Source organism: Emydura macquarii, unplaced genomic scaffold, assembly GCF_026122565.2.
Source record: "Emydura macquarii macquarii isolate MOO-44397 ecotype Brisbane River unplaced genomic scaffold, CSIRO-AGI_Emac_v2 contig_1477, whole genome shotgun sequence".
Classification (NCBI taxonomy): domain Eukaryota; kingdom Metazoa; phylum Chordata; order Testudines; family Chelidae; genus Emydura; species Emydura macquarii.
Window position 1 is genome coordinate 12,652,067 of NW_027131614.1, and position 486,734 is coordinate 13,138,800.

The 486,734-nt window shown below is 41.0% G+C and overlaps 4 protein-coding genes across 6 annotated transcripts; 3 read left to right on the plus strand and 1 right to left on the minus strand.

The window, feature by feature from the left end:
* Positions 1-31,024: 31,024 nt before the first annotated feature.
* ARFGEF1 (ADP ribosylation factor guanine nucleotide exchange factor 1) lies at positions 31,025-196,227 on the plus strand. The gene is made up of 39 exons (XM_067553653.1): positions 31,025-31,455; positions 86,916-86,946; positions 94,574-94,730; positions 95,892-96,038; positions 105,550-105,729; positions 108,476-108,752; positions 109,348-109,461; positions 110,061-110,233; positions 112,288-112,421; positions 122,186-122,420; positions 128,125-128,224; positions 128,364-128,503; positions 128,622-128,730; positions 130,029-130,230; positions 131,453-131,564; positions 132,438-132,643; positions 132,729-132,813; positions 135,343-135,514; positions 137,896-138,047; positions 142,688-142,816; positions 145,790-145,948; positions 146,429-146,579; positions 157,765-157,855; positions 159,027-159,067; positions 159,160-159,329; positions 160,225-160,376; positions 160,539-160,711; positions 167,902-168,062; positions 168,819-168,949; positions 171,343-171,472; positions 173,129-173,264; positions 173,349-173,487; positions 178,907-178,979; positions 181,860-181,986; positions 185,332-185,471; positions 185,972-186,140; positions 192,331-192,469; positions 193,780-193,897; positions 194,793-196,227. Exons 1-39 carry the CDS (start codon positions 31,332-31,334, stop codon positions 194,955-194,957), a joined length of 5,544 nt encoding a protein of 1,847 aa, XP_067409754.1. The 5' UTR covers positions 31,025-31,331; the 3' UTR covers positions 194,958-196,227.
* Positions 196,228-205,772: 9,545 nt separating this feature from the next.
* CSPP1 (centrosome and spindle pole associated protein 1) lies at positions 205,773-370,894 on the minus strand. Of its 2 annotated transcripts, XM_067553654.1 has the most exons (31): positions 370,800-370,867; positions 368,776-368,932; positions 364,382-364,493; positions 345,334-345,430; positions 333,511-333,611; positions 332,225-332,248; positions 329,494-329,574; positions 324,121-324,222; positions 311,591-312,036; positions 302,483-302,574; positions 299,111-299,204; positions 297,730-297,787; positions 290,044-290,216; positions 288,517-288,635; positions 285,634-285,712; positions 285,238-285,358; positions 282,061-282,208; positions 277,087-277,239; positions 272,140-272,252; positions 271,074-271,223; positions 270,110-270,262; positions 266,031-266,135; positions 263,932-263,998; positions 259,056-259,176; positions 258,088-258,233; positions 256,724-256,864; positions 243,512-243,558; positions 239,971-240,034; positions 230,211-230,320; positions 229,305-229,455; positions 205,773-206,767 (listed from the first exon to the last, which is right to left on the minus strand). In XM_067553654.1, the coding sequence occupies exons 3-31, from the start codon at positions 364,478-364,480 to the stop codon at positions 206,541-206,543; spliced, it is 3,582 nt and encodes a 1,193-aa protein (XP_067409755.1). In that variant the 5' UTR covers positions 364,481-364,493; positions 368,776-368,932; positions 370,800-370,867; the 3' UTR covers positions 205,773-206,540. The 2 variants fall into 2 exon arrangements, with proteins under 2 accessions (XP_067409755.1, XP_067409757.1); XM_067553656.1 differs by lacking the exon at positions 368,776-368,932 and having other exon boundaries at positions 370,800-370,894.
* A 6,213-nt stretch (positions 370,895-377,107) lies between these two features.
* COPS5 (COP9 signalosome subunit 5) lies at positions 377,108-402,753 on the plus strand. Of its 2 annotated transcripts, none has more exons than XM_067553657.1 (8): positions 377,108-377,331; positions 377,738-377,972; positions 384,453-384,581; positions 385,910-385,975; positions 391,641-391,726; positions 395,801-395,912; positions 399,164-399,312; positions 401,754-402,753. In XM_067553657.1, exons 1-8 carry the CDS (start codon positions 377,174-377,176, stop codon positions 401,836-401,838), a joined length of 1,020 nt encoding a protein of 339 aa, XP_067409758.1. In that variant the 5' UTR covers positions 377,108-377,173; the 3' UTR covers positions 401,839-402,753. The 2 variants fall into 2 exon arrangements, with proteins under 2 accessions (XP_067409758.1, XP_067409759.1); XM_067553658.1 differs by having other exon boundaries at positions 377,108-377,277.
* A 16,715-nt stretch (positions 402,754-419,468) lies between these two features.
* PPP1R42 (protein phosphatase 1 regulatory subunit 42) lies at positions 419,469-477,106 on the plus strand. Its single transcript, XM_067553847.1, has 9 exons — positions 419,469-419,485; positions 421,112-421,329; positions 423,549-423,715; positions 426,190-426,328; positions 429,766-429,882; positions 439,886-440,003; positions 441,493-441,624; positions 445,999-446,167; positions 476,729-477,106. The coding sequence occupies exons 2-9, from the start codon at positions 421,201-421,203 to the stop codon at positions 476,919-476,921; spliced, it is 1,164 nt and encodes a 387-aa protein (XP_067409948.1). The 5' UTR covers positions 419,469-419,485; positions 421,112-421,200; the 3' UTR covers positions 476,922-477,106.
* Positions 477,107-486,734: the final 9,628 nt, after the last annotated feature.

Below are 486,734 nucleotides of genomic sequence, written 5' to 3' on the forward strand. Positions count from 1 at the left end.
AATTTCCTTTCTTTTTGCCTCTGGGATCCGGTATGGCTTGACATTCATTTTTATCCCAGATTCGGTGATGATGTCGTGAAGTGCCTCAGTGGTTCTGCCAGGTTCCACTGAGAACACATCCCAGTTTCTCTCAATCATCTTCATGACTTCTGCTCGTTGTGCCGGGGTCAAGTCGGGGGATATTCTCATCTCCCCCTGACTCTTGTCTTCCCGGGGCGCTGTATCTAGAGCAATGGCACAAGTGTCCCTGTCTTGCCAGGGCTTCAGCAGGTTGACGTGATATATTTGTTCTGGTTTTCGATGGTCAGGTTGTCGCACCTTATAGTCAACATCCCCAACAGCCTCTACGACTTCATATAGTCCCTGCCACCTGGCTAGGAGCTTTCTTTCCGGTGTGGGCACCAACACCATTACTTGATCACCGGTCTGGAATCTCTGGACCCTTGCCTGGCGATTGTAGTAGGTCCGTTGGGCCTTCTCGAGATGCTCCCAAACGATGGGAGTTACTTGGACAATCCTGTCCCACATCTGTATCACATGTTCAATAACGTTTTGCCCCTGGAGGGGCTGCTCTTCCCAATCTTATTTGGCAATGTCCAATATTCCTCGGGGGTAGCAACCATATAGCAATTTGAAGGGTGAGAACCCCGTGGATGTCTGGGGAACTTCCCTGATTGCAAACATCAGATAGGGTAGTAAAGCATCCCAGTCTTTCCCATCCTAGCTCGCCACCTTTCTCACCATACTCTTCAGGATTCTATTGAATCGTTCAACGAGGCCATCTGTCTGGGGGTGATAAACTGATGTTCGTAAGGTCTGGACACGGAGCAGCATGCACATCTCCATCAGTTTGGACACAAAGGGGGTCCCTTGGTCTGTCAGAATCTCTTTCGATATTCCCACCCTAGCGAAGATTTGCAGCAACTCCTTCGCTATTGTTTTGGATGTTGTATTATGGAGTGGTATGGCTTCAGGGTATCAGGTAGCATAGTCTAGAACCACGAGCACGTATTGGTGGCCCCGGGCTGACTTTTCCAGGGGGCCTATCAAGTCCATGGCGATCCTTTCAAATGGGACCTCAATAATTGGCAGGGGTACAAGTGGGGCCCATGAGTGGGGCCGAGGCCTGTGGAGTTGGTACTTTGGGCAGGAAGTACAATACCGGCAGGCTCCCTCATAGACCCCTGGCCAGAAGAATCTCCGCAGGATCCAATCCAGCATCTTGTCTATCCCCAGATGTGCCCCAAACAAATGGCTATGTGCCAGGTCTAGCACCGCCCTCTGGTGGCGTCATGGTACCAGGAGTTGCTCCACTTCCTCCTCTCGCACTCAGACCACCTGGTACAATAAGTCTCTTCTGACCACAAAGTATGGCCCAGGGCCCTTGGTCTTTCCTTCCACAGGGACACCATTTACTTCCACCACCTTTTCCCAATCTTGGCATACAGTGGATCATTAGTTTGGTCTTGGGCAAAGTTCCCAAGAGCAGGCCCAATGTCCTCAATCTCAAGGGGATCAACTTCCGACTCTTCGCTTGGCTGGGCCCCATCAGAACTAGGTCCAGCCTCTGGCTTGTCCATAGTTGGGGTAGCCCCCTATCAGCTGGATGTGATTGCCTCCCAACTACGGCAGCCTTTTGGTTCTGGACCAAGATCCTGGTTCGCAGCTGCTTGTTGGCTCATCTCTCCCGTCGCGTCTTCTGCCGTTTCTCCATGACAGGGAACAGGTCTTGGGCGAATTCAGAGAACACTGGGGGTGGACAACCTGTGGGGGCCTCCCTATTGATTTTGGGGTCGCTACCCCGCTTGGAGTCTCCCATGGGGAGTAGGCACTCAAACCCGAGGAAGTCCCGGCCTATGAGGGCTGGGTAGGGAAGTTTTGGGACCGCGCATGCTGTTACCCTCGTAATATGTCCTTGAATTGTGATACGGACCAGAATGGTCGGATAGGAATTGACTGTGCCCTGCACACAGGTTGTCTTAGTGCATTTAGCCTGGGACAGTTGGTCCTGGCCCACCAGCTTCCCGGAGACCACAGTGATGGCGCTCCCAGAGTCCACTAAAGCAGTGGTCTCTATGCCGTTCATCTTGACTGGCTGGGTGTACCTATGTGCGGTCTCCGCCACCCCCACCAGGAAGACCAAGCTGCAGGGGCCAGCAGGCTCACCCAGCCCGCATTGAATGGGTTCCTCTGCATTTGGGCATTGGGTGGCTATGTGCCCTAGCTCCCCACAAGCGTAGCACCTATACCCTAGTCGGGACATCCCCTTATTCTTTGGGCTAGCCGGCTTCAGGCTACAACCCTCCCCAAATCCCTTTGCAGACTCAGGCCACTCTCCAGCCTCCCTTCTCCCCAGCATGGGCTTGTCCGATGCCTTGGGAGTCCGAGTCTTTGGGGCGGGGACCAGCCTCTTGTTCCGGTGCCCTTCTTCCCCGGTAATCCGCGAAAGGTCCTTAACTGCTAACTGTCTCGCGACGAGGGCAACCAAGTCGCCATATGAGGAGGGGTCATTTTGGCTAACCCATCCCCGCAGGTCCGGCGGCAGCCCCCTCATGAACCTGTCCAAGACAAGGATCTTGGTAATCCTATCCATGCTGTGGACGTCTGGACGTCACCATTTCTGCGCTAGGTGAATCAAGTCGAAGAGCTGGGAGCTCGGCGCCTGACCCTCCTGGTACCTCCACTCGTGGAACCTCTGGGCCCTGGTGGCCATCATCACTCCAGACCTTGCAAGAATTTCCGCCTTCAGCTGAGGGTAAGCCGAGGCAGCTTCCGCTGTCAGGTTGTAGTAGGCCTTCTGGGCCTCCCCACACAGGAACGGGGTGAGAATGCTGGCCCATTGATCTTGGGGCCAAGCCTCCCGCAGGGCTGTCCTCTCAAAGGAGATGCCTCCATATTGTCATCCATGGTCATCTTCTGTAAGTAGCTGTTGGCCCTTAGGGGATGTCCCCCCTCGTGGCCACGGGTCAGAGTGGTCAGGGCTCCCAGCTGGCCCATTATCTCCTAGAGCAGGGGTGGGGAACCTCCGGCCCGCAGGCTGGAGCCGGCCCGCGAAAGAATTTGATCCGGCCCGCGGGCGGGCGGGAAGTGCGCGCCGCCGAAACCCTGCCGCTGAAACCCTGCCGCCGTCTGCCCATTTTTGGCGGCGGGTGGAGTCCGGAGGCGGTTACTGCCCCACGGAACCCTGCGGTCACTGCAAAACCGCGCCGCCGAAAAGGCGGAAACGGCGGCGGCATTTCGGCGGCGGGCACCGCCCCACACGTAACTGTGCCGCCGCCGAATCCCCGCCCGCTGCCAGGGCCACCATCAGGCCCTTGGCAACAAAAAGGTTCCCCACCCCTGTCCTAGAGGGTGGTTTGGTCCTGTGCTGCCTGGCTGATCAATAGCTGGTTTGTCTCCTGTTGTGTTGCACTGACTCCTGTTGGGCAGCCATCTGGACCCACATAGCTTCTTGTTGGGCTGCCATGGCCTGCACCAGGGCTCTCACAATATCATCCATCTTGGGGCTTGTTTATCCTACTTCCAGGGGCGGGGTTCCCCACATCCATGGCCGGATATCCCACTTCTGACACCACCTGTGGTATATCCACAGGTCTCTCTTCACAGTAGGGCCTGAAGGGTGCCCTTCAACCCCACGGGAGGGCAGGTAAGTCCAATCAGTATATGCCCCCAGGGCTGTAGAGGTGGTGGTAAAGCTGTGGAGGGTCAGAGCCGCCCCGGTCCTTCCTGCAGGCCGGGGACGGGGTTTTTCCTTCTCTGCCTCTCTTGGCCACGGAGAAGCACTATATCCTAGTCTGGGGGATTCTCTCATCCTGCCACCACAAACCTTCTGGCAGCTTCCTTCTCTTTCCTCTTCTTCTTTAGGGGAGGCAGGGTTTAAGTAGACCTGGAGTGGCCCTTAATTGGGTCAAGGTGTCTCTAATTGACCTGCAGTAACCTCTGCTCTGCCTGCAGGGAAAAAGGCCTTCAGCAGCCTAGGGCTCACACACCAGCCCTGGTATATGCTTTTGTACCCATCTGGTCTGGCTTTACCACACTACATAATGGTGTAAAAAACAAAGAGTTTATGAAAAGCACTACAGCTAAGGCTTCAGGTAGACAGGGAGAGGAATTGTATAGGAATAATTTCAAAATAAGTTTAAGAGCTATAAGTTTTTGAAATGGAAGACAATGACTACACAAACTGAATGTCACATTTATGACTTAAGAGACTTTCCTAACTTCAGAACCAGCAGCATGAATTTTAAGTGTTCAGATTCTGATTTCAATCATACCAGTATAAATCTGGAATAAATTCACTCATTCCAAATTCACAACTTTTTTGTATTGTCTTAAAGAGGAGAAAAACACTAGCTCAATGCTGTAGTAAATGGATTGGCATAAGTAGAGTGATCAAAATGTGGCCAGTGGTCTGCAGGCCAACTGACTTTTTTGTTTACTTTTATTTATGCCAGTGATTTTTAATAATTACCCTAGAAATTCCATAGTAATTGAGAGGTTAATAATTAAGGGTCAAATTCTGTTGTACTCATGTTGAGTAGCACCTTATTCTCTGAATGGTCCCACTGAAGTCAGTGGCACCACTTCTGAAGTAAAGTACTACTTAGCTTGTGTAAGAGGAGCTGAACACATTTATCAGAACACGTTTTAATTTCCACACTTTTATTTTAATACAAGAATCAACTTCTATTATGAAAAACTTTTGCCCGCCGTATGATTTAATGTTGTTGGCTTTTACAACTGAAAGCTAAATGTTACCATGTCCTTTGGTTCTTAAGTGACAGTAAAACACCAGAATAATACCTCAGACTTGTGGCTCTATGGTTACCCAACTGTTGTGGAAAATAGAGTTATGCAACAGAAAGCCAAATAAATAATATCTATACTTTTCAAAATATAAAATCCACCTAACTGTAGTTGCAAATACTATTCCAGACTAGAACAAAGAGTTACGTGAGTCACTTAATTAAGACAATGCAAATTAGGTGAACTAAAATATTAAAATATATCTAACGAATCCAACACTTTTTGCCCTTTTTGAAAAAACTCATCTGGTAAATTAGCACAGGTTGCATATCACCTCTTGGTTTAAAAATCTTTAAGTCCACTGAAAATTTAGAACATTTGTTATGGTTAACATATTTATATTAAATTTGCATGTTCATGAACGATAAAAGTTTAAGACCCATGGAGAATGAATTGTTTTCTTCAGTTCAGATTTGAAGAAGAAATCAGTGTGCAGCCTTACTCCCAGTCCAACTTATTATATCCGCAGACATTCATGCCACACAAGCACCACAAAGACTTTTTTTTTTCTCCTGTGTGAATGAGACCCTGGAACATGTCTATTTGGAGTGTGTCAGATTGCAACCCCTTTTCCAGCTCCTCCAGAACCTGCTCCTGAGGTTCTGGTTGCATTTCTCCCCTACAACTTCTGATCTACGTACACCCCATCCATGGCCCCACAAAGTTGCAGGACCTCGTCAACAACCTCCTCCTCGCTCTGGCCAAAGTGGCCATCTACAACACCTGAGAGAGGATGTTGGCTGAGGGAGTGATCTGCGACTGTAGGGCCTATTTCCGTTCCTCCATCTGCTCACACATGCAGGCAGCATTCCTCTGGGCCTTGTCCGCTGGCTCCCTAGACACCTTCAAAGAGCAGTGGGCACTGTCCAGGGTTCTTTGCTCGGTGTCCCCTTCAGGTTCCCTACATTTGACCCTTTGACTCCCACACCTGTTCCTGTTTTTTCATTTGTTGTCCCCTGCAATTAGTTGAATCCCAGAATCAGTAGTCCCTCTCCTTAGGCTGGGGAAGGGGCCTTTAGCTGTGGGTGGGCTTGTACCCTCCCACCTCCTGGAACCCAATAGGACCACAAAGACATGAATGATACCAGCCTATCCTGGCAAGAGGTTAGACAGCCATGGATGTCTGAGAAGAAAAGATCCACAAAGGGTAGCTTGTAAATGAGTTCCCCGCCTTCTGCACTCCGTAGCTGAATGCATCTGTCACCCTAATGCTGCAGCTAAATTTGAAAGTTTGAAATGCTACATCCTTAGGGCTAGAGCTAATGTCTATTGCATATGGCTTCAAAAGGACAGATGGATAGATTCTGGGCCTGGCTTAACTACCAGTCTTTTTCTTATAAATTATTATTTGTTTTAAATACTTGCAAATTGGGGAATCTCCCCTACTTCCAATCACTAGAGAGTGGTAAGATGACACACACTGCTCATTGCTGAATAAAGTTTTTGTGGCAGAGGCACTTCAACAACCTTATCTTCCTGAGAACAAGTGAATCTTTGACCCCATGGTCCCTTTTCTAATTCTCTTTGATTGGCAGGAACTGAGAGGACGGGCAAGAAGATCTAACTGTCTTCAGTTTGCAGTTCCTTTTGACTGTCCCCTGGGTGAATGGCTGAGCCAACCACAGAAGGATCTGCTCCTGCATTAAGACATAAGGAAATGCATTTGAATTAATATATTCAAATGGTAATTGAAAGAATTCTATTATACTCTCCATCCATGCAGACAGTGCATTCATCACACATGACAAAGAAAGTTGTCCCACTGCAACAAAGATATTAGATGCACAGCTTATTTGTCATGTCCATTCAGTGCATATGAGGTTTAGAAATGCTCTTTCCAGTTTTTTTCTTTTTTTTTGCATTATTAAAGAAGATGTGGTGCAGAACACACATAACAGGGTTATTCTAACCTATCTCAAGGCTATTCTGCATATATACTTTACCTCAGCCAATAGGTAATCTATTCGGAAAAGATGTTGTTATGGGTATGAAAGTGGATGCTTTTGCCTTCAGTGCAGACTATGGGCCATTCTTTCTGAAATGTCATATTCCTTTGTATACAAGTATTTCTCTTAATATCACTCAGATTGTTGGTTTTATGCTTTCTAAAACAAAGAAGTCGTTAATCAAATCCTATTATCACTCCTGCATAGAATATCAATTTGTTATTCTCCTAAAACAGCCAGTTCTCTAAGGCTTAATTCAGTGGAATTCATGCTATTGTGGTAGGAGAATTAGAATTATTTGACCTTGTTCCTCAGAAACTGTCAGAAAAGCATTCTATATTTGAACATCTTACATGATGGGGTGAAATTTGCCATATTGTGCTGTTTCTCTCCTCCATTTCTTTTCATTCAGTTCAAAAAGAAAAGAATACTGTCTGACAGTGGCATCTTAAAGCTTTAATAAATGCTAACCCATGGTAACAAATTCAAATCATGAATCTCTTACAAATATGTGAACTTCTCCATATACTTATGCAGATTCATTCACACACAAACGAGATGTCTCTTTGTACAATGTGTACTGTATAATGGCTTACATAACAGTGTAACTGCAATATTTGGCAGATCATACAGTTGCTGATGGCAGGCACCGTGTTCTCAGTGTCTCTTTCCTAAACTGTGTAAACATAGAAAACCAACTGGGTTGGACAAACACCTAAAGATCCCTGATTATGAAGAAAATACGTTCTTGCAGTAAGGAAAAAAATGGCTGAAATTTGGCTGAAAAATATTCTTGTGGGTCATTTGCAAGACTGAGGTGCTACTGATATTAATAATGTATTATTAATATTACCATAGTGCCTAGGAACCTATGCCATGAACCAGGACACCAGTGTGCTAGGCACTGTACAAACACACCACAAAAAGAGGGTCTCTGCTATTATGATGCCCTGCTCTGCTTTGGGTTGATCCTGTGAGGTGTGTAGTGCCCTGTCAGTGAAATCAAAGTGATTGGAGGGTGCTCATTATATCACAGGTTACCTTGCAAGACTGAGCTGTTAAATTGTGAAGAATGAGTTATACATTAGAACTTCATGAAAAAGCCTATTCAAAACAGTACATAAAACAAGATGTAAATAACTTCTTGAGTTAAAAGAATGTTTACATATTTTCTGTTAAAACCTTGGCTGTATTTTAGGCCTGTATTTACACCACTTAAAAGTTAGAAAAATTCACACCCTGAAATAGTTAAATTGACCTAAACCCCGTCATAGATGTGGCTAGGTCAACAGAAGATGCTTTATTTCCGAAATACCTTTTTGCTCTTAGTAGCCCAGGCTGGACGTAAACAACAAATTATTATCATCCCAATGTCTGTTTGGTGAATTCAGTCCTACTCAACAACCCTGATTCCATCTCCACGGTTGGTACTAATTGGCATCTTGCTGCTTGTCTCAGAAAAGAGGCCAAGGATGGAATGCGCCTGAAGAATGAACTACTCTCTCACCCCAAGAACTGATTCTTCCAGGTCAGTTTTCAGGCACATTGGCAGGACAATATAGGGAAGCTGGCCCATGTACTTTTTTGGAGGATAGAGTACTTCAAGTCTCCAGGGCTGTCAGACCGCCACTCTATACAAACATGGAAATTAATGTAAACATTTTAAAAGGAGAGGGAATAATACTTTTTTATTCATATCGCCAGCATCGTCTTGATCCTCAGCTGGTGCAAACTGGTGTAGCTCCATTGGCTGCATGGAGCCGTGTCAATTTACGTCAGCTGATGAGCTGGTCCAGTCAGTGTTTTGTGTATAAAACAGGTGATGAACACAGCCTTTCAGACAGAGAAGACACTCAACATAAATCAGCATATATATTGTCACTTAAAGTTGTTGAAATCATCATATTTTTTTCTTTTTACTCTGTGTATGTTTATATAAAATCCCATCTACTAACTGGTATCAAGGTCTCAATCTACACAAGACTAACCCTGTTTAGTTATCTGTTGAAGGATACATAAAAACTTGCTATAAAACAGTTTTCTGGGTGTTACTTCTTAACACTTATGGATGTGTGTCGCTTTGAAAATCCTCCTTGGATGGTGACCTGCTGAGAGCTTTTTAAAAAACGTCAGTAAGTAAAATACTTATATGTATATTCTGATTTTAAAAACTGAAAGAAAAAAAAAAGATTAAACTCCATAATGGCAATATGCAGGATGAAAGTGCCAATTAATATATTTGTGTTTGTTTTCTCTTTTCAGTCATTATTAAGAAGACTAAGGGACAGACACAGAGCAAATGTCTAATTAGTGGTGGAGTAAAAGATCTGGATTAAATATGAGTAATATTAAGCATTGAATGGAGTGGAATTGATGAGATTCTTTGGGCTGTTGGAAAAAAGAACAATTTTGGCAGGAAATGAGAAAACTGAAAACCTAATAGATACAGGGAAAGATGAAAGGGAAACAATAATGAGGTATAATTAGGGTGATAGAAGGGTCAGGCTGCCTACTGAGAGAGCAAACAGGGATTAGTGACAGAGAGGCCAACTGAAAGATCAAAAATAAGAAAACAAATTTTGGCAAATAAACAAAGAATCATAATTTTAGATTTAAAAGGATTGCATGAGACTTAGAAAACAACTTCTACCCTAAAGAACTTAAGATAAATGGATATTAATGATTGTATTTCTAATTTTCAAAGAAGGAAGACTAAGGAACAAAAAAATCTAGAAAAGAATCTGTTGTTTAATTAGACGGATCTCACATCTGATATTAAAGTTCCAATGCCTAAAAATTAACATGCCTTGAAAGTGGTCCCATGTAGATGATCTTATCTTGAGGAGTCCCGCAATATAATTTATTTTTTAAACATATTTAGTGTGAAAGGGTCCTATGGGTGTAGTATCATGCTGTATCACTTAACACCTCACTTGCTGGGTGTTACACTGTACACAGATTTGTACACTTATGCTACTTCTTATTTTGAGGCCATGTCCTGAGGCTACATATATGTAGTTTTGAAAGGGCAGAAATTGATGCATATCTGTTATGTGGAAGGGAGGAGGGAAGAGAAGCAAAGCAGCAGAGAATCCATAGAAGATTTGTCTACACTGCCTGTGCAATACAGATGTTTCCTCCCTGGTGCTGCTCCACAGGGTAATGTGAAAGAGGGAAAAGTAGTGCATTTTTGCAGAAAGGTGCAAGACTTTGGGAACACATGTAAAGAAAAACAGTGATCTTGGCTTTCTTTGTAGCAAATCTTTGTCATAAATATTGTTCAAAATAGAGGTGTGGTCAGAATAAATCCATACAGGTAAAAACCTACATATGAAGACAACAGTGAGCTGGCATTTCTCCCTATACTCTGCAGCAGACAACCATGCTGTTACCAACAGACAGGAGGGATACCATATCTCAAAGGGATCTAAGGAAAAGAAATTCAAAACACAAGACCCCTCTCTCAGGTTCGTACCCCTTTTCCTGTATCTATCACCAGGGTAGTCTCGGAATTACATGATAGGCATTCAATGGTGAAACAGGTAAGTATTTATTCTAGGGCACAAATAAACACAAGATAAACAAATTCTTGGAGGCTGAGGAGAAGGCAGGTATAAAACCTAGAACCCTTAACCATGAGCACAAAACCATGAGTAGTAACAAAAGGGGGGTCATTTGTCTCCGTTTGCCTTCTCTCAAATGAGTGTCGTTACCGAACAAACAAAACAGGAACCAGGAGAACACGACACAAACACAGGAACAGGTAAGTCAGTGATGTCAGGAGCAAATTAGGAATGATGAAAGTGGACTGGATCTTGACTTGTTGATCAAATCCTCCAAGGCACGACTGCCACTCTCGCAGCGTCTCTGAAGGCCACCTGCGCTCATGGTGTCACTAGAACAAACAGCCCCGGGCTGCCTCATTCACTCACATATATATCCTTCTGTTGCTAGGCAGATTCCAGAGATTCCCACCTCTGGTTTCCCATCGTTAGCTCAAAAGAGTGGGAAATGTTCATGAAGAAGGTGTTCCAAGATGGAGGATAATCCAAACAAAAATGGATTCCAAAACAAAATGGAGCCCTTATACTTTAACCAGACTTTCTCCTTACAATGCAATGATTCCTTTCCCCAGCACCACTGCATCACAGTGCATTTTCATGTGTAGAAACATTTACTTGGGCTTTATTCACTTTTTCAGGATAGGGCCGATATATAGATTTATTTGCAATGAGGAATACAATAAATATTAGGTAATGCAGTGTGTAATTAAGTCTACTCAATAAGTTCCAAATAAAATAAAGCATTGGACTCCTCAAGATAAGACTTCAGTGGGACCACTTCCAAGGAAGGTCAATTTTTAGGCATGACAACTGGGATCATGCAAGTCCATTTATAATACACTGCTCTACTCTCACATCTACTACAGTGTAAAAGTTAAGGTTGAAAAGTTAAGAATATGGTAAATAAAATAGAAAACTATTGCCTGGGAATCATCTCACTTGCAATCAGGTATGAGGGAAATTTTTTAACATGTTAGAAGCCAGACTGTTTCTCCAATCTATGATGTAAATTGGCTTTTTCTATTAAAAAAGACAATTTATAAATAATATTCTTTAAACTCTGAGAAATTCATTATCATACAAAAGGGATATTACTTTTTTGATATTTATTTATTTAGACTGATATACCCTCAGTTAAAAATGAGTGCTTTGATTAGGTGTTCACAGATGATTCTTAAATACACAACCAAGAAATAGACCAATCCTGTAACAGGCCACCAACTAGTATTCAGCATATCCATGGCAACCAGCAATAATCCAATAGCAAAGAACATACATGAGATCTTTAAGATCACCCACCAGGGACCTTCCCATTCATTCACAGCTGGGGAAAACAAATTGTCCTTGTATCACATCCTGAAGCTCAATCAACTTTGGTTATTTCAGAGTAACGGGGGTGTTGTGGTTACAGGCCTAGCTGAACTTCTGTCCCCTTTCCGGTCTCCTTGAGAGCCCCCCTTTGGCTTTTAGGCCTCATGCCTTTACCTGTCCCAGGGTGGAGTTACACAGTTCTCCCACTCTTAGACCAGGACCTGGGCTACGGTACCCTTTGTATCAATGTAGAAGATCCCCTGTAGGGGGTCAGCACCGGTGGCTCTCCCTCTGCATCAATATCAGAGGGAGGCCACACCTCCCGGTGACTACGCCCTTCGGGGAGTCTGAATTAAGGGGCCGCCTTCGGCCCTCAGTAGGGCGAGCCTTGGTTCAGGCCGCTCCTTTGTGGGAATAGTTTCTTGCCCCCCCACGGGGCATGCCAGCAATCTATGGTCCAGTCCCCAGCCAGGGGTGGGCCGGCAGCGGGAAACAGCCCTCAGCAGGGCGAAGAAGCAGTCGATAGCCTAGCCTCTCTGCAGGGCAGGCCAGCAAACAGTCTTGAGCCCCGGGCAGGGCGAGTCAGCAGTCTCTGACCCGGCCCTTCAGTAGGGCAGGCAGGAAAACATATACAAGCTCGAGCCCTTAGCAGGGCAAGCAGCAGTCTACGGCTCGGCCCTTAGGCAGGGCAGGGCAGACGGACAGCAATCTCTAGTCCTTAGCAGGATGAGTAAATAGTCTATACCCGGCCTTCGGCAGGGTGTGGCAGACAGTAAGGGACCGGCTCTGGCGCTCAACAGGTATTCACCTCATGTCGGGGTAGGAAAAGTGGGAGAGGGCACAGGCCCACCCGTCTCCACTGCGTCCCAGCCCACGGCCCTGTCAGTGACGGGGTGTTCAGTCATTGGGTCAGCAGGGCTCCGGCCGAAATGTGCTGACTAATAGTGAGTGTCAGCTCAGCCAGACCGTAGTCGGCTTCCCTGGGCTTCTTCCTCCCACCTTCTCCCTAGAGTACCTGGGGTTATTCGTCTCCCTCTGGGTCGCTGGGGTAGATGGAGTGCGGGAGTCCCACAAGTTCCTCCCCATCAATTGGTGGCAGGTCCGGAAATTGTGCGGGGTCCTCCATGGAGGGCAGTTCCTCTAAGTCCTCAGGCCCCCAGGCAATAGCAGCTCCGGCAGGTCCTCAGGCCCCCAGGCAGTAGCAGCTCCGGCAGGTCCTCAGGGTCCCCAGGCAGTAGGCAGCTCCGGCAGGTTCTCAGAGTCCCCAGGCAGTAGGCAGCTCCGGCAGGTCCTCAGGGTCCCCAGGCAGTAGGCAGCTCCGGCAGGCCCTCCTCCAGGTCATAGAATCCAGGGGTCTCCCTCTTCTCGTATGGGTCAGGCAGCTCCTCTGGATCCACAAGGCCCCACGCCATGGGTAGATCTGGCAGCTTCTCCTCTGGGTTGACACTGGATGCGGCCCTAGGCTCGAGCACCAAGGGAGAGGCGTCCTTCTCCCTCAGCTGTTTGCCCCTGACTGAGCGAGCAGGACTGAGTTTTAAAGGCCTAGCCCCGCCTACCTGCTTCCGGTCAGGTGTTGTCTTCCTGGGTTCCAACCCCCAGGCGGGGTTTGGCTCTCCCTCTGCATCAATCTCAGAGGGAAGCCACAGCTCCCGGCTACCATCAAATATGTCTACCCAGCAGGTCCCATTGAGTTTTGGCACCTGCAGTTTTTTCCTTCAGGCATCTGTGACTAGTGGTGTGTATAATGACCAAACAGCCTTCTTAAAACAAAAGCATTGATTATTCTAGCAGTAGGAACAAAGCATTAGAGGAAAAAAGGATTTTAAAACAACAAACAGACTACACACATCCATCTTACCTAAAGTCTTGCCATCTCCTGATGGTAACGTGGGCAGGCTTAGCTTCTTCAGACACCCCCAACAGGGTCGTAAGTAACAATTTGGTTCCTCCAAAACAGTGGTTCTCAACCTGTTCAGATTACTATACCCCTTTCAGAAGTCTGATTTGTCTTGCATACCCCAAGCTACACCTCACTTAAAAACTACTTGCGTAAAAAAATCAGACATAAAAATACAGAAGTGTCACAGCATAGTATTATTGAAAAATTGCTTACTTTCGCATTTTTACCATATAATTATAAAATAAATTTATTGGAATATAAATATTGTACCTGCATTTCAGTGTATAGTATATAGAGCAGTATAAACAAGTAATTGTCTGTATGAAATTTTAGTTTGTACTGACTTTGCTAGTGCTTTTTATATAGCCTGTTGTAAAACTAGGCAAATACCTAGATGAGATGATGTACCCACTGGAAGACCTCTGCATACTCCCATGGTAATGCATACCCTTGGTTGAGAGCCACTGCTGCAAACAACTACTGGCCTCTCTTCTTTAATCCTGCCAGAGTTCTTTTGTTTTTCTGTGTTCACAGGCCTTTTTCTATGCTGGTCAAAACAAATTTTACAGATTGGCTGCAGGCAAAATCATCAGAGCTAATAATCCTGGCATTGTCCTTTAACAAATTGTAAGTGTTTGCTGAAAGCTGGCAACCTCTGACACTCTTTTCCTCTAGCCTGTTTTTCCAGACAAACTCCTGTTGAACTAAACAATATTGTCATACATGTCAATAACCAGGCCAATTCACACTATTCATAAGTTATCAAAGTGCAAATCCATCATGGTGAGGGAGTGAGTTCCAAAGCTGGAGAGCACTCTTGGAGAATGCCAAACCAGTGCCCCATATCCTATATCTGTGGTGTGCCAGCTGAGGGGCCTCTGCTGACTACAACTGTGGCACCCTTGGATCAGTTTTCCTTTTTAGTCACCTCTCCTTTTCTCCTTCCTATTTCCAATATATTATCTTTAAAGGCCTTTAAGTCTAAGGTAGCCTCTGAACAGAAAAGAAAAACTACCATTGTGTAAAAATGTGCCTGAGAACTTCACATGTTTATAAAAATGTGCAAACAGGAATATTAAATTAAAAAATTATTAAACATAATAAATATTTGAAATAAGAAGTTGCCCTCTGTTCTGTCTGCTGCTATAGAATCCAGTTCTATTCTCACTGAAGTCAGTAGTCCACAGTTTGTGATAAAGGAAATGGTGAACAGCACTTGAATTAATGAGAAAGTGAGGATACATTCACTGTTTTGAAGATAATGCCATATTTATTAATTTTTTTCTGATTAATTATATTTTCTAGTAAATATATATAATACAATTTACATGTAAAATTATAAATTGATCCTTAGACACTCTGAATCCAAACTCCTGTGTTTTGGGTCTTTTACTTTTCACACAACAAAATAATATGTAGAAACCACAATGGATTTCAAATAACTGTGTTTACTAAATATACACAAACACGCAAGGCCCTAGCGGCATATACACTACTGCTCTGGATGGGTTCTAAAAAATAGAGCACAGTGAGTGCCAGTAGAAGGTTCTCAATTATTTTAATGAACAGAACCCCATTCCTTAAAATAGGGTACTATTCCTTAAACTAGCTGTGAGCCTTCTACTGGTACTTATTGTGTTCTGTTTTAGAAACCAGCCAGAGCAGTCTAATATATAATAGAATTAACTTGAAAACTGTGAATGTATCCTCACTTTCTCATTAATTCAAGTACTGAGCACCATTCCCTCCTTTCAATGCGAACAGGACTGGATTCTATAGCAGCAGACAGAACAGAGGGCAACTTCTTATTTTGAATATTTATTATGTTTAATAATTTTCTAATTAATATTCCTATTTGCACATTTTTATAAACAAATGAAGTTCTCAGACATTTTTTAAAAAAAATGTTTTAAGTTCAAAGTCTACCTTAGACTTAAAAGCCTTTAGAGAGACTTTGAATTTTAAGAAAGTTCATATTCAAACTTACTAGCTTGGACCTAACAGTATGAAAGACTGAGGTGAAATCCCAAATCCAAACCCCTCCAAACTTGAAAAATTCAAATCTAGTTCCAAATTTCACAGTTCAGGCCCATCTTTAAAACAGCTGTGCAAGTGTCCAGCCTATCTTGTGTGTTCCTCTGTTGACTAGAATCATAGAAGATTAGAGTTGGAAGGGACCTCAGGAGGTCCTCTAGTCCAACCCCCTGCTCAAAGCAGGACTAACCTCAGCTAAATCATCCCAGCCAGGGCTTTGTCAAGCCGCAGCTTAAAAACCTCTACAGATGGAAATTCCACCACCTCCCTAGGTAACCAATTCCAGTGCTTCACTATCCTCCTTGTGAAAAACTTTTTCCTAATATATAACCTAGACCTCCCCCACTGCAACTTGAGACCATTGCTCCTTGTTCTGTTATCTACTACCATTGAGAACAGCCTAGCTCTATCCTCCCTGGAACCCTCTTTCAGGTAGTTAAAGGCTGATATCAAATCCCCCCTCATTCTTCTCTTTTGCAGACTAACACTTCTTTAATCTATGGGCTCTATCCTGGAGTCTGCTGAAACAAGAGTGAAGAGGCAAAGTTTTAGTGTTGAGCACTCATATGTCTACACTGCACAGTCAACCTGGTGACTGGCACCCAAGTTTGAGCATGCAGGTTATCCTAGTCCGAGTGTGACCGTTCCTACAGCAAAACCCAATCTGAGTTACTGTGTCCTCTGTTTCTTCACATACCTGTATGAGTTTCTAGAGCATATCCCATGGTTCTTTGTGCTCAGATCCTCTAGGATTCTTTCACAGTCAATTGTGGAAGAACTTGTCTGTCCTTCAGGAGAAAATGTGGGCAGGGCATTGGAGGCTATCAGCATTGTAGGGATTTAGCCTGTGTCTTAACTGAGAAGTGGGTGGTTTCTAGCTCAAGTTAAAGTGGAAGGCTGGATTTTAACTAATAGCCCCCACCAGGTACATTAGCCTGTGCTTAAAACACCTCCAAACCCAACTCAGAGATTTTTCTGTGTGGACAGTGGGGCTGTTAAGGCTAAAATCCAGGGAAGAACCTGGGTTAACTGCTGTGTAGACACACCCTTTAGTGTATGTTTCCCATCTAAACAAAGAAGCTTATGCATAGCATGAAGAACCATGCACAATGTTCAGCAATGTATCTAAACATCTACCCCAGTACTAAAATGACCACGGGTGAGTAGGAGAAAAGGAAGTGGTGAGGAATGGAAGTACAGAAAAGCATAGATACAGAAGAGCATTCTGGCGACTATAAATGGTATGTGAAGTGGCCATTTTAAAGATCACACCTATTTTTATTCAGAATCCTGAGCCTGCACTCTTTGCATACACAAATAGTCCAATTAAAGCCCTAGTGAAGTTGAAGTCAACCATATTATATGCATATGTCTCCACTGCAGAGTTTACCCAAGTCTGGGCATCCACTATGGGAATCCAGGTTAGCTAAGCCTGCCTACAAGCATCCACACTGGTGAGCCACACCCAAGTCAGACCTGTGTAACCACATCCACACCGTGCTGTAACCTGGATTAAGCACTGGGATTTCTGGGAGCATATCCCAGGCTTCCAAGCACTGCATTAAGCTGCATCATGCTGTGAATCCTTTTGCAGTGTATGGTGGGAGAACTTGTCTGTCCAATCTTGAAATGGATTGTTATTGCCTTCTGGAAGCTGATTACCCCAGGCTGCTAGAAGTTGGGAACTAACAACTGTTGGTGCCATGGTGATTAAGGCCTGTGAGACAGTTATGCTATAGTTTATCCATGAGTGGTGAACATTGCTAATGTCCTCAAAATAATAGCTGGCTTGGAAAAAAAAGGGGCTTCCCAAACCATGCTGGGACCATCAATAGCACATGTGCACCAGTAGCACAGAGAGCCCCCTGCTGGCGCACATGAATATGTCAGTCAGAAAGGATACAACTTGCTCAGTATGCAGATGTTGGCTGACCATAGTGGGAGGTTCATTAACACCCGTGTGGGTTACACTGGGAAGGTGTATCACACTAGAGGTCTCAGGAGATCTGGCATTTACCTCATTGAACAAGAAGGGACTTTATTCCCTTCCAATAATATGGATATCAGCAGGATGTCTGTGCCTACTATTATTTTAGGCGATCCAGCCTATCCTCTATTGCCCTGAAGCCAGACCCAGATGTCAGAGCACCTGAGTGTTTACTAAAACACTGAGAAGTTGCAGGATGGGGGTAGAATGTGAATTTAACCACTGAAGGCAAGATGGCACCATCTAGAAACCATTTGGATGCCAGTGCCATTTCTGTGACTAGGATGCACTGTACACTGCACAACACATACAAGAAGGAGGAGTGCTTTCACCACGAGTGAGTTGAAGCCAGTGCTGGTTTTTGGGCTGGGTACAGGTAACCAGAAAATGCACTTGTGATTACTGAAGTTAGATTCAGGAAAGCAACAGAAGTGGGGGATGCCTTGTGTGCCCACCTCCTAACTTTGCACAGGAAAATGCATGGGGAAATATGCAGATGTGGAGTAATATGATTTGCCTGTAGCATACATATCAGTGTACATATCGCAAACACCTCAAACAACTTGAGCAGTTCCACCAGCGCTCCCTAGATCTATCTGTAACATTCGATGGCATGACAGAATCCCCAACATAGAGGTCCTTCAAAGGTGTCAAATCTCAAGTATAGAAGGAATGGTGCTGAAAGTCCAGTTTCGATGGGCTGGACATGTCAGGAGGATGGAGGACATCAGAATTCCTAAAGCTGTGTTTTACAGCCAATTGAAAAACAGACAAAGATCATAGGGAAGGACAGATTTGAGATACAAGGACACCCTGAAACAAAATCTTAAGGCCTGCAACATAGATACCAACAGTTGGGAGGACTTGGCCCTTGACAGGGCCAGTTGGAGGCAGCACTGTCACTTAGCCACCAAAAACTTTGAAATCAAACAAGCGAGCATAAGGGAGGAAAAGAAAGAAAGGAGAAAGGACATCCCAGTAATTCCATCAACTATAGGTAAAACTTGTAAGTACCTGTGGCCGCATCTGTGGATCAAGGATTGGCCTTATTTTGCACAACCATACACACACATAAACTTAGTCACAAAAAGTTCCTAATATAACTCATTCGTCATCATTGATGAGAGGCTCATTTACATACCAGTGTATCAATTGTTATGAGAGTTCATTAAAAGCATTGATTTACACTTCCTGCCTCTTTTTTTGTTTCCCATGCACTCACCTTCCAATGGATTGTGTAAACAAAGGTGTTATTAAAAACAAATACAGGCACCACATCTGCCACTACATAAAGTGTGCAAATGTTTATAAAAGTGAAAAGTGCAAACAAAACCAACAATAATGCCATGCAGTCAATGTCACTGGTAATGGAATTGCATATCACCACTGTACTTGTTCTTCCCTCATAACTGGATGTGTTTAGGGTAAACAGGGTACATCAGTCCATTCACATATCCATTCCAAGAGTGCATGAGTTGGCTCATTCCTCACTCCATCCCAAACTTGTCCAGTGGCTGCATTGGCTGCAGGACATGGTAGCGTGGAGGAGAACATATAGACAATAGCAGCCCAGGGTGGCCTGTCCAGGGACAGAGATAGGGGCAGCGCAGGTGCTAGGGGTCTGCTGCCTGCTGGCCAGCAAGCTAAGCAGCTGCTCAAACAGTTCCCTCTGCTGCTGTCAGTCCTGCTCCCTCATCACCCTGTCATGCTCAAAGTACTCTACTATCAGTCTCCCTTCCTTGTTCCCCTACCCCTAGCCTCTCTCTCTCTGTCTGTCCTGCTCCATCATTTTGCCTCTGGAATTCTAACTGCAGATCTGACTTGCAGCCAAAACCTTTCTGGATGTCCTACAACAAGTCGTTCCTGACCTTTTCTCTTTTCCCTGCTTGTTCCGGGTCCTCTCCCCAAGAAGCACAGGTGGCTATTTCAGTTTAATGGAGGTAAAAGGCCCTGCAAAGACAATGAAAACATAATATTTCTCTGACCAGGCAAAGAAAGAAAAGTTTCTCCCCTTTGACATTCTTATTCATAGTAAAGCCACAAGTTGCAATTTTTATCTCCTGGGTATGCCTTTACTCCACTTCTCCACATTTGCCTGCTCAGAAGCAGCTGCAGCTCAGGTCACCAGCCCACCAAGACATTGTCCATAATTGTTTGTTTGTTTGTTTTTTAATCAAAAATGGGGTTTTTTTGGCCTGGAGTGCTTGTCCACAGACCAGGGACTTTTCACCAGTAATAATATTTCAGTCAGAGGTAGATTGGAAGATGATGTTAATTTGTTGGAGATTCCAGATTGAAAGAGGGAACAACTTTTCTAGACCTCTGCAGAGGACCATCTCTGTCTACGCCAAGGAGATATTTCATTGCCTGCTGATGGGGCAGCAAATCAGGAGAGGGCTAGTAAACTCAGTGGGTGGCATGGGAAGTTTGCCATGTCCAGGAATCTCACTGCCCATCTTGAGTTTCACCTGTAAGAAAAGTTCTCAAGCATAATCAGCCAGGAGTGGACAAAAATTCAGCCCAACATATTCAGGATGCTGAACTATGGTGCAGAAGCTTGCTTACAACATATCTGTCTTTTCAAACCTGCCTCCCAGACAGGGACCAGAAATACCAAGTACCAACAGTACCAAGTCACTTTTTAAAGTACTCTGCATTTAATAGAGCCAAAGGTCATAAAATAAGATTTAAAGGGGAGGTTGTCTTAGACCATGCATCAATACTAGTGCCAGTATGAAAAAAAGTAGATGCAGCATACATATACAAATGCATGTGTGTTTGTGCCACATTCATCTCTATATCTGCAGGCATTGCTTATCTTGTACTCCTAGCTCTGAATAGAAATCTCAGTGAAATCCCAGCTACAGTATACCAGTAGTATACCAGTAGTTGCATGTAATTTTTCCCCTTTGTAGAGTCCATATTGGATCACACATATCTTTGGAGAGAGAAGGAGTGGATGGAGAGGAGAATGGGGGTGCAACAGTGCTTAATTTGTGCCTGGGCACCTCTAGGCTTGGCAGTTCATGGCCCCAGCACCTCTAGGCTTGCTGCATCAGTTATGAATGTAAAAAATTGCTTGAGTACTGGCACTTCTTTCATTACAAATCATTACCAGTCACCAAGCACTGGGGCCAGGGAAATAATGTGGCTTCTGCCTTCAACTGAAACAACAGCCTGTCCACACAACACATAATGTCCTCCATAACAATAATTGCATTGGTCATAAACAGCAAAACCCTCCCACTTATGCCCTAATTTTCCCCCTAACAACAAATTTGATGGCAGCCTCTTACCCAGCTGTGGCTGTGGCTCTGATACCACTTCCTCCACAGTCCATTCCCCAATCCTTTTCCTGAACAGGTACATATATTCCAGGTCAGGAATGTCCTCCAATCCTTTTGCCCACATAATCTGATCCAGCTCCTCCAGTCCCTTTGCCCCGGAGGTCTCTTCCAGATCTGCCAGTACCTCTGGGCCCATTTTAAAAATAAATCCTTTTGGTCTCAAAATCCTGCCCAGCATGACACTCTGTGCTCAGGGTAATGCCAAGCTCCCAGTCACACTCCTCATAAAAAGGGCAAGCTGACAGTCAGTTTTCAGACTTGCTGTTGATGTCCTTTGCCATGTGCATGCAGTCTTCAGGTTTTTAATTCTTTCTCTGCAGTGAATTGCTATCTGCTTAATCCCGCCTTCTCACCCCCACGCACCAGCCTCTCTTGTAGAGGTGATGATTTGGGTACATCTCCACAAACCATAACCCTTACCAATGTCACCCCAGAGGGCCACCAGAATCTTAGTATGAGCCCCTGGTCAACTAGCAGCACATTGGGATGAGAATCTCCCCGGTAGTATTTTAGTTCAAGTTTTATTCAACTGCTGTGCAGAATTGGAGCAGGCCACATGACATATGGAGTTTAAACACAATTCATATATATATAAAATTGTAGGTGACTTTAGATGCAGTGAGTATGTAGAAAGGCAAGAAAACACAGTTTACAGGGAATTGTGGGAAGGCCCTGGAGGACTATCAGAACCTAGGTTCTGTAACCTGGGTTTCAGCCTGAGTCCCCCATTTTGCCCCACTCACCCCCCAGCCCCGGAGGGCAGCTCTCCTCCCCTGTCCTGTCCCAGTCACTCACTCCTGGAAGGCAGATCTCCCTTGAACTTCCTGCCCCAGTCACTCCTCCACCCCTAGAGCACTGCTTAGCTGGCAGGGAAAGGAAGGTGGAGAAAGAAGTGAGCCACGGTGGAGGGAAAGGAGTGGGAGGGCAGGGCCCCGAGGGAAGAGGCAAAGCAGGGGCAGGGCCTCAGGAGGAAGAGGCGGAGCAGGGGTGAGGGAGGTTCGGGCACTCAATGTCTGGTTTTCACAAATTAGAAAGTCAGACACTCTATGGTGCACATGGAGACACTTTGCAGGTCTGTAAGGAGATGCTGTTATTAACACAGTTTATTATATGGGGAATGGCAGTGCAGGTCTTGATGATCCAGATAGATGAACGTCCTTTTGCAGATGCAATGTGGTGTAAATTAAACCCTAACTACCTATAATACAGGATAGTCACTCAGGTTCCTCTTCTGGCTGAGCAGTCAGGAGACTGCTGTAGGCAAGCAGAACCTCCCTAGGGCTCACTGGAGGGGGACTGCGCACTCCCTTCTGGACCTGCACTGATGGTCTTTAAACCTGGGAACCCGCATGTCAAGTCTTTGGATCCAAAATCCTGGATAGGAAGTGGTTTGGCTGCACGGCAAGCAGGCTGCATATGGTGGCAGGAAAGACAGGCTGTCTCCTTTTGCTGGCAAGCTGGTGGCAGTAGTAGATTGTCCCCTCCTGAGGCTTTTCTGCAGGCTGAGGTTACAAACAGGCCAGTTGTTGGGCATGGAAATGCTGTGCTAGCAAGCTGTAGGGAACCTCCATTCCTTGGCTGATCTCTCTCTGCCACATGGATGGAAAGCCAGGTTATTCATTGCCTCCTGCTTTCCTGGGCATCTGAGGTTCTGCACAGAGTCGCAGTTTGCCTGGCTGTCTTCTTCCCTCTAAATGGCTGCTAGGGACTGCTGTTGTCTCCCATCCTCCCATTGGTTGAGGGACAAAGGTTGCCAGAGTGACTGGGCATCCCCATCCTCTTCCCTCCTGCTGCTGGGTGAAGTTAACAGTGCAGGACTCTGTTGTAGACCACACACAGGGCCCTAAAAGGGTGTCTCTTCTTTTGGGGCATAGCCCCTTGCTAAGGGGGATGAGGAGACTACATAACTTTAATTGGCCCTTTCTGCCCCCCATTAAACTGCTCAGGTGTCATATGGGGTGAACTCCCCATCACACCTGGTATAAGGTTTTTGTGTGCGGATGGTAGAGGGGTTTGTCCTTAAACCCAGACCAGAAACCAATGCAGTGAAGAGTGTGAATAAGCAGAGGTGCTCGCAGCTGTATGGACATTACTCATGGTGTGTATCATTGGCAGCTGGCCTCCCCACTGCTCTATCAGGTTTGGCCCCACCATGATATGGGGGTGGCAGGGCCAAAATTGAGTGAGACGCTTTGCAAACTGCTGCACGGAGATCGCAGCACTAAGTCTGAGCAGGACTGTGACCCCCATGCACCAGGTTGCAACACCACTAACTAGTTCACAGGCAGAGTCGGATTTCCAATTAGGCACAGTAGGCATATGCCTATAGGCACTGGCATTCTAGGGGTGCCTAAACAGTGGCAGATTACTGCATGGGCCAACGGGTCCTGGGCCCAGAGGCCCCGACCAATCTGGGGGCCTTGCACAAGCACAGGAACTCGGGCCTAACCCCTGCTCCTCCTCCTTTCTCCCAAGGCCCCATCACCCTGCTCCTCCTCTTCCCCCACCCTCCTGGCCAGGCTGGGTAAGCATATTCCACTTGCCTGGAGCTGGTCAAGCTGGTTGCCCTAGCCTCTTTTCCCCTCCCATGAGAAGCAGGCCCAGTCAGACCCTCTTTCCCCTGTCATCTCCGCCCGGTGCAGAAAACATGAAGGTCAGCTGTAGTGGGGTGGAGGAGAGGGGGCTGTAGATGCTGTGCCTAGGGGCGTGTAAAGTATAAATCTGGCCCTGCTCACAGTGTATGTCTACACTGCATCTAAGAATCAGCTTCCCAGCCCAGGTAGACAGACATACGAGCTCAGTTTGAGCTAGTGCGCTAAAAATAGCAGTGTAGACATTGTGGCTAAGGCTGCACCTAGGGCTCTTAAGCTCACCTGACTCCCTGGGTCTGAGCTTGGGTTGCTAGCCCAAGCTGCTACCTGAGCCACAGTGTCAACATGGCTATTTTTAGCACATTAGCTCAAACAGGGCTAGTGTAAGTCTATCTACCTGGGCTGGGAGGCTCACTCTGCAGTGTAGACATACCCAAAAGAGCAGATTACTCTAGCAGCACTTAGAAGACATTGAGAACAGGAGCAGTTCATAAGAATCAATGTCTAATGCAGAGATGTGTCTGAGGATTTGGAAAAAACAGTATCCTGCAGAGGCTGCTTTCAATGTCTCTTGATGTATGCTAGGTAATATTTTGACCAGGCTTTAGCTTTATTCATCTTATTGGACCATGAATAACAATAAATTTGTGCTCAGTAGCCCCACTAGTAGCTCAGCACTACTCTCTCACAAGCCTCATCTCTACGTCAGTCAGATTGAGACCTAAAATGACAACTTTTATTGAGAGAGAGCAGCAGAATACAAAATTATAGTTATCAAAACTGTCATAGGTGTTTCCAAAAAACTATTCTGAAATGATTTTTAATGAATATGCATTTAGTAAATATTTAACTAGGGTACTAGAATGAATCACTACAGTTCATCCTTTAATATCTTTTTCTAGGCAAAAGTAACAGTGGCTCCCCTGCAACTTTCTCTTCTGTCATTCAAATCCCTTCATTTCCTCCATGAAGCCCACAGTTTATAATGTATATGTTGAAATAACAGTTACTGGATTTTTGATAGGACATAACCAGCTGCATTTGCTGAAACAATCAATATTCAAAGATCACCTCATAGCAGTTAAAATGGTTATTGCTCCAGTCTCATTGCTTCACACATTAATTCACATGACTTTTATGATCTCTCTGACTGAGGCTTTCAACATGGATATTAAAATACCTAGAAAGGAAGAACAGTTGAAACCATCCTTGTTATTAATCTGATTTGTCATACTTCCAGATTAAAAAGAGATTTTTTCTGCTAAATTCTGATTTAGCATTTTCCAGTTCTCTATATTTTCAGCTCTCCTTTTGTTATTATCAGCTTCTTAAATGTGACCTGCAAATACTTTGAAAAAATACATCAGTTTTAGATTGATGTGCTGAATTCACCACATATCAAAGAGAAGAGAATAATCCAACACATAAAAATTAGGTTAAAACGTACAGGTTTTTCTTCTCTTCAAGCTGAAAATATCCAGCCTATTCACTTCTCAGTCCGTGAAACACCCCAGCATACATTATGCTGGTCATGCCACATCAGCTACAGAGCCTTACAGGAGCCTGGAGTTAGCGTATAGAGGGTTACATCAAGTGCCTTTTTTCAATACATAAAATATTGATTTTTTTCATTGTTTTAAATGAAAATATTCTTACTTTATTACTCATATAAGATATTAAAACTTGGTGCAATCATGCACCATGGTAAACCTGCCTTACAAAGGTGTTTTGTGAATTAACTAGTTAATGGGCCAGCTTCATTCCTACAGGGCACAGCAGGATGTTACCTAGGGGAAGATGGAACAGAAGGGTATTCATCCCTGAAGAGAATGGCATGAGTACAACAGCTACTCTCTCTCAGGGGCTCCAGACAGGAGTCCTATCAGCTGGGGTTACCTAAGAGATGCAGTGCATCTTGCTGCTAGCCTGGCCCTGCACTCTCCCAGGCCAACCTGCCCACTTTTGGGGTGCATTGGCTGCTTTCATGCCCTTCAGGCCCATAAAGCTGGAATTGCAAGAGATTTGTAGGTCTGTGCACTCACTCCTGGAGGATTTATCATCCCCCAGGGGCCCCTCTACTGGCTGGACTTTGGCCTTGCATATGTATGGTACTTGGCAGGTGTAGAGCATTATATAGAAACAAGAAGTATTATAAGGTTTTATTACCTTACCCCAATAAATTGGCTCCTGTTACAGTGTGTGGCATTGCTGCACCTTTGCATGTTGCCCCAGTGTTCACAGAAACATTCTATTTGTTCTGCTTGTGGAAAATAGAAGCGCCTATGAAAACTTCCATTGGTACTGTAATTCTGTCACCCCAACCTTATTCAGTTATAGCTGATACAGCCGCAATCTGATCTTTAAAGTTTGAAAAGCCATTCAAAGAAATTCTAAAACAAAATTTTTAACCTCAAAAGAAAAATATCAATGTAACTTCCTACCTTTAGGCGGTAGGCTCCATACAACAGCTGAAGATATCTTACTGCATGTATAGTTATGTTCCCTCCTCACATACAGTCAGTGTAAGAGAGAAAGAGGGGACAAAACAAGGTTGGGAAATATGAATAACATTTTTTACTGCTGGTTATGTTGCTGTGAGTAGTTTTAAAGAGAGAGTGTTTGGGGATCCTATGCTGAGGTTCCATGGCAGTTAGGAGAGATGGCTGGGTAGTTTAGTCCAATGAAGAAAAATGCCTGAGAAGGAAAGAGATAGAAGCTTTTGTATTGAGTTCCTGTGTTCAAATTCCCATTTTTCCTCTCCCAAATTTCTCCAGTCAACTGGGACCAAACAGAAACTAAAAGGCCCAGAAGAACATGCCAGTGAGTAGGGAGCTGGCAAAAGGGGACGGTTCCCCAGCAACATACCACCATAAACCTGCCCCAGCATGTGAGTTCAATATACATTCTGGAAGATCTGACACCATCAAGCAGTTTGTGCCCTCTCCCAAAAACAGGTGGACTCCCTTCCTTCTCAACAATGTACAGGAGTTTTTTCCTTCTTCACCAATGTCTCCTGTTTTCTTACAGCTGTCACAAGCTGGTAAATACCTATGTGACAGATACTGCAACCACATGGGATATCTTTGGGGGAACATATTGTATTGAGGTTATGAAAGGTCTATGCATCACTGTGGGCCAGGGATTGTATGCCGTTCTGGAGGTGAGGGTTGCTTTTAGCTTCTCCAGGAACTAAAAATGGGAGGGTGGTGGAGGGGGGAGGGTGTTAAGGTGAATCACTTAGTTTGTAAGCTTGTGCGTGCATAGAAGAACTTTCATTGTGTTTTCTATTTTTTCTGTAATATTTTTACCTTAAGAATATATTTACTTGCTTAGAAAGAGCTGTGTGGTAACTTGTAACTGCTGGCAATGCACTGTTCATAGCCCTCAGAGAGAAAGCCTTTAGGCAGACTGGGATATTACAGGGTAAGGCAAGGAGCTGTGCAGTCTTAAAACTCCCAGTCAGAAGGGAGTGGGATAAGGATTCCTGCCCAGAGATAGAAGATGGCTGAAGACCTGAGACATGACTGGGCGCTCCTGGAGCAGACCTTGAGGTACAGTTACCCTGAAACTGTGACACCATATGATAGTAGGTTTTCATATCTTCAATTAACTCTGGTATCTAGGATATATTCAGGATAACGTCCAGACAAGATTTGATAGTCACATTGTGGAAGCCTTTTCAAAAGTAGGGGGCATTATTGGTATCTCTCTATGGAGTTAAACTCAACTTTAACTTGTCGGACTGTCCTTATCTGTAGGATTGTTTGAAAGCAGTCTAGGAATTACCCATTGACTTTACCTGGGACTTGTAAACATTTGTGTATATAGAGTGCCAAGTTCTTTCAGTGCTAGCAATGAATGTATTAGTAGGAACTGTACCCATCTCTTTAACATTTTACAGTGTTTGTCCATTAACTGGGTCTTCTCTTCGATATCCTAGATCTACAGGTTAAGAAACCTCTTTTTGAAATTGAATGTGGGTTTGTAGTAAGGATATATATACTGGAGTCCAGTTGGGAGAATGTTGTATAGAAATTGTTTGCATGGCAAGTATTTTGATTTATGCTCTACCTTTTTCAAAAAAGGTGGCAGGGTTTAGATGTCTGCAAAGAGATATAGAGCAGGCTTCTCTGTTGTGCCTTACTTACATGCTTGAACCCTGCATATGAGTACAGTGTAATTACTAATATGTGTCCTACTAGCAGGTGGATTCAGTTAGCTCCAATCAAGATACTAGAGGGGCTGGAGCTTTTCTTAGAGACAACTATAATCTGAGATAGGGAAAATTCTACAACTAGCCAAATTTGTGGAGAAAGTTTGTGTTGAAGTTTATATTGAGTTGTTATTATTTGAGTTACCAATAAAGCCAAACCAAAGCAGGGTAAGTTTTTTATGCCTCGGTGTATGCACCAAAGGTTCAGGTACAATGGTCGCTCTCTCAAACTTGCTTGTTGGAATGTGAGGACAATGTGCACTGGTATGTCAAATGACTTAGAGGAGGTCAATGATCCTAAACAGACTGCCATCGTTGAAAGAGAGCTGGAGAAGCTTGACATGGATATAATCACTCTCTGAAACCAAATTAGGTGACACAGGCTCTCTACACAAGATGAATTACACCTTCTTCTTGCATGGAATAAGCAAACAAGAATTCCATAAATTCGGGGTGGGTTTTGGGTTTTTAGCACCCATGATTGAATGTCTCACTGCAACATCAAAAAGTATCATACCACTAAGAATATCTACCAGAGGTGGCTTTGTCAATATCATCGGTACATATGCCCCAACACTTTTCTCCATCTTTGAAGAGAAGAACTTGGTCTATCAGCAACTCAACAGAGTCATCAGAATTATACCACTGGACAGTACTATCTATCTACTGGGAAACTTAAATACTAAAGTCAGCTCAGATCATGAGATTGGGCCACTATGCATTGGCCACTATGGAGTGGGAAAAATGAATGAGCAAAGACTAGCAGAGCTCTCCACCCACCAAGGACTGTGCATTACCAACATCTACTTCCCAAGTAATCACCACTGGAAGGTCTCGTGGAGACACCCCGGATCTGGACAGTAGCACCAATTGAATTTAATTGTCACAAGTACAAAAAACCTACAGAATGTTCTCCATACTCACAGTTTTCATAGTGCAGACTGAGACACAGACCATGAGCTTGTATGCTGCAAAATAAGGCTTTCACTATGGAAATTTCATTGTACCAAACAAAGCTGTTGCCCACGCATTAACATCAACAACACAAAAGACCAAGGAAGGCGTCTCACGGTGTAGTAATTTCAAGAAAATAATATAGAGTCTGTTTCTGCCAAATGGACTGAGCAAATCAATAGAAAACTCTCTCTTCTAAATACCACTTTGTATGCCATCCATTTATGGCTTTGCTAAGGAGATTTGTGCTGAGGTGATTTGTGCAAAACAAACAGTAAAGCATCTACAAGACTTCTTAGTCTTGCCAGTTGGTCACCATTGTTAGGTTTGAAAAGCCAAAGCCACTTTGACATCTACAGTGTATGAACCCGTGACTGGCATATGGAATATCCATATTGGTTCTGTAAGAGAAAGGCTTTTCAGTGAACAGAGTCAGAAAAGAGTGTAATTAACTAATGCCCCAAAATACTTTTATGGGGCACTGTGCTGCTGGAGGCACAAACCCAGTCTTAACTGCATGAGGTCATTAAAGATCCATGGTGTTTTTTGAAAGAGTAAGGATGTTGTTAACCATGTCAATTATCTTGCTCAGTCTCCAATACATTAAACTATCTGTCTATATTTCTCTTCCACCTTCAATTAGATACAGTATTTTCATTTGTTTCCTGTCCTGGACTGTAATGTAATGTTTCTCTGTGCTACTAAAATAGCTGCTATGGTCTGTCCCAAAGTTAGATACACAGAGATCATGTCACTCACCACTGAAATGAATCTTCTACTTGTCTCAGGGAGCTGCTGTTGGGATTACACCAGGTCTACACTACAAACTGTTGCAGGAATAGCTATGGCAGTTGGAGGTGTGATTTGTGACTGATGTAGCTGTGCCAGCAAAAGCCCCTAGGTAGACACAGTTATACCAGCAAAGTGTGCTTATGCCAGTATAGCTTATTTTGCTCAGGAGGCTGGAATAAACTATGCCAGCAAAAGTACAATTTTGCTGGTATAAGCTGTATCCACACTAGCAGAACTTTGCTGGTATAGTATACTGGAATACCTATGCAAGCAAAATTTTCCTAGTGTAGACCTGGCCCTACTTAGGGTCAAACCCTACCATTACATACATGTGTATTAATTCTCAGTGCAAAATGTGGGCCTTACTGTTATTTATTGTTACTTAGCATTTGTTGAGAGCTGACCTTATGCTTGGTTCTCTGCAAATATGATGAAAATACTATCCCTACCCCAGGAAAATAAGGTCTAAGAAGACAAACATAGACAACAATTTTAGCACACAAAAAGCACTATTTGATCATATAGTGGAGGTGCAAAAAATTACACCAGCTTATTTAGTTTAGGTTTTGTTTTTCATATCTCACTGCACACTAAAGAGAAGGGAGGTGTTAACACTGATGGCCCTTGCAAAATAACTGTTTTTAAAATGGGACTTTAAGGGGGGGGAGGGGTAGGGTACTCTTGGCATCAATGGCAGCATGGAAAAAGGCAAAAGAAGGAATGACTATTCAGAAGGATTGACTGTTTGTAAAATACTTTGAGGGTCCGGGGACAAAAAGCCACTTCAGAAATGCACAGTAATATTATTGATTATTAATAAGAAAAACTCCTGGTGGTGCTCCCCAGTCTTCATTGGAAACATGAACCATTTACAAATAGATCAACACACTTCCTAGCCCTGCACCTGTGAGGTACATCTCAGATCAAAGTGAGGAGCTTGAGTGGCTGGGACAGTATGAATGCAGCAGATTAGACCATCTCATTGACACAAATACCTAGAGGGTCTGCCTGAGGGAATCCCTACTTCCTCCTGCTGGGAAGAGCAGGGTAAGCAAGTCAGGCTGGCTCAGCCCAAAGGAGTTTCATCCCCAAAGGGGGTGAGACCTGGGGCAGTCTCCCTGAGGGAGTCGCCTGAGGGAGCCAGGGTGAAACTGTGGAGGAAGCAGCTCTGTGTGAGGGAGTCGCTCCCCTAAAGGGGGGGGGGAGGCGCAGAGCAGCCTGAGGGTGTCTCTCCCGCAGTGAGGCAGCGCTGCCTAAGGCAGGCAGCTAGGCAGGCTCGCTCGCTGGCCGCCCTGAGGGGGGCAGTGCTGCCGCTCCCTTTTGCTGGAGTCGCTCCCAGGTGGCGGCAGTGCCCGCTCTCCCCCCAGCCCTTGTCCTTTCCCCTCCCTCCACACCTGTAACGCGCGCAGCGCACGCACCCACCCACAGGGCGGCCAGGAGGCGAGTCCCTGCTGAGCCTCCGTAGCGCTGCCGCCGCCGCCGCTCTGCCCGCGCCGTCCGTCCCTCCCTCCGCCTTCCTGCCGGCCGGGCTGGGGCACCGCCGCCGCTTCCTCCTTTGCAGCCCTTCGGCCGCAGCCCCGCCTGACGTCGTTTCCTTCCAACATGGCGAGCGCAGGTTGTTGCCGCCGCGGCTAATGGAGGCTGGTGCGGGCGGGCGGCTCCGGGGCTGAGCGCGCCGCGGTTGGAGCTACCTGCCGAGCTGGGCTGCGGCGCTCAGGCCGGGCCCGTCCCCGGCGGGGCCTCGCTCACGGAGCGGAGACCCTGCCCCGCTCCCCCTGCCGACCCGCTGCAGCCGTCCGAGTGCCCCCCTTGCCCGGTGTCCGTCGCCTCCCCGTCCCCGTCTCCCCCTCCCCCGGGCGGGAGCGGCCGGTCCCCCCGATCGCGCCCATGTATGAAGGCAAGAAGACGAAGAACATGTTCCTGACCCGGGCCCTGGAGAAGATCCTGGCCGACAAGGAGGTGAAGAAGGCGCATCACTCCCAGCTGCGCAAAGCCTGCGAAGTGGCCCTAGGTGAGAGCCGGGGAGGGAGCGGGACCGGCGGCGGGGGCAGGCGGTGCCCCTGGTCTGACCCGCGCCCCCCACACCACCACCCCCACACACCCTTCGTTGGGCGGGGGAGGACGGACGAGGCGCGTTCGTTGATCTGGGGTAGTGGAGAGCGATCTGGGGTGCCTAGGGGAGTAGGGCACAGAAGTCGGGGAGGGGCGATCAGAGGAGGGGGGCTGATGGAGGGATTGGAGGCAGAGGAAGAGGGTTAGCTGGGGGCTGGTGATCCATGAAGCATGATACAGGCCTTTGTGATCAAGCAGAAGAACTGGCTGTGCTGGTGTTTGTGTAGCTGGCAATGGGAAGGGGGGGACCAAAGGCTTTTTTGTTATCACATTGCAAGCAGCGACTGGTGTGTTTGGATCTTGGAGAGCGGTTGCGTAGTTGCCCCTTGTTGACAGCGAGAGGAAGGGATGCAGTCGGTTGCCTGGCCGGGCTTTCACCGCCCCACACGCGCAGGATGAATAGGCAGCAGAGAAGAAGGTGTGTGTGCCGAGCTGACCTGGAAGAACAAGGCCGCCGGGGAGGGAGCAGGTGACAGGCGGCGATGAGGGGGGAGGGGAAGAGAATGAAACGGGGATGATGGAAAACAAGAGACAATGACACTCAGGCCATGTCTAAAATTGATGCCTGTTTCTGAATTAGGAAGCTGTTCTGTAGAGAAGAAGAATGAGATTGGAGGGGTTTAGTCGATAGCTGTCTAAAGGGACCTCTCTAGAGTGTGTGTCTGAAGAGAAAAATAGCTGCTGGGAAAGGGGGTTTCCTTCATGTATTGCACAGTTAATGCAGCCACAGGGAAGGGAGATACATTGTGGGACTGTTCATGTTGCCAGGTGTTAATTTTGTGACAGCTGAGTGGATAGTGGGGATGTTTATATTCAAGATGAGCGAAGCTGAGTTTATAGGATTTAGATGAGGAGATATTGAGAAGAATAAGGAGATGGATGGTATGAAATATGCATTCTGGCTTACACATCATGGTGTAATGAGCCTAGGCTGCTGATCTCTGGTCTGAAATGAGGGTACATTGATAAAGATCTTTGTATCCTTTAATTGGAAAAATATCTACCTTTGTTTTGTTTGGATGTTAAAACAGTGGTCTGCGATCTGTGTATTCTTTTTATCCTACGTTGGCAGTACTGTCAGTGTGTGTTTTGAAGTGATTTTATCTTATGAATTTGTGGTTGTGAGTTGTAATTTGTTCATTTAGACTCCTTTTATTTAAAAGGACATCATTAACCTAAAATTTACTAATGGAAAAAAATCAGTTACAAGTAGTTTCATGTACTATTCCTGCTCATGAGTCATTCAGCTACTTCTGTGGTTTTAAAATCACATTTTCCTTTTTTAAAAAATAAAATATTTGTCATCTTTTTTTTTTTTTTTTGGTGATGTACCCTGACCAACAGGGAAACATGGGTGTAGTGAAACTGCCTATTCACTAAGTGTCAAACATACAAAGTAAACAAATTGAAGGAAGTATTTTATCTCTAATCTTCGTTATAGTTTTTAAAAAAAAACAAAAGTATGATAATGTCCATTTCACTTACAACATAGATTATGCATTTATCCTTTATTTACAACTTAAATAAACTCAATTAACTAAATATAAAAAATGCATTTTTAAAAATTCAGTTTATATCCAGACCATTTTCCGTGGAATTCATTAGACAGTAGGAAAACTCATGAGATTATACATTATTTCAGTAATTGAATTTATTTATTTATTTGTATCTCTGGTTCCATTGTGTTTGATGCTATAAAAACAGCCCTTGCCCTAAGGATCTTGTAGTCTAATGCCCCGATCCTGCAAACTGATCTGTACTTGTAGACCCATACTCACATTGAGCCCCATTGATGTCTGTATCAGTGCTGAGCTTTACTGAAACCTTCCCCTGTGGCTCTAATTCCAAGATTGGGATCTAAATAGGGATAAAACATGACACATGGGTGTGAAGACAGGAGAGTGGGAAGATAAGGGCAATACAAGATTGTATACATTAGCAAATATATAAAACATGAAACCTTTGTGGATCTTTTAAATAGGATAATTGAACAAATGATATTAATAAATTTATATACAGAGTTTTTACTCTAAAAATGTTTAGACTGATGCAATAAAAACCTTAATCAGTGATTGTTTGGGGACTCAACATTTTTATAGCCCCATGTTCTAATTAGAACACTGATATTTAGCTTTTGAATAACAGTTTCCAGCCATAGATATCTAAATGTTTTACAAAGGAAAGGAAATACCATTTTCCCCATTTCACATATGGGGAAACTGAGGCATGGAGGCGAGATGTCTCACTCATACTACATCAGTGGCAGAGCTAGGAGTGTGGCTGATTTTTAGTCTATTCCACTATCAGCTCAGACTGCCTCCATATTATTATAGAAGTATTTTAATTGTAATTATGTAAATCTCTTCTCTCTTATACAATAAAAAACATTACCATTTTGGATGTTGAGTGCTAATACAATTGTTAGTGAAACTTTAGCAAGGCCTTACATAGTCATTTAAAGTTACTGCTGGTGATCTGTTGAGTTGATTTTGACTTTGAATTTAGCTTTTACTGAATGATATTAAAAGGCATTGTGTATATTTAAATCAGCTAAAATATTGCTGTCAGTCTGAATATTTAATCCATGAATATATGGTTAAATTATTTAATGCATTTAAATAAAGCTTTCTCTCAACTATTTTGGGATCTTCCCAAGCAGAACAGTGCCAATGATATAATAATAGGATATTACCTACCTACAGTAATTAGAAGAATACTGTAATTAAAATCAGTTGTGACTCTGATCCAAATATTAGTTCTACCTGGATCCTTGTTTTGCTGGATATGTTGTAGTTAATATCTGCATATTAAACAGAAGCTAAAAAATGTTTTAGCCAAGGAGTGTTTGGACCCATCATTTGGAAAAAGCCTTTCCCCAGTAACAACAAATACACAGTTGCCATGTTCTCTTTATGCTTTCTATGTAACTGTGCTCATTGCTAAAAATCTCAAATGCTTAGATGCCTTAGAAATATGTAAGATATACAGTATTGATATATGAAAATCCCTACTCAGCTGTTTACATATACTGTTTGTTCACAGTGAACAACTAAGGCGAAAGGAAAGGGGGAAGGGAGCCTGAATCTTCACAGTATGATTTTAATAGACTCTGTCTATAAAGTGTTTGAAGTGCATACAATAGCCAGCAGCTGTTTACATTTTTTCCTTCACACAGGTACATGTGGCCACCATTAGATAAGCCTTTCTGCTTTTTTCCAGTAATTTAATTTTCTTGTATTGTTCAAATTGTCAGGTTGGTGGGGTCCAATATATGATCCACCTAATGTTCCTTATATTAATCTGTCTGTAAATGGTACATTTTTGTTTCTGAGAATACATTTTGTTCTGTTTTTTGAAAATTATTCAGTCAATGCCAGGAGCCCCAGCATATATAAATAACAAGTTTAAAAAAAACCCCAAACCCGTTGTCATGTAACAGGCAAAGAAATTAGTAAGGAAACGTTATTTTGAGATTTCAGAGGTTATTGTGGACAACAGGAAGTTAAAACATAAAAGAGGAATATTTTCACTCCTTACTTTTAATCCATACATATTTTTTGGCATTCTTTACTATTACATTTTTCTTAGAATATTAGTTGGTAATGTGTTTTGCTTTTGAAGAGTGAATGAAGGAAACTTTTTTTTTTTTTTTTTTTGGAGTGAATTAACTATAATCGAGTCTCCTTTCTTCCAACCAGGAATGGAGATCAGGTTCTTTTAATGTAAACAGCTTTATTTACTGGCTATTAAAATGTAAATCGAACTTTTTTTTTTTTTCATGCACACAAAATGATTTGAATTATAGCTGTGCTTTCTTCAGGTTTTTTAATTCAGCAGAATTAAAATAGAAGTCCAGTGTTTACATTCCATCTTACATTTTTTTTCATTAAAGCTTTTTTACCTGGATTCTGGTCTGCCAGGGTTGTGTGGGGTTTTATATGGAACACAGTCAATTAAATCTTGAACTTTTCACTTGTTTACATTTCATTGTTTGCAATGTCCTCTAAGAAGCCTGAACATTCCATATATTCTTTCCCACTCCTTTACTGTTTCTCATGGAACTCAAGCAACAAAAGAACTGGACATGGTTTGTTTATTTGTGTACCAATATCTTTTGAAATATTAACTCAAAAGATGAATGCATTCCTGCTATCTGTTAACTTACTGCCTAATGCAGACAATAGAATTAGACCTCCCATTATTCTTAGTCAGGACCAGGCAAATGATTACTACCATTTTGTGTTTTGTTGTAATTTTCAATTTTTCAACTATATCACACAGATTATTACATTTTTAAGGTAAATTGAAATGCATGCCTAGTCTACTTAGGTATCCTTAACTTATTTTTCACTTGGATATTAACAGGATTTTAACTTTTAATTGAAATAACATTTTTAGTATTAAACACTCTTGTGTCAGTTAGTATGTGGACCTAAATGGCTAGAGAGAGAGTTCACAGTAAATAAAATTCCCTTCTGGAATTTGTGGTTTATATACACAGTGCTTGTGCAACCACAAGTTAGAATTATCTCTGGCCATATTCCCTACAACCATCTTAAATCTGTAAACTCCAAACAAACAATACAGAATTAAACAAAACGAGAGTAATAGAAGTGCCTGACCTGGCTGAAGTTACATGCTCTGCTGAACTGGTAACACTGAAAACCCTGCCTATCTGGAATTTAACCTCCAAAAATCCATGCTGTTGTCTGGGTTGGCAAGGCCTCCATTTATGACTCCACTGAATGAGATGTTACATAGTTGTGGAATCTCTTGCAGGGAGCTCTATTCAACCTGTGATCCCTGTGCTAGGATGACCAGATGTCCCAATTTTATAGGGCTAGTTTTATTTAGGGCTTTGTCTTATATAAGCACCCATTACCCTCCACTGTGTCCCAATTTTTCACACTTGCTATCTGGTCATCCTACCTGTCACATGCACACACTGTATGACCGTTTACTATAGATACCACTTATTGCAGTTGTGGCAGTGATAAATATCAGTATAGAATTACAAGTTGAGTGTAATTCTCTGAAAATGACAAAAAGCTAGAGTAAACCTGCCTCCCAGTAGTCTTGTTTCACTTTCACCTTAATCTGTGAATGTAGAGCTGATCTGGGTGGGTCTCCTCTGCTCTCCTTTCTCTCCTCTTCACCTGTAGACTTCTTTCACATGGTCACTTTCTAGAGTGGGAGGAATAGTTGTAATGATCAATACCAAAACCCACAGGCCATGTCATATGTAAAGCATTTAATAAGCCCTTTTAAAAGTTAGTGCAGTTAATTTAAATCTCTAAATTTATATCATGTGCCTTTTCTGAAATTAATTCACTTGCAAAATTGTTGCATGAGCTGAAATTTTCAGTTTGTTATTTTCCCTGGGTACACTGGCAGGCTTCAGATCTTAAATGACACCTTGTACCTGGTTACTAAAATTAGTGCTCAATTTTTAGATATTGAGACCAGGTTTTTAGAGTGCTGTATGCTGGATAGGAAAGATAGTAATTCTGCTAAGTGTTGTATCTTTTCTCTTCTACTTTACTCTCTGATTCTATGAAAAGAATAATAAACCTTGTAGTTACCTTGCCTCACCATAGCTTCTTCTGATTCAGAGTCCTTTTTCAAATCTGTTGATGCTAGATTATTAAAATAGGTTAGATGCCTCTGTCTTTTGTATTGTTTTTTGTAACTCAGATGGCTTGAAGCAACAAAATCTCATTGTTGATGTTGTCACTATCTTCCCCCTCAATACTTACTGTTGTTGTATTCTTCCAGTTGGGATGTGAAGTCAGGAGCTTTGTTTAATGCTTTCTATGTTCATGCTGTTGCTTAGCAGGGGCACTATGCAATTAAGACCTCTCAGCCCCTTATGCTAAGACGAAAACTATCTTATCAGTAACACTGAAACTTCACTGGCTCAGTAAACTATCTTCCAGGTTTGCTGCCACATCTGAAACTTGATGTGGTGTTACAGCTAGCTAGATTTACAGGACTGAGGAAAACAAGTGTATTTAGAAAACAAAGCTCCATAATCTTGAACACAGTATTAAATAATTTTTTTTATTGTGTAGAATAACACTGACCAACTCTAATCCTTTAAAGGGAGAAAGGGATATCAATTCATTTTGCTCTAGAGTTACATAACAATGGCTGTGAATATCTGATCAGCCAGTGTCTCATATTAGGTTTAGTTTTTATAATAATAAGTTAGTGTGGATCAAATGTGGGTTGGGAAGAATTTAACGGATAAGACATGTCAAGTCTTTTACTGTCCTGGTAAAATGAAAAGCCAGTGGAAACTTTCACCCTACTTATTTTTCAAATGGAACTCTGTATTTACAATAAAATATATTGTATTTACTGCTCTCTCTCACCAACAGAAGTTGGTGCAATGAAAGATATTACTTCATCTACCTTGTCTAATATTTTTGGACTGAATCGGCTGTAACAATATTGCATATAATAAAATACATCATCCATTTAAGATTTTAAAAAATATCTCTAAGCCTTCTTTATCTTGACTTTCAGTACATTCTGAATCTAATTTTAAATTTCTTTGTCTTAAAACATCTTTGTAACACAGAAAGTTCAGCTTTTGAAGCTAGTGCTTTGTAATAAATTGCAGTAGGGCTAATTGGAAAGTTTAAACTTAAATGATAAATTTGTCTTATGACCACACTGCATCTGTTTCTTACAATGTATCATCTTTACTATTTCACACTTCCTTTTTCCTAGTCAGTCTTCTTTTCTATATTCCCTACCAGCACATTTTTCTTGGTCTTACCACCACATTGCCTTCTCTTCTGTCTTTGTCCCCCTTTTTTCTCTTATCTTTCCTCCTTTGGTCTTCAACCTGACTATCTACTTCTTCTACCTCCTCTGCTCTTTCATTTTTTAGAATTCTAGTGGCACTGATTCTGGATATTTGGAATATTTTAAAAACTCTGCTCTCTCTCTCTCTAGTGACTGCTGAAATCAGATGTATAATGAGCCAGGTTTTCCTGGAGTCCTTCAGAAAAAAACTGCACTGGAGGTAATACTGTAACAGCACATTTTTAAAAAATGACTTAGTGCTCAGTGGCCAGTGAAAATTGGCAAACAAGTGGCAAATGGTAGTTTCAGAGAGCATACCTGCATACTTTGCATTTGGAGGTAAAGGAACTTATATGATTTGTCTTTTTTGTGTGTTTTTTGGGTTTTTTTTTTTTTAATGAGGATTGTCTAGTTGGGCTGTGGGATCTTGAAGAGGACAGGGAGAGACTAGTCTGTTTATTTGTGTATCAATGTGGGCCATATGGCTAGGACCCTTTGGTCATTGATCAGCCCCAGTGTTTCAAGTTCCTGAATAGTTAATCTCTCTTTGTTAGTGAGTGCATGGAGCTAAGCAGCAAGATTCAGTATATTAAACCAGTTGCCAGGCAAACTGCTGAGGAGGCAGATAGGGGAGTTTCAGAAGGAGTTTAGAAGAGGGTGTGTGAGAGGCTCTCTTTCTAGGTGCTGTTCTGTGATTGGTATCATGGTAGCCAGCTATGGATTGTAACTGAGACTTGCAATGGATGTACCATCTTAATTTTCCTGCCTTACGCCAGAATGGACTTCCTATGTATGAAGTGAAAGTTGGTGGCTGTCCTGGAAGAAAAGATTCTTGGATGGAAGGACCAGTACAGATACTCTGGAACCTCAAGAGTTCTTGGACAGCCAGATTCAGGAAACCCCATTACCTCAGATTCAAGGACAAAAGGAACTGGCCACCAAAAAACTAGAAAGAGAGGCAATCAGAGAGAAACTTGGCAGTTTGTAACAACCAAAGAGAATGAGGTGGCATTCTACACAGCTGGAGACAGATGAGAATGGGCACTCTGGCTACCAGAGAGAAGTGGATGAGGAAGAATTCAGCATGGCTAGAATTTTCTATTTGTTACCATGTCTTCAGCATGGAATCTGTAGACTATATCTCTGAAGATCTAACTGCTGAATGGAACAGAGAGGTATACAGGACACACCTGTCAAGAGCTGCTCAGCCCAAACCATAAGATATCAAGCATGCCCACAAACATTTTCAGACATCCAAGTAAGACACATGATTCTTATTGGGGAATTTTATACTAAGAATTGAAATAACATTCTGCAAAGGACAGATGGACAACAGAATAGTGTGCTTTCTTCCTGGGACCAAGCCATGAGACTTGACTCTCGAAGACTAGATGGCTTCTTAAATTGGTGGGCAAGGATCCACTGGTGATGATGCATGTTGGCACTAATAATGCGGCTTCACAGGATATCTCGCAGATTATAGATGACTTCAGGGAACTCAGAAGGATGCTATAGTAGAAAATCACTTGGGCATTCTTCTCTGAAATCTTTCCTGTCCTGTGATTGAACAGAGGCAGAAGATTCTGGAAGTGAACCGCTGGTCAGGCAAGTGGTGTAAAGTAATGGGTTTTGTGGAATGTTGTTCCTACTTCTGTGGGGAAGTAGGGACTGTACAATTAGGGTGGCCTTCATCTCAGTAGAAGGAGCACAGATCTCCTAGGGGACAAGCTAGATGTTAAACTAATAAAAGGAGAGGGTGAAAAGAGGAAACAAGTGAACACTCATTTAGCCCATTTAAGATGCTGAGAAAAAAATTAACCAAGACACCAAAGGATGCGAAGAAAAGAAATTCTTTAGTTGTCTACACACTAATGCTAGGAGCCTGGGTAATAAAGATTAATTGGCTCATTTATGAACCTGAAGTCAATCTAGTTCCTGGGGGAAAGATTCGCATGATTGAAATGCTAAAATCAATAGTCGTAACCTATTTAAGAAGGATCGAGTGGGCAAAAGGGGAGGGGATAAGTGCTAAGATACCACAGTGATGAGTGTGTTATAAGGACTAGTATAGAAGGGAAAGGGGAGCACTCTGTCAAAATGGCATTACCCGTTTCTTAGTCACTGACAGCTTAGAACATTAATCCATAGGCATTGAAGATCATTTGCTTCCAGCAGATGAAGCACAAGATGTGGTACAAAGTGGTGTCTGCTACAGACACCAAATCACATTAGAGAACAGGATGACCATCTCCGTAAGCACCTAGCTACAATGTATAAGTGAAAAAAGCTGTGTTATCATGGGGGACTTCAGTCTGAGTGATGTATACTGGAAGTCTCATGATGCCATCTAATGTGTCGTTGCAATTTCTAAAAATTATAGAAGATGATTTCTTAACTCTCACTGTTGCATCAACTTGGGGTAATTGTATATTATAAATCATCTTGATGGATAATGAGGAGTTGATCACTTACTAAAAGTTAGTGGTAGGTTAAGTACAAATGATCATGACTTGGTTCTGTTTGCACATAACAAATATAATAAGGCCAAACCAGTGATATATAGCCATGTGCTTTAAAAAGGCCAGTTTGACAAGGCTGAAAACAATTATGAGCCAAATCAGTTGAGAGAATTAAACAGAAAAATGTGAATAGTTAGGAATGATTGTTTAAAAACATTTTACTAGATTCCCAAAAAGCCACAAGCAGGAAAGAAGGCCACACTGGTTAATAAACCAACCTGCTTAGAGGTGAAGTTGAGCATCTATAAAATAAACAAAAACAATATATAACAAATAGTAGAAGGGGGAAGTTCATAGTTTCTGATTTATATTAATTACTAGGAATTATAGAAAATTGTTGAGGGAAGCAAAAGGACATAAGGAAAAATCTAGCAGAGATAAGAATAATAAAGCGTTTTTACGTTGGATATTAAGGAACAGAAGGAAACCTAACAATGGTATTTGTCCATTATTAGGGGGAAATGGTAAGACTATCTGTAAGAATGCAGAAGAGGCAGGAGTGTTCAATAAATATTTCTGTTCTGTATTTGGGACAACACCAGGTGATATAGTCATAGCATATGGTGATGAAATACTTTCTATTCTAGCAGTAACTAAGAAGGCTGTTACACTGCAGCTACTAAAGTGAGACATTTTAAAAATCAGTGGGTCCAGATGACTTATATCCAATAATTTTTAAAAGTGCTGACCAAAGAGTGCACTGTACTATTAATGTTATTTTTTTAAGTAACTCTTGTATCAGTGGGGAAGTTTCAGAGGACTGTAAGAAAGGTAATGTTTTACCAATATTTAAAAAGAGTAACTGGGTAATTATAGGGCCTGTCAGCCTCACTCAGTCCTGGGCAGAATAATAGAATAGTTGAAATCAGACTCATTAAAGGAAAGTAACCTAATTGACGCCAGTTGGCATGGGTTTATGAAAAATAAATCTTGTCAAACTAACTTGATATCATTTTTTTTGAGATTATAAATTTGGTTGATAAAAATAAGTGGTGATGTGATAGACTTCTGTAAGGTACTTGACTCAGTACCACATGACATTTTGATTAAGAAACTAGAACAATACAATATCAACATGCCACTTACTAAATTGATGAACAACTGGCTAACTAATAGATTTCAAATGTAGTTGTAAATGGGGAATAATCATGTAGGTGTGTTTCTAGTGGGGTCCTTCAGGCACCTGTTCTTGGTCCTGCGCTTCTAACATTTATATAAGTGACCTGGAAGAAAACATACAAATCATTACTGATTAATTTAGCAGATGACATGCAAACAGAACTGGTCTTAGGTGTTTTGCTGCCTGTGGCAGAAAACATTTTTGGTGCTCCCCAAGCAGCTGAGCAAAAAACAAAACAAACAAACAAAAAAAAGTGCCAAGCATAGTGGTGGGGGAACGGTGAGAAGGGGAAGAGCCACTGAGCACCTGCCTATTGCCCCCTTCAGATGTTGATGCCCAAGGCGACAGCCAAGTGCCTGCCCACTGCCTCCCCTGGAAGTTGATACCCAGGGTGACTTCTCAGATTTCTGGCCTTGCACACAGTTTTTGGGAGTGGTAAATAATGAAGAGGCAGTCATTGATACAGCATGATCACTTGGTAAGTTAGGTGAAAGTAATCGGTGTATGTCTTTAATATGGCCATATATAAAGTTAAGCATCCAGGACAAAGAACATAGATCATATATATACATGATGGAGAATTCTATCCTTGGAGGCAGTGACTCTGAAAAGGACTTGGAGATCCTGGCATATGTAATCATCTGGACATAAGCCTCCAGTATGATTCTGGCCAAAAAGGCTGATGCAATCCTTGGATGTATAACTAGGGGAATATTGAGTAGGAGGAGGGATGTTATGTGACATGTATTTGGTACTGGTGCGACCGATACTGGGATACTATATCTATAGTTGAAGGATGTTAATTAATTAGAGGGGGTATGGAGAAGAGCCATGTGAATGATAAAGGATTGGACAACATGCCCTATAGTGAAAGACTCAATGAGCTCAAAGAGACGGTTAAGGGATGATTTGATCATAATGATAAGTAAAGTATAGTACATGGAGAATAGAAATTTGATAGTAGTGAACTCTTCACTCGAGCAGACAAATGGATAACAGGAACTAGAACTAAGGCACAGTTTTTTAAGTGAAGGTAATTAGCCATTGAAACAATTCAATGAGAGTTGTGGATTTTCCATTGCTGCAAACTTTTAAATCAAGATTAGATGTTTTCTATAAGACAAGCTCTAGTTCAAACAGGAATTAATTCAGAGAAGTGCTATGGCCTATGTAATGCAGGAGGTCAGACTAGATGATCACAATGATCCCTTCTGACTTTATAATCTATTAATTTGTGAAAATATTCACTGATGTTGTGGGACCATTTTTTTTATCCCCTTGAGAGAGGAAACAATCTATGGCAGCAGCAGTATGTGTAGTGGGAGAGGCTTTGCTATATTAAAACACAAGTAAAGTTATACTGTACTGCACCAAGCATGTGGCTTCATTGCACAAGATGACAATGTTATTTTAAGTGAAATGAAGAAATGATCAGAAGTAACTATTGGGTTTTTTGTTTTTTTTTTAAACACCTGCAAGTTAATTCTGCTTTCTCCTTGTAGGTCACTGAGGTATGAGGTAGATCTTCAGATCTGTCTCCTACCATCAGTCCCTTCCCGTCTAGGAATGAGGAATATCAAAAACTTTTGAAGTTGATTCAAAAGTGATAATTTTTATGGAATTATTACTTTGAATCAAAGCACTGTTTCACATACTGATTTTTTTTTTTTAGGGTGGGAACATGGGAGGAATCCCCATGCAGCAGCAGTAGCACTGATCAGACTTCCAAAACACTCTTCTTAACTCCCATTTCCTCTCATTCTTTTTTCCTGTTTAGTTAGTTTCTTGATGTATTTTACTTTAGCTAAAACAACTCACACAGTTTTGTAATACCATCTCTCTTATGTAGATAAGCAATATGGTTGTAAAATAGGGTCACACTCTACCTGTAGTGAGTTTCATGCAGCTAGCATTGAAATTACTTTACCCGGTGAAACAGCATATAGCCCTTGCTTTGTTCTAACATTTTTATTGTTGAATTTTGCTGCTAAATGAAGATCATTGTTCTAACTGTATTGACTATAATGTCCATCTTACTTTTTGTAATATTTGTAACTTTTTTTTACCCAAAAAGTCATCTATCCCAGTTTTTTAATTTATGGGACTTGTGAAGATATTCTTGCAGTTTTGCTTCAAATGTAGTTTTACTAAATACACTTCCAAAACCAAGCCAATATCATATTAAAATGTATACTTTTAAAATTTTATTACTGTTCACAGTTGTCTCAGATCTTGAAAATGAAAATGGTTTTCTTTCTGATTTCTTCCCCCCACTCTGTATAGCATGTACACACGAATATGATGAAAGGTTTCTTATGAGTGCTGCGTTACTGGTATTCATGTACTTAAGCTTTTTCAACTCAAATGATTATTATTTTAAGAGCCACTGCTTTAGATAACTTTTCAGATTGTGGCTTACTTGAAGATCCTTTCTGATCTCACATTTTCCACGTGTCATCTATTACGCTTGGTTCTACGAAAAGATACTAAGACAGCGTTACAGTGGGAGAATGGAAGTAACCTTACATTATTGAGATGGTGGCAGCTGCTTGGTCATATCTACCATCTGTGGATATCTGTGCTTATTTCCTCTGCGTATAGAAACCTATCATTTATTAATAATAATAATAATAATTAATCCCATTATTGCTTCCATCTTCATTATTCTATCTCTTTGAAGTTTGTTTCTCCAGCATTTGCTAACCCTCCAGATTTGGTGGTGGTCTCAGATTTGGTCATGTGTTTATATACAGAAGAAGCCCCTGAAATGGAGGCTTGCAGGATGCAGAAATATTTTGCTGCTGCTTGGTGTGGTTTTTTTGGTTTTGTTTTTTAGTTGATCTAAACAGCCTCTGAGAACCATGAGTGTTGGTTTGGGCTGCAACTAACAGGAGTGCTGTTCAAAGACTGACAAATGCTTCATCGTTGTGACAGAAGCAGCTCTGCAGACAGTTTGAGAATCACAAATGTAAACCATTATATAGACTTTCCAGACACATTAAAGAAAAAATAATTAGGTATTATTGAAATAATGCTCTTTGTAACTATAGCTGTTTAATATGTTCTATCTTATAATGTCCTGGGTAAATTGTGCAACTATTTTTAAGAGTTTGATGTACAGAATTAGTGTTTAAATTTAATCTTAATTGTACAGTGGATTTAATCACAAGTAAAAATATAGACACCAGTGTGGCTGCCTGTGTGAGCGAGGGGATAAAGATTTGGTCCTTATTTTGTATTTTTAGTTTAGAGAGGTAGATGGAAACCATTTCTACACTTTGAGTATGACTATTCCATTTCTGCTGAGATGCGGTATTTATTGCATGTAATGAAAATACACTATCTGCGGTGCCCTTTAAACAAAGGTGACATCATTCTTTGTTTTCATACATCTCAAAGATGTGGTGGATGCAAGGCTTATAAAATTAATACAGTTGTTGCTTCATGGGCTGTATTACACTATTACACGTGTACAAATGATGCTATGCATTTAGATGGCCATAGAAGGAGAAGAAGCGGTAGAAATAAGATTACAACTTATTCACAAAAGCAAGAAAATTGTTATAATTTTTCTCAGCTTTCCTCATTTCGTTAATAAGTCACAAATATTGAATGGAATACTATATTGCATCATGTGTACACTGAGAAAGTGGATAGCATTAAACTACATTTTCTGTGGCTGAATTACAGACAGCAGCAAGCATGTCTTAAGGTATGTTTTCACTGCAGAGTTAACCGTGGCTAGCTTAGTCTGGGGGAGTGTCCTCACTGCAGAGCCCTACCTGTGCCAGACCCATGTGGCTGCATCCGCAATGGTGCTATAACAGCCTGTGTGCTGGGCTGGATTTTCTAGCAGGATATCTCGTGGTTCTTACTGGTACATTAAACTGTCCATTCTATGAATATATTTGCAGTGTATTTTTGGAGAACTTGTCTGTCCTTCCTGAGCTTCTGTGTGGAAATGCTCTTATAGGTTTCACGACCTCACATCACAACTTTATTAGGAGGCCAAAAGCTGACACAAGCCAGTTGGCAGCACAGGAGAGGCATTTCTCTGTCCAATTGCTGTGCAAATGGAGTACAGATGCAGCAAGCAAACATGGGATTAAAACGAAGTGCAGAAGAAAGGAGGACTTAAACAAAAAGTGTAGGCTAGGTGCTGTTGTAGAATAGGATTGGAGGACTAACAGCACCCAGGCATGATTAGCCTGTGTTCTTCTGCAAAGTTGTCGGGTTTCCAGTTTGGGCTGAAGTCAAAATTGTAAGTTCCAGTCAAGAATTCTTCATTCAGCTGCTCTACCTTCTCTGTTCCTCTTTTTTACTCAACGCTTTAACTTAAAGAAAAAGTGGCATCTGTGCCATTCTGTTTCCTGCTTCTTCTGTTAGGGAGCAGAGGCTTTTGCCACTATGCTTGTGTAGTTCCACACTCCCTTCCTGGAAAAAGTATATTTCCTGCCTTTCCTTTCCAAGTGCCACTGTTCCTTTGATCACTCTGTAATCTTTCATCTTTAGTGGTTTTCCACCCTGGCTCAACCCACTTGTCTGGTTGAGAGAAAGTCCTGATTGGAGAAATAATTGGCATATTAGAATTGTAGTAATGCCTTTGAAACTTGTCTGCAAATTCAGGGCTGCTTTTGTGATTAACTACCAATTTCTTTAAACATTACGAAATTTACACAGTATAGCTACTGTTGTATCAGAACTGATTTTTTATGAAAGTTGGAATGAATGTTGGAATGTTTCTAGTTTGTATGCCACTTCAAATTGTAGTGTCGTTCTGTTTCTCTTTAAAGTAGTTTAAAAGAAGTTGTTCTTTGCTCTTTTTTGCTTTAGAGAATTTCTGAAGAGTAATGTTCTGAACAGTTACCAACAGAGTGGATAAAAATCGATAATTGTTTTGGGGAAAAAAAATTAAAATCAGTTTTTGTTTAAATTATCATTTTTTCTTTTTAAAAATACACCTGTTTAAAACTGAATTTAATACAAAATATGTTAAGGCGTAAACGTCTCTCTTAACACTTAAATATGCTGAATCTATGAGCCTCTATACAAATATTTGAGTTAAAGGCTGCTTTTCTATATAAAGAAAGATTTTTTCCCCCCGATTCTAACTTTTGAGGTCAGGCTTTATAAATATGGCACAATAGATCAGCCTAAGTAACTTAGTCTCGTTTTCAAGAGAGGTAGGTGAGACTAAGAGTTTAAATTCCAGTCACTTTCATTTAGGCATATTTGAAAATGTTCCCTGGCTGACTACAGTTTAATTCACTGACTAAAGTTAATCCTTCTGTTTAGTAAATCATTTAATTGTAAATATGAAACATGTTTTGATGAGAGATTTATGTATCCAAAACATTTAAGGTTGTTTTGTTTAATAAAAATAATGATATAAGCTATTCAGAGTGTTTAAATTCCAGTTACCATCCTAATGCAACTTGACACAAATCATGGGCTAAAAGTTAATTATTTAGTAAATAAATGGAAAAGGGAGATTGGGGCACATTTGTGTAGTCTTTTGTCTTACTAGACATGAAAAATATCAATCACCATGTTCTAACATACTAAAAAGTACAGTTAAAAATAATCTGAAAATATTAGGCTATATAATTGCTTAAATAAATGTATATAGTTTTAGTGTAACCTGCTCGGCAGCAAAAAGGTGTACTAAATCTAATACAAAGATTTAGCTGTAAATCTACTTAGCTGTAAATCAACGTTTTAATGGCTATATCAAGCAATGAGTACACTTTTCTTTAGAAAATAACTGAAGTACAAATGGAAAAGTTGATTAAAATCGATTATTTAAATCAAGGCTTTCGACTTGGTAGTTTAAATCAGTCCACAGTGGTTTCCAAAGAGTAACTTCTAGTATTTTGATATGAACAGATAGTAAACTATGAAGAGTACTTATGCCTTGTGATGGAGTCAGGTGACATTTTAGTTTTTAATTATATAGATAAGGCAACTATCTTACGTTAAAAGGAAAACTACTTCAAAGTAATTTTGGTTGTTGCAAGTGCAGTCATATAACCGCGAGTAGGTTCAACAACATTTCTTTGATCAGATCTGCAACCACCTGAGGCTGTTTAAAAGCATCACGGGATAAGTCTAAAGCACAGCTCTGTAATGCAGTTCGAAGTTAAATAAAAAATAAATAAATAAAATCCTAGCCACACTGGTTGTGGAAAATATGCTTATACTTGCTGACAAGTGTGTAAATTTCTCAATCCATGTCCTGGTTTTCTAGTCCTTCTGCTCTGTGTTGAGAAGTGAGGGGAATGGGGACACAGGAAATGTAAAACCTCTCCAGAGGTGCAGTGGTCATCCTTTGTAATGTGATTACAGCTTGCTTTCTAATCTAAAGATGAGTAAACTAAGTAATCAAGGAAAATCTGTTATGACTAGACTTAGTGTAAAACTGCCACCTGCATAATTACTCTGATTATCTAGTAGAAACCACTCATTCTCTCTGAAATCTTTGTGTAAAAGATGAGAGAGACTGAGAGAGTAAAGCTTAGCTCAGTACACTTCTGGAAGAATTCTGTTCCAAAAAAATGAAAAATTTTGCACACAATATTTTAAAATTCTGCATATTTTGTTTGTCAAAATAACACAATATAATCATGTCAGTTTCAATTATTTTGGTGATTTATTTCAAAATACTGACCAAGTATGCCTGTAACAATACAGAAAACAAAAAAGATTCCCCCAGGAGTAAAGATTTAAAGAAACCCCTGCACCCACATGGATCCTCACTGCAGGATCAAGGTATAAGTTAAAGTAGGAGAGATGGGATGGAAGGCAGACAGCAGATTAGTCAATTGAGAGAAAGCATTAGCTTAGTGGGATCTGTCCCTGTCTCTTCTCAAGGAGAGGTGAGGGTGCTTCTCTGCTTGCAAATGGACGCCGAAACCTGATAAGCTGCTCCTAGCCCACCACTCTTGTTCAGCTCTTCCTCCTTCAGGATCTTGGCCCCAGGGACTGTTCCTCCATAGTTGCTCCTCCCACATTCTCTGCCCCCTTCCTCAGGGCACAGCCCTATGCCCTCACCTTTCCCTGGAGATTGGCACCCCTTTCCCACCCCACTGGAGGTCCTATGCTCCATTGGCTCCCCATCTCCACTACCACTGGGGTCCTCTGCTACCCCGCACCAGGGATCCTTTGCTCACTCCCCGCACCAGGGATCCTTTGCTCACTCCCACCACCTCTGGAGCCCCTGTGCTTCCCCTCCCCACCCACGCCATGGGGTAACTTACGCTCCCACCACCACCCCTTGGACTCCGGGCTCCCACCTCCCACTCTGACTGACCCCTTCCCTGCCTGCCCCACCTCCAGAGCCCCTAGTACAGTGGAGGAAACTGACTACGGGAGCTGTAGCTGGAGAACCCAGGCTTCTGGAGGAGGTAAGCGCTCTGGCTGGGGCATGCACTGTGAGCAAGCCTCCAGTGTGAATCTCAGGAAGGGGGGCCTCCCTAAATGGTGCCCTTGAACAAGGCTCCCCGTGGCTTCCCCACAGTTGCTTGTGTCAGCCCCATGCCTCTGCAGGGTGAGTGCAGCGACAGGGGCAAGGGCATGCACTGGGGCTGCCTTGCAGTGGAAGCACAGGCCACTGGCTGCATGGAGATGGGGAATCACCTTGCAGCCTCTCCCTCCCCAGGACACTGACTTGATGGCGAGACTGCACCTGACTCTGATGCAGCACAAGGGCTGTGCCTGTCCCACAGCTGCCCCAGAAACACCCCAGGGCTCTGTCCCTTTGTGCCGGGCATACCATGATAGTGAGCAAGAGAGACAGTCTTGCATGCACGTCCAGCCCCCCGCCCTCCCAAAGTGGTGATTTATGTCTCTCCTGGCTGTTCCTGATGCCCAAATCAATATGCCCACTTGGGACTGCAGTTGGGGAGGGGCATGTGACCCCTCTCACGGCTTCCCTTTGCTTCCCTGTCAGAATCTATTATTTTGTGGGGAAACAAAATAACCTGCAGGGAACATGAATTCTGTACGTGCACAATGACACAGAATTCCACCAAGAGTATCAGGAATATTAGTCATCTAATAAGCATGTGCTGTAGTAAGGTAGGTTAGCTTTGAAGCATTCAAGTTCTTCGAGTGCTTGCTTATGTCCATTCTGAGTTAGGTGTATGCGTGCTGCATGCACCAAGTGCCAGAAAATTTTCCCCCAGTGGTATCCGTAGGGCCGGCTCTAGCGCCTTCTGCAGTGGCATGCATATGTGCTCGTATGTAGGGTGCTGCGCCCCCCCCTCCCTCTCAGTTCCTTCTTACTGCCAGTGACAGTGTTGGAATACTCTCTTGCTCTTGTAAGCGACTCATTCTCCTAGACATTTGTTTTGTTACTGTATGTAGTTACTGTTGTTTGTCTCATTAGTTAGTGAGTTTGGTTAGCCTTTATGCAGGGTCAGGGCATGCCCCGGTCCCCGGGGTTTGAACCCTGTGGTTCCTGCAAAAAAACGATGCCCCTGAGTGACCTGCACCAAAGTTGTTTAAAGTGCTTGGGTGAGGCAGGTGTGGGAAAAGTGCAAAATTTGCAAACGTTTTTGTCCTCGAACGTGTAAGGACAGAAACATTAGGCTAAAAGCCATCTTGATGGAGTTGGCCCTTACACTAGCGTTGGAGCCGAGGTCGGAGTTGGCACTGAGCATGACAGCATTGACAAGGAGTGCCCCTCTGGATTGGAGTCTGCTTGGCACAGTTCAAAGTTCCCAATACCAAAGAAGCGCTCAAAGAAGAGCCAGGAGGAGAGGGAACGCTCACCAGCACTGAAGTTGGCTAAGAAGGTCAGGATGCTAGCAAGACCCACATTGAGCCGCTCGCCCCTATCGGCACCAAGGGAAGATCCGTCTGTAAAGGCGTTGAGTCCGGTGCCTGTGCCGCTGCACACCCCAGGTAGTGGTAGAGGTACACGACACCTGGTGATTTCCATCATGCCTGAGGCATTCCAGGCGATGAAGGACTTGCTTGCAGCCCCTGTGCTGCCTACATTTAGGGAAGGGAGGCAGGTGCATCTCGAGCTATTAACCCTGTTGGAGAGACTTGTTGAGGGATAAGCCTTCATTAGAGTGACCTCAGCGGTCCCATGCAGAGAGATGGTCACCAAGCTAGTGGTACCGGTCTCCAGAACAGCACTGAGAGGTTGGGATCTTGCACTCGTTCTCTGGCCTGCTCATCAGGTTGTCGATGTCATTCTCCAGGGATCCAGCACCGGTCCCTGGAGAGCAGGCATCGATTGCAGGAAGGCCCCTGTTCCCCCCAGGCAGCGGCACCGATCAGATTTGTGGGACAAGTCCCTGGAATCCCGACACTGATCACTGGCACTGTACAGAAAGCCAAGAGATAAGATGCGGTGGCGGGACTCCGAGCAGGAAGGCTCCCGGCACCGCTCCACGACGCCGGAGTACCAGCATTCAAGGGAAGATGGGGGCAGACCGGCACCATTAGCCCCACCATGGTCACCCAGGGATACATCCTTGGACTTGGAGGGAGAGGTGGTAGCCCCACCGAGAGCCCATCCTGCCCCTCATCCAACAAGATTCCCTGTGCCGTCTCAGATGGGTTCCTGGCCTCAGGGACAGTGGCAGGGGCCCTGGCAGTTCTGCAACCCATGGGGGTTCCCTTAACCTATGGTAGTGCAGCCTTGCTTGACCACCGGTGCCTCAGTGCCATGTTCTTCGGTGACCTAGGGAGCAGCACCAGAATTATATGTGGACTCGGAACCACTCAGAGACTAAGGAATGAGAGCAGACAGCCCTTCAAGGACAAGCCTCCTCTTCCTCCTCTCCGGACGAAGCAGTGGTGGTCCCCTGCGCGTTGGCCCTATTAGATGACTTCAGAGCCCACCAGGACTTGCTGGAATAAGTGGCATGCAACCTGGGGCTCAAAATTCAGGAACTCAAGGAGCCAGCTGATGACCTCTTTGGCATGCTAGCAATGGCAGCCCCCTCCAGGGTAGTCCTACCAGTACATGAAGGGGTTATGAAGTTGGCCAAGGTGCTGGGGCAGACCCCAGCTTCACTTCCCTGATGTCCAAGTGTATGAAAAAGAAGTAATAAGTGCTGGCCAAAGGCTTCAAGTACTTGTATGCTCACCCTCTCATCAGGGTTGCTGGTGGTCGCGGCTGCAAATTAATGCAACAGACAGAGCTAGATGGGGTCTATGCCTAAAAACAAAGAGGCAAAGAAGCTAGATCTCTTTGGCTGAAAAGTTTATTGAACTGCTAACCTGCAACTGAGAGTGGCCAACCAGCAGGCATTATTGGGGTGATGCTATTATAACATCTGGCAGTCCCTCAACAAGTTCTTGGATTCCCTGCCATAGTCTGCTAGACAAGAATTTGAAGCAGTCCTGGTGGAGGGAACGATAGTAGCCAGGGCATCCTTGCAGGCACCATCTGATGCGGTGGATTCAGCAGCAAGGGCTATGGTGTCTGCAGTCTCTGAGGAGGGCAAACTGGCTCCGGTCGTTGGGCCTGTCCACTGAAGTCCACAGTCCATACAGGACTTAGCTTTTGATGGGGCAGGACTTAGCTTTTGATCAGGCAGCATTGTTTGCTGACCAAACGGACTCAGAGCTACACAGACTAAAAGACTCATGGGCCATGCTACACTTTCTGGGCCTGTACACCCCTTTCTCCTGCAGGAAGGGCTTTAAGCCATACCAGTTGCAGAGGTCTGGGGGTCATCATTGAGACAAACCCTATAGGAAAAAGAATAAAGGATTTAAGTACCACCAGGGCCGCTCTCCAGCCCCTCGGGGTGAGGAGCGCACCTGGGACCACACATTGTTTCAAGGACGAAACAACTCTGCACATCAATGTAAAAGAACTCAGAGCGGAGCACCTGGCGTGCGAGGTATTCCTCCCTTGAACTCTCCAACAAGGTCTTATTAGGCCCTGATATTGGAATCCCCTTACATGGTTTTTTACAAAGACAAGGTCCAATTACGCCCGCACCCAGCGTTCCTGCCGAAAGTGGTCTCCTGCTTCCATGTGAACCAGGATATTTTTCTACCAATCTTCTATCCGAAGTCACACAGGTCAGATGAAGAGAGGTGTCTCCTGTGCCTGGATGTGAGAAGGGGTCTGGTGTTCTATTTGAACAGGACTAAGTCCTTCCAACACTCAACCCAACTCTTCATAGCGATTGCTGATCGTATGAAAGGCAGCCTGGTCTCCGTGCAGCATATCTTGTTGTGGATCATGGCTTGCATCCAGACCTGCTGTGAGCAGGTGGGAGTAACACCTCCAGTGCTAATATCGGCTCAATCTACGAGAGCGCAAGCTTCCTCAGCGGAGTTTCTGGCTCATGTACCAATTGAGGATATTTGCAAAGCTGCTATGTGGTCTTCGGTCCATACGTTCGCGTCCCACTATCCCATCACTCAGCAAGCTTGGGATAATGCGGGATTCGGAAGGGCGGCATTGCAATTACCACGGCCTTGAATTCCTACCCACTTCCAGAGGTACTGCTGGTAAGTCACCTAATTCAGAATGGTCCTGAGCAAGCACTCGAAGAAGAAAGAATGGTTACTTACCTCATAACTGTTGTTCTTCAAGTTATGTTGCTCATGTCCATTCACAACCCACCCTCCATCCCCTCTGTCGGAGTTCCAGCAAGAAGGAACTGAGAGGGAGGAGGGCTGGCAGCGCCCTATGTAGGAGCGCATATGTGCACCACTGCAGAGGGTGCTAGAGCCAGCCCTACAGATACCATGGGGCGGAAAATTTCCAGCAGTGGTGCATGTGTCACGCATACACCAAATTCAGAATGGATATGAGCAACACATCTCGAAGAACAACAGTTACGAGGTAAGTAACCATTCTACATTGTAACTTTCATGTTCCTGTCTTTGTTTTCCCCTCATTTCCATTCAACAGTCTTTGGGGTGAATTACTTCATATATCATTTTCTACTGAAGAAGTTTACAAAAGTCCTAGGAATAATGTACTGTTCTGTTTCCATTGTGCAAATTTGGTTGGCAAATCTTCCTTCAGGACTTCTCTTTTCTGATTCAGATTTCAGGTTTTATCTGCACTGAGAGACAACTTCCCCCAAAATTCCTGTTACTTCTAATACGTATTCAACTGAAGTGGGGTTAAAGCCAGTAGAAGCCATACTGTAGACAAACCTTCTAGGGCTGGGTCTTTTTTTACTATTGTTTTGTCACTTGCTGACTCTGTGTTTAAAATTTTGTTTGACAAATGTGAAAGACTATAAATTGTTGCTAAATTCTCATCTGTCCATTATCCTCAGTATTTCTTAAAAGGCGTTATTAGCTGAATTAATTTATTAGTTCAGCTTCTTCATGTGAGTCTGAACTTGGGTATGGGGTAGAAGATGGTATATTTTAATTAAAATTTTAACACAGTATCATATTCATGTTTACATTTATATTTGATGTTGAAAGTTTTCTTTCGTGTTTCAAGTGAAGCAGAATCCTGAGACGTTGCTTGGGTTAGGTAATGTATTGTGTCTGTCTTTTGCATAACTGCAGAATCTTGAAATGTGCTTTACAAGTAGAGTACTCTGTATTTAATGGGAAAATTTTTATTTGGGCCATTTCCCAAGGAACCGTATTTCAAGTTGCGGGGAAAAGGCTTAGTCGTAGTTTAAAACTTTAAAAAACATTTTTTTTATTTAAACAGTTGGGGGGAAGGGGAGAGGAAGCTTTGTTAAAGATTACAATAACCTTGCTCCTCAGTTGAGAGAGGTCACTTAGAGGTTCTTCAGCAAAACTAAAGAACACTGGACATAATTTTCCTGGTATTCTTGAGTTTAAAAAAAAAAAAAAACTTAACACCATCGCCCTTCCAAAAAAAACACCATTACCCCAAATCCAGGACTTTATTTTATATTATTGATTCTTAATGAGGTATAAAGACATGCACGCGCGCACACACTTTATTTCCTCTTTTCATGTCACTTTTAAGACCTTTGATTGTGGTGGAGCTTGGAATCTCTGAAAGGCCTGCCTAATGGTGCAAGAAATCTTGCAGTAGACTGTTAAATAATAACCTCTCCATAGACAAAGTTTCTTCCTAGCCCCTACTGGTAAAAAGATGGCTGTTTAATTAGTATACATGGTGGTTGTATTTTAGGTGTGATAAAATAATTAAGTAAAAAATTGACAAGTTAAATCAAAATTGAATACTCTTAGTAAAAAATAAGTGTCCAACATGGACTTGGACCATAATAGATACAGGTGTGAGTTAAAACTGATATAGTTATTTGATTCCGTTATGAGCATAGATAAGACTTTAAACTGAAAAGAGTCCACACAGGAGTTTGCATCATTTGCACTGGCCTGGGCCATCCCATTTAAACAACCTCTAATGCGTACTTAAACCTCTCATCTCCAGATTTGGGACAATCGGTGTATGTTTAAGAGCAGTTAAATACTCACTGCTGGCCAGGCTCAGCTGACTTGGGCTATGAGGCTGTAAAATTGCTTTGTAGATGCTTGGGCTGGAGCTCAAGCACTGAGACCCAACGAGGGTCCCAGAGTCTAGGCTCTAACCCAAGCCCAACCCACAGAAGTTTTTAGCACCACAGCCCAAGTCCGAGTCAAGTGACTTGTGCCAGCAGTGTTTGAGCCACAGGTCTTTTATTCCAGTGTAGACGTACCCTCATTGTAAATTCTACAGCCAAGTTTGTTTTAGAATATGTATAAATCACTGTTTAAGGTGAAATGTAATTTAAATATCTATATTGCATTCATCTGTGGTGTCCATGTGGTAGGCATTGCTGTGATTATTACACTTGTGGTTAATAGTTTGTCATTCCATGTTTAATCTATAACTATAGATAAACGTGAAATAAGTAAATTTTATGCTTCATTTTTAATTGTGTGATTTAGGTATGTTTTTAAATAATTTAATTAAAAGTGATCTGCTGATTTGTAGAATCAGATAAGATTTTTAACTGTTTTGCTTAAAACCCAGCCGTGATTGTAATTATTTCCTAAGGTATAGTTTTACTTGGATAAGTTAGTGTGTGAATCAGTTCTTGAACACACAGTGAAATGTTTTCTAAAGCTCTTATGGCTGTGTTCAGCGTGGTATTGTTGGAGAGCTGCAAAAGGTACTTACTTGTATACATATGAATTAAATTAATTTAAATAATAAACTACAGGGTGTATTTATAGGTTTTTTCCATGTTTATGTTCAATGTATTGTGAAGTCTGAGTGCCATGAATCACTGGAAGTATACCATTATTACTTTTACTGCTGTAGCTTATTTCTGTTAGAGTATAGTTTCAAAAATGGAAAAGGGAGTTTGGAGCACATTTGTCTTCGTGGAGAATCGTTTGTTTTTTTTTTCTTACTAGACCTGAAAAATAATTTCTAGAGAAATTAAATTGGAAATATTTGAAAAATCGTTTTCACTACATTAGGTGACATCAAAGTATTAACAAAGTGGTTGACTAGATTACAGATGGACTGTTGTTTTCATATTGCAAAATGATCCTCAGATGGCTTTGAGACATAGCATGGACTTGCTCTGCTACTGCAGAACTCTGTCCTTGCTGCAATTAATACAGAAGCATAGCGAAATTGTTTGCTTACAGATTGATCTTCATGTATTAGTTGTGAACTATCTGGTTTACAGGTATGACTTTGCGGGTTAGACTAAATGAAACTAGACTAGACTAGACAACCCTTGCCGTCCCTTCTAATCCTGTGGTTTCATGGTTCTGTGATTCTATGACAACCAAATGGCCCATTAAAACATAACTTTGGGTAACCCTGCCCACTTTTTGAAGTCTTTGAAGTTGAGGTTGTTCTTCTAGATTCTCAGAGTTGTACGTGCGTGTTAGCTTCTTGTGCATGGACTTTGGCATGTGGAATTCTACAAATGTGTGCCTGGTGTCCAAAGTGGTGACCTGATACTTATTTTTATTTTCAGCTTTGACATCAACAGCTTAAATTTCTCTTTAAACTTAAATTTGTCTGCCAAACCTAATTGGTTGCTGTTACACTGCTTGTTTGAAAATTTATTTTGATATAACTGTTCTGAGGACCTTACAGTGTGTTATGAAGTAGAAGGCTTTTTAGTAGTATAAAGTCTGAATGTTGCAAAACCTGGATACCAAACAGTCTTCATGCATTTTAATATAGTATAGAGAAATGCATACTTTTAACTACAGAGAAAAACTCATCAAATGGTTAATAGTGCTCTCCATCATTTTATTGCCCCTTGTTAATAAGGGGGTATGGCTAAACCAGCAAAGAAGATGGTGACTGAATCCAGTGCCCTACAATTAAGGGGGAATAAAGTAAAGCAATTTAAGATAAAAGGAAGCAAGCCAACCTGAATCTACAGATCTGTGCCTTTAAATATGAAAAATCACCTGTGAAGCCAGAGAAGACAGAAAAGAAAAAAAAAAAGGCTAAAGAGAGCTGGCAGATCCTAGTACCAGAGCAGCCTGTGGGGGAAAAAATCAAGCAACAGAAGCCAGTGCCATCAGCTTGCAGAACATATTTAAAATTACTCTTGAATACGCTCATGCTGTAAAGGGTGAGTGCAATGAGACTTTTTAAAAATTAATTAAAATTGTACTATTGTAGTTGGGGGAGAAGTGGGGCAATGGCCATTTTGGAAATGTCAGACAAAGGGAAAGTGCAGCAGCATCCATCCTGAGAGGTGTAACAAGCAAGGAGGAAAGTCAAGAAGATCTAGGAAAGATCTAAAGGGGGGGGGGGGAAAAATCCTCAATACAAAGATCTATTCAGCCAAAAACAAAGACATCACCTCAAAAGAGCTCCTCCTTCCAGCAAACTAACTGGGGATAGGAGGAGAAGCACCAGTCATTAGGGCTGACCTAAAGGACCTGCTGTTAGATATCGAAAAGATGAATAAGAAGATGAAGAAAGACTTTGTTCAGGCTTAAATTAACAATATAAAAATGAAATTCATGAGATTAATGAGAAAATATCAGATGTGGAAACCAGATTAAACTAGCAATCAGATAGCATTACTAATTTATATGAAATAGTCCAAATAATTGAAAAAAGAGAAAAAGAAATAGAATTAAAGCTGCAGGGCATGGAAAATAGAGAATGAAAGAATAATGTAAGAATTAAAGATATTCCAGAGGAGACTGAAGGAAGAAGTCTGCTGGACACATTGTCTCATATTTTCCATGTCATATTAAAACTGGGCAGTAAAGATCACGTTCACATTCAGAAGGTTCACTGATTCCTTATCCGCATAGCTTCAGCAGATCTATGGTCGTCCAACTTCGCTATTGTCAAGACAAGGATAAAATACTGGTGGCAAGAAGGAAGAGAGCTGAACCACTGATGATTCTTAACCAGCCCATGCAAATTTTGCCAGATCTGGCAACCTCAATCCTTAGAAAGCAAAGAGAGAACTGTACCAGGTGACCACAATTCTTAAAATAATGTAAAATACAAATGGCATTCCCATTTAGACATACTTCTGTCTTTCCATTTAAAGGACAGTTTATCTCAGGTTCAAAAGAATGGAAACAGGTACTTATGGACGTGGGAATAGGCGTATCAGCCCAAGAACAAACTGAATGGGATCAAAAGCATCAGTCTATCTGTCATTAAGAAATCAGTGGGAATCAATGAGATCAGAGAACCAGAATAGCTCAAAAAGATCATCAAAACAATAGGACAGAAGAAACAGACAAGATCCAGAAGAAGAAGTTTATTATATAGCTGACATTACAATAAATAATGGTATTATACTCATGCTTATAATGCAATGTAGTTAAATGGAAGCTGGGCTGTATAGCACCCAGAATATTTTACTCAATGTGGATAGAGTATACTTAATGTATAAAATATATTTAAAGTTGTGATTTATGTTAATCATTAAGTAAGTTTGGCTCTAGAATTATCACAAACATTCCAGAATTATATTAATTGGACAAGGGTCACCTCTGGTAAAAAAGTTTAAGTGAACTCAGGGATGGTATAAATAATATCATAATGCCTGATTTTAATTCAAATGTTTGATAAAATGAGATAAGGCTTGGTTCTATATCTGTATTGCTGAATAAATTAAAAAACCACCCTCCAGCAGGGAATGAACATGTCCATGAAGGAAGGAAGGAGAAGACTGGCTCGCACAGCTCAAGGAGACCAGTTGACTACAGTGGAATATATAGGGACGGGGAAAGAAGGGAAATGGGATAAGGGAAAAGGAACAGATGTTAAATACTGTTATATGTTTTAATAGAAAAAATTATGAAAAAGATGTTGACTCATAATTTTAAAATTTACAGTAAATTAGACTCAGAATCAGGGTACAACAATTTTAGGTGTTTAAAAAAAGGAAAAGCAATCTAGGTGGGTGTTTTAAAATTACTGTGTGTGTGTTGGGAACTCTATACATGTCTTATTTAAAGAAGAGATGCAAATGGAATGGGAGACCTGGTATCTGGCTTGGGAGGAGTCTTTGTTTTTAGCAAGGAGTAATATGCTGGGTGAGAGCAGATTGGTAATCACAGGTGAATTTATTGATCTCATGACTGTTAAAATTAAGGGGATGGAACTATCCAACAAAAGGTAAAAGTTACTCTGCTCATGGAAAGAGGATAAAACACAATAAGAAACATGATAAATACCTGAATGCTACTTGGAGAAAGCTACTATATACAGGGCAATCTAATAGAAAATGGGTGGCAATACTCATTGCTAAAGCTTTCCATTTATTGTTTCAGCACAATTTAGATACAGAGGGCAGAAATGTTTGTCAGGGCTTCTTAAATGGTAAACTTCTCACCTTAGCCAATGTATATGCTCCCAGTCAGGGAGAAGCATCTTTTTTACTATTGTGTGGGTTTTTGGTTTTTTTTAAAGGATTTAGGAAGTTTTAGGGAAGGGGTATTGTAGGTGGGGATTTTAATAATAGAGTTAATCCCACTTTTGATCAGTTATGCACAGAGGGCATTCGGGAGGAGTAAGTGCAAATTTGTTGCATGTATTAATTGAACTTGGTTGTATGACCTGCTTGGACTTCAAGAGCTGGAAGACAATTTCCAAAAATATATACAAGAAAATGAGATAAGGGAAGGATCAATGTGTTCTCTGGAATGATGGAAATGCAGTAATGAGGGGGATCCTTATAAATAAAGGATCATAACTCAAAAAGATGAGAGCTCTTGAAGAAGAGAATGGGGTTACATAGCTTTGTTTTGGAAAGTGACATAAATCTACAGGATCTAACAGTGAATATAAGAAAATATATTAGGTAAGAGAGAAGATTAACCTCTTGCAAACAGATAAGGGCAAGCAAACACTTCATAATGGTTTTGCTTAATATACTTAAGAGGGCAATAAAGCTGATACAGTTTTAGCCACAAAGTTAAAAAAATAAACAGGATACATCAGCCATCCCTCTGATCAGAATTAAAAAGGGAGACAGTACCTAGTATAAAACAGATTTCTGAAACGTTTACTAACTTTTTCCATATTATGTGTGCTTCAGAACATCCAAATCCTGAACTTAAAAATAGATATTTGAAAAGTATGAAACTACCTCAGTTCTCAAAAGATGATGTGGCAGGTTTTGATTGGCAATTGCTGCAGAGGAAGTTGAAGTTGTAATTAAGAATTTAAAATCTAGTAAAGCTCCACGTCTCAGTGGGTTTTCTGGGAATCATTATAGAGCTCTAAATCAACTATTGGATCCTATTTTAACTGAATTATTGGGGTATAGTGCAGGGGAACTAGATTCGTGGAAAGAGGCAAAAATTGTGGTCAGAGCTAAGGAAGGAGAAGATCTTACCAATTGTACATCATACAGACTTCTTTCTTTACTGTGGATGCTAAAATTTATGCCAAATGTTACCAAACAGATTGAGTGTCATCTTGCTGAAATATGTTCACCCTGCCTATCTGGGTTTGTTTCTGGCAGGCATCTATCTGATATTATCCGAAGAACTCTGAATTTGATATATAATGTTAATTCTAGCAATTGTGTGTGTTGATTTCTTTGTATGCTGAGAGAGCCTTTGCCTGGCTGGAGTGGGAATAATGGATTTTGGTAAGGTTTGGTTTTGGAAATCAGTTTTATAGGGACATATTGTCCCGATATATCATTCTCGAGCATCTGCTTTGGTTAATGATGTTAATAAATCCCTTCCTTTTTAATCTGTTGAGTGATACAAAACAGGGTTGACCATTATTCCCCTCTGTTGTTTGCTTTGGCAATGGAACTGTTTTTGCAATAAATTGAGAAACAGCCTCTTAATAAAGAACATCAAAAGTTCTTCTGGTTTTTAACACAAAATAGCTTTGTATGTTGGTGACATCTTGTTATATTTGCAGGATCCAGAAGCCTTCTTAAAAATTAGAGAACAGTTTTATGTTTGGAATTTGGGCAGATAATCTTCAAAATAAACTACAATGAAACTGAAAATTCAGGAATTTAATATTCCCCAAAGGGTCAAAACAAATTGTTGTCAGCTACATAAATATGCCTTTACTCATTTAAATTTTTTAAAAAATCAATAAATATTATGGAGAAACAAAAATATTTAAGGCAAATTATTCTTCATTGTGGAATAAAATAATAAGACTTGAAGGAATGGAACAAATATGAAATTTCTTGGCTAGGTAGGGTAGCCTCAGTAAAGACAAATGTCTATACCTAAAGAAGAGCTCTGTGTAAGCTCGAAAGCATGACACTCTCACCAACAGAAGTTGATCCAGTAAAAGAAATTACCTCATCCACCTTGTCTCTCTAATATCCTGGGACCAATAAGACTACAACAACACTGCATGTTCCCAAAATTATTACTTTGTTTTCAGTGTATCCCAGTTGGTATCCCTGACATGACATTAAAAACATGGCAGGATGTGTTATTAAAATTCATACAGAAACATAAAAGACGACAGGTCAGTTCTAAAGCTCTTTATAACTCTTTATGGACTAGCTTTCCCTAATTTGGGTTATTATGCATCACAATTAAAAGATGAGTCTCTTGTTAACCCAATTAATATCTCAGCAAAACTTGAACAAGACTTTTAACCACATTTTGAGGAGTTGATCTAGGAGCAAGGTGGAACAAAAGTTTTAATTTCTACAATATATACAATCTTGATTGAAAAAGGTTTTGATAAGAAAATGACTCAGATGAAAAGACTGGAGAGGTGTTTGGACAAATAAATTGATATATGGGAAAGGTGAGATGCATTTTCAATTTGTGTAGCTCATAAAGAAAAAAAATGTAAATTACTGTATAGATGGCATTTGACTCCAAGTAAGATCCATCAAATTTTTGCAAGTAGGGTGGCACTCTAAGGAAGGGGTTATGGGGGAAAGAGACCATACTTGCACATGTGGTGATTGTGTCCAGGAATTAGACTGTTTCAGGAGGAAATTGTCAGAAGATGAATCTCTTTAATGTAATAAAATGCCGGCTTTGTAGAAATCCCCTGACCTGCTTGCACATTGCTCCAGTAAAGGGGATCTACATTTTAAACAGAACACAACAACAAATTAATTTGTTGGCAGCCAGACTTTGTATTGCACATTATTGGAATAATGTGACTATGGAATTGTGGTATAGAAAATATGGTCTGTCCTTGTAAAGGAAGGCTTCTCACACCAAGTACATACAGAATAGACATGCCAGAAAGAGGATGGATATTTAGAAATTTGATCACCCTTTTTAGTGTACTCAGGTGAGGAGGGTTCCTACTAGGAATCGAGAATCTGTTGCCAGGTTCTTTGAATATTAACCTGATCCTTAATAAGTAATATACAATGTAGTATGCTAATATTTATTGTAACTTTGCTTTAATAAAAAGTTTCTTAAAAATACAGTAGAACCTCAGTTACAAGTACCAGAGTTACGAACTGACCAATCAAGCACACACCTCACTTGGAACTGGAAATATGCAATCAGGCAGCAGCAGAGACCAAAAAAAAATACAGTACAATACTGTGCTAAATGTCAACTACTACAAAAATAAAGGGAAAGCAGCATTTTCTTCTGTATAGTAAAGTTTCACAGCTATATTAAGTCAATGTTCAGTTGTAAACTTTTCTTCAGAGATAAGAACATTTCAGTGTTATGCACATCCTCCGTTCCTGAGGTGTTTGTGACTCTGAAGTTCTGCTTTACTCTTTTTACTAAAAGACTAGTGTATATTGGCTTCAGGCTACTGGTTGCTAAAACCCATTACCCCATCATTTTTATAACATTTCTGTCAATGAAAATGTTGCTCTTCTATGGGTTATAGTGGATTTGAAGTGTACTAATTCTGAATTCAGAATATCTCATGGAAGAATAGAAGGCATTAATGCGTTGGATGTATGAAGAACAAAAGTTATACACTACATGAGAAGCATTTGAATTCTTATCTGATGCAAAAACCAATAATACAAAAATTTAATTGGGGAATTTATAGTTAATATGTATTAATTATAATTAATTATAGAAAGTGAATAGTAAACATAAATAGGTAAATAGTTTCTCATGACAAATACAGATATTTAAATGGTATGTACTGCAATTAAGATACTAATGTAGCTGGCTGACAAGCTGGTTCATTGGCTTAACTTTTTAACATATTGTCTTTTTGTTGACCCTCTTGTGCTGTGGGATTTTGACCCCTGGAGGGCGTAAACTGATGATGTAACTCTTGTATGTGTCTGGATATCGATTGTGCTGGCTATTTGGGTTACTCTGTCACAACAGTTTTCCATGAAAAGAAGGAAAAAAGTAGTAGGTGTCCATGCATTTAGCCTTACAAGCATTGCTCATGGATATTTAAGAGGAACAGTCCTGACAGATGATCTGTTCCATTCCATTCTTTAATAGACTGCAAGTGATTATTGGTCAGGCATTATACTATCAAAAGGGAGTCTTCCCCAAAGATGTCTGCTTTACAGGATAATACACAGGCAAGAATAAACACGAAGAGGTAAAAGAACTAGTAAGGTCTCCCGTATCACTGTGATGGACATAGTATAAAACCTATCTGTCAGGAATCAGGGACTAGGAATCAGCAGAGCTAGTCTCCAGGGAACCCATGAGCACAGCTGATCTGCAACAGGCTACATGGATTGGATATGCCATCAGATTGGCTGGATAGAGCCAGCAGACCAGCTCTTACGGCAGCAGCAGCTCATTGGTGGGCATGAGCATTGAGCAGCAATTGTGACTACTCTTGTTTTGCCTTGTTCCTGTTTCCCCTGCCTTGCACGTAGCCTAGTTTCTGCCTGAGACCCTACCTTGCCAGTTACCCTAATTGCTCTAGACCAGTGTTTCTCAACCTTTTTGATACCAGGGACCGGCTTGCTATACTGTCAAGAAGATCTCAGGCCTCCTATATTGTGTCAGGGAGATCTCAGGGACCGGTGCTGGTCTATGGACTGATGGTTTAGAAACACTGCTCCAGACGATTCCAGCTTGACCCTTGGCTGTGGCTTCCAACAGCTGCCTCTGGCTCTGACCGTAGCCCTTGATTTCCAACACTTGATTCTCAGCACCTCTCTGATGACCAGGGGCATAGCTACGGGTGGGCCACTTTGAAAGCAGACCCACCCAAGCTCCGCTTAAATTACCTACGCAACTGGAGCTTTCTCGGCCGTTGGCTTCCCAAACTTCCTGCTTCTGGTCACATGACCAGAAGCAGGAAGTTCGAGTTTTTCAGCCGGCCCACCCGTCAGTCAAAGGCCCTGCCAGAAGATCACGTCTGGCTACGCGCCTGCTGATGACTAGGCTAGACTGCCCATACCTGGTCGCCTGCCAATCTAGAATTTTGCAAAAAGATAGCTAGAATAATTTTGCATTGTCATTTTTGTGTCACAGTTTGAACTGTACACATTGTGCCTTCTCCAGATTGCAGCAGTTCTGAATTAGAAGTGACCCGCAAAAGAGAATTTAGTTTGTGCACTTCACCTGTCCCCCCTTTCTTCTGCTTTATAATGTATTTTTTTAAAAAGGATGGTAAGATTTAAAAGTAAATCATATAAGAAACATGAGACACACAAAGTGTGATGGAAGCTTCTGTGGAGGACTAGAGAACTGGAGTTGTTGCTATGTCAGCCCTGTTTGAAGGGGCCAGGCTGGTTGAACCATTTTAAAAATAAAATTTCCTTTCAGGTTTTTCAGACGAGCAGGATTTTACATAGGCTGATGAAAAATACCTTTCCTCTCTCAATTACTCAGGTTTCACTTCTTAAGTACCTCTGCCTGTTCTCCAGAAATCCATGCCCTTATGAGTAAAGCAGGATAGAGAGAACCTGAATTTCTAATATGAGTGGGGGGGGAAGCTGACATTCCCCTCCCCATTTAAAAAATTACTTGCTGCTTTTATGTATCACAAAGAAACATTGGCAGAACCTCCTCATTCCCTTTTTTATAGGGCAGGTTTAATAAGCCAATGAAACCCTGGTTTCCAAAATAGTTGCCACCATAAGTTCTGTGTGTAACTGATGTTGATTTAGCTATGATCAAAAGTTCAAACTGTAAATCTTTCAGGGGTTCTAAGATGAGAGCCCTTTTGGCTATTCTTTCATACTTGTGCCCAAGGTTTATCGTACTATCTGATATGAAAAGACCTCTGTAAAGATGCATGTTTTTTCCAGACCATAAATTTTTTTTTTGTGCTTGGCCAAGAACCTATTTCAGCCTCTATCTTGTGTATCCTGTTTCTGCCCATTTAACAGCATTCCAAGCTGAAATTACAACTGCAAGGATCATGTCATAACTAGGAGAGTTACCCTGCAGACCAAAGCTACACATTTTATACAAAGTTATTTAAAATGTCCTTTGTTTGTATCAGAAACTGGCCCCCTTTTCTGGTGTTAGTGAGAAACAATCCATTATTCAAAAATCCAGCACACAAGAAAAAATGTCATCACCCATATGAGAGAAGATCTTAAGTAAAAATAAGGAGATTTCTACAAACACTGCTTTTGATTTCTAAACAACAGAGGACAAAAAGTATCCAGCTGCTTTCTAAGAGCTCAAAGGTATTGTTGATGCAACATCTTCAGGATTAGGTAAACATGTTTCTCAGAAACTTAAAGCTCATTCTTTGAGGGCAATTCCTCTTTGTAGCTTAAAGGGGACTCTAACTCAGGACTTCAGAAGCAGCTGTCTGGTCTTATCATGCATTCTTAACATGCAGTAGAAGCTAAAATGTCATAGTGCTGAGGGAAAGACTCTCCAAATGGTTGTCCTCAATTCATAAAAAATTCTGGGTGGGATGTAGTTAGATTCCTTTCACTCTTGGTTTATCCCTTTCATGTATATAATGGGAAGGAACAAGGTGTGCCCCAGCACAATCAAGTGAGATAGATGGGCACATGAGATTTTCTGCCAATCCCATATTTTGTCTGATTTGCGTATCCATCCTTACGCAGCTAGCTTTGCAATTTTTCAAAACGCTTTTTGTAATGAGTATTCGGAATACATAATTTTAGAAATGGAAAAGAGGTTATCAGATTCTGCTAATTCAGGGTTATTCCCTACACTTTTTTTTTTCTGCACATTACAGGTGGTTTTAAATTTCCCAAGTGCTAGGGATTCTTTCACTTCCTTTGGGAGACTGTTTCATAGCCTAGTGGATATAATTGTCTCATTTTTTGAAGGCCAGGTCCACCACTGAAAATTAGGTCAATGTAAGTCAATTTACGTGTGCGTGCGTGTGTGTGTGTACACATTTAAATTTGTCTCCCACTGATGTAAGCTTCCTGTTTTGCCCACAAAATAATATCACCTCCCCGAGCGACTTAGAGCCATGATTGGAATACTGCAAGGTAAAAAAGCTGCATTAGCTTCTTTTGTTGTCACATCCCTTTACAAATTCAAATCTAACTTGCTGTCCACTGTCACTCCTACTACTTTTTCTCTGTGTTCCTGAACTGAATATCATCTGCTTTGGATTGTTTCTCCCGCATTTATTTTCATTTGCTTTCATTTTTCCCAAATTCAGTTTCATTTTGTGTTCTATTCTTGTTTCCAGTCTGACCTCTTCTTGGCTTTTCTTTGCCCTACCAAGTATTCAGTTGCTTATCTGTGAGTTCATTAACTTGCTGTTTATTCCTTTTAGACTTGCTAATGAAATATTTAATAAGAGTAGGACTAATCCAAATCACTAACGTTACCACATTAGATATTCTTTCCTCACCTCAACTTCAGTACTTCTCCATTTATCATTCTTTTTGTTAATTGTCAAGTTATAAGAGTGCTCTTGTTGCAAACTTTTAGTCAGTTTTTCAATCCTCATGATTAAGCCTAAGGTTTAGTCATGATATTTTTAATAAAAGTCATGGACAGGTCATGGGCAATAAACAAAAATTCATGGCCCATGACCTGTCCATGACTATTACTATAAATACCCTTGACTAAATCTTAGCTGTTACTGGAGCGCTGATGCTCTGGGGGGCCCCTGCTTCGGAGGTGAGGGTTGACTACCTCCAGTAGCCCGCTGCTCTGAGGACTTCAGGGACTGCACTCCGATGGCCTCTGGGGTCATCCTTGGGACCCACTGCTGCCCCAGCAGCGGCCAGTGAGACTGGCCCCCAGGCCTCCTGAATAGTTGTCCCTACAGCCAGCAGCTTGGGTGGTCCTGAGGTCAGCTGCACCGGCTGCTGCAGCTGTGGAAGTCACGGAATCACAGAAAGTCACAGAATCCATGATTTTCTGTGATTTCCCTGACAGACTTTCAGCTTTACTCATGATAGATAAGATGGTATTTGTGGCTATGATTCTAAGTTACTTATATGCTCCTCATTATCATAGTACCTATGAGCCTCACAACCTCAAATTTGTCCTCTCAACACTCCTGTGAAGGGGGGAGATATTATTCTCATTTTATGGAGAGAGAGCTGAGGTACAGAAAGACTAAATGACTTGTTCATGGCCAGATAGGATGTTGGTGGCAAAGAAGGGAATTGAACTTCAGTCTCCAGAGTCCCAGATTAGCACCGTAACAATGGGACCATCTTTCATCTGTTGATTGGAAGTTTTCAGTGACTTTTTTTCTATTGAGTTGGCTAATTATGTAATGATCCTAGATTCATTATACTGACTTTTGAAGCTCTCATTCATGTGAGAATATGGACATTCCGCTTCCCACATTTTAAAATCTAAGATTGAGCATTCTTAATAGATCTCATAGAAATGATGAAAGCTCAGCAGTGTCACACTGTTGATCATGCTGATCAAAGAATTCAATAGGCCTGACTTTATTTCTTTATCTGCAGATAGTCTGCTCTTGGTATCTCCCCCCCCCCCCACCCCCCAAAAATGTTTTTTGGGGAAAAAAATATTTCAGAGATGCCAAATGACAGGCGTCTTCTTAATCCACCAATTGTTTATTTTCCTTTTCCCCAGAAGTGTTATCAGCAAAATGATGAGAGAGAGTATGGTTCATTTGACATGTTGATTGACGATTTCAGGATCCCTGTATAGTATGTATAAATCACTCTGGGCATTGTGGCTAAAGAAGTATAAATAGCTTGAAATTAGAATAAGCAAATATGTTACTGTGATCTAACACGTCTCAAGAACATTTAAAGGCATGATATAAAGATAAGTATATTCAACAAATGAAAAATGACAAAAGATTCAGTAATGGTCATTTGATAAAATGTTTGTTTTAGAACTATATTTTAAAAATATGTTTATTGCGGCTTTTCTAGCCAGTGTCATGGATTCATTAGCCCTAATATTATTTTAGTAAAATTAATTTAAATGTATTACAATATATGTCAGCCTTGGTGTAATTTCTTTGCTTTCATGTGGTTGGAATCACTCAGTGAAAGAAAACATACTCTCACATAAAAATAAATGGTTGTGCATGTAACTGAGTTATGAATAGACATGCATTTGGCAGTTATGGTTTATGGTAGCCAGAGGTTGTAGTAAAAATTTCAAGGTATAAGAATATCCTTTTTTTTTAATTTTTGTGCTTTTTGCATACTTGGATCATGAAAAACACCCAACTTCTTAAAATATTTTATGCTATCCTTGCCTTGACAGGTGTTAGGGCCATAGCTAAGTCTCGGTTGTTCTAAGACATTATTATTGTTTTCTATTGCATATATTAGCTCTTTTATGCATATAGCTAGATATTAGTGATAGGCACTTCATATGTTTAAATGGAACAGACTCTCTCTCCATTTGCACACACTATTTTTAGTGTTGATGTTTTCTTTGCAGTAATACAATTATGGGTGGTATGTATCTTTAAAATATTACAGATGTAGCAGTTAAAGTTGCTTAACACTTCTAACTATAAGCCCCTTTTTTCTGTTGCTTACAACTCTGTCAAACTTTCTCAAGCCTTGATTTACATAGTAGGTCTTTGCCTCAGGCTGAATTTTTTAACAGTACTGCTGTTTTGGAAAATGAAGTTAGTGGAAAAATACATTGTTTTACCAATGTTAAATTCTTACAGGAATGTCTTTCAGGAGTGCTAGTGTCTCCGTGTTTTGGAGGAAGGGGTTGAAATCTTGGCAGGCATGTATTGCTGGGCTCAGGAAAGTGTCTTTTGTTTTCCTTATGAAAATTCTTCACTGTTTGGATGAGGTTTTGTCTAAACCTAAAAATGTTGCTGCCTTAACTATACTGGTAAAGTTATAGTGGTAAAACATGCCTAGACTGGACAGAGTTATACTGGAATACCTTATTCTGGTTTGGGAACTAAAATGAGGTGTACCAGTATAAGGCACCTTTATTCAGGTATAACTGTCTACACTAGAGTTTTTACCGGAATAAATGTGTTGGCAAAAAATGACATCCCTAACTGACAGAATTATGTCATAAAAGTGAGGCTGTCACTAGTAAAGACGGGCACCACCTCACATTGTTCGTTATGAGGCTGAAGCTAGCTGGGCGTTAGGGAGGATGTTAGCCCTGTATTTACTTTATGTGGTTCATGCGAGGCTCAAGAGAAATGTGGAGAAACAGGAAATGAGGCTGAAGTGGGGATCAGGGAGACAGAAGGTTGGGGGCAGGGTGAATGTGATTGGGCAGGCAGAGAGGCTGCAGGTGCAGAAAAATAAAACCTTGTTTAAAATAAGTTTTTAATCCCGGTTTTTGAAGTGATTCTGGACTTGGTTTGTCTTTGGCTGCATTTACAGTTAAATCTTGTTTTGCATTGTGTTGTTGCACTCATTGTCAGCAAAAGGAAACTTTCATCAGGGTGGAGGAAAATCTTCGCAAAAATAATAAATTAATATTTTGTTTTTTCTTAAATTATTTTTACTTGTTGCTAGTGCTTTACATCTCATTTTAAAGTCTCTAAACTGCTAACGTGGATGTTCTGTACTTGTTCCTTTAATTTCGTGATTGTCAGTAGAATTTCAGATTTTATGCTTTCCAGTCTCATAAAATCTTTCTACACTTTTATCCAAAATTCTTCCTTTTTCATTCATCTAAAGAGTTTTACTTTTGACATATTCCTCGACACTTCAAATATTTGTTTTCTCAACAATGTTAAAAATATAACTAATACTAGTCCAAGCCCCTAAAGTTACAACAAGTGAAATAATGGAGAGGAAAAAAATCTGTGTTTAGTCAATTTCAGTATTTTCACCTTGTAGTAGTGATATTTTTTTGTTTGTTTGTTTGTTTCTATTGATCATTTATAGAGCAGTTTGGGAGCAAGAAACACCTTTTGAAAAAAGAAAATTTGATTGTAAGGCCACCAAAATTAACATGGAACTCAGGCAATTGTAGAACCTGAAATGACTTTTTAAATTGTCCCCTCCAGGAATAGAAGTGTATAATAAAGCTTCTGCCTGAAGACTTAATGAATATTTAATTACATAAATGTGGAGAACTGGGAAATATCTGTATTTGTTAATAAATATTGTATGTCACTCAGTTTTTCTGGGTGATATTAACCTGCCTAAATGCCACGAGTTAAATCGAGGAAAGCTGTGAAGGAAACCCACAGGAAACAAAACAATGGCAAAGATAAGGCTCCTGGAATAAACAGTGGCTAGGCCATCAGTGGGGAAGAAACTACCTGTCTGGATCTATTCAGGCTGGAGTGGTTTACTCGTCCCAAGACTGAAGTCTGGGATCAGAGGGACTGCTAATCCTCAAAAACGGTAGAAAGGGAAGGGACTAGCTGGGAGAGGAAGCTACCCAGGGTGTTGGTGAAAAGCTGACAGACTTGCAAACATGCACAGAGGGAGGAGAGGTAGAAAATGCAGGTAGGGACAGTCAGTTTACACCTGCCAGAGATGGAGTTAACTGGGCTGAGTGGAATGTACAAAATAATACCCATGTAGATAGGTCTTTTTGGTTTTTTACCTTTTGCTCTGTGCTTTGAGGAAAGAATAAATATGCTTTGTTTTGAAGAGGCTGTTTCTGAATCACTGCAAATTTATGTTGCCACAGATTCCCAAAGGGAAACTTACAGATGCTAAAACTGAGTTGGACTATGTTGTTAACGCTATTGGGAACCAGGTGCTTGCAGCCAAGAGATCCAATCTAAGAGCAGTTCGATCATGTGAGTCTACCCAGAGTGAGATGCAGAGAGCCTGGCCTATCACCTATGGGGTGCACTCGAGAGGGACTAAAAGAGGCGTAAGGGACAATTTGCTCTGTAGCTGTGAGAGTAACATAGAAATGAATTTGCATCTACTTGATTTTCGTATTTGCTGTTTAATATATTTGGCAGTGAAGCGTTCATATTTCATTAGTATCCTGTAGAAATCATCCATTCTGTAGGAATTGGTTCTTTAAGATACAGGAGTACACAGAAGGCAGAAGATATTTTGTTTAATCACTAGCTTTTTATATCCTGTATAACACACTAAAAATAAAATAAAATAGGATCATGTGTCTGTAACCATCTCAAATGAAGCGTGTTGGTTCTATTCCATAATATTTTCAGAATTGCTTTGCAATGCATCACTTCCTCCTTATTTGTGCTTTCTATTGTAAAGATTATTCAGATTTTCTCATGACTCTAGAAGATGCCTAAATCCTTTAAAGTGTATGTAATAATGAAGAGAGATTTATGAGATCTATATGATTTTGCATGATATGGTTAAAGAAACAGCTGTCAAAGTTCTTTAAAATAAGTCTTAGTTTAAAGTTAGAAACACTAATATTATCTGTTTATATTATCCTTGTATAGAATTCAGGCGCATGTTAAACATTTTTTTTTTTGAGAAAGACACACTTCCTGTGATGTCCCCAATATTTTTGTCTAAAAGAAAATAGTATTACATGTTGTTGTTGAAAGAATATGGCCCATAGAAATGTTACAATCCTGTGCATAATTGTGAAATGGGTTGTTTCTTTGCATTTTAATTAGGGTTACACAAGTGATGAAATGGAATATATTTGAATGGATTTGCTTCTGCCCTATAACAAATCAGAAAGTGAGAAAAAAATCACCAGATAGGGTTCTCTTTTATCTTACTTTTTTCTTTTTTGGAGAGATTAGGTTCCTCTATTCCCCTTTTTTTAGGATAGACTATGTGCTCCATCATTATTCTCATTCTTTACTTATGTCACCAACCTCAAAAGATCTTTGTTGCTTCCTCTAGCTAACAAATGCTGGACACAGCTCTCCTGCATCCTGTCAATGCCACTTCAGTTAATTTGAATAAGTCATTAGAAAGTGGTGTAAGATGCCTCTGCTTTCTGCAAAAGTTGAATTTTAGATTGCAGTTTTGATGTATCTCTTCAATGATATATTTTTCTTTTCCCCAACTGCCTCGTTTTCATTTTTTTAAATATCAAGCTATGATTTAAAACTCAAATTGATTAGCATTTTTAAAGCAATAGACCTATAGCATCTTGCTATGCTCATCGGGGGAATCAGGCTATGAAATGTAATTAGTGTATGTGCTCAATGCTTATCATTAAGGATCTCAGGTTTTGACATTTAATTGCAGAACAAATCTGGGCACCTCTCTTGGTATGGTGTTCTCAATCTGCGTTCCCTTGGCATTTAGTCCTGTAATGCCTCCAAGCATGAAATTGACAAGGAGCAGCATATATCTGATGCTTCAGATTTGAAATTTAAGAGTAGCATACAGTACATTTTAAAAACATTCTCTAATGGTATGTTTTTAATTTTGAACATCTTTTATCCTAGTATAAAATTGGTAACTTAAATAATTCAGAATATATATGTAAATTTGTAAATGCATATGAAACTACATTGCTTATATTAATATTTCTTAAACTCATCACAGTCACTTGTTTGGTTCTTTGAATGCTGTATAGTGGTCTTGATCAGTGGTGTCTTTAGGTCTGTGCATTTGCATAAGACTTCACTTTACCATGTGCCATTCAACCAAAATACACATGTTTCAGCCATTATATCTTTCCATCTTCTCCTTCTGCGATCTTGTGGGTCTTCAGTTCTTGTGTGCCACAGCAGAGTGAATTCTCTAACTCTTCCCCACTTTGAGCATGTGAATGTTGGCTCATTTTCCTAGCTTCCTATTCAAGTAATGTGGCCAACTGCAGACTTGGGAAATGAAAACACATGAGGTAGGGGCTATTTCACCAGAGCCTGAAGTAAGTTGCAGGCTGGCAGGAGGTGTTCAAGAAGGGTTTGTTAGAGCACATATTGTAGCATTATACACAACAGAGATGAAAGGCAACAGAAGGTAAAGAGTAGGGAGAAGAATTGTGGAAAGAAAATGATGGGGTGGAAATGTAGATCAGAGAGCAGATTGGGCATATTTAGAATTATCTGTTTCCATTTGAACAGAATATTTTTTGCTATGTGTGTGAATCATCTCTGACAGTGTTCACAGAAGTGGGTGGTTGGTTAAGAAGGAATTGAAGAGAAGGTTGCTGACTGTCTCACAAGAAGTGAAAGGTTGTTCTAGAGCTAAAGGTTGATATGGATGAAGGCACAATGAGGACCTAGTAGGGAGAGCCAGCAGACAGGAGAGCAGATTCATAAGTGAACTAGAATTGTATGGTTGCTTTGGCTAAACTAGGGGATTTTGCAAAATAATTTTTATTGCTGCTGACCCCATAGGGAGGAGCAATGGGTAGATAAGGCTAAAGTCTCAATACAACTCTAGTTCACTTATGCATTTGCTATCATATCTGCCTACTCCTGTAGCTGGGTCTGTTGTTACTATGTCAGCCCTGCTTTTCAGCAGGTTTAACTAGCACTACCAGTAATTAACAGAGCTTTGTCTGGGCTTCCTCCAGAAGGAAATTTTTGGTAAGATTTCCTTGTGTAGATGTGGCTTTAATATCTTTAGGTAAGGGTTGGAAATGAATGAATCTCAGTTTCTGTTTATTTTGCAAGATGAGAAGGGTTTTGGGAAAGAATGCTTCAAGTTTTTTGCAGGAAGAGACTTTGCCCAGTTGCATCTTGGAAGGCGCAAAGGGTTCTAACTTTCACAAAAAGTGGTTTCTCTTTCAGACTACCTAAGGTGCTTGTTCAGGACATTCCAGTGCTATCTATCTTATTAGTTCCTAATTACAGGATATGCATGCAATATTGTCAGTTTAAAAAAAAATCTGGAAAATTCCATAAAAGAATTCTAAGGTTTTACAATTGAGAACTCAAGCCACATGATGCCACATTCAGGTTGCATGTGGAACCTTAACTTTTACTGTGTGTATGTATTTTGAAAGGTTTTAACTGCACAAGCACACTATTTTTCCAATGTAATATAATTTCATCTTGTTTTTTACAATTTTAGACTGATGTATTGTGTTGTAATGTCATGTTTTGCTCTCTGTATGATAGTCTGTGGAAGTCATTTACATAGAAAGTACACAATAAACTATACTTCATCAACATCGTAGACATTAAGTATTCAACAGAGTAATAAATTAATGGATCTTCCAGACCACCTAAATTATCAGTCAAGATAGCTTTGTAATTAAATGTCTTATCCTGAATTGCACCTGTGAAACCCAAATGAAGTCACTGTTGCTTCACAGAAGACTGCTGGTTTAGGTTTTTGAAATTTGAGGAATCTAGTGCAGAAGCAGTAACAATTGCTATCTAAAGATTGTGTTTGAATAGTTTTGCATTGATGAAATACAAGTTTTTTTTATGTGAACTATCAAATTTTAGTAGTTGTTACTCAGTGAAATCTAACATTGCACCTTAAAATATTTTACTGCTCAGCTAGAAAATGTCTTACCATGATATGTCCTTGGCAGTACCAGTCATCAATTGCAGCAGATTCCCTGGGTTATGTCATTAAAAAAGTGATTTTGACATCCCCACCTTGACCTTGGATTTCCAGCTACGCCAGTTGCCTTGGAAAGCTTCTAGAACAATAAGTTACAATGAGTGTTTCATTTTTCAAATAGTGTTTACAGCTGTTAAACTTGATTTCAGAAATAAACACTCTTCTCTATTTGCTGAGATCTATTGCTGCAGCAGCTCTCCTATCTTGATTCAGTTAATATAGACTCAGACTTTAAGGCCAGAAGGAACCATCTTGCTCATCTAGTGACTAGTCTGAGTTCCTGCACATCGCAGCCTACAGAACTTCACCCACACCCTCATGTTATAAATATATAACCTCTGGCTGAGTTACTGAAGTCCTCAAATCATGATTCAAACATTTCAAGTCTCAGAGAATCCACCATTTACTCTAGTTTAAATCAGCAAGTGACTTGTGCCCCCCTGCTGCAGAAGAAGGCAAAAAAAAAACCCTCAGGGTCTCTGCCAATATGATCTGTGGGAAAATTCCATCCCAACCCAAGTAAGGATATGAATTGAACCCTGAGCATATTGTCAAAACTCACCAGCCAGACACCTGGGAAAGAATTTTCTGTAGCAACTCAGACCCCTTCCGAACTAATGCCCCTTCTTCTCCGGCCGTTCGGGATTTTTGTTACTAGCAGTTGCAGGTGAGCCAGATGCCATTGTAGGCAGTCTCATCATAGTGCCTCTTCCATAAAATCAAGCTCAGTCTTGAAGCCAGTTAGGTTTTTTGCCTCTACTGCTCCCCTTGGAAAGCTGTTCCAGAACTTTACTCTGATGGTTAGAAACCTTAATCTAATTTCAAGCCTAAACTTGTTGCTGGCCAGTTTATATCCGTTTGCTTGTGTGTCAGCATTGGCGCTTAACTTTAAGTAACTTCTCTCCCTCCCTGCTATTTATCCCTCTGATGTATTTATAGCGAACAATCATATCTCCCCTCAACCTTCTTTTGGTTAGGATAAACAAGCCAAGCTTCTTGAGTATCCTCTCATAAGGTAGGTTTTCCATTCCTCTGATCATCCTTCTTTCTCTGCACCTTTTTAGTTTGAATTCATCTTTCTTAAATATGGGAGACCAGAATTGCACTCAGTATTCCAGATGAGGTCTCACTAATATCTTGTATATTAATTGCGTTAGCTTTTTTCACAGCTGCATCACATTGGTGGCTCAGAGTCATCCTGTGAGATCAACCAATAACCTAGGTCTTTCTTCTCCTCCTATCACTTCCAACTGATACATCCCCAGTTTATAGCAAAACTTCTTATTGTTAGTCCCTAAGTGCATGACCTTGCACTTTGGATTATAAAGTTTCATCCCATTTCTGTTACTCCAGTTTTCAAGGTTATCCAGTTTTTCGTGTATGATATTTTCGTCCTCCATATTGGCAATACCTCCTAACTTTGTGTCACAGATTTTTATTAGCATGCTCCTACATTTTGTGCCAAGGTCATGAATGAAAATGTTAAATTATCATTTTTGTTGCCAGTCTTGGTTTCCATTTCCATTTCTAATGTATCTCTTTTGAGATGGGACGACCAGAACTGCATGCAGAATTCCTGGTGTGTGTGTATCATGAATTTATATAGTACCATTATGATATTACTGTCTTACTGTCTATCCCTTTCTTAATGGTTCCTAACATTGTTAGCTTTTTTTGACTGCCGCTGCACATTGAGTGGATGTTTTCAAAGAACTATCCACAATGACTCCGAGATCTTTCTTCACTGGTAATAACAAATTTAGACCCCATCATTTTGTATGTATAGTTGGGATTATAATTTCCAATATATCAGCATTGAATTTCATCTGCTGTTTTGCGAGATACCTTTGTAACTCTTCTCAGTCTGCTTTGGATTTAACTATCTTGAGAAATTTTGTATTATCTGCAAGCTTTGACATCTCACTGTTTACTCCTTTTTTCCAGATAATTTACGAATGTGTTGAAGAACACTGGTCCCAATACATAATTTCTGGGGGCCACTGCAATTTACCTCTCTCCATTCTTAAAACTGACCATTTATTCCTACTGTGTGTTTCATGCCTTTTAATCAGTTACTGATCCATGAAAGGACCTTACCTCTTGTCCCATGACCGCTTACTCTGCTTAAGAGCCTTTGGTAAGGGACCTTGTCAGAGGCTTTCTCGATATCCAGGGGATAAAAGGGGGAGAGCTCTTACCAGGAGTGGGTTGATGATTGTGCTGGTTTATAGGCTCAATATAGGCAGGAAGTGCACCTCTAATAGTTGGTGCTGGATCCAGGACAGCCAGTGAAATAACAGATGCCTTGTGTGCCCCCATTCTGCAGGGGGAGTTACCAAAAGGGATATGTGAGCACAACATTACAGAGCTGTATTTAAATTGTTAACTCTGGAGAGCAGAGACTGTCACATATTTGTACAATGCCTAGCACAAAGAATTGAACTAGGTCAGGCCCCATTAGAAATTACCACTGTAGAAATGTTTAATAACAGAATAATTTATTACATTTCTGTCTCTAAATACATAATGAAAATTACAAAATTTTTGACATGCTTAATGTTGATGATATTTGTGAATTTCAAAGGATTCTTAAACAAAGGTGGCAGTTAGCCATAGGTGCTGGAACTAGGAGTGTTGGGGGGGAGGGGAGAAGGGGTGTTGATGCACCCCCTGGCTTGAAGTGATTTCCATTATATACAGGGTTTACAGTTTGGTTCAATGTCTGTCAGCACCCCCACTATAAAAATTGTTCCAGCAGCCCTGGCAGTAGCAGCTGCAGTACAACACTTAGCACTTAGTATTTACAGCATTGAAATCAGAGGGATTTACCGGGACTACTAGGTCCAGAGGGCTCAAATATACATAACCATGAAAAGAACAACACAGAAATTGCCCCCTATATTGAAAATCCTATGGTGACTTTTGAAAGATTCTCTCCTCCTCCTACCCCCTTACCCCCCCCCCCCCCCCCCCCCCCCCCCCCCATTGCCACACACCAACTTGAGTAATATTAGCAATGTCAGGTATTGGAGACGCTCACCAGAGAAGACAGAAAGGAGCCGGCTAACTGAAGCAAATGCTTTAAAATATACAGTTCAGAATGTACAGTATTTCAGTATTAATATTGTATAAAATGCTTCTTCATTGCATGTTGCCTGGAAACCTAGTTACTTGCTGTGACTCAAAAGAACTGACTCAGATTTGCTTTGTCCTTTCAAACTCTCCTCTTTTATGGTGTAAGTCTCCTCAATCCCAGGCTGTGGCTCATTTGTTTGAGTATGAGATTCTCTCTGTGTCTTGTCCAGATCTCCCTTCTGTATATTTAGAAAGGTTGCATTTTTTAAAACTGTTACTTCTTGCTCTCATACCTTTCTTGCCTTGGTATTGAGTTATCTGAGTAACATTATCCAGAGACCTGCACTTATGTGCAACTCCTTGCCGGATCAAGGGCTTAGTTCACACTTTTCTTTTAAACTAAGTAGGAGCTTTCTAGAATACCATGGCTACAGTGAGACAAACATATCTATAAACTGCTGCATTGTAATGGGGGGAAAAAATGAAGCATCTACATTTTTAGAAGGAAATATCAAATGAAATGTTTGCCAAAATGATCATTTTTTGCAGTATCATGCTCTGCTATGATAAACTTACTAACCTATTATTTCCATGTTATAGTATAAATCATTCTGTATCTTAACCAGTAGAAATATATTTTCATATTGACTTGTTCAATCATTAAACTATATAGTAGATAATATGTATACCTATTTTTCTTCTGTTTAGTGTATGTGACTTTTCATTGTGCTATTATAAGCTGTGGTATTAGCTGTCTTTTGTTTTAATGAAGACAAAATCCACTGCATGTATCAGATGTTCTACAACAAAAAATAAGTTACTCTTGATTTCCACTGAAATCTCATTTATTAAAATGTTGATACTTTGCTCAGTACTGTGTAAGACAAAATAAAGGCACAGTACAGCTATGCATATAAATGAAATTATTTTCTTGTCTTGGGTCCAAATGTTTGCAGAGCCAAGATCTTAGACACCTTTTCAAATACCAGTGTTTGCATAAATGGGGCTCAAAGTGCTGTGTGTGCAGGTGAAAGAGCAAATACAATTGAAACTATCCTGCATTACTCGGTTTACAAGCTCTGTAAAACAGTTTATGAATTGTTTTGCAAATTATACTATTCAGCCAGCATGTTCATTGGGCTATATCTTCCCCTGTGAATGCATTAGGGGAGATTGTCAGATGTTTCTGTGTCATTGTGCTATAAAGGCTGTCTACACTTGGATCTGGTGTGTGTTTTCCAGCTGGCATAGAGGTGCCTGCACCAGATCTATAGGAGCTAGCGCACTAAAAATAGCAGGGTAGCGTGGGCAGTGGCTTGGGCTAGCCTCTCTGAGTATGTACCCAGGGGTCCCGGTGGGTACATGGTCAAGACTGCTACCTCGGCTACACTGCTATTTTTAGTGTGCTAGCTTGAGCAGAGCTAGCGTGGGTACGTCTGCGCAAATTAGTGCGACACCCCCAGCTCCAAGTGTAGACACAGACTTAGACCCCTCTATAGGGGAGAGGATCTGTGTGGTGGTATTGTGGGGTTCATGGGGAGCAGGATGTATGTTTCTGTCTCTTCCATTCTCACCATCCCCATCCCAGCAAAGAGTATGTAGCTCAGTTAATACCACCTGAGGATATATTGGCTTTTCTGCAGAGCCCATATATGCAATATAACTCGGTTTTTCCAAAATAATTCAGTAGCTCCATTTGAACAGCGCTGCTGAGGAGTCCTAGAGTTGATGCAGAAGCTCTGGGTCTCCATGCTGATACCACAGGCCTTCAGCACATCCGTGGCTTCTGGGAGCTGAATCCCCTGCCCATTCCACCCCAGCTTCTTCTCTCCTCCTTCCCTTCCACTTCCAAATCTATAATTATGTTAGGGATAACTTAGAATTTTCCAATTCCTGGATTCTGTGTGTGATATGCGCACACAAGTGAGAATGTTTTCCTTTAGGAGAGGGGATGATCTGGCCTTTCATTATTATCAGCATGCTATCATCAGCCTTAACTGCATTTTCTTTTATTGTGGAAATCTCACTCAGATTCATGGGTAAGGCTTTATTTCATTAGCTGGTATCTTACTGTGTCTGTCCTTGGTTGCCATTCTGGTTCATCTACCATCATAGTTTGAGAGTAGAATCACAGCCATGAAATAACAACTTTTCTAGTTCCTCTGAGGATTTTAGGGAAGTGGCAATAAATGTCAGAAAATAAATAGTGTAAGGAAAGACTTAGGGACTGTATGATCTGAAAATCTCACTGTAATTTTCCTTTTACGTACAAGAACTATTTTTAGGTTAAATGGGGGGGGGGGAACTTGTTACAGGTAATCTACAGCAGTACAAAAACACGCAGTTCTGACAGCTCACTTCTTTGGTACACTACCTTGTTCTCAGTGAGCAATAAAATGTGAGGCAACACATAGTGAGGCTATTATTTGTTCTTTCTCTTCCTTGCTCTTAAGTTTTTTTTGTTTCTTTCCCTATCTGCCTGTGTCCTTTTTATCTATTTACACAGAGCTGTGCAGTTGGAGAAGTTTGCTAAAGAAGAATTCCTTCCCCAAAGGTCTCTTAATGTAACAGCACAGAGGCTGCATAACGGAACAAACACAGAATGGCTGTCACAGTTGGAATATAAAGTGGAGATGTTCATTTTGAGTTTTTTTTAGGAGGAAATGGAAAAGAGCTTGGCTATTCATGATTTGGAGACTGTTTCACATATACAAATGAGCTTCCACAATCAGCACTTTTTGTCATCTCCTCTTACTTTGGCTCACTCCTCCTTTTTTTGTTTTTGTTTTAGGATCCCCCTGCAACCCATTTCCTTTTGGTCTCTTCCTCATCTTCCTTCTGTTCTGTTTTTGTTTTCTCCTACCCCTTTTTTCTCTATCTTTGTACTTATTGACAGGTTTCTCCCCATTTTTGTCTAATACAGATTGTGTGTTTTTGTGTTTACTAAAGCAGAAGCCCAGTATGAGTGCTTGACACATGTACAGTCTCCTGAGGAAAACTAGTCATTTTCTCTCTGCAACCCTTCCAGGTGTAAAACTAGATGTGGAGGTGAAACTAACTGCACTCATCTGGCAAGTTGTGCTGTGTGTAAAGTGAGGGTCTCATAATTTGCTTTTTATATGCTGACTTAGACCATTTTCAGCTAGCCGAAAGTATGTTTAGGTTGTGGGAGAATAACTGACTGGGAAGTGTGGTGGGGGTTTACTCATAACCGACGAAGTGTGTTTGACCCACCATGCCTAAACGCTTTAGAGTAAAGGCTGCTGAGTTTATGAAAGTTCCTGTTTGAGTTCCCTTACACAATTTACTTTTTCTTCCCATTTTCTCAGGATACAGTGACACAAGAAGTTAACAGTCCCCAGTTTTAATGGGAGGGGCCTAGAGACAGAGTGTATTCAGTTCTTTAAATCTTTGACACACCCTTTACTAACCACTCACCCCCATAGGCTGTCGATTTGAGTCACTTCACTTTGGAGGACTTTTTGGTTCTTTTGTTTGGATATTGGTTTCTTTTTTCTGTAGCATGAAGGGATGAGTGATGACAATTTATTGAGAGAGAGAACTGCTCATTCCATATCTTGATTCCCTGCAGTATAGAAAATGGTTTTCTCCTTGGATACATGTTTCTGTTTGGACATAAGTATGTTCTAATGAAAATATCAGAAGAGATACTGGTATTTAGATATAACTGGCTATGTCAAACTGTTTATTAGAGTTGGTGTATTGTTCTTGTATTGTTATACCACATGCTTGTTGGCTTTCTGAAATGAGCTTCTGGATGATAAATAAAGCATTAAAATAAATTGCTACTATATTTTTTTTAATTCAAAGTGGCAAAACTGCACAAGTCATGTAGCTTGTTTTCTGCAAAGAACAGATGTTTGTAGATCTGGACTAGATCTTTTTTTAAGCAATTTTATCCAAAACTGAAATAGCCCTTGTGATGGCTATTTAAATATAATTTATAAAATGGGTTTAAAAATTCTGGATTATAATTCCAAAACCAATAACATGACAGTGTGATTAATTAGCACATCTTTACAGGTCAGAACTTCTTTTCATAATTTACAAATAATCATAAAAACAAATATAGATTTAGAAACCTAACACGCTAATTGTGAAGAAAGTGAAGACTTTTTAAAGATCTTTATAAACTGCTATTTTATCATGTCCCTGCCTCCACCAAGTTGAACAGGATGCTACCTCTCCCCACCCTGTCATTCCACTGCACAGGATAACCATATTTCTCCCCCAGTGTTACTCAAATGCTCACCTCACCAAAGCTGTTTGGCATTTTTGAGTTCCCTTCTCCTATTAGGTTAGTTCCATTTTCTATTAAAAATTAGGGTATCTGACAAGACTAATTGGTTTCACTGCTGCAGTTGGAAATCCTGCAGACAGAAGTGAAACTCAAGTGTGTTAATTTTCAGTTGCTTGATGAAGTTATCAATAGCAGAAAGGCATGCACTAAGAAGATAATGTCCATACAGGGTCAGACCAATGGTCCGGCTAGTCCAGTAGCCTGTCTTCTGACAGTGGCCAATGCCAGGTGTTTCAGAGGGAATGAACAGCACAGGTGGTAATCAAGTAATCCATCCCCTGTCACCCATTCTCTGCTTCTGGCAAACAGGCTAGGGAACACTTCAGAGCATGGTTTGGCATCCTTGTCCATCCTGGCTAATAGTTACTGATGGACCTGTCCTCCAGGAACTTACCTAGTTCTTTTTTGATCCTGTTGTATTCTTGGCCTTCACAACATCCTCTGGCATAGAATTCCACAGGTGGACTGTGCATTGTGCAAAGGAATACTTCCTTATGTTTGTTTTAAACCTGCTGCTGATTAGTTTCATTTGGTGACCTCTAGTTTTTGTGTTATGAGAAGGAGTAAATAACACTTCCTTATTTACTTTCTCCACACCAGTCATGTTTTTATAGACCTCTATCATATCCCCCCCCTTAGTAGTCTCTTTTCCAAGCTGAAAAGTCCCAGTCTTATTACTCTCTCCCCATATTGAAGCTGTTCCATACCCCTAATAATTTTTGTTGCCTTTTTTCTGTACCTTTTCCAATTCCAATCTATTTTTTTTTTTTTGAGGTGGGAGGACCAGATCTGCATGCAATATTCAAGATGCAGGCATACCATGGATTTATATAGAGGCAATATGATATTTTCTGTCGTCTTATCTATCCCTTTCCTAATGATTCCCAACATTGTGTTAGCTTTTTTGACTGTCGCTGTACATTGAGTGGATGTTTTTGGAGGACTACCCACAATGACTCCAAGATCTTTCTTGAGTGGTAACAGCTAATTTAAACCCCATCATTTTATATGTATAGTTGGGATTATGTTTTCCAATGTGCATTACTTTGCATATATCAACATTGAATTTCATATACCATTTTGTTGCCTAGTCACCCAGTTTTGTGAGATCCCTTTGTAATACTTTGCAGTTTGCTTTGGACTTAACTATCTTTAATAGTTTTATATCATCTGCAAATGTTGCTATCTCACTGCTTATCCCTTATTCCAGATCATTTATTAATATGTTAAATAGTACTGGTCTCAGTTTACCTCTCTCCATTCTGAAAACTGACTTTTTACTCTTTCCCTTTGTTGTCTGTCCTTTGACTCGTTTCTGATCCAGTAGAAGATCATCTTTCTTATCCCGCGATAGCTTGCTTTGCTTAAGAGCCTTTGGTGAAGGACCTTGTCAAAGACTTTCTGAAAATCTAAGTACACTATATCCTCTGGATCACCCTTGTCCACATGGTGGTTGACCCTCTCAAAGAATTCCAGTAGATTGTTGAGACCATTTCCCTTTACAATAACCATGTTGACTCTTCCCCAACAAATTGTGTTCATCTGTGTCTGATAATTCTGTTCTTTACTATGGTTTCAACCAATTTGCCTGGAACTAAAATTAGGCTTAGAATTATTTATTCATAGGGAGGTGGACCTAGAAAGTGGGGTGATGTTAAAGTAATGTGAAGCTCCTAGGGTGACTAAGGAAAAGAGCTGTTTCTTCTTCCACCAGCTAAAGAAAAAGATTTCAACTGATCAGACACCTCGTAGGTTGAGGGTGATATGAAGATGGAGCTGACTTGAGGCATCGCACTCTGATAGAAATCCACCTTTTCCAATAATTAGTACATCTGCCTAATTGTTATCCCTAAATCTTGCTGATTGGAACATCTGCCAACATATCTTTTATGTTTTTGGTCTCTGGCTAGTAGGTTTAGACCACTTGCCAGTATGTATTTCATACATTTATTTTCAAGTCCTGAATATTGAAGAGTTAAATCAGTTTCTGATGGGATTTTCACTAATGAAACCTGCCACCTGGTTGTGCTTTCTAAGTGGGAGAAGAGAAGGAATTTAACACTTAGCAGGCTTCCCCCTGTTCCCTAAACATATACAGCTCAGTTTAATTTTATGATAAAAATTAACAAGGAGTAGGTTAATGTTACTGTGATTTTATCTTTATTACAAAATGAAACAGGAAAAATCCTTGAGAAAACAAAACTTTTATTTAGTTCAGGAAGGGTTCTCTTGACTTAAAATAGTTTTTGTAAGTAAATTTAATATTTGTTTAAAATAGAGAAAGAACACTGACATGGCTTTGCTATAAGTGAGTTTAGTGAGAACTCTAAGGGAAAAATGTCATGAAATTCATAGGCATAGTGGAGATAACCAGTTACTGATTTCACTTTGTATTTCAGTGAATGCTAATATATACTGTCTTTTTAAATGCTTATCAACCTCTAGTTTACCCGGGTCAGTAATTAACCTCTGGTCAATAAATCTTAATGTTCACTTTAACAGATGTACTTTCTATTACTGGAAAGGTCAAACCTGTAACTTGTCTTGTGGCTAATCTGAATTTTGTTTTTGAAATTAAATTAAAAAGGAAAAAACTAGAAATTCATGCAGTTTTTAATACTGTAAAAACAACTTTTGAACTATAAAGACAGTAACTTCAGTTTGTTGTAATTTGGACAGTTTCAGTGCATTAGATTTTTTTGTTAAAGAAGTGATTGTTTTAAATGTTGCTTTGAACTGTATATATTATACTTCACTGTGTGCACAATTGAGAAATTCAACTTCTGAATGAATGCATTTAATCTCATTTCTGGAGAAAAGGGGGTGGCTGCTTACTTCAAATGATTCAGTGCATCTCAGGCTAAAACTCTACATCATTTCTTGGTTAATGATCATGTTCAAAGGTAAATTGTAATGTAGTTTTATGTTTCGATCATTTCTAATTGAAAAATGTCATGACTGAATGAAGGTGGAGTTTTGTTTTGTTTTTTGCCCAAATACTCTGTGCATATTTGATCGACACTTAAGATTAGAACAAGAAACTTTGCTCTAATGACATCAGTATCATTTTCTTATTCTGTGATGAATATTAATAAGATTTTATGTATTGATCCAATAGATTTTATTATTTGATCGCCAGTGTCTTTCCCTACTGTAATCAGAGCAAATTCCGTGAACATCAGATTCCTTAATGCCTAGTAAACATCATGTGTTTCCTAGTTTACTCACATGGTTCACAACAAAGTAATCTGAAGATATATATTTCTTAAAATTAGCTACACAATTGTTTTATGTTTTGTCACAATGTCTAGCATGTAGACATTTAAAATACTGGACAAAATTAAGCATTTTTTATATATCATTGTCTTGATTATATGAAGGATAGGAAAAGGATTAAATCCATTATTTCTAAATTGAACATAAGAACAACCATGCTGGGTCAGACCAATGGTCCCTCCAGCCCAGTAGCCTTTCCTCCAACAGTGGCCAATGCCAGGTGCTTCAGAGGGAATGAATAGAACAGATAATCATCAAGTGATCCATCCCATTAGTTGCAATAATTTTTAAATGATTTCTTTTAATATCATGTCTGAAGTGAAAATGCTACAGGAGTATATTTTTGCCCCAAATCATCACTTCAGTGTGTGCAGCTGTTTGCAGCCAGCTGTATATTCAGAAAGAAAAATTGTGTCTGTAACATCCAGGCATTATGACTGGTTTCTTAAGAGCACAAGGGAGAAAGTTTTTAGGATTAGTTTTGTACAAGTTATGATGGAAGTTATTAATGTAGTTTTCTTGTTCGTTCATAAAACAGACTTCCAAAGTTTGGATCTCAAAGACAGGATATTCTGCATGGATTGATAAAACAACCTAATGTTAAAGTTGCTTGTTTTTAAAGGATTAAAAACATTTTATGTATACTTGTCTTGATTGTAATCTTCTCCCCCACCCTTTTATACCTTAGTGTAAGCTGTTTGGGACAAAGGCTATGTATTGAAACAGTGCCTAGCACAAAGTGGCCCTGATTTTGTTTCGGGCAATTGGGCACTACTTTAAATATTGAATAACTTGGAAAATAGAGATCTAGCTCATCTTAGTTTTGATACTGAATTAATAATTATATTAGTTGCAAATGACATCATAAACCAATTATAGAAACACTTACGTTGCCTGCTCATGATAGAGAGCTTGCTGTTTTAAACTGAAATTTGGTTAAAAAATTTGATGTTAGTCCAAATAGAAGTTTGACTTTCCACCTGTTAACAAATGTGACATTAGAAGTGACTATGTTCATGTTAATATTTCCGTAACTATGCTTTTATGATAAGAATTCTAATATACTGTTTCCTTTTACAGAGGAAATAAAAGCTGAAACAGAAAAACAAAGGTATGTAATAGTTCTCTTCCTCTTACTGAGCAAAAATAATTTGGCTTGTTATGAAAATATGAAGAGTATTCCTATACACATTTGGGTAGTAGTCATTATGAATTTAAGCATATCACATTATCCATATGGTGATTCATCCTGAAAGGTGCTGAGCATCTCTTGGGAGATGCATAGTATTCAGGAGCTTGTCTGCAACTGCTGCTTCTGTCTTTTGCAGCTGTTGTTTCACTGGGAGTAAGAACAGATAGATTTGGAGGGTTGTTGTGGGGAGGATGTGGGAGGTAGACTTGTACTGGCTGTGTTAGGCAGTTAAGTGGGATGGGAGCCTGCGGTCAAATACTGAGATTAGATGAGCAGCCAAGGAGGAAGCCACTGGGACTGGCTGGGCAAGAAACTCAAGGGGGAGTGACTAGGAGTTTGTTGGGGAAACTAAGATGAGGAGCCCACAGACAGAAATTAGTACTGGCTGGCAAGGAGACGGGGGTGTAGAAATTGGGTAGGCAAAGAGAAGAGACTGACACTGAGTTGAGGAGTCAGGGGTAGGGAGACAGAACTAGGACAGGTTGCATGGGAAACATGCAGAATGAATGCGGCAGAAGGACCTGTGACCACTAGAGAACACTTCCTCCAGAAGTTGGAATGGAACCCAAGTTTCCAGGGTCTGTGTTCCACTGCTGTCAGAAAATCTGTGAAACCTGCTGGCAAAGCTATGTATTGGTTATGATGGTCTTTAATTACATGATCCACAGGACTCCTGCCTCATTCATCAATGCACAGGATGAGCTGTGCTCTGGGGATGAATCTGAGTTGAGTTGAGTAGTGAAGGAAGCTATTGTCAGTAGGACAATTATTTTCTGCAGAAATTGGATGGTATTTTGTGAATGAGGTAGGGGAACAGACAATGCTGTCATGGTTAAAGCAGTTAAGTGCTACCCAAGGGATTTGGATCTATCCCTGTCTCTGTCACAGGTCCCATGGGATGCCAGGCAAATCACTTAAACCAAAGATTTCATAGTATGGCCAGTAATTGTTCTTCATTTTCTGGATGTCCATCTAGAGACCAAATGATCTGATTTCCAGAAATGTGGAACACACAAAGCTGCAACTGAAGTCAATGGGAACTGTTCTTTGGAAAATATAAAATATTGTATATTGCTTTGTACTCTGGAAAAATAAGAGCCTAAGCTCCTCAAATTGGGCATCTAAAATGCATAGACACATCTTACCTTAATTGGTCTCTATCTGAGTCACCCACCTCACCTCACAGAGATGTGAAAATAAATTAATATTTTTGAAGCACGCAGATGAGCACCATAGAAAAGTCCATGAGGAAATCAATAATTCTGTCTTCATGACATATTTGAATAGTGTGCAGTAAATAAGATATGGGACCACACTCTGAACAAGGATGATAGACCAAAATATTGAATAGTTGCTTATTCAGTGAGCATCATCCATCATGTGCACTGAATAAGGCAGGAATGCTGTGGAAAAAGAGTATGTGATCATGTAATTAAAGACTGTGTAGATATGCATTGTGATACAAAGGGGCTTCATTCAGGCTGCAGGTGGAACCTCAATTCTGGCACTTCATAGCTTTAGGGTGTTAGACTTTGCAGCCTTAATGTTTTTAACATAGTTGTTTGTGTGTATATAGTTGTGTAGTGTAGTGTACATATAATCCTTACCTATGATGAAACATTTTGTTAATAGGTTTTTATTTTGTTTATATATTTTTCAGGCATGTCTAAAAATTCTAGCAGTGGATCTTTAGTTTGCTTTATTGCTTTGGAGACACAGATAGACTTGTTAGCTACCCCTCCTACTAAAGAGCTATCAGTTGTCTTTGGCTGCAGAGGTGGTAGAAGACTTTCCGCTGCAGAGCATTAGGACAGAGGAACCTCTTATTTTTCTCCAAAATTCATTTTAAACTTCTTTTCTTAACTCACATTTGATATCTAGATAGTTAAATTAAATGACTAATTCCAAATTCTGATTAACCTTTTGAAAAATGTTCTTTGAGGTGTTGCTATAGTTCTGATCTGCTTTGGGGGCAGACCCCAATCTAACACCCATTCAGGGAAGTCAGGGGCAAGAAATGCCAGTCCTTCTCCTTATTTAAACTAAGTTGAAGGGTTGTTTTGGTTTTTTTCTGCCCTTCAGCAGTTGTGAAACCATCTAATATAGAATCTTAAGATTGCTACTAGTAAGTGTGGGTTGATTTAAAGCAGCAATGTTAACTATGATATAAATCACCAAGTGGAAAGCCTTGATTTAAGTCATAGATTTTAATCAGCTTTTCCATTTGTACTTAGTTGTTTTCTAAAGAAAACATAGATTGATATAACCATTAAAGTATGTTGATTTACAACTAAATACAGCCTTCACATTAGATTTGGTAAATCTTTTTGCTATCTAGGAGGATATCCTATAGCTATACATTTATTTGATCAATTGTATAGCTTAATATTTTCAGGTTCTTATAAATTATACATTTTTAGTATATTAAAATGGTGAATTATATTGCTTATTTACTAGATAATTTAATTTTTTCTCATGATTTGTGTCAAGCTGCATCAGGTTAGTAACTGGAATTTAATTAAACACACAACTGCACATAAAATTTATTTTTATTAATCAAAACCTTACATGTTTTGGATACATAAACATCTCTTATCAAAACATGTTTCATTTTCACATGATTTATTAAAGGAACAGAAGGATTAATTGTAGTCAGTGAATTAAACTTACTATTTCAGGTCAGCCTGGGAAAATTTTCAAATATGCCTAAGTGAAAGTAACTGGAGCTTAAGTTCTTACTCATCTAAATCTCTTGAAAATGAGACAACAGTCTCCTTAGTCCTTAGGCTGTTGTTCAAACTTTTACAACTAGTAGATATCCTCTTCCTCCTTGTTTTTATTCATAGACTGGAAGAGAGAGTTTCTCTGCCTTTTCACCTGCCAATCCATTTCTCAACCTTGAATGAATCAGTCCAAGTGAAGAAAATATTCTTTCTGTTCCTGCAGAAGAGGCTATTGCTGTCCAAAGCTGGTTTAGTACTTCAACAAACTTCAGTTCCAGGTGCTTAGCTAGTGACTTCCACCAATTTAGTGGTATGGCTTTCTTTAAAACATCATCAGCAAACGTAGTTCTTGAATAGTTCATCTCCAGCCCTGGAATTTATTATGGTTGGCTGAACTGATGGTTGATTATTAGATGCCCATGTCATAGCAGCGGCATTTTCTTCATCTTCAGTTAAGCATCTACCCTGGCATTTTGGGTTGAGAATATTGGCAAAAAAAATGAGGTGAAGTGGATAGATCAAGAACTTACTTCTTTACTGCCTGCAATTTAACTTCGTTGTTGGGTATTTCTTTCTTCAATGTCTCTTGAAGTTCTTTCCAAATTTCAATAGTGTCAGTAATGCTGCAGCAGTCATTCTGCAGTTTGTCCAAGGCTATGGAAATAGGGTTTTTTATATTCAGCATATTTTTATATTTCTCTTTAGCCTGATGTTGATTACTTTTATCATTCACTAGCATAGTAAGACATGGTAGCAGTCTATAACTTATTTTTGCACCATTCTTTCCTATTGATGCAAATTGTTCAAACATGTCCATATCATCATCTTAAGTCATGGCCTTCTGAGGAACATTTTTCAAAATGTTGTTTCATTCTGATTACCAGGCCGTATATCTCTGTTGCACTGTTTACATTTGGCATGTGTTCCTTTTTTACACAGAGGTACAGGAATTTCTTGAAATATTCCCAGATAGGGTCTCTTTTACGACCTTCAGCCATGGCATTTTTTCTCTAGTTCCTAAGTGTTGAAATCAACACTAGAGGCTGCACTCTGAAGAATGTTGTCCTTCTTCCCTCAGTGAGCTGTTTTAACACGGGTGCTGCTCTGCTCTGGTTGCACATTCTGCTTCTTCTCCCTTGTTACATAATTACCCTGCCTCACCCCTATCCTCAGAAAAACAAAAAAACAAACAACAATCCGAGACTTTTGCTTGTTCAATCCATATTAGACGGCACTGCAATATTTTATTTGGTTAGGGACAGAGAGGGAGGCAGTTGAGAAACTAATGGATTTCTGTTTGTATCTCTCTTTGGACACATGCCAGGAGAGAGCAAGGCTATTTACTTCAAGTGTCCAGAAGCAAGGGCTGGTAGACCAGTGTTTTTTCCATGATCTGGAGAGCAAGTTCCTATGCTGGGTGGAGTCATAATATTCATAATTTTGAGAAAGGAGCCAATCAGAACTCAAGTAGGGAGAAGCAATAAAATAGGCGTATGAGATACCCAGGTAGGCTCAGTGGATGATCCTGATGAAATACACAATTGTGTTTCCTGGAGTCAGAGGCTGGGTCCCAACACCTGTGATGAGTTTGCCAGTCTCTTGCATCCAGTAGCACAGCTCATGGGTTTCCCATAAGATCGAGCCCTTACTACAGCACATGACCTTTTGTGCCATATTTATAAAGGTTGATCTAAAAAAATTAGTTGTGCTACCCCCCACCCCGATTCTTTCTTCATATAAAAAAGCAGCCTTTAACTCAAAGTTTTTGATAGAGGCTCTTGGATTCAGAATATTTATTTTTAATTTAAATGTTTAAAGAGATTATAGTATAGTTAGATCTTAACACATTTTGCATTAAATTCAGATTTCATTTTAAACAAGGTGATTTTTTTTTAATTTAAATAAAAAAATTTAAAAAAATACAGTGTACATTTTTTTTTAAAAAGACTTCAGTTTGGGGGCGGTGGGGGAAATCATTTTTATCCACCCTGCGACTAGTGGAGGAAAAGTGCCAAACACTGCCCAGGATCAGTGCTGCAAGATAGGACAAGCTAAATTGTGGATAACAAAAGATTCCAAGGTCTCTCTTAAAATTAGAATCCAGGTCTGTCTCAGCTGTTTTTTGTGTCTAACCACAGTCCTTATGGTGGACTCCCAAGCAGGAGCAAGGCTTTCTTGTTGCTTGGACAACTTCAACTGCTCATGGAGCTAACTATGAATTCAGCAAAGGTCTTCTCCCAGGTCTGCGGAGCCCTTCTGGCTGCTGAGTCTGACTCAGATGCTCATTTGAGTAAACAACTCCACCCTGCAGGGGATTTCCACAATCTCTCCAGGCATCAGCAGTAATTGAGCCTACCTGAAGATTCTGTCTTCAAAGACAAGCGGAGCATTCAAGTTATGCAGCTCCTTTTTCAGGGGCTTCCTAAGCTTCAAGCAATAATAGTGACCATTTACATCTAACTAGGTTGGGGCATGTCCTTAATGTTTCTTTGGGATCCCATCCATCTGGCTTACATATCCAACTCCCACCGATCAGGGTTTCCCTGTACTGTTTGTTGTTTTTTTTCCCCTCTGTGACATTACCCAGGGTACAGTCTGGACTGATGGACAGCTGTGTCCCCTTAATTCTCTAGCCTTGGCTGCCTCTTACACTGCTTTGCTATGAGAGCTACCACTCCTGGTCTGCTCTCACACAGCCTCCAGCATGTAAGTTACTCTCAGCCTATGTCTACACTTGCAGCCAAATTCAGCGGCAGTCAATGAGAGATACACAAGCTACATAAAGTAGCTTGCGTATCTCCCGTCGACTTCTTAACTCCTACTCTACCACAGTGTCTTCAGTACACTGCGTTGACAGGAAATGCGCTCCCATCGACGCACCGTTACTCTACCTGGCAGAGGTGGTGCCCAGCTCTCTCCTAGACAATACAAGCTAATATAAAATCCATCATTTTATTAATGGAAAATGATAGGTACAAATCCTGTTATTCCAAATGGAGTTTCCCAAACATTTCAATCCAAACACACTGGTTTGTATAAAACAAGTATATTCACTACAAAAGATAGATTTTAAGTAGGGCTGTCAATTAATCGCAGTTAATCTTGCGATTAACGTAAGAGAAATTAACTAGATTAAAACAAGTCATGATTAATTGCAGTTTTAATCACAATAATTAAACAATAATAGAATACCAATATTTATAATAAATATTTTTGAATTTTTTTGTTTTCAAATATATTGATTTTAGTTACAACACAGAATAAAAAGTGTACAATTCTCACTTCATATTGTTATTGCAAATATTTGCACTGTAAAAGAGATAAAAGAAACAGTATTTTTCAGTTTACCTCTTACAAGTCCCCTCAGTCCTATTTCTTGTTCAGCCAGTCACTAAGACAAACAAGTTTGTTTACATTTACAGGAGATAAAGCTGCCTGCTTATTATTTATGTCACATGAAAATGAGAATAGGCATTCTCATGGCACTGTTGTAGCCAGCATTTCAAGGTATTTATGTGTCAGATACACTAAACATTTATATACCTCTTCATGCTTTGATTTGTAGACTCTAAAGTATTGCATTGTTTTATTTTGGAAGTGCTTCCTAATATTAATTTGAACCACTCCAAGAACTCTATCTCTGTTTTCTTGTAGTTCTGCACTTTTCTCCAGGTTAAGATAATTTTGAAGACAAATTCAGCTTTCATCCATAAAAATGAATCATCTTTCACAAAACTTAGAAAGTTGTGATCACTTCCTTTTTGCCCCTCACCAAGTCACATTAAGGAGACAACGTAGCCCAAATTTTCAGAGATATATGCACACACCATAAGGTTTAAAAAATCCTCCTTACTCGTCTTGTGCCATCCAGCAGTCAGAATAACAAGACCTCTAAGTCTTCTAGAAGTTTAAAGTGAAAACTCCTATATCTAAAACCAAAATTGGCATAAATATTTCATACTCTTTATGAAGAGATTTGTAGCACAACTGGCTGGTCTTAATTTTCCACTTTCACTAACTATTAGATATATGTGTTAGTGGACATCTCCTTCAAAAGAAGGTGCTGCATGAAATAATAGTTCAAAAGTTGCTGTTATTATAATCAGTCCCAAGGCCCTTCAAATGAGTACTTCTATAAGAATCCCTCTGTTAGAATCCATGGACCTCCCTGAGAAAGAGAATAGAATAATTTTTGTTCTCATCTGCATATTTTCTTGAATCAGAAAAATCCACAGATTTGGCTTACCTTTCAAATACTTACATTGTCAAAAGGATATGAGGGATCGTTTTAGCGTGATGGTCTAGTCATTAGTCTCTATGCTTTGTAATAGGCAATGTTATCTGAGTTATGATTTACTCTAATAGTAACAAAGTTTGTGATCTAGATAATTCTGAGGAGTATTTCACAGCTCTGAAAGTTCTGTTGTGCAGACTTTTTTCAGTGGGAGGGGCTGTACCTGCTTTCAGAGCAAACAAGTTTGTCTGCCTCCAAATTAGCAATGGCAACTGAAGATCCACTGTTGGAATCAGTGGGACTTGCCTGATCTAAGAAAATGAATCTTTCAGGTAGAACCAAAGTTTATATTTGTACTGACAATATTTATTGAGTTATAATAGATTTATTTTCACTTATTGCAAGTTACCTTCCTCTTGCATTTTTTTGTGATAGTTTGGGTTAATAAAAAATGAGTTTTCAATATATCTTTTCCTTTCTTGAGGTTAAGAACAAGTGGAAAAATTGAGGGAAAAACTAATATTGTGATGGAATAATTTTTTAAGTCTAGACATTTGTAGCAATTTAATGATCAGACTATTCTGTTTAGTCCCCCTCATGGTGAAGCAAAGCCTGGTTCAAGCACACTTCCACCAGTGAAATCAAAGACAAGCTTTATTGAAGCCGACAAGTACTTCTTACCATTCGAATTGGCATGCCAGTCTAAGTGCCCCAGGATTGTTAGTACGTCTCTAGATTGTTTACAGGTCTGTATGCAATTGAGCTTTATTAACTGTCTGGAAAAATAAATCTTGTTTGGTTTGGAGGGAAGCGGATGGGTAAATATAACTAAGGAAGAATGTCTTTTTTTCAGCTACTGTATCTTATGGGACATATAATCAAAATGTATTGTGATTTTTTTCAGACAACTACAACTAGTTAATTGTATACTAGTTTTTATATAATGTAACTTGTCCCAAACCTCAGTCTTTTGTATTAATGCGCATATATAGAAAACAATGCTCTGAAAGACTAAACATAAGCTCCTAGAATATGTATATTATTAAGGAACTTATTTTATATTCTTCATAATTGCTGTGAATTAATAAAAGTTTGAGGTTCACAAATACGGTAGGTTGAGCCCATGAATTGTGTTTCCCATACAAGGTAGATTAATCTTTCCATCTTGGTCCTGTAATATTGTTCTGGAAAAAACTTAGTGTCTACCAAAAATTCTGCCTGTCTTCTCCTACATGGCCTGACAACTATGAACCCAATGCATATGTTTTTATTCCTAGGCAGATGCATATCTGGCATCAAACTCACTACACTGCCTGTACACTCTCATTTGTAAGTAGGGAGTTTATTGAGACTTACAAATATTCTCATGCCTGGAAAGCTCAGAGAACAGGATTTTGTTATTTTAGAATACGCTTTTTCACGAGATTTGAAGCAGACCTGCAAAGACAAGTGAATACTTGCAAACCAAAACACACCTAGTGGGTCCAATTTTGTTTGCCAGCCTTGAAAGTCATTTTGTACACTAAACTTCGGTTGAGTGTATTTCATTGCATACTGCAGATGTAATAGATAAAAATATAACATGAATATTTGTATCATTTTTGAGTCAGTCTCAGAATCCAGTTAAAATTGTTGAGCCAGTTTTTATTTTGAGTAAATGTTTACAGATTGTAAATGTTTTAGTTAAACTACATTGATAAACTTTATGCAGAGTGCAGAGTTGGATAAAAGCATGAATATTCTTTGATTTTCTACAAATGCTTGAAATTTACTGTGATTTCGGATACACTGCACTGTTTTAATTATCCTGACTTCATTTGTGTCATAAATGTGCATCTACATATTCAACTGTGAGGTTGGTTTTAAAATTTATTTATATAGCATTTCACTTTCTTTTTTCCCTCCAGAAACTTATAGCATATGGGCACTTAACTGGAAATGCTCCAGACAGTACTGCTCCAGGCAAAAAATTAATTGATAGAATTATTGAGACAATATGTGGCTGTTTTCAAGGTCCTCAAACAGACGAAGGGGTTCAGCTACAAATAATAAAGGTAATTGTTGATGAAATGCAGTTTCAAATGATTTATAGTAATGACAGCAAGAAAATATGCATGTTCTTGAAGATTCAAAGCATAATATTTATTTGGAAACATACTTTTAATTTTTATTTTAAGTGCTTTCTTCATCTCACACACCAGCCCTGTTTCATGTGGTGTTTTTCCATTTTTTGCATACTGAAAATACATGTCTGTTATCCTTTTTCTCTACCACTGCATGTGTAGTCATGATTATGACATGAAGCCTTGTTTACAGAGGACTAGATGGAATTTAATTCATAGCCCATCAACAGAGCTCTAATTGGATGGAAGAATTGCTGTTGAGTGATGTAGTACTCATTCCCAGCCGGGAGAGTGTGTGGTTAAGAATCGTTTTTAAATGCATTCTGAAATTACTTAAATACTCTGATGATTTGGGAAATCTATATACAATTTATACATTCCATTTTGGTATTATGAATACTCAGTATATGTCTTAATCAAACTGCACGCTCCATTTTGATTGCAAGGCTAGTCTGCCTTCTCATCTGAGTTTTTAAATTCCATCTTGATGATGACACAGGGCTAATAATGCAGGGTCATTAAATGTTCATAGTCTTCTATCCAAATGGAAGCCCCTTTGGACAAAGAGGGTGGCTAGACAAGAAAATCAGTCCACCCATTAACTAAGCAGTAGATCTACTGGTGGGGACCTTTAAGCACCAGATGAGATTGATCGGGGGTCTTATGACAAGGCGGACAGCAACTTTCAAAAAGGAGTATCCTCAGTAGCCATTTTAGAAAGAGAGGGAGATGAGACCAGAAACTGAAATTAATGGTATGTAAAAGAAGAGGGAAGGATCCTGGGTGCCCCCAATGACTCTGACCTAAGCCCAAAGAACCACTCCAGAGTGGTGAGGAAGAGCATGCAGGTGTTTCATTGTTTTGTCTGGATCTGTGTTTTTCATGTGCTGTTGAAAGCAGAAGTCCCCAAATATTGATGTTTGCCCCATAACAAGGTTATTAGGGGGTCCAAAGACAGAGCCACAGTAAAGGGCAGGATCCAGAGGTTGGTCTGTGGGTTATCTAAGCTGCCTGGAGCAGGTTCCCTGCCTGCCTCGCTCCTCCACAGCTACACACCTGCAAAAGCCACCAACCGGCAGTTACCTTAGTCTAGTGGGAACTCTATGAGCAGGGAGTGGAAAGCTGTACCTTGGAATACTCACCCCCTGCTGGACAGAGCTCCCTCCTAATCCTGGCCCTTTATTGTGCTTCAGGGCACAGAGCCCTGTCTGCTTCCCCTGCTGAACAGAGCCTGTGCAGGGGAAGCAGGCAAGGCTGTGCTGAAAGGACATGGTCAGTAAGGGACTTTGTCCAGAAGTAGTGCTAGTACTCTCAGGGTGCATCCTTCTGCTTCCTAACTCTCTTGCCCGTTCTCTTCTGCTGCACTGGAGGGGGCAGTGAGATGGACAGGGATCTAAGTCTTGGCAGCTAAGGCTGCCTGAGCACTGCAGGTAGTGGAAGGTTTCCTTAACTGCCATATGGTGAGTACCCAGCCCATGTGGATACAGGGCACGCCTTTCCTTTGGCCCCCATGGATAGAAGGAACCCCACCTCCCACCCCCTTAAAAAGAGTGGGGCACACCTGGGACATGAATCTCTGAAAGAGAAATTCGGGAACCTCTGATCTAAAGCAAACAGTAATTTTATAATCACTTTTGCAAAGTCTTTGTGTTATGTACTTCAACTATCATGTGTTCCTGGAAAGGTAAACTGTAAATCAAAGTGTCTGCAAGTTTGGAGCACTGGGAAAGGTTGTGTTAAACAACTGGGGTGTCTTGGGGGAGTCAGCACTGGACCTAGGGGCCTAAGGCAGCTGGACCACAAGGTCGCACTTCCATGAAGGGGTAGCAGACAGTGTGCCCGGGAAGTGTGCCAGAGAGGCCAAAGAAAAAGACCATGCTAGAGTCTACCCAACTAAAGGAAGTTTAAAAACACAAGGGTTTATCCATGTGATCTAAACACAGCAGCCTGGTGAGCATCCATCTTCGAGAGAACAAGTAGGAGCATTAGAGTTAGTGATGTGTTGTCACTGTGCCAGCTTTGTGATTGTCATTGACTTGTGTGTTCATGAAGTCCAGTCTTTCTTCTCAAGCTGTTGTAAACTATGCATGTATTTTGCATAAAAAGGGGTTGCCAAACAGCTTTTCTCATCACCTTCAATAGTCAACCAAAGAGTGCCATTGATAGTGGTCCTGGAGGAGAGCATCTATGCTGCCATGACAATAATCTGTCATGTGATGAAGAAAGGTAGTGAAGGGCAAACTAAAGAATAATGAATGGATTGTATGTGAGCTACCTAATAGATATCTAATAGATATTTCTCATACATAGGCATCCACTGGTTTAGACGCTGCTCACTGGGTTAGACTTGCTCATTCTGCTGCAAAGGTCACTTGCTTTTCCTTTCACTCTCTGAATCTCCCACCTTCGTTCTTTGACTTCAGACTTTCCTATTAGACTGTTGCAGCACTGCATTCTAACTTGTGTTTGATCTGTTGTTGTCTATAGAGCATTTTTAAGTTCACTGCTCTCTGTAACAGAGTGTGTCTCAACCTTTCCAGACTACCGTACACCTTTTGGGAGTCTGATTTGTCTTGCATATCCTTAGGTTTCACCTTAACTAAAAACTACTTGCTAACAAAAATCAGACACAAAAATACAAGTGTGTCACAGCACACTATTATTGAAAAATTGCTTACTTTCTCATTTTTACCATATAATTATAAAATAAATGAATTGGAATATAAATATATTACATTTCAGTTTATTTCATAGAGCAGTATAAAGAAGTCATGTATGAAGTTTTAGTTTGTACTGGCTTCACTAGTGCTTTTTATGTAGCATAGGTAAAGCTATGCAAATATCTAAATGAGTTGATGTACCTCATGGAAGACTTCTTTGTAGCCCCATGGGTATGTGTACGCCTGGTTGAGAACCATTGCTGTACCAGACCATTTAGAATGCGATAATATCCTGTCACTGAAGTTAAGTAGTTTTTCAGTAATTGGAACCTGTTGACCTTCCTTCTATGGTAGTATGAAGGTCCTCTGCTCTGAATCTGTATTCCTTCCAGCTCCCTCAGCATGAGTGTGTCAATTGCCTTGTCTTCAGTCTAACTCTGCTAAGGCTAAAGTAGCATTCATGGCTTGCCTCTATAATGTTTTCATCTTTGAAATCTGCAGGGCTGCTACCTCAAGTTCTGTTTGCACTTTTATGTAGTTTTCCATGTCTAATATCTATTATCCATAACAAAAAATTGAACTATATCAATTTATATAGAAGAAAATTGGAATGGGAGGAAAGAGATGGCTCTATAGGCAGATGTCCTTGCTTTTTCTCTTTTGTTTTTCTGCTTGGTCTGATGTTTGTTTGCTGAGTGCCTTTGGCTTTTTCATAGCCACAAATTCCCATAGCCTCATCTGTTAGTGCATGGCTAGTGGAATTTCCTTTGACTTTTCAAGAGACCTTTCTGTTATCAGTGATCAGCTGAAAGATTAAAATGAAACAGCTTCCTTGTTTGAGTGAATAAAGCAGTTAGGCATCTATTGGGTGATAAAACTGCTGCAAAAGAAATCTTCTACATATGCAATAAATGACCTCTGTGGAAATCTGTGGTCTGCATGGTTAGTATCTGTAGGAGTAGGAAGGCTGAAGCAAATATTTACTGTCAGTGCTAGTTAAATTTTGAGACTGATTCAAAGTAAAATATTTTCATTGTTTCATTCTTAATATAACAAAAATATAACAGAGCTGTCCATATTTGTTTGTAATAGAAAAATAATTTTGAGAGCTAGGAAAAAAGATGGAGTGATTGGGAAAAACTGAAGGGATGTGCCATATGAAAGTTTTAGTGAGTGGCTGCAGAATGCACAGGTACACTCACTGTACAGCTGCGGTTTACACCCTAACTTGCTGCAAGCTAAGTATTTGTGTAGACAAGCCATTCGTTAGTGGCCTGATTTTCAAAAGTACTGAGCACCCTGCAGGGCCTATTGACTTGAAAAGAAACTGCTGGGTGCTTAGTACTTTTGAATATTTGACTACTTACTTAGATGTCTAAACATTGACTCAAGAACTTAGCTTTATATCCTTTTTTCAAAACCTTGAATATGGCTTTCTTTGGAGGTTTCCCTTCCAAATTAGTGACTGACTGACACTGCTTAGTTTGTGATATCTGGTATCACAGTTTAGGGGGAGATGGCTTTTCATAGTGAGTATAGTTTTGAGAGCTGGGGTGTCGGATGCCCCAAGTTAAAACTAAGTAGATGTATTTTGTGTATGTCATATCCAGGGGCTTTATTACAATACATTTAACTTAATTTCACAAATGAAAATTAGATATCAGAATCAAACTATGATTTTATACAGTTGTTAAATCCATTTTACAAGAGAAACTGGTACATACCCAGAGCCATTACAGCCAGTTATCTCAAAAGAATAATCCTTCACATCTAACGGGAGGCTGAGCTTAGGAAATCTGATGAACTGGTTAGGTTCACATCTGAAGACGGTAGGACATCTTGCTGATTATTGAAAAGTTACTCAAATTAGGAAAAAAACAAATATTCAGAATTGAATCAAGAAAGAGATCTGCTCCATAGATGACTCATTATGCTTCATCCTGAATTCTAGTGACAGAACCCAGGATGTTATGTCCGTGATTAAATAATTTTTCCTGTCTAGAAAGGACATGGAGGATAAATGCTTTGTTTCATTCTTACAGTGTGCTTCTATATTTACAGAAGTAGTGCTCTTTAAAAATGGAATATCGAGCTTCAATTAGACAAATCTGGAAGTGGTAAAAAGGACACTGTCTTTTCTCATTTGCCATAAAGATAATGTGGCTCGGAATACACTATTATAAGCATAAAATGTAATAATAAAGTAAAATTATACCATCAGTCTTATGATCAACAAAATGTTATCAATACACTTCTTTTTGTATGGGTTAAATTCTTGTTCTTATGACCCTAAATTTCTTCCAGAGGTTGGTCTCATCTGTAAATATAAATGTACTGATTAGCTAACTGAATCTTGAGTAAAGAGTCTTTCTAGCTTCCTTCATTGTGCTGTAAACAGATAATCTCACAGTTGTTCTCACAGGAAACCAGATTGTGTTCCCAGGACCAGTGTGCCAGAAACACTGGTTAGGGCTAATTGTGTTTTATGTTTTGCCTTTCTCTTTCAGAAAATACCCCAGACAGTTAAACAATTGGAATATAATACTAATCATAGACTAAAAGACCTCTTCTGCTGGTCAAATGAGGACTAAAAAATCTTTCATTAACCAACCAATGTTGGGTACAGTTAGATTTCACTCAGAAGAAAGTATGACTTGCCCCCTAAAGATTTGGTCCAAGATTTTTAACCTACCTCAACTGGTTTGTTTGGTCTTTATTTAAAAAAAAAGACCATTAAGCCTACTAAACACAAAAAGACATTTTCATGCTTTTAAATTAAAGGTTGGAAATTGCCCCTGTAAAACAGTACTTACATAAGTAATGCTTCTCTTTGTGCATTTTTGTAACTTGTTTCTCCTGTCCCTGGTTATTTCATTCTAACGTAAGCATTTTGTCTTTGTGGATTGTTCAGTATAAAAGAGAATGTAAGTTCAACAAACATAAAACTGAATATTTAGTTACAGAATATTAATTTTTAATTTAGATTAAAACTGGTTTAGTGGTAAACATGCAATTTACTTGATAAATCTAAAATCGCTCCAAGAATTTTGTAGAACTGTTACATTTGGTACTATGAAATACCTTTAACTTATCTTTTTTATTGAATGAAACAATATGTATAATAGAAATGCATAAAAGTAAAGGAAAATGGTATGGATTTCATAACTGAATATGAGAATCTGAAACCTAAGAACTGATACCTGAAGATTCCCCCACCTGTCTCCAACACACCTCAGAAAATCTGAAGAAGTCCCTATAAGAGATGGTCTCCTGCTGGGCCTAGCAGAGTTGAGTGTAAGAGTTGCTGTCAACCAACCAGACTGTTTTACTGCCTCTTCTCTGACCTCTTAGTCTGGTGCTTTTCACATCTGAAGCTGAGGAGCAGAGTGGTGTAGCCACCTAATAACTGAAGCAAGGCAAAGAAGGTGTGTTTCACGTGATGGGCCCAGTGAAGAAGCTTTTGAGATTCCAGAGGTTATCCTGGTCAAAACCTACATAGCCCACCTGGAGCTGTTTGATCATCTCTCTCTCAGCCTGTGAGGAGTCATGCATTTTGCATCTGAAAGCAAAAGATTATAAAGAAAAATTGCTGTACAGAGGCCTAATAAAAAAAGTCTTAAATAAGAAATTGAGTAGTTCACCTACCTGGATTTGACCACAAACTAGACAGGGAAATTGACACACAAAGGAGCAGTTGTGTGGGCAGTGTAATATGGATCGAGACAGACACTCTGAACTCCAGTGCCCAAAATATGAGGGAGTGCAAGAGATAATTCCTTAGCTGATCGAGAATCATACAAGACCACCTCATAAAAAAGTAATAACAAAAAAACTGCTTAACCCTGGGAGAAATGAGAGAGAGCAAAAATGGCACTGCATTATACAGAAATTTACCAGGAATGGAGACAAGAATCAAACCCAGGTACATCGTGAAGCCTTATCTTGGGTATATTGTACCTCTCTTTGACAGCTGTATCAGAGGATTTTTTTACACTTTGGCAACACTTCTATAGCTTGTCAGTCAAGAAAATATTATTGAATACCAATTTTTGAACCATTCATCATAGCCTGAGTTCTTATTCTCCAATAAGTGGGTTTATAACTATTCCGAAGGCTTTACCTTTTCAAGACTAGATAAATACTTGGCTTCAGGGAGATGACTGAAATGACCTTAAAACATCTCTTTGACCTCTGAGTGGGGGCGAAATCCTTCCTTAGCTAGGGACTGGACCTTTATGAAACTATTTGAGCAGATCCTCAACTCAGGCACCCGTCTCCCATGTTTTGTTTATAGAGGACTACTTGAATTCAACCTCCCTCTAGTGTCCTGAAATTCATGGGAAAGAGAGAGAGTCAGGAGTGCAACTGGTTTTTTTATTTAGTTTAAAGAAGTTTCAATTGATTCAAACAACATTAGGCCACTACATGGTTTTATTTAATGTTTATTTCTTTAGGTATAAAACTAAACCGCAAAAAATGCCCATTCAGAGCTCTGAATTCCTTGACATTTAAAAGCACATTGTGTAACTTTTTTAATTGAAGGCTTAACTGTTTGTGTGTCGCATGTCCTACAGCATGCAAAATTACCTGTATTGAAAGATTTTACACTTTTTTAATACATTAAAAATGTACTATAAGTTAATGTAAGGTTTTCTTTATCATTGTATATTAAGAAATTATCTTTAAGATATCATACACCTCTTACTGCTTTTGGACCTCTGTTATTTCTTGTGATCACCTTAAAAACATTTGCTATCTGATTGTCACTGTTGTGTATTTGCCAAAGACACGTTTTGCTTTTAGTTTTTTTCTTCTCTTAAAAAGTTGTCGTGCGCAAAAGAAGCCTGATAGGATAAAAAGTTGGTTATTACAGTTTTAATGTGTGTTGTTACTTCTAGAATAACTTTCTGTTTAAAACTTTGTTTCCTTTTTTGAATATTTGAACTATTGATTTTTATGTAGTTGTATATAACCTATGAAGTTTTGTGCTAAGCAAATAAAGATTAAGCTGGGAAAAAGTTTCTTGTTTTAAGATTCCTATTATAATTTAATTAGATGAACCCTGCTTTGTAAAAGGATCCAGTGCAAAACCCAAAGAGAATAATTATTCATAACATCTATAAATGTAATATTTGTTTATTTTATTTAATAAAGTTTGTCTTAACTTCCTTCCTCCCCCATAGGTGGAATAATCATTCAAAAGAATTCCACATAGTCTTGCTCAAACTATGCTGGAGAGAGGGTGTGCAGATATGACACTATTCTTTAATATTTTTAGTTGTTTCCACTAATGTGTATATTTTTTGTTTTCACTGTTTTTCTGCTGTAGATGTTAATATATTTTCTAGGTATTTGTAAATTACTAACATTTTAACTTAACATAATAACTATGCATAATTTAGTATACTTGGGAAAAGATGCCACCAAATGTAAATTTGCCTAGCCTGAAGTTGAATGATAGAAAATAATTTTATGTATAGAGGATTCCTTTTACAATTTCCACCTGAGACTTTTAGATAAAGGTACAATTCGCAAACAACTGGAGAAAGTCTGGTGTCATTGCTTGGTGAGCACAGTCAATGGCGCAAAGATGACTAGAGACTATTTGTAATAATATATTTAGAGATAATTATGTTGTAATAAATTTGAGTTTCTGTGTGAAGCCCCCCTATTTACTTTGTTTTTTATTTGGTCAACATTATTTTGTAGGTTTACACTGTTAAGAACATATCAGAGCTGCCATACTGGGTCATACGACAGTCCATCATGCCCAGTATTCTGTTTCCGACAAAGGCCTGTAATAGAGCTTCAAGGGAAGTGTACAAAACAGGGCCATTATGGAGTGATCCAACCCCTGTCTTCCACTCCTGCCTTCTGGTGGAGGTTTAGGGTTGCCCCGAGAATGGACTTGCATCCTTGACCTCTTGACTAATAGCCACTGATGGACCTATCTTCCATTAATTTATCCAGTTCTTTTTTGAGCCCATTTATACTTTCGGCCATCACAAAATCCCATGGCAATAAGTTCCACCAGTTAATTGTGCATTGTGTAGAAGTATTTCCTCTTGTTTGTATTAAACCTGCTGTCTATTAATTTCATTGAATGATCTCTGGTTTTTGCATTGTGAGAAAGGTAAATAACTTCTCTGTTCACTTTTTGCATAACATTTATGATTTTATAGACATCTCATAATATCCTCCTCCCCTTAGTCATCTCTTTTCTAAGTTGAACAACCCTAATATTTTTAGTTTCTTCTCATATGGAAGCCAATTGCATACCCTTGTTCATTTTTTGTTGCCCTTCTCTGAATCTTTTCTAATTCCAGTATATCCTTTTTGAGCTGGGTTGACCAGAATTGAACACAGTATTCAAGGCGTGGGTGCAAAGCCATAAGATGGATGTGGAGTAGAATGATAGTTGTAGTTTGGAGTGGTGACCTTGGACTCAAAAACTAGGGATTTTATTTCCCATTCTGCCATAGACTTTCTCTTTGACCTATAGCAAATCTCTGTGCCTCAGTTTTTCATTTGTAGAATAGTTAAAAGAATATTTTTTTTATCTCACTGGAGTATTTATGAAGATAATTTGATTAATGTGTGTGTGGTGCTTCAGTATGACTTGATGAGTACCAGAGAAAAACCTATCAGTAAACAAGAAATGTAATTGAAGCTGTGTACCTGTTGCTTTGTATATATAAATGTTGTACATTGAACAAATTAAAAAATATTTTCTATGTTCTTTTAAGAAGGAAAAGAGTTCTAACTTAATGTTCTTTTTTTAGGCTTTACTCACTGCAGTAACATCTCAACACATAGAAATTCATGAAGGAACCGTGCTGCAAGCTGTAAGAACATGTTATAATATCTATCTTGCAAGCAAAAATCTCATAAATCAGACTACAGCCAAGGCCACTCTCACACAAATGCTGAATGTTATATTTGCACGTATGGAAAACCAAGCAGTGAGTATCTTAATATTCCATATGTAGAAAATAGTTCCTTAAATGATCATTTTAATTATAGACTTGATTATATATTCATACTACAAGAGTGGATGGCATTTGGAACGTGATCACCTCCTTTTCATTCAATAAAGTAACTACTTACAAAAAACACTTACAATATTGGTCATTCAGATTGTTCTTTGATATTTTGGTATGGGAAGTAGCTGATGAATTAAAAATAATTGAAGCAGAAACTTTGTTCATTTCTTTGGTAAACTGAAAAATAGATTTTCGGCTTTGCAATGTAGTGAAGCACAGACAACTACAGTACATTTCCTCCAGAAGTTGGAATGAAATCAAAGACTCATGAATCTCAACATTCCTCTGGTGTCTGCAAATACCTGTGCAACCCACTAGCAAAATGTGTCTCCTCATCCTCTAGCTGTTGGCCTATACAGAGGATGACAACTTTCTACTGCTGTCAGTTACTCCACTAGCTCAAATGGCAGAGGTCTCTGTGGATTAAAAGGTTCAATCTGCTTGTGAATCACGTGGGTGTTAGTATGATTCCGTATGATTACATTTGTTTTTTCAATTTCCTTTTTAAAAGCCTAGGTAATTAAAGACACAGAAACCTGTGTAAAAAGAATGCTAAGGTTGCAAAGTCAAGCTTTCAGAAATTAAGAAATGCCATAATTAAGGTTGCCTGTGCAACCTTAATCTCACCCTCCCGTGCTCTATGATGGTCCTTAATAACATGATCACATAGCACTTTTTCCACAGAAAGCCTCCCTCGTTCAGTGCACAAAATAGAGCATGCTGTGGGTGAATGAATCAAGATTATTTAGTGAAGGAGAATGTTGCAGGGCACCTGTTGTAGAATTAGGAAGATGTGTAATGAATGAGGCAGGGCTTGCCGAAAGAAAAGATGATGGTGTAGTTAAGGCAGTTGAATGCCACCCTGCAGAATTAGATTCTGTCCATGCCTCTGCCACAGAATTTCTATGTGATGTTAGGCAAATAACTCTTTACAGTTGGTCACTAATTGTGATCTTCTGGGTGACTAACTTGAGACCATGGGGTCTGATTTGCAAAAGTGCATGTACTCATATCTGCAGTTGAAGTCAGTGGGTGCTGTGTTTTGAACATATAAAGTACTGTATAATGCTAAATACTCTGAAAAGTCAGGTTCTAGGCTTCTCATATTGAGCATCTAGAAGTAGCGAACACATTTACTTTAATCTTTCTGTGCCTTAGCTCCCCATCTGTAAAATGGAGATAATAATCCCAGCTCACCTCACACAGGTGTTGTGAAAGTAAATTCATTAATATTTGAGAAGCTCTCATACTATAGTGAGGAATGCTATAGAAAAGCCCATGAAGAAACTAATTCTGTCTTCATAGCAGAGTTTGAATAGTGTGCAATAAATAAGGCACGGAGGCCATGTACTGAACGGAACATGAATTAAGGAGAAAACAAAATATTGAATAACTGCTCTTTAATTGAGCTCCATCCAGCCTGTGCACTGACTAGGCAGGGTCCTGTGAGGAAAAAAGTATATGATCATGTATTTAATGACTGTATCATAATGCATAAATGCAAGGGGGCCAAATTAAGGTTGCCCTGACAACCTTAATTCTGGCATTTCCTAATCTCTGAATGCTTGACTTTGCAACCTCGTTGTTCTTTTGAAGTGTGTGATAGTCACCCTAACAAATGCCTACAGAGTACTGCCATCGTTTGCTATGAAAGTGGTGAGCTGAGTCTGCCATTTTTTATGCTCCATGTTCTGTGCTACTGATAGCAAAGGAGTTAAAAAGCAAAGCAATTTTGGCTTAATTTCCACAAGAAACAGAAGGATGGTCAGATCCTAAAAGTGCTTGACTTCTTTGTCTTTCCTGAAGGGACTGGTATTTTTTTCTGTTAATTTGTGAATATTAGCAAGCAGTTTTAAGAAATAGCTGTGCTGTTGAGCACTTACGTGAATTGGCTTCCACTTCTCAGTTGTGTAGTAGTTCTAGGCAGGGAATGATGTTTCAGGCACATGCTACCCAAAGGCTAACACTGAAGACTCAGACCTCCTCATTGGAGTTCAGGGGCAATACTAGTTCTGGCATCAACATTGGCCAGTAGGTGAGCTTTGTTCCCTTGGGAGAAGGGAGGGCAGCAAGGAAATATAGGCCTAGCCCTAGGCATTGGTCCTCTGTCCCCTGAAATGGGAGTGGGGGGAGTAATACAAGACAGAACCCTTCACCTACTAGCAAAAATGAAAGAAACGAATAGGAAGTGTTCCTTTCTATTTCCTTGCTTGTTAAATTCACTCAGTGATAATCAGGAAGCAGAATCATTGTGTTCCAACTATGGCTGTCACTTACAGGGAAAACATTCTTCCCATTCTCATGTATTAAATTGCTCAAAAAGAGGCTTCCAATGCCAGGAAAGGAGTACGTTAATATCCCATAAATGAGGGGTTTCTTAGCCCTAACCCTTTTAAAGGGCTTGCTCACCCTGTTACAGCAGATATACAAATACAACATTAGCAAATGTACTACCTATAAAAGTAGGTTCATTTATTAATGAAGCATGGCAGTAGGTAAGCAGATACAATAAGAGAATATTTGAACATTGTTGACTATTGTACTAAGGATAACATTTTATTCACACATTAAGGTATACTGCTCTAAGTTTTTTGTTTATTTTTCAATTCATACACATTTCGTTAAAAATGAGATGTTTATTAGTGAATAACTAACCTGTTTCTAGCTCCAGGAAGCCAAACAGATGGAAAAGGAAAGACACCGACAACAGCACCATCTACAGCAGTCACCCTTAAGCCATCATGAACCTGAATCACCTCAGCTGAGACATCTTCCATCACAGACAGTTGATCAGCTACCCCAGGAACATGAAGGAGAACTTGACCACAGCACAAATGATGTGGACAAGAGCCTACAAGAAGATACAGAAGCAGAAAATGGATCTGATATTTTCAGTGCAGAAAATGAACAGACAGAAGCTGACCAGGCTACAGCAGCAGAAAGTAATGACTGGGGGGTTTTGTCTTAGTGGGGAGGAAGAGGGTGTGGAGTTCTATGGCACTTAAGGGCTGAACGATTTCATGGAAGATTATTCCATTTCCAGTTAGTAAAAGATAGTTAACAGTAGTGTACAAATATTAGTTACCCTTGCGATCACTGTTAACATTTTATCTTTGCAACATACTTTAGTCAAAAATAAATTACATCTGTTCTAGACATTGCATTCTGGATGCATGCTTGCACCCAAGCAATCACAAATGTGCTGCCACCAATTGCAAAATGTAAGCATATCAACCTTGTTAATTCACTCTAAGCCCATTCAAATGTTAACATATTCTTTAAGTATTTTTCACAAATTTAAACAATTACTGCTTTAATTATCTCTAACTGTAACTAATGTATTCCCCTCTCCTTCCCTTACCTAAATGTATTTCGATCTTCTGACCTGTGGTAAGAAATGTACACTTAGCCTTTCAATACTGCTGTGTTGTTCTGTTTTTTTAAAAAATATATAATATAGTGTTTAAAATCTTTTTTGATTGATTGATTTTAGTGCTTGTAAGTAATTATCTTTCCTGTCTTTTTTTTTTTGGAAAGCTCTGTCTAAAGGTAATGTGGGAACATATGATGGAGAAAACAATGAATATGAAGAAAAGGCACAAGATGTTGTACAGAGTATTGTGCAGGAAATGGTGAACATTATAGTTGGAGGTATCGTACTCACTTTTGATACTTGTATACTGCCAGCTTTGTTCTGTAATCACCTTTGCCTGAGCATTAACATTAAATATTATTACATTATTAAATAAAATATTAAACATTAAATACTCAAAATGTCCATGTGTAGCTCAATTAAAAATGTTTGTTTCTGCTGAAATTGTTTTGTTTTGAACTGAACTGATTTTTTTTTCTTGCAGAAACAAGAAATAAAAATAATTTCCTTTGGGTCAAAATTAAACCATTTTGAACAGACATTTTTCATATTGTAATGTTGATTTAACTAGACATTTTTGAGTTTTGTGTTTTGGTCTGAAATTATTTGTTGAATTCTATTCAAATTCATAAATAGTTTTGAAGCCCTGAAAAATGCAATTTTTGGTGAATTGGTGAATTTACTATTTACCAAAAAATTTCACACAGGTCTTTTTACAGCAGTTCTAACAAGTTCAGTATCTTGGGCCCTATGCTGCTTGTAATCTTAATGCACAAAACTCCTAGTTGACTTAGTAAAAAACGAAATCTTCTTTCAAGCTTTTAAATTGTATATTTTTACGTGATATTTTGCTTTTACCTTTTTTTTCCTCTGTTAGATGCAGAAGGAACTGCTGAAAGTGGAAGTGCTGATGGCACAATTGGAACTTTAGAGGATGGCAGTGACAGTGAAAATATTCAGGCAAATGGAATTCCAGGGACTCCAATCTCTGTTGCATATACACCATCTTTACCTGATGACAGGTTATCTGTCTCTTCCAATGACACTCAGGTACTAAAGGAAATAAATGTTGAAGCATGTAAAGAAAATAGTAATCTATTTATTTTTAAGAGTGCCTATTTACATTTGTGCAGGCAGTACATCTTAATATAATTATATAAATTACATCACTATTAAAGGAGTCTCAGACATTTTTAATTTTTTTTAAGATTAACTGCATTCTTTGTGACTGCTGTTTAAGATTTTTTTCAAGGACGTACATGCAGGGCAGCAAACATTTTCACTACAGAAGATAATGCTCAAATTATAACACAGAATTTAACTTTCTTTGGATTTATATAAATGCTTAAAAGGACACCTATCTGTTTGATCTAGGTGCATCTGCCATAACATAAAAATACACTTCAGAAATGTTGGAGAGTTATCAGTACCAGTGTATATAACACATTACCAACTCTTCCTGTACAATTCTTCCTCTTTTCAAATGTCTGTTTTTAAAAAAAAACACCACAAACTTTGAACCTTCCACTGGTAATGACTGATCTATGCAACACCTTATATCTATGATTAGGAGGATATAATTTTCAATTTTCATTGAAAATAGTTAATTTCATGCACTGCTCATTTTTTAATTTTAAGCTTCTGTAATTGCAAGAAATAAAAGAACTCTGGCCCTATCTTTACAATGAGATCTGGCAGCATGAATCTCTGCCCATGTACAGAATCCCGCTGGCTTCAAAAAGATGCTGCATGGGAACAGAGGTTTGTACTGGCAGTTTACTACCAATGCATATCAGTTTAAAATATATTCTTTTCAACCCTAATTATGCTTCAGTATTTAAAGAGATGCTGTTGCCTTTTAGTTGCACAGCATATGTCTCTGATAAGACTCTCTCATAATATCCTCTACAGAAGCGAGAATGGCATTTATAGCTGCGGTAATTGGTGTGTTGGTCACCGATGTTTATCAGTGTAGGCTGCGTGCATGTGTCCCTGTGTAGATGCTGTCCCAGTTCTGATCAGGAAACTGAGACGGCTTTCACGATCAAATGAGTTGACATGACCACAGATTAGCTGAGCAACGAAGGTACCCAGGCCAGGTTTATTGCGTGCGGCACAATGAGAAATGACTTAGAGTATTTCTGGGTCATTTTTGCATAGGCGGCGTTACAATGGTTTTGGCCCAATGGCGGGACTTTCCATTATCCCCTAGACTGGACACCGGTATTTCCTTTGACACCCTTTTTTATACACTGTTACATACACTTTTGTTCTGCCCCCTTTCACGTAGGTAGTTGCCACCCTCCTGACATAGTCTAATACCACCTTTTTCCGTTGATTGGCTGATTTGGGCACCACCACTCCATGTATCATTTCTATCCATAAAAGTGTCATTTCAGAGAGTTAGTTTTTTGGTACCTTTTATACCTACTACATATTTTAGTAATATTTTGGCAGTTTTACAATCTTGCAGTATCAGCACTTTCCTGTACCAGTTTCAGTTAACTTGAGTGACCTCTTATACTTTTGTTTACTTGGCTTTTTCCATTTAGGTCTTAGCCTGTTTTACAGGCCTTAAGCTCTGACTTCTTACTACATTAGAGTCACCAGAAGTTGGTAAAAGCGAACATTTTACTCAAAAAGTTCTTGCTGTCCACAATATATAAAGATTATAACAATATATTATAAATTATGCCAAAATCATTATGGCTGTGTCCATATTCTCATGTAACCCACTAGTACAATTATAGTTGATGTTACCATTTCGTTTCTTTCTAAAAGTTACTTTCTAGGAGCCCTGAGTGAGGGCCGTATGGCCTCAGTTATCCTCTTTAAACTTGACCTGTCCACACATTTCTTATTGGCTGTGACTTTGTCTTCATGGATGGCATTTAGCTTTGCTGAATTGGAAGTTTTAGTAATGTTTTGTTCAGGTCCGTTTTAACTGAATTTCCAAACTACATTTTAAAAACTTAATCTGGAGACATACATTTAAAATTTGGTTGTATTTGTATAATATCTTAACTTCTTGTTGCTAGGAGGTGGGGATTTCCCTCCACACTGCTCATGAAAAATGGAATTCTGAAATATGTTAACTTCTTTAGGAATCTGGAAATTCTTCAGGACCTACGCCTGGTGCTAAGTTTTCCCACATTTTACAAAAGGATGCCTTCCTAGTATTCAGGTCACTGTGTAAACTCTCTATGAAGCCACTGTCAGATGGGCCACCAGATCCAAAGTAAGTCAGCATGATTTTCTTTTATGGAATACTTAGATGCTAAAAAATGAAAATGAACACAAATGAAAAGGGTCCTCTACTTGTTTCTCAACAGCTGTTAGCAATATTGTCAGAAAAGCCACATCTTCTGAAAGTTTCCACTGAGCTGTACTTTATTTTTAATATATCTTTTGTATGTTAAATGGCAGCGTCTCTCTTTCTGCCCTGTTCTCTGGTAAGTTTTAACAATTTTACATGGTTTATAAGCCTATGCTTTTCTATCTAGTCATTATTTTATTGATAGACTAGGCCATCACTAGTTAATTACAAACCACATCCGAACTGTAAAGACCAATATTTGACTGAAGGCTTTTTAATATTTGATAACTTTTTTAATGTGTGATGACTGAAAGACCAATATTTTACAAGTAAGTTTATTTTCTGTTACTCATTCTAGCTTGTTACAACTTGTGAACAGTATTGCTTTCTCCAGACAGTAGAAAGGAAAATAAACTAATCAAAATTCAGGTTGTTGTCTGGGAATGAAGGCATAGGATTTCACTAAAGGAGTACTTTCACTAGCGGAGTAACAGTTCTTCTCCAAGTAGTGTCCTTTTGGATGCTCTACATCACTTTGTGTACGCACCCTGTACTCTTTATTGGAGCTTTTCATCAGCAGGATCTCTAGGGCATCCTCATGCTCTGGTACAAGGGTATGAGGGGATGTACATGTTGTCATTCCAATTCCTTCTTAACTACCTATGGCTTGAGACAGACTGCCATAGTGTCCAATAGCTACCAAAGTAGATAGTTCTCTTGCTTAATCTTTTTCTATTTCTTCATTTTTTATTATTTAGCAAAGTTTGAGTTCTTTTGCGGGCGGGGGGAGAGGGTGGGTTTCCCCTTCCCTTCTTAATTTGAGCCTTTTTTCCCCCTCTTGGACCCATTACCTCGAGTACTGGTTATGTCCAAGACCCTGGGAATCAAACCCTGCCGGACCTGCCATAGGTCTTCCCTGCACAGTGATAGTCATTCAAGCGGCCTCCACTGTCTGGGAGAGACTCACATCTCCTAATGTAAGATCTGCTCAGGTTTAAAAGCAGATGTAGGAAATTGGGGGATGGCAGACTGACGCACCTATTGGAGTGCTCTCTGAGACCTATGAGGTCTGATTCACCCTCTGTACTTTGGACCTGGTTGCTCACAGAGCCCAGGTGGCTGTCTTTGGTGCGACAGAAGATCCTTGGGGCGCAGCAGAACTATCGAGACCCTCAAAGAAGTAAAGACCTCTTTCTCCAGAATGGGAAAAGAGAAGGGGGGAAAGTCACCTTTTTGGTCTGTGTCTTAAGCAGCCTTGCGTCCCAATACGGGTACCTCTGAGGGTCCCATCCCGTCCAGTACCAAGACTATGGCATCAACAAAGAAGACATGCCACGTACTGAGAAGCGGTCAGGTAAACAACCTAGAGTGGCTCTGACATCCACACTGAACACAGTGCATGTGAAACACAAGGACTCCAGAGCTGAGCCAGAATAGTCATCTCTGCCATCTTCTGTAGCTAAATATGAAGAGCACACTGATTGCACTTTGATGCCATCTCCAGTGCCACCTGACATACTGACTCCTGAGGGACCCTATCTAGATTCCCCAGCACTGTCCAGGCACCTATAACATGAGGACCTTCGACTCCTGGAAGAACCTGAATCGCTGTTACTGAGGATTACGGAGAGGGATATTCTGCCAGTGCCAACTCACCTTCCAGAGCATCCGTACCCTCCGATCCTACCATCTTCAATGGTGACTCATCCTTCTGTGCCAGCACTGATCCCAACCCCTCACAAATTCTTTGAGGGTACAGAGAGACATTTCCAGCTGGTACCAACATAGCATTCTCTGGCACTGTCCCACCAGCCATCCAGCTATCAAACTGTGGTACAAGTGCAATTACAGGATCTCTTTCAGGCTCTGATACTGACTTGACCACTGATAATGGTACCACTTGCCCCTCCAATAGACCCCAGGATGACACGCCATCCAATTCCAAGTTCCTCCCCCTTTCAACCACCTTTGAAGTACACTCTGAATACACCCAGCAACCCTGACAACCATAGGGTCCTCCCCCTTCCCTTAAACCCGAGCACAGCAGGCTTATTGGAACCTGTGGGCTCCTTATGATAACCAGTTCTACAAGGGAGAGTACATCAGGAGCAACACCTCACCACCCTTTGGTCCTGCTCGAAAGCAGAATCTTACAGAGGAGCTAGAGCCAGCTGAGGAAAAAGAAACACCACCTTCCCACAGATCCTCCTCCTCTCTAGATGAAGTGGGCATGCCACCCCCACCATCTTACAGATTCCAGTCTTTAGGTGCCGAATCTACAACTGTGGAACTAGTGCATATCACATTGCAAACTGATTTTAGCGGTTTATCTGCCAGGACTACAGAACATAGTGGCAGACTTCCTCAGCAGGCAAAGCTATATCGACCACGAGTGGGAGCGCAACAAGGTATTCCGAGATCTCTGTCTTACCATCCATAGATAGTTCTCTTGGTGACTCCATCCAGTGTGAAGTGCAGGCGATTCTGCTTGTGAAGAGGGCAGGTTGCAAATGGATGGGAAATGCTCCAGTCATTCTTTGGCCTTGTGTCTTGCTGTACTCTTATCCCCAATGTCTTTACTGCTCAAGGTGCTAAATAAAATGAAACAGGAAAGCTTAGTAGGCCCTGTTAGGGTTTCACACAGGTTTTTCATCTTGATTGCAGAACAAATGAAATGATCTCCAGTTTCCACCCAAAGAATATTCAAACAGATTCCAGGATGCAACTTAACCTGTTACAAAGCCTTAAGGGCTTCATCTCCCTGTGAGGGTGATTGATTATTCCACCAGGTCTCAATCTACCTATATAGCCTTGCTGAAAAACATACTTCTCAGGCTCTCCAGGGCAGCCACCTACTCTTTGGTTTTCCCAGCACTATGCTCTTGTGCCTGCTTCCAGAGCTTGACATGGCTTTCGGTGATGCTGTTCTAAGGTCCATACTAAATCCACCTCTTCTGTAATTGAGATACTTCTCAGGAAATTCCTGATGTGGCGCACCCATAGGGACATCACTTGAAGAAGGAAGTTGCCTTGTACAGTAACTGGAATTCTTCAAGATGTGTGCCCCTGTGGTTGCTCCACTACCTGCTGTCCTTTTCCTCTGTCTTGGTGTCTTTCACTGGACTTTCCTGGTTGAGAAGGAGCCAGAATGGCAGATGCCTCCTCCCTGTATACCCTCATAATAGAGCATGAGGGTGTCTAGGTTGCAGGCATGAACCAGCAGATAACTGCTGATAAAAATATCTGATCAAGCATGCATGGCTGTGCGCCACATCCTGACATAGAGTTCCCATAAGGACATGCATCTTGAAGAACTCAGTAACTGTACAAGTTAGATAACCTCTCCCTTTAGTAGTAGGAAACAAATATCTAACCAGCAGAATCAGAGACCACTAAATTCAGTCTGGTTCCACACACAGAATAATCTTCTCCCCTTTTTGATTTTGGTTAGGGCAGGGTATTTAATAAACTGTAAGATGCATATATAGTATGCAGTAGTGAGAAAGTTTATTTTCTTTTTGTTCCTGCCAGATTATCAGGAATTTTGGGGGTAGTACAGGGAAGGAAAAGAGAACCAGTTGCCAAAGGCTATATCAGACAAAACTAACCAATCCATAAATTATTTGGAGTATATATACAAGAATACCCAAATTAAAGCCTCTGCCTATCAAGTTTCTATGGGGCTAATAGAGTGAGCCCTCAATTTCAGAGAAACTTAGTTTGGTTGGAGCAGACTTTTTAACTATATTGGTAGATTAGGGTTTAACCTATAGGAAAAGGTAAAAAAATGAGAGGGAGAACCTGTTAAAATATCTGGACCACCTGATCTTCCTTATCTCCCATGCTTTCCAAAACCTGAAACACATGCCTGATGATTGAGTATTCATTAACATTCTCCTGGATCCCATTTGGCCCCACATCACGAGTTACCCTAATCCCATTTCAGTTTATTTTGCAAATCGCTACAAAAAATGTGCAGAGTACCACTATGAGCTGCAGAGGGGATAGAATTGGGAGGGAGTGGACAATGCTGCTATGGATGACCCCAGAAGCCCTCTTTCAAAATTCTAGGGCTTTCTTTGCACCCAGACCTTGCTTTCTTATGGTTCTACCTGTAATGGTCAGCCCATAAATCTTTGAAAATGGGATATTGTACTGGATGCTTAGAAAAATGTGCGGATACTCCAGTGTGTGTGTATGCGAAATTCTTTGAAAATAGTATCCTTTCTAATATATTAAAAATAGGATTTTGAAGTTTTGAATAAAGATAATGAACTCCTTTAAAGGTCTCTTTAAGTGTGAATAAGTTTTGAGACAATCCAACTCAATTTAAAGGAAAACTGTACCAAAGAAATGGACTGCCTGTGATGATGAATTCTAAATGCAGCTCTTTAGGGAGAGAAGATGGACTTAAACAGAGACAGGAAAAGGTACTACCTCTGATGTCATGACCTTGGTATAGTCCAAGACACTAGTGATTTTTCAGCAAATAGAACAGTAGTTTGTAGGATCTGAGGCAACAGAAAAAAAGATAGTTATGTTATCTCATCCAGATTTCTATGAAAAGATTCTGGGTATTCATCCCCCAGACTGCATTGTTATTGTTTCTTCTGTAAAACTTGACACTTGTGGATTATTAGCACCCTTGGCATATATTCAGTCTGCCATCTAAACTAGTCCAGTCCATTGCGTAAACACTTCATCTCTAGCAGTGTTCCTAAAGAGCTAGAATGCACAACATCTATTCTTTCAACTGTCATTACTTTGCTCTTAGTAATATCTTGGTTCAGTTATGTGCCCAGTGTGGTTTTGCCCAAAGGGAGATGCTGTTTGTTTGCACCTCAGTTGTATCTAAAATCAAGAAGTGAGAGAAAGTGAACACTCAACTTGAAACAAGAATTACTTACTTTACCTGACCTAAAAACGAGTTCATGTTGAAGAACTGGCATTGGTAGCAACAGCAAGCCATTGATACTGTGTTCTTAGTGCCCTACTGTTCAGGGTCGGCACTTTGACCACCATACTTCAGTTGGCAAGGGAATGTTACATGTAATTTGTCTTGAAAACTTGGAATCAATAATGAACACAAGTAATTGAAAAGCCATGTTTTCAAACTGGCTCACAGAACCAGTTGTCATACAGAACTGCTTGCTTTAATCTTAAAGGAAGTCCACATGTTGATATTTTACTTCATCATACCTGTGTTAATACCGAACTTCATTTTATAGCCTTGGATATAAAATTTTTATCCTTCTAGGTGTCTGAGTGTCCTCTAGAAAACTGTGTGTTTCTCTTGGAAGGAATAAGTAGGTGCTTTTCTTGTTTTATAGCACAACTATACGGATGGATGAAAATATTGTAAACACTTTCTAACACCATGGTATTAGTTAAAGTATATGTGTGACTGAAAGGCTATGATGCCTATTGGAAATACCTGTTAATCACAAAAAAAAAAAAAAAAAGATAATTTTGTTGTTTATTTGTCTATAAGTGTGTGCAGGGAATAAATACTCATTGGTTCATGGACTTTTTACTGAGCAAATAGTCTCTATTCAGAACTTTGTAGAGAATATAGCTTCCCCTTTTGAGATCCAAAACTTAGAAGTATTTCAGTTTCACACATCCAGAAGATCTCTCACTATTCTGTTCACTTTTGGATATGTTCCTGGAAGCTGAAGAATACTAAAAGCATAGGAAGCAGACAATAAGGAAATGAGGCCTGCTAAATTACCTATTGCTCTCAGATGTTGTTGTATGGTCCTGCATTGTAAAATGCTTGCAAGTCTTCCTCCTTAATCCAGAATATGAGCCTTTGTATATTCATGCCATAGGAGGTTTGAAGATCTTGACAGAACCTTGAAGGTGCATCTGTTTTCATGAAAAGGAATCTATTTTTTTAAAAAACAAAAACAACCTTGCCATTTACAGGTGATCATTTCTGCAACAAATGATTTTTTTTCAGACAGTCAAGGCAATAGATTGGAGTCAAGGAGCAGTTTCAATTTCATTGTAAAGCCACTTGGTTTATGAGTGCCTGAGCAGAAGAAGCTCTTCATGTGCTATAATGCAACAGTCTTTCCATTTCCAAAGGTGAAGACATTCGACCAGGAGTGTTCAAAAGAATTAAATAATCCATGATTTTGGACAACAGAGATGTAAAGGAATGAATAATATCGGGAAGAAAAGTGTTTGGTTTTCACTTTCCTTGAAAATTGGTCTGCATAGATGCCAGAAAGAAAACTTAAATTCTGACATGATTTTTATTAAACTGTCTGAGATTAAAAAATGAGGGTTTCAGTTTACCGAAGGCAGTAATGAGTTAATTTACTCTTGGAGGGCAGCAGTAGCTGATGAGACACTTGGAATCTATCCTTTGAATCCATAGAGTCCTTGACATGCAAATTAGGACCAATTAAGCGCTCTGCATAAGGTAAATTGGAGGAAGTGGCATTTGGGACAAAGAGAAACAGCTGCCAAGGCATTCAAAGATGTCCTACATTTGGAGTAGTGCCTGAAATTGATCTCTGGTTCTGAAGCATTCTTGTCAGCCGTTTCAAACATATTTTTAGTGGGGGAGTAGTGGATAAGATAACTGCAACATTTTAAAAATAAATGATGAGGAGTATATCTAAACTCACTTTAGAGAATTCTGAAGTAAAAAAAAATTTTTTTTTGGAAAATCAAATAGTGAAAAAACAAGACAGAGAACAGACAAGCAAATATCTCAAGAGAAAATTCCAGTATTGTTACAACAAAGAGAAACAACAGAGGGGAAAAAATAGCTAAAATAAACAGAAAACATGTTTACTGGAAATGAGTCTTCATGAAAATCCACACAGTTGTTAGAGAGGAAGCCTTGTGGTTAAAAGCACACAAGACTGGAAGTCAAGATCTGGATTCTATTCCTGGCTCTGCCACAGACTTCCTGTATGATCTTGGACAAGTCATTGACACCTCTATGTCCTCTTTCCCTGTCTGTAGAATGAAACGGAGCTGCCTCCTTTCATCACAGGGAAGTTTAATTTAGTTCTAAAGTTTAATTTATTTGGCCTTGATCCTTGTTATACATGGGCAGATCACTACAACCTGTGGAGTCCCACCGAGTTCAACAAGCAGCAGGATGGGGTGATAGTTGTAAAGTGACGATATCTTCTGAGGGAAGACAATATAAAAATCAAAAGTGTTGCAAGAGAGACTTCTGATTAAACTCTTTTACCTGTAGGTGTACAGTACCTTGAAAATGAGCAGAAAGACTAGAGTACCTTTCTTAATTCCCAGAAAAAACAAGACTTAATTTTTAATCTTGAGCCCTATTGTCTAAATTTATGTTGAAATAGATGTTTTAAATATATACACACACATACATATACATGTGTGCATATATACATATAATATATAATCTTTGCTAAATGCTTCCAGTGGAGCTGTGATCAGCATCCTGGAATTGCTGTTTGGCAGTATTTGTCTTCTATGAGTACTTTACAAAATCTACTGGGTGCCCTATGGGAGTGTTGCACTTTTCGCAAATGATGATGATATAAGATGATAAAATAGGAACTTGTGACTGTTATTCCTTTACTCTGAAAGTGATTGGGTCCATTTGCAACAGACTGAGGACAGTAGAGTGGTACCAGGCCTAATTGTAACACCAATCTCTCTCCAAGTGACCTCTTTGGAGAACATAACAAAATTAGAGGTGATGTTTGACTGACACAACCCTGTACCATATCTTGTGTACCTCCTAGATCAGTAGTATCTGGGGATCTCTTTCTGGTATTCCTCATATCTGACAAATGTCAACTAGCAACAAATGTTTCTTCAACATAAGACATGTTTTCATTAGTTCTTGTTTTTGCTCTCTATAAAAGCCACCAGCTCATTCTTTCTCTAAAATATCCAGAAATAAGGATAAACCTGATAAACCTAAGAGAGGCATGCTACAATTCAGGACACTTAATGGGTCAATTACCCTTAAGGGTGTAAATCTTTTTTTCTCTTCTTCTCCTCCTCCCTCCCCTCCCCCTCCGCCCCCCCAAAAATGCTACTGTTAATCAAACATTTCTTACATTCAGCTTAGGTTACCTCAAGTTCTAAGACAGCATGCTTCCTCTGTGTATATCATTAGTTCCCGAGACCATTAGCAGAATGTAATTACTACAGCAGTCAAGACTTTTAGTGTGACTATTGGAGGAAGTCAGTTTTATTTGGCTAGAGCAAAATCCAAATGGGAGTGGTTTTGATTTATTCTACACTCATTGCAATTTGTCCCTTAACTTCTTAATCCACAAATGCAACTCCATTATTAATTTATTCTGCACTATTGGTCAGGGCCCAGATTTTGTCTTTAGTAGTCAAATGTATTTACTTGAGAAGTGAGAATGAGCTGTTCTTCGCTTCTAAGAAAATACTACTTTAAAAACAGTTAAATATCATTGGGTATACTGGGATTAGATGCTTCACTGCAGTGATTCCTGCTAATGTGCAGAGGTTTAAACTGAGTGCCAAACATGTGATCATGGAAGAGTTTTTTTCTCTTGGGTTATGATGTCAGTGACAGGATTTTCTCTCTTTTCTCTTTAGCAGTGAACCAAGGTTATTTTGTTAGCCCTATCTGAGAGTATCATTCTCAAATTGATTTTCCTATGATTGCATCAGTGGTGAACCTCATTACTTTCCGTGCTCTGTGGGTCTGTCATGCACCTAATAGAAATGGTCCAAAGAAGTTATGCTAGTTAATGCACGCAGTATTTAATCAACTACATTTGTTTTTCACCTATCCCTCTCATCTCTACTTTCCAGAGGATTGTAGATAATAACCGTTTTCAAATTGCTTTGTAAAAGTGGATAAGTTTCATGGAGATCTGATGGTTGCCGCATGACTTTTATTGTTTTAGTTTTGGGGGTTTTTGGATCTAGGAGGAGGAGGATGTAGTTGGGTCTCCAAAATTGTTCTTCAGTTGAAGTCTGTAATGCAAGTATGCTGTTCACACCCCCAGCTTTGCTATTGCAGCAATTCTGATTAGTGTGCCATTTAGTTTGACTGCTCTTAAGTAGAGCAAGTGGCACGCTGATGATAAGATCTCTGACCGGACTGCATCATGTATGTGTATAAAAGAAAAGTGAGGTGTCTAGTGCTCAGTGATGAGAAAAAAGCCTAAACAGTATAGTAGCTCCCTAGGGCCCTTGTTCACTTTTTCCTGCTGGAGAAGCATATGGAGAAAAGAGGAATTTGTGAAATAACTGTTGTTCTCCTCTGTGTCCCTATTTCCGGGAGGAAAAAGCCCATCCTCCCAAGCTACAGAAGAGGAGAATAATTCTTTCTCTTCCTCCCATGTTTAAGGAGTGGGGAGAATCATCCCACATCCAGCCCTAGACAACCATTCAGGAGAGGAGGGAATTGGGTGGATAGGTGGGTGTGGGTGGCAGCCAGAGGGAAGGGCATGTTGGCAAAAGGCTATTATGGGCTTAAACACATTTTGCTTGATTGAAATGTGCCATGTTGTTGTTTGTAACAAAGACCACCTTTTTTGCTACTTACTTTAACAAAGTATTTTTAAACAGTAGCATGTTCTTTCAAGTACTTGGAACATAAAATAATTGTGTGGCTTACTAAAACTTTCCAGAAGAATGTTTTACACTTGTGACTACAAACTTGTTCATACTTTGTATATATTTTTTCATTCTAGGTCTCACGAGCTGCGATCAAAGATTCTTTCATTGCAGTTGCTTCTGTCCATTCTGCAGAATGCAGGACCTGTCTTCAGGACAAATGAGATGTTTATTAATGCTATTAAACAGTATCTTTGTGTTGCATTATCCAAGAATGGAGTTTCATCTGTTCCAGAAGTTTTTGAGCTTTCACTTTCCATATTCCTTACACTTCTCTCAAACTTCAAGACACATCTAAAGATGCAGATTGAGGTACTTATACAATTTTAAGTGACTTGCAAGTCTTCGTTCTGTTTTTAACTGTACAACTGTCTATATTCATGAAGCTCAATGGTTTTCAACTTGTATAAACACTGATTTTTTCTAAAGATATTGCTCACCAAGTTGCTCTTTCCTGAGTCTCAGCTCCCTAGTATGAGAGTGGCTGAACCTGTCCCTCCCCCATTTCCCCCTCCGCGCCCAAAAAGGCCTTCCCCTCCTAAGCATAATGGGAGCTATCACTGATACCTTAGCTGTTACTAAAAATGCCCTTGAAACAAAATTCAGATAGATCAGACAGGCCAACCTTCTGTTGGAAAGTCTTATGGGATATTTGTAGAAAATATAGATTGAATTTGCAATTGTACATGTTTAAATAATTTAATATTCAAATCTTAGTATTCTGACCAACTAACTTATCAAATAGAAATTATCAGGAAACCCTTTTTGTAGCCGCATGATTAATTTGGAGTGAAAAATGAATTTGTCACTAATAAAAGATTTGTTCTTTGGTGGCTACTTAGAGATTAACTAGAAGACATTAATTTGTGCAACACCCAGAGTCTTTAGGAGTTTTATTAATGTCACAATCAAAATCACAGATTTAGAAAACAATAATAATAATAGCAGAATCCATATCACATATACTCACGAATCTGTGGGGCTGTGGGTTCCCCTTAAGGAGAAAGTTGTCACCATCCTGCTATCTGGAGGTCCCACTGAAGGTCAAGTTTGACTCCCTTTTTATTCACCTGTTCCTTACACCCACCTATTTTCAAGACCATATTTGATTAAGTCTTGGACTCTTGTCCATATTTGTCATACCTGCTACCCTTTTTTGGGGTTCTGACAATTGTCATAAGTGTTTCTGCACATCAAAAATTCTCAATACAATGCAGTTAAGGGGGTCTGGCCAAATAAAGCCTTTTCAGCCTAGACAGTTTCTCACAAGATATATATTGCTAATCTTCTGATCCAAGGCTACTTACTAATGCTATCCATTATTAGGTCAAAGCTGGCCTTATGCTAACTGTTACTACCACTAGGCCTCAAGCTAAATGCTAGGCTTTGAGCTCACTGAAAAGCCCATTTTAAAATTTTTGTTTCTTTGCTTATTCCTACTTGCATTATAGTTTTAGTTTCATTTGCACTAGTTTAGCAATCATCTTTCTTTCTAAGATACAAATGATGATTTACTTGATCACCTGAGCTCAGGTATTGGTCAAAGGTCAAATTTGCTTTTTAAAACAAAGCCTTCATTGTATTTGACTGTGAATATGGACTGATTAACTCTATTAAGGCATACTTTCACCTTTTTTGTACAGTAACAGATTTTAATGAAAGATAGGAAATCCATACACACACTATGGTATTTTTGTGACCAAAGTAGATATATCCAGTATTGTAAAACCTTAACTTTCAAGGGAAGGAAAGCAGTTTATAATCTTGAAATTATGCATTATATGTTATATATAAATAATATATATTATACATTATATACATTTTGTATTGATGAAGGATGATGATGGGATTCAGAAGTTGCAAAGTCTGCAAATAAACTGTGCTGTCAAGCGAAATTCAACAATGCAGACAGACATTTTAGTTCCAAAGTATATGGCATAAAACAAGAATATAATATTTTACAAACTGTGCACAATATAGTATAATTGTACTTTATGCAAGGAATTTTAGAATTAAAAATGTGGCTTTAAATGCTACTTGTGTTTTTTGAAAACATGTTAACTGTTTTCCTTTTCTGGGAAAAGCGAAAACATTTTATTGTGGCTACTCCCCTCAAGCATCAAAGCACACATGCTCATATTTTGGTGATTGAATAAGATCCCATTTCATCAATGTCCTCAGTTCTCAAAGAGTGTGCATGCTGTTTTGCTCCCTGGGCCGTAGACAGAGCAACTCAGCAACAAGGGTGGAATTTATCGAAGTCTGTACAGACACTACAGCTGTTATAGCTTTCTTACCAAAGAGCAGATTATAAACCAAACAGGAAGCACTAATCTCTATGAGCCTCTAGTCTCAGTGGAAGTATGTGGTGGCTCTGATGACTTTTAGCCCTTATGGCATTGGGCACCTATTCAGTACCATTCATAATACTGCCTGAAGCGTCTGCAGTGCTAGGTTATGAAAGTCCTTTGAACAACAAGGATATGCAGATGTTTGTTCTCCAAGACGTTCAGGATTCTCTGCTGTGGTGGACAAAAGAGGAACATCATGTTGGAGTCTCCTCCCCATCTCCCTTACCCTCTGTACTGATAATCTGATACCTCAGGAGTCAGTTCAGATGTTTGAATCCTTCAGGGCTACCTCGCGTGGTTGTTATGAACATAAAGATATTTAAGCACTGTGATACTATAATACTTACGAGGTTCCCACTACAAAAAATAGACAAGAAGTTCTTCCTTATAATCAAATCTAAAACTGTTCAGATGTGAGGGACAATACCATGTTGGTGTGCCATAGCAGCTATCAGGGAAGAGGCTACCCTTGCCAGTTGCATTTCAGAAAGCTGTCATGCTCTGAGAGTGGTTCATCTATCAGCAGATCACTCTAATGGCTTTGCATTTACTAAAAAAGACACAATTTTAGCAGCCTCCTCAAGCAAATACAACCATGTATGATGATAAGGCAAGTCGTCGCTGCATTCTTTTGCCACCAAATAAAATGAGAGAGATTTCTGGTTCTGTTTCAGGTACAGACAGGAGCCATCATTTTTGACAGATGTATTTTTTCCTTGACTTCAGCTAGGAATTCCTTTGTGTTCTCTCTATACCACTGATCCTATAGATTGTCCAAAAGGCATAGACTGATTGTAATTGTTAGTCCCAGACTGGGATTGGCAGTTGTGAGTTTTCAGAGTTTCTGGAGCTAATAAGGCCTACACGCTGTGCTTTGTATTACACTGAATCGCTTGTCCAGGATCAGGGGCAGGATTCTCCACTTAAATATGAAATTTCTCAGATTGACAGCTTGATTTTGAGATTAAGCACTAAATTCTGTTGGAAGGCTTGGAAACCTGCTTGATTAAGAGGAAGATACTCTGCACTTGGGTTGTTTAGAAAGAAGACCACAGATTGTCATCCATTCTTTCTAACTTTGAACTATTTTATTGCACATAAACAGTCAGAATTGTCTCTGAGCTCGATCAGAATCCATTTGGTTGTCATCTCATCTTTCCTTCCTCCTACGTATGAGAGTGCTCTCTATCTTCACTCATGTTATTGTAACAGTGTTTCTAAAAGGGTCATTCCATGCATTTCCACAGAGGCATGAATCATCATTGTAATGGTACTAAATCCTAAATGATACTAAAAAAGGTCATTGGGGTGGGAGCAAAGCAGTTGAATCTTTGTCAATCTATTCAAATAACATGGCTATAAAGGCTTGAAAACTTAGTGGGTTTTGGGTCCTGATGATTTTTTTACTTGTGTTCCCCACCTGTGAATAGCCATCAGGTTTTCCATGTTATGAGCAAAAATAAGTAATTAAATTTTCCTGTAATTAGGTCTTCTCATGTGGTGGTTTAAAAAAAAAACAAAACCCCTCTCAGTTACCCAAGTAATAGACGACATAATCAGCATAAGTGTTGCTTAAATAAACAAATAGTCAGTACAAATTTCAGAAAGTTAATTTCTCCCCAGATGTATTTGTCCAAAGACAGTCCAAAAGCCAGAAAGCTGTTCTGTTCATGGATGCACAGAGATCTGGGTGTTGAAATCGATTTATTTCTCATTGACTGGATTTAGTGTGTCTCATTTCTTTGGAGAGTCCTCTGTCTAGAAGGTGGAACTGGACAAAGCTCATGTTATCCTCATAGCTCAGGCTTGGGGCCCATAATTCTAATACTCAGGACTTCTACACTTAATACTACAACCTCCATTTATTCTGTCTCAGAAACTGGTAATTTTCCTGTTCCAGTCTCTAGCTAGTAGCATGGGTCTATGCTAATACATAACGAATAAGGATTCAGTCTGCGACACTTTTAATCTTATATGTTCTGCTCTGTTTAGATTCTGCACAATATGGAACCGCAGTAGGTATTACATTTGAAAGATTCCGTACATGTTAAAACAAGCTATCTCAGTAGGACGGGATATGTTCAGTGTAGCAGTGATATTTATTTTATTTTATTTTAAACTCTTGGTATTGTGGCCCTGAATAATGCATTTATCAAATGAAATCAACTTCAAAAAGGATGTAGTCCTTGATCTGGTTCTTAATGTTTTTTGATCTCTCCATACTTCCCAGTAGGCTCTTTACTGGGGGTAATAATTAGAAAGCTCTACGGATCTGTTTTTTTTTTGTTTTTTTATATATAGTCTATTTATATATATAGTCTAAAGAGCCCTGTATGGTGGAGAGCTGAGGTACACATCTGCTCAAATCTCCCTTTAAGAAATTGCCTGTTTTTCCCAAAATAAGTGGATGTTTGTAGCCTAAAGCAAAAATAGCCTTATTGTAATAGCTACCAGTGGATAGAGAGAAGAAATTTCATAAATGGACAGTAGCAAGGTAATTTTGATGCAGCAATTTGTATTTTATGAGATCGCACAAACTAAGGGTTCTATCTACACATGAGTAACTTCAACAGCTGCTGGTGTTTGTGTTCTGAGTGTCTTTGTGACTGTTCTTTATTCTGTGGGCATACTCCTACATCAGCATGTCCTTCATATGACAACCCAGGGCCATCCCCTCTCTCATACTCTGTCAATTACTTAGTTGCCAAGTATGCTTAATGCCACAATCCCAGTATTTTAGTTGATGACTCCATTATGGATCTCGGAGAAAGGAGCTATGAAGCCAAGGGTCTCCCTTCTTAGCAGTTTGGGTGAGGGAAAGCTGAATGTGTGGTTGCGAGGAAAAAGTAAGAGCCAGGTTCACAGATATACTAGGGTCCATGCCACCAGCCCCAGCAGTCAGAGGCCAAAGAGAGTGCTCTCTGGCCAAGTGTCCGACACTAATAATCTGGGATTGTAGAATACACTTCCTTCCCATACACATACAACCGTCTTCAACTGAAGGTTGTCAGAGTTATGTCTCTTTTAAGTCATCACGTTGTGCTGTGCATCCTTCTCCTCTATTTTGTCATTTCTCTTGTAGTAGTAGTAGTAGTAGTAGTAAGTAAATAATAATAATAATAAAAGTTAACACCCCCACTTCCACTCAAGCCAAAACAGATCTACAAATCTATTATAGAGGATGGATTTTTAAAATGTTATACTGTTCAAGACTATTTTCTTTTGGATTAAGTTGTCCCACACTACAGCCAGCATTTGGCCCTCTGGGATTTGAATAGATGTTTTTATAAAAGATATTATCTAGGAATTATTTTGGGGAAGTTCTGTGGTCTCTGCTATGTAGGAGGTCAGATTAGATGATTGCAATCGTCCCTTCTGGCATTCAAATGGATGCATCTATAAGTACTTCTGGAAAGAGTCCTATGTTTGTACATGTAGTGACTTTTTAAGATCCTGCAGACTGTAAAACCTACTCATCATGAGTGAAAACGTTTCCCACCCCTATAAGACTGCTTCATATATTATCCATAGGAATTCAGTATTGCATGGATAAGAATGTTGGTCTTCAGAGTTAAAAGGTGTAATTGAAAAAACTGTGTTAATAAGAACTACATGTGCTTTAAATTTAACAGATGGCTTTTTTTGCTTCCTGCAATATTTGCTAGGTTTTCTTCAAAGAAATTTTCCTATATATCTTGGAAACATCTACTAGCTCATTTGATCATAAATGGATGGTTATACAAACTCTGACAAGGATATGTGCAGGTACTAACAACCTCTTGGTTTTGATTTTTGTATTTATGTGCCTGACGAGTTGCAAGTGCAAATGTCTTTTAATTTTGGAATGTTTGTTCCTATTTCTATTGCTACCTAAGCTTGTCAACATTTCATTTCATTATTATAGATGCCCAGAGTGTAGTGGATATTTATGTAAACTATGACTGTGACTTAAATGCAGCAAACATATTTGAAAGACTGGTTAATGACCTATCAAAAATTGCTCAGGGAAGGGGCAGCCAAGAACTTGGCATGACTAATATTCAGGTAGGTATTCTGACAAGTTTTATAAAATTACAAGTTTGTAGCAATGATGCATATAAAATGTTTTAAGTAATCTTTTCATTACATTAAAATGTTCTCCAACTTTTGAAATCTTTTCCAGGAGTTAAGCTTGAGAAAGAAAGGATTGGAATGTTTAGTATCAATCTTGAAGTGCATGGTGGAATGGAGTAAGGATCAATATGTTAATCCCAATTCTCAAACCACCCTTGGTAAGATGTTTTTGGAATATTTATACTTTGGCACTTAGTGCATCACCATAGTTGCTCAAGTAACTAGGAAACCTAATCCATTAGGTTATTTGAATGGTGCTGTTCAGATGTTTGGCAGTCATACCTAATATTCACAAAAATGAACAAGATCTTGAGTTTCTAATACAGGCTTTTAAAAATGTTTCCAGTGGTATAAGCACTTAAGTGTAACATGTCCCATTTAGCCACAATGGTCTAGTGTTGTTTGCAGCACTTAAACACTGTTTGTTGCATTAATATAGATGCTACACAAACAAGTGTGCAATATGTCCCATTGGCTAAATTCCTTATGGAACTTTCAGTGCAAAAATTTGTTTTAAACATAATTAATGTTGAGTTATTTCAATTCCTGGGTTAGTAAAACATCAGAAACTACTTAATTCTATTATATTACACACATCTAATAGAAAAACAGTTCTGCATAACTGTTTTATATAAAACTTACTCTGAGGCAAGGCTTTCAGTCTCCTCTAATTTTTAAATACTGAACTTCATTTTATTTCGATTAATACTAAATCAGGATAGAAACTACTGCTTATGTTCTCTAACGTAAAGCCCAGTAGTAACTGCCAGTGCCACAGATGATGAAGTAATAGCCACAAGCAATGCTCATTATTTTTATTGTTATTTCTTATTTCCATGTGACATATGGGATATAACAGAGGTTCTGAGAGGTGAAGGCCAGAATTTTCAAACTGGGTATCTAAAGAGTGGCACATAAAATGCTCTGATTATCAGAGGTGCTGAGCATCCAGGGCTTCCGCTTAAGTCAGTGGAAACACCAGCTACTTGGGACCTCTGAAAACCTGCAGTCTAAGCATGGAGTTTTGAAAATTTTGTCCAGTGTGACTTTTCCTGGCCAAAGAGGGAAATGAGACTTGGGAATTAAAGGGGAAATATCTGGGCTTGTAGTTCAGGAATTCTTGCATGAAGACCACTATTCCACATCCATGTCACTAGTTTTGGCAAGATAACGGCCATCGATATTATATTGCAAAACACCTCTTCTAATGTAAAACTTCCATTTTCAAATACATTTAATACTGTGAGAAAGTCCTTTGATGTACTGGATTGGATGAAATTGAGGTATTGGTTTCTTTTAAATAACAGTAAATGGATCATTGAGGAAACATATCCATAGTAACTTTATAAACCTTAATTTATTTTTAAGATCTTTTCTTAACTGGGATTTTGTAGTCTTTACAGTCTGTTTAACTTTTTGAAAACAAGACTTGGTTTCCTTTGTTTGCACTTTATAGGCCAAGAAAAACCCATGGAGCAGGAGAGCAATGAAACCAAACACCCTGAAACGATTAACAGATATGGAAGCTTAAATTCTCTGGACTCCACAGCCTCATCAGGAATTGGCAGTTACAGTACACAGATGTCTGGCACTGACAATCCAGAGCAATTTGAGGTCCTAAAGCAACAAAAGGAAATAATAGAACAAGGAATAGATTTGTAAGTGTATGTTGTCACCATGGAATGGTGGATTCTCAGGCTCTCTTGGAACTCTGAGGACTCCCCTATTTTTTCCCTATCACCTCTCAATTACTTCCATGTTCTAAAACCTCTGGATGCAGCAGGCGTTCCTATGATAGTAGAGTCCTAGATGCTGCTCCATTTGGAGGCTGCCAACAATGCTTTGTGTGTTAACCTGTTTCCTCACAATTAGTGGATGAGCTTTCTGCATCTGCCGCAATCCTGGCATAAAGGTAGGGGATCCAGATTTGGATAAAAAATTACATAGAACAGTCAGAAGAAGTGATTTACATTTTGTAATGCTTTATTTGACAAAAGTCTAAATACTATTTCCTTTAAACAAAATTCTTTGCATGTTATTTCATGGCCCTGTCCTAATGTGAACTGGAGAATAAAAATATTCACTAGAAATGGTTAGGAATTTTATGATAGAATGATTTTTTTCTGACAGAAAAATCACTTTCTGTAAAATTAAAATTTTCCACAGGAAAGTTGTTCTTAGCTCACAGGCTCCACATGACAACCCACCTGGCAGGCTTTTTGGCCTCTATGCATTTTAAGGAGCTACAAGCATTTAGAAAAGATAAAAATGAAATATTCTGACCTTTTTTAAATTATTTTTGAAATTTCCATTCTGTGGGAAATTTCATTGTTTCGTGTCAGAATTGCTTTTATTCTGAAACTTATGCAGAACAGGAATTCCAGTTGCAGCCAATTCGAATCTCCAGTGTCCTGGGCTTGTGTGGACAATATTGCCCCATATCAATATTCAGTTGATTGAAGAGGAGAAAGAATATTGTATTGATCAATGATTTGAGGACCTACATACATTGAGACCATCTTTAGAGGGAGCTGCTCAATTCAGCACCTCATTACTCAGTACTGGAAATCATTAGCAAGAGGAGTGGTTGTGAAAGACTAAAAGGCATCCCATGGTGTATGGTTTAGGGCAGATATTAAATCTTTACTGAAACCTAACCTCTTCACTCTTTGCAGAAAAAGCAAAGGAGTGGCCTGTCCCTACTTTGTGTACATTTTGACCAGTTTAGCAGAGGAAGAAAAGTAAAATAACTTTGACTAGCAAATAAAAAAATGTATTTTGATATGTTATCTAATATATGAGTAAGTTGAATGTCTTATTTCTCTCTCTCTCTGTGCACATATGTGTGTGCGTGCATGTGTTTTCGCATTGCTTATGCAGATTTAATAAGAAACCAAAGAGAGGAATACAGTACCTGCAAGAGCAAGGAATGCTTGGCACTACTCCTGAAGATATTGCCCAGTTCTTGCATCAAGAGGAAAGATTAGACTCGGTAAGGAAAATGCTTTGGTAACTTCAGCTTATTTGATATTTGTGCCTACCTTGCTACCTGTTTACACTAATTATAAATCACATGGGGCTAGAATGCTCTAGAGTGTACTACATGCCAATGCAAAGGATTAAGGGGAAGAAGGAATCCCCACTTGGGATCCTGTGTGACCTGCTGAACCTAGGAATGTAGGGGTCAGGACACTGCATGCCCACATATGACACTCACCACTAAATAGACTGGATGGGGAAGAACAGGAAATGGCCAGTGCAGCTCACCTGTCACAAGGGGGTGTTGTGATTAGCTGGTGCTGTCGCTTTTTGCATGCATGCATGTAACACATGGAGTGGAGCAAAATTGTGAGTGAACAAAATGCAGGGAAAAGGTAGACAGAAGAGAGCACACCCTGAGGCACTGTGTGTGTGTGGCTAAAATTAAAAGAGACCAGTTTAGAGACCAGTGGAGAAATATTAAAAATATTTTTTAAATAACTGCTTTTGTTTGCATGTGACCAAAATATTTACTGTGAAGGAATGTAGTGGCAGTCTGCTACTCTTTTCAGTTCTCATCTGCTGCTTGCCCACCTTTTCCTTCCCTGTCTTCGGAAGCTCTGCAGTGTTAAATATGAAGGGTTTTCATTGGACATGATCGTTTCTGTAATTAGTATCCGTGCAAATCATTGTGATGGGTTTACTTAATCAATCAGAAATCAGGAAAAATAGCAGTATTTAAAACATAGACATTACCTGTTAGGTGCAGAAAAAGATTCCTAATGCTATAAATAGGAGGTTTTAAATAGGCTGTGGCAGTGTTTACATACTGTACATAAACGCAGCATGTTTTGGGATTCCATATTTCTCTTCATTCTTATTTTAGACTCAGGTTGGAGAGTTCCTGGGAGACAATGATAAATTTAACAAAGAAGTCATGTATGCCTATGTGGACCAACATGACTTTTCAGGAAAGGATTTTGTCTCAGCTTTGCGCATGTTTTTAGAGGGATTCCGTCTTCCAGGAGAGGCTCAGAAGATTGATAGGCTAATGGAGAAATTTGCTGCTAGATATTTAGAATGCAACCAAGGGTAAGCAGTACTTCTTATTTTAATGCTTTTGTGAAACTGAGTAATGAGTAAGAATCACTAATATGTGGTTTCGTTGGTTCTTCAGGCAAACGCTTTTTGCTAGTGCAGACACTGCATACGTCTTAGCTTATTCAATTATCATGTTGACTACAGATCTTCATAGCCCACAGGTATGTTGCTATAAATAACTTTCTCATATGCCAGGTTTCTTGTGTACAACATTTGTTGTAGTTTAAATGACTAGGTGCATATCACAGAATTTCTAACTTGAGTACATCTATGGCAATGTATTTGTAATATTTTTGTACTCTAATCTATACTAATATGCTGCCTGAAGTCTAACTTTAATAAGTCTGCTCCTTCTAAATAACACACAAAATCTTTGTTTCATTTGCTACTGAAGTTTTCAGTTCAAGTCAGATAGGCCATTGCTGCAATGAGATGTCACTTCCTTAGCTTTAATTTAATTGAGTTATGGACACTGGTTTTTATATTATGTGGCTCTCCGTAGTGACTGATTTTACAGTGAAAGCCAGAATTTTTGCAGATACTAACTATTGTTTTATCATAAATCTGCCCTGGTTCCATGCAGTTTGAAGACTGGCAGAGATTCGCATAGCTTCACCATTTGGGAAAATTATGCTTAAGGACCCCAGTCAATGCAGCTCATTTATAAATGCAATATGCACGACAGTGGAAATTACTAGAGTATTTGGCACCACCTCTGATTTAACCTTGAAAAAGTAATAAACTCTGTACTGTATGCTTAGATTAGAGAGTTTAACCTGTGTGCCAAAATAGGATGCGTGTTTTGTTTTTTACACTTATTGACTATTTGGATCTTTGCTTAATCCCTGCTGTATGTTCATCAGTATTATATAATGTGCACATAATTTTACCATTTGGTACAACTGAGAGAGGAGTCTTGTCTACAATGAGGAAGTGTTTTTTGGTTTGTTTTTTTAAAAGTGCTTTGGTTCAGCTGAAATAAGGTTTCGCCTCCATTGGCGTCAGAGTGTAGACTCCTGCTGCTTGACCTGTTTTTACCATAATTTCAATTACACTTGCTTTAAACAGATGTAACTAAATTGTGGCAAAACAGGTCCAGCTGTGGGAGTCTTATCTGCTGTAGGGCTCCTACTGGTGGTAACATTAGTTCATGTGACCTGGGGGACTCTTCTATAAATTTTCCCTAGTTTTAACACATTCTGTATATCTAAGAAATGTCTGAGAGTAGAATTGTTATCATAGGGGTGTTTCAGGATAAGACAGGATTATGGTGCGTTAACAGAGCATGAATAGGGAAGAGTCTGCACTTGTCTGTGTACCAGTTTGGAGAATTGCTTTCTTGAAAGGACAAACTTTCTTCTAGTTCACCTGCAAAAGGAAAAAGTTATCAGTTTGTTGGAAAAATGGATAAAATTCATGGATCCTAGTATGATATCTATGAACTTTGGGCCAGATTTTCAAAGGGATTTAGGCAAAGCAACACCTGATCTTTGGGCATGAAATTTTCAGCTTCAAGTTAAATGGCTCCGTGCTACCTAGGTTCTCTGTAAAGTGCATGGAGATAGTTAAGTGCTTAAGAAACAGATTTTCAGAAGCCAGCCAGTATAGTTGCCTAAGTTATCCAGGAGTGAAATGTGGGGAAAGGAAAGAGGTCTAAAGTGCCTAAAGCAGTGGTTTTGAACCTGTGGTCCATGGACTCCTGGGGATCCACAGATTATGTCTAAGATTTCCAAAGGGGTCCGCACCTCCATTCAAAATATTTTAGGAGTCTGCAAATTAAAACAGATTGAAATCCTTTAGGCCAGTGGCTCTGTGTATGCTGCAGTTAGACACCAAGAGCTGACCCATGCCAGCTGACTCGGGCTGTGGAACTATTTAACGGCAGTGTAGATGTTTGGGCATGGGCTAGAGTGGGGTCTACAGTACCCTGTTAGGGTCCCAGAACCCAAGCTCTAGCCCAAACTCAGAAATCTACACTGCAGGTAAACAGCCCCTTCGCCTGAGACCTGCGAGCCAGAGTCAGTTGGCATGGGCCAGCCATGGGTTTTTAATTGCAGTGTAGACATACCCTCTGCGGCTGACCTGGTGTACCTGCCTGGTGGCCCCGAGAGAAGCACCTCCCTCTGCTTGGGATCCACATGTGGTGAACCTTCTTCTGGAATTAGGCACCTATGACAAATCAGCTGCTTAGGTAGCCCCCCAGAAGCTGAAAGTCTCTCTCTGTCCTGCTATTGCTCATCTTACATTTCCATGGGCCCCCAGCTGTCTTTTGTCCGTGTACTGTGCTGCCCCTACACCTGTTGGTGGCTTGCATCTGGCTCTCTTGTTGCAGAGTCTGATAAGTATCAGGTCTTAGACTTGCTCAGTATACCATGGCAAGATAAGCATTCCCTTGCCTAGTTTAAAAATTCTGCTTTAGATCCTGCAGGACTTTGACTTGAACTAAGCATCCTAGCACCTTGTTACCTATGGGGTGACAGCAGCACTTTAGGCCATTTTGAAATGCTGACCAGCGGAAATGTAGCCACTTTGGGGGGTTAGGTGACACCTGAGATATGGCTTGGAAAATGTCAGTGGTGACTGTATGGTGGGTTTAGGCATCTAGCTGCCTGTTCAGGTGTATAACTCCATTTAAAAATTTGGCCCTTTGCCTCTGTCATTCATACTATTTGTTTCTTTTTGGTTTCCAGGTAAAGAACAAAATGACCAAGGAGCAGTATATTAAGATGAACAGAGGTATCAATGACAGTAAGGACCTTCCTGAGGAGTATCTGTCTGCTATTTATAATGAAATAGCAGGGAAGAAGATATCTATGAAGGAAACAAAAGAACTAGCAATACCCACAAAATCCAGTAAACAAAGTAAGTAACAGCAGTGTGTCAATCTTTACAGAATAAATGTTGGTTCTTTTATTTCATAATGTGGTCTCCTGGTGTTAAGAATGTGTTGTACTAAACTAACAACCTCTTGTTTAATGTTGCTATGAATAACTATAATTTGTTTAGCACCAGTAGTAATCTGAGTGCCAAGCTCTACATGAGTATCTACCTGAAGAGCATACATACTAAGTGAAACACAGGAAAGGATACACTAGGAAATCTGAAATGGGGTTAAACTGGCTCTGTTTTTTTCTTCTTTCATAACCATCATAGATTCACTTTTTAAAAGTTAATTTTACATGGTCTTACATATAGTACTAAATCATTTTCTGTGAACTTAATATTTAAGAACTAGCGAGCCTCTGGCCCCAAAAATTCCTGCCCTCTTTAAATTTAATCTTTTTCTCACTTTCCATACCCCTCAATTCCTTTTTTTGGCAAGATGAAGTGATTGAGGTAATAGCTTTTATTGGACCAACTTCTGTTGGTGAGAGACAAGCTTTTGAGCTACACAGAGCTCTTCTTCAGGTCATCTCTTTGTCTTCAGTTATGTCATCTTCTCTGGTAAATGAATATCTATATTTATTTCTTTCTATCAGTCCTTTCAATTTTGAAAGTTTGTTATGCTACCTTATCTGTTAAATTAAACTGCCTTTATTCTGACTTTATCTTGCCTCAGAATTTATATTGTTTAGTCCAGGTATCATCTTTGTTGCTGTACACTGCACCTTCTTGGCAACACAGTTTTTGCTTTTGTACAGTGATGAATACTGAATACAGTATTCCACACGAGACCTTTATAATAAAGTAACAGTATCACCTTTTTGTTTTGTAACCTGCCCATCCCATATAGGAATATCTTGTTTACTGTTTTTAGTGCAATAATGGGGTTTCCCCACAATAATGCTTCAAAATCTTATTTTCATTATGTTTTAAGATTGCTCCCTAGATTGGTTCCTTCCTTTTAATAACTTTTTTTAAACATTTAACTGTTTGTCTTCTGGACAGTCATTTTAATAATCCAAATATTCTTGAATCTGCTGGTTCCTCGTTATATGTACACTCAGTTTTCGTATTCTCTGCAAATGTAAAAGATCCTTGTGGTGGGTTGCCACTGGGCCCCTGCCCTCCTGGGTCCCCTGGGTGGTCTCTCCCCCGCCAGAACAAAAGGACTCGCAGGCATAACGCAGTGCAATCACCTGTGCTCGTTTATTTACAGTGCATGTATACAATCCCCGCTCTTGCACCAGGCCCCTCTGGCCCTGAGGCTTTGGGCTGCTCACCTTCTCTGGCCAGGAGGCAAACTGAGTATCAGAACTCCTGTCCTTCTCCCTGGCCATGCCTCTCTCTGGTTCCTCCCAAGCCGTTTATGTATCCCGTCCAGCTAGGGAGACAGTTGTTCCCCCTTGCCTCATTAGAGCAAGGTTTTAGCTTGCTCTAATCAGCACATTCAGCTGTTGCTTTCTCCTTTGCAGTCCAGGGCCTCACTGGCCCACTTTGCCCCAGCCTAGGCAGCTGGGTTGGGGTGGCAGAGGCACCAAGGGACTTGTCACTCTCTACTCTGCCACAATTCTGTTTTTATAAACTTACCCACATTTTTTCTGTGTATATATAGTAAATGAACAGAGATTCTAAAACTAGCCCCGAAGAACATTCTGCTTATAACCTCTTTCCAACTTCAAAAGCCTCTATCTGTAGATACCTTTTTTCCTTCCTATTGAGCTAATTTCTGTCTAGTACCTTATTTTACCTCTTATAGATGCTGATAAACTCTGCTGAAGTAAATGTTCTCTGGAAATTTAAGTGTTTTATTTCTTTTTATTGTATTTTATCTGGATGGTCCCTTACTTTGAGAGAGAGGCTGCATTACCTGCAAGAAAAGGTGTTAAGGCACTTTGCCACATACATTTGAAAAAGGGTTTAAATATTGATCTTTCCACACTTAACCCTTTCCTGCTGTAGTGGTAGTTCAATATAAAATCTCTGTCCACTTTGTGAAATTATTCCAGCCCATATACCTTACTTGGTATTTCTTAGAATAGATTTCTTCAATTCAGTCACAATTTTTCTTTGATTTATGATATAGAATATTTCCACATAGACTAAAATTAAGGTAAATTATCATTTAAAAAAATCAAACATTCCACTTACATATTTTTGTTTTTAGGGTATTGATGTAATTTGACTTTATACAACTGCAAACAAACAAGATACATTTGCATTAACTTTTAGATGTCATCGTTAGCTTCTAAGTGTATCAGAATACAGCATTTAAACGATTAATGTAACAAAATTACTATCTTTTTGGTTACTTACTTACATTCTGTGAGAGAGCCTTGACTGAAACAAAAATGTGTTTATAGATGTTGCTAGTGAAAAGCAGAGAAGACTTTTATATAATTTGGAAATGGAACAGATGGCTAAAACAGCAAAAGCCCTCATGGAAGCAGTGAGCCATGTTCAGGCACCTTTTACTAGTGCAACCCATTTGGAGCACGTGAGACCCATGTTCAAGGTGAGATTCTCATGTTCTGTATTGAAATTCTAGATAGGTATATAATGTAATTTGGAACACTGATTACAAGCCATTGTTAGATGTAACATAGGATTCCATATTATTTCAGTGGCAATGTTCACTCTTTCAAAGTTTCCAGAAGAGTCATCTGAATCTATTGGACTTAAATTCTTTACAACGTGAAATAAAAACAATGAGAATTGTTTAAAAAAAATTGATGTTACTTAAACACTTCTACACTTACAGGATAGATTAAGTAACTTGAGGGAGTGCTACTTGAGGGAGTGCATGAGTTTATAACCTTATCTTGGGCTAACCACCACAGTTTTAGAAATAGAGCCCAGGATGATATTACCAAACCAACAAGAAGCTCCATGTAATTGTTTTACTGAAAGATGTGTCTGTCAACCTCATGCTGCTTAGGAAGGATTAGACTTCATATACATAAGTAACTGTTTAATATCTATTTTAAAAGCTTCTTACCGGTCCTCCCCTTCCCCCCCTTTCTCTCTGCTCCCCCTCCTTTTCCATTCTTGTGTGTTCTGCTATATTCATTTTGATGGAATAAATGGGCCCAGAGAGTCAGAGGTGTTAACGTGACTGTCACTGAACAACAGGTTTAGGGTTCTGAATACAGAGCCCTCGGCCTACTTAGTATCATAGCGCACACCATAAAAAATCCTTTCAATCTTTTAGTAAAAAAACAAAACTGACGGAAAAGCAGTTAAAGTATTAGAAAAGTAAAGTATTAAATAAGGCTTTCATTTTAACAGCATCCCTTGTTTCCCTTCTCTTTAGCTGGATAGAGATTTTAGGAGGGAAAAAGAAAACCCCTGCTTGATAGTCTCTTAGATGGTTTTAAATATGGTAATAACTGTCCTTTCTGGGAAAAAGAAAAGTTAGTTCAGATGGGCTGGAGCTGTTGCTGCTCCTAAAATGTTACCCTTTTCCTAGAAACAAATCAAGACAGACACAACAGGGGAGAGAAAATAACAGCAAAAATCAAAATGCAGCTTCAGTCTTTGGTGCTGATTTTTATTTGCAGCCTCACTGCTGGAAAAACACAGGCATGGCACACACTCTTAGTAGGCATTCGGAGACCTGGCAGACTTGTTACTAGCATTAGACTACCTAAGGCATTGCTTTTAGCTGATTTTTTGGTCTTAGAGGAGTATTGCAAAACATACAGTCTTAGCTGGCTAAATCAAACTCTTATTAGACACAAGGCAAAAGAAGAGGTGTAGGAAAGAGAAGGAAAAGGATACATGGAGGGAGAAGGGTGACAGCAGGAACCAAAATCTCACATCCTAGGTGGTGGTTGTGATTTAGCCAAAGTCAATGGAGGTGGCAGTATCAACACTGGTTCCCTCTCTTTGGCCTGGTTTAGTCAGAACATCTTTCTGGATTGGGATAACTAAGGCCCAGTAGTCTTACTGTGAACCCTGTGATCCCAGGAGACTCTGAGGGTGGGAACTATGGTGAAGCTTGCTTTTTCCAATGCACCTGTTTCCTAGCGAGCAGTTGTCAGACAGCCTCTGCAGACAGTTTTCTCCCTAAAGTTTGTTTTTCTTTTAAGGACCTCCAAAAGGGAGTGATGGGTGAAAGAGTTCATCCTCTTACTGTTTTGTCCACCAAATAAGGCCTATTTTCAAAGGAGGAACTGAAGCCCTTTATCTGTTATAGCTAAAGCTGAAGAAAAGGGATGTATTTTTAAAGTAAGTGTAATTTTAAAAGGAATTGCTCAAAAAGGTGGGAGGTGACATCCTCAAACAAAGAATGGTAATAGAGGAGGAATTGAGGAGAATGTGCATGGTAAAAGATAAGGAATGGTTGAGAAAATGTAAATAATATTTGTTGAGAGAATGTGGAAGGCAGTCGTTAGAGTGCAGGAATTTGCATAGGAGGGAAATGACCATGCAAGTTGGTCAATAATGGTTACACATCCCAGCTCTATGGTTAAGAATTCATCTTCATTCTGAGGGAGACTTAATTTGTTGTATGTAATGTGTTTCTTTATCAGTTGGCCAAAGGAAGTTCCTTCTGACAAACAGTGTGGTGAGGAATGGTTCCAGCAGCAGGGAGCTGTCAGAGCCTTTTTCTCCTGCCAGATCATTTCCCTGTAGTGGGGGAAGGCCTCCAGCAGTGAGGAGCTTAACATAGAAAGGTGCTTTCACAGCTTTCTGGGAACTAAGAACAGTGGGGGGTCATTAGGTAAATTTCACTCAAGGTTTTAACACATCCAGAAAAGTATCATCATCTGGATAACTTGAATAAACTGGTTCAAACTGGTTCTTCAGAGACAACAGACAGAGAACTTTTGGTTAAACAGCCTGTGTTTAAACTACTCAGGGCCTTTTTCTGTGATCCCACAAACGGGCAGATCCTTCTGTCTGTGTTGTTGGGGGCAATTCTTAGGGAAAGGTTGGAAAGACTGACACCTGTGAGAGCCCGAAGTTGGAGTTGAGATGACCTTGGGTGAGCTTTTCAGGATGCATGTAGGGTTCCTTTGTTGTTTTTAATAGGTTGTCTTTCTCTCTGTCCCTGTAATGCTTTCCTCTGGTGTAGAAATAGGCTTGTGTAGAAAGATCTGTGTGGTAACTTATAATTGTGGGCAGTTACACTGTTAATATCCTCTGAAGCAAAAGTGAAGCACAGATGCTGGTCTGTCTAGGGAGTTGGCTTACTGGGAATAACACAGTGTAGGCAGGGAACAGTGCAGCTTGGATAAACCCGTCAGGAGGGAGACGTGGATCTCCGTCCAAGAGATGATGGCTGAGGAGCCGGGTGCCCTGACTGGACCACAGAGTGGGAATATAGGTGCCATTGCCTTGAACTGTGACAGCCATTATTTATGGATATGTGAATACCATAAGGATTATAAAAAAAAAAAAAAAAAACCTGAAATTGACCCATCTAAGTTAAGGAATGTGAAGTCACATAGAACATGTAAAATAACAAACTTCCCATTTTATCTATTTAGTTTCTTCATTTATATCATCAGCCCCTTTTCATATAAAATTGCCACACTTTACTTTGCAGAGAAGTATATCTGCAAAACCCATCTCTTTTCAAAGGGAGAAAAACCAAAAGCTATAGTGTGAGCTTCCAGTGGATACATCTCTTCCACTTGAAGTTTCTAATTACTTAGACTCAGTTCTAAGGCATTCATGCTTTTATCATTCCAAATCATTAACTAACATAAGAACCAGTAATAGAACTTATATTTAGAGCTACAGATCAGAGTCATAATTATCATTTCAAAGTAGTGATTACAGTGTAGTAAAGAATAAATATTTGCTCACTCCATCCTCGCTTGCATCATATCTAGGCTCTGTAAACTTTCTCAAATCTGTACGCATATCTTTTCCTGTTAATGATGTAGTGAAACTTATAACCTTGTCATATTATTTATAGTGATAAAAGTAAGTACAGATGAAATTCACTTTGTGTGCCAGCACAAGGCCTGTGCACCACTTAAATCCTCAAAATAGGAGATCCTCATCATAGGGGATGATTTCACCCTAAATAAGCATTATAAAGAAATTCTAGAACTTTACCATAATATGGATCCAACTGTATGTGTAACACATCAAACAGCAAAATTATAGTATGCAAACAATATCCCATTAGAAACACTTTTTAATGACTTATAGTGCTGCTGTCCACATACATTTTATGGAAATCCCAGTTTGAGAAGAAAAGGAAAAAGACAACTTGTGTACCACTGTATTAGAAATCTAATCCCTCCCTCTATCTGTTCAAAATTCACGTTCAAAAGTGAAGTACTACAAGTTATGTCACTGAAGGAATGTTGGGATCCCCTTCCCTAGGGAGGAGGAGGAGAACTGTCTTTCCTTCTACATCCACCACTTGCACCTCGGGTAGGGGGATGATTGTTGTGTAGTTAGCAAATAGTAATTAGCCGTGCTGTTTAACTAATATTAAATCATTACTTGTATAAATAATATGTAAGACATTCAGTAGGATAAATATTTTCATGAGCAGCTTTTCAGGAACTCTACAGTTATCTTTTGTCAATTTGACTGTTTATATGGGCGCAATTCTCTAAAGTACTGTGTGTCAGGATGACACCTTTCAGCAAATTTGAATTGCATCTTTCACTGTGAAATTAAGTTTTGGGGCTATTGTCAGAACTGATATATATTTTTGTTTCTCATCATGCAAAGAATTAGGTATACATATGGTATGGAGAACTGTTATCTACGTAATATGAAAATAGCATCCATTATATATAACTGATACACAGCTTCTCTCTTTCAGAACCCAGGACACTGCCTAAGATAACAAACTTTTACAATTAAAAAAATGCTCTGGACAAGACTGCATTGTCATTAGAAAGTGTGTGTTGTATTACACTGCAATTGGTCTAGTAATCAACTTCTCCTTGCTTTATAACTGTACTATTATTCCTTTTCCTTATTTCCACTTCCCACTTCTAGAAAAGTACACACTGAAGTTGAGGATTAAAGATTTGGGGTTTTTTTATTATTTTTCAGCAAGATAATGATTTTTATACCTCTTTTTCTATTGGAATAAAGTTTTCTGTCACTGAGATTAACATTTACCAGATTTGAATATTAACAATTAATGTAAGGTGTGTGGTTTTATTTGTGTTCTAGTTGGCATGGACACCATTCCTAGCTGCATTCAGTGTGGGTCTACAAGACTGTGATGATACAGAAGTTGCCTCTCTTTGCTTGGAAGGCATACGATGTGCAATCAGGATTGCATGCATTTTCAGCATTCAGGTAATGTTAAACATTAAGACTATGTGAGACTGTTTTGATTTAGGTGCTGTTAATGGAATGATAGTACATTCACTGAGGTATTTACATCATTACCTGAAGATGTAAGTGCTGCAATACCCAGTGGCTGCATTGTTCTGAAGTTATTACTGTACCTGTTTTTAATTGTATGCATTCAGTTCATTTAAAATTCTAAATTGTTTCATCTGTTGTTTGTGAAACTGTACATGCTGCCATACATCTATGTTGGACTACAAAGAAGAGTTTCCAAATGAACAGACTAACTTCTTCTTTATTCTCATCTTAATCCTTGCCGCAAAAGGTTGTGTTTCTTAAAATGAATCTTTCAAATATATTATGTAGTTTAAAAGTAGTAGTTCACTGAACTTCAGTTGAAACATTATGTTCAGCTTTAGAGGGAGACTATAGCTGTTCTGAGACTTGTGTAATTGGATATCATTTTAACCCTGTGGCACTGGGAATGTTGCTTCTAATATAATGCACTAATATAATATAATGTAGTATACTAATAATGTCAGATATACTAATGTCAATTTACTAATACTAATATACAGTATTAAAATAATGCAATAATATAAAATATAATATACCAATAATGTCAGATATAATAATGTCAATATACTAATATAATACACTAATAGCTGGGCTCATTTGATGTTTTTCTCCCCTTCTACAATATTGGTGGTTAGGAAGAAGAGGCCATCACTCTTTTTCTGTCCCATTCCATGAGGGAAAAAAGAACATCTTTTCTGCTCTCCTGCCATCAGAGGAGAATGTCTTAATTTCCTCTGTTACTGCTTTTCTCTTCATGGGAGATCTGGCTTTTTGTTCAGCAATTCCTCTTCACCTGATGGTATCATAGGAGAATGTTCCTCTGATTGAACTCTGATCATTCTGCCTAAGCCCAGGGTAAAGTGGAATTCCAGTCAGTACTGAATATGGCCCATTGAACTGCGTGGTCCCACAGGCTTATCATATATCTAGCTATTTAAGGGTCTGATACTGATGCCAGTATTTTCTACATGAAATAAATGAGCAGTAATGAAGTCCTTAGACTTCACATACACTGGAATTTTTGTAAACCTTGCAGCCCACACAGAATTTCTGTTTGCTACCGGTTGGGCATTGCTGACTTCTTATCTGAGGAATTTCACAAATACAGGAAAGAGATTACACCAAACAAAATGGGTATCTGTTCTGGTTGTAGCTTATAGTTTCAAGCTCTTTTGGTTTCTAACTTTTATTTAAAAACCTGCCATATAAATGCTCAAACAGCTTGTTACATTTTGTAATGAATATCTGTTTCTTGACTTTGCAGGCCTGGAATTCTGCAGGCCAGCTCCACATTGTATACAAAAGATAAAGGGAAAAGACCTGTCCTCTGGTATTACTCAAATCAGACTTATAAGGCACCCTCTTTCCTGGAGCTGTAACCACAAATATTCATTGTGAACTCAATTCTAATCTCCTTGTTCCCTTCATGATTACTACTTGCAATAGGCCCTCATGAGAAGTGGGGTTGAAATGAGCTTCCTTTTCCAAAGAACGTAGTTTCTGGCCTTTGGCCTCTGCATGGATAGCCCAGTCACACACATCAGTTATACACATGTAGAAAACCCCTTCCTTTGTGTTTTGTAGATCTACTCTGTCCACATGGAAGGTAGGTCAATCACACACCTACCCAGGATGTGTTGACTCTTCATTCAGATGTTCTAGAGCTCAGGAATTGCGTTCATTTTATAGTAGTTCTCTTCTGAATGCACAATACATAATGTAGGTGTCTGCCTTCAATTAATAAATATCTTTTAGGTCCTCTTTATGAGGACTTGGTCCTGTGAAAGTCTGTCAGCAGAATCTGGCAAGGCAGCACTTGGGCAGGGACAATACTACCACTCACCTGGGGGAGGCTTCTGGGGAGTCGTATCTTTTTTCCCCTAACAATTTTTCACAGCGAGTGCATCTCAAATCTGCTGGGATTTCTTGAGTATTCGTTTATCTTAACTTGAAATACAAAATGTAGTATTTGGTCTCAAAAGAAATTACTAAAAACCACATACTGTAGGCTGTTACATGTGACACCGTGCCTTCCCAGGCTTACAGTCCTACAGGGAAAGCCTTATCCCGTAGCTCGTTAGGGGGAGGTGATGCTTTGAATTAATACGATGCTTTTGAAATTCAACTATCTGAAACCTACCTTATTTTCTTCAGTAACATATGGGTCCTTATTGAAAATGCCAATCTAAGGCTTGGTCTACTCTTACCCCAGCGATTCGGCAGCAGTCGACGGGAGTTACACAAACTACTCAGAAAACTTGCATAACTCCCATCGACTGCTGTGCTTCTCTTCTGCGTGCCATCTTCACTGCGCTGCGCTGCGCCACTTGCGGAGGTGGATTAACAGCATCAACTTCTGGATCGACTGAGTGGGTCTTCATTGACTGCTCAGTCGATACAGATCAGTCGATCTGACGGCGGCGATTTTGCCACCGTCAGTGTACACATAGCCTAAGCTTCAGTATTACTTAGGTAAGATGTTTTGTAGATGACTTTAGCAGCAATCAGTATTTCATTTCATGATTGTAATGTCGCCTCACTTTTCAGTGTTGTTGCCATTGAGGTCTTGCAACTAACTAATTGAGCCTGAAATCTGTGTCAATATGGAATATGGGCCATAAAAACAAAACCGCTCAAATTATTGCAAAGATGAGTGGTGCATACAGTTATCCAAAGAGTGGGCATACTGAACTGTCATCTTACATTGTATTCCTAATACATTGTTGATATTAATGTGTTTGGTTCAATTCCTATGGGGACATAGTATTATAAGAAATAAGATGTCAAAAGAAAAATTAATGTCAGAATGCCTCCATAGTACATAAAGGACCCAAAAGATATTTAGACATTGACAATTTATGCAAACTAACAGAAACAATACATTTTTGTCTCCCTCTGTAGCTTGAAAGAGATGCTTATGTCCAAGCACTAGCAAGATTTACCTTGCTTACAGTGAGTTCTGGTATTACTGAAATGAAACAGAAGAACATTGACACAATAAAAACACTCATCACAGTAGCTCATACAGATGGAAACTATTTAGGAAATTCCTGGCATGAGGTACAAGAGTAGTTCATTCTGAACAATAAGAAAGTATGTGTATGAAAGTACATGATTTTGTATCGTGTGTTTTGAGTACGTATGTGCTATATGTACATATGTACTGTGTATGATGTATATAGAGTATGTGTTTATATGTATGCGTTTGCATTATGTTTATAATTTTATTTTGTATCCGCACAGACTTGCATATTTTGGATGCAATTCTACAGCCCTTACATGAATGAAATTGTAGAATTGGGTCCAAACTAGATTTTTTTCATAAAGTGAACTGTTAGTAACTGTATTTTTAAAAAATTACTCTTCATTTTTGCCATATTTTCTGTGTGTGTGTGTGTGTGTAAATGAGAATTTTACTTTTGAAAACACTGAGAATCTGCCCTTTTATAAATAATTTTATCAAAGTGAACTGCGATACTTAAATATTTTTAAAATTAACTTCTCGTTGTTAAGTAGTTTCTGTGTTTTGTGTTAATATAGATTCTGAAATGTATTAGTCAGCTTGAGCTGGCACAATTAATAGGAACTGGAGTAAAACCACGTTACATCTCTGGGACAGTGAGAGGCAGGGAAGGTTCTTTTACTGGAACAAAGGATCAGGCACCGGATGAATTTGTGGGCCTGGGATTAGGTGAGTAATATGAATTCTCTAAATATTTTAGTTATCCAGCTTTGAATGGACATAATATATTTGAATAAAGTTTGTTCTCAGTTTGTAGTTGCCAGTGAAGGTTTTTTTGTTGAAGTGAGGCATAATGATGAGAAAAGTCATTTTGATACTTAAATAACTGTGTGTTCTGCTTTTGCTAATACAAATGTAAGACTGTAATTGAGACATTTATTCCCAAATTAAATATTCTTAAGAATATTTTTTATTGATTTAATGCCACCTGTGAGGGATGCAGGATGGGAAATGCCATAAAATGGCTTCAGTGCAATATCTATTGATACTATAGCAAATTCTAAGAGGAAATTAAAATGTGGCTGATCACAAAAGCACTTCATACTAAAGGTATTGTGTTGCTAGATTTAGCAATATTATTAATTCTGTGTACCAAATGGTATGTCTGTTTTGCCAAACTTGCACACAAATAAAATTGGGGTTTAGATATAGTAATGTAGTTTGGATGTTGCCCTGTTGTGGACTTTTGTGAAAAATATATAGGGTGGATTGTCTTAAATTACAATGATTCAAATGATTAGTTTAAAAAACTTGATTTAAATTATTTAGCTTAATCTGCTTCCTCTTTAACTGGGTACTTTGTTATAAAAAAGGTTAAAGCCTTGAAAGCCAAACTTGATTCCATCAGTAAGATTCTTCATTTTTACATTATGATAAAAAGTGCATGTTATATTTCTGATTAATTAGACAGAAACCTGTAATTCTTTAAAAGATGTGCTTATATTTATAGTTAGAATGAAATAAAACCATTAAAACCAACATGTTAGAACATTTTTATATTAATTGAAAATAAAACTTTCTTGAATTTATACATATTCCAAAACCAAAAAAAAAGCCAAACAAATGTACAAAAAAAATCCAAATAAAAATTAAGGTTGCAATTCAAGAAATCTGTTTGAGTGTGGGGAGTAATGCAACAGTAAAACAGTGGAAACAAGTGAAGGTTGTAGAAACAATTCAGGCACCAACTACTCTGCCCAGTTCTTTTTCTCATGCACCCAGTCATATCATTAAACAGAAACATTCGATTTTTCTAAATCTGATTTTAATATGATGCCAGACTCCTTCTGCTTCATGAGAACAACTTTGCAGAATGTCTGATGAAAGCATGAGCGTTAGCTAAAGCTTTCTCTGTCATGAAACACTTTTCCTGGAGCAATTATAATTCTGTTCTAGCTACCTGGTATTTCTCTCCAGCCAGATGTATGAGAGCTGTAGTCCCAGTCCATTCCATAGCCCAATATCAGCCCTGACTCCTCCAATCCTTTTCCCTGGCTCCCTTCATGACCTGCCTGCACTGCCTCCATCAACTCAACCCATACTGTTAAAGGTTTTTCTGTTATTGAGATGCACAGTACATAGTATTCTAGTCCCTGTAAAAGAAAGTTTACAACTTCACTGCCTATAATTCCTCTCTTGATGCATGCAGCCCCAAATCAATTTACCTTTATTTTGATTTTATTCTCTTACACTGCAGACTTGCATTTTAATTTGCTTCCCACAGTCACTCAAGGTCTCTTCTGGCATTACTGCTTTCCAACAGTATATCTGTGAAATATATGTATGTTGTAATGGAAGACATTATGATAGTATGTATGCCCATCTATACAGGCATATATTTTTTTCAAGGAAAATACTCTAACTGGGGAAGAGTGGAGGAATTTGCAACCTGGTAAAACCAGCAACATATAGTGGCCAAAACTTTCAAACATGGGTGCCTAACATTAGGTATCTATATCTGTGTTTTGATTTTTGAAGTGCTGAGCACAAACCGCCTCCACTGAAATCAGTGGGACAGAGAGGTGTTCATCGGCTCTGAAAATCAGTCCACTTATTTAGCTACCTGCCTAAATATCAGTTTAGATGTCTAACTTTAGATGCCCACATTTGAAAGTTTTGAACACTCTTTCCTATTGTCTCCCATTGTTGGGCTTCCACTCTATACATAGAAATCCAAGGCAGTCCAAGTATTTAGGCTGTGAACCCAAGGTTTAAGTCCTCCCCATGGGTCCCCACTGAACGTTCTGCCTTATTCAGCAGAACCAGATTCAGCAAATCAAACTTTCCTACTGTTTGTTTTTTTATTCTTCATTTTCAGTTGTTTACTGTCCAAAATGATGTAATGATTAACTGCTGGGTACTATCAGAAAACAAATTATATATATTTTGTCTTAGAAACCACTTTTGGGAGTTCTCCTCCGAAGTATCATGAGTTGTCAGTAACACAGCAGAACAGTGTAACAAGCACCATTTCATATCCAATAAGTACTCCGTTTGTGAAGTGGCTTTCACATGTCTCCAGAGAATTATGCCATTTCTTTTTATAGCCCACAGATGAGTTGTCAGTAACACAGCAGAACAGTGTAACAAGCACCATTTCATATCCAATAAGTCTCCTCCACCAGACTCCCAAGTGGAGTAAGTGATAAACTTCTTTTCCTAAAGCTAAATCTTTTTCACATGTCTCCAGAGAATAATCCAATGCAGGAAAACTCAAAAAGAAAATACTGTAGAGACTCTCTCAATCTTCCTTATCTGTGGATGCATGCAGGATGAATTCCCAAGTTGGAGAAATGTGTTGCTCCTTTAAGAAAAGTGCTCTGTTTGCCAGGTGGGACCATCCACTGAGCTTTCTCATGTTCCTCTTCCCCATCATGGCAGTCCAGGTCAAAACCTAGGAGGTGATCTATCTGTGAAAAGGCCCTCCCTCCTCAGTAAGGCGAGTTCTGCTTTGACCGAATTTTCTTTTTGCATGGACCTGTTCAGCCTCTTGAGGTCTAGAACAGCCCAGATTCTTCCTGATCATTTTCTTTCTGTGAAGAATATAAAGTAGAGCCATAATCACTTCCTCTTGAGGGACAGGCTTTCACTGCACCAGTTATGCATGAATACAGATAGGTTCATTATAGGCCATAGTTTTTTTTCACAGAAAAGCTACAGTTTTATATAAGATTTAAAAGGCCAACCTTTCATTAATCCTTTTCTTACTACAACTCTGAAGATCACGGTCTTTTGTACAGGGATCACACTCTGGACATGGTGCAGTGATTCCATCTGCAGACATGGAGAATTGTGTTTCTGCCATCTGTACTATCATCTCTTCATTAGTGGGATCAAAGCTCAGCGGTTATGTATGACAGGGACCCCACATCCTTATCCTTATCTTACTAGGCAGTAATGTGATCAATACAGGCATTACATTTGGATCACTTAGTGTGTGGCATGGATTTGAAAAGGAACATCCATCTGCCAGAATGAATGTTATCAGTTTAGCCCAGGTAGCCTTCTAAGAAAGCCTCCCTTAAATCCATGTCAGATGATGTCAGACAATGCAGCAGTAACTTTATTGTACATTAATAAACAGGAATGGGAAGCTTGTCCCTTCACAGTAAGGCAGTGCATATCCTTCACCTGGATCAAACATCCTCTAGCTTTTAATTTGTATTCACACTGAAAAATACAATCAGAAACTGACTGGCTCCATAGGTAAGTAATAGATCAAGTGAAGTGATTGTGCACATTCTGAGTCCCAGGAGGTAAGCTCATTCCATCATGTTAAACTGTGAAGATGAGACTGTACTTCTATTGGAAAAGAGACCTCATAACTTTTGGAATTGATGCTGTGTCTCATTCATGGTACTACATGCCATACTCTTTTTCTACCAAAATTTGTGCCGAAAGTTCCATATTAAAAAGGAGAAATCCAGCAACAACAGTGTCAGAGGAAGCCAGAATTTTCTGACCTGATAGAGATGTCCCTGCTACCTCATTCAGTGCTTCTTAATAGGCTGCATCGCCTCAGCAAGAGACTTCTGTAACATCCAAATCCAAGCTAATCTAACCTGACAGCCTGACACATTGAAACAAGAAGGTCTGACCAGATCAAGTTCTCAAAATAGCTGAAACACTTGCAGCATCCAGAGAAGTGTCTACCGTGAAAAGCTACTCCATAATTTGGAGAAAATACTTCAGTTGGTTTAGGGACATGGTCATTGAGTCAAAGATATTTAGAATTCCAATCTTGCAGTTCTTTTGCATCACTAAAGTATGTGTATCTACCAGCATGTGCTCTTTAGAGGCTCAGATTCTTAACATAGAAGGTTCCAAACTTACTGTATAGGTTTTTTCCTGGTATTGCTCCCCCACATCTTAAGGCTCATGGAGGCAGACAAACAAGTCAAGCCACCATCCAAAACTTTCTCCACCATAGGACATAAACTTGATCCTTTTAAATCCTTCTCTACTTCCTTTTGAAGGAACCACTGAGCTGGTTAGGCTTCATAGTCACTTTAATTAAGCTCTTCATTCAAAATTATTAGAAACCAAAATTTCTAAATTCTCCATCTCTAACTGGATCAAATATTTCAATATAGAAGCTTTTGTATTTGCTATCAAACCATTGTTGAAAAGCACAAGTAGAGTCTCGGCTGAAAAATTTTTGTAAAGCAGCCACCTGATTTTGAATATTCATCTCTTCTAAATTACTGTAATCTTGGATTTCCATATCATTTTGGACACATCCTTTCAGAGGAAAATAAACCTTAAAGAAATCAAGTGGTCTCAAAATAAACTTTTTTCCCCTCAGAGAAACTTTCAATCCTTATTTTCCGTATTATTTAATCACCACTTTTGTTTTTCCTCATCCCTTTTTCTGTTTATTGTCTTACTGCTTCCTCTGTGACAGATTGAGGGGAGACAGTATTGTAAAGAATAGAAAATATTACCTGATCATTTTCTTTCTTTCATTATGGTCTCTCTCAATCTGGACCTACACCAATTTCACTAATACATATGAATTACTTAGTTCTTCTTTGAGTGCTTGCTCATGTCCATTCCATTATAGGTGTGTGCATGCCTCCATGCATAGCTACCGGAACTTTTTTCCTCTTAGCAGATGCCGTAGGGCTGGCTCTGGCGTCCCCTGGAGCCCCGCACACATGCCACAGTATATGAGGCGCTGCCAGCCCTATGCTTCTTTCTTTCCGCCCATGATGGTTACTGGAACTGCCTGTGCTTGCACTGCAAGCGTGTAATTCCCTGAGTTTTGAACTTTAAGCAAGGATTTTTGTGTTAGTTAGTTAGCTTAATAACTGTTGTTAGTGGTAGTTAGAGACTTTGAGATAGTCTAGCTGAGACCTTATAGGGAGCAGGTATGCTCCAGTCTCATGACTTCAAGCTGTGTGCTTCTGGTGGGAAGGCTTTCCCGCTAAGTGACCCCCACTGCCTGAAGCGCGGGGGAGGAAGCCTTCATTAGGAGAAGAACAGATCTGCAAGACTTTCAGACCAAAATCTGCCTGAAATCTGCATCCCATCAGTGCCTCGGGTACAGGAAAAAGGGCCACCATTTGCCCTCAGACAATGACTCAGCCCCACAGATAGGGACTCCTGTGGGGACTGCCTGTTGATGGGAAGAGGTGCTGCGGCTCTCCAATTCCCCCCATTCTCCTCCCCACTGGATGAAGCACACTCCTGGGCCCTGGTTGATTCTAGGGCACACTGGGGACTGCTCAAGAGATGGCCTCCACCTTGGGGCTGGAGGCCAAGGAGCTAAAGAGGCGTCAGACAGTCCCTTTAACATGCTAGCGGTTGGCCCCCACAGTGGGGGTAGCCTGCCCGGTCTACAAAGGGGTGCTCAAGATAGTGAGGGCCTCATGGCAATCCCCTCCTCTGTAGCTGATACCTAAATGAGCCAAGAAAGGTATTACGTCCCAGCCAAGGGGTTTGAATACTTGTTCACCACCCCGCCCCAGGTTCCTGGCGGTGGTTGCCGCCAACCACAGGGATAGGCAGGGCAGCCGGGCTCTATTCCAGAGAACAAGGGAGACTGTAAGCCAAACTTGTTTGAAGAAAAATTTTATTTAACAACACTATGAGCAAGTAGAAGGTGAGCCCTTGGGGGACTCAGTGAGCTGCTTTGCTGAGGCTCTGCCCGGCAGCAGGTGCTGAACTTGTATACCATTGCAGAAGAGGGTACCCCGGGAACTAGAGCAGCGCTCCAGGCATCCTCAGTTGCTGCTGATTTGTTGGGCAGAGCCATATCCCCCGCCATCGGCATGCTCAGATGTTAGTGGAGGCAATCCCGGGCTATCCCAAAAGGTACCAGCACCCCTTCCAGGGCCCTCCCTTGGACAAGTCAGCTTTGTCTTCGGTTCAGGTGGATGCGAAGCTGCATGGTCTGAAGGACTCCAAGACCACGCTCTGTTCCCTGGGCCGTTACATGCCACAGACCTTTAGGTGTCAGGCAGGTCCCCAGGGATAGCAGTAGCATAGGTGTCAGCCATGGCCGTCTCGTGACCTATGGGCAATGGGACAGAGTCAGGGGGTCTAGGAGACACCATCCACCCTGAGTGGCTCCTTAAGCCCTCAATAAGGGTCATCTCGGCGATAAGGCAGTCGGAAAAGGCCCTTTCTGATGGTGCATGCAAGGGCAACGCCTTAGCCTCTACCCTTCTTCCAGTTCGCATGGGCCAGAACACCTTCAGACCACTGGGTCCTTGATATGGTTCGGTGGGCTAGGCCCCCCGGTTGTCTCCGCTTCCCCAGCCCCCATGACACCTCCCACTTCCTTCCTCTCAGTGGCAATTCCACATCCAAGAGATTGAGGCCGCCTCAATCCAGAGCAGTGTGAAAGGTCCCTCAGGGCACAGCGGAAGAGGACTTATTCGAGGCACTTCCTTGTCCCCTAGAAAAAGGGATTTAAGGACAATGTCAGACCAACGTCGTCTCACAAATACTGCAAGGGGCGCAAGTCTCGCATGGTCTCCCCAGCTCCAGTATTGGATACAGGAGCCTGGTATGCTGCCCTGAATGTCAGGGACGCATATCTGCAACGCCTCCTTCATCTCGTAGTGGTTGGCTCCTTCTAACGCTGACAGCTTTACTCTGTGGCCTGTTCTCGGCCCTGAGGGTGTTTACCAAAGGCCTGGTAGTGGTAGCCACGTGCTTGAGGCAAAAGGGGGTGCAGGACTTGCACAAGGCAGGTTCAGGTCCCAAGTCCAGAGCAGTGTGAACCAGTCAGGCGCCACTTGCGGCTGGTGGTTCCTGCTGGTAAACAAACAAAGTTCACCTTAACCCAGCTACAACCTATGGAATGCATCAGCGTGACTGATTGCTTCCTTGGCCAGGCCTTCGTGCTGTGAGACAGCATCCCTCAGGGTGGCCCACCTGCACAAATGCCCGATGATGACAACCAAACGTGGCCAACAGCTGGTAGGTCACAGGGTGGCCTGCACTGATGTGGTGAGACTAGCGAGCCTGACGCTTAGGCCGCTTTAGTCATGGCTAGCCTCAGTGTACAGTCTGAGCAGGTAACTTCTGCACCGGGAGGCTACGGTCCCCTCTCCTCCCCTCCACCCCCCAAAAGAAAACCAAACAGCAGCAAGCCCTAGCTTCCTTAGACTGGTGGACGACTCCTCAGGAGGTGTGAAGGGGTGTTCAGTTCGTGTAGCTGGCTCCCTCAGTTACCCTGATGTCGGATGCTTCGGGCAGAGGGTGAAGTGCTGTATTGGTGCTGACCTCGGCTCAAAAGGCATCTGGCCAAGGAAGAAGAGGCGTTGGCACACCAGTGTAAAGATCCGTGAAACGCCCGCAGGTCTTGAGGAATGTTCCTCTGCTTATCAAGAGCACGGTAGTACAGGTGCTGACAGACAGCACAGCGTCCATGTACTACATTGACAGGTGAGGGAAGCCCATTCGTCAGCCTCATGAAGGGAAGCTATCGGTCCTTAGGACCTGGTGGTGATCACCTCCCGGGGTGATGAACGATGAGTCAGACCGCATCAAGGGGTCGCCCTCCCTCATCACGATAGGACGTTGCACCCACAAAGGGCATCTATGACTGTCTGGAGGGGGGTTTCCCCAAAGGGAATCTGTTTGTATTGGACTGGAGCATGAGGTGTCCACAGTGCTGCTCTCTCTGTGGTCAAGGGGCGGGGGCGATCACCAACGCCATCCGTCTGTAGCGGTCATAGATCTTCATATTCGCTTTCCCCTCCTGCATACAGTCGTGCTAAAGATGAGGAGGGTTAAACAGATGCCATCTTGATTGCTCCGGCCTAGCCAGGCCAGCACGGTTCAGCATACTGTTGGACTTCTCAATTGCCCGCCTCGGGAGCCTCCGAGATAGCGCGATCCCAGGATCACGGTCACCTGCGGTGCCCAGACTTGGACTCTCGACATCTCAGGACGTGGTGGACCAGTGGCCAAGAGACGATGAGCAAGCCACTCAGAGCAAGTCCAGTGAGTCCTGCTGGGTAGCAGGAAGCCCTCCACGCAGGTCGTGTACTGGGTTAAGTGGAAGTGGCTGTTGCCTGCCTGGGGGAGTCCTGGGGCATTCCGCCTAGCCGCTCGCCAGTGCAGGCGATCCGGGAAATACTTGCCACAGTTAAAGCTCCAGGGACTGGCTGCAGCCTCCCTGAAGGACCACCTGGCAGCCATATCAACCTTCCATAAGTTGCTAGAAGGGGAAATGCGGTCCTCCCATCGGATGTCAGTTAGGTTCCTGAGCGGGACAGGAGGCTTTATCTGCAGGTCCGCAACCCCGTGCCTCCCTGGGATCTCAGCCTCGTTCTTTCACGGCCCATGGGACCCCACCCCTCAGAACTGGTGGCATCATGCCCTCTACCCGTCTTCCAGGAAGGTGGCCTTCCTGGGGGTATTTACCTCGGCAAGGAAGGTCTCCAGGATCAGGGCTCTGACTTCGGAGCCCCCCCCATATTGTATTCTATAAAGATAAGGTTTAGTTGAGGCCGCATCGGGCCTTCTGGCCTAAGATGGTTTCCCAGTTTCATTGTGACCAACATATATTCTCCCTATGTTTTCCCTGAACCACACGGTTTGGAGGAAAAGAGAACGCGGCATTCATTAAACATAAGAGGGGCCCTTGTTTCTACATCAGGTGTACAAGGCCGTTCCGGAGAGCAATGCAGCTCTTCATCGCAGTGGCCGACCAGATGAAAGGTTCACCGGTCTCTGTCCGGCGCACCTTCCTTGTGAATAACTTCCTGCATCAAGTTTGGTTACGAGCAGGTGAAGGTGCCGCTTCCGGGTGCCACCACAGCTCACTCAACAGAGCTCAAGCTCCATCTACACCCTTCCTAGCGGAAGCACCAGGACAGGGCATCTGCAGAGCAGCTGCCAGGCTGGCGGTACATACCTCCACATCCCACCACACCTCTGTCCAATGGGTGCGGGAAGACGCGGGCTTCAGCAGAGCTGTGCTGCAAGTAACTCACTGCTAACTCTGGCCCACCTCCGAGGTATTGCTTGTTAGTCACCTATAATGAAATGGACATGAACAAACACTCGAAGAAGAAAACAAGGTTACTTACCAGTAACTGATGATCTTCGAGATGTGGTGTTCGTGTCCATTCCACAACCCACCCCCCATCCTCGCTGCCGGAGTTGGCGGGGAAAAAGGGACTGAGGGGGGTGTAGGGCTGGCAGTGCCTCATATACCATGGCATGTGCACGGGGCGCCAGAGCTAAGGGGAAAAAAGTTCCGGTAGCCGTGCATGGAGGTGTGCACACACCTATACTGGAATGGACATGAGCAACACATTTCGAAGAACATCTACTGGTAAGTAACCTTGTTTTTCTGCAAGCTAGTGAAGGTTATGTACATATTTTTTAAATAAAAAATTAACAATTAATATTCACATAAAAATTTTGCTACAGATTCTTGTTCAGTTTTGGAAGAATGAGGAGCCAAATGGGTAAGAGTTAAGATACGATGCCTGAATTGCCCCTACTTTCTTGACATAGAGGGGAAGCCCCCCAATGATAAATTTTGGGAAACAAAAAAAAAAACATTTGGTAAGCAATTTTCTATTTGCCAAATTCTAAAAGTGGAAGAATTTGGCTTTCATTGAACACTCTATCATGGGCACTCATGCACTTCAGTCCTTCTTGTTCTCTGTGTGTGGCACATAATAGTCTAGTCCCCTGTGGGCTGTAATATTTTGTCTAATTTTGGCTGTTGGGTTTAGTGTGTGTGGTGCTGGTGGCCTGTGATATACAGGAGGTCAGACTATATGATCTGGTGATCCCTTCTGACCTTGAACTGTGATTCTATCCTGCCTCTTCCATTTCATTTGGCTAAATTCAGTGCCTTGCATGTTGATGAGTTCCAGAAAGGTAGCCATGTTAGTCTGTTTTCAGCGAAAGAATGAGAGTTCTGTGGCACCTTAAAGACTAACAAATTTATTTGAGCATAAGCTTTTGTGGGTAGAAACCTACTTCATGCATGCATCTGATGAAGTAGTTTCTGCCCACGAAAGCTTATGCCCAAATAAATTTGTTAGCCTTTAAGGTGCCACAGGACTCATCGTTTTATTCACATAGCTACCCCTCTGGAACCATCCTACCTCTGTCTCTAATAGAGTATCTTAGAACAGTTAACCACTGTGTGTGTTGCAGTGCCTAAGAACAATGGTGTCTTTTTAAGGATACTGTAACAATATTAACTCAGTGTTTCTAGTTTTTAATGGTTTTGACCAGGATTTTCAGAAGCTTCCCTAAATGTGGATTTAGTTTAAGTGCTGATTTTTAAAAAAAATTTGGCAACAGTTTCTAGTCCTCAAAATACATATTTTCATTTATTTGTAGTTATTTTTCTCTGTAATTTATGGTGGTACATACGGTGTACTTAATAGGGATATTGCCTTCAAGGATTAGTTTTTCATCATTCACATGGAATAGCTCTTCACCAGTCCTGATAGCTCTGTTCATTTGCTCCTTGTACAATATGCAAATTAACTCTCCAGACACCAGAGACTATTGCTCATTATCCAATTTCAGCATCAGAACATCCAGAGAATACTTGCAAAGATGAAAAAACCAGAAAGGGAACTTAGAAATCTCATAGGATTCTTCATATTTTTTGCATCTTTGGAAGTATTTTCTGGGAGTTTTGGTTTGTAGTATCAGGAGAGAAAATTTCCTTGAAACAAATTGTGGGAGTAACACAGCAAAGGGCTACTTGGTGAGATGACCAATTTAACAGGTGAGGAAAAAATTGGTCTACTTGCCTTCTTCATAAATATAAATATATTCAATTCTTTTGATACTGACATAAGTACTTTCTTCTCTATCCTCCTCTCCCCTCCCCCCACCCCTTTTTAATTGTTCCCCATAGTTGGAGGAAATGTGGACTGGAAGCAGATAGCGAGTATTCAAGAATCCATTGGAGAAACTAGTTCCCAAAGTGTTGTTGTTGCTGTAGACAGGTACAGTATTTAATTCCCTTCCAGTTGGATACCTCATGAACCCTTCACAGTATATGAATACAGTGAATTTAATTAGTAATAGGAAAAATAAGTAGGTTATTTGGTTTCCCGATGACTATGAAAATGCTATATCTGCATCACTATATTTCTATGTCAAAGGTGCTGGTTTTGGTTTAGTTTGGGTTTTTTTTTTATTGCACAGCAGGAGTTGCTCATCATAGCAGAAGGTAGAAGGAAGGTAAAGAAGGAGAAGCAGAAGCTGTTTACAAATATTTAATAATAACTGCAGAGGGAGAGCTGAGGGGTGTAAAAGAAGCTGCTGTTGTCCATCTTGATTCTCTACATAAATTTAAGAATAAATACTTCAGTTAAAATGTATAGATTTTTTTCTCCTTTATGTGGAGATGGAACTACTGACACTAAACCCCTTTTACTTCTCTGCCCAATTACTGCATCGTTCCATTCTCCCAGACTAGAACTCATCTCTAAAAATGCTGTCTATGATATTTACTAGTGTTCTAGTTTTTCTCTAAACCACATTCATCAGAAGTGGACATAATCATGCATTATGGATATTATAGGAGTACGTTGGTTTTTATTTAATAAATCTTGCTCCTCCCTTTTCTATAGGGAGAAATCTGAGGCCACCAATGTCTAAATGGTTGTCAAAATTGATAGCTATATTTCAAAGTGGTATTCCTTTGAAGGAATGCAGGAGTCCTTAGGATTTAGGCATAATATACAAGACTGATGTCAGTTGTGGGTATTTACTATGACTAGATACTTTAGTCAACATTATATGTTATGGAGTCATTTGTAAATGTTGAAAATCAACCAAAATCTTTCTTGCATAATGAAAAGTACTTTCTGATTTATATATTTAAAATGCTATTGTTGGTGGTATACTTCACCTTCTCATGAAGCTCTCTGAGGGACAGCAGTCCTAAAATCTTACTATGCTAAATAAATCATGACTCACGTTTTTGGTAGTGCTTCAGATTTTGAGAATTTACGTGTCAAGTCTGAAGTGCTGTATTTAAGGCAGCTAGATTTTGTCATAGCCAGAAATCCATTTTGAACAGTAGCAAAGTAGCTGTGGTGTAAAATATTTTTTGTAATAGAAGCCACTTTAAAAAAAAAAAAAAAATCTTATAAATTGTGCATTTTGCAGAATATTTACAGGATCTACAAGGCTGGATGGAAATGCTATTGGTAAGTTTTATAACTTTTTATCCTAATCTGCAAAGTAGCTTTCTGATGAAGCTTGGAAAGAATACCTAATGAATTCTGTGATCGTTTAACAGTGGATTTTGTCCGTTGGCTTTGTGCTGTATCTATGGATGAACTGCTGTCTGCTACCCATCCCAGAATGTTTAGTCTGCAGAAGATAGTAGAGATTTCTTACTACAACATGGGTCGGATAAGACTGCAGTGGTCTAGAATCTGGGAAGTTATCGGAGATCATTTTAATAAGGTATGTTTGCTAATCATTACACCATTTGAATTGCTCACACAATCAGAAAATGGTTATATGTTATATATATTTATATAATTATATATAGTATATGATATATTTAAATATGTATTTATATATATTCTTTATATGTATATATTTAAAACCCTTTCAATACTAAATTTGAAAAATTTTATACCTAAATTCAGTTGTTCATTCAGTCCTTTTGTATAGGTAGAAATAGAAAGAGCACTAAAGAAGAAAAGGAAAACATACAAAAATTATAGTAGAAGGGCAACAGCCATCTATATTGTTCTGTTGGACCCATATTTGAACAGGCTGGTTATTCTCTGTTCACAAGGCTGATATATTCTATACTAAATTCAAAGGCAGTGGTATAGATTGGCCAATTCGTTAATCATGATATAGATCTAAAAACGGCTCCTGTGGGTGGTAATATCCTGTCATTGGGCGTTGTAAAAAGTGTTTGTGTTTCTTAACTCAGTTTTCACTGTTTGCAGTGTTGAGTTAATCTGTTGTTCTAAATTAAATGTCTTATTTGTCTTCTGTTTTTTAATATCATTTTGACTGGTGAAGTAGCTCTAATGAACCATTTGTTTTTCTTTAGAGAGCTCTAAAAGTTGGGATGTGTTGTTCAAAATATAAGTTGGATAGGTTAGGAAGTGAGAAACTTATTTGGTAAAGTACTGAGCCATGCTGCTGGTAGGCATTGATTAAATTAACACTGTATTTTTAACTTTTGTATCTTAAGTTTCACTTCTAAATTAGTGATTTCTGCTCTTCCGTTTCCATCTTCAAATGTAAAGACAAAATGTAAAGACAACTCAGACTTATTCCTGAAAATACAGTTTTAATGCCAACACAGATAATTGAATTTCTACTTCTACACTACCAGGTTGGCTGCAATCCCAATGAAGATGTAGCTATTTTTGCAGTAGACTCCTTAAGGCAGTTATCAATGAAGTTCTTAGAAAAAGGAGAACTTGCTAATTTCAGATTCCAGAAGGATTTCTTAAGGCCATTTGAACACATAATGAAGAGAAACAGGTAATAATATGCAATTAACTGAATCACTTGAGATCATATGCACCAGCTGTTGGTTATTTTATTTTAAATTACTTCTGTAAAATGAAATTTGGTCCTTACAAAAGTTCTTAATCATTATAGTAGTTTCAGTTACTATTTATTAACATTTTGTTTATAATTTAGGTCTCCTACCATTCGAGACATGGTTGTACGGTGTATAGCACAGATGGTAAACTCTCAAGCTGCCAACATTCGCTCAGGCTGGAAGAATATATTTTCAGTGTTTCATTTGGCTGCATCAGATCAGGATGAAAGTATAGTGGAACTTGCATTTCAAACTACAGGGCACATTGTCAGTAAGTATCGATGCATAATTTACCAACATCACTGTGAGGCAAATGAACATCTCACTTTTCTTTTCGGTTAGCTCTAATTTTATTATTTGCCTAGCAGAACTCACCCTAAATACATGTTAAAACACTATTTATCTGCTTTTACTCCTTTTTTAAAATGTGTAGTTCACTGAGAATTTATACTATAAAAAGTAATAACGTAACATGGTTATCATTTGTCTTTGTACTCTACACATAAGTTTTAAAAATGAGCTGTAAACATTTATTCTAGAATGAAAAGTCAACTGAGAGATGATGAATTTTTAAGCAGTTATACTTTTTCATTTTTGATTGTGAATTTATAATTTTGCAGATGTATTTCTTCAAGTATATTGCATTACCTGCACACCTTCCCCTCTTTCTTTGAGTTCTTGTCTAGGGCTCTGTTTTAAAAGAAGGATGTGAGGTAGTTGGGACTGTATGACCTTTCATTGTCTTGACTCCAAGCTTTAAATGCCAAAAGGGATCACTTGTGCAGCTGCAACAGGCAGTGCTTTCAAAAAAGGTTCTCAGAGCTTTGTGATTCACACCTCCAATGTGAATTATAAAGCCAATACAATTGGACCACAAATATGGGGTGGGGGTAAAGGCCTTTTACAGTTGATTCCTGATTTTGTAGCCAGTCCAGGGGGGATGCTGTTCAGCTCTAGTAAAAAGGTATTTAAATATAAATAGTGATAAATATCAAGCCCCGTGCCCTATTCTGAATATCTTTACTCATGTAATTGTGGGTTCTATCTTCGAGTGATTGCTCATATGCATTCCAATGTAGGTGTGTGCGCGCCCCGTGCACAGATTCCCGGAACTTTTTCCCTAGCAAGCCCCGCATGGCCAGCTCAGGCGCCCCCTGGAGTGCCGCGCTCATATCGCGGTATAAAGGGCGCTGCTGGCACCGCGGGTCCCCAGTTCCTTCTTTCCGCCTGTGACGGTTGCTGGAACTATCGCCTCTTGCTGCGTGCAAGTAGCTCATTCCCTAGTGTTTTCTTACTGTTTCAGAGTTGTTGTTCATTAGTTGTTATATAGTTAGATAAGTTAGTTAGTTATAGTGATAAGGTTAGAACCCCGGACGGGGTTCCTTCTACGAGGAAGTCATGCCGGGTTCCACAGGCTTTAAGAACTGTGACTTGTGTGGTAAAGCCTTCCCGATCAGTGACCCGCATGACCGCTGTCTCCGGTGCCTTGGCGAAGAACACCGTCGAGACAAGTGCAAAATTTGTAAGTCCTTTAAGCCTCGGACTCAGAAAGAAAGGGACGCGAGGCTAAAGGCAATTCTAATGGAGTCGGCGCTCCATCCCACTTCCGAGCCGTCCCGGTCTCCGTCGGCACCGAGTGTGTCGTCGGTGCGGAGCGCCCCCCCACCGGCACCGCTTTCAGCACCGCCGCGGGCCTCGAAGGTGCCCAAGAAGACGGCACGGCCCCTGGCCGCACCTAAGGACTCCCCCCGGCCCGCGCAGGGCGGAGGGAGTATGGAGACGCCCCAGCCAAGGGCCGTAGAGATTACTCCGGCACCGGGGTCTCCGCGCGGGCTGCCTCCCCCGACTCCTGGGGGTGGGGGAGTGCACCTGCAAGGGCCGTCGACGCCGGAGGCGTTTACTGCGGCACGAGCCCTCATGGCCTTGCCCACGCCTCCGTCCCCCCCTCGGCCGAGGGACAAGGGACCTGCGTCTCGGGGCAAACCCGCGCTGGGTGGTCCCGGTGGTTGGAGACGCTCCCAATCCAAGTCTCCTTCCAGACGGTCACGGAGGGTGGAGAGCGTCGGCTCCCCTCCGAGCTCCGACTCTAGGTCGTCGAGCGACTCGGCACCGCGGCACCGTGGGCGGTCCCGAGTCCATCGCCGGAGTCGCAGGTCCAGCTCCGATCTGAGCAGGGACCGGAATTCGGGCTCTCAATCTTCGGTGCGGAGCCCGTCCCGGCACCGATCCAGGTCACTGTCGGCTGTCTCGCGAGGCAGCGACTCACATCTGGCGGCACCGATGGGCCCGGCACCGCTGCCTGCTCCGGCACCGGTGATGGCCCCGGCACCGACATCGGGGCGACTGGACTCCCCTCAGCGTCGCCATCGTCGGCACCGCTCTCGGTCCCGAGGGGGTAAGCGGCACCGCAAGTCCTCTCGCCGCAGGGGCAGGTCTGGTGCGTCGTCGTCGTCCCCGACCTCCTCGTATCGCCGGCACCGCAGACGTCGGTACTGGTCCACGTTGTCCTCGTTGGACCGCTCCACACGCCGGCAACATAAGCGGCGCACGGGGGGCTCCAGCGATAAGAAGGCGGTGCGGCTGCATCAGCCTTCCCTGGAGGCCGCCGGGTGGACCCAGGGCCCTTGGCAGTGGCCGTATTGGGGACCTTGGAATGCCCCTATGCCCCAGGGCTCGGTGTCACTACAATCGGTGGTGGCCCCCCCAGTACGCCCGGCCCCTACGGCTCAAGAGCAGGGTTCGGAGGATTCGGACCCAGGGGAGGGACCCTCTATTGCACCCCTACCTTTCTCTTCCTCATCCTCGCCTGATGAGGCAGCAGCAAGGGACCGTAAGGGGCCCCTGTTCGATTTCAGGGCCCATCAAGACCTCCTAAAGAGGGCTGCTGAGAACTTGGGCATGGAGTTTAAGCTCATGTCTGAGGAGGAGGACTCCCTCTTTGGGCCCTCGAGCTCTCTGGGACCCTTCAATGTCATGAAGATCGCAAGGAAACTTGGGCAGACCCCCTCCTCCATGCCTTCCACTTCCAAGGGGGTGGAATGGAAATATTATGTCCCCAAGGAACCATTTGAGTTCCTCTACAACCACCCCGCGCCAAGCTCCCTGGTGGTCGATGCGGCCAACCAGAGGGACCGTCAGGGGAACCAGGGTAGCACTCCTAAGGACAAGGAGGACCGTAAGCTGGACTTATTCGGGAGGAAGATCTACTCTACTGCGGCGCTACAGTTTAGAGTAGCGAACCACCAGGCCCTATTTGGGAAATACAATAAGAACCTGTGGGCCTCGATGCAGAGGTTTGCCTCCCAGCTGCCCCCTGACCAGGAGGCAGATTTCTCCACTGTCCTCCAGGAGGGGGCTGCGGTGGCTACCGCTGCGCTACAAGCTGCTAGCGACGCGGCGGACACCGCCAGTAGGGCAATGGCCTCGGCGGTCGTGATGCGCCGCTGTTCGTGGCTTCAGGCCTCTGGCCTCACCCAGGAGGTTCAGCAGGCCATTCAGGACTTGCCGTTTGATGGCCTGGGTCTGTTTTCGGAGAAGACAGACGACAAACTCCACGCACTCAAGGACTCTCGGGCCACCCTGAAGTCACTTGGGTTGTATACCCCTCAGGCCTCCAGGCAACAGTCCAGACCTCAGGCCCAGAGGCAACCACCACCCCCGCCCAGGCCGGCTCCTCGACCCGCCCAGCAGAGGAGGGATCGTGAGCGCTACTGCGGTCCCAGCAGAGGAGGCCGCCAGGGGTCCTCTGCGGGGGGCCAGCAGGGGCCTGCAAAAGGGGGTAATCAATCTAATAAACGTTTTTGACCCAGAGCAGGAGGGTAGTACTCTTCCTTCTCTCTGGGATCTTGGCCGGCCGTTTGCGGATAGGCTTCGCCCTTTCCTTATAGAATGGGAAGCCATTACTACGGACCGGTGGGTCCTGGAGGTGATTGCCAAGGGGTACACCCTTCAGCTTACAGCCTCCCCCCCCAACACCCCTCCAAGGCCGTCCCCCATTGGGGATCTAGCCTCGGTCCGACTCCTAGTGCAGGAGATCGAGTCACTCCTCGTGCTGGGGGCGGTGGAGGAAGTCCCAGTGCCCGAGCAGGGCCGGGGATTTTATTCTAAATATTTCTTAATCCCCAAGGCGAAGGGAGGCCTTAGGCCCATTTTGGACCTACGTCGCCTAAATAAGTATATTAGGCGTGTTAAGTTTCGTATGGTCTCCCTCGCCACAATTATTCCGGTCCTTGACCCAGGGGATTGGTATGCCGCCCTTGACTTGAAGGATGCATACTTCCACATCTCTATATTACCGGCCCATAGGCGGTTTTTGAGATTTGTGGTAGCGGGACGCCATTATCAGTTTCGGTCCCTACCCTTTGGGCTCTCCTCAGCACCCAGGGTGTTTACTAAATGTATGGCCGTGGTGGTGGCCCACCTGCGCCATAGAGGTGTTCAAATCTTCCCCTATTTGGATGACTGGTTGATCAGGGGGAGGTCGAGTTCACATGTGCAGCATAGTCTGCTTCTCACATGCGAATTGTGTGCTAGACTGGGGTTGCTTATTAATGAGCAGAAGTCCACACTTACTCCGGTGCAATGTATAGAATTTATTGGAGCCAGGCTGGATGCGATACAAGCCAGAGCCTTCCTCCCTCAAGCGAGGTTTGAGGCGATGGCAGCCATCATATCTGATCTCCACCTGTCCCCCATGACGACAGCCAGGCACTGCCTGCAGCTGTTGGGACATATGGCAGCTTCTACATATGTAGTAAGACTGGCACGATTGAGGCTTAGACCTCTCCAGAGCTGGTTGGCTTCGGTATACGTACCGCACAGGCATTCTCTAACTAGAATGGTCCTGGTTCCCCCACAGGTTCTGTCATCCCTCGATTGGTGGAGGGACCCGAGGGAAGTGATGACGGGCGTTCCCTTCAGAGAGTTTACCCCATCTGTGACGCTCATCACAGATGCATCCGATCGGGGATGGGGAGCCCACATTTCTCACAACCAGGGCACCCAAGGGCTTTGGTCACCGGAGGAGAGAGCTCTGCACATCAACGTATGCGAGCTCAGAGCGGTCCGATTAGTCTGCAAGGCTTTCCTCCAATACCTGAGGGGCAGGGTAGTCCAAGTCCTCACAGACAATACGGCAGCCATGTTCTATGTGAACAGGCAGGGAGGGGCACGCTCCTCGGCACTCCGCCAGGAAGCTATTCGCCTCTGGGACTTCGCGGTGAGACACGGGTTTCATTTATCTGCCTCTCACCTCCCGGGGGTACGAAACAACAAGGCGGACCGCCTCAGCAGATCCTTTTCTCCCCGCCACGAATGGTCCTTACACCAGGACGTGGTGGCTTTCATCTTCCAGCGGTGGGGTACTCCCCGTCTGGACCTGTTTGCTACAGCGGAAAACAGAAAATGCCCGAGGTTCTGCTCGCTCAGGGGTCGCGAGCCGGGCTCTCTGTCCGATGCCTTTTTGGTTCCCTGGACAGGGGATTTAATGTATGCATTCCCCCCCATCCCGCTCCTGCCCCAAGTTCTCCTCAAGATCAAGAGGGACAGGGCGAACATCATCCTGATCGCCCCAGCGTGGCCGAGGCAGCATTGGTACAGCATGCTGCTCGACCTCTCCATCACCGAACCGATTCCGCTACCCAGACGGTGCGACCTGATCTCCCAGGACCATGGGAGATTGTTGCACCCCGACCTGGACTCCCTCCACCTCACCGCCTGGAGACTCTGTGGCTGACGGAGGGAGAGAGAGCCTGTTCCATGCAGGTTCAACAGGTCCTCCTGGGCAGCAGGAAGCCGTCCACGCAACTCACATATAAAGCTAAGTGGCGGAGGTTTTCGGGGTGGGCGGAAGAGAGAGGGCTGCACCCAAGCCTATCCCCTATACAGGCTATCTTGGAGTACTTGCTGCAGCTTAAACTGCAGGGCCTGGCTTTGGCCTCCCTCAAGGTACACTTAGCGGCCATCTCGGCCTTCCACCAACCCATGGAGGGCCGCTCCCTATTCTCTCACCCCATGTCGGTAAGGTTCCTTAAAGGGGTGGAGAGGACTTTCCCTCAGGTGCGGGACCCGGTGCCACCCTGGGACCTCAACTTGGTCCTCAATGGGCTGATGGGCCACCCCTTCGAGCCCTTAGCTACATGCTCCCTTCTCCTTTTATCATGGAAGGTAGCCTTCCTGGTGGCTATCACCTCGGCTAGAAGGGTCTCCGAACTGAGGGCGTTAACATCGGAGCCCCCTTACACGGTTTTTTATAAGGATAAGGTCCGGCTGAGGCCTCACCCGGCTTTTATGCCTGAGGTGGTGTCTCAGTTCCACTGTAACCAGGACATTTTCCTTCCTGTGTTCTTTCCAAAACCCCATGGGTCGGAGGAGGAAAGGAGAGGACATTCGCTGGATGTCAGGCGAGCCTTGGCCTTCTATCTTGAGAGGACCAAGCCTTTCCGGAAGTCGACACAGCTCTTCGTAGCAGTGGCGGACAGGATGAAGGGCTCACCGGTCTCCACCCAGCATATCTCCAAGTGGATTACTGCCTGCATTAAGGCATGCTATGAGCAGGCAGGGGTACCCCTCCCAGGTGTGGTAAGAGCACACTCCACTAGGGCCCAGGCCTCTTCCGCAGCCTTTTTGGAGCGGGTTCCCCTGCAGGACATCTGCAGGGCAGCGACCTGGTCGTCAGTCCGTACGTTCACGTCGCATTACGCCATCGTGGAACAAGCAAGGGAGGACGCAGGGTTCGGCAGAGCCGTGCTGTCAAGAGCAGGTCACCGATAACTCCTACCCTCCTCCAAGGTACGGATACGCAATCACCTACATTGGAATGCATATGAGCAATCACTCGAAGATAGAAAACAAGGTTACTTACCAGTAACTGTTGTTCTTCGAGATGTGTTGCTCATATCCATTCCAAACCCACCCCCGTCCCCACTGTCGGAGTTGGCAGAAAGAAGGGACTGGGGACCCGCGGTGCCAGCAGCGCCCTTTATACCGCGATATGAGCGCGGCACTCCAGGGGGCGCCTGAGCTGGCCATGCGGGGCTTGCTAGGGAAAAAGTTCCGGGAATCTGTGCACGGGGCGTGCACACACCTACATTGGAATGGATATGAGCAACACATCTCGAAGAACAACAGTTACTGGTAAGTAACCTTGTTTTTTATTGCTTTAGAAGACTACATCAGTAAATAGATGTAAAATCAAAACACGTTATAAAAATAGAATGCCTTCTGCATGAATTCTTGTTAACAGAATATTTTTGGGTTTTGTAATAGTTACGCATTTAACAGAATCAAGGAAGGACGCAAATCTGTTCAGCCATTTCTCTCTCTTTTCCCTATGCATTTCCCTTTTTCCTATGCTAGATTTGCATCTTGGCCTTTTAAAAATTATTTTGGGAACAATTGACATTTTATTTAAAAATGTTAGAAGGACCCATGTGTTAATTTTTATATACGTATTTTTTCCAGCAATTGTATTTGAAAAGCACTTCCCAGCCACCATAGATTCTTTCCAGGATGCAGTAAAATGTTTGTCTGAATTTGCGTGCAATGCAGCTTTTCCAGACACAAGCATGGAAGCAATCCGACTCATTCGCCATTGTGCAAAATATGTATCCGACAGACCTCAGGTATAAACCATATTTGCTAAATCTTAAGTGTTAAAATTAGTAATACTTTCATGACATAAAAATGTGCAGTTGTACCAGCCTTAAAAGTTTGGCTTTAAACTCTAGGAGGGAGATTAAAGTTCAGGAGTGGGCATGGGCTTCACGTTTGTTTATAAACATCTTGATGTAGGCTTTGAACAATTTGCACTTTTGTGTCAGTTAGTTTTCTTAGGACCTTCAATGAGAACTGTTGGAGCTTGGAACCTCTCAGGATCTGTCCTTTTCCAGGGAGCACCCTTTGCTAACATATGTTTAGTAGCATAGGTATAGGTGTCAGCCTTAAAAAAAATAATTATGGTAGATTCTTATCCTCAAGAATGTCACTATAGAACAGAATAGGAAACTGAGAAGTTAAATTAAAAGCTAAATATGGTGGTTGAGTAGGTCACTCGGTTGTTACTTGCAAAATCTGTTTTTCATGCCTTTATAAGGATAATTAAAAAAAAACATTTTATTTACTTTAACCATACTACAGCTCCTAAAATAAATTTGATTTATCATATTTTTGTGGTATCATTTATAAACCTTAATACCAGATTGTAAGATATTGAATATAATTTTTCTAGTATAATATCCACACAATACTTAAATTGTTCTTTATTGAATAAATTTACTCTAATATTATCTTAGTACTTATAAACTTACTATTTTGGTGGAAGGTAGACTTGTAAATGCTGTTGTGCTTCTATTACATTAATCCTGTGTTTGCTTCTAAAGGCTTTCAAGGAATACACAAGTGATGATATGAATGTAGCTCCTGAAGACAGGGTGTGGGTGAGAGGATGGTTCCCTATTCTTTTTGAGTTATCCTGTATCATCAATAGATGCAAATTAGATGTAAGAACCAGGTAACAATCAGTGTTTGTAATTTAATTTTTAAATGCTTTGTTTTACTTGTTTATGAGCCTTTAAAAACATTTTAAAAAAATTGCTTTTAAGGCAGAGATAACTTTCTGTTGGCGAATATATTTGGTCTAACTAAAAGCAGGAACTTGGATACTTTATTTAATTGATATCGCTTTGGGAGGATAAGCAAGTGCTACAAATACATTTTAAATATTTTAATGCAGAAACATTAAAAAAAAATTTTAAATCTTTTGTTTTTTCTCAAGAAACTTTTTACTTAGCTTTGTTACTTAAGTTGATGAAGATCCATTGAACATGGATACATGCTTTTAGAATTATCAGAAAACAAGTGAATACTTGACATGATACGGTGTTCTGTTGTATGTCTGTTTCTCTCGTAAAATTTGTAATAGTCAAACTCAGTGCTGTTTCCAGTGCCAGTTCAGTAAAAGTAAAACAGTGACTTTCCCTCCTTATGTTAGAGGTTGTAAATTAGTTAGAATCATTCAGTTTTCATTTTGAAGTTAATAGTGCAGAGTAAGTAAAAATAACTTTGGCACAGTAGGTCGACTGTGTAAACAATCAGTATGCCCTAAACCTTGTTAAAATACGAAATTAGTTAGGTTAATATGTCTTCCAAATATTCCCGTCTGGAAGTTCTACCCATTATTTTGTTGTTGTTAAAAAAAAAAATGTGAACAAATTATGTAGTAAGCAGATTTAATGTTAATCAAAAATTATGGCAAAATCCTATAGAAATCTTTTCTGGTTTCTGTTGAACACTTGAATTTGCACATTTTCTTTGAGTATTTGCAAACTATTTTCAGGCAGAGGCAGATATTGTAATGGATTCTGCAAACTGATCATGGATTGCAGAAAGAGATTGAAAGGGGGAAAATTATACAGTACTTTCCCATACAAATCTAGTTATTTTTCATTGAATGCTATTCTGCCCTTGTAATGTGTGTTTATATTTATTGAAAGTTCTAATGATATACAAGATTGGATTTCCGTTTTCCTAAAGGAAATGTATTTATAGTGTGTCAAATAATGAGATTGAAAAGTAAACTATATTTTAGATTTTTGAGATTAGTTCTCTACTGTCACTGACATTAGGAAACAACTCAGATTCAAAAGTAATGAAATATATATAGAATTCGAGTAAATGTAACAAATAACTTATAAAAAGATATTTGACAATTTACAATTCTATATACCTGTGATACAGACTGGAAAAGAAAACTGTAAAGCTAAGTTTAGGCACAGCCCTAAAAATGTTGAAAGAGATGCTTGTGTGTTTACTTTCAGTGAAAGGCTCATTATTGGGATGTATTTACCTAGTGATGTTTAATTTTAATGTTCAGAATGTAAGCAGATGAAAGGACAAGGGTTTATAAATGAGTTGCTGTTGCTTGTAGCTGAAAGATGACCTGACCAGGAAGATGGATCTTTGCGTTCTGTATTGCTTCTTTCTAATGTATAAAGCACCTGGTATTAAAATAAAGTGCGCTTGTTTTTACATTTTAAAGTATCAGAAATGTCAAGGCTTCTTTTCCTTTTTTCTGCTGTATGACTTGTTGGAGGTCACAGATGCTGACTAGAAATATTCGCAGCCCTTAATTAAAAGGGTGACAGGTGTTGAATCTTTCTCAGATACTTTCTTCTTAACTGTTTCTGGAGTGTTTTCACATTAAATGTATTAATAGAAAAGTTTTTAAAATCTTAATAAAAATAACTTCCTCTCTCAATTAGAATTCACATGCATGATGTCTCATGTCAAAATATTCCCAATTCTCCAGGTATCTTTAGTCTTAGAACTAAGAAAAAAAAGATGAGACCTGAATTTCTAAATTAAATCAGTAGAATCTTTTAAAAATTCTCAGATGTGTCTGTTCTTCACAGAGAATCAAAAAGGGCACAACCCAATTTTTTTCCTCTTATATGTCACCTTGAAAACTTCCTAGACAGCATTTGGAAAAGCTCACTTTTTAAAACAAATTATACACTGATGTACATTCTAGGTACCTTCATTCATAATATTTTGTTGTACATTCTGAAAGTTATAGAAAGTTATAGGTGAAATTTGTGCCCTTGGTTTTCTAACCCTTGACATTAAACAAACTTAAAATACTGTTCAGTTTGAAGTGCTCATAGGTGCCTGCTTTATTTCCCAGCTGCCACTTCAATTTCTAAAAATATTTTTTAAACTGATTTTACCACTCATTTTTAGTATACTGTATGAGAACAATACAACTATAGCATGTTTTAAAACAAAAGCAAGGTATAAAATGTGTTTCTAGCAGGATTTGAATATCATTAATGCTGTAGCAGTGTGACGTCTTTGGTATATGGTGTTTATTTTGATTCCTCATATCTGTGGGGTTTTTTATTGCAGGGGCTTAACAGTGATGTTTGAAATAATGAAAACATATGGCTATACTTATGAAAAACATTGGTGGCAGGATTTATTTAGGATTGTCTTCAGGATATTTGACAACATGAAACTGCCAGAACAGCAGACTGAGGTAAAAAAAAAGGGGGGGGGAAGGGAGGGGCAGGGCATAAGGGGGAGAGATTTTCGTAAGATTCACAGCTAGGACAGAAAATGTCTAAGTAAGGGGGAAAAATGTTCCTTACACATAAAGCCACACCCACGTCTTGTGAATCAAAATGCTTAACTTGTTGCTGGAACTGTCTAAATTAATTGTATTACTGTTTTGCTGAATGTACTCAGGATCTCTCTTCTTCTTTGTGTTGTAAACTCCATCTGTATAATAAGGGATGATAATTCCATGTAGGTTATAATAGTTCCTTATCTTGCATGTTGGAAGAATGGTTTATGAATTCATTATTGCAGGAAGAAAGATAAGACACCGGGATTGTGGTTGAACTAAGTCATAAATTTATTAACTTAAGTCATCTGGGAACTATCTGCAATAACTTGTTCAGTGCAAATCATCCTTCCTTTCATAATCTGCTCACTTGGGGAAGGGCACCTGTTACATGTTCCCAACCCGTTTCTGGGATCCCAGCACCCTGCATGGATATGAAGGTTATAAGAGGCTGGGGAAACGGGGGTTGACATCTCCCTGTACCAGACTTCAGGCGCTCCGATCCCCTGGTTTGTTCTGGGCATGTAATGGTGTGCTTGCTAGGGGGAAGAATTTCTGTACACTCCCCTTTGGTACATAGGAATCAGTGGGCTTCCACTGCATCAACACAGCCAATCACGCTAGGTTGCTGCCCCTAGCAGTAATCCCACCTGCAAAGCCATGAGGAAGCTGAGCTTCCATGAGCAGGGTAAGATGAGAAGATCCTTAAAGAAGCCAGAGAGCTCTCTTCTCCCTGCAGGTTCAAACAGTACCTACTCCTGCCCCCCCCACCACCACCACCACACACACACACTTCTGAGGTTATGGGGAATGCCACTTGCTTTTAAAAGTATTAAAGCAAGATCATCTAGGTTCTGGTAACTTAGTGATTGTTTACTTCATACATTTCAGCTGTGCCATATACATATATACCCTAAGGTGGCAGATATATTAGGTTATAAATATGGTCAAGATATCAACTATTTTTGAAATCTACTTAGTTGATTTGTGAAATACCAGATTTTCTTTTTCTTCGTCAAATATTAAGATATTAGAAAACTTAGCTAATTGTCAAGTAATTGTGACTGAAGCTGAAGTATATTAGCACTCATTAATGATTTACATAGTCTTTACACTGCTCTCAAATAGTAGCAAAAAGAAAGGAGCTACTGTATGCTACATTTCTTTTATCAAGTGCTCTTCACATTTACTTAACCTGATCCCAAGGAGAAATTAAGTATTCATGCTTTCTTCCTTCATGCTTTTTAATGTTATCAATGGGTAAGTGGAGCTGATGCTCTTAACCTCACATTAAGCAAGGTAAAAGTGGAGAGGCTGATTTTAGACCATCCTATCTGCCAAATACATGTAGCAGTACATGTCATTGTGGATTGTAGTTGCAATTTAGTTTAAGGACAGCAGTAGAGATTAAAATAGAGGTTAAAAAAGAGGTGCAGACGGAACGAGTACCAAATAGCTTCCACCCAGATGAATTGCCTAGAAGTTAAAATAACACTTTCACACATTCTTAATAAGATACATTAGAAACTTTTATAGTAGTACACAACCTGCTATTATTTTTTCTCCTAGAAAGCTGAATGGATGACAACTACTTGCAATCATGCACTTTATGCAATATGTGATGTATTCACCCAGTATTTAGAAGTACTCAGTGATGTCCTTTTGGATGATATATTTGCACAGCTGTACTGGTGTGTGCAGCAAGGTAAGACTGTACCAAGTTGTATTAAACAATGCTAACATTTTACCATGTTGGTACAAAAAACAAATGCACTATTTTCTGTTCCAGACAATGAACAGCTAGCACGATCTGGTACTAACTGTTTGGAGAATGTCGTCATTCTAAACGGTGAAAAGTTTACCCTAGAAATCTGGGATAAAACATGCAACTGCATGCTGGATATCTTCAAAACCACAATCCCCCATGCGTAAGAAAATTCCTTTTATTATTGTAAAATTTGTATTATCTATTTATTTTTTGAAGATAATTTGGATAAAGATTTCATGGGTTGAAATCAATTTCATTTTATGTGGGCAACCAAAAGGTTGTGATGTTATATTTAATATTTTTTTCATTTATTCTTTTTGTTTTTTTGTCAACAGAAGACTAAAGATAAATGGTCTTTTAGAACAGCAAATTGATTCAGAATAACAGGGGTATTCAGTATACTTTTTCTATATATTGTAAATGTTAAACTGGTTTTAAAAAAAAAAAATTTTGAAACGTAACATGGGAGGTTTTTTAACAGAAATTACTGAGGTCTGATCAAATTTTAAAAATTACGGCTTCACTGAGGAAGAACTGTATCTCCTGATTTTATTCACTTCTTCTCTTGGACAATGGGCCGTTCAACTTTTTAAATGCACATGAAATAATCTAACAGGAATTTTGCCATAAATATGATAAGTGAAATGTATTAAAGTAAGCTTCTTAATTTGTCAGGTTGGTTCTTCATCTTCACACTTGCCAAATTTTAATCTGTTTATTTTAATTAAAAAAAAGGGGGGAGGGGACAAAAGGAATTAACAAAATGTTCTTAGTGTGACACATTAATCTCTTGGTCATTACTTTTGCGGCCTTTAACTTTTCACAACTCTCATACATTTAATTGTCTTTCCTTGCTGTGTTATGTCTTATCTCTGCCTGTAAACTGTAAAATCCTCCAACCCCACCTCCCAAACTCCTTCTCAAAGTATCTATACTATTAGCTTTTTCTGACAGTGTAAAGTGTCCACAGCTGTATAGCCCTTCAGCAATGATATAAATAGCAGTGTGGACAGAGAGGCACAACTTAGACGACCAAAGAAATGCCTGAAGGGTGTGGGTACATACTTGAGTACATGCCTTACGTGACTTCCTACTTTGCCCAAGCCATGCATCTCCCTCTACGCTGCTATTTTTGTCCCACTGCTGGAGCCTTCCCTGCCTTAGAGAAAGAAGCAAACAGTGGGGAAAGGCTCTGCCAACTCCCCACTGCTGGAGTCCTTTGTCACGGCAACAAAAGGTTCCGGCAGGAGAACTGCTGAACCCTTTCCCCACTGCCTTTCTGCTGCCGGAGCCTTTCTCTATCACATGTAGCCACACACCACAATGTGGACGTGGTACGCTTTTCACTGCGGAACATAATTAAATGTACACTACATGCTACCACCGGTGGTGTATAGCGTAGACTTAGTCAGAGCGTGTAACACAGTGCCCATTCTGAAGTCTCACTGTCTCCCTCTCCTGACACATATCATAGTATTGCTGGCCCTGCACCTGGCTGCTGGCACCACACCATTTTCTCCTTATCCCAGGTCTCACTTCCTGATAGTACCTGGCCCAGTGGAGGGATCAGGAACTGATAGTGGGGAAGTGGGATGCATGAGGAGTTCAGGCTGAAGTATAGAGGGAATTGGAGTAAAGGGAGACTTTCTCCTCTCAGGTGACTCACCCTGCCCTACTTTTAGTGGCTAGAAACCTCTTCAGCACATCACCCAGAAGCAACACAAAAACCACAGAAAGGTAGCCAGTTCCTAGATGTTTAAGATTTTAATGTAATACAACTCTTTGAGCTTAACCAGTAATAAATTTCACACCCTAGTAAATATTAGTTTGTGTGGTGGTGACATGATGTGGATAACTGATTACTTAAGGCTGGAATGAAATCACCAACCTTTCTTTTGTTGGTGTGACCCAGAGTGACATTTGAACCGACATCTCCAGATGTGAAAAGCCAAACACGCGAACCCATTGTGCCTCCTACCGTGTAGTTTGAATATGAACTTGTGCTAGCAGTGTGTGTTAAGTCTTCATTTCCATCAAAGTACCAAGCTCCTTCAGTGTTTTTTGCATTCATACAATCAGACATGGGCTGTTCTGTAATGATTTCTGTTGTGGACCTCTTATGATGGTTCTTTTGCATGGTCCACTAAGCATCTGCTTTTAAGATCTGCATACGCGTCACAGTTTCCCTTTTACTTTACATTTATGGTATTTTGCTTCTCAGACTGGACACACTTTTCATGAATGTCGGGATGTTCTACCACATCTTCTGTATGTTTCCATTCTTTGTTTCCTGTCTGTCTTCTGTCAGAGTTTCCTCAGGTTTTCATATTGTGTTTCTTCTTGAGCTTTCTAGGTTGAAATTTTTGCATTATTACATGCATTCCTATGTTCTCCTTTATATTCTGTGAGAGATGCTCAGCTTTCTCAGTGAAACATCATCTGTTTCATCAATGTTTTTACACACATTCTTCTGATCAGTATGTCATTTGCCTTGTCTTCCATGGCATATGAGGACATTTACTTGGTATTCATCACAGTTACTGACAAACCCTGACGCAACATGAAACTGCTCAAAATGACCTGTTTGTCTAAACCATGTTTTCTCAGCAAAATTAAAACATTCTAGAAGAAACACTGACTCCATTTCCCTCAAAAATGAACTTTTATTTGCAGACTTTTGTTTTAATCCTGGTTTTCTGCTGTTTCTGTGCCCTTAAGGTAGCTTATTTTTCTCCCACCTTTCCTGTGGTTTCCTTCCTCTTCCAATGGGAGCTGGGCCTTTTTGATGTAGCTCTCCTGTTTTTGGCCTGCAGTGCAATTCCTCTGCAGAGGCTCCTCTTCATGGAGTTCACGTTTTTCTGTCCTGTCTTTTTGTTTGTCTCCTCTTTGGGCTGCGGCTTTTCCTGCCCTCACAGCCCTTCGAAGAGCCTCAGCTCTCTCCTCTTTCTATTCTACAGTGCAGCTCTGACAACACAGCTTGTTCTGGATGCTGCTCCAGTGCTTGGGGATGAGGAAAACAACCCCTCCCTGCTCTGAGTAACTTCACATACTCTTTCTTCTTTTCTCCTTGTTCTGACACTATGTTGTGTTGAAGTGCAGGCAGACGCAAAGAGCACAGAGGTATATAGTTGCATCAAGGGCAAGGGCTTTATTACTAATAGCCTTGAAAAGGTTAAATAATTAGCATTAATTCCAGGTGTAATTACTTTAGTATTAACTCTACGTGCCTTCCAGACGAACTGGCTGCGTTTGACCCAATGACTTAAAAATGAGGGCATGACTAAAATGCAAGTGAAGGTGTGATTGTAGCTCAGATAGGCACCTTTAATCTAGCTAGCTGAGCTAAAAATAGCAGTGAAGACGGGACAGGCTGTAGAAGCCCACCCAAGCCCTCGGGTTAAGTATTCATGTTGCTAGCCTGCATTGAAGCAGGGCTGCTGGAACATCACTGCTGACTTTAGCAATGTTAGCTGGATTAAAGCTAGCATGGGTATGCCTACCTGAGATGCAGTTATATCTTGGATTCAGGGTAGATCTACCCTAAAACTCTATATTCCGTTACTCATCTTTGAACCAGCCAACACTTTACCTGACACTGATTTTAACGTTGGCAACTCCATTCCTACAAAATCTGTTTTTTGTGTATTGTGTTTTATATCCCTCTAAGTGCGAGAAACATTGTGATTGCCTCAGAAGTTATTTAATAGGTGAGTCTTCATACATGGTACTGGAATCTGCCTGTGTTTGATAGGCTATCTTTGGCTATGTCTGTACTTGGAATTGGGGTGTGATTCCCAGCTCGGCTAGACAGGCTCTCACTAATTCTCGTTGTGCTAGTATGCTAAAAAGAGTAATGCAGTCACTGTAGTATGGGCAGTTGCAAGCAGTGGCGTAGGCTAGCTAATCCAAGTACAACCCCTCCCAGATTCTGTGGGCATATACGTGGGATGGCTAGCCCATGTGGTCGCTTGCCCACCTACTGTGGCTACGTTACTCTTTTTGCGTTCTAACTCAATGAGAACTAGCAAGAGAATGTCTACTCGAGCTGGGAATCACACCCCTAGCTCCAAGTGTAGATGTATTCTTTGTTTTCAAAAGTGATTAAACAATTCTGAAATAATACTACTTCCTTTCTTTGAGAAACTCTTCGCTGGAATAATTAAGAGCTCCTTATCATTTTTGTGAAGAATCATGTGGGTAGCCAGGTGAAATTAGTGCCCTGACATGGTTTGCAAAGTCACTGCTTTTTAATTCTTCAATATCTCAATTGCTTTTGTGGAAATCATTGTCCTATCTTTGCTCCTGTACTTATGCAACATGGTGACAGTAGAAAAATCCTGCAATGAGCCATGCATGTGCACACACTTTTAAGTATGTCACAGGCATCAGATTCTGGAGCCCTAGATAGAAGTCGTCTTTCTTACAAATCAGAAGAAATAATAAAATCTATACAATTTATCATTTTATTTTAGCTGAAGCCATGCTCTCTCTCAGTTGTGCCAGAGGAGAGTTTGGCATAGCTGGGATTGACAGAGGCAAAAGTGACCCTCCTCCTATCCTGGGACTGACCAGGGGCTGGGAACTTGCTCTTGGGAAAAAAAAATAGAACAGTCTTAACTTCTACAAAACGGCTCCCTAAAGCCATAATGACCAGTGAGAATTGTTAGAGTGCAGCATGCTCCTAGGCCCACCCTTTCCCACCCCCAGAGCCCTCCTTTCACAGGTAATGGTAGGGACTGGGTAGCATAAAACCAACTACATTGACTTTAACCACGTCTATTCCAGAGAAGTACCCTTCTACCCCTTTATGACAGCTTTCTGCCTGCTTTGTGTTGCCTGAAGACTTTTGTGACTGGGACTTCTGAAATCTGGGTTTAATTTCAAGTTCTACCATAGACTTCTTGTCTTGTTCTTGTCTTGCCAAGTCATTTAATCTCTCTGGACTTCAGTTCCCATTCTATTAAGTAGAAATGTTAGTATACCCTTCTCCCACCCTTTATCGGTCTTGTCTTTTTAGATAGTAAGGCTCTCTGAAGAGCTTACAATTTGCATGTACCTGGCAAATGGGGACTTGATCTCAGTTAGGAAATCCAGGCACTGCTGTAATACAAATAACTCACAAGGGTGTTGAGGCTTTATTCTTTTGTGTTTGCAAAGTGATTTGACATCTTAAGGTGGAAGTTAAGGAAGTACAAAGTATTACTATTATTATCGCTGCTGCTATGTATCAGTTATGAGGTTTACAAATAACACCAGATTATTTTTTTTAAAAGCTGAGAACTAAAGTAGTTATAGTTGGAAAAGTGTGAATTAAACATTTTTATTTTTATTTCTTGCTTAAAACTGAAATTCTATTTAAAAAAACAGTACTTAAATTATAGGTTTCTGGAAGCATCTATTAACAAGAGTATATTTTTGCCTCCATTTTTCTTCATTTTTTATGCCTTTTGTGAATTTCATTTCTAACAATACTAGACACAGGGCAACCATTGCATACAAATGTGTATCTTGCATTTAAGTGTCTGAATGTGTGATTTGTGTTTCAAAACTGCTGAGCATGTGCTCTTTGTGTTTTTAAGGCTGTTGACTTGGCGACCGACAGGTGGAGAAACAGGCTCTGTATCTCCATCTTCTGTGAGAGAGAAACAGCTGGTATGTTTTTTGCAAAATTAGTTTAAAAAAATGTTTTTAAAGCTCTCAAGGGTTTGACTCAAATATACATTGTTGTGTGGAACAAAGTAAAATTTGCTTTGTTTAGACTTAGATTTTGATGTGGTTTGGTTGGAAATGTTTTTTTAGATTATGTACTGGAAAAAAACATTCAGTTGCCAAGAAATTGAAAAACTGCTATCTGTTTAATGCAGTGCTCATGCAATGTGTGATGTAGGAGTAGTTAAGCTGTATTCCAGTACATGTGCACATTCCTGATAACCTCCCTATATATAATGTTGGTAAGACTCTTTGGACAATAACATTGTTTTAATTTAATTTAATTAAGAGTACATTTATCTTTGTAGCGAGGCTAACACAATAAAATCCATAGTACATAAACCCAGAAAATTAAGTAATTTTTGGGGGGTTTCTCACAGATTTTATTTCTTAATAAGAATCTAAACTTTCATTTAAATATAAATAAGAAGTTTTTAGCCCATCTGGTCTCAAAGCCTTGTTGATGTAAACTGGTGTGCTGCTGTTTGGATTTGCATACAGACTAAGGGCCTGAGTTTCAGTAATTTCAGTGGAACGGCTCATGCTTGTTAAATTAAGCACTTAGGTAAATCTTTGTAGGGTATGGAGAACCTAAGGCTCTGCATAGGTGAAAGTATCCATCTCTCTGGATGCCATTGGAGGATCAGGCCCAGAACAGCAACGCTAAGATGTGAACTTCCTCTCTTTCTCTTCCTGAGGGTCTAATTATGGCAAAACACAAATGCGAACTGTTTTTACTTCTGGTTGTACTGTATTGGACATCTAGCCAATAGTCTCATTCAGTGTTACTAGATGTACTTGTCACATCCCGACTGGCTAATGTGCGTGAAGTGCTTTGAACCTGAAAAGCACTATATAAAATGGTAGATCTAGTCATTTGAAATTATTAGAAATAAAGCTGAAAGTTGTACAATATGTAAATAATTGAATACTGCACTGGATCGTCCTTGATTATTTGAATAAACTAAAAAGCTGCTGTGTTGTCTTTTAAAATTAAAGTAGCGTTACAGTGATGTTTTATAAAAAACCCACAGTCTCAGACTTTGTCTTCATTGCAAAAAAGTGTGTGTTCACAATCTAAAAATATACCTTTTTCAGTGAGGACGTAGCCTCAGATCCTCAGATCAGTGGTATGGTTTGCTGGGATTTGTGGATTTTCATGATCAATCAGCAGTTAAGTTTACTCATCTTTTTAAAATAAAGACGCCTCACAGTTTTCTTGTGAGGTAGGTAAGAAGTCTTGTACCCACATTTTCAGAGTAATCTCAGAGACAGAAGTTGTAACTTGCCCAGTTTCGTGCAGTGAAAGAGGCATCAGCAAAGACTGGAAATGAAATCCGGGAGTCCTGACTGCCATTCCTCTATAACCAGTAGAGCATTTTGCCTCCTTTATTTTATATCTGAATGGCCCTCTTGTCTTTTAGATAGATAGTTCCTTAAAAATTTTTGAGTACAGTGAAAATAGAACAGTGCTGGGTATTATACACAATATTATAAAATCAAAAGTGCCTTCATATAAAATGAGGAGTTGTCCAGTGTTTGAGGAAAACCCAGTCCTGGTTACTATTATTGATTTGACATTTATTATTGGCGTCATATGCTTAGATTTAAATTTTGCATAGGATGTAATAAATTATCATATTCTCAGATTGCATTTACTGGACAATAGACAATGGAAATATTTGCTTATTGAAAGGAATAATAATCACAAATCATATAATCTGCTTCAGCAGTTAATGATAGAATATTCTTATTTTTATATTAAATTGCATAATTTAATTCTTCTACCCCTTCTTATAAGTACTTAAAAATGGAAGGCAGTGAATATCTTAATGTTGATCAACAAATAGTTAAAAAATAAAATGCTTCAATTTTAGTATGCGGAATACTCAACACAGCAAGAATAAGGAGGTTATTTATATAATGTAGCCTCTTTTCTCTTTCAGGTCATCCAAAGTCATGGATCTACAGCTCTTGTCTTGTGACTCCCCTTGTTTTTAGTGTTCCTGATATACACATCACAGAAATCTGCTGAAGCAGCTAGCTAGCAAATAACAATAATAATATTATTAAATAGGGCATTTACCTGATATGTCCATCTGCCAAGCCAATATCTTGCTGCAGTAGACTTCTGTGGTGGGTATAAACTCATAGATTCATGACTTAAGGGGACCTGAAGCAAAGTTTAAAGTTCAGTTTTACTCTTGCTATTTGAAGTATTCCAAGATATGCCACTTACATCCCTGTGCCCCATTTTCACCAATTTATATATTGGAGAATGATACTTCATAGGATGGGTCTAAGAACTTGTAAATAATATATAAAGCACATGGAAGAAAGGTACTAGAGAAATGCCAAGTTTCATATCATATATTATAATAAAGTTAATATATTTTACTTAATCCATTGAAATGTAAATTAATCTTTTACTTGACATGCTAGTACATGTTCCACTGAAGTATTTGAAAATGGTTTTAAAAAAAATGATTAAGAGCAAAGTATTCTCTTGATTTCAATGTATAATTAAATATTTTAAATTAGTTATTTGATTATTTTACTTTGCTTTACGTGCACGTATTTGAGATGTTGTCAGTCCTTGTCTTTGTGAATCTTATTACTTGAATTGGTCTTCTCCCAATTCTAATATCAAAAAGTGCTATAATGTATATTGTATTTTTTAAATAATCACAATATTGAAATAGAAAACTCCCCAAAAGCTACTGTAAATAGATTACAATTACATTTTATTGAAAGTTGATTCATTGGTGAGCTTCTGTTCAGTTTATTTGATGGACCAACTATTTGGGTTCATTTTATTTTCAGGATACAATATCACAGAAATCTGTAGATATCCACGATACTGTCCAGCAAAGATCTTCGGATAGACACCAGATTCAGCCCATTGTGGGGTCCACAGTAAGTGAAGAGATCAGCAAAAGACCTACAGCAAGTGAGTTTTTCTTTAAATAAAAAGAGGAATGCTTGATAACAGAGGATTTTTATATCTGTTAAAGCAGTATTTCTCAAGCTGGGGGTTGTGGGCTGGGTTTAGGAGGGTGGGTCACAAGTGAAGGTAACAAAAACATTTGTGTGCCAGATCAAAGTTTATTTTTACACAAAAACAAACTGCAAATTTACTTTTTATAAATGAAGAGTCTTACAGAGTCCTTCAACGAAACACTTATGCTTGTTGTGTACCAGCTAATTTTATTACGTTGGTTTGAATTGAAGAAACACTCAGTGGCAGGTCATTCTCCACAGATAATTTTATTTTGTTGCTTTATTTTTATCGCAACCATCTATGAGATTCCCAATTCACTTAAGTATGACATTGAGAATGGAATTAAAACTTTCAAAGCTTCAGTTACAAGTTTGAGATACTCGTGCTTCTGCACCATCCAAAATGTGCACGTCTTCTGAAGGAAATGAACATGAAGCGTTTTATCAGATGAAAGCTCCATCAGTTTATCTTGCAGGCTTCCTGTAGGTTCAGCAGACTTGACTACTCTTTCGTTAAACAGATGATTATCCAACTCTTGCCAAATTCTTTGTTGTCAGATGGGACATAATTCTGGAGTTGCTTTTTAAATTCAAGTATATATTCCGTTATTTTTTTAATTGTTTGTTGTCCACATTCTTGTCATTGGCAATCAATTTCATGAACTTGCAACTCAGAGGAAATGACTTGAAGTTTCCACTCTGAAGTGGAGAAGACCAGGCTCCAAGCTTTTTTCCAAAGGCTCTCACTTTGTCTCCCAACACATTTGTGTTTTTGTGTCATCCTTGAAAACTCATATTCAACTCATTCAGATGACTGAAGACATCTGCTAAGTAAGCCAACTGAAGAAGCCATGATGGGTCGCTGAATGTTTTAGCAGACAGAGACCCTTGATCCTGTAGGAACATAAGTACTTCAGCTCTCAGTTTAAAAGTCTGCTTAATGCTTTTTCCCATGAGAGACACCTCACTTCAGTATGCAAGAGAAGATTTTTATGAAGTGTTCCCATTTCATCACATAAAGCTGCAAACAAGCAGATAGAAGCTGGCTTTTTATGAAATTCACAACTTTTACAAGCTCATCAAGCACCTGATGCAACTCAGAAGGCATTCCTTTTGTAACAAGTGCTTGCTAATGTAAGAAGCAATGGCTCCAAATTGTATGCAGCATAATTGTTTGTAATCTTGCAACAAGCCCCGCTGTTCTTGCTTGTCATTATTTTGGCACCATCACTGCATATAGCAATACATTTTTCCCACTCAATTTTAAAATATTCGGTAGCTTCAACAGACATGTTAAATAGACATTCACCACTTGTGTGGCTAGGCAGCGCTTTGCAGAAAAGCATGTTTTCCTCAACAATATCATTTGAATTACATCGAATAAAAGCTAAGAATGGTGCTGAGCCTGGGACATCTGTTGATTCATCAAACTGAATAGCTACGAATTCACACCGTTTTAACTTTTCTTTCAATTGCTTATGAACGTCATCAGCCATTTCATTAATACTCCTCAAAACTGTATCATTTGATAAAGAAATAGCTTTAAACTTAATTGCCTCTTCGTGGCCGAGCATGCTTGTAATCATGTCTAATGTCGCAGGAAGTATGAGATTCGCAGCTATTGTATATGCTTTACATGTCTGGGCAATACGAAGTGACATGAGATACGGAACTTCAAGAGCATTCTTACTGACATGACTTGTATTCGACATAAGTGTTTGCTGATTATTCAAGCTGTTCCATTTTCTCTTAAAGAACTCAAGAGGCTTGTTGTTTAACATGCATGTCTACTTTCCAAATGCCAAATTAATTTAGAAGGTTCCATGTTTTCAGCACATAGCACTTCACCACACGCAACACAATGAGGTTTATTTTTGATTATTGTAAAACCGTACATTAAATAGCTGCAATCGTATTTTTTGTACTTTGCCTTCTTCACTCCTTCATTCTGTGAAGTACTTGGTTGAGCTCTCTTTAAACATATATCCATTGCACAAGAAGACCTCACAGAAAAGTGTGCATACGCATATGCTAGCCGCAAAGAACAATAACACTGCTTGACTGGAAGCAGCAGTGAGCTCAGGTGGTTGCATGAAGCTGACTACTATTAATGAGAGAGCATATTTTTGGGGTAAGAAATCTCTCTGCTAACAAAGTATAGGAACTGAAATATATTTGTGTAGGTTTGAAATATTAACAATGGGCCAGTATTATTCATAATTTACTTAATGATATTTAAGGTAGGGGGTTGCAATTTTGTCAAGTTTTAGTTTGGAGGGAAGGGGGGAGAAAGGGGTCACATTTTTTTTAAGTCCAAAGAGGGTCACCAACACAGAAAGGTTGAGAAATGCTGTTAAAAGTACTGTGTAATGGTTATATTATTTCCAGCTCTCTATGGTGAGGGCAACAATTAAACATTTTTATAAGGAGAAAAACATCTTGGGTGAAATTCTGGTCCTGTGGAAGTCAAAAGCAAAACTCCCATTAGTTTCCATGGGGCCAGGATTTCACTCTGGTGAAAAATCTTGCTTTAGGTTACTAGTAAATTTGCAACTTAAAGAAAGATTTTTAAACAGGGTATTTGACTCCTTATAAAATCATTACAAATTACTAATTTAATCTTTCCTTGAATTTAATTTTTTTTGTGGGGGATGTAAAATTATAATTATAAGCTAGCACTAGTTGAGAACAATTTTTTTTGCATACCTGCCGGCAGGAGGGCTAACTGGTATAAGGCATGCCTAGAATGTATGTGTAGCTGTTTTGAAGTTCTAGTGGCTAATAACCCTTTTTAACTTGCAAGTATTCTGCAATATAAACAAGGCAAATGTATCTTAACGCCAGTCTGAAAAGGACCATCTTTATAAGTGACGATCCTTTTGCTCTTGAGTTCTTGCTGTTCTTCCAATACTGTCAAGAAGAGTCCCAACTTAGTTGGTAGTTTTGTGATGTCTGACATCTGCCCTGTATAAACTGAACTAAGACCCTTCAACAATTTAGAGGTTTGAAAAGATTTTTTTAAAAACCCTTCCCTGTTATAAAATATATTGACAAACTTTTTTTTTTGTGGTGGTGGTGGTAATTCAGTGGGTGAACTTTTACATTGCAGGCTTGGTTTGTAAATGTCCGTGCATTTACATTCTTTTAAGTACTTCTGTCCTGAAAGTCTTCACTAAAATAACTTACTTACAGATTTAAATTGTAATTTATTTTTTTTTCTTGAATAACTCTTCAAGTTGCTAGAATAAGTAATTTTTCTGATTTTTTTTTTTTTTTTTTTTTTTTTTTTATAAATAATTTCCAGAACAGAAGTTGTTTGCTGCTCTGTTAATCAAATGTGTTGTACAACTGGAGCTTATTCAGACTATCGACAACATTGTGTTCTTCCCAGCAACCAGCAAAAAAGAAGATGCAGAGAATCTAGCAGCAGCACAAGTAAGTTTGAGTGGCTGGTGTTAGTCTTTTGGGAAGATTTTCACTGGAAGATTATGTTCCATAAGCTCTTGTAACTTCTATCAGCTAATAATTTCTTAGAACAATTACATAATTTCCAACAAAGCAACCAAAGTGTCTATTAAACCTTAAATTAATTCAACCTTCCCACACAGAGGCAGACCATTTTGTGGAGGCTTAAACTTAATTTCTTCACACACTAATAATATCTTCCTTACCTAGTATGTGTTGCTGCTTGTGTGATTGTTCTATCCAGGTCTAAGTTTAAGTATGTGTACAGATAGAAATAAGGTAAGGGGCATAATTCATAGTGTCTGTCTTTAAAAGAGAAATTGTAGAATAATAAAATTTCAGCAGCCTTTCACCCTTGAGTTGGCATAATAGGTTGCTAATGATTGATATTGCAAAGCTAGACTGCCATGACCAACCATCAGTAGTCAGTACTGTTCTGAGTCTGACCGTTCTAAATCTGTTTTTTAAAGAGAGATGCAGTAGACTTCGATGTTCATGTGGACACACAAGATCAAGGAATGTATCGTTTTCTAACATCGCAACAGCTTTTCAAACTGCTGGACTGTTTGCTGGAATCTCACAGATTTGCTAAAGCTTTTAATTCAAACAATGAACAAAGAACTGCTCTCTGGAAAGCAGGTGGGTTACCTCAGTTTAGAAAAACATTTGAGAAAACACATTACTGTGTTTTGAACTGAATCATTTGGGTGTTTTGAGCTGATTGCCTTACTATGTCACCATATGGAGCATCAGCATTGCATTAGCCTTTGCTATCAGTATATTAGTCATAGAGCTCAATGGAGATTCTTTTCTGGTTGGTTATTTAAATAACCAACCAATGTGACATTTCTTTTCCTTTAAAAGCAACTTTCCTTTGAGAAAAAGAAAAAGATAAAATAAAAATGTGTGATAGTTTAGTTTTGGTTTATAACATTAAACAACACACTGTGAGGATGTACTTAGCCTTCCTAAAGTAAATGCATAGCTTAATGGTAGGTTCCATTTGAGACCTATTACCCTTTTTGATAGAGACCTTATTTAAATACAGAGTTCAGTCCTTAAATTGAATTAGGTTATATAACTAACATGAATTTATTAACTGAAAGTATTTTAGAGAGGTAGCAGTGTCCAATGTCTTAAGTCTGCAACTTAAGAGTTCCTGCGTTCTATTCTTGTTTCTTGCAGTAACTTGTTGCTTGGCCTTCATCAACTCATTTAACTTCCTTGTGATTAAATTTCATATGTGATAAAAGGAGACGATAATACCTGTCTACCTCACAGTGGTCTGAAGGATGGATTAATATTTGTAAAATGCTTTGAAGATAGAAAGCACTATAGTGTAGTGCTGGGTTGTGTTTGGTGGTCTATGATGTACCGGAGGAGGTCAGAATAGGCATCTGGTGGTCCTTTCTGCCCTTAAACTTTGACTCTAAATGTTAGTTAATTTGGTTGGGATTTTTAAAGGAGCCTAAAGGAGTTAGGCACCTGGATCCCATAGGCTTCTTTGAAAAATCCCAGCCTTTGTGTTTTTATATATATAAAATTTAAATTTAAATGCATGAAATAAATTCCATTGCCTAAGACTCTTTGTTGATGGAAAGTGGAATTTCCTGTAGTATTATGTATTTATATATTAATTGGGACCCAGTGCAAGTCTATTAATACTTTTAACAATAGTGCACTCACCATACGGTGAATGCATAATTGTGTTTGGTGTCTGTTTTTAACATGAATTCACATAGCCATCTCACTTGGATCCTGTGTACGGGCTGAATATATAATTGTATGCATTTATATAATATAGATCTTTAATAGCAATTGAGTTGTAATGAACCTTATGAGAGCACTTAATATGCACACATTGTAATAGCTTGCCAAACCTTAGTGTTTTAGCAATTTTTTAAATGTAAAAATTAGTATTTTAAACCAGTGCTGTGTGATTGAGTCAGTGTGGTCCTGTGGATAGAGTATTAGATTGAGTTCCTGTGTTATATTCCTGGATCTATCATTAATCTCCTGTGTGACCTTAGGCAAGTCATTTCACCTGCAGTCTGCCTCTATTTCCCATTTGTCTTGTCTGATTAGTGTTGGGATCCCCCTGAGACCTCATCCACTTGGTTCCTCCAAGGACTCAGTTTAACTCCAGTCTCATCACTCAGGTTCTTTTATTTGGCATACAACAAAGCTATGTTGATTGATCACAGTTAAGTGTAGGGGGTAGGTATAAGGCATATCACACATCCAGAGTTACACAGCAAAACTCTTTCTTAATATATATTACATTGCATTTGCTGTACTTTGCATCACATGTTTTATGATTGGCTTTGTCACTTGGTAGAACAAATCCCTGTACAGCATTATATCCATGCACTCTCCATGCACAATTTGCTCTTCACCGCATCTTATTCCATGCTTCTTTTATTCATTGTTATCTTGTCTATTGTAAATGCTTCTCTGGGTGTTGCCGCTTATGCTAGCAAAAACAGACATTCTGTTTCCATCCTGGTAATTCTTTTACCTCCCTAATTTTGTCTCCCAAGAAATGAGGCTCACCCATGTACAATTACTCATGTAAAGCTAGGCCTACAATTAGATTTTAACTATTTCGAAATTCTTTTGGAAGGATTTTAGCCTCATGCATTTTAGCTGGGTGCCCTTAATATTTGGTAATATTTCAGTTCTGTCGGAGATATTTTCCAGAATGTTTTTCTAGTTATACTTCTAAAAATTCACTAAAATAAGTAAACTATAGTTGCAGTGTTCACGTTGTCTGTCCATAGGATGAAAACATCATTGATGTATCTCAGGTATGTCACTGGTTTTGTGGTTCATACAATTTTTTTTCGAGTTGGCCCATGAAGAGGTTGGTGTATTGGAGAGCCATCCAACTACATATGGCTGTTCCCATGGCTTAGACAAAGTGTTCGTTGATTAATGTAAAATTGCTATGGGTGAGGGTGAATATCTGAGTGTGGTCCATTGTCTTGTAGATATTTGAGGCAGATAGTGATGCCATCAAGGTGAGGGATATTGGTGTATAGGGAGATAACATCCATGCTGGTAAGAATGGTGTTCTGAGAGAAGCTGTTAATGTTGCAGAGTTTCTGGAGAAACTGGCCTTTGTATGGTGAATAGTTCGAGGATGGTTTCTATGAGTTCTGAGATTCCTTGAGTAAGAATACTGTGGCCAGATATGATGAGTCTGTTTGTGCATTTTGGGAAGCATATAGAAGGTCCGTAGGGGTGGGTTCATGGGGAATGAGGTTATAGAGTTTCTCTTGGAGTTGTTTGGGGAAAGATTTGATGACATCCTTAAATTCCTAGGTGAATTGTGGTATGTTTGTGTTGGAGGGGGTGTCTTTGAGTCTTCATAGTAAGTGGTGTTGAAGAGTTGTCTGCTGGTTTGATCACTATCTGGTAGTTGGATTTCAGGGACTGTATAGCTGTCTTCTTGGTGGTGGATTTAATGTTTAAGGATTTCATAGTCTATTTTTTTTTCCTGAAGTAAAGTGAGTGGTTTTACTGTGGGGTGTCCAGTCATATTAATCTTTTTTCTTATGACTGTCAATGGGGACATGGTAGTTGTGACTGATGTCATCTTTGTTGTGAAATAATTCTTTGAGGCAGAGTCAGCAAAAGAATTCTTCTAGTTTGCCGCATTAGTATGGTTTCAGGTTCTGTGGTGGGCCAGAAGTTTCATCCCTTGGACAGTATAGATCATTTAACTCCGGTTAGAATTAGTCTTGATAAATTGATAAGTCTTGATAATCACTATGCTCCCAAAATGTACTCATGCAGAAAAATGATAAAAGACAAAAACACCAGATTACCCATGGACGAACACATTTCACAAAATGATCACTCCATTTCTGACCTCTGTCCTCATCCTCGAAGGAAACCTGCACAACAACTTCAAAAGGCAAGCCTGGGCGCTTAAATTCATAACTTCGTTAGACACTAATAGTCATGGACTTAATAAAGACACTGGATTTATGACTCATTACAATTTGTAACTCACTAACCCTCCTTTGTCCTCTGACTGCAAAGTTTTTAACTGTCCACTTCACTTTGAATGGTGTGTTGCAACATGTGTGAATTCTTTATGTCTAACAGTCTGTTCCATCTTGTATTTAATGGTGACAGTCGGAGACCCTGTCTACACTACAGGTTACTTCAGTACAACTTACGTTGCTCAGGGGTGTGAATAATCTATACTCCTGGGCGACATACGTTATGCCAACCTAAACACCAGTGTAGATAGTGTTATGTTGGCAGGAGCACTTGTCCTGTTGACACAGCTACTGCCTCCATAAGAGGCAGGAGTTATTAAGCCAACGGGAGAGCTCTCTTCCATAGGGTTAGAGTGTCTCCACCACAAGTGCTACAGCGGTGCAGTTGCGTTGGTTCAGCTATGTCACTGTAAGTGCTGTAGTGTAGATGTAGCCTCAGTACCATTCCCAGGCCTGAAGAAAAGCTCTCTGTAAACTTAGAGGCTTGTCTCTCTCACCAACAGAAGTTGGTCCAATAAAAGATATTTCCCCATCCACCTTGTGTCTCACATACATATCCCGATAGTTTCAGCAAAACATTTTGTTACTTAGTTCATATTATTCAGTACTTTTAATTACAAAAAATGGAATCATACATCACATTTCAGCCCTTTGTGTCATTTTGGTTCCCAGTGTGCAGTGATACCACTTTTTGTAGCCTGATGGACTTTAATTAATCATAATCATTATCATTATTACTATTTATATTGCTCTAGCACCTAGGAGCCTCAGTCATGGACCAGGATCCCATTGTGCTAGGCTATATTCAGACACAGAACAAAAAGATAGTCCCTTCATCTCAGAGCTTACAATCTGAGTATAAGGCAAGAGACAAGAGTTGTATACAGCCAGACTGACAGTGGGGTACATGGAAACAATGAGACAGTACTGGTCAGTGTGATAGGCAGTGGTCTTGGCACTCCAGTAGCCAAACTTGGGTTTTTTGTAGCTATCATATCAAAGGAGAATTTGAAGGAGAAAAATGAGTTAGTTTTGCTGAGTTTCTGGGGAGCTCTTCCCAACTGTGAAGGTCATCATGGGAGAAAGCACAAAGGTGCTTGTTTGAAAATTTAACAAATGAGTGATGGAGGCTGGCAACATAGGCTGATCAGAGAAGGAAGATGACCTTTCAGTACTGAATAGGACATGATAGTTAGGGTGGTAATAGGCCATTACAGGCCTTGACGGTGAAGACAAGCAGCTTATGTTTGTTGCAATTTAGAAGGGGGAGCCAATGGAGAGATACAGATTGAGGAGTAACATGTTCAAGGCTGTTAGGTGAGAGAGGTACATACTTGGTCCAAGGCACTCAGATTTATTAATTTAAACCTTTATTTGAACCAAAAGCATTCCTTGCGATTACAATTATTGTACTATTAAAGTAAGAAACAACAGCCATACAGAAAAAAGACAATGGCCAGTTAGTTACCTTCTCCTAGGGCATAGGCAGCCCTCCATGGATTTCTCCTACAATGCTGCAGCTCCCCTTAGAATTTTTCACATATATATATACATCCATATTAAATATTCATTATATCATCTTCCAATCACCATTGAGTATCATGAATATTAAGTAACTTGTATTATATGTATGCATGAACTTTAAACTTTTGTTGTCCAAGCAAATTTCATGTTGTTCTCTTTTCTTACTGGTTTATTACCACTAATTAAGTATATTTTTGCAAGTTTGGCCAGAGCATTTTGACCTGTTCCTTTGCATAGGGTTTTTGGGGACTTTCTGGTCATCCTCCTCTTTGCCTTTTCCTTTAATTGCTTTTGAAAGAACGTTTTTTAGATATGTTGAGCACGTTCTCCTTTAAAAACATCACTCTTCTTCCACATAGCAACTTATAAACATGCCACCACTAAGGCCAAACAAAGGCTAGGCCAAAAATCAGTGTGTGTCCAAACTCATGCATTAGAAATGACCCTTAAACAATTTTCAATAAAGTGATGGGCTGGAAAATGATCTTTGCAGCAGCATTCTGAATGGATAGGAGCAGAACAAGATTGCATTTTTCAAGGCCAGAAAGAAGGATGTTGCTGTAGTCAAGATGTAAGCTGATGAGAGACTGGATGAAGAATTTTAGTTGTGTAGGATAGTAAAGACAATCTATAGAAAGAATCGGTGAGGTTTAGACAGCCTAGATGTGTGAGGACTTAGGTCAGAGTTGAAGATGACATTAAAGTTACGTGACTGACTGGCAGGATGGAGGCATTGTCCACAGTGATCAAGAAAGGAAGTAGCAGGGATATCTTGGATGGGGGGAGGAGGAGATTAAGTACTCTGTTTTAGCCTTGTTGACCTTGCATTGATCTTAGATGCTCACAAGATGTCAGAGACAGGCTGAGATTTTAGTTTGGACAGGAGAACGGTCTGGAGTAGAAAAATAGTAGCAACACCCCAGTGAAGTACATGTTGTTTTTCCTGTTTTACAGATATGGAAACTGGGTTTGTCAAGGACCAATGAGTTGGTACGAACCCTGAGGACTCTGGAGTTTGTGGCTCTAGGTCCTGTGTTCAGACCGCCAGGCCCCACCTTTTTACTATAGTCACAGACTTCAAACACATTTAGGATCTCGCAGAAAAATGTTGCCACGCAAATTATTATGGTAATAAATAGCACTGCCCCATGGTGCTACCTGTTGCAAGATATAAATAAATGGGTAATTTGCAGTGGCTTCTTACTGGCAAGCAAGCATTTTAAAAAGAAAAAAGTATAAAGGAGAACTTCAAGGGGAAACTAATACATTTAAATGTATGCTTTAAATTTCTCCAGGTTTTAAAGGAAAATCAAAGCCCAATCTTTTGAAACAGGAGACTAGTAGCCTTGCCTGTGGGTTGCGCATTCTTTTCCGCATGTACATGGATGAAAGCCGCACGGGTGCATGGGATGAAGTCCAGCAAAGACTACTGAAGTAAGATCATTGTAATAGTTGTAACATTAAAATATATTTTTAAATACCAGATACAGTAATTTGCTCTGCCTAACTTGCTTTATGTACCGTTGCCAATGTTTATGTAGTGTTTAAAAGGAAATAGTACAATGAAAGTTACAGCCGAAACTCCTGATGTGTTGTGTTGGTGAAAAGCGTAATTCTTCTGATCTTCTTCACTGGCTCACCCTATCCTCTCTATAAAATCCTGCAAAAGTGGCAGTACATAGGATGGTGTCAACTTTAACTCCAATTTGTTTTTTATTTAGGGTGGAGGTGGGGATTTCCTCTGATGCCCAAGTTTTGGTGGTGGTGTTGGTTAAAGGGGGACTGGAGATCAACTTTTCACGTGAATCTGAAAATAGATACCATATTTTTTTGAGAATTCACTAGATACTGTCACCTATAGGAAATTGAGCCCAGGTGCCACTGAGCTTCAGGAACTTCAGTGCCTCTTGTGGGTATTGGTGGTTAATTATTCTGAATTCTCATATTTATTAAAAGAAAATTTTTAAAGTGACTACCTATCTGAACAATATAGGACTTAAATACAGTGGTGATGGCACTGAGATTTACAAACTATATAGTGACTCTGAAAGAGTGATGAATCTGTGCGAAATCAGTTATTTATCATGTAAATAAATTATATGAAATATATACCGTATTTCCCCATGTATAAGACGCTCCCATGTATAAGACGCACCTTAATTTTGGGGCCCGAAATTTGAAAAAAAATGTTATTGAACTCAAGTTTTATTCATCATAAATGCAAGTAAAAAAATCTACAACCACTGTATAAGACGCACCCAGTTTTTAGACCCCAAATTTTTCGAAAAAAGGTGCGTCTTATACATGGGGAAATACGGTAAGTACTTTAAGAATCCTTCTGTCTCTACCATTTTCTAACATCTCTGGGAGAGCCTGCTACTACCATTTGGTATAATATATCTGAAGACAATCTGATAGGCCTGGGCATGTGATCACTGGCTGGGAGCAGACACCACACTTTGCCACTCCATCTCAGTCCAAATCTGCAGCATCCCTGATATTACAGTCCTAGGCCTCTGTTAAAAGTACCAGTTGCACAAAACTACTACTCGGGAGCGGGGTGTTGAGATTGTCTCCCCCACTTACATTTTTTTAGGGCACTTCTAATTTGTTTTGTCTAATGAGGCTGACAGTCCCTTTCTCAAAATGGAGCTATTCTCCCCAAGGGCTCTTTCAGTATTTATTATGGTTATGGTAGAATTGGAAAATATTTTGTACCTTACATAATTTTATGTTCTCTGTAGTGTCTGCAGTGAAGCTCTAAGTTACTTCCTTACTCTTACATCAGAAAGTCACCGGGAAGCCTGGACTAATCTACTACTCTTATTCTTGACTAAGGTCCTAAAGATAAGTGATGAAAGGGTAAGTATTTGCATAAAAAATATTTAAAATAAAACACTATTGCAAATAAGAACTGGTTCCGAGTTTTATTATCTGAACACTGTTGTTAAAAAAAAAAAAAAACTTTGAAAACATGAAGCGAAAGAAGTACTAAGATATTATATTGGTTTTGTAGTTATAGACTTTTAAATGTTCATGCTGCTTTACAGACAGTTTTAAAAAGTCCCACCCTAAGTAACTTGCCCTCTAATTTGAGACAGTACATGTGAGGCATGATGACAAAAACTAGAGAGGAGGATGAGAATGGCAGAGAGGACAAGCATACAGTGATAAAATGACATGATACATCTATCTTGAGGGTTGTGTCTTTAAAAGTTGCTTCCCACATACAGATACTACAAGGGAAGGATTATTGGTTAATATGTCTTTTCCAAATTCTTCCCTTAACACCCACTTCCTGTACATCCTATGTGATCAGTAATAATGAATTTTGAACTTCGCAAAATCTTCTGGACAAATTAGAATGTGTTAGCAATTGTACAGCAAATGCAATTCTTGGTTTCAGTACAATTTTATACCATGCTGCAAATGTAAGGTGACAAGGGGCACAAATCTTAAATGAAAAAGGAAAAACCCCTTCTCTCACAGAATGAGTAATAATTTTTTTAAAAATTGTAGGCATGGTATATAGCGTATAGCCACTGCAAAATACTTCACATACAATGAGCTTTAGTCCAGCAGTGCCCTTGATTGTAAAACTGTTTGTACTTGAACTCCATTAACATTTGCCGTAATTTTGTGCATCTCACCTTGACACACAGTATTTAAAATCTTCCACTGTAAAGAACAGGCTTGTTGGGGAGGAGGGTTGGGAGGTTGATGTATAATAAAATAACTTTTTATTTTTTCTTCTCAGTTCAAAGCTCACGCCTCATTCTACTACCCTCTGTTGTGTGAAATTATGCAGTTTGACCTAATTCCTGAACTTCGAGCTGTTCTGCGAAGGTTTTTCCTGCGGATTGGTGTAGTTTTTCAAATATCCCAACCACCGGAGCAAGAGCCTGGAACAAACAAGCAGTAGCAAGCACTGACTGAATATTGCTCTGTTACGAGAGTACATCCCTCAGCTGTTTAAAAGGACCAGGTAACTGAGGCTTTCTATCTGGATATCCATAAAAACGGTTTCTTTTTTATGGCAGCATGTATCTAAAGGTTAATGGTACAGATGCTTACAACTGTAATTCAGGCTTGCAACACTCCAGTCCCTTTCAGTTTTCTGATGGATTATCTCTATCGGTTCTCTTTCCTGGCTCATGTTGAGCGCATAGAGCCACTTTTTAGCACAGTCCTGTTGTCAACATGGGCTATGATATCCTTTACTATCCTAGATAGCAGTATAGCAACAGATGTTTATGGCGAGTGTGAAAGTAAAACGTACCCAAAGAACTGTATATGTAAAGGTTTGAACTTCTGCAAGAAGTACAACTCAGGAGAGCTGTATTTTGAAGGATAAAATGTTTATACTGGAAAAAAGAATGGAAAATTATTGTTCATGGTAAAAGATATTTAGCAACTATGTCTGATATTCTTACTCTGAAAACTTTTTGCACACTCAGGCTGTCTGAGATATTGGTAATCATCCTTCTGTGAAAAATGTACAGAGATGCAGGTCTGTAATATAAACTCTTCAACACTATACAGTTCTTCCTGCATTGTTTTGTTTCTGTATTTTCTTATTGATTTGCTAAAAACCCATAATATTTTATTGTTTACCAAATGCACTAGAAGTTGGGTTTATTTTTTTGAGTTGTGATTTTTGTTTTGTTGTAGCCCAATGTTTAGTGTTGCTGAATTTTATCAAGAACAGAGGTAGAAAATATCACGACTGACATAACAACCTGTAATATACTTGTTTTAGGGCTTTTAAATATAAAGAGCCATTGAAATATGATGATCCTTCAAGGACTGGAACTTGAATCACTGCAAACAGTCTGCTGGTTGTGTCTGCTGTCTTTTTTTTTTGTTTGTTTGTTTGTTTGATGTCGATTTTACTCTGTGTACAGAATTTAATGTTGAATATATTAAAGTAACAAATCTGGCATGGTTTGGGGATGGTTAAATTTATTGGAAATGTATTCATGCTGTGAATTGTGCCCTGATGGTTAAAGACAAGATTGTCAAGCATTCTGTATTACAGTGGATGTAGAAAATTTTTTCAGATGGACAAAATGTATATGGTACAGATATGTAAAGTTTTCTATGTAAAAATTCTGTACAACTTTCTGTACAATATTGGTTCTCATCTGGCATATTCTAATCAGGTTATAGGTCAATAAAGTTTTTGAATTCTTTGAGTGCAATCAAAACCCGTGTAATCTACAGCTGCTTGTTTCACCATTTCCTTGACCTTTCAGCCTCTCCATTCTATTTTTAACAGATATACTGAACTTCTAACGAACGATGCGCTAACTATGAGTGGGGCAGGTGAGGAAGCCCTGACCATAGTTTCAGACATTTGGGGTTTTTAATAGCTTTCCCTCTAGCCCTAAGGCTGTTTTTTTCTGAGTGGAAGGGGGCACTCAAAATGAACAAGGGCAGGTATTCGAGTGGTAGTTTGATGGTGAGAAATACACATTATAGTTCTCTCTCTCTCTCGTGCTTATGTCCATATTACAGTATGTGCCTGTGTCCTGACTCATGTGCAAGCAGACAGGTGCTAGCTAAGCTTGCCTCCCAGCATCCATGCTGCAGCACCACATGACCCATACCTGTGTCCACACTGGGTGCAATAGTTACAGAGTTGGCTCTAGTATTTTTGGGATACATCCCAGATTTTTCTCTCACTAACTGGAGCTGCTCTAGGACTAGACTTAATTTATGGTGTATTATGGAAGTGGTTTTAACCCACCACCACATTTAGCTGAGGAACTTCTCACTTTACATGTCTCATTCTAGCTGGGGCCAAGTCCTGGCTCCTGCTTGTGACTAGTGGGTATAAATAGCTGGCTTGCAGAGAATGGGGTGCCCAACCAGAAAGATCAAGTGAATATTAACCACACTGGGTTACCATGCCAGTGTTCTGCAGGCCTTGGTCAGCCATAAAGGCAGGTTCATGAACACCAACCTGGGATGTACTGGAAAAGTGCATGATGCTGAGAGCTGGTGTTTATCTCCCCCCCCTGACATGGTCATCAATAGGTCCATGCCCACTGCTAGGATCCCCCCCACTTACTTACGGTCTACTGCCATGGCTTATAAAACTGTACCAGTAACAGTGTACCTGGCAAGGTTTAATTACACACTTAGCAGTTGCAGGATGATGGAATGTGCACTTGTTTTTGTAGTCAGGGCAGCTATCCATACTGTTGTGGGATCCTGCACATCTATAAGGATAAAGGCAAGAATTTTCATAGGCTACGAGCTCAAGGCTCTCTAATTCCCACTAGCAAACCTGCAAAGTGCATCTTGTCACTGGGGCTGGGTCCAAGTCAGCAAAGGAAAAGAGGGATGCCTTGGGTGCCCGCATACTTGCATCACGGGGGAGGGGAATGAGGCAATATGATGTGTACTGCTGAATATACATTGATTTATTTGGTTACTGCTGATGCTGGTTTGATACTTTTAATCTTTAGGAAAGAAGGAAGAGTCAGACAGGTGGCCGGTGCTCACCCACAAAGGTACTGTACAGCCAAACCAATTAACATAGCCCCCTAGAGACATACCAGGTGTCTGTCCATCAATAAGTGTGCAAAATAAAGTCCAAGCTCTATTCTCACCGGTTGAGGAACAGAATGCCTCCTTGTCTCCTTTTCCCCTGGGTTGATGGGATTGTTTGGAGGGAGGAGGTGCACAAGATACATTTGTCCATTCCAGTTCATGGACTTGTTCCAGCCCACCTACCCCTGAGCTTTCTGCTCTATTATATGGCTCCTAAACACTGATCACCCCCATTTTACATGCTGTAGGAAGACAAAGCCACAGTTTGAGGCTTTTATCAATACACTGCCTCTTTAGCAGTTCCTGCCACCATAGCCAGACCAAAGATTACCCCCCCCCCATCATGAGAATTCCAAATTTGATTAATTTTTTTAAAATTTCCCTACACCCCTCCCCCAAAAACCATGTCCTACTCAGAGCAGGGGCCTGTCATCAGTACTAGTTTCAACATTATTTCAGGCTGGAGAAGGTTTGGGAATGGGATATTACTGGTCGCAAACTGTAAGAACTAAATTTTCCAAGCTATTTTTGAAATCCCATGTATGGAAAGGAGATTTTCATCATGTAGCAACTACACAGTATTAAGGAATGAAGAGGGCTAGCAAGCTACCACTGTGACAGCTGGACGTTTGCCCTACTTAGGAATCTCTGCCTGTTTTGAGTTTCTCCTGCACAAAAAATTCTCAAGCATCACCTGCTTGGAGTGAGAGAGGATTCAGCAAACACCAACAGGATGCTGAACTAGAAGGCAGAAGCTTGCTAACAAGCACAGCTAACTTCCTCCCCCTTCCCTGCACCTCAGTATGCCATGTACAGACAAGCACTGAGTCTACCAAGGACTTTTCTACTTAATTTGGCCATGCTCTCATCTGCTAGGCCAGTTGCACAGTCAGTGGGCAAACCAGATGCTGCCAGCTCTGGCTAAGGCTGGAGGTGTCAGCTAAGTACTGACAAATTCATAGCTGGAAGCTGGACCAGCTCACCCATATATTAGTATTGTTCAAGATATGTGTTAGACTTGTAAGAATGTGTTCAGATGCTATAAAATGGTTGTAATGTCCGTATCCCATACTACAAGGTTAAAATATAAATTTGCTTTATAATGGTAAAAGTGCCTGCTCTGACCTTGTGAACCTAGGCAGGAAGAGTGGTTCCCCTGCCCTTCAAAAAGAACTATCAAAACTTTGTTGATTGCCCCATCCACCCATGAAGAAGTTACATGAACCAGTGCTGGTCCCATCAATTTGAACTCTAGGGGAAAGGTACGTAAAGGTGCTCACCAGAAAAAAAGGTTCTCTCTTTGAGCTCTCATACAGCTGGAGCGAGGACACAAAAGCAGAGATCCCCAGGTCAAGCTGGATTAGCCCTGAAAGATATTCAATAGACAAATTACTACACATCTGTCACTTTATGGAACCAAAGCACACTCATTTGTGCATATATGCTGCCTGCTTTAACTTTGCCTTGGTGGCAAGATAGACTGGAATGCCCAGGGGGACTGTCCGTGACGCCATAGTAAGATTGATATAATGCTTCAGGAATTCACAGTTGTTGCTGCGTTTGGTGAAATCTGATTATAGAACATACCACCAGTTTGGGGTCTGTGCCCTGCTTCTTGACAGTCTGCCCTGAGATTGGCACACCCACTCATGAACCACTCCAGAGAGCGTGACAGTCTACTGGGATTTTTCTACTTAATTCACTCCTGGATTGTTCTCAAACTATGCTGAGACAATATTTTAATGCTAGTAATGGTATAACTATCATTCTTCTGCTATGCCAGTCCTAGACAGCAGTATATGCACTAGTGAAGTCTGTAATCCTGCCTCTTTTTAATAAGTGTAAAGATAGTAACAATGAATCAGGTGTGTGTTTACATTTTTCATCCCAGACTGACTTTCATCTGGGATCCCATGGGAATGTGCAGCAGTGGTACAGGGAAAGTATTTTGGCTTCCACCCTCAACTGAAGCTAAAGCCATCCCATTGCCTGTAATAGCTGCTCCATCACAATGTTTGTCATATTGCAGAAATCCCTCCCACATCTGCTACAATTTCCTCCATAGTAATAATGGATGGCTGTGGATCCTGCTCCTGCATCCCTCTCTCTTCAGATTGTTTTCTGGGCCCATCCCTGAACAGAACCTAAAAATCTAACCCAGGATGCACACTAGCCCATCTGGCCTGAAATACCAGCACTGTAGGCTTTTCGTCAGAATCTGCCTCCTCTTCTACCACAGCCTCTTCTGGTGCTATCCTCCTCCCTCTAGTCTACACAGCAGCCCAGCCATGTTCAGAAGTACGTCATGTTTCAGTCATGAGCACCCAGTCAAACTTTTCTTAATATGGCCAGAGAGAGGTGGCATTGTTGGGATTGCTGTTGCCAGCCTTTAGCTTTGCAGTTGAGGTGTTTGAGGTGTTCCCTGTGCTACACACCAGTCCAGTTTTTCCCCACCTAGATTAGCTTCTTCTAGATGGTCTCCCAAAATCAGACTGCTTGCTGTACTCAAGCACCAAGTTAGCAAGAACCTTGGCATGCACCTCCAACCCACTAATAGAACACTAGGTGGTAGACATTTTCTAATGGTGTGTCGCAGAACTGTGCATAAATGAAGTGTTAAACACCCACCAAGTAGCTCCTGGTGCAGGAGGGATGAGAAAGAAGTGAATAGGTAGAAGAGCTGGAACAAACAGGCACCAGAAATTGAGAGATATTAAGGGACTATCACAACAAGCTCAGCAACACAAGCTTTAGCAACCTCCATGCTGCAAAGTTTTGGGGTAGGAGAACTGTTCAAAAAGACATACCCTAGGGCTACTTGATCCACCTCAAAGCTTCTCACCTGGGAATCAGAAACAATCTGGCAGATGACTTCAGCAGATCTCCTCTCCCAACAAGTAGTCCCCTTTGCCCTGAAACAGTGGTGGGGGAGTCACCTAGTAGACCTGCTTGTAATCAGGCAAAACAGGAAGTGTCAGCAGTTTTGCATTCTACACAGACACAGCCTGGGCTCACTCAGATTCCTGCCTGCTCCCTGGCACATTTTTCCCCATTCTTCTTGTGCTCAAAGTCAAGCTGGACAGAGCGAAGGTTATTTTGATAACCCCAGCGTGGCCATACCAGCACTGGTTTGGCACATTATTGGACCAGTCAGCAGTGACCCCAATGCCACTCCCTTCCCTCCCAGACCTGATCTTGCAAGATCACAGCTGATTGCTCCACTCAAATCTCAAGGCCCTCTACCTGACTGCGTGAAAGCTCCATGGTTAAACCCAGCTGAGCTGGACTCTTTGGAGCAAGTCTGCCAGATATTCCTAGGTATCAGGAAACCATCTACTAGAGAGACTTAACTTGCCAAGTGGAATCATAACTCTGTGTAGTCATACCCACGAGGCCTCTCCAGTCTGTGCTAGAGTATCTGTTTCATCTGAAAGAGCAGGCCCTATCCATTTTGTCAATTAAGATACACCAAGTGGCCATCTCATCTGATGGATGGTGGGTTGGTTTTTTTCTGACGTCCATTTGCCTGCTCAGGGACTTAGAGAGACTATATGTTCAGACTCGTGAATCAATTCTTCTGTGAGACCTAAACCTGGTCCTGTCAAGACTCATAGGCCCTCTCTTTGAGCCACTAGCAAGAATGGTTACTTACCTTGTAACTGTTGTCCTTCAAAATGTGTTGCTCATTCCAATTACATGTGTGTGCACCACATGAACCGGTGCCAGAAATATTTTCCCTAGTGGTATCTGTAGAGCCAGTTCTAGCACCCTCGCAGCAGTGCGCATATGCGCCCACATATAGGGCACTGCTGCCCCCTCCCCCCCCACTTCCTTCTTACCAGAACTCTAACTCAGGGGAAGGAGGATAGGTGTGGAATGGACATGAGCATCACATCTCAAAGAACAACAGTTACAAGGTAAATATCTGTTCTTTCTTCTTTGAGCGCTTGCTCTTGTTCATTCCCAATTAGGTGATTTACCAGCAGTATCCCTGGAGGCAGGCAGGAGGAAGGATTTCGTTCTCTCAATGTAGAAGGCTAGGGTTCTCCAGATGTCAAGAGTGTGTAGGTGTCTCTCTTCACTGGAATTGTCATGTTTTGGAAAGAAGACCGGTAGAAAAACATCCTGGTTGACAAGGAAGTAGGAAATCATTTTTGTCAGAAACGCTGGATGTGGACATAATTGAACCTTGTCTTAATAGAAGATTGTATAGGGAGGCTAAGGTCAAGGCCTTAATCTCCGACACCCACCTTGCAGATGTAATGGCCACCAGGAATGCCATCTTCCAGGACAGGTGCACGAGGGAACATGAAGCTAAGGGCTCAAACAGTGGCCAAGTAAGCCTGGAGAGGACCAGATTCAGATCCTAATGAGGAGTTGGGTCCCGTACTGGTGGGAAGAGCCTTTCCAGGCCCTTGAGGAACCTGGACGTCATCTCATGCGAGAAGATCGTTTTGCCCCAAAGAGGAGTGAAAAGCAGATATGGCTGCTAGGTGCACCTTAATCATATGAGAGAGCCAATCCTTCTTGTTTCAAATAGAGCAAGTAGTCTAAATCTGAATAGAAGTCTTAGTTGGAGAGGTACTGTAATTAGCTGCCCAGCAGGTGAAGGTAGGACATTCTAGTGGATGGTTTTCTACTCTCCAGTAGAATCTACTGGATTTGGGCCGAGCAGATTGTTCTTCCCAGCTTAACCATGGGGCATCCAAGCCATCAGGCACAGGGAGACCAGGTCCAGGTAGAGCAGATGATCATGATCCTGGGAGAGGAGGTCCAGCTATGATGGGAGTGTCCATGGGCAGGTCACTGAAACTTTGAGCAACATCCTGAACCAATGTTGTCGCGGCCACCAGGATGACCCATGTTCCATCTCTTTTCACCTTGATGAGGACCCTGTGGATGAGTGGTATTGGCGGGAAGGCATACATTAGATCCCCCAACCAAGGTAGGAGAAAGGCATTAGTCAGTGAGCAGTCGTCAAACCCATGCCAGGAGCAGAATTGCTTGCATTTCCTGTGCTCTCTGGTGGTGAAGAAATCCACTTGGGGATTGCTCCACCTCTAGAAGATGCAACTGGCCACATCCAGGTGTACGGACCACTCGTGGTGAAAGCAAAAGTATCTGCTGAGGTGGTACGCTAATGTGTTCTGATCCCCAAGAGATGCACCGCTTCCAGGAGAATGTTGTGACTCACACCAAAGTCCTATAGCTGTAAGGCTTCCCAACATAGGTCTGGAGACCAGGCCCCTCTCTGCCTATTGATATAGTACATCAAGGCTGTGTTATTTGTGAGTACCTGAACCACACCTTGTTGAAGACCTGGAGCAGGAACACCATGCAGGCCAGACGGATAGTCTTGAGCTCCCTGACATTGATATGTAACGCTAGTTCTTCTGCACTCTAGATGCTCCGGGTCTTCAGAGTGCCGAGGTGAGCTCCCCATCCTAGCTCTGAGGCATCTGAAACCAGCGATAATGTCAGTCATGGGGCCTCAAAAGGCACCCGTGAGTACGTGTTGCGGTCTTCTCCACCATAACAGAGAGGTAAGTTTCTATGGGGAGACTGAGAGTATCATATCCAGTTGATGTCGGGATGGGAAATACATGGTCTCCAGCCACATTTGGAGAGGCCTGAGCTTGCTTTCTGACAACTAACTCTTAACTGAAAACTAATAAGTAACTATATACATGAAGCTAAGAAAAGATTCCACTAGGTCGAGAGACTTGCAAGAGCAAGAGGTGTTCCAGCGCCGTCACAGGTGGTAAGAAGGAACTGAAGGGGGTGGGCCAGCAGAGCCCTATATGCAGGCACATACATGCACCGCTGGGGAAAAATTTTCAGCACCAGTGCATGTGGCACACACACATCTAATTGAGAATGGATATGAGCAAGCACTTGAAGAATCATAGAAGATTAGGGATGGAAGGGACCTCAGGAGGTCATCTAGTCCAACCTACTACTCAAAGCAGGATCAAACCCAATGAAATCATCCCAGCCAGGGCTTTGTGAATTCGGGCCTTAAAAACATCTAAGGATGGTGATTCCACCAACTCCCTAGGTCACCCATACCAATGCTTCACCACCCTGCTAGTGAAAAAGCTTTTCCTAATATCCAACATAGACCTCCTGCACTGCAACTTGCTCCTTGTTCTGTCATCTGCCACCACTGAGAACAGCCTAGTTCTATCCTCCCTGGACCCCCTCTTGAGGTAGTTTAAGGCCACTATCAAATCCCCCCTCACTCTTCTCTTCTGCATAATAAACAAGTCCAGTTCCCTCAGCCTCTCCTTGTAAGTCATGTGCTCCATCCCACTAATCATTTTTGTTGCTCTCCATTGGACTCTCTCCAATTTGTTCACAACCTTACTGTAGTGTGGGGCCCAAAATTGGACACAATACTCCAAATATGGCCTCACCAGTGCCGAATAAAGGGAACCATCACTGCTCTTGATCTGCTGGCAATGCTCCTACTAATGCAGCCCAATATGCTGTTAGCCTTCTTGGCAATAAGGGCACACTCACGTTGACTCATATCCAGTTTCTTGTCCACTGTAACCCTCAGGTCCTTTTTTGCAGAACTGCTGCCTAGCCAGTCAGTCCCCAGTCTGTAACAGTGCATGGGATTCTTCCGTCTTACGTGCAGGACTCTGCACTTGTCCTCATTGTACCTCCTCAGATTTCTTTTGGCCCAATCCTCCAATTTGTCTGGGTCACTCTGTATCCTATCCCTATCCTCCAGCATATCTACCACTCCCTCCATTTTAGTCTCATCCACAAACTTGCTGAAGGCGCAATCCACCCCATCCTCCGGATCATTAATGAATTTGTTGAACAAAACTGGCCCCAGGACTGACCCGATGGGCACTCCACTTCATACCAGCTGCCAACTAGACATCTGCTGCTGATCACTATCCATTGAGCCTGATGATCTAGCCAACTATCTATCCACTTTATAGTCCATTCATCCAATCCATACTTCTGTAATTTGCTGGCAAGAATACTGTGGAAGATTGTAACAAAAGCTTTGCTAAAGTCAAGGTATATCACGTCCACTGTTTTCCCCACATCCACACAGCCGTTCATCTCATCATAGAAGGCAATCAGGTTGGTCAGGCATTGTGCCCCCTGTCGTGCCTCTCCTGAACTGTTGCCTTCCTGGTAGCGATTACCTTGGCCAGGAGGTCTCAGAGATCAGGGCCCTTACATCGGAACCCCTGTATATGGTTTCTTTAAGGACGAGTTTCAACTTCGTCCCCATCCCGCGTTCCTCCCAAAGATGATTTTGCAGTTTCATAGTAATCAGGCTACCTTTCTGCCAGTAATCTTCCCGAAACTGCAAAAGAATAGGGAGGTGCAGTGTCTCCACACGTTGGACATTAGGCATGCCCTGGCCTTCTATATAAAAAGGACCAAACTGTTCTGTAAGTCCACACAGCTCTTTGTGGCAATAACAGACAGGATGAGAGACCTGCCAGTTTTGGCCCAAAGAATTTCATCCTGTATCACTTCCTGCATTTGCACATGCTGTGAGCAAGCAGATGCCCCACCTTCTGCCATCTTGACCACCCACTCGACAAGAGCTCAAGCTTCCTCAGTGGCATTTCTGGCCCAGGTCCCAATCCAAAATACTTGCAGACCGGCAACCTGGTCATCAGTGCATACTTTTTCGTATCACTATGCCATCACCCAGCAGGCCAGAAATGATGCCGGGTTTGATAAAGCAGTGTTGCAATCCTTATGTGTATGACCTCCAAGCCCACCTCTAAGGTATCATTTGGGAGTCACCTAACATGGAATGGACATGAGCAAGCACTTGAAGAAAAAATGGTTACTAACCTTTCTGTAACTGTTGTTCTTCAAGATGTTTCTCATGTCCATTCCACAACCCATCTTCCTGCCCCTCTCTCGGACTTAGCCGGCAAGAAGGAACTGAGAAGGTATGGAGCTAGCTGAGCCCCTTATATTGGATAGCATGAGTGTATGGCACCAGACGGTGACAGAAATGGCCTGACGGACACCACTGAGGGAAAAATCTCCAGCAATTGTGAACGCAGCACGTGCATACCTATCATGATCTTGGACCTCCTTTATTCTACAGGCAAAAGCTAATGTACCTATAGAAGTGGAGCCTTTAAAATTTCTCACCTAAATTTCCACAAAATGTGGAGAAAGCTTTAAATTTCGGTAATAAAATATAATTTATTTTCATCAACAGTTTTAAATCATGACCATAAATTAAATATTAATAATATTCACTCATAACAGTATCTGCATTATCGACAAAAAGGTAAGATGCAAAAGGTATAATTAGAATTTTAGCACACAACTGATTGGTGAAAGAAAGCAAAATGTTAGTAAGTGGAACAGCAATGGTCAATTGTTTACATAAATCTTTTGTTGGTGTAGATCCTATAACAGTAGCTCATGAATACTGGACAAATACAGAATATAACAACAACCCCTTATCACTGTTTTTAAATAGCTACTGCTGCACTGAGGTAAAAATCAGGTGAAGTATTTGACGTACAAAAGAGCAAAAGGAATACAGCTTTGCCTTCTATGCTATTATGTTGGCAGAGTCATTCTAGATTTAGTTTGGATGTTAAACGTTCTCTTTTATCAAATACTACGTTCACACAAGAGTCAAATCTAAAACTAGAAATACAAGTAACATGCTGACCAGTTTAACTTATAGAAAGAGTGCAAAAAACCTCCAGTTTAGTATGATAAAATATCCTGTAACACAGTCTGTTTTCTCTTTTAAAGAAATCATTTTACATCTTTTGCTTCTTTAACATTTCATTTTAAAAAAATCTATAAATATAGCTCACAATATTTATATATAAGACTATTCTCACAAGAAAACAAAATGAACATGTAAAAAGTGCAGTAGTGATTAACATTCTTTCTATGATTAAAGGCACAGCCGGTTTCAGAATAGATTTATTCAACCATGTGCAGTTGACAGGCCCTGCCAACTAAAGGGTAATGTGTTTTCAGAAGGAAGTTTAGCCTGATTTGACTGCCCAGCCATAAATCTTTTCAGGGTCTCTGATGTTCCAGGTCGCAGCCAGGAGTCTGTTGCTACTGTGTCAACAGAGGTCGGCCTTCTGCCATCTTTAGATGGAAACTGCTTCAAGATGTCATCAGCATCTCCCAGGGAAATATCACCACCTGTGGAGGAGGAAGAGAAATAGGCTTATAGTTTCCTCTTTAAGATAATCCTATCACCACAATGCCACCTTCTTGTTACATTTAATGTTTATTCTTTCTAAATATTTAATGATATAAAGGAGAGAGACCTGTTATCACTCAAATACTTACCAATAACATGCCTCAAATGAAGCAAGTCTGTAAAGGAACAGGCCACATTTATATTCAGTTAACAGTTCAGCAGATACGAAGATACTGAAAGTCCGGTTTTGGTCATGATGCTTTCCAATGTCCCATGGATTTTTTGAGCAGTTGCTGCCTCATAAAACACCCACTTTCACTGAAAGGAACTGAGGTTGCAAATACACAAGCCCTCCTCCATACCTGATAGCTGACCTTGAGCACTGTTCTTGCTCTCTGACAGTGAGCCTGCTTTTGTAGACTGGGGTCAAACACCCCATTGAAAAGTCAGTCAATGAGTCTGATACAAAAAAGGAGCATTCCAAGGTTATAAAAACCACAACCTGTTGCCAAACACTATCTTCTTTTCCCTATATATACACACACCTCTTTTCAGCCCAGGGGTAATAAATAAATAAAATATATTTATATATAATATATAAAATAATATAGACTATAAATATATTATATAATATAATATATAGACTATTCTATAAATATATAATATAAAATATATTATATAAAATATAATATAAATATATATTAATATAAATAATATAATATAAAAATATGTAAAATATTTCAGACCTGATGCAGAGTGGGTGTAACTTCCCTGCATGCAGAAGATATGTCTATACATCACCTCCCTAACTGGCTAACACAATATTTTATATATTTAAATTGGACTTGCAACATTTTATTAGTTCAAATCATATGCTTCCCTCTCCCACAGAGATTTGTTCCTTACAATCTGGTACAAGGAGCACATTGCTATCAATACGTGGGGAAAAAAGCATACACTTCATTTAAGTATAAGGATTTATAACTGGTGGTATTAATGTGAAAAAGCTTTATTTTAAAATGTGTGTGTGTACATACGTATACCCCAAACTGAAAATCCAGAATATTCTCAAACAAATAATCTAGAGATGCTTTCTATGTGCTCTGTCTTCACAGTTTACTTAAACTGCTAAATTAATTCATAGAAAATCCAGCATTCTCAAGGACGCAGGCCAAAAATAATTCAAAATGTTAAATAAGATAAAAAACATGCATCTATTACAGAACTTCAATTGGAAAATGTCCATGCTAATTAAACATTTATTACTGTACCTGTTTTCTGTATAGATGTTTATAACATACAAGATCAAGGACAACATTAAAACACTTGGAATGCAGCAAGCACACTCCCATTTGCTTTGATAAAGGCCAGACATAACAGCCAATGTCAAAATGCACTCAAATCCATTCCCTCACCCACTCATGATGAGCAGCATTTTCACTTTTTAAAAAATGTGCCACGTATTTTTCTTTGTGAACTAATCTCAGGGCATTTTCCAAAATGCAGATTTGTTTCTGTTCCCACATACCTCCCTTCAAACGGAATACAATCAGTGGAAGAATTAAACACTAGTTTACAGGAGTGTGGGTTTTGCTCAGTATCATTAGAAAAGTAAGAAGCAGCAGAGGAATGGGTTATTTTGAGAATTTTAGATATTAAGGAGGATGTTCAAACTCAGATCTGGTTTCTGGTATCAGGGATTTATTGAATGTGAAATTTCTTCCTCCTTTACTACAGAAACTGGATACTAATTAAATTCAAGTTATTTAAAGTGTCTCAGTTTGGTGCTTCTTTTGATTAAATATGTGGAATTGAGGAGTGAGGAGGTATTCATATTTTGTTTTTAAACTGGGTCTCTGTTTTGACAAACATGAAAGTTAAAAGATTTTATTTAAGTCACAAAGCTAACATATCTGAAGGTATTTACTATCAAGTGCAGATTCAGAGACAAATCTTGATCATTTTAAAGATCTTATTCTGAATGAATTTTTTTTTGGGGGGGGATGATATTAGAGAATTTCCAAACAGCTCAATTTTTTTTTTAAATTTATGGATTTTAACTTAACAGCAACAGAAGATTCTAAGCTTCCCACTTCTGTGCCCCCAGACATGGTGATTAAAGATTCCTATTTACCCAATTTTAAAATCATTCTGAAAAAAAATCTACCCTTCAAAAACCATTTACTGAAACAAAAAAAGCAAACTACTTAGCTGATTTTAATTGTATCTGGATGTTATGAGTAGGAATAATGTGAATGGTTTATTCGCCATGTCTTAATTTCAGTTTATATATGGTTCATATGCACTTTATTCATACAAGAACCAACATGGCATAGACCCTGCTATCTAGATAAACCTTCTGAGTTTTGTTTTGTCTCTCTTTTTAGCCAACGGAGGAATTTTAAATGGAAAATCCTATATGGTTACTTTGAGATTTCTTAACCAATAAGCATACTATCATTTCCCTTTCAGTGTAACTTTCTTATTAGAAACTGTAATTGAAGATCTATGGAAATAATTTTTTTAAATTAACCGTTTACCAAATGGAAGAATGTCATCTATAATGACATACTCAAGTTTCCTACACATATAGTAGGTGTAAGAAGAGGTTATTTTTCTGTAACTGGAGGCTCTTCAAAATGTGTGGCCCCTATCTGTATTCCACTGAAGGTTATATACGTATGTGCAATGCGTCCGGAGCTTTTGAAAGTAGCAGTGTCCATTGGTCTGCGCATGCACCCTTGCTCTGCCTGATGGTTTCATCTGAGGCAAAAAACAGGATGGGGAGAGACACACCAACCATACCCTCAGTTCCTTCACCACCACAAACCAGAGATCTGCAGCAGAGGGGAAGGAGGGTGGGTTTGGAATACAGGTAGGGACCACACATCTCGAAGACCCTCCAGTTACAGGTAAGTAACTTCCTCCTCTTCTTCGAGTGATGGTCCCTATTGTATTCCACTCAGGGTGATTAACAAAAAGTACCTAGATGGGAGGAGTGTGTGAGGAAGATGATGGAATTGTGGAACAGAAACAGCCACTCTGACTGAGGCATCCATAGCAGAGTCTTGTACCAAGGTGTAATGGGAAGAGACGGTATGTACCGAGCTCCATATAGCCACCTTACATATATCCGTAAAAGGCATGTCGTGAAGCACGGCTGTAGTGGATGCTTGTGCTCATGTAGAGTGGGCCCGTATCCTTGGGGTGGAGACACCCCTGATAACTGGTAACAAAGCGTAATGCACCTTGACACCCACTTAGAAATCCTCTGAGTGGAAATCACTCGCCCCTTAACACGTTCAGCTACAGAGACAGTCTAGGGGACTTCCTGAAGGGTCTTGTCCTCTGCAGGTAGAAGGCTAGGGCCCTGCAGATGTCGAGGGAGTGAAGGCAAAATTCCTCTGCTGAGGCATGAAACTTCAGAAAAAAAGAAGGTAAGTGTATAGATGGTTGAGAAGTAAATGAGAGACAACTTTAGGAAGGAACTTGTGGTGCAAGCATAGGGAAACTTTGTCTTTATGAAATGTAGTAAAAGCAGGGGGTCCGCCATCATAGCCCCTGGTTTGCTAACCCATCTCGCGAAAGTGATAGCATCCAGGAAGATGGCCCTCATGGAGAGGAGAGACAGAAAGAGTACAAGGCCAGAGGTTCAAAGGGTGATCTCGTCAGCAATGGGAGGACAAGGTGGAGGTCCCCTTGGAAAGCAATGGGCTGAACGGGAGGAAAGGTCTAAAGGAGGCCCTTCCAAAACCTGGAAGTCAATGGGTGAGTAAAGAGAGAGTGCCCCTCCACCGTAGGGTTGAAGGCATTGAAAGCAGCCATGTGGACCTTGACAGAGTTGAGAGCGAGGTCAGACATCTTTAGGAAGAGGAAGAGAAATGTCCACGTTCTCAGGGGCAAGACCCTTCTGCTGGGCCCAAGAGGTGAAATGCTTCCACTTGGCCTCATAGGATCGCCTTGTGGACTACTTTCTGCTAGCTGAGAAGACATTCTGCACTACTAACAAATATTCCTGCTCTAATGATGATGGCCATCCAAAAACAAAGCACAGAGGTGAAGAGTTTGGGGATTGGGATGCCAGATCCGTCCACCCTGTTGTGTGAGTAGTTCCGGGAGAGATGGCAGTGGAAGCGGGAAGCGTGCTGACATGCAGAAGGGGAAACCAGAACTGGCAAGGCCAGAATGGGGCTATCAGAAAGACCATCACTCTCCCACACCTGACCTTGTGCAGGAATCGTGGCATAAGCAGCAGAGAGGGAAAGACATAATTGAACTGATCCGACCAGCGCAGGACTAGGGCATCACCTGGGAAAAGGCACTACTGGATGCATTTGCTGTTGGTGTGGGAGGCGAAAAGATCCCTGGTCAGAGTCACTCAGTGGTTGAAAACGCTGGTGACCACAGCATCGTGACGCTCCCACTCGTGGTTGGTCATGAATTTCCTACGTTCTGAGTCCTCAGAAGATATGTTGCTGACAACAGGATCTTGTGGGCAATGCACCAATCCCAAAGCTGAATTGTTTCTGTGCAGAGTGCAGGAGACCTCGTGCCCTCTTGCTTGTTGATAGACTAGACGGTGGTGGTATTGTCCAACATGATGGGAATGATTGGGAGAAATGCACAACATGCTCTCCTCCTAGCCTGAAGCTCCAGGATGTTGATGTGCATCCGGGACTCTCAAGCAATCCAAATCCCTTAAATCGTGCTCATCCACATGAGCCCTCTATACAATAAGCAATGCATCTGAGAGAATTTTGTGAATGGGGAAGACGGGAAGAATGGTATCCTGGTACAAACCTGACTCAGATCCGTCACTACTGGAGGGAGGAGAGAACTTCATGGGAAACAGTGAATAGAAAGTCGATAGAGTATTGTGTGGAAAAATAGATTCTCTGGAGCCACAGCTGTAAGCAGCGAAAGCAGTCGTATTAGTGTAAGCTGCCATGTGGCCAAGAATAGAAAGGCAAGTCCTAGCCGAGGACAGAAGGATTGGAGAGCACCCTGGAAATCAGCTCCTGAAGGGTATGGAACCTGTCTTCTGTTACGTAGGTGCAAGCTGAGATCGTGTTGATGTGTGCCCCAATGAATTCTAGGGACTGAGTGGGGTCTAAAGTCGATTTTTTGATGTTTACGCTTACTCCCAGGGAGAAGAGGAGCAGTATAGAGGTCGATGCTCAAGCTTCCTTTCTCAGTTGGGCTACCAGCAGCCAGTCATCAAGATAACGGACTATAAGAACCCCTTGACTCCAGAAGGTGGGCCGCCACTACCAGCAGTGTCTCCGGAGGCAGGCTGGAGTTCATGGACATGACACTTGAAGCACCACTCTACTGAAGCCAGCATCGTCCTGAGCTTGCTGCATCAAGGCATAGTGGGACACGAAGGTGACACGGTAGCTACCCTGAAGATGGCCTGGATGGGGACATGTGCCTGGAAGGCCGCAGATGATGCCTGCACTCTTGTTGAGTGGGCTGTCAAAGACACTGGAGGCACGACCCTGGCCTGCTCATAACAGGCTTGGATGCAGGCCTTGATCCACTTTGAGATACGCTGCTAGGAAACTGGAAGTCCCTTCATCTGGTCTGCAAACATCACAACAAAAAGGTTTGGGTAAAAGCCAGGGCCCATCTCACATCAAGAGAATGCAGATGCCTCTCTTCACTGGAGCTGTGAGGTTTGGGACAAAAGACAGGTAGGAAAATGTCCTGATTAAGGTGAAAATGAGAGACTACCTTAGGCAAAAAGGCCGGGTGTGGGTGTAGTTGGACCTTGTCCTTATAAAACACCGTGTAGGATAGTTCTTATGTTCATGCCTGGATCTCCAAAACTTGCCTGGTGGACGTAATAGCCACCAGGAAGGAGACCTTCCAGGACAGGTACGTAAGGGAGCATGAAGCCATGGGTTCAAAGCGTTGTCCGGTGAGTCTGGAGAGGACCAAGTTGAAGTCTCACTCAGGAGAAGACTCCCTTATTGGTGGGAAAAGCCTTTCTAATCCCTTAAGGAATCTGACCGTCATTTTGTGTGAAAAGACTGTTCTACCTTCTACCAAAGGATGGAAAGCAGATATGGCTGCTACATGGACCTTGATGGATGAGAAGGCTTATCCCCTTTGTTTCAAATGGAGCAGATACTCCAAAATTGTTGGAATCGATGCCTCTGTTGGGGACAAGCCACATTCGGTCTCCCAGCAGGTGAAGCGCTTCCACTTAGCCCTATAGGCCGATCTGGGGTCGATGGCTTCCTGCTTTCCAAGAGTATGTGCTGAGCTTGGGTTGAGTATGTTTGCTTCTCCTCACTCAGCCATGGAGCATCCATGCCGTCAGCTATAAGGAGGTCAGTTCTGGGTGGACCAGGCAACCTTGATCTTGAGACAGGAGGTCCGGTCGCAGTGGCAGGGTCCAATGCCTGGGTCCCGCCAACTCTAAAAGCATCCCAAACCGATACTGTCAGGGCCTTGCTGGTGCTACAAGGATGATCTGTGACTTGTCTCTCTCCACTTTCAGGAGGACTATGTGGATCAAAGGTATCGGTTGGAAGGTGTACAGGAGGCTCCCCAAATAGGAGAGGAGAAAAGCATCGGTGATGGAGCCTGCACCGAGTCCCTGATGGGAATAGAAGCGACAGCACTTCCTGTTGACCCTGGTGGCAAAGAGGTCCACTTGGGGATTTCCCCACCTTTGGAAGATGTGAGTGGTTACCTCCAGATGGAAGGACCATTCGTGGTGAGAGCAGAAGAACCTTCTGAGATGGTCTGCCAAAGAGCTGTTGACCCCTGGGAGATGAAGTGCTATTGGGTGAATATTGTGACTGATACAAAAGTCCCAAGAGCACATGGGCTCTTCACACAGGGCTGGGGACCCACTTATGTGAGCTCCCCAACCCAGGTCCGAGGCATTGGAAATCAATGTTACCGACAGCTGGGGCACTTTGTAGGGCATTCCTGAGAGGATGTGATCCGGACTCAACCACCATACCAGGGAGGTAAGTATTTTTGGAGGGAACATAAGTATCCTGCCCAGATGGTACCTGACCGGAGAATACACTGATGCCAACCACATCTGGAGGGTTCTGAGGTGCAGGCCACCATGTGGCCCAGAAGGCTAAGGCACACCCTCGCTGTTGTGAGGGGGTAAGTCGAAATGCGGGTTATAATATCTGTCATTGCCAGGAATCTTTCCTCTGGAAGGAATGCTCTGGCCCTAGACCAGTCCAGCATTGCTCCAATATATTCTATTCTTTGCACAGGGACTAATATAGATTTTTGTTAGTTTATTAGGAGGCCTAGCGCCTGACAAATGCTTTGGGCAATAGTGATGCTGGCCTGAACCTGAGACCATGACCTGCCCCGATGAGCCAGTCGTCCAAGTAGGGGAACGCCTGCACACCTCTCCTCCTGAGGTAAGATGCTACCACCAACAGGAACTTGGTGAAAACCTTTGGTGCAGTTGAGAGGCCAAAAGGAAGCACCGCGAACTGATAATGGTGGTCTCTTACCATAAACCTCAGGAACCTCTTGTGACCAGGGAAGACTGCAAAGTGAAAGTAGACATCCTTTAAATCGAGAGCACCATGCTAGTCACCAGGATCCAGAGAGGGGATGATGGTGGCTAGGGAGACCATATGAAATTTCAGCTTTCTGAGGTACTTGTTGAGGCACCTTAAGTCCAGAATAGGCCTCAGCCCTCCCTTTGCCTTTGAAATCAAGAAGTAATGGGAGTAAAAACCTCGACCCTGTACATCTCTGGGAACCTCTTCCATTGCACCCACCTGCAAGAGTGCTCGCACCTCCTGCTCGAGAAGTTGCTCATGAGAGAGGTCCTTGAAGAGGGACGAGGAAGGTGGGTGAGAAGGCAGAAGTGAGGCAAACTGGAGGGTATAGCAAATAGCCACCATGCTGAGCACCCATCAGTCAGATGTTACGGTAGAGCAGACTGGGAGAAAATGGGCTAAACAAGAAGAAACAAAAGGGGGTTGGATCCATGGGTAGAACTGGTAGGTTGCTCTTGGGCACACCTTCATAAGGCCTGCCTTCCGCCCTAATTATGGCAGCTGGAACCCAGTCGAGGGCCAGCAGATGACGAGTGGCCCTGGTGCCTTCTGTAACCTTTATTTTTCTTATAGGAGTCTCTGCAGGAGTGATCCCCAGACCATTGTTTATGCTGGGGTTTGAAGTGCCTCCTTAAAGAAGATGGTGTATAAAGGCTGAGGGACATCAGAGTAGCCCTTGAGTCCTTCATGCCATGCAGCCTGGAGTCTGTCTGCTTGGCAAAGAGGGCGGTGCCATTCAAGGGGAGGTTCTGAATAGACTGTTGGAACTCTGACTGATTGGAGACCCAAGGATTGCAGTCATGATGCCCAACTTATAGATATTGCCGAGGCCATCATCCTGGCTGCGGAGTCCGCTGTGTTGGAAGCCGCTTGCAGAGATGCCCTGGCGACCAATCTCTCCTCTTCCAAGATGACCTCAAACTCCTATTTGGAGGAGGGGGACAATGAGTCCATGAACTTGTCTAGCGACTGCCAGATATTAAAGTGATATCTTCCAAGCAGCAGCCTGTTGGTTTGCCACTTGTAGCTGCAGGCTGGCCATAGAATAAATTTTTCGATCAAACAAGTCGAGTCTTTTTGTGTCCTTATGCTTAGGGATCGAGCTGACTTTCCCGTCTGTCCCTTTCATTGGTGGCTGTGACAATCAGGGATCCAGGCGTGGGATGGGTGTAGAGATATTCAAACCTATCCTGACCCAGAAAGCGTGGTCTCGACTCCAGGGACCGCCTCCACACAGGTGAATGGTGCCGCAGTGATGGGGACTGTCAAGCAGATCTGTCCCTCGATAGACTGCCCATTGGTGCTGGTGCTGAATCTCGGTGCGGCTCCCTGCTGTCCCTCGGTGTCTGGTGGCACTGGCAGTGCCAGGAGGTCTTCATCGCCTGGAAGGCCTCCAGAGTCGACGGCACCACTAGGTGATGAGGGCCTCTACCACTACCTGGAGTTGGTGGAGGACCTGGTGCCAGGGTCGACGCTCGCAGAGACGATGGACCCTTCTGAGGCAGAGAGGGTTGGCAGCCTGATGCAGGTCTTTCCTGGTACCTCTTAGCCTTCTCCACAGGAGAGCATTCCTGTTCTGCGTGGGTCTTCTTCGACCTCTTCTTCAGAACCGGGAAAGGAGATCTATGCCAAAAGGAGTAAGAGGCACCAGAGGGGCACTGCCTGCCGAATCCAACCTTCCAGGCTCCGACACAGGTATAAGAGCCAACTCCATCAGAATGGCCCTGAGACGGATATCCTTGTCTTTCTTAGTCTGTGAGCGAAAACTTTTACAGATCTTTCACCTCTTGCGGGCATGAGCTTCCCCCAGGCACTTTAGACAACTTTGATGAGGGTCACTCCTTGGCATAGGCTTCTTACCCGAAGCGCAAGGTTTAAACCCCAGGGAATGGGGCATGCCCCCACCTTGGGATTTGAACAACTAACAAACTAGAACTAACTGTAACCAAACGACTAACTAAATACACTAGAACAATGAATAAACCACTAGGTTTAGTGAAGAAAAACTTGTGAAGGCAAGAGACATTCCAGCAGCATCATTGGCGGCAAGAAAAAAGTGAGAGGGAGGTGGAGCCGGCGGCACCTATATGTGGGCGCATGTGCGCACCACTGCAGGGGGCGCTGGAGCCGACTTGTACGAGTTCCACTAGGGGAAAACGTTTTCTGGCACCGGTGCATGTGGCGCACGCACAGACATAAATTGGGAATGGACAGGAGCAAGCACTCGAAAAAGAACAAGAATTTTTGTTATAAACTGGGGACTTTACAGTTGGTAGCAACAGAGGAGGAGAAAGACCTGGGTGTATTGGTTGATCACAGGATGACTATGAGCCGTCAATATGGTGCAGCTGTGAAAAAGGCTAGTGCAGTCATAAGATGCATTAGGCCAGGTATTTCCATTAGAAACAAGGAAGTGTTAGTACCATTATACAAGGTACTCGTGAGACCTCATCTGGAATATTGTGTGCAGGTCTGGTCTCCCATGTTTAAGAAAGATGAATTCAAACTGGAACAGATGCAGAGAACACCTACTAGGATGATCTGACGAATGGAAAACCTACTTTATGACAGGATATTCAAAGAGCTTTGCTTGTTTAGCCTAACCAAAAGAAGGCTATGGGGAGATATGATTACTCTCTATAAATACATCAGAGGAATAAATACCGTGGAGGAAGAGGAGTTATTTAAGTTAAGTGCCAATGGATATAAGACACAAGAACAAATGGATATAAACTGGCCATCAACAAGTTTAGGCTCGAAATTAGGTGAAGGTTTCTAACCATCAGAAGTGAAGTTCTGGAACAGCCTTCCTAGGGGAGCAGTGAGGGCAAAAAACCTAACTGGCTTCAAGACTGAGCTTGAAAACTTTATGGAGGGGATGGTATGATGGGACTGCCTACAATGGCATATGGCCCATCAGCAACTGTCATTAGCAAAAATCCCCAACAGCCAGAGATGGGACACTAGATGGGGAGGGTTCTCAGCTACTAAAGAGAATTCTCTCCCAGGTATGTGCCTGGTGGGTTTTGACTACATGCTCAGGGTTTAACTGATCACCATATTTGAGGGCAGGAAGGAATTTTCCTGCGGGTCAGATTGGCAGGGACCCTGGGAGTTTTCCACCTTCCTCTGTAGCATTGGGCATGGGTCACTTGCAAGTTTAAACTAGTGTAAATGGTGAATTCTCTGTAACTTGAAGTCTTTATACCCTCATTTGAGGATTTCAGCGACTCAGTCAGAGAATAAGGGTCTATTACAGGAGTGGATGAATGAGGTTCTGTGGCCTGCAATGTGCCTAGACTAGATGACGATGATGGTCACTTCTGACCTTAAAGTCTGAGTTTATGATGTGGTGTTTTTGTCTTTTATCCTTTTCCTATGTGAGTTCATTCAAGAGTGTAGCAATTGTCTGGTTTCATCAACATAATTGCTATTGGGGGATTTAGTGCACTGGATGAGATACACAAGGTGTTGTGATAGGCATGTGTAGAACCCAAGGATCTCAACAGGTGTGTTGTGGGAGGGGCTGATCATTGCAGCAGTGGAAATATAGCTGCAGGTTTTGCTTCTGGTGTTCTGGAAGGGTCTGCTGCCACTTTGAGTTGGTGTGTCCTGGTCTGTGGGGACCTTGCTTCTGATGATGAGCTTGGAGAGGTTAGGGGGTTGTTTGAAGGCCAAAAGAGGAGGTTCAGGAAAGATTTCTTTCTTCCACCAACTCTGCCTCAAAGAATTCTTTCACAACAATGACACAACTCACAATTACCACATCCCCATCAACACTGTCGCTACATTGATTGCTTCAGGAAAACAATTGACCATGAAATCTTTAACAAACATCACATCCATCAGAATCTTTCCAGAGCTGAGAGGACAGCTATCCAGTCCCTGAAATCTAACCACCAGAAAGTGATCAAACTACCAAAAAAAAGGGTGCCATCATAATCTTCAACCACGAGGACTATGTTAATGAAGCCAACCTACTATAAAGAACTCAAAGAAGACTCCACACCACAATTTATCCAGGAATTTAAGAATATCATCAAATCATTCCCCAAAAAACTCCAAGAGAAACTCTACAAACTCATCCTGCACAAACCCAACCCAGGGACCTTCTGCATGCTTCCCAAGATACACACACAGTGCCATCATATGTGCCATGGCACTCTTCCTGAAGGAGTATCAGGAACCACTCACCTCACAAAGGGCCAGCTTCCTCCAGGACACAACCAACTTATTCAAGAAATTCAGCAACATTAACAACCTCCCTCAGAATACCATCCTTGCCACCATGGATGTTACCTCCTTGTACACAAACATCCCTCACAATGTCGGCATAGCTGCCTGCCTCAAATATCTACAAGAGAAGGGATAACCCTCAAATATCCATCCCAGACACATTGCCAAATTCATCCATCTTCATCCTCACCTGTAACAATTTTAAATTAATCAACAAACACTTTGTCCACACCATGCGAACAGCCATGGGTACTAGGATGGCTCCCCAGTATGCCAGCCTCTTCATGGGCCACCCTGAAGAATTTCTGGACAAATGTAGCACAGAACTAATTATATACCCTAAGATACATCAATGATATTTTCATCCTCTGGACAAAGACAAACTCCCTCACAGATTTCCACCGCAATTTCAACAACCACTATCTGCCCATTAAACTCTCTCTGGAACACTCCCATACGAACATCACCTTCCTTGACACCACGATCAGCCTCATCAATGAAGCCCTATAGACAGCTATATACAAAAAACCCATGGATCACCACACTTAACTTCACAGATCCAGTAACCATCCCAAACACACCAAGAAACCTATTATCTACAGCCAGGTACTCAGATACAACAGAATATGCTTTGAAGAGAACGTCTGGGACATATACCTTAACATGCTCAAAATCTCCTTCACCAAACAAGGACAACCTCTGACCACACACCCCTTGTTGTCACCTACTACCCCACACTGGAATCCATACGGAGTATCACCAAACTATTACAACCCATACTTGATGGGGACCCCATCCTGAAAGAAATCTTTCCTGAACCTCTATTCTGGCCTTCAAACAACCCCCCAACCTCTCCAAGCTCATTATCAGAAGCAAGCTCCCCACAAACCATGACACACCAACTCAAAGTGGCACCAGATCCTGCCAGAACAGATGCAAAACCTGCAGACATATCTCCACTCCTACAATGATCAACACACCCTTCCAGGTCATACACATACCTATCATAACATGTGGTGCACCTCACCCAGTAAGCTAAATCCCCCAATAGCAACTATGTGGGTAAAACCAGACAATCAGTATGCTCTTGAATGAATTCACACAGAAAAATGATAAAAGACAAAAACACCACATCACTGGTGGTTGAACATTTTTCACAGAGCAATCTCTCTATATCTGACCTATCAGTCCTCATCCTCAAAGGAAACCTGCACAGTGCTTTCAAAAGACGAGCCTGGAAGCTTACATTCATAACTTTCCTAGACTAAAATCATGGACTGAATAGAGACACTGGATTTATGGCCTTTTACAACAAGCTATAACACACTAACAATCCAGCCGCTTTTATTTACACCCCCTCCCTTCCTTCCCTATGACTGGAGGGATGTTAAAAGGCCACTTCATCTTGAATGGTCCCTTGAAATATGTCTTAACCACTAATGCAAAACAATCAGTTTCATCTTGTATTTAGCTGTGATACTCTGCGTAAGTTTCCCAGACTTGAAGAAAAGTTCTGTGAAGCTCAAAAGATTGTCTCTCTCACCGACAGAAGTTGGTCCAATTAAACTGTGGTTCCCAACCTTTTTGAGTGAAAGACCCACTAGTTAACACTAGGTAAAACACGTGCCTCTCCAGCCCCCCACCAACCATAAACATGTATAACCCCTATAAACACATATGATGATAATAATAATAACACTAAGATACATAATGATAAATTACTCTTACCTGAGTAAGAAGCTAAGCCTACCCTGGCGCAGCCACCACTGCATGCCCTGTGTGGCCCGGTCTCTTCCCATCCCTCATGGACTGAGAGTAATGAAGGCGGACTTTGGCGAATTGGCCGGGACTGCTCCAGGCCCCCACCGGCACGGGACTGCTCCTCCCCAGCCAGGCACCCGGCCACAGCGGGGTTGGGGGTGGCTGCTCCTCCACTCTGATCAGAACGGAGTTCGAGGCTGCTACTCTGCTTTGGCTGGCACAGAGCTCAGAGAGGCTGTACCCCGCTGTCATGGAACTCAGGAAGCTAAATGACCTCAATATTATTGAAACCTCATTGACCCCTTGTAAGTAGGGCAATCGGCTAGTTATCTCAAGTGCCTATATACAAATGCAAGAAGTCTGGGAAACAAGCAGAAGGAATTGGAAGTCCTGGCACAGTCAAGAAACTATGACATGATTAGAATAACTGAGACTTGGTGGAGTAACTCACACGACTGGAGCACTGTCATGGATGGGTATAAACTGTTCAGGAAGGACAGGCAGGGGCGAAAGGGTGGAGGAGTTGCATTGTATGTAAGAGAGCACTATGATTGCTCTGAGCTCCAGTATGAAACTGGAGATAAGCCAGTTGAGAGTCTCTGGGTTAAGCTTAGAAGCAAGAACAATAAGGGCGATGTCATGGTGGGTGTCTGTTATAGACCACCAGACCAGGAGGATGAGGTAGATGAGGCTTTCTTCAGTCAACTAGGGAAAGTTTCCAGTTCACAGGACCTGATCCTCATGGGGGACTTCAATCACCCTGACATCTGCTGGAAGAGCAATACAGCAGAGCACAAACAATCCAGGAAGTTTGTGGATAGTGTTGCAGACAACTTCCTGGTGCAAGTGCTGGAGCAACTAACTAGGGGCTGCGCTTCTCTTGACCTGATGCTCACAAAGAGGGAAGATTTGGTAGGGGAAATAGAAGTGGGTGGCAACCTAGACAGCAGTGACCATGAGATGGTCGAGTTCAGGATCCTGACAAAAGGAAGAAAGGAGAACAGCAGGATACGGACCATGGACTTCAGAAAGGCAGACTTTGACTCCCTCAGGGAGCTGATGGGCAGGATCCCCTGGGAGGCTAATATGAGGGGGAAAGGAATCCAAGAGAGCTGGCTGTATTTTAAAGAAACCTTATTGAGGGCACAGGAACAAACCATCCCGATGTGCAGAAAGAATAGCAAATATGGTAGGCATCCAGCTTGGCTTAACAAAGAAATCTTCTAGGAAGAGGTGACTGGCTCTGTGGATGTGGGGAAAGCGGTGGACGTGATATACTTTGACTTTAGCAAAGCTTTTGATACTGTCTCTCACAGTATTCTTATCAGCAAGTTAAAGAAGTATGGGTTGGATGAATGGACTATAAAATGGATAGAGAACTGGCTAGATCATAAGGCTCAACGAGTAGTGATCAATGGCTCCATGTCTAGCTGGCAGTCTCTCACAAGCGGAGTGCCCCAGGGGTCAGTTCATTAATGATCTGGAGGATGGGGTAGATTGCACCCTCAGCAAGTTTGCAGATGACACTAAGCTGGGGGGAGTAGTAGATACCCTGAAAAGTAGGGATAGGATACAGAAGGACCTAGACAAACTGGAGGATTGGGCCAAAAGAAATCTGATGAGGTTCAACAAGGACAAGTGCAGAGTCCTCCACTTAGGACGGAAGAATCCCATGAACAGCTACAGACTGGGGACCGACAAGCTAGGCAGCAGTTCTGCAGAAAAGGACCTGCAGGTAACAGTGGATAAGAAGCTGGATATGAGTCAGCAGTGTGCCCTGGTTGCCAAGAAGGCTAATAGCATATTGGACTACATTAGTAGGAGCATTGCCAACAGATCGGGGGAAGTGATTATTCCCCTCTATTCGGCATTGGTGAGGTCGCATTTGGAGTATTGTGTCCAGTTTTGGGCTCCCCAGTACAAAAAGGATGTGGAGAAGTTGGAGAGAGTCTAGCGGAGGGCAACAAAAATGATTAGGAGGCTGGAGCACAAGACTTATGAGGAGAGGCTGAGGGAACTAGGCTTGTTTAGTCTGCAGAAGAGAAGAATGAGGGGGGATTTGATAGCAGCCTTTAACTACCTGAAAGGGGGTTCCAGGGAGGATGGCGCTAGCCTGTTCTCAGTGGTGGCAGATGACAGAATAAGAAGCAACGGTCTCAAGTTGCAGTGGGGGAGGTCTAGGTTGGACATTAGGAAAAAGTTTTTCACTAGGAGGGTGGTGAAGCATTGGAATGGGTTACCTAGGGAGGTGGTGGAATCTCCATCTTTAGAGGTTTTTAAGATGCGGCTTGACAAAACCCTCGCTGGGATTATTTAGCTGAGGTTAGGCCTGCTTTGAGCAGGGGGGGTTGGACTAGATGACCTCCTGAGGTCCCTTCCAACTCTATGATTCTATGATAATCTTTGGCACCACCCCCAAGGGGATCTTGTCCAGTAGGTTGGGAACCATTGTAATAAAAGATATTACCTCACTCACCTTGTCTCTCTAATATCCTGAGATCGATATGGCTACAACAACACAGCATAAAACAAAGGGGTGAGGGAAGCAAGAAAGACACACTATGCAATCTAACATTTATATGGGATTAGAGTTCATTTCTCCCTAAGGTTGCTGAGGCAAACAGATTCTAAACCAAAGATTCTGTTCAATTCTTTTCATGTTTAACATGAACGTATTAAGTCACTAACATCTTTTTGGCCCAGTTCCTGCTTCAGGTTCATCTGGCAAGAGTAGGAAATAGGATCGGCATAAATAAGGGACAGCGCCAAAGAATCATGTAGGGAAAAACAGACCTCCTCATCCTCCAAGTGACAGTGAACAGTGTTGGGGTTTCCCCAAGACCTTTTCCACTCGGTTTCCCAAGAACTCAGTTCTACTCCAGTCTTATCACTAAGGTCCCTTATTTGGCATGCAGCAAAGCTACACTGAGTTGATCAGACTTAAGTGTATGGGGTGGAGATAGGGCTTACCACACATCCAAAGTTACACAGCAGAACTTTTCCTTATATACATTTTTACCAAGACTATCCATCGCATCCTATGCTTCTAGATTGGCTTGGTTACTTTGCAGGAACCAATCCCTGTACAGCATGCTCTGTTCACACATTGCACATGTACCCCTACTCTTTACCTCATTTTATATTTGAGAGTATTCCCCTTTATCTCAGCTAGTAAAGACATCCTATCTCTAGCCTATGGATCCATTTATCTTACCAGTCATGCCCACTAAGAAATGAGGAAAATTACTTATGTCAAGTTACTTATGCCCAGGTTTACAAAGAGAGAGAGTGGCTGTGTGCTGCAAGGCACCTCAGTAATCTGGCTACACTTAAGCCTCCCACCAGTGAGCTCTAAACTCCCTCCTACTCATGACAGCTCTTTTGATTACTGCCAGAAAGAAGGGGAGAGCAAAGACCTCTGACTCTCCAGTCCTAGACTTCTCCTTTGTTTGAAGTTGGGATTAAAGGTGATATGTTCCCTTCTCAGAAAAGACCCCATGCCTTCCAAAGTCAGAGGCAATGATGATGGCATGGAGTGGGAGAAGCAGCACAGGTGCTGCTCCTCTCCTTCACACTGTCCATCTTGCACTGAGGATCTAAGGAACAACCTGTGCAGCAGAAACAAGGTTTCTCACTTAAAAAAAAGCAGGGCCCCTGGAGGCTCTAAAGATATCTATTTCTATAGATAAATATATTTTGGGGAAAAAAGACCAAATCTGGTCATTTATTCACCCTGACCATCACATTTCAAAAGTGAGAGTAAAAAAAATTGAGTCCAGAAATTAGTGATGAAAAAACTAACCTATTAAGAAAAAAATACAGAAGTTTGGAAAAAGGATTTTATCTGATTACTCTATATTAAATTCACAGGGAAAACATTCCAGCAGTAAAGTCTGTACAGTCACTAATTTTTTGTTAATTACCAACAACTAGCAATTGATAGCCCTACTTTTGTGAATTTTCTTCTTGTTCTGTTATATGAATCAAAAGGTTTTACTTTGAAGAAAACATTGTCTCCGTCCACCCTAGACTTAGCTGCATCTCCATGGAAATGAAGTGATCCATTATATCTTCCTAACAAGGGAAGAACTGAAGTGCTAAGAGCAAAAAGAATGATTACTTACCTTACTGTAACTGTGGTTACCTGTTTGCTTGGAAGTGAGTAGTAGGAGTCCTACTTAAACAATGACTGCAGGACATCTCTACCAAAGTGGGCATCCAAGCTGGAAGCCTCTACCAAAAAGTAGTGTCTTGAAAACGTGTGTACCAAGTTCCACGAAGCTGCCCTAACAGATGTCAGAAATAGAGACAATCTTCAAAACAGGCAGCAGAAGCTGTCTTAGCTCTAGTGGCATGTGCTCTAAAGTGGGTGGATGGGTCTAACATAGCTAACTCATAATATGTTCTTACACAGTTGGAGATCCATTTTCATAATCTTGCTGAGGTTTATGCCTGACCCTTAATCCTTTCAGCAAAGGCAATAAACAGTCTAGCTGTGTTCTTGAACAATTTTATCCTGTTAAAGTAGTATGTCAATGCCCTTAATACCTCAAATGTATGAAGTTTTCCTTCCCCCATGGTTGAATGAGACTTGAGGAAGAAAACCAGGAAATGAATAAATTGGTTCATTTGGAACTCAAACAACTCTGGGTTTGGGAGGAAACCTGAGAATAACCCTATCCTTATGACATACCATATAAGGGAGACCCACCATGAATGTCTGAATATCTTCTACCCTCTGAGCTGATGTAAACAGCTACTAAAACAGCACTCTTCATGGAAAGGTGGTATAGGGAACAGGTTAGTAAAAGCTCAAAACAGAGATGGGGCCCATCAACCCTGTTGTTATTATATTGAGGTTTCAGGAAAGGGGATCCTAAACTGGGGGAAAAACATATTATGGACCCTAAGAAACCTTGCCACTGTAGGGGTGGAAAATATGATAACACCCTGTAATAGGAGGGTAATATGCATATATTGCTGCTACCCGTATGGAGCTGACAGAAACTCCAGATTGCTTCAGGGCTAGTAGATAGTCCGATATTGTTGAAATGGGTGATGTCAAGGAAGAGAGCTGATGCTGAGATGCCCAAACAGAAAACCTCTAACTCTTAGCTTTATAAGCCTGGTTGAGGCTTTCCTGCTCTGGAGTAGGATGTTCTGAATTTCAGCAGAACAGCTTCTTTTAGTGAATGTCATCCAGTTGGCACCCAGCATGTCAGATGTAACAATATGGGGTCCAGGTACAGGATCTGACGATTGTTCTGCAAGATTGTCAATCAGCAGGCAAAGTGATTGGGGGTTACATTGAGAGGTTCACCAGATCTAGATTCCAAACTGTCTGGCTGATGCTGCAGCTCTCTGTTTCCTCAGTAGCATGAGAATCAGAGGGAAAGCATGTATCAGTCCTAGTATCCAGGGGATGAGAAAGGCATCTGACAGGGAGCCAGGACTGGAGCCCCCTCTGGAGCAGAACACCTGACATTTCATGTTCTGATTTGTGGCAAATAGATTTATGGGTGGCTAACCCCACCTAAAAAAGATATTCTGCAACATGGCATCCTTCAACTTCTCATGGCTATCTGAACTGTCTACTGGCAGATGCAAGACCTGTGGAATGATCTGGAGTTGTATATACCAATTCCAGAGTCAAACAGTTTCATAACAGAGCATAAATGACCTGGCTCCTCTCTGCTGATAAAATGCGTAACTGTGGTGTCTGTCTGTCTGTAGCTGGACAGCGAACCCTGGAGTAAAAGCAAAGATGTTTTTTACTGCCAGCTCTCGGTTCTAGGCATTTATGTGTAGATGAAATTCTTGAGGGGAACACAAACCCTGAGTTTAAAGATTATGTCAATAAGCTCTCCCATCCCTGTTTGGAGGCATCTGTCATCAGAATTTGGTAGGTAGGGATGCAGAGAGGGGTACTCTTTTGCACACTTGAATAGGGTCTTTCTACCAGTTTAACAAGGAGAGGGCTTCTTAAGGGATTGAGACCACCATGTTCATTTGGTGCCTCTTGGGTAGATACACTGATTTCAGCCAACCTTGAATGTAGAGTAAGTGAAGTCTGGCAGACCACATTAGGTAGGTGTATTAGGCCGTCTGTCCCAGAAATCTGAGGTATGCTTTTACTGATATCTTTGGCTGAGCTGGAAGTTGGTTGATACTGCTGTGGGCATCCCAGATGCTTGTTGTCAGGACTATCTTCTCATTGCCACAGATGGACTGGCCACCGTGTATGCCACTGTATCGGATTCATCTAGAGTTGCTTGTAGGGAAATACAGACTAACAGATGCCTTTTGTTCATTAGAGATTCTAACTCTTCCCTATATTCCATAGGAAACCTGTCTGTAAATTGAGACAGCTTGTCCCAGTAGAAGTAACTGTACTTTGTGAGAAGTGCTTGGTTATTAGCGACTCTCATTTGGAGACTGGGTGATGAATAGATTTTACAACGAAGTAAGTCCAACTCTTCAGGGTCCTTGTCACTAGTTGTTGATTTGAGAGGCTCTTGTTGTTTGGACTTCTCCTGGATAGTTGCTACAACCAAAGATACTGGCACTGGATGAAAGCAGATATACTCAAATCCCTTAGAAGGGACTTGGTACCTTCTGTCTGCGCACTTGGATGAGGATGCTGGAGTCTGCCGCAGATCTTTTGCAGGTTGTAACACTTAAGAGCCCCTTATTTATAGGTATGATAAGCCTACCAGGCAAGGAAGGGTGCAGAATGCCCAGCAGTTTGTGATTTCTCTTGAACCATCTCCCAGAGTACATTGAGAGCCTTAGCCAGACATTTAAATGAGATCTTGGAATGCCTTCAAACTATAAACTGGAGCAGACGTCAAAAGATTCACTGCTTAATTGAGAAAAGATGAGGAAATTGCAGCTAGGATTAGTTTTTCTTCCTCAGCTACTTGATAAGTGTCACTGTCCATTCCTATCTCTCTAATATCTGAGACTGCAATAATTGACCCAGCTAGCATGGTCTATACCGTCTCTTGGAAGGAGGGGCAATAGCCACAGGCTTGTATGAATGAGAGTGCACCCTAGGGTCCCCAGTGGGCACAGGCTGATAGACATATGGGTACTGAACATACCAGGGGGTCCATCTTCTATGAGATCCATGTCTTTTCCTACTGAGAAAGCAGGCCCTAGAGTCCATCCCAGATTCCCATTGTAATCCCCATGGAGCAGAGGGAGGGTGAGTGGAAGAGGAGTCCCTGTTGTGCACCAACAAGGAGGATAAGAGGTAAGGCAACACTTTCAGGTGTATGAGCGCTCTAATGTCCCCTCCACTTGACTAGAGGATGGCACTGGTAGGGGTTCCTAGCCTAATAACTGATAAAAAGGCTTTCTTTTAATGCCAATGGGCAAAATAAAATTAACCATCTACACTAACAACTTAGAATAATTCACTCATAATTAACAATTCACTAACAAGATGGTATTTTATTGCTAGGAAAGCAGGTGGACACACAGAGGGTTCCATTTTGCTGCCATAGGGAGAAAGAATGAACCAAGGGGTGGCGGAACCTTCTCCCTCCTTTATGCCTTTTAGTGGAGAAGGGTCACAAGGACAAAGCTGGCCAAGAGAATCCAATCTCACATGCATAAGACTCATTGTTCACGTGGATTCCACTCTTGGTGCCAATAACCAAAAGGTGAACAAGTTGTGCTTAAATTACACTAAATGCCATTGTAAGATCCAACTTTTTAATCTAGTAAAATACTACTAGTTAACACAGATGGATAAGAAGAAGGAAGACCCTCATTCAGAGACAGGGGAGTCAAAGTAGCAGAGGAAGAAAATGTGGAGATTGCAGCTCACAAAGGGAAGACCAACCCAAGGTATATATAAATAATAGAAACTTTGTTCACACAATACTAAGTAAAACCATGAGGTGTGTGATTGAACAAGGACAGAGAAGAAGTTGAGTAGACAGACAGGAGAGAACTGAATATGGTGAAAATGTAGATGTATTATATGAAGTAATAAGGATTTGAAAAAAGAGACAGTTTAGCTGCAAAAAAGACAGAAATAGAAAGCAGAGTAAAAGCACAAAGAAAGTCAAGCATGCTGGCTTTTTCATCACTGGTGGTCTATTAGATGAAAATTTACAGTGAGCCATTAATGACAAGAACAACTCTGGTTTTAAGAGTACCATTTGCTACAAAATCAAGGGAAGATGTTAGGGCTCGCACGCTATACAGTTTGTAAAGCACTTTGTGATCCCTTCTGAATAATGGCTGTCAAATAAAAAAAGATACTAGTTTTAAAATTACTTAGGTGGGATGCTGATTAGTTTATACTCAAAAATGGGATTTGAGATTTCTGCCAAAGTATTTACAGTGCAATTTAGTAGTGTGTCCCAATGTACTGACTGAGGAACAAGTCAGTACAAGTAATTAAAACCAGACACTTTCAGAACAAAAAGAAATGCTTTTCCATACAGCATAGTCAGTCTGTGGAATTCTTAGAGCCAGTAGCCCAGAGTTAAGTACTGCAATTTGAGAATGTTATGACCAACAACTATAGTTATGTGTACTAAGATTGCAGTAATGAAACATTATGCTTCATGTCATGCACTGATCTCCACAAGGGGTCAAAAAATACATAGCTTTCATACACATGGCTCAGCTGACCAGCTGCATTCTGGGTTTTATTGGAGGGTTTTATTTCTTTCCACTGAAGCATAAGATTTTAGGTTTGATACCACTGTCCTAGTCAAAAAATACATGTCTTGAGTTGGTATCACAAATTATTTCGTTTTCCTTATTACATCCCCCATGTCTCAAAACTTGCAACAAACTTCAATTCAAACCACTTTTATCAACTGATTTTCCAGCAAACCAGTGATGTTGAATATTAAATTGTCAGAATAATCTAATTTGAACGTCTGAGCCAATTTCTTGTTGTTTAGCCAACAAGTAGTTTGTCTATTAATATCTATTTCTTTATCTTTAATATCCAACAAAGGCATACCTAGATTAACAGATTTCTTCTGAAACTCATTCAATCTTCGCAATCTTTCTTCATTCCTGGCTTTCAGCTGATCAACATTGAGACTAGAGCTTGAGTGCAAAGAGAAACTGTCAGGTTGTGGCAGAGGAGACTTGCTAAAAGGGACATCATCCTGCAGATTTAGAAAACATGGGAAGATTTCAGTATATATGACACTCCTGCAGAAGGGCGAGTAGGGATATAACCCATTTATATTGTGTATACATCATCTACATCCATATAATATGTCACCTATTGAAATAGGAAACACAGGAATTGTCATCTACTCTAATGTTTTCTCTTGACTGTGGCCAATATAACATGCTTCAAAGGAAGATGCAAGAAACTCTACAATCGGCAACTCTCCCTCCAATTCCTAATAGTTAGAGATTAATTTGCCCTGAAAAATGAGGTTTAATATCTCTTCCAAAACTGATGTTAGCATTAGCTATTGTAACTGTAGATATAAATGTCCAATCTCTTTTTGAATCTTGCCAAGTTTTTGGTCTCAATGACGTCCTGTGGTAATGAGTTCCACAATTTAATTATATACTGTGTAAAAAAAAAAAAAAAAAGAAAAGTTTTTCCTTTGATCGGTTTTCAGTTTGCCACTTTTTGATTTCACTGATTCCTTTATTCTTGTGTAATGAGAAAGATTGAGAGTTTCTGTTCTCCTATCTTCTCTACACCAATCATTATTTTATATACTTTATCACAGTCCCATTTTATTAGTCTCTTTTGTAACCATCCTCATCTTCTCAATCTCTCCATACTACAGTTTTTCCATACCACTACTTGTACTAGTTTCTCTTCTCAGAAATCCTGAGGTTTCTCCATAAAATGCAAAAGAGGGATGCAAGAATGGGGGGAGAAGCATTTCATACATACAGTAAATTCCATTGCTTTCTTCTTTATTCTTCTCCTCTCCCTTGCAGATGGCGGTAGCTGTGAAGATAAATTAACTTCTTCTAAAGCTGGAAAGGTCTCCCCATTAGTGTCTGGAAAAGGGAAAGTGAACAAATCTCTTAAGAAAATCAAATCACCACCGTGATAAGTCTGCTTACAGTTAGTTGTTAAACAAGCAGTGCTAATATAGGACATTCAATTTGACACAGATACGCTAAACAGCGAAATATCTTTAATCAGGACATACCATGGGGAACCACTAAGCTCAGTGATATTGCATAACAAGGGCTGGTAGGTAATAGGTATGTGTGATGCTTCCTGGGGGTACCCAGGGTTGTGAGGGACCTTGCTACCAGCTGCCCTTAGTGTGAGGAAGCCTTGCTGTGCCTCTCAGAGGTCAGCTCCCCAACTCCACTGGCCATGGGCAATATAATCACTTCTCTCCAGACTTAAGCAGGCCCTGCTCTCTCTATAGGTCAGCTATAGGCACAGTTCAACCCTCGAGCTCTCCGAGCATCCTCCTGGAGCAATTAAGCTGCTTCCAAAGGAACAGTACACACCAGCTTACTAGTTTCCCTTCAGATCACCACTCCGTTTAACTTACAACACTTAGATAAATTTCCAATGAAAACAAGCAAAAGTTTATTTAACAAAGACTAAAATAATAGCAAGTAGAAATACTGAAAACAAATTGTCACATGTAAAATAAAATCATTACATTCCTTTTAGGGCTTAGACTTAATTAACAAGACACTGTCTTGTCTAATTAAGTTTTAGCTCACCTAAAGTCTTAGCAGTATTTTCCAGTCAGGTTGGCTGTGAGCCTTCTTTCGCAAGACAGAACACACTAACAGTTCCTCTCTTCAATGAAGGATCCTGGGTGTACCTCAGAACCCCCAAGTTATACCTCAAAAATCCATTATCTTTAATCAAACAGCCCCCTGCAGGTTTTGTTTTTTCCTGCAGATCTTCTCATTTGTGAATTCACAATCTCTTCATTAGCATCAGGCTCAGTAGTGCAAATAGACTTACACTGTAAGTCACAAAATACACATTGATCAGGCAGAGAGATAAGCATTTACTATCCCCTGCCTAAACAGAACCTATTTATACCTTCTGGTGACTTGTCTTAACTCACATACCTAGAGAACAGAGTTTTGAATATAGATACATAACTACTTAAATATCATCCATCCATACATTTTGCAATGATTAGGATGACCAGTGCAATACTGGCTGTTGGTAGAAACATCCTTTAGGTCACTATTATGCAGACATCAGACTCAGGGGATCCCTGTAAACCCCTATACATCCCTAATGCTCTCTGCCAGCTGGCGCCTATAGGATCTCTGTTTATAAGGGAGACTTACACATGATTTTGTTCCTTAACAATATTCTGTAATCAGGCTAAACCTTTGATCATATCTGATGTATTAGTCTGATTACATTATAATACGTTAGGTAATGACTTCCAGAAATTGAACAAAATATCCAAATTTGATGCCTACCTGATACCGTGCATTGATGAGCTAGTTAATCAGTTAGGCAAGGCCTGATACCTGACCACCCTGGACTTGACCAAAGATTACTGGTAAACCCCACTAGCCAAGGAAACAAAGGAGAAGACCGCCTTCTCTACACCTGATAGCCTTTTTCAATACACTGTTCTCCCTTTTGGACTACATGGGGCCACAGTGATGTTCCACCAACTAATGGACAAATTACTAAGACCCCATGCCAAATGTGTTGCTGCCTATTTAGACGAGGTAGTCATCCATAGCCCTGATTGAGAAATACACTTAGGAAAAGTAGAGGTGGTGCTAGATGCCCTTAGAAAGGCTGGCCTCACCACAAACCCTCCCAAGCATGCGATAGGGCTAGCCCAGGCCAGATACCTCAGGTAACCCACCACAGGAGAGAATAGCACAGGACACACCATAGCAGAGCTAGCAATTTGCCACAGCACAGACACAGTAAGCAGCACTAACAACATCTGGTAGATGCCCTACCACTGGCTTTGGGCAGACTATAGGGTCAGTCCCTATTCTAGTGCAGTTAGTATCTCAAACATGCTGAGCCTCTCCAGTAACACAAAAGAACTCTGCAGCGCCCCAAAAATTTGTTTTACTATTAAAATGGCAAAATCTATTAATTGGGAATTACTCTTCATGAAGGGTGTAATTCCACATGCTCATTTTGACTAAGGGGATTATACTGTAGCACACTTGATTTAAAAAAATGAACTACAATTCTGATTAATTCCACATTTCTCTCTCTTGTGTGAGTTTATGTGGTTTTGCTGCCTTTCTTGGGGACATACTAAGGTTTTTAAAATGCAACAGAAGTTTTCAGATGGATGGTATACACTAATTACTGCTAAGTGAACTCATAAGGAGCTGATGGATAGATCCGATATCTTCAAAGACAGGATATAGTCTAAAATTAGAGGAATATCCAGTCTCTGGTAGGATGCCCATTTGTTGGGTTCAAGATAAGAAGCATTTCAATTTATCTAGGTAACATTTCCTAGTGTAATCCTTTCTGCTATTAGAGAGGCTGTCTCGTATGACTGAGGAGCATGAATGTTCTAAGAACGATGCCTGTCCAAATACCATGCCCTGAGGTGAAGCGGTCGTGGATTGTAGTGTTTGATCTTGCCATTGCTCTGAATCAGGAGCTCGGGGGACACTGGGAGGATGACTGGTGGGCGAGATGACATATGCAGTACGTTGGAGAACCAGAACTCTCTGGGCCAGAAGAGGGCAATCAAGATGACTCTCACGCCGTCCTGTCGGATCTTGCATAGAACTTGTGGCAGGAGCAGCGGCAGAGGAAAGGCATACTTGAACTGGTCTGACCTGGTAAGAAGCAAAGTATTACTCTAGAAGCAGTGACCTAGGGCTCCTATAGAGCAATACATGGTGCATTTGCTGTTTGTACAAGAGAAGCGATAGATCTCTGGTTGGGGTTCCCCATTGAGTGAAAATGTTGTGCAGCACCGTGTCATGAAGTTCCCACTCGTGGTCAAGTGCAAGGTGTCTGCTGAGGCAGTCTGAGAGCACATTCTGCTTTCTCAGAAGGTAGGCTGCTGATAGGGTGATTTGATTGCTGATATATCAATTCCAGAGGCTGACCACTTCTGCACACAGGGAGGCAGATCTTGCTCTCTCTTGCTTGTTAATGTAGAAGAGAGTTATTCATTGTCTGACATTATAAGAACACGGTGACAGCAGATGAATTGGAGAAAGGACTCACATGCCCTCTGGACTCCCCATAATTCCAGGATATTGAAGTGCATCCTGGATTCTCAAGATGTCCACACCCCCTTGTGCTGTGTAGTCATTCACATGGGCTCTCCAACCTAACAAGGATGAGTCCATAATGATGGTTCTGTCCACAAAGAAAGGGGATCCCCACAAATACATGATGGGGATTTGTCCACCGTAGGACAGAGGAGTCTTTGGTCAGAACTGTCACCATGACTTCCAGTACCAAGGAATGGCAGGCTGGGTAGTATACTCACTGTAGCCAAGATAGAAGGCTACAAATGTACAGTCTTGTGAATGGGGTCATGCAAGTACACGAGGCCATGCAGCTGAGTAGGGACAGAAATGTTTTGACTAATATCTGAGGGTTGTTTGTGATGTGAGTTATGATATTGTTCATACTCTGGAACCTGTCTGTGGGCAGGTATGCCCTTGCAGTGATAGAATTCAAGGTTGCCCCAATGAAGTCCAGAAAATGTGTGGGGATTAGAACAGATTTTTTGGTGTTTACGCTGACTTCCAGTGAAGAGAGGAGGCAGAACATCACACACATGGTCCTCTTGGCAGGACTTGGAAGCAAGGAACCAGTCGTCAATGTATGGGAAGACAAGAAGGCCGTGACATCTGATGTGAGCCATTACAATTGAGAATACCTTGAGTTAGAATCTGGGGGAGTCGCTATACCGAAGGGGAGTACTCTGTACTGAAAATGGTCAAAGCCTACCATAAAACTGAGAAAACATCTGTGGGCAGGGTGAGTTTCTACATGAAAATAGGCATCCTTTGTATCGAGAGCCGTAGACCACATTAATTAATCCCAACATGCCCGTGTGTAATCTAAAATTGTGAATGAAGTATTTGAGATGGTGGAGGTCGTGTATTAGTCTCCAAAACCTTTATTTTTAGATATTAGGAAGCAGGTCAAGTATAATTCTTTCCCTTGATATTGTGGAGGAATATGTTCTATTGCTCCTCGCTGCAGTAAGAAGTTCATCTCCTGAGTGAGAATACTCTAATGAGAGTGGTTCCCAAACGGGATAGAGAGGAAAGTTTTCGAGGAGGTAAAGATGCCAACTTGATTGTATAGCCAGAGTGGATGACGTTCAGCACCCACTTGTCTGTTATCGCACTCTAGCTGTTGAAAAAGAGTGCTAGTCAACCCCCCGAATGGTGTATTAGGGTCAGGAAGTGTTGGGCTTAGTGTTTTGAGGCTCTCAGGCTCCTGTCAAAAATCAAGCCTGAGACTGAGATGCCAAGGCTGTTGTGGAGGGAAGTGGGATTTCTCAACCCTCTGCCTCGTACATGGCGGTTCTTAGGGTCTCTGATGGAAGAACTGCTGAACCATAAACCCTCAATTTGGATGATGTGCAAAGAAACTTCCTCTTAGGGGCTGATGTGTATATCTCCAGCAAATGAAGGGTAGCCCTGGAGTCCTTCAGGGTGAGTAGGGACTCATCCGTCTTCTGATTGAAGAGGTGCGATTCATCAAAGGGGAGGTCCTTGATAGTATTCTAGACTAGCCTAAGGTACCCTGAGGCATGGAGCCATGACTCCTTGCGCATGACAACAGCAGTAACCATGGCTCTAGAAGAGGTATAGGCGGCATCAACGGCATATTGGAGCACGGTCCTGCCCATCAGTTTGCCTTCATCTATCAGAGCTTGTAAATGAGCTCTGTCCTGTTGCAGAAGGCTATTGGTCAACTCCTCAAACTTAGCATACTTCAGAAATCATATTTCACTAGTAACACCTGGTAATTGGCTATCCTGAGTTAGAGGCTGGACGATGAGAAGATTTTTCTTCGCAGTAGATCCAAGCATTTACTCTCCTTGTCCGCAGTAGTAGATCTGGGATGCTGTTGTCTGGACCTTTCAGAAGCAGCCTGGACCGAATTGGAAGCTAGGTGAGAGAACAAAAATTTCATATCCTTAGCCAGTACATAATTATGTTTCTCTGCTCCCTTGGGGGTAGGAGCGCAGGTGGTGGGGTATGCCAAACTGTTCTAGCTGGTAGCAGAATGACTTCATTAACAAGGTGAGCCATTCTGTTAGATCCGGAGGTAAGCAGAATGTCCAAGAGTTTGTGCTGTAAGTCTTGGATCTCCTCCAGGGGAATCTGAAGTTCTTCAGTGACTCTGCAGAGAAGGTCCTGGAACTGTCTGAAGTTATCAGGGGATAGGGGATTGCAGAAGTCATCGCCACTTCCAGGGATGATGATGGCAGTCTTGCTGGTTCCAGCAGAAGTGCTGGAACTGGATCATAGCATTCCTCCTCCTCTGTTAGATTCAAAGGTAGATTTGATGGTTCCCTCTGAGGATTCCCTTATAGACTGGATTGGGGGGATTCCCTAATAGACTGGATCAACTCTGCAAGGGAATGCTGGTCCCAAGGTCCCAGATATGGCCAGTGGGGGGGTCGACAGGTGGTCATGGGGGTCCCCATGGAACAGCAGATCAGAGGTAGATGAGGTGGAGATTGTTCCTGGGATTGTGCAAGCTTTTTAGGTAGTGGATAAGGGGTTGTACAGGAAGAGTGGTGGTTCTTATAGTTCTCGAGAAGGGTAACTCAGGTTCCAGTGGTGGTACCACCAGTGCTGCTAGAGGGGAGATGTATTCTGCATATGGGAGGGGTGATAATCTCCATCTTGCAGCAATCTCTCTCAAGGGAGATATTTCTCCGGAAAGGGAGGGTCCCGATGGAGGGAAGAGAGGGGAGGGGATTCCAGATCTAGGAGAGCAAATACATCCTGTGGTGCAGCAACTGATTCAGAGCTCCCCAGTGTAAAAGGGATTCTGGTTGTCCAGGCCATCGGAGCTGGCGAGGAGAAATGGTAACCAGCGGTGATCAGATGTCGGAGCCAAAGGATCCCAGGGCTTGGAAGGAGCCGGGGATAATGGTACTGATGGGACATGGTCCAGAACCAATGGAGCCCAATGCTTCTGGGCTTTCTTATTGCACCTTTAGGACTTAGGATATCCTAAATTCTCATGGGCCAAGCTGGTAGGCTTACTTGCAGGCACATCTGACTTCTCTGAAGAAGATTTTGAGAAAGGTTTAGTCTCATGCTTTATGAGAGTGCTTCCTAGCTTCCTGACAAGGCCCTGCCATGGGTTCTGTGACAATTGATTCTCCTGCACTGGAGGGACTTCACAGCAGGAGGTGCACTCCTTGCTGAATCAAGCTGATGTACAGGGGAGTTCCCTGGCCTGAGTCCGATTGGGGCCTTATGGCTTTCTCCATGAGATATTTGTGGAGCCGAAGTTCCCATGCTTCTAGGGTATGGCTGGTGAATGATCGGCAGATACTGCACCTTGCCGCGATGTGAGATTCCCCAAGGCAGTCCACGCAGCATTGGTGCTTGTCACTGACCGAGAAGGATCACGGGCAGGATGTACAGAGGTTGAAGCCCAGGATCTTGGGCATAGTCCAGTACCTGAACGAAGTTCCAGGCATGAGGGTTTCCCCCGCAGACTAAACTAACACTAAACTAATACAACTATTTCAAACTATTAAAACTGCTAAAACAATTAACTATTTACAACAAACTTGAGTGCTGCTTTGTAGCACGAAGTTGAAGTGGATACTAACGGTTCCGACCTGGACCATGAAGCGATGAGAAGGAACTGGAGAGGCAATTGGTCCGCCTCACCCTTTTTCACCCCGGTCAGAGACATGAGGTGAGTCAGGGCGCATATGTGGACCAATGGACACTACTTTCAAATTCTCCAGCTCCAGGCACATAGTCTGCATGAATAACCCCACAGTAGAATACAATAGGAACCACCACTCAAAGAAGAACCATGCTTTCAAATCACAGCATTAAGAGTGTTTCACAGGGTTAAGGTCAAGACAAGAGATGCAGCACACAGAAAAGTTCCTTTATTCTAACATCTACTCTACCTGAATTTCCTGAGTCCCACAGATGATAAAGTCAGCAAAATTAGTCCCTCACTGATTTTCAAAACAGGATGCCATACTGACTTATATTTTAATTTTATGACAAACAAGCTGAAATTTTGTTTATTCTAGCATTTTTCAATGGGTTATAGTAGATGTTGCTCAAAATGTATTCTGATGAAGGTGTGATGCTCATGAGCCCCAGGAAAATATCAGCAGTAAAATTCACAGAGAAAGTAGCTCACAGATGATGACTGCCTTCATTCCTAATTTCCATTGGATTCTTACCAAAGCCTGTCCATCATTTGGAGTTTTACAAATGCTTTTTTCAGATCCTGAATGTGAATTTAGTGCTCATGAAAGGAACTATAATTAACTCGAGACAGACACATTATATACTGGTAACTGTACAAGCTGTCCTTTTTAGTTCTGCCAACGTACCAGTCTTGCTGCTATACTAGTTCTGACCTTTGCTTGTTGCATAGTGGTTTGGGGATGTGCACAAATGGGGATTAAAACAAATCCACAAAATTCATTCTCACTTGTCATCCGCCTAGATGTCAAATATTGATTAGTATTTGAAATTGTCACTATAAGTAAAAATCTAGTGTACTGTCCCTGTCAAACATCTTCCCTACTCTTAACTGGAATTTTAGGTTGACTTCAAGTTCTTCTTGAGATGCATACTCTGAATTTTGTCTCCAGATGCAATATCTCCATATCAGCATTATTAGATTTTAAAAAGCTACCTCATGTGACCCCTTCCTCTGAGTTTCCCAGTGCATTATGTCATTCTATGTTTGTCTTCTAGACAGGTATGCTAGATATTTATATCTAATACAGCACCAAACATGCTTTAATCACTTAAATATTAAATAACATTGCCTAGAGTGAGAAGAATATAGACAGTTTAAAATTGTGATTGCATGCCCATCATTTAACCCTTGTGAGCCAGAAAGCAGGAATCCCCAAGTTTCGCATTCATGCAAAATACATTAACACTGATAGAAGGAGCTCTTGAACTGCTAATTTCAAGTTTATGACTTTTAAGTACTACACCATTTCAGAATTGATGACCTGTAATTCTAAACTGCAGCTGCCAAATTGTTCTATTTCCTGCATAATGATGGGTGGAGAGACCTATGTATCTATGATTATAATGCATTTGTTGAAGAACTGTCATCTTGCCCTCCCCATACCAAAGAACTGTGCTAGAGAATCTATCATTTACAATATACACACAAACATAAACATGTATACACATTTTAATTATCCGATTTAAGAAGACCAATCTTTCAAATATAAATCAAGCATAAACCAATGGAGTTGCATGAACAATAACTCAGAACTGCCTCATTCACCTCAAAAGGTTACTATGGTCTGGTCTACACCAAGAAATTAGGCAGTATAAATGTTGCTCAGGGGTGTGAAAAATCCACCCTTCTCAGAAACACAGTTAAATCCCAACCTAATCCCCATGTAGACACCACTAGCTTGACAGAGAGGGAGATTACCTATGCCAATGGGAGAGTCCCTCCTATCATCAGAAGTAGGGTCCTCACTTAAGCACTACTATGGTGCACACCTGCAGTGCCTGATTTTTAAGTGTATACAAGCCCTATAAAATCTAAAAGAAGAGTATTTATCTCTCAACATTGTTAGTTTTTCATTGCTGATCATTTTAGCAGAAATATCCAGGTAACATGCTTATCCCACAATCAAAAATTGCCTCCCATGGCTCCCCAGTGCCCCATTCTCCACTACCAACTTGCCAAAACACCCAGCTTCTGTGATAGTTACATGTTCTCAATACAAACATCAGATGTACTGAAATTTTAAAATGTGGGGAGAGCATAAAATAAATGGAATTAGATAACAAAATAAGCAGTAATATTTAACTCATTTTAAAATTTCAATTTTTAATGTAAATGAAATGTATGCAGAACTCTCATTCAGTGGCATCAAAATCTGGAGGCAATGTAATGCAACTTAGGTTCAGCATGACATGTCTCTCATATAAAAGGCAATGCTAACATCCTGCATTGCAGAAAAGGGATTTTTTTTGCATAAGAAAAAATGCACTCAAACAGGTATTACCTCTTGATCACAATTTAGGGCATGGCTACACTAGCAAGTTTACAGTTCTCTAATGTTATTGCTTTAAGCCGACGGGAGAGAGTTCTCCCTTCAGCTTAACTACTCCAACCCCTGAAAGTGGCAGAAGCTGTGTCAGCAGGAGAAGCTCTCTCGCAAATCTAGCACTGTCCACACCGGCGCTTATGTCGGCGTAAGTTATGTTATTCAGGGGAGTGAATAAATCATGCTAGAATAGATTATATCATGCTCTCCAATGTTTATATATTAACACAATAAATTTGTATGTGTTTCCTAACATGAAATCCAGATTTTGTAAAAAACAAAAAAATAAAATGACCCTTTTCCCCATTACTTAGAGCCATTACCTCTCTGAACGGAATAATAACAGAATAATCATTTTGTTTGAGAACAGCAATACCACCATATAAAATTACATGTTTCACATAAACATAAATACTGCTAAATATAGAGACATAAACTCACCAATGAAAGCACTCTCAGACTCCAATAGTGAATTTTTCAAGAATTCACTGGATTCATTCCTGAACTACAAAAATAAAACAGAAGACAATTAGTTCAGCTGTACTGGTGTCTGAGTGGTTTCTTTTTTTTTTTGTTGTTGTTGGCTTTTTGTTTGCTTGTTTGTTAACTAATAGTCTAGGGCAGTGTTTCTCAATTGGTGTTCCGCGGAACCCCACACTGTTAGGGTTCCATGAGCAGCTGTTCTCCAGGCCGCCGAGAGCAGCTGCTCTCTGCGCCGCCGAAAAAGGGAATGTTGCAGCACAGTTCCTGCACATGACCACCCCTCGCCCCCCCCCACCCACCCACCCATTCGGTGCTAACAGTCAACCCACGACCTGACCTTATTAGGGTAAGACTAGGTAATTGGCTGTGCCTTTGGTTCCCACGCCATATATGGAAAATGAAACTGACCAGGAAACTGAACTTGTTGCAAGTGTCCCCCGGCCAATCAGGTGCTGGCACGTAGCCCATAGCCCATAAAGTGGGGTCTTTCCCAAGCCCCCGCTGAGAGCCTCATCGCAACCAGCCTGATCAACTGGTCCCGACTCTCCCGCTCCCGTGTCTTCCCCCCGAGCGCAAACCGTGTTTTTGCCGGCTGAAATCGAGTAATGCTGTGGATTCTAGACTGTGTGGTGAGGAGTTAACTATCAGTCTTTGTTCTACAGCTACATTGTCTGTTTAACATTCCTTTGTATCAGTCTGTGCCTTGCAGTTAACTGCCCGTTTGTGTCTTGCAGTTAACTGTCTGTGTGAAATCTCTGTGTGTGTGCAAAAACTTTCTGTCTTGCAGTTAACTGTCTGTGTAGCATAGTGGTGCGTGTCCCTGCCTGCCACATGGAAGACTGGGGTTTGATTCCTGGACAGGAAGCTCCTGTCTGTTTAAAATTAGTTTAGGTTTTTATAGTTAGTTGTCTGTTTAATACTTTCTTATAACAATTTATGTTTTGTGGTTAATTGTTTTTATATCCTATTATATTAGTCTATACTTTATAGTTAATTGTTTGTTTAGATGGGTATAACTAGTTAAAAATCTATACTACTCCTGTTTTCATAATAAAATTCATTTATTCCCTAACTGACTCATTATTGACTCTGGGGGATCACTAACCTGTCGGAACAGGGAAGATGTCCCGGATTTTTTGGCGGAGGGTATCAAGTGTAAGTGTAATTTAATTGAGAAATGCTGACCTAGTTGTTTGTATATAATTTGCTTATTTTGACATTTTTTTGGCCTCATATGGAAAAATACTGTTAAGAGTTTGGGGGGGGGGGTTCCGCAATTATTTATCAAGTTCAAAAGGGTTCCGTGGCCAAATTTAATTGAGAAACACTGGTCTAGTGGATGTGAAGAGTGCCAGATTGACAGTACTGGAAATTAGAGAGACCAAGTGGGTGAGATAATATCTTTTAATCAACTTTTGTTTGTGAGAGAGACAAGCTTTCGAGCTACACAGAGATCATCTTCAGATCTGGGAAAGATACTAAGAGTGTCAGCTAAATGAAAGATTGAACAGATAATTTAGCATAAGCAGTTAGCACATACTCTAAGGGACCATTCAAGGTGAAGTGGCCCATTAACACCCCTGTAGTCATATGATAAAAAGAGGGTGGGAGGTCAGTGGGTTACAGATCGTTGTAATAAACCATAAATCCAGTGTCTTTATTAAGGTCAGGCCTATACTTAAAATGCTGCATCGGCACAGTTACACCGATGTGGCTCCGCCACTGTAGCACTTAAGTGAAGATGTTCCTATGTCGACGGGAGAGCTTCTCCGGTCAGCATAGTTAATGCACCTTCCCGAGAGGTAGTAGCTATGCTGATGGGAGAAGCTCCTCCGCCAACATACTAATGTCAACAACAGGGCTTAGGTTGGTATAACTACATCGTTCAGGGGTGTAGATTTTTCACATCTCTGAGTGATGTAGTATACAGATATAAATTTGTAATGCAGACCTGACCTAAGACCATGATTTGTAGCGTCCAGCCAAGCTATGAATTTAAGCTCCCATGCTCATCTTTTGAAAGCATTGTGCAGATTTCCTTTGAGGATAAGGACTGATAAGAGGACAGATATAAAGTGATCGTTTTGTGAAAAGTGAAGTTTGTCTCTCAGACCAACAAAAGTTGGTCCAATAAAAGATATTATCTCACCCACCTTGTCTCTCTAATATCCTGGGACTAACACGGCTACAACAACACTTCTTTATACCTACAAAACAAGTGCAATGCTCTCCAATGTGCTTCAGACCTATTTTATTGATAAAAATACTAGAATTAAAAAGATAGTTGACGCTTTCCTTAATAATTCATACTTTGGCTGTTTTCCACAACAATCCTCTCTGCTAAGACTGCCTACATCGGTGTCAATTGTGACTGTGTTTTGTGTAACATGGACCTATGTCCATCAGGAACTGAACACAAACTGGCAAGTTGCTTCACATAAGCTACTGAATATCCTCGTGACTTTTGTGCTATATTCAACGTAGTGATCTAGACAGGAATGATTCAATGACCTTTACTAATCCCGTGACATCCAGTCCTTGATATTATAGAGTCTGAAAAATGTACTTCTGTGCAACTGTAACATAACTTTAGTATTTGTTATTATGCTATCCTTACTATGTACTTTAAAGGTCGAACTTGTAATGAACAACATGGCTACCACAATTTATTACATACTTGATTTTGTAAAGATATTTCTTTGTGTTGAGAATCACTATACTTTCTATCAATTTTTATTTCATCAAAGAGAAAAGAGACAACAGAAATCTAAAAATGTAGTTTAAATCAAACCACCAAAGAAGAATTTCAGGTAGCTATTTACAATCACAGTTCACTAACATGATGCTGAACACATAACTGCTCTGTTAGCTACGCATCATGAGGCAATGCAAGGATCTCAGAGTAATAGTTTAAGTGACATTTTAAAGTGCCTGATTCTTCATTGCACTTGTTATGGCCAGTGTGAGTTAGTGGAGAATTCTAATTTGATAGTACTTTATTCAGTTCTTTTCACCGAGTCAGGAAATAAGCTCTAAGGCTCCTGTATATGTTGTTGGAAACACAGTATCTGATTTTTACTGCCTTGCACCTTGTTTAGTCATGTATATCTGTGTAAAGTTCTACCATAGTTGCATTCTCCATTAACTCACAGCAGGTATAGCATTCCACTCCTAACATTGCACAGGTGTACATGACTATATAGGGTGCAAGGCAGTGAAGAATCCAGCCTTATGTATATATATCAAGATATACAGCCATGAAGCTTATTTCCTGCCTCATCAGAAACCTGACTAAAGTATCCTACTTTTTGTTCCCCTGCTTGCCAGTAAACCTGCCAGATGGCAAGCTTAGTTAAATTTAGTTTTCTATTTCAACAGTACACTAATATACACACAGTCCCAAATTAACAGAACTACAAGCCACAATACTCTTCACATTTTAATAAAATGAGAACAGCATATTGGGAAGGGGAAAGAAGGAGAGCTAGTTTCTTCTTACCAGTCCCATCTTTCGTGGGTTAAAATCAGGAAGAGAATCATCGTGGTCTATAGTAGTCATCCCAGCCCAAGGAGGAAAAAAAAGTAATGGATATAAACACTGATTATACAAGAACATACTAAAACATTTTAGCAGCATATTATTACACAAATATGGACACCACAATGAGTCACTCCTTACTGAAGTCTTATCTTTAAAATCATATTCATTGTTCTAATAAAGAATATTTTATGCAAAATTTGTTTATAGCTGTTTTAATATTAATTTAAGTGTAACTAGATGAACTTAATGTACAAATTCAAGCTATTATTAAAGCAAATCTGATAGTGTTGCAAATACTTAACATTCCCCCTAGTCTGTATTTGCAAGTCTCTCCCAACGAAGAACAAAATGTACCTGTAATATATTTGCATATCAGAACTATACTTCTCAGTGGCAAAAAAATTAATGCTAACTTGGTTATTTCTTAGCTTTGTGCAAGACATCTGTTGAATTTAGATAAACTATATGGATTATTAGAAGAAGGTCCACACTAACCAGTCTTTGTACTAACAGGATCTTTAAATGTATTCAAGGTTAATCTGATGTCAGCATTAAAAGTTACACTACATCAAACTCTAGAAACACCTCTTTTCTGCTGCAGAAACCTTTATTCGGTAACTAAAGAGCAGATTTACACTGGGTTCCTCGGAGCAGATTCTGCTCAATCCTGGCAGTAGCAATCAATGTGACCTTCCTATTATAGAGCATCAAAATGGACAATATGAAAAGTAACTAACCTTTGGGAGGCAGCTTTGTTTAGAGGATAGGGTACTGAACTGAGACCAAGAAACATGCTTTCTGATCTTAGGCAACTGACTTCACCTCTCTATGGCCTGGTTCACACTGGGGACTTAGGTCCATTTAAAGTTCCTTAATTCGAATTAATTACTCCCACATTCACGCTGACACCACTGTTAATTCGAATTAAGGTGCCTGTAAAATCGAATTAATAAGACCACCTCTGCAAATGGTGTAGTGCCTAATTCAAATTTGTTCATTCAAATTAGTGTCAATGTGAACATAATTGAGCTTAATTCGACTTAATTGCCCTCCGGAATGTATCCCATTATGCCCCATTTTCACCGCTCTCGCCAATCGCGCTGTGCTGCTCTGTGGTCACAATAGCAGGTAAAGTCCCCTTCACTCCCCTCCCCTCAAGCCCCGGGAAGATTTGAATCTCCATTTCCTGTACTGCCAGCCTGGAGAGAGCTTTGGCTGCTGCAAAGCCCAAACGTGCTCCAGCATGGAGTCGACCAGATGTCTTAGACCTCATCGGGCTGTGGGGCAAGCTCAGAGCCAGCAAAAGGAATCTGGATGTTTATGGGAAGATATCCCAGGGCATGCTGGAGAAGGGACATCTGGTGAGTTTTCTTTCTTCAGTTCCTGTCTGTGTGTGTGCTGAATGCAAACAGAGAAATCCACCTCCCCCTCAACCCCCGTTTTTCCTATCTGTGAGGGTTTGGAATGCAAGCTGAGAAATCAACCCCCCACCCCCACCCCAATCCTGTCTGTGTGTGTGTTGAATGCAAACAGAGAAATCAACCCCCCACGCCCGATCCTGTCTGTGTGTGTGCTGAATGCAAACAGAGAAATCCACCTCCCCCTCAACCCCCGTTTTTCCTATCTGTGAGGGTTTGGAATGCAAGCTGAGAAATCAACCGCCCACCGCTGCCCTAATCAGTTCCCAATAGCTCTCCGTTTTTGTTTGGACTGCAGGCAGAGAAATTCCACCCCACCCCACCCCCCCGCAAACCCCGATCCTGTCTCTGTGGGTTTCTGATGCAAGCCGATGACCCCCCAGCCCTCCATGCAGTCTGCATTAGAAAGTCACTTACTACATTGTACAAAAGCGTAATTATAGAAACTGAAACATATGTATGTTCTTCCTCTTCAATACACAAACTAGAGGCAACATTGTATCAAGCCATCATTGTTGAAATTGATACATAAATATTTTCTTCCTAACTTTAAAAACTGTGGCTATATTGTATCAATGCATGAGTATTTCAAAATGTTACATATGTATACTGTTCTTCACTAATTTGGCTGTGGCTATCTTGTTCTTTTTCTTTCATTCTGTAGACACCTCGCCAGTGGCCCGACCATTAAGCAGTGCTGCGCAGACTGTCTCAGATTAGGAAAAGGAAGAAACTAAACTGGAGACAGTGAAGGAAACCTTCCCCCCCCCTTCACCCAAGACACGAAGTACAGACCCTGCCCATTTTCACTGGAGAAAAAGGAGTTGAATTTGACTCTGAGGAAAGTTAATTGAAAAAATAAGAGAGAGAGAAGGCAACGAACTCATATTTCTATTGCCTAGTACTACAGGAGTAGGAAGTGACAGTAACAGACAATAAGTAAGTGTAAAACAGAAACTGGACAACGAAAGTCACAAAACAAAGGGGGACAAAGAATTGGTGAGCTCTTGGGAGTGTCCTGTACAGGGACCCGGAATCATCCTAACAATAAAATGATTTCCCACAGCTATGCTCAGGGTTCAGCTACTTGTCTGCCAATCTAAGCTCTCTCCTGGCAAAGGGAACATCTGTCTTTGTTCAGATTAATGTTATTGACAACTTTATTATCCATTTAGGATTAGCAAAAGATGAAGTTGGCAGACTATTAAAATTAATGGAATGAATCAAAATTGTCTTTCATAACAGGCAAAGCACACTTCTCCAGATAATACCTTAAATAAATGCCTTCTCAAGGCACTGTGGCCTGTCAATCAGAAAAACAGGGTTACTTACCCGTAACTGTTGTTCTTCGAGATGTTGCTCATATCCATTCCAGTATAGGTGTGTGCGTGCCCCGTGCACAGATTCCCGGAACTTTTTTCCCTTAGCTAGCTCCGTAGGGTTGGCTCAGGCGCCCCCTGGAGTACCGCGCTCATGCTGCGGTACATAGGGCACCGCCGACCCAGCGGGCCCTCAGTCCCTTCTTTCTGCCGACTCCGACAGTGGGGACGGAGGGTGGGTGTGGAATGGATATGAGCAATACATCTCGAAGAACAACAGTTACTGGTAAGTAACCCTGTTTTCTCTCTTCGAGTGATTGCTCATATCCATTCCAGTATAGGTGATTAAATAGCCATACCTTGGAGGTGGGTAGGAGTCAATGGTGAGCTGCTCTCATCAGAACGGCTCTGCCGAAGCCCGCGTCCTCTCTCGCCTGCTGCACTATGGCGTAGTGGGATGTGAAGGTGTGGACCGATGACCAGGTCGCTGCTCTGCAGATGTCCTGCAGGGGCACTCTTCCCAGGAAGGCCGCCGATGAGGCCTGGGCTCTGGTTGAGTGTGCTGTCACAGCTCCTGGAAGCGGCACCTTCACCCGCTCATAGCAGGTTTTAATACAGGCGGTGATCCAGGTGGAGATGCGCTGGGTCGAGACAGATGAGCCCTTCATCCGGTCCACCACTGCCACGAACAGCTGCATTGTTTTCCGGAACGACCTGGTCCGCTCGATGTAGAAGGCCAAGGCTCGTCTGATGTCCAGCGAGTGCCATCTCCGCTCCTCCTCCGAACCATGTGGTTTGGGAAAGAACACGGGGAGGAAGATATCCTGGTTATAGTGGAACTGAGACACTACCTTGGGCAGGAAGGCTGGGTGTGGTCTCAGTCGGACCTTATCTTTATAAAAGACTGTGTAGGGGGGCTCCGAGGTTAAAGCTCTGAGACCCTCCTAGCCGATGTAATGGCCACCAGAAAGGCTATCTTCCACGATAGGACGAGCAGCAGGCATGTAGCTATGGGCTCCAAGGGGGGTCCTGTCAGCATGGCGAGGACCACGTTTAGATCCCAGGGAGGCACCGGGTCACGGACCTGGGGATACAGCTTCTCCACCCCCTTGAGGAACCTAACTGACATGGGGTGGAAGAACAGGGAACGCCCTTCCATCGGCTGGAGAAAAGCCGAGATAGCTTCCAGGTGCACTTTTAGGGAAGCCGGTGCTAAACCCTGGAGCTTCAGGTGGAGCAGGTACTCCAAGATCGCCTGTATGGGCGAACCGGATGGTGGGATACCCCGGGACTCCGCCCAACAGGTAAAACGCTTCCACTTGACCCAGTACACCACCTGAGTGGAAAGTTTTCTGCTGCGCAGCAGAATCTGTTGGACCTGCGTCGAGCAGGCTCTCTCTCCCGCCGTCAGCCACAGAGTCTCCATGCCGTCAGGTGGAGGGAGTCCAGGTCCAGGGGCAGCAGGCAACCCTGGTCCTGTGAGAGCAGGTCGTAGCGCCTCGGGAGCAGAATCGGCGTGTCGATGGACAGGTCGAGCAGCATACTGTACCAGTGCTGCCACGGCCAGGCTGGTGCAATCAGTATCATGTCCGCTCTGTCCCTCTTTATTTTCAAAAGGACCTTGGGCAGGAGCGGAATGGGGGGAAACGCATACAGGAGGGTCCCCTTCCAGTCTAGAAGGAACGCGTCAGAGAGGAAGCCCGGCTCGCAACCTCAGAGCGAGCAGAACCTCGGGCACTTCCTGTTCCAGGACGACGCGAACAGGTCCAGTTGGGGAACCCCCCACTTCCGAAAGTCACCACCTCCGGGTGCAGTGACCAGTCATGGAAGGGTAAGAACGCTACCACTGCCATGCATTTTGTAAACACCCTTGGCGCGGACGAAAGGCCAAAGGGTAGGGGGCTGAAAACTGGTGGTGGCATCCAGCTACCATAAACCTTAAGAACTTTCTGTGACCTGGAAGGATAGTGATATGAAAGTACACGTCCTTCAGGTTGAGGGCGGCATACCAGTCCCCTGGATCTAGGGCAGGAATGATGGAGGCTAAGGAAACCATATGAAACCTGCTGTGCCTGACAAACTTTTTCAGATGGCGGAGGTCCAGAATTGGCCTCAGGCCCCCCTTGGCCTTGGGGATTAGGAAGTACCATGAGTAGAATCCCTTTCTCCGTTCCTATGGAGGAACCTCCTCTACCGCACTGAGCGTGAGGAGGGAGTTGACCTCCTGTATGAGGAGTTGGTCATGAGGGGGTCCCTGAAGAAGGACTGGGTAGGGGGAGAGTTGGGGGGGAAGGCCATAAGTTGTAAGGCATAGCCCTTGAGGACTATGCCAAGGACCCATTGGTCTGTGGTAATGGCTTCCCCTTCGGCGTGGTATGGCTGAAGCCTGTGGGTAAATAACTTGGAGCGATCCAGTGGGAAAGGAGGCGTGCCACCCTCGTACACCCCGTCAAAATCTTTTATTGGCTGCATCGCCCTTGTTTGGGCCTTGCTGGGACCCCGCAGAGGACCCTTGTTGGTCGCGGCGGCTGGGCGCCCGGTACCGATCCCGGCCCCTCCTGGCTTGAGCGGGTCTGGGGGGCAGCCTAGGTGGAGGCTGTGGTTGCCTCTGGGCCTGAGGGCGAGCCTGGCACCTCGAGGCCTGGGGGGTGTATAGCCCTAGGGATCTCAGGGTGGCTCGTGAGTCCTTTAGGGCGTGGAGTTTTTCATCCATCCTCTCAGAGAAGAGGCCGGTGTAATCAAAAGGGAGGTCCTGAACTGACTGTTGGACCTCCTGGGACAAGCCGGACGCTTGGAGCCAGGAGCAGCGGCGCATGACGATGGCCAAAGCGATCGCCCTGCTGGCAGCATCTGCTGTGTCACTGGCCGACTGAAGTGCCGCCTTAGCTACCGCCACACCTTCCTGTGACACAGTGGCAAAGTCCGCAGCCTGGTCCGGGGGCAACCCCGAGCAGAACCTCTGCAGAGGACCAGAGGTTCAAACTGTATTTCCCTAGGAGGGCCTGATGGTTCATGACCCTCAGCTGCAGAGCCGCAGTAAGAGTGCATTTTGCGGCCGAATAGGTCCAGCTTCTTGCTGTCCTTATCCTTAGGGGTGTTGCCCTGGCCACCCTGGCGATCCCGCTGGTTCACTGCGTCTACTACGAGCGATCCTGGGGCGGGGTGTGTATAAAGGAATTCAAACCCCTCCTTGGGTACATAGTATTTCCGCTCAGCGCCCTTGGAGGTGGGGGCCACTGAGGAAGGGGTTTGCCAGAGGGTCTTGGCTATCTTCATCACCCTCTCATGAACAGGAAGGGCAACTCGTGATGGGCCTGCTGACTCAGAAACCCCGAAGAGGGGGTCCTCCTCCTCCAACAATTCTTTAATCTCTAGGCCGAGATTGCCCGCCACTCTCCTCAGAAGCTCCTGGTGGGCCCGGAAGTCAAAGAGGGGGGCCTTATGGTCCCTGGTCACTGCATCATCCGGAGAGGAGGAGGAGGAGGATTGTGGAAGGGCCCCTGTAGAGGGGCCTTCCTCTGGGTCAGACCCCTCCTCTGAGGGGTGGCCCTCCTGTGGGCAGTTCGGTGGGGGTACTGGCTGGGCCACCAAGGAATGAATTGAGGTGGTCCCTTGACCCATCTGGGTACCCCACGGCCCCCAATATGGTCATTGCCAGGGGCCTTGGGGCCACGTAGGTGCAGGCGTAGGAGCCTGCTGGGTCACATCCATACGTCGCCCCTTGGAACCTGAACCACTTGACCTGTGCTTGTGGGTTCTGGAAGGAGAGCAGCTCCGGGACAACGATGACCTCCGGGGCTGGCGTCTGCGGTGCCAACGAGGGGAGGAGCTGCTGGAGAAGCTGTAGGTGGAACGCCTCCTCCGTCTGGAAGACTTATGGCGACACTTCCCAGGTCTGGAACGGGAGCGGTGACGCCTATGTCGTCGCAACGTTGATTGGGAGCACGACATATCACGCGGTGCCGAGGCGCTCAGTGCCGAGATGCTTGGTGCCGATGCAGGCGGTGGCGAGGCAGGCGGAGTTGGGGATCGGTGCCGAGCTGGGCTCCACACCAGAGTACCAGAGCCCGAACCATGGTCCCCGCTCGAGGCGGAACTGTAACATCTTCGCCTCAGGCGCTTGTCTCTCGACCACCCTCGGTGCCGCAGTGTCGAGGAGCTCGACAACTCAGAGTCGGAGCTGGGAGGGGAGCCCGCACTCTCAACCCTCCTCGACCGTCTGGAGGGAGACCTCGACTCCCGTCTCCTCCACCCACCGGGGCAACCCAACGCAGGTTTACCCCGAGACGCCGGTCCCGGAACCCTCGGCCGAGGGGGGGACGGAGGCATGGGCAGGTCCATGAGGGCGCGTGCCGCAGCGAAAGCCTCCGGCGTCGATGGCCCTTGCAGGGGCGCTCACCCAGCCCCAGGAGTCAGGGGAGGCTCCCTGCGGGGAGATGCCGGTGCCGGAGTACTCTCCACAGCAAGGAGCTGGGGCATCTCCTGCTGTACCCCCTGCTGTCCCGGTAGCAGGGGGTAGTCCATGTGTGCGGCCTCTGGCCGCTTCTTCTTTCTCAGTGCCGACCACGCCGGTGCCGCTGGAGAACGCGATGGCTCAGAGTCCGGACGAAGTGCGGACTCCATGAGGATCGCCTTCAGCCTTGCGTCCCTCTCCTTCTGGGTCCAGGGCTTGAAGGACCTACAGATCCTACATTTTTCCTTCCTATGTTGCTTCCCGAGGCATCAGAGGCAACGGTTGTGAGGGTCGCTCACGGGGAAGGATTTTGCACACATGGTAAAGGCTTTAAAGCCGGTGGAGCCAGGCATGGCTTAGCTCTAGCCCCTAAGGGCACTATCACTTACACAACTTAACTACTACTAATCACTATGATAACAATTAACAAGAACTTGAATAACAAAGCTATAGACTAAGGAATGCTACTTGCGGTATGCAAGAGGCAGACGTTCCAGTAACCATCACAGGCGGAAAGAAGGAACTGAGGGGCCACAGGGTCGGCGGCGCCCTATGTACCGCGGCATAAGCGCGGTACTCCAGGGGGCGTCTGAGCCGACCCTACGGAGCTAGCTAAGGGAAAAAAGTTCCGGGAATCTGTGCACGGGGCACGCACACACCTATACTGGAATGGATATGAGCAATCACTCAAAGAGAGAACTTAATCTGATTGGGAAAATACTACAATTCAAAAGATCCCTGCCCCAAGAAGCTCACAATTTAAGACAATAAGTGGTACGTGCATGTGACAGTCTGCACCCTATCTTCACCCCTTTTACAAAACTATGATAAATTTTGTACAAAGTATGTCTTGTGAGGTATCATTTGAAAACTCGTAAGTTGCTGATCATTATTGTCCCAGTGAAAATATGTCTGGCAACACTGTATGTAAAGTGATAAGATTCTACTGTATAACATTACTGAGACATGATCTAAATTTAGAAAAGTAGGCACAAACCATTTCCTCAAACACAAAAGGCAAACCGATGCCTTAGCCAGGTGTCAACAAAATCAAATGGGCCATCACCTGGTTAAGTGGCCATTCTTTGGCAGGAAAATGGGTGTGAGCAAGAAATTTGCATCTTGGCAACAAAACAGCTGGAGGTTCCCGTCTCCACAGAATGGCTGTCTTCTGAACCTCAGCTGGAGACGATTATCAAAGAAAAAGAGAGCTATAAAACAGGGGAACAGAGGCCCTAAAATCTCTCTCCCTTCATCTCTACTCATGGCATCAACAACACCTGAAGGACAAGGAAATTAACACTGAATTGGGGGAGGGATCCTGGGTGAAAGGATTTCAGCCAGTAAGACTGCTAAAGCATGTGGCGATAGAAACTTTTGCTTTGAATTCACTTAGCTTGCTAAGTTAGGTATTAGATGCGTTTTACCTTATATTTACTTAGTAACCAATTCTGACTTTTATGCCTCATTACTTGCAATCACTTAAAATCTATCTTTCTGTAACTAATAAACTTGTTTTATCTAAACCAGTGTGTGTTTGGATTGAAGTGTTTGAGGAACTTCATTTGGGATAATGAGATCTGTGCATACCATTTTCTATTAATGAAATGACTGACTTTATATGAGCTTGTATTGTCCATGAGTGTGCTGGGAAGTATAAGACACACATTTCCGGGAGGAAAGTCTATGACTGAGAGACTGCTGGTGTTACTCTGCAATGTAATTCAGAAGTGGCTGGCTATAGCACTCATACAATATAACTTGGAGTTATTTACATGCTGGAGGTTGTGGAGGGAAAAGAAGATGGAGTCTCTATTTCTTATGAGAACTGGTCTGTAGGAATGACTGCCAAAGCCTGGGATGGAATGTGCCTTTTCAGCAGATGTTTAGTCTCAGAATGTTTAACAATAACAAGATAGTTATGGGCCTGGGCGCCGGCAGGTACGGATTGCAGAGGAAGACCTTGCAACTTAGATAGGGGCAGTTGAAAAGTACTAGGCCAAAATATTCCTAGATAAGTAGTTTGTAGCATGTATTGCCATGGAAACTGTGACGTAAATAGATTTGTTTGTGTAAGGCTATAAAAGCTTTTAGAAATGTATGTTTAAGGTCGCCCCTAGCATATAGGGATCACCTTCTTGACATAAAGAATAAACTCTTGACTTTGCTAAACTGCTGTCTGGCTTATTTGGACCATCCACTGGGCAACGTACGTGTAAGTAAGGATCCCGGAGATCGGGTTCTTCCACAAGGTTATGTATGAGCAGACCAGGAGAGGTTGCTCTCACAGCGAAGCAGTGCCAGAGCACTGCAGGTTGGTGAATTGAGGGCACACACCTGTCCATCAGTTCAGATTGTACGCTGGGTAATATTGCAGTGCATTTTTATATACATTTACTTTTTATATATTGTACATAAAAATTATAGTGTACATGCTAACCACCAAAAAAGCCCATGACAGAAATAATAAACCCAAGCAGTATTCTTCTTCTTCATCTTCTTTAATGCATAATATATTTTTAAGTCATCATTAAGGATAAGATTGTCATGGAGATCAAGGATTCCATGACTTCCAGAGACCTGCGTGACATTTTCCTTAAGCCGAGGGCAGGGCTCCTGAAGCTCCTAGCAGTGGGGTTCTCCAAGTGGAAGGCCTCACAGCTTTCAGCCTTGATAAGCAGTGGGGGGACAAGAGCTCTAAGCAGTTGTAGGCAGGGGGCCACCCTGTGGTTCCAAGTGGTTGTGGGCGGAGGGCCCTCACAGCTCCGGGCCGGGAGGGATCCCAGAGTTGTAAGCCACTGCAGGAGCCCCCACAAGGCCCTTGCAACTCCAAGCTGCTGTGGGCAGCAGAGGAAGCCTGGAGCTCCAAGTGGCCGCAGGTGGCGGGGTGCGCCCAGGGCTTCTAGCTGCGGCGGGTGGCAGAAGGACCTTGCAGCTTCCTGCTGCCACGAGTGGTGGAGGGAGACCAGAGCTCCAAGCCGCCACAGGCAGCGGAGCGAACTCGGAGCTCCGAGCCGCCAAAGGCAGTGGAGGGAACTCGCAGCTCCGAGCCGCCACAGGTGACAGGGGGACCACTGCAGTTCCCAGCCACCATGGCTGGTGGGGGAAACCCCTGCAGCTCCCTACAACTGCAGGGAGTGCCCACAGCTCCCAGCCATTGTGAGGGAGCCCAGAGTGCCGGGACCCCTCGCAGCTCTGAACCGCTGTGGGTGGAGGGGGGACCCCACAGCTCCCTGCTGTGGGCAGCAGGAGGTTGGACCTCTGAGTCGCCACCTGCAGTAGGGGTACCCCCACAGCTCCTAGCCTTCGCAGGCAGTGGTGTGAATCCACATCTCCTAGCCGTCATGATGGGAGCCCGTAACTCCAAGCTGGGACTCTGTGGCTCCCTGCCGTGGGAGACCGCATGGCTCCATGCCCCGCAGGTGGTAGGAGACCCCGGGACTCCAAGACATGCAGCTCCCTGACATGGTGGTCGGCGGGGGGAAGCCTGGAGCTCAGCCAGTCCCTGCAGATCCCAGGTGGGGTTCCCTGACAACTCCGAGCTGCCATGGGGGGCTGGTGACCCCCAAGGTGGAACTCTGAGCCTCCTGGGCAAGGGCACTGGACCCACCCTCCTCTACTCCCTGCGCAGCAGTACTTGGGCTCTCATTGCTGTCAGCCCCATTTTGTCATGGCTATTTTTAGTAAAAGTCAGGGATAGGTCGCAGTTCCGTGAATTTTTGTTTACTGCCGGTGACCTGTCCATGACTCTTACAAAACATAACTGTGACAAAATCTTAACCTTAGTCATCATGAAATAAACACACAACTTTTGTCCTTTGGGATCAATTCTGTCATCCTTAGTCATATTGGGATGTCTTGCAGAGTAAGGTACTATTCAATATAACTAAGGGTAGCAGAATCAAGCCCCCAAAGTATAAGTTAATAATAAGAAAAGGCCACCAGTTCTCCTAGGACAGTTGCAAAAGAACTATTTTCCCCACAAAAGCTAAAAATGGCAGGAATACTAATGTCTTTAACAGCATTTATTCCAAAGTCTCAGCAACTGGAGCTCTAGGTCAGTAAGAAATGCCAAATAGCAATTTGTAGAATGGCTTTTCCCCAGGAGCTGAGCTGGACAAGTTTGGGCAGATAAGCAGGCTGTTACCTATCTTGATAATGCATCTTTCATGGTTGAATCTGAGTATTCTTGACAACAAAAAGTATCTTGCTTTTATGGTGGCAAAAATAACCTCCCAAAATGTGAAGTAAATGCCATTATGTCTACCTGAGTCTTCAGAGATCCGGAAATGACAGCTTTGGCAGAGTTGAGAACTGCCCCTATTCACCTGAATGGGCGTCTTCTCTGAACATTACTGATAGTTAACATTATTGACATTCATTTCTAATTAAAACATGTAAGAAAGAGAGATGGCATTTAGGTGATGTCACTGAATCCACAGTATGAAACAAAGAGTGAATCATTATATTATGATGAACTGTCTACTTCGAGCAGCATTTCATTCTGGCATCTCAAGTGAGTGGAGATTTGGTATAGATGCAGAATTTGAGAGATTACTACTTGTTTACCAGTTAGGGTCCTCTTCCTTCTTCTTTCACAAAGGCTATAGCCTCAAAACAACTACCATGTAGGAAATAAAGCCTATACTAATTTAGTCTTTCCAGCTTTATGTATCTAGCTATCTTAGGGCTTTCTATAATGCATATCAGGGTAGTATTTAGGTGTTTCCCAAATCAATTAGATCTGTATAGTAAAGCTTCCAGTGGACTTCATAAGTCATTTGCCCTTATCCCTTCCCTGTTAGAGGAAGGTCTGATCAGAATCTGTTTTGTTTTTGTTTGTATCTCTCTTTCTTTCGTTCTTTCTTCTTCCCAATTAACCAAGTTATGCTGGAAAAGCTTTGTAAAAAAAGGAAGATTTCGCAACATTGCCTGAAAGTGGTCAGACCCTGAAAGCTCATTCCACAGCTAAAATCTCTCAGAGTACAGTTTGACTTCAATTCTCATGTGCTTTGTCAACTGCATTGTTCCAGAGAAGGCCAACTGTTTTAGGGCATCATGGAATGGAGAAGTGGTCAATTATGAAGCTGCATCCGAACCCATAGATGGCTTTGAAGGTAAGAACCAAGGTACTGAACTGACAGAGGACTGGTTCAAAGATGTTTGTATTATTGCATACAGAAAATGAATGAGGGTAAAAAAGTTAATTTACCTAACAAGAAAAAGAGAGAAATCCTCCATTGAATTTCAGTGAAGTTGTGACAATTTACAGTAGATGTGGATTTGCCCCCTTGTCTTAATACTCTAGAAGGGGACCTGCAGTGTAAGGCTATGTAAGTTGCTATATCTGACTTGGGGCTTCAATGACAATACCTGATTTTGAGAATGAAAATGAAAATAGCAGAACTTTGTCTTTACTAATCCTCAGTATATTTCTTTTTCAAAAGTCAGACACACATTAGTAGCTAACTAACTTCAGACTAAATAATTCTTGGTTTCCAAACCCACCCATGATGAGTACGGAAGTAATGCTGCCTTGTAGAATTGATCTGCTAATGACTGAAGATCATCTTCAATCACCTCTGTCAAGCTCTTCCAGAAGTAGAAACTATTTACGACTCCTTAGATTTTCTTTAAGAAACAGGAACAGCCCTAAACTTCTGCTATATTTTTTAAAAATAAGCATGAAATAGCAATCAAATTACTTCCAAAGAACCAAGGGAAAGCATCCACTCTAACAATGGAAGTGCTTAGAGCTAGGGGCTTTTTCTTTATAATTTATTATTAAAATATATAGAACTTCGGCAGTAGTGTGCTTTTCTTTTCTGTTTTCCAACAAAATATTGTGAACATGCATGCATTCTTCAGAATAGGCCATGGAGTTGAAGGAAATTTAAAACTACAATTGAGGATTATTACAGTTATATCAAAAAGAGAGCCAATAAAAATACATCTTTGTCTCAAATCACTCTTTTCTTACCTTCCGCATCCCTCTGCATTTTCATTCTGTTAAGTTTCTTCTGTTGTTTTCTTAGCAATGCCTGCTGTTGAATCTCTAAGGTTTGATCATCTTTTGGAGGATCAGGGTACATATATCTCAAGTCTGCTCGTGTTTCTGAATCTGTTGCATAGATTGTGAATTTTAAATTTCACCGCATAACACTATTTCAGAAACATTTACTTTAAAAATATGATCTACATGCATTTAAAAGCATTAGGATCATCAGTACTAATAATGGCAAACAAAGTGAATGATGGCTTGTAATAATATACGTTAAAATATCACTTCATATAAAAATTCATACATGGTGGTAAAGTATCAAAGTAAGATGCACTTTTGAAGAAAATCACTATAAGCAACTTCATTTTGCCAAAAAACAAACAAACCCAAAGACAGTAACAATGTATAAATACTTACAATTACCAATAGTGGTTGGATTAGGAGTTTCAGTGATTCTATGGTAATGAGGACAACTAAATTAAAGTGTTGACATAGTAAATTTTGATTGTGGGTGATGCTTCTTTTGGTTAATAAGAAAGCATGGATATGTCAGGTCTAGAGAGCTATCAGACTGCAAGGATGGGATTTCAAAAGTACCTAAATTATTTAAGAGCACAAGTCCTGTTGACTTTCACTGGGACTTGTGTTCCAAAACCACTCAGATGTTTTTGAAAATCCCACTCAGCACCTTTATGTGAATGGCTCATTGCATGCACAAGTGAATTAAAAAGCTGTTGAAACGTTCCTATGCTTTCCTATTTAATGGAAGTTAAGTATATATCATATCATTTTAGGGAACCAAAATATTTTGCACTGCAAATTGATAGACAAGCTGCACAAAAACAACACGTTGGGGTTCTCAAACTTTTTTTGCTGGCACCCCCTTGAAAATATTTCAGGCTGTGATGACTCCCCACTAAAAGTGATGACCCGCTCATGCCATTCCACCCTTACCATAATGTGTGGGGGCTGACAGCTCATGACCTCCCCCATAATAACCTTGCGACCCCCTGAGGGGTCACGACTCCCAGTTTGAGAACCTCTTTTACACAATGCCACTAAAAAAATTCCAAGGGGCTATTTCAGTAGCCAGCAACCAGCTGGATGTAGTGGTTCCCTGGTCTTACTCTCTATGCCATGCTGCAGAAGACAGGGGAATCCTCAGATCACTAGTTAAACCAATGTGCCAGAAGAAAAGAAGATACAGTGAGGGCCAGAACCTTGTCCACAGTGTATGTGTTATAAGCAACTGTGAGGAGGATTTCTAAATTTTCTTTTAAATGCTGGGAAATGATTGGGTGGTTTTTTTCATCTCTTAACCAGAAAAGAAAAAATCCACTTGCCTCTGTATTTGAGTTCATTGAAATCCCAGATATTCTGAACATTGACAGGATCAGCTGCATCCTTTGATGAAGGTCGCCTGACCGGAGCTTGCATCCGAAGCCTGGCCATCTCAAATACATCCATTACATTTTTCTCTCTTTTCCTGCTTGAAAAGTTTGTAAGTCAAACATTCAGTGTGACTAACAGTTCCTCATTCATAACTTATTTGAACATGTCACTCAGTATTACTCAAAGTTGAAGACTATTACTTGTCTATCGTACCCTGTCACATAAAGAATAAAGGTATTTGAAATTTGAACACAGCTTTGAAAATAATTAAATTTCTCTGTGTGTTACAAATACAGGTGGTGTGGTATCTAAATCTAGTAAGTTCACGCCGACAACATGGGAGATGAGCTGGATGTTTCTATGGCTGCTAAGTGATAAGATTTGCAAATAATCGAAACAAAAGAGAAGGATCATACAGAATTCATTTATGTAAACAGTGCAGTTCTAATAATTTATGTTAGTATATTGTAGTACACGGATAAATGTTTTGTAGTACATTTTGGAAAAGTAATAAAACATTCATAACATGATACCTCTCTGCAGCATTATGCTGTTACAGAGACACTGCTGGTTTTGTACACAAATTATGTTCAGCTGATTATTCACTATGACCTCCAAGTGTTTTTCAGATTCACTGCTTCCCAGGATAGAATTCCCCATCCTGTAAACTTGGCTCACAGAATACACAAGTGCCTAAATTATACATTTTGCAGAGTGACATGCTCATCTATAGCACTAAATAACTAATAACAGTGTAATACTGTATTATAAGAGTTTGAACATTTTATTTTGTATGCAATTTTAATCCCGTAAGTGTTTTCATGTTTTTGTTTTTACTGAGGTGTGTTCTGGCAGGCTAATATAGCTTTAGGCATAGTGCAAGAACTGGCTTTAGAAATGTAGATTAAAAAAATCTCACCTTGCAATGGCTACATCATCATCACTGGCTACATTAAGCAATTGCTCCTGAAGTCTCCGCTCTTCACTTCGGAGCTGTTTCCTCATCTCTGACAGCTCATCTATCACATTCTTTCTTTCCTCTGGAATTCAACATTAATAATTTTAAAAATAAAATGTGCTAGAGGAAAACTGTATTTGTTTTGGCTACTTCAGAAATCTAAGGTGTGAAAATACGGTGATTACTGTTAAAATTAAGATAATATAGACAACAAGAGTTCTGTGGCACTTTAAAGACTAAAAAATGTAATATTTGTAGACATAAGCTTTCGAGAGACTTAGCTCTCTTCTTCAGATGCAGTAATACAGAAAATAGGTAACACAGAGTTATCTTATAGGTATCCAGGTGCATTGAGAACAATGGGGAAGTGGAGTCCGGTACTTAAGACCTAATGACGACCGTTAAGTAGGAGGTGAGAATGGGTGAGCAAAGTAATTTACCTTCGGTAGTGAGATAGCCATTCCAAGTCTCTGTTTAAACCCAGTTTGAATGTGTCAAGTTTGCAGATCATTTCTAATTCAGCAGTTTCTCTGCCCACACATCATCTCTAATGACATCATCACTGGTCCTAACCACATCAATCACACCATAAGAGGCTCATTCACCTGCATATCCACTAATGTTATATATGCCATCATGTGCCAGCAATGCCCCTCTGCCATGTACATTGGCCAAACTGGACTATCACTACGCACAAGGATAAATGGACAAAAATCAGACATAAAAAATAATAACATCCATAAACCAGTGCGAGAACACTTTAATTCCCCAGGGCATTCTGCCTCTGACCTGAAAGTTGCTGTACTTCTCCAAAAAACTCCAAAAACAGACTTCAAAGAGAAACTGCTGAATTAGAAATGATCTGCAAACTTGACACATTCAAACTGAGTTTAAACAGAGACTTGGAATGGCTATCTCACTACCGAAGGTAAATTACTTTGCTCACCCATTCTCACCTCCTACTTAATGGTCGTCATTAGGTCTTAAGTACCGGACTCCACTTCCCCCATTGTTCTCAATGCACCTGGATACCTATAAGATAACTCTGTGTTACCTATTTTCTGTATTACTGCATCTGAAGAAGAGAGCTAAGTCTCTCGAAAGCTTATGTCTACAAATATTACATTTGTTAGTCTTTAAAGTGCCACAGAACTCTCGTTGTCTTTGCTGTATACAAACTAACATGGCTACCCCTCTGGAACTAAGATAATATAAATTATAAAATTACAGGAATGCCACTGTGTGTCACTCTGAAGCCTAAAATGTCTGTAGAGTCAGTGCAAAACTACAGAAACAGCTACAAGCATAGTCTTGTTCAGAACACTACCAGGTTCAATCATCAATGGGTTTTGAAATCTGTTACTATCCAATTTTTAAGTTCTGTCCTTTTGACTGTACGAATTACACACATGCCACAGCAAGGTATGAGTCTATGCCATACCATGAGTCCTAAGCCATTGTAAGACCAGAGGTAATTCAACCAATCACCATCCTTACTCTACAGCTAATTTGCATGCAACAATTTCATTGGTTATATGAGGGAGTCACACAGATGGTGGATTGCCTGGCCCAATTGTCACAGTTCTTCAAAACATAACCAGCATACCCAATAACCCAAAAACACACAATCCCTCAAGCAACACACACCTTCATTTGTCACTCTCACAAGCTAACACAAAAGTCCAAGTACAATCCCCCAAACATAAATCAACACAACCATCCACACAATATAATCACTATACTCAATAACCACAAACCAGACAGCACCTCATGGCAACACATATTCCTTATTTGCCACCAACCCAAATCCACACAATTCTCCTAAAACAACGTGAGAACATACAATAATCTCAAACATCACTCTGAAGCCTTGAATGTCTGTTGAGTCAGTGTGAAGAGATGGTAACATCTACAAGCACTGTTGAGAGCTCTTTTTATTTAGAATATCACCAGATTCAATCATCACTGGGATTCACATTCTATCACGGTACAATTTTTAAGTTCTCAGCCATTACTGGTTTTTTTACAAACATGACTTTATGAATAAGTTCATGCAACAGCACAGGCTTTCAGCTACTAGTGATTATATCAACATGATCAAGAACCTGTCTTTGATACATTTCAAATTAGGATATATCTTATATTTAAAGACATCCCAAGGAATAGATTATAGAGTTGTAAGAGGCATCCAAAGCTAACAATCAGAAATGTCCCATCTTGTCTAAACAAGGTGCGTAGGGGGGTGGGAAGGAACAAAATTTGATCAGACCAGCAAGCAATAGCTCCTCCCAGCATCTTGAGTGGCTTTGGGGCTAGGGGAAGGACAACTACCACTTTCTTGACCACAACATGCCCTCCCAGCTCCATGTAGAGTCTGATTAGTGAAAGGTAGGGCGTGGAAGTTGTGCTAGGAGGGCTGGGATCTTGTCTCCATCTCTTGGACTGCCACTGGACAAATAAGAGGCAAAATTAGCTTTTTGGTTCATTCTGCCTCCCCCTGGGTTCATGAAGCCCCTTGAGCACTAAGGTCACTGTCTTGGGTGCCCAATTTGGAGCATATCCTCCCTGCCCTCAAAAATGATTTTCTATGCATGCACGTGGATCTGGCTGTGGATCTGGCTAAATTGTTTGTTCTGGTCAGGAAAGAATTTTCCCACATGCAGAGGTGTTCAGTTCATGGTACTTTAGGCCCAACTTTAGGATAGACCTGAGAATGGAGCCCAGAAGGTTGCAATACTGGGCCCTATACTGCTTGCAGGAAAGGTGCATGGATTTAAGTCTTAAGCATAAGAATGAAGTCTTAAGCATAAGCATTAGTTCCTATGTATCCTCATTTCTCACACGAGGGCTGGGCTAAACCCTTTGGTTGGGAACAGAGAGGGCTAGGCTAAAGACAGCACTCTCCCATTTGGTGTTAGCTAAAAGCCAACTTTCCCCTACACTGGACCCAGTCACTGATGGCTATGGTTAAGGGATCTGTTACCATGTTTAATCCCGTTACTATGTTTAATTACTAAAAGTTGCAGGCCAGTACTTAAAACCTTCCTCTTTATGTTGTGTCTTATTTCCCTATCTGATCTGACCTGATCAAAGTAAGAATTTCAGCAGGTTGTAAAAGACTATGGACCAGATTTTTAAAAGTATTCAGGCACCTAGAGATACAGAGAGGCATGTAGACACCTAATCCCCATTACACTCACATTTCTGAAAATCCCACCAAGTGCCTATCTGCATCTCTAGGCACCTACATATCTTTTAAAATGTGGCACTGTGCTCTTAATATAAAGTTAAAAAGTGTCCCTGCAGCTAATAGCTTACAATGGATTGTATACACATAACGTGAGTATAGACAGGTAATTGTAAAGGAGAACAGTGGAGTGACAAAACAAAGGGAAAGAGAATGGAGATATTCAGAGCTACCTCTCGAATGAGGCCTGGTCTACACCAAAAATTGCTATATCACTCAAGGCTGTGAAAAGTTTCATGCCCTGTGTGATGTACTTAGGTCAATCTAACTCCCACTGCAGATACAGCTATGTCAACAGAAGGATTCTTCTGTCGACCTACCTACCATCTCTCGAGGAGATGGATTTACTACAGCAATGGAAAAACCCCTTCTGTCAATGTTCTAAGTGTCTACAGTACAGCAGCGTAGCTGCAGCTGTACCATTGAAGCACCTGTAGTATAGACATTTCCCCAGTACATACGTACAAAGAATGATGTGGTTATAAAGTGATTGTTGGCTTGAGTCTGGCACAGACACACTACTCAAGTGGTGAAACCACAGTGAGTTACACAGCTCACCTCAAACGAGAACCTTATCAGATCACCTTTTATTTTACATATGCCACAGATTTTATAGAAAAAAACAGATTTTAGAGAGATTTTAGACATGCTATTAAACTATTTTTAATCCTTCCACCTGCAAAGCTATGTGATCTTACATATAATGGGCCAAATTCTCTATTGGTCTACACCTGTATAAGTCATTAACATGAGGGCAAATTAATTGTAAATGGTATCAAATGAAATAGTATCAATTCACACCCACTTAGTGCTGGTGTAAATAACTATGCAAGGTGTAGGGCAATGGAGAATCTGTCCCAGGGACTCCAAATTCTGTTGATCTCAGAAGAAGAGAAAATATACAGTCTATAAATGGAGAAAGATATTGTGAACAAGAACTACAGAAATTAGGAGTGAAAAGCTTATTCACTATTAGGTAGCATAGTCTACTTCTGGCAGTACAGGACTGTTCCTACAGTAATTTTGGAATGCTTTGCTCCCTATAGTTGCAACTGTCCCCAACTAAGGATTCTAGCACTTCTGCTAGAAGACTATTCCACTTTTTAACCAATCTCACTACCAGGAAGATTTCCTTATAACCAGCCCAAATTTATTTTCGTTATTTCATAACGGTTATAGTTATACACGTATGTACTACCCTAAAACAGAAGGATGATTAATATTAATCTGCTAATGCCATGCAAACAAATGCATTTTCTTACATGAGATTTCTGTTGAAAACAGAATGTTCTTATTGATGCACAATAAACTTCTTTAAATTAAAAGTAATTTTCACATATAAATGTCTATATCTGAATACAAAAGACAAATAATTTTTTCTACTAGGGTATGTGAAAAAAATTTTATTGTTAGAAAAAATTCAAATAATAATATTTGTTGATATATTTGGCATCTAAAAGTGCCTGGAGTTTCTCTCTCCACAAGATAATTACAGTCAATATCAGAAAAGAAGCCAACAGAGAAAGGAAAGATTAACATATATAAAAGTGTATATTAGTTATGCTATTGTGGTATAAAGAGAATACCAACCATATGCACGCAACTTGTTTCTTCTAGCAGGGACTGGAGGAGATAGAGCTCTGGACTGTGGAATTTCCTAGCAAATATAACAAATATGTCATTTTTATACTTAAAAGTAAGCAAGCACTTCAGACAAATGAGAAGTTAAAATGTATTGAACTTAAAAATATCTGGTGTCTCATCATGATGAAACTACAGGCAGGATGGGGGAAGAGAGAATGAGAACTGATAGTCTCTAGTTATCTCTATTTCTTAAAAAATCTGCTGTTTATTAAAATTGTCAATATCATTTATTTGTACTGTGGTAATAGCTAGAAGTCCCCAACAAGGATCAGGGCCCTACTGTGGTAGGTGCTGCACAAACCTATAAATAAAAGATAGACCCTGTCCCAGAGAGCTTGTTACATTTTTAGGGGGTAAGGAGGATGGAAGAGGGGAAAGTGTCATTAAATGTATCAACAATGCTTTCAGCCATTTAAAGCTTTGTCTACACTACTTTCTGAAAGAGTACTGGAAACTGTCTTGTCTGGTCCACACTAGCACATATACAATTTTCAATACCAGTTCAGAGAGACATATTGTTAAAATCCATTTTCAGCAATGATTCAGAAGTGTAGACTGGGTTTTAAGGACACTGATGTCTAGTTTATCTATTACTTTATGGGGAAAAATTGGTGGTTATGACAGAAAAGGTTAACACAAGTGAAAAATTTGAGGATCTTCAGGACTCTATTATCTTACATAGAAACACTGTAGATGTTGTAACGGAATGGGAATTATTCAAAATATTTTGTGTATGCCTCAGTTTCCCGTAGGTGGTGCATGGTTAACTTGGTGGGGGGAATAGGGCTGTTTATGTTTTGTAGAGACCCAGATATACAGGTATGACAGACACTCAGCTGCCTGGGGCTCCGTGCCCATCGAGAGTCCCAGAAGACAATGGCCACTCCAATTGCACAGACATTTGTCACCTAACAACAAACGGCCATGGATGGCCCACCGTCCATAGGAAGATAGCTGGGTGTGATCAGCTGAAGAACAAAGGACTGGGGAGAGGCCAGGTGGGGTTGTTAAGTGTGGGCTGCTGGAGGCAGAAGAGAAGCTTCCAGACTGGGACTCAAGAGAGGTCAGAGGGCTCTGGGACTGACACAAATGGTCTATGCTGTAACTTTCTGTTCTCCATGTTAACTAAGGACTTTGTACACTGTGTTCCAGTCAGCTAATAAACCGTCCTGCTTTTACAATGCTTAGAGTCACTCCAGAGTAAGGAAGGTGGAGGTGCATTGCTCCCTTTGGGTGTGTAAGTCTACCTCAGGTGTCCCAGGAATTAGTAGTTAAATATTAGGAAAATATTTCTAATTATTGGGATAGTTAAGCACTGGACTAGGTTTCCAAGGGAGGTTACGAAATCCTCATCATTAGAGGTTTTTAGGAACAGGTTAGACAAACACCTGTCAGGGATGCTCTAGATCAGTGGTTCTTAACCTTTCCAAACTACTGTACCCCTGAAGCCTGAGTCCCACCCCCACGGGGCTGAGGCATGTAACTTAGCCCCTGTGGCTCCAGGCAATTGCCTTTCTTGCCACCCCCAATACCAGCTCTGCACTTGCGACCCCTCTAAAACTGTCACAACCCCCAGGTTGAGAAACACTGCTCTAGATTTACTTGGTCCTGCCTCAGTGCAAGGAGCTGGACTAGATGACCTCCCAACATCCTTCCCAGCCCTATATTTCTGTGATTCTATGATGCAAGAGAGAACTTACAAATGTCAGTTCAGAAGTAGGCTGCACTATCTTAGCAATGAAACCATTACATCATCTTAGAAATTGCCTATATATCTTACATAAAATAGAAAGGTGGTATTGACCCCCTGAGAAAGAATTTATCCAGCATATATTTAAGAATTTAGACAGAGCAGGTTATTTTGAAAGAACTTTTAGAATTCAGAAAGCTTGCACATCAAATTCACAAGTACAGGACTGGCTACAGCAAGTGCATCATATGTCATTTGCACTGTTCTGTCAAAACTGTAAGAAAATGATCCCTGGCATTTTCACCAATTACCACTTCTGCATTAATTATTAAGTTTGAAATATAAAGAATCATACTTGCGTGTAATTAGACATACGGCTTTCTACTGAAGGAGGCCTCTCTTCTTTCTGTAGGGACTTGTTCTGAAGAGCAGGAATAACAGGAGACGGTTGCCTCGAAAACTGAAAATCAGGAAAATGTACAAAATTGTAACACATTTCTTATTAATGCTTAATAAATTGTTATTTTAAAAGGGGGAGCTGGCTAAAATAAAAATGTATTGAAGTTTTTAATTCTACATAAAATGACTAATATTTTCATCAGCTGTATTTTAATATTCTTTCATTTGCTTGGACTTTCCTTTAGTTTATCTTCCGTATTTACACATTTTGTTTTCAACTTTTAACTATCTGTTTTAAAAAAACTATTATACAGATAGTTTCACTTTTTAGTTTGCATATGCTCATGATAAAGATTTCAGCCTTCATAATTAGTTCTTAGATGTATTTTTGTGTTCTACTTATAGACAATTACTTTTATAAAATTTATGTAAGTTCTAATTATTTAGTCATCATTTTTAAACCTTATAATTAGCTAAGTCACATATCCTCTTTTTTCCCCTAGTCAATTATCACATTTCTGTACAATATTTCTCCAGTACACACATGCAATGGAATTAAACTATGACAAATTGAGAATCTCTCTGTATAATATATGAATTCTGTATGAGATCATGGACTCTCTGTATGTATGTTTATCAAGACACAAACTCCATTTTGAATGTGCAGCCTTTTGCCTTCTCTATTCTGTTTGTCTCCATGCTGAGATGAATTCCAAAGGCTACTGGCGAACAAATAACAAAAGAGGGTCATTGATTTAAAATGCTGAACCACTGAAATGTAATTGCTTTACACAATAAGATAGCTCCTACTCACAGGACAGGATGCCTTGGAGTCACCTGGGGAAGCTGGCCAGACCAGCAAGGGAGTTACCTGACAGAGAAGACTGGAAGCTTTTAAAAAGGAAGGAGCTGATTTATTTGGGGGTCTCTTTGGACATTTTTTTCCAGTTCAAGGGAGAAGCAACCACACAGAGGGTTTGCATGAGGCAAAAGACCTTGCCCCCGCTCCTGAACACAGATGGTTAGAAAGGGATATTGCGTTTAGGATGTTTGTTGTGTTATATATAATCTGTACTCTCTTGTTCTTTATTTAATAATTAAAGAGCAATAATGTAATACGCTTGGAGCAAAGTGTCAGTTGTTAAGCAGATCACACACACAATCACGTGCTTTCAGAGAGAAACTGTAAACCAGAATGCTCACACTTTGGGGAGAAATTCTGGGGTAGAGTATGTTTAAGGACAAGGGAGTCTGAAAGGTCAGCACTACACATAAAAGGGGCTAGGTAACAAGTAAGCAGGTTCTATCTCTGAGGAGGCGGTGCTAATAGCAGTCTGTGCCCTGAGAGCATGCCTAGGGATTCCAAGATTGGGGCAGTGACTGGATTTCTGTTCAAGCTCCAGAAGACTTAAAATACCTGGGAATCCTGAGGCTTGGAGTCTCATCACAGCAATCTAATGGGAAGCCAGCAGAAAGCACCCAGCCAGATCTTTTACATAAGCCAACTGTCTTTCATTTAGATAATGTCCACTACTATTAAATGTGGAGGATTTCTTACATCATTTAGGGCAGAGGAAAGGAACTGGGGAAGAATTTTAAACCCTAATCAGTCAAATCTCAAATTTAAAAGGATTTAAGTTATTAGGCCCATAATTTATCATACTTTGTTTTTACTTGCATTTGTATCTCACCAAAAGAGTAGACCACATACACCATGGAAGACTTAGTACAACCAAGAAGCTAAGCCTACAGAGTAGAATGGAGGAATGAGACATCCGAACTACAACTCCCATGAGGTACCATAGAGGCATTTCTGAATCAAAATATTTTGGTTTTAAATTTTTTGCTGAAGAATCTAAATTTTCTACAAGGGGAGACATTTTTTGACCAGCTATACTATGTGCATACTAGTCCTTAACCAAGATGACTACGTTAACAAGGCCCACTACCAACTCTCTGACTCAATCATCCATAAAGAACTCAAAGAAAAACCCACACCACAATTCACCCAGGAATTTAAGGATAGCATCAAATCCTTCCCCAAATAACTCTAAGAGAAACTCTACAACTTCATCCCCCACAAACCCACCCCAAGGACCTTCTACATGTTTCCCAAGATACACAAACAAGGAAACCCAGGCAAATCTATCATATCTGGCCCGGCACTCTTACTGAAGGAATATTGGGATTCAGAGAAACCATGCTCAAACCACTCACCACACAAAGGCCAGTTTCCCCAAAGACACAACCAACTTACTCCAGAAACTCCACAATATTAACAACCTCCCTCAAAACACCATCCTTGCCACGATGGATGTCACCACCTATATGTCAACATCCCTTACAACGATGGCATCACTGTTTCAAATAACTACAAGAGAACAGACAACACACAGATATCCAGCCCAAACACATCACCCAATGCATCCATTTCATCCTCACCCATGACAATTTTAAATTCAACCACAAACACTTTGTCCAAAACATGGGAATAGACATGGGTATTAGAACAGCTCCTCATAAGCCAACCTCTTCATGGGCCATATTGAGGAAGGATTTTTGGACCAATGCACCAAGAAACCAATGATATGCCTGAGATACATCAATGATATTTTCATCCCCTGGACAAGCAACCTAAACTCATTTATAGATTTCCACCACAACTTCAGCAACCACTACCCATGCATCAAATGTTTCTGGCACACTGCCACACCAGCATCAACTTCCTGGACACCACAATCAGCTTCAGCAATGGAACCCTACAGCAACTCTGTAAAAGAAATCCACAGATCACCATAACTACCCTCACAGATCTAGTAACCACTCCAAACACACCAAGAAATATTATCTACAGCCACAGAATATGCTCTGAGAATGCAATATACACCTTAACACACTTAAAAACATCTTCACTAAACAAGGACACTCCACCAGAGACACAGTTTGCATTATGGAATGGGCCACTCAAATTTCCCAAGCGAACCTGCTTCAATACAACCCCACGCCAAAAAAGCCCACCATCCTCTGACCGTACATGCTTAATTATCACCTACTACCCCACACTGGAATCCATACAGGGTATCATTAAACAATTACAACCCATACTTAATGAGGACCACAGCCTGAAAGAAATCTTTCCCAAATCCCCACTCTTCTGGCCTTTAAACCATCCCCAGAACCTCTCCAAACTCATCATCAGAAGCAAGCTCCCCACAGACCAGGACACACCAACTCAAAGTGGCAGCAGACCCTGCCAAAACAACAGATGCAAAACCTGCAGACCTCTCTCCACTGCTAAAAAGAGCACTACTCACAGCACGTTTCAAGATCCATGTGTCCTACACATGCCTATCACAACATCTGATATACCTCATCCAGTGCACTAAATTCACCAACAACTACCATGTGGTGAAACAAGACAACCACTATGCTCTCAAATGAACTCATGCAGAAAAATGATAAAAGACAAAAACACCATATTACCTATGAGCAAACACTTTTCACAAAATTATCATTCTATATCTGACCTATCAGTCGTCATCATCAAAGGAAACCTGCACAATGCAGGTTTCTGTATGAATGAATTCATTTCACAATGATTCACAATGACTGCAGAGGTGTTAACAGCCCACTTCACTTTAATGGACTCTTGCTGAATGTGTTAATTCTTTATGCTAAGCAATCTGTTCCATCTTGTATTTAGCCGTGAGACTTCAAGTACCTTTCCCAGATGTGAAGAAAAGCTCTGTGTAAGCTTGAAAGCTTGTCTCTTTCACCAACAGAAGCTGGTCCAATAAAAGACATTACTTCACCCACCTTGTCTCTCTATGCATATACTAGGCTTTTTGGTAAAATATTTCCCACCATTGCCAGTGTTGGCAGATATAAAAAGAGCATTAATGAAGACAGGGCCTTCAGAAGCTGCTACAAAACCATGCAGTTTCTTACCATGATTCAATTTTTCTAGCAATTGTCTTACTAAAAATAAGTTAGGAAGATGTGTTTAGACTGTAAAAAGTCCTTAAAGAGTAGCACCTTTTTTCCCTCTTCCATCTTTGCTATTTTTTCTCGCTCATAGTATTGTCTAAGTTGTTCATCTTGTTTTTCTTCCTCCTCTTTCTTCTTCTTTTCAGCCTCTTTTTGTCTTTCTTCAGTTAGTCGAATTAGCTCTTCGTTTTTTAATCTTTGCTGAAAGAAGAATATTGTTGGTGAATAAAAACAAAAACAAAAAATTAAATTTTAAAGTTTTTTTTAATTTTGCTTGAAAAATTAAAATTATATCTGAGAGGTAAATATGAAAGAAAAAACAACATGCCGTTAATCTAGGTTTTAAAATTAGCACTTTTGCCATATGCATCTTAAACATCCCGGCACCAATGAAGTCAATGGCAGAACTCTCACTGACGTCAGTAAGGTCAGGATTTCACCTCTGATGCATCAGTCTCATTCATGGCTAGATTGAGGCTAAGAGGTTTTTAAGGTTTCAACACCGAGTAAACAGTGGTACATAGCTGCACCACCCTGGCAGGAGCCGCAAAAATAAATTGTGGCTCAGTCACAATTCTTCCCCAGCTCCTTGAGGAAAGTTGCAACAATACACTTTCCTCTATGTTAACATAGCAGCAGGTGAAAGAAAAATCTTTCATTAAAATAAGAAAACACAACTGTAAGACCACAAAAATTGACATTAGGCTCAGAGACAGGTTTAATACTTGATAATACTTCAAACTCTTTTTTTAAAAAAATGATTAGATTTCAAATTGATGGTGTTCTTTTTAGATTAAGAAAAGCGGAAGTTTTTTGCTGATTAGTAGTGGACCCCTCCTACTTTCTAGTTTTCCAGTGGGGTCAACAAACCTTTTTTTGACACTATATTTTATGAGCTTCCTTAGAGTTTGCAAAATGATCTCTTCTTTCATGAACTGGAAAAATTCAAATGCTTCACTGTGCTGATTAGGAGTAAGGAAAGAAATCAAACTATTATAATTAGATAGCACACCTCCTCCTCTTTCCTTCTTTTCTTTTCCTGTTCCTCTTCATATTCTTTTTGGATTTTGGTCCTCTGTTCAGCTAGTCGCTTTTCTTCTTTTTCTTCTTCAATTCTAATTTTTTCACGCTCTGCCTCTTCCCTGAGTCTCTTTTCCTCAATCTAGAGAAGAAAGCTAACATTCATCTGTGGATAACTGCTCAGGGATCCAATGAACAACATTTACCTGTGTGGCATTTTATAGCATACAAGGCAACTGCAAGGGAATTCTAGGACCTTCCTAAGCTACAGCTCTTTTAACTGTTGATTTGTTTAGACCAACAGTTTGAATATACTCTGCACCTTTTTGATGTATATAAAAAGGCTGAATGATCTGTATTTTTTCCCAAATACAAGAAAGCTTAATCACTTCTCCCACAGACAGCCATGCTGTACCACAAAACTGTGGTACAATTTTAAAATTGGTCAAACAACATTAATTTCATACACAATAATATACAATATATATTTTTTTCCATTTTTCCTCTTCCATTCTTTTTAACTATTGTGACACTAGTTTGTTACACTCAAAAACATGTTACGCAACAAAAAATGGAAATGGTTAGCAGAACTATGAGGTTGTGCACATGCATTACTGAATAACTACGTTCTTATTGTCACCTTTGTCTTTCCTCCTTGTCCATTTATGATGCTCACTTGTGCCATATTGAATTTAGACTATTCATTCTTAGACTATTCATGCCTTCACATTTTTATGAGACTCCTAGCACTCTTTGGGAACCCCCAAAATGTTTAAAAAAACAACAGAATCTAGGCCAATCACTAATGGCATCAGTTTTCTGAATCCAGATGGTTTATAGGACTTTGCTAATTTAGGCATAATCCCACAAACACTTAAGCATGTGAATGTTCCCATGAAATTCAGTGGGACTACTCATCTCCGTTAAATTACCCACATGCCTAAGTCTGTATAGCACTGGGACCTTCGACAGCATGCATTGGATAAAATCCTTGATAAGTTGTATTTAAGGACCTGAGCTTTTTTATTCAACAGGCTGATACTGCCACATGCATTCACCTGCAAACGAAGAAAATTCTTGTATGCCTCTTGTCGCATAACCTGTTGTTCAGTTGGTGGCTCTCCAAATACGTTACCTCGAGCATAAGGAGAGGATTCTGGAACTGTAAAACCTAGAAGAAAGATAGTTTTCCAAATATAATCAAAACTAGTTCTGAGAAAGAAAATCAGACCAAAGAAACAGGCCCGCATAAACATTTATCTCCCATGGTAGTTTACAATATCCATTGTCCAAAGAGATATTACAGAAAAAGTTTCATACACAGTTGTTATATTTTATGTGCAGAATTTAGTATGGGTTTCATTGTTCAATTAATATGCATGAGAATTAGTTATTTGAAAACCTTTGTACAAAATGTTACATACAAAGGATCTTAGGATATCAAGCCACATATAAGTAAGTACATACATCACGTTACTATTCTGATGTTTATGCTGAAAAACACAGTCCCTCACAATCAAATCTACACAGCTGCTTTCATATGTAAATCAAGGGTTACTGTTCTATTTTTTTTTTAATTAGGCAAAAAAAAGTTTCTACGTTAACACTTTTTGCTTGTGCTTACCGTTCAGCAGATTTATCAAATATAACTCAATAATTGTTCTTAAAACATACTCTATTTTTATAAATCAGAACATAGTTTAAAAACAAAACAAAATATCTTCCCTGGACTAATGTTCAGATAACAGGATAAACGGCATTACAGAAAATGGGTAGATTAGTGTCAAGTGATACAGATTTCAGTAAGTCAAATTTCTCTGGCGTAAGGAGCAGACCATACTGTGAATTTTAAATGTAAAGTCTTTTCCATCTCAGTCATTTTGGTTAATCAGTTTAAAAAGATATCATTAAGGGTTAGGTTGGCAGTTTACTCTCAGCCTCAAGTAAGGGTTAGCTCAGAGCTGTGCTGCTCCAGGAGCACACTGTTCCAGGAGCAGCACTGGAAAGGAAGATCGACTCAGACATACCCCCAGAGTTGCAGTTCCTCAAGATATTCTATTCTCCAAAAGCAGGTGGAGAAGAGGAGAGGATATGAAGCCTTGGCCCTTTATCAGATACTTCATTCTCCTCCACTCACATCCAGCCTGCTCAGTTGAATGATGTATTGAAGGTATGTGGAAGAGTCATGGCTCTTAGTTATTCCCAATCCATTCACTCAGAATAGTTGAAGGAAATATTAGGCACACAGTCACCACTGTACACCTCCCACCCTAAATCCAGATTCAAAAACTGAGAAGCTCTGTGAAGCCAAGTCCCACTTATTCCCTTGTGACTGCATTCATAGGCTGCAGTTACAATCTAGTCTTACATTTTTTTATAGCCTATGACTGTTTAACTTCTAACATCAAACACATTTTAATGTCAAATTCATATTTAATTTTCCACTTGTGAAATCATAAATACAGTGATGATGAAGAAACAGTGATGAGCATCATGTAAGAACCTATATGCAATAGAATACTTTTCATGATGTAACTAATATATCTGTTCCTCTATGACAATATGTTCATTTGATGTGAAATTCACCCTTTGCAGAAAGCCAGAAGGAAGCCTATACACCATTTGAGTCCCACAAAAATGGTACATAAGCACTATTCAGGGTCTCTGCACAGGGGTGAATGTCACTCTCAGGCTTTATTGCCTTGCTTGACTTTCAGTACCACCAGGCAATACCACCATAATTAAGAGTCTGCCATTATTATTTATCATTTTGATATAATCATAAAAACTTTGCCAAATTTCCATCGCAAAGTAAACAAATTAAAAACTCAGTTTTTCAAATCTCATCCACAGCAAACAAAATTAGTTGGGTTAAATGTTTTTAAGTTACTAGCTCCAGGAAAAAAAAGGTTTTGTTACTAGCTTAAAAATGGCTTTCTACTGAAATAAAATGCAGCTGGCAATTAAATTAATACAGAAGGATTAACTGCTTCGGGAAAAACAGAAGCAATTAAATGTAATTTAAAAAAAAAAAACCATTGTACTTGAGCCAGAGCTACTTTTCATAATTTTTCACATGCCAAGAAATCAGTCACATAAAAGCTGTACTGATGCAGACTAACTCCAGTACTAACCATTTTTACTGAATGTTCTTTAGATTAAACAGTTACCCATGCACATAAATGTGGACTGAAATGACTCTGAAAGAGTCACTGGTCTATTATATCAACTACACAGGCAGGATAAGTCTTGAAAAATACTTGTAAGCAATATGAGCTCAATTAGATTTAAAGAAACATGAGAAAATAAACACAAAAATGACACTAGAATTAGTGCTCTATGCTCATTATGGGCTATAATTAAGCCAGCCAAAGCACAGGAATTCAGACCAAAAGTTGGTTCTCCGCTCTGAATTCTCACTGGCATGCCCAGGCAGTGAAAGAACCTAAGAGAGCAATGATCAGAATTCCAAGGCACCAAGAAATAAATTGTTTGACAAATCAAACTTTATGTTAACATTTCCTGTTCATCTATTCCAGGAATTTTCAACCTTTTTCTTTCTGAGGCCCCCTCCCCCAACTATAAAAACTCCACAGCCCACCTGTGCCACAACAACTGTTTTTCTGCAGATAAAAACCAGGGCCAAGGTTAGGGGCTTGCTAGCAAGGCAATTGCCTGAGGTCCCACGGGGGCCTCGCGAAGCTAAGTTGCCTAGGCTTTGGCTTCAGTCCCAGGCAGCGAGGCTTAGGGTCCAGGGCTTCAGCCCCATGCAGTGGGACTTCAGCTTTCTGCCCTGGGCCCCAGCGAGTTTAACGCTAGCCCTGCTTGGTGGACCCCCTGAAACCTGCTCGCAGACCCCAATGGGCCCCAGAACCCTGGCTGAGAACCACTCATCTCTTCAGTTTATAAAGTAGTACCTTCTTGTTAAGGAACCACATATCACAAAAGCATAAGAGCATTTTCTCAATAATTTGCACAATAGGAGATTTTTTATTTATTTATTTTTTTAAATACCCAATCTAATTCTTTTCCTCAAATAGATACTCTAACAACATGCTTTAAAAATTAACAGGATAGTGATTTAACTGAAATGGACAGTGAAATTACTGGCCTGTAACTTTATGTTTTCATCATCTCCTTTTCCTGATGCTATGAAATAATTCCTTAATCATAATAGTTATGATTTAATCTCCCAGAAAGCCGAAGGCAAAAAACTGGAAATCATCCCCATTACATAAGACTCAGTTCATGGCTTTTCTATTGGTCAAGTGATTTCCCAAACAACTCTTAAAGAAACCAAATAAATATTAATACAAGAGGGGAATACAAGAGAGAAGCAAGCGGTGGGATGGGCGGGGTGGGGAAGATAACTATGACAAACAATTACTTTAAATAACTTTCCTTTGTCATAATCTCTCTCTTTACACCATAATCTACAAAAAGGCCTTGTCTTGCCTGGAATATCAAAACTTCAGCCCCCATGTCTTTGACTAAAAAAACAACTACAGAGAAATCCCACCTAGCAAGAAGCAACGAATACAAAGAACCAACACCACTGTGGTCTCCAACATCTAATTTGCTCAGGGTCTTTAAGGGTATGTCTACATAGCAACTAGACACCCTTGGCTGACCTGTGCCAGCTGAGTCAGGCTCACAAGGTTCAAACTGCAGGACTGTTTCATTGCTGTGTAGACTTCCAAGCTCGGGCTGGAGCCAGAGATCTGGAACCCTCCAAACTTGCAGAGACCTAGAGCCTGGGCTCCAGACCAAGCCCAGAAGTTTACACAGCAAAGAAACAACCCCGCAGTCCAAGACCCATGAGCCCAAGTCAGCTGGCATAGGCCAGCTGTGAGTGTCTAGTTGCTGTATAGACATACCCTCTGAGAGAAGAACCGATTCTTCCATCTCCTTAGAGACAGTGTTCTTCAGTGTATTAAGTTACAAAGGGATACCATTAACTTAATCTTCCTTGTCTCATTTTTTATGTACTACCGTTACTTGTAACAACTAAGACTACTATCAATAAAAGTTTACAGAAAAACATTTATTTGTTTTTGTTTTCATTGCGCATCTGACAATACTTTCTGCACACTGTTCTCTCTCATTAGCATGGGTGTTTCATACAACAAAGGAAAGATTTAAAAATTAGAAAGTGTAATTATAAAACCCCAAAAAGTCTGGCAAGGAACACAGGGACAGGTTTGGTATCTAAAATTACCTGTAATTTATTTAAACTGACTAAACTCAAGATGATGTTTCCCTTTAAATGTGTGTAATTTACTGTAAGTAAAAGATTGAGTTGATCATTTGTTTGTTTTTTAATTCCAAAAATCACCTCTGTATATGAGTTCCCCATAACCCTTATAGGACTTCAATGTTGTTTATTTTCCCTAGTTCCTACAATTAAGTGCATCCCGATTATGGGTTACTACAGTAATCATGATCTTGAATGGGGATCATATAACTATAGATGATCACAATGCATATGAAGACGGGAGTATAATTCAGCTCTAAATTGAGCATTTTCTGATCTCAGCATTATATGAATTCGTTTTTGCATTTATTACAAGATCCATCCCTAGGCTCTTCCTCTTTGCCTTCTTTGTTATCTTTTCTTCTATCATCTTATTTCACTGTACCATTTTTTTAAAATAGTAGGAATACAGGAAGCTCTCTAGGGCAGGCATCATCTCTGATTATTTTGTACATTCTAGCACAACTGGGCCCTGAACCTGGTTTGGGTTTTTTGGCACTACTGCAATATTATTAATAAAAAAATAAGTATAATTATTAGCAAGGAAATACAGATGAGTAAACAAATGTTCTATGCTTCCAAAGACAATAAGGCAAGAGCACTGTTGGGAAAGAGGTGAGACTACCTCACAAAGCAGGCATGACTGACAGTTTTATGAGATGACAGAAGAAGAGAAATGTACAAGAGGTTGAGAATTTTGATCATCAAAACCTAACAAAGTTTATAACTGATAACATAATATTCTTAAAACCTGGTGTTTTATTTGTAGATGCTTCTGTTTTCTCTGGTCTTGGGGAGGCCAAACTTTGATCAACCGATACAATAGCCCTTTTAACTTCATAGTGTCTTGCTTCTGGATTATGATATGCATCTTCATTTTGCTTGTGCATCATGTTCAAATCAGCTAAAGGAGAGGGGAAACAGCTATTTATAATGTTTTATTCCCACAAGAGGCACGTGTACTGTACATTCTCAAAAACAAGAAATATTTCACCAGCTCTACTTTCAGGACACACCAACTACGGGAACAAAAGATTAAATAAAAATCAATTATGTGAGCTACAAGTGAGAAAAATGGTCATCTGGAACTCACTGAAAAAGGAAATAAAATTGCCAACAACTTTTTACCCAGAAAACTTTTGTCAGCAATGACCCTTCACAGCAAAAAGCAGAAAACACTACAAAAAGCAAGGGTAAAAGGTTTGAAACATGAAACAGCTGACACAATGTGTCATGATTGTATTTGGTTCCGAAATCCTCCTCTGTTAAAAAAAGGTAGTAAAATACTTTGATTTAATATTATTGAGTATCTATACTGTTTATTTCATTTCTCCTAATGCTGAATGTTGTACATCATTACCTGTGAATTTGTTCTTTTCACCTTTATTAATAATTCAGCTACTACTGTGATATATGTAAACAAACATTCACAATATGTAGTATACTCAATTATACCAGGACTGAAACTTATCATCTAGTAATTTTTTTTAAACAGATTTTTTCAACATAATTTGCATGCACTATATTCATTACTACAAAGACACTTGACAACTTTTTCATAAGTCATGATTATGAGATGCCTAATATGACACACCTTAAAAAGTCCTGATTTTCAGAAAGTGCTACGCTCCTACCCTCTGAAAACTGGCCCTTGTAAGGTGTCACACAAAAACTGAGCACTCAAAATCGTTAGTTGCTTTTCTAAATCTTGACCACTGAATATTTTTGGCTCAAATCTTTCCAACATGAAGAATTACTAACAAAAGATTCTACTAATCTTTGTATAGTAGCACAATAACAGACCTACGTGTTCAAACATCAGTTTGAGTCCCACTGCTGCAAATCAGAGCAGAGAATCTTAAAGTGACAGATTATTGTGCTACAGTTCAAAGAGCAATGTTCTAATAGCACTAGTTAATAACATTTGCCAGTTTTATCTATCAGTGCAAGATTTAATTCAGGTTTTTCTTTGCCAACCAATGGATTATTTCCACACCTAACCTGATTCAGATCATTCTTTAAAGCAATTCTGTAAGGAACACTCCTGAAATTAACTTGAGATATTAAAAACATAATATAAAAATCTCTAGGTACATAAGGATCCCTCAAAGTAGCCTGCCAACCTATGAATTCATGATTCTCTTCAATAATGTTTTTTAAAAGTAATCGGTTATTTGTTTCAAAATATTTACAAGGAAAAAATGAGAAATTGCCAAGTTAAATGGAAACCTATAATGTGCTATGAGAATGCCACAAGTGAGCAATTGTTATACTATCAAATACCTGTAAAAGAATAATAGTTAACGAAAACCAATTTTAAGAGCAGTTGCGCATGTGTTACTGATAATTTTTAATTTGTCTGGATATTTAAAAACACTATTCCCAGAACTTTAAATTATATTCCTCTCTTAGAAGCAGCCACTTACAAATTACTATACACACAGTACACAAACCCAGTCAACAGACATTTTCACTGGGATAAAAAAGAACATGATGCACAATAGAATTCATATACATGGGAGTAATAACTCATACTTCCATATAACATATTTCTTGTTATTTCACACAAAGCTGTGGATATAAAATTCTTTAGGCCAACATTTTTGAAACTGGGTTCCTAAAACTTAGGTTCCTAAATCTGTATTTTAGGAACATAGTTTTGAAAATGTTGGCCAGTCTTAATTTCCAAACAAACTGCTTTGCTCTCGAATTTAGCAGTATTCTATATTGATGTCATCAAGTACTCTAACTCAATGTTATATTGAAGTTTCGATGTAATAATGAAAGAATGCACATACACGTCAGAAATTCTCCCATCTTTTTTGTTGAGCATTCATTTCAAATGCTAGAATTACAGAGTCAAACAGAATATGCTTCAACCTAAACCAAACAGAAAGGTCAATGTCCTTGTGCACCAAGAAACAAAAACAGCAAATTCAAATCTCGTGCATTATAAAAGTACTAATTCAGATTAAGTGTTATGATATGCTCTGAGCCACAACTATTAATTTTTCCTCTACTGTGTTGTGCTTTGCATCAGGGATTTCTCAGCACTATAAATTGAGCAGTCCCAAACCCTTGAAATAACTGAGGGAATTGACTTGTATATGGATGTGAACAGGAGGTTACTTATATTAGAAGAACTGACTTTCCCTTCCTGAAGGTTATCATCAGACATTCGCTTATTCTGAAGATTCACGAGAAGCATCCAGATTCATCAAGAAAAAGAAAAACACAAATCCCCTATCTTTAATTTGAAGGACACCTAGACATATTGCTAACAGTGCTACTGAGATTGTTATCCCCTTGGTTAAATGATCTATCATTGAAGAAGTGGAAATATGTTGTTGAAATTAGGCTTCTTTGACAAAAAGTACTTGCTACAGTCAAATTTACCCACAGAAGGCCTATATAAAGCCTTATGGTTTACTAAGTCAGTGGAGTCAAATCCACCCCTCTTCACCATGGCTACAGAACCAGGCAGAACTCAGCTAGGTAAGCGCTCCCTACGCAATAATGCACTGAGGACAGGAAAGAATGGCGCATAGGTGGGTCAATAAGATGGAATGAATTTGACCTTACTAAAATTTTTTGTGGTGAACAGATCTGACTGGGCCTGTTGAAAGACAAACAAACTGATTTTTTCTAAGTTTTTTTGTTTGTGTTTTTTTTTAAATACAGAAACTATTGCTCAAGAGCTCAAGGTAAACAAACTTGTATCTTTCCCAACTACTCTTGGCTAGCCTGATCTAGGGGACTGAGCTCAGAATAGGGAGGCAGGAACTTGAAATTTAATCCCAGACCTCCCACTGACTTGTTTTGTGGCCATGGCTAAATTATTTCCCTGTGTTGCAATTTCCCTATTTGTCTAGTTCCATCTCTTTCTTACAAAGGTACGATGATGATTAAGTAGCTGATGAGTACACAGCACTTTGCAAAACTGAAAGAGTAAATAAATGCTGAGTATTATTAGTATCTGACAATTTAAGAAGGTTGTAACAGTGGGCAAACTCAAATAATATTCCACTTCCCTTTATGAACTCATTCATATTTGTTCTGAGTCTACTTGTCCCAAGTAAATGGTCCAAGTTTAGAATTGATGTTGTTAGAACATACTGCTCCTACGGAAAGGTTTAAAACAGAAGTCCATCACAACACAAACATATTACAGGGCCTAACATATTGGAAATCTTTTCACCTTGCAATCCCTTTCACTTAGTTTTCTGTTGGCTCTTCTTGCCCCTGTAGCCTATAGTTATGGGTATTTGCTAGGTAAGGCATGGATATAAGTTAAGGCGGTAATGTAATGAATTTATAAGGCCTGTAAAACAATAGCTTAGTTAAAGAAGGCATAAGGCCCAAAAGCCTTTGCATAAGCAGCTAACAAGGAGTAACCCTAGAATCTAGATAATAAGATATCACAAGACAGAATACTGTAATGACTAAACTGCCAAATGGTAACCACAAGATGCTAGTTTATATCAGCTTGGGATATTCTAAGTTAGGAACATTAGCAGATGTCTGACCACAAGAGTGCCATGGTAACTAACTGATGTATATGCTAATAAACTTGAGGTAAACAGATTAATTAATCTGTGGGGAAAAGGCACCCCAACATTAGTAGGAATGTTGAGGTAAGGAAATACAAATAAGGAAAAGGGAAGAAACCCCTAGTGAATATGCATTAGGCATAGTGGCATTAACATAACACATTATAAAAGTTGTAACCCAGCCTGTGTGACTTGGGAGATGCAATGATGACAATCACTGATGGTGATGATGATGAGGAGGATAACTAACACTTTTGGTCCTTTGGAAGGGGTAGTGAGAGCACATGGATGCTTAGATGCATATTCTGTACTATCTCTATCTACCTTGCTGGGTTGGAGCGTTTGTAACTTTGCTAACTCTATTAATAAAATTATCGCAAATTCAAAAGGCTTCTCCTAAGTGTGCGTGTTGAAACAATGCATATCAGGGTTCCCAACTAAACTTCAATTTTAACAGGGCCTGATCTTGGGACAACAACCCACCTAACCTCAGTGTTAACTGGGAATTCTTAAGTAATCAGTATACAATACAGTAGAACCTCAGAGATATGAACATCTCAGGAATGGAGGTTGTTTGTAACTCTGAAATGTTCGTTATGGTTGTTTGTTCAGAAGTTTACAACTGAACATTGACCTAACACAGCTTTGAAACTTTACTATGCAGAAGAAAAATGCTGTTTTCCCTTTATATTTTTAGTAGTTTATGTTTAACACAGTACTGTACTGTGTTTTTGGAGGTTTTTTGGTCTCTGCTGCTGCCTGATTGTGTACTTCCAGTTCTAAATGAGGTGTGTTGTTGACTGGTCAGTTCGTAACTCGGGTATTCATAACACTGAGGTTCTACTGTAATTAATACTCAAGTAATACACCCCTTGTCTGTTGTCATTTCTTGTTAAGTTATACATCTGGTTAGGATTAAGTCCTGCTCTTCTTACTCATGCAAATAGTTCCATTGAAGCCAGTGAAACCACTCCCTTAAGTAACACAAACACGATTTGGTCCCTAGGATTGCACACTTCTAGGGACACTGGCCAAGTGTTCTTACTTGCCTGTGAAGTGCCCTATACACCAATGATGTGATACAAAGAATAACAATGTTTGTTGGAATAAAGCTAATAACTTAGAGAAGAAAACAATAAATGTTTTAAAGAGAAGACCCACATTTTCACACATACTTATCAGATTTCCTTTTGCATCTCTGAGAGGAGCGCCACCGCCACCTTTTCCCCAAGGGTTGTAATTTCTCATATCAGCTTCTAATTTAGCTTCATAGTGTTCCTTTTCCTCTCTCTCTCGTCTGCGCCGTTCTTCCCTTTCTCTTATCTGAAGAGAGGATAAAACTCAGTTATTCAAACTTTTAATAAAAATAAATATATTTGGAAGTAATGAACTCATACAGCAAGCTGAATGCTATTGTTTTCCATTGTATTCCTAGGTATCCACACCAAATTAGTCACAAAACCTTCATCGCCAACTTCTCCAAACCACATACTGTACATAGCTTCACCATACATCTCTGCCATAAGGTACACTCACATATAAAGATGACAAATAGACCACAGTGACACATGCACTACAAAATTTCCAATTCTAGGACAGCCACTATTCCTGTTTCGTACCAATCCCAGATTAAAGGATCAATATCTTGTGATCTTATAGGGATAGAAATGAAAACTTTGCGTTCCAGCTACTGTCGCGGGCGGAAAGAAGGAACTGGGGGCCCGCAGGGTCAGTGGCGCCATATATACTGCGGCATGAGCGCGGCACTCCAGGGGGCGCCAGAGCCGGCCCTCCGGGGGCTGCTAGGACAAAAAAGCTTCCGGAGACTCATGCACGGGGCGCGCACTCACCTATATTGGAATACATATGAGCAATCACTCGAAGAGAGAATGAAAACTTTATGCCACTGAAAATAAGAGATCCCCAATATTCCACTAGCACACAAGAACTTGCTTCTAAAGCCCTGGAAAGACCTATTTTATCAGAACTTATAATAGATTTTTTTGGAAACCTAAAAATTATTTTAGACCTTTTAAAAAGTTGTTTGGGTCCTATCCCTCAGAACCTTGTATGGTTGGACTGATGACAATTTAGAAATCTGTTTTTACTGGTGGACAGATAGAAATAAAAATCTCAATAAAAAGTTACAGAACTCTTATCATTTGTTAGATAGTGCAGGCATAGTGTGATATGTTTTCTGACACTTCACTTCTATATCACTTCTGCTTCAGTTCTCTTTCCCTCCACAGGTAACAGGATAAAACTTATTCCAACAACATTTGTGCAATACAGATTTCTGAAAGATCAAAAAGACATCAACTTAAAAACCACACTTCTGTCCAAAAGTTTTTTTTACCTACTATGTTTATACATTATTCCTAACACTGCTGTAGCTGAAAGATTCAAGACAAAATATTTTCTCTATTTTTCGGTCTGTTCATTCTGTCTATTTGACAGTACCAGTCTCATTGTTTCTCTTTTAGTCAGATTAGATGTTCAGTTTCATCTCTTTGCATGGGTCTTTCATACAGCAACGAGACTAAAGAATATGACCATGTAACTGTGAAACAATAAATATTGCCAGGAGAACCCAAGGATACCTAAAACTACTTCAAACCCTTATAAAACTGATCAGATTCCAGGTTGATGGTATCTGTTTAATGATAAGAAAATCTGTGAAGAATACATATAAGAAAACCAAAATTCCAGCTCCCCACTGCAAGTAGTTTAATAAAAGGACCTTGTCCCTGACAAGCACAAGCTAGGCATGAGAAGAAGAGCCTTTATAGTCTCAACTTCCTGACAACACCACAAGCAGACTTTTTTGTAGTTCTCTTAATCTCTTTTCTGGTTCTATCAGACTACACCAGCCACTCTTTATTGTCATTCTTTACCCTTCTCTGCCTTCCACACTTTCACTCTCTCCTTCATCCTTTCACAACCCTCCTTCCTTCTCTGCTCCTTTCCTTTCTCCCTTGACCTTTACTTTGCTTTTATAGTCACAATCATTCCATGTCTCCCCTACTTCCCTTCTTTCATGTGCCCCTCCTGCAAAACAAGGAACTATTAATACCATTCTAGCTCTTTAAAACCATAGCTATTGATGATAATTTTTTTAACTAGCAAGATATGTGCAGAAAACCCAAGTTACCACAGGCTCTCATTCCTGTAACTGTAACATCTTTTCCCCTACACTTGACAGTCATATGCTTAATTAGACTGCAAGCTCTTCAAGATAGTGACAATGTCTTTTTCATTTGTCTTTATCGTGTCTGGTTCTCTCAGTGACTGAATAATACTAAAAATAATGCTGTGTACTATTTGGCCACAACCTTTTACCTCAGAGATGGCAGCTTTTCAGTTGGTATACAGTCTGTGAAAGGCTTTGGGATTTTGGGGGGATGAAAGGAGCTCAACAGCAGCTGTTTCTGTTTGCTTCAATACCTTTTTCACACAGACAGGCCATCAACACGGGAGATTTTTCCGTCCTCTCCCATTTTGCCTTTAATTTCTGAGTTATTTAAAAGTGAAGCTGTTTTTGTATTTTTTTAAATCAGAAGAGCTTAGATTTCAACCCCTCATCCCAAGTTTTTGACAGTAAGAAGTATGTCATGAACTAGAGATGGTGGAAGAAGTGAACTTTCAAAATGCAAAAGAAGAAAGGGATTGGTAAAGTTCACTGGTGGTAATTAAACATCTTTTGGACTAAAAGGGATTCTGTGCTTTGGTAAAGTCTGACTGATCTAGAATATTAATTAGATTTAATGGAGAAAGAAAGAAGAACGTATCTTTTTTTGCTGCACTGTTGGTAAAAAGGCATATTTGACTACAGTGCTGTTACATGTGGCTTTTTAATAGTACACCAACAGTATAACCACCACATTGCCGGGCACATTTATATTCAGTCCCCTCTTTGCCATTGTACCTGAAAGTTTGTAATTAAGTATTAAAGCATGGTTATGGTCAGGAAAATTACTATGTGAAAAAGGCAAAAGCCACCTGTTCCATTTTGTATTCAGAGTCATATCTGTTCAATTTTACTAGCAAAGTTTTACCAAGCACCAAGGAGCCCATATATCTAAGGGAGAGTAGGCTGAATTCTATACCAAAATATACATTATCAACCGAACTGTAAGCTAAGCTCCAATTGCAGAACATTTATAATTGGTAATGATGCATGAACAAGAATGAACATAGTTTTACTTTCAGATGTCAATTTGTACAGCTAGCTGTTAAGAAAACAAATGTTTTACTTGCAAATTGAGTATGTCTGTTCTGGAGACCTTTATATATATACACACTCTCACACACACATTAAAAGCAAAGGTTTCAGAACCTAATCGACTTAATACCTGCTGTTGCAATTCTTGTTGATAAGATAAAGCTGACTCTTTAAAGGGCTTTGGTTTTTCTTCAGGAAATATTCCTAGACCTCTTGGTCTATCACTTGTGTTTCTCTGTCCAGTGTTACTTCTGAATTTAAAAAACCAGAAAATTAGAACAGTTTAATGCAAAAATATATATATATATTTTCTACTTGAAACATAACAGTGAAACGAGATTTTTTTTCTTTTTTTACAGCCTATCAGTCTCTATTACTCTCAGTATCCATTTATGAATTCATATACTAAACTATAGATCTGAAATTCGGAGAATTACTTTTAATACCCTTGCATCAAAAATGCATCCCTGTTAGCAAAATACACCAGAAGTTAAAACAACACTAAATGAACATATCTAATACTTACACAGCTTGATCTGCTGGTACTTTCCCTGGAAGATCCTCAATACTAGGCGCAGGCTGCATTCCCATCATTCCTGTGCCATCTAAACAGTAAAAGACAATCATTTCAATCTAGCATGGACATTGACACACATTTCCATTGCCTAGATGAAAATATAATTCACTGCCCAAAAACAAAATACAGAGTTAAGGTTGAGCACCCTTTCCAAAAAGTCAAATGTACTTAATACTTAAATCTCTGAAAACCACCAAAAGTTACCGTCCTGTCCTGACCTGTAATCTTAACTCTGCCCCCTGGAGCTGGCAAAAGTCACTGGAGATGTACTACTGTATGTTTCAGCCACGTTTGCCCTATAATAAGGAGATATGAGGAATGCCTAAGTAAATGTGCCATTGTATGTGGTGTATTGTGTCTCACAAAATTTGTATTCTCTCATTTGTCTGCCTGCACTCTGACTGCCCCTCACTATATTGGGGACAGCTGTGTTGACTGGCATGAGGATTACCTTCAGCAATTTGCAACAAGAAGCAAATACTGCAATACAAGAGTTGCATTGGCATCATCATGGACCCTTTGTTTCTATGCTGTTACAGAGCTGGATGAGGAGAGGAGCGTAATAGTCTGTTCCTGGGAGGGGATTTGTAACAGCCTAGGAGAATACATGACAGTGTTCTACAGCACAGAGGTAAGTGCAGGCAACATTCCAGATGGAGTCCTCAGGACAAGGGTCAAGGGGTGTTAATATCTGGCAACTCTACATCCACTTCTTCAAAAAATGATGGAAATTCACTTTCCATAAACTTTAACGCAGTTCCTTGTACCCTACTAGAATGCTGAATGCATATATGCTTAGATATCTGAAAACCAGAAAATAAAGAGTTAAGATGCACACCAGCCGTACACCACCTTTTACTGTGCCTTCTTCCAACCTATCCCTGACAGACATCACCCAATATATTCTATCCTTATAGATGACATGACCCACTGAAGGGACACAGCACTAGAGTATAGCAGGAGTAACTGTCAGACCATGTCCTTGCGAAGGCAAACCTTGTATTTAGGGCAGGCTTAATGAACAACTGTTGGCTACATCTGGCCTATACTTGACCACTTCTGCTTTGCACAAGCAGGGAGTGAATGGGGAACACTTGGGGGAGAGCACAAGGTTTTCTTGAAAAGCCCTCACTGAAGGTAAGGTAACAGCTCTGCCCTCCGTCTGGCCCTTCCATGACCCTACAATGGCTGAAGCAGCAATGAAGAGGAAGGGAGGTGGTAACCAGTGAGCTGTGAGAAGCACATCTACCATCTGGAGGGAGTGGTGCCAAGCCCCAGATTCCATACTCCACTTTGGGGGTGAGCGTAGGGGGAAGGGGTTCTGTACAATCCTCTGCAGCCTAGGAGGATTACAGAGGTGTGAAGTGGGTTCATTCATCTCAATGGGATGTTCTCAGGTGAATCAGTACACCCCTGGATGAATACAAGCTGACATAATAAGTTTGAGAGGTATAAATTGATATATTCCTCTCAATAAAGTGTTCTCCTCCCCCATCTCCCAAAGTCTATACATGTCCCTGCTGTGGCATACCAGTATTTGAGATAATCTCACTATGGATTTTAGAGAATAATGAAAATTAAGAGTTTATAATCTAGGGAGATCAATATAGGGAACCCATTGACCAAATAACCCCAAATTTGCACCACGAATTGTACCCCAGCCTATATGGTGGTATACTAGTTTTCAAGACCATCTCCATATTGATGTTAGAGCACTCTGATTATTAAAACCATTTATCTGATGGGGTGGTCTGTATTGAGGAATCCCCTGAACAAATGATCCTAACTTGCACCATTAATTCTACCTCAGCCCTAATGTGGTCCAGCAATATTACAGTGGGGCAGTAGCAACAGGATTTCCATTTTATTAGGGGTGAAATGGGTATGCAGAAATTCTACCTTTTGGGTTAGTGATCATTTTTAAATGTTTACTATCTTTTGTTCACTGCTTGATTTTTCTATGGCAATTTATGGGGCAAAATATCTTTTCACATTTGATCTGACTATTGTTCATGTGACTAAAGTTTTCCAGTGTCTGATATTTCCTTTGAACTCCTATTCCATAGAAACTTCAGCACTTTGAGGGGTGAAATTAACAAGTATGAAAAACTGATTTATGTAGATTAGATTAATTATTGTAGAAATTTGTTTTTCTTATTTTTCATGATAGTTATGGTTTAGTAGCTTATTTCATAAGTTATTGTTCTGATTGACAAAAATATCTTGGTGTCACATTAGTCAATGTTGACCTTATGACAGTCCTTAGAATAGGCTCTTTATTATGGGTGCATTTCCTGATGCTTAGGAACCCCTTTGATCATGATGATACTGATAAGAATACCAGCTATTTGCTTTTCTTTGTTCACACCTGTCCGATTGTTCAAGAAATGGGTGAGGAGGCATGCAGCATGCTTATTAGATTCTTCCATCTTCCCTCTATTTAATTAAAGCTATTATCCTTGACAATACTTCTAAAATAAAATCTGAGTATTTGGACTTTGAAATATTGATGCTTAAACCAGAAGCTTTGCTCTCAGGAACATCTTCCAGAAGGAGCCCTAACAGAATGTAGTCAGAGAGCAATTAATATACACAACACACATTTTCAGAAAGCTGTCAAGTGCAGGACTTGAACATACAGTACATGGGTATTGCTGAGGCACACGTCAGCTTGAGTCACCCACTTACCTCACCTCTGTCTGCCTACAAACACTCTGGTATGCAACAAACACCATCCTGCTGCATTTGCACAAATGACTTTCTTTGGCTAGAACTAACTTTTTGCTTCAATTTTGGTTCCTTGGTTAGATGTTTGTCAAGCAGTCAACTTACAGTATGCAAGATTAGGATCCAAAGGATTTCTAGCCCCATAGAAATAATATGCATCATCATAAGGAGTTCTGTAGTTCTCTGTCAAAGTTGGGGGTGGAGGTGGAGGCAGAGGTGCAATCCTGTATTAAAAGAAAGGGACAAGGCCTTTTTTATGTTTTATTCTGCAACTAAATGAGAAAGCAGGACAAAAACAAAATTAGAGCAGTCACTGTATAGGAGAGTTCTAGAATTAGCTCCGTTAAGACTTCTCTCTGAGGACCTGATTGTGCCTTCTAGGCTCATCCCTGAAGAGCAATAATGGAGCAGTCTCTGCACAACATACATCCCCATGCACAAGGGCTGCAATCCCACTGGCCTTTACACAGGCTAAGAGTGGGTAATGGTAAGGTTCCTTGTACACTCCCCATATTACTCCCCCATTTAAGGGCCATGCACAATCTGGTCCTCACAATTAGGACTGTTTATTCCACAATCCCCAAATCAAACACAAGACAGAGTCCCCATTTCTTAAATTTGAGAATTATATATTTTATGTCTAGTATTCTAACAGGGAAGCAGTAATATATACTTTTCACATTTAAAACATAGAGCCTCAATTGTGAAACTGTAGTGCCTCAATTTTTATATTTCACAGATCCATCTCAATTAAATTCCCCACAATATGAAAATGTCTACATAGACTTAATAAATCTACAGCTCATGACTGAATAACTCAATTCAAACATTCACTAAGAAAGTGTTATGATTTTCACCAATACAGCCTCCCAAAATTTCTCAATTAATAGACATGTCTAAAAGAAAACAAAAACATACACCTGAAAAGATTAGGCCATGTCTATACTAAAAATTATGTTGACCTGCCTTATGTCGGTATACAGCTGCCACAGTTATTAAATTGCTTATGTGCGCTCACATTTAACTCCTTGTGTTGGCAGAGCACGTCCTTAACAGGAGCACTTGTGGGACAGCTCCTGAAGGCCAGTAACAGTCGACATAAGCAACACAGTGTCTACACTAAGACTGCATCGACCTAGTTACATTGACCATGACTCTACACCGCTCTGGGAAATGGTGTTATTAAATTGGTGTAGAGAGGCACTTAAGTCAACAGGAACCATTTTTAAGTGAAGTTACTTCCACATCTAGGTCAATGCAAGGCAGCTTACATCAATCTAACCGTATAGTGTAGACTAGGCCTAAATCAGAGAGCGAGAGAAAGAGAGAGAGCGCACGCGTACAAGTGAGTACATGTATGTGTGTATATATATGAATAAAATGAGCTGTAGAGAAATAAGCATATTCATTAAAAGTTTATTATTTTATCTAGATAATGTTTTTTGCTAACTTAAAAAATAAAAATTTGAAAATATTTGCTTTCACTCTTAGCTAGTTATTAAGAGGGAGAGAAAAAGCAACATAATGGTCTGCTCTGAAGATATTCTGAAAGGTAATGCATGTAACCACAGAACTCCTATCTAACCAACATATCAAACATGCAGTCACAAAATACATGTTATAGACAAGCACCTGGGAGCCACTATTTCACCAAGGGTATTGGATAATCCTCTGTGAAAGTCTTCATTCATTGGTGAAATAGTAGGTACAGGTACAGGAGTCTGGAAGGCGACTCTGGGCCTTTCAGGTGGTGCCTTCTCTTCAGAAGCTCTTGCTGTCAAACTAAACTGCTTCAGTCTGTTAGGCTAAAGAGAAAAAACATGGTTAATTTATTATTTCCAGAAGTATTTTGAACCTTAATTGTGTATAGTGTTAAACCCTCCTGTACTCCCCAACTGTCACATTTCTAGTAGTTAACAGCAAATGTACACTTATGTTTAAATGATTTTTAAGTAAATTAATACAATTTATCTTTTCAAGATGGTAAAAATACACTTAAATCTACATTTACACACATACTTTCGTAATGTCACTAAAACCAAGCTTTTGTGGGTTTTCCAGGAAATAAATGATTGCAAAGTCCAGAATACAAATATTTTCAGTGGCCTTTACTAGTACCTAAAACTGTCAGATTTCTATATCGACAGCATTTTCATTCCTGTTATGTTTAGGCAAATTCTTGAAAGAATGCTTCAGGGAAAAATACTAGCTCTGTAACAGTTCACTTTGCAAAAGAAATAAATATTGAGACTTTTAACAATAAACATTTCAGGACACTATCATGTAAAGAGAAAGGAATAGAAGATATTCTTTCTTTGTTATATTTTTATTAGATTTTTCAAATCAACAATAGTTACAGCAATTTTTTTAAATATAGGGTGTGTTATATATAATATTTTTTAAATGTTTATTGATAATTGGTAGCCTCAGAACAAAAATGAAAGTAACATGCAAATACAAAAAGCATGCAAGCTAGTTTCAAAATTATACTAATACACCCAGAAGACATTTTCCTACAAGATGCTATGCACATTAGAAATATTTTTGTATTTTTAAAAAATGAACTAATTAATAGAAAGTAAAGATTATTCAACTGTTTCAAAAGAAAAATAGAATTTATTTAACAATTTTACTGGTCCTTAACACCAAGATGCTTCACTAAACATGCATTTATGGACCAAGCAGTGCCAGAAGCTGCTGAATACTACACACCCAACTGGGTATTCTATAACCAACTTGGCATAAAGGTATTTGAGATAGCAGCAATATATTAAATGTTTACCTCCTCATCACTTAGCTGCAAGACAGCATATACAATGATGTTAGTATTCTCCTCTACTTATGAACAGAACTGGATAATTCAGGTGCAAAAAAATTTGTTAAATTCTTAAAACCTATTAGAATTTAATATTTAAGCTTATCATATTTAACTTTAAAATTACAAGTGTTTATCAAATAGAAGATTTCATTTATACATCTTTTAGTTTTAAATTAATTACAAAGTGTTCTACATGCTTTTCTTCAACACTGTTTTTTACCTTTTAGTATCTTGATCAGTGGCATATTTAAACATCCTTTCACAAAAACATGCTTGTTGAGAGTTGTTCCCTGTGTGTTCCCAGAGCCCCATACCAAAGTGATCAGGTCCAGATTTTAACCTAGCAGCATCTTTTATTTTACTCAAGACATGGTTATGACACAGGATATCTGTTGGCCATTCTATCTCTGGAGACGACTTATTAATTTACTTTTTAAACTAACAGTGCACTGTCACATCTACACTGGAAGTGCTACAGCGACATATAGCATAGACACTTCCTACAATCGACAGAAAAGGTTTTTCCAGCAACAAAGGTAAGCTGTCACCCCAAGCGGTGGTAGCCACATCCACACCATTAGTTAGGTCAGCTTAATTACAAGGCTGAGGAGTGTGAGCCAGGTCACTAGGTCAATCTAAATTTTAAATGTAGACCAGGACTCAGCGTCTGTTATCGTAGGCGTATTAAACACACACTCTATTTAACCAACAAACATTTACCCTCTCTCTAAGAACCTATTTAAACCTAGTAATATTCAATAGCATGGACTGCTACTTAATGAGGATAGTAATTCTCCTTATTGGGATGCCCTCTGTTGAATTAGTGGCGTTCAGGTCATAGTGTGTGTCTCGGACTCATGTTGGTTGTGTCAGTTTGCTCTTAAAACAAGTACTGTTCAGTCCCACTTTAACTGTGATACATGCAGAGGGTCTGAAATGCTTCACTACTGCAATGCTCCTGGCTGCTAGCTTCCTGTTTCCACACCAACTATATTCAAAGACAAAAAATTACTTTAGTGTAGAGTCAAGGTTGCTTGGTGGTATGTTATCCCCTTGCAAAACTCAAACTTCTGAAAACCAGGAAATGCACAGTTAAGGTTGCTCATGCAATCTTATCTTTTCCCTCTTTCAGCAATGCCCCAATATGTCCTGTTAATACATGTATATTTACTCTGCAATCCCACAGTTGCTGAAATGTACAAGCTCTTCACCTACTTTTACAATCCATTCACTCTCACCCACAGGATTCTATCTAACTTTGTTAAAGAACAAAAAGAAAAAGGAAAAGGAAAAAAAAAAAGAGTTGCCCATGCCACCATCCTTCTGGGTCTCCTGAGTTGGCAGTCGCAAATGAAAATTATTTCCATACACTCCAGTTGCAGTCAGCATAAGGAAATTGTAAAAGGCCATGAAGTGATTAAATTGCCCACATGGCATTCTTTCTGGGGAGTTGATTAAGTGTGTGAGTGTATGCCAGGATTTGGAACCACCTCGAAACTTGTTAGTGTCAATGACCAGTGGGAATATCTGCTATGTGCATATCACGGCATTGCTCAGAGAGGGTACAACCAACAGCAACCTCTCCTGCCCCTCCCCCTCCCCCTCAACTTCCCTTTTTGTCCTTTACTAGTGATAGATGGAATCCAGTGGGTGAGAGTGAATGACTTGTAAAAGGAGGTGAAGAGCTTATATATTTCAGCAACTTTGGGGTTGTCAGCATAAACATATCATAGAAGCATAAAATCAAAAGACTGAAAGGGACCTTGAAAGATTTTCTAGTCCAGTTCCCTGCACTCAAGGAAGGACCAAGCATTACCTAGACCACTCCTGACAGGTGTCTGTCCAAACTGCTCTTAAAAATCTCCAATGACAGAGATTCCACAACCTCCCAATTTATTCCAATGCTTACCTGCTCTGACAGTTTGGAGGTTTTTCCTAATGTCCAACCTAAACTTCCCTTGTTGCAATTTAAGCCCATTTCCTCTTGCCCTATCCTCAGAAGTTAATGAGAACAATTTTTCTCCCTCCTCTTTGTAACAATCTTTTAAGTACTTGCAAACTGTTATCACGTCCCGCCTCAGTCTTCTCTTCTCCAGATTAACACACCCATTTTTTTCAATCTTTACTCATAGATCATGTTTTTCAAATCTTTAATTATTTTTGTTGCTCTTCTTTGGACTTTCTCCAATTTGTCCACATCTTTGCTGAAATGTGGCCCCCAAAATTGGACACAATACTCCAGCCAAGGTCTAATAAGTATGAAATAGAGTGGAAGAATTACTTCTTGTGTCTTGCTTATCATACTCCTGCCAATACATCCCAGAATGATGTCTGCTTTTTTTGCAACAGTGTTGCATTGTTGACTCATATTTAGCTTGTGATCCACTATGACACCCAGATCCCTTTCTGCAGTACTCCTTCCTACAGTCATTTCCCATTTTGTATTTGTGCAACTGATTGTTCCTTCCTAAGTGGAGTACTTTGCATTTGTCCTTATTGAATTTCATCCTATTTACCTTAGACCATTTCTCCAGTTTGTCCAGATCATTTTAAATTTTAATCCAATCCTCCAAAGCACTTGCAATCCCTCCCAGTTTTGTATCATCCACAAACTATATAAGTGTACTGTCTATGCCATTAGCTAAATCACTGATGAAGACACTGAACAGAACCAGACACAGAACTGATCCCTGTGGGACCCCACTTCATATGCCCTTCCAGCTTGTCTGTGAGCTACTGATAACTACTCTCTGGAAAAGGTTTTCCAACTAGTTATGAACCCACCTTATAGTTGCTCCATCTAAGTTGTGTATTTCCCTACTTTATGAGAAGGTCATGTGAGACTGTATCTAAAGTCAAGACATACCACATCTACTACTTCCACCCATCCACAAGTCATGTCACCCTGTCAAAGAAATCAGTTAGGTTGGTTTGACATGATTTGTTCTTGAGAAATCCATGCACTGCATGTGTATTAATAGGATGTACTGTGGCATTGCTGAGAGAGGGCCAAGTTAAGGTTGCAAGGGCAGCCTTAACCATGCATTTCCAGGTTTTCAGAAGTCTGAGTTTTGCTCAACTGGGTGTTCTTCAAGGGATAACATACCATCAAGCAACATTAACTGCATTAACATAGTTTTTTGCCACTGAATTTCCTAGTTTAATAGGAAAAGATACGTTGTTGGTAGGTGTTAGTAGTCATTTAGGCAGTTGCACACATGATGTCCTGTAATTTGCATACCAAGCCAAATCAGCCTGTGGTCAGCAATCCCCACATTATGGTGTTCTCCTTGCTCTCCCGTAACTTTCTTCAACCTTGTGATCCAAGAATCGCTCAAAATTCCAATGCTGACAACCCTGCCAGTGCACATATTTCTTTTCTCAGTGATCATAATACGTGCGCTGTCACAGTTTTCAAAATCCACACTGTAAGTCTTTGGAAAACACTACATTAATCTGTCACAAGTTCCGGAAGCAGCCACTTGCTGCCCCTCTACTCCCTCTCCCACCACCCAGAGTCTAGTAAGAGAAAGTTACTTACCCTATAGTAACTGGAGATTCTTTAAGATGTTTGGTCTTTATCTGTATTTCACTGTGGGTACACATGCGCTCCATGTGCCCAAAGCCAAAGAATTTTGAAAGCAGTGTCTATTGGTCCACACATGCTCCCTGGGCTCAATTTGTGCCTCCAACCAAGGAGATAAAGAGTGAAGCCAATCAACCACCTCCCCAGTTCCTTCTCTAGCATGAATCAGAGAAGATCCAAAGCGGGAGGGAAAAAAAGATGGGTAATGGAATACAGACAGGTACCACGCATCTAGAAGAACCTCCAGTTACCATAAGATAGATAACTTTCACTACTTATTTGAGTGCTGGTCCCTATGTGTATTTTACTGTGTGTGATTGACAAGCAGTACTCAAATAGAAGGAAGATGTAAGGTTGTAGATGGCAAAGCCGAACGAAGGACTGCCATTCCAAAAGGTGCATCAACAGAGGAGTCCTGTACTAAGGCATAGTGTCTCACAAACATGTGGATGGAATTTCATGATGTTGCCTTGCAGATATCAGGTAAATAAACCTCTTGAAGTGATGCCATAGACCAGTGACTCTCAAACTTTCCAAACTACTGTTTGGAAAATTCCTTTCAGGAGTCTGATTTGTCTTGCATACCCCCAAATTTCAACTTACTTAAAAATTACTTGCTTACAAAATCAGACATAAAAATATAAAAGTGTCACAGCACACTATTACTGAAAAAAATGCATATTTTTTCATTTTTACCATATAATCATAAAATAAATCAATTTGAATATAAATATTGTACTTACATTTCAATATACAGTATATGGAGCAGTATAAACAAGTTATTGTCTTATGAAATTTTAGTTTGTACTGACTTTGCTAGTGCTTTTTATGTAGCCTGTTGTAAAACTAGGCAAATATCTAGATGAGCTGATGTACTTTCTGGAAGAACTTTGCGTACCCCCAGGGGTACATGTACTGCTGGTTGAAAACCACTGCCACAGACGTTGCTTGAGCTCTTGTAGAATGAGCTCTGACTCCAAGAGGAAGGGGAAAATCAGACAACTGATAGCAGAGCAAAATATAGCCAGAGATCCTTTTTGAGATTCTTTGACAAGATACAGCCTGACCCTGACCCGTTCTGCTATGGTGGCAAATACTCTAGGAGACTTCCTCATAGATTTTATTCTCTGCTGGTAAAAGGTTCAAGCTAATATGAAATTCTGAGACTACTTTGGGGGTGAATTTAGGGTGTAAACATAATTAAACTTTGTCCTTATGTAATATAGTGTAAGGAGGATCCACCTCCATCTACTGAACCCTCCAGTAATGAGATGCGTTGGTACAATTTTGCAACTCCCCAGAAAACAGCACTATCATTACTGAAGAAGTGTCTTGTGTCAACCAATTTTGCTTAACCAGACTAAAGAGCCATCCATTAAGACATCCCCAGTAAAGGGATTCTACTACAACTAGTAAACATTTTTTTTGTGATAGCAAGCATATTTTAGCAAAGCACAACTACTATGTGATAATCAAGCTAGTTATATCTTGCCAATGAAGCAGAAAATGATGGAGATGGCACTAATTCCATATTGCCCAGGTAAAAGTTAAAGCAAAAGGATTAATATTTTATGCAGAGCTATATAATATTTTGCATACATTGTCATAATACAAAAAATGTTACATTTACTAGTAAAATATTTACAACTGCACTTGAAATAATGAATTGGCACTACATAAAAGTGACTTAGCTGCATAACAGATGGAATTTTTTTATTAAAAAGTGAAGTAGGTGAGTGGCAAATATTGTCAGGAGCATTCCTCAAACTCCCACAAAAGGATCACTGACGCTTATCTATACAAGCTCCCATCAGACTTTAAACATGTCTCTTCCATGACAGACACAGCCTGCAGCATGTTAATCCATGCAAATGTCTTAAAATTCCAATTCCAACTTTTTCCTTTAAGTAGAGTATGTGTTTATCAAATTTAACAGTTCTCTTACATAGCTTTAACTTAGGTTTATTTTTATTATTACTAATGCCCAATTAGGAAAGAGACATAATTTTTCTTCATATCATAGTCTAGAGACTAAGGCCAGAAGGGACCCCTAAATCATCTAGTCTGACTGAGACTATGTCTACACTTGCCGAAAATTCAGCAGCAGTTGACGGGAGATACGCAAGCTACGTAGAATAGCTTGCGTATCTCTCGTCGACATTATAACTTCTACTTACCGCAGTATCTTCAGTTCGCTGCTCCAATGGGAAATTCCCTCCCGTTGACACAACGTTACTCTTTTTGGCGGAGGTGGATTAGTAGCGTTGATTTCCAGGTCAATTGAGCAGATCTCCACTTCCGCTCAATTGATCCGGATAAATAGATCTGACGTCCGCCGTCAGTGTAGGCATAGTGTATATAACAGGCCATGAACACTACCAAGCACCCACACATTAACCCATCAACCAAAATGAGACCAAAGTATTACAATCCACAGGAGACTAGATTATCATGTCCCACAGACAGAGAACAGGAGGGACCAAGGGACACCAGTGTTCAAGGCCCCCCACAATGACAGGGAAATGATTAAGTGAGATATACCTAAATAATCTGGGCAAGTGACCCCCATCCATACACCACAGAGGATGGTGAAAAAACCCCAAAGTCATTGCCAATCTGATGTACAGGAAAATTCTTTACGGACCCCACAAATGATTATCAGTTAGACCCTAAGCATATGAACAAGAACAAGCCACTCAAAGTCCCATCTCCAGCCATAGCCATCGCTGATGCTTCAGAGGAAGGAGATTAAAAAAAACCCTTCCAGAATACACCGGGGAGGGGGTGGAATCCCTTTCTGATCTTTCTTTTACACACAATAAAATCCTGCTTTCAGCATAATGATTCACTGTTAACACGTATTATGTAATAAAAGGTCTGTTTGAATGAAAAGCGGAACACTAAATTTTCTTACCTCCTTCTCTGGGTCCAGAGCTCCAGAAGCAGCAACTGAGAGCTCAAGCTCCTTTTCACTATTAAAAAATGATTAACAGGATGAAGTCAGAAAGTGAACTGTTGAACAAATCATTAAGGCTTATTGTTCTTTTAAAAAAACTTAAAAATCAGACCCTATTTTCCTTACTTAGCTATAAAACTGGAGTTTCTTATTGTGGATAAGGTAACATAAGATAATACCTCATCTGACTCAAAAACAAAATGGCATTTAATTCCAACAGAATACAGGTTTAGCAGAATACATTGGTGTTTTATTACTTTTAGACAGTGCCATAATCATAGCAACAGTATCCCAGGGTATATGAACAATTAAATACTTTCTGTTTTATTGTTTTTTCACTATAATCCTTCCAACACTTCTTGGGAGCAAACATTTTTTCACAGTACACTCAGAATTTTGACATGGAATATAATTATAAACATATTAAAATCCAAACTGGTGCTAAAAAAAAAACCCAACATCAAGCACTGTACTGTAGAGTCAGATCCCAGGCATAGTCTGCCTTTACTATTTTTAATTTGATAAGGAATGTTTTCACAGTTCTGATAACAGTAACTTTTTTTCCCCACTGTTTCACAAAGATTTTTGTTTCCTTTTGACATATTCAGACTGTCACTCAGCAAAGCAAGCACAAGTAAACAAGGAAGTATTATGTTTAATTGCACTACATTTGCCAGAAATTCTCAAACCTTTTTGAAGTCAAAGACTTATTTTCTAATTTGGGTGAAAGGAAAGAATATTACTGATCCCTTATCAAATGTGCACAGTATGTGAGACACACACCAAAAAAAAAAAAAAAAAAGACATTTTGTGGTCTTTCCACTCAACTACAACCCTATTTACTTGGACCCGTGTCTGAGAACCTGACTTAAGAAACAAAGGAAAAACAAATAGAAGCGAAGCCAACAGAGAATTGTGTGTGATCATTAAGCCTCTAGAAGGATACTACAAAGCAGAGGGAATCAAAGCTATAAAAAGTATTTAAAGGGTCCCTCTGAGGTTTATAGGTTATATACTGTATGAAAAAGGATAGTCATAAAAATATGACAAAGTGAGAGAAGTGTAGTGTTAGTACAAACAACCTCATGGGGCAAAATGGGGAGAAGAGAAAATTTCCAAACAGAAAAAGAACTTTTAAAAAATATATAAATTTCTGAAGGGTAAAGAAGCTTCCAACTAAATTTAGTTTTTATAAGAAATGTTCACTTTATATAAAATTATCTAATATAATTTTACATTATTTTTTTAAAAAAATGTTTGCATACATTTCACAGGCAATCATAAAATCCACTTTAATTTTCATTAAGTCTTTGTGCCAATTACAATAGCTTTCCATTACCGTCTCTTATTTCTCTGTTGTTCAGCAATCTGTTCCATTAGCTCTTGTCTGTATTTCTCTTTTCTTCTCTGAATAAATTCTCGGTCTTGACCACCTAATTGAAAGGGAAGGTAGCATAAATATTCCATGATACACATATATTTCCTTGTCTTCCAACACCTTCTAATTTCAAATGAATAAAAACAAGAAGAAAGGCAAAGTACAGAGACAATACAATTTGTGTGTGTCACAGGGTGGCATTGGCCCTTTAAGAGGGAGCAGGGCCAGTCCACCTATGATTCCTCCGCTGCCTCCTAATTGGGTTTAAGAGAAGCTACCTAGGCCATATAAATGGAACAGCTGTCTGAGGGTTAGTCAGGAAAAGAGAGACAAGGTGGGTGAGGCAATAACTTTCATTGGACCAACTTCTGTTGGTGAAAGAGACAAGCTTTCAAGCTACACACTGGCCGGGCGCCTGGTTGGAGAGAAGCAGCCCCGCACCAGTGGGGACCTGGAGCAGTCCGGGCCAACCTGCTGGCATCTGCCTCCATTACCCTCAGTCCATGAGGGATGTAAAGAGGCGGGGCCACACGGGGCATGCAGTGGTGGCTGTGCCAGGGTAGGCTTAGCTTCTTACTCAGGTAAGAGTAATTTATTATTATCTAACAGTGTTATTATCATCATCATTATATGTGTTTATAGGGGTTATATGTGTTTATGGCTGGTGGGGCGAGTGAGGGGGTGTGTGTTTTACCTAGTGTTAACTAGTGGGACTTTCACTCAAAAAGGTTGGGAACCACTGCTTTAGCACATCCAAGAGCACCAGGTGGTGCTCTTACATGCAATTCTGCTCTGAATAAGCATTTAAGTTGAAAGTGAATGCAACAGTCAAACTGCAGGAACACTAGCAGTTTTCCCATTTATGAGAGAGTTTCCACTACAAAGAAGGATTAAAAATGTACTGGCAGACGATGCATGCACACAGGGTGCACCTACCAGTATCTCAAGAGGGTTAAACAAATACTTAAAAGTTTGGTAGCTCCCACTCCATCTTGCGCTGGAAGTTAAGTGCCAGAAGTGAGAATCTAGTACATAAAGTATCTAAAAAAAATGGAGTTTCTAAGTGAATGTTTCTGTACACTATAACTATCAGACACATTGGCCCATAAACACCCTTCCTTCACCATTCATAAGTCACCATGGTTCTCCAATGAAGTAAAAATAATTGAAAGAGAGGAAGAGGTTGAAACACCGAAGAATCATGCAGAAGACAAACATGGCATAAAAAAAATCATACAATCTTGCTACAGCCATGAAACAGACCATCATAGGAAAGATGTTCTTGTGATTAAGGCACTGGACCAGGATTCAGCTCTCAATTCCATCAAATACTTCCTATGAGTCTTGGGCAATTTACTTATTTTTCTGTGCCCCAGTTCCCCAGCTGTAAAGTGGGGCTACCAATACCCTTATATGTCAAAGGGATGTTGTGAAGACAAATTCATTGTTATTCATAAAGCGCTCAGATACAGTTGTGATGGCGTCAGATTAGTCAGTCTGTCTAGAAAGGTAGCAGCTGCAAAACAATTATATTAGCGTTGTTGATCAGGATAGGGATGGATTTAAGTAGCAGGCTGCAACTTTATTAATTTCACACTGAGGAGGAGCTTTATTGACCTACACCCTGCTCTCACGCATCAGACATTTAATTGGGTACAGTGCAGGGTTACACAGTAGACCACTCCTCAGCCTACCACAAGGACTCAGTTCATTCCCCCCTCAGTGTAGGGAAGTAGAAGTTACCAATGGGGGACCTCAGTCAGTAAAGACTTCAGGTCTCCCCTTCTCCAATACACACATTGTCCACGAGTGAAATCTAGGGTCTCATTTAGCTTTGGGAGCTGGCCTTTTCAGAATTTATCTGCACTAGACACCAACAGGAAGCTGCAACTAACTAAAAAGTCACACCTTTACTGATATTAAACTTTCAAGTTCAATTGCTAAAACCCAATTGTGTCTGCACAACACTGCGAGGAAAATGAAAAAAAAAGACTGGATCTCTGCCAAATCGGATCAGTGGGAAAAATTCCTTCCTGATCTGATCCCCAAACAGGTCAGCTAGACCTGCAGCAACCTGAAAAACACAGTTCCTATGCTACAAGTAATGGGAGAGAGGGCAGAGCATCTAACAGGGACAAGAGGCTTTTCAAAAGCCTGGGTTCTAGGACAGTTGAACTAGGCTGTGGAGAAAAGGAAGCACAAGATCCAGACAGCCCAGTTCTCCCAACCCCAGCCAAAGGAGAGACAGAGGACCTGAGGAAGGGGGATGGGACATCCACCATCTTGCCAAGCATGTGTTCTCACATTACTGCCCCTTCCTTCTTTCCAGGCACTGTGGCATCCTCTCCCATTGATTGAACAGGAAGCATTATAATACTGTGCACAAGCATTTCATCAGAGTTTGTGCCTGTAAAATGAAATGGACTAAGAATATGCAATTCCTTGGCTGTTTCACTCTAATCTGTGCCTCAAAAAATGCACTTTTGTAGTAACATGCAAAAAAGAAACCCAACCCCCATGCACAACATTAGCCAAGGTGCATGACTTACATATTAAATCCTGAAAGAAGTCTACTATTTCTGATGGACCAGTAACTGCTTTAATTGGTTACTGCTTGTTTCAGCTCTCCAACAGTACACAACATTAATATAAAGATCTGCTAGGTCATTAGGAATCCAATAGTTTAAAAAAAAAAATTTCAACCATCTTCTACTTTTCCGCCACTCAGTTCTAATCTGAATTTAGGGACCATCATCTCAAAAACTGCTACAGCTGTAAACAATTGCTTTATCATCTTATAAATGCAGTTGGGAATATAAGTGAGTTTGAGTGTAAATCAAATATTTAACTCCAGTGATTTCTGCAATATTAGCTGCTAAATATTGTGTCTATATTTAAGTATGGAGGGAAAATAAGATGGCAATCAGAATCATCTGATTTTAAAGCAAAGGTATCAATTTATTAAATATGTGTCAATATTTTTGCTATTTAACTTTAACTTTGTAAAATTTCTAACAGATTTATGAAGTAAACATATCTCCATTGTGGTTTATTGCTCCAGAGAAATCTGAGAATCCATTTGAGCCCTATGCTATTCCACGCATCACAAGCAGTTACTGTTTGCATGTTCAAAAGGAGGAGCGATAAATGTCCTGTAAAGTTAAGTTTATTTTCTCCATTTAACTTAATGTTTATTTACCAATTTCAGGGGTATCTTGCAAGGATAAATTAACTCAATCATTCCAAAGAAGAAAAGCACTATATATTAAGGTTTTAAATATTATATAAAATATCACAATACACCCTTGTCATTAGTTGGGCTTTTATACATACCAAGAATGAGCCCTGTTGCATATGGAACGTCATCTTTACCAGTGGCTGACTTTGCCTGTTCATTAGTTGGAGAATTGTTTTGTGCCTGATTTCTGTCAAAAAAAAAAAAAAAAAAGTTCAAAACTAAATATTTGCTAAAAGTCAGTATGAAGCATAAAACGTATACTTAAATTACTATGTGAACCATTTATGAGAGGAAGGTCTTGTGAAATTGTAGATGACATCACAAGTGGTAGCTACTACAAAGAGGAAGGAGATAACTATCAAAAGTGAGTTTCTTCTGTTCTTCTGCATCTGTAACACCTGTAGCTACCATAGGCACTAACTCAAAGCATATAAGCAGCTCCACTGAAGTTGCACTATTCACATGCTTAAAGTTATGTATGGGCTTAAATGCTTTGCTGGATCAGGGCTTTAGTTGCATCCCCTTCCATAATAAATGTATAGAGCTCAGAAAAATTGGGAAGAGAAAATTTTTTTTTTTTAATTTTATCAGAAAAGGACTTCCTTCTCCCCCTCTCGCCCCTCCCCCGAATCACAAAATTAAACCTCAACCCAGTTGTACAGCAGATCTCTTTCAACCAAAGTGGGGAAAGAAAGCTACAGTAGATAGTATACAAAAGTATGACATTTTTTCTCGTTTTTCCATCTTCTGGGAAGAGTACAGGATTTCAACTTTCTGACATATTAGGGATGTTGGAAGAGTCTTTAAAAACATTCATTTTCAGTTAGCCTTTAGTGATTTTGGTGGTTTAGTTATTTGGAAACAAATGTGCTGAGTAACACATCTAATATTTCCAGTTGTTGATATTTGCTGTATGTTGGATCTCTCCTGTAATTCATCTTCATAAACCATAGGTGTCTCTCTTGCTCTATCTCAATAAGGCCTTAAAGAAATAGAAAAAATGTATCCATGCTTATCTGAAAATGCCTTTTATTCCACTAGGAAGGTTCACAGATCCATTTCTGTAGGTCTTTGGCCTATTTGTAGCTCAGAAGACAGAACCAGATCTGTCAATTATAGAGACGCAGAAAGTGCCCCTCATTGAAGATGGTACCCAGAACAAATTTGTTTAAATCTCCCTATACCATTGTCATGTAATATAGCACACAATAGTTAGTTACTAGAAGAGTTTCCCTCTTCAGCTCTATCAGGCTGATTCTCTGCCTGGGATTTGGTGGGTGGAGGAGGGATCTCTGGCGCGGTGTCTGCCATGGGGCCTGCCCTGGATTTTGAGTTGAAGAGATCTTAGCTGTTCAGAACAATCTTCTCCTGTTCAGCTTTAACTGGGGTATCTTCAGTGATTTCTAGAACATGCCAGGGTTTAGCAGTGGTGGCCTTCATTGCAAAATCCAGTTCAGCTTCTCACAGTAGTCTTGCGTCTTCGGCCAGAAGTCTTATTATCCCTGGTGCATTTCATAACTCTGCCAGAGCTCTTTCTTTCAGTGAGACATTGGACTGGACCCCTTCTCCTTCATTTGATTTGATATCCTGTCATATATCTTGGCATTCCAGTGACTGCTGTTAAAATGACTCTAGATCTGCTCTTCTCCCCACAGGCCAAGAAAGTCCAGGATGGACAACAGCACAGAACTGCACAGAAGCACAGGGCATGGCTGCTATAATCTGTATGTGACTCCACATGTGTGAACTCGTCACAAGCTGGAATCACAATGGGGTACACCGGCTCTGCTCCAGAATTTCAATAGGGAGGTAACCCCAAAGCAGTAAAGTGCACACAGGTAGACAGAGAAGTTGATGCAAGTGGGCAGCAACACATTGTAGGAAAGCAGTGGGTGGACTTCCAGAAGCAGAATAGTTAATCTGAAATGAAGATTCATCCACACCTACTTTATTGTGGAATAATTCATTCCAAATTGGAGTTAATCTGCTTCCAAAATCGATTACTTAATGAGAAATGAGACACCAACCAGTATGAGGACGCACAGCAGTTTATCTCAGAAAAACTTTCAAGTTAATACAAAATAACCTTCAAGCACAGACAAGTCCTGAAACTAGTTAGCACTTCAGTATTTATCTTCCTCTACCAGAAAATACGGTGACCAAGATATACTTTCTAAGCTGGGCAGATCTGTGGACAGTCCTACTAGAAGAAATAAAATTTTCAGATAAACAGATAAAAAATTTTATTTTTCCATGCATAAAGGTCCGCAAATCCTTTACCCTGGGATTTAAATTGAAGCAAATAGACAAGGATGGCTAACAGGTAAATAATTATGCATCTTAAATCTGCATCTGGGAGCTTCAGCAGTCCTTTCACGTATTTTTTTTTTTGCAAACCACTGCAATCTGCTACCCATGAGGCAGTCCATTTTATGGGATTCCCTCAATAGTCTCCTCTACCATGACTTCTGCTCAATCTCTTCCATTTTCCTCTTTCAGCTTGGCTGTCTCTCCTATTGTATCTTGAAGAATAGGATAAAAAGTTTAGGCTTATTGTAGGCTTTATACTCTATCATATGGCTTTCAGTAAAGATCAAGGCCTTCCTTTATTTCTCTGAGGACTGCAACAGTCTTATCCACAGCAAAACATTTGCCTCCTGAATAAGTTACTTAGGAATCAGATGGCAGGATACCTCATTATTATCCCATAATATGACTGAAAAGCAGAGGAAGTTTCAAATTAATGCTGCCACAGGGAAACAGCCTTCATTGAAGTTCCCAGGCTATATAATCTTGAGGAAAGTGAACTCTAACAGGGATTTTTTTCCAGACCATAATAGTCCTGGAAAAGCAAGTGATGTTAAAGTAAGTAAGGCCACTGAAGGAGCCTCTAAGTTTCTTCTTGATGAAGGGTCTGCCTTCCTGTCTGGTGGATTCTTAAGCAAGAAGAATCCTCCTTCAGGGATTGTGGTGTTCTTAGATAGCAACAACAAGACTCCATTAACCTTACAGAAGCTTACTAAATTGGACTCTCTCTGAGGCACATTATAAATGTTTTTGGCCTCCTCTCCTGATTAGTTTTGTCCAGGTTTTCCTAGTCTGTTCCAATGACTACCTAAAGGATTGCACAGATGAAGATATACAGTTCCAATTGAGACCCCTCAAAGATTAATACTTCTGAATGTTCTGACCTTTCCTGTCATCTTCCTTGAATGCTTCCTCCTTTAGAAGGCTCACTGGAGTGAAGTCCATTGTCACTACTACTATTCTAAGGAAAGCTTCAAAATATTCAGGGGGGGGAGGAGGGAAGTTCCCTTTGTGGTCTTCTCCTGAGGTTTAATATTGTAACCAATCACCTTTCTGATAAAGAGGAGTCCAAGGATTCCTGCCTAGATCCCCTGCATGGTTGACTACTCTTCACAGAATTTTTATGCTTCAAGAAATTATACTCTGGAGATCCACGGTAGAATGACTGAGTGGAGATGGCATCCCTGTACATTTGTCCTTACTCTTCCTGGATAGTTGTTTTTAGTTATTTTAGTTTTGGCTTCAGATATTTTCTCTGGGGACTGTTCCTTCCTTTCCCTGCTCCAATTCACACACACATTCCTGATATTCGGGGAGAGAATCTAACACTATTTTTCACCTTCTTCTGGCATGACATTTTCTGTATTTCCTATTCTACTCTTTAGACTCTGATTCCTGTGGAGACAGAATTTTCAGATAATCCCATTCTTTTGAGAGGTAAGTGACTGCCTTCCTTTGCTAGTTTTGTTGTGTGTGCGGGTGGGTTGTTTTTTTTTTTCCTCAAAAAAGACTGCCCCAGATCTTGGGGACCGTTCCCCCGGACTGGTCAGAAAGCAGGCATGCTGTAGCTGAATTCTATCTTACCAAGGGAAGGCAGAGCCCATTAATTTGTCCATCTTCAAAGATGAAGGATAGGGTGTGTTTGCATTCCCTTTTGGGGGAAGTAACCTCTGCCTTTCTCAGCTCCTGGGATATCTCTACAGAGGAAAACTGAAGGGAGAATTCCATCTGATGCTGTGCCATAGAATATATGAAATCTGATCTATCTGACAAAAAGCAGGCAGGATACAAGGGAGGGAAGAAGTAAACCTTGGGACAAGAGGCCCCTTTCCACCTGTTTGCTTCTCCCTTAAGGGCTGCTCTTCCTCTTGCTCCTTCATGGCCAGATGTTGGGGTGAAGTGAAGGAGGCAGGCAGTGGAGGATGACAACTGTCAGCAGCAGCTGAGGATATTAATCACAGGCATTTTTGTGCCCTTCCTACCAGCTGAAGGGGTTTCTCTTTCACTAGCTTTTCTGTGCCCCAACCATCTATGTAGTGCTGTTATCAAAGTCCTGCCCAGACATGCTGAAGTCTGGTTTTGTCGGGGAGGCAAGTCTTGTTCTTTGCCAGTGTGACCCAGGGACCTCTTGATACCAAATGGGAGAGGGCACAGGAGATACATACGGTTTTACAGGATCCCCTGCACTGGATATATGAATAATAAATAGTTCACTGAAGGGTGGCAAGAGCCAGTAGCCCACTGATCATCATAATCCTTGCAAAGTGTATGTATGAATAATATTTAAGGAGTTTTGTAGCTATACTAACGATTATGTTCTTAAGGTCTTGGAGTTAAGGCAGATCACCAAGGGATGACATATCCCTGAAATGTTCCTTTCAGACAAGAGGTAGCAGACACCAACCTCCCATCTGGGAATTTGTGTATTGTCTACTGTATGCCTCACAATGTAGGTCTATTTGTTTACCTAGCTACAGCAAAAGAAGAGATTGTGAAATCTACAAAACAGAAAATTCACAAGATGAAACAAACAGCAGGGGATTTCCTATTTATGAATAAAGATAAAGGATGAGACTGGTCTATCTTTGGGAGGGTGGGGGACAAAGAAACAGACTGAATCCTTCACATAGAAGGCAAGCTGACAGCGTGCATGTCTCATAAAAGGAGAGTCACAGCCAATCTAGCTATAAAACACTATATAGATTTTGGGTGAGCAATATTCTACAAGACTTGAGAGTATCTTGTTAATTAAGTCTAGGTTCTAGAATGCATGTTATGATTTTATTATGTATGTAGCCATTTGTTTCTAATACTTGTATTTGTTATTATTTGAATCTCTATGCTTTGTTAAATAAACTTACATTTGATTTCACTATAATCATATCTAAGTACAGTGTGTTAAGCTGAGAGGTGATTTGAAGGGAAACTGGTAGTGGTAAGTTGGGGTATACTGTTTCTTTGAAAGCAGTGAATCTGTGAATACTGTGAGTGTTCAGTAGACCAGGACTTGTATACTCCAGGAAGATGGTTGAGGGTTAGAGTGTGCCTATCGCTAACCTGTAAAGAAAGAGTGGGACTGGAGAGGCCTAGAGGGGTGTGTTTGTGTTGCCTGTAGCCAGTGGAGTTGGGGAACTGACCCCCAGCAGGCACAGATAAGACTTCCTTATGCTTATGGCAGCTGGTAGCAAGGTGCCTCACAACCCTGGGTAACTTCGGGAAGTGTCAAAGCCAGCTACTACTCTGGAGGACTGGACTGGCTGCGTGGGACAGAAAAGTAGAGATCCCCATCTAAATACTCTGCAATGGGAGCCAAACAAGATAGGCAAGTCTTGCATTTTGTTTTTCCATTACAGCAGCGTCTATGTGATGCAAGCTACTACAATCATTATGCCTCTCTCGTAGAAGAGAATTTTCCAGAAAGGATTCTGCAGGGCACCCCACACAAAGACTAACACAACCATTAAAAGATTAGATTCCAATAAGCCAAACAATTTGAATTCATACTCCCTCTCTCTCACTCCTTTGCTCTGCACCAAGATGGTCTAGAAAAGTCTGCCTGCAGCTGAGAAGGGAGAACGCAAAATGGCTGAGTCTTTAGGAATTGGGCCACTCCTTACCAGTAACTGACAGAAATAGTTCTGTCCCCTGAGCTACAGTCTGAAGACTCAAATTAGAGATTGATAAGGAGTATCCAAAGCTATCTTCCACAGAAATATTGCAGATATTATGCCCTACTGCTGTCTGAAGCTTGAAAGAGGTATGGATTCAGACCAGCTAGTCATTTATTTCTAGTGAAAGAGCTTTTCAATCTGCTTTCCCTCCCGCTCCCCCCCATTATTATTTTGCAATTCTCTATTTCTCAGAAAACTACCTACGTAAGCATATAATATGACCCACAGAAAGAGTATGTACAACTTCCACTAGCAAACTAGTAATAGACAGTGAAACCTGAACATGATATTAGAATTGCTGAAATGAGATAGGTAGACCTTGCCTTTTTTTTTTTTTTTTTTTTTTTTTTCAGGGTGAGTTAAAACTTCCTGAGCCAGGAGATTAAGTAGTGTCTTCATTCACTGCAGGAACTGCAGCAGAACCTTTTCATAGTGAAGTTATTCCAGGCATACCTTTATCGAGAAGCACTATAAAAAAGGATGGTTTCTCTATTTCTCTGGAAATTAAGAGACCAGACTCTCCCAGAGGCAGGAGCACATTTAAGAGACTGTTTCCAAGAAGCTTTGTTTTCTATATTTTTGTTGTAATTTGGTTGTGGGATGCCATAAACTCCAAGGTTTTTTGTTTGTTTGTTTAACCCACAGATTTGTCTTGCTTGCAGCAGCTGGCTACATGGCCCAACCAATTCCTGCAAGCCAATGACTAAAGGATAGTCACAACCTTCCAAACCCTATCATTACCTGAGATTACAACAAGTTCCTGCAAGTGGATTGATCTAAAGATTTTTTTCCTAATTTTTGTCCCCCAACCAGCCTACACAGAAAGCTGTGAAAAAATATCCTTTTTGGTCAACAGGTCAGATGCAACAGTACAATTCCCAGCTAAAATTAGGCTCATCAACAAGTAAAAAAAAACAACTGAATTTTCACAGAGTACATCAGTGGAAATGGACTATAACAAAAATTATTGAAAGCAACAAAATGGATGCCTAAGAGAATAAAAAACAAGGTGTCCTTGAGAAGACAACCATCATTTTAAATAATACTTAGAAAAATATATATTATACATTTTCAGAAACCTTTTCTTGTGTTTGGTATTCCCACCTATCTTGAACCTATTCAGTCAATTCTATAATCATTATTCAGACAAACTTCCACTGAGTTAAGTACTGCAGGATTTGGCACATGACTTGTACATTCTGATATTTGGCCAAATAGTGAGGCCTATTGCAAAAATAAGGATATTTTAGTACTTTAACTTCCCCAAAGGTTCACAGCAAACAAATTAAGCTCAGAACAATAATATTATGCATTCTTATTACATTTCATCTGAACTGGTAAAGGATTAGGTGTACTGGATACACAAGATGCACATGGTCTCTTACTAATACTGGTACCTCAAAATTACAACATTCATAATAGCATATTAAAATCTAAATTACAATGGTTGGGTATGCTTATTTTCTGGGGTTTCTGTTGTCTCTCTTTGCTTTCACATATTGTATAAAACATTATCTATCATCCAATATATGCTGTGTATTTTGTATTTATGGCTTATTTTAAAAGCAGTTTTCAAAAAAATTAACTTTAAAAAATTATTTTTTAAATCAAAACAAAACCGTTTCCATGTGTGGATCTTGTATAACATGCACATGAAAGCAAGTCTTCAGAGGCAACTTACTCTTGAGAAAATAGATTATAATTATAATGCTAAGAGAAAATTAACTTTACTTGAGTAGCTAGTCCAGACAGCATTCTAGTATTCTAATTAAAAGCATACTGAGCTAAATTAATCTGTGGTATAACTTCATTGACAATAAAAGTAAATCTAGCCCATTGACTAGGCCTGTGGGCAGCAGAGCACCACACTGTCCTGCCATTTTACCAATTAAGTATGATCAAGAGAATTGAAAATCCAAACCCAAATCAAACATCTGTGCAGGAGACAGAGCTTTTCGGAGGGCTGGTCCGATACGATAGAACAAACTCCCACAGGAACTACAGATGAAACCTCACCACCTTACATTCCAAGTGCAAAGTGCACTTCTTCAAATACATAGCAGTGTGTATGTTTTAAAAAACAAAATCCTACCAAAACAGAACACTACACTGCACACACAATTTCCCCTGGGGGGAGAGGATGAGAGAGAGAATGAATTACACATGACAGTTGTTAGTCATGTTACCTAATGGGCTACTGGAAGGTGCTCAAATACTATTGTGATGATGCCAGTATAAGAATTTATACAGAATAAAATAAAAAACAAATTCAAGAACAACAGAACATAGCTAAGTGACTATTATACATGAATAAATTCATTTAGTACTTAACATTTTTATATGCATATTAGTGATGGTTGCAATGATTGCCCAGATTAGTTATATGACTAAAATAAGAGATTTCATTTATATGCTCTCTTATTCATTGAAGTATTTTAGTTCCTCAGTAATTCTGAGAGTTTAATCTGAAGAATTTTCATATCTCTTTTTCATTGACAAGTACTTAATCCTTTTTAATTATGCAAATTAAGAAGAGTCTATAAAATATAACCCTTTGCCCCCAGAAGTGACACCTGAATGCAATTATCACTTCTTTGGATGTTAAGGGCATGCATTTAGTGTACCAAGTATAAATTGTAGTATTTTATACTCGTAAAGCATTCTTTATGCTGAAAGATTTCAAAGCAATTTATAAACTACATACATACAGCATGAGTGAAATGCATACTCCGGGTCAGATCTTCAGCTAATGTAAATTGTCACAGATACATTCTGGCCTATGACAATTTACACCAGTTTAGGATCTGTCCCCTAGTGCAGAAGCAGCAATTACACAGACATTCACTACAGAACATACTACACTATACCAGGGAAAGGGAAATTTTTGGTCAAATTTGCCTTAATCTTAGGAAAAAAGCCATGGGATCTAACATCCATAAAAAAGCAAAAAGGACCTCAGTTTTTCAGGTCTCATCTGAAAGATACACACACAATAAACTGCACAGAATTCAATTTATCAGTCTCAGAAGGATTCAGAACAGAATCAACCCTCCTAGAGTTTGAACCTGTGATTCAAGGCAGTCTAAGTATTTCAAATGTAATGATCAATAACAATAAACCATAACCCTGTATAGCTTGAATAACTCATAGTTTTTAATATTACCACAATCACCCATAGCATTAAGGAAGTAAAGAAAAGAAGTGGAAAACTGAGTTAAAAAGTACCTTTCAGCATGGAACACCCTCAGAGGCTTTTTGTCATAGTCACTTTCATATCTAAATCTAGGGTCCATTTCCTCATTTATTTCAGGATCATGGTCTAATCTGTAATATCTTCTATCAAAATCACGATCCTCATCAAATCTGTGATGTCTTCTAGGATAAATATCAGGTTTGCTGTCAAACCCGCGATGCTTTCTATTGGAAATGTCCAATTCTTCATCAAGTTTTTTGTGCAATATTCTATCTCTTAGTTCAGCCTCATCATCTAGTCTGCGATATCGGTCCTCCTCCAGTCGTTTCCTATTTAGCAGCTCTTCATAAGCCTCCGTGGAAGTAAAAGCATCTTTCTTGGGTGGTTCTGAATCAGTAAAAGACGGCTGTATTTGTGAACGTAGTTCAGGCTGAACTCTAGTAATAGCAGTAGTTTTTTTACTTCTTTCTGTCTCATGCTGTTTAATAGAAAAAACAATATTAAAAAATACCCATACAAAGAAAATAATTAACCTTCATTCATCATCTCAGTATAATTCAGATTTTCCATCAGTGCTTCAGCAATAGTTTGATTCTGTATTTATGATCATCTCCAAATTTTAAACTCTTCCCAAATGAGGACTTATTAAAAAAAATCCTCTTAAACAGGAACTTAAATACTGGGGGAAATTTTCCTGAAAAAACAAAACCCTTCATCTTACATGATCATTGATTTTCACTGACAATGGGATGGCCAGCAGTCCTCAGTGACAGGCTTCCCATGAACTCAGCTTATATAAGAAAATGCCCTTTCGATTTGAAGGCAGAGGGTTTCCATAGAGCTTGTAAACCCTTACATCTGGTCATGTGCCCAGATGTCCTGATTCCACTGAGGTTCAGGCATCCTGTGATACTTCTTTGTCTGACCAGGCACATGGTTTTTAGGTTCAAAAAACCCTTTTAATCTATTTTTCACCTGCAAAAAATTGTGACGAAGTGGAAGGATGGTATAATGGTTAGAAAGCTGGCCTGTGACTCAAGAGCTCAATTCCTTGCTCCACCGCTGACTTCTTGTGTGACTTTGGGCAAGTCACTAAGGCTATGTTTAAACTACAAATCATTTCGGTATCACTTACGTTGCTCAAAGGTGTGAATAATCCACACCCTTGAGCAACGTAAATTATACAGACCTTAGCACCAGTGTTGACAGCACTATGTTGGCAGGAGAGTTTCTCCCATCAACACAGCTACCACCTCTCATGGAGACAGGCATATTAAGCTGATGGGAGAGAGCTCTCTTCCCTTGTCTTAGAGTGTCTTCACAAGAAGCACTACAGCTGCGCCACTGTAAATGATGTAGTGTAAGCACAGCCTTAGTTTCTCTGTACCTCAGTTCCACATCCATGAAATGCAGATAATAGTACTTCCTTACCGCAGAGGAATGTTGTGATGATAAACACATTAAAGACTGTGAGCCGCTAATAGAATCCATATAAATACAATATAGATAAAGAGTTTTATTTGCATAGGAATAAATCTCTCACAGAGTTTCAGTCACTTTGACATAATGGGGTTAACTTCATCTCCAAACTCTGCTGTGGTGCATGAGGTCTCCCCTTATCAACAGCAAACAAAATGGTGGACAAACCTTGGAAAGTAAGTACAAGACTGCCTGAAGCCACTCAAAGCTCCTAATCAAGAATGGTTCTGAATGAGATGCTACTGAGGACATGGCTGGCAAGGATTGCAGCAGCAACAATCAATTGGATCGTGTATCAGACAAACTCAGTCCTTCTACTCCCACCGCAGAGTACAGTGGCCCATTCTATTGAAGCAGTACAGGAAGCATCGTCAAAGCCTGTCCCCACCAGAAGAGGAAGTTACTCACCTTGTGCAGCAAAAATGGGTCTTTGAGATGTGTGCCCCTATGGGTGCTCCACTGTAGGTGCGTTTGCGCCCCCGCTCTGCTGACTGGAGAACTTTGGTGGCAGTCCATCCCGCCTGCACATGGGCTGCTCCTTGCCTGCCACGAGGCTAGCCAGCGTGCGTGGGCATTCCCTCCTCAGTTCCTTCTCTACCGCAGACTCAACGACTACAACTCCAAAGTAAAGGGGAATAGGGTGGGTCGTGGAGCACCCATAGGGACACACATCTAGAAGAACCATTGTTACTATACAAAGTGAGTAACTTCCTCTTCTTCTTCGAGTAGTGTCCCTATGGGTGCTCCACTGTAAATGACTCCCAAGCAGTACCCACCACTAGAGGCTAGGACTTCAGAGTCAAATCTGATACAGATGATAGTACTGTGGCACCGAATTTGGCATCTGCAGCTGAATCTACCAGAATGGCATAGTGTTCTGCAAGGAATGTGCAGATGCCCAGGTAGCTGCTCTGCAGATTTCTCATGTAAGGATACCCTTGGAGAAGGCGACGAACGAGGAGACCAACCTCATAAAGTGCATGTGTATTGAAGATGGGGAAGCTACCTTACCCAATTGGTAACAGAGCTTAATACAGCCAGAGACCCGCTTAGAGAGTTTCTGAGCTGAGATTGCTGTATCTTTTGACCTATCTGCAAAGAAGAGAAAAAGTCTAGGAGATTTCCTGAAAGCTCTTGTCCTTTCCAAATAGAAGGCCAAGATCTTCTCACATCAAGCATATGGAGGATGGCTTCCCTATTATCCTCATGAGGTTTGGGATAAAAAAGACTAAAAGCTGAATAAATTGATTAATGTGAAATGCAGAATTCACCTTGGGAATGAACTTTGGATGTGGTCTTAGTGTGACCTTGCCCGCCCAGGAAGTAAAAGGGGGATGCACCACCAAAGCCACAATCTCCCCTATCTTTCTGGCAGAGATGATGGCGATGAGGAACGCAGTCTTCATGGAAAGGTGAGTTAGTGAAGAAGTGGCCATGGGTTCAAATGGTGATCTAGTCAGTCCTTTTAACCCTAGATTGAGATCCCATTTGAGAATCGGAAGCTTGGTTTGTGGAAAAGAGGTTTGCTATGCCCTTAAGAAACCTGTTCTTAGTCAGGTGGGAAAAGATAGAGTATCCTTCTACCTGTTGGTGGAAGGCTGCAAGTGCTGCCAGAGGAACCTTGTTTTCTTCTTCGAGTGATTGCTCATGTCCATTCCACTATAAGTGACTAACAAGCAGCACCCTGGAGGTGGGCCAGAGTTAGCGGTGAGCTGCCTGCAGCCCAGCTCTGCTGAAGCCCTTTACTTCCCACACCTTGGACAGAGGCATGGTGGGACGTGAAGGTATGTACTGCCAGCCTGGCAGTTGTTTTGCAGATGTCCCGCCCTAGAATTTCTGCTAGGAAGGCTGTGGATGGAGCTTGAGCTCTGTTGGGTGAGCTGTGGCATCCGGAAGCAGCGCCTTCACCTGCTTGTGGTCGAACACGATGCAGGAAATTATTCCCAAGGAATTTGCGGCAGCCGGAGACTGGTGAAGCTTTCATCCAGCCGGATGCTGCAAAGAAGAGCTGTGTCACTCTCCTGAAGAGCCTCGTACATCCGATGTAGAAACCAGGGCCCCACTCGTGCTTTAGCGAGTGCTGCCTTCTCCTCTCCTCCGAACCGTGTGGTTCAGGGAGACCTGGGGAGAATATATGATTAGTCCAATGAAACCGGGCAACAACCTTGGGCCGGGGGGCCCGGTGCAGTCTCACTGAATCTTATCTTATAGACTACAGTATGAGGGAGGAGCTCTGAGGTCAAAGCCCTGATCCTGGAGACCTTTCTTGCCGAGGTAAATACCCCCAGGGAGGCCACCTTCCTAGAAGGCTAGAGTAGGGGGCCTGACGCCCTGGGTTCGGGTGGTGGGGGCCAGGGAAGCACTGGGTCGCAGGCCTATGGATAGAGCCTCCCACCCCCCTCAGGGGCCGAACCACCATCTGATGGGAGGACCGCAATCCCCCTTCCAGCAGCCAATGGGCCGCTGATATGGCTGCAAGGTGGGGCTTCAGAGAGTCCACGGTCGGTCCGTGGAGCTTTAGCTGCAGCAAGTATTTCCCGGATCGCCTCCCCTGGTGAGAGGCCAGGCAGAGTAACTCGGGACTGCTCCTGGCAGGCAACAGCCACTTCCACTTAACCCGGTAGACGGCCTGCATGGAGGGTTTCCTGCTACCCATCAGTTCACACTGGCTTGTTCTGAGCGGCTCGCTCATCGCCTCTCGCCCACCGATCTATCACTCCCCGAGGTGTCGGGGATGCAGGTCTAGGCACTACAGGTGACCGTGATACTGGTAGCTGGAGTCGCACTGGCTCGGAGGCTCCCGAGGTGGGTGATCAAGAAATCCCGCAGCATGCTGAACTCGTGCTGGCAATCGGGATGGCATCTGATTAGCCCCTCCTAGTTGAGCAGGACTGTATGCAGGAGGGGAGGGCGGGAGAACAAATATAAAGGTCTCTGATCGCTACGGACGAATGGCGTTGGCGAGCGCCTTTGCCCCTTGACCATGGAGGGAGCAGCACCATGGATACCTCGTGTTGCAGACCGATACAGACTGATTCCCTTTGGGGAAATCCCCCTCCAGACGGTCGTAGACGCCCTTAGTAGGAGCTGCGACCCCTCGTGGTGAGGAAGAGGGATCCCTTGACGCGGTGTGCCTTGCCGTTCCTCACCCCTAGGAGGTGATCACCATCAGGTTCAAAGGGCCGATAGGTTCCCTTCATAAGGCTGATGAATGGGTTCCCGCCGCCAGTCGGTGTAGTACATGGTTGCTACATTGACTGACAGTACCTGCACCTCCCTGCTTTCGAGAAGCGTGGGGACCTTCCGCAATCCCTGCGAGCGTTTCGCGGGTCTTCACATCGATGTGCCAACACCTGTCCTTCCTTGGCCAGACGCCTCGTGAGCCAAGGTGAGCGCTGATACAGCACTGTACCCTTTACTCGAGGTGGCCGCTATCAGGGTAACTGAAGGAGCCTGTTCCTTGAACGGAATGCCCCTTCACACATCCCGAGGAGTCGTTCACCAGACTCAGGAGGCTAGGGCTTGCTGCTGTCGGGTTACCCTGCTCCAGGCTTGGGAACTGGGCCTATCTGGGAGGACCAAGCACCGTCAAGCGTGCAGTTACCCCTGCCAGGACTTCAGTAAACACCGTCGGCCAAGTAACAGACTGCGGGGTAAGCCGAAAAGTGTTATAGGGAGTCAACCCCTACAAAGTGGAGGGACCTTTGAGGATGTGCGCCCCTAACATCCAGGGCGGCATACCGGGTTCCTGTTTCCACTACTGGAGCTGGGGGGACCATGCGAGACTTGAGCCCCTTGTTTGGAATTTGTCAGACGACATAGGTCTGCCACTGTCCTCAAATCCCCCCCCTCCTTTTTTTGGGAGGAGGGGACAAGGAAGTACCTCGAGTAGGACCTCTCCCACCATCGCCTGCAGGACCTGTCCCGTTGCCCTGGCTGAGGCAACCTCAACCTCTTGGATGTGGAATTGCCACTGAGAGGGTAGAAGGGGGCGTCGAGGGACCGGGGGAGGAGATGACCGGGGCCCTACTTCGCCGAGCTATCTTCGGGGCCCAGTGGTCCGAAGGCCTTCTGGCTCACCCAAGCCTGAAGGAGGGTATAGGCTAGGGCACTGCCTTTGCGTACACCAGCAGAAGGGGCCTCTTCCGATTGCCCCATAGCCAAGAGGAACTTTACTGAGGGCCTAAGGAGCCAGACTGGGTGGATGGTATCTCGTAGACACCCTGACTCTGTCCCCTTGCCCGTAGGTCGCGAGACGACTATGGCTGGCCCCTCCGCTGCTGTTGTCCCTGGAGACCTGCCTGATACCTGAAGGTCTGTGGCGCATAGCGGCCCAGGGAACGGAGCATGGTCTAGGAGTCCCTGAGACCATGTAGCTCCGCCTTTATGCGAACGAAGAGAAGGCTGACCCTGATGGGCTGCTGGACCTTTTTGGGATGGCCCAGGATTGCAGCCACTAACCTACAGGCATGCCAATGGCAGAGGGAACAGCTCTGCCCACCGAAAAGGCAGCAACTGAGAGTGGCAGGAGTGCTGCTCTAGCTCCCATGGTATCCTGCCCTGCAATGGCCTACAGGCTTGGCGTCTGCTGCTGGGCAGAGCCTCAGCAAAGTGCTCACCCCAAGGGGCTCACCTTCCACTTTCTGGTAGTGCTATTGAATAAAGTTTTTCCAAACGAGTCTGGCTTGCAGTCGCCCTTGTTGTCTCGAGTAGAGCCCGTCTGCCCCACCTATCCCTGTGGCTGGCAGCAACCACCACCAGGGACCCGAGGCGGGGTGGTGAACAGTATTCAAACCTCTTGGCTGGGCATAATACTTTTCTTGGCTCATTTAGGCATCAGGATACAGAGGAAGGGATTTTGTCACAAGACCCTCACTATGTTGGGCACCCCTCTGTAGGCCAGGGCAGCTACCACACTGTGGAGCCCCTTGGTGGCATATTAAAGGTTGTCTGACGCCCCTCTTGCTCCTTTGCCTCCAGCCCTCTGGTGGAGGCCACCTCCTGAGCAGTCCATGGTGTGCCCTAGAAACAACTAGGGCTCGGGAGTGTGCTTCATCTGGCGGGGAGGAGAGGGTGTGGCGGGGGGTGCTGCATGCCGCAGCAGCCCCTCTTCCCGCCAACCGGCGGACCTCACAGAAGTCGCTGCCCATGGGGCTGAGTTGTTGTCCGAGGGTGATGGTAGCCTTTTTCTTGTACTTGAGGCACTGGCTGCATCCCTGAGGGGTTGACGGACCGTGGTCCCATCCTGCCTCGGGAAACCCCTTAGGATTCCATACAGCCATTGAGGCGACCATTTCCTTTGAGGCTATCTGCCTGGGGATCTGGCACCTTTGTTGATGGTTGCTCCCCCAGGTACTGCGTCCCCAAAGGGACACTGAGGCACCGTTGACAGACCACTGCTGGGGCTGCCCAAAGCCTCTTACTGTGCGGTACCATCGCTCCAGAGAGCAACCCTTCGGCGACAACCACCTCAACTCCCTGGCTCATTGCAGGTGCCGCAGTCAGAGCAGGCATACGGACAACGCTCTGGGTGACCCAAGCATCATCCCTGCACCGAGGACTTTTTGCACTCTCCATGCGTCTCGGCACTGGCCTCGGTGCATGGCGAACTCCTCGGTGCCGAGTCTTTTTCCGGCCACCGAGCTTGGCGCAGCCTTGGTACGGGGGGCGAAACCTCGGTGCCGAAGCTGACTCCAGCATCTGTGCTTGCCTCAGTGCAGGGCGAACTCCTCGGTGCCGAGTCCATCTCCAGCATCCGAGTTGGCGCAGCCTCAGTGCTGAGGTTGACTCTGGCATCCGGGCTTTGCCTCGGTGCGGGGTCGAACTCCTCAGTGCCGAGTTGTCTCTGGCATCCGGGGTTCCTCGTTGCCTCAGCGTGGGGGGGGCAACCTCCTCAGTGCTGAGCCTGTCTCTGGCTACCGGGTTCTGCAACGCCCAGCAAACACCTCAGTGCCGACTCTTTCTCCGGCATCCGGGTTCTGCACTGCCCGACTCCTCGGTACCGAGACTGTCTCCGGTGACCGGGATCAGCACCGCGTACTTGCTGGCAAACTCTTCAATGCCAGAGCAGTGGGATGGACCTCACCTGGTGCCAGGGGGTCAAGACCAGTGTCAGGCGGGTGACTTCACTCTCTGCTTCAATGCAGGTCAGTCCAGTGACCGCGACCTGGATAACTTCTAGGGGAGCATCCTGCTCTACCCTAGGAAACTGATCTGCAGGAGATCTTCCTCCCCACAGCGGGGATCTCCTGAGCCATTCAGGGGGTCCCAACATGGGCTTCCCCTTAACGTCAGCCCCTTCTCTCTCATGGAGGTATGGGCGGCGATGGCGTATGCAAGGCCAACAAGGCTCTTCCCGCCCTTTGGCCTCCGAAGCCGGTAGGTACCAAGGGGCTCCCACACTCCTTGAGTCAGGGGAGGCTCCCTGGCTGGAGACGCTGGCTCCAGCAGCGGGTCTCCGTGATCCAACCTCGGTGCAGATCGGTGCTCCACCCCGCCTGCTCCGACGGTGCGGGGGAATCCAAGTGTGTCCGTCTCTGCAGTGCCGAGTAGAGTTGGTGCCGATGGTGCTCTCTGCACCGGCGGCACGCTGGATACCGCAGCGAAGCAGTTGGCTTGGAGCTGGCTCGGAGCTCCGTGAGCCGGGCTTTCATGCAGATTTTCCGGAGGACTGAAAGCCTTATGATCTGTTCTTTTACGAAGAGCTTCCCCCCCATGCTTTAGGCAGTGGGAGTCGGTTAGCAGGAAAGCCTTCCTGCTGGAGCGCACGGCTTGAAGCCATGACACCGGAGCATACCTGCTCCCGGTAAAAACTAGTAAACTAACTACCACTACAGCAGTTACTAATCTAACTAATTAACACAAAAAATCCTAGTTTAATGTTTAAACACAGGGAATAAAGCACTTGCAATGGAAGCGCAGGCAGTTCCAGTAACCGCCACAGGAGGAAAGAAGGAACTGAGGGGGCATAGGGCTGGTAGTGCCTCATATACCACAGCATGTGCGCGGGACTCCAGGGAGCACCAGAGTCGGCCCTACCGGATCTGCTAAGGGGAAAAGAGTTCCGTTAGCCATGCATGGAGGCGTGCACACACCTACAGTGGAATGGACATGAGCAATCACTCGAAGAAGAACCATACCCATTGCTGGACATGGCTGATCACCTGACCCCAGGGGGTGAGGAGGAAACCTGTTAAAGGAAGAGGCGTTTTTGTCTCTGGAGCTCTCCCTTGGAATCCATCTACGAAGCAATATCAGGCAACTGACAGACTGCCCATGGGGGTGGGAGGGCGCCTGGCTGAAGAAGTCAGCTCAGCCAGCCTGTGTGGTAAGATTAACGATCAAAGACTGTAAGGCTACTGAAGTGTTAAATTTAGGTTAGAATGCGATTTACCTTTTTATTTCTTCCTGATCAATGTGACTCAGGTGCCCTTAACTGGGCAAAGAAATAGCAATTTATCAAGAATTACTCACAGCTGTCCCCCTCTCCCTTTTAGTCTCTTAGGTGCAAGATGTGCACCTGAAGTCTTTCTTCATGTCACCACGTATGTGCTCACACTTCAGAGTCCCAGAAAATACACCTCCCAGAAGCAAAAGGGGAATGAGGATCTTTAAGAATAAATTTCCATTTCTCCCCACTCTAAAAGTTTTCTTGGAGATAGCTCTGGTTCCTTCTAGGTCTTCCAAGTTTTCTGAACGGGGTGCAATGTTTTTCCAGGATTTCCTTCCCTTCTCCCAGACAAATAAAAGGAACTAAAAGAACAGCAAATAAGAAAAAATCCTTAAAAGCAAATTAAAGAGAATCATATTATTCAAATTCCTCTAGCTAAGACATGGAGGAATAAGATCTAGAAACCCTGTCTAGTTGTTTCTGCCTAATTTTTTATGCCAATGACAAGAAGATTTTTCATATTTCCAGTGTGAAAACAAAATGAGCAGAGTTCTCAAGACTCAAGAGAAAATGCACAAAAAATTCCTCGGATCCCCTCAATAGATTTGAAAATGTCAGCCTAGAAAGATGGGAACACTTTAGCAGCAGAGATCACCTTAACAGACTATCCACAAGGTTCTACAGTAGCTTGAAAGACAAAATGAATTATTTCCAGATACTCAAATGTAATAGGATCTTCCATGGCCATGCGGCCTAGTAGCTAGATCGCTGGTTTTTCAATCTGTAAGGCCAGAGAAGGTAGTAGGGGGACCCGGGTCCTCCCTTTCCAGTGGGTCCCTTGCCCAGGGCCCTGTGTAGGTCAACCCCTAAACAGGGGAGATGCGTCTCCCTCCTGGAGTGTAGGGGGGTTGGGAGGGCATCAAGACCCACTTTCCTGAGGTACTTTCTACAAATCTCTAGTTTGGGGAGTGGCCCCACTAAAATTTGCAGGCTCCCCTTGGGCAGAGACGTCCTTACTTGCCTCAAGTGGCTGCACTGGCTGACGGGTCACTGATCCATCCCTTTGGGCAGACAGACAGAGAGCTCCTGTCTCCTCACCAGTCAGTCCCCAACTGAGCCAGGCTCCCTTCTTTTCTCCCCCCTCCAAGGACTGGCATTGGCTGCAGGTATAGCGGGACGGAGCTAGCTGAACCCAAAGATTTTCTTTAACCCCCGCTGTACCAGACAGTTTCTTTGCTCCCTCACAACAAATTAGACAACAAAGCAGTATTATCACTGGATGAGGGTGCTATACATTCTGTTGCAGAGGCATATCTTTCAAAGGATTCAGGAAACAGGCAGACAGAGACCCATACATTGGAATTTGAAGCCTCAGCAGCATCAATGCAAGTTTCAGTTCTGTCCACTATCATACAGCATGTAGAATTCTCAGAATCCAGCAAGGACTAGATACTAAATTCCAACATGAAAAAAGATGTCTGGTTGTTGCTTTTGTGGCAATATCTCTTTAGATAAAGTAAAATTCTCAAATAAACTCTCATCCTAGAATCTCATCCAATGCATTGACAGATAAGTACTTATAAATATGGCCATGGTGATAAGATACCCACACAGAGATCCTCCAAAAAGCTCTCAGAAGGACACGTTTGGAGGGATTACTGAAAAATCTATTGTGGAATATGCAAAAAGAGAACACCTTTCTTCCAGAATCCACATATACCTAGGAATTTCAACACCACAGGAGTTCCTTTAAACTATTCTGTAAAGGCAATCCACAAAAATATTGTACTATAGCTGTCATGGCACAGATCACAGCACGTAAGTTGTACCGCAATTAACAGACCTAGTACTTGCAACACTATCCAAACAGGAACTGTGGCATAACAACCAACAACCTGTACTTCTCACATCAAACATAAGGTATAGGGGATAACCTGTCTATTTTTTCTGAATCAGTGGCAACAAACCAAGACTGTCTGATGATACTGGAAATTTTCTCAGAGTTATCCATTGATTTGACTCATGCTGATCTTTTTTACCCCATTACTAAAGCAAGACATTATAATAAATATACCCAAGCTATTCACCACTTGCTAGTTAAAGGTGCCATACAGCCAGTTTCAGATGATCATCTTTTTTCCAAGTCAACTAGAACAAGGTCTCAGACATCACTAGTGCCTGGAAAACAATTGGCCTTTTACCCTCAAATTGACTAGAACTATCAGAAAAAGACACTGCACTGTTAGTCACACATGTGTGTGTGTGGAAGGATGGGCAATATTTTTACTTACTTGCAGAGAAAAAGGAAGTGGGAAAGCCATGTAGGTTCAAAAATGATGTTCCTGCTCAGCAAGAAAATTTCACAGGCTGCCTGCACCTTATTGGAGTAAGGACTTTTGGAGTATGAGAATGGGTTGAATTTCTCAGGCACCAGGTTTCAACTCTATAGGGTTTTCCCTATATTTACCAAGTTCATGGAATCACTCTGTACATATATACATTAGCACACGTAAATACACACACATACACACACACACACACACACACACACTACCTCTCTAATCAATTTAAGGTACCAAAGAGCCAGTAGGTGATTCCAATGCAGGAGGCTCCTCTCCCAGGAGGGAAGTCATTCAAAACTTTAGACTTTGACAACTTTTAAGCATTCCATGAAAACATAAACACTTGTTCTTGTAAATCTTATTTCTGCAAATCTTATTCAGCCAAAACTCACATCTGCATCAGTGAGCGTTTTGGCTAAGTAAGGACAGTGAGACCATGTTTTAGAGCCAAATTTACAGGCTGCTTCCTAGGGGCAACACCCAGATTATCTATGGCCATCTACTTAGCTTGAAGGGGAGGATATGTATATGGGTGCATCTTTTAAATAACATATAGGATTATATTTATTTTTTGCATTCATTTAACTGGCTAAACTCACTACACAAATATTTAACTGTGTCCTTAACACTGGAAGCATGCTAGTTAAAAAGTCATACTTCATGCCCCATTTTCAATTTCCAACAGGAACAATGCAAAGTTGACCAAAAAAATCAAAATTGGGGTCAATCTAGCCAGTGTGGCTATATTATGTTAAAAACAATCGTTTACATTTATTTAAAATATATTTTATTATTGTGCTGTATTAGACAATATCTACAGATATAAAATATTGAGAGCCTAAAAATGTTAAGAAATATTCTTCCTCATCTGCCTATTATTGTTTTATAGTGATGGGTTCTAAACAAAAAAACACCTGAAAGACAGATTCCTGAGATTACAATCTAAAAAAGGGATATCACATGCACCAGGAAGAAGGATAAGGATAAAGGTGACAAAAGGCTGTTAAAATACACATACCTTGATGCAGTTTGTTTTAAATAAGTTCCCGTCTCCTTCCAATTTAAAACAAAACAAAACAACACACTACTAATAAGTGCAGTAGGAGGACAGAGACAGATCAGTGAGGCAAAATGGCTCCAGAATAGTGATAACTGCTAAAATTATCTCTGTGTGGAAAAAAAGGGGTGAGTGCTGAGGGGGAATACTAACAGCAAACACATATTCTTCACCTCTCCTATTTTGAAGAGACTTACCACAAGTAAAACCTCCAGAACAATTGACATGGAGAAAAATTCTTAACCTTATTTAAATTCTCTCAGAGTGAACTGACTTCAGCAAAATCTATATTACCTCTGTGTTTTTCTTTCCTATTTTTCTTAACCTTTCATTCCACTCTTCCTTGTCCCTGAGATACTGATTGTACTCCCTGTTTCTTTCAAGCCGTAGTTTCTCCTGAAACAGACATTGGAAAGTGCTTCAGAACTTTGTGCTTTAAGGAGAGGGCTTTTAACTTCACAGGAGATATTAAAAGAATAATTTCTGACTTGTTCTCTGTCTTTTTGATGTACAAATAGACCCTGAAGGTATTTTGTTTTAATTAGTTTGTCATTCAGTCAAGTTTGTACCTCTTTAAGTATGCCAGTATAGTTAAAGAGGTACAACAATTGTATATAGACAGGACCACAGTCAGTTACAGCCTAGGAAGGAAAGGTTATTCAATTTACAGTAATTGTGGGTTCTTTGAGATGTGTTGTCTTTATACACTCCATTATTGGTGCACACATGCTCAATGCACTTGAGTTCAGATTCTTTTGGCCAGCAGTATCCATCTGGAGCCATGCCTGCACCCTTAGTGTTCTCATGCCTCCAACTGAGGGCATAAAGGATGGGACATCTCAAGCACCTCACAATTTCTTCTCCAGTATCCTTCACCTTCACCTGAATCCTGGTGTTTTCAGACTCCACAGTAACAGGGAAGGAGGCCAGGTCATGGAACATATAGAGACAACACCTTTTGAAGAACCACAGTTACTGTAAGAGAAGTAATAGTTTCTTCTTCGAGTGCTTGTCAATATATTCTAGTAATGATGACTCACAAGCAGTGACTTGGATTAGAATAGGTGGATGCTAGAATTCCACCTAACCAATGATTTTAGGCTAGCCCCACCAAAAATAGCATCAGGCCTACCACTATGTCATAATGCTGGATAAACTTGTGCACTGAACACAAGTGGAGGCCCTACATATTTTTAGTTTTGGAACATTTCTCAAAGAAGCAACAGAAGCTACTTGCACTCTCACAGACTGCATTCTCACTCCCATTGGTGAGTCTAATTCATAGCACAGACCAATACAAATAGAAATCCAGTTAAAAAGTCTTTATGTTGAAATGGTGTGACCTCTCACCCTATCCCCATAAGCTATCTGGAGTATACCCTAAATGTCTTAGATCTATCGATGTAGAAAGAGAGTGCCCTAAAAATGCATAGGGTGTGAAACTTAGCCTCACTTTTATTTGAATGTGGGTTTGGGAAAGATATAGGTAAGTGTATAATCTGTTTAAGATGGAAGTTAGAGCACCTTCTATATAAATTTTAGGTGAGGTCTCAATGACACCCCATATTTATGAAAAGCTGTACTTGCGGGCCTTGTGTTAGTTTTTCTGTCACACCTACCTCTCTGGTCAATGTTATTACTACTGAAAAGGCTGTTTTGATGGAAAGATGATGTCAATAGTGGATCAAAGGGTGGGCACATTAACAAAAATCAGTATAATATTTAGATCCCAAGGAAAGTGTGGTTGTCTGACTGGAGGGATACTCCCTCACATAAGGTCTTTTAGGAACTAAACCACTATAGGCTGTGAAAAAAACCCTACTCCCCTAAATTGAAGGGGAGGAAGCTGATATGGCTGCTCGTGAATCCTCAGACAGCTCGCTGCAAGTCCAGAGTTCTTTAATAACAGAAGATATCCCAGTATGTCTGGTATCTAAGCGAGAAACGGAGATAACTGGTATTGCTGTGCCCAAATAGTGACTATTTTCCACTTGCCAGAATAAGTATGCCCTTGAGAGTCGTTTCTACTGTGGATAAGAATGTTTTGTAGTTCAGTTAAGGTCTCTACTGATGTTAGCCAGCCAGTGTCCATGCCATAAGACCCAGGGAACATGGATCCAGATAGAGGATATGACTGACTCTTTGAGATATTACATATGAGTAGAGAGATAATTGTACTGGAGGTTGGATGGAGAGATTTTTTTAACACTAATGACTATCTAATTGTATGTAACTACTTACATAACAAAGAATAGCCACACAGTGAGTAAAGAAGTTTGGACACTGCAAGTTCTAACTCATAGTCATGAGTGGTGAGAAGGAACTCAGAGGTGAATGGAATCGCCTCATTCCTTTATGCTCTCGATCAGACACTCAAGGACATTTGGGATGCAGGCATAGTCCCCCAGCAGACAGCGCTGGCCAAAAGAAAATGAACTCAAATGCACTGGGCACACATGCATAAACAGTGGGATACATATGGACAAACACTTGAAGAAAACTAGCTCTTTTCAACCTTATGACCTTTCAAGGAAAGAGCCATGGGCAAGTTATGGTGACTCTTTAGCCTCTTGTTAGGTGCTAGGGAAGGTGTCCTGCATCTGAGTTCATCTTTGGAACAGTGCTCCTTTTTGCTTCTAAGAGGTGTTCACACAGATATAATGGTGGATGATCGAGGCCTTGCACAGGCAACCCTGGATTCTGGTATTTCCTAGCTTTTTAGTGCTTGACTTTGTAACCTTAATAATGTTCTTTTAAAGTAGCTTGTGTGTAATTTCTTATGTTTTTAAAGATGCAAACTGAAAAAAACAGATTATTCCATCATGTAGCATCATACTGACATCCACATTTGACATCAGCAGAGTTGGAATCTTTAGATTTTCCACACAGACCTCTGCCACTTGAGCTAACAAAGTAACTGATGGCAATAGTAAATCATCACCCTTTATGTGGATGAGCACTAGAATTGAACTGGACACTTTTCCCAGTGGGTTTCACAGGTATCTGCTGACAGAAGAAGAATATTGAGAGACTCGGGAATCTTGTGTTCCATTCCAGGCTCTAGAGGGGAGAGTTCTCTAATGGTCACAGTCTTCTCCTCAAACATGACTCCTTCTGCCCTGTCCCCTTCGACCTGCCCTTGTCCCAGTCCTGCCTCTTCCCCACCTTTGGTTCCCTTTCTCTTCACCTAGCCAGTCATATTCTCCACTCCTCAGGCTTCTCGTTCCAATCCCAGTTTCCTTGCCTAGCAAATCATTGACTCACCACTCCAGACTCGTCGTCCAACCATTTCAAGTTCTCCCCATCCCTAAATTCCTTGCTCCCAGTCTCCTTGCCCAGTCAGTCCCAGTTCCTCTGTCCCAGTTCCTCATCCAATTTCTCTCTCACCCCCACATAAGCCTGCAGTTGCTCCCCCACCCACGTTTCCCATCCCCTCTCCTTCCTTTGGCTCCTTGCCCATTCTCTGTATCCACAACCCCACAGGTATATTATCCCAGTCTTTTTGCCAACCCAGTCCCACTTCTCACCCTGCCGCACAACTCCTCAGCAGATCTGTCTCTCCTCCTCCCTCACCTTCTTCCCTCAGTTCTTAGTCCCAGTCTCCTTATACAGTCATTCCCTGCTTCCCCACTGACTCCTCATCCAATGTCAGTCTCTTTATTGATCTGGCTCCTGGTCATCCAGCCCCCAGCCTCCTTGTCCTGACACAGCTGCAGTCCCCCCTATCCTGACTCTTATTCCCAGTTTCCGTTTCCTCCACTTGCCAGCCTCCAATCCCAGCTTCCAGACCCCATCCCTTAAGTTCCTTGCACCATTCTACTCTTCTCCCCCCACTCCGCAGCACGTCCAGTTTTTGTCCCCTCTGCATTCAAATCAGACAGCTTCCTCCTCCATGCTGCTTGGGCTCATTAGGGGAGTCAATGAGAGCATGGGAAAAATAGGCTCAGTCCCAACCTGGAGCATGCCCAGTGTGGACAGAATCTTCCTATGACTTTAACTGCTAAAAATCTAAGAAGTTTCTACTGAATTGTTCTTCTGAGGGAGAGGTGGGCAGATTCTGCAGCCCCCACCTCCCACTCCTCCCTCACACACACAACAAGAATCACCAAAGAAGGGAAGGATGGTCCAGTTGTTAGGGTGCAAGCACAGGATGTAGGAGACCTCGGTTCAAGTCCCTGCTGACTCCACAGACTTCCTCTGTGACCTTGGGTATGTCAGTTAACCTCTCATGATCCCCCCAGGATAAAACTGATTTTACCCCCTGAGGGTGACACGAGGGCCAGCCCCCCTTCACACCTTAAAATAAATGGAGATAATTCATCAACTGATAATAAAATACTGACAATCTCTAGAGAAACAGTAGGAAAATAAACTGTGATCAAATAAAATTATTTCCTGAGATTATTGCCCTCAGTTTTCAGAACAGGGACTGTCTTTTACAGCATCTAGCACAATGGGGCCAAGTCCTAATTTGCATTACTGTACTACAAATAAAAAATAATAAGAAATATACCAGTCATATGAACATGATTATCCCCACCTTGGGCAGTATTTTTTGCTACTGCACTCACATAGTCAAAATGGATAACAATACACAAAAACTACATATACATTCAATTGCACTCCAAGGTAAAATTTCAAGCAGAATTCACAGCTCCACTTATTTATAGTCATCACCATGGTTCTGACATCTTGATAATAGTTTACTGAATGAGGTTGATGCTTCCAGCTGCTACATTTTTTTTATCTTTCAGTCTTTGTGGTTTCAGGCAGTGACAATGTAGAACTAGCAGGCAGCTATCAAAGTTGCCCAAAAGATTAAAAAAAAGAAAACTAATGATAGCTTTAAGAGGACACAAAGTTGGCAAGACTGCTCAACAGGGACCTCAACACACAGAGTGAATATTAAAACCCAGCAGGCTTTACACATGGCAGGGGGTACAGAAATGCAAGTGTTGATGTAAAATCATTAGCTATGGCATATTCATAATATTTCAGGACTACAAAGCCTGTCACCTTTTAGCAATCTTTAGAGTCTACACCATTAAAAAAGGATATACAATGTGCTAATATACAAAATCTTAAGAATTATGTTCTTATATATTCATATTAACTGAACTGCTACATATGTATGTCTTGCTCTACATACATAAACATTTACGTGGAAAAGTATGTAAATGGTAGAATACTTGAAAACTAACTAGACTGTAAGTTCTTTCGGGCAGAGGCTATCTTTTTTGTACAGTGCCTACCACAATGGGGCCTGGACCATGACTAGGGCTCCTCAGCACTATAATACAAATAATACCATCATCTCCACATGCTGGTACAACCCAGAATTATACATCTTAAAAGTAAAATGTGACCATTTCATTACCTACAAATCAATATACTGGATTACCCAGGAAAAATAATCTTGATAATTAAATCAATGACCAAATGTCTATTATAGAATTAGAAGGCTTCCCCTTATTTAAAATTGACCTAACAATAAAGGAATATATTCATATATGAAGTGGCTAAAAGGTTTGGGGGAGGGGGAGAGGGGAAGGGGGCACGATTATTGTCAACTGGAAAGTCTATTTTTCCACAACACTGAAAATGTCAGGGTTTTTTTAATTTATTAGTTATATACAATATTCACTGAATTTACATCTGCACACCTACCTTGGCTGACCTCCTCTCACCAATAGGAAGAGACAGTCCCTGAGTATATGGATCTACTTCATTAGTTGTCAGATAATTTTTCTGTATAAAACAAAATGAATAGTTCAATAAGTTTTGAACTATCTAATTTTGCTTGCTAAATACAGCACAGGGCCTAGGAATTTACCCTGCCATATTCCAGAAGGTATATTTGATCCACTTTAATAAAAGAGAAATGAAAAGCAACCTTCACTTTTTAGAAATGCAGGATATTTTTGGAATACAAACCAACAAAAGCCAAGAAAACTGGAAGTAAAAGGTTTTGTTGCCTCTATATTATGCATTAGTGATGAACAGTTAGCGTTAATTTGAATGATCCCAATTGGAACGTTTGCCATAGCTTTTCTGTATTCTCTCGTTTTAGAGTTATTTAGGGTTGCTACATGAATTACTTTCTCTCTCATTTAAAAATAGATTTTTTTACATATAACCATAATTAAATCCTTCTATTAAAAATCAAGAAGGATGAAAGAATTCTCCAACATGTTACCTTGGTGATGAGTGAAAAGGTGAAAGGAATTTCATGATCAGCAATTAAAGAAAACATGCCCATAATTCCTATTCCAACAACGGGAATCTGTTATTAGTAATTATATAGCGATATTAGTAATCTGTATATCAACATTACTAATAGCTATACTCTACATCATACCAAAACGTTAATGTCTGCTCTTCCAGCCTAATAACTCTATATCAAACGTACAGCTTCAAAATTGAATGGCTTCCCTAAATTGTAGTCCAGTGTAGTTGTAGCCATGTCAGTCCCAGAATATTAGAGAGACAAAGTGGGTGAGGTAATATCTGTTATTGGACCAATTTCTGCTGGTAAGAGAGACAAGCTTTCAAGCAACTAGGAGCTCTTCAGAAAATATGATCCAATAAAAGTTATTACCTCATCCACTTTGTCTAGCCTCCTTTAGCAGAGTTACTATGGTTGACCCTAAAATCATCTCCAGTGTATCCTCAATTGATCAGTTATTTTATAAAACCCATTTTTAATAAAATATTGTCTGCTTGTGTTTCCATGTCTGCTATCTTATTTAACTAGCATCATTTTCTTCTGTTCTTTCTGTTATAATGTAGATATGTTTTGTGCAACCCTAGAGGCAGAAACAGATGTAATGATTTCCATCTGTTCCAGTTCACATCCATGTCATTATGAATCATACTAGACAATTACAAGTGAGTAAATTTAGGGGGTTTAACAACTATGCAAATACCCAGATACTGAGACTGGACTAGGTTAATAGGAAGAATGATGAATAATATTTTTGTCTGGAAAATATTAATGAATTCATTGTAATCCTTGACAATATTTAACTACTGCCAAATTTTAAACAAGAGCTTTCATAATAAACTTCCAATTATTAAAAAGATGCTTACAGAAAGTCAGCACTTGGTATGGAAATTTTTGTTTTCTAGATAAGTACACAGTTTAGAAGTTACCAACCAAAATACTCCAAGAGCTGCTCAGAATCACAGTATCACGTTATTTTGGAGACTGAAATTAAAGATCAATGTGAGATCAATATGGCTAACAATATGTCTGACAGGAAGGAAAATGTAAATATCTAAATGAATCTCAACTAGGTATGAAATTAACAAGCAGTAATTATTGCAATCAATATAAAAGTAAAATAAATGTGATGCTCTATGGATGTTTTGAATAAGAATAAAGCAATTCATTATAAATCAAAATTAAAATTGTATATGAATTTCAAATTAAAACAAGAAAAACTTCACTTAGAGATTAAAAAGACACCACTACACTTGCTACTGCCATATAATAATTCTGTTGCATGCCACTCTGGTCATTAACACTGAACATATTAAACAGTAAGTGTTAGCATTTCACGTAAAAATATTCTGGAATTTGAAGCCCTACACAGAACATATTGCATTTAGCCTTTTAATACAGCTCTTTCTACCATACCACCCATCACTTCTTAATTTAGGAAGCATTAGTATAATTTAAATTACTAAAAGACTTTGTCAAAAAAACTATTTTCCTCTATTTTTTTTTTCCAATTTGTTTAAATTGCGTATTTGGCACCAATGTTTGATGCATAGTCAGTTTCACTGTTCCCCTATGTAGTCTGTCAGTTTCACCTCACTGAAGAGACATCTATAGTGGTAAAGAAGAAGGAAGCCCCTGATTAAAATGAAATTGATTATTTTAATTTTTCTTGGCATACTGTACTAATTGGGGACTCTCAAAAACTTGACAAATTTCAGAAAGTTCCATTAAAATTCTTTCTATACAGTAAAACAGCAAGAGTCCTGTGGCACCTTAAAGGCTAACACATTTATTTGGGCATAAGCTTTCGTGGGCAGAAACCCACTTTGTCAGATGTAGTACCCGTCTAAGATAATTGATGAAGACTGAGGGAGCATGCCTTGTAGCAAGTACATCTACTATAAGAAACAAACTGTTGAAGAGCCAGCATGATATAGCAATGATAGTAAATGCAAAGAAGTAATCAGCGAATGTTGCAGAATTATATTAATGAGAAATAATAAGCACATCTTGCAATAAGCAAGCATAGAAGTACTGTTACTCACAACTGCAGTACACACAAATACACAACACACACAAACATCATGATTTTTTTATCCATTTCATTTGCACAAACCTGATTATAACACAGCAAAAAGCTAATTTGGGGGAAAAAATATATTGCAGGCATCCTACCTTTCTTTTTGCCTGTGAAATACCCTAAAAATCAGGAAAAACAGACTATTCATAAAGTGTCCTCCATTAAAACCACTTCATTTTATCAACAAAAAAAAATAGCACCTTTAAAAAGACCTATTTATTTATCTATTTTAAACAAGCTGAAAGGCAATGACACTAGGCGCAAATAGCAGAAATTACATCAAACTACATTTTTTTATTTAACTTTTAAAATCTGATCAATTAAAACCAGATTTAGTATATTCCAAAAGAAGATAAAAATTATGCTAGGTTTCTTCCATACAAGTTTAAGTTTTAAATCATCACTGTGGTATCTCATAATCTGTACTAAGCAGAACAGAAACAGCCTTCTTTATAATCAAATAGGTAGAATTGTAAAAAGGTGGTGCAGAACTGAGGCACTATATTGACTAAATTAATATTTTTACCTGAATTATTAGATCATAACATAGGTCAGTAGTTCTCAAAGTGGGGGGCAGGCCACTCTGGGAGGTATGAGATGGATCATGGGGAGGCGCAGAGCAGGGGAGAGAGCCGGTCCAGCTTCAGATTCCCCAGAGACAGAAGCAGCCGCCACCCACCTCCTGCCGCAGCAGCAGCCCCATGCCATTGCCGGGCATGCCCCCCGTGCTGTTGCTGCTGCCCTTGCACTGCTACTGCAGCTGCTGTCCCTGCTCCCTGCTCTGCTGCTGGTGCTCACTGCTCCCTGCTGCCGCTGCTCCCCATATTGCTGCTGCTGCGCTCCCCGCTTCCCATGCTGTAGATCCTGTTTTTTTCTGAAAGTGGGGGTTTGGAGGAAGAGGGGTGCGATTGTTAGGGACTACAGTACGGGACGCACCCCTGTTTTTTTCTGAAAGGGCCCCCCTTTTCAGAAGGGGGAAAGATGAGCGCAATTCGGGGGAAGGAGGGCACAACTGTTAGACAAAAGTCCACAGGGAGGCTCCATTTAAAAAGTTTGAGAACCACTGACATTGGTAACCATTTATTAAGCAGATCCCTGTTTAGCATGTCAAATACCCAAGAAGAGTAAGAAAGATGATAGCAGACAAAAAATAAATAATATTTTAAATCCAGTTGTATTATAGTAATTCGAAATCTCAAGGCAGATCTGTGGAAGTCCAGAACATGTAGCACGTCATGACGTTGGCATTTTAAATCACCTTTATTCTGGAAGCAGGTCTTTGAAATTCTCACAGCTCAGAATGAACTCAGTCTCAAAAGACTTTTTTCATGGTGCTTTTATTTTTTCCTAAAATCAGAGACTAATTTCAAACAGGATTTACCTGAGAAAGATACCGTCTATAATCTTGTCGAAGTTCCTCCTTTAGTTTATGTTTTTTTCTTTCATATTCATCTCCAAGAGGCAAACTCAAGCCATACTCATCTGTAAAGTTTAATACAATTCTTATTCACCTTCTATTAATACAAAACAGTACAAATAAGAGTTGTGTTACTTTCTGGAAAAAATATTTTTGGCTTTTTACCAGGTAACACAAAGGAAAAAAACCTGAATTATTCAAACAGAAATCATATAAAGTTATGAAGGATTAACTGCTAGTTATCTTGTCATCTTTAAAAACAATCATGTAGAAAACATTATGAAAATGTAGTGCCTGGTTCTTTTCTAATTATAAAGAGTTTTTCCCCTTTGGTCCTTATATTTCATTGCCTTAGAAGCAAATTTACCACAATCTGAACTCAAAAGCATAGGTTTGCAAACATTTCTAAACAGCAGTGTTTTAGATTACTCCATACAATCCCTATTATTGCTCTTTAATCTTGAAGCAAATCACTCCTCTTTAAAGCATATATTAGTGAAGAAACTAAAAATGTATTACCTGGTATTTCACACTGTGCTTGTTATGCAATATCATATGCTTCAGATAATGTATTTTATAACATTATATCTGTTTAGTATGAAACTCATATATATTATATATACTGGCACAATATACAATTTTGAAGAGACTCATGACCACAAGAAGCAATGGTATTTCTTCCTTCAACCTTTCGACTCTAAGGTTCTGAATTCTCTCTCTCTCACATCACTTAGATTATTAAATATGAAGTGACACATTCATATTTAGCCCTGCTTCAAGACTGTTTTAAGATTTTGAAATTGTTACACTCTAAAATATATTTGCTACACAGATTACTGTCCTATGAAATCAAAACTGATTCTGCGAAATTATAAAAAATATCCCCTTGGCTCAAAAGACCAATCATCATTTCACTTGACATCTGAAGAAAATGAAGAGAGAATTTCACAAAATTACAAGACAAGAAGCACCCCAAGACCAAGAGCCAAATTTTGAAGGCTTAACATTTATCTCTATCTTCTCAGTACAATATTAATGTACTGAGCTAAATGTAATAATTCCCCTGTAAACAAAGCCTTTTATTTTCTTTCCCAACACCATATAATTTATCAGCCTTTAGTTACAATGGGGAGGGGATGGAAGATTATTGAGAAGTACTGTTGCCTGTGATTCCCTTGAAAGCATTTCAAGTTAAGCATGGTCTAACTGGAGTGAGCCAGATGACTAGGAGCAAGAAATTTTTAAATTTTATTCCCAGGTCTGGTCCTGATTTACTATGTGGCTTTAGGTTAATCTGTTTGCCTAATTTCCATCACTTTAGTTACTCATAGTGAGAACTAATTAATGTCTGTACAGTGTGTTGATGCATGAAGCACTATGTAAATGTTAAGAATCGCTAATCCTGGAGTCATATTGTCATGCATGTACTTTAGACAGGCTGTTAACTCATTTTGTAATCATCTTATAAAGAACATGAAAAAATGGCATAATGAAAGGATGCACATAGACTCATAGACTCTAAGGTCAGAAGAGACCATTATGATCATCTAGTCTGACCTCCTGCACAACGCAGGGCACAGAACCTCACCCATCCACTCCTATAACAGACCCCTGACCTATGACTGAGTTATTAAAGTCCTCAAATCATGGTTTAAAGACTTTAAGGTACAGAGAATCCACCAGCAAATGAGCCATGCCCCATGCTACAGAGGAAGGCAAAAAATACCCAGAGCCTTTGCCAATCTGCCCTGGGGGAAAATTCCTTCCTGATCCCAAATATGGTGATCAGTTAAACACTGAGCATGTGGGCAAGACTCACCAGCCAGACACCCAAGAAAGAATTCTCTGTAATAACTCAGAACCCACCCCATCTAACATCCCATCACAGGCCATTGGCATATCTACCACCTGTAGTCAAAGATCAGTCAATTGCCAAATTGGGCTGTCCCATCATACCATTCCCCCCATAAATTTATCAAGCTCAGTTATGAAGCCAGCTACGTTTTTCCCTCCACTGCTCCCCTTGGAAGGCTATTCCAGAACTTCACTCCTCTGATGGTTAGAAACCTGTATCTAATTTCAAGTGTAAGCTTCCTGATGGCCAGTTTATATCCATTAGTTCTTGTGTCCACATTGGTGCTGAACTTGAATAATTCCTCTCCCTCTCTCGTATCTATCACTCTGATTTTACTTATAGAGAGCAATCATATCTCCCCTCAACCTTCTTTTGGTTAGGCTAAACAAGCCAAGCTCTTTGAGTCTCTCTCATAAGGCAGGTTTTCCATTCCATGGATCATCCTAGTAGCCCTTCTCTGCACCTGTTCCAGTTTAAGTTCATCTTTCTTAAACATGGGAGACCAGAACTGCACACACTATTCCAGATAAGGTCTTATCTCCCTATCTCTACTGGAAATATCTCATCTGATGCATCCAAGGACCACATAAGTTTTTTTCATGGCCACATCACACTGGCAGCTCATAATCATCCTGTGATCAACCAATATGCCCAGGTCCTTCTCCTCCTGTCACTTCCAACTGATGCGTCCCCAGCTTATAGCAGAAATTCTTATTAGTTCCAAAATGCATGACCTTGCAATTTCCACTATTAAATTTCACCCTGTTTCTATTACTCCAGTTTACAAGGTCATCCAGATCTTCCTGTATGATATCCCGATCCTTCTCGGTATTGGCAATACCTCCCAACTTTGTGTAATTTGCAAACTTTATTAGTACATTCCCACTTTTTGTGCCAAGGTCAGGAATAAAAAGGTTAAATAAGATCGGTCCCAAAACCAATCCCTGAGGAACTCCACTAGTAACCTCCCTCCAGCCTGATAGTTCACCTTTCAGTATGACTAGTTGTAGTCGCCCCTTTAACCAGTTCCTTATCCACCTTTCAATTTTCATATTAATCCCCATCTTTTCCAATTTAACTAATAGTTCCGCATGTGGAACCGTACCAAATGCCTTACTGAAATCTAGGTAAATTAGATCCACTGCATTCCCTTTGTCTGGCACGATCTATCTTTTGATTAGCTCACAAATTCTGACTGGATTGGTTATGCCCTAATCTGGCTCAACTGGAACTGTCATAAACCAATCTGCCATCCGTTAAGTATGGACTCATAAAGGGAAGAGTATCAGAATACATTTTTGTGTTCCTTATTTTCAAACTGGCACTTATAGATTTCAGTTGCTGGCTGACAGAGAAGAGGTCAACAGGTGAGCTTCCATTCATAGCTTCTGGCTGTTATTAACCATTCTGATTCAGTTTTCATGAAAAGGTGGGACAGATTGGCAAGAACAAGGGAAGAGTACGTGTTTGTTATTTAAGAAAATTTACCTCCTCTCCTTTTTTTAAGCTCCTCTCTTTTTAAAGCTACTCTAACCATAGTTTCCATAGAAACATCAGCCAACCAGAGAGAAATTTCAGCTGCCTGCTGTTGATTTGGATTCCTAGGGAACTTGAGGTTGGATCAACTAAAAGAAAACCAGAAATGCTAAGAGCAACTAGCTACTGATTCTTAACTGAGACCAGGAAATGCCAATTTCAAAAAAAATTCTATGAAATCTGGGCTTAATTCTGTTCTCCCTTACAGCAGTAACCCCTCTGAAGCCAATGAAATGTCATCAGAGTAAAACCAGTGAGGAACCATAATCTGGTCTTTTGTCACAAAGTCTAAGATACTGGGGCAGGAAGGTATTTAAAGTTTCAATTTATTTATGAAATAATCTTTTGGATTATCCATCCAGAAAGATTCTGAAGATAGCATAATCACAACTGGATACTAACCTAGGAGTTACTGGCACACTTACTACTGTTATGAGAAGTTGTAGTGAGGAGCCTATGCAGGGGTAGGGTGGTCAGATATTCTGAAAAAAGAAGATTTTGGATAGGTTCGGAACTCTTTCTTTTTACAGAGGCTTGGACTGGGAGAGGGGTGAGGGGAGCAAAAATAATAAAACTATGTTTCAACTAATTTTATGGACATTTTCTGCTTTGAGTCATAGCCTTGTTCTTTCACTTTTGCTGATTTTATGATTCATGGTTAAATATCTTTTTTGTATGCAATGCGCAAACTTTGAACTAATAAAGACAGTAATTTAAAAAAATGTAGAAGAGTGTCACATCTAGTGTATTTATTAAAATAAATTTTTACAAATATATTTTACTACTTTCCATGTTATTTTTTAAGTTATTAAAGTATGACTGTACTGAATAACTTCACTTTCCAAGTGAATAATAACACACTCCCAAATGCTCAAAATAGCAGAGAAGGGGAGAACCCTCTCATCTGGCCTCTAGTCCAATTTAAAGAAGCCTCAGGGCTGTTCTAAACCACATCCATTTATAATGGCCCCCCCCAGGCCACATACAGACCCTGGGAGGGCAGTGATGCCTGGCATTGAGCTGATTATGTCAACGGTATGCTAGCTGGGGTTTCCCATTTAAGGCAGCTTTCAGGACACGAATCTATATTATTTCATTTTGTTTAAACAAAGTTAACACATTTAGTTACTAATCTGAGGGAATGTTTACAGTAATAAGGCACTTCAGGTCATGTGGTGTTATCGATATCACTACTTCTGTGCCTCATAATCTGCATGACACATAACAATGACAATAGCAATGACACACACTATGTTATAATTTATTCCTTTATGACATCATGGAAATATTTCTGATAAAAAAAAGATAGGAAGTTACATATGCTCTGACATTATTTCACTTTTATTCTCTGGACCAGAAGCATTTCTGATCCCTTATGAAAACTTCCCGCTTCTTTTTAGAGTCTTGTTGCTTTTATGATAACCCTTGGAATTATAACCTCCACAGACAGTGTCCTCACATTAGGTCTTCCCTCTATTCCATTACAGACTACATACAGGACCCCAGTGTCTGTCATGACAGGGAAGATTCCCATCACTTCTTTGGATTCCTTCTGTTGAAGGATGGACTTTGCCTCAATAATGAATCAGGAGGCTGAGTTTCCTTTAAATTGAATTAATGTATGTAACAGTCCACTTTAACAAGAGTATGATTATACTATCCATTTCAGTATCTGGAATGTGAATAATTTGATGTGAATAGTTCAATTATTTTAAATATTTTATTAAATTTAGTTGATTTTTAATTATCTGGGGGTTTGGTGAGGGGCAGTCAAGGGGGCAAAACGTTACCAAGCCATAAAAATGAGTTCCCAATATCACAGTGTATTGCCCAGCTGTTGAACAGAAAGAGGTAGGTTTTGATTTATGTCTAGATCAACTTCATTGTTCCCCATTTTTTAACCAGAAGTATTGGCATGATCCTCAGTGGAGTTATTCCAAATTTACACAGGTGTAAGAGAAATGAAAATATAGCCCAAACAATCTGTTATGACATATACAGATGTGACAATAATATTATAGGCAAAACTTATTTTTATTCCACTGTCTTTGTGGACATTTTTCTCTTACATATCATGCATAAATATAACTTCTGATCATGTTGAAATGTGTAATTATTAAATAACAAATTATTGAGTTGTACCTTTTCACCCCACTACTTGGATTGCATTCTTTTTCTGACATAAAAAATATCTATTGTGTCACTGGCATTATTTTCATGTTTCTGTAATCAATCCATAGTTATTTAGGGATTTCACCATTATCACTATACTGTACATCATGGGCATTTGACTGAAATAGACTTCAGATGCACCTTTGCTAAAAACTCATGGCCCTAATACTTAAAACAAAATAAAATCTTTACTAGCTCTTATTAATACAGTGCCTTATGACAACTGAACAGTCCTTAATCTATCTAGTAGATGGAACCAATACATGTATTAGTCAGTTCATTACAGCACATTAACAGCTGGTATATCTAGTAAAACTGAAGGAGGCTTGCTTGTCACAGCGATAGGGGGTGAAGAGTAAAATACTGAATACACCAGTACTATTTTTCTTTATATTTTATGTTTCTACAGTTAAAACAATAAAATACTAATGACTATAGTAAACTAACTTATTGATCAACAACAAAAGTGACAAAAAATCTGAAGCACATACTTATTCATGTGTTGTCTTTTACCCAAGTTTATCCTGGATAACTTCTGGCGGCAAGCAGCACTTAATTGTCATTTTAGGTCATGTCTAGTGATGTCATTCCACACAGGGTAACATTAATGACAATAGTACATAGTCCTCAGTTTTAAACTGTAGGCAAGATGTTATATTTTTGGGTTTTTAACCTTTATTTTAACACTGTGATTAATTTAAAGTAAATACATGACTAAACAGACCATACTTTTATGTATAACCTCTCCTGAGTGAAAATCTGGTCTGACTGAAGTCAATGGAAGTTTTGCCATTGATTTCAATGGGGCCAGGATTTCACATTTCATTTTCCAAATTATCATTCAATCAAGCACACTTCTGGAGTCATCACAATTTTTCTGGTATTTTTTTTTCAGTGCTTAGATTGTCACAATACCTATAAGAAATTAAATGTAAATATTTTATTCACTAGTTAATGTAACAATCAAGAAGCTGAGGAAAGACTTGTACATAGAAAACCGTTCTTCCTCATCCCTTCAAAAAGTTTACTTTTTCTGTATGTCATATCTCACTTGTCTGTCATGTCTATTATTTAATTATAAATTCCTCAGCACAAGGACCTGTCTTAAGTATTTTCTCCTAGTACATCTGTGGGCACTACAAAATACTTAGCACTTACCTTAAAAACATAAGAACAGCCATACTGGGTCAGACCAAAGATCCATCTAGCCCAGTATCCTATCTTCTAACAGTGGCCAATGCCAGGTGCTTCCGAGGAAATTAACAGAACAGGTAATCATCAACTGATCCATCCCGTTGCCAGTTCCCAGCTTCTGGAAAACAGCAATCCCTGCCCATCTGACTAATAGCCATTTATAGAACTATCCTCCATGAACTTATCTAGTTCATTTTTGAACCCTGTTATAGCCTTAACCTTCACAACATCCTCTGGAAAGGAGCTCTATAGGTTAACTGTGCATTCGTGTGAAGAAATACTTCCCTTTTTACTTTCTCCACACTAGTCATGATTTTATAGATCTCTATCGCATCCCCCCTTAGTCATCTCTTTTCCAAGCTGAAAAGCTCAGTCTTATTAATCTCTCCTCATATAGAAGCTTTTCCATACACCTAATCATTTTTGTTGCCTTTTTCTGTACCTTTTCCACTTCCGATGTATCTTTTTTGAGTTGAGGCAATCAGATCTGCACACAGTATTCAAGATGTGGGCGTACCATGGATTTATAAAGAGGCAATATGATAATTTCTTTCTTATTATCTATTCTTTTTCTAATGATTCCTAACATTCTGTTAGGTTTTTTGACTGCTACTGAACATTGAGTGGATGTTCTCAGAGAACTAGCCACAATTACTCCAAGATCTCTGTCTTGAGTGGTAACAGCTAATTTAGACCCCATCATTTTATATGTAGAGTTGGGATTATGTATTCCAATGTGCATTACTTTGTATTTATCAACATTGAATTTCATCTGCCATTTTGTTGCCCAGTCACTCAGTTCTATAAGATCCCTTTGTAACTCTTCATAGTCTGCTTTCGACTTGAGTAATTTTGTATCATCTTCAAATTTTGCCACCTCACTGTTTACCCCTTTTTCCAGATCGTTTACGAATATCTTGAACAATAATGGTCCCAGTTCAGACCTCGGGGGGACACCATTATTTACCTCTCTCCATTCTGAAAACTGACCATTTAGTCTTATCCTTTGTTTCCTAACTTTTAACCAGTTACTGATCCAAGAGACGACCTTCCCTCTTATCCTATAACTGCTTACTTTGCTTAAGAGCCTTCGGTGAGGGACCTTGTCAAAGGCTTTCTGAAAATCTAAGTACACTATATCCACTGGATAACTCTTGTCCACATGCTTGTTGACCCCCTCAAAGAATTCTAGTGGATTGGTGAGGCATGATTTCTCTTTACAAAAACCATATTGACTCTTCCCCAACAAATCATGTTCATCTCTGTCTCTGATAATTCTGTTCTTTACTATAGTTTCAACCAATTTGCCTGGTACTGAAGTTAGGCTTACCAGCCTCTAAATGCCAGGATTGCCTCTGGAGACTTTTAAAAATTGGCGTCACATTAGCTATCCTCCAGCCGTATGTTCCTTGAGTACTCCTTGAGCATCTCGTTCGTCCTGTGGCCCCACTGGTTGTTTAGCGGGCTTCCTGCTTCTGATGTACTTAAATTTTTTGCTGTTACTTTTTGAGTCTTTGGCTAGCTGTTCTTCGCATTCTTTTTTGGCTTTTCTAATTATATTTTTACACTTCACTTGCCTTCGGTACACCTGAGTGAAATGAGAGGAATGCTCTTGCATCTACAAAGCACTTTAAAAACATCAATCATCCCAATACCTTTGAGATGAAGATAAGTATCATTAGCCTCATTTTATGCATTGGAAAACTGAGAAAGAGGCTAAATGATTTCCAACGCCACAAAAAGGAGTTAGTACTACAGCCAGGATTAGAAATCCCACGTATAATATGAACATCTATTTGAAATATACAGTATACTTTTCAATATTAAATATAGGTTTCTTTTAGGGAACTTAAACTGATCTTGTTAACTTACTATTAGAAACTATCTGGCTACATCTGACAACACCTACTTTAGCATCATCTTGACAGATACCTATGCCCTGATGCCACCACTCCATGTTAAACTGTGGTGGCCCTACTAGAACTCATTCCATGTGGATCTCCTCCCAAGTTCATACACCCCCCATACACTTTTAAAAATCCCTTTATCAAGGTTGTTTTGGCACTATATTTCATAAAATTTTGTTTATCCATTTATTATTGCAACTATTAATTATTTCTGCAACACCATGGCATTGGACACTTTAGAAATATTATTTATTTAGTTTGAAACTAAAAATATTCTTGTGGCATTTTGGTTTTATCAAGTCCTCACATTCTTTTTATTAAAAAAAAAAAAAAAAAAAACCTAGAAATCTCCACTGATAGCAGTGCCATCTGCTGTTTCAGCTGATGTTAACAACTTGCATCACTGAATAAGAACTTGTGCAGTTTACTTTCTCTATTTCAAAGAAGCAATTTTATATATCTGATTTACTCAACATACACAAAATTTAGAAAATGTTAATGGCAGCAATATAGTTTCCCTGAAAGGAGGTGGAGAAAGGACACCTCCAATTCTTGATAAAGGCGGAGGGTCTCCTCCAATTTGCCATGTCTATTCACAGTCTAACTCTCTCTCAGCCCGTCTGATGTCATATTTTCAAGAGAGTGCACAACACAAACCATCGGTGCCACTCTAGTGCCCTGTTCACATTTCAGTTACAACCATGTTTTTATAACCCGTTTGTGACACTTTTTTAACCACAATTTACAACAAAATGGTTTGAGTTTTGGCCATTCTTCAGCTTTTTTCTTTCAAAACAGAAGATGAACAAATGTAATTGTAATTTAGTACTTAACATACTGCCTAACCTTGTTTGTTCTGGGGAAACCAGAGTAGCTGCCCTGTAGCACCTCAGCAAGGGATAACTGTCCAAAAGAAAAAAACCAGAGCAACACCAGCAGCACTTGTGGCAATGCACTTTGAGATGTCTTACCACAAGCAAAGTTAGGGGGTTCAATACACAATGCAAAAAGACAGTGTTCTGAACCAGTTTCAGAAAAAGTCATGTGCACAATAAGGCCTTTGGCAGGGGTGAAACAGATAGCTGCAATGTTTAATAACTTAGTGTTAACCAGGTGGTGTGCACACACAAACCATAGCCAAGATTTTCACACCCAAGTACCCAAATGTAGGCTCTTATATACAGTCTGATTTTCAAAGATGTTGAGCACCCTCAGCAGTCAATAACGTCAGCGAAAGTTCTAAGTACTTGACACCTTTGAAAATCAAGCCATTTATTTAATACCCTACATATTGACTTAAATGCAGTTATGACCCCAAATTTGAAACTCTTGACCCATGTTTCAAGTGAACCATTTTACTAACTGCTTACAAAGTTAGATAAAATTGTAATGTGGAAAGAGCATAATTGATTATGGTAGGCTGCGGGGTATTATTTAAATAACATGAGGCCTTGCTTGCTCCCAGAGGTTCAGTGTTTCCTTTTTTAGCAGCCCCTGTCAACCCAAAGAGTGAGAGACTGTAGTTCCAAGTCTGATATGAATCTAGAATGGCCCCCTTTTTTTGGACTTACAACAGGATGTTCTTTTCAATAAATGAATGAACTGAAGCAGAAAAAAGATTCAGGACAGCAGTACAGAACCTTTTTAAATTACATGGTGAATTTCAAACAGTATTTCTAGCCCAAATGAACTCTACTGTTTCAACCTACAAATATTATTTGCAATATAAGTTATATATGATTGTTATGTAAACTACCTCAAAGGCCAATTTGCATAAGAGCTATAAAATGAAAGCAAAACCTTCAGGACAGATGGAAACCACAGATATACCAGCATTACAGTAAACAGCATGAAAATAAATTAGATGTAAACAGAGCACAGCGGCTACCACACTCTATAGGAAAGGAAGAAGTTGCCTAACAAGAATCTTGACACAGTTCTGAAGCGGTCAAGAGAGAGATCGGAAAACCACAACATAAATAAGAAATGGAAGTATATAAGGAAATGAGGTGGTAGGACAACTAAAGAAGGTTGGTACCTTTCAGGTAGTAACAATAAAATGGAGAAGGGAATAACAAATACTTGCAAATAGAGAGAACAGAAAGAGAAGGTAGAGTGATGAGGAAACAAGGAAGAAAATTAAAAGATATACATTTGTAAAGAAGAGATTAAAAGAGAATGAACACTCTAGTCAAGTCGTATGAGTAAACAAAAATACACAACTGAAAATGCACTTTTCTATTTAATAAAAGTAAATTAAAGAAATGTGAAAAGAGATATTAGTAGAATAAATGTAAAACTGGGTGTTTAATTCTATATCTACTTAAATAAATTTATCTTTCAATTATATCTTCTAATATTGTTTAATGCATTTAAGTTATTACTTCAACTAAAACTAAGTATTTATAATTATTTCTTTGTATAATGAGTGAATCACTACACCATCCCTTATTCCAGAAGCAAAAAAGGTAGTTTAATATAAACATTTAACCAAAAAGATTTAAATATATGTTTTTGGTTTACAAATGTAGTGATTTATCCTTTGCCTTGTTAGGCTTCCCAGAAAATGTAATCTATTTGTTTGTGTTCCTATCAGCCATGCCATGATGACAGGAAACTTATCCCAAGAGGCTGACAGAAAAAGTATTCTTGCTTCCCTGGCTCAAAACACAGATGCAGAACTTCTGGCAGGAAGCTGAAGGGACGATCCACCTGAAATACTACCCCAACATACTCTTTTGTTCCAGCAACCCCAAACACAACAAAGAAAAACACAAACCCTCTACCAAAAACTGGCAAATGGACATTAGCACAAGACATAAGAAGAGCTCTGTGTAAGCTCAAAAGCTTGTCTCTCTCACTCTCATCAACAGAAGTTGGTCCAATAAAAATATATTGTCTCACCCACCTTGTCTCTGTAAAAAAACTGAGTTAACCTGAAGTTTTCAGAGGACAAATGCAGCCTCAAAAAAAATACAAGTGTTTATATTCTTTAAAACAATAGTGATGCTCCTATAATTAAGAATCCAAAGAATTTATTTTTTCTAAACTACACAAATATCTCTAAGGTAACTGAATGCCATCTATACCTGAAAAATGCTATATATTAAAGACATATCATACCAAGTAGATAATTCTCGTGACTGTTTGGTGGTATATTTTCTTTAGCCATGGAGAGTAACACTTTGCTGGTCTCAGAAAGCTTCTCTGCACCTTTGCTCTGAAAAGAAAAAAATGTGTGTATTTTGCAAGAACAGATAAGGGAAATAGCCATAACACAGCCTGAAACAATATTATTTAACTTTCAGTTGGAAAATAGAAATTTTGGTTTTTTTTTTTTTTAATACATGTAATAGACTGTGTATTTCACTGATATTAAAAAAATAGCTCCTGTATTAATGCAATCATTAATCTACTACATTTGATCTCCAACAGCACTTTAAATTGATTGTATGTTTGCAGGGATTTCATAGCCTGTCCATGCTCTGTATTTTTCCCAAAAGATATAATCCACCCTACTTGGTTAGTCATCTGCTAAATGAATCTCTGGGCATGGGTGGATCAAGTTCAAGTCTCCACGTGCCCACACCCACCCAAACAGTTCCACAAGGGTGAAGAAAGGCCCTCAACACAGTTTGTTCATCTCGCCCACTCCTTAGAACTGCTCTGAATAATTGTTAGGCAGCAACTTTAGGGGAGGCAAAAATGAAAGTCTGCCTCCTTCTCTCAGCACCCAGAAAATGAAACTACTATAGAGAATCATGAATGCATAGACAAGCAAGAAGATATGAGGCCTATGCAAAAGACACCGGGAAGGGGGAATAAGAATATAATGGGATACAATACGAGATAGAAGAAACAGCAGAGAGAGACAAATAAAAGAGTAGCACAGCAGGGCAGACAAAGGAGGAGGAAGGGAGAGAATAAAAACAGGAGGATTAGTGAATACAAAAAAAACCCTATTCTATAAGCAGGAACTAACCTTCCCCCACCATCCCAGAAAAGAGCCCCAAAATAGGCGAACAGGAATCTAAAAACAAGTGCAGGGAGGATGAGAGAGAGAAAGGGAAGGAAAGGAACATTTAATTAGAAGCAACCTACCTAACTTTAGAGTAGGGCTTGTGTTTGAGGGCCACTAGCTACCAATTCAATAAGCACCAAAATTATTAAACTGGTAAATTGAAAGAAAGTCAATATCACCCCCCAAGCTAATTTTTTGCATCCCCCACAACAGTGAAAAAACAGGGTTACTTACCAGTAACTGTTGTTCTTCGAGATGTGTTGCTCATATCCATTCCAATATAGGTGAGTGCATGCCCTGTGCTCTGGTTCCCGGAACTTTTTTCCCATTAGCAAGCCCCGTAGGGTCGGCTCAGGCGCTCCCTGGAGTACCGCGCTCATGCCGCGGTACATAGGGCGCCGCCGACCCAGCGGGCCCTCAGTCCCTTCTTTCTGCCGACTCCAGCAGTGGGGACGGAGGGTGGGTGTGGAATGGATATGAGCAACACATTTCGAAGAACAACAGTTACTGGTAAGTAACCCTGTTTTCTATCTTCGAGTGATTGCTCATATCTATTCCAATATAGATGATTAAACAGCCATACCTTGGAGGTGGGTAGGAGTCAGCGTTGAGCCGCTCTCGCCAGCACAGCTCTGCCAAAGCCTGCATCCTCTCTCGCCTGCTGCACGATGGCGTAGTGGGACGTGAAGGTGTGGACCAATGACCAGGTCGCTACTCTGCAGATGTCCTGCAGGGGCACTCATTCCAGGAAGGCCGCTGATGAGGCCTGGGCTCTGGTTGAGTGCGCTGTCACAGCTTCTGGAAGTGGCACCTTCGCCCGCTCATAACAGGTCCTGATGCAGGTGGTGATCCAGGTGGAGATGCACTGGGTGGAGACAGGTGAGCCCTTCATCCGGTCTGCCACTGCTACAAACAGCTGTGTCGACTTCCGGAATGGCCTGGTCCACTCGATGTAGTAGGCCAGGGCTCGTCTGACATCCAGGGAGTGCCATCTCCGCTCCTCCTCCGAACCGTCCGGTTTAGGAAAGAACACGGGGAGGAAGATATCCTGGTTACAGTGAAACTGAGACACCACCTTAGGCAGGAAGGCCAGGTGGGGTCTCAGCCGGACCTTATCTTTGTAAAAGACTGTGTAGGGGGGCTCCGATGTTAACGTTCTTATCTCGGAGACCCTCCTAGCCGATGTAATGGCCACCAGGAAGGCTACCTTCCAAGAGAGGACGAGCAACAGGCATGTAGCCATGGGCTCGAAGGGGGGTCCTCTCAGCATGGCGAGGACCAGGTTCAAGTCCCAGGGAGGCACCGGGTCGCGGACCTGGGGATATAGCCTCTCCATCCCTTTGAGGAACCTCACTGACATGGGGTGTGAAAATAAGGATCTCCCTTCCATCGGCTGATGGAAGGCCCAGATGGCCGCCAGGTGAACCCTGAGGGAGGCCAGTGCTAAATCGCCTGTATGGGCAAGCAGCTCGGTGGGATATCCCAGGACTGTGCCCAACAGGTAAAACGCTTCCACTTGGCCCGGTACACCACCTGAGTGGAAGGTTTCCTGCTGCTGAGCAGAACCTGCCGGACTTGCATGGAACAGGCTCTCTCTCCCTCCGTCAGCCACAGAGTCTCCATGCTGTCAGGTGGAGGAAGTCCAGGTCCGGCGACCCAGTCCTGGGAGAGCAAGTCGTAACACCTTGGGAGCGGCAGCGGTGTGGCTATGGACAGGTCCACCAGCATGCTGAACCAGTGCTGCCTCGGCCAAGCTGGGGCAATCAGTATGATGTCGCCTTGTCTCTCTTGATCTTCAAGAGGACTTTGGGCAGCAGCGGAATGGGGGGAAACGCATACATCAGGGTCTCCGTCCATTGTATAAGGAACGCGTCAGAAATGGAGCCCGGCTCGCGACCCCGGAGTGAGCAGAACCTCGGGCACTTCCTGTTCCAGGACGATGTGAACAGGTCCAGTTGGGGAATACCCCACTTGCGGAAGATAAAACTTATCACCTCCGGGTGAAGTGACCAGTCGTGTCGGGGTAGAAAGGACCTGCTGAGGCGATCTGCCTCGTCGTTCCTGACCCCCAGGAGGTGAGAGGCAGATATGTGGAAGTCGTGCCTCACCACAAAGTCCCAAAGTTGAATGGCCTTCTGCCAAAGAGCCGAGGAGCGCACTCCCCCCTGCCTGTTCATATAGAACATGGCCGCTGTGTTATCCGTGAGGACCTGTACCATTCTGCCCCTCAGAAATCCGAGGAAAACCTTGCAGGCCAGGCGGACTGCTCTGAGCTCCCGGACATTGGGAAGGCACCTCTCGTCTGGTGACCAGAGCCCCTGGGTGCTCAGGTTGCCGCTGATGTGGACTCCCCACCACACATCCGAGGCGTCTGTAATCAGGATTACTAATGGTGTCAAGTCTCTGAAGGGAACTCCCTTCAATACCTCCCCTGGGTCTTTCCACCAGTTTAGAGAAGTCAGTATCTGCGTGGGAACCGTGACTACTCTGTTTAAGGGGTGTCTGGCTCGGGCATACACCGAGGTCAGCCACGCCTGGAGAGGCCTGAGTTTCAGGCGAGCCAGCGTCACCTCATACGTACAGGCTGCCATGCGTCCCAACAGCTGGAGGCAGTGCCTGACTGTTGTCGTGGGGGACCTGTGGAGATCGTCGATTATGGCAGCCATAGCCTCGAAGCGAGGCTGTGGGAGGAAGGCTCTGGCCTGGGTGGCATCCAGGGTGGCCCCTATGAACTCTATGCGCTGCACCGGGATGAGAACGGACTTCTACTCATTGATGAGCAGCCCCAGGCTGGTGCATGTTGCACAAGTGAGATCCAGGCTGTTCCTTACATGGGCTCTGGACCTGCCCCGGATCAGCCAGTCGTCCAGGTATGGGAATATCCGGACCCCCTGCAGCGCAGATGGGCCACAACCACTGCCATACACTTTGTAAAAACACTGGGGGCGGACGAGAGGCCAAAGGGAAGGGCCGAGAACTGGTAGTGGCAGCCAGCTACCACAAACCGGAGGCACCTTCTGTGACCAGGGAGGATAGAAATATGAAAATATGGGTCCTTTAAATCGAGGGCAGCATACCAGTCCCCTGGATCTAGGGCAGGAATGATGGAGGCTAGGGAAACCATGCGGAACCTGAGGCGTCTGATCAACTTGTTTAGACGGCGGAGATCTAATATGGGCCTCAGGCCCCCCTTAGCCTTGGGAATTAGGAAGTACCGTGAATAAAATCCCCTTCCCCTCTCCTGTGGAGGAACCTCTTCCACAGCCCCTAGCTGGAGGAGGGAGTAGACCTCCTGTGTGAGGAGCTGCTCATAAGAGGGGTCCCTGAAGAGGGATGGGGTAGGGGGGAAGTCTGGGGGAGAAGGCAGTCAGCTGGAGGGCATAGCCCCTGAGGACTATACCGAGGACCCATCAGTCCAAGGTGATGCTTTGCCACTGGGTGTAAGACGGCCTGAGTCTGTGGGCAAAGGGCCAGGCAAGATCCAGGGGGAAAGAAAGAGTGCCACCCTCATGCGCACCATCAAAATGGCTTTTTATTGTTTTGACCCTTGCCTGGGCCCTGCTGCGGCCCCGCCGATGAGCCCGTATGGTTGCAGCAGTTAGGTGCCCGAAACCGATCCCGACCCCTCCTGGACTGAGCGGGTCTGGGGGGCTGCCTCGGGGGAGGCTGATGCTGTCACTGGGCCTGAGGCCGAGACTGATGCCTCGAGGCCTGCAGGGTGTAGAGCCCTAAGGATCACAGCGTGGCCCTCGAATCCTTAAGGGCATGGAGTTTGTCGTCGGTTTTGTCCGAGAAGAGGCCAGCGCCATCGAACGGCAGATCCTGAATGGCTTGCTGGACCTCTTGGGATAGCCCTGACAACTGGAGCCAGGAGCAGCGGTGCATGACTATAGCCGAAGCCATAGGCCTGCTGGCAGAATCCACCGCGTCGCTAGCTGTCTGTAAGGCCGCTCCTGCCACTGCAGCGCCTTCCTCGATGACAGTTGTGAAGTCTGCTGCTTGATCCTGGTGTAACACCTGGGGCAGAATCTTAGCAAGCCTCTGCAGCGAGGACCAGAGGTTAAAATTATACCTCCCGAGGAGCACCTGGTGGTTAGCGATCCTCAACTGCAGAGTAACCATCGAATAGACCTTGCGGCCAAACAGCTCTAACTTCTTGGAGTCCTTGTTTTAGGAGTGTTACCCTGGGCCCCCTGCCTGTCCTGCTGGTTGGCCGCATCCACAATCAGTGAGCATGGGGCAGGGTGATTATACAAGTACTCGAACCCCTCAGCGGGCACATAGTACTTTTTTTCGGCGCCCTTAAAGGTAGGGGCAACCAAGGCAGGGATCTGCCAGAGGGCCTTGGCCAACTTTAAGAACCTCTCATGCACAAGTAAGGCCACCCTCGATGGCCCTGCCGCCCCCGACACCCCGAAGAGGGGGTCTTCCTCCTCCGACAACTCCTTAAGCTCCAAGTTCAGGTTCCTCACCACCCTCTTGAGCAGGTCTTGGTGAACTCTGAAGTCGGGCAGCGGTGCCGTATGGTCCCTGGCGGCCACGTCGTGTGGGGACGAGGAGGACGACTGTGGGAGGGACCTCCGCTTACTGCCCCTGACAGGAGAACGGCTCCGGGAAGAGGACAATGACAAGCGCTGGTGCCGACATCTACGGTGCCGTCGTGGGGATGAACTACTGGCGGAGCTTGATCGCCTCCTCCGCCTCGACGTTTTGTGGCGACACTTCCCACCTCGGGACTGGGAGCAGTGCCGCCGGTGCCGACACATGGAGTGAGACCGCGTGGAGCAGGACCAGCTGCGAGGTGCCAAAGCCGCCGGTGCTGAAGCCACCGGTGCCGGTGCCGAAGACTGCGGTGAAGCCGTCATAGCTGGTGGTTGACGACTGGTCTCAGTGGGCACCAGGATCCGCGCCGGGCTGCGTGCCGGGGATCGAGACCAGTGCCGTGTGCTGGTCAGGGTGTGCGCCAGGGATGATGAACAGTGCCGAGCAGGACTCTCCATGGAGGAGTGAGAGCTGGAGCTGTGACCCCTGCGCGAGGCGGAACTGGAGCGGCGTCGCCTCGCACGTGAACCTCTTGACCGCCCTCGGTGCCGCGGTGTCGGGGAGCTCGATGACTCGGTGTCGGAGCTGGGAGAGGAGCCCGCACTCTCTAACCTCTATGACCGTGTGGGGGGAGACTTCAACTCCTGTCTCCGCCACCCACCGGGGCCACCCAGCGCGGGTTTACCCCGAGATGCCAGTCCCGGAACCCTCGGCTGAGGGGGGGACGGAGGCGTGGGCATGCCCATGAAGGCGCATGCCATGGCGAATGCCTCTGGCGTCGACGGTCCATGCAGGGGCGCTCCCCCACTCCGCGGAGTCGGGGGAGGCTCCCTGCATGGAGATGCCGGTGCTGGAGTAATCTCAACGGCACGTGGCTGGGGCATCTCCTGACTCCCCCAGGCCGGATGGGCGATGAGGGGGAGTCCTGGCGCGTGGCATCTTCCCCTTGAGGCGCTTCGGTGCTGGGCCCTGGAGTGTTGAGGTTGGTGCCGATGGAGCGCTCCGCAACTAGGAGACGCTCGGTGCCGCGGGGGAACACGCCGGTTCCAAGTCTGGCCAAAGCGCAGACTCCATAAGGATAGCCTTCAGGCATGCATCTCTCTCCTTTTGAGTGCGGGGCTTGAAGGCCTTACAAATGCAGCACTTGTCTCTTCTGTGCTGCTCTCCAAGGCAGCGGAGGCAGCGATTATGAGGGTCACTCACGGGGAAAGCCTTAGCACACACGGTGCAAGCTTTGAAGCCGGTTGAACCAGGCATGGCCCAATCTGAAACCTCTGAGGGCTACTATCTAACTTCTAAACTACTTAACTACTTAACTCTATTTAACGTTTTAACAGTCTATTAACAACAACAGTTCTATGGAAAACAAAGGGGATGCTACTTGCTGAAGCAAGAGGCAGACGTTCCAGTAACCGTCACAGGCAGAAAGAAGGAACTGAGGGCCTGCGGGGTTGGCGGCGCCCTATGTACCGCGGCATGAGCGCGGTACTCCAGGGGGCGCCTGAGCTGACCCTACGGGGTTTGCTAAGGGGAAAAAAGTTCCGGGAACCAGTGCACAGGGCGCGCACATACCTATATTGGAATGGATATGAGCAATCACTCGAAGATAGAAGAAGTGAATTCCCTCCATTTGAAACATTGCTTGAGGGAAGTGAGAGACTAATCCCTCCCACAAAGATGAAATTAAATTCTTCTCTCAGAACATGATTTGAGACATATAAAGTCAAGCAGATTGGTTCAAGACTGCAGTCAATTAGTACTGAAATTTATCATGTTGATGTGTGGATTATTTCTGAGTGTTCTTCAGACAGCAGCTGTAACCTGTTGTTTATAATTAAATACTACTAGTTAATAAAATGGAAATCTCTCATCACAGATGTCATTTTGAACAATAAAAGGTGCTTATAAACATTTTTAAATTTTATTTCAATTTCAATATAAATATAAAAGAATGTTTACCCAAGGCTCTAGCACTCTGGTTACATAGTTAAAAATACACTCCAGTTAAGAGTAAAGCAAAAGTAGCAAAGCAACAATTTTTTCGGTAGAGGGTGGGGGAGAAAACAAATAGGCTCCACTTCACTTCCCATAAAACACTATTCACCAGCACCTCAAACAATCTGCAAACATACCCCATCACAACCCACACCAAACATCTGACCAGATATATTTTTCAATGTGCCCTAGATGTCATTACACAGAATGAGTAGGGTGACAAATTCCAAAGTCTCAACCTGACTCAGAGAACGCCTTACTAGTAACTCCTCTTACATACTGAGGGAGGTAAGCAAGTCCCCAAGCTTCTGAGGCTTTATACCTCAGAATCAACAGATGCATACGTACAATGCTGACTAACCAAAACCTTCTCTTTGTCAAGTACATGATTCAGGATACCTAGGACAGAGGCATAGTAATCATAGGAAAGCATAAAACTTTCTCGATGTAAGTACTCCCATTAATAAGCAAATTAAAGGTGATCTGCACAATTATAAAATCTTTATAGCTTTAGAATTAGGTACATAGCGCTCAAACACATAAGGGGTACACCAGTCCAAGTTTTTGAAGAGAATCTTCTCCCACATGGAGCTCCATTATTCAATTACATTGTATGCACAGTTACCTGTCAGCTCTGTGTTCTTAGGGAACTAGGGTGCAAAACCCCTACTGTCTGACTCACCTGAAACACCCCCGTCCCAGCTTCTGCTTGAACCAGAACTGATCAGAGACGGATTTACCAAAAGCAATGAAAAGGCAGTGGGGGACACACCTACCCCCTCCGAACAAGGCTGAGAGGATTAAGGCAACTCCCCTAGTCTCATCTACATTGAAGATGTACGAAGGAGGCATCTTGATTAGCACGCTGAATGGAAAACAGAAAGCCTCATCTACATCGAAGATGGAACAAGGAAACATCTCTATTAGCATACCGAATGGAGAACAAAGCTTCAAGGCAAGGACCGCACCGAACTCTGGGATCAGCAAAGCAGGGAAGCATGTCATGATGGGAGATCTCTGCTCCAGATGTTAATGAACCCACACCTACAAACACCCAGCTCAGTAGTTATCAGACCAATTCTAGACATAAATCCTTTATTGATATCCAAAACACTGAATCTGCCTGATTGCACTGTGAGCACCCTTAAAGGAACACTAGCCAGGAATGATCAGTTCCTATTGTCCAACGTAAACAAAACAATTCTGGTATACTCCCTTGAGTCATTGTTTACCCATAAACCTAGTGTTCTCCCTTGAACCACTGTTTCTTCCCTACAAAAACCCCTACCCAAGTTCAAACCTCTGTTCTGATGCCTGGATCCAAAAGCTGCATCAGTTCCACTGGGACTTCACCTTTTCCTGACTGATCGTGTTTGGGGCTCTGCCTGTCTCAAGCACTCCGGACCCTAAGCTGAAGAGCCTGTCTCCTGGGAACTTTCGACCAGTTCAAGCTGCGCTAAGTGGTGAGACCCCTACTCTCTCTCTCTTCTCTGGTTAATCCACTTTTTCCCTCAGATCTAATTTCATCTCTCTCTCTCTCTTTTGCTTTCTCTCTCTCTGAGTCCAGGTATAACTTCCTAAACTTTCTGACTTTTGTAACCAAACTTGGGCTAGATTCCCCCAATACCCCAATTGAAATTGTGTAATATTGTAACTGTTTGGTTGTTTTTTCTCTCCTTGTACTATTAGTATCATAAGTTTTATATACCTGGCTATAAAATAACTTTTATAATCACACTGGTTGCCAAACGCTCTTCAAACTTCATTTACTCCTTTGTGTTCTTGGCTTCCCTATCTTGCTCTGCAGCAACGCTTCTCTTACCTAAGCCAAAGATCCCTATAATGCCCAAAAATCCTGTGGGGTTTCCTCATTAAGAGGGTTACTACCAGAATAACTGTAGAGTGAAAGTGGGGATAGCAATGTGCTAAACCTGTGGCATATAAGGGTGGCAGCTTGAAAGTGCTGTTTTGACCCAATCCGCTCAGACACGCTTTTTTAATCTATGAAGGTGTGTGTATGAATGAGGGTGTTTATTTGAGTCTGGGGCTGGCCCTGGGAAACTTAGGTCCTACAGGGTAGCTCCATTGGGAGGGGACTTACAGAAGGGAGAAGTAAAGCTCCATATAAAACACAAATGACACAATCAGTACATTAATAGAATTACAACCCTCCCCTCCAAGGAAAGTAACCCTAATAAATGAGCGTACCCCAAGGTGACGGGCAAACCTGGTAACAACTCCAATGAACAATGGTGGAGCTAGCCAGGTTGTCAACAGAGATAAGGCAAGTCACTAGTTTTCTAACCCTTTTCAAAACATTGTATAGATTTAGAAACTTCTGAGCAATGTTGGTGGAAAAGAATATTTATTGGACATTTTCAAATAAGTATCTCCATATTCCAGCTCATATCAACATTCAGATGCATGTCTTAATTCAGCCGTAATCTTGCAAACAGAAACGTGCATAGTTTTACTCATATGAGAAGTCCCACTGAAGTCAATGAGACTACTCATCTGAGTAAGTGATGCACATGCTTAAGTGTTTGCAAGATTGGGGACTTAATCTGCATTTTTTACAAGAAAAAATATTTTTGGTATCTCATGCAGTTTCAAAGCTAAATGCAATTTCTTGACAACGAAGCGGGGCGGGAGGTTCTCTATTTTGAAATAATTCTGAAGTATTGTTTAAATTAAAGTTATTAAATAAATAGTGACAAACTCTGATTATGATAATCTGTACAAAAATAAAACAGCAAATAAATTTCACTTGGCAAAAGCATTAAATAAATGTACCTATGACCATATTTTTTTAAATAAAGCAAAAAAATTTTAACATTGTTTAGTGTGCTCCTAAATAAACAGTAAATACCTGAGACACAAAATACTTCACAAATATATCCTAGTAATAATGAAGGAACTATCAGGTTCAAAATCTAGTATTTTTAGTGTTCTTACCAGTGGTATAAATAGAACCTTATTGAACTGACTATTAAAAAAATATGTATTTATTTATGCATGCTATTTATACTGTTTATTTTTTGCATTCTTTAAGCTTGGACAATGAAAGCAGACTAATTCATTTATAGGCAATTTCACTTTGATGTTCTCATGCATGACAGCAATAATGCAATGGGTAGGCAACATCCATAATGGAATTTTTTTATTAACAGAAGTAACTAGCTGATCCCATTTGAATTTAGAAAAGTCATGGAAACTTTTATATTGGTCTTCACATTTGCATATGTTTATTTTAAAAGTTAAATCTGGGAGCACATTTGATTTGACATTGTCACTATAAGGACAGATGTAGAAAGATACATTAGAAATTGTTTTACAACAGGTAATTGTTTTACAACACAGTAACGTGACCCGTCCATGCCTAGGGTAGCCACTTGAAAATGCCAAGGTCAGGGCAGGCTGTAAAAGGAGAGCAGATTCTCCCAACACTGGTGGGTGACACTCAAGTCAGACTTCCCAACCAGCTACAAACAGTGCTTCTGATTCCCCACACTGGTTATCAAGAAGCCCCCTTTACTGCATTTCAGTCTCTGGCTCCCAATCGGCCACTAGGTCCAGTAAAGAGATCAGTTATTTAAAACTCTATACTCTTTACCAGAAAGGTATCTCCTGACCCTAAAGGATCAGCCACAGTACCAGATCAATATAAGTTTAGATCTTACCCAAAATACCACGCTGCCAACCAATCCTTTAGTAAATAAAACTAAAAGTTTATTATAAAAAGAAAGAAAAACACTATAAGAGAAATGTTAAAGGATTAAAGCAAACAGATGCATACAAATGATTTGAAAGTCCAGATATATCAGGTTTCTAGTGGAATTGTGGAGTCTGCAGGCTTCTATAGTCCCTCTGGTGTACATCCAGTATCTGGATGGGTCTCAGTCCTTTGTTTCACAGCTTCAGTTCAGTTCAGTTGTAGATGAGTTGATCCAGAGGCAGGCTGGAGACTAAAGACTGAAAGACAAAATGGATCTCGGGCAGCTGCCATTTATGTCCTTTGGTCTGTGCCATGCTGCTTGTGGAATTTTACAGGAACCAAAATGGAGTCCACAGTCACATGAATAAGTCCTGGTGACTCATCACGTATATCCCCTGGGCCCCTTGTACCTGTGAATTTTTAATGGGCCATTAAGCGGCTATTGCTGCAGCCATCCTGTCTGGGGTGTGGCCCAGACACAGCACAATTTGAAATACAGATATGTCAAACATATCCATAACTTCCATTACACATATAACACATGAATATAAACATTATCTTCTTACTTAGCACATTATAGCCTTTCTAACAGTACCTGAAATGGCATATCTCACATGAATTACTATGATTTTGACATATTGATGTTAAATAATATAATAAATGCCCCCCAATCCAGTCAGTGTGACACCCCCAACGCAAGATGGCTGTAGAAGGGATTAATCAGAGCTCCTGAATACACCTCAAGGGCCCCCCTAATCCAGCCTTGACAAGGCATCAGCTACAAGATTCTCTTTACCCTTGATGTGAAGTATGTTCATATCAAATTCCTGTAAGGCCAAACTCCAACGGAGTAGCCTGTAATTGGTCCCCTTGGCTTTGTGTAACCATACCAATGGAGCATGATCACTGAACACAGTGAACTTCCTGTTATATAAATAGGGTTGAAGTTGTTTTATGGCCCAGACAATTGCATATCATTCTTTCTCTATAGTAGCATAATGTCATTCAGCGGGTGTTAGTTTTTTGCTCAAGTATGCGATGGGGTGCCTTTTACCCCCTTCCCCGTCCTGCATGAGTATAGCTTCTAACCTAATGTTAGAAGCATCTGTGCACAAGAAGAACATTTTGTCAAAATCACGGCTGGCTAATCCAGGCTCTTTAGATAAGGCTTCTTTTATTCTTTGGAAGCCCTGCTCACAGGCCTCAGGTCCACTTTACCATGTCCGGATTTCCCTTTTGGTAAGGTCTGTTAGGGGAGCTACAATGTCACTAAATCCCTTTACAAACCTGCGATAATAATTGGCCAGCCCAATAAAGGATTGGTCCTGCTTCTTTGTCTTACGTTCAGGCCAGCCCTTTATGGCTTCTACTTTTAAAGGATCAGGGCATACTATCCCACTGCCCACTGTGTCCCAGGTATGATACTTCTGCAGCTTCTAACATGCACTTGGAGACTTTAACAGTTAGGTTGGCCTCTCTGAGTCTTTGTAACACAACTCCCATGTGGTACAAGTGATCTCCCCAGGAATTGCTGAAAATAGCCAACTCATCTATATACACCCTGGCAAAGTTTTGTAACCCGTCCAAAACCTCATTAATGAGCCTCATGAAGGTAGCACTGGAATTTTTTAACCCAAACGGCAGAACTCTGAATTCATATAGATCAGAATCTACTAGGAAGCGGATTTTTCCTGGGCATCAACGTCTAAGGGGATTTGCCAATATCCCTGAGTTAGATCTAATGTGCTTATGAACTTTGCACCCCCCAATTGGTCCAATAAATCCTCTATGCGGGGCGTGGGGTATGGATCAGGCTGCATGATTGCATTCAGCTTTCTGTAATCTACACAAAAGCTCGTGGTTTTATCCTTCTTGGGCACCATTACAATGGGAGACGCCCAGGGACTGTTCGATTTAGCAATTATCCCCATTTCCAACATGCTTTCTACTTCCTCCTGAATCTGTTTTTGTATTTCCCCTTTGGCCCAATGTCCTCTGCTAGGCATTAGGCGTGGCCCTGTGGTTTGAATGGAATGCACAATCTTGTCAGTTAAACCTGGCTGGTTGGAGAATGCTTGCCTGTGGTGCTTTAACAGGGCTAACATCTCCTGCTTCTGGGCAAAATCCAAACCTTTCCCAAACTCAATGCTCTCCAGCTGAGTTTCTCCTTCGCTTTCTGCAACTAAGTCAACCAAAGGGACAGATAATGTTCCTTCATCAGCACAACAAATCATATTGATGGCTGCCTCCCTTTCACAATAAAGTTTCAGTCTGTTAGCATGCACCAATTGCTTAGCTCCTTTTCCATGAGGCTTTCTGACACTAAAGGTAACCTCATTAATCCTCTCTACAACCTCATATGGTCTGTCCCAGATGTCCTGCATTTTATTTCTCCTCACTGGAATTAGTACAAGCACCATATCCCCAATTTCAAAAACTCTCTCCTCAGTATGGCTGTCATACCAAGCCTTCTGAACTCCCTGACTTCTCTTAAGGTTCTGCTGAACCAGACTCATCATGTCTTGCAAGCTCTCTCTAAACTGTGACACATACTCCACCACTGGTTGTTCTGTATATTACCCTCCCAGGAACCACGAATCAGATCCAGGGGTCCCCTGATCTGCCTCCCGTAAAGTAGCTCAAAAGGAGCAAACCCTGTAGATTCTTGGGGTACACTCCTGTACGCATACAGCAAATACGGGAACAAGACATCCCAGTCATTCTGGCATCTGTCCACATACATCTTTAGCATAGCCTTCAATGTCCCATTTAATCTCTCTACTAAACCATTGGTCTCTGGATGGTAAGGGGCAACTTTTAGATGACTTACTCCACACATCTCCCATAGTTGCTTAAATACAACTGACATAAAATTGGCACCACAGTCTGACAAGATTTCCTTGGGAAAACCCACTCTGCTAAAAATAGTAAATGGAGTTGTGGCCACTGTCTTAGCCTCAACATTGGATAAAGCTACAGCCTCAGGGTACCTGGTGGCGAAATCCACCAAAACCAGAATATACTTCTTCCCATTTCTGGAAGGTTTAGGGAGTGGCCCCACAATATCCACAGACACTCTGACAAATGCTTCCCCAATAATGGGCAAAGGCTGTAGAGGTACCTTTTTAGGACCCTTCAAACTCTTGCGCTTCTGACACAAATCACAGCTTTTGCAATAACTCCTCACTGTGTCAGACATGTAAGGCCAATAAAAGTTTTGCTTCAGCCTGTCACAAGTTTTTTCTATGCCCAGATGTCCTGCAAAGGGAACATTGTGAGCCAACTTTAATAACTCACTTCTATATCCCTCAGGCACTACAAGTTGCTTGCAGTTTCTATCATGAGGCTGCCTTTTCCCTGTAGGGGGTTCTCTGTACAGGAAGTCCTCATGCATGAAAAACCTGCTTGCTCCTTCTCCTGCTGGGACTAGGTTTTGGGCCTCCACTCTGGCCCCTTCTAAAAAAATTCCTCTTGTTGAGCCCTGTAGCCCGGAGGTGTGGCCTCCCTCTGAGACTGACACAGAGGGAAAGCCAAACACCACCCCACCACCACCCACACACACACACACCCCCCAGAGGCGGGAATCCAAAAGGACACCACCTGACCGGAAGCAGGTGGGCGGGGCTAGGCCTTTAAAACCCAGGCCTGCTCACTCAGTCAGGCCCCAGCAGCTGAGGAAGAAGGACAAGTCTCCCTTGGAGCTCAAGCCTAGGGTTGTGCTAGACACCCACTTGGAAGAGAAGCTGCTGGATCTACCCATGGCATGGGGCCCTGCTGATCCAGAGGAGCTACCTGCCAGCACTGCCAGGGATGCTGAGAACCTGCCAGCACTGCCTGGGACCTGGAGAACCTGCCAGAGCTGCCCACTGCCTGAGGATTTGGAGGAACCCCTGCAGCTTCCAGAGCTGCTGCTGATTGACAGGGAGGGACTCATGGGCCTTCCGCAGGCCTTCTACCTCTGCAACCTGGAGGGAGATGATGGATCCCAGGTACTTTAGGGAGATGGTGGGAGGAAGAAGCCCAGAGAAGCCGACTGTGGTGAGGCTGAGCTGATGCTCGTGGTGAGTTGCTGCATTTTGGCCAGAGCCCCACTGACCCAGTGACAGGACATCCCGTCACTGACAGGGTCCTGGGCTGGGATGCAGTGGAGATGGGTGGGCCTGCGTCCCCCTCAGCCTGACCTGGGGTGGATGTCAACTGAGCACCAGAACCTGTCCCTTACTGCCTGCCCTGCCCAAGGGCTGGACCATAGACCCCTGCTCACCTTGCTAAGGGCTCAAGCGTGGATGTGTGTTCTTCGGCCTGCCCTAGCAGGCAGGCCAGGCCATAGACTGACTTATCTGGCTAAGGACTAGAGATTGCTGTCCATCTGCCCAGCCCTCTCAAAGGGCTGGGCCATAGACTGCTGCTTGCCTGACCCAGGGCTTGAGCCTGCATGTGTGTGCTTACCTGCCCTCTCAGGGGCTAGACAGGAGACGGCCTCCTCACCCAGCTTGAGGGCTTGAGACTGTTTGCTGGCCTGCCTTCTAAGAGGGGGGCCTAGGCGGTAGACCCCTTCTATGCCCTGCTGAGGGTTGTTTCCTGTTGCAGGCCTGTCCCTGCCTGGGGGCTGGGCCATAGACTGATAGGACACTATGGGGCGAGAGACTATTCCCCAAAAGGGGATGACCTGAGTCCAGGCTTGCCCTACCGAGGGCCGGAGGTGGCCCCCTAAGTCGGACTCCCCAAAGCCGTAGGTGCTGGGAGGTGTGGCCTCCCTCTGAGATTGACTCATAGGGGAGTCTCTGGTGCCGCCCCCTACAAGCCCTAATGCCTACAAGCCCTAACAATCTTTCTGAATTCACTCAAATTCAGAGCCGTCCCAGGCACATCCAACCCACTCTTAGCTGGCAACACCCGAGAGGAGTCCTCTGTCTCTTCACTAATTCCCTCCTTATCACCTGAAAGGGTATCCATATCAGAACCATATTTTCCTTGTGATCTAGTAATGACATTGACACTACTGTTAACAACTACAATATCATTCCCTATCAAAACATCTGCTGGGAGAAGCTCTCAAACTCCAACTACCATGTCACCTCTAAAATCTTCCCACTCTATGTGGATTTTTGCTAAGGGCACCTTTACCTTGTATTCAGAAAGTGCCATCAGGTTCACACACCTATCTGGCAAATAATCCTCCTCCTGGACTAATTCCTTTTTAACTAAGGTAATTTCTGAGGCGGAATCCCTCCATCTAGTACACACTATCCCATTGACTCTGGCACTCTTTATGAATTCCTCATTGCCCCTTCCTGTCTCCGCCCTCACATAGTTAGTGAGGCAACCCTCACTCCCCCCCACCAGGGATTACTAAAGTGTTAGCATTAACATCTGCCATGTTTATTTCCAGACAGAAGGTGGTGGGGTCAACATTTATATGGCCAGTCTCTGTACTTAAGGTAATAGCATTTGAATTGATTGTGGGCTGCAGGGTTGCTGGCCTTGGATTATTCCTGTCCCTACAGGTTGGACAACTTGGCTTCATATGGCCAATGAGTCCACACAGGTAGAATATAGCAGGCTTTCCCCCTGGGTGAGTGGTTTTAAATTCTGGGCTTGTATAAGATTTCCTAGCCAAGTTGGGGCTAGTCTTATTCCTGAACCCATCCTCCCTTTTAACCTGCGACGAATGGGTTGCTTCTTCCTTGAGGCTTATGCTTCTCATGGTTCCTATTCTCCATGAAAGCATCAGCAGTTCATGCAGCTTCCAAAATGGTATCAGGGTTTTTATCAAGCACAGCTGCCCTGATATGGTGAGGTGCTATTTCCAGAAGCTGTTCTCTAGCAAACAAATCAACAACTCTGCTATAACTATATTACAAGCCTTTGCCCCGTCAAGCCACTTTTTCATATATCCAAGCAGTTTATGAGCAGTTTCAACATAGGTAACATTATCAGACAGCTTAACATTTCTAAATTTCAGCGTATAAGACTTGACTAATTTTAAACCTTTGCAATACAACTTTAACTCCATTTCATTAAATACCTTCCTGACTCTTCCAGTCAATTTGGTGAGAACAGGCTTTCTTCTCTCATCCAGCACCTGATGAATATCAGAGTCTTTCAAAAGTAGATTAAAAACTCAATATCCTCATTATCTCTGTAAATGGGACAGATCCTTTCCAGATCTCTGATGGTGAGAAGCGAAGAATTTTCAGATGGCTGCGGCAGACCCTTTTCCCTTCCTGGATCTGGAGCTGGATTCTGGCTGTTTCCATCTGTCTTTGATGAGCCCTTTCTATCTCAGCAGCCTTCAGCTCTATCTGATGAGCCCTTTCTATCTCAGCAGCCTTTTGCTTTTCCCACAAGCAAATTTCTGCCATTTCTCTCTCATGCTGAAGACGCTGGCTATCTTTCTGGGCTTGCTGCCGAAGACCTTCCACAGCTGCTACCTCAGAGAGTCAGGTGGAGACCCTGTTTTCAGGTAGTCTATGAGCAGATCTCTCATTTTCTGCTCTAAGATATCCCCTTTAAGGGTTATTTTTCTCTCCTTACACACCTGTTTAAGCTCTTTTGCGCTCATAGCATCATATGATCTCTGCTCACTCATCTTAAGTACCTTTAATCTTTAACACACTCAATATCAAATTTTAAAATTTGGAATAGCGTAATGTTCTGATCCAAAACCCAAATGTTCTGGTTCTGTGGATCCTGCCACAACTACGCCACTGTGACCCGTCCGTGCCTAAGGTAGCCACCTGAAAATGCCAAGGTCGGGGCAGGCTGTAAAAAGAGCAGATTCTCCCAACACTGGTGGGTGACACTGAAGTCAGACTTCCCAACCAGCCACAAACAGTGCTTCTGATTCCCCACACTGGTTATCAAGAAGCCAAAATAAAAATATACACAGCCCCCTTTACTGCCTTTCAGTTGTGGCTCCCAATCAGCTACTAGGTCCAGTAAAGAGATCAGTTATTTAAAACTCTATGCTCTTTACCAAAAGTTTCTCCTGACCCCAAAGGGTCAGCCACAGTACCAGATCAATATAAGTTTAGATCTTACCCAAAATACCACGCTGCCAGCCAATCCTTTAGTAAATAAAACTAAAGGTTTATTATAAAAAAAAAAAAGAAAAACACTGTAAGAGAAATGTTAAAGGATTAAAGCAAACAGATACATACAAATGATTTGAAAGTCCAGATATATCCAGTTTCTAGAAGAATTGTGGAGTTTGCAGGTTTATATAGTCCCTCTGGTGTACATCCAGTATCTGGATGGGTCTGTTATTTGTGTCACAGCTTCAGTTCAGTTGTAGATGAGTTGATCCAGAGGCAGGCTGGAGACTAAAGACTGAAAGACAAAATGGATCTCGGGCAGCTGCCATTTATGTCCTTTGGTCTGTGCCATGCTGCTTATGGAATTTTACAGGAATCAAAATGGAGTCCACAGTCACATGAATAAGTCCTGGTGACTCATCACATATATCCCTGGCTTCTCCCCCTGGGCCCCTTGTACCTGTGAATTTTTAATGGGCCATTAAGCGGCTATTGCTGCAGCCATCCTGTCTGGGGTGTGGCCCAGACACAGCACAATTTGAAATACAGATATATCAAACATATCCATAACTTCCATTACACACATAACACATGAATATAAACATTATCATCTTATTTAGCACATTATAGCGTTTCTAACAGTACCTGACATGGCATATCTCACATGAATTACTATGATTTTGACATATTGATGTTAAATAATATAATAAATCCCCCCACCCTCCCCAATCCAGCCAGGATGACAAGTAATACATAGCTTTATAAAGCAGAAACTCTTATCAGTACAATGTAAGCAGACTTAAACCAAGATTCCAACAATAAAACGGTTTGTTTGGATTTAGGTAAATGTAGTAGTCTTACCCTTATCTCCAGATAAGGAGGATCATTTTCAAGTTCTGCTTTGTCTTGTGCCAACTTGGCCTTTTGATCTTCAATAAACTGGTCTAAATCATTTGCCATCGTTTCTTCAATTCTAGGAAAGATACATATCATTATACTTATATAGTTCCTCTTCAGTACCAGCAAAAATTTACTATCAGTTAAACTATTGATAGCCTTAACCAACTCAAGTTAAATCATCAAATTACTGCATAGATGTACCTAAGAGGTGCAAACTTTAAAAAATTGTGAGATTAAAAGATAACCTCCTTCCTAGAGATATCTGACCTAAAACGTTGCAACCTTTGAAATTTCTCTTCAGAAAGAAATTAAGATTTCAAAAGACAGTCTCTATAATTTTCCAAATATAGATTATTCTAGTCTCTTTTCTGCCAAAATTGAAATTTTTCTTTAACAAAATTTAATACAGTAAGAGAATAATAGAGTAGTTCCTAAATATGACTGATTTTTAACTGCTAAAATTGCTAAAAATTTAGCATTGATCAGATTAGTAGTTTAAACTGGGAATGAGATCAGAGGAAAGACATGTCTGCCCACATTTTCCATCTATATGGGGGGAGGGGATCAACAAGATTACTAGTCAACGTGATGCAGAGGGTAGGGAAAGAGACCCACTATACAGCATATATTTGATCTGATGTATTAAAATTGAATTGTGTTCCAGAAATTGATTATCATATGAGTAATGAAATTCCGGTTCACTGTTGATGATATTTTAAGCTTCAATCCTGCATTTACACTCACTTCAAGCACATACATAAACGTTTGCAGGTTTGTAGCCTTAATATGTTCAACAAGCGAAGTGTCCTTGTTTTTTTTAATTTTGTTACTAGATTTACAGAAGTAGCTTTATATACTTATTACCTTATAAACCCTTACTCCCAATGAAGTCAGTCAACTACTTCCATGAGTAAAGATTAGCAGGATTTGGCCTTGTGTAGTCTAATTTTTTTTCTTTTCATGTTTTGCTTTTATTTAATATCCTAAAATTATAGGTTTTGTAGATCAAGAGAAGACTGTCAATGACTTAGTTGTAAGTTCTTCAGAGCAGGGACTTTCTCTTACTTCATATTTGTACAATGTCTAGTACATAGCAGTCCTGATCTCACTTAGCACCTAGAGGTGCTATCACAATACAAATTCAAATTGGTTCACATTCGTGACAATGAAGCTATGGGTGAGATGAGTTTGGCTCAATAGCTAGATGTTAGTAAACTGTTCAATATGATATTAAATGACATTCTAACTAAACATATATCTAAAGAAAAGCAATGTATGAAAAGAGCCAATTAATAGACTGCACATGAGGCCAAATCCTGCTAATTTTTACTCCTTCAAGTAATTCCACTGACCGCGTTGAGTTTAAGGTGTGAAGGGAAAAGAAGATGTTTCTTATGAGAAGTGATTTTTTAGAAATGGCTGTAAAAGCCTGAGATGGAAAATGTCTTTTTAGCAGTTGTTTAATCTTAGAATGTTCAGAAGTTATAAAATAGTTAAGAGGCCTAGACGCCAGCAGGGGTGGAATACAGAGAAAGACCTTGTCACGTAGATAAGGGAAGTTGAAAATACTGAGCTAGAAAATTCCTAGATAAGTAGTTTTTTAGTATGTATGGCCATGGAAATTGTGATGTAAAAAGACTTGTGTGTGTAAGCCTATAAAAGCTTTTAGAATTTTAAGAGTTGCCCCTTGCATAAAGGGACCACCTTCTTTATGTAAAGAATAAACTTTGACTTTGCTAATCTGTTTGGCTTATTCTGGACCATCCACTAGGCAACAGACGTGTTAGTAAGGACCCCTAAGTTTGGGTTCTTCCACAAAGGTTAAGTCCAGAGAGAGTACACATAAATGGTACATCAAACTGAGGTGATAATTACAGTCCCAAATCCTTCAAACACTATTCATGTGCTTAATTTTAATCATTTGAGTAGCCCCATTGCAGTTAAAGGAGATACTCAACTTACAATGTCTGTGCCTAAGTATAAGTTGCACAGAATTCATTCTGTAAGCTTGCTGATGTGACTACACCAGGAGAGAGAGAAAATGAACATACCCCCTCTCTCACACAGTCATCAGGGAAATGTAACCCAGTGCTCTAAAGGAAGGATTGGTGAAGTGAGTGCATGTGCACCAAGAAAGGAAATGCGCCCCGCCCCCTCAGATCCACCATCTTCCCACTGGCTTGGGATGGGAGACCAGCTTAGCTGCTTGGCTCTTTGTCCATTCCCATCCCTAAATTCAAAAGTGAGCTTAATCCTGGGGGTGGGCCTAAGCAGGTCCACCCCAAGTTACTGGTTAAGGTGAGAGCCCTTTAACCCTGCCCTGGATCCAGTTAAATGCATGGTATGGGAGAATGGATAAAGGGGATATAGCACCCCTCCCCATGTTAAATTAATAAAATTGTGATCTTCCACTTAAATCCATTCCATGTGTCTGTCATTTATTTGCCTGCATATCCTGATCAAACGGCAAGGAGAGTTTAAAAAATGGGCAAAGCCTAAGAGAATAAACTGTAATCTAGATAAACACAAAACAACATGTTTGGAGAGAGAAATTTGAAATGGGAAGATATAGTTGGAAAGCGTTAATACAGAAAGGAATCATTGCAAATAAAAAGGAAATGAATGTGCAGTACAATATAACAAAGACTTGAAATTGAAGTATATTGACTCCTGAGTTACAGTAAAATTGAAACCTAAAGCAACAGCATTAAATGTATAATGTTATTCTTAGCAATGTAAAAATATTATGTAGTTCTCATAAATAAGGCAATGCTAGGACAACCCAGTTGTCTTACTAGTGATATAGGACAATCAATTCCAAAAATAAATTTCCCACCTGATTGTCCTAAATCCTTAATCTCATTAGTTTTTCAAACTGATAAAATCAAAGGATCAAAGTAACCTGAAGCGAATACATGTTCCCAGCCATACACATATTATACTCAACCTTGCAATGCTACAGAAGGATCATTGAATCACAAAGTTTTTGCATGAAAAAAGTGACTTTTCATAGTAAATTCCCTAGTACTCCAATTTCCTCATATCAACATCCATTGCAGCATACTCACCTGCAAGAATATCAATATAGCACTAGTCATGCCCCAAAAGAAATCTCTCCAATAGCTCATTGAACTATGGCAATTGAATTTCTGACCTTCACTTAGACTAGCATATATAAACAACTGGATTGTTTCCAAGGAGTTCTGTTGCAAGTAACAGCATAATAGTGTGATGATGCCAAAGCTGGATACAGATTTTAAAAATTGGTAAATGGATGTTAGTAAGCTCCTCAATGTTCCATCAAATATAGATAACATGAGTACACTAATATTTTTAACTTTTTAGCAGAGGTTGCTGAAAAATGACACGAAGAATTACAAAACAAAGGCAAGGTATCTATTCAGATATACTTTAGCTGCACAAGTACTCAACTGAATGTGAAGAAAGTCCAAAACTCCCCTCTTAGTAAAACAAATTAACTAGACATACTAGCATTGTTGATTCAGGATGCCATCTTTCACAAGGCTAGAAGGCAAGGAAGGCTCAAAGAATTCAGCTTGGGAAATATCTAGATGTTTTATGGCTCGCTCCTTTTTCCTTGGTAGAGTTTTTTTTAATGTATATGAATTCATAAGCCCTGTGAAACAAACATGAGGGCCAACTGCCAAATAAGTTATTGGAAAGGATTTGTTATATAAAAAAGAGTGGGAAGAGAGAATAAAAGGGGGAGAAGAGGGGGAAACATGGAGTTTACTTGTAATTCAAAAGCAAATTAACATTTTGAGGGTTGTTGTATACTATGTCTGGTTCAGAAAATACTTATGCTTAATAAAAAATGTGATTTATTTTTATTCAATTTTGTGAGCTACAGTAGCAGCTGAAGAGGTCATCTCATTTTTAATAGTATCTGGCTTTTAGTTCAAAACCACTGAAAAAGCAATTTCATTTTTTCAGCATTTTTTTTTCTTCAAGAAAAATTTTAAATCCAGCCAAAATATAGTAAAGTAAATTACTTTCTGAACAGGGATGCTGTAAGGATTAAAGAAACACCCTCAACATGCAAATCATACTTCCATCTGAAAATATTCCTTCTAGAATTATAAATAACCTCTTGGGACCCAATCCTGCAAAGAGCTTTGTGGGTGTTAGATCCCCAAAACTACACTGATGTCAATTAACATCACTGGGACTCCATGTGGTTACAGAGATCCCAAGTAGAGCTCATTCTGGTAACAGGATCGAAAATTACTGTAATTCATATAAACTAGAGAAAAAAATTTTTTTTCATTGTATTTGTGTATTTAACAGCACTTTGTGTATCACCCTTTTCACTGTTTTGTTGATGATGCACTCACTTGTCTAGACGCTTCAGGAAGGTTATTACTAGTAACAGCAGCAGAGCCAAAAATGAAGCAGCAGCAATCGCCAGGCAAGTATGTGCAGAGAGAAAGGCAGAGTGAGGAGATAGGATTTGAACATATTTGGTGGTGCTCCCAGGTCCAACCAAAAACCCTTCTAAACATAAACAGGGAAGGAGAAAAACCTGTAACAATTTTTAAACTGATGGAGTGCAATTTAGAAATACATAAAGCATATCATGGAGCAGAGACCAATAAGATGATCAAGAAGGGAAATACTTTGGCTGATTTTCCTTGTAATAGCTAAGGCCCCCAATCCTCCAAATCTGTACCTAACTTTACAGTCCTGAGTAATCCCACTGATTTCAGTAGGACTACACATTAAAATTAAGTACGTCCACATGTCTATGCAGGGCTAGTGCCTAAACAAGAATGGGAATTGATTCACCGTAGCTCATGTCACTGTACTAAGATGTTGGTAAAGCACCTCCACCTACATTATGTTTCTATTTTATTGTTTATGTAAAAGCGTCTCTCCAATAAGTTCTTGTTCTCGCTCTCTCCCCCATCTTTTTTCCAAGTATAAGCCACAGTTTTATAAAAAAAAAAACTGATCAGCAAAATCCAAGCTGATCTCCTGCATTTCTATTTAGATATACTATGCTGCTGTTAGTACTGCAAAAAGAACAGGCAGAATCACAATTTCCATTAACTGTGTAATATTCCCAAGAGAGTATGTTAGGAAAAAAAACAGATACATTTAAAAAAAAACATGTTTATCAGAGTCTGATGCCATATTTAGCCACTGCACTTACAGATTATATAGCCACAGAACTGTTCTATTAAAAAGCGATTTTAAATGTTTTGGCAATACTTTCTGGATTTCCAAAACTGTTAGCAATTGCCTCCCATCTATCCCTTTGAACAGTAATAAGAAGAGCCTCTTCTTTCTGCAGCTCTTCCCCTCACTAAGGGGCTTCCTGGATCTTTTCTCTCCAATTCCCCACTTCTTTTCAAATCTCATCTGAAAAACCACTCTTATCTCCTTTGCCTATACCTCTTAATTTCCCTCTCCATCTGCTTGCTACTATATAACTCTCTAAAGCAGTTCACGATGGTCTGCATGAAAGATGCTACCAAAATAAGTATATATTATGCACCGTTAGATTGTTTGCAATATGGCAATCAAAGCCAACGTTAGTTTTGAACCAGATGCAAGACGGAATCTGTTATGGGAGATCAACGCCTGGTTGTTAAAACGTACCATCTAGACACAGTGAATCGGCTTTTTCACGATTTGTATTTAGAGTTTTATCACGTATTTGAAAAACCCCCAACAGAGCGTTTAGGGAGCGAGAGAAGGCGGGCAAAGCAGCGGCCGGGCACAGGAGCGAAGCCTGGAGACAGCCGCAGCAGAGCGGGGCCGGGGAGGGGCGAGGTTACCAGGGGACGCGCAGAGCAGAGGCCCGGACCCGGCGGGGGCTCGCCCCCTGCAGAGTGGGGCGGGGGGGCCAGGACGCCTCGCGCGCCCACACACAGCTGCGGCGCCGCCCGGCGGCCTCGGCCTCTGCCGCTTTAAGACGCTACTCGGCGTTGTTAGGCAACCAGGTTACAACAAAAACTGCTGCGGCTTCAGCCTGGGGCCTAGCGAGCGCTCTCGCCCCCCCGCATTTCCCCCGAGGGGCACAGCCCCCCCTCCCTACCGAGGGCGAGGGGCACTGACTCCCCCCCCCGGCCCCCAGCGGTGCTCGCCCCTCCAGCCCCGGGGCAGGTCGCAGCGAGGCCGCCGCAGCCCCGACTCCCCGCGCCTCAGCCACAGGCAGCCCCTTTGCACACGCGCTCGCCCGCCCCGGGGTGCGGGGACAGGGGACAATTGCAGCCGCCGCCGTCCTGGGAGCCGGGGGAGGGTCCCCGCCCCGCGCTGCCCTGCTCCTCCCTGCCTCGGGAGCCGCCGCCGCCGCCGCCCGGGGCCCCAGGACAAGGCCCGCTGGCACGGCCGGTCACCCCGCGGCGTCACTCACCGGCTCGCTGCCGGGCACGCTGGGTTTGCCAGCGGCAGCACCGCCCGCGGCTCCCGTCCAGCTGCCCCGTCTCACACGTTACCGCCTCTCCACCGAGACCCGCCGCTGCCTCGGCTCGCCTGCCAGGCTGCAAACAGCGCCCCCTGCTGCGTGGGAGCCGCGGCCGGACTCCGAGAGAAGCGGCTCTGCGGGGCCACCCTATCCAGAGGGCCCCCTGCCCCCGCTCTCCCATGCATTCACCACACTGGGACCCAGGGCCCCCACATGGGGGGGGAAGGGTACACTTTACTGGGGCCCAGAGGCCCTGGGAGGTCCCAGCCCGGGCTGCAACCCCTATTACCACAAGGAAAAAAATGAGGCTAAATTGTAGATCATGCCTGAGAATATTTGTAGAAACTTATTTCCCTCTATCTATTGTCCAGATGTTGTGAGATTTGCTGGAGCTAATCAGAAGCAGTGTCAGAGCAGTCTCCAGCAACATTCTGAACAGAGAGTTGCTGGGCCTCTTGACCCAGCCCAGGCTCTTCTCTGGAATAGAGAGCGTGTGCTTGTGCAGTTAAACTAGGACTTATAGTTTGAAACTGAGAGATTTGTGCTCCTCTCTGAGACATGGTCTATCATATCAAGATCAAGAACTACCAGTCCCAGAGTTCCTTGTGCAATGGCAGGAGGAAGGACAGCTGGTGGGAGGGGCAAAGCAAAGCACCAGAAGATAGTGCTGCTGCTTCTTCTGATAGGATTTGAAGGCCCAAAATGTATGTGCATAAGTGTCTAATTCCCCCACAGTATCACACACACCCCCTATACTGCCATGTCTGGTGGTGGCTATAAATACAAATCAGGCAGCCAGAAACATAAGGAGGGAAAAGAAAGCAAACTAAAAGAAGCTAAAGGACATCCATCTATTCTCCAATTTTTCAAATCAGACAAGGCCTTTCTGCAGACAGGCAATATACTATCTAGGGAAACAGATGAACAAAATCAAGACGAAAATTATTTCAATATAGAGACTGTGTCTGTGGCACTAGCAATTGATAACAAAGAAAAGCTGCCAGAACATGCATAATGTGACTCCAATCTAATGCTTGAAGCTAGTCAGGTAGTATCACCATTACAATCCAATGCACCATTCATTGCAATGAAAAAGGCCAGAAAAATAAAGCTTTAAAGTTAATTGGCCTAATTATAAAATGATTGCAGTCACAGTGGTCCATTAGAATAAAAACATCAAAACACTGACAAGTTATAATACCTTTATAATGGCCAAAAAGTTACAAAATAGTCAGCAAGCTTGTAGGACTCTCAGGCTGGGTGTTATGTTAAACAAAAATATCAAGGGGGCATTTTTCAGAAATGTAGAATATGTAGCAGTAATTTCAGAATTCAAACTTTCTTCATGGCTCATGAGATTGTATGTATGGGATGAGGGATTGAGGTATGTGTGTGGGAGGGGGCCCATGTTACAAGTTTGTACTGGGCCCAAAAAAATTATGCTGGTGCCCTGCCGGGACCACATACACACAGGACCCTTTTTTCCCTCACAAACGCACACAGCCACCATGCAGAAGTCCATCCACCAAAGGCATAAAGGCACTATAGACACAAACTCTCCACATGCAGACCTCATACAAAGATCTCTCAACCATCAGTAAAATGACTTTAGTTGAAAATAAAAGGCATCCCCAGAGTGTAAAAGTTGGGTGGAAAATTGCCAGTAAAAATATAACCAGATAGGTTGATGGAATATTTTCCTGGTTGTATTGTTTTAATAATCTCTTGCCTAGAATGATCAAAGGAAAGTAACTGCAGAAGGTGTTACCAGATTTGCCTGTCACTTTGGGGTATGCTCATTTATTAGGGTTACTTTCCTGGAATGGGGGGAGAGGGGGTAATTCTATTAATGTACTGCTTGTGTTACTTGTGTGTTCATATGGCTACAAGTCCCCTCCCAATGGAGCTATCCTACAGGCCATAGGGTTTTCAGAGCTGGGTTCCTCCAGCCCCAGATTCAAATAAATGCCCCACAGATACACACAAACATTCCGGATTAACTGAGTGCGTCTGAGCGGACCAGGCTATCAGCACTCACAGCTGACCCCTTATATGTCCCTGAACTCAGTGGCTGGGTGACACAGCACTTTCAGCAGCCACCCTTATATACCCCTTTGCACCACACCCGAATAGAACACGCTTCTGAGCAAGCTGGGTCCAAACAGCACTTTCAGCTGCCACCCTTATATGCCCCTGGACTCCGTAGGCTAGGCAGAGCAGCACTTCTCAGCTGCCTCCCTCTTCTATAATTGTTCTAGTAGCAACCCCCTTGATGAGCAAACAACCCCATAGGATTTTTGGGCACTCTAGGGATCTTTGGCTTAGGTAAAAGAAGCGTTGCTGCAGAGCAAGACAGGGAAGCCAAGAACACAAAGGAGTAAATTAAGTTTGGAGAGAGAGACTGGCAACCAGCATGATTATAAGAGTTATTTTATTGCCAGATATATAAAACTTATGATACTAATAGTAATACCATACAAGGAGAGAAAAAACAATCAAACGCTTACAATACTACACAATTTCAGTTGGGGTATTGGAGAAGACTAGCCCAGGTTTTATTACAAAAGTAGAAAGTTATACCTGGACTGAAAGAGAGGAGGGAGGGCCTCACCACTCCGTGCAGCTCAAAGGTTCCCAGGAGACAGGCTGTTCATCTTAGGGTCCGGAGTGCTTGAGACAGGCAGAGCCCCCAACATGATCAGTCAGGAAAAGGTGAAGTTCCAGTGGAGCTGATGCAGCATTTGGATCTAGGCATCAGAACAGAGGTTTGAACTTCGGTAGGGGCTTTTGTAGGGAAGAAACAATGGTTCAAGGGAGAACATTAGGTTTGTTTATGGGTAAACAATGACTCAAGGGAGTATACCACAGTGGTTTTCTTTATGCTGGACAATAGGAGCTGATCATTCCTGGCTATGGGCAGTGTTCCTTCCAGAGAACTCACAATGCTATCAGGCAGATTCAGTGTTTTGGATATCAATAACTAGAATGGTCTGTTAACTGCAGAGCTGGGTGTGTGCAGGTGTGGGTTCATTTACATAAGGAGCAGAAATCTCCCATCATGCAGTGCGTCCCTGCTTTGCCAATCCCAGAGTTCAGTGCAGTTCCTGCTTTGGAGTTTGGTTCTCCATTCAGTATGCTAATTCTTGTTCATCTTCGATGTAGATGAGGCTTCTGTTCTCCATTTGATGTGCTAATTGAGATGCCTCCTTTTTACATCTTTGATGTAGATGAGGCTAGGGGAGTTGCCTTAATCCTATCACCCTTGTTTGGAGGGGTTTAGCTGTGTCTCCCACTGCCTTTTCATTGCTTTTGGTTTCTGGTTCAAGCAGAGGCTGGAGGGGAGGGAGGGATTCAGGTGAGCCAGAGTAAGTAGGGGTTTTGTGCCCTGGTTCCCCAAAATCACAGAGCTGACAGGTAACAAAGGGTAGGTACAATAATCACTGACCTGTGTGACAATGAACAGAAAAATTATGCCAATCACAAAAGGTTTGTAAAAGAACCCTACTTGGAGTGTTTTCGCAATTGTGTTTTATTGGGGGAGTGGGGTTGTGATTGCAGTTTGTTTAAAAGAAAAGTGGGAGTGCAAATCAAGAAAGAGCTTTGTCAATTTTTCAGATTGACCTCTCTGCTTCCACTCTTTACACTGAAACAACTTCCCCTGCAGATATTGTTTCTATATGACATGGAGACTCTCCCATCCCTTTCCTTCCTATATCTCATCTCAAGGGCCCAAAAATTCATAAAATGTGAGACACAGGAATAACAGTGTAACATAAATAATAACATTAAATAAATTTAATTTGACTGTTGATATAAACATTTTACAACCTTAAATCCCAGTCCAACTGAATCTATGCAGAATGACCCTGTAGAAATCAGTGGAACTCTGCATAGGCATAGGAGTCCTCCCACATGTCCTGCAATCAGACGTGCACCGCCAGACATTTGCATTTTCATCATGTCCCAATTTCTTAACTTGGGCTTTCGGTGAGCAGAAAGTCCCATGTGCAGAGATCACATTGCATGATTGGGATCTATCTGTGCATGACACTTTACAAACAAACATAGTCCTTAGCCGGAGACTTTATCCAGCATGGAGTATGCTGTCATATGCTTTCCTCCACCACTTCCAAGGGCTCCAATATGATAGGTAGCTCTTTTATTTCCATTCAACAGGTTCCCCCTGAGACTTCTCTGAGCTGCCATTTTTTACCAGGACCTCCTCGGGACCTGGAAGCTGGTCTCAAAGACCAGGTCCGTAGCAGACGCTGAGGGGAGGACCTTCTCACAGAATCCTTGCTACACAATCCGTAGTTCTGTGTGCAGGTGGTGGAGCCTCCTTTGGTGCATTGGAAGATGGGTCTGACTTGTGTCACCAGACTTGGAGACCTCCTGGACTACAGTCAGAGGGATTGGGTGGACCACATGATGCTCAGCCAATGCATGAGAATTGCCTAGCCTGCATATTCCCCATCATGTGCTCCAGGTAAAGTAGCCACTCACATGTTCCAACAATACCAGACATGCTGGTACTTCTGCGAATGACTTGGGCCCACCCATGTCGGTGTCTCCTCACACACACAACGCATGTGAGGTCACACTACACAGGAGGTACCATCTTTAAGAGTGCACTGCCCCTTCCTCGCCAGCATGACCTTGTACACATGGTTACATATGGTTATGTCCAGTTTTGTCCCAGTACTGGATGGGGATAAACCTCTCAAAAAGATGACCACAAAGTTGCAAGACCTTCTCATCAACCTCTTCCTGGTGCTGGCCAAGATGGTTAAACCAGGGGGAAGAAACACCACCAGAGAGTGCTCTGTGACTGTGGGAACTATTTCCAGTCCCTTGTCAAATCCTTTGGATGGTATTCACTTAATTCATTAGACATCTTTGAGGAGCAGTGAGCACTGACAGTGGTTCTCTGCTTGGTATGCTCTTCTGAATCTCTGATTTTTAATCTTTGACCTTTACCACTGTTCCTGTTTTCTCATTAATTGTCCCCACTCCCAACTAATCATTTCTGACCTGTGGTCAGTGGTTCCTCCCCCATGGTTGAGGTGGCAGGCCTTTAGTTTTGGGTGGGCCTGGGCCCATTGTTTTCTGACTACCACAGTAATTACCCAGAGAACTTTAATTTGAAAGGATACAATATTATCATGCAGGTTTGCTGCATGACAGCAGAGTAATAGGAAATCAACAATGGAAGTCTCTTATTAAAAACCTATTTTAAGGAGAGATTTAAATGAGTAAGTAAAAACCATTGTTAGGAAATAGTTAACATTGAAAATGTGTCAGTGGAGTCTACCTATCACATAGAGGTCATGACTCTACAATTGGGTTCACATTGGTATACCCCTGCACCCATGGAGAGTTCCATTAAAGTCAGTAAAGCTCTCCAGGCATATAGGAGCCTGGCCATAAGGTTCAGAATGCAGAATTGAGGTCACAAAATGTTTTATAATGTAAAAAAAACCAAAACTCTTCTATCTAAAAAGAAAAAAAAAGCCTCAAAAGTATGGAAGTCTATAAATAAACAGTTCGGCCACTTCACTCCTGGTATATATGCCTCCTCCAGTTACTTTCACCCCATGCAAGTTACACCGCCCCATGTAACCTAAACTCATGGGGTAAATGAAGCAGCTGCCTCTCTCAATACTGCCAACCACAAGCGTGTGAAACTCATGGAGTGCCCCCTAAAAAGCATGAGATTGGCTTAAAAATCATATTTCAAAATAATTGAGGAGGATTCTCTTACATTCTGGATTTTGATCATTTAGCATCTACATGGGTCATCTTTTCAACCTTTTCTTCATAACCATGAGGGCTAGAACATACGTTTTAAAAACGAAAGCTGAGCTTCTCATGCACTCCCATGTCAGGAGCTGGGGTGTACGACACCCAATGCCAGGAGACTCACAATAAAATCGTGACAGTTAGCAACTCTGATCCCGGAACTGTTACTTTCTAGACTTCAGCATCGCTGCGTTGCACGTGCGTCCGCGGACTGCAGTGAGTGTGACTAACGTGGGCTGAGCGTCTGCGTTGCGTTGGTTGTGCATCACCCTGGCAGCTGTCTCTGTCCACGGCGACCTGGCTGTTTCTCTGAGCAGGGCTGGTCGCTAGAGGGCGCGCTAGCCAGGCGGTCTCAGACCCTGCGGATTGTACCATTTCCGACACTCCCTTCCTCCTCCCCCAGCTGCCCTCAGACATCCAGGGTTGCGTTCGCCCCTTCTCCCGCACTGCACTTGGTATGCGCGGCGGCCCGGTCGGGTCGGGCGGCTGCTGCGCGGGGCAGTGAGGTGCGGTGCGGCGGGGGGATGGCGGCGGCGGCGGCCGGCGCCTCCGGGAGCGGGATGGCGCAGAAGAGCTGGGAACTGGCCAACAACATGCAGGAGGCGCAGAGCATCGACGAGATCTACAAGTACGACCGCAAACAGCAGCAGGAGATCCTGGCGGCCAAGCCCTGGACCAAGGAGTGAGAGCCGGGGCCGACGGGAGGCGGCCGCTGGGCCAGACTTGGCGGGGGCGGGGGGGCGGCTGGTATACCCACGCAAGGAGCGGGCCGGGCCGGGCCGGGCCTGGGGTGGGGGGCAGCGGAGATCCCGGGGTGGGGGGGAAGCAGCAGGAGCCTGGGGGGAGCCCAGGGAGGTAGCGGCGGGGGCTAGGGTGGTTGGGGTCCCGAACCGAGGAGCGAATCCGCGGTGGGCGGAGGTTGAGATGGGGCCCTGCACAGGTGTTTACGTGTTACAGTCAATTCCAGCTATTTCCCCCTTTCTCTCCTCTGGCCCGTGTTTTGCATGTGTTTCCTGTGTCTGTTTTCCTGGTCAAGGCTGAGTCTGATACACGGCCTGTCACTAGCCCCTCTCGGCTCTTTCTTGCAGCAACCACTACTTCAGATACTGCAAGATCTCCGCCCTGGCCCTGCTGAAGATGGTCATGCATGCCCGATCCGGAGGCAATCTGGAAGTGATGGGGCTGATGCTTGGCAAAGTGGATGGGGAAACTATGATTATCATGGACAGCTTTGCTTTACCAGTAGAAGGCACTGAAACCCGAGTCAATGCTCAAGCTGCTGCTTATGAATATATGGCTGCGTATATAGAAAATGCAAAACAGGTAAATAAAGAAAGCTCTGTTTTTCTGTTGGCACTATAATAACAACAAGTTTGTTGTAATTTATATTGGGCATTGAGGTAGTTTGTCTTCCAGGTCTTTATAAAGTTCCCATCACTGGAATATCCAGCCACAAAATATGTACCAATAAAAGTTGATAGTTCTTCTTCTCAAATGTGTTTAATGTTTGTTTATCAGATTTAAATAGTGCAGCATTCTTTCACCTTTGTAGATCTGAGTTCAAATTCAGGTCACCAATTAATTAAGTGTAATTTCTTTTACATTTGTCCTCATCACTTAGGAAGTGCTTTTATGGGTGCAGTTGATTGCTCAAGAATGGAATAGCAAAGGACCATATTTCTTCACAAATTTGACACAGTTATTTGTAGCATAAAAATTAAACTCAGCACCAAGCATGAAATCTTTGTGCTTCAGAACTATCGGATTTGGTAGTTATAGAACATATACCATAATTAAGGTGTTGTGTGGCTTTATCTATTTATTCTTTTTGGATAATTTTTTTATTTTCCATCCAACCCCCCCCCCCCCCCCCGCCCCCCGAAATAAAGGAATATATAATTTTTAATGCTGTTTACTAGTAATTGTAGTTTATAACCTATGAAGATTATACAGAATGTTTGAATCAAGAAGGAAGAATTAACAACTATGAAATATTTCTTTCCTTTCTCCATACAAAGTTCAATGTTACTTTCACATTTAGGCACTGATCCTCTAATAGGTTCAGTGCAGACAAAATTGGAGCTTTAATCTCTGGTAGATCTGGAGAGCTTGTCCCAGATTGGAGCTGCTCTTATATTCATCGATCGCATCATATACTTTATTTTATATTAATCCCCAATGAAAGTTTGATAGTCCTGTGGTACAGAATGAGCACTAGATCCCATCCTATCCTCTAGGTTCAAATAGTTTTAGTAAGGTGCTTTCTATACTTAAAAAGTTTTACTGCATTAACTATATCTGATGTGATTGGGCAGACCATTTCATTTGTCGGAGTTCTACTAAAGTTAGTGGTGCAGCTCAGATTGCAGGATTAGGGAATTCTTATGGCATGCCTGTTATATTTATACTTTGATTGTTTACTTATAGATTTCAATATAAATTGTGAATTGGGTTGGATTATAATCTATGAGAAAAGAGCATGCACGTTAGTGGTCATTTTTGTTTATTAAAAATATAAACATAACTGGCAATCAGAAACTTGTAATTTTTTTTTAGTTGTGGTTTTGGTGTGGTTAGTTCAAGTACCATTACAAAAAAATACACAAAAAAATAGAAACAGATGTCAAGTTGGCATCAGGGTGCTTTACCTTCCAAGAGGGGCTGGATACTCCCTCCTCCATTTCTCCTGTCCCCAGGGAATAGCCTTTGCTCTGCACACTAGCACCAGCCCCAGGACGGAGGCCTTGTGTGGGCTGGGACTACCAGCGCTCCTCTCTCCAAGGGCACAGGGCCCTATGGGAGGTACTAGCCCCAGTCACTGGGCAGCCGTGGTAGATGAATTCTTCCAGGTCATGCAGGAGCTGCAGCTGCTTGTTAGGCCTAGCCCATGCTATGGAGGAGGTGGAATTGCATCTAGGCGAAGTGTGAGGTAGTGAGTGGGGTGAGCTCCCCAGAGATCTCGGTCCTAATCCGCATGGGTGCCCAGCCCTACCTTTCTCATTTACCTCCCATTGGGTCATAACAGAGGGGCATCTGGACCAAATTTGAGTGAGTGGCATTGTGACCCCGTGAATGAGGTCACAAAATGCCACTCAAATTTGCAGCAACTGTAAAAGATTGTGTTTTAAAAGTTGTGGTTTCTCAACAAAATTGCAGAATGCCATTTTCTTACAGTCTTAAACATAACCTTATGCTTAGTCAGACTGTTTTAGGTACCATACCATCCCAGTTTAAGCAGATGATTTTGAAATTTCTTTTAATCTAGCTCATTTTGTCCATAATATATGCATGAGTATCTGAAAAATATTCGTTATGTGTATGTTTACCGTTTGTTACAGAATATAGCTAATTTGAAAATTACATTTCCATCTGAAAATTGGTGTCAATTATTCATTTACATTATGCTTACTGGTTACTTGTAAAAGGGAGTGGGGAAAAACATTTTTTCTGCAGTCTGTGTACTTTATGCAGTTGAGCACTTCCATATGTAATCAGCTTCACAATTCTGTTTATGGTCACATTTGTTATCAGTCTCATGCACTACTATGATGAGTTCATTATCATTCATTGCTCTATGGGGAGCTCATGTGCATGCGCTTTGATAGGCCCTGGTTGAGGGCTGTTTGCAGTAATAACATCTGAAGCTAATTTAAATTTTTTTAATTTACTGATTGGAAGTTCACAATGTCCCCTTATTTCAGCTAGAGACATTGACTTCTGTGTTCATTTAATCAGATGTTGTTTATAGGGTTAATAAAACCAAAAAATATTACTCCTCCTTGGAAGAATGTAGTGATGTGTAATGATCTGTTCTTTTATCTGTCTTTGTGAAGCATGTAAACTGTAAAACAAGTAAAAAGATGATTTTACTTTAAGCCTGATCTGCTTCTGTTTAAAGTTGGTGGCTAGACATCCATTGACTACAATGGATGCACATCAGACACTTTGTGTGTTCTGGCTTGTATTAGTATTTTAATTATTTGAGTTTCTTGTTACAAGCTCTATATTTGGCAAAGCTGATTGGATTGTATAAATCCAAAAGCATGCACCTCTGATATCGCATGTTGGAAAAACCAATCGTTGGTCTCCAGGAATTGAGTTGTTAGTTTCAGTGTAGTACCACAGTGAAATGTGGTCTAACTTGTGCCATACAAATCTAAAAACATTTAACCAGAGAAGGCTTAGGTTATTTAATAAACGTATGAGTTTGAAACTTGGCTTAGTAGTGTAGGTAGATATTTGCATTTTTTCTTCATCATGTATCTGCATCAGGGTGGATTGATTTAAATCATGATTTAAATCACCAAGAGAAAATAATTGATTTAAATCAAGTTTCCTACTGATACTTCTTCACATATTTCTTAAACAATGGTGCAAATCTTATCACTAAAACATCTTAATTTACAACTCAATACAGCATTTTACGACATCTATGAGAGTATACTTCGTGTAATTTTTTAGATAACTTGATTTTTATTAATTTAGGAAATAGTATATAATGCTCATTACCTGTGTCAAGCTGCAGGTGCAGCAGCAGTACATTAGGAATGGTAAGAACTAAATCACACACACAAACACAATAGCACTAAACTAAAATATAAATCTATAAACTAAATCTTAAATGTTACATAAATGTTTCACATTTGCAATTGCAGCAGTCTCCTGAATTGACAGCTGTCCTTAAACTTTTTTTTTAATTTTCAAATTTTATTAATGCTAACAGACACTTGTCATCACAACACTAAATGTACGCTGTCCTTAAAACTTGTACAACTAGCTCTCATCTTCACCACTCCCACTGTCATTTTTATTCATAGGCTGAAATAGAAATACGAGTTTTCCTGCTTTTTCAACTCCCAGTCAATTTCTTAGCTTTGAGTGAATAATACCAAATAATGAAAATATCCTCTCTGTGCCTACAGAGGAAGCTACTGCTATGAAAAGTTGGCTTAACAACTGAAGGAATTCTGTTTCAAGGTGCCTGGCTAATAATTTCCATCAATTCATGGGAATGACTTTGTTTAAAACATCATGTTTTAAACATGTACTGTTTAAATGGTTCTGCTCCAGCCCTGAAATTTATTATGACTGGCATAACTGAGGAGTGATTTTGAGATGCCCATGCCATGGCAGCACCATCTTCAGAAGTTAGGCATCTCCCTTTATATATGGGGTTGAGAATGTTCGCAAGATAATGAGGTGGTGTTAGTGCTTGATCCATTTGCTTCTTTATTGCCTGCAGTTTAACTTTCTGGTGAGGTATTTCTTCTTTCAATGTCTCTTGAAGTGCCTTCCAAATTTTGACATCATCAGCAATGTAGCAATAATTTCTCTGAAGTTTGTTTAAGGCTATGGATATAGGCTTCAGTATACTGAGCATATCCTCTACATTCCTTTTTAATCCAATGTTAGATGCTTTGGATGAGATACTTCCATCTATTTTATCATGGTTTTCTTCACAAAGTTTTATGAGAATAGGCCAGTTCTTAATACATTGTTCAAAACAATCAACCACAGAATTCCATGGAACATCTTGAGGGAGAATTATTTTGGATCCTCCTGTTCTCTTCAGTGAAGTTGAAGCACAATGGTTGTTATGGAAGTATTTTGGACTTCAACAACATTTTTTTTTATTCCTGGAGAAGATGTACTTAAGATGTACTTAAGTCTTTGGCTAAAAGATGCATTAAATGGGCACTGCAGCCATATGTTAAGGAGCATCCTTCCATTTCTTCTTCTAAGTATCTTCTCATCTTTGCCACGTTTCTAGCATTGTTTGTGACAAAACTGCGCACGTGACAATTGAATTTTTGTTCACAGTTTATTACAGCTTTCACTGCCATTTCTTTTAAATATTCTGTTGCGTGGGCATTTCCCGATGTATCTATTGTTTCTGAAAGATATGCAACCCCATCTTCTGATGTCACACGGGCACATATTAGTGGATCCTTGTGTACATTGCTCCACCCATCAAGGCTTAAACTGGCAATTTCCCACACACTGTTCAAGTTCCTTCTCATACACTGTATCTAGCAACCTTCCACCAATGTCTGCTCTACCAGGTAGAATGTAGCCTGGTCGTAAGGACTCAACCATGTCAATGAAGTGTTTATTGTTAACAATGCAAAAAGGAGAATTTGTGGCATAAATCAACCGAGCAATCTTTTAATCTATGGTGTCTTGTTGGTATTTGCTGGTCCTTACTACAAATCCATCCATAGTAGGTTTTTTTTTTTTACTGGATGATTGAAATCTTTTGCTTGCTATTGATACTTTGTTGTCTGAAATATATTTATTTGCAGCACTGCTGCTAAAAGTACCATTGGATGACTCTGAAGTAGTTGCAGATAGACAGTCACAGTCAAATTCTCTTATGCTTAAGTGAAATCCTGAAACAAAATTCAAAAATGATTTTGCATAATCATTCTTATCAGTTGTTCTCACTCTATTATTCAGTTAATCATTTATATTTTTTTCAGCAAGACTGCAGATCCAATTCCAAATTACCAAAACAGCTAAGACTGACTGCACTTAGAGTGCACTTAATTTTGGAGTAAGTCCCATAAAACTCACTGGCACTTCTGTTTTTTGAGAAAACAAGTATAGGATGGGGTTCCCATGGGAAAATTGAGTTATGCTGAAGTAAAATAGGGAATAGACTTATGGCATCACCATTATGATCTGTGGCCATGATGTTCAAAATAAGGGGCATGTATTATGTAACATGAAATAAGAAAATGATACCCAGTGGCAACTGGCAACTCTAGATTTCTCTTGCTGCAGCTTTCTGTACCGTATACTTGGGTGATAGATTGTAAACCTAGTTAACTAATTAAACAAGCCATAAGGATTAGCTAAGCTAAACTTCTTTTTCTAGCAACATCCAACATAGCAAACAGCTTAGCAATTTACTTGTTAAATCACACTTATACTAAAAGGCACAGAGAGAGTCTTGAAGAATGATGCATTGCAAAGTGAATTATTTAAGTTACTAATCAGTTGATCCACATTGTTCTTCAGACATATCCACATCTTCATCCACTTCATTTTCTCCCAATAAGCAGTTTTCATTGTTTCATTCCTACAGCTAGGTCCTGCATTGCCTACACTTGACACGTTTTCCCTTTTTACCCAGGGAAGGAATTTCTTCAAAATATTCCCAGTTAGGGTCTCTCTTACTCCCAGAAGCCATGACAGCTTTTCTGTGACAAAAGTGTGGGGGAATATAGGAAACTGTGTGTGTACTGAATAATGTCTTCCCTTTGTCTTTCCAGTCCACTCCGCTGTTTCTTTCTACTCTGCCTCCGTCCTTTGTCTCTCTGTCTTTAAGACAGTGTCTTAACTAACTCCTCTGCCTTGCTTGGTCCAGCTCCACCACCACATAAGCACAGAACAACAATAATCCTATCCAGCTTGTGTCTTTCTTTGCACAAGTGACTTTAGTCTGCTGAGAAACAGAAACTGAAATAGAAACTGAAAGCCCAGAACTTTCAAAAAGCAAGAAAGAGCTAGTAGTTAGACTGGACAGGCTAGAGCCATTCATTCATTTTTATGAGACTGTAAGTGTAGGTTTAGCATGTTTGTGATGAGATTTAATTGTAACTGAGAAATTAGTATTTTATTGATTTTTTTTTTAAATCCGATTTAAATTAAAAAAATGGATTAAAAATTTTTTTTTTAAATCATTGACTTTTATCCACCCTGATCTGCAGTATGCTAAAAGCCCAAAAGAGGGCAGCTGTCACTTTCATTATATGTAGAGACTTTTAACAATATGTATTTTTTCCCCCTTCACTTCATTAGGTTGGTCGTCTAGAAAATGCAATTGGCTGGTACCACAGCCACCCTGGCTATGGCTGCTGGCTTTCAGGGATTGATGTCAGTACTCAGATGCTTAATCAGCAGTTTCAGGAACCATTTGTAGCAGTGGTTGTAAGTATTAGAAGTTGATTAGTTAAGCACTTTGTAGACTGACAAAATTGTGCAATAACTTAATTTCTTTGTGTTGAGATGAAAATATTTACTTACCATTTTTATATATATACACACAATATAAATAAAATAAAATAAAATTTTCTGGTAGTATTTTGTTTTATGGAGGAATAAAATCTGGGCTTCAGATCAGTATTTTTCCCTTGCCAAGATATCTGGGCTATGTACAAAGTCAAGCTAGTGATCTACAAACAGATTTATTCACTGAGACTGGAGAGCTTTCATTCACTGCATCATTCTAGGTGTAGTCTGTTTAAAATCTTTGTTCTAATCTTAGATTAGAAACCATGCCTGTTACGTCAGCAAAGAATTGAATAGCCCACACTGAGACTTCTGCATTAAATCTAAAAGCTCTAGTTCTGTGATTCTCTCAACCTTCTGTAGTAAGGGATACAGCGTAAAATTGCTCTCAAAAACTGTAGTATCCCTCATATAACATCCCTCATATAACATGCATTATCAGTGGAGTCACTGACATGACATCAGAGAATTGTACAAAACTATCTTTTTTTTGTATATTTTGAGGAAATTCACTGGGCCTTCCAAACCCTCAGGCTGCAAGTCACAACAATTGAAATATAAAATGAGGCTTTGGTTTAAACTTATATAATCACTTGCTGTACAGAAGAGTGTAAACACCAACAAAAGAATGGAATTATTTAAGGAACAGGAGGCAGTATAACTAGGACTGCGGGATTAAATTAGAAAAGTATAGCCCAAATATGAGAAAAAGGCTTCTGAACACTCAAATGTTCTGACATAGTCTCCCAAGGAAATGTTGGAAACCCCATCAGTTTTACTTTTAAAATGAGACTGGACAATGCACTAGTAAATGTATTGTAGTGAATAGTCTTGCATTGTCATTTTTCCCCATTCCCAAAATACATTAGATGACCTAATAGATCCTGTCTATCCCTAATTTCTTGGGGGCTGGGAGATTAAGATTAAAATTAAAAACAAGAAGTACAGATTTATTGATTGACAGATTCTCAAATTTTTATTACATACAGTAGCACAAGGTTTGCTGAGACTGGTACCAACCATTATATTAACATAGAGAAGTGGGATTAATGGTCAGATGTTAATATTCCATTTTATTTTCATAAGTGCTCTGTATAAACTGATGTCATTTACAAAAGTACTATTCTTTATTACAAAATATAATGCAACTTTTCCAAGTTATGGTAATTCAGTATAACTATAAAATGAAAAGAGATCAATTAAGTATGCCACCTGCATATATTAAAAATTACCTGCTTTTTTTACAGATTGATCCTACAAGAACAATATCTGCAGGAAAAGTAAATCTTGGCGCTTTTAGAACATATCCCAAGGTAAAAAGTTATGGTTAATAAAATTATATGGTTATTATCAAGGTTATTAAACTATATAAGTAAATGCACGGATCCCATTTTTAAGGGTCACTTTTAAGCGTGAAAAGCACATCATCTTACCTGTTTTTCCTTTATTTTATATTCTGTATCTTCCTTTTTCAGCAAAAGATGTAATTTTGTTTTCTAAACTAAAGTAAGTATTAAGATGTCATCATCATGAATGCCTCTTAGAAGAAAAATAACATTGGTAAATAATCTGATTTCAGTTTCATGATTCCATTGAGTTACTAAAAGACATAATGAAAATATCAGTATTGTCCTACTTCTTTATGTGTTGGTTGTGTTTAGAGAAATTGAATTATATTTTTCTTTCCACGTATTTTTATTCTCTGTTGTTTAAAATGTATTTTTAGATGTTGGAGCTGCAACATAATTGCAGGAGTTAAATATAGAGTACACCTACAACTTTGCTGCTGTCAGATTGACTTATCTGGATCGATTGAGCAGTCAGTGAAGACCCGCTCAATCGATCCAGAAGTCGACGCTGTTAATCCACCCCCTCAAGTGGCTCAGCTGCGCGTGGTCTTCACTGCAAAGAGAAGCACAGCAGTCAACAGGAGTTACACAAGCTACTCTGTGTAGCTTGCATAACTCCCGTCGACTGCCGCTGAATCGCCAGGTAAGCGTAGACCAAGCCTTAGTTGTGCTACTTCTAAAATTTCTGTGACATATATCTATAAGAATTTGGAGTGCTATAGGGAAAAAGAAGGAATAATAAATCTATGACTTACTAGTTCAAAAATACTGCCCATTTTTTTAACCTTGGTAACTGTGTTGGCGAATGCTTTGGGAAAAGCAAGAGTCAAAATCTCATACTCTTATTTTTGACAATTTTCTGAAAGAAATATTGTCAGATTCACAGGATAAAACAAAAAATAAAATGCCACATTCTGAAATTGAAATTTTAAGTTGAAACTCATAACATACATATCAAGCTTAAGATATTTATTTTAATGTGACATTATTTAAAGCTGAAATCTGAATCTTCCAAGTCTAGTTTTATTTTTATATCTGATCGAGAAATAAAAGTATAATTTGTTTGATTGATTGGCATCCTTTCATCTGCGAGTGACAGTTAAAATTGCAGCCTATAATGTAGATGGTTTGCAATGTTTCATGTGAATAAATTGTCCAATCCGAGATTTGCATAATCTTTGGCAGTTATTGCAAAATATGTGTCTTGGTTGGAAGCATCTTGCTTCCTACAAGGTCTTTTCTCTTCAAAATGTAGGAGTCAACTCCTGTCATGGACTTTGATGCCCTGATAAAGATGATGGCGCCACTTGTTACAATCACTTGCCAATGTTTCCCATTGGTCAGGGTCAATTCCAAATTTCTTAATTTCTTGTTTGCATGTATCTTTATAGCGAAGCTTGGGACGTCCTGTTGTTCTTGTTCCCTCTGATAGCTCCCCATATAGCAGGTCCTTAGGTATGTGTCCATCTTCCATCCTACTCAGATGACCCAGACAGTGCAATCTTTTCTTGAGCAGTGCTGTCACACTTGGTAAATTTGCCTTTTGAAGAATCTTTGCGCTGGTAACTTTATCTTGTCATTTGATGTTGAGTATATGGCGTAAGCAGCTTAAGTGGAAACTGTTCAGCCTTTTCTTCTGATGAGCATAAGTTATCCATGTTTCCCCACCATACATGACAGTGGTGAGGATGCAAGCTTAGTACACTAGCGTTTTTGGTCTTGATGGTAAGTTTTGGGTTGTTCCATGCTCTTTTAATTAGTCTACTAAAGATGGTGGCAGCCTTTCCAATGCAAACATTTAGTTCTTCATCCAGTGAGAGGTTGGTAGTCACTGTAGAACCAAATTGGCTGAACTTTTGGACTACTACTAGCTGATTTGCATTTAAGGTGATTAAAGGATCTTGTGGAACCCTCTGTCCCAATACAACCGTTTTCTGACTGCTGATGGTGAGAGCAAATGCCTGACAAGCACTAGAAAGGTGGTCCATGAGTTCTTGTTGTAGTAAATCTTCATCGTGGGCTATAAATGCAGCATCATTAGCCAATAGAAGTTCCCTGATTAGCACCTGTTTGACTTTAGTCTTTGCCTTAAGTCATGAGAGATTGAAGGGTTTCCCATTTGATTTTGTGTGAAGATACACACATACACTCCATCTTTCACGTCCTTTAAATGCACAGTTCAGGATTACTGTGAAGATTTCAAAGAGTGTAGGAGCAAGAACACATCCTTGCTTAACTCCATTTTTAATCGCAAAGTTGTCCGAAGTAGACCCATCATGCTGGACATTTTCTCTCATGCTGCCATGAAATGAAGGTATAAGACTTAACAAGGCTGATGGACATCCTGTCTTTTCTAGTATTGCAAATAGACTTGCTCTGCCGACTGTGTCAGATACTTTGGTTAGGTCCACAGAGGCAATGTACAATGATCAGTTTTGCTCTCCACACTTTTCTTGAAGTTGACGCAGAGAAAATATCATGTGTATAGTTGATCTTCCAGCCATGAATCAGCGTTGTGATTTAGGGTAGACATGATTCACCAGCTGTTGTAGGCACACTAAGATGACTTTTGTGAAAGCTTTTCCTGCTATAATTAACATCTGGGGTATCTCACTACTATTACAGTTGCTCTTTTCGCTTTTGTTTTTATACAGAGTGATGATGTTTGCATCACGCATCTCTTGTGGCACCTCATCTCTTTCTAGCATTTAAGTAGCAACTGATAGAGATATGGTAGTGGGCTTTCTTTCCCACACTTAAGTTTCCACTGGGATGCCATCTTTTCCGGGAGCCTTACCATTGGATAACAAATTAATGGCCTTGCTTAGCTCTTCGACAGTGGGCTCCACATCTAGCTCTGGCATGACTTGTAGAGTTGGTATTTGATCCAGTGATTCACTGGTGACGTTCCTTACTTGTGCATATAGCTCTGAATAATATTCAACCTAACGAGACAGCGTCTTGCTTTTTTCTGTAATAATTTCACCACTTTGCGATTTAAGAGGGGCAACCTTATTCACAGTGGGGCCTAGAGCTTTCTTCAGGCCATTATACATGACTTTGAAATTTCCGGTATCTGAAGCTGTCTGTATCTTCACAGAGCTTGGTCCAGTAATGATTTGCATAGCATCTATTTGCTCACTGTACCTTGATTTTTGCATGTAGAAGTCTCACTTTAGTGCTTTCTGTTGACTACTTATTGTGTTCCAGATAAGCTGTGTTCTTCATGTTAGTAAAAGGTAATAGTTCCATTTCAAAGTCTTCACACCAATCCATTTTTGATGATCACCTTCCCCCAAATGTAGCTAAAGCTGTTTCATGAATTGTTATTCTTAAATCTTTCCAAAATTCCTCTGCCTTCTTTGGTAGTGACTTCTCATGCATACTGAGTTCAAAAGCCTTCACAAACTCCTAGCATTTTCTCTGGTTTTTGATGTTAGTAGAATTGATTTTGGGCTTGCTCCCAAGTTTTGCTCTATATAGTTTCTTAGCTTTAATCTTCACTCTGCTAATGATCAGAGTGGTTGGTGTCACAGTGAGCACTGTGAAACATGCGAGTGTTCTGCAATGAGGGTCAGTCTTTCCTCCTGACGATGACGAGGTCTAATTGGTGCCAGCGGCCTGATTATGGATGTCACCATGACACTTTGCGGCGATCTTTTTCAGCAAAATATGAATTGGTAATGCACATTTTGTTTTGGGTGCAGAATTCAAGAAATCATTGGCTGTTCTCATTCATCTCGCCAATGCCAAAATGTTCTAGGCAATCTGGCCATGAGTTGTTATATGCACCGACTCTTTCATTGAAGTCATGGAAGAAGGAAAGTTCCTCAGTTGATGGTATTCTTTTGACGACTTGATACAAAGAGTCGTAACACGTATCCTTCTCCTTGGGGCTAGATTTGAGTGTTTGGTGCATAAGCACTAATGATGTTCACAAAGCTGATTAATCATCTGAAATTGAAGTGAGATAATGCACTCTGACTTCTCAATGGATATTTCTAGGCGCTTTACCCACTTATTTCTCACTGCGAAACTGACACTGGGCAGACGATTTACTTCACTGCTTATACCTGCCAAAAGAAGATATAATTGGCCTCTTGGACAGAACCAGCATCTGCAAGTCTTGTTTCCTGATGTGCTGCAGTGTCAAGTTGAGTTTGTACAACTCTGTCTATCAAAGCTGACTGTCGTATGCTGCTTGTGTAATATAGGTTGTCATTGTCTGTCAGTTCCAGGCACATGGTCCTAACTTTCCAGTTTCCAAGCCGGAAGACTCTTAGTTTCTTTTTTCCAACTGCCACTTTCTGTATTGTGTCCATGCTGCCAGCAAGGATGGAGTGTCCTCTCCATGTAATATGGCTGCAATAACCTAGGCAATTAATATGAAGGTGCTGCTTTGCCCATGTGTCAGCATCTCCCTCTCGGCTTCACTGGTTTAGACCAAAGAAAGGACAGAAGTTGATACATTTGGAACCAGCTATGTTGCAGGAGTTACCAGTGCAGAGGAGACCTTCCATTTGCATGCCTTTGGGGCTCCACTGTTAGAAGTATAATTTAGTTGATATATAATAAAGTATAATTGCACCTTCTTGAATTCCAGTTTAGGCCCTAATACTGCGAACATTTTACACACATTCTTAACTTTATGCACTTTGATTAGATCTATTGGCTTTAATAGGATCACTCTCAGTGCATAAAATTAAGCATGTCTTTGCAAGATTGGGGCTTGCTTCTGCAATGTGATTTGTTAGCATGGACCTTTATACTCCTGCTGAGTACAGCTGAAATCAAAAGGATTCTGGATATGAGTGTCTGAGCTACTGGATCCTGCAGTAAGAAAGTAAAAATATTATTCTCTTATGGAAGACTCCAGTCCACCATCACATTGTAATTGTAAAAAGTGTGAAAAATTCCTGGTTGCATTCATGCAGTGCTTTTTTGTTACAAATGAACAATGGATCTGCATACTCTTCTAAACCAGAGGAAATAATTTCTAACAACAACAACATACTCATGTATGAACCAAAAAAACTTGATATAAATACTTTCAGGGTACTAACCAGGAAGAAGAAATGTAACTTGAACTTAAACAAAATCACAATTAAACAATAATTTTAGCAGAATGTTTTAAGAAGAGTAATGGAAGTGATTCAGGTGGGTGGTATTTGCCAAATCAGTGGTTGTAAAAGGTGCTATCTTGACTAAACTGGAGACTGAAATTCTGGAGAAAGTAAAAGGTGGGCAATAGTAGTGTATGATTTATCTTGCTACTGTACTAATGTTTGTCAATCCTGTTCTGAAGGATTCTAGGGGCAAAGAGAGTAATCTGGTCTCTATTCCCCTTCCATCCTTGCCCTAAGAAAAAACAATATGGCCATTTATGATGGGGATATCTGCCCTGTGAGAACTGGTCTGAGACCACATCCATGAACCAGTGATCAAGGGAAGATTCCAAAATCCGTAACTGTCTGCTGAGCTATCCATTTTCCCTATACAAGCTGTTGTTTATATTGGGAACTCTAACAGCATTTGTGAGCAGCCTTAAAATGACATTTCTTTTGTATGAAAAAACATATTTATTACTTTTTTCACTTACTGTGGTGGTTGCTGTTTGTTTAACTTTCAGGGCTTTAAGCCTCCAGATGAAGGTCCTTCTGAATACCAGACTATTCCACTTAATAAAATAGAAGACTTTGGTGTGCACTGTAAACAGTAAGTAACTCATGAATTATTAACTGTAGCGGAAGTTCTCAATCTTTCTCCACTGTCTACCATGGCCCTAAAATGCCATGGTTTCTTGCAACAACCCAAATACCACAAGCCTTTATTTTCTTGGTACTGCTGGCTTTGTTGCTAGCTGTCATTCAGCAGCAAGATGCTTTGGAGAACACTGCTTCAAGGAGCCAGATGAACGCTCTGGGCAGCTGGGTCAATGCAGCTAGCTCCTCGTCACCTTCAAGCATTGCTTCCCTGGAGCAGAGGATACTGGGGGTGGAAAGAGGAGGTGCTGCTCAGGATGGGCTGATACCATCAAAAAAGGCAGAGAGAAGAGCTGCTTCTCCTCTCCTTAATTAAAGCAAATTAACAGTCCTAGAGGTCACTTGGTTTTAGCAATTTTTGCTGCATACCTCTCCTCATGATCCAATTGAAGGTTTCAGTCCCCAGTTTGAGAACTTTTGAACTCAGAATAGTGTTCAGAATAATCAAATTCAGATTATTACCAATTTATGATGTAAAATATTACTTATTAGCACCCATTCACTTGGGAGAGTAAGTTATCTCTTTGGTACATTAGGATACTTATGCATACAACTCTCACTAGACTTAATGAGTTACATGCTGAATGATTCATATGTTGATGAAAGGCTGGACTTCAAAGGAAGGGGTAATTAAAACTCTGGAGAGTTGTGGGGAATTATATTATTGGCAATATATGTAGTCTTTCAAGGCATTCCTGTCATATTAACCAAAAAAAAATGTTTTTCCCTTTACCAACCTAACAACTTGAAGGCCCTATACTTAAAAAAAACAAAGCTCTATAAAAATCTCAGATGGTAACTATTATTAATTATTGTTATTACCATACCAGGAGCAAAGTAGAAATCCCCGGCACACTTAACTGCTAGTCATTTTGACTATTCCTTATAAAGCAAACGTTCTAGATGAAGTGTGGGTGTTTGTGCGTTTCTGGAGCATTAGATTTTTTTTTTAATTTACCATCACCTTTTTTTAATCTGTTCTACAATAAATGGAATTTTTAAATTTTAAGGAAATTGTAATAATTGCCATCGTAGTCTCCCCCTCAGATAGCTGGTTAGTGTTTGTTCTAAACCATTCTTTCCTAAAGCGGCATGAAAAGATGTACAGAAAAAGACTTCCAATCTTACCCAGTGGAAAATAGCCATGAAGAAAGAGGAGGGGTTGAAACTGCAGGCGCTAATTATGCTTTATTCTGTTGGGTGATGAGAGTTGCTAATGCTGTGGTATATCCCATGTTCCTTCTCCTGCAATGTGAATGAATTACTTGTATCATAGAAGATTAGAATAATTGTTTCCACTCACTGGTATGTGTACTAGGGCTTGTAATTCTGGTTTTTGTGACAGTTTCCTCTAGGCTTCTCTTTCTTACCTTAATGATGAGCCTTCTGTCTTTGGGTCTTATGTTGGCAATGCCAGTGGGCACTGGGTAGTAAAGCAGAGTTATTGCTTCATAATCTTATACAGATATTCAGCCCCCCTAATCCCCCACCCACAACCTGGCAGTGACTACATTCCAACACCTCTCAGCCATGATCTATACATCAGTCCCAATGGGTGCACTTTTACCTCATCTGTGAATGCTCTTCTATTATGGTACTTAGTTGAGAGCTTGTCTTTGAGGAAGAACATGATAAATAGGTTTTGTGTATTATACCAAAGGCTGTCTCCCATAATTGAAGCATCAATTACTAATGATAAGCATCTCAGTTAGTGTTGCAAAAGCAGTTAACTGATTAATTTTCAAATGTGAAACTTTTGTGAATGTCTCTGCTTTGCCATTTAATTTTTAAAAAGGAATTAGATTTGGCATGTTGCCTTACATTTTAAAATTTTCCTCTGTTTAAGATAAACTTTATATATGTAGATGTGTGATATAATATACACTCACACACACTCCTTTGATATTTAAATAGGGCATCATTTTCCTTTATTTTTACTAGTTTATTCACCAATTTATTTGTCAAATGATTAAAGCACATGCCTGGGAATTGGGAGATCTGGAATCTAATTTTGATTCTGCCACAGATTTCCTTGGGCAATCCACCTTCTAAATCCACCGCCTAATTTTTCTACTCTCTAAAAAGTGAGGATTTTTCACTGCATCACAACAGTGTGAAGTTAAATTCATCCATGTTTGTAAAGGACTCTGATCATCTTGGATGGAAAGTGCTATGGAAATGCAAAGTAAAATAACTTGTTTTTATTACAGAAACAGTACAAAACCTAGAAGAGGGGGTTAATTGTAAAAACAAATTTTAAGAGCAAAAATCCCTCCCCCTCTCCCAATGGACCATTTAATATACCTCATATCTTTAGTTGCTGACTGTCCTCTTCTCACTTATTATTTTGGCTCTCTAGCTCATTATATGGTTGAATTGATAACATTAGAGGATTTCACTTATAAGTGCATTTTTCCTAATATGTTTGAGTTCCACCAAACAGATCTCCCAAGAGATGGGTTTAATATATCATTGCTAATGGATTAGTGGATCTCTTCCATTTAAATCATTTAATTTAAATTATTCAAAATTAATTTATGTGCAGTGACAGAGGAATGACGGCCAATAATTTTTTTTAAAAGAATGATGCGTTAGCGATTTTAATTGGATAACATATAGTTCTGGCAGTTATATCTCTGCATTAAAATAAAACCATGTAAATACTGTAGAAGCCACACAAGAACAGACAGCCCAGCAATCATTTAACTTAACTTCAGCGCTCTGATATCCAAAAAGTTGTACCTTATAGTCCAGCTCCTATTAGGATGCCTTTAATACATCAATAGAAATATTCTTGCATAGTTTAAAGTGAAGATTACCTTTTGAGAATGTCAGGTTCTCCTTTATTAAATCCTATGTGATATTTCTGTTTTCAGTGGCATCACATCCTTCATCCTCCAACAGCCTTCTGAGAATTTGCTTGTAACAGGTGTTTTTAAATTTTGTTAAAATATTTCAAACAAATGAACAGATCTCTTTTCTCCTCTGCTGTTATTACAGCCTTTCTGTTCCTTGACAAATTTGATTTCTCTTCCTCTTCCTGCAGGCCTCAATCCATTTCGCAAGTACTTCAGAAATGAGCACATCAAAAGAGACGATCTGTAGAAGGCATGGGCAAGGAAGAGGCAGGGGTTGGGGGGAAGGTTCCTTTTGGCTACACATTTAGGATGAATTCCTACTAATAGGAAAGGGTATATGTTCTTCAATTGGCAAGACTTCCCACATACTTCTGTATTTACAAAACAGCTTAAGGGAAGAAATAATATTCTTTTAAAAATATATATATATATTTTTTTGCAGATCAGCATAATGCACATCTGAGTAGCAGAGAAGGTTGCAACATGTATTGCTGTCTTGTAAAATACAATAGGAATCGTATTTAAAACAAAACAGGATAGCTAAGGTTATCTTCCTCATTCCTTTGTTGTGAATTCTGTATTATCAGAAAAATGTCTTATTAACATATAAGATGCATAACAAATGATAAATAGGTTCTTTACCAACTATCCAACATTGTCATTTATCACATTCCAGTAGATCAGCAATATTTCAGTTTACTTTTATATATAAATTATAATAACATTATGATAGCACCCAGGGGTCCCAAGCAACATCAGGGCTCCTTTGTGATAGGCAGTGTACAAACACTATTAAAAGGACAGTTGCTGCCTCCAAAGATCTCGTGTTGCAACATAACACAAGTGGATGAAGAAAATGGGGTTTGGTCAGTTATAACTGTATTAAAACTGCATAAATGAGACACAGAAGGGAAATAATACCTCTTCCAGAGAAGCATCCTGGGAAGATGGTAGGAAATCTTAATGTGTGTTACTGTTGGACCCTAAAACGTCTTGTAATTTGTTACATTGGTCCTCTGTTAGTCTTTGCATTTTTGAGAGATGCACTTACTTTCCATTTATTACTTTTCAGATGCATATGAACACGAGCATTTGATTGTTAAATACCCTAGATCTTTGATTGAGAGCTAACTTTGAAAAATTTGCTTGTTTTCTTTTTTTTTAAATAGGTATTATGCTTTAGAAGTCTCCTATTTCAAATCATCTTTGGATCGTAAATTGCTCGAACTATTGTGGAACAAATATTGGGTGAACACACTCAGTTCTTCTAGTTTGCTTACTGTAAGTAGCATACTGTACCCTTTAAGAATGCAAGTACCTCTGACTCCTTGGTGCTTAGAAGTAAGCCTCTGTGATGCAAATTGCTTAATGGGACACTGCTGAATAATTTTGACACCAGATTTAGCTTCTGTGCATCAGGTTTTACAAAACCAAATTATAGACCCTAAATAAAACCCTTTTGTAAACAATTTTTCTTTTTACTCTTTGATAACTGGAAAGTGAAGCTGACTAGTTTGTTCTCATTGTCTAAGCTGAGTTAGTTACACGTTCAGTGAATCTGTTTTTTTAAATCCTGAACATTTAATATCCCCTTACTGCACAGTAATAATTAGTTGGGTGGTCATTTAATTGCAGTTAACTCAAGCAATTAACTCAAAACAAATTAACTCAATTAAAATAATTAGTTGTAATTAATTGCACTGTTAAATAATAATAGAATACCAATTTAAATGTTTTATAAATATTTATGGATGTTTTTCTACATTTTCAAATATATTGATTTCAATTACAACACAGAATATAAAGTGTACGGTGGTCACTATATTATTTTTATTACAAATATTTGCACTGTAAAAATGTTAAACAAAAGAAATAGTATTTTTCAGTTCACCTCATACAAGTACTGTACTGCAATCTCTTTAACATGAAAGTGCAACTTACAAATGTAGAATAATTATTTCCACATAACTGCACTCAAAAACAAAACAACGTACAACTTTAGAGCCTACAAGTCCACACAGTCCTACTTCCTGTTCAACCAATCACTAATACAAACAAGTTTGTTTACACTTACTGGAGATAATGCTGCCTGCTTCTGCCTTCTTACAATGTAATTTGAAAGTGAGAACAGGTGTTCGCATGGCATGGTATTTGTGTGCCAGATATGCTAAAACATTCGCATGCTTCAACTTGTAGATTGCACTATCTTTTGTTTATAATTTTTACAGTGCAAATATTTGTAATAAAAATAATATAAAATGAGCACTTTACACTCTGTATTCTGCGTTGTAAGTGAAATCAGTATATTTGAAAACAGAGAAAAACATCCATAAATATTTATAATAAATTTAAATTGGTATTCTATTATTGTCTAACTGTGCAATTAAAACTGCGATTGAGACTTTTTTAAATTTCACGATTAATTTTTTATTCATTTGACAGCCCTAATAATTAGTATCCATTAGAAGTTACCAGGTGTATTGGCTATCTATTGTTGGGGGTGACAGGATATTATTAGTTTGATTATAATAACTCCTTTTAAGACATACTTAGTATCTAAAAAATAAGGGACTGTTTTTTGTTGTAACGTGCCTCAAGTAGATATTGTGACTTGACCACTAGATAACTACCATCCATTGCATTCACTGTATTTCTGTTATAAACTTACTTTTTTACTTTGGATTAAAATACCATTTACTTTCTTCAATAAAAATTCAATGCAGAGTGATTAATTTAGTCACATGGGTAGAATGCACACATTCTTTAATATGTGTTTTTACTCCATAAAACGGTATTGTGAGGCTCCCTATTCTTGGTTATTCCAAATCAAATTTGCTGTATTTGCAAATAAAAGTATTTTTCTTTCTTAACTTCTAATCCTGCAAACTTGAATAGGGATTTGAAAGCCAAGCTTTGCTTTTTCCAGTGTGCACTTCATGCCTAGTAAAAGATTCTGCCCACAGTAATACCTGTGCAACTACAGTGGGCCTAATGGACACTATTAACTCTGTTGTATTCAGTTGGATTACTTAGTTTGTAAATTAGAGCAGCCTAATTCCCATTATCCTCAGTGAGATTGCATAGATTGAACAGATGGCAACACTTGGCCCTGCATTTCTCTAGAAATGCTAATATGGCTTTGGTCAAATAATTTAACCTTTGAAAGCCGAATACTTCCTGCATTCCATAGGAACATAGTTTTGTGACCTGTAGGAAGAAACACCAGGAAAGGAACAGACTTAAGAGGGACAAGTAGGAGAGCTTCCACAATTTTGGAGGATCCTGCCTGCTGATCAGGAGACTTCACCTTAATAGTGAAGTCAAGACTTTGCTGTGTCTGTATTGGGCCCCAATCTTCTGCTGCCACCACTGACTCTAAATTCAGTTGTGTGGTTTGCTGTGAATTCTGAGGCTCTACATATCCCACAATTTGTCGTGCACCAAGCTTTAAAAGTAGTGCATAATCTGACACTGAGGCAGGTGGAAGATCAGCCACTGATGTTAGCTACCAGGAGGAACGAAGGTTCCGAGCCAGGCTACCCATTGAACATAGGGAAAGCTGAGGCTGCAGGTCAGGAGCCAGGCCTGGAGAGCATAGCAATAAACAAAAAACCTCCTTTTAAAATAATGATGGTCAAATCATCAGGTTTTATATCAGAGTGAGTATTTTCAACTGAAAATCATGGGGGGGTAAGAAGGGGAAATGGGAATGAGCGGTTATTTCATTATGGTACAATAATTTTAGTATTGCCAGTTTTTTTCAAAGCTAGAAATTTTGGCTGTGTTTAGAACATTTTTCCCCTCATCAATATCCATTTTAATTAAACCATCCTATGCACAAAATGCATTCTAACTTTTCAGTTTTACACAATGCAAAATTCCACCCTGGAATGTTTTGGGTTTTTTAATTGGTAATTTAAAAAAATTTTCTTCAAGCTAAGATATTGTCTTGTGGTGTATCACTCTCGGAGTAACTTTTTTATGGCCAACCGATGAAACCATTCGAATGAGCTTATAATAGAAATACTGATAGGTTCTTTGCTGGTACCATGTCTCTGAAATGAAACAGAGTAAAAGTGCTTAGCACTATCTATCAGTTTGCAGCTCCCTTTTTCTAAAATTCCTCCATACCCCAAAGATTTCCCTCTGCAAAGGCCAACCAGTGTACTGATTGTCCTGGCCAAGGATGACTGCATGTCACTTCTTATGGCTCCATTGCTCCTGCATCACTCAGAGGGATGACTGCAGAGGAGCAAAAAGTTCCCACTATCAGGGTCTAAATATTCTGTATACTTCATGCCCTCAGCTCTTCTTGGCATACAGTCAAAGCACTGAACTAGTCTCAAATACATATCATTCATGTAGGTTACCTGTTGAGCTGCCACTGGTCTGCCAAGCTAAGCACAACACTGCTTAGTCTAGGCTTAAAGGTATTTCGAGAGGTTGCTTATTTGTTTGTGTATTTTGTGCATAAATATCAATATGACTTACATTAAATGTACTGTAGATAGAGCTGTATCTTCTTCCAACAGAATGCTGACTACACAACTGGCCAAGTCTTTGATTTGTCTGAAAAGTTAGAACAGTCAGAAGCCCAGCTGGGCCGAGGGAGTTTCATGTTGGGTTTAGAGACACATGACAGAAAATCAGAAGACAAACTTGCTAAAGCAACAAGGGACAGGTAAGATAATACATGTTTGGATTCTCTTTTGTAAGAAATGCTATTCTGTTTTAAACCCTGAGTTCACATATCTTGAACTATGATCTGTAGGAAATTATTCACAAGTTCCTAAACATTTTGGAGGACTCAAAGTAAAAAATACATTGCTGTAATAGAGAAGTTAAAATATAGAAATAGCTCTTATTTACATCACAAAGGCAATTACAATTTTTGTATTTACTACAGTGAATAAACTGATTCTTAATTGGAGCCATGAAAAAAATCCCTTTGAGTTGATTATATATTGTAAAGATTTTGTGTCATCTTCTGAAACATCCAGACAACATGGTAGGGACCTTTTGACTTGCATCAGCATGACATTTCTTTGTTGGGCCTCATCAAAATGACACTTCAAACTTCTGTGTTGGCTCCACTGAAGTTACCCAATTCTATATTTCTAGTTGATGTATTTTTAATAAAAAAAAATCCATGTTAAAGTTCATTCAAAATATAGAAAATTTGTCAAATGCAAAAGGCTAGTATTGATAGAAAATTACATTTCTTATTCTTGTAAGTGGGTTCCAACAACAGCAAAGAGAGACATACATATAATCTAAATTAAGAACTTTTGCCATCTCTCTAAACAGCATTTTACAGTTGTCTAAACTATGTATTTAGTCTTTTAAAAAACTGAGGACTTGCCTTTTCACAAATTTTACATAAAACATTTCCTTTCTCCCACAAATGACCTCACCGCACCTGAAGCAGGGTGTGCATTGTCCTGGCTTGTTGGAAGAGGGGTAGCAATGCTTTATGGGGGAGGGAAGGAGGTCAGAAACTGCTGTCAAAAGGGCGGGGTAGGCTTCAGTATTGGCGATGCTGACTCATCCCCATGGAAAGTAAGTGCAGAAGGCTTTAAAAGAAGCAGGTTCAGGTGCTAGAAGCCCTTTCTCCACACAGCAGGTAAGGCAGCACCCAGTTAGGAACTGCTGTGGGCATTGAGCTAGTTGCACCTTTTTAGGGGGACTGGGAAGGAATTTTTCCCTCACCACCATATTGACTTAGGTGGAGTGGGGTTTTTTGCATTCCCCACAGCAGGTTTCAGGGAGAGTTTATTATGGTGAGGAGGAAAGGGGGTTATGCAATACATTGCAACTCATTTTCTAAGAGGGGGGTGGATATCCAGTGGAGATACTCTATAGGGAAGGCATCCAATGGCCAGATAAATGGCTTGGAAAAGGACTTAAAAAGGAGGTGCTGGTTAAAGGACTGGAACAGGGAAGGATTTGGGGCTCCTTTGATTGGTACAGCAGGGAGCCAACTCCCCTTTCTAATAGCCCACCTTAACCCTCCTATGAGGGGTGTTGGATGGGAGTCTCAAAATGGGTTGGCTGGGGGACCTGGATGAAAAATGACGGGGGGGGGCTAGTGGAAGCCCCAGGTACTTATTTGAATGAACATGGAATTGCCTGCATTATACACTTTTATCTGCCAGATAGTCCTAAACATCTAATAATAAAGTTGTAGCCTGATTAAATCCATATGCAGTGTATCCTGCCCTTCTTTTGGTATATCCGGACAATGAGGAAATACCTTTTAGGAAAACCTTTATGAAAATTGTATACTTCAGATTAGTTAGCTATCCTGGTCTCAAATATAATTTTCTATTATCAGCTAATGAACATATCATACCTGAATGCATATTATTTAAAATGTACTGCTAATGCTTTCTTCCAAAATATTTTCTTTTTTGTTGTTGTTACTTTCAAAAATTACTTGATCTTTTTGGGCTGTGAAGCTCATAGGTTATCGATCACCTGTTGCTTTTTCTCTGGCTTTTATCAGTCTCCAAATCCATTTCTTCTACAACTTGATTTAATCTACAGTATGGTTATCTATAAAGTATATCTATGGCACTATATAGCTGTTGAATAGTGATGCTTTACAAACTATGAAACAGTGTCATCCAGTGTTGTGTAGTAAGAAAGAAGCATTTAAAGTAATTTACTCCAAATAAGTGTACCTAGAACACCTCATTGTCCGGCTATGCCGGAAGAAGGACAGGAGGCACTATATACAGTTTAATTAGAACACAACTTTACTCTTAACAGTCTGGGAGTACCCAGCAGATAAAAGGGTACAGTGCAGATAATTCCATGATTGTTTTCATATATACCTGGGTGTTTCCATTAACCGTCCCCCTTTTCCATCCTGGTCCCCAGCCCTCCCACAGTTGGGACCTCACCATTCCCCCCATCACACACACACCTCAAAAGAGGGTTGGGAAGATAACAAATAGTTTTTGGCAACAACTACTAAATTGCTGTGTGACTTTTCATATTCGGACAGTTGTAAAGATTCATGGGGTTATGGGCACCCCGAACTCCTAAAACAGTTGAATAACTTATAATACAGTGACAGTTGTGTGTTTATCCAATGTTGAATTTATGCTTGCTTTTCAGTTGCAAGACCACCATAGAGGCTATACATGGATTGATGTCTCAGGTTATTAAGGATAAACTATTTAATCAAATTAATATTGCTTGAAGCGCATTGCCAGCTGATATGCATCTCCGAGGCAGAAAAAGTCATGGTTATTTCTTTCTTTTGGACTTGTTCAGTTTTGGAATTAAAGTAAGAATGGAAAATTATTCAGTTAATTTGTAGTACTTTAAATCATCTTTCTCCTTTTTGCCCAGTTTAAGAACAGAATGTTCTGAAATTTATTGTAAACTTCATTCTCGATCATAAAACATTTGGATAATTTTGGATAATTGTTTCAAAAGAAAAGTAAATGTGACTGTTACTAGATGCTGCTCTTTAGTATTTATATCTGTTATCAATCTGCAATAAAAAAATTAAAAATGAGCAAGTGTTTTTTTGGTAAGCATTTCATTATTTTTTGCTGTTTCCCCAGAATAATTCTTCTTATTCATCAGAGACTAATTTAAGAATTTAAGAAATTCCATTTTTGTTAAGAACATAACTTGTATATGCATTCCAGCCCTTCTTTTAATTTTAAAAACTTGAATCCCTTTTGGTTAGATTTTTTAACAAAATTCCAATTGAAACACTAATAGCTTATTTTTGCAAGTTGATTAAATGGAGGTCTATTCTCATTCATGCATTGTAAAAATAGCTTACTCGCAGCCATGTAAGAATTTATTTGCTAAACATAGAAAAAAGAGTGGCAAATAAATGGAAGCAAGGGCAGTGATAGAATTAGCAATACACAATGCCCTAATGTCATCCAGATATGATTAGAGGATAGAAAATAACATTTATGTATTTATTCTTTTCATACAATTCACAGCAGTTATGAAAGAACAGTAATTCAGTGTTTGCAAGCCCTGATGTAACTATTATATGTGTATAATAAAGTATCATTAACCTCTTTATGAACAAGAAGACTGGCAAACAAAATGTATATGCTAAAACTAAAATAAACATCCAGAGAAAATGTGCAGTTGAAATATTAATTTTCTGTGTGGCTTTTGAATAGAAAAAAGTTTCAAATTTTAATCTCAATCATGATGATTTATTATCTCCATGCAACTTCTCTCTTGAAGACTTGTGCTGTATGTACTTAGTGCATTGTGTATTAAAGTACTTAACTAAAAATAAGTGGAATTGATTAAAAAACAAGGAAAATCAGAGGCTTCTTGCAAATGCACAAAATCTCCATTTATGCTGAGTGCATAATTGCATTTAAAGTGGTGGAGCAGTCATTATGAAACAAAGTTTCTGAAAGAAGGCTAAATGTGTGTCCTTTACATTCCAATATGTGTTGCCTTTTAAATTCGACTTTTTAAGATTTCCAAACAGTAATAAAAAATGTAAGACATAGCTCAGTAGTCAAATAACAAATTTGCAGTTAATCCATCAAGTTGTACATAGGTTTATGTAACCATATGATATTACCATTATCGTTTTCCCACCCTCTCTCTGTTGCTTGTCACATACACTTGTTGCATGAGGATGAAGAAAACAAAAAGTGAATGTTTTGAAAATTAGTTTAATCTAATCTAGGCCTGCAAACACTAAAATGCATTGATCATAATTGTATGCTTATAATATGGTGTCACTGCAGGGCTAAGTTAAGTTTGTTTGGGTGCTTTTACACTGCATTTCCATATTTTAAAATATTTAGGTTTCTTTTAAGTTTATCCTGAATTTCTTGTATTTAGAGTGTTTATTTTGGGGATAATTTACAATATGCTTCATGTAACATGCTGTAAAGCTTTATACCTTACATAACTGATACGTACTCAACCTTAACTATACCCTGATGTTGGTCTTTTGTCTGGGAATTTTTAATAGCTATCATTTGTATAATACTTTTCATCCAAATGGATGCCTGTGTACTTTAAGCAGATATGCAAGTTATATAATGGAATTATGTCACTCCTGAGAGAAGTACAGGCACCCTGAAGTTAAAACACTGCAAAAATATTTAAGAACAATACTATGCAATATTTTACAAAAGGAAATTAATTGGAACTTCAGAGATAACTGAGGTGGAATGTAATCACTTGACTTAAAATTTGTTCAGGGCACAGGTGTAAATTCCTATCCTTAGGGGAAAAATGCCATGTGATCTTTGATGATCACAAGTTAGTCAGTCATCCATCAGTGCCTTCGTGGCTGTACTCTGTGACCTAACACTGGCAGCAGTAGGTTGTGCAGGAGCAGACACAGTGCTCAGAACACTTTAAGTAGTCCCTTTTAGAAAACTTTAAAAAATCTACAGCAACTGTATTGGCATACCAGGGAAAGCAATTTTTCCCCTAGTGTTTCCCATACGACAGCTTACAAAACTCTACATTCTAGCATGCATCCCTTATCACACAGAATGGATACAAATATATAACAAAAAGCAAGAATGCCAAGCACATAACATTGGACAGTGTGGTTTTTTTTAAGCTCTATCCTAAATCTCTCTTTGGAAACACAACTCATGTCTTCAGTGAGAATTTGCTCTGTAAACCCTGATCCCACGTTTTGTGACAGAGTACAAATATCTATGTAAAATGTTAGTATAGTATAGCCTTTTTAGAAATCTGTATTTTAGCATGTGTATGTGACATAGTACTTGAACTAAGATAAAGCTTTAATAGTTACTTTTTAAAACACTGGTTTCAGGAATTTAAACTCTGCCTCTTTAAAATGGCAGTGAACTGAAACTTCACTTGCATATCATCAGGCCAAATAGTTATTTTTATTGCAAATATAATCAAAGACTTTCAGGTGCTATTTTATAATGTTTTAGCTAAATCATAGCAATTTTTTATTCATCAAAACTTTTATTCATCTAAACCAGCGTTTCTCAATTAAATTTGACCACGGAACCCTTTTGAACTCGATAAATAATTGCGGAACCCCCCAAACTCTTAATAGTATTTTTCCATATGGGGCCAAAAAAATGTCGACATAAGCAAATAATATACAAACAACTAGGTCAGCGTTTCTCAATTAAATTACACTTACGCTCGATACCCTCCGCCAAAAAATCCGGGACATCTTCCCTTTTTCGGCGGCCCGGAGAACAGCTGCTCGCGGAACCCTAACAGTGTTCCCGTGGAACCCTGGGGTTCCGCGGAACACCAATTGAGAAACACTGATCTAAACAAATCTCCAAGATGCCCAGCATGAACAAAAGTTGCTAGCTATCTTACATAAAAGCACACTTATGGGCATAGTCTAGAACATAGAGAATCATAAAATGTATGGTAAACAGAATATAAACACAACTGGCCAACTGCTACAAAAACCTTAGGAAGTTAGTCTCTAACCTAATTTTCATAGAATAGTGATTGAGACATGAAAACTTTGTGTGTTTGAACTTGACAGCTATGTGTTGTCTTTAATTCAATCCCTTGAATCATGCTGGGAGTGTAATTTTGACAGCACGGTGCAGTAATTCAGTGCCTGTATTTCTGTTGCACAGCCACATTTAGTTGGACAGCAGGTAACTTGATTTTTAGAAAACAAATTGCATGTAAGAAATACAAACAATTCAAGCAAGCACAGTAGTTTCCTCATTTAGTGTTACAAAGTGAGGTATTAGGTGAATTTACGGACTTTTATGTTGAGAATTTAATTTGGAATCCCCATCCTTTCCGATGTCGTCAAAATTTCTCTTGTATGTCCATATATGCTCACATATCTCCAACCTCTGAGTACTAAATTGTAGTGTCATATGAATTTTAGTGAGTAGAAGCTCCATAGCACAGGAGAAATGTGTATTTGTAAGTCTAAGAGATCAGAAACTAGGCTAGAATTATTAGTAAGGTACTAATCCCCTTTACTGTATGTGCTCTTAATTAAAGAAGAAACTTAACATACCTTTCAGTCTTGTTCTTTGATTATTGAACTATTTAAGGATGTACTAGTACCTCACCAGAACTGCTGCTTTGCAGCTCTCTATTTAAATATACACTAAATTCTGGCACTGGAGCAACTGCCTCTAAATGAATCTTTTAGTTTGGAAGATGGAAATGTGCTTCTGTGAATAGCACATTGAATTAGGATGAAGGTGCATTTTGATTATATTTCATATTTTCTGATTTGGTAGTGCCAAAATGTAGAACTGCTTCTGCTTTGCTCACCTGATTGTCTATTATCCCTTCTATCTGAAATTCACTTAGCGTTTGCAAAGCAAAAACATACACAAATTTTAACTGTTCTTCACTAACTTTTGGAGTTTTATGCTTGAACTAATTTTTAAGACTACTTTTTACCCAACTACATTAAGACTATATTTTATAATACATTGTGACATGTTTGCGCAGTCACAAAGATTGTGCAGTCCATAATAAAATTCAAGCTAAGAGATTGTTGATTTATAAAATATCTAGGCAGTATTTCATATTTTGAACAGCCACAGTGTTGCACACTAGGATAATAAACAAGTACAGTGCAGCCTCTTGAAAATAAAAAACATAAAAGAGGAAGAACACAGAATTTTCAGTGATTCTGGGTAAGAATTTGGTATTTGAAGAATGCAGAAGTAAGTTTTTAAAAAACACTGGTATGTGAATGATGAGGTACAGATGTAGGAATCATGCATGCATAGGAATGAATTTATGTTGCTGTTTGCAGTACATCTGAATAAATTGAACTGAAAATGAACTGTTTAACTTTCAAATTTTTTCTATATTCCTGAATTATTTTAGTTATACTGCAAAGCCAATATTGCAAGCAATATGTATATGGTATCTCTGGGGTAATTAGTTACATACAACAGCAGTACCACTATTATTAATTCTCAGATTTCATACACAGCAAAATATTTAAGGGTAGTGGAATTTAGTTCTGAAGTTCCACAATAATAGTTGTCAACTACTCAGTATATTTACCCATTATTAATTTCTGAAGTGATTCGGACTGGTAATGCTTTGTCAGTCAATGTTTGGAAACAACATTTAGCAAAACTGAAAAATGCTTGCTTACATATTCAGGATACAAAGGCCAGATTTTCAAAAGGACTCTGCACCCAGCATTTTCCATTTAAAACACTAACTAAAGTAATTTCCAAGGTCCACAGCTCCCTTTGACACCAAAGGAAGCTGCTGGGTTCTGAGTATTTATGAAAATCCTGGGCACTTAATTTAGGTGTCTTTTGGGAGCTGAGTTCTTTTGAAAATCTAGCCCCACTTAGGAGTACTGAGCATTCTGGAAAATTGATCCTTATATATTTGCAATGAGAATATACAAAAAATGTTCTGCTCCACAAAACTGCACCAACGTTAGCTTCTGATATGATTGGTTTGTTTGCCTACATTATATCGTAACTCTGCAAAACTTGTTTATGCAAGTAATCTTTATTTATGCAAGCAATCTCCTTGAAGATTGATGTCAGTAGGTATTTTGCTTGAGTAAGTAGCCCAGAATAGGGGGGCAGGGGTAATCTGTATTTAAAAGTTTTATCATCGCCATCTATTTATTTTTTATTTTATTTATTATTACAAAACCTCTTTTTGGTTATCAAAGGTTACCAAAGGTACTTCCAATTTAAAAGGAAAGAGTTTTTATTAAGGAAATGTAAATGAATTATGTTAGTTGACATGTTAAAGCTCTAGTGAACATAATAAACTATTAACAATGGTTAATATGTGTTCCTCTCTCTCCCTTTAGCAAAGCTCATGTAACTTGTTCATTTTAGATTACCCTGTTACTTAAAGTCAGTTTGGCATGTTTCTTAGTAATAAGTATATTATTTATTTGTAGTGCTATACACACAAGCCCCAGTCAGAAGCAGGGCCACATTATGCAGAGTTGTTATAGAAACACAAAATTTGATTTATTGTTTATCAGAAATATAAATATACTACAAAAACAACTTGAAGCTGTATCCATTTTGAGGGTACAAGTGCTTAAAAGAAGGAAATAGCTGAAATATGGTGTGATAACAAATGATTGATTGCTTGCACATAGGATTTTTTTGTGTCTACACGTATGGAACAACTGACATCAGGGAGTCTCCAGTTAGTTAGGCAATGTGCATATTTATTTTGGAGTTAACAGCAATTACACTAAACTTCTTAATGGCTTAACAAAATTATATTGTTCCTTAAGGACATTTTTTTTTATTAACTACAGTTGTACTTTTCACAGCCTAGGAGTGAAATCCATGACGAAACTTAGTCTAGGAGACTTAAGTTTTGATCCTCTCGTGAAATGTTAAGGGTATGAAATATTTGCTGTGACATTTGGTTTGTTTCTTGTTATGAAAAATTGTTTAATGCAAGCTTTTCTGAAAATTACAGGCTTCTGGGAAGTAGTTTGGTCCAGTGGCTACATCATGGGCCTGGGACTCAAAAGACCTGGGTTCTATTCCACATTTGTCTATGAACTAACTGTATGACCTTGTGCAAGACATTTTTGTGCCTGTTTTGTCTGTAAAATAGAAGTAATGATCCTTATCTGCTGAGAACTATAGAAGAAAAGTGCAATATAAATGCTAAGTAATATTATTAGTGGTGGTCATCTCAAATTTGTCAGACGCTGCAATACTTATCCAGCAAGTATTAGTAATATTAATAACAAAGAACATTTACTCTATTTTTGCTTCAGTTTGTCTGTTTGTATCATCATGGATAGGAAATGCTTAAGCCCTTTGAGAGGATTATATATATATTGTTTTAGGAACTTTAATTTTTTACTGAAACTTGCATTCAACTCCTATGTAATTCATCTATCATTTCCTGTGTGAATTTCTCTGTTTATTTTAGACCCAATTACCTTAGGGCTTGTGTATAACTGCAATGGCATAACTTTATTAAAAAGGAAATTAATTTCTGTGCCTGCATCTGAGGACGTACAACCTTTAGTAATTACAACCATCTGATTTTTTTTTTCCAGTTGTTGAAGGCAACCTCTCTTCATTTGAGATATCATTTGTGTCTGGAATTAAGAATATAGTGTTTTGTTTTCTAAAGGAGACAGTTTGTTGTTTGGTAGGTGCCTGAAACCAGTGAGAAAGCTGGGATTATTGAAATTGGCAGATATGTTTAAAAAATGCAACAAATGTGTTAATTGCATTGGTATCTTGGACCTCATGATGCAGATTCAAATGAGCACCTCATTATACCATACTACCATGGGACATCTTAATTTTCAACTCTCAAAAAAATTGCTATTACAACCACCTAAAGCTGACAATTGCAGCACTTAGTACTAGAATTATCCATGTAAAATATCAACTAGTCTTAATTGACAAATACATTTGAAGCCTGATTTACATTTATAGAAAAATACATTTAAAAAAAATCATTATTCATATATAGTGTTGGCCAAATCTTGCAGTACAAGTACATGTTATGATGGTTTCTGAATGACAGCTGTGTGTAATATTTTTACCTTTTTCTTTTCTTGTTTTACATATGTCAAACTGTTAAAATGTCTTAGTGGAAAATAAAAGGATTAGAAAAGTTAGAAATACTTGCATTGTTTCTCTCAAATTTTATATTTCTTAGTCATATAACGGGTGAAATTTTAAATTTCTCTTTTAGGGTAAAGAAATCCTTAAATTCTTACTTTACCCAGTTTTAAACTCAGCTAGATTATTAGCAACTTCTGATCATGCTCACTATAATGAAGGTTGCAAAATAGCTTCCATTCTAATCTTCGGTTTTCTCTTGCTCACAAGTTTCTAAAATATTTATCTTGAAGTAAAATTTTCCAAGACTGATCTTTTCTTGAAGATGAATTTTTATGCTTTGTTTTGAATGTTTCACAGCACAGGTAGCCTTTTTTTCCTTCCCCTTCCCTCTCTCTCTCACACACACACAGCAGGGATCCACCTCCCAGAAGGGACAGACCTGGCCCTTAGATCCCAATCCTGCTGTTGATAAGGTATGAGTGGACACCTGCCCCCATTTAAAACCTTATTGAAGTCAAAGGGGCTCTGTATGGAGGGAGCAGTCTACTGCAATTGACTGAATAAAAGGTTTGAAAATAGATTTTTTTAAAAATGTAACCATATTTTCCTTCTAGCTTTTTTAAAGTTTCACTTTGTAACTTCCCCTCTCTGTGGGAACTGTTTTAACAATCTTCTCAGAAAATATCTAGGTTCTTATTTATGTAACAATTATGTTTTTAAAATACATCTGTTCCATTCAGAAATTAAATCATGCAAAATGTATCCTGCTGTTTATAAGAGAAAGATCCTCAAAGTGTTTGTTGTACTTAGAAAATGAATTTCAGTTAACAGATCCAGGCTAGAACTGTAAGAAATATAGCCCCTTATGTTTTTTAACTAAATTTCCAAATGCTTTCTTCAAGACAAGGACTTCTTGTACTCTGCCAAATTTCTGCTATACTGGAGAGTACGCAGATGACTGTTTAATGCTCTGTGCCACTAGACAAGAATCTTATTTCAAATCTTAGTGAACAAATATTTTCTTTTAAACCTCTCAGCTATTTTAAAAAAATCAAATTAGTAACAGCCAGCTTTAAACACCTGCAAAACCTGTAGCCATGAGGGGGGCAAGCAAAATCCAAAATTAACTTTCATAATAATTTTTTGAAAAAGAAACATTTCCCAGAACAGGCACCTCCAGGGCACACTCAGTTTGGATTCCACACTAAATTGCAGGAATAAGGTCATCTTGTGGTATAGTCTCGGTCATTTGTGAGACGGATACAGGAAATTCCAGGTTTGAAGAACGGAAAGGATTTCGCTTTGCTTCCACTTCTAACAAATGTGAGAAGGTAAGGCCTACACATTCAGTAAATAGAGGTGCAATTAGACACTTAACAGAAAAACTAGGTCCTAATCCTGCTCCCTTTAAAAATTAGTTTTGCCATTGACTTCAATGGGAAGAAGATTGGGCCCTTAGGGGAAAAAAAAACATTTTTCTGTTTAAATCTTCCAGAATACTGAGAGAAAGTCACAATGAAGACTAATCCTAGGGCTAGAAGAGACCCTGCTCCAAAAACAGAGAAATTATTTAAGGGGTTATGTCTTGAGTGACATGTTTTAGGCCCCAGTTCAGCAAAACAGCTAAGCACCTGTGTACTGCCCCCCAACACTCCTTTCAAGATCCACAGTCCTACACATGCCTATTACAACATGCAATGTACCTCATCCACTGCACTAAATGCCCCAGTAACAACTATGAGGGTTGGGGGGAGGAAAACTAAACAATCACTACACTCTCAAGTGCACTCGCAGAAGAAAATGATACAAGACAAAAATACTGAACACTTTTCACAAAGTGATCACTCTGTCTGACCTATCAGTCCTCATCCTCAAAGGAAACCTGCACGACACATTCAAAAGACAAGTCTGAAAGCTTAAATTCATAATTTTGCTAGACACTAAAAATCATGGACTGAATTCAATAGAGACACTGGATTTGTAGCTGATTACAACAATCTATAACCCACTAACAACCCCTCAGCTGCCTTAGCCACTCTTCCTTTCCCTCCTATGACTGAAGGGGTGTTAATAGGCCACTTCACCTTGAAAGGTTCCTTGAAATGTGTTAATTATGCTAAACAATCTGTTCCACCACTTATTTAGCTGTAACACTCAGGCTACATCTACACTATAACACTTACAGCAGCACAGCTGCACTGATGCAGCTGTGCCACTGTAGTGCTTGTGGTGGAGATGCTCTAAGCCGACAGGAGAGAGCTCTCACATCACCTTAACTCCTGCCTCTGTGAGAGGCAGTAGCTTTGTTGACGGTGCTTAGGTCCGTATAATTTACATCACTCAGAGGGTGTGGATTATTCACACTCCTGAGCGATGTAAATTATACCAAAGTAATCTGTAGTGTAGACAAGCTCTCTGTATATTTTCCAGACCTGAAGAAGAGCTCAGTGTAAGCTTGAAAGCTTGTCTCTTTCACCAACAGAAGTTGGTCCAATAAAACATATTATCTGACCCACCTAGTCTAAGCACCTGTGTAGTCCTATTCACTTAGATGGGACTCCTCACATGCATAAGTGCTTCACTGGCACCTCATCAAGATACTGAGGAATGCTGGCTCTTATACTGAGACGTTCAGCAGAGGAAATGACTTTTAAGAAAGATAAGTTCTTTGAGTAGTGTCCAGAAGATGCTCAACTTCAGGTGCACAGGAGTCTCTCGAGCCCTTGATCAGAGATTTTAAGTTAGCAGTGTTTGTTTGGCCCACACACGCACCCTCTGCCTTCCCATGCTGAATACTGGGGCTATGTAGGGGTGTGCAGGTGAACTGCACTCAGTTCTTCTCAACCACCTCAGCCTGAGACAGAGCCCTAGCATGTCCACCTGGAGCACGACTTGGCTTTTCTTATATTTCTATAGTGGTTAATATAGTTAAACTATAACTGTACTAACAAATAACTATTAAGTTGTGAGAGGATCATTTTACTCATCTCTTTACTGGTCAGGAGACATTTTTTTCTGGCCAGGTTTCAAATGTTGCCTCTCCAGCTAAGAGGCCAGACCTGTAAATGACAGCCATTCTAAGTGTGTCCGTTGCTTGGAGGAGTTGTCATCTTCCAGAAGTGTAACTTCTGCCAGGCCCTCTGATACTGGAAGAATTCTTCCCCTCCATTTTGTGCCCGACTTTTTTCTTTGGAACAGGCAGGATACATTTTACCATGGAAAAAGTGCAGGTCATTTACCATTGAACGTTTAAGTCACATGACCAGGGCTGAGAGTAAAATGAAGTCTGGCCACGAAGTAAATGGCCTGGAGCATGAGCAGTAAGGTCAGATGAGGTAATCGTGGTTGTAAGGCAAAAACAGCAGCAGTGAGTATGTACAGTACAAAAAGAAAAGGGTGACAGAAAGGTCAAATAGCCTCAGCCTGATCTGCTTGGGCCAGCTCAGGGCTGCTTTCCCTGATTATCAGAAATGAGGTAATGTTTGATAGTGAGCATGCTCAGTATGAAAACAGGTGAAAGGTTAGCTAAGCAGCTCACGTGCTCAGTAGAGATCTGATGACCAGTATAATAATATATAAGGAAGTTGATTGAGACAGTTAAGAGAGAGATTGGAAGGCTACCCGAGAGGACAGAAGAGTTGCTGGAAGGATTAAGAAAGAGCAAGAAATGACGATTGGGAGTTCTGAGGGGAAAACAATGGTTTTGAATTCTGAAAAGAGCACTGCGGAGGAGAGAGAGCCAGGAGCAGCAGCTGCAACAACTACAAGCACTAGCGATTTCCACAACATCTACAAGTGATCAGCAGAGGAAATAAGCTTGTTATTTTATAACATATAGTGTAGCATAGTTTTAGTATATTATTAGTATGCGTATGCTTGAAGCGTGTGTGCATGTCTTCATTGTAACTTACATAAGTAAACATTAAAAGTATAAGCTAAGAACTGCTGTCAGCAATTTGTTACAGACTGGCCACCTGTAGCAAAGTGCACCGCTGAGAATCATTTAAACTGTACACTATTGCAGTTAGATGCTCCTTAACTTGCAATAAGGGATTTGTTTGATTTTTTTTACTTTTAGATTATACTGTAGTAGGGATTATTAGTTACATTAATAAAAAGATACTTTTTTGAGGAAAAAATACAGCCTGTCAATTTTAGCAGAAGGTTATATCCATGTCCTTTTGTGTTTCCTTAACAACCTCAGAAATGTATACCTCAGAAGGACAGAGTGAGGGGGGCGAAAGGCAGATTATTTGAGGGGGGCCTCAAAATCCATTTCTTGGGGTAACACCTCAAGTCCAGGGCAAAGGAAAACGGAGATTAAGCTCCAATTACTAATGATGGAATGCTTCTTTTGTCTAGCTTCTGAATCGAGCCAGGAGAGCCCCTTGTACATCTGTTGCCGGATAGATCCAGCACCTCTGTACAGGCTTCCCTAAGAAAGGTAGGACTTTGGAGGCTTCAAAGAAGGTTTCTAAAAAGCAGAGCATGGACTCTCACCTTAAGGAGCCAGCTCCAAGAAAAGTCCAGGTCCCTGTGAGATCTGTAGTCTCCAAAGCCTCGACCTCTCAATTCGGTACTGTTGAGTCGAAGGATTCCTCCTGCAATACCAGCCAGGCCATAAAGTCCCAGAGCACAAAAGAGAAACATGGGTCTGACAGGGCCTCACTACTTTCTACTTTCCTACTCAAGACTGACATCATCTAGTTCAACCCAGTCATGCAGCACTCTCAGCACCAAGCAAGCAATAGTGCCAGACACCATCAACTTGTACTTCAGCATGCCCCCACTCCTAACGACAATGGCCTTGGCTACTGTGTCACTACCAATTTCCTATTTGGTACCACAGGAGTTCAGATATACTAAGCAACTCTTAATAACAGATGAACCAGTGTCCTCACTCCTTATGGATACCGAGTATCTCTTGGTACTGAGACCCCAAACTCCAGACTACCATCCTCTGGTATTGCAGGACTCTCCACCCTTTCCTGCAGGTGCTCCTCCTTTGCATGAGATGGAGGAGGATGAAGGAGACTTCTAGTCGGTCTGCTCTGTTTCTGTTCTGGGTCTCCAACATATCACTTCAGGAACCCATTCTCTAAAGTCATAGGAAAGATCATGCTTATTATCAAGGGTGGTGGAACCAATGCTGCATGCCACCCCACTTCCATGTGGGCTCCCCCCAATGGCCACAGTGGGACCTCTGGGACCTATCAACAGCAACTGGCCCACCCACCAGTACTGTCTCATAGGGAGGCCAGAGTTGTACAGCCCTCTTTTCCCCAAACATCCCTCCCATGGGAGGACACACTTGAAGCAGGAAGCTAGAATGGACAAGAAGGCCACCCCTCAAACATCTATTTCCTCCTTGTTTGCGGACAAAGTGGTTATGCCTCCACCACCATCCCTGGCTGAAGATTTTCAGCAATTTCAAGACCATAAAGATGGTAGCTGACATTCTTCAAATTCCTCTTAAAGAGGTCAAGGATTCACAACACACACTGTTAGATATCATGGACTTAGCAACACCCTCCACAGTGGCATTACCCATCAGTGAGGTGCTCCTAGATCCAGCTAAGATGGTGTGGCAGACAAATGCCACTATGCTGCCCAAGTATGATGTTTATGATGTTCCCCCTAAGGATTCTGACTTTCTGTTTTCCCACACTCCACTTAACTTGCTGGTGTGGGATGCAGTAGGCAGCTCTTCTCTAAGTCTACCTCATATGACAAGGACCAAAAAAGGCTGCATCTCTTTGGGCAAAAGGCCTATTTGTCAGTATGGTGGGGTGCCTGCCCCTCACTGACCTGGAAAGAGTAAAGATGGCTCTTGGGGCCCTTCTCCGATCACCATTGGAGTGGTGGCAGGACTGCAGTAGCCACAGTGGGAAGTGGCTAGAATGGACTGCAGAATCCCCCAGAAGGATTGTGGCACAGCTGGAGGGATGTGTCATGAAGCAGATGCCGCGGGCTTTGGAGAGATGTGGGTCCTAAGGCGGAGACGTAACAGTGGGCAAGACACCACCTCATAGGGGTGCGGGGACCTGTAGAGCTGATTCCCCAGATGAACCAGCAGGAGGCACAAGAGCGATGGGTGGAACCTCATTCTAGTCAGCAATTTGTCCTGCAATTCAGGATTCCAAATTATCAGATGGTCATGGCCAAATATAATTTTACAAATTATAACAAACTCATGACTTTCATTGAACATCTGCCACAAGAACATAGCGAGCAATTCCAGTCCATCATCTCAGAGGGACAATTGGTGTCCAGAATTGCTCTTCAAGCATCCTTAGATGCTGCAGACACTGCTGCCAGGTCCATCTCCATGGCAGTGGTTATGTGCAAGGCATGATGACTCCATTTTTCAGGGTTTCCAAAGCAACCTCTCCATTGCTTCCACGGTTGGCTCAGACTGACATATTCTCCAGTCAGACAACTGGGATAGACAGGTGATGGTTCATCTACAAGTGAGAAACTCCTGAGACGGGAGGAAGGATCACCTCAATATCTGTGAAGACATTCCTTTCTGTCACACAACCCCATCAGTGACTTTAACAGATGTATCACTTTGGGCTGGTGAGCTCACCTTAATACCATTATGACTTAGGGCAGATGGACAACTTCACATCAATCTGTTGGCATAGGGCTGTCTGGAATGCTTGCCTTCATTTTATACCCCTGATCAGGGGCAAATCAGTCAGGGTCATGACAGATAATGTATCCTGCATGTTCTATATCAACAAGCAGGAAGGAGCAAGCTCCCCCTCCCTGTGCATTGCAGCCATGAACTATGGAATTGGTGCACAGTTCATCAGATTCAAATTTCAGCGTTCTGCCTCCCAGGTATTCAGAACACCACAGCCGATGTTCTCAACAGACGCTTCTCACAGGATTAAGAATGGGAGCTAATCACTCAAGTTCTCCATAGTGTATTCCTAAAATGAGGACTGCCAGAGGTGGATCTCTTCGCCACAGGGAGGCCCAGGCAGTGTCCTCTTTTCTGAGAGGGTCTGGGGCATCACTTCTTGGGAGAAGCCTTTCTTCTATCTTGGAAGAAGGATCTATTCTAAGCATTTCTTCCCATGCTGCTGATACTAAGGGTGATAAACAAGATCAGACAGGACAGTACCAGAGTTATTCTTATAGTGCCAGCCTGGCAGAGACAAGCTTGGTACCCTTACCTGTGTCACCTATGTGTCCAACTGTCGTCCAAGCTCCTGACCATTATCTCCTGTCACAGGATGAAGGTCATGCACTTCATCCCAACCTAGCAGTCCTCCACCTCATGGCATGCAGAAATGGAAGAGATTCTTTAATTGCTGGTCTCATTGCTGCCTCCTGTTTGATTTGGTGCCACTTTCAGACATCCTGGATTATCTGTTGGATCTAAAAAAATTGGGGTTATAAATCAGTTCAACTAAGATACATTTGGCCGCAATATCAGCCTTTTATCATCTGGTAGAAAGATTCTCCATATTTGCTCATCCATTATATTCTAGGTTTATTAAGGGTTTGGAGAATCTTTGACCACAGATTAGAAACCCTACCGTGATCTGGGACCTCAATCTGGCATTCAATTACTTTGAGACATCCATTTGAACCAATGGCAACCTGTTCTCTGTTGCATTTATCTATGAAGATAGCCTTTTTAATAACCGTCACGTCAGCCCACAGGGTCACTGTAAGAGGTTCCCCTGCCGCAGCCCCTCTGCTTCGGTTCCCCTCCGGCCAACAAAGGACTCCAAGACTCTTCGGTTTGCAGTCACCAGTGCTTTTATTTACAAGGTGTACATGAATTCCTACCACCTTACAGTGCCTTGCTTCAGCCAGCAATCTCTGGGGCTGGTCAGAGAGATAGGCAAAGCCTACGCACTCCCTACCCCTCTCTCTCTGTCTTCCTTCTTCCCTTTTGGGCTGGCATATAAACCCTCCTGGGTCAGCTGTGCAGTTACTCACTATGCATTGACTGCAGTTCTTTGAGATGTGCCCCCCTTTTGGGTGCCCCACTACATGGCTTGCTTCCCCTCTGCTTCAGATTGTTCTTTAGGGGAAGTTTGGGTGGAGAAGGAACTGAGGGGGGTTGCCCACACATCCCTATATAGCCTCAGTATCCAGGACAAGGAGGCATAGGGCACATGAGCAAGCCAAATGGACACTGCTCGCTGAAAATCTCTGGATTAAGGGCTTGAGTGGCATATATGCACCTGAAGTGGAGCACACATAGGGACAAACAACTTGAAGAACTGCAGCTATCTAAGTAATCTAATACTGAAGGGACACTACCCTCCCCACAGTAGAATGTGCTCAATTTACACCGCTTCAAGGCATTTCCTAAAAAGCATAACAGTGCTAGTAATTTAAAGTTACGTAGTGTCTTCTCCTTAAGGATCCCAAAGTGTTTTACAAACAAAGTATTAAGCTTCATGCCAATACATTTTATAGATGGGAAAATACAGCCCCAGAATCTTTAAAGGGGATCTACAAAGGAATAAAATAGGGTATGACCTTTTTCAAACATTGTCTTTTGTTAATGTGTGTTGACAGCTGTTTAACACAAATGGCCAACAATTGGGGGTTCAAAATTGGGTCATCAAGACCTTAGAAAATTTGCTTTACTATTATTTTTAATCATTAGAATCAACTGTTCTTAATATTTAATGTTTATAGTGGAAGAGTGCTTTATTCTCTCACCCTGAAGATATGGTCGAGGAATCCCTGATTCTCAGAAACCGCAATTTTGCTCCTTTCTACCTTGCTTCTCTTCTTTCCATAACTTAAGTGTACCAATTCAGTGATAAATCTGTAGAGAATGGACTGGAAAGCAAGAGCCGAGAAGTGATTGTTGAATGCATATTGCCTGTGTAACAGCAGCAGTTATGCTTCTAATTTATGTTACGTATATTTTTTAGAAATTAGAATGAAATATCTCTAGAATGTCAATATGGCTTAGTAAATAGTGCTCATGTCTCTGCATCAGCAGATAATTCATGGGTATAAATTCCATTCCTTGAGTTTATAGTTGGTGTTTGCTCAGTGCTCAATGTTTGCTCAGTTTTACTGCAGACTGTCTGATTTCCAAAAGGGTCCGCACCTCCATTTGAAATGTTTTAGGGGTCCACAGATGAAAAAAAACTGAAAACCACCATTTTAGGGTACTTCGAACTGCACTTTTGTTTTTTCCCTGAGTAGTTAAGAGTTGCCAGCCATGGGCCCATGGGAGGACATCTCAAACTGAGAAAACTAAGTTATTAAACAAAATCCTTCAGCTGCTGAACACGCATGTCACTGAATGTGAACCTGGCAGCCATGACAGCATCAGATATTTTAAAAGTCCTTTTGAATGCCTATTTTATAATGTTATCACAGCCAGACTGTTTAACAACAGCATTTGCTATAGTAGACACTGTGTTGCTGCCTGAGGGAATGGTGCCTGGGATGCAGGGGGGGAAGGGGCTTTTCACCTAACTGACGGATACTGCCCTCGGATCCTGAACTTCTGCCAGGTGGATCTGCCGGTACAGGCTCCTGGTTTGGTTTGACTTAATTTTATTTTCCAGCTGTGTCACCTTTCCCAGCCTACCCCCCACATCTGTGTGCTCAACGTGCACTGGCTCGAGGCCGGCCCAGGAGCCTTCCACCGCAAGCAGAGCGGGCTGAGGGCACGTGGCCCAGCCTCGAGGCAGGCCGGCTCTGCTGCGTTGGTAAGCGGCGTCGGCGGCAGCTGCCCGCAGGCTGCAGTTGACAGCTCGCCTAGGAGCTGAAGTTCGGTTCGGCTCCTTCTCTCGCCAGGGGCTCAGAGCCAGCAGGGCAGCGGCTCAACATGCAGCCTTGGGAGGACGGGCGACGGGGCAAGAGGCGGGCCAGTGTCTCTGCCCCGAGGAGGTTCGCAGGGACAGGCACCCATTTCGCCCCAAAAATCGCACACACCGAGAGGCGCGCGCAGCTCCTCAGGTCAGAGTAAGAGCGACTCGGATTCGCGGCGCGCTCTCTCTCTCGAGTCTCCCCCTCCCCCCGGTACAGAATGCGCATGCGTAAGAGTCCCCGACTCCCCTTTCCCCCCCTCTCCTTCTGCCCCTTTGATCTCCGCGGTTTGACGGTTGAGTCAGCTGGAGGCTCGAGGGCCGCAGCCACGCCCCCCTGAGCACCGCCCGCGGGCGGAAGAACCGCCCACCCGGCAGCCTCTGCGGGTGGCGTTCTGTCACCCTAGCAACCGGCCCTGACTCTGAGCTAGGCGGCTAGGGAAGCAGCGCACGGTTCCGTCACAACCCCTGCCAAGGCTGGCGCTGCTCGGCCGGGGGCGGGGGGTCGGTGCGTGTGGTACGCGCGGGGTGCGGGGCGGACCAGCCACGAACGCGTGGGGTGAAGGGGGGGATTGGTGGGGAGGTGCTGCCGTTGCTAAGGCACATGGGGGGATTGGAGTGATGGGCGGGGAGGAGCTGAGGCGGAAGGGGGGAGAATGCGGGGGATGGGCAGGGAGGCAGCGCCGTCGATGGGGTGATGTGCAGGGAGGTACTGCTGTCTGCGGGGTGGATGGCGGGAGAATTGGGGTGATGAGCAGGGAGGTGCTGCCATCTCCGGGGTAGATGGGCCGGGAGGGAGGCAGATCGGGCTGTGGGTGAGGGGGTGGGGCAGGGAGCTGTGGGGTAGGCTGTATGGTGGCTCCATGCAGCCTATTAAGGCCTGGCAGGTGTAGAAGGTGGGTGGAAGGAAGCACTGAAGTTGCCTCAGCTGCTCCTTTTGCATTTTGCCTGCTGTTAAATTTGCCAGACTTCATTTCTTAGTGATGCTTTTAGTACTGCTGAGCCCAGCCAATGATTGGCTTACAAATAACAAGGTTTTAAAAACAATACATGTGGGATTGGTATTACTGGTCTTTGGTACCAAAAATGTTCCAGCTTTGATCCATAACCATGAAAGCTAGAATTATTTTTTTTAAAAGAAAGTTTAGAGTCTCGTGTAGTTACATGAATCCAGAAGCTGGGGATTTAAGAAGAACCCCAAATATAATGGGAGTTGGGAACACTGTCCTCTCCATGGTTTGTCTCAGGCCTCTGGTGAAATTCTGGGGGAAAGTATAAGGAGAATCTGCTCATCCCTTTTTTAATTAAGTGAGCAGAAAAAAAGTATACTTTTCCCATTAAATAAAACCAAACAAAATTGTTTTATACATGTACAACTGGAAGCTGCTGAACTTTAGACTTTGCATGAGATCAGTCCTCCCTAAGAATGTAGGCTGCAATTTTTTAATGTTTTATTTTCATGCTTATCAGTATTTTAAGTGATAAAACTAAGTTTGGCACATTTTCAGTATGAAAATTATAGTCAATTTTTAGTTGGCTCACCAACAGCATTATGGAGTTGTGTTAACTATTGTGCAACTCTATAGTGGTGCATACATAGGATAAAACCTACCACTAACCCCAGTAATAGGCAAAAGTAAATTTAGAGTTACATTTTTGAACCCTTAAGGATATCAGATATAATTAAACCTTCTTAGGTTTGGTATAAACTGATTAATTGCTGGTAAAGGAGTTTGAAATTAAACTTAGGACCTGTCAATAATTAGTTATTTATGTAAAAGTGGCCAGGAATTATTTCTACAGCTCCAGACAGTAGTGCTGTTTCAGTTTGAAATTGACTAGAAATGGGAGTTGCAAGCCTCTTAAGCACACTGAAACAACAAACAAAATCTTGTGATGTATCATTTATTTTCTGGAAAATGCCCTAAAATAAATTCCGAAAACAGGGAGAGAGGCTGATTAAAAAAGAGGATGCTTCTATTTTTACGAAAATGTCTTGCAGTAAATATGAAAGGAATTGCACAGGGAAAATTACATTAAACTTTAATGAAATTTTGGTAAAATATATTTTTTTACTTTGCCAGAGTTTCTGTATACAAACACTGTAATCTTATTTGTTCATTTTATTTTTAAGGCACTTTCGAAAAGACACTTACAAGAATATATGGAATTCTTAGTGATATCAAAATAGTTTTCTGCAAAAATTTGGCTAATTGCAGAATTATGGTTCGACTAACAGTGGATCTAGTTGCTAAAAGCATCAATCACAAAAACCGCAAAGAAGAGTCCCTGGCACAGTGTCTGAGAAAGATAACACACCTGAACTTATCAGATAAAAATATAGATACAATTGTAAGAAATTTTTCATAAATAATGAAAATACTACTTTTAATTTTTTAACTCAGTTTTATAGCTGGGGTTTTAGGATGTTTTAGTGCAGTTTTTGGTGAGTTGTTAATTGTTGGGGGGAAGAGGAGGACAATGCTGATCCTATATTATATTTTAAAACATGGTAATTGACCAATTTTTTTCAAAGACCTATTTGGAAACACATATTTGCGCATTCATTGCAGAGGTTTTAAAAACAGATACTGCGGGAGAGCCTGCATGTAACTTGGCAGAGCATAAGATTAATTTGGAATGTACAGATATTTAGAATATAAACATCTTATAGCTCTGATAGTACCTGTAGTGCTTCCATATATTCACACACTTCAGTGGTTTCATAGTTCCCACTGATCAACAAAATTGTTCCTCACCATTGGCCTTATTCTGTTTTGTTTATGTAGGCAAAACGCTTATTGAAGTCAGTTGAGATTTTTACCTGCATGAAAGTGTGGTAGTGTAACCTATATATCTAGCACACAGGAAAGATGTATTGGGCATGTCAGCTATGTTACCTAATATTTTTTTTATTAAAAGAAAGAAGCATATAAAAGCAATTGCACTTCGAAGAAGAGAGATGAACTCAATAGCTTTTTGCCTTGCAAATGTTAAACAACCATGTTTTGTTGTTTTTAAAAAGGTTAAATTAAGAATCCCTTTTGTAATATTCCAAAGAAGAGAAAAAATATCATTTTTAAATGAAATTAGTTTGCTGTATTTTAACTTAATTGAGACATTTGCTACCTAATTAAGTTAATGAAAAATGTGAGCTTTAAAGTTTACACAGTGGACTGATTCTGATTAGGGGCCTTTGGGCATTGCTGCAATGCAAATAATACCTAATAAAAATAATTAATTAATAACTGGGAAGGAACAGAAATTCTGTAGCTCAGATTTTTAATTATTTTAAAGAGGTAGTAATAGTCTTAAATGCTGTTAAAATACAGCACTAATTTCATTTTTAAATAGACATTTTTAATTCTCTTGGGCATTTTATGGAAGAGTTGTTACCTTGTAGCAAATTCTTTCCACTTGCCTATGATTTATTCCTAGCATTTTGGAAGAAGGCGAAGGAGAGAAACAGGCTGGGATATAAGTCTAGTGAGGCTAAGGAGGCTAACAAGTTTGAATGGTGGTTGTCCAAAATTGCACAAGTAACAGCTTTCCTTAGTGAATTAATTTACTCTCTTTTGGCCTGACCATTTAAATAATAACGGCACTTTATTTTAAAAGAATAAACCTGCAGACTGTGAGCTCAATCCTGCTCTTTTTCAATTTAATGATTGGAGTTTTGTCATTGATTTCACTGGGGCCTGGATTAGGTCTGATTCCCTCAAGATACTGAATGTATTTTGAAATTGCTAGACCCTGAGCAACTAAATGCAAACAAGTGATGGATTTCTTAAAATAAAACAAAAAAACAACCACCAAACTCTGTTTTAAATAATGAAGGTATTAGGCCCCGATCCTGTAACTGGATCCATGCATGAAATCCCTGCACTCCCATGGAGCCCCATTAAAGTTAAAAGAGCTAAGCACAGGTGCATGAGTTGGCCCATGAAGATCCAGTTGGAGGATCAGGTCTTTAGATACCAAGGTGACAGATGCCTTAGGAATACTTTGATATAAATATGCTAGCAGAATTTTATATATTTTGATCAGGTTATTTAAGAATTTCTTTCAAGGAAGCTTCAGATTCTGGTGAACTCTTAAAAGAGGAAGTATAGTAAAATACATTCAAGTTCATGTTTTTATATAATTTATCATTTTTATACTTTCGTACCCAAGAAACTGTTTTCTATTACAGCAATGAAATACTAAGGTAGCTTTTAGTTTGAGGCAGCAATCCACTGAACAGACATTTTCCTGAAATTTACTAGAAGAAGGCAGAGAAGGCAATGAGATAATAAATTAAGTCATGTTCACAGGCTGGTGAGAGCCATAATTCTCATAGTATCAGTACAGCAAAGCATTAAAGAGAAAAATTAGTGTTTGCTTGTAGGAGACAATTGCTTAATTATGTTTACTACAAATGGTGAATTCAAGTTTAATGTGTTTGTCAGTGGTGAAAATCTACTGATTTATCTACAGCAGAACTGAATTTAATGCAGAAAAAAATAACAAGCTTCAGAAGTTGATTATAACTTATGAGGGAGTGTATATAATCATTTTATTCTTTCTTCCAGGATGACCTCTCTTTGTGCAGAAATCTTAATGTCTTGTATTTGTATGATAACCAAATTAGACAAATCCATAATTTGGGCTTTGCTTCAAATCTAACCCATCTGTACCTTCAAAACAATTGTATTTCATGTATAGAAAATCTCACATCACTGAAAAAACTTGAGAAACTGTAAGTGAAAATTCTTTTATTTTTAATAAGTCAATATATCATTTTACACTATGTATTAATAAGAAATTTAAGAAAAAATTAAGCATTGAAGTTCTCTCCCTATAAGTAAGCTAAATGTTGTCTTTCAAATCTGTGACAAAGTCATACCTGACAGCTATAAGAGAGTGGTCGTAGCAAGCCTGCCAACGGCTAAACGCCCCTCCCCCAGCTTAAGGGGAGGAACTACTGGGCACAGGACTCAATTAATTTTGGGGGACAACAAATGAGAAAACAGAAACAGGCGTGAAAGTCAAAGGGCTAAACGGAGGGAATCTGAAAGAGACACACTTGGCAGAGAACCCCCGGACAGCACCCATTGCTCCTCAAAAGTAGCTAAGGAATCAGCGGATGCGGCCCAGAGGAACTCTGCCCAGATACATGATTGGTCAGAGGAATGGAAATAGGCCCCACAGTTGCAGAGCATGTCCTCAGCCAACATCCTCTCCCTCGTGTTGTAAATGGCCACCTTGGCCAGTGCTATGAGGAGGTCGACGAGGAGGTCTCGTGACTCTATAGGGTATAAGAGAGTGGTCCTATTTGTGTTGTGGGAAGTGGGTGGGCTCATACCCGCTCACTGCTAAAGGCCCCTCCCCCAGCCTAAGGGGTGGAGTCACTGGGCCTGGGACTCAACTGATTGTGGGGGGGTCCTATTTGAGCTTCAGGGCATGGGCGGGTGCAAGCCCACCCATAGCTGAAAGCTCTTCCCCCAGCCTGAGGGGAGGAGCCACTGAGCCTGGACTCAATTAATTAGGGGGACAACAGATTAAAAACCTGGGATAGGCGTGAAGATCAAAGGGCTAAGCAGAGGGAACCTGACAGGGACATCAAGCAGAGAACCCCGGACAGCACACACTGCTCCCAGAAGGTATCTAGGGAGTCAGCGGACGCTGCCCAGAGGAACTCTGCCTGGATGCGTGAACGAATGGAGGAACAGAAGGAGACCCCACAGTCGCAGAGCACCTCCTTGGCCAGCCTCCTATTCCTGGTGCTGTAGATGGCCGCCTTGGCCAAGGCAAGGAGGAGGTTGACAAGAAGGTCTCGTGATTTTATGGGGTTTAAGAGAATGGTCCTGTTTGTGTTCCGGCCCCTCCCGCAGCCTAAGGGGAGGAGTCACTGGGCCTGGGGCTCAACAGATTGTGGGAGGGTATAAGAGAGTGGTGGAAGGCAGGTATATCAGTCCTAGAATGATGAAGGCCCTTCATCCTATGTGCTGAAAGAAGGTTATCTCAGGTTAATTAGAAACACCTGAGTCCAATTAAGAGCTGCTGGTGATCTTTAAAAACCCCTCTTCTGCAGCAGGGTTAGGGTAGCAGGGAGAAAAGATTTATCCTAGATAGAAGTATGCTCTCCTCCCTGTTGGGGAAACAACCAAGTTTACTTCTGTTTGTGAAGGGCTGGCAGCCAGATGCCAGCATAATAAGTCAACACCTTGGAGAAGGGGCTTAAGAGAATTATGCTTAAGAGAATTACTTCGGCCCTCCTGGAGGCTCACCTTGTAAATATTGGAAAAAACTGACCAAATCAAAGAATTCAAAACCTCCAGAGTAGGACTAATTTATTCTAGGCCCCTATTCATGGGCGTGCGCACGGGGTGTGCCAGCTGTGCCCAGGCACACCCTAATGCAGGGGTGTCAAACCTTTTTTATCCGGCCCCCGTACCTTTTTGATGTTGCCCACGGTGGCAGCTCGCTGTGTTTCTTGCTGGAGGGTAGAGCTGCCGCCGAAAGAGTGGCAGGTGTGCGATTTCTCGGCGGACAGACACAGTGAGCTGCCGCCGAAAAAGAAGGAGCTGCGAGATTTTCCGATGGAGACTAAGGCCTGGCAAGAATTCCGACGGCGGGCAATTCAAATGTGGCCCGCCGGTGGAATTCAGTTTGACACCCCCGCTAAAGATGAAAGTGAAAATTCACTGGGTGCACACCCTCATGAAAATTCACTGGGTGCACACCCTCATGAAATGTGCTGTGCACGCCTATGCCCCTATTGCCAAAGGGAGAAACTCTGGGGCTGATGAGATGAAGGAGGTGCCTTGCCACAAATCATAAATACCCTTCATTGGCTATATAATATTTACATTCAAGTTTTCTGTGGCCACATACCTTGTGTAGCAATGAATATTATTTGAAATTTAACATTAGAGTTTGTTTGAAATATTGTCCTCTTTTCCAAAATATTTAACAATATTATTATCTATAGAATAATAGATTTGATACGGTAGACTTGCATCTATTAATCTATAAATGGCACAGTCAAATACAAGTCTGTTTACATCAGAGTTCCTCACTCTGTTGTAATTCCTTAACACATTAACTGCTACTGTTTAATAATGCTGCAAGTGATTCATTTTTATTTTGAGACTTGAGTGTAGATTTGCACTGTTTTGTTTTTCTTTTACCCTCACACTGCGTTAAGTCCCATTATGTTGTTTTCTGCAGGTATCTGGGGGGCAATTACATCGCTGTAGTAGAGGGCTTGGAAACATTAGAAGAACTGAGAGAGCTACATGTTGAAAGCCAACGGCTTCCTCTTGGAGAAAAGCTCTTGTTTGATCCAAGAACTCTTCATTCCTTGGCAGTAAGCGTATATATGAATTTTCTGACAAGCAGTTGGCAATAGACCTATGAAAGGAAGGTGCTGTAGAATGCTCAATTTTTTGTATATTTCCCCCATTTCGTTAGTTATAAGGGCTCCATTCCAGTGGGATCTATAAAGGGTTGAGTTGTTTTTCTCTCCACATAACTTAGAAAAGCTAGGAAAAATCTGGAGTGTTGCATTTCAGCAGAATCTAGCAATCTGTGTGCTTGTTTGTTTGTGGCATCTATTTATTTATTTGCCTGAAGTTGAAGGACATACTTTTTGTATGCAGAAGAAATAAATAGTGAATAAGTTGAAAAGGAAGAAAGGGGATTTATCACAGAGAAGGCAATAACTCAGTTCTTGAATTCAAAGCTTGCAAACTTTTTCAGAGGTGGCATTTAAAGTTAATAGCCCAGCAGCCAATGAATTTGGCAGCATTATGGGGAAAATCCTTATGAAAGGATGAACAGTTTTTTCAATCTATGAAATATAATCAGTCTTTTCTTCAACATCTGGTGGTTTCTGCTTTCAGCTTTTTCTCACCATTGAATAAACATTTATTGTGAAAAATGAAAGTAAAATCCACTCTCTCTGTTTTGTTTTAAATTTGTAAAGTATCTCAAGAAACAATATTTAAATAAAAAGATCTAGGATTCTTGTAAAATTCCATTTCAGCACCTACATCTCATTTCAAGTCTTTACTACTGAAGAGTAACTGGTAGTTTGTAGTGACCAACCTCCTGCATCAGTACTTTAGTAAATTCGCAAAACAGATATTCATCCCTGGTGAAGATCCAGATTATTAATTTACCTCCTTACCCATTTCCTAAGAGAGTACAGTGACATAAAAAGTCACAAAAAACTGTTTTCTAGGTATTTGAGCTGACAGCATGAAGGGCACCAGATTTTATTGCAGCAGGATTCCAATGCTGTGCTATATGAAACAAATCAGTTTCAGAAGGACTCTGCATGTTGATAATGGGCTGCTTTTGACTTGTATTTTTAGCCATCTTTAGAGTGATGTCTTTTGTCTTTTTTGTACAAAGTTAATCACTCTGTGTCTTCTTTAGCTCTTCACATTAGCTTCCCTTCCCATTTGTTCTTGCTTCTCATGGCTGGAGACAAAGGAAAGCCCCGGAAACATGAGACCAGTAATCTCTCCATGGATTACCAGCTACTGTTTTGCTGACAAGCAGTGGTCCAGGGACCACTGTTTGGGAAGTTTTGGGTTATTAATTGTGGTGGTAGATGGATGGATGGTAGAGCTAAAACTTCTGCCCTTTTCTGGAATGCAGAGCTCACTCTTCAGATAGGTTCTAGGAGGTATTTAGATTTCTAGATTTGCACTGCTGAAAGAAACAGTCAGTGGTCAACCAATAATTAGCCTCTTTTCAAGCCTAGATTTAAACATACTGATTCAAGATGCCTTTTTCCAGTTCCTAAACACTTAAGCTCCTTTGTCTCTTTGACATAAAAAAGTACACAATATTTTCCTCACTGGGATAAATGTTACCTGAACTACATTTATTTTGGGGATACATCAGGATCACCATAGGTACTCCAAAAGACTGTTCTATGATGATGGATTACCTTGTGTTGTTTTCCAAAAAGTTGCACATTACAAAAAGGCGAAGGTCATGTTAGTTCATTGTTGAAGTCATCAAGAGAGTAGATTCCAAAAGAAAGGCCAAGGTAATAGGACTGTGCATATGAGAAAGGAGTACACATATGAACAAGATTTTCAAGATCAGATCTGAAAGGAAGGCAGCATAATCTTGTGGTTAGAGCAAGGAATGTGGGAGTCAGGAGATACAGATTTTAATACCAGCTCTGCTGTAGACTTGGTGTGTGACCATGGACAAATCAATTAACTTTTGTGTCTCAGCCCTGCATCTAGAAATTAGGGTTAATAATACTCATTGTGATACTTTCGTGATCCTTTGGGTTGTGAGGCACCTCTCCACCACCAGCCCTTAGCATAAGGTAGCCTACAGGCAACAAAAGCACTCCCCTTTAGGCCTCACAGGCCCCACTGTCACTCAGGTATAAATTGAGAGATTGCAAAATCTACAAGAGAGGAAAGCAACAGGAAGAAACAAACTGTAAGGGGTGTCCTATTTATGAATGAAGTTTAGGTATTGCTCTGATATATCTTGGATGCAAAGAAACGCATGGAATCCTTTACCTAGGAGGCAAACTGACAGATTGCATGTGTCATGAAAAAAGGGTCACAGCCTGCTTAACTGTAAAGTATTGCAAGAATTTGGAGTGAGCAATATTTTATTGCACGAGTGTCTTTTTAATTAAGTCTAGGCTCTAGAATGCATTATGATTTTATTTTATATATAATCATTTGTTTCCAATACTTCTACTTTTTACTACTTGAATCTCTATGCTTTCTTAAATAAATGTATGCTTGATTTCACTATAAATAAATCTAAGTGCTGTGAGTTAAGCTGAGCAGTGATCTGAAGTGAAACGGGTAAGCTGGGACGTACTGTTTCTTTGAAAGCCATGGATTGGTGAATACTGTGAGTGTCCAGTGGACCAGATGTTGGGCACTCCAGGGAGATGCTCAGTGGGCTTAAGAGTTGGAGTGTCCCTATCACTAGCCTGCAAAGTAACAGCAGGAGGAGTGCTGGTATTGCTCATGGCCAGTGGAACTGACCCCCAGTAGGCATAGACAAGCCTTCCTCACACCAATGGCAGGTGGTAGCAAGTTGCCTTACAATCCTGGGTACACATGGGAAGCCTCATAATATGCAATACACAAATGACAGACAGGGAGATAGGTGTCAGTTATCTTCTGCCTAAAAGGAACATCTCTAAGATATGTCACCCCCTGGTAACCTGCCTTAACTCAAGATCTCAAGAACATGATTTTCAGTATAGATACATCGCTCCTTAATATTATCTACACATATAGTTTGCAGCAATGATGATGTTCTGGGGGCAAATGGGTCACAGTAGAGACCTCACATGCCACCCATCAGTGACCTGTGATGCAGTATCAGATCCAGGGGATTCCTGTAAAACCCTCTGCACACCCTGTGCCCTCTGCCAGTTGGCATTGAGAGATCTTTGGGTCATATTTACCCACCTTTATAAAGCACTTTGAAACGTTCAGATTAAAAATGCTATATAAATGCTAAGAATTATAAAAACAGTAGAGACACAACATAGTTGCAGGTTGACTTCATGACCAAAATTACATATCCTTGTAGGGACCCTGAAGCCTCTACACAGAAGAGATGCACCCCCAGCATCAAACATAATGCGAAGTATTAGACGATCCTGTGTATTCTCATTTACACATTTCAGTCAAACCTTATGAAATTCACAATGTGGGCCTAATGGTAGAATTTTCTCAAAGGATATACTATACACTTTTGTAATGTGAAAAAATAATTGTATTTTTCTTTTTTTCCTTCCAGAAATCTTTGTCAGTGTTGAATATCAGCAATAATAATATAGATGAATTGGGAGAATTAGCACTTTTGGAAAATATTTACCATCTTATAGCAGTTGACAACCAACTTCAACATGTGAAGGTATTAAAAATAATGTTTTTTAATATTTAGTGTGAGTAAAATCAAAATAATCAGACTGATCATTATCATTAAGCTATTTGCCAATTCAAATTTTGTTTTCATTCTAATAATTTATTGGGCCCCCCAGTTACAGAGCCTGATCCAAATCAGACTAAAGTAAATGGGAATCTTTCCACTGACCTCAGTGGACTTTGAATCAGGGTCACAGTGCAAAGGCTACATGGCACAAGAATGTTGGATTTGGCTTGTTTTTAATTAACTTTTAAGTTAAAATTTAATTAACTTTTAAAGTAGATTTTACTACATTAAAATTTGTAGTTCTCTGTCTTAAGGTAACTGCCATAAATCCCCACACTTTAGTCAGTATTTTTAGTGTAAATGAGTTAAGGCAGTTCTTAGATATCTGATCAGCTGGCCAGTGTCTCAGCCCTTCTTCTCATCTTCTTATTATACCAGATATTTTCTTGCTTCCAGAATATCATAAGAAGCAGTGGCCATGAATGTGGCTGCTGAATTTCTTTCATTTAGGAGAAATGAAACCTGTAAAACCCATTCTCTTTTTGGAGAAGGACCTTAGTGTATTTTAAGGAAGAGTCCTTATCTTGCATAGTAGCAGTTACAAAGAAATCTACATAACGAAACAGAAAGTAATGTCTTGAGTGTATTTAAAATCTTTTTTTGCATCAGTGAATGTCGTTTAAATAAAATGCATTAAACAAGTTTTCTATATTTTCAATAGTATAGTTTATCTTCTCAGAAGAGAATATAGTGGGATTTGCCTTGTCAACTGTCATACACTTCTCTGAGATGTGATATATCCTCCCCCCACTAATATTAAAAAAGAACAAATGAAATTTAAGCAATATCTTGCCTCATTTAGATACCACTAATGAATAACGTTAATACACATGAGACTGAAGTTGAAAGGTGTGATGAACATTTTGTGATGTCCAAACCAGCTGAGGCTGGGGGCATCACAGGAGGGTACATTTTAAATAAGGGCATGTCTACACTACAAAGTTAAGTTGATTTAAGTTAAGTTGACATCCTACTGCTACAGTAATTAAGTTGGTTGGGTATGTCCACACCACGCTTGCTGTGTTGGCAGAGAGCAATGCACTGTGGGTATCTATCCCACAGTGTAACAAGCCACAGGGGCATTTGAAAAGGTCTTGCAATGCCTTATGGGACCAAAACATTGTCACAGGGGAATGGGAACATGGCTTTGAAGTCCTATGATGCAGTTTCCTCCCTCCCTCTGTACCTTGATTTCAATAGCAAACAACCCTTACTTTTTCCTACCTTTTTTCAAAAGGCTGGCTTAGCCACATGTACACCATAGCCTGAGAAGCATGGACCCTGCTCAGCTGTGCACTGTAGTTGTGAACATTACAAACACTTTGCACCTTATTCTGCAGTATTTTCAGAGCTGAGACAGGAACCGCTGCACGGAACATTGCAATGTCCTTTAACAGCCCTGCTGTAAGCCATGGAATGAAACAATTCCTGGTTGCTGCTGGCAGTCACGCAGCATCTGAACATGCTGAAGCACCGTTTCTGGTACCAGGAAACAAGCACTGACGAGATCGCATCATTATGCAGTTATGGGATGACGAGCAGTGACTGCAGAACTTTCAAATGTGGAAGGCCACTTTCCAGGAACTGTGTGCAGAGCATTCTCCAGCCCTGAATTGCAGCAACACTAAAATGAGACCTGCTCTGACAGTGGAGAAGCAAGTGGCGATTGCTCTGTGGAAGCTTGCAACACCAGACTGCTACCAGTCAGTGGGGAATCAATTTGCAGTTGGTAAATCCACTGTGAAAGCTGTTGTGATCCAAGTGTGCAGGGCCATTAATTAATGTCTGCTAAGAAGAGTAGTGATCCTGGGAAATGTGCAGGACATAGTGGATGGGACTCCCTAACTGTGGTGGGGTGATTGATACCATGCATATCCCTATCTTCGCACCAGACGACCTTGCCAAAGAGTAGGTCAACAGAAAGGGATACTTTTCAATGGTGTTGCAAGCACTGGTGGATCATGGGGTGTTTCACTGACAACTTGGGATAGTCAAGAAAGGTGTGTGATGCGTACATCTTTAAGGATACAGGTCTGTTCAGAAAGCTGCAAGCAGGGACTTTCTTTCCAGATCACAAAATAACCATTGATGATGTTGAAATACCAATAGTGATCTTGGGAGACCCAGCCTGCCCATTGCTCTCATGGCTTATAAAGCCATACACCAGCCACCTGGACAGCAGTAAGGAGCACTTCAACAATAGACTGAGCAAGTGCAGAATGGTGGTGGAATGTGTCTTTGGACATTTAAAGGATCAGTGGCTTGGGAAAGTGTCCTACCGTGATTGAAGAAATAAGGCAGGCCTCCCCAGAAACCTTCTGCAACGGATTGCAAAGTACTCCCATGGAAATTTCCTGGAGAGCTTCATGAAGGATTCTCGAGCCATGCCTGTGCACATAAACAGTCTTTTCCAGGAGGCACCCTCTGCATAGCTGGAGCAGCCACTGGGAATCAGATACCCATTGCACCTCACTTTTTCTTCATATTAAAATATAAAAGCATGTAACCCCTAGTTTGATTGGAATTGCATACTCACCAGAGGTGCCTTTCCCAGCATCATGCTTGGCTACAATGCTGTCCAGCGACTGGCTGGACTACTCTGGGGTTAAAAATAGCTCCTGGCTCTCAGGGAGAATGGATCCCCCACTCCCGTCTCCCATTCTTCTCTTCTTCCTCGTCCAAAACTTCCCCCTCATTGTTGCCTAAGGTGGCCCGGGACTCTGACTCTGTGAGGTAACCCCGCTGCTTTTGTGGGTAGTAGTAGGGTTTCTGCTGAGAACACATGCAGCTCATTGTAGAAGCGGCATGTCTGTGGTGCAGAACCAGAACGACTGTTTGCCTCCCTTGCCTTCTGCTACACCTGCCGAAATTCTTTGATTTTCATGCAGCACTGCTGCGTGTCCCAGATGTAGTCCTTTTTCCCCATATCCCGTGTGATCTTTTCATAGATGTCAATGTTTCTCTGGCTAGTTCAGAGTTGTGCCTGCACAGACTCTTCTCCTCACAGACCAATAAGATCCACCACCTCCTGTATACTCCAGGCTGGAGCGTGTTTGGGGCGGTGAGTCACCATGATCAGCTGGGCTGGCGAGCTCTCCATGCTGATCAAATAGAAATGGGAATTCAAAAGTTCCTGGAGCTTTAACAGGGGAGGGGCTGTTTCCTGTGTACCTGGCTCCTGTGCAGAGGAGTTGAAAATGGTTACAGCAGAGCATTGTGGGACACCTCCTGGAGGCCAATTCAGTCAATTTATACAATGCTGCATCTACACTGCTTCTCTGTTGACCCATCAACATTGAATTAAGCGCCATGCTTCTCGCAGAGGTGGAGTAATTAAGTCGACGTAACAGGCAAGTTAGGTCAGCAGAAGGGATCTGGTAATATAGATGCATATGTTATTAGGTTGACATAAGGCGGCTTCCGTCGACCTACGTTTGTAGTGTAGACCAGGCCTTAATGACTACAGAAGTACATTGAATGATTAGGTTTAATCCATTTTACTTAGGCCATGGACTTTTACAGCAAAAGTTAGTTTTCTTCTGAAATTGCGGGTTGGGGTTTTTAAACTGCACTAAATACTAAAGGCAACAATTCCAATTCTCTTAAAGGAATATTTTCCCATCTAAATAAATAATCCACTGTTAGCTTCATTCTGAGAATGATGTCTGACTTCTCTCTGATTCAGTAATTGAGAAAAGAGAAAAAGAGGAAAAGCAAGCCAAACCTAGATTATTCAATTCTGTATATATATTTTGCCTTTTTGTGTAATATTATTATTCACACAAAACTAAGCAATCTGAGTGTAGGGCCTTGCTTTGCCTGTCCAGTTATGGTTGAGAGACTAACCACCAGGTTGTGATATTCAGGAACTGAATCACAAATTTTCCTTTCCAAGGAAAAATGCTGTTTTCAAAAAAGAGTCCAATCAATTCTAAAACAGCTGTCAGATGTAAAGTCAGATTTCTTACCCAAAGAAAATAGAGCGTATATGTAACATCAGGGTGTTCACTACATCACTAGAGATTTACAGCAGATTAGATTCCATAGATGTCCTGATTATAAAATCATCAAGGAACTCTCCAGTTACACAGAACTGCTCTGTTCATGGTCAGCATCAAAATGAAAGTTCTTCCAAATACATTTGTAAGAAATCAGCCAAAAAATCAAACACCTAAGCATGTACAGTAGCTATTTTAAGTTCAGATCCTTGGTGGTTTACATTTTTTAAAAACATACCATCATCATTATGGACAAATTCCTTCTAAATCGCTGCAATTTAAAATATATATATAAAAATGTTAAGGTTGTCATTTTTTCTATACTATAACAAAATGGCCTCCCAGTTACATCAGAGCTTTTATATGAGAAGACCACAGTTTGGGACAGTTCTTTTACATTTATGTCATCACCATTATTTTCCTCTCTATGACTTAGTGGGAAAAGATTTTTTGTGTAGCCTGGCTGGATGTGTTAAATTAGTTAGAAAGACACAGATGTTGGAACCATGACTCTTTGGATTAGAAAATATTGAAGATAGAAAACAGTGGAAATATTGTGTTAGTGATCCAGAACTGAAGTGAAAACAAGCAACTGCTGGGTTCTAATACTGCCTTTGAAATTACTCCCCTATGTGGCCTCAAGCAAGTCACTTAACTTTTCTGCCTCAGTTATCTCTGTAGAATAAGACTACATGAGAATAATTACTATATATTGCAGTATTCCTGCTAAATCAATGTGTCATTATTAGCTTCTTGTCACAACAGAGCTTTTGTTATGGAAAGTCTCAGCAGTGACAGTTCTCTTTTCACTGGCATTTTTTCACTGTTTCTTCAACAACAAAAAATTAAAAGGAAAGTAGATTTAAAGTCTTTACTGTATATTTATAATTTAAATCAAGTCACAACAAGGTTCAAAGGTGTGGATGGCAAATTAAAGTTGTACTCTCCCACTATGCAGGGGAGGGAAGCAGCAAAAAGAGCAGCTAAGAAAATCAGATACTGTTAGATGCTTTGGGCAAAAGTTGGAAATACTAATAAGTGTGGGCAGAGGAGAGAGGGCAGAAGGTGAGAAATGGCAGACAGAGAAGAGGAGAGGTAGTTAGAAAGACATCAAGGATTGTGCAGGTTGAATAAACAGTGAGAACATGAAGTAGTCTGTGGAGGAGATGGAAATAGCAGTGGGAATGGAATATTAGTCTTTGCAGAAGAAGAAAGCGTGAAAGGCATAACTGAATCAGGGGACACGAACCACCTCCTGTATATGCTTTTCACTTTTTTAATGAGGTTTGTCCAGTAAAACTATATCAATTATCTTTTTCTTTGAACATAAAATTTTAATTCAGTTTTGTTATGGCAGCATAATAAACCCACCCTACACCTGTGCTGAGCATGAGCTCAGCGTATTTGAGGATTAAGCCCAATATATTAATATACTTGAGATTTTGGACAATTAAGGGAATTTTCAGTTTAATTAATAGACATCAGGGGACATGACCCTGTTTCAGATAAGCGTGGTTCGGATAATCAAATGTGATTTGAACTGCAATGAAGGGGATTTAACAGAAAGACTTTAGATAATTTTCTTTAATTCTTGCCAACCAACTTTATTGTTGTAATACCATAAATTGCTATACACTAATTCCAAGAAACTGAAAAGAAAAGCAACAGACAAGCTAAAATCTAAGGAAGAACTTTGATTTAAAAATCACATTTCTGCCTGAACATTTTCTACGTACTGTTATAAAGTAATATCTAATATTCCTATAACTGAAGGAAATTAAAGAATACTTTCTTTATATTTGTTTGTTTACTTGATTTGACAGTTTTTCCCTTTCCTAAGTTTAGTGAGCTAATATTCAGTTTCCATTTTTGTTTTTGTGAGTGTTCTGACACAGCAATAGGGAAAAGAAGAATATTTTTAAGAATAAGAAAATGTTGTTCTAAAACCACAAAAAATAGCAGGAGGAAGCCAGGTTCATGTACAGTACATGAAACTACTTACAGATTTTTAAAAAAAATTGATTCAGTTATAAGTTGATGTGTGCTTAACATGCCTTTTATTAACATTAGCAGCACTGTTAAGAGGTAACCATATTTTTAAAAAGCTCTTTTTATCTAAGTTATCAATAACACGTGGGATTCTTCCAAATGAAATATTTTTTAAAATTTTCCCTTGCTTGTTTGCTTTTTCATTTCTCTATGTCTGGACAATGAAAGTAGATTAGCCAATTTCACTTTTGTTTCTAGTCAGGTTCACACACACACAACCAGGATGCTGTTTTGTTATATGGGGGTGCAAATACCAAAGGGGATGTTTATTTGCTTTTAAAAAAACCTGTTTCAATTAGAATTTTACAACGTGCTGGAAATATTTCTGTTGGTTTTATAAAAACCGAAATATGCAAATCTTTATTTTGAGAAGAATATGACCTAATGTCTATGTAAATGTTGTTTGATATAGAAAATACAGCTAAAAAGACCTATATAAAACCATCTGTATTTTCAGAGTCTTTAATTTATTCAACCTCTGGCCAGTATTGATTATGACAAGAAGATATCAAAAAAGATGAATTCATTCACTTCACTATTCAGTCAGGAACAAGAGAAAAATATAGATTTTTCTCAAATAGATTATGACAGGTAGTCAGAATGGTGACAAATTGCTGTCTGTAGATGTAGTTAGGGCAGCTGAGCTAGACATTTCCAATAAAAATTGGAGCACAGTGGTCAAATACTGGTTCTTAAATGACCATCATTAATTGTGAAGAAGGTTATTGCCAGTACTACAGCAGCCTACTGAGGCACTCGTACCTCCTGTATGTGGAATATAATTTGCTCTTCAGTATTTTGTAGCAGACCTCAAAGTAATAGCATGACATGATCATTTATCAACCAGAGGCTGCCCAGAAAAGTGTTTGGTCCCTTTAGTACAGCTTATTGAAAGCTGGAAAGTGAAAGCACTTTATTAGAGACAGGAAGGCAATGAACAACTAGAGCATATCGAAAGGCTAATCATATTTCAGCACAGGATTAGTGTGTTCTTAGATAAACATACACTGACTAGAGTGAATATGTTCTGGGTCATTTATCAAGTGAGTAACTGTTCATGAAAATCTACAGGGTTCTTTGTGTACATTCATCAAAGTTTAGCTGTATACATTTTATGGTTTTAAGTAATATACAGTTTTGTATTCTAAAAACCTATATTAATTGAATTAATTTTTAAGTGAAATCTAATAATCTTATTAAATATTTTTCAAGACAGTGGCTGATTGCCCAGATAAGAACAAAATAATAAACTACTATACTGGCTAAATATCTTCTTTGTAAATTATCCCAGGCAAAAATACAGTTTTTCCTAAAGTTATTTAATGTTTTTTGGGAGGGAAAGGGAGGCATACACTGAATCTACTAAACAGTGCATTTTATCATAGTATTATGCAGACAGATGCTGGTAGAGTCTTATTTTGTAATTAATGTTAAGGAGCTAACACCGTTCCCCTAGGTGGATTGTTTCCACATGGTGCAGGGAAGTACCACAAGAAGAAGGTTCTGTGTCTCCACACTGCAGCTGTCCCCTCTCGGGCTTCCTTCAGCACTCACTCTATCAGCACGGCTTCTCCCATGCGTTTCCTACAGGCCACTACACCAGATCTGCCCTTAAAGAGTTCCAAACTATGGAGTGGAGAAGTAGGTGTCAGCATTAACTTACCTGTAAAAATCTGATGGGCTTTTGTTGAGGAAGAGTGTCATGCTACCATTTCTTTTGTCCCTGTTCTCTACCCATGGATCCTAAACCCCATAGTGCATCAATGGAGGGGCTTTCACCAGATTGGGAGGAGAGTGGAAAGATGCAGCAGAGACAGTACTCTCCCCTTCTGCATCCCCCAGGCTGGATTTAAGTCCCCTCTACTCTCAGAGACAGAGTAGATGATAGGGGCACGTTATTAATTTTGCTGTCTGGATTTGAAGGAGGAACAATGAACTTGGATAGCAAATATTTGACTTTTGCTATCAAGCCATGGAAACTTTCCAAATTTTCTAGTTTATTAAATGCTGATCCTCATTCAGTAGACGTTATTACAACTATGGTATATCAGTTCTAGTATTATCCATCCCTTTTCTTACTCTCATACATAGCCTTTAGGATCCCCTCTCAAATGCTCTAAATAGCCAAATACTATATGGATTCATATTCAGAGTAACATTGGAAGGAATTTTTGGACCATGTGTATTTCAGAAAGTAGACTCTGTGAATGGAAGGAAGCAACTTACTAAGCATCTGTGAATAGCTTTCAAATCTTGTTACCTTTAATATATTGAAGTTAAAAGACAGAAAAAAGTTTGATCTAGGTCACATTGCCCTTGATTAACTAGACAGAAACCCAGACTGCAGAAAGGTACATTTAAAAAGTTTCATTATTTGGGCCAAGAATGTAACTGGCCACCCACAGATATGTAGAGGAGTTACTATGTCTTGTGTAATTTATATTTTTCCATCGTGATTTGCCAGATTTTAGTTACTTTTTAATCAATTTTTGCATGAAATTTCCACACTCCTATGAATTTCTGAAGCCTGGACAGGTGGAATTATATTTTTCAAGCACTGTTTATGATACAAAAGGCTGTATATCTTATCCTTCTATGTAAGTGTGATGTAAAAACATACGCATACGTTACTTACAGTACTGTCTTCTTGGCTGGCTTTTCTTCAGTGTCTGGCATTTTAAAGTATGATCACAAAGGCAATTGTCTGCAAGTTGCATTATTATATCCTAAAAAGAGGATCTTTCTTGTGTTCAGCTGCCAAGTGCTAACACTTTTGTTGCCTGGTATCAAGACCCTATTCAGTGGTCTTACCAACTAATCCAATAGCAAGCACCATGCTCTCCCACAAGAGAAGCACGATCAAGATAGACCAAATTTTATGCATGTCCATAAAACACTGGTTTTCAGGGTAGAATTCTCAAGTAGCAACATCGTTCTGAGTTTTCCTGTCATTACTGATCAATGGTACTCTGAGTTAGAAAATCTTTAACCCCTCCAAAAATACCTCTTCAGCAATTAGTTTTTCCTGCATGAAAATAAGCTAAGTACTAGGTGGAGATGGATAGACTTATTCAGATAAAGTTTCTGCTCTATTTGGCTTTCCAGAGACACAGCAAAATCAACCAAAAGAAACTTCTGATGCCAGCCAGAACTTTTGCAAGAATAGGTTCAGAATGTAGGGAAATCTGATTAGACAACATCAGAGCCAGGATTGAGCATTTACCATTTAAAAAGTTTGACAACATCTTACAGTTCTAGGGTAATGAATGTTGTTCTTAGCAAGTCCAGAACAAGCAAAGCAAAACCATGGGACTAGTAACCTAATAACTTGATGAAAAAATCAGACCTATAGTTTGTTGCATTCCCCACTCTCTTCTTGACTGGAGTCCCCTTCTGTTATAGTATGGCTGAACCAGTCCTACTTAGTGCTGTTGCTTCCTGGTTTCTTTCCATAACCAGATTCCTCCCATTTTGGAAGTGCCTCAGCTAGCTGAGGATTTTTATCATAGGAGCTAGTACTAGACAATTGTCTTGGGATGTGAAAACCTGACTCTAGAGGGGAGTGTCAAAAATAAAGAATCAAAATCAATGGATGATGATTGGCACGTCAGCTTGCCATCACTCACTTTGTATTTGACTGTAAATGTTTCTGTCACTGCCTTACTATTTTTATTATGTAAAAACACTGTGCTGCATTCAAGAAGTGTCATACAAAGACCCAGTCCTACAAACACATACATACTTAATTTTACACCCATAAATCCAGATGAAGATTATTTTCAGTCTCAGCGAACAAACAGCATGATTACTGAACTCTGTTATCTACAGTTTCAAGATAAAGAAACAGTCTTGGTTTTGCTTTTTTCTGTTAATTGCAGGATTTGGAGTTTGTATTGAACAAATGGACCAAACTATGCAGAATGGATCTTAAAGGGAATCCTGTTTGCCGCAAACCAAAATACAGGGACAGGCTTATTATACAGTCACAAACACTAGGTAAAAAAAGTATGGTTAGAACTCTTTCCACTTAAAAAAAATAGTTGGCACGTTAGCTATCTTTGAATTACAGTGAATCTCCTATGAAACTATGTAATGTCTTCCACCTTAATGCCATGTAATTAATATACATTAAAAAAGCTGTTGTACAAGTTATATAGTTTAAATTGATTAATAAGCTAAAAAACCCTGTTGCTTATTATGACTCAACTTATTTGTGTTGTTATTACAAAAGTACAGCTTATTAAAAAGGAGTGACACTATGGCATATCCATACAATTATGATTATGGCTTTTCTGTGTTTGTGTTCCAAATTAGGTGATACTGATTTTTAAAGATGTCTTTCATTTTTTTCCCCTTGTAGCATTACTGCAGGGTACAATTAAGGTAGTTTGGGTGCCATAACTATGCCTTTTATGTTGATGCTTCTTACATTGATAGAAGAGGTTTTCTGTTGATGCAGTTAATTCACCTCTCCAAGAGTGGTAGTTAGGTCAACGGAAGAATTCTTCCATCGATCTAGCCATGTCTATATCAGGAGTTAGGTCGACCTAACTACAGCGCTCGGGTTACAAAATTTTTCGCAGCCCTGAGCGACAGAGCTAAGTTGATTTAATTTTTAAGTGTAGACAAGGCCTAAGTTGTAGTCAAATAACGTATTTAATTTGGAAATGTGGATGGAGCCAAGTCATGCTAGAACTGTGGGTCCTACTGCACTACAGAGTGAGGCTATGTTCAGACTGACAGCGGCAAAATCGCTGCCGCCAGATCGATCTTTCTTGATTGATTGAGCGGTCAGTGAGACCTGCTCAATCGATCAGGAAATCGACTGAGTAAGTCCACCCCCTCAAGTAGTGTAGCGCTGAGCCGGGAGTTGGCTCAGCGCAGTGAGAACAATGTGCAGAAGGGAAGCAGAGCCGTCGACGTCAGTTACGCAAACTACTCTGCGTAGTTTGTGTAACTCTCGTCGACTGCCGCCGAATCATGCAGTAAGTGTGAACCAGCCCTGAGTGAAGTTATGATAAAGGGTCAAATCTTCCTTTCTTACATCACATAGGTGGCTCCAAGAGATAAGTGGGACTATCTGATGAGTAAGGCAGGCAGGTTTTGGCACTAAGTGTGTACTTCTTTATGCCCATATAAATGTATATGTCCTGCATAAATGCATGCTTTCTTTATAGATCCTTCCTCAATCAGTGTCACATTTTAATTTGGATGTCAAACATTCTTCTTGCAAACCATAAAAATAATTGATAGTCTCTTTCCCATGCTTTTGAAGATTGCTATGTTGCACATGCAACGCATTTCTTTATGAAGAATTTTCGAGATATAATCTATTACTTGATCTCTTTTCTGACAAAGTAAACTAAATGTAAGCAATCTTTGACAAAAGCAAACATATTAGTGTACATAAGATATTTCATGGTTTCACCTTTTAATTGGCTAACTTTATTATGAAAAGTGCGTGTGTGTTTTCTTTTTTCCTCAGAATCCCTTGATGGGAAAGAAATAAAAGAAATGGAAAGACAATTCCTAATGAATTGGAAAGCATCCAAAGCTGCAAGGAAAAAAAGCAAGGAAGAGAGCATGACAAATGAGCATGCAGCTTATCCACATTTCTGTAAGCAAACTAATCAATTACTTCATTTACAATATGAACATTTACAACATTATAACAACACTAAAATCCTACCTCATAGCAAAGATGTTGGAAACAAACTTTAGGCTGGAGATTGGGCCAACATAGGAGATTCAGATCTGATTAATAGATTCATAGATTCCAAGCCAGAAGGGACCATTGTGATCTTCCAGTCTGACCTCCTCTATAACACAGGCCATAGAACTTCCCCAAAATAATTAATACAGTATATCTTTTAGAAAATATCCAACATTTAAACAGTATCAGTGTGGAGAATCCTCCACGACCCTTGGTAAATTGTTCCAATAATTAATTACACTCACTGTTTAAAATCTATGCCTTATTTCCAGTCTGAGTTTTTCTGGCTTCAACATCCAGCCATTGTATTGTGTTATATCTTTCTGTGCTAGATTGAAGAGCCCTTTATTAAATATTTGTTCCCTGTGTAGGTACTAATAGACTGCAATGAAGTCACACCTTAACAGCCTCTTTGTTAAACTAACTAGATTGAGCTCCTTGAGTCTTTCGCTGTAGTGTAAGGCATGTTTTCTAATCCTTTAATCATTTTTGTGGCTTTTCTCTGAACCCTCTCCAATTTATCAACTTCCTTTTGAACTGTGGACACCAGAACTGGACGCTATTCCAGCAGCGGTCACACCAGTGCCAAATATAGAGGTTAAATTACCTCTCTCTTTTTACTTGAGATTCCCCTGTTTATGCATGCAAGGATTACATTAGATCTTTTGGCCACAGCATCATACTGAAAGCTTATGTTCAGTTGATTGTCTACCATGACCCCGGAATCTTTTTCAGAGTCACTGCTTCCCAATGGATAGAGCCCCACATTGTGTGAGTATGACCTAAATTCTTTGTTCCTAGATATATGAATGTACAGTTAGCCATATTAAAACACATATTGTTTGCTTAGGAAGAGTTTACTAAGTGATCCTCTTTATCAGTGACCTATCTTCTTCATTATTTACCACTCTTCCAATTTTTGGGTCATCTTCAAACTTTAGCAGTGATTATTTCATGTTTTCTTCCAGGTCGTTAATAAAAATGTTAAATAGCATAGGGCGAAGAACCAATTCCTGCGAGACTCCACCAGAAACATATCCATTTGATGATGATTCCTGCTTACAATTACATTTTGAGATCCATCACTTAGCCAGCTTCTAATCCATTTAATGAGTACCATGTTAATTTTATATCGTTCTAGTTTTTTAATCAAAATGTCATGCGGTATCAAGTCAATTTCCAGACAGAAGTCAAAGTATATTACATCAAAATTATTTCCTTTATCAACCAAACTTGTAATCTCTCATCAAAAAAAGATATCAAGTTAGTTTGACAGGATCTTTTTTCCATAAATCCATGTTGATCGTCATTAATTATATTACCCCCTTTTAATTCGTCATTAATTGAGTCCTGTATCAGCTGATCCATTATCTTGCCCAGCATTGATTATCTTGCCCAGACTGACAGGCCTATGGTTAGTTGGGGCATCTCATTTAATCTTTTTAAATATTGACATAACATTAGCTTTCTTCCAGTCTTCTGGAACTTACCCAGTGTTTCAAGTCTTATTGACAATTAACATTGATGGTCCAGTGAGCACCTCAGCCAGCTCTTTTAAAACTCTTGGATGATGTTATCTAGATCTGCTGACTTTAAAATATTCAACTTTAGTAGCTGCTCTTTAACATCCCCTTGAAATGCTAGTGGAATGGAAAGAGTGTTATCATATTATATGATTACATCATCTGTTTTTTCCCCAAATACAGAACAGATATATTTATTGAACACTTCTGCCTATTCTGTATTATATCCATACCATTTCCACCTAGTCATGGACCAATACCATTGTTAGAGTTCTTTTTTTGCTAATATACTTAAACTCCTCCTTATTGGCTTTAACTCTGCTGGCCATAGTTTTCTCTTTGTGTCCCTTTGCTTCCTTATCAGTTTTCTACAATTCCTAGCTTCTGAAATATATTCAGTACTATCAATTTCCCCTTTCTTCCATTTGTTATATATTATTTTTATAGCTGCCTTTACTCCCCCTCTAAATCAGGTCTTTTTTTTTAAACAGTATGAGCTTCTTCCTTAATTGTGGGATTGTGGCTTTTTGGGCATCTAGTAAAGTGTTGTTAAACGATTACCAATTGTCATTCACATTTTTCTGATTACATTCTTCCTCCCAGCTGATTTGGCTCCTAATTGTTTTAATTTTGTGAAATTGGCCCTTTTAAAGCATCATGGATATATCACTGGTTGTGACTTAATTCTGTTTGCACATTATAGTCATGATCAAGTAACCATTAATTTTTAGTTCTATGATCAGTTTTTTCTTTATCTATCAAGATGAGGTCTAATATAAAATTCCCCAGTGTTGGCTGCAACAGTTTTTGAGGTAGGAAATTGTCATCTATAATAAGTAGCCATTCCAAGGATGCTTTAGTACTGGCAGCAGTATTAGGGTGGTGGTCTATAGCAGACATAAACTAAAAACCCATCTTTTGCTTTATCTGTTAGGATATTGATCCATTAGCTTTTAAAATCATTTTCTTTTGCATTATCAGTGACTTGGAAATGAGTAATGCCATTTTGGACATAGGGTGTCATTCCTCCTCCTGTTTTGATCTTGACTTTCCCAATATTGCGTGACAGTCTGGATCTTCAGATTTCATTCTGGCTCACCTCTACTTTAAACTTGTCAGCATCATAGAATCATAGATTAGGACTGGAGGGGATCTCAGGAGGTCATCTCCAATTGCTACTTTTTAAGCTTTGATATGTAATTTTAGCTACAGGGCTTATTGTGATCTATAGTCATGCCATATCAAATTGCTATCTCATGCGAGCTCACAAAATAAGGGTCTGATCGTAGGAGGTGCTGAGCACTCTTACCTCCCATTAAGTTCAATGTGAGGTGCAGAGTACTCAATCCTGGAACATCAGGCTTAATCATGCCAGAGTCTGATCAAAACCTAGCTGGCTTCAAGACTGAGCTTGATAAGTTTATGAAGGGCATGGTATGATGGGACAGCCTAATTTGGCAATTAACTAATCTTTGACTACTAATGGTAAATATGCTCAATGGCCTGTGACAGGATGTTAGATGGGGTGAGTTCTGAGTTACTACAGAGAATTATTTTCCGGGTGTCTGGCTGATTAGTCTTGCCCACATGCTCAGGATTTAGCTGATGGCCATATTTGGATTGGGAAGGAATTTTCCCCCAGGGCAGATTGGCAGAGGCCCTGGGTGTTTTTCATCTTCCTTTGCAGCATGGGGCACGGGTCACTTGCTGGTTGATTCTCTGCACTTTGAAGTCTTTAAACCATGATTTGGGGACTTCAGTAACTCAGTCATAGGTTAGGGGTCTATTACAGGAGTAGGTGGGTGAGGTTCTGTGGCCTGTGTTGTGCAGGAGGTCAGACTAGATGATCATAATGGTCCCTTCTGACCTTAAAGTCTACGAGTCTATGAATCAATACTTTAATGCATAACCTCAAAGAAGTGATGCTGATAATTGACTGGGCCAGTGCTCGTTCTTCTGAAACAACTTTGATGCTAGAAGGCACTATGCAATTGGAGGTGTTGTCTTTTGGATGAGGCACTTATAGTCTAAGTGCTAGGCACTTTGTGGTAATCTAAAATTCCATAGCACTTTTCCCAAGACTAAGGTATTTACCCTGGCATCCTGGAAAATACCAATTTGGGTAATTACATTCTGCCTACCTTCATTCCTTCTGCAGTCTGAATTGGATAAAATTATTCTGCTAAACTGTTGAACAAAGTTGCAATATGATGTTAAGCAGGTGCTATTTTCAATCCTAAAAATGGCTGCATTTCAGTGGAGGGCTCAAGTACTTGTGTTTGAATTTTGCCTTGTAAAATTCTACTTGTTCACTCATCCAGGTAACTGTTTTGACAGGCAAGCAAAATGTTGTTAGTGTTTTTCATTGTCATTAATGTTAAAAGGCAGAAGACTAGATTGTGTGCTTGCACTGACAATTTTGCAGCCTTGAATATTTACAGTACTGATAAATATTATTAGCCATGCCAAAAGAGAATCTCCTGACTTTTCCATAAAATTCTGTTTTAATGTTGCTCTTATTTATTTTTTATTTGTGTCTAGTATTTGCAGTATTTTCCATAAACAATGCTTTCCATATGCTCTTTTCCATTTTCAGTAGTAATCAAGTTTGTGGTATCTTATCTTTAAAGCTTGAATTTATTATTTGTATATAACAAAATATATTAAAACTTGCACGGCATATAATAACGTGCTAAATGTAGTCATACTTTGACTTAAAATATTAAATTAATACTTCATTCTTTGTTTTCTGCAGATGACTTTGGAACAGGCCATCCCATTGTTCCTGTTTATTACAGTTCTTCTGGGAAAGGAAAACCAAAATTCGTTATTTTATCTGAGCTGCCTAGGTCTCCACATAACACAGGAGAACCTCTGCAAAGATCCCAAGATGGAAGTAATGTTAATGTTAGCAAAATAATCAGGTATGTTCCTCTATAAGATCTTGGGTCCAATTTCCGCTATGTACTTGTACGGCTCTTACTGAAGTAGTTGGAACTATGTGTATCTGAGGGCAGAAATTAGCCCTAAATCAGTTTGAATCCTTTTATATCTGGTCATATTCATTTGGTCTTTTTTTTTTTTTTTTTTTTTTTTTGGGGGGGGGGGGAAGAGTTGAGAATAGATTTTAACTACTGGCTATAAACCCAACCAGAAAAGTACAAGCAGTAATGAGTAATGCTGAGTAAAATGTCAGACATTTTATTTGGAGGATGTTACCTCCACAAAAGTATTATACTACAGAGTTTAACTTTTTGGAACATATGTGCTGTTTACTGTACAGATAAATACTGATATAGTACTGCACAATTACCTGGAGGCAGAGAAACAATCATTTTGCTTCATCATTGTAGGCTACTCCTTCTAATTAATATATTTCTGTATGCTATGCTAACATATATATTGATGCTGCAAAATACCAAAGTAGATCATTGGAGTAGTCAAAAAAAATCTTACTACCTGTTTGTCATAGATTTTTTTTTAAATGCTAAAATAAGTTTGGCTTTATCTCAAAGAATCCAGTCCTACAACCTTTACTCACACATGCATTCCTTATTCATATGCACAGTCCTGCTGACTTCAGTGGAATTGCTTGCAGGAATAATACTTGCTCACATGAGTAAGTGTTTTCAGACTCATGGTCATAGTTTGTATTTCAGTACTGACTATTTTTAGTTTTTTAATTATACAGAGATGTATTTTGTATCCAACACCATGACACCTAGGTACTCTACGAACATTTAAAAGCAAAAGTATAAATCCACAATCCACAGTAATTACTGAAATAAGCCATGCTACCAGTAGTCACCCCCATGTGTCAAAAAACAGTTCCTCATTTATGCAATATTATAGCTGAAAATTGCAAGAGACAAAGGTAGTATTTCGTAACACATTCACTAAATATAGTGCTTCAATTCCAAATTTAAAACCAATAAAGAGTTAATTAACACCACTGGAAATTTGATTGACCAACATTTAAAACTGTCCCGTTCATTATTATCTGCAACTTCCCATTCCATCAGTCATTTTTCTATTGATTGGATATTCTCACTAAAAATAGGCTTTTATATTTAAATGTGGTGAGGTTAAGTGGTGATTAAAGGGATATTATATGTCACGTAGTTTTAATTTTTGCCCTTCATGGGACAATAGATATATTCTGGTTTGGCAGGAAAATGAAATTTTCACACAATTGTTAAATTAAATGTGATTTTTTTTCCCAGTGAAAACACATAGCAATGCAAAATATTAAAAACAAAAGATCCATGAACAGCACACTTACACTCTCACAAAATAAAACTATATGAAGATTATTCTTCAATGGGTAGCTTTGAGTTGCCAAATTTAGAGAGGCACCTCCTATTATCACTCTTACCAGCTACTTACATCCATAGATGCTTATTCTTTCAAATTCTATCCACACACTCTGAATTCCATTATCCTTGGACTTCTCTTTATTAGCAACACCTCTGTTAGGGACAGACCCTGGATGAAACATACACAGAGTCTTTCATTTATTTATCTGTCCTCTTATTATTCGCAATAAAAGGGTGAACAGGCAGATCCTCTAGGGAAGAGAGAATTTTAGTTGTATTTATGCAGCAGTAACTACTTTCCCTACTTGCCTTTAACCAATGCCTGCACCAGCTCTTCTCCAGAGAGACCCATGCTACAAGTAAACAGGAGTCTAGGAAATTATTCAGGCTTGTTTATAATGTACAAGGACTGCTGTTTACTTTAGCAACCATTTATCAGCAATAGGGGTAGCTGATGCCTTTGCATCATCATAGACAGTTTGTTCTTAAACCCAGGTAAAGGGGACATATCGATTTCATAAGGAACAGAAACTCCATATAAAACAAAATTCTTCTCCATGGGCCTCTATGCATTCCCACTCTTGGGTTTTGGTGTCTCTGGCATCAAGCTGTGGAACTGCATACAAAAGGGGGATTCATCATTGCATCATTGGGGATGCAAACGCCTTCTCTCGCTAGGACAACGTATCTGTATAAGGAAGTGCAGTTGTTATCTATTGTGTCTGTGAGCTACTTATAGCCTGCTTGTTCTCTCATTTCTTGTTATTGTAAGCTCTCTGGGGCAGGGACAGTCTTATTGTTCTGTCTTTGCTCAGCACTTAACACGATCAGGTCCTGGTCCGTGACTAGAGATCCTAGGTGCAATGGTAATGCAAATAATAATAATTAATAATTAATGGTAATAGTTTAGTACACTGTTACATCTTTTTGTCTGAGCGTGGAGCCAATATTCAGGGTATTGGAATGTTTTTCTGTTAGGTGGAGAAATTGATGATAGTGTCAGGAATTTTTTGATGCAGTCTTGATAAATTACAAATAATTTATATAAAGTCCTATTTCCCAATTGGAATCAAACAGGAGGCAATTTTGGTGCTCACATTTCCAAGCCTCTTTCTAACCAGCACTCTCCTCAAAACCTCCCTCTCTTTGCTTTCTTTCTAGGCCATGTTTCAAATGCTTTTCTTGCTGTTTGTTTTGCTTTTTGGCTGCTTCTCTTTGCCTGTTCTCTTGCTGTTTCTCAGTGCTTCTGCCACCAGACACATAGACATTTCCCTCAAATAATACCCAAGGAAACCCCTCCATCTATATAGCTCAATTTCTGAATGGTCTTGCTTATGGCTTGTTTTGGGTGGTGGCTTGGTATTGTTTCAGCCATCTTACCCCAGAAAGGAGCTTAACTGCTTTTTACATTTCTCCTGAATGAAGAGTGACTTGTATCTGGTACAACCAGCTAATACCTGTTCCCATTGCCAATTGTTTTTTCCCATCTCCTGCACAATACTTCATCTTCATACTCCAAGCTTTCCTACTGTAACCAGAAAGCTTTTACTGTGGTCTGTGGAGATGCTATATTCCAGTATGACTAGCTTTGTCAAATGATTTTCTAATCACACACTATCCTGATGTCAGTATCCTCTTTTTGGGAATCATTTAACTGCTCAGAAGTGCATTCTTGCAAGTCCGCATCCACTGTTCCAGTGGATGAACGAGGAACATTTGGTCTTCTGCATTTTATAAGAAGAGAGGAGACAGGCATCTCTTCCTGTGCATGCTCGTTTCCCTGAGCAACAAATTCCTTGCTCTTCTGCTTAGTGTAGAGTTTGCAATTAGCCTCCCAACAAGGCCACCTGGACAAGGGTCAGTAGTACCATGCTTGTGCCCAGGCTTATGTGTAATTGTGAGATCATATCTGCCATTTTTCCAACCATGTGGCATGTTGTCCCTTAGGATTCCTGGATACATGGTCCGTCTTGACCACAGATTTTCTACCATACAAATAGTGATGAAAATGTTCTATAGATTTAACCACAGTCAATAGTACCTTCTCCCCAGAGAACTTAGACTTGGCTGTAATAAGCCACCACCCTCTGAAGTCCTTTACGTTCTTGTGTCCCACAAACTGTAAGAACTAGCATTTGTCCACAAACTATAAGCACTAGCATTTGTGTCCAATATGAAAGGGGGATTGAAACATGGATAGGCTAAAACAGGTACAGTCCACTCCGAAAATGCAAAATCACATTCTGCTATCCACTGAAATAGTTTTCCTTTTTCACTCAACTTATGCAATGGTTTTGAAATACTGGCAAATGCACAAATAAACACTCGAAGAAGAAAAAACGGTTACTTACCTTGTAACTGTTGTTCTTCGAGATGTGTCGCTCATGTCCATTCCACACCCACCCTCCTTCCTCTCAGTCAGAGTTCCAGCAGGAAGGAACTGAAAGGGAGGGGGAGCCGGTGTGCCTATATGCGGGCATATATGTGCGCCACTCCAGGGGGCACTAAAGCCAGCTTCTACGGGTACCACTAGAGGAAAATGTTTTTTGGCACTGGTGTATGTGGCGTGCGCGCACACCTAAATTGGGAATGGACATGAGCAACACATCTCTGTCTTCACAGACAAGATCAGCTCCCAGACTGCCGTACTGGGTGGCACAGAATGGGAAGGAGGCGAACATCCCGCAGTGCTGAAAGAACGGGTTCAAGACTATTTAGAAGGATTGGACATTCACAAGTCCATGGGGCCGGATGCAATGCACCCGAGGGTGCTGAGGGAGTTGGCTGAGGTGATTTCAGAGCCATTGGCTATTATCTTTGAAAGCTCGTGGCAACAGGGGGAGGTCCCTGAGGACTGGAAAAAAGCAAATATAGTGCCCATCTTCAAAAAAGGGAGGAAGGAGGATCCAGGGAACTACAGACCAGTCAGCCTCACCTCAATCCCTGGAAAAATCATGGAGCAGGTCCTTAAGGAATCCATTTTAAGGCACTTGGAAGAGAGGAAGGTGATCAGGAACAGTCAACACGGATTCACCAAGGGAAAGTCATGCCTGATCAACCTGATTGCTTTCTATGATGAGGTGACTGGCTCTGTGGATGTAGGGAAGGCGGTGGACGTGATATACCTTGACTTTAGCAAAGCTTTTGATACGGTCTCTCACAGTATTCTTATCAGCAAGTTAAAGAAGTATGGGTTGGATGAATGGACTATAAAATGGATAGAGAACTGGTTAGAGTATAGGGCTCAACGAGTAGTGATCAATGGCTCCATGTCTAGCTGGCAACCGGTCACAAGTGGAGTTCCCCAGGGGTCAGTCCTGGGGCCGGTTTTGTTCAACATCTTTATTAATGATCTGAAGGATGGGGTAGATTGCACCCTCAGCAAGTTTGCGGACGACACTAAGCTGGGGGGAGTGGTAGATACCCTGCAAGGTAGGGATAGGATACAGAATGACCTAAACAAACTGGAGGATTGGGCCAAAAGAAATCTAATGAGGTTCAACAAAGATAAGTGCAGAGTCCTCCACTTAGGAAGGAAGAATCCCATGCACAGCTATAGACTGGGGACCAACGAACTGGGCAGCAGCTCTGCAGAAAGGGACCTGGGGGTAACGGTGGATAAAAAGCTGGATATGAGTCAGCAGTGTGCCCTGGTTGTCAAGAAGGCTAATGGCATATTGGGCTGCATTAGGAGGGGCATTGCATTCGGCATTGGTGAGGCCGCATTTAGAATATTGTGTCCAGTTTTGAGCCCCCCACTACAAAAAGGATGTGGACAAGTTGGAGAGAGTGCAGCGGAGGGCAACAAAAATGATTAGGGGGCTGGAGAACAGGACTTATGAGGAGAGGCTGAGGGAACTGGGCTTGTTTAGTCTGCAAAAGAGAAGAGTGAGGGGGATTTGATAGCGGCCTTTAACTACCTGAAAGGGGGTTCCAGGGAGGATGGGATTAGGCTGTTCTCGGTGGTGGCAGATGACAGAACAAGGAGCAACGGTCTCAAGTTGCAGGGCGGGAGGTCTAGGTTGGACATTAGGAAAAAGTTTTTTACTAGGAGGGTGGTGAAGCACTGGAATGGGTTATTGAGGGAGGTGGTGGAATCTCCATCCTTAGAGGTTTTTAAGCTGAGGCTTGACAAAGCCCTGGTTGGGATGATATAGCTGAGGTTAGTCCTGCTTTGAGCAGGGGGTTGGACTAGATGACCTCCTGAGGTCCCTTCCAACTCTAATATTCTATGATTCTATGATTCTATCTCAAAGAACAACAGTTACAAGGTAAGTAACCATTCTTTTGGATTCAGACTGACAGCCTTAAGCTTATCACTGTCCATTTGTAAATGTATCCATTCCTGCTCAAAGATTTTAGTATGCACCAGAAAGTAGCATGCTATGCAGTACGCTCTCCATTACCTTCTTAAATGTGGCTGGTGCATTACACAGGCTAAAAACCATTACTTTACATTGCCAGAGACCTTTTTCCTTCTGGGAAAGCAATCTTTTCACTGTTATTTGGATCCATTTCCATTTGCCAATACCCACTTTTAAGATCCAGTATGGAAAACCAGATTGAAGCTGCTGCAGCAGCATCCAGAATATCATCTATTTATGGTAAAGTGCTTTAAATTAGTTTTCTATAATCCACCTAGAAACTCGTGCTGCCATCTTTTTTCTTAACTGGAATTGTGAGTGAGGCCCAAGGACTGGTTGAAGGCTCAGTCTTTTCTTCCTGATATATTTCCTTATAGCCTCTAAAGTCTCCTCCCTGTTTGCAACTTGTAAATGGTCTGGTGGCTGTTTAATCCCATAAACGTGAATGTACAGAGACGACTTTTGAAGAAGAGTGGTAATAACGCCTCTTCTTGTAGACCTGAATTGATTTTAAGGCAAAGCTGAGTATAGCTACATAGCAACCTGGGTGGAACTCCACTGCTGCAGAAGGCACAGGCATCCAAAAGTGACCCAGCATTTTTGAGACCATCTAGGATTTTTTTCTTAAGACTAAATGGGTTTCTGAATACAATAATTCATTCCTTTTATCCTCATTATTTAATACTAGAGGACTCTAAAAATGGGGAAACTTTACATTAGGCAAGTTGAATGTTAACAGAATGATGACATTTTTAATTGTAAAACAGCATTTTGTTTGAACCAAATAGTTTATCGCAGCGGTTCTCAACCAGTGGTAAGCGTACCACCGGTGGTAGTTACGAGAAGGCTGGGTGGTACGCGAGCCGTACCGCGCCACTGAATCCACCGCCGGAAGTGCCCTCCCGCTCGCTGTTGCGAAACTTTGCCGCCGAAAATGGGCAAACGGCGGAAGGGTTTCGGCGGCGGGTATTGTTTCCCCTATGTAAGTCGCCACAAGTCTCTCCCCGCCGCCGCGAAATCCCGCTGCAAGTCCCCCCCTTTTTTTCCCGAGTGGTACTTGGGTCGGGTACAGTCAGGTCAAGTACCAAGTGGTACTCAGGGAAAAAAAGGTTGAGAACCGCTGGTTTATCAGATACTTTTCCTAATGAATATTTCAGTGTTTTTACAGTTTGTCTTATAAATTATTTTATGATGCAGGGCTGCTGAGAAGATTTTCCAAACATAACATAATTTAATACATAATATCAAGTAATTCAAAATCTCATCTCTTTAAATTTTTTTCAGCAAATGGCCTGTCTTAGATCCTAAACTGTCTAAGGCTTCAGAGGATAATGAGATGAGAATAAAATGGCAATTGTGCTAATTTACAATCTGAAAATAACTGTTCCTTTTAAAGACTATCTTTTATATGTTAAGAAGCTGAAACAGTCTTTTAAGAAAGATGAATGAGGCTCCTTTACAGTTTCTCAGCAGCAGCTAGCAATTGAAAATTTTCCATTATACCAATAGTCAGGCTTCTCTCTAAACTGCAGGTTCTTTCCTTAATTAATTAACTTCTAAAACATAAAGTCTTCCTGAGGTTTCTTGAAAGTCTGAGCAGATTGGTCTCTCTCTGTTAGGGCTTATCTACACTCACGCTTATGCTGGCAAAACTTTCGCCACTCAAGGGTATGAAAAAACACTCCGCTGAGCAACATAAGTTTTGCCTGCATCAGCGCTAGTGTAGACAGCTCTATGTCAGCGGGAGAGCTGTCCTGCCAACATAGCTTACTACCCCTCAATTAGGTGGTTTTATTATGTCGGCAGGAGAGAGCTCTCTCGCTGACATAATGCACACTAGCGCTTATGCTGGCAAAACTTATGTTGCTCAGCGGGGTGCTTTTTTCACATCTCTGAGCAACAAAAGTTTTGCCGATATAAGCGTTAGTGTAGACAAGACCATAGAATGGCTGATAGTAAAAGTTGTGCTGCAGTGGGAATCCTGCAGCTGCCATCTCATGCTTCTTGGCTTTCTGCTCTCACAGTTCACGTAATGACTTTGTTTTTACATCTGTCAATGAACAAGCACATAGATTCACTTGAGTATAAGGTTCAATGAAAGGGCATCACATTGTTTAAAAACAAAGAATAGTGTTGCCCTAAAACAAGGTAGTAAAGTTAATCAGCTAGGAATTTTATACATTTTCCAACATCATAATTTACTTGTGTTCAACTTTTGCATTATATGTCAAGCATGATGCAGATAGTTATGCCTCTAACATGAAATATGAATGACATGAGAGAAAAAAATGCAATTTCAACTTATTCCAAATTAGTAGCCCTAAAACATTTTATAGAATTTCAGGGCCTAATGTCTTTTCTTGTTCACAGAATAAATGTTTAGTCTTGAGTTTCTTTAGTCAGCTGATGTTGCAAAGAAAACAATTCTAAGTCAGGCTGGTACACCATACTTTCATGGCTCCAGTTACATAGTTACATGGGAATAATACTATCATAATTTATTCTGAATTCTTGTTTTATCACAGACATGTTAATATATAGACAGTTATCTTTGTTCCTACCCCACCAGTTGACTTTATAAATTATGCAGCTATATGCCCTGTGTATCTGAGAACAAGATTAAACCTCAAACTGGATTTAAAAGTGTAGGTTTGTTTTCTGTTGTGTTATTAATAGGGCTGATCAGGAATTTTGTGACTCAACTTTTTTTGTGGGAAAATACCGGTTCTTCAACACCAATATTTTTTGCAGGAAAGGGTCAGGTTCGTTTGTCAGGAACCTTTGTCAGCAACCTTTGTCAGGAAACTTTCTTTGGTGCAGGATGGAATTTCAAAGTGAGAGAAATTCCTCCACCCCACAAAAGCCAACAGACCAGAGTTTAGAGCACTCAATCAGGATGTAGGACACCCAAGTTCAGGACCCTGATCTGCCTAATTCTGAAAGCTTTCTCAGTCTCTCTGGTTGGAGCTGTTCCACGATGTATAAATAATTAAATATTAATTAGGTGAGCAAGAGAGACTTTCCCAGTAGGTAGGGGCATTCATCTGGGATTTGGGAGACTCACAGATTCAAGTCCCTGCTCTGACTCAGGCAGAGTAGTGACTTGAAAACCTGGGCCTCCCACATCCAGATGAGTACCCTAACCATTGGTCTACTAGCTATTGCAGGGTGATCGTGTGTCTTTCTCTCATTTTTCATGAAAACTTTCAAAAGATCTTGATTTTATTCCAATGTAGAACAAAAACAGATTTCAAAACCTTGAATTTTTTGCTCCACAGAAATATTATTTTCTGGCCAGCTGTAGTTAATACCAATCAAAGTCTAACTGGTGATTACAGAACACAATCATCTTTTCAAACAAAGAAAACAGAATGAAACAATTCAGCATTATCATTTAAACACTAATAAACTGTTTAGGATTATTCTTGTTCTTGTGAATAGATTACCTGGACAAGTTTCAGTCAACTGCTTAGAAAAAACACCTTTAAACAGTATGATCAGTTCCATTTAAGTACCAGTACTTGCCTTAATCAGTAAAGGCACTTGTGAACTGGCTTAATAATTTTTTATTATTTGCCAGTAACTGCTAGATCATTGGAAAGTGCAGAGAACGATCTTTTTTTTTTTTTTTTTTTTTTTTTTTTTACTTGATATGGCAGTCAGTCATGCTCTGCTGGACGTGTTATAACCAAGTGACACATGGGAAAATGTCAGAAATTTTCCTTCTTACTAGGATATGTTTATTTTTTTAATCATATGGAATGAAGAGTAGAAACAAATATAATACATTTTTTTTGCCTTACTGCATAAAACTACAGATGATGTATTGTGGTTGAGTTCGGTTCACTTATAGAATTGGAAAACATTTTGGATGAAGAGGAAATGGAAACTTCTTATTTTAACCAAATCAATCCATTCCATTCCTAATTTAAATCACAAATTTATTCTGAAAGTAAAGGGAGTGAATAGCCTATAAATAATGCAAAATTTATTGGTACACTACATCATATGAATTAATTTCCTAAATGTTCGTGAAGACTGAAGTATTGCAGAAGGGAACAGGCTTGCATTTTGGTAGTCTACATTTTGTAAATGTCAGGACACACACAGGAAAAGAGTACATATATAGATGCTAGAATGACTAAGTCCATGTTCTAAAATGCCTCATTGGGGATTAAAGGGGTTAATTATGCAAACTGTCATCTAAATTTCTTTTTAAAAATTGCTTATTTTCCAATTGCTTAATACCACTAGATTACATCATGAAATACAATTTTGTTTTAAGAAACAGATTGCTTTTGAGTTGTAGAAAAAGAAAAGGGCATCTTCAAATACCTTCACAATATTTTATGGGGATAAGGTAGAAGTCAGATTCTGCTCTCATTTACATAAATGCAAACCCATTGATTTTTCAGGGTTTGTACTAGTGTAGCTAAGGAAAGAATATGGCTACAGATTAAATCCTTTATGGAAAAAATTGATTTTAAAACAATGTGCGGATGAATTATTATTAATTGGAAGGAAAAGTTTCTCTTGGAAATGCTGACACTACCTCACTTGTAGTGAGCACTGGTGTAACTGCAGTACTGAAGTAAATATATAGTTTAACAAAAATGCTTAGCAATAGTATTTTAAGACGAGATTAGACTTGCAGCTACACTGTCTATTCCTCTTGTGTTATTTAAAGGCTATTTGTATTTCAGTGACAGATGTAAGGCATACCTTCTCAGCTGTAGTTTTGAAAGATTTTCATGTGAGCTCATTACATTTTTATTCAGACTATTTAGGTTTATTTTATGTTTCCGTAAGCATTTGGACACACGAAAATTAATTGAACCATCTGTATTAAATATAACTATATTAGTAGGAAAAAAAATCCAGCATATCAGTAATCCCCGCCATGACAGTGAAGTTCAAAACTATAATTTTGTGACTGTTATACACTTAAAATTCCATCGGTACTTGTAAGTAGAAATTAAGTTGGTTATTATAAGAACATATGTTAAAAATGAAAAACAGTTGTCAAGTGGAAATACTCCTTGAATGTAAGGGTTGATAGTGAAATTGTATTTAGTTAGACTGATTTGCTTAAGATAATAAATAGGCATCTTATATGTTAGAATGTGCAGCTGTGAAACAACTTCAGTTTATGAAAATTCCCAATAATTTAGCAAATCACAGTGAAATCCTGGCCCTACTGAAGTCAATACGAAGATTCCCATAGACTTCCATGGGGGCAGGATTTCACCTTCAGCACTGTACTGGAATAAAATATCAGTATCTGCTTTATTGGTAAATGTAAATTAATACCATTTATTTAAGTGATGTCTTAGGAATAGAGTATAGGTTTTTGTGATTCATATAAAGAGGGCTGTAATGAACTGCAGTCAGACCATCTATAACTGATATTTTCAACCCTTAGTACTGTAGACAGGGCTTTTATTAATTCAGGTGATGGTGGAACTCTGGTATACATGCTCAAAAAAGTTGGCATCCCTCACTGCCTTATTGTATGCAGTGCTATAATAATAATTTGGTCTTACAAAGTTCCTTCCAAATGAGGATCTCAGAGCACTTTACAAACATTATTGAAGTAAGATTTCTCTCTGAAGGCTAGGTCCACATATGCTCAGTGTGGGGTCATTGTCTGTTTGTAGCTGTAAGAAGCAGAATCAAAGCTGATTGGATGGCCGATGAGGGACTAGCTTCCACCTTCCAGATACCACCTCAGTTTTGTTCTGCCTCATGTTGCTCCTGGCCGGGGGTAACGTGAGGAGGATGGCAGAGAAAGGTTCATAATCAGGAGACCAAAGTTTTATTCATCCTGCTCTGTATCCCTGCCACAGCGTGCAGGAGAGGTTTGTGTTTCATGCGTTGTGGCTACCTCATTCATAAGGTCAAAAAGGTTTCGCTTTGGTTGCCTTACTTCAACCCAGGCGGCAGGTCCCCACCAACGGGGAATCTGAGAGCTGGGTTGTGAATGACTTCAAGGATGACGAGAAAAAGAAGATAGCCTTTTGGCTGCCACGTGTGGTTACATCAAAGGGCAACTGCCCAGCATGGGAAAACCATAAGCAGGACCAGCTGCCACAGAACAAGTTGTGGCTGGTGAAACTGTTCTGGGCACACACTCTCCCACAGTGCAGGTCTCATCCCCCCGCCCCCCTGCCTCCTTTCCTTCATTGGACAATTTGGTCTCCTTCCCTTGGCCCCAAGGAAAGCCAGAAATTTTGTGCAGAGGGGAAAAGAAGGGAAATTTCCTTTTGGGCTAGACAGCTCCTGGATTTGGAACAAAAAGTGCCTTTACCTCAGATGCTGCTATCTTGTGAGCCCCAGGCTGCAGCTCCAGTGTCCCCTTATAGACCCTCTGCCCATTCTCAAAGGGGCAAAGATAAAGAGATGCCTATTAACAGAAGAGGTTTTCAGGATTTTTCATTTTATTCAGGTTCCCAGTCCCCACCTCTCCTAAGGAGTAAAATTTAAAAAAGGGGGAAAGGGTTCAAGAAATTACCTCAGAGATTTAGAAAACTTGCCTGTTCTTCTCAGGATATCAGTTTCCCTGACTCATCACCAGAGGGTGCCAAAACTCAAAGCTCTGCTCACAAGGTTTTCATACTTGGAAAGAACAAGCATAATAAAAGGAATAGAATTGTTTATGTGTTTGGACCCTCTTCACCATCATTTAATTTATTTTTATCATAATCTTCATGGACATCACCAAAGAAAAAAAAAAGGTTAAAAAAATCTGTTCAATCTAAGTCTAAGAGAGGTAAAAAGAGGAGAGTCAGGATCATCTTTACAGCAGGAAGGTGAATTCTCAATCTTAGAGTCTCAATCAGAGGATGAAAAAAAGCAAAGAGAATCTTTTTCCAACTGAATCATTCGAGAAGATGTTATGAAAGGTGATTAGATACTTGGATATTCCATCAGAGGAGGCCATTAGAAAAGATTCTAAGGAGGAAGAAGAGAGAATTGGTACAGAAATTACAAAAAGGAATTTTCCAACCAGTTCAAAATCTGAATCATGTATTCCCCTTCACATCTTTTTGAAAAAGTAATTAAGGCCAAATGGGAAATACCAGCAAAGTGTACGAGGTTGTGCAGGCATGCTAAACATTTTTACAAAGTGCACTGTAGAAAAGCAGATTTTGTCTCTTCCTATAGTAGATGGGGCAGTTTCGGCACTAGTCAAAGACAGCACTATCCAAGTGAAAGGGGACTTATTCCTGAAAGAACTCTACAACCACAGAATGGAAATATCACTGTTCTGTAAGTTTGGGGCTGCATGTTCCTCTTTGAGTACTTCTGCTGTGGCAATATGTTTTGCCAGAGCAATACTGGCTTGGACTGATAATTTGGCAGCTAGATTGCCAAAAAAGGCTAAGAAATCATTATGGTTGGATTCAGAGTTAAAGAAAAGATCAGTGGCTCCAGCATTCATAGCTTAATGCAGTCAGGGGTGCTTTGATGTTTTCAGCAAATGCCATGGCCTTCAGTGTGGTGACCAGATGACACCTCTGATTATGAGCCTGGAAGGGCGATATACAGGCCAAAATCACATTAGCCATTTTGAAATGTTCAGGATGTCAACCAGCCTCTAAATATCTTTTTCATGACTACTCTTCAAAGTATGGACTGCAACTACAGCAAAAACAACTGGAAAAAATCTAAGCCCAGAAAGGGGACTGACCAATCTTTCTACAATGCATATAGCAATACTAGAAACAATGCCTGACTATGGGCATTAAAGTTCTGATGAGCAACAGCTAGTGGGGAGTCTATTAAAATTCAAGACCCAATGGCCTCTCTCCATATTGGACAGATGGGTCCTGGATGTGGTTCAACAAAGGTACATTGCAGAGTTTGCAGAGATTCCAAATCATCATTTTTGCCCTTCTTCAGTATCCTCAGATTCCCCAAAAGAGACAAAATATGCTAAAGGTCATAGATTAGATTTTTCAAATTGGCATGATAGAGAGACATCCTGAGGTGGAGATGTTCACAGGCTTCTACTCAATCTTGGTTCTGGTACCCAAGTGTTCCAAGGAGGACAGAGTGGTGTTGGGTTTAAAACACCTGAACAAGTCATATCTGACCAACTTGATTGCCTTCTATGATGAGATGAATGACTCTGTGGATGTGGGCAAAGCAGTGAATGTGATATACCTTGACTTTAACACAGCTTTTGATACAGTCTCCCACAGTATTCTTATCAGCAAGTTAAAGAAATATGGGTTGGATAAATGGACTATAAGGTGGATAGAAAGCTGGCTAGATGATCATGCTCAGTGGGTAATGATCAACGGCTTGATGCCTAGTCGGCAGCTGGTAACAAGCAGAGTCTCCCAGGGGTTGGTGCTAGGGCCAATTATGTTCAACATTTTCATTAATGATCTGGAGGATGGGGTGGTTTGCACCCTCAGCATGTTTGAAGATGACATGAAGCTGGGGAGAGCGGCAGATATGCTGGAGGGCAGGAATAGGATACAGAGTGACGTAGACAAATTAGAGGATTGGGCCAAAAGAAATCTGATGAGGTTCAATAAGGACAAGTGCAGAGTCCTGCACTTAGGACGGAAAAATCCCATGCACAGCTACAGACTGAGGACTGACTGCTAGGTAGCAGTTCTGCAGAAAAGGAACTGGGGGTTACTGTGGTAAAGAAGCTGGATATGAGTCAACAGTGTGCCTTTATTGCCAAGAAGCCTACTGACATATTGGGCTGCATTAGTAGGAGCATTGCCAGCAGATCAAGGGAAGTACTTATTCCCCTCTATTTAGCATTGGTGAGGCTGCATTTGGAGTACTGTTTCCAGTTTTGGGCCCCCCACTACAGAAAGGATGTGGACAAATTGAAAAGAGTCCAGCGATTAGGGGGCTGGAGCACAAGACTTATGAGGAGAGGCTGAGGGAATTAGGCTTGGTTAGCCTGCAGAAGAGAAGAATGAGGGGGGATTTGATAGCAGCCTTTAACTACCTGAAAGGGGGCTCCAGGGAGGATGGAACTAGTCTGTTTTCAGTAGTAGTAGATAACAGAACTAGGAGCAATGGTCTCAAGTTGCAGTGGGGGAGGTCTAGATTGGATATTAGGAAAAGCTTTTTCACTAGGAGGGTGGTGAAGCACTAGAATGGATTACCTAGGGAGGTGGTAGAATCTCCATCCTTACAGGTTTTTAAGGTGCAGCTGGGATGATTTAGTTGGGGATGGTCCTGCTTTGAGCAGGGGGTTGGACTAGATGACCTCCTGAGGTCCCTTCCAATTCTAATCTTCTATGATTCTAAGTTCATAAGGGGAATGACTTTCAGGATGGAGATCTTGAAGTCCATGGTGGCAATAATTTGCCAAGGGATTACCTTACATCAATGAATTTGAAGGAGATCTATCTTCATGTGCCAGTTCACCAGGCGCACAGGATATTTCTGCAATTCACTCATGGGACCAATAATTTTCAGTACAAAGTGCTGCCTTTTGGACTGTCATCCATACCATGAATATTTACAAAATCCTTGTTGTTCTGGTGGCTTTTCTCAGACAGAAGGGGGTTACAATTATGTTCTTTCCTGGATGACTTTCTCGTCAGAGCCTTATCAAAGGAGGGGTCTACTCAAGCAACTAAACATTGCAACAGCATGGATTTATAGTAAATTTTGGAAAAAGTCCATCTTCAACCACCTCAGCGCCTAGTTCATCTTGAAGCATTGATAGATGCAGAGGCTCACAAAATACTTCTGTCAACCAAAAGATGGGATAAGATGAGATCAGCAGTTACCCTCCTGAGGAGATGCCCAATGATGTCAATAGGCATCCCAGGTATTTTAGGGATGATCACGTCCAGCACTGGGATAATGCCTTGGGTAAGAAAGCATATAAGAACTTTCCAGAGTTTCCTTCTGTTCCTTCTCTGCCATTTTCTGATTTTTCCATCTTGAAAAGTGAATGTTCCATAATTTGTGCTGAAATTCCTGGATTGATGGATGACTCCAGAGAGATTCCAGGAAGGGATGGCCATGATGGAGCCAGAGAGGTCAGTCATAACAACAAATGCCAGTCTGGAAGGATAGGAAGCATTCTCCAAGAAGTTGTGTGTCAAGAGACATGGTCCTTCTCAGAACAAAAGAAAAGCATAAATTTTCTAGAGCTGAGAGTAATAAAGAATGCTTTTCAACAGCTGGCCCCAGCATTGCAGAATGGTCATATTCTGGTAATGATAGGCAGTACATCTATGATGCATATGTAAATAGGGAGTATGAGGTCAAGGTTCTATAAAAGGAAGCAGCAGCATTGATGCCGTGGGTGGAGGCCCATCTATGGTCTATCAGGGTCTTGTGCATTAAGAGCACCAGCACTGTGAAGGCTGAATGGCTGAGCAGAAGGAAAATCAATCAGGTGAAGTGAAGTCTTCACAACAAATGCTTCCAGTTAATGTTCAGAAATTTCGAAGTTCCAATTCTGGATCTTTTTGCATCCAAGGCAAATTGGAAGGTTCATCATACTTTGCAAGCAAAAGTGAGCCAGGAGCCCTAGGCATAGATGTCCTGTTGCTCAAATGGCCAAATGGGCTTACTTTATGCTTTTTTCTCCAGTATCCAACATCATCAGGGTAATACAGAAAGGAAAAAGCGGAAGTGGTCTTTGTGACCTCCTATTGGCCCAGGAGGCTTTGGTTTCCCAACTTTTCTACAGTGGTATGGTAGAGTCGGAATGCACCTGAACAGCAATCCAACTCCACTATACTACTGTGCCCTGCCCCTGGCAGTGTGAGGAGGGGTGAAAAAATAGTGTGGGGGCAGGGTTAAAGGGTGAGGCTGGCAGGGAGATGCTATAGTTTAGGACACCACCACTGCTTGTGACTGCATCAGTGGAGCCACCATTGTTCTTCAATCTAAGGCCATACTTTTACCCAAAGGTCCAGTTCTTCACAAGGATTCAAGCAAGTTAAATCTAGAAACATGGTATTTGAAAGGAAGTTTTTAGAATTAAAAGGTTAATCTGCTGGTCTCATTGAAATGCTGTTAGCATCTAGGAGAAAATAAACAACAAGGCTTACTCAAGGATCTGGTCTAAATTCAAAGCTCAGTATAGAAAGAGACATATTCAGCATTATGTAGCCAAAGTATCTCATCTTCTGGAGTTTTTACAAGATGATTTTGATATCAGGTTGCAGGCTAATACTTGAAAGTATGTGTCTTTGCACTGTCTGCAATTTTGAATATATCCAGAAAATCTTCCATTTCTCACCAAAAGGACATACTGTATTTGACTATGAAAATGACCTTTTTGATCGCTATCACTTTGGCAAGAAGGGTGTCAGAATTGGGAACTTTGTCAGTTGATCCATCTAGCTGCATCTTTCACAAAGATAAGGCAGTTTTAAGAATAGTACCCGCCTTTATTCCAATTTCACTCATTATGAGCAATGCGGTCTCATGGACTGAGAAAGCTCCTTACAATGAAATCTGTAAAGCCGCAACTTGGTCATACATACACTTACCAAGTTTTACAAGACAGATACTCAGTCTTCAGCCAGTGCAGCCTTTGGCAGACAGCTCCTGCATGCTGTGGTGATTCCTAAGAGTAAGGGAATCCTTTCTCTCTGTGACATTATTTTGTACCCTCCCTAGGAATTTTGTCACTGCTGAGAAAATCCTACATTGAGTCTCTGTGGACCTAAGCCTGAGAGAGAATGTCAGAATTTATGGTTGCTTACCTAAAAATATTCCTTTCTTTGAAGGTATAGGTCCATAGACCTAGCCTTCCCTGAAAAAGGAAGATCTATTTAAATTATCATTCAAAGTCTCTGCAGTAGTTAAATTTTTCTTATTGTTCAAGATGTTCTGTTAAGTATTTCTTCTTCGAGTGCTTGCTCATGTCCATTCCACTATAGGTGAGTGCACGCCTCCGTGCACGGTTCCTGGAACTTTTTTCCCCTTAGCAGATCCCGTAGGGCCGGCTCCGGCGCCCCCTGGACCACCGCCCACATGCCGCGGTATATGAGGCACTGCCAGCCCTACGCCCCCTCAGTTCCTTCTTTCTGCCCGTGACAGTTGCTGGAACTAGCCTTGCTCTCAGCAAGTACTATTCCCCTTCTTTGAACTTGTTTATTATTCTAAATAGTTTAATTAGTTAAGTAGTTGTTAAGTATGGTTAAAAAGAGTAGTTAGAGATAAGGCAAGTCCCTGCGGGAACTTAGAGCGGCCGGGCTATGCCCCAGTCGCCGGGATTCAAGCCGTGTGCCTCCTGTGTGAAGGCCTTCACGCTCAGTGACCCCCACAACTGCTGCTTTAAGTGCTTGGGGGAGGCACACAGAAAAGAAAAGTGCAAGATCTGCAGGGCTTTTAAACTGAGGACTCAGAAGGACCGAGAAATCCGGTTAAAAGCCCTGCTGATGGAGACAGCGCTCCGCCCGGCGTCTGAGCCAATCCGCTCCACCTCGGCACCGAGCGTGACCTCAGTGCAGAGCGCACCACTGGCACTGGCCTTGACTCAGCACCGTGCAACATTGCCAGCACCGGCCTCGACTCAGCACCATGCAACATCGCCAGCACTGAGGAGGAAGAAGGTGCACGTACAGAGTGCAGACACTCCCCTGCGCCGGTGGTACAGGCAGGGTCAAGCACGGAGATGCATCGGACCTGGCCTGTTGAGTCTTCTCTGGTGCCTCCATCTCTGGTCAGGGAGCCTCCACTGACTCCTGGGAGTGGGAGAGTGTCCCTGCCAACACTGTCAACACTGGAGGATTTTCAGGTGTCAAGAGTCTTGTTGGCCTTGCCTACACCACCTCTGGCTCCGCCCCTCTGCTGAGGGAGAAGGGGCCGGTGTCATATGGGAAACCCGCGTTGGGTCCCCCTAAAAGGCGGTGGAGATCCCCGGTATGGGGAGGAAGATCTCCTGCTGGACAGCCACCGGGGATAGAGCAGAGACGCTCCCCCAGCAGTCGCTCCAGGTCGGCATCGTCGAGCCAGCTTGCTTCAACTCAGGATGAGGAGTCTCCCTCTCGGTGCTGACGTCGATCCCCGGCACCGGAAACAGCGCAGTCCAGGAGGCGGCACTGATCGAGGTCTGCCAGGCGGTGCTTGGACAGCTCCTGTCCCAGTTCCCCGGCATCGAGGAGTTTGCTCACACCGAGGTGGCGCAGAACCCAGTCGGAGGAGGAGGACCTGGCACTAAGGAGTTCGCCCGCACCAAGGCGGCGCAGAACCCAGTCGCCATCGGAGGACCCGGCACCACGCAATCCACAACGCAGGACCTGGTCGCCGGAGTCCAGCTCGGCACCAAGGAACTCAGAGCGGCTCCGACCTTGGTCACCAAAAGGGTCTGCAGGGCCATACGGCAAGCGGTACCGGAAGTCATCAGTACTGAGATGATGCTCCGGTACCTCTGGCTCTTCGGAGCACAACTCCATTCGTCGGCACTGTTCGCGGCGACAGAGGCAGTCCTCGTCGTCCTCCAGGTTGGAGGCGTCGAGAGGGCGGTCCCGGCATGGAAGGACTCCTGGGACTGAGGACGTGCATGGCACTGCTGGTCCAGTCACTCGGGGTCTCCCGGGGGACAGCTGTCGGAAGAGCCAACGCCCCCACAAAGCGTCACAGCCTGTGGCGCAGTCCACCCTGGGTTGGCCCCAAAGTCAATGGCCGCAGCAATGATCTTATTGGGCCCTATGGGGTATCCAGATGGGGCCAGGGCCCCAATCCATCCTGTCATCAGGGGTGCAGTCCATGCCGCTGGCACAGGAGAGAGTCCATAGACACCATTCCTCGGACGGGGAGTCGGACCCCATGAAGGGACCCTCAACAGGTGCAACCCTTTGCTATGAGGGGGCGCACCTGCAGGACATGCCTCAGCAGTCCTCTTCCTCCTCACCGGATGAGGCAGTTTCCCGGGACCACTCGGCGTCACTGGAGGATTTCAGGGCGCACCAGGAGCTGCTCAAGAGGGTGGCCTCCAACTTGAGGCTGAAGGTGGAAGAGTTAGAAGAGGCCGAAAATAGCCTCTTTAACATGCTGGCGGTGCCTGCCCAGCGAGAGTGGCCCTTCCAGTCCACGAAAGGGTCCTTAAAATTGTAAAGGTCCTGTGGCAAACCCCTTCCTTGGTCGCCCCTACGTCAAAGGTGGCCAAAAGAAAGTATTATGTCCCAGCCGAAGGGTTTGAGTATCTCTTCACTCACCCTGCCCTGGGAACCCTGGTGGTAGATGCGGCTAACCAGCATGACAGGCAAGGTCAGCCAGGGTCCACTCCAAGAACAAAGACAACAAAAAGCTGGATTTCTTTGGGAGAAAGGTTTATTCCACAGCAAGTCTGCAGTTCAGGATTGCCAACTACCAGGCCCTCTTGGGTAGATATAATTTTAACTTGTGGGACTCCCTCAGGCAGTTTGCTGAGACCTTGCCACAGCACCAGGCTGCAGACTTTAAGACCATTGTAGAGGAAGGAACCATGGTGGCTAGGGCAGTGCTCCAGACATCCTGTGACTCTGCTGACTCGGCGGGCAGGGCCATAGCCTCTGCCATCTCAATGAGAAGGTGCTGTCCCAGGAGGTGCAGCAGTCAATTCAGGACCTCCCCTTTTATGGGTCAACCCTATTCTCTGACCAGACTGATGCGAAGCTGCACGGTCTGAAGGACTCCAGAGTCACGCTTCGCGCCCTGGGCCTATACATGCCCCAGGCTTCCAGGCATCAGTCACGGCCCCAGGCGCAGCAGCAGCCAAGGCCTCTGCCCAGGCCTTTTCAACCCTATAGGAACAGGGACAGGAATAGGGGGTTTAGAAGGAAAAATCAGCCCCCCACCTTGTCCTCAGCCCCTCAGCAGGGCCCCCCCAGGGGGTCGGGCAACCAGAGGAGACAGTTTTGATGGTGCACCTGAGGGTGGCGCCCCGACTGCTCTCCTGGATCCGCCCCACTCCTTCCTAAACAGGTTAAGGCTCTTCTATCCCGAATGGGCAAAGATCACTTTGGACCGTTGGGTCCTTGGGATAGTCTGAGGGGGCTATGTCCTACAGTTTACATGTACCCCCCCAACAACCCTCCCCCTCCATCCCTCTTCAGGGACCCCTCTCATGAGCAACTCCTTTTGCAGGAAGTGGACACCCTCCTCAACATAGGAGTGGTGGAAATGGTCCCTCAAAGCAGAAGGGGGAAGGGGCTTTATTCAAGGTATTTCCTCATTCCCAAGGCGAAGGGGGTCTGAGACCCATATTAGACCTGCATCATCTAAACAAATATGTCAAACAACTCAGGTTTCCCATGGTCTCCCTAGCCTCCATAATCTCTTCCCTGGATCCAGGAGACTGGTCTGCCGCCCTCGACTTCAAGGACGCATACTTTAATGTGTCTATCCTCCTCAGCCACAGGTGTTTTCTCCATTTCACGGTGGCTAGCTCCCACTACCAGTTCACAGCTCTGCCCTTTGGCCTGTCTTCAGCTCCAAGAGTGTTCACCAAGTACATGGCGATAGTGGCTGCCCACCTGAGACGAAAGGGTATGCAAATTTTTCCTTACCTGGATGATTGGCTGATCAGGGGCAGGTCCAGGTCCCAAGTGCAGGAGGGCGTGACCCTCACTTGCTCCACATGCAGCAGGCTGGGACTGCTCATAAACGAGCAGAAGTCCACACTAACCCCAGTGCAATGCATAGAATTAATTGGGGCCACCCTGGACACTTCCCAGGCCAGAGCCTTCCTGCCTCAGCCACGTTTTGAGGCAATGGTCTCTATCATCTCCCAGCTGCACTGATGCCCCACGACAACAGCCAGGCACTGCCTACAGCTGTTAGGCCACATGGCGGCCTGCATGTACATAGTGAGACTAGCTCTCCTGAGTCTCAGACCGCTTCAGGCATGGTTGGCCTTGGTATATGTGCTGAGCAGATACCCATTGGACCGGGTGATCACAGTTCCCCCGCCCGTCTTAGCCTCCCTAAACTGTGGCAGACTCCCAGGGCAGTGATGAAGGGCGTCCCGTTCAGGGAACTGGTTCCATCGGTCACCCTAATTTCTGACATTTCGGATGTAGGATGGGGAGCCCACATCAGTGCCAACTTAGGCACTCAGGGCCTCTGGTCGGGGGAGGAGAGGCTACTGCATATCAACGTGAAGGAGCTGAGGGCCATTCGCCTAGCGTGCAAGGTGTTCCTCTGATTCCTGAGTGGTGCAGGTGCTGACGGACAACATTGCAGCCATGTTTTACATAAACAGGCATGGGGGAGCATGCTCCTCAGCCCTCTGCGAGGAAGCTACCTGTCTGTGGGACTTTGCTTTGAGGCATGATTTCCACTTAACTGCCTCTCACCTCCCGGGAGTGAGGAACAACGAGGCGGATCACCTCAGCAGTTCGTTTCTGCCCCACCACAACTGGTCGTTGCACCCAGAGGTGGTGGCTATGATCTTCCAGAAGTGGGGTGTTCCCCAACTGGACCTATTTGCGTCGACCTGGAACACGAAGCGCCTGAGTTTCTGCTCACTCCGGGGTTGCAAGACTGGGGTTCTGCTCGCTCTGGGGTTCTGCTCACTGCGGGGTTGTGATTTCCGACGCGTTCCTTACCGACTGGACGGGGACCCTCATGTACACGTTCCCGCCATTCCGCTTCTGCCCAAGGTCCTGCTGAAAATAAACAGGGACAGGGCAGACGTTATACTCATCACTCCAGCCTGGCCGAGACAGCACTGGTTTAGCATGCTACTAGACCTTTCGATCGTCCCACCCCTGGAGCTCCCAAAGCAACACAATCTTCTCTCCTGGACCTGGACTCCCTGCACTTCACAGCCTGGAGGCTATGTGGCTGACAGAGGGAGAGAGAGCCTGCTTGGTGCAGGTCCAACAAGTCCTGCTTGGCAGCAGGAAATCTTCCACACAGGTCGCGTACCAGGCTAAGTGGAAACGGTTTACCTCTTGGGCGGAGGCCCGGGGCATCCCGCCCAGCCTTTCACCTGTACAGGAGATCCTGGAGTACCTGCTTCAGCTAAAGCTCCAGGGTCTGGCATTGGCCTCGCTGAAGGTTCACTTGGAAGCCATTTCAGCCTTCCATCAGCCGCTAGAAGGGAGATCCCTGTTCTCCCATCCCATGTCGGTCAGGTTCCTCAGAGGGGTGGAGAGGCTTTATCTGCAGGTCCATGACCCGGTGAGTCCCTGGGATCTCAACCTGGTCCTCTTGAGACTCACAGGGCCCTCCTTTGAACCCATGGTTTCATGCTCTCTGCTTATGCTTTCATGGAAGGTAGCCTTCCTGGTGGCCATTACCTCAGCTAGGAGGGTCTCCAAGATTAGGACCTTGACCTCGGAGCCCCCTTATACAGTATCCTATAAGGATAAGGTGCAGTTGAGACTGCATCCAGCCTTTCTGCCCAAGGTGGTTTCCCAATTTCATTGTAATCAAGATATTTTTCTCCCCATGTTTTTTCCCAAATCGCACGATTCGGAGGAGGAGAGGAGATGCCATTCGCTGGATGTGAGATGAACCCTGGCCTTCTACATCGAGTGTACAAAGCCTTTCTGGAAATCAATGCAGCTCTTCATCGCAGTGGCCGACCAGATGAAAGGCTCACCTGTCTCCATCCAGCGCATCTCCTCATGGATTACATCTTGCATCAAGTTCTGCTCCGAGCAGGCGAGGGTGCTGCTTCTGGGACCCATCACAGTGCACTCAACCAGAGCTCAAGCCTCGTCTATGGCCTTCCTGGAGAGAGTCCCCCTGCAGGACATCTGCAAAGCCACCACCTGGTTGTCGGTGCATACTTGCACGTCCCACTATGCCATCATTCAGCAGGCGAGAGAGGACGCGGGATTTGGCAGAGTGGTGCTGAGGGCAGCTCAGCGGTAACTCCTACACACCTCCAAGGTATTGCTTGTTAGTCACCTATAGTGGAATGGACATGAGCAGGCACTCGAAGAAGAAAACAAGGTTACTTACCAATAACTGATGTTCTTCGAGATGTGTTGCTCATGTCCATTCCACAACCCGCCCCCCGTCCCTGCTGCCGGAGTTGGCAGAAAGAAGAGACTGAGGGGGCATAGGGCCGACAGGGCCTAATATACCACGGCATGTGCGCGGGGCTCCAGGGGGCGCCGGAGCCAGCCGTATGGGATCTGCTAAGGGGAAAAAAGATCCGAGAACCATGCACAGAGGCGTGCACTCACTGATAGTGGAATGGACATGAGCAACACATCTCGAAGAACATCAGTTATTGGTAAGTAACTTTGTTTTATGCAAGGTGCTGATGCAGTATGAGAGATTAATTTTTTCATCTCATAGCCCAGAAGGGCTAGTATTGGAAGCATCTCGAAACTAAGAGAGTTTCTAGTTCCTTGTCAGCCAATCAGCTTTGATTCTGCTCCCCAAAGCTACAGACAGGTGACAACCCCACAGTGAGGATCTGTGGAGAAGGGAAAATTTGAGGTAAGCAACCACAGATTCTTCTATTGCAACACCTCACTCATGTATCTGCCCTTTTGCTCTTTTAAGAAAATTGCAGTATCTCATCTGAGCAATAGTTTGTCCAAGATTGCTGCTAGCCTTGCAAATACATAGACCATTCCATTTTGGTTGTTATGCATAGGCAGATTGAATTTAATACTTAATCACTGACTCTGAGCCAAATCCTGATCACTTACTCACATTCCATTGAAGCCAGTGAGTCATGTGAATAAGATGAGGATTTGTCCACATTTTAAAATAAAATGTTTAATAAAAGAATATACACAAGAAAAAGATAAACCAGAAGAATGTACCTTCTTAGAGTTATGCTGTTGTATGACATAATCATAAATCCATGTATTCCATTATTAGACCAAGGGCTTGGGTCACAGGCATAAAGTGAGCATGATTTGATCCATACTGAACAAATATCTTTATTGTTTAATTGATATTCAGTATCATATCAAACAAAATCAGTGAACATTAATGCTACTTTGTGTGTTTGTCACTGTAAATTATTCTGATAGATGTTTCCTTTCTTTTCATACGTGCTAGGAGATGTGTGAAGCTTGGTATCTTAAAAATAGGCATTAAATATCTTTTTAAAACCACATATAAGATCCACTGAGGATTATGCATAGCTTGAACAATGAAAAAGCTAATTATTACTTAAATACGTCACTGAAAGAGCAAAGAACATTAAATGAATGATCTATCTTTTTTGTTAATGTAAAAATAATAGCAATTTTGTATTGGTTAAAATGTTAGTTTTAAATATGCATAAAGAAATGTGGGTATTGGGGGATGTAATTCAAAGAAAACAAATCATTTAAGTGTTTTAAAGATACCTAATACCTCCCAGTAGGATACAGTACTATTAATTTTCCCTGAGTAGAGAAGTTGTTGAAATTCTGATGTTGTAAATTTAAACTACAACTAACAGTTTCTGCCCACACTTCCTTGTAAGTAGAATCAACATTTTATAGGTTTGATATTCAGAAGATTTAGGAAAAGTCCAATTTTGCTGACTTAGTATGTGTGTATATAACTGGGAAAAAGGCAATATCTTTAAATGATGTAGCTATCAGGAAGTAAGTGGTAAGAACTCTAGGTCTGCCCTTGCAACTATGCAAAATCAGTTCTTCTAGCAGCCAGCCATTTTCTGCATACCTAATTTAAAAGTTGAAAGTGTTTTGGGTGAGCAGTTTTGGTTCTATATCCCCTTAGCTATTAGTCATGTGCTCCAATTGCATACCTGCAAATGCCTTTGAATTGTGTTGTCTGTTCTGTGTATCGAGGTGCTTTGTAAAGTACGTAATCCCCAGTATGAAATAAACTACACATATGTATGATCACATACAATTATATAACATGTTTAACATGTATAAACATGTTTTCACTTTATGATCTCCAGCCAGCTCATATAGTACAATACACAGGGCTATACCAACACATATCCTAGAACATTTTTTGTGGATGATTGATAATGAGGTTATATTGATTATACATCCAAAGCATGACTTTTGCAATCACACCTTCATTTAATGTTAATGAATGGAATTAACTGACAGAAAATGTGGTTAATGTACTTAAGATTGCCTGGTGGTATCTCATACCTTTCCAGAATGTTGAGTTCAGCAACACTTAAACCCCTGAAAGCCAGGAAGTAGAGAGTTAAGGTACACACCAAAGCAACCTTAACCCAGGTCCCCTGGAACTGGTAGTACCACTGGGAATTATCTACATGCACTCCAGCCGGATTCATTATGTTAGGTGTAGTTCTATTGAATGATGGAAGAAATAGTTGGACCAGCTTGTCAAAGTTGTGATTGTGATATGAGGAAATGTGGGCATTCCTGCTTCTTTTGGGAGGAGGGGGTCTGAGTCCTTCTCTCAGTCCCAGAGTGTGTGATCAGAGGAGAGAGGTGCATGTGTACCTTGACAGATACAATATGCCTCATTTCAGTCATGAGTTCTTAGGATGTGTCAGTAGCAGTCCACAGGGCATGGGGATTGTCAGCATCTAAGTGGGATGTGATAGTGATCTGTAGGTTTAATGATGGCTAAGTGAAAGTGAACTGTTAAGTGGAATCCTGAGTGAAAGGAGAATGGGTTGGGGAAAGGGTTCTAAAATTTAGCAGGTGTGGTGTTGTCTCTGTAGGCTAAGTGTTTGAGTGTAGGGCAGGTGTAAGTAGCTCCTGTTCTGTACCATTCACCTAAACACAAGTTTTGCCTTACGAAACAGAAGGTGTTACAACACTGGCCTATTTCCTGAGAATTCTGAACTATCTGCAAAGGCAGAGGAAAAAGTATGTGTGGTATGGCCTTATTGGGGCATCACTCAGAGGATAGAGCTAAGGTTACATTGGCATATACCTTAACTGTTTATCTCCTGGTTTTCAGAGGTTTGAGTTTTGCTGAACTTGATGTTCTAGAAGGGCACAAGATATTACCAGGCAACCTTAGCCCTTCATTAACTAAGGAGTTTTGTGTCTGTGATTTCCCTAGGTTTTTTTTTTTTAACACAAAGAGAAATATTTTTGGTAGGAATAGAGTTAATTTAAGCAGTTTTAGTTATCATTTAGGTTTCCACTTGAGGTGCTAGTATGGCTAGCTAAAGATAAAGGATGTTATGTGATTCTTAAATGGTCTTCCCCTTTCCTGCACACTTTATTAGATTGGAATGGTGAAAGTGGTCATGCTTTGAAATGTTTGGAGGATGGAGTTGCTGACTGAGTAGGTCTGTGGCCCAAAATCTTGACAGTTTTATTCCACGTTGGTTACAGTAACTTTATACAATTGAGAGAAGACTGGTGTATGTGTCTCCTTCTCTCCCCCATCATCCTCTGTAGCGTGTATCCCCCCCACCAAGAATTCCAACTAATCCCTCCCCTTCCCATCTCATTAAGTCAGTAGCACTTTAGAAGCCATTAACATGTAAAAAGTTGCTCCTTGCTGTATGGTGCCCTCTGCTGCTGCATAACATACCACAGGCAGCAACTTACTGGAAGGTTGCACATTCCCTTGATTATATAGCCCAAACTGTACACCTAGCCAGGTCTGTGCCCCCACCTGGCTCCACCATCTGGACCCCTCATCCATACTCTGGCCAGGGCTGCACAGCCACGCTCCGGCCTACTCAATTCCTTCTCCCCACCCTACTTCATTTCCCTCACCTCATACAGGGGTGGCATGTACCTTAACTTTGTATTTCCTAGTTTTCACATGGAAGAGCAGGCAGAGGGGCTCAGATCCCCCAGATCCCAGCCCCCTTCAGAACAAACAAAGGGGCTCAGCTGGGTTAGGGCCTTCCAGCTCAGGTTGGGGACAGGGAGAAGGGCTTGTTCAGACTCCTCTAGAAAGGCAGGGAGCCCCCGTTTCTGGCACATACACAGGGGGAGGGGCTAAGACCCCCTCAGAGTGGCAATGTTCCCAGATTCTAGTACACACATAGGAGGATAAAATGTGATGCTGACAGGCCGCCGAATCCCTTGTACGGCTCTTACCAACCACCCGTAGCTAAACTAGTAAATGGAGCACAAAAACTAATACTATACTTTAGTGTTTATTGAGGAAACTGCATTGTTCATGACTATGAACAGTCATCTGTGCAGCTTTACTTTACAAAAAATGTTTGAGATTCTAGACTTCACATGTGAAATCAAGAAAAGACTTTTATTTTAGAAGTTGTGCCCCTGCCCATGAAGAAACTAGAGAGGGGCTTCTGGTTTGGTGCTGGCTAAAGAGGCTTGGGTCTATAAACAAAGAAAATATTTCCTTTTGGTTTCGATTATTCCTGCATTCAGAGAAACAGGATTTTATATATTCCTTGCAAATAATCAAGACTGCATCAAAGAAAATACCAGACTCCATCATCAATTTCTACTACAAACTGGAACACTCACAGGGACCCAAACTTTGACTAGCTGCTCGGTTCAGAAGGGGTATTGGTATATAACTAGGAAGTGTCTGTGCTTTGTTGCATATATTCTGATAGAGACTGTTCATTACAGATGCAAGAAATCCTACTGCAAAGCAGGAGGCCCTGCACAAAAAAAAACCTACTCAAAGTGGGAAAGATTTTCAATATAGGCAGCCCAATGCAATCGTGATGTTTTGGAGGCTCCTATTCCCATGATCCTTGATTACATCCTGCACTTAAAGCTCTCTGGGCTCTCAGTTAGTCTGTCTTAAAGTGATTTTGGCATGTCATCCTCCAGTCCAGTCATGATCCATTTTTCCCCAACCTATTGTTATCCAGCTTTTTAAATGGGTTGCTTCACTCTGATCTATGAGTAGGAAGCCCCTTCTTGAATGCTCTGTACACTGCCTTACTCAAGATGGCCTTTTTGGTCACTGTTACATCAGCCAGCATGGTCAGCAAACTACAAGCTGTTATGGCCAACTTTCCTTACACAATATTCCACAGAGATAAGATAATGTTGAGACCTCATCCTAAATTTATTCCGAGATGTTTCAGACTTTCGTTTTAATCAATCTGTTAATCCCCCCAATTTCCAAAATGGCATTTCTCCCCCGGGCAAAAGAAACTTCATACTTTAGATATTTCCAGGGCCTTGCTATATTACCTGAATAGGACAAAGCCTTTTAGACAATCCCTCCATCTTTTTGTTTCCAAAAGTAGCACTTCTAAAATGCAAGCCATTTCTTCTCAGAGAATATCTAAATAGATTACCCAGTGTATTTAATTCGGTTATCATATGGCTGATATATCTCTTCCTTTAAGTTTCAAAGCTCATTTGACTAGAGCTCATTTTCATGCTTCAGAAATATTTCCATATCTGAGTTCTGCAAGGCAGTCACTTTGAGTAATCCCCTCACTTTTATTAAATATTATGCCCTTGACCTGGCCTCAAGATTAGTTGCCAAATTTGAGAGAGCAATGTTAGAATCACAATTTAGTTATGTCAGCTAGGACTCCTCAATCCCACCTTCCAAATGGGGCCCTGCATGTCAGTCACCTACAGTGGTATCCACATGTACAAATACTCAAAGAAGAAAAAATGATATTTGCCTTGTTGTAATAGTTCTGCTAAATGTTTTGTCAGTGTGGATCCCATGAACTGCCTTTCATCCCTGCTTTTTTTGAGTTTTCGTTAAAATGAGATTCTGAATTAGTGAGGGAACTGAGTGATGGCTGTGGCTGCTTTGCCCTTTATGCCATTGGTTGGGGGAGGTGAGGACGTGCGGATACAGGCAGGTCCCAACAGACACTGCTATTCAGAGATTCTGATCTTGTGCATGGATACCTAAAGTAGGATCCACATGGACAAAATGTCTTGAAGAAGCATAGTTACTGTATGCTAAGTAACAGATTTTCTCAGAAACTATTCTAGTGTACGTGATCAGATGTGTCCACTATCAAATATTTTGCAAATGAACACGTGATGTATATATGGTGGAATTTGGTCCAGCTGAGTGTAAATTTCAATGAACTCCACAGCTTGTTTCTAGAATGCAATATAAATTTATTTTAACAATGAGTAAGAGTTATATAGCTGTAAAGTGCATTGAGTTTATATACATTATAAATGTTTTTTATAAAAATAAATCAAAATACTGTCCTAGCTTCTGAGCACACCATGTGTTCTCTTTCAAGCTCTATTCTTTGGTGACATTGCTGCTTCAACTTTCTGATGCAGCAGGCTGCAGTAGCAGGGGAGCTAAGCATCTATGCTGATACAGCACTTCAGTGCAGGTGCTCTGGTTCACCCAGGAGCTGAGACACCAGTGCCATAGGTAACTGAGTTGCTCTGTGCCAAGGCAAGTACTGGAAGGGCTGCCAGGCAGCAGCACCAGGGAAGTTACCTATATGCACTGAGGCATCAATGCTTGAAGAGCTCCCCATAACACTGCTTTGACCATCCATACAATACACCAACATACGTGTGCATATACAAAATTCAGTTCTGCAATCGCTTCATAAAAATTTATACCAAATTTAGATCAATCACTAACAAAATTAATTGACACGAGTTTTCCTAAACATTACTGAAAAATAGATCTTGCTGCTAGTTTTAATCTGATACCATATCTCACTTACATACACGGATACAAAACCATGCACAGAATTTTGTATAATACAATTATGAAAGCTACACCAATCATGTAACACATGATAAAATACCAATAAATGTGGTCAGAGTTCAGGCTTGTTTATTGGTTGTTCAGGATGATGGAGCATATATGTGAGCTGTCAGTGTTGGAAGGGAGGTAGTTTGTGGTTCAGAAGGAGAACTGATAAAGTGAAGTGTAGAAAAGGTTTTGAATTACTTCACGGTTTATTTTCTTGCTTTTTTATGGTCTGCCTTGGTGAACAAAAATTGCTTTGGTTAGAAAAAACATGGTTGTGTTTAACAGTATATTTTTATTTTAGTAACCGTCACCTCACCTTGAAGGACACTGACAGTTTACTGCCAAAAAAAGATCTATTGGAACCTCATCTCCTCAGTCAAATACCCTTGCAACCAGAGACTGCAGAGACAACTACATCTTTCTGTTCTCTTAATTCTCAACAGAATTTATTGCAACATCATGATTTGGATATATCAGAGTCAATGATGAAATGATCCAAGCAAGAGCCTACTATTTTAATTTTGAAAACACTAAAGAACTAAAGTACAAGAAGATTTTCTTTTTTTGCTAATATAGCAGATTGAGACATCAGTCATCGCTATTTTGCATAATACATTTGGATGAATTAATTTATACTTATTTTATGGCAGCATCTTCTGAAATAAAAGGCTTTCAGTTTGGTGATAGTTTCATTTATATGAGAGAAATGCTTTGACTAACATTATACAGATTTTGCTTCCATTAAAATCTCAAAATTATTAATGGGTATTTGAATACAAATTTACATGAATAATCTTGACAATTATCAGTCTGTTTTGAACTTTATTTGGAAAACATTTGTTAAGAAGTTGATGGTGAGGCAACTCAATTCCAGTCAATCTGCTTTCAAGCCTGGGCATGGTATAGAAACCGAGCAAGTAGTTGCATCGATTGACCTATGGCACTATATGAAGACTAAGTGTCCATGCTGATTTTTCTTAGATATATCAGCAGTCTCCGATAACATGATCCTAAAATTTTGTTGAAATGATTGTGGTGCTGAGCACCCTAGATGAGACCCTAGATGAGACTGCTCTTCTAACTAAAAAAAAAAAAAAAAGTCAGCTGGACAATTGCTCATCTGGCCTTAGGGCTTTCTCTCATGTGAAGTACCACAGTATTCCACCTTGTCACCCGTCTTGTTCAATGTGAAGCCATTAAGGGGATGTCCACACTGCAATTAAAAACCAATGGCTCTGTGTCAGCTGACTTGGACTCGTGGAGCAGGGGTTATGGAGCTGTTTAATTGCAAGGTAAACGTTTGGGCTCAGGCTGGTGGGGCACCCCAGAGCATGTGCTCCAGCCCAAGCCCAAATGTCTACCTGCAATTAAACAGCCCCTTAGCCCAAGCCCTGTGAGCCTGAGTCAGCTGACACGGGCCAGCTGTGGGTATCTAACTGCAGGATAGACTTATCCTAAGAGTGTTAGTGAAGAGCTATGGGCTATGGTGACTTTGATATGCTGTTGACATCTAGGTCTAAATTTCATCTCGTCTGACCTGACTTGTGCAGTTGAGTGATTTAGTCACTAGGGAAGCAACCAGAAGAAATAGCAGAGATTATACTAGCCCTCTGATTGAGCAAGTTTGTTACTCAGGTTTGCAATATGAGGGTTCTGTTAAATATTAGCAGCTTCAGGATGTCTGAGTTACAGCTGTAGACAAGAATTATTTTTTCCATCCTTGCTCATGAAGAACAGTGTCTTCTCTTTTGGATGCTGACCTTCCTCCAGGTATTAATGGCTCTATCATCTCAAGATTAGACAGCTGCAGTGTTCTCTATATGAGGCTACATTTTAAAACCATGCAAAACTGTAAAAATGTGGCTGTTTATAAAGAAGCAAAGCTTCATATCAAGAGAATGTAATTGCACCAGTGCTCTATAGTCTCCTCTGGCTGCTTATTAGTTTTCCAGATGCAGTTTAGAGTTGCTTTTGTCTGATTGTAGTCCTAAATGGTTTGGAATCTGGGTGCCCAAAAGACTGCCTCTCTCCATGTATGATACTTGTTCAGTTATCGTCAGCATAGGTGCTCAAGCTAGTAGCCTTCTCTTTCAAAAGTAAAGGGAGCTAGTAGCAGGGTTTTGTTGAGAGGGGTCTTCAACTCTAATAATCACTTCCTCTTGTGGTTTGACAGAGCCCTAATTCATTGACACTCAGGATATGTGCCAAGGCCCATCTGTTTTGGGGGGCTTTTTTTGAGGAGAATGGAGTAGCTGGAAAGGAAGGCACTATTAGATTTGTGATCCATCCTATTGGTTGATTTTACATTGTTGGGATTAGTATGGTAATCATCATATACTAATTTTAGTTTGGGTACTTTAAATATCTGTACAAGCAACTAGAGCTTCTGGTTCAGTGCCTTTATTAATTTGAATAAATAAATAAAAGCACCTTTCATTCAAGAATCTCAAAAAAAAAAAAAAAAAAAAAAGCAAAGCTGGGGACACTGAGGCACAGATAGTAACACCCACTGGAATAAAACAGGTTTCCTGATTCAGTTCCTTGCTCTAGCCACTAACTCATATTAAGACCAAATCTTGCCCCCTAACTCAAGCAAAATTCTCACTGAAATCAAATGGGAGTTCTGCCTAAGTAAGGAGTTCAAGATCTGGCCTTCACAGATTGCACAGATGTATGTGGTTTGTTTTTCTTTTGTTATTGGCTTTTCATCAAAAGAAATTATATGTTTCTGAACAACCAACTTAACTTATTTATATATCTGTTCTCTTCTTTAATAATGGAGTTAAATGCCTGAGGAGAGAATAGACCCAAAAGTGAGGCATTAATCCAGCGTGGTATTCTCATTATGAACCTGCTGCTGATCCGTTAAAGTCAATGGATAATATGCCATGAAGATATGAAAATCGGACAGTATACATTATAGTAAGAAGTGAGTGCTTAAGGCCTCCAATCTAGCAGAACAGGCTAAGGCTAAGGCTTAGGGCCAAGTTAACAGGAGTATAAATGGCAAAAAACAAGCTAACAGAAACCAGCCTGTGAACTTATGACTGACTGAAACTGGCACGGAGAAAACGCTGATACTGCAAGCATACATATTTTCAAAATATTACTAATATCAAAATATTACTAAAAATACACAGCAGGTGCAGAAGGCACCAAGACATCCTGACAGCAAAGAGATAACTGACTCCCTGAAATGACATTTTGATGAACAGAAATGTCTAATAAGGTGATAAATGGAGTTGTTTTGCCCAAATCATCCAATTTACGGTAAAGGGTGGTATTAGACTACGTCAAGAGGGTGTCAACAACCAACGTCAAAGGGGGCAGAACGAAATTGTCTGTAACAGTGTATAAAAGAGGGTGTCAGAGGGAACAACTTTGTCCGGCCTAGGGGATAACGGAAAGTCCTGCCATTAAGTTGTGCTGAGTCCATTGTAATGGAGCACTCATATTTGAAGTGTACCGGTTGTTGTTCTATAGGTCACTTCTCACAGTGCTTCAACTGCAATAAACCTGGTCCAGGTGCCTTCGTTGCTCAGCTAATCCATGGTTGTGTCAATTCATTTGATCGTGAGTGCCGTCTTGGTTATCTGCACAGAACTGGGACAGCACCTGCACTGGGACACGCACGCAGCCTACACTGACAAGCACCAACAGCTAAACAACTAACATACATATATGTCTAAAATCAGACATTTGTAAATGCTATTATATTTGGGTCACTGAAGTCAACATTTTTTGGGGCATGACATTTCTGTTTTTAATTGTCCTTATCCATGATGCTCAGGTCAAGGAAAACAAAACTGTGTAAAAGAAGAAAGTTGCTTCTTGCATAAAGAGAATCCCAAAGAAAAAGTTAATACTGTTGGGGGGAGAATATCTAAATTGGCAGCAGCTAGATTACTGACTCAATGCAACATGTTAGCAAGTCACCCCCTAACCTCTGTAGCAGGATGTTATTTGCAGGAAGCCTTTTTCACTCTTGTGTTCACCCTGCCCCCCCTCCAGAAAAGTGACAGTTTTAAGGGTTTTGAGTGTTTCTCAAGTTTGGGCTTCCAATATGAGATGCCTAGAATTTGATTTTTCAGTGGTACTGAGCACCTGCAGCTCTCATTAAAGTCAACTTGAATTGTGGGCATTCAGCACCTAAAGATGGAGGCATTCATTACAAATTTAATAGATTTTAAGTCCAGAAAGAACCATTAAGATCATCTAGTCTGACTTCTTGCATAACAGGCCATAGAATTTCACCCAGTGATTCCTGCAGCTCACCAAACAACTTGTGGTTGAACTAGAGCATATTTTTTAGAAAGCCAGCCAATTGATTGGACACATTTTAAAATTTTGGCCTAAGTGACTTGTCATAAATAAAAACTCATGCGTGCGCAAGCGCGCACGTGTGTGTGTGTGTGTGTGTGTGTGTGTGTGTGTGTGTGTGTGTGAGATGCAAAATGAAAATATAGTGTGATCTCTGCCATGCTCTACATCTTCTTTCAATAAACTATAATCTGCTTTTACAACACAGACACAAAAAAGCAGCTTTTGATGGACTAAGCCTTCCTCATACACATTTTAGATGCTTTTTGAAATTTGCTATTCTGTAAAAATCATAAACAAACAAAATGTTAAGTTTTGGTTTTTGCCTGCTTTTTTGGCAGTTATCTCACAGAGATAACAAATTGGGAAAACTGAATATTGAATTTGCCTATCTTTTTTTACAAATCACCTTCTGATAACTAAACTATTGTGTGTTTTTCTAAAGTTAATGAATTCAGTACTTTTATTTCAGGATGACTGGATCTGTTTTCTTAGAATTGAGGGTAGAAAACTCCAGGTTGGTGATAGCACTCCCTTCAAGTAAGATGAGTCTGGAAAATAGCTAAATGTGAATCTCTCTTTTTTAAGAGAGAGAAGGAGATGTTAAAAAAAAAGACAAAATAGACTCACTAGAGCTGATCAGACAAAAAATCATAATTTTCTGTTGGAAAAGCCATTTTACAAACCATTTTTTTTTTTTTTTTTGCAAAATCATATTGAATTAACAGAAATTCCCATTAAAATACTACATTAAATAAGTTCATTTAGAAAAAAAATTCTGAAAAAATATTGAAATTCCATTTCCAAGCACAATTTTAATTGTATTTGTCCCACTTCTGTATTATTACATCATATGATGACATGGCAATCTTCTACTAATTAGAGGAGCAGCTGTTTTCAGTATCCTTGTGTTAGAATGGTATCATTTTTCTAGGATATTGAAAAAAGATGCTCTGCCAATTAGTACATTGAGTGCCTATATTGTTTCTTGTTCAAAGTATCAGTGTCAAACTGTTTCATTACAAAACAAACAGGCAGGTTGCCCAAAACAAAACAAAAACATTTATTTGTTTCACTCTGTAGTATGAATTCCCCTTAATGATTTTTAAGCTACAATGTAATACAATTTTATTATGACATGACTTGATATGAGATATATTCTGTACTACTACTACTACTTCATGAAATAAAGTAAAGTAATGAATGAGTTGGAACAAAAACAAATAGAAATTCAGGGTTTTGACCAGCTCTGATCTTCACATTACTAAGCTTACCTGTTCCCTGTAGGCCCTGTCCTAACTTTGATTTGCAGTGCTACTTTAGTTATCATCAGTAGAGTTTTGCTCAGGAATCAAAGCCAGTATATGGCTTTAAGGCCCCTTTGAGATATATCTAATTTTAATAAAATAAATTAGATTTTGCTGCAGTTGGCTGAGTGGAACTAATATTGCTACTGTATTGCCTCAGAAATGGACAAACTTACTAGCTAAATCCTGTTCCCAGAATTGGCTGTTGGTGAGGATAAACAAAGCAGAAAGCTTGTATTTCATAGGCCGCTTGGCATTTGCAAAGCAAGAAGACTAGCTTTTAATTTAAAAGGAGCAGATATTTTTACATAATAGTTACTGCTGGAAGAACTTTAGGCTTTCGCTGTTAGTAATTTTCTGACCAAAATCACGCTGTAGTTGAGGCTACCGTTTAAACATAGCATTTTCTCATTTAAAATATGCCCTTCAGAGTGGGAGGAGGGGAGGAATGATTGACCAGCTCTTCAAAAAGAAGGTTGCAGTTGCCTTAAATCTAAACCCTGAGCTGCCAAGAGGACTAAACTTTGGGCCCGATCTGTCATTACAAATGCGAGCTGGATAAGGAGATGCTGTATTCACCTGGTACAGGGCTCCCTGTTTCACCCCTGCAGCGCCCAGGGTTGGGTGGGCTGGGCTGGGTAGCCAGGGGCCGATGCGCCCTCCACTCGCACGTGGTCCATGGTGCAATGAACAGTAGGGTCGAGGCGGGCTTGCTGTGACTCCCCCAGCTGTTGTGGCAGGTTTCCTCTCCAGCCGCGGATCGCCCGGGGCAAGCGGGGAGTGGCAGAGCTTAGCCCAGGAACACGAAGGCAGGAGGAGATTTAAAAACCTGAAGCCAACCACAGCTGCCGTGTCAGTGGCCCCCACAGGGCGGGGCCATGTCTGCGAGGCGGGAGTGGCTTTACCAGCCGCTCTCGGGACCCCCGTAACCACCTCTTCTCGACGATCAGTGGGCAAAGCGCCTCTCCCCGCTCCGGCCCCCTGCGACATCCGGGCTTGGAGACTCGCCACTGGCCTTGACAAGGATCCTCCTTCCCAGACAAGCCTCTTTCCCCCTTACTGCGCAAGGGTAGCAGGCAGGGGCGGCGAGCCCGGAGCTACCCAGGACAGCCTGTGGAAAAGCCACTGCTAGCCCCCTGAATCGGCGAGGAGAGTCTGGCCGCGCCCAGGATCCGGCCCTTTGCGGTGCCGGCGCTGCCCAGCCAGGCTGCAAGTGACGGAATTAGCCCGAGCCCCGCGATTCCCTGCTAGGGAGACGGGCGGAGAGGTTTGTCCCTCTGCGTCCTTCGGCCTCCCCAGAGGCTCCCGCATAAAGTATTGGCGAATAACCTTTTCCCCGGCCACCTCAATTCACAAGAAGGAAGCGGGCAGGGAGCGGGTACAAGTGCCATGATGCGCACCCCAGCCAGTGGCCAGGAGCTCGGCAGGCTGAGGCCTGAGCGAGCGTTTCAGTGTAGGCTTGATGCCTAGTAGGCTGGGGTTTCGGTTGCAGCCTCACCGGGCAGGGATGCGAGTCTCTTACTTACAGGGGAGTTGGTTTGGTGGTGGTGGTGGGGGGTTAATGCCATTTGAGGGGTGTGTCGGTCAAGTGTGCGGTCTGTAACTGTCAGTAATCTTACTGCAGGCGCCTACAAGATAATTTTCGACTCAATAAACTCCCTCTGCAAGAACGAAAATGGTACCATAGAGATTCACTTACCTAGAAAAGGTGGTAATAGTCCTAATAATACAGGTACTGCATTATTCTCAGTATTTAATCTCAAAACAGCCTCGTTTTCCTTGCAAAAGCCTGGAAATTTTGACTAAGTTAATATTATTTCAGACTTTCGCTAAGACTGACTAGTGGTGAGCCAGGAGACCCTGCAGAGAATTATTATATTTACCACTGCTTGAACAGACTATATAAAATCGAAGGCCAGACCCTCACCTGGTATAAATCGGTACCGCTCTGAAGTAACTAGCGCTATGACCATTTACACCACCTGAGGATCTAGTCCAGCATACACAAGAAAAATATCAGAAATGCTTTAAACATCAGCGCTCTTCCTAGTGAATCACTTCGAATATGCAGATTTAATTTTCTTAATTTAAAAAGCATCATAATGAAGTAATGACTACTAGACTTTCAATATTAGGCGTCTCCTTCACAAGATCCTTTACCAGGCTCAACCTGGAGCATTTAGGACAAAAAGGAATATCAAAATGTATCCTAAATTATTAAGACTATTTTAGAACATTCTGTCTTTAATAACGTTATTAAAATGGACTAAGTAAGTCATATTAGATCAGCCATTTTAACTAATGGACATAGGTAAAGGAGAAAAATGAACTGTACTTTGAAACAGATCAACTCAGACTTGTTCTGTATACTATTATAGGGGAGTTGGTTTTTGTTCAGTCTGAGTTTTCTCTTCATAACTTTGACCAGTAAATACTACTGTCGGGTAATTAATTTGCTGGCTCAAATTACATTTTGTAACAAACACTGAATGTCATATGTTTTGTTCTTTTTATATAGTAGCAATATAATCTGGCTACCCAGATAAACAGGTCTGTTTTAAACTTCGTGAAAGAGTCTCTTTGGATAATCAGTAAAAAGAAGGCTTTAAATAATAAAATTAAATAAAGGGTTCTGTTGGACAATGATTCAAGTGGAGAGAACAGGAGGGGAGTAAAATCTTAGTCAACAAACTAGCTGTAGGAATATAAACGTACAACTATTTTCAGACTGCTGTAAACCAATCCACTTGAAAAGCAGATGGCAGCATCATTTTCTAACCGAGAGTGTCTCTCTATTTATCGCCTTTTTTCTTGAAAGGCAGATCTGAAATACAGACTCATAGATTTGTGTTCTACACCCTACAAGTCTCCGTCCCTCGTCCTGTTAATGTAATGTCTATATCATTCTGGAGGAGTTCTATGAACATATATTTTCATTTCTAAGTAAAGAGCACCTCATCAACAGATTATATATATATTCTTAATTTTGTTAAAAACAGCTATCTCCACCTGCTTTTGTTGGTTTGGGACTTTGGGTTCTTATAAATATTGCGGGAACCAAAGCCCCCTATGGAAACATTTGGCTTAGCCATTTTCCCAATGCACCCAGTCCTCTAAATCATCCCTCTCTCCCCACTCCCTTCCTAATATTTCAAATTATAGCCAAAGATTAAGCTCTTAATTTCTTGGCTTCAAAAGTGGTAACAAATCGTTCAGACTTTGTTTTTCTAATAGGTCCAAGATTTGATTTATTGTGTCTGTGTTATCACACAATCACACTTCATTCAAAATGTTGTTCTGGGATAATTCTATACCCTGCAGATTTATTTTGAATGTCTCTACTCATTAATGTTACTAATATTTAATTACTAGCCATTAATTTTTAAATAAAATATTCTGTCTCACTGTCCAGTCACACTTTCTTTCTTTTTTTCTTTCTTTCTTTCCTTTCTTTCTTTCAACTGTGGACAGTTTTAATAGGATGATTTTTTTTCTCGTATATTGGATATTTTGGAAGAGTCATGACCCTGTTCCCTTTGGGTTTATAATATTAATATAAAAAGGGAAAGAAATCTTATTAAGAAAGATAGAGAGCTGTGACTTTTCCGCTCCTTGAAAATGTAAGGGTCACATCTACCAAATTATAAAAAGAAACAGCAAGGGAATGAAAAGAAAGAACTTGCTTATTAAAAGATTGTTTAACCTCCAAGTCCAACGTTTAAATTACTCCCCTCCAGCAAAACTGTTACTTTATCCTAACAAAAACAATATTTATAAAGAACAATTTCAACATTTGCACCTAGAGACTATAGTCATTCCTTTCATTCGCACAGAGACTCCCAGGGCCAGACTTTCAATAGAAAGATGATTAATTCAATGGTCTCTGAACTATTTCCTTTTTCTTGCATGAGATTAAGTTTTTGTTAATGTTTTGTTGAGAGCATCCATTCGCACTGTGCTTCGTCTCTCCATCAATAGTTTTTAGCCGTATGTGCCAGCTCTGCATTCATTCCATGGAAAGCTCACGACAAACTTTTAGTTCAAGAACAATCTGGCAGAGGCATCATGTTCTCAGTTCTGGTTAATAACTGCCAGGTTTGGAGAAAGAAAGAAACAGTGATGACAATGGAAACTAAATACCCCGGAAATGATCAGTCAGGGTGCTTTAATGACAAGATGTGAAATCATACAGCTAAAACCGAAATAATCTAACGTTTTTTAGTAGGATTTCTGAGTACTAAGACCTGAACAAATCGCAGCTCTAAAAAGAATAAGGGGCTCTGTCTCCCTCTTCCCCCAACCAACATTTCATTAAGATGGATTTCGAAATTATTGGAATGAAGCCACTGAGAGCCCTGTTTGGTAATAATATTTCCTGTTAATTTAATTCCTTTAAAACTGGTTTGACTGATAGGCTCCCAGGAAAACGCTTGTACCAAGAGGTCTTAAACTTGGCTCTTTAATATATTGCATGGGATGCACTGAAGTAGAGGAGACGATTATGGTTAATTATTTCGCTTGTATTGTATTATTATCTGTTAATAGGAGGGGGTTGGGAGCCATGATCTCGTTGGGCCCATGTTCATTTATGCTAATTGACAGGCTTGTTTCATGTGTCAGCTGCGGCGGGAGCACTGGGCCGTCACGGTATCATCGGAGTCCAGAATCAAAGTGTATTAA

Excerpts from the sequence above, each read along its gene's own strand:
- COPS5 (XM_067553657.1), top strand. The coding sequence starts at position 377,174 with ATGGCGGCGGCGGCGGCCGGCGCCTCCGGGAGCGGGATGGCGCAGAAG. Across the intron at positions 377,973-384,452 it reads ATATAGAAAATGCAAAACAG|GTTGGTCGTCTAGAAAATGC; the intron begins GTAAATAAAGAA and ends TCACTTCATTAG. Across the intron at positions 399,313-401,753 it reads GCTAAAGCAACAAGGGACAG|TTGCAAGACCACCATAGAGG; the intron begins GTAAGATAATAC and ends CTTGCTTTTCAG.
- CSPP1 (XM_067553656.1), bottom strand. The coding sequence starts at position 364,480 with ATGGCAAATGATTTAGACCAGTTTATTGAAGATCAAAAGGCCAAGTTG. Across the intron at positions 282,209-285,237 it reads AACAAGAATTGCAACAGCAG|ATAAGAGAAAGGGAAGAACG; the intron begins GTATTAAGTCGA and ends TCCTCTCTTCAG. Across the intron at positions 243,559-256,723 it reads AATGCAGAGGGATGCGGAAG|ACCACGATGATTCTCTTCCT; the intron begins GTAAGAAAAGAG and ends TGACTACTATAG.
- PPP1R42 (XM_067553847.1), top strand. The coding sequence starts at position 421,201 with ATGGTTCGACTAACAGTGGATCTAGTTGCTAAAAGCATCAATCACAAA. Across the intron at positions 426,329-429,765 it reads GAACTCTTCATTCCTTGGCA|AAATCTTTGTCAGTGTTGAA; the intron begins GTAAGCGTATAT and ends TTTTCCTTCCAG. Across the intron at positions 429,883-439,885 it reads ACCAACTTCAACATGTGAAG|GATTTGGAGTTTGTATTGAA; the intron begins GTATTAAAAATA and ends TGTTAATTGCAG.
- ARFGEF1 (XM_067553653.1), top strand. The coding sequence starts at position 31,332 with ATGTATGAAGGCAAGAAGACGAAGAACATGTTCCTGACCCGGGCCCTG. Across the intron at positions 96,039-105,549 it reads TTCAGCTACAAATAATAAAG|GCTTTACTCACTGCAGTAAC; the intron begins GTAATTGTTGAT and ends TTCTTTTTTTAG. Across the intron at positions 131,565-132,437 it reads AAGAGGAAAGATTAGACTCG|ACTCAGGTTGGAGAGTTCCT; the intron begins GTAAGGAAAATG and ends TTCTTATTTTAG.